Here is a 510,053-nt window from a genome sequence, read left to right as displayed (position 1 = left end):
TAGAATATCAAAGATTTCCAATAGTTGTTATAAATAAATTGCTATTATCTTATTTGGGTCCAGCTCTGACTTTGTCAACTTTACGAAAGAAAGACTGTATCTTTCATATCCTTTATGAAATAGATTTGTTTCTTTAGATCGGCGGTCGGCAACCTGCGGCCCGCGGGCCGCATGCGGCTCGTGAAACTGTCACTTGCGGCCTGCGAGCCTCTCTGGCTATGTAATATTGAGAAACGACAGTGTCTGATAAAGTCATAAATATTAACAAAGTGCGGCCCGCGTCAACTTACTCATCATTAACTACGCTACTAAAACTACGCAAAAAAAGGTTGCCGACCGCTGCTTTAGATGATACTCGCATATAAGTATGTAGCATGGTAGAATAATATACTCCGCCTGGTACTCCATTCCCGTCTTTTCTAGGTCACCTAACTGACACGGGCTTACGTCATCATGCGACAGCGCTATATGATAATATGCGATAGCGCTATATATAGCGGCCATGTTGTTGTGACGTGGCCCCGTGTCACTCGTGGGAATGGAAGACCATGTTTTATTAGACTATGGTATGTAGTTATTCCACTGTAAGGGAGGTAGGGGACCATTGGGCAGTCGGGAGGCTCGGGCACCCTCTTACAATGGGGTTATTACAATGAGTCCTGATTTACAAGGGGGTGCCCGAGCCTCCCGACTGCCCATAGTTACATTTTGGGTGGTCTTTTTTCAACAGGAGTGTAATTTTTTTTTTTCGCGATTTCTATTAGTAAAAGTTACTCAGTATAATCCCAAAACCTCCCTGGCAACGGGAATGCACTTGTTTTTTAGCCACCGTGTATATACTTGTATACTATACGAGTAGGTCCAACTTCGAGAAAGAGGTTAATCGACGAATCCGACTCGGTTGGGCAGCGTTTGGGAAGCTACGGCACATCTTTTTGTCCAATATTCCGCAGTGTCTCAAGACGAAAGTCTTCGACCAGTGTGTGTTGCCAGTGATGACATATGGAACTAAAACGTGGCCGCTTACTGTGTGCCTCATAAGAAGGCTCAAAGTCACCCAAAGGGCAATGGAGAGGGCTATGCTTGGAGTCTCTCTGCGTGATCGCATCAGAAATGAGGCCATCCGCAGCAGAACCAAAGTAACCGATATAGCCCTCCGAATCGCTAAACTTAAGTGGCAGTGGGCGGGGCACATTGCCCGTAGAACCGATGGCCGTTGGGGCGGAAAGGTTCTCGAGTGGCGACCACGTACCGGAAGGCGCAACGTGGGTAGACCCCCCACAAGGTGGACTGACGACCTGGTAAAGGTCGCGGGAGTCCGCTGGATGCGGGTGGCGCAAGACCGGTCATTGTGGCACTCTTTGGGGGAGGCCTATGTCCAGCAGTGGACGTCCTCTGGCTGATATGATGATGATGACTATACGAGTATATACACGGTATATACAAGGTGGAAAGGCACGACGATCCTTCCCGGAAGTATTAGGTCGTTTAAGTGATACAGAGACTATTGGTAATGGTAAGAATCGTTAATTGAGTAAAAAATAAAAATTGCAAAAATACTACTTTTTAACTGTGGTGATAACCCTATAGCATGTGCACATGACGGCTAGATTAAGGATCTCCGTCGGGAAAGCTCGGGACTTTACACTTTTTTCCGATCGTTGACAGTATCGCAATGATGTATGAATGACGCATAAATGTCAAATAAATCAAATGCATGCAAAAATATTACAAACAATTTTATTACTTTCTTAGATAATTACTTTTTTCCAATATTTAATACTATCTTCTTTTCACATACGGTGTTCAAATGTACCTCCGTGTATTACAACGCCGCCGCAGCCCGTACCCGAGTATGTCGATGCACATGCGATATAGTGTATGCTCTTCGTCATTTATCCTCCGCAGAAAGCACCAATTAGCCTTTGTCTCATTTCGTCCGCAGTTTCACATTCCGTTTGGTTTGGTACACCATATCTTTTACACAGCCCCACAAATTTAAATAGCCACGAGCATCTAACATTTTTATTTGAAGAATATGACATTCAATAAGTATAGTTCAATGAAAATTTAATTTCAAACATCAGACGTCTTGTCTATTTCCTACCACGCAAGAAGGTTTGTTAGTTTGGTATTGAAGAAGTATTTATTCTTGATTTATTCTTAGTATTTAATTTTTGCAAGTCCATTTGGTGCAACTAACACAACCTACTTGTTATTTTTAATTATTTTAGATAGTTTCCAATTATTCGATAATAATTTTGTGAAACGTGTTAAGAAACTAAAACCTTTTTATCAGTCAAGGAAACCAGAGATATTTATAAGACGATTGCGTACTTTTGAGTGGTTGTCAATGTCACCATTTGAACTGTCGTTGTAAACAATGTTGTGGTTAGTATTATTAATATTAAGGAATAACATAACTATTTCATTCAAGTATTGAACAAGTGGAATCACTAAGAAAGCGAAAATCCTGCAATGATTCTTACCGTGCTGTAAGCAGACCTAAAAATGGTTATATGGCAACAAATTAGCATAATTTCCTGTCGAATACTGATTGTTTACAAGTAAGTTCATTGACCCTGTCACCTGTTAGGGTTAGAACAAAGTAGTTTTTTGCGTGGATGTTTAAAAGGTCATAATTTAGAAACGGTTGCCCATATTAACATAGTTTCTATGGAGAAAATATAGAGCTTAGGCTAAACTATCTCCCATTTCCGGAAAGGATCGTCGTGCCTTTCCACCCTGTATATACGACGTATAGTATGTTCTTGTAGCTGTATAAATATTGTAACTTTTATATACTTATATACACGTGTCTGCGCGAGTGCAATTAGCCACTCTTGTGCTACAGTGGCGCGCACATAGCCAGTATTTAAGGACATTGACGGTTACGTTTGTATGTTGTTTTGTATGTAAGGTTGGTATTGCACCTGTCCAATTTCTTGGTCGAATGTGCATTGCGTTTCACTCTCTCTCTAAGCAAAATGTGAGACGCAAATATACATTGGACTGGTGGAATATCACCCTAAGATTTCAGCCACTCAAAATAAAGGGTTTTATTTTAGATTTATTTAAACAGACAAGGAATATATTAACTTCCCTAAAAAAAGTACTGGTGGCCTAACGGTAAGAGCGTGCAACATATGTACGAAATATCATTTGATATTTACCAGTCGCTTTTCGGTGACGGAAAACATCTTGAGGAAACCGGACTAATCCCAATAAGGCCTAGTTTACCCTCTGGTTTGGAAGGTCAGATGGCAGTCGCTTTCGTGAAAATGAGTGCCTACGCCAATTCTTGGGATTAGTTGCCAAGCGGACCCCAGGCTCCCATGAGCCGTGGTAAAATGCCGGGATAACGCGAGGAAGATGATGATTCATTAACTTCCCAACAACTCGTAATCATTATCATTATACCACAGATAATCGAAGTGGAAGTGGAGTAATCCACGGAGACTTCCGTAACTTTAGTTGTCAATCTAAGTTCAAAGTTGAACACCTGGGGGCCTAGCCGAAACGCATTTCGAAAAAAGATATCGCTAACGAATCGATAAAAAATGTATGGGAATGACAGGTACCGTAGATGAGTCTGTCGAAAAATATTAACGAATACAAAAATGTTAGCCAAGTTGCAATGTTGTAACGAAACGCAAAACATTCGTTACCAAAATTCGATATCTGCCATACATTGTCTAGCCAAGTGACACTTTTGACAAGCGAAATCGAATCGTTATCGCCTCCTAGGTGTCAATATCTAGCGCGAGCTATCCCCTTGCAGATAACTTACCGAAGCACAAGAAAATACCGAATAATAGTGTTTGTAAATTAGAATTTGTAATAAAAAGCATACTTCAACATTATTGTGGGCGGCGAAAAACGCGGAAGTGTCGCTTAGACGCAGGCGCCGTCTGAAAAATCGCCTCTATTGAAACTTGAAACTGCTTAGGAAAGGACTGCCCTTAGCTGGTGATCTTATCATGTATGCTACGATCAAAGGATTGTGGGCCGTACGCAGCATTTCACCCAAAGGATCCAATGTGACCGAGGCGCTGAATATCTACCTATCTATAGTGACAGTGTTGTGACGTTTATACAATAAAAGTGCAATGCGAACTACCTGCAAGTCGACATTCTGTTGTCAACTGTCATGGCGTACAGGCGGGTCGCGGAGCACACGTGACTGACCAACTGAGTTTTATTTATCACCTTGTAATACAACAGAACCTAGACGTCACAATGGCGACGAGGATAAAGAACGTAAGAAAAAACAAAAAATCGATGTAGTTGCTAAATAACCGACAAAAAGTTATCAGTTTGAAATAATTTTTTCAATAAAAGGGAGGGAGACGAATGACCCAAATAGCACAGGTATGATGGACCCATTGTGGACTTAATTTATAGCTCTGAGCACATAAACATCTTTATAAGGTACACTTCTGGTATTTAAACTATATTTTGATCGAGAAAAGAACTATTTTTACGCTAATATTATTACTATAGGGCACATTTCAACGTCTTATTCAGTTTAAATACAATTTACTGTTTTTACCTTTCCAAAAAACGGGTCGGTGAACAGAAATTAAGCCAAATACAGTAAAATAAGTTATTATAAAATAGAAATAAAACTTTTATAGCGACTGTGTATTTAAGGAAGCGTGTAAAACTATAATTAAGTTATACGTATAATAAATAAACTGTCGCGCATATTGCTGTGTAGTGCTGAATATGTCTGTTCACCGGTAATTTACTACAGGTAACTAAGTATACCAACGTGGTGCTGTCTGCGTTAGCGGTTGTTGAAACAATATCTGGGTGCGCTGTAGTTTATTATTAGCTCACAAATATATCAAATTAACGACAAATGCTTAATAATAGTTCACATAATAGGGTTAACACTTTTAACCAGAAGTTATCTACCTAAATAAATAATAAGTGTACGCTTTACTCTCAATAAAAATCAACAGATCATCTGCTATACAACATGGTGCTACTTAGCTTACGTGTGCTAGTTAGATATGCATTTAAATTATTTAACCAAATCAGCATAATATTATCTGGGTCTTGTTTCTATAATGCAAAAGGAAAAATAAGTAAACAAACTGATACTGTCGGTGAAATTTGTCGTAAAGCTTAAGCTTAATACGAGTATTCTTCAAAAATGGAATACTTTTATGGTTGTAAATGTTGTTGTGTTAATATTGCACTCACCCTCCTGGGGCCCAGCCATACAAGGAAAAAGTCTGAAATTTGCTATTGAAATTTGAATCTATAGTGTAGGATTCAGGGTTGATTTTGTTTTGTTTAAAATGGAACGAAGCAAAACAGATGCAACTCTGCTTCAATTAAACATTAGGTTGTGTCGCTAAGGAGCAAAATGTCATGGTTACGGCGACGGCAAACATTGAATCCTGAACGAAGCGAGGTATTAAAATGGAATACTGAGCGTAGTGAGGGATTCAAGTATTAACGCCCAAAGTGAGAATAATTTTGCTACCATGTGACCCATACTGCTTTTCACATCACATAATATATGTATAAGGAAATAAAAAATAAAAATAAGTTAGATTAAAGAACCTAAAGTCTTAAGAGTTTAAACCTAAAGAGTCTAAAGAGTCTAAAGAGTCTAAAGAGTCTAAAGAGTCTAAAGAGTCTAAAGAGTCTATGGAGTCTAAAGAGTCTAAAGAGTCTAAAGAGTCTAAAGAGTCTAAAGAGTCTAAAGAGTCTAAAGAGTAAATAGTCTAAAGAGCCTAAAGAGACTAAATAGTCTAAATAGTCTAAATAGTCTAGAGTCTAAAGAGTCTAAAGAGTCTAAAGAGTCTAAAGAGTCTAAAGAGTGTAAAGAGTCTAAAGAGTCTAAAGAGTCTAAAGAGTCTAAAGAGTCTAAAGAGTCTAAAGAGTCTAAAGAGTCTAAAGCGTTTAAAGAGTCTAAATAGTCTAAAAAGTCTAAAGAGTCAGAGTCTCAAGAGATTAAAGAGTCTAAATAGTCTAAAAAGTTAAGAGACTACAGAATCTAAGTTAGAGTCTAAAGATTGTAAGAGTTTAAATAGTCTAAAGAAGTCTAAAGGGTCTAAGAGTCTTGAGAGTCTGAAGAATCTAGAGTCGTACATGTGTGCAGTAAACAGATTTTGTTGAAAATAATTATAATAAAATAAAAAAAAACATTTTCCGAATAAATGTAAAAAAATTCTTCCACCGAACTTAGAAAGTACCTACTACAGCTGGTAGGACCGTGGGCCTTGGGAAGGTATGGCTATGCTAATAATTCTGCCGCGCCAGCAATGATTGCGCGGTGATCGATTACATTTGGAAACTCATGAAATGCTTATCTTGTCCTCCTTAAATAAGTTCTTTATTTAATTATTTAAACGAGTTTTCAAATGCAAGTACCGCGGTTATGGTGGTGGGGCGGGGTTGCTGATGCCGACTATGGTGTATTTAAAATAACTAACTAGACATTGACACAACCTTGCCTATAAATATGAAAACTAGAAAAGTCGAGTTTCATAGGCTGAAAAGACAATGGTATTAATGTATAGTTTATGCAAGATACGAGTTCCGTATAAATAAATACCTACAATTGGAGTGAAGACTCCGTGAGTGAAACCTAAGTCCGAATAAGGAAATACCATTGGAGTGAAAACTCCGCGAGTGCTGCATGGGATATCGGCCCATGTAGTGCAAATGATAAGTTCTTCAGAATTAAAAATAAATATAGCTCATAAAAAAATCCATAAAATTTAAATTGTTAGTAATATGTGACTATAATTAACGCTAAGGAGTGAAACTCAGGTTATTGTCACAAAGACTCGTTGAACTTTAATGTATGTCTTGGGGTCCAATCCTATGTATATGTGTCTACCTGTTCTGTTTGTTACACGTTAGGTTACTTCGATAACTCCTTAAGTACAGAAACTCGGTAGTTAGAAGGTACTTACCTAACGCACATGTTCCGTGCTTACTTACGGATAGTATTACAATGATGTCTTAATTGTCCGCTTTAGAATGTGCCTGAGTGTCGTGTGCCTGCTAACTGCGAGCACTCTTCCAAGTACGCACGTTTCAGAAGCTAGCGTAATGGACATTTTTAAAGTTGCTGTCGACAAATTATAAGAATACTTTTCGCAAAAACAGAGTTTGTATGAACGATTCGTGTTTCGACTGATGCAACAAGAATGGTACTTTGGAAATTTCTAATCTAATCTATTCCTAATGATTCTAAATGTGATTTCAATGCGGAAAATTGAGCCTCCGCCGATCTAAAGGAAAATATTGAATCTAGGGGTTTCAGTTACAATAAACAAGTGATTATGGGAACAAATTTGATAAAATGTTAGGAGGCAACTGAAAGAGTTTTTGGGCAAACATAACAAACAGGTAGACAGGATTGCGATAATGGCGCCGCCTTCCCCCTAAAAGATAAAATGTGCCGGCATGTGATAAATGTGCCTACAAAGGCCAATTCAAAATGCACAGCTGCACTAGGACTAAATCAGTACCGATAAAAGTCGACGGGCCGACTAAATTAAAGTCCAAAAATAAATAAATTAGCTAAAGCCAATCAACTAATTTTAGTGCCAAAAGAACACAATAATTTTAAAAATAAATAAATTACCTAAAGCCAATCAACTAATTTTAGTGCCAAAAGAACACAATAGTAATTCTATAAATTTACAATCAGGTCAAAGGTCAATTTAAGGTAAATAAATAGACGCTGGGTCCGTCACAATGCCACACATTGTGTAGGTATCTAAAGTAAATGCTGAAAAAAATACAAAGTACCAATCAGTGACGATGCGTGAAACCTTGCACTCCCACTGCGCTACTTTATATATGACTTGTTCCTAATAGTGAAAACATACACATACGAACATAGTAACCAAATCCGTAAAATGGACGGCCAAGCGATGGCGTCAATATCGGACAGTTACCCAGATAGAGATGAGTTTTAATTAAGTGTAATAAAAAGGCACGTTAGTGGGAAATTTATACTGTGTACGTATAAAAACGTAAGGACCAAACGTGATCTTGATTGCACCAAATTGCAGTTTGCCTAGTTGAGGTTGAAACTAACAAAATCAAACAAACCTTGTAAATTGAGGTTGCAGATCGAGCCTCTATATTTGCAAGAGTACATATATATTATCAAAGAGTTATTTACTTAAGTCGTTGTTTAATTATCGTACAGGTACTAAGTACCAAGTATGAACTAAAACCCAAAATGGCCTAGGGTTTTATTAAAGCAACGGAATAATAATAAAGTAAATGTTCATGGTAATGAAATTCCATTGGTTCCTTGTAAAATATACATAATTAGAGTTAAACAATATATGCCACCATCAAAATGAACATACACAGGTGCTAGTTTTGCTCTATAATATATCTGTAAGTAATTGAACCTAAGGGAAGCAAAATGTCTATAAAAAAAAATATATTGATGTGACTGTAACCATGGTCAAATTAAGGCTGTGTATATTGTAGTCAAGGGCTACTGTAGACTATAGTCAAGGCTAAAATCAACTTCCAATTGTAAGCAGGGATTAAAGTTGTTTTCATAACATAAATAATATCATTCATTGTATAAGTAACATTAAGTTGCTAGATTAACAGTAGGTCGGTATACCATACTTGAATATAATTGAGGTCAATACTGTATTCAGCAAGTATTATAATTAAAAAACGGTAATAAAATAATGTATCCAATGCAATTTATAATAATAACGGTCAAATATGTAGGTACCTACATCATTTTACCCGAGTAATAGAAATCTATTTGTATAGATCATGGTTTGCGTAAATAACATACCAGTACACAAGTAAAACTAAATAGGTTGTGATATCTGGTATGACTTTTTACCTTACTTAACATTGGACCATTTACGTATATTATAAATTGCATTATATCTATATATTATACTATATTACCTATCAAACAGCCAAGTAAAACTGAGGAAATCAGTTGTTGCCAATAAATAATGTACATGTACGAGATGTTATTGGAAAGCGACCTGTATGTTACAATTTTATTGGAAATTCACGAAATAGGTATTAATTGTGTGAAACATGTATATAGCTTGAACGCTAATGAAAATACCTAGAAAAGTGTAAGCATCCAAAGAAAATATGTATCAATTAAGGTTAAACTCGTAAGATATTTAAACCTCGAGTTATTATCATTTTGAATAAAAGAAAGCAGACTCAAAATTCAAAACTGAAAAAAGGAGAAGGAGAGAGACTGATATTGTAAAAGTAAAACCATAATTGTATTAAAACACTTTATTACGCTAAACAAGTACATAACAATAAGAGAATAGAATAAATGTGTACAAAGGCAAACTCATCCCTTTAAAGGATCTCTTCCAGCTGACCGCTAAGCAACTGAGAGAGATACTAGGAATAGTGTAAATATTCCAAGGTTATATTGTTAAATAATGTTTATTGTTGAACTGTTGAGAAATGAATATATCCACACCTCGCCGAGTTTCTTCCGCCGGTTCTTCTCGGGTCTGAGGTTAACGCTGTTTTCCGAACCGGTGGTAGTATGTCGGAATTAGAATCTAAATTAACCTAGCAGTTATAAGATAAACAGATGTGAGATGACTGAACTATTGTTGCATGGCTAACGCAAAAAATAAATTAAATAAATCATTATAAAAAGGAAGAGATGTGACGTTTATACAATAAAAGTGCAATGCGAACTACCTGCAAGTCGACATTCTGTTGTCAACTGTCATGGCGTACAGGCGGGTCGCGGAGCACACGTGACTGACCAACTGAGTTTTATTTATCACCTTGTAATACAACAGAACCTAGACGTCACAAGTGTCATGGAAAAATGGATTATGCACCCACAAATGCAACACGAAACAATGTCCCTACAAAGGTAAGAGTGAGTCAATAACTTATCCCTACTATACCTACTAATAAGTATATAAAATATGTTATTAATGCTAAAATAACTAATGTGTTCCTGTTACGTCATCAAATATAAACCGATGAACGGTGTAGATTAAATTTGGTACCCATATGCGCAATGGCAAGCACTTGTTTTTCAATAGGAAAGTGAATTGAATGTGTAAAGGCAAAGGTATATAGGTAAAGGCTATACAAATATAGATAAAGACTCGGGAACAAAAGTTCTTCACACAAATAAATGCCCTTCCCGGGATGCAAAACCATCACCTTCATAGGCAAGGTCACTAACAACTAGCAATATTGTAGTGTCATCCCATTTTCTTAAATTGATTTGAAAGGGATGAGACTACAGTGTTGCTACTTTTTAATTTCTACAATTTCTAGTCGGACTCTACAGTAAGCTCAAGAAGACTTGTGTTGTGGGTACTTAGGGTACTTAGATAACTATATATAGATGGTCAAACCAATTTGTCAGTCAGTAAGAACCAGGAAAACTATACTCATACTTATCTTTTGGGTGCTAGTACTGGTATATGACAAAGCTAGTATGATTCTCTCTGTCTTTGTTTGAAATGAGACAGTCCTTTGACAAACTATACTTAAATACATAGACAACACCCATGACTCAGGTACAAAATATCTGTGCTCATTACACAAACAAATTTCCTTACCGGGGATTCAAACTCAGGATTATCAGCTTAACCGGCAGGGTCACTAGTCACTACCAACTAGGCCAGACGGGCTGTTGTCATACATATACATTATCAACCATATTAATGAAACTTTTTCATATTATGAAACATTGTATATGACTTCTTTTGGCAGGCGCAGATACAGTCAGCTGCAGAGAAAAGGTCCCACCCCTGCATACAAACTTCTATGTAGTGGTGGTACCTTTTCTCTGCAGCTGACTGTACTTACACACTATATAAAAATAATCATAACATGTACTTACACAAAACATTTAGTTTTTTTTTGTCATATGACTGGTAGAGAATAAATATTATAACCAAATGTTACAGAGTTTGTTGAAAAACTAAGCATTCATTTTGTTTCAGGTGACTTGGATATTCATTGCAGCCTTGGCATATGAACCAATACTTTATGGTGATCCAAAGCCAGGGTCAAGGGAAGAAACTATGTCACATGTACAACCACAAAAATATATTGAGTGTTGTTTTACTATTTTAAAACACTGTACATAATATATGTACAAACATGGCTACTGATTTCATGCTGCTGGCAAAAAATACCTGCTGCATCTTTCATTAATAGATTTTCAATAAAATAAATATAATTTAACTTTTTAACCCAATCATTGTTTCATTTATTTATGGCATTTATTTATGGTGGTTACCACCTTAACTTATGGTATGCTTAGGAGCAGATCTGCTTCCATGTACTTACCTATATTCAACTTTAAAAAATGCAATAATTTTTAAAAGTTGTCTTTGTAAAACGACCGGTCTGGCCTAGTGGGTAGTGACCCTGCCTGCTAAGCCGATGGTCCTGGGTTCGAATCCCAGTAAGGGCATTTATTTGTGTGATGAACACTAATATTTGTTCCTGAGTCATGGGTGTTTTCTATGTATATAAGTTTGTATTTGTCTATATAAGTATGTGTATCGTCGCCTAGCACCCATAGTACAAGCTTTGGTTAGTTTGGGGCTAGGTTGATCTGTGTAAGATGTCCCCAATATTTATTTATTTATTTTATTTTATTCAATTATGATTGATATATAAATTACAAATTTTTGACAGGAGCATACAAAAGGTTAAATATGAACAGCCAGTAGCTTAGTGGGTGAGATTACCTTCCCAAATTTCCATTGACTATAAATAATAAAGATGTGTTTAATTCATTTTTAACGCCTCACTCACTTAGGTATTTCTATTACTGAGTAAACAAAAATCAAAGACAGGTAGGTAATAAAAAAATAATATTAAGTAACACTAAGTATGATTTATTAGTTTTGGTTTCACAGGCAGCTTTTATCTTATCTAATGCATCTTCTTAGTCGGCGTCTTCATTGCTGAAGGTCGTGTCTAGTTTGAAGAGTTTCCTGCGCGATGTACCATGCTTTTCCAAGTGTTCCTGTCCTCGGCGATCTTAATAGATAAATCTAATGCATAACATCTATGTATTCAATGTCCGCTTGACTTTTGATAATTTCGAAAATGTTTGAAGTCTATGAAGTAAATGAGTTCACTGAGGTTACACTGATTTGGGCAAACCTGTCCACAATATCACTTCACGGTTTGAATCAATACTAACGCTTAAAGTATTGTCTCTTCTGGTCAAGTAAGCCAGCAGTGCACGTCCTTAGCACTGGTAACTGCCATGAAGGCGTCATTGCAGCGGCAGCTCTGACTGTACGTGCCAACTTGGCGAGAACTTCTCAGCGTGGAAGAAGAGCCCGCGGAGCCTTGCCGCCTTGGTTGGGGCTGCGGGGACGACGGCTGTCTGAAATTGTTAAACTTTAGGTCAAAATTATATGCAATTAACAACGCACTCTTCAAATATTACACTATATAGAGTTATTTTATCACGAAATTGTGATAAACTAAGTTAAACAAATACCAAAATATTTAATTTGCTTACCGATAAAACAATTATTTTCTCCAAAATTAGATTCGCTGTTCACTTGATACTCTTGACAGCTGACAGATGATGTTTCTTGACGGTTTTGAACGAGAACCACAGACAAAAATTAATTTTTACCGACTTGGCGCGTAGAATGAGCGTTAACTAAAAAGATTGCCTCTTGGCTAGGTTATTGTAAACATTATCGACCAGTCGCTTGCGATCGTAGAGATCGAATCGATACGGAGCGAATGTAATTCGGCTACGCCCCCTGGTAAATGAAGGTTGACAGTCGGGTTGATTGTTGATAAACATTTCTGACAGTTTGTGGTTTGGGAGTTGACAGAATGCTCTCTGAAGACGTAAATATTAAAGTATTACCTATAGTCAGACCGTAAAAAGTCTGCAGCGATTTTGATAGCCCACGCAGTGCAAGTGTCATTTTAAACGTCAAACTTCTATGAAATTATGACGTATACATAACACTTACACTGCGTGGGCTATCAAACCCGCTGCAGACTTTGTTTGGTGCGACTATATTCAGGTTATTACTTCAAAATGTCGGCTAATTCGGAAAATCACCTATAAATATTACCCATCGAGTTTGAAAATAATTCTCGCACTTGACCGGTTTTTCTAACTGGCTATTATAATATTTGTCAAACTCAAAGGGTCGGATGACAGCTGTCTTTTAATTCAATTTTGCAAGATTTGGCGCTGTTAGGTTAAAAATTATATGGAGATAATACCTGTCATCCTACCCTTCGAGTTTGAAAAATATTATAATATGAGCGTTTTCCAAAAAAATGTACAGTTCATTCATGTCTTCAAAGTATTGACTTCTTGGGCTCATTTTACTCAGAATCATTTGTATCAGGGAGAAAAATTGGGTCTAGTAGGTACGTTTTTTACTACGAGTATCATCTTAAAACAATCAAAATTCTACAGCATAAGTTTCCAGCGACTTAAAATCCGCCGGCTCGGCGCCACCTTCCCATGTTCTTTGCATCGTTATTACCAGTAAATTTATGCTCTTTGATTAAATATACTTAACTCGGATCTGTACAGTAGGTCTCATTACGCTGGTTAATGAACAGCGATTGAGCAACCATGAAACACAGGCAGTCAAAATAAGCCGCAATGCAAATTTGCTAATGGAATACTAATTCTGGCGGGTGCTGGTTTGTAATGAGATACTGACAAGGACCGGAAAACCCCTCTTTACGCTTAATCCTATCAATTCGGTAACCCAATCGATTCGGTTACCGTATCATTCGGTAACCCTATCATACTGTTACCTGATTGTAATGGTAACCTTATTGAAACGGTAACCCTAACCTTTAACCGAGTTAATCTCAAAACCCCATCGCGATAGGGTTTTTGTTAAGGGTTTTTAACAGGTTTTCATTCAGTTATGGTAACCTTTATTATCGGTTGCTTACTGGTTTGCTACATTAAAGTAGTTTTAGTGATGTGCCGTCAGAACTAAAAAAAATACTAAAAAATTTGTTTATTTTATTTACTTTATTTATATTTTGTTGATTTTATTGATTTTACTTATTAAATTTATTTAATTTAATTTATTTATTTCAATTCAATTCAATTCAATTCAATTCAATAATTCAATTTAATTGATTTAATTGATTTAATTTATTGAATTTGTTGAATTTATTTAATTTATTTAATTTATTTAATTTATTTAATTTATTTAATTTATTTAATTTATTTAATTTATTTAATTTATTTAATTTATTTAATTTATTTAATTTATTTAATTTATTTAATTTATTTAATTTATTTAATTTATTTAATTTATTTAATTTATTTAATTTATTTAATTTATTTAATTTATTTAATTTATTTAATTTATTTAATTTATTTAATTTATTTAATTTATTTAATTTATTTAATTTATTTAATTTATTTAATTTATTTAATTTATTTAATTTATTTAATTTATTTAATTTATTTAATTTATTTAATTTATTTAATTTATTTAATTTATTTAATTTATTTAATTTATTTAATTTATTTAATTTATTTAATTTATTTAATTTATTTAATTTATTTAATTTATTTAATTTATTAAACTTATTTAATTTATTTATTTTAATTATTTTAGTTATAATATAATAATAGGGCAGCTTGTGGCGAGCTGTTGGGAAGTAACGACCCCACGGACCCGAGTGCTCCCGAGAGTCGGTCAGGGTCTCCGTCTCCGGCGTGTCTTCGTCGGTCGGAGTGGATCCCAAGGGGACCCGCAGGACTCTCAGCTCTGGCTTGCCTTAATTGGCCGTCCAGAGAGGAGTCGTTAGAGCTATATGCTCCAGGGGTGGAAGTGAAAGATGCATAAGACGCGAGTTGGCACAGTGGCTGCTAACAGCCACTGGGTAGAAAGCGGCGCACACCTCTCGACACCCCTGAGCCGCTCACACCGATGTTGCTCCTGGTCGTCTTCGCGACGGCAGTTTCAGGGGCCCATCTAGTGCGCGGCAAGTCACCACCTGCCTCGATAACTTGTGTGAACATTGTTATGGCAGGTGTCCGTACGTCTTTGTAATAACCCAGTCTCATAGTCCACCCAAACTTCAATCCATAGACCGGTATACTGTTCTCTTTTTCTACAATAGTCCCAATGCCTGCTGAGACCGGTTCATGGGTGTCTATTGTAGCACCTGTGAACGGGTTCCAGCAGGCGTTCTACATGACATAAAAGCTCTCCAAGGGGCCTCTACGTGTTGGATCTGTGTCCCCACGCAAGCCTATCAAAAAGCCGGGATTATAGGCCCGTGATATCCAAGGAGATTTATAATATAGTCTGCAGCGATTTGATAGCCCACGCAGTGCTAGTGTTATATTAAACGGCAAACTTTTATGAAATTATGACGTATAAATAACACTTGCACTGCGCGGGCTATCAAAATCGTTGCAACTTTATAATAAGAACACACCACACAAGTAGGTATAAAGATAAACAAAGGAAAGGCAAAAAAACTTGTTTGTGCTGGAGGCTTCATAGACCGCCCATGCCAACCTCGGTTATTCAATAATAAGTTGAATTTAAGTGTGCGTAAAGATTACAATCGTTTGAACTGGTCAAAAACCTCATAATGAGGTAACTGAATAGACTGGGTTTTTATTTCGGTTACCGGTAACAGAGGTTAACTCGATCTGATACGGTTACCGAATCAAAGTGTTACCTTATTAAGCGGTTACCGTTATGGTAGGGGTTTTTATAAACACCTCTAAAATAACCCTATGAAAAACCCCGGTTAAGGTAACCGGTTCCTGTCCCTGGATACTGATGTTGTGCTTACGTAGATCTTGGGTGGTGTTTAGTCATTTAAACGTACGAATAAGGGGTACTGTAAAACGGGGTGAGTAGGTTTCGCGGAGAGAGGAGGAGGGGAGAGGTGAATGGGGAGAGAAGGTTTGAGAGGGGGGTGAGAAGGGATTTTAAGGCTACTGCTACAAAAATAATGTATTCCAATTTAAAATGGAGCTATAGTAATACGCATAATAAAAAAAATCGATCCAACAATCTTCCAAAATCACCTTTGTATGAAAACCCCTCTCACCCCAAATACGAGGCACTACGGGGTGAAGTGGGTTTTCCTCTTTATCGTCAAAGTTATGAAATGGAACTACCCAAAATAAAATAAAAACTAAAATACAAACGTCTGGAACACTTATTATATACACCATTCAGTTTTCATATGTAAAAATAAAATGTTATCGAGGTTTGAATTTCAGTTTTAACCCTACTCACCCCATTTTACGGTATTACTGCAATATTCTGCCGCCAGAGTGCGGCACTAAGCTAGCTAGTAAAGTAGCTAGTAAAGTATAGAGTAACTTATACATACTGTGATTAGTATTTAGTACGAGTTCATATACATAATTATGCTAGTTTTGCTACTAAACTTAAGTAGAGCTTAAGTACTATCTCGTCGATTCGAAATGACATTGCTGATATGTCACAGTTTTCAATTATTTGGTTGAGTTAAATGTAGTGCCCGTGTTACAGCAACGCTATATGCAACATTTAATTACTTACTTTTTATTAAAAAAAATTTTTTTAATTAACTAGGTATGCCATTTAGTTTTCTTAAACGTACTTAACCATACCCCAAAAACAGAATTCTATAAAAACACGGTGTATGTAACTGCAGCAGTGTTTTTCCACAACTTCTATAGAATTCCAGGACACCTAAGTCTTTACCATCTCGACGTTTCGCACCTTTATCGAGCACAATGGCGTAACCTTGGCTCCAACGATCTACATTGGCAAATTGTCGGCTCCGCTCAATACAAATAACACTTCACAGATCACCTTACAGACGTATTAGAATTTTAGTTATTCGATCTGTTACGTTCTTTCAACCAAAAACGTCACTTTGGAGCTTTGGACACAGACAAATCAGATACATATCTAAAATAGATCGGATAGCTAAAATTCGAATACGCCTGTTAGATTCTGCAATTGGCTTCTTGCTTCCATACTGATTCCTACTAATATTATAATTGCGAAAGTAATTCTGTCTGTCTGTCTTCACGCTTAAACTACTTAACCGATTGAGATTTGCTATGGAGATAGTTTGATGCCCGAGGAAGGACATAGGATAGTTTTCATAAATCATCATTGTCATTTCAGGCAGATGAAGACGCGGGTTAGAAGCCAGTTTAGTATAAGTAGGTACGTGTCTGATCATTTTGATACCTATAAATATAAGGAACCCGCAGTCCATATTGCTGATATTGAATTGGCGAATATACAAGTATTTAGTACAGGTAAGACGACATCAACGCTACCGCAGTAATGTCGCAACAGTAATGTCACCGCTGCTACACGGCGCGATTCGGGAAATGAATTAGAGATTCACTAGATATGAAATAGTAAAGATATGTGACGTTCCACGGCAAAAGGTACCTTATGGCGGCTGGCGCTTACGCTATTATTAACGCCGCTCCAATATTCAGCCGGGGAAATGGTACGTGTCGTGGAACGTCACATATCTTTACTATTTCATATCTAGTGAATCTCTAATTCATTTCCCGAATCGCGCCGACAGTATTCAAAGAGCTCCGTGTGACGTCACGGTCACTGTAATCGCTTCATATTGTGGAGTCTGCAGACGGTAGTCTGTGTAGGTGCCACTTTAAATGTTTTCGTCTGGATATGAAGTTACACGTCCACAGCTCGTAAATAATGTATTCAACACTAGTAAATACTCTTTTAAGATGGATGACCGCATTTTGGGAGTAACAATTTACGAGACACGAATCTAGGCGTCACTTTTACATAAGGAAGTACCTAAATGTTCTGGCCAATTTACATGTAATTTTCAAATGAGAGCGTGACTTAGGGTTCATTTAGACGATGCGACAACTCGCATGCGAGTTTCATAACATTGGGGGCAAAGAATATAATACTCACTAGGAGAAGAACGGTAACTCCATACAAAAAAATGTCCCCAACCGTTTATACGTTTATACTAGTGGCGCCGTCTTTGTGTACCAATGGAACTAAAGTTGACAACCGGTTTAGCCTGGCGGGTATTGGTAGGTAGTAATTCTGTTGATAAACATATTTGTTATCTTCATATCACGAAATATATGCAAGATGCAAATATTACCCCTTGTTTGTGGTATTATCAACTGATTTAAATAAAAGGCATGTTTATGTTTATAACATTATATATATTATTTATTAAAAAATGTTTTACATATAAAAATATACACTGAAAACTGGCAACTGGCAACTTAATAAAAAAATAAACATTAATAAAGCGCATTCACAAAGTTTTCAGTACCTTTTATACAAATAACATTAGGCATGCCTACCTATTACACTTTACACACAGATACACTACACTTTACATACGGCATTTTACACAGATTTCCAACTTGTATTCATACATTTCTTCACGGTTAATTAATACGCTTTCCAGATGCGTTATGACTCGGTTCCTTCTGAACCCACTAAAGTTGTAAATTTCACTCTGGCTGCTTCAACAGCCGTTGCTCCGCATTTAGCACATTTTCTATGTGCATTGCTGTAATCCATGTAGGTACAGACTTACAGTCTTAAGTGGTACGTAGCGGTACACGTTGTATGTATTATTTAAAGAGTTAATAAATAAAATTTTCGTTATGAACTTTAACCACAGCAGTTGGACAGAGTCATTGACAAATATATTTTTTATTATGGTGGGTAGACGTACCTACCCTCCATATATTTTATGAACATTGATAAAGACAGTTGGAAGCAAATATTCATTATAAAACTTAATCGCATGTAATTAAGTTTTAAGCGTTTTAAGTCCCGTTTTATGATTAATATTGTATAAAATTCGTGATAATTTAAATCAGAGTTGGGAGCAATGTTGCTGTAGAAAAATGTTTTTATTTTTATTACTCGCAACTTTTTCCCGGAGGCCAACGCACACATAGAAGATTAAGGCGCACACATGCGCAATTATTTGGGGACATAACTTTCTTAGGAAGTGAACAGGCCTTGATTGGGGGTTTTGATCGGTCGGTTGAATTGGACGTAGGCAACCAATAGTCCGCAATGTAACTAAAATCGCATGCGAGTTCGCGCGCCGTCTAAATCAGCCCTTTTAGTCTGTATCTTTAGGTATTTAAATAAAAGTAAACAAAATCTACCCTCAAATGGCTCCTTCAGTCAGTTGAGGGTAGATGAAAACATTGCATGATAAAATAATGTAGGTTAAAGTCAGGTTGTTCAGTGACAGATCCAGACTGTTTTGTATTTGGTTGGTTAACCAATAAATGTTACAACTACCCGAAAATGTACAAATTATTTATTTACTTTTATTTAAATACCTAAAGATACAGACTATAGGAAACTATGTTCGTGCCGGCTGCGTGTGCGTAGACGTGCACGTGCACGTGCGCTAATATGTTGGAGCCGCGCACGCACACGTCACGCAAGCGGTGTGTCATCTCTCATAAGGAACTGTATAATATATATACTGCACGTGCACGTCTAGTCGTCTACACACACGCACCCGGTGTGCACAAGTCTTAATCTTAAATAGTTTGTCATTGTCAACCCGACAAGTGTAAACTATTAATTAATCTGGCGATGAATAGTATTCATTAATAATTAATTAAGATCGAAGTTAATTTCTCGTGCAAACAGTATCCATATGACATGGATCAATACTTAATGAACACACAAAGCTGTATTCAGTCCATCGGTATAGTTATATTATTCACTCTGTATACTTGTAATTGGCGGGATAATTATTGGAATGACGACTAATTTTGTGGAAATTTTCAAAGGACGATAATTGTACGGATTTTGTATGTATTTGGAATGTAATTAACAAAACAGATCTAAACTCCCGTATCTACCCTATTGAGTAGTGAAAATAATGAGGGTAGTAAAGTGAAAGAAAACTTAAGAGTTACAGTAATATCATATAAATATATCCGTTTAAATACTCGTACATTATGAAATTAATTGTTTATACATTACTACTGGAAAATTATGGGTTTTAAATGTCCAACACACTCTTTAATGCTAGCTCTGCATTGGACAAACACATTGTTCATCGCGGCGAGTAACGTCGCTCGGGGTATGGTAATCGCTTCGATAAGTATTTCCACACCGATAAGACTTTCAAACTTTCAAGAAAAGATCGTATACATAAACATAGACCGATAGATATTGCGGTTGTTTTGCAAAATATGATTAACAGAGGTTAGAGAGAGTGCAATGGCGAATAGAGAATAGCGTTGCATTACCATTGTCATTGACATATGAGGCTCAAAATTCACGCGTGATATAAATTAGTACTCGAATCCGGTATATTACCGTGTGCACATTTTGAATCTTGTACCAATGTGGTAAGATCTATTTTCCTATGTTTATAAACTTGACTGCATTTGGTGTGGTGTAATTGAGTTAGGTTGGAGTAATTTGAGCGTGCAACATGGGAGGCTATTTTCTGGTACAGCGGATGTCAAATTTTAAACTGATTGTGTTATTGTTTGACACTGGAGGGCTTGCTCACTTCTTCTTGTATACCTAGTTTCATTGATTTTACACATAATCACGCGTAGATACTATCCCTCTTACTTTTTCATAAAACTGTGCGTGCCTGATTTAGTTAAATTATGTTTTATCCCTTTCTTACAAATACATAAGTCAAAATGAAAGATAAAGACAAACGGTTCATAGATAATTCAGGACAGTAACGCGTTTATGAATAACGCTATTAAATGTAGGATTTGATGTTATTAGGTAGGTATAAAAATATAAATGATACCCAAATAAATCATTTATTTATTGATAAACACTTTAATAGGCGATTGTTCATGTTTTTATACAATATTTATTATTCTAAACACTTTCTAAATCTATTTAAAAGTATGTTATTTCTCTTGTACTCATACATGAAACAGACAATCTTTAGTTTTATATAGGTATAAACAAACACTCATGTTAATAAATTAAACTGCACTCGATTTAAATATTATTAACTGATTTAGCTTATATTATTATAGCAACAAAATAAACATTTTAAACTTAACATATATGTATATTAATTCGAAAACTAAAATGTAGTTGGACGGGACATATATCTGTTGCCAGGCAGAGTGATGGCAGGTGGACGAAAATGTTAACGAAGTGTTAGCTCGTTGGATAGGTAACAAACTTGCGGGACCCCTGGATCAACTGTTTAGTCAGTTTCTAGTTGTTATTTGTCAGCTAGAGGACAATAGGACCATGTCCTACTCCTACCTAACATGTTTAGTTGATGGTCATTTATGGAAAGGCCTTTTAACGGCCATAAAAATGAATGTTAAATACGACAAAAACTAAGATTTAAAGAGTGACCTAGGAGACCGTAACCAACCAACCTGTGACAAGACAACGTTGTTACACCTGGGTACTTCTGGATAAGATGGCGTACATAAAGGGTGGCTTATGCCCAGCAGTGGGCCACAAGAGGCCCACTTTATATGATAATGAAAATGGAAACTTAATCTATCGTAACCCTGCTCGCCTTATACGAGTCGCCGACGACACTGGCGTTGTATCGCTGGAAGAAATTCCCCTTGTACCCTAAGCCGGAGTCGGTCGTGCCCGCGATCGCTGACAGGACGTCGTTGGTCCGCTCGCCGGAGCGGCGGCTCAGTGTAATGTTGTACCTATAGAATATAAAAAAATATCATTATTGGTACAGTTAGGCATTAAGCTCTCGAAGGGGAAGTAAGAAATATTGGATTTTTCTGTCAACTATTGTCATGTCTGTCATCTTAGTTACAATATTTTCTCTTCTTAGAAGAATGTGGACTACGTTTCTATAGAGAAGCGGTCACCATCCTTAATAGTTATAATTAGAATTCGCAAACCCTATAGCAAATCAAAGACGTAAGGACTACCGAAATACAATTAACTAAAGGGGATAATATAAATCATTTATTTACATATAAGATATATACAGTGGTACTATTTAAGGAAATGAATAACTAGCTTAAATCTAAAATGGTACATATGGATTTCCTTTACTGATACAGAAGGGCGGAAATTTAAACGGCAAAAACGTACTGAAAACCCAATCGTGGGCGTAAGCCGATCAACACGAATGATCCGGAAATAACCGCGTTTTATTGGCGCTATTACCTACGAATAAATTTAATAACGTTAATAATATCAACATAGGTAATATCTGCCGTTTAATTGAATTAACCTTGGAACAAAATAATTCAATCTTGTTCAGTAGCTTTTGCACTACGGCCATAATGATTGAGATTTGGTAATAATTTATGTAGGTTTTTTTTTAATAGGAATATTTACCTTAAAAAAAGATGAATATAGTTCTTGTTTTCTACATTTTTACCACTTCTGACTTGGTTTGCCTAAGTGGGTGAATCAACTTTTTTTTCTCGCTCGTTGGCATAGTTATGGTCGCCTCAAAACCCTAGTTTTATGATATTTGAAATAACCAAACATACATTTTTATGACAGTTATAATCCCGTTCCAAATGGGTCTTCTAGTTAGCATAATAGTAGATCGTAGTATGACATTTCTTCTAACCTATATGCTATTACTGTCGGATTGTCGCCTGGCTGACGGCACAAAATATAAACAAAAAAGTTGATCCGCCCAACTGTCGAGATACCTGTTAATCTCCAAGCCCGTCTTGGTCTTGCTGAAACTCCGGCCCAGCGACTTGGACCTCTTCACGTTAAACTTGTCCCGTATTTTCTCGTCGTATACGGGATTCAGCACGCCCGTATAGGTGGTCTGGCGAGTGGCCAACTCTAGTTGGGTGAGGTGGGTTTCTAGGGCTTCTAGCTTTGGCGAGAGGTAGTCTGTGTACCGCTTTGTGAACTGAAAGAAAAGATATTCGTTGTAGAAATTAAAAAACGTTATGCATGTAGTAATGCAAAATAGTTATATATTAAACTTGAAGTCATAGTCTGTTCGAGATCCTGAAAACGGTGAAAAATAGAGATAATACTCCTAAAAATACGTGTGATACGTCATTAGATTCGTCATGATGCCTAGAAAAATGTGTTTGAAGCGTGTATTAGCACACAAAAAATATCAAAAGTTATAAGCAAAAAAAGGGGGGGAAAAAGTAGATATTTTTTATTTCCCCATTATCTCAAAAAGTATTCATATTTAAGAAACGAAAATTAATATTGTCAAAGAGGAGGATATTTCCAATAAAAAATTCTATACTTGCAGAACTCTATCTCCATTATATATACCTTTTATTCATATCTGAACACAGCCCTCCGCGCTCCATTTTTGGGAATCGCACGCGGCGTGAAAAAGCGGTTACGTAACATTAAATATACTTTTAAAGGTATTAAATATTCATTGAAAAATTAAAAAAATATATAGTGTATTTAAAACATGTCAACAAATGTACATCTTGTAGAAATGTATCTTAAAATATTTTTTTCAACAAGTTAGGCAATTGTTAATTAGCAAAATTTTCTCAAACTTCCTTCTTTATTGAAAACGAAAAAAAATGTATAAATAATTATCGTAAAATTTTGTCGCTTTTTACAGCTCTTTTCATATAAATGATTAATAAGATCACATCATAAAAGTTTTATTAAAGTTAATACTTTGCTTAAAATAAGTTTTAGAATAACATAGAAAATTGTCAAAAATCGAAAAATTAAGGTAAAATTGTAAAACTTAAAACAACATTATAACCAAACTATTATTCTTTTTATAACTTTTATAACGTAATCTTATTAATCATTTATATGAGAAAGGCTCTAGAAAGCGACAAAATTTTACGATAGTTATTTATACATTTTTTTTCGTTTTCAATAAAGAAGGAAGTTTGAGAAAATTTTGCTAATTAACAATTGTCTAACTTGTTGAAAAAAATATTTTAAGATAAATTTCTACGAGAAGTACATTTGTTGACATGTTTTAAATACACCATTTTTTTTTAATTTTTCAGTGAACTTTTAATACCTTTAAAAGTATATTTAATGTTACGTAACCGCTTTTTCACGCCGCGCGCGTTTCCCGAAAATGGAGCGCGGAGGGCTGTGTTCAGCTATGAATAAAAAGTATAAATAATGGAGATAGAGTTCTGCAAGTAGGGAATGTTTTATTGGAAATATCCTCCTCTTTAATAATATTAATTTTCGTTTCTTAAATATGAATACTTATTGAGATATTGGGGAAATACAAAATATCTACTTTTTTCCCCATTTTTTTGCTTATAACTTTTGATATTTTTTGTGTGCTAATACACGCTTCGAACACATTTTTCTAGGCATCATGACGAATCGAATGAGGTATCAGACGTATGTTTAGGAGTATTATCTTTATTTTTCATTTTGACAGAGTATCTATAGTTGTAATAAAAATTAGCCTATATACACTGCTGGGCACAGGCCTCCTCTCAAGCATGAGAGGTTTTGGACTATAGTCCCCACTCTGGCCCAATGCAATGATTAATCTATAGTTAACGACACCAAAAGTATTTAGGTAAAAGTGTCATCAAATTATTCATTTTAATATACCTACCTAACACAAATTAACAACATGCAATACAATTCTGAGTGCCTTTTTTAAAATATCTTGAAACATTGAGATTTGGTTTGTAAACTATTACTAATTATTAGCTTTATACTCTGACTTTCATTTTTAACAAGGCTCACTGTGTACCTATTATAATTAGGGTAATATTTCAGAAATGAGGTGTACTCTATCAAAGTACAACCATCCAACCGAACCCTTCGCTTCTCTCAATCTAAGGCTCCCCCCTTCAATTAATTTTAATCCTTACAATGTTTAGTTTTGTAATTGGGTTTTGTTATAGGTACGTAATTAAATTACGTATTTCATTCAAAGGTCCCTTTGAAATCAATATCGAGGGTGTATTGTACAGCTTGGTAATCATGTACATGTTACAGTACATAATTACCAAGCTGCAACAACAAAGGTACTTTGTAATTTTTAAACCCGTTTCTATTACCACTGACTGCAGGTGCCGCGTCTGGCCACGTCATGAGGCGACCACCAGACCACATGACGAGAAAGGTGCTAGAGAGTGGTGAGAAACCTAGGGGACACGGGAGGCCCAAGATAACAAAAATAAATCTTGTAAAAAAGAGCCTTGATAGGAAGAATACCACTAGAGACGACCCAGGACAGACGCTCTTGGCGACGCCGTATACCTATATTAGTAGAGCCGATCCCAAGTAAATGGGATAAGGCTCAGAAGAAGAAGAATGTATATCTCACCTGTTTGTCTCTACGTAATTTGGAGGCCTGGCTCGGTATGTCTGTGGAGCCTCTGTCGTTCCTTCGAGTTCTGAAATCTTCCATGATCTCGAAGGAACCACTAAACTAATCATCTAAATGCCTAGCTCTGTGTTTATCTCACTTCCACCCATCACCATGTGGCTACCGCACCTTATCTTCTATCTCACCTGTTTATCTCTACTAGATCTCCTCGGCAGCGGTGGTGGCTGCGGAGCCTCATCCCCGGACACGTAATCTGGAGGCCTGGCTCGGTATGTCTGTGGAGCCTCTGTCGTCCCTTCGAGTTCTGGAAGCTTCCAGGAACTGGGGACAAAAAGAATGAAGTTAAAATTGAAATGATTTATAGTGCTCCTGAAGAATTTTTTAAGCACAATAGTTTTCAAGCGTTATTTATTATACTTAATGTGATTTCAGTTTCAATATCGAAACCTCGACCACCTCAAAAATATGGAAATATTGAAGCCGCATTGCATATACATAGTTTCAGAAGGTTCAATGATAAAACTGTCTAATTAGCTGTCATCATTCCTTAGCAGTCTTAGCACGTTTCTGTAAAAAATTGTGACACACACTTTTATGGCTGACTTGTATTTCATCTCATTCAAGTACTTCTGGAGACCTTACTAAAACCTAATTTCGATGTGTTTGTGTTTTTCCATCGAGGAGTTCCGTTGTCTACCTTCCGACTGCTTCATCAGATCAGAATTAAGAAAGTACACCGATTTTCAACTGACTCAGATACCAGGAAGTAAGTATACGCATATTACGCATACGAAAGTGCGGAAGAATATCGTTTCCCCGAGTAGCTACTCATTCTATTCACTATTCATTTTCAATAGGTAGATCAAACGCATGTGGTTTCTCGTGCGCAATTTCGACGAAACCGACATATTTGCCGCCCAACCAAATATAATTCAATAACACATCGAATCTGAAATAACTGAATATGAAAATCAAGACATTCTAACATCATGTATTCCGTGAATGAAAAATGGGAAGTGCTTATTGGGACTCTTCAAGAATGTTTATATTCTTCTTCTTTATATTTAAGAGCTGTGCTCTTGTCACAGCTCTTAGTTTTACATACCTACTTTCAAAACTTCTACTCGTTCCAATTTATTTGTATAACATAATTTAGCAACGAAAACTAGTATACCTACCTACTAGACACTAGTACCTACCGTAAAATGGGGTGAGTAGGGTCAAAACTGAAATTCAAACCTCGATAACATTTTATTTTTACATATGAAAGCTGAATGGTGTATATAATAAGTGTTCCAGACGTTTGTATTTTAGTTTTTATTTTATTTTGGGTAGTTCCATTTCATAACTTTGACGATAAAGAGGAAAACCCACCTCACCCGGTAGTGCCTCGTATTTGGGGTGAGAGGGGTTTTCATACAAAGGTGATTTTGGAAGATTGTTGGATCGATTTTTTTTATTATGCGTATTACTATAGCTCCATTTTAAATTGGAATACATTATTTTTGTAGCAGTAGCCTTAAAATCCCTTCTCACCCCCCTCTCAAACTTTCTCTCCCCATTCATAACCCACCTCTCCCCGCGAAACCTACTCACCCCGTTTTACGGTACCAGGGATTTTTTAATTTAGAGCGCTCGATTTCGTTTTCTCGTGAATCTGTAGAGTGATAGAAATTGGGAATATAAAAGTATTGACCACTCGTGTTCATTTCTATTAATAGAATGTAAATGCCTAGTAGTGGAGATAGTATACGAGTAAATAGTAGTGAAGGCAAGGGAGTCATACGAAATAGAGCGCTTGAAATTCAAAAATCGCCCCCAGACCAACCCCAGACCATAGATTTAGATGAAGATGACTTTATGGTTAGATTTATTATGTAAGTGCCTTATTTGCTGCGGATTTATACCTACGAATCTGCTACCGTTCACGGTAGAAAAGCAGGCCAGTTGGTTGCCACACGCGCTCACACACACACGTCACCGCGCGCCGCACTGTCAATTTTTACGATAGTTACAAGCTACGTAGTTACTATTGAATTTCTTTAATTAAACATGTAATGTTTGTGTAACGACAAATGTATATGAATATTTGAAATAGGTAGCAAATTTTTAATTTATTATGGTAAATGTTTATTTTAACGACAGTAAGTTAACTTTACATCGGAAAGTACCTACTCTTTTATGCTCTGGTTAACTTATAATTAATTACCTGTATTCATGGGTTCTCTATGATTTTTCTTTACTGTGTAACATTAATCCCACCGTCACCGTCACCGTCGACGCTGCTGTATGTGTCCCGTCTACATTACCTTACGAAGGTCGATGACATCGTAAAGTATGTGAAAACGAAGACCGGATTCATCCTGAGGGTCGCGAAGTTGGAATCTCGACACAATGCGAATTTTAATTCGTTTGTGGTGAGCGTTCCGACTGACCATCTAGCGACCTTCACCAAGGAGGAGTTTTGGCCGAAGGGTGTCAAGTTTCGGCGGTTCCGCGGCCGGCTCCCTGACACTGCGGGGTTGCGTAATGCATCGCAGCCATAATGTGATATGTAGTGTTTAGTTTTTTAAAGTTTAGTTATAAAATATATTTTTATATAATATGTATGCTAGTTTTAAGGTATTTATGTATGGGCCATTAGTTGCCTGAAATAAAGATTTTCATTCATTAATCTCTGTCTGGTTTTAAATTACACGAAGTTTTAAAACTAACACTTGCTGGGATCATTGCGCGGTTTATAAAACGGCGTAAATACTGCGGTTACTGCAGGGACATATGACCTTTAAAAATGAATATTTCGTAAACACTAACGCATAAACGGAATATTAGGTATAAATTAAGCTTTAGCTTTCCTTTAAATTCACTCCGCTATTTAAGTAGGTATTTGTTTATCATTTCTAAGCGTCAGCAACCCTAGCGTTGTGCCGGTGCGCGCGGTGCGGGGAGCGGCGCGCTGAAGGTCACTCCATTGTATTTTTTTTTAGGTATCAAAACGGTAGGTATTTGCGTTTTCTTTGAGAGATAAGTATCTGTTCGTAAGAACTATTATATAATCTGTGACATAATGCGATCAATAATTATATTTATATTCCACCTGTGTAACCATTATGTGCTTGAGTATTAAGTAAGTTACGTAATAGTATTTTATGCAACCGTTGTTTAAGAGAGGTCAAAAAAGGCGAGTAGCGTGAGTAACAATTTGAGGCGAAGCCGAAAATTGTTAATAAAGACGCCACGAGTATTTTTTGACTCAGTTAAACAACGTTGCATCCAATACTTTTTCTACGACCAAGCACTTACTTTGAAATAAAATTGTAAATTTAACAAATATTTTTAATTCAAGAAGTAGCAAAAATGGCGGGTACGGGCGGGAAAAGAATGAATGATAAATGAAATTAAAAAAAAAATGTCTATGGTTCACTTATAGTTGGTCAAGCAGATCTTGTCAGTAGAAAAAGGCGGCAAATTTGAAAAATGTAGGCGTGAAGGGATATTGTCTCATAGAAAATTTGAATTTCGCGCCTTTTTCTACTGACAAGATTTGCTTGACCATCTATATTTGTCAGAGATGGCATTTAAAATAAGGTTGGCAACACTGTATTTCATTCATCTCAGTATCGCCAAAAAGATACTGCGTGTATGCACAAATTCTTTTTTGGGGAATAGACTAGACTTGTCTTGACAACTATAAGGTAGGGTTTTAAAGGTGTGTGCACGACCCTTTAAATGACAAATAAAAGTACGGGAGTAGAAAAAAAATATTCATGACGTTCTAATGGGGTTGCAGATGGCGGCGGGTTCATGACATGTAACTCTTAATAACTCTTTGTTTCTACATAAAGTTTGTACTTTACTATAGAAACAAAAGATGTTCAGCATTAAGCATAAAAATGTTTTAATTTAAGCGGATTTCGTAAAAACTACCGTTCACAACAGACCGGCAGGACCCAACATTTCCATAATGTCCAACCGTCCCCCATTTTACTCGTAACGGCCACTTTGTTATCCAAGAATTAACATGTGCTAATTTTCGGTCATTGTTGTAATGTTAATGTTTCATTGTGTTGGAATATTAATAAATATAAAGTTGAGATAATGTAGCAGCGGGACCTTTACTAGTGTTGGTGAAAACTCGAGTAGGTATTTGCAGTTTTTTCTAAATTATTAGATATTTGAAACTGTCTGCTACAGTCTAAAGTCGACGACGGATTCTTTATTACTGGACTCCATAGTCTAATAAAACATGGTCTTCCATTCCCAGAGTGACACGGGCCTACGTCACTACAACATGGCCGCTATATATAGCGCTATCGCATATTATCATATAGCGCTGTCGCATGATGACGTAGGCCCGTGTCAGTTAGGTGACCTAGAAAAGACGGGAATGGAGTACCAGGCGCAGTATATTATTATACCATGCTGGACTCGAGTCCTTTTGTACCACAGACTAGACTCATTTTAAGCGACTATTCTAGACGGTCACTGTGACAAGGTACCTACAGATAATATGTTTACACTTTTGCACCTTGTTTCTTTGTAATAAGGCGAATTCCTGATCTGTATTACAAAATGCTGCGATTTTACCTATATTTATAAGAGATAAAATTACATTAAAGAGACTCGACTTCCACCTCTACTTTTCACGCCTCCGTAAGAAAACATGAAAAGATTTGGTGCGTTAAAATTTCTTGCACGTGTAAGGCTTAGAAAGCGGATACGTTATTTGAACGCGTCATGGGACGCGTGTTAATATGTTACACATATGAAGGTTGCCGACGGTATTTAATTCCCTGTAGGTCGATTTTATTTTAACAATTTCTTATGGTTTATTATTTATGTAACTACGAGATATTGGAAGGGTCCTCCAGGGATAACCGTACAAAATGTTAAAACACCGTCTTGTCGACGCATGTAAAATTAGGTTTACTACCACAATACCCCATATAGTTGGCCCGACGAACTTCGTTTCATCTATATATCTATCGAATTTTTTTTCAAGGTCTTAGGTTTTTCTTTCATAAGAACCTTTTCCTGACAATAACAAACATAACAAAAAAACAATTAGCGATATTGGTCCAGAACCGTTCACGCGTGATGCCGTGACCAACTGAAATAGGGATTGATTTTTATAATTATTAATAGCGACCCGCGTCGGCTTCGCACGGATTAACAAATTATACACCTAAACCTTCCTCAATAATCACTCTATCGATAGGTGAAAACCGCATGAAAATCCGTTCAGTAGTTTTTGAGTTTATCACGAACATACAAACACAAACAGACAGACGCGGCGAGGGACTTTGTTTTATAAGGTGTAGTGACATACCTATATAACGGTTTTCAACTGGTTTTGATGTGAACTTGCGATCGCCTTGGTGATTGGCGCACACACGATTTTCGCTTCATTTTGCATACACCATTCAGAGTGACGACCTTGAAGGTATCAAAATGAAATCAAAACCGTAACAGTTGTTAAATCTGAATCTGGTCCTGGAGTATCATAAGTGTGACGTTAATAATTATGGTTTAAGACATTTATTTCTCAAAAGATTTACATAAATCACTTACTGAGAAAACAATAATTTTGCTTAAATCTAAATAGGAGAGGGTAGCATGCAAAAACGGTAAACGACTTAAGTACAAAGACGCTTGGCAACAACAAGCGCAATGCAAATATGTTATGCAGTGCGTCGAGTCCAGTTAAACCGAACTGGTACCCGTTTGACGACTGGTTAGTTATAGGGTGGTTTAACTTGTGAAGCAAAGTATGTTAACTCATAGATATATATGTCCATGTGTTAACTGTGTTTTGATTAGAAGTAAAGAAACGGTTCGCATACACCATTTCGCATACACCATTGATGGTAAAGTCGATCATGTTATGAGACTTTAGTTACAGACTTGATTAATTTAATTTCAGGCCCTTTGCCGTTTAACCCCAAGTTAGTGGGATGGTGCAAGTGGCGCTAAGAGAGACCACGCTGTTCTGAACGAGGAATATCGTTCGTTCGGTTAATGGGAAAACTTGCTCAAAACAAATGTTTGCTCAGAACACTAAGTAAAAACGGGGCTTTAAACTTGTAATTGCTCACTTGGCGATCCTCTCGCTGCTTCTAGAGCGAGCCGCTCTCGCCAGTCGATGGAGCGCGAACAGAGCCCCCTCACTGGAGTCCCCCAGCCACGAACAGAGCTCCTGCAGTACCTGCCAAAAAATACAATTGATTAGCCTCGGCCAGGCTTCCACTACATTTTTGCGGGCCGAATTGACCCTTTAAAAAAAACCGTCCATGAAATGTTATGATTATTAGGGTTCCGTACCCAAAGGGTAAAAACCCTATTTCTAAGACTCCACTGTCCGTCTGTCTGTCCGTCTGTCTGTCCATCTGTCTGTCCGTCTGTCTGTCCGTCTGTCTGTCCGTCTGTCTGTCCGTCTGTCTGTCCGTCTGTCTGTCCGTCTGTTTGTCTGTCTGTCTGTCCGTCTGTCTGTCCGTCTGTCTGTCCGTCTGTCTGTCCGTCTGTCTGTCCGTCTGTCTGTCCGTCTGTCTGTCCGTCCGTCTGTCCGTCTGTCTGTCCGTCTGTCTGTCCGTCTGTCTGTCCGTCTGTCTGTCCGTCTGTCTGCCCGTCTGTCTGTCCATCTGTCTGTCCGTCTGTCTGTCCGTCTGTCTGTCCGTCTGTCTGTCCGTCTGTCTGTCCGTCTGTCTGTCCGTCTGTCTGTCCGTCTGTCTGTCACCAGGTTGTCCTCATGAACCGTGATAGCTCTTACTAGACAGTTGAAATTTTGACAGATGATGTATTTCTGTTGCCGCTATAACAACCAATACTAAAAACAGAATAAAATAAAAGACATTTAATATTTAAGGGAGGCTCCCATACAACAAACGTGATTAATTTGCCTTTTTTTACGCAATGGTATGGAACTCTTCGTGCGCGAGTCCGACTCGCACTTAACCGGTTTTTAGAGTGATGTTCAGACTTTTGTCAAGACATTCCACTTTTCCATATGTCAACCCTACTCACGGTAAAATGTCGTCGCAGTAACAGCGCCGGCAGCAAGTCAGCGAGCGCGGCGTGCAACGCGCGGCAGCCGCAGCGCGTCGCCGTCATAGCTAGCGGCGCCGTCTGACCCACCAGCCACTCGTCGCTTAGAGACCATCCTGTGTCCTCGGCGTCCGAAGTGCCGGATTCTTCAACTAACAGATGGTCATTTAGAACACGTTTGTGTAAATATGTACAGCAAAGGGACCCCTTTTGTTTGTTTGACATAAAGTTTTAAGTCATATTGTATTGTTTGTCATATTATCATTAGTCCTAAAACTGAAACCGTTAACTCTTCAGGATTTTCGTAAGGTTATCCTATAGATAGGTTAGGTTAGGTTTGGTTTATGGGAATCCTGAAAAGTTACGCGTTTCTGAACTAAACAAATTATGACTAACGAAAATGCGGACAAACAATACATTATGACTTAAAACTTTTTGGGAAACAATAGAGATTATAGCAAAAGATTCAAATAAAGATGCGTCCAAATCTAGCAAATGAGCCTAGAGTGCGCACGCATGTTGTTTCAAATTCAACCGATTGATCAAATGACGTAAATGTACCGCAAACCCTACGCAAACCGCATGCGATTATCTGTGACTGACATTCGTAGAAGTAATTAAAAAAAATATATATCAAAACACTCACCACAAAGCGCATCCTTCACGCCATTAATAAAATCCAGTGTCTCCATCAAACTAGGTCTACTAAGCCCCTCCTTATTCCTCACAGTAGACCCAGCAGATCTCGGTCTTCTCCTCAACTCCTTAATATTCTCCACCGGCTCTGAATACACCAGGTTCTTCAGGGTGTGGTATTTGCGCCGCATAGTTTTGGTGTCTGATTGGTTGGTGATGGAGATTTCTGGGAAGCCGTAGGCGGTTGCTGGTCGGTTTCGACGGGATCTTCGCCGTGATTTTGGAAGGGTGTCTATAAATAAAATTAATAAATAATAAAGAGAACAGCATCTTGTCAAACATTATAGGTGCAGATTAGAATTGGTACGATGTAAGTAATTAAAAGTGATAGAAAGACGAATAATTCACTCTTGCTAACACACACAGCTTGCTTTACACGATAGGTGTGCTATTTCAATAAAATGTTGAACGTAGTTATGTAGATTACAATCTATTAATGAAGTACCGTAAAACGGGGTGAGTAGGTTTCGCGGGGAGCTATGGGTTATGAATGGGGAGAGAAGGTTTGAGAGGGGGGTGAGGTGTGTTTTTAAGGCTACTGCTACAAAAATAATGTATTCCAATTTAAAATGGGGCTATAGTAATACGCATAATAAAAAAAAATCAATCCAACAATCTTCCAAAATCACCTTTGTATGAAAAACCCTCTCACCCCAAATACGAGGCACTACGGGGTGAGGTGGGTTTTCCTCTTTATCGTCAAAGTTATGAAATGGAACTACCCAAAATAAAATACAAACTAAAATACAAACGTCCGAACCACTTATTATATACACCATTCAGTTTTTACATGTAAAAATAAAATTATATCGAGGTTTGAAAGTCAAATTTCACCCAACTCACCCCATTTTACGGTACAAGTATATTAGGATAGTTCTTATCCCGAAATTCACCCCCAAAAGGGCAGGCCCAGATTTAGAGAGGGCCCCTATGGACACTTTGTATGGCACTTAGAATTTAAAGGGGGCCCAATTCTCCAACTCAAAACCATTGCTAAGTTGCCTGGGCCCCTAGGCCCGGGCCTTGTGGGCCTAGGGGGAAATCTGGCCCTGCAAAAGCGTTGTGATTGAAAGGGGTCTCTATTGGTTCCCAAAAAGTTATAAGTCATAATCTATTGTTTGTCCGCATTTTTGTTAGTCATAATTTGTTTTTCACAGAAACGCGTAAATTTTCGAGATTGCCATAAAACAAACCTAACCTAACCTAACCTATCTATTGGATAACTTTTACGATTATCCTGAAAAGTTTACGGTTTCAGTTTTAGGACTAATGATAATATGACAAACAATACATTATGACTTAAGACTTTATGGGAAACAAAGGGACCCCGATTGAAAGGGAGTACGCGAGTAGATACTGAGGAATTGTGGGGCACAGTTTAACGCGAAAATCGTGGGCAAGAGGCTAATATCACGTAATTATAGTAACGGTACCTATAAATAGTGTGCGCATGTAATACAGTATATTACATACCTATGGAAGACAGATCCTGGACGGAAGTGGAGGGGATGACGTCAGGCTTGGTATTATTCCTCCAATAGTTGCCTTTCTTCACGCTGGCCAGGATTTCATCAGAGCTGCCGTGCCGGCTCATATGCTGGTTTGTGCTGCAAATAAGATAAGATTATATTGAAAAAAAGTTTGGGGAATCGTTAAACTATGCCATAGAATATGACCGTTGTCGACAAATAAATGATTTTACTTTTTCGGTTGTTAATAAATATATATGAAGACCTGTCTGGCCTAGTGGGTAGATGACCCTGCCTGCGAAGCCGATGGTCCTGGGTTCGAATCCAGGCAAGCGCATTTATTTGTGTGATAACACAGATATTTGTTCCTGAGTCATGGTTGTAATCTATGTATACAGGATGTTTGGTACATCGTTTGCCAAATTAAAACGGCAGATAGGTTGAGTCATTTGCTATCTACTCATGCCTGGAAAAAAAATGGCCATGGTTTTTTTTTACTACTGCGCAAGTAAAAATTTGAAATTTACGAAAAACTGGCATAGAGCTGAAACAAAAACGTGCGCAAAATTATAAATTTCTAGGCCTGGGAAGATAGCAAATGACTCAACCTATCTGCCGTTTTAATTTGGCAAACGATGTACCAAACATCCTGTATAAGTAGGTATGTATTTATCTATAAAAGTATGTATATCGTCGCCTAGCACCCATAGTACAAGCTTTGCTTAGTTTGGGGCTAGGTTGATCTGTGTAAGATGTTCCCTAATATTTATTTATTTTATTTCGTTTATTTATATGACAGTAGATTAGTATCATAACATATATTGTAAGCTCCATCGATAGTAAGTTGTGTTGGCCCATCTTCTTGACATGCTTGCTTGTAACTAAAATACTGCTTATGTAGCGACATCTAGCGTCAATTAGCGGATAGCAATAAGCAATAAGTGTCACGATAAACCAAAAATATATTGCTCAACAATTTACAACTTATATTACAAGCGGAAGGAGTTGAAATTAGAGTTCCGGTTATATTATTATCTTGATATTTTTTCTACAAATTATCACATTATATTAATCAATATTTCAAAATTCCATGGAAATTAGTTAAAAATGCTCGTTTGGTGAAATTGATCCCTATCCCTATCCCAAATACTGCTAGTTTATCAGTACCGCAAAACTACAGACAAACGAAAAGTCTAGTCTGCCGGAGTAAAGTTGCCGTTGACTTTTCGTTTACTGTCTGTAGTTTAGCGGTACGCGGTACTGATAATCTAGCAGTATTTGGGTTATAAGGGATAGGATGCCTATTTATTATTAGTATGTGATAGTACAGTATTTACTAGAGTATGCCTTCAGATGATCAGTTTTATTAATAAGAGACATAAAACTTCCACTAATGCCTAAATAATGCCTTGAGTTGAGTGTTAATCAAATAGCGAGACTCAAAACAAAAAGTAACCCTAAACAAAATAATCCATTACAAAAATACATCTTATCTAAAACTTTTCTTTCGACTAAACAAACACTTTTCCACCACGTTTCATCCAAAAAACGCTACAAAACACTTTCGCTTCAAAAAAGATTACACGCCATCTCATAAGTTCGTCGGTAAAAACAAGATGGATCGTCGACGGGGGAGCAGCTATCAAAGCAAAATGGTCCTTATAAACATGTCCTAGTGAAATGTACCTATTCATGATTTTTGCAAGGCCCCGTTGTGTATTTCAACAGCGAAATAGATGTGTCCCATTTTTGAGCTGCTGCAAAATTTGTAACGGCTTAAAGGATGACTCAGGCTAGACCGGGCCGGGCCCGAGCCGAGGCGTCCTACGTGTCATTTTCTATAACGGCTGATCGGTGAGGTGCTTTCCATAGAAAACGAAGCTCGGCAGCTCCGGCCCGGCCCCAGCCCGGTCTAGCGTGAGTCATCCTTAAGACGAAAGTGGAGGTCCCGCGCGAAATCGCCTTTTCATACAAACGTAGACCTCATTTTCCTCTCTGGATATTAATATTATTTAAAATATTTTGACACGATTAGTTGTATACTAACCACAGCTATGCCCCTGCGTTTGATTTTTTTCGAAATTTTAATTACTTAATATAAAAGTTAGGAGCATTTAAAAATTTGTATTTAATCTGTTTTTCGCTCCTAATTTTTACAACGATCAAAACATCGAAAAAAGTCAAAGGTTGGGGCATAGCTATGGCAGGGATGCGAAACTCCTGACTTCGGGCAAACTCGGCTCCGTTCGGCTCAACATTGCTCCGAGCAATTATTAGGGTTGACACAACTTACGTCCCTTTGCGTGCACGACCACAAATAAGATAATGGCTGGAATTTTGACAACCCTAAATAGCCGAAATGGATAGTGCCATATATTAGAAAGGGACAACATGATTCGACCCTGAACCGCTGTCAAACTTCGGTTTTGTAGGAAGTGTCCTTTCTGTACGGTAGTACTATTATTTATTCTGTGTGGCTATTAGTCCTGTAGCGCTGGCTATATTTTGAGCCCTAACTTAAAGTAATATTAAAGTAAATTATTTTTTCGCTTACGAATAGTGTTTTAAGATGTTAATCTTACATTTTGTTTTGTGTCACAGATATTATTTGCTTCTTAAGTAATTTAACAATTTGTGGTAATTATTTTTATTTTGAATTATTTTGAAGAAAAGAATATTCTAGAGAAAACATGTAACTGTATCGCATTTAGGATAGTTTTTTTAATGTGAAAACATAGTTTGTGTCAATTACGTCCATTGCAATCGGATACTATGCCATACTATACAAAATTACTCAAAAAATAATTAAAGTAAAAAAAAATTGCTGACATCGCATTTAGTCGTGTCAAAATGTACATTACATGTTTTTGTGTCTTATTAAGGCATAGCTTCATAAGATTTTTGATAATTTTGTTCTAACAGGCTATTACCATAACAAAAGAATATTAAAGTTACTAGAGTTCACATCTTATTAATTTAAAAGGCGGGATAAATAAGAAATATGAATTTGTGTCAGTTTCATCCATTGCATAAACAAATAATACAAAAATAATGTTTGCGTTCATACGACGCTAGCGGGTGGCTCTAAACGGGCAACGCGGGCCGTGCAGGGAGGGGGGCGGGCGCGGCGGGCGCGGCGCGACCTTGGCGTGGCGGCGGGTAAGGGCCTCTCTCTAAAAACCACACGTTGCGTACGCAGCGCATGTTTACTTCGCCTGTGCGCCAAATTAATATTACTTCTTGAACTTAATTTATATTAATATTTTTATTTCTATATCTAATATCTAATCAAGTCTAACTTCAATATGTCTTAATTATATGGACTAATAAATTTTAATATAAACATGTATAATTTTTTTTTCCTTATAAATAGCATAAACCAGTCTTTCCATACTTAACGTAAATTATGCACATTATTTTTTTAATGTATTTTTTTTGTTCTTAGCATTTTTTTATAATAGGTATTATTAATTTCACGTATTGAGGTTATTTAATGCCTGTTTATTCTGATGTTTTGAATACATTTACCTTAAATAATAATTACCAACACTTTTGATAGTTCAAGCTTCTTGGATAATAATTTACCTTTGGGTTCAATTGGCGTAAAGGACGTTTTGGCGAAAATGAGTTATATCCACTACCGTAGGCTCAAAGGGCTTAACTGACAAAACGCAATTATTCAGGAGAGCCAACAAACAGTTTTGTTTTGAGAAACGAAATCAGACCTTTTTTGTTTGCTTGAATTAACTGATGCCTGTATGCGGCTTATTCCTAACTTTTTGAGGTCTTTTAAACTGATTTCTTGAACTTATAATACAATGCTAATTTACGAAAATAGCATGTTTGTTTATCTTAATAGAAAAAGGGCGTAATGTACTAAAAATTAAATTGTTTTAGTACCATTTGGCGTAAATCCAACAATTTTGTTGCAATATTGACAACTTGCATTTAGGGAACACTATACTTCTAAGTACTATAATTTACATTTTTTTCCGAAAAATTATAGAGATGTATTCACTGTTAAGTTTTCCCCATTTTTGTTATTTTGGATACTTAAACGTCGAAAAGGTCGTTTTCTTAGCCACAAAAACAATGGTTTTTTTTTCATTTGTTTATATTATTTCATGGGCGAGGGGCCTCTCGCGCATGAGAGGAGGCCTGTGCTCAGCAGTGGGACGTATATAGGCCGAAATGATGATGATGATGATGATATTATTTCAACAGAATCACTGCTGTCCCACCATTTATGTATATTGATATACTTACAACAATTTGTAACAAATTAATTTTACTATAGAAAGTATTACGCGTTATTTCTGTTTGTAATGTTAATTGGATTATAAATTTTACTTTTACATACTAAAATATTATTAGGTACAATAGTAGTTTTGAAATTTCGTATGTCTATTCAGTAAAACTTAATGAATATGATCGCATATTTATGACATTACATTAGAGTAGAAAAAGGCATACGGCCAGGCTTACGTACGTCTATGGATTTAAAAGCAAACGTTATACCTAGACAGTAACTTTCATAAGGTTAATCCTGTAAATTAGGGTTTAAACAAAAAAGTATTAATATTATAATCAATATTACCAATAACCCAGTCACAAACAAAACTAATAGTATCAGCCATAATTATACCCACTAGTTCAGTTTAAATTATCAAAATTTAGTAACCCTATAAATAAAGCAATGAGCATATGAGCAGGTAATGCAAGCTCGGAGTAAATATCTATGGAGCGGCCATTAACAGGCGTTCCCCTCTGCAAAAAGTCCGCGGCCGCCGGTCAAGGAGGTTATATAAAACTAGTTGCCACACGTCATACGCCATTCAGCAAACGTCAGTCTAAGCGGAATGATAGGAGCCGAAAATGTCGAATTGCAGCGTTTTCTCGTTCAAAATGAGATCGAAAACGTCTAGTCTACAAAAAGAACACGTTTCTTATCATATGTAGGTACTATTACATCTAAATATTATCAAATAGTGCATTAACTTTGCAAATAACTAAAAAACATTGTCAATCTGACAGTGATACCAGTGATATGGTATTAGATCTAATATAGGGTAATTCTAAAGAAGACTTCCTAAATATTATTTAGGTACGAGTAGAATTTCTAATAGGAAATATTATGCGAAACTCTGCGTAGGGGGCGCGACTACCACAAGCCATCACAATCTGGGGGTCCGCCGCGGAACAAGAAATATTAAATTTCGTTATCTAACCTCTCTATCACTATTGCATATTTGAACGATAAAGAGAAAAGAGAAAATTTACTAGCTAGCTTAGTGCTACACTCTGGCGGCAGAACATTGCAGTAATACGCCCTATTTGCGTTGCTTTTTGTTATATAATTTATGTAACACATTATTTTTATATAACACCTTAGTTTCATATCAACCTAATCTATTTAATCAAATAAATAGATCCATAAGAATAAAGAAAAGGGGGACGGGGGATCAAAAAGTAGTCGAAAACATCTCGCGTGATTTGTGCACAACCCCTAAATAACGTAAAATTACCGATAGACTATTTTTTTGAAAATTATTTTTTCCTTTAGTTTCTACATATAGTTGGTCAAGCAGATCTTGTCAGTAGAAAAAGGCGGCAAATTTGAAAAATGTAGGCGGGAAGGGATATCGTCCCATAGAAAATTTGAATTTCGCGCCTTTTTTACTGACAAGATTTGCTTGACCAGCTATATATTTTTATTTAACATGTCAAATATTTTATTAATTTAAGGTATTTACGGCTGTCACTTTCCATAAATAGGCACTTTTAATTTATTACTCTGGTATCACCGTACCAATATTAGTAATGGGACACCATTAAAACCAATATCGGTAAAATCGATATAAACATAATGAATAATATACAGATGGTCATGATGCCTAGCGAACACCAGCCATATCGTACAAACCTCAAGGAGTGATATTCCTAGGCAGATTATGATCTGCCTAGTGACCACCAGCCATATCGTGCTAACTTCAAGGTGTGATATTCCTAAGCAGATCATGAAACGCCGGCATGTCATGTTCTGACTAGTGATCACCCGCCATACCGTGCAAACCTCAACATTTAGGCATATCGAATAAGTAGGATGTCCTACATTTTAGCAAATGATAACCATTGAAATGGCTTGACAGCCTACTTATAGTACGTGTTTGGGTAGCGTATGATTTTAGTACCTACGCATTCTGCTCCAAGTGCCACATAGAATGCAGCACTAGCAGTGGCAAAAAATGCAAAAGGCAGATTATTAAATGGCAGAGTTTCATGATATGCCTAGGAATATCTCGATATGCCCGATTTTACGATCTACCGCCGATATATATACTAATTATCCCCTACTCAATATCCCTTAAATGACATCCTATGGCCGCGTTCCATCTCTGTCATCAGATCTGCATGCTCGATAGTATATTGCATTGCTTTCAGAAGTAAACCAACATGTAAAATATTAACTAATGAACTGATAATGAAAAATCATTCTATATCAGCTTGCACGATTCGCCCTAAACAAATTGACAAACTATTAGAACAACATCTAAAAACAATACAAAAATTGAAAGTTAGTAAAATGCTGCTATAAAGACTTGATATTGTAATATTATTATAGTTGATAAAAGCAGAAATTAAAATTCATTGTCAATAAAATATCGACAATATTATCGGCGCGTCCCTCGCACTATCTAGGTTTACTTAGAACTGACGTCATCTCGTTCACGGACAGGGTTGTCTGTGTTTGTTCTTGTACTTGTGTGAATATAGTTTTTGCTAGTGTTTGATAATTTTGTCGTGTGCGTGTGTAGCGACGCATGCTAAAAATGCATTAGTGTTAACATTATTTGTGTGCGTTACCTCGTCCCCCGCGCCAAAAACGACAGAATTTTTCAGATAGAAATTAGTGCGCGTCTCTACTCCATAGATATTTACTCCGAGAATGCAAGTACCTACTTAATGAAAAAATTGACAAGGTCATCCCTCTTAAACACAAAAAAGGAACAATTATAAACCCGAAATTATACATAGTATGGAACCGTATCTCTTACATTGAATTATCTAACACTCGTATAAATATCCATTAGTTGTGGGCGTAACGTACATTTAGCACTCAAAAAGCTACTTCAAAGAGGCGTAACGTACAAAAAATTACCACATATTTAATACAATTTCCGATGCCAAAGGGCGTATCGCACACAAAGTTGGGAGTTACGCAGTTGAATTCGCAGATCCGGCCAAATGCGTTGGAAAATTGTGTTCAAGCATTGATTTTTCATAGGGCTTAACGGACATTTTTTTCAAGTTATCGAGATTTTAAATATATTATTCGATAGAGAAAAAAATACTGAGTATAATTGCATTTTCGCAATTTTGTCCCTTACGCCCTTTGAGCCTACGGTAGTCGTTATATACAGTTTCGTTCAGAATTCCAAGCGCTTTCGTTCTGTATTTTGAAAATTTCGATATCTCTTAAAAAGTTGCCTTTACGACCCAATTTTTGCACTATGAGCTTGCAACAACAGCTTATCACAAGGGGCGTAAATGACCAGGTATAAATTAGAAATTCATAGATATTATCGTAAAGGTTACCGCTAAATATAAATATTGTTGTAAATGACTTACATGTCTTTTGTCGTCCGAGTACGGCAACGCAAAAGGAGGGTTATGATTTTGACTGGTATGTATGTGGGTATGTATGTATGTTCATCTGTTCGCTCATAACTTCTTAAGTACTCATTATAATTTGATAAACGATATGTCATTCGAATCGTCTTAATCGTCCGCTGGTTATAGGCATGAACACTGCGCCCTCTAGAGGTCATAAAGTCACGAACCAAAAAAATAAAAATAAGTAATGATGACGTGTTGTATATCGTTTGAAAGAGCTCAATTAGCACATTTCAAATATATAAATATTGTTAGCATTTGCTTTCAAAGCATTTACGCTAAAAGTTTTTTCGGCAGTTATCTTTGTTCATGGGCGTAAAGGTCTAGAATGCCTAATAAATAAATAGTTTTATGGGTCCTTTATTACTAAAATGTAATGTTTGCTCTTCAAATTAAAAACCTCAGCTCGGTGTTTTTCAACAACTATCATCGTTTTACTCGCAGTGGAATTTCTTATATTCTATTATATCGTTGTTTATCGACTAAGTGCTAGTTGCACCAACCACATTTGACAGACTGATCAACATCAGCCGGCGCGCCCCGGCGCTTTATTATGAAACTTTCCATACATAAAAATTTAGCGAACTCTTTAACGATACGAACAGTTTGGTGCAACCGACCCTAAGCCAATCTGTGTAGCGAATGTCCTATAAAATCATTCATTCATTCAATTGTTTCATAATCGTTCTAACAGAAAATATTTTTAAACGTTTGAAATTATAAATTATTGCAGCTAAAGGTAACGGGGTCTAAATAACACAGAAATTACTACTTAAATAGGAATTTTCAAACCGTATTTTAAAATAAGACCACTTGAAATAGTGAACCAATTATTACTTATTATAACATACTGTATAGAATTATAGTCTTTTGTTAATTAAGTAAACGTCCAAATGCTTGATAATAATACGCTCATTCTAATCATCGCTAGGCGATCTATTACTTCCCTTGTTATGATTAAAAGCTGTTATGTTATGATTGTTATAAGGCAGTGCGACATTTACTTTACCTTCATTCCCGAATATTAGGTACTTTTTGAGCATGTAATTATTTTGTATTATTTGTGTTTTCTTCTTTATTTAATTTAGGTCTTAAGTTAGGGTTTTACAATGTGAGTATAAAAGTACAATATAAAAACACTTACAAATCATTACAAAAAATATATAAACACATTATCAAAACCTAACCTAGGGTGCCGCCGGCAGCGGGGCAGGGCCCAAGCTGCCGTTAGTCAGGGCCGCAGAGTGAGGAACTGACGTACTATACGCGCCGTGTCCAAAATTACTGCCTTCTGCATCTGACCCTTGATCCAACCACCCAGCGAGAGTCTCTCTAGGTGTTGGTCGAGACTCTTCGCTATGAGGCCATTCACCAACACGACATCGTAGAATCAACATCCCACACGGCGGTTATCTCATGAGCTAAGTTGAGGTACTTACTGGACATGTCCTTCTCGGCCTTCACGAGATTCTCATCATGGGAGATGGTGACGTCGACGAGCACGGCCCGGCGCTGCGATCGATCTATCAGCACGATTTCAGGCTTATTGGCTACAATAGTTCTGTCAGTGATGATAGATCGATCCCAATAGAGCGTGGTACGGCCATTTTCGAGAACTGGCGCAGCTGAGAACTTCGCGGTCCACAAGGCCGTATGGCCAAGGCAAGCTGCTGGTGAATAATTCTGGCTACGAGATTATGTCTGTGCAAGTACTCGCCGTTAGCAAGATGAAAACAACCGGAAATAATATGCCTGTGTTTTCTTTATTATTACTATATTATCAAAAAAAAATGAATTATAGCTCTAATCGGGATATACCTGGCATAATCAACTACCGTTTGATACATTTTTAAGCTTCGTAACAGTAAATTATGCTGAGAAGAGTTAACATATTGTGTACCGTGACTGGTATCGAATGTGGTATAAAATAGTCTGATAACGTAACTTACGACCCCCTAATAAACAAGATTCACTAAATTATCAATAATTTCATGGGCGTAAAGAGGCGAAAACAGGTTAAAGAGACTAACATTTTGAGTACTTTTCCAATACACATCAAAAACATTGCTCGATAAACAACAAAAATATATTATAAACATTTAAAAAAAAATCAGTATTTCGCGTCTCCTGAAAAGTAGCATTTTGTCCTTTACGCCAATTGAACCAAAAGGTATCGTATAATCGTAATAATATATATTACTAAAATTAATAAAATCAGTCTTTGTATTGTGTATCAACAAGGTACATATTATAGTTGCACATGTAAGTGCAAATATTTTCATTGCATTCAATTCATTCTATGTTGTGGGGGGCGTAGCTAACGATAATCGCAAGCCAACATTTTTTCTCATGATTATACTAACCCGGTGGAGGCCGTATCACCAAAATAATTAAAACAATTATTCTGCTCCTCAAACGAACATATATTTTTTTCAATAACTTTTTTTAATTTATGAAGTCTTGTACCTATTCAATGTACACCATCATCATTGTAATTGACGTTGCTTGCCACGCTTTATACATCACAAAATTAGCAATACATTGCATCTTAAAATAATCTTAAAAAGTGTACTAAATATCGAATATAAGTTATTTTTAAAAGTCGCTGATGTGACATTCTCATTCAAAAGGTAGGGACCACTTTGTCGTTTAATTGTATCTTTATACAAATAGCCTGTCAGAGAGTCCTTATGGCAAGGATAAAGTGCTAAATTTTGATTGCGAACGTCACGAATGTTGGTCAGTATGAGGAGCCTACATTTTATTTTTTAATATACTTACAACATACTTACTCCCACACTATGAAAAGATTTAATGTAATTATGCCTCCGAATGAAATAAATACACTGTAATGGCTCCTCTATACGATGGGCCAACGCCGGCCACTCCAAGGGACGCATTTATGCGTTAGAGGGAGCAAGTGATATTGCTATCTCATTCTACCGCATGGTTGCGTCCCTTGGAGTGGCCGGCGTTGGCCCATCGTGTAAAGGGGCCATAATGTTCATCTAACAAGCACCTTACCCGCGTAGGTAGCCCTCCCCGCGTACGCCGTTCATGCAAAGTTTTATTTAGCCAAATAGTAAAAAACCGTTGTTGAAAATGACCCAAATTATGAATGTTGTCTTGATGTGGCATTATAATAATGTAGACGTAAACTTAATAACATGAATTTTTTTTTGTGACAGATACATGATGTTTATAAGAAAAAAAAATATTAAAAATAAAAGCGGTGGATGAATTTGACACACATTTGATGGAATAACATATTATAATATCCTGTGAAGTACAACACTTCACTTACCGACTATAATTTTATTTTAGGCATTTTAGGGTCACTATTAGGTATTTATTAAATGTCATTATACCCGTGGATAATAATGACACAAAATGCGTGTGTACGTCGGAAGCCACTTTGCTTTTACAGGGAAACAAAGAATTTCATCTCGAATATTTTTTTTACCAAATGCTGTTTAAAAAAAGAAATACCTAAATTTCTACCTAAGCAAATACCTAGGGTGACACAAATTATTATTATTAGGTTTGGTATGTGGTCTGGAAACTATATGTAAAAAATAAGCAACATTAATAATCTTATAACTTCAAAAGTTATTGCTACCGGACTATATGGTAAATATACTATACATAAAGTTGTAAAAATATTTTCCATAATGTTAATATCCAGAGAGGAAAATTTTGTATGGAAAACCGGTTTCGAGGCGGTCGTCCCTTCGTCTTAAATGCCTTTTATATTCTGTGAAGGCACTTTGGTTAATACTTAAGGCTTTGTATGCTTGTTGAGAGCTTAGTCGGACGTGTAAGGGTATTTAGTTTCGTAGTAGTTTTCAAGTAAGGCAATTGGGGCGAACAGTGAATTACACGCTCGAGCAGGCGTGGCTCACTCCGCTATTTCGTCGCTTTGCTACAGGTAGCTAAAAGTACATCCGTTCCGCCCCAATTTTGGGGAAAGCCATAAACCGCGCGTGGCGCTGTCGCCACCTAGCGGCCATATCTGTGCTGATCGTAACAGACGCGTTTTGTTAGAGAGTGAGTCTTCTGTACCTAGTACTTGCTAGTAGGTACTATTATTTATTCTGTGGCTCGAGTAAAAAAATATGGGAAAATGGCATTGTAGAAATTTATGAGTACGAGACTTAGACGCATATATATATTCTACCCCAAATGGTGGGAAAATGCCGATGACAGGGTTGAGTGGAGAAAACGAGGAGAGGCCTTTGCCCAGCAGTGGGACACCAAAGTAGGCTACTAATAAAAAAAATGAGTAAGTAAATTTAAGACAGTGTTGGCAATTTCATGTACAACGACGTAAAATAGCTATTTTTGCTCTTTTAAATACTTCGTGTCACAAGAGAGCAAAATTGCTTCTATTCTTGACTCAAGGTTTTTTGGTTTTTGTCTTAGCACGACGCGTGAAACATCTCGATCTCTTGTGGCACATACAACTTCTCATCTCGATTTGTTGATGTTGATCTGCAAAATATTCTAAAAACCCCGAATTTCCTAAAACATTACAATCTTGAAGTCCGTATTTACTTTCGCCGCGACAATTCCCGAGTTTGAAAGCACATTAGGGTCGAACTTCGCCCTTTGCTTAATAAAAATGAATCGTAAGGCTTGTGTACTAACAGCGACAATTAACTAACCAATGGTGGACCTTATCCCTCTGCAATAAAGCCTAAGAATAGTTAGTGAACAGTGTGGACGATGGTAGCGAACTTTTCTTATGAACTCATTGATATTCGACCCGCATCACGGGGCGTTGAAACTGCTAGTATTTATCGATAGGCCTTCCCTATCCCTTAGGAAGCGAATTTAAAAAAACAATATCGCTTGTAGGGAGCATGCATGAACTATAGGGGGCAGCAGAGGAGCCGTCAGATTTTTGGCGCGACGCGTAAATGTGAAGTTTATGCTTCCGATGTAGCCCACAAGATGGCAGAACCCACTATGCACAAGAAAACGTAGAACGGTAGATGGCAGCACTTGCTTTGGCAAGTACATGTTTATGTTTCCAATTGAGGCCACAAGAAGGCAGACCCTCCAACGCGGGTCAATTAAGAGGTAAGCATTGGCACATAATTCATGTAAAAATTTATATATGTAAGTAAGGTGTATTTCAGATAATTTCTAAAATCATTCAGTATTCCATCATAAAAAGAGTCCCTTTTCGACATTATTCGACGGTTTTCAACAATCGGAATTACCCGAATACACCTTACCCATTTTCCTTCCGACGGAAGGGTAGCATCCCTTACCGCATAGTTTTTTCTCCAAAACGACGTCCATTTTGTTACGATTTTCGGTAAAAAATACAGCGCTACCTACCTTATAGTCTAATGTGAAGCTTCGCGATGTAAGGGTGGTATTCCACCTGCCCAATATCTTGGTCCTATATCATTACGTCTCACTCTCTCATTAAGCAAAATGTGAGACAAAATACACATTGGACAAAGAAATTGCATATTAGGTGTAGGGATGTTGCGGATATTCGCATCCGCATGATTTTCAACATCCGCATCTGCATCCGCATCCGCATGAATTCGATGCGGAGCATCCGCATAATGCGGATGTCGACCAAGTCGGTAACAGGAACGTATTAGCGGCGGCGCCGGCGGCGTAAGTGCTAGGTAATTTCGTCATTATATATAACGAAATCATCTAGATCCCGAAAAGTCGGCCAAGTTACTGTTTATTGAATAAAACGCACCTATATTCTTGCTCAAATACTAAACGTTTCGTTTTTTAAAAATAAAAATAGCTAAAAATGTAATATTTGACGTTTTTTAAGTACCAAATCTTGACATCCGCATCCGCATCCGCGTATGTGAGACTTTAAATATCCGCATCCGCATCCGCGGATGTCAAAAAATCTGCATCCGCAACATCCCTAATTAGGTGTTATTACAACCACCGTAACCGTACATCGCTCCCGTAAAAAACGAAACATAAATGTAGGTATAGTTGGTCAAGCAGATCTTGTCAGTAGAAAAAGGCGGCAATATAAAAATGTAGGCGCGTAGGGATATCGTCCCGTAGAAAATTTGAATTTCGCGCCTTTTTTTACTGACAAGATTTGCTTGACCAGCTATATTAAGATTTACTAATCTTCCAAAGTCCCCCATAGATGGCGCGACGAGCGAGATAGTTGTCGCTATCGATACGTTCCCGTAGCCAGTATATAACATTCACTCATAAGCGTTGAATGGTAGATCTTTATAAATAAGTAGTAATACAGTAAAATTATACATTTTGCGTTTGCGTCAAATCCGGTAGTTCTGATTTTTAGCAGGCTTGTTTATGATGTTGGCCCAATGAATAATCCAAGTTTGTGACCTCGAGCGCCGGACGCAACTTTGTCAAAAATCTAATAAACCGCAATTTTTTTTAGATTTGGGCGATTACAACCCTGAAGTACTAGTTTTTGATAGTAACTTCCTAGGGCGCTTTTAAAGTAGACTAAATTTGCTACAATAAGACACTAGAATTGTCTCTGTACATCTAATATTTTCCGAGATAAAGCCTTTCAAAATTTTATAATTTTACGTCAGTTCTTAGCTATAATATAAGGGTTAGGTTGGTAATTTATATGGAATTCATCACCGGCACCTTCTACAAAATATTTATTTTCCATAAAAAAATGTAAGTATGAGTGCCTATTTTGTTAAAATATTTTTTTTTAGTAAAATAAATATTTTGTAGAACGTAACGGTGATCAATTCCATATAAATTACCTGCGTAACCCTTATATTACCCCTAAGAACTGATGTAAAATTATAAAATTTTGAAAGGCTTTATCTCGGAAAATATTAGATGTACAGAGACAATTCTAGTGTCTTATTGTAGCAAATTTAGTCTACTTTAAAAACGCCCTAGGAAGTTACTATCAAAAACTAGTACTTTAGGGTTATAATCGCTCAAATCTAAAAAAAAATGCGGTTTATTCGATTTATGACATTTCAGGTTTTAAGTCAACGAGAAAGTAGGTATACTATAAATTTTATTTCCCTTGAGTGTCGAAACATACGTTTTTGCGGCATAATCGGCCATATCTTTTTTTCGCATTAACTTAGAAGTTTGATTTTTTTCACAGCTTAAAGAGGCTGTAGACCTGAGTATATGGTTTAAATTTCACCTCGATACCTCCACGCGTTTTCGAGATAAAGGGTCTTAAGAGACAGACTTATTACTTACTTATTTAGAGGTATATTCCCGAAATGAGGGTTCACATACATCCACTGTAATTGGTTTCATGGTGGTATCAGATGGGTTCATTTAGGGGCCCGATGGTCACCTTTAAGCGCTTTGCCAAGCAAACTTAAGTAGGTACAGTGCGACAAAAATAGTAGAAAATAAATGAGGCCACTTTCTACGTACCTGTCACATTTTTGAAGTAAAATGCTTATTTAAACATGGCAACAATTTAGTATGGAACATTTTTTATTAAATTTTATTTAATTTCTACTATTTAATGTCACAATATACTTAAAATGCCCTATATTTTTTTAAAGCAAAGACTCTAATTTTAATAATTGTACATTTTTTAATTCTTTATAAAATGTAGCATTTGAAATGACAAAATGGGCCCGATTCGGATTTTGAAATAGACATCTATTAGATATCTTTTACACATCACCAAGATACGATAATGATATGTTTAAGATCTAACCTGTCAAATTTGACATTTGCGCGATTCTGGAGATACCCTTGAACGATTTCCACAGGATATGACTTAGAGATCCAATTCACATCTAATAGATATCTTACTCTATCTAACGTAAAAGTGAAATTGGTTGCCCGAATTGCGCTGCAAAAGAGAACTAGTTGATATCTAAACTATAACGTATCTAGAATGGATCTAGTACGTGTCGTCTCTTGTGAATATCTTGAAGTTCGAATACGGCAGAATGTTTACAAAACTCCAGCACAACCTTGTAGTCCAAATAGTCCAATGTGAAGCTTCACGATGTTAGGGTGGTAGGCCACCTGTGCAATACCTTTGTCCAATGTGTATTTTGTCTCACATTTTGCCTAACGAGAGAGTGAGACGCGATCACATTGGACCAATATATTGGACAGATGGAATACCCTATAGATCGTTTTTTAGCATTAGAAAAAAGGTAAGCGATCTTGACATGTCTTTTAATTGAAAAACGCTTTTTAAAAATCAGTAACTATTACTTATGAAAGCAGAAGAATATAAATGATCGTATTAGATTCATAATTGTTACATATTTGCCGTGACATATTTATATAACGTGTTTTTCAATTAAAAGACACATCAAGATTGTTTACCTTATTTCTAATGCTAAAAAAAAAGAACTATAAGATCCTACCATATTTCGCTCCCTTGGAAAACGACACATATTAAAGGGGCCCACTGATTAACAGTCCGCCGGACGGTATCGGCCTGTCAGTTGTTCGGAACTGTCAAAATTTTGTTCTAACTGACAGGCCGATACCGTCCGGCGGACTGTTAATCAGTGGGCTTCTAAGATTCCCTAATCTTCCAAAGTCTCACATAGATGGCGCAGCGTGCGAGATAGATCGCGCTATCGAAGTGTTGTCCTAACCTCTATATAACATTCACTCGCAATTTTCCAAACATTATTAAATGTTCTGTTGTAAAAAAAATATTACAATTTTTGCAATCGACGTGAGAGCTTGCTTTCAGCGACTCTTTACGTCGTTGTTACGTAAATGTGTAAGAAAAAAAACCGGACAAGTGCGAGTCGGACTCGCCCACCGAGGGTTCCGTACTTTTTAGTATTTGTTGTTATAGCGGCAACAGAAATACATCATCTGAGAAAATTTCAACTGTCTGTCTATCACGGTTCGTGAGATACAGCCTGGTGACAGACGGACGGACGGACGGACAGCGGAGTCTTAGTAATAGGGTCCCGTTTTACCCTTTGGGTACGGAACCCTAATAGTTTGGAAATAGATAAACACGACGTACAGTTACGTACAGTAATAATATGTTACACAACGAAGGCCGCAAAAATATCTGACATATAATGATTACACTGTAATCTCAGTGCTCGAAATCTTTCCTACCACTCGGCTTATATTTTTATAATGGTAGGGGAGCCCAAGAGGGGATTTTTATGTTTACTCGAGCGCGTCAGATTAAGATATGAATGATATTTTACTACCCCGTGTAGTCTACCTTTACCCCTTTTAGCCATCTATGTTGAGCCCTTGGTTGGTGGGGGGTTGGTGGGGGGTTCAACAAATTGTTAAGCAGATTGTGGATTTGGTCATATTAGTCCAAATTAACGCTATAATTGTGCTATTACTAAATCTGATAATTATTTGCACGCATTTCCTTAATCTGACGGTTACAATGTAAAAATTAGGCGTCACACTTGTGTTCGTCAGATTAAGAAAATGCGTACAAATAAGTGTTATATTAAGTTATAGAAAAAATATAGCATTAAAGTGGACAAAACGACCAAACCCAAAATCTGCTTAATGATTTTTTAACCCTCCACCATCAACCACCCGAAATTTAAAAAAAATTGTAGACGCTTTCCGGCTCGCTGGAAAAAACAACTTTATATACCTTTTTTTTCTTCTTATCATCTAATATTTCGATTCCAATAGGTCTGTATGACGCTCGAGTAAATCCCTATTTAGCATCGTGGGCTCCCCTACTATAAAGGTTACCCTCCGTAATTTAAAGTAGAAAAATAAAAAATATGAGTAATTATAAAATTGTAAGAGAACATGTGAAACATACATGTACATACCGGTCAAAATCATAATCATAACCCTTTTGCTATGCCGTAGTAGGGTAAAAGTCAATAACTACATTTCAGTCTTCTGGTTGAATCGTTTATTAGAATAGGGAAAACATCGCCAATTTGTTCTATCAAAATAATTTATTTTCAGATAATTCCAGTAAATACTTAAATAGTTGTTAGAGTCAGTCCATGAAAAGTCTGCAGCGGATTTGATAGCCCATGCAGTGCACGTGTTATTTTAAACGTCAAACTTCTATAAAATTATGACGTATAAATGACATTTGCACTGCGTGGGCTATCAAATCCGCTGCAGACTTTTCTTGGTCCGACTCTAGTATTAACTTACAGGTACTTGACACAGTATTGACACGGAAACCTATGCTAGCGCCATCTGTAAAAACTTCGAACGGCAAGCCCCATTGTTTTGGCCAAATTTAAGATTAATACAAAATGGCCCACATAGATGGCGCGACGAGCGAGATAGATCGCGCTATTGATGTGTTCCCATAGTCAACATATAACGTTGATTGATTATAGACGCATCAATATTATTTTATATAGTTTTAGGAATTTTTGAAACGACGAGAGAACTCGCAAATTCCAGCGAGTTTTCACGTCTAATACGTATTACTGCAATGTTCTGCCGCCAGAGTGCAGCACTAAGCTAGCTAGTAAACCATAGAGTAACTTATACATAATGTGCCTTAAACAGTTTTTTGACAAGTTTTCGCAGACAATAAAATATGACATTGGGGCTGTTCATAAATTACACAAAATCATGCTTCGAATGACCCCGTTTCCTCCTACGACATGCAACCATCATCCGATGTCCGGACCCTCTAGCCGCCCTTACGTCAAACCTTGCCAAGCAAAATGAAATTTTATTTTGTCAACACAAAGTACAAATTAGAATGGAACAGGAGACCTTTTTATAGGTCTCTGGGCGGCTAGAGGTTAAGAATGAAAAATGGAAAGCGTTATGTACAGTCGCCATCAGATATATCGGAGCGGCCAAGGTGTTCACAATATCTGAACACGCGCTCTAACGCCCTGACAATAGAGGCGTGTTCCGATATTTGTGAGCACCTTGGCCGCTCCGATATATCTGATGGCGACTGTACAGTCAGCAGCAGAAGTTGCTAAGCAAGCCAGGAGATCAAAATTATCTTGACGCGAATTTATTGTTAAGAGAATAAGAGCGTCTCAAGGTAAAGATTTTATCTAATTCTTACAGAATCTAATTTTAAACCAAAATATTTTGGGGATCTAAAACGGTTTTCGGGGGCGATAAACTGATTTAGCTAATAGGTCTTATCTCTGGGAAAACGCGCATTTTAAGGGTCCCGACCCTATTACTAAGACTTCGCTGTCCGTCCGTCCGTCTGTCTGTCACCAGGCTGTATCTCACGAACCGTGATAGCTAGACAGTTGAAATTTTCACAGATGATGTATTTCTGTTGCCGCTATAACAGCAAATACTAAAAACAGAATAAAATAAAGATTTAAATGGGGCTCCCATACAACAAACGTGATTTTTGACCAAAGTTCAAAGTGGCGTGGTCAGTAATTGGAAGGGTGACCGTTTTTCTTTTCTTTGCTTTTTTTCCGGTTTTTTTTTGCATTATGGTACGGAACCCTTCGTGCGCGAGTCCGACTCGCACTTAGCCGCTTTTTGAGTTTACATGTTTTCGGTGTCCCAGATTTACTCATTAAACATCACAACGACGTAAAGAACTCGCTGGTATTTGCGAGCGTCGTCTACAAAAATTCTATAGGTATGAGAAATTTTTTTTTAATCACACGTTCCGTTGTGAGTAAATGTCATAAACTACGGGAACACATCGATAGCGCGAGCTATCTCGCACGTTGCGCCATCTATGGGAGACTTTGGGAGATTAGTATGTCTTAATTTTATAGTTCGTTTTTGTTAGCATTTTTTTTTAATCGTATGGCAAGATTCGAGTCGCTTAGAGTATTAGAAAGTAATAAAGAATTAAAGAACTATATCCAATGTCTTGGCCCATAGGGCTGCGTCTTCACTAGGAGCGAGCAAGTCTTCATGGTTACCAATAAACTTTCTCTTAGGGCAGTCGACTGTTATGTGGTGGATAGTCTGCTTTGGAGCTCCGCAGTCACACTCTGGCGAGTCTCACCACCCGCACTTGAACATATAATCGGCACAGCGTCCATGCTCAGTTCGAAGTCGGTTGATCTGGCACCATTCCTTTCTGGGAGCCGAAAAACATCCTGGCTTTTTTGTAGGGTCGAAGTTCGATAGGGACTGTCTAGGCGGATCTGACATCCAGTCCTTTCTCCATTCTTCATTTATATTAAACCCACATTCCCGCAGGGCTTTTGCTGTTTCGTATGGTGGGTTCCGAGATTTCAGGCGGTGCTTTGGTGGGTGTAGGAACTCTTGATAGACGGGTAGGTTTGGGTGCTGGACTATTTTCTCGCTTTCCCTTACCAAGGCGTGCTGTCTTCTGAGGTGAGGAGGTGGAATGTGGCTCAAAGCTGGCAGCCAACGAATAGGCGTCGACTTGACCGTCCCCGTTATACACCTCATGGTATTTCGCAGTTGGACATCGACCTTTTCAGTGTGTGCGCTGTTTAGCCAAACTGGAGCGCAGTACTCCCCTGCCGAGTAGACCAGGCTGAGTCCAGTCGTGCGCAGAACATCCGCTGAGGCTCCCCAAGATGTGCCGGTTAATCTGTGCAGTATGTTATTTCGGGTGCCCAGTTTCTTACCTAGCTTGCTTAGGTGGGGGTTGAACGTAAGGGAGCGGTCCAGTGTAACACCTAGATATTTAGGGTGTGGGTTGTAGCAAAGAGCTTTCCCTTCAAAAATAACGTTGGGTTTGTATGCAGCCAGCTTATTGTTTAAGTGGTTTATAGCATTAGAAATAAGGTAAACAATCTTGATGTGTCTTTTAATTGAAAAACACATTTTAAAAATAAGTTACGGCAAATATGTAACAATTATGAATATTGTGGGCGACAGCCGACCCGCGGACCACAACCGACCATATTTATCTCATAGATGATCCTAAGTTTTAAATCCGATACTTAAGTTGTAACAGCTAACAATAAAGATCTTGATCACCGTAGGTAGCCTAAGATCTAGGTAGACAATGTATTATGCCTAAGTTGTAATATTATTTGAGACCTAACTGAACCATTAATTTATAATAAGTACTAGAACCTACCTCTCTCCCAGCCATAATAAGAATGAGCCCAAGCGCAGGATCATCTCACACTCCCCCTTGGGGGGCGTGGGGAGGCCATGTCAGGGCGAGGCCCTTTTTGGCGGTTTCTTTCGCGGGCTGTGGCGACAGCCCGGTCTGTTTTGCCGACGTTTAGGTTGTCGGGTTTTCTCTTTCTTCCTTCTTCTTCTTTCTTCTTCTGTTGGCCATCATGGCATGGTGGTCATGTTGGCCAATCTGCGGCATTGTGGTTCCTAGGGGTCTGGTGTTGGTGGCACGAGCTCGCGCGGTTGGGCTCGTGCACGGTGGGCTTCTGGAGGGCGGGCGTGGAGGGGGGCGATCCCCTGCAGCAGCGGGTGTTGCGATGAGTCGGCACGGTCGAACATCCTGCGCGCAAGTTGTCCGATGAATTCGTCCAGGCTCGGGTGCTTCATGTCCCTATAGAGCGTTGCGTTTCGCACTCCGCGTGGGGCTCTAACGATCGCTCTGAGGCTGAGCGTCTCCTGCGCTCTGAGTCTCCGCCTGTTTGACTCCGCCGTCCTGGCATACCAGGCAGGAGCCGCGTACGTCAGCCTCGATCGGATGTACGTCTTGTAGATCCCCAGCTTCGTGCGAATGGGGAGGCTGCTGTGGAGCACTGGACGAAGTAGGGTGCGCGCAGTCTTCGCTCGCCTCACTACCTCCTCGGTGTGCTGCTTCATAGTGAGGCCCCTGTCTATGGTGACCCCTAGGTACTTTGCTGTGTGCTGCCACTGGATCTCCTCGCCTAGGAGCTTCAGTGGCGGTGGGTGATGTGCTGCTCCCGTGAGGAGCGCTTGGGTCTTGCCGACGTTCACTGAGAGCCGCCATTTGGTCAGCCACTCTGGTAGGGCGTCAAGCTGGCGCTGGATCTTGCGTGCGGCGTGGGTCGGTGAGATGGACGACGCGTAGTACGCCGCGTCGTCCGCGAACAGGCCCAGCTTGACGTCGCCGACCACCGGGATGTCATCAGTGAACCAGGCGTAGCAAGATGGTGAGAGGCAGCTTCCTTGTGGAACTCCCGCGAGGATCGGGCGTGCTGAGGATAGGGCGTCCTCAACTGCCACTTGGAAGCTTCTGTCCGTGAGGAAGGAGCTGATGACGCGTACTACTCGACGTGGGGCCGAAGACGTTGACAGCTTAGCTAGCAGGCCCTCATGCCAGACTCTGTCAAACGCCTTCTCCATATCCAGGAACACCGCGACGATATGCTCCTTCTGATTCATCCTCTCGCCCATGAAGGAGAGGACTCTTGTCAGCTGCAGAGTTGTGGAGTGTTCTGACCGAAATCCGAATTGCTCCGGCCTCGGCACGATGTGTGGCTGCAGTCTTCCTAGCAGGAGCCTCTCGAAGACTTTGGACAGGGTACTGAGCAGAGTGATCGGCCGGTAACTCTCCGGCCTTCCTCTGTCCTTCCCCGGTTTCGGCAGCATGATGACCCGGCCAAGTTTCCAGGTCTTCGGAAAGTGGCCCGAGCGCATGATCCCATTGAACAAGCGTGTCACCGCCACGATGGTGTGCTGCGGCAGGTGACGAAGCGCCATGTTCGGGATCGAATCGGCGCCCGGGGCCTTCTTCGGGTTGGTTCTTCTGGTTGCGCGTCTAACTTGGCCGGGTGAGAAGAAGACCGGGTCCTCCTCTGCATTCGGCGGTTGCTCTAAGTACCCTGCCAGTTGCTCCTCCACCTCCCTCGCGTGGTCCGCATTTGTAGCAGGGTTCGGTTGGAACGTTCGCTCCAGGACGTCCGCGAACAGTTCTACCCTCTCTTCGGCCTTGTAGTGGAGCGCTCCCCTCTCGTCCACGAGTGGCCTTACTGCCTCTTTGGTTGTTCCCAGTTGCCTGCATAGACGGTGAATGGAGGGCATGTCTTCGTCCATGCTGGCAATATGGGTCTCCCAATCAGCTGCTGCATTGTTCCGCAGCTCAATCTTCACCTTCTCCACTAGGTTGTTGAGCTCGGTCTTCAGGGTGGGGCAGCGAGTTTGTTGCCATCTCCTTCTCAGCTGGCGTTTCCGCAGGATGAGTGCCTGGATCTCCGCGGGGAGGGGCTTGTACCTCTCGCCCTCGGGGATGGTGTGCGAGGAGGATTCTAGCGCCAGCTGTATGTTGTCGGTGATGGCTTTGGTTGCGGCTTCGACTTCCTCAGCGGTGGAGACTGGTCCGATCTGAGGGTTCTGCAGTGCTTCTGTGAAGGCCCCCCAGTTGGTCTTCCGCCTCGACTTCCTCCTCGGGACGGAATATGGGGCCGCTTCTATGGTCATGAGTACTGGTCGGTGGTCCGACGGAAGGTCTGGCAGTACTTCCATGTTCAGCGTGGCATTGCAGTCGTTATGGACTGCGAAGTCTATGATGTCGCTGGTTCCTTGGCCATCTGAGTGTCGTGTAGGCTCCCCTGGTCCTGTGACATCGTAGTTTGCGTCCATTATCACGCTGTACAGCGTTCTGCCGGCAGCGTTTATTTTTGATGAGTTCCAGGCAGTGTGCTTTGCGTTCCAGTCCCCTGCCAGGATGGTCGGCCCTGAGGACTGGAACAGTGCACGGAGATCTGCTCTTAGGCGGCTGGTCGGGTGCTGTGGGGGTCTGTAGACGGTGTAGAGCCGGAGGTCTCCATCGGCCACCCTAATGTCGACTCCGAGCGCTGTGAAGGAGTCATAAGGCACGAAGTCGACAGGCTGGTGAATGATGGTTCTGCGGACCATCACGGCGACTCCGCGGAACGGGTATCCCTGCTGGTTTGTTTCGTTCCGCTGGTATACTACGTAGCCCCCCATCTTGAGGTCTCTCTTGGCGAACGTTTCGCTGACCAGCAATATGTCCACATTCTGCTCTCTGAGGAAGTGACGGAGCAGGGCTTCCTTGCTGGTCAGCGATTGCGCATTCCAGAAAACTACCCTCAGTTTACGGTTGAATGCTAGCTGAGGGTAATGCGATCCTGAGGGCCTTGGCGACCGCTTGTGGTCCCTGGGCTGCAGCAGCTTGGAGCAAGGCGGCTATCATAGCCGCCAGGTCTTGGCCATCAGCCGGTGGGGCTGGTGTTCCAGCTGGTGCCTCTTCTTTGGAAGGAGGAGGAGCTTCCGCCGTCTTCTTCTTCTTCTTCTTTTTGTTCGCCTTCTTCTTGTTGGGGGCCGTGGCTGGTGGTTGGTCCCGGCCGCCCCGCTGTGTAGGAGCGTTTGCCGCCGCCATTAGGGACGCTGGCGCTGACTCCTCCACATGGGGCTTGGGGACGCTGGCCCTCGTCTCAGGCCCCGGCTTCTTGGGTGTTGGGCGGGATTTTGCCCCAGCTTTCCAGAGTCTGTATTCCCTCAGGAAAACAGGGCATCTTCGGTAGTTCGCGGGATGGGGGCCCGCGCAGTTGGCGCAAGTGCATAGCTGGTCCTTGGGCCTTGGGCATTCGGCTGCTGGGTGGGAGCCTGCACAGCGGACGCACTTCTGCGGTCTGTGGCAGCCTTTGGAGTGATGGCGGAACCCCTGGCACCTGTGACACTGTGCAGGCCCGCTTTTGCCCCTCCATGCTTCAATCCTCACCGAGTTCATATAGAGGAGCTCAGTTACCCGGTAGAAGTGTGTGAAGTCTCGGGGGGGTCCGGCGAGCTGTATGAAGTATATACAGCCCGGTTTTCCCCCTCTCGCGTTTATCTGTTTGGCGTACTCGACCGGGTAGCCGAGCCCCTCGCACGCCTTCTTGATTTCTTCGACTGGTGTGTCGGATGGGAGACCGCGCAGTGCCACCTTCATACGCTTCTCCTTATCCAGCTGGTATACGTGCCACTCCAGCGGCACCCCTGCTTGCTCCAGTTTCTCTAGGTGGTTGTATACGCATCTATATTCGTCCGCTGTTTGGGGTTCAAAGCGAACTCCTTTCCCCAAGTTTTTGGAGTTCGCAGGTCTTCCCAGTTCCTTGGCGATGTCTTCGCAAACTTTGTACCATTGGGGCAACACCGCCGCCTCGATGTGCGGGTACTTTTCTTTGCGCGGCTGTTGTGGTGGTTGGGGTTGCTGCTGTGCCTTCTTCTGCTTCTTGGGCACCTCGGCTGTATCTACCGCGGCGGCTTTGGAAGCGTATGAGGTCTGCGGGTCTGCTTGTGGCGGGGGCCCCAGGTTGGTGTGGGGCTCTTTGCTGGGTCCGGCTGCTGGTGGTTGCAGCTCCGCAGAGATGGGCTTCTGTGGTGGGGGGTCCATTGCGGGGGGGCCCAGTTTGGTGGCTGGCCCTTCCGGTGGGGGGCATGGTTGTAGCTGAGGTTCTGGTAGGGGCACCGGTGGCGTGGGGCCCTGTCTCTGCTGCCTTTTGGGTTTGTGTCGCTGTGGTTGGGGCTCCTCTTGCGGGGGGGCCTGCTTCAGTTGTGGCTCCTTGGGTGAAGGGGGCGTCGTTTGCGAGGCTGGGGCCTCAGCTGCCATGGGTCGTGGTGGTTGGGGTTCCTCTTGCGGGGGGCCCTGCTCCTGTAGCGGGAAGACTTCTAGCCTCCTCTGGACCACCCCCTTCAGGCCGCATCTCACCAGGATTGAGGTGGGAGACGGGGCCTTCCAGGGGGCGATCGTTGGGGGGGGCTGGTGTTGTTGCTGTGCGGGTGGTGTCCGCGGTGCATCGCCTCCTGCGGACCTAGATCGGCGGCGCAGTCTTGGGTCCCTCGGTGGCGTCGGCTTGTTGCAGGGTCTCTTCTGTTCTTGCCCCTGCGCAGGGCTCTCGACTGGTCTCTTTGGCGGCCTCAGTACGGCCGGGTTGGCCCTCAGGAACTCCAGGAATGGGAGGTCCTCGGGCTGGAGCTCTGTATGCATCCCTAGTAGATGGGATGAAATGCGGATGTAGGCGGCCATCCACGCCTTCAGGCCCGCCGATGCCAGTTCGGTCCCCATCATATGGGCCACCACAATCGTGTCAGATTGTAGTAGGTCCATTGGGGACTCGGGAGGGCCAGCGGGCGACACGGGCGAGAAGGGCCGCGTCGTCGGTTCCGGCAAAAGCTGGTCCGCTGTTTCCGATGCTTCTGTGTCCTCAGGCCCCTCCAGGGCGGGGGTAGGGGCGCGGGAGGCGGGGGCGTCGCCGGCGGTGAACTCGGCGAGGTCTGGGTCCTCGCTGCCCTCCAGTGAGCCGGGGTCAAATCCGGGGGGTAGTTGGAAAAACCCTGATCCCCAACTACCCTCCATGTCCACCGGTGGCAGCGGTGATGCTCCCCGCCTCCGCGATGTCGATCTAGTTGATGAGGGTAGACCGCGAGACCGAGATCGCGGTCTACCCACGCGTTTCTTCTTTTCTTCCTCCATATGAAGGCGGCTTTTCGGGTTCGCGCGACGCTCGTCGCCGCCGGCTAAGCCAGTCCCCACATTCCCTCTCCCGGGGCGTCCGTTTTAGCGGGACCGGGATCGGGAGATGCGGCGAGGGCACACCAACGACGATGGCTCTGGTAACTACGCTGTCCCCTCCGGCGGGTGCCGGGCCGCGTAATTCGCCTATTTATTTATAATAAATAAATGTCGAATTGCGAGTGCAGTTGTACGTCCGAACGCTGTGACTCCGAATGCTGTCCCACTAATGAGCCCAAATTTGCCTACATTCAATTTATATTTACGTGGTCGCGCCATGCCACGGCGTTCTGTAATTGGTCGAGAGTAGAGCGTAAGAGTGTGTGTGTAGATAGGTATACAAATGGTATTTTTCCCCAAAATAATTGGGGAAAACTTTGGTACTCATACCTACTTCAGGCTTAGAACTGCGGCTAGAAGTACGTATGACAAACATTGTGGAAAATGGTAACGGTTATGATCTAGGTAAAATCTAGACACACACTTTTCTCCTCGAACCGTAGGACAAGAAAATGTGCATAACAAAAGTCATTCTGGCAAACTTTGACTCATTGAATTTAGACCTTGTAGCTAGACCGTAATCATGCACTAGTTTAACCTATTACCAGCATATAGAACGTAATTAGACCCATCTAAAAACATATAGTTATATAGCCGAACGATTTAGCTTACAGTAGGAAACCTAGATTTATACCAAAATGAAAGACAAAAACGCTGGCAAATACGTCTAAACTTGTGCATTTTTACCAAAAAATATAGGCCAATCACGATCGAGAGACCGAACGCGTTAGTTGGTGCGACATAGTTCTAACAATGGCGCGCGCCCGTAAATACCGTAAAGAGAGCCGCTCTTGCTCGATCGACATTGGCTATAATTCAGTGCTCGAAATCATACAAATACGAGCGGACCCGGAAAATCCAGTTCAGTTACGATCCAGGACCCGAACGAGAAACATGCGAACCCTAGTAACCTGACCCTAGGCCCTAAGCTAGACCCTAAGCCTGAACCTAGACCAGTTGTGATCCTTTTAAACTCATATTTAAGTGAACCTTGTGATTGTGAACCTTGCAATAAGAACCTTTTCATATCAGACCCTTTTTATTTGAACTTTCTCTTACGATCCGAACCTGAGCGAGCTATCGTAGATGTCACTGTAGGCGACCGTCACCTACAAATATAATACGATCATTTATATTCTTCTGCGTTCATGAGTACCTAATAGTTTTAGATTTTAAAAAAGCGTTTTCAATTAAAAGTCATGTCAAGATCTCTTACCTTCTTGCAAGTTCTTTCTAATGTTAAAAAAACGAACTATAGGCCTGGTTACGTACGAGTCGTGATGTGTCGTTTTCTCAGGAAACGAAACTTCAGAATTAAAAGATGACCAAGAAATTCGTGAAAACTGTTTTATATAATAAGTACCTACCTACATATAGTTCAAGTATAACTGGTCATAAAACATAAAATGTTAAGAGTGTAATGTGAATTTTTGAGTCGTTAAAATATGTAGTAAATTACAATACAAGTGCGAAAAGTAGGAAATTCGCAACGAGCAGCGATCAATTCAAACACGAACCGAAGGGAGTATTTAAATCGACACGAGTGGCGAATTACCTTTTCACGCGTGTATTGTACAAAGTTTTATAGTACCTACATATGGCCCTTTGAATTTTTGATATTAGGCACGTATTACCCTTAATCCCGCCCTAGGGCGCTAAAGTAGCACCATGTGTACGGGGCTATTCATAAATTACGTCATTTCAAATGGGGGGGGGATCTCGACCTTCGGATGACGGTAGCATGACGTAGGAGGAAACGGGGTCATTCGAAGTATGATTTGGGGTCAAAAATCAGCAAAAATAGATGGGTGTAGCCAACTTATTCAAAAATATATTCCATAGGTCTTAATTTGCTGACATAAGAGCTACCTATGGGACATATTTTTACGATGATTTGTGCACCCATATTTTTAAAGTTGACTGTACTGTAAAAAATAGTAAAATTGAATATTATTTTGTTAAAAAAAATCCGATATTGTAATACTTAGATAAAAATCAATAACCACATTTCAATTTCATAGTTGTCTCGTTTTTGTGGAGTGTCTTCGCCAAATTTAATTTTATTTCTAAAGCGCCCCACTAGATGGCGCGACAAGCGAGATAGAACACGCTATCGATGTGTTGTCGTGGTCTGTATATAACGTGCAATCGATTAATACGCGATTAATTTGGCCTCCGATACCAGAAGAGAATTTTTGAAGACAGCTTGCAAATCCAGCAAGTTTTCTCATTTAATTATTCAGTGGATCAAGCCTCTGCACGGCATTGGGGCTATTCATAAATTACGTCATTTCAAATTAGGGAGGGGGGGGGTCTGGACATCGGATGATGGTAGCATGACGTAGGAGGAAACGGGGTCATTCGAAGCATGATTTTAGGGGGGGGGGGGGGGTAATTTATGGACAGCCCCATTCGCAATGTCATCATCAATGTCAAATTTCTATGATTTTTTTTTAAAACCTATAAGGAATACCGAATATTCGGCCGAATACCGAATATTCTTATCGATCGTAGTGAGCGAGATGGATGTTTTTGAATTATAATTCGTTGTAATTTTAACAAAACAATAAAAATTAATGAGTACTCTCAAAAAGCATTTTATTAACATATACAATATTAATATTTATACATATATTTTTATTTATTTATAACATAAAACATATTAATATTAGCTTTTTATGAAATTATGACATATTAAACAAAACTTGCACTGCGTGTGCTGTCAAAATCTCTGCAGACTTTTCTTGGTCTGACTCTATGCACTATGCTCTACATCTGTACCCTGATATTTTCTATAAGCACTTTGTTGTAGGATTATTTGTTAATTTTAGTTATTTATTTTCACGTTCGCGATTTAACTCTAGTTCCAAAAGCCACTCCTAGATGGCGCGACGTGCCAGAGAATGTGTCGGTTTGATGCCAGTAGGTGCATATTCGAAGGCCTGAAAGTGTGGTAATATTACATTTCTATGAAATTATCAAGTTTATAATGACACTCGCACACTTTGTTCTGTTCAACGTTAGCTTAAAAGGACGGATACGTATTTAAAAATTTATATTTATTTCATTAACTCGAACGTTTGTATAGTATGAATTATCTCAGGTGAATTTTTCGAGTTCGGGTGCTAATCCGTTAAACAAAAGCCTTTGTTTCTTTTAAGAGCGGTCTACAGCCACGTGCCAAAGCAACCATGTCGTTTAAAAAGCAACTATCGTGATAGTATTAAGGTTCAAATTCATATGATAGCTTGTTCAGAGAACAATCAGGGTGGTCTTGTTTTTGGAGATAACAAAAACGTGTTATCTCCGAATGGGCTGTTTCATGAATTTGAACAATATAATTAGGTAACGGTAAATTTGCTTTTTAAACGGGCTTGTTCCCGTTACTTACGTCGGGGCTATTAGCAGTAAGCATTGTAACCACTGCATAAAGGAAACAATACCTTTTGTTTAACAGATTAGGGTCCAAGCCCGAAAAATTCACCTGAGAAGAGCCGTACTATAATTTAAATTAATGTATAAATTATTACACATGTAGTTTGTCAAAGGACTGTCTCATTTCAAACATAGACAGAGAGAATCATACTTTCTTTGTCTTACACTAGTACTAGCACCCAAAAGAAAAGGAAGAGTATAGTTTTCCTTGTTCTTACTGACTGAAAAAATACTGTAACAAAGAGATAAAACCAATAATCGCGTCAATCAAAAATGGTATTGACCAAAGAGTCTAATCCCAAAGCATCTCACTAGATGGCGCGACAAGCGAGATAGAACACGCTATCGATATGTTGTCGTAGTTACCGTATAAGGTGCAATCGATACGTACGTAACTAACTCTGCTCGATGGCAGGGTCGCCATGTAATGATAAAATTTTTGAAACGACGAGAGAGCTCGCAAATTCCAGCGAGTTTTCACGTCTAATTATTGTATAGATGGACCCAGCTAACTTCTTCTAGGTTTTCCTGTCATCTATAGGTAAAGAACTATTTTTTATTTCTTTTTTTCAAAATTTTAGACTCAGTAGTTTCGGAGATAAACAGGGGGAATGGTAATTTTTTGTCTATTTTCTTAAATAATTTCGAACCTATTTTAAAATTATAAAAAAAAAACATGTCCATCTTTGGGTTACTATTTACATATGTGTACCAAATTTCAACTTAATTGGTCCAGTAGTTTCCGAGAAAATAGGCTGTGGCATTTGCTAAAGCAGAGATAGATCCCTAGATAGATTTATTTATTTCAAGATGAAAATTACACTATAAATTTGCTACATTCGTCAAAATTATGTTTGTCTTCTCATCATGATCGTCAATAATGACATTTTAGATTTATTTAAAATAATAAAATGAATTGTGTCTCCCAATAAGGATCGTCATGTACAAAGAAAAACATGTCAAACAATTGAATAGAGACCAAGTTAATAATTTGCAAATATCAAATAAAGATAAATATATCACAAATTAACAAAATGTCATATTTAAAATGTAAATCAACAATTTAATAATAAATAAAAATAAATACAATTTAATAATAAATTTGTGTTTACCTGACGAAGCCTGCGTTGCGGATATAAAAGTATGGTCTCTGAATAATTAATAAAAATAAAATTACATATGTCGTTACAAATTCAATTCTATGTACTCATTTACAGTCTTTACAGAGTACAGAGGCTTATCCAACAAAAGGTTTCTCAATTTGCGCTTAAATGTTTCACACGGCTCATTTCTCAGACGGCAGGCAGGTGCTCGTAGTAAGTCGGGCCGATGACTGGTGGGTTCTTTCTGGTGGGTGGGTGGATGCTTTCCACATAGATTTTCGTACATTGACTCGCCTGTTGCTATCTCTGTTGCACGCCTATAATTATATTGTTGTCCCGCCCGTGATGCCGGTTGTCAAATTGTCAATATCACTGTGCGAGTTACACAGCACACTCGCGCACACTGTTCTGTAGTGCAACAACGTTAACTTGGATTGACTTAAAAACTGTTAATTTTCTTACACTTCATTTTTGATGCACACTTTTTTTCCAAAACTGAAACAGAGACCTTCGCTTTAATTTGGTCCAAAATTCGATATGGTAACGAAGAGATAAAACCAATTAATCACGTCAATCAAAAATGGTATGGGCCTAATTTATCAATAAGTCTAATCCCAAAGCATGTAACTAGATGGCGCGACAAGCGAGATAGAACACGCTATCGATGTGTTGTCGTAGTTACCGTATACTCGTAAGATGCAATCGATATGTTCTTCTTCAGAGATAATCAATCCGCCAAAAAGAAAATTTTTGAAACGACGAGAGAGCTCGCTGATTTCGGCTAGTTCTCACGTCTTATAAATTAATCTGCATATTGTATGTGCGTTTTTAGGGTTCCGTACCCAAAGGGTAAAACGGGACCCTATTACTATGACTCCGCTGTCCGTCCGTCCGTCCGTCCGTCTGTCCCCAGGCTGTATCTCACGAACCGTGATAGCTAGACAGTTTAAATTTTCACAGATGATGTATTTCTGTTGCCGCTATAACAACAAATAATAAAAAGTACGGAACCCTCGGTGAGCGAGTCCGACTCGCACTTCCGTCCGGTTTTTTTATAATACTCATCACCTCATCAGCCTATTTTATTAAGAATAAACAATTGCAAAGAGTTATAGTTCTGTTTTTTGGTATGTTATTGCGGCCGGTTAGGGCAGTAGGTACAGTCGCCATCAGATATATCGGAGCGGCCAAGGCGCTCACAAATATCTGAATACGCCTCTATTGTCAGGGCGTTAGAGCGCGTGTTCAGATATTGTGAACACCTTGGCCGCTCCGATATATATCTCATGGCGACTGTACCTACACAAATAAAAATGAGAATTGCAATAGGACGAAAAAAAATACTGTAGTTACAAGGACTACTTCTCATTATTTAATCTTTAATGTCATAAACTGCGCGATAGTTGCAACCTTAATAAGCTTGATAATGTGCTTAGCTCGACAGAAATGCGATCAGTGTTCAGTGTTCACTGTATGGCACTCGACGTGAGCTAACTCTATCAACCTACGTCAGCATGCATTGAAAGCATGTGCTGATATAGTGGTACATCTGATATTAGCTCACTCAATACGCCTACAAGACGTGTTTAGTCAGAGCTCCCGAAGATATATTGATGTAGGTCAGTATTCCCCAAACTGTGGGTTGTGACAACACATAAATAAATGCCCTTACTATACTCTGTATCTTTAGGTATTTAAATAAAAGTAATCAAAATCTACCCTCAAATGGCTCCTTAAGCCAGTTGAGCGTAGATGAAAACATTCCATGATCAAATAATGTAGGTTAAAGTCAGGTCGTTCAGTGACAGATACAGGCGGTTTTATATTTGGTTGGTTAACCAATAAATTTTATAACTACCCGAAAATTTACAAATTGTTTGTTTACTTTTATTTAAATACCTAAACATACAGACTATAGGATTTGACCGGGGCCTGTCCTGCTTTGTATTAGGTAGTATCACGACCGACTAGGCTAGGAGGCCGTCAAAAGTTTATAATTTATATTGTAACTAGTGCGATTACTTAAAAAGTCACGTATTACATACCTATGTATTATATTAGTTTATCTAACGTATATATACTGTTCGGTCAGTTCAATAAAGTAAGCGTTTCCCATTTTCCCCAACAAAACCACTATCCCTTATAGTTCAAGGCCAGCAAAAGTATTCGCCAACGATTTGCGGGCGGGTTTTATTTCAATCACAAAGGCCGGCCGCAAAGTAAAATTCCTGGGAGATTGCCGGCCGGGCCTGCAATATTTAATAAATCTGTTAACGAGGCAACCCTCATCTGCTAGTGAAATATGGTCTGGTTTAGGGTTCTGATTAAGTTATGACTATTTCGTACAATGGGTGGAGGGACGATTAAGGATGATTCACGCTAGACCGGGCCGGGGCCGGGCCAGAGCTTCCGGGGCATCGTTTTCTACGGAAATCACCACGTGATCACCGATCAGCCGTCATAGAAAATTACTGTAGGTAATTAAGATGCCATGACAAGCGTTGCAAAAGAATAGATAAGTGTTGCCACAGAGTTATTATAAAGTGCTCCTGGTTTCTGGTTAGTAGATATTAGCCATTTTCAAAATTATCTCGCTTTCGAAGTTCCCCCAAGGCAATCGCCCGGCTGCACAAACAAATAAAAATAACCTATTATTTGGGGCACTACCGAGTCGCCAGCTAATATTGCGTAATCCTTAGATCCTAGAAATGCCTAGATGTTTTTTTAAGATTGCCGCAAAAAAAAATAGTCCCTAATTACGTGACTCGAAGCCAGATAAATTGTCCGAAAGAAAAACAAGGTAACCGGGCTAGCCAAGATTTCAGTTAAATCCGCTCGTGTGCCAATAATCCTAATCGAATTCTTTCTATTGTATTGGACCGATTGGAACAAATTCTGTACCGGATACGGTTAGCGGAGCCAAACTTTTATAAAGTAGGGCTAACTATTGTTACACAATCCACCGGTGCACACCGGGACAATTTTTTCACTGCATAAGAGGTATATCCAGATTTAGCTAAATAAATAATATATCGTCTTTGTAGATGTCTTTAGGTTGTATCCCTCCACATATGTTTAAATCATTATCATATTTTTAAGCACTGCGTCTTGTTTCTTACTACACCACTAGTTATTACACCGAGTAAGTTCACTCATTTTACGTATTTTTTTTCTTACTTCACCCGATTAATCATAACTTAGTCTCGCACTCATATATCTCTTCGACTTGTATGAGGAAACTCGAAAGCGGCACTCTTCATCACATATGAGATAAGTATTCTTCTTTAACATGACTTACCGTTTGTCCCCTACAAGGGCCGCAGTAAAGGCCCCAAGCACACTCCGTCGAGCTAACCGCAGCTTCGCCTCGCACTTATCCCCCTGGCTTAGTGTGAGTTCTCTAACGGCTCCATTCTACTAGATAGTTATATATTGACATGTAAACTTACCGTTTATCTCCAACAAGGGCCGCAGTAAAGGCCCCAAGCACACTCCGTCGAGCTAACCGCAGCTTCGCCTCGCACTTATCCCTTCGGCTTAGTGTGAGCTGTCTAGTTGACCCTTCTTCTAGATCTAGATAGTTACATATTGACATGTAAACTTACCGTTTGTCCCCTACAAGGGCCGCAGTAAAGGCCCCAAGCACACTCCGTCGAGCTAACCGCAGCTTCGCCTCGCACTTATCCCTCCGGCTTAGTGTGAGTTCTCTAGCAGCACTGTGTTCTCTTCGACTTGGTAGTTTCATCGGATATGACACCGCCATGCCCTCGCCAGTTGGGAAGACGAGTCGAAACTCTGAAAAGAAAATATTAATAAGGTACCTTTAACAAGTATTTCATCTTAATTGCACAGAAATATGTTTATCGTAGGTACAAGAGGCGAACTTAATAACATTGATTATTTTTTTATGACATTCTGTAAATATATATGTAAGAAAAATATTATTTTAAAAACTTTGACATCGTATTTTTGGGCCATTAAGAGCCCAAACTAGTATTTATGTTGCTGGATTCGTCGAAAACAAAAACGGCCGTTTTAACTTTGGACGCATATATTGACGAATCGAGCAACATAAAAACTAGTTTGATGTATTCAAAAGGTACTTAAATACACAATACAGTACGTAGCGGCCCCCTTTTTTAAATACATGTCGTTAAATTTAAATAATCACGATTATTTAGCAGTGGCGCTAGTGTGCACGTTGATGGGCATGAAAGGTCCAGGAAAGTGTGTTGACCGAGTTTAATTTCCGTTCGGGTGTCGTTGGACCGGGCACAAGAAACATTATAATTTAGATTGGATCTTACGGGACTTCGAGGCAATTAACGAGTTGTAGCTAGTGTTGCGAAACTCAAAACCCATGACGTAAGGTTCGAGTCAAGTTAAAGTCAGTTAGTGTATAAAAAGTAAAAGAAATGATCGAGGCTATTCCATAAGAAGATCTGGCTCCAATTTCACCACGGTGACAGGTGCGACAATTGTAAAACATCACTGTTGCTGACGTCACAGGCATCCATGGGCTACGGTTACCGCTTACCATCGGGCGGGCCGTATTCCTGTTTGCCGCCATCATTGTTTTATTAAAAAAAACTTTATTATATCGGAAAAAAACAGATATTTCTCTTGCTAAGTTTATGACAATTGTCACAAAAACACTACAATTGTCACGAAATTCCGACATATAACTCATTACCTGTCAAGAATTACCTACAATTCTTCTAAATCTTGACAATTGTCAGAAACTTCGCAAAAGAAATATCTGTTTTTTTTCCGATATAATAAAGTTTTTTTAATAAAACAATGATGGTGGCAAACAGGAATACGGCCCGCCCGATGGTAAGTAGTAACCGTAGCCCATGGATGCCTGTGACGTCAGCAACAGTGATTTTACAATTGTCGCACCTGTCACCGTGGTGAAATTGGGGCCAGATCTAAGATTTGATTTGATTCAAAATTGATTGAATTAATTAAATTCAATTCCTTAACTCTCTTTTTTTGAATTAGTCTATTTTTCATCTGCGGGTAAATATAGGTAGGTAACAAGAATATTATTCTAATACCTACTCGTGGCTTATGAGAGTAAAATCTCAGCTCAATTTTCTACCTGCATTACCTATGTTTGAGCACGCAAACTTTCAGGTCAGTTTCCTTACGCTTACAGAGTTTGTACAAACTAAAATAACTTGAAAACCAATGGATTTAGATCCCTAGTTTCTAGCATTTTAAGGAATAGGCCGAACTACCAATTCACCTGTATATTACAGATTTATTATTTCTTAAGTCTAACTTAGCCCAAAACGGAGCTCAAGATCCAGACGAGACTTTCTACCACATGTCTACGAAGGATTCTGGAGTACTTCGGCCACATAGCCAGGAAAAGCAGCGATAATCTCGAAAAATTAGTGGTCACTGGCAAAGTGGAAGGAAACAGACCTGGACCAGGGGCAGCCCGATACGTTGGACTGACCAGGTCCGCACCACCCTCGACACCACCGTACACGACGCTCTCCACGAGACAGCAGATAGAAGTGTATGGCGCCGAGTGGTCCGCACAAAACTATTTCGACGAGATGGTCACGACCCTCAGCATTGAGGAAACCGACGCGAGGAGGGAGACCAAAACGGAAATGGCGGGACGACCTTAACACATTTTGTAAAGAGTGGCGGGAGCGGGAGCAAATGGCCGAAAAGAGGGGAGGCCTTTGCCCAGCACTTTTTATGAGCATGAAAGGTACCTACATGTATCAGTAATAATAATAAATATACATTGTTAACAAATGTAACGTTCTAATTATATATGGATTATTTTATGAAGCTGAGACAGTTGAGTTTAAGATCCCCATTAAGAAATGATTTCTGGAAGTTCAACCTTCGGGGTGAAATGTAAATACATACTTGTTTTTTTTTTAAATTTCTACTCAGGCAATATCGCGGGAAGAACCTACTCGTTAAGTACCTAATATGTAACGAACCTCGACGCCTAATTTACAAATTATATAAAAAAATATAATAAGCTCGTTGGTCCAGGTGGCTAGACCAAGAAAAGTCCTCAGTAATAGGACTCAGAGCTTCGATATTACAGTAAACACGTGAGGGTACTTTCTTGAGATTGGATGGCCGGGATTGTTTAAATGACCAAAATTTGGGCTCGTGCTTTGTGCTACATGCGAATTCATAATATATTCAATAGGTTTTTACTATGCATAAAAAACATTGACATGTTTTGCTAGAATATATGAAACAGCGAATTGTTTTTCACGTTTATGGGGTTGAAAATAAATATGATTCAAAATCACTGTTTACATATTACGGCAACAACATAAGGGGAACTAGAAATAGTCATATTATACTGAAACCAAAGCAGCCCGCACTAGACAAATGAGCAGGCATGTACAAACAGAAACACTCCTAACTGTACATCGATGGACCTTATTACAACAGGCATAAGGTCCACCGATGTACATTTAACAGGTTGGGCGATGGTAGCCTGCATTCAATGCCGGCAACCAATTTGTCCACAGATGCCAGCCCGGGCCCGTGCTACTGGTTTATTATACTCGTAGAACTAGAGTGAAAACCATAGATAAATGGAATACTAGACGTGTAAATTAGTGCAAAATATATCAGCTGCACACAGTTGACTACATGACCTGACCTACATGAATGAATATTAGAATTTAAACCTGAATCTGAATTAAAAACCATATATGTAGCTACTTCTATTCAAGATTAATATATGTTTACAAGTATCTTTCTAAACACTTCACAATTAGTCCCATGCCTGTCGTAAAAAACCGGACAAGTGCGAGGCGGACTCGCCCACCGAGGGTTCCGTACTTTTTAGTATTTGTTGTTATAGCGGCAACAGAAATACATCATCTGTGAAAATTTCAACTGCCTAGCTATCACGGTTCATGAGATACAGCCTGGTGACAGACGGACGGACGGACGGACGGACAGCGGAGTCTTAGTAATAGGGTCCCGTTTTACCCTTTGGGTACGGAACCCTAAAAATTAGGAGTTTCTCGGGTCAGATGTAGAACCAGTGGTAGACTTTTTTTGACATTAAACCCAACGTTATAGGTATACTGAAGAACAAAGTTTTTTGTCTTTCGAAGGACAAAAAGCGAAGGAAAAGACGTTGAAGGATAGTACGTCTCCAACTGTATGGTTGTAGGTACCTATACCAATTTGATAAGGCCCACTTGCACCATCCCACTAACCCAGGGTGAAGCGGTTAAACCGTGAATCCAGTGTCAAATTGTACTGGTAACCATGGTAATTCCAGGTTTAACCGGTTAACCCCGGGTAAGTGAATGGTACAAGTGGCACTGTATCCAAAAAAAATGTTCCAGATATCAAAACTACATACTTTCAGCGTCTTAATATGCATTTGTCTATGGTTAGAACTAACTCGGTTCTGTGCGGTAATGGCTAGTAATAGCGTAACTTGGTATGTGATCAACTTCGTAGTTTGAATGTGGTTTCGAGTTCCGTAGTATTAGTTATAGTTATCGTATATGCGGAGATATCATTTAGAAAATTGGCTTAAATATATTGTTCTAAAACTGAATGTTAATAAACTTTTGTGATCTTTCAGAGCTGTTTTTGTGTTCTACTCCTATACTTTTATCTGTTGACTGATATACAGTAAAAACGCACACACAAAAAAATCTTGCCATAGATGATTAATGTAACATTTTTATTTTATTGATAGTTTTAATTTATTGCGTATTTATATTTCATTTTAATGTATTTTGTAGCATTATATTATTTGGCTTGTTATAATAATTAGAAATAAATTTGTATAGAAGTCTTTATATGTACCTAACGATAAGTATGTCTTCTTGTATGTATGCGTAAAATCGTATCTATACCTATAAGTAATAAATTACTTAGTATAGAGCGGTTCCACAATAACCTTTTTATACTCTACTCCCAGTAGGTTAGCTACATATACTCTTGCCAGTATTTAAAGTGCCCTTTCCTTTGAGTGGGTTTAATCAAAGTACCCAACTACGTTGTTGTTTGATTCTGCTTACGCGGCACCAAAATGTAAAAACATGCAAGTATTCATGGACCGCGTCAACTCCAGCGCAAACTGACCATAATGTTCTCATGAGGAAGTTCTTAGGAACCCCAGTGTAATGGGACCTAGAGACCCGTAACAAATGAATAGGATCAGGGATCATAGCTATATTGGTTTGAGGCATGCAATAGGGATACAAGGCTGGATGGTATCGGAAGTTCACATGATTTGCAAGTCAGCAGACCCAAATTTAAAGAGCGATACATGGAAATGAACACTGGAAGGGCCTACCTATAAAAAGTTAGTCCAGAGATTTAATAGATTTAGATTTAGATTTATTTATTTCATAATATGAAATTACAATATAAATTATTTTACACTAATCTATACGAATTTATATTATGATCGTCAAGTAGGAAAATAACAATTGATTATAATTATACAAATGTCAAGCAATTTAAAAACCATTATAAGCAATCGATTAATTAACTAAATTATTAACAATGTCAAATAATATAAAATAAAAAACAATGTCAATATGGCTAAGCTAAGCAGTAAGCACGGATATCTCATGATGATCGTCAAATTAAAATAAAATAAAATGAAAAACAGGTCAATAGAAAAACGAATTACATTCAATTTGGATTATTACATGTCATTTCCATATATTCATTTACAGAATATAATGGATTATCCAATAAAAAGTGTCTCAATTGGCGTTCAAATCATTGCTTCAATCAATCAAGCGTTGTCATTGCTTACTAAGGCTACTTGATTAACAATATTTAGCATTTTTTTCTGAGCAAAATGCACATTTCTTTTTTTACAACTAGTACATACAAACTGTTAAAATTATTGTAAGGAGTGACAAATTTTATTTTAAAATCTGCATGTATACGACCCTTGGGTCATAGGTCAAGGGTCTTGACCCTTATGAATTAAGAAATAATACAATGGACTGAACTAACATTACTTGCATGCATATTTTCTTAAAAGTACCTACAGAAGAAGGTACGTGATGTAAGCGGGAAGGGGGGGAGGTCACTTAGCTGTAGAGCTAAGTGACCTCCCCCCCTTCCCGCTACATAGAAATTTGTTTGCAAATTACTTAACTCACTGCACTGTACAGCTTACTGTACCTACGTCATTTTTGCTATTGGTTTACAGATTCGCTAGCAACTGACAAGATACTATAAGTACCGTTAAGTACCCTTTTTAGTTTATCCTTCAAATCTATCCTTGTCCCAAACTCGGGTATTAACTTTCCACCGGTAACTAGAGACCTTTCTATCCGCCACCCAACACTCAAACTACTTTCAAACCCGGCTGCGAAAGCTCACAGTAAACTGGTCTCATTGTAATGTAAAATTGAGACGAATTTTGATCCCCCAGGGTTAGTAAAGAGCATCAACTTTAATACAACCGTATTCAAGTTGATGCATTTGATCGCAAAGCGTTATGATGTCGTGCACAGGTTTTTAACCAAAATTCTAGATCGATACTCAATTTCGACTAGAGTTCTAGGGAGATTTTAATTACTATGCATATATGGTAGGGGTAATTTTAAACGTACCTTGTTTATTTTATTTTTGTAGCTACTGACGAGGATGTGAATAAAATATAGGTATACAACAAATAGGTTCACGTAAGATAAGGGTAATTAAGGGGAGAGGCCTTTGCCCAGCAGTGGGACACTCAAATAGGCTAGAAAAAAAAAGATAAGAAAAAAAAATATATAGCGTAAGGTGTGGTATTTCGGCGTTTCCGTAGTAATCTGCCGAATCCTACACCAGGAGTCCGATGCAGATTTACCTACTTGTTATGGTTTTGATACGACCTTGACGATCATCTTGGTGATTGGCGTGCATCTCACGCACGATTTACACTCTTCAAGGAAGTATCAAATGAAAATCAAACAGTAACAAGTTATATCTGAATCGAACAGGTAACGCAGTATAAAATTGTTGCATCACCAAGATTATTTTTAGTTTTTTTTAAGATTATAACCGTTATACATATAAAACTGTAGTAGAGTGTAAAGGAACCTTAACAGTGATATGTGTAACGCTGCCTTAACAAGACTAGCCTGACAACACTGCATCTAGCCCCGCCCTCTTCTACTATTGACAGCTACGAGGATAGGATCTATCTTGATAACTGAAATGTTAATTAAATATAAAGTGCTATATTATGATAAAATAAACTACCATTGAAGACCTCAGATATAGTTTTATTAAAGAACATTACATGGCGCAGCCGGTAGGATATGTTATAATTTTTGATTACAGGTTCTCAGTTTAAAATAACAGGTTGTGTCTCTATCCTACCCAATATTAATCTTACAGTGCCTCTTAGCCTAGAATTACCAATCGCAATTTCACTGTTCCGTGCCATTAAGTCAATACGCTTAGCGTGTGGTTTTCCCCGAATTTGACTAAAATCACACCTTGAAGGGTGCGATAATTCTATCAAGCCGACTTTGATTGCCCCCGGGGCGCCTTCACGATTATTGTAATAGTTTGGGAAGTAGCTACCTATATATAAAGGAGTCTTTTATGTATTATCAAGGATGAGATTTCATGTACAGGGAAATAAAGCATGAAAACTAATACTACACAAGGTGTGTCCTATACCGAGTATTGTATCTACCAAGGAGAGGTCTCCGAAGTTGCCAATTTATATAGGATAAGTTCTCAAAAATATAAATTGATCAAAGAATAAAAACATGTCAAGACCATAATGGTGTTCTGCCTTTTCGCAGAGCTATTTTTGGCGGAATTTCATTTGCCAACCAACATTTCGCCGACGTTTTACTTTGACAACTAACGATTAGCAAATTTTTGTATGACAACGTTTCAATTGGTAGAATTATTGTAAAGCAGATTATTATAACGCCTCTAAACTTTTGGGAGGCTTATCATTTGTCAAATCTTTCACTTGGTCGAACAACTCTTGGACGAATAACGTTTCGTTGAAGCTACAGTTCGCTTTTCATACATTAGGCAAGTTACAATATTTCGGTTTTTAAAGTAGGTAAACAATTTGCGTCTCAATCCTACCCAATATTAATAGAAATCTTCTATGCCTCTTAGCTAGAATTACCAATCTCAATTTCACTGCTCCGTGCCATTAAGTAAATACGCTTAGCGTGTGGTTTTCCCCGAATTTGACTAAAATCACACCTTGAAGGGTGCGATAATTCGATCAAGCCGACTTTGATTACCCCCGGGGCGCTTTCACGTTATTATAATAGTTTGGGAAGTAGCGACCTATATAGAAACGAGCCTTTTATTTAGTTTCACCTGACCGTTGTCTGTCTGCCTGTAATCAAATCTTGCAAGTTAAATTTGATCCACTTCCCGGTTTCCGATTGAGCTGAAATTTTGCATGCATGTATAAACCGGATGACAATGCAATATTATGGTAACATCGAGCTGATCTGATGATGGAGACAGGAGGTGGCCATAGGAACTCTGTGATGAAACAACGCAACGTAATTGTGTTAGGGGTTTTTAGAATTGTCTCGATGAGTATTAGTTGCCTGTCGTAAGAAAAGTACAGTCAGCGATAAAAGCTTGTACCAAAAATGAAATTTTTACCAAAAACTTATGTATTGTCAAGGATGATATTTCACGTACAAGGAAATAAAGCAAGAAAAGTAATACTATACAAGGAGTGTCCTACCGGGTATTTTGCCTACCAAGGAGAGGTCTCCGAAGTTTCTAATTTATATAGGATAAGTTCTCAGAACTATAAATTTATCAAAGAATAAAAACATGTCAATACCATAATATCTATTTAGATACAGGCTTTATTACATATTTCGTCTGCCTGTCTCATTAATATGTGATTTATCATATTATTAATAATACTTTTTTGGAAAATTTCTACAATAACCTTTCTGAATATAAACTTGATTTTAATTCTCGTATATGTTTCCAGAAAATTCCGTTATGGTTCCTGCACTCTCAAGTGTTCTGCAACTTGCACATTGCTAGTCCTACCTCCTGCGCCACTTGCACTATCCTACCATTCTGGGGTTAAGCAGTTAAACCGTTAACCCAGTGACAAATTGTACTGGTAGCCATGGTAACTCCAGGTTTAACCGGTTAACCCCGGGTTAGTGTAATGGTGCAAGTGCATGGCCCTAAGAGTCACAAGGCAATAATTATGTGAACGCTTTCCGTCCTTCGCAAATTTTTGATCATTAAACTATACAAGTTGCAGGTACTTGAGTTTCGCTCACAACACAACAATACCTACAAATAAAATAAATTGTCGGTAATCACGCAATTTCCGTTCAAAATGGCGGCAAATAGTGTTTTTTACCTCGTATCTGTTGAACAGTCACGAAAGATAAGTGCACATTAATATAAATTTGATTTATTCGAAACATTCGTGCAAATTACTCACAGCATAAACGGTCATAGGTTTAAATAAAACGAATTTTAAAGTACCACTCATTTTATGCATGGACGAATGCCGAAATATCGTTCATATTTTGTTGCAAAGTAATCAAGGACCTTTTATTTAAATTGGATGTTCCGTCTAGTTAGGCTGTACGTTTAGACGCGATAGTATGACTTTGAATGATTTATTTATTTTATTTTACTAGATGTGAAATGTAAAATAGCGTAGGTACTCACGTTAGACCGGGCCGGGTCCGACATGTCATGTTATATGAGGCTGATCGGTGATCACGTGGTGCTTTTCATAGAAAACGAAGCTCCGGAAGGTCCGGCCCGGCCACGGCCCGGTCTAACGTGAGTACCTACGCTATTTTACATTTCACATCTAGTAAAATAAAATAAATAAATAAATATTAGGGGACATCTTACACAGATCAAACCTAGCCCCAAACTAAGCAAAGTTTGTACTATGGGTACTAGGCGACGATATACATACTTGTATAGATAAATACATACTTATATACATAGAAAACAACCATGACTCAGGAACAAATATTAGTGTTCATCACACAAATAAATGCCCTTACTGGGATTCGAACTCAGGACCATCGGCTTAGCAGACAGGGTCACTATCCACTAGACCAGACCGGTCGTCAAAAGTAATTCTAAAACTTCGAAAAATTATATTACCTAAAGGAAAAAATGGAAAAATTTACGCTTCCGGCAGGACTTGAACCCGGAACCAACGAAGATTCGCGAGGTGCTGGTAGGCTTCCGTAGCTCAATTGGTTAGAGCAAACGCACGAATTGCGGAGGTTGTGGGTTCAAGTCCTGCCGGAAGCGTAATTTTTCCATTTTTTCCTTTAATATAAAATTTGGAATATCGCTCGCAATATCTGCTTGTTTAAAAATTGGTCTAAAACTTCGCATTGTAGTTCTATCAACTTCTAGAGTAAGTTGCCGTTACATGAGCCGCCGCAGCTGCTTCCGCCCCAATTCCACGATTGCGAACTGTCCGAACTACCCGGGAACTTATGCGGTGTCAGAGACAACTCAATCATAAAGACTTACCCCCCTAAATTCATTAAACTTTACGGGCCTGATTTAAATTATGTTTTATCCCTTTCTTACAAATACTTAAGTCAAAATGACAGATAAAGACAAACGATTCATTGCTAATTCCACAGAACTAAAAATAAGGAATAATACCTCTTTAATATTTTCTGTGGCTAATCAGGCCAGTACCGCGTTTATGAATAATGCTATTAGACTTTCTATATTTAGTCTACCACTTTCATCCCATAGCCTAGTTATTCTTCTTAGATTCTATCAACTCTCAATAGTTCTAGAACCCTGGCATGACACGGGCAAGGGCAGCACCCGCTCGGTGTACCCTTGACATCTCATTAAACTGTGAAAAGGGTGTCAATGTTTTGGCTTCGGCTCAGCGCACGCTTCTCAAATGTCCGGAACACCATTAAATTATTCCGTGATGGTTAAAGACTTGGGGTTTAATTATTAATTGATCCCTGACTTCTCCAACCCTTTAAAACCCAGACAATTTTTGCTTTAGAGATATCTTTACAATGTACCTACTATCTTTCTTTCTGTGGTACCTGCATGGGGAAAACACGATTTCACTGACAACTTTTGTCTGGTTTTATAAACTTTTGCCAACGCTTTTTTTCATGTTTTTCCAAGGGTACCGAGTGAGACAGACTCTTGAAGCTATATCGTTTGGGTTCTTAAATAAAGTAGTGTACAACTGTTTACAAAAGTAAGTTATTAAGCGTGTACCAAGAAGTTGTAACCATACCATAATGGCCGCTTATCAGCGTCCAGCAAACCCTAGAGAAAATGAGAAAGAATTCAACATTCAATCAAAGTCACCCCCAATAAAGACAAGAAACGTGAAGTTGTAATGATGTGGAGTGTATTTATTTTATACTTGTCACTGAGGTTGAAAACTGATCTTCTATTCCCGTAGTTTAAAGAGCGTAGGAAAGTCACACGCTCAAACCACCAGTGCAACGAGAACCGTAACAAGGAGGTCTAGATATAATAGTAGGCCGGAGTTACATAGGTACTCTGCTTTACACTTTGATTGCGAGAAACTATGCAGAAATATCAAATATTTAAGGTTATTTTACTGTAGTTATTCAAGACTAAAGAAAAGAGTACTCGGGACTCGGGGCATGGCCGCGTGATGAGGGGAGCGCGCCGGCCACCAGCTGGTCATAATAGATGATTTAACTTTATGCACTAAAGCATAAACAGCAAATATGTACCGCTTACACACGACTTAAAAACCAACGAGCATGAAAAGGAAAATTTAACGTTTAACTCGCCCGCGCTCAGTAATAACACCCTGCACTTGCAACTTCCTAACTTTGACACCTTCGAGAACTTGTGTGGAAGTTCCCTCGCTTACGGTAGATATGTGGCGATTATACTTTCAAATGAGGTCACTTCAACTGCGAGTATGTTGAGTGGAATAGCAGTCTTCGGCGTCGCAATATTACCTACGCGTACACATTATCTATACTCCTTCTTAATAGGTGGTCCCTTTTTAGGGTTCCGTACCCAAAGGGTAAAACGGGACCCTATTACTAAGACTCCGCTGTCCATCCGTCCGTCCGTCCGTCTGTCACCAGGCTATATCTCACGAACCGTGATAGCTAGACAGTTGAAATTTTCACAGATGATGTATTTCTGTTGCCGCTATAGCAACAAATACTAAAAAGTACGCAACCCTCGGTGGGCGAGTCCGACACGCACTTGTCCGGTTTTTTCTATGACTTATATTTCTATGAAGGCAACTGAGCAGATGAATCACTTAATGGTAAACGATTACCGTCGCCCATGATGGACACCTGCAATTCCAAAGGGGTTGCATGTGCCTTTACGATGGGAATAAGGTAAGATGGGATAAGACTAACATAGTTTATTTTGCTCGGGGCAAGATGAGGATTCCATACAAGTGATAGTCTTACCCCGGTGATAGTCTTATCCCACCTTACCTTACGCTCTTTTCTTGAAGGTTTTTAATGTGGTATCGCCCCAGAAATCCGCGAAGGCGACAGTTCGTTTAGCTGTGCGAAGCAGGTTTCTGGAGAAACGCACAGTTAATGACTGCCAACTGCTACTACAACAGTTATACATACCACATACCTGCACCGCATTGATGCAATTGTCGTGTCTCTTTAAATAAAAAAATATGGTTGCTTTGTGACTACGATATCCATGATTATTTCTATATATTACTAGAGTTAGACTAAGATAAGTCTGCAGCGCAAGCAGTGCAAGTCTTATTTGTACGTAATAATTTCATAGAAGCTTGACGTTTAAAATAACGCATGCACTGCGAGGGATATCAAAATCTCTGCAGACTTTTCTTAGTCTAACTCTAGTAACCTACTTATAGAATTAAAACTCACCGATATGCTTATATCTGTCCACAAAATCCACCATAGCTTTAGCCCAAGCTAGCTTCTTAGCTGCATCCAACAGCCCGAGACAGGGCTCAATCGCCCCATCATGGACACCAGTACAGTACTCCTTAAGTCCTTGGAATTCGGCTTCACTCTTCTTAGTGTCAAACTCTTCGAGGAACCAGGAGTTTTCTAGGGATCCGGTGAAGAGGGTATCGAGGTATGGCTTGAGGACTGGGCTGAGGTATTTCTTGTCGTCTTTGACACCTGAGATGCAACAAATGTACAGAAATAGCAGAATTTGTAAGTTTATCCTTCGAAAAGAAAAAGTTTGGATGTTTAGATGTTTGTATTTTTGTTCCTTCGTCATGCACAAAACGACTGAATCGATGACCGGAACTGATAGATAGTATATAACTGAGAATACACTTTGAGAGGATACTTTTTATTCCGAAATTTTACCCTTATTTGGGACGGTGGGAGTTATTACTGAAGGACGGAATGGGAGGAGACTGTTAAGTTAGACATATACAGTTCACTGTCTCGATAAAAAGAGACTGGCAGGCATAGATAGCGTTGAGTGTGTAATCGAGATGAATTAAGTAACTTGGAAAACAGACTACGTTTCACAAGACTTCGCTCCAAAGTTTTTTGACGCGTAACAAGAAGGACTCTTTATTTTAAAGGTTCGGCAATGACTGTGTGAAAACTTACCTTTATAAAGCCAATTGAGCACATTCCTCATTACATTGAGCTCATCGTCCAAATTCTCTGTCCGTAGCTCCGGGTCCCGTCTGACTGCGTCGATCAAACATGCTGAAGACGCATCGTAGTAGTCCTTTAGCTTGTTCCATTTCTTTGACCTACAATTTCACATATTTAATTAAATAACCTCCAGACTTGATGACTGCAGCACTCTCTTGCCCTGGAGCCTGGGTTGCCCTTTTGCGTGGGACGCCACCTGCGTGGACACGTTGGCTCCATCCCACGTGGAAGGGTCAGCTCTAAAGCCAGGGACTGCCGCGGACCAGGCCCAAACTTTCAAGCGCCGTAAATACGCGTTCTTGAGGAATGAGTATGAGTATGAAGTATAAATGAGTATGAGGCGCATGCAATGGAGATATTGGGCCCGTGGTCGACCGACACCAAGAAATTTTGTCCAAAAAGTGTCGGTCCGGCATCTCAGGCGATTATGGGCGCGCGATTTCTTTGCCCAGAATTTACATACATTTTCTGCTTAATACAAAATCAATTTTGATAGAGTTAAACCAAGAAAAGTCTGCAGAGATTTTAAAAGCACACGCAGTGCAGGTGTTATTTTAAACGTCAAACTTCTATGAAATTATGCCGTATAAATAACACTGGCACTGCGTGTGCTGTCAAAATTTCTGCAGACTTTTTTTTGGTCTAACTCCACAGACTTTTCATAATGAAGATTTCATGAATTTACCTATAAGTAGAAGTATCTCTGTCGAACTCTCCCAGGCTTCTGGTCTCGATATTGTTCAGATACAAGTCTCGTGCTTGGTCGAGCATGATCGCCAGGATGTGGATCAGCTGCTCTATGTTTTCGTGCTGAGAGGTCACTTGGAGCAAGTTGGCACGGAATGTGCTGTGATTTTCCTGTGGAATTTAATTACCTACTTAACGTTTATTATTTACCATCTTTATAACCGTTACTTAACAATTTTAATGGTAATATCAAATAATGCGTAATTGCTCTTATAGCGCACGACTCACAAATGCGCGCGATATTGCCTTCGCTTGTCTCATACTACGCGCTGTGTCAGACGTGACATAGGTAAAGGTAATATAATTCCACTTAATTGCGGACATTGCAACCATAATATGCCTGACATTGTGTAGGACAAGTTGCAGATAAACTATCAACTAGCAGACAGACGCTAAAGCTAAACCTTTTGAAAAACAGGGGAATAGAAACACATTCTGACAAAAGAAGACTTGGACTGGACACGATGCCACTGTCCTTGAACTTGTGTGAAATATATGTAAGTAAATATTCGACTTACACAAACCACCATGTTCTTACAAGCCACCAGCTCACTGGCGACTCTCCACAGATACATCAGCTGACGTCTGGTGAAGCTTGGGACCCCAGTCGTAGGCTTAGGAACTCTGTTCAGGTTCTCCCAGCGAGAAAACAGCACCGATTCTAGGGACTCGGAGGGCGTCAGCAGGATGTTTTCGGACCCTGAAAAGCATTGCTGGCTTAGCATTGTCTTCTTCAGTCGTAGGAATGGTTTTGGTTCAGTTTGAGCGATTCATTTGGTTTGCCGCAGGATAATTCATAAATAGACGGAACTAAAATGTCTTGTAGCCTATCACACGTCGTTGGTAGTCTTCACAGTACACAGACATGAAGACGCAAAGTTCTGCCGCAGCCCAGTCCAAGCCTCGTGCTGCAGCCGTCTACTAATATATGTATAAGCAGTTATGGATCTATCTATCTGTTATCCAAATGTATCCACTGCTAATTATATACCTCCCCCATCAATTACCACAGCTGCAGATCAAACTGTTAGTCTATACAGACGTAGGTATTGGAGGCACTAACCAGGCAGACGATGCAAGTCCATGATACACCGTCGAATTGTAGCTGCATCGGCGGCCCAGTCCGCGCCGCGTGCCCCTCGCCTCACCAGGGCAACTCGGTCTACGGGATAAACGTAGCCTGCTGTTGTTCCCCGCTCACATACAGCTAGCAACCTGAATTTAAAGAAGAATATCGATTTGTAACTGTAACTGTATTGATTGGTGATTACAATGTCACATATTTGATGTTTATGGATGACTCACGTTAGACCTGGCCGTGCCCGGGCCGAGGCGTCCGACATGTCATTTTCTATGACGGCTGAACGGCGATCACGTGGTGCTTTTGATAGAAAACGAAGCGCCGGAAGCTCCGACCCGGGCACGGCCGGTCTAGCGTGAGTCAACCTTTATAGTTTCCTGTCAATAAATCATAGTTCTAGCATTTATCACGTACTGTGATGGAGTACCTAAGCTTTCCAGTTTATCTTTGCTGACTTCCTTAAAGCAACAACATTGGAGCGACGTATTTTACCGAGGCATTATAGAATACGTTCAAGTGTGCTGCTATCATTACAAAATTAAGTTAACATTATACTCGTACTCACGAGTCCAAAACCAAGAGCAGATGATGCGACGCATGAGTCTGCGCAATCAATCGCGCAGCGGCCTGACCGTGCACCGCGCAGCGATCCACGCGCCGGCGCAGAGCGCACTGCGCCATGTAGCGGCTCACACCGCGGAGGGAACCCTGGAATAAGATCTGTTAAATACTCAGGAAAAACCTACAAGATATAATTACCTACATTTGAGCCGTTTGGGGCTGAGACTATGCGGCCTTGGGGGGAAAGCGCCCACAGGGTTTTCAACTAATGTAGCCGCAGGTTAGTCGAGTTGACGCGTGACCAGAGGGCTGGGTCATATCTAGCGCAGCGGATCAGCATTGCCATACAACGTGGCAATGCTGCCAGCCTTCTGGGCACGCTGCCAATAGACGGTGATTTGGGGCAAGTTTTCTATTTATAGTTTTGTTTTTAAGCTTAGTTTGAATTTAGTTTTAATTTTTTTTTTTGTTTTTAATTTTAGTTTGTATTTTTTGACTGTATTTAAAATATATAACAATAATTACCTAGAATTAGTGGAGAATAAAATTAAGTACCTACCTACTTTCTTGTAACGTGGTACGAAAGTACACCAACCTGATATATCCCTTCCCAACAATGAGTTGAGGGCCCCGGCGACCCTCGCTATAGTAGACAGTTCAGAGAAGTGCGTGTCCAGGGTTGCTTCTAATGAAGGATGCCATAGTTGCTAGGTCGTTCGATCCATTCTGCAATGCTATGAAGCACTTACCCGAGGTATCCCCTCCCTCATCTTATACACCTACCTGATATATCCCTTCCCTCATCTTATCCAACAATGAGTTGAGGGCACCAGCTACCCTGGCTATAGTGGACAGTTCAGAGAAGTGCGCGTCCAGGGTTGCTTCTAACGAAGGGTGCCATAGCTGCCAGGTAGCTGCTCGTTCGACGCACGTCAAGTTTGAAGGTGGGCCCACTGCCGTTGCGTAGTAACCCTGAGAAATTATTATGAGTAAAAATGTTTGATCCAGAGTTTATTGCTGGTAGGTTGCGTGGGATGATTCATAAAAGTGATAGTGAAATTACTACCTAAAGGAAACTTAGTTAGACCAGGGCAAGAGCCAGACACGGACTTCCTGTTAAATATGAACATTTAAGAGAGACAAAAGGAAGAAGGAAGAACAACACGATAACATGACCGCTACTGTATACTACCGCGCGAGCAGCATTTTTGTTGGTAGATGAAAGTGGATAAGATTTGTATGCTTTATTCTACTCCTCCTCTCTTGAAACAAAAGCTAATTCATATTAGAAAACCAATAAAACTATTTATATTCGGCTTGGGTACCTGATTTGCTGCGGTGTAGTGTAGGAGTGCCAAAGGGCTTGTAAGCGGCACGCGGCAGGTATAAGCGGCCGCACTCACGCCACCGACCCTCATTCCCAGCATGAGCTTCGCTTCAGCTTCGCCGGCGCCGACACGGACCATCACCCAAGCTGCGCCTTCCACGATGGCTAGGCGACGGTCGGTCATGGCTTGAGGTGGGGACGCTGGAAGAATTAAATATGATTTAGCATATTTATAGAGTCCGACCACACTAAGTAGTTAGGTAGCCCGCCAATTTTTACGTGAAGGAGGAGGCTATCAAGTTTAAAACTCGGATAGATAATACGCGTGTCATTACATTGTTGACTACGGTATCTTGATTAGGTACCTATACCGCAAATAATTAACCTATATTATACAATACACTAATGTGGCGTATAATATTTTAACGTAACGATTATGAAAATAAATTATGTACATTTGCGAGTATCCTGTATCAACACGATATAGGTATTACATTTTCAAACAGCGTTCAGTGTTAATTTCCTTGTGCAAATAAAACAATCCTTTCAAAACAATTCATGCGAAACAAACTATTAGCAAAATGCCGTTTGCATTCACATTCACACCCCATAAATAAACAGTAGCTATTTTCGTAAACGCTCTATTAAAATTTAATCAAACTTCCTCCCGACGAACCTTCTTTCATTCACAAATCCTCGCTTCTTGCCAATTAATATTCGACCTTATTTCAAACGCACTTGATAACTTTTTCGATCATAGTGCACATCTAAGCTGGCTAAAGGATAATAAGCCAAATTACAAGCGAATAAGGCTCTAATTATTGTGATAAGAGAGTGGATTGGTAAAATTCTCCAAGCAAGTCGCCGGATTCCGACTCAATCCTGAAAATCTACGGAATGAAAATCGTTTCGTCTCTCGCTTATTTATTAAGGTGTGAAAGGGAAAAATATTACTTAGGTTGATTTGAATAGGTGTGGTAGGTGTTTCGCAACTTATGATTAATTATTAGGTCTGTGTTGAAATATCGTGCGAAAATAACGGGTTTGTTTGTGAACGATGAACGATATTGTTAAGTTTAAGGTAACCTTAAACGACGGGATCATTAAAATGTGGGCTGGTTTGATGGGAGTTTTGGAGTTGTTCCAAATTGTTTTGTTTGCTGAATTTGAGTTTTCAATGACCCTGTATTTCCGACGAGGTTTTTGTTTTTTTATAATACTTACATAACTGTTTGTTGTTTATAGAAAATTGTCTATTAGACTAATAGACCGGGAGATAGTGACACATTTTACTGGGTCATTTGTACCAGTATGGCGGTTCGTCAGGGGTCTAAGCATGTAATGAAGGAAAGAAAATGCTATGACCATAGCGCTGGTACCGGCGGCCCAATCGCGTGGGCGTTAGTCGAACGTGTCGGATAAAATACGAGTGTCGAACGATTTGTACCACAAAAATCCTCGTATTATTCGATAGTCCATAAAAAAGAAGTAGGCGGTAGCGTAATGCCATACTTCTCCGGTGTGACTTACAGCCCGCCATACTGAGGCGAACACGTTAATTAAAAAAAAACAATTCAACCATTTGTACCAAGCTAATTTTTGCACAGGTGATCATCGTCGAGCAGCCATTCATGGACATCACCATGCCATACTTTTCGGATGGTTCCAAATGCCCGCCATACCGCCGCAAGGAAGTTAATTTTTTTTTTTTTGCTAAACGATTTGTACCAGTATTGCATTTAAATTTTTGGAGAGTATTTGATAAAATGTGACCGTTATTATAATTGCCATACATAGTAGGGGGATAAAGTGCTGCCATACTTGAAAAACTTATTTAATCGACACGTTTCAAAAATACGACTATGTATACGTAAAATAATTTTTTACAGCATGGCATCATCATATTCTGTTTGTTTGGATACAATTGTACCTAAAAAAATATATTTCAGATTATAACTACGGGGCGGACGACTGTGAGACTTAAGCCAAGACTTAAAACAAAAAACAATTTTTTGACGATTTGTACCAGTATGGCATTTGGATTTTTGGAAATTATATGATGCAATGTGACCATTATTATATTTGCCATACTTCTAATAGGGGGAAAAAGGGGCACCATACTTGAAATAAAAAAAAAATATTGTACACATTTGCCACCTCCTACAGGTATGGCATTATGAGATTTCCATTTATGATCACACAGAAAGTGTTGAAAAAAAAATTCAAGATGGTACAAATCGTTTAGCAATAAAAAAAAATTAACTCCCTTGCGGCGGTATGGCGGGCATTTGGAACCATCCGAAAAGTATGGCATGGTGATGTCCATGAATGGCTGCTCGACGATGATCACCTGTGCAAAAATTAGCTTGGTACAAATGGTTGAATTGTTTTTTTTTAATTAACGTGTTCGCCTCAGTATGGCGGGCTGTAAGTCACACCGGAGAAGTATGGCATTACGCTACCGCCTACTTCTTTTTTATGGACTATCGAATAATACGAGGATTTTTGTGGAACAAATCGTTCGACACTCGTATTTTATCCGACACGTTCGACTAACGCCCACGCGATTGGGCCGCCGGTACCAGCGCTATGGTCATAGCATTTTCTTTCCTTCATTACATGCTTAGACCCCTGACGAACCGCCATACTGGTACAAATGACCCAGTAAAATGTGTCACTATCTCCCGGTCTATAACACAGAAAAGTTAAATTAGCTTCGATTTAATAAGGGATTTTTTTTAAGAGTGAAGTATTAAAGGATAACATTATGTATGATTAATTTATTATCAATCAAATAGCATTAATTAACGAAAGGGCGACTAGTGTCCATCATTCTACCTAACCATAATTTTAACACAGTAAACTGTTCCCTCAGGCCCAAAAGATTTCTTCTTTTTCTGGATGTGACAGTACAAGGCTAAAACATAACGAACGATAGGTACAGACAGACTCAAGATTTCTACCGAGTGTGTTGCGATTGAAAAATGCCTAAGATAAGACCCGTTGGTGGTACACCAATAGTGACAAAATTCGAAAACGGAACCGTAACACTATATATAAGGTGCTAACAAATTAGTCACGGATATTTTAAGAGATGATACATTACATTAAAACAATTAACTTTTAACTGTAATTAAGGAACCTTTGTATATCATTTTTTTGTTTTCATTTACCGAACAAAAAAAAATATTACAATATTTTTTTAAAACAATCACCCCTATTATGTACCTGTCAAGATGTTTAACACTGTCTGTCATGTCACGTCAAAAGTAGTTTTTCTTAAATGTCGTTATGATTCGGTGCGAAATGATAGTTTAAAGAGGTTTTAGAATGTCTAAAGAGGTCTCATTTAGTTATCTAATTAACAGGGTGTTTTAACGTAGCAAATTTGTTTCCTAGTTTTCTCCAAAAAACATAACAAAACCAATGATGTTTCATATTTAAATGTACTCCGAGAACCGAGTACTATCAGCTGTAAAAATATCCGTGACTTATTTGTTAGCACCTTATATAGATGGTCAAGCAAATCTTGTCAGTAGAAAAAGGCGCGAAATTCAAATTTTCTATGAGACGATGTCCCTTCGCGCCTAGTATTTTCAAATTTGCCGCCTTTTTCTACTGTCAAGATCTGCTTGACCGACTATATATGTTGTTATATGACTCACTCACCCCTCTCTAAGTAGCAGTACTTGTGCGGGTGCGCTCGCGCAGCCGCCCTTGCGCAGAGCACACGAGAGCCGCCGCCGCCACGTGCGTGCGCGCAACGCGCGATCAGCTCCACCCATCGTTCTAGGACTTTGTCTCTGAAAAAAAAATACATGACTACAGGTTGTCCCAGAACTACCACGTCACAGTGACAACGGAGGTAGGTCAACTCAAGAGGAACCTAACCAGCCTAACATGACCCCAGTAAAAGTTGCATGGTTTTAGAGTTATTAGAGAATTTTCCCCTTTGTTTTAACATTTTTAGTACAAAGGGAAAAATTCAATTTTTTTCGGTAATAACTCGAAAACCGTGCAACTTTTACTGCAGTCATGTTAGGCTGGTTAGGTTCCTCTTGAGTTGACCTACCTCCGATGTCACTGTGACGTGGTAGTTCTGAGACACCCTGTAAGATTGAGCTACGCTTGTCTAGAATATTACCTATTAGCCCGTAAGCTACACTAGTCAGGATTTCTCGCTATCCTCATGAAAGTTAAGACCTTACCTGACAATAAATATTTCTGAGCGAGGCACATCCTCGCATCTGGCAAAAAAGCCCTTAGGAAACCAAAGTAAAGCTTATAGGGTTCCATTACAATCAGACTACCTATATATCAATCTAAAACAAATTCAAATCGTTAAAATCATTAATAATGATTAACTCCCAATCATTATCCGGGCCGGGGCATCATAGCCTTTGTCCCCTTTTTGAGCCTTGTCCCCGTATTTAGGAATCCGAGGACTCCGAGAGTCACCTGGTATTTCAGTGAACAGGACTACACCTAATACGAGTAGTTTAAAAGATTTACTAACCTGCACACAAATATCCTGAAGGCGTCATGAACTCCTTCCACTTCTTGCCAGTGAGTCTTCCGTAGCCTGTTGGCTCCTCTTGATGACAGCAGTCTTGCTTCCCATCATTTAGGACTTATAGGTAGTCCACAATCACCAGGTATTCCAGTGCACAGTAATGTACCTAGCAGTTAGAAGAAATTACTAACCTACACAAATATCCTGAAGGGGTCAGGAACTCCTCCCACTTCTCAGCCTCTTTACCAGTGAGACGCACTCGTCCGTAGCCTGTTGGCCCCTCTTGGAGACAGCAGTCTTCGTTCCCATCATTTAGAACTGACAAAGAATCGAGGGTCACTAGGTATTCCAGCGAACGTGAACGCATCTGAGGAAAAACACTTTTAGTAAGTAAGACATCATTGAGCGCTGTATTGGAAAATTTAAATCGATTACATCATACAGATCTATTTTATTTTTAGGTCTGCAGAAGGTTTAGGAATTACGGTAGAAAAATTATTGCAATGCAATGGAGCGACTCAATCGAAATGGTCACTAAATTCAGTTATACATCAACGAGCTATTTTGTCAAAAAATCGTCAGACGTCATGAAAATAATAGCGTATACTCGTAGGTATGGTCACAATCCATAGACATGCGACTAGGAAGAAACTCCAAACATCCACCCATCTTACCTTCTTGCCTCTGTGCAAAGCGATGAGATGACAGCATCGGAACCTGGGGTCCCGTTGCCCTGCGCCGTCCACTATCCTCTGGACCAAGCTCTCTACTGCGCTCTCCATCTCGGTTGACATTCGATCTAAAACATGGAATAAAGGTTTACTTACCTAAATCAAAACCATTATTTGAGTTTCCTTCTTCTTCTTCCTTGTTATCCCGGCATTTTGCCACGGCTCATGGGAGCCTGGGGTTCGCTTGACAACTAATCCCTTAATTTGACGTAGGCACTAGTTATTACGAAAGCGACTGCCATCTGACCTTCCAACCCAGAGGGGGAACTGGCCTTATTGGGATTACCCCGGTTTCCTCACGATGTTTTCCTTCACGAAAAGCAACTGGTAAATATCAAAAGATATTTCGTAGGTACACATAAGTTCCGAAGAACTCATTGGTACGAGCCGGGGTTTGAAACCCGCGACCTCCGGATTGAACCCATTATTTGAGTTTATTTTCAATTTCTATTGTATCTTTAGATTAGATGCTAAGGAGAGATGATCACCTTTTTGGTCGTCATCATAAAGCGAGTCTACATAGCCGTTGAGCGCTCTCAGCTGGTTGATGTTGAACTTTAGGCCCGAGGTTGGCAGACGGAGGTCCCCGCCCGGCGTGTCTACTGCCACTGATGCGCCTGACCCCATCACTGTAGAAGATAACACTATGATGAAACGTACTTTTGTGTTAACTCCTTGAGAGCAAACCGCCATTACCACTATAACCAGAGATGTTAATGAAAAGTAAAAGTTAAACAGCTGTTCGATCATTTTACAATAGAATTAAAATCTCTTGAAAACTTGGTTTTAACTTGGTCGGTTTGGTTAGTTGATCTGGTATTTCGGTCCCACTCTGTACTGTAGATTGTCACAGCATTGGACATATGCAACCAAATACTACATTGACTATCGTGAATAAATATGTAGGTACTATGTTAAAATTTCCACCATTAGCGTGAAATATATTAGCGACAGGCAAAAAGATCTAACTGTATTACCTAAATCAGTTTCAGTGTCTTTCAAATAACAGAATCTATACAGAAAACTCTCACGTATGTAAACACACGTGATTGGTCGTATACCGATTATCCACGGTCGGCGCGCACAATCAATCCAATATGGCGGCGATCTGTTTCCGCCGGAAGCGCATTATGCCCGTGCGCAGGTGACCGTGGGCCGATTGTTCGATTATGGGCATTCTAGAGCAAGTACGAAGTTATGTTAGATATCGGTAAACCATTTTTAAACTGCGCGCTCTCACCTATAGGTACCCACATGTAAAGTAATCTGCGTACACGAAAGTGGCGGCTTCACAGGTGGGATCACTACCAACTAGACTAAAGCAGACGTTAGTTGCAGTTAACTACTCTTAATGTTTGGTATAACTGGCAGCCAAGGTAGGTACAAAAAAATTAGTGTGAAAGAACATATGTTTAAGACCCGTATTGAAAATGAGATGCAATTCTGGGTGCCTATTAATCGCTTACGATAACAAAACGCTTTGTGCCTCTCTATCACTCTTCAATTAGTGCGATAGTGACAGTTCCGTTTCGTTCGCTACGGAGCGTAAACGATTGACACGTTAGCTACGCACCCTGTACTTTGGTTTCTCTTTCGGTCATATACCTACCTATTGTGGTTATAGTACAGTCAGCAGCAGAAGTTGCTAAGCGGGCGAGGTGTTCAAAATAACCTTGACACGCTCTTATTCTCTCAACAATAAAGTCGCATCAAGATCATTTTGAACACCTGGACCGCTTAGCAACTTCTGCTGCTGACTGTACACTGTCCGTTTTAGGTCCACGGTTATATCTTCACAACCTATTGTTCGTGGCCTCTTGTTAAGGTCTCAGGTGCAATAGCAACTAGCAAGTCGCTCGAAACAACCAAACTTCCCTACATAAACACCGGGATGTTTACGTTCAACTTGTGTTCCAAATGTTCCAATCAGGCTAACAAACAAAACAAGCAGGTACACAGGTGTCGGCACCAGAGTTGAGGTCTCACACAATATCACAACTAAAGTCTATTTCAATAGAACTTGCTAACTATGTAAACAAACAACGTAACTTTGTTTTATCACTGTTTCTCTTTGAATTTTCACACCACCTCATCAAATACCATTGAAACCATACACATATACACTATTGAAACGGTCCGTTCCGTAAAAACATAAATATATAACTGTATCTTGGATATTTAATTAAAAGTTTAAAATGGGTTCATAAGTTAGGTTATTAGGACCTGTTGGAATGACGGTTTTGTTTCTTTTAAATTCTACAATTGTCTATGATGGGTAGTGTTGTCCCTAAAGTTTATGATATAAACCCGCTACACACTACCCAACCCACACTCTGTACCTACCGCTGCGATTATAAAATACATCAATACATCATTCTTAAGTACTAATTTGTCTTCTGATCGTGATTAAACAAATTAAAAATAAGTAAGTACTTGTTTTTTTACTTTTGGTATTTTATTATTCGATATGGTTTGACATTAGTAAAGTAGTAAGTAGGAGTCTTGCCCATCACTAGTAAATTCATCATTCACAGACAATTTCAATATGGCGGTTTGTTTACATAGTTAGCAAGTTCTATTGAAATAGACTTTATAGTTTGTATCTTTAGGTTTTCAAATAGAAGTAAACAAAATCTACCCTCAAATGGCTCCTTAAGCTAGTTGAGGGTAGATGAAAACATTTCACGATCAAATAATGTAGGTTAAAGTCAGATCGTTCAGTGACAGATCCAGGCGGTTTTGTATTTGGTCGCTTAACCAATACTTAAATGTTATAACTACCCGAAAATGTACAAATTAATTGTTTATTTTTATTTAAATACCTGAAGATACAGAGTATAGTTATGTAATGACAGCGAGATTTTGAAGTCTGTGTTGTGTTTTCGTACCTGCAAGCCCAAGAAAAATAGCTTCTCAATATCGCGTACTAAAATGGTATCCACTAATTTATCCACTGCCATTTTTTCATGATTTGTAATCAATTATTCACTTTCTCTTCTTATGAAATCTAAAATTATGTTTACTTTTTATAACTTGAAAACGTACAATTAAAAAACTTTCATCAAAATATAGGTAGTACGAAACCAAGTTGCCGACCAAACTTTCCTACATCAACACCGGGATGTTTATGTCGTAGTCAGATCGTATAATCCGCCGTATTACATTACGGCTAGCCGTTATCAAAAACAGGGGCGTTTTGAAATGCGGCGGTTCGACGATTAGCCGGATTGTCATTGCGATACGTTCTTCAATAAGGCGGCCAACGTTTAGCCGCATCGTACTACTATTTTAGATTGTAGAGTGACCAGTTCTTTCGGTCGCCTACGTAACCGGAGTTTGACAATGTTTGCAATTTAATTTATTTTTACCATGGTCCCACCGCACTACATGTGTTTCTTTTCCAAAACATTTCCTTCACAACTTAAATAGACGGAGCCCCGCAAGCGGGGCTCCTATTTCTGGGCGGTTTGCCCTTCGGGCATCTGAAGCTACCTAACGAACCTAACCTACTTACCTACCTACACTTTTTTCCCCAAAGTGTAATGTTTTCACGGACGTCTCACTAAATCAATAGGTAGGTAGGTTAGGTTCGTTAGGTAGCTTCAGATGCCCGAAGGGCAAACCGCTCAGAAATAGGAGCCCCGCGAAGCGGGGCTCCGTCTATTTAAGTTGCGAAAGAAATGTTTTTTGAAAAAAAACAGTCCGACGAACTCCAGATTTGATGGACACCCCAGCGTTTGTCAGGCAGCGCCACGGGTGTTAAAAATGGGAACTAAAAACTGTCAAAGCGGCGGCTAATGACTCGCTGTATTACATTACGGCTAGCCGTGTTGAAGAACATATGGCGCCGAATACATTCCGGCGGATTTTCATTCAGCCGCATTCAATCCGGCTAATCGTTAAACCGCCGCATTTCAAAACGCCCCTGTTTTTGAAAACGGCTAGCCGTAATGTAATACGGCGGATTATACGATCCGACTGCGACATTTACACTCGCTATTCAAGCCAAAGGCAATGCTACCAAACAAAACAACCAAGTATAAACAAATACAAAAATCTTTATTGCAAAAAATACACGTGAAATATGATGTAAGGGATGGAGTTACCCTGTAAGCAAAAATATGCCCGTGTTGGGTATCACCGATCTTCCCTATGTAACATAATGTACCTAGGTACATTACATAATGTATTACATATTGTATTACAATGTATTACATAATGTACATAAGGGTGATGATACCTACTGATGATATACAATTAAATTAAACTAACTAAACTAATTTAACAAGGAAAAACCAAGTATAGGTAAACATAATGAGAATCTGTTATGGACTCTATGAAACTCATCTATGTATATGTCGCGCTATTTTCGATACATTACGGCATTTGACCGTACGGTTGAATTCGTTGTACCACAATCGGCCGGCAGTCGGCAATGTATCGTAAATCGCTTGCAATTATCTGCCAGGAAAAATCAGCTGTTCCATGGAAAATGTATCGCCTCATTCATTTCACCTAATACCCAGATACAAGCGGAATTCATACCTGAATGTACACTGAATAAAATAACCATAACCAATAAAGTTTCCAGTAAAACGTTCCTGCGACATGTCTGGAACTAACGCGTTTATTGTGAGAGCACAAACATGTCCGGACGGAGAAAAACTATGCCATTCAGAGTAGAGTTGTTTGTGTAGGGAGGCTGGGTGGAGTAAACACCTTTCTACGTACCTACCTATTAGGTATGTAAAAATGTTGTACATATGTAGTGAGTGCATAATTGTTTACCATTGTATTTTCTCGGAAACGTTCGGATTTGTCATGCTACTTCAGTCAACTTCAGTACTTCAGTACTGACTGAAATGGCAAGACACGTTCGTACATTTATTAATACGTACGTTAATTACCTATGCACTAAATGTTGAAACCGAAGGCCGATTATGTTTTAATAATATTATCTGGCTTTGATACGACCTCGCTTCGTGATATCAAGTTTTTAGAAGTAAATAGTAACAATATGCTGAAAAGGAACCGGCAAGAAAATTAGGCTTTAAAGTTAATTTATTTTAAGATTTCCACAGGAAAAACGCATAAACTTAACTCATTCTAAAAAAGTTTTTGACCCATTTGAATAACGTGAAGCACAATTATTATTCGTACATCGACATAAATAAACAAAACGGCTTTACACAAACACAGCCATTACAATAAGCTGCCGTTTTCACGAAAATGCACGGCCATTTGCTGAAAAACAACAAATTTATTCACACCGGTGATTTCGGAAAATAGTGATGCTCCATTACCCTACAGTCGTATTCGTAGTTTAAAAATATGATCTTGATTTGACAATACTTTTAGTGCATCTCACATATACCTATAAGTAAAAGTACGAGACAACTGTACAGATGCTAATATATATCCCTCCTCTGTTTATATAAGTTCGCCTTAATTTATGTTATTTTTAATATGTCTTTTGTACAATAAAGAGTTTACTAGAACTACTACTAATATCATAATACAGACCAAGATATTTCTACTAATTTCTAGAAATCTGCTGATTCAGATTGAAAAATTGGTTATGGTTTTGATCTGGTTTTGACACGACCTTGAAGACCGCTGACTGCTTACGCTGATTGGTGCATGTGAAATGAAGTTAAACTCGTGCACATGATACGACATGCCACAAGGCCTATCGCGACCCACGTTCGACGTGTTGCCTCTCTGTAGCACTTGTAAATTCGTAACGTGTAAGTGTGACAGGGAGGCAACACATCGAACGTGGTTCGTGGTAGGCCCTCAGAGAGCCCGAGAGACGAGATTAGTGTTAATTTGAGCCCGAATGATGTCTGCATCACCTTTTTTCACTGTAAAAGCCACGCAGAGTGAGCTTGGTCCTAATACTCTAGACCAGCGGTCGGCAACCTTTTAGCAGCCAAGGGCCACATAGTAGTTAACGGAGGTGACGCGGGCCGTACTTTGTTAATATTTATGACTTTATGAGACATTGTCGTTTGTCACTATTACATACAAAATAGCCAAGGAGCCTCTCGGGCCGCAAGTGACAGGTTCGCGAGCCGCATGCGGCCCGCGGGCCGCAGTTTGCCGGCCGCTGCTGTAGACAATAATATAATATTGGTTGTGTACATGTACAATGTGTACCTAAGGTACACACCACTCTGTAGGTACAGGCAGCCTAGCCAAGGTGACGATCGCTTGTGTCTATCACTCTTCCATATTAGTGTGACAGTGACATTTGCGTTTCGTTCGCTACGGAGCGTTAGCGATTGGCATGTTGTCTACGGGGCCTGGCGGCCTAACCAAGGTGACGATCGCTTGCGCTTCGCAATCGAATCGCTTTGTGTCTCTCTATCACTCTTCCATATTTGCGTAACAGTGACAGTTGCGTTTCGTTCGCTACGTAGCGTTAGCGATTGGCATTATGTTGTCAACGGGGCCGGCTCGACTGACGCGATTATTCGGTAAGCGATAAAATGAACACTTCTCGCGACAGTTTAATACGCATATCGCTATGTACCTACCAATATAAGTGTATCCAACGATCATGCTTAGTTGTTACAAGCCAATGGGTCAGATTATACTGGGTTTTAACTGACGAATATACCGTTTTGTGTGGCATCTTTCATAAAGTAAGATAGCCATAAATGACTCGGTTTATTGAAAAAGGACTTTGTTGGTTAGATTAAGATATTAATGAATAAGCTTATTACTCATCCATCATGGGTCATTCATTATGCTAAGAACTAGGTTAATGGACATAGGTTAGTTGACGGTTAGGATTAATTAATATATATGTATTATGTACCAAGTTCCTAGGCGCCTTAAATCCCGATTCAAATGTAACAACTGTAACGGATTTGATCTTATCTACGACATTGAAATTTGTTCACGCTGTATGCGAAGCGAAATTTATGTATTTATTAGGGTTCCGTACCCAAAGGGTAAAAACGGGACCCTATTTCTAAGACTCCACTGTCCGTCTGTCTGTCACCAGGCTGTATCTCATGGACCCTGATAGTTGAAATTTTCACAAATGATGTATTTCTGTTGCCGCAATAACAACAAATACTAAAAAGTACGGAACCCTTGGTGGGCGAGTCCGACTCGCACTTGTCCGGTTTTTTTTATTTAAAAATTTAAATACCATACGGCCCATATTACAAATACCTTACAAACTAAAATATATATATTATATGCATTTTATAAACTTCAAAACTAAATTAAAAAACCGCAAAGTGCGAGTCGGACTCGCGCACGAAGGGTTCCGTACCATAATGCAAAAAACGGCAAAAAAAAAAACTGTCACCCATCCAAGTACTGACCCCGCCCGACGTTGCTTAACTTCGGTCAAAAATCACGTTTTTTGTATGGGAGCCCCACTTAAATCTTTATTTTATTCTGTTTTTAGTATTTGTTGTTATAGCGGCAACAGAAATACATAATCTGTGAAAATTTCAACCGTCTAGCTATCACGGTTCGTGAGATACAGCCTGGTGACAGACGGACGGACGGATAGCGGAGTCTTAGTAATAGGGTCCCGTTTTACCCTTTCTGTCTGGTTGACGAAACGTGACCGAAGTTAGATTTAAACTAGTTATTAATTTCTGTACATATCTTGTTTATAAATAAATGATTAAACAATTTACAATAATAAATAAATGAAGTGGAACGCGCGTGAAATGTGCCCCAATCATTAAGACGATCGTCAAGGTCGTATCAAAACCAATTCAACCCGTAACCAAATTATTAAATCGAATCGGCCCCCGCCTGACCGCCGCCATACAACAGGCGGGGTCAAATGGGCTATGATTTATATGAAAACACTAAGGCTCGGAACCGGTTTTTTTTTCATACAAAAATACCGGTATTATTGCGTTATTTTTCGTTCTTTGGTTTATTATTTCATTTTTGATGGGTCAATCTAATAATACGAAGTCGTTACCTAAATACATGATTCAGTCCTACGGAAAAAGCATAAAATTATTATGGGCTATTATGGGATTTCAAAAAAACCGGTTCCGAGCCCTGGAAAACACCTCATGCCATCTGTGCCCGGCGGGAAAAACTGAATATTACACCTTCAGATCTTCAAGAACAGAGTGTACTCCCATCTTAAAGTCCGGCATCGCACTTGTACAACCCCTCTGGTGTTGCGGGTCATGGTCCATGGGTAACGGTAATCGCTTACCATCAGGCGGTTCACCTGCTCGTTTGTCTCCTATGTAATTTCGGGCTTAGAATTTTAAAAAGGCTTATTATGTACCTGTTGCTTAAAATACACGATGAATACGATCCCCCGCAATAAAAAATGCAAAAATTATAAGCGGTAGATTATCTAGTACCTATGTCAGCTCTACTGAGCTAGGGCTAGCTAGGGCTAGCTTTTAGGGAGATAATTAAGTTGTTTGTATAATCTTCTTCTTCTTTCTCTTTGCCTTATTCCCATTATTTGGGGTCGGCTCTCCTCGTTCGCATGCGCCAGGACCGTCTGTCCTGAGTTGTCTTTGAGGTAAGTTGGGCTCGTTTCAAGTCGCGAGTCACTGTAGACCATCACGTGGCTTTAGGTCTTCCTGGTCTGGTCGCTTCCCTGTTTGGCAATGCCAAGGCTTGCCGAACCACGTGGTCTTCGAGGCGTCTCGTCACGTGACCGTACCAGCGAAGCCTGCTTTCCGTGACTTTGTTTGTGATGGGTGCATCTTTGTAGAGGTAGTTACCTCTGATGAATTTCACTTTTCACTTTATCGAGTCTTGTTACTCCTGCCGCCCACCTCAGCATCTTCATCTCTGCCACATGTAATTTTTGTTCATGCGCCTTTTTGATTGCCCAGCATTCAGCACCGTACATCATTGCCGGTCTCACGGCTATCTTGTAGACTTTGACCTTGACTTTGATTGGCATTATTGTATCGCGAAGAACACCAGAGAGGGCTCTCCATCTTTGCCAGCCAGCGTTGACTCTGTGAGTGATGTCGGATTCAATGGCACCATCGGCCGTCAGCATCGTTCCGAGATATTTGAATTTAAGTTGTTTTTATAATAAGGTAAATCTGATGTATTTTACCTTTTTATTTAAACAAGATGAGTAGGTGTCTTATATAAGCAGTTGTAACGGAAAACAACAAAGCCATTATGTAAACAAAAAGTGATAATAGCTAATAAACGTGTTATTATATTAGGACTTTTTGCTTCCATTTTTTTCGGGTTGAACTTAACATTACTTATTAGGTACAATCAGCATAAGATACCTTGGCCGCCATTATCTAACTAATACCAACTGTACCTACTATATTTACATTTAATTAATTAAGTTAATTTAACACTTAATATTCAAAGGAGTCACATGGGCTATAGAGCATCTAATATAGGTATACTTCTTCGATGCTGCTGGTTAGGGGTCGTTCAGAAATCATGTGATCATATTTGGCCTATTTTTGCCCCCCCCCCCCCCCTCCTAAGAGCACGTGATAATTATGATGCGTTTGCGATGAATATTTTTATTGGGTAAATAGTGTAAATACGCATATAAAATAGAGCGGATTATTTGATCTTGATTTTTTTGGCTTTTTAGTTTTGAATTACACGTGATATCTGCTCTGACCCCCCCTCCCCCATCGTGATCATTCGTGATATTTTTCTTACCATCCCCCCCCCCCCCTCTAAATGCTCACATGATTTCTGGACGACCCCTTACCTACTGAATTTTTCGGATTACGGACTATGGCTGTCAAATATGAAATATTTATTTATTTAAACTTTATTGTACAAAATACAAAAAAAATTCAAACGTCGGACTTAAAGCCTAAAGGCATTCTCTACCAGTCAACTATAGGACCAAGCAGAGATGTAATAAAAATGGTGCATGAAGAAAAGTAAGAGAATTTAAATACCTATAATATATATACAGTGGTACTACTAAACGAAATTAATAACTAGCTTAAATCTAAAATAGGCCTATAAGTTCAGTTCACCATGCTTTTCGTAAAAGCCAACATGCTAAAGTGACCACTACCGTGTCCAGGTACGACAATCACCTAAACATCAAACTAAACCCCCAAGCATCCGTTACAAAACTTACAAAACACCGAAAACCACTTATCTATTACGAAACTAATGTTAAACAGAACTCTCTTATCAAAGCCGTGACTGTTCGCCGTTTACACAACTTTTATTGTCTGATTAAAACTTTTCATAATTTGTTTTCGGCGCTAACTTAGATTAGGTGTAGGCTTGTCTGGATAATGAAAAGCAAAGCGTGCTTAGTTGTTAAGCAGTAAAATGGTTTGTGGTTTGTAAAGCACTTTTAAAAATATTGTTTGGACTGTATATATATTAAACCTACGTATAAAGTATTCTTAGTTTCCATTGGTCGTGGATAATTTAAACGAAAAATTTCATAATTTCATTATTTAATATAGCATTTTAAAAAAAATTTAGGTATACTACGTTGGTGGCCCGCCTGATGGTAATCATTCAACCGTAGCCCTGCGAAATAGTCTTATCCTACATCGTCAAACAATTTAAAGTGAAAGGTTTAACCACTAATTGTGAGTAAAAGTGTCTGAAAAACTGTCAACCTTAATTGACCTTCACAAAAAGAGGGTTACAGTATAATCAAGGTTAAAAATTACATCCAATGGCACAAATGGGAATAGGTGCATTCATAATTATGAATCATTTCCATTTGTCCGGCCCTCATGTATGGCGGCGGTCACGTGGGGCGGGGACAAATGGGAATACGGCAAATTTAAAATTGTCATGTTTATATTTCACAATGTATAGTATTGTTGCTTAACCTCTATTTACGGTGCTACTAACCCAACCTTTACCTAGTGTTCCCATAATTTTGACACTATTCCCACAGACGCCCTTGACTGTCCAATCGCGTTAGCCACAGAAATGACATGTCATTTACTAAATCCATTGTCATGGCGGAAGGCCGCTCGGCTGTGACGGTGACGACTAATTTACTCACAAAAAATAAATAATTGCATGAAAGCGAGAAACGATACGTAGGTACGGATCTGTTGAATGCGGAGGAGGGTTAATTATGCCTTATATTTTAGTTATACTTATAAATAAGTGAACATACCCATACTGTGACAATTTTTTTAGAATTTTTTAGACGGACATGACGAGACTCAAGTTATCTACGGAACCCTATAAAATAGTTAGGCATGCTTAGTCTCCTATTTAGACGAGTAGGTACCTACCTATGTAAATAACGCTTATATGTTGCGAAGGTGTTATAATCTTATGATACTGACGCGGTAAAGCACCTGGCTGTCTGGAGATAACCAATATGCTATGACTAAGACGACACTAATGGCTAATGCGATTATTATGTATAGGTATCTACCCAAATGACTTAAGATAGTAGGCGCTATGCAGTCGGGGACACATTACAAAACTAACTTTATTTCTTTGGAATAAGGTAGGTATAATGAGATTTGTCCCGGACAATCTTGGGATCTCGAGACCTCCCGTGCAATGTCTCGGTCGAAAAGTCGGAAGTATTTTCAAGTTTACTTATATACTCGTAGGTACAAACCATTAAGTCCTATTTTAGTTTTAATAGTAATGTGTAAAAATCGTGCAAATTTGCATTAGGATTAGGGCACGAGCTAAACTTAGACTTATTACGACGTAGAATCTTTACACACCTTGACTGATTATATAGTTATAGGGGAAAGTGGTAGAGTTGTAAAATAGCGAGATTATAGAGAAGAATCTTTACGGTAAGTTGGGACTATTATTTAGAGAGCCTACTGAGCTTAGAATCGAGTCGCATGCGCACTAAGTAATTAGGTTAAGCTGTTAAAAATTGCCTCATCAGAATGTGCATCTGTACCTACTATGTAGTTATCTGTGGATTCATACAATACATATTTAACTTATAGGTACTCGTTGCTGTTGTAATATATGACAGGTAAATGTTTGCCTATTCCGTAATCTAAACGTTTTTTTATGTAAGTTTTTAATAATTATTAAATATTTTTTTTAATTAAGTAAACCCCCATTATTTAACAGTAGGGAAATGCGTTTACGCATGCCACCTGGTCCGGGGGAACCAGGGGGGATGACGGACTAACCAGTGGAGGACTACCGTCTAAAACCACCAACGAGTGCCGACTCCGCCTTAGATGGGGTGCCGCAGAGTCGCTAATATCGCTATCAGCATTCGACCGCGTGCAATTAAGTAAACCCCTACGCCATATTTATGCGAAAAAAATCAATTTTATGCTAAAAATGATTTACATCACTTTGAAAAAGAGCTGATACTCTTAAAACTGCGGGTTCGATTTTTATTAAATAAGCTAAGAACGAAACTGGCTTTCACGTTAAAAAACCGCCAACGATGCCACAGACAGACATACTGACAGACATTGGCGTCAAACTTATAACACTGCTTTTTTTGTGTCGAGGGTTAAAAAATACGGACTTTTCATAAGGGTTGTAGTGGAAAAATCAAATTAATAACAGATTATAATAATCTGAACGCCGCTACGACGTATTATAAAGTTTACCAATAATGATCTTTGCCGAGACGATCGTATCTTATGATGACAGGTATGATACTTTAAGTTTAAAACTATCGCTAACTTTAATTTACTTCCAGTAAAGACTACCTACACCTATAGGTATTGTTAAAGTTTTAATGATTAAACAAACTTACGCGTAGGCACCTATACTCCCTCCGGTATTACCTACTATTTTCATAGTTCTAGAAGCTCATCTTATTATTGAAAAATACGGCGCGATTCGAGAAATGAATTGGATATTAACTAGATACGATATAATAAAGATATGTGAGGTCCAACGGGTAAAGGTACCATATGGCGGTTGGCGCTTACGCTATTGTTAACGCCGCTCCAATATAATTGCGGCGCTATGCGCTATAGTTAATTTCTAATTCATTTCCCGAATCGAGCCGATCGTCGGTGTAAACCAAAGGATGAAAGGCACTCATTTCAGTCGAGGTAGTTTGGCGCTCGAACGCGTCCGAGACTTTCAATTATAATTTAGGTAAAAGTATCGTCATTTATGGACGGTAAGTTTAGATGGTAGTTTAGTGAAAAATGTTGTGTTTCATCACTCAGTAGAAAAATTGTTTAATCCTAGTGATTTAAAAACCGCGCAACGCTCAAGGTTCAATTTTGCGAACCACTCGGTCCGCTTATAGTTCAATTTTGCACTCTTTCGGATGCTCGGATATCAATATTAGCACGAAGAGTTAAACAGCAACTTTGCCCCCTAGAAAAACAAATAGGTAAATTATATAGTAGAAAAAGGCACGAAATTCAAATTTTCTATGGGACGATATCCCTTCGCTCCTACATTTTTTAAATTTACCGCCTTTTTCTACTGACAAGATCTTCTTGACCAACTTTACCTATTATTGTTAATAGTTAGGGAGGCGAGGTAGCTAAATGGCGTAATTCAACGGCGCCGTCGAGACCTATCAAAATCGAAAGATAAAATAATTTCGAAAAGAAAAGCTCGTATGGCAAAAACCATTTTAGCGGTGGGTTTGGCGTGTACGGTTTTTCAAAAATGTTAAAAAAAACAGTTACTTGGGCATTCTCGAGCGCGTCAGATATTCATACTACGTATGCCCCGAGTGCCTCTGATAACAACGGTATACTAATCTGCCGGTTTGCGTGGTGGGGGTAGGCATATAAAGTAGTCAAAAATGCAAAAAAAAAAAATTACTCGAGTGCGTCAGATTTTCGGAAGGGGTGTTAAGTAGGCCCCAAGGAAGATTCCTTTAAAAAAACTGACGATTTCGGCGTGACGATAAGTTACGATGAATTTTTGAAAATGCAAAAAAAAAAAGTTTTTTTGAAATACTCGAGCGCGTCAGATTTTCATAGGGGAGGTTTATCTCGGTATCCTGAAAGCATATTTTTTTAATCTGACAAAAATGTTGGTGGGTTCTCTTAATCTGACCGAAAAAGGTTTTTTGGTTTCTTTTTTTTTCCTTTCTTTCTCCTTGATAAAACGGGGAACTTACGGTACGTCCAAAAAACAATTTGAGGATCAACAGGCTATTGAATAATATACATACATGAAACTGTACATGTTAATAATACTTTTGTATACAGATACGCGTAACTTTTTCCGAGTCCACGAAAATTGTCGAGAAGCTTTAGAAAAAAAAAAAATTTGAGATATAATAAAAGTCACATAATTTAATCATCGTTATTTCATATCAATTTTTTTTAACACCCTCAGTTTTCGAGATATACTCAAAAAACCGGGAGTTTGAGTTTTTATGATGCTTCAAGTCAAAAAGTTTTAACTTTGGACAAAAATGTAAAGAGACCTTTTTTGTGTAAAATAAAATTACCTTTTTTGTTTATTTAAACTTTTTTTTTGTAAAATGTATCGTTCGCGACTTATATGCCGCAACGCGTTCTTGGGAAGACGAAATGGCTCCTCCACACTTCCGGTCATGCGGAAACCGGCAGATTTTGTATTTTTAGTAAGTTTTAGATTATATTCTTCAAAATAAAAAATAAAAAAATCGCGCTCGAGAATGCCGGATTAACGTTTTTTTTTTACAAGTTCGCGACCCTATAACTCGGCGGCGTCAAGGACTTATCGTCAGATTAGTTAAATTTAGTCTTTAAACACTAAAATCAACCCCCAATATCTTAATCTGAGGCGCTCGAGTATTTCAGACTATCCATTTTTTTTACTAATCTGATCGTCTATCCTAGGCGCGCGTCACTACATATAGAGCTAAATACTTTACAAGGTTATTCTATTAGGTCTAAGGTATCTCTCATATCTTAAACTGCCACGCTCGAGTATTGCCGAAAATTCCCCTATTCGCCTCCCTAACTATAACGAAGATCAAATAATACAAACTTACCTTCAACTTTAGCTAAATGAACACCACAATATCACTTTCACAAAAAAAAACACAATTATTTCATTTTAATTTCCGAACGAATTTTCCCACGTTAACTTTTTAATACGCGGCGATGGTCGAACCAACCAGCCACTCACAAAGCGCGGGAAACCAGAGTGTTCACCGTTCAACTGTTCAACAAGGCAGGTCCACATTAGCGGAAACGTTTACGTAGACCTATTGTCATACGGACTTTTAACATTGTGGTTAAGTATAATGGCATTATTTGTTGTGTTGCGATACAATGGACTTGAGTTCATCGGGCTTATGTTTGTTTTGATTTTCGTGATTCGTTTGTCATCATAACTTGATGTTTCCAATTTTTGGCCATTTCGATTATTGATTTTGACGTTAGTCATATAAAATATCTGTAGTATAAAAGCAGGTTTAGTTACCTATATACTACAATATTAGCTGAGTATTACATGTATAGGTACGTATGTAGGTATATAGAAAACATATATGTAAATAACTTAACTATTTAGGTAATATAACTGATTAAATTTCCAAATCTAAACATTTTTAGTTTTCAGTATACCTACCGTAAGGCCGGGGTACTTTAGCCCTCGGCGAAGGTTACTTTGCCTACCCATGAAAACCTATTTTATTGAATTTATACATTCTTAAAAACGACATTATGTGATTAATCTGTTTTTGTGTAAGCCTTTAGTGTCGTCTTTAAAAATTAATTAATTAAATAAATGGGTTTTCATGGGTGGACAAAGTATCCTTGTAAGGGCTAAAATACCCCGACCTTATTTATGGTACCTACTACATATATAGGTACCGTGTATAGTCACGCTCCGTGATAGTTGAGCCATTTATTAGGGTTCCAGCTAAATTGGACATTTCATAGCATAAGTATTTAACAACCAATTTAGCTACGACCCTAAATGGCACAATAATCGAGGAGCATGATGGTACTTTCCTAAATAAATAGGTACCTACACGATAAGTTCATGTAACGTTTACTCTATATTAGCAAATGAAATCGAACTTTGCTTACTATCTCGTCTTAATCCATAAACTTCTTACACTACAGAAAGGTACAAGCGTGCCTCGAATAACTCACAAAGTTTCCTTATCAGCTGACACAGAACACTATCTCTGTTTGTTTGAAATACCAGAGCCACCGACAAGAATTAAAAAGCTATTAGGAAGTTCGAACACGCGAGTCAAAAGTTTCTGAATATGTATGTGTTAATTTGAAATTCGTCAATTTGTTTGCGGAATGCGTCGTAACGCCGAAATTAACATGCAAATAGGTTTCCAACTACCTTAGCCTTTTCTTCACTGTAGGTAATTAATACATTACGATCATCATCATCTCAGCCATAAGACGTCCACTGCTGAACATAGGCCTCCCCCTTGGCACCTCCATACGTGCCGGTTGGAAGCGACCCGCATCCAGCGTCTTCCGGCGACCTTAACAAGGTCGTCTGTCCACCTTGTGGGTGGACGTCCTACGCTGCGCTTGCTAGTCCGTGGTCTCCCTCCACTCGAGCACTTTTCGACCCCATCGGCCATCTTCTCTGCGTGCAATGTGACCTGCCCATTGCCACTTCAGCTTGCTAATCCGGTGGGCTATGTCGGTGACTTTAGTTCATCTACGGATCTCCTCATTTCTGATCGACACGACTTGCGAATTACCTTTTCGTACGTGAATTGTACGTTTTACAGTAAATACATATGGCCCTTTTCGGCATAAGCACGTATTATGCTTGTTACCGCACTAGGGCGGTAAAGTAGCACCATATGTAGGTACTTACCTACCTACTGTAGGTAATTGTAGATTGTTAACCAAGAGATGAAAGGCACCCATTTCTATCGAGGTAGTTTGCCGCTCGACCAGTAAGTAACTTATTCTGGATAACACCTGACAATTATTTGGCAAGCATTTATAATTTACTTGATTGATACATCAACTTTCTCACAGTGAACCCATGCTTATCTTATCAACCACCTACAGTACTGTACAGGACACAATGAAACTAAGCCTAACTTGCACTCAGGCATGCTCACGATCTAACCTAGACTTTAACTGACTTAGGAATTTCGCTTTAAATGTAGCTTTGCAAATGCAATCGCGATGCCGTGCCAGCCCGCACTTGGAAATGAACTTATGTGTACATATCATTAACACTTCCACACGCGATTATACTTATAGCCTTCGAAGGGAAATTGTAGCTGCTATTAGTAGTGCAGTCATTCAACACCCTTTTGAGGGGGTGTGAGGGGGCTCTTCTGAGCTCTGCTGGGTCTGGATCGTGGCGCGCCCCACCTGGGGCGGTCGTTCGCGCGTCTTTTTGGGGACGACTGTGTGTCTGGTGTTGGCCAGCTTTATCACTACCGGCCGTTATCCAACCCCGCGACCTAGGGTTGCCAGATGGTCGGGGTTTGGGGAAAGTGTAAAGTGTCCCGAAAAACAGCTTCTCGTTATAAAGCAATAATTTCAAGTTCCGAACTGTCGTCGAGCGAGCGAGCGACCCGCGTCGAGCGCGCCAGCGCGCGCGCAGGGCGCGCGTGGCGGGAGACCTGAGCAGCTGACGTAGTGCCAATAATGGAAAATTATCGTTGTTTTTAATACAATTACTTTAATTTGAATGGTTTTTTTTTCCGACTTAATTCCCAAAATCCCGAACAATTGATATTTTTTCCCGATAATAGCGCCTTTCGATCTGGCAACCCTACCGCGACCCCTAAGCCTGGTAATACTGTTTGAGCGGGGCCAGGTTTCGGGGCCACAGTGAAGGCGACCAGGAGCTTAGGCTGGCGTGTGCTTCGTGCCTGTGAGGACGTCATCCGAGTAGCTGCTATTAGACTTTAGAGCTAAAATGCGTATAGGTATAGAAAATTATCACGATAGCTAAATGAGAGAAATAAATACGCTAATAATTTAAAAAAATGTTGGCCTTTGATGTACTAGTATGGAGGGTGGACTTGGACGACCTGCTCCACAGAAAAATCTTTTTTCGCGTCAATAAATGTTTCTTCTACTTTTTCTTATCAGAATTCGATACCGAATCACTACCGAATATTGCCCTTAAACGGATCCTCGCATATTTTGTAACACCTGTATAAAAACGAACTGTCATCACTCGATGTGAGAGAAAAATAAAAAAAGGTATAAAGGTTGAATGAATAAAAGAAACACAAGGTCACTTGAAATAGGACTTTATTATTATTTACATAAGGGTTAAATTAACAATTCATTCACATACAATATTTCTGTCCTACGATGTTATACACAAGCCCACACTTACTTATAAGGCATCGTTGTACCGTTTATAATAAATTCCTTAGGTATTCGTGTAGGGGTAAATCTGGCACCGATTTTTTGTTTTTTTTTTACAAAGTGCTAAAATTTCTAGACCTAGACCGTACTAATGTAACGTCAGAAAATATCCAAACACACACACCTAAACAAATAATACACCTAAACCTTCCTCAAGAATCACTCTATTGATAGGTGAAAACCGCATGAAAATCCGTCCAGTAGTTTTTGAGTTTATCGCGAACATACAAACAAACAGACAGACGCGGCGGGGGACTTTGTTTTATAAGGTGTTGTGATTTTGAAATTTCCATATGGAAAAAAATCAGTTACTCATTATTTGTATGGGGATTTTTTCCATTCCCATAATTAAAGTTTCCCACGTTTCCTGTGAAATTTTCCTGAAATTTCCTAGAACTTATACAACTTTCTGCAACTTCTACATTTGTAGAAATAGGCCTAGACGAAACTATCGAATATCAAAATAATTTTTCACAATTTGAGGATTATTATTTTGTACTGTGAGTTACTAGTTTATAAACCCACTCTATACTTAGACATTACGTGTTTTTTTTTGTATATCAATTCATTTAATATCATTATATCTTTGTAGTTTAAAACTTACCTATCAAATATGTGCCTTATTTTAAAATGTTTAGGTTTTAGGTTAAAGTTTCGAACGACCATTGATTTATATATCCACTACCGAAAGTAATTGTAACATTATAATAAGTTTTTAATTTCATTGTTTTACTTATATTCATTTACAAGGTTACATTTCTAATACTTGGGACCTATTTCATAAAAGTCATGTATACGTCATGTGTGATCATATAACTCATAGATGTTAGAATTTTATACACAACATCGAATCGAATTTTATACTTGAAACAAACAAACAACATATTTACAAAATTGTGCCTTTTGTTATTTAAACACGTGAAATAATATTATTAATCTTACTTCAAAAATTACTAGTTAGTCCCGTTATTAGGTACTCGAGAAATGGAAACTTATAGATAACACCACAATGCCCTAAGTTTTACAGACAAAATCAACATACACAATTTTAGAAAACAGTCCGACTTGAGATTGGTACAATTTGCAAGTTTAGTGAATCCACAATTTCACATGTCATTGCCACTCTTAAATTAGTGATGTGACTTTAACCCATTCCATTCATATTAGCAAATCTCAGTTGCTGACTGTTTAATATCGGCACTAGACAAGCTCCTTGAGCTACACCAAGTAACGAGGAATAGCGGTGCAAGATTGCCCTGAGGCACTCATTAAACTTGAACGAGGAACAGTATTGGTCCTATGTTGCTAATGTTGCCTTGTGGCACTCCGAGATAAGTATGAAAAAGGAATAGTAGCGGTCCCAAAATTGCCTTGTGGTACTCCAAAAAACGAGGTACAATACCGAGAGTGCAACCCTGCGCTACTCCAAACGACTGCGCTTACCGGTCTACTAAATTCTACAATATCGGGACAAGAATAACTCTTTGAGCGACACCAATTAATGAGGAATAACAACAGACCCATATTACCTTGCGGTACTCCGACATAAACTGTGAACGAGAAACAATAGCGATCCCAAAATTGCCTTGCGGTACTCCGAAATAAACGTGGACAAGGAAGAATATCGGTCCGAGAATAGTCCCCTGCGCTACTCCCAGCGGCTGCGCTTGCCGCTCTTCCGCACGCGGTCCTCCTGCCGCGCCGGCGCGTTGACGCCGGGCTGGATGCTGCTCTGCAGCGTCTGCTCCCAGGAGTGGTCGGATGAGGCGGTGAACTGGGGAACAAAATACAGACTGTCAATCCCTACTAATAATTATAACTGTGAAAGTAACTCTGTGTGTCTGTTACATGTTCACGTTTAAACCGCTGTAACGATTTACATCAAGTTTGGTGTTAAGATAGTTTGAAGCCGGAAGAAGGGCATAGGGTCGTTTTTATTAATCATCAGCACCATCCCACACAGACGAAGTCGCGGGCAGAAGCTAGTGTGGTATAGTTGACCAAACTTTCATTTACTAAAGTGTTCAGTGTTAGGTCCTACTGATCTTCCATAACTAGTCTGTTCGGAAAGAGAAGAGTCGTGGAATGTATTGACTCTTCTCTTTCTGCACAGACTCTAACCTGAATTACCAAATTACGGGTTAATTAAAATAGGTAGTAAGCCAAATGTACTTAGAAATTGAACTAAATATAGTTACGCAACTATGTGTTCAAAATTGGTTGTAATGTAATCTTAAAAATGTTTCTGTTTTACAGTTTTTGACCTAATTTTTTGGCTAGTGTAAATATCCACCCAAAACACCGGTTATGCTAATTACAGTACTAGTAATTAGCAACTAACTCATCTTGGGTTTTAACGTTGAGCATAGATGGCGTTACTAGTACCCTATAAATTAACTTTCATTCCTTTGAAACTAAACGAAAAATAATTTCTTCTTCTTCCAGTGCCATCTCCTACCGGAGGTCGGCTATCATGAGGGCTATACGAACTTTAGACACAGCTGCGCGGAATAATGAGCGTGTGCTCTGTTTGAACCATGTTCGGAGATTTTTGAGCCATGAGTTACGTCTTCGTCCGGATGATCTTTTCCCTTGGATCTTTCCTTGTATAATGAGTTGAAGGAGTTCATACTTCTCGTTTCGCATGATATGACCAAGGTACTGTAGCTTGCGTTTTTTGACGGTCTTTAAAACCTCGACCTCTTTATTTACTAACTGCAGCACTCTTTCGTTAGTTATTCTATCCGTCCATGATATTTTCAGGATTCTTCTGTACACCCACATTTCGAAAGCCTCCAAGCGTTTACACATATTCTCGGTCAGTGTCCACGATTCTACTCCGTACAGAAGAACCGAGAAAACATAGCACCGTGCTAGACGCACCCTAGTAGAAATCCTCAACGAACGGTTGCAGAGAAGATGTCCGAGCTTCATGAACGCATTACGCGCCTGTTCTATTCGACATTTAATTTCGACGCTGTGATCACTCTGGTCGTTTACAATGCATCCTAAGTACTTGTAAGACTGGACTCTTTGAACTACCTGATTTCTTACAACTATATCAGCTGTTACAGATGTTCCTGACTTTTGTGGCTTTCCTACTGTCATAATTTTGGTCTTTTTTAAGTTAATATTTAGTCCAAAATTTGAGCTAACGACATCTACCCGTTGAAGCAAACTCTGCAGTTCTAAATTCTAAAAAAAATAATTTAAATAAGAATAATACCAAGCACATCACTTCACAGGTCTTTAATTGCCGTTAGAATAATAGTAAAGTGCTTCGATTACATATGGTTGTCATTTAAACGCAAGTACTAATTAAGTAATTAAATAATTGATTAACAAATGGGTTCAGTTACGCAAGTAGAAAACAGATGGCGTTACTAGTATCCTACCCAAAGATTTGCGTTGTGTTGTTTTCTTATCTTTCTAACAACTATATTCGCGAATACGTTTTTAGAAAGAGAGGCAAACAGTGACTACGAGGTTTTTATAAAACCCGTAACAACTGCGGTCACAATCATTTACAATATATGACGCAACTTCAAGAGTGAAGTACCAATACCAAGTACCTTTGCATATCCCCGTAAGCCCCCACGGTCCGACCCGTGATATTATAGATGGTCAAGCAAATCTTGTCAGTAGAAAAAGGCGCGAAATTCAAATCTTCTATGAGACCTTCGCGCCTTCAATTTTCAAATTTGCCGCCTTTTTCTACTGACAAGATCTGCTTGACCAACTATAATTATGTACATCATTACAATTTAAACCATTTTCAATTGGACCAGAGATGACATTTTTTTTCGTCCCATTTCAAAACAAAAGAAATTCAACTGATTTTCTCCACTATTGATTGTAAAGCCAATTTTTAGTATAGTGGGCCTTCGGAGGATATGATAGTAAGGATGGTATACCATCTGTCCAATATAATGTCATGGTCCAATGTGTATTTGCGTCTCACATGTTGCTTAATGAGAGAGTGAGACGCAATGCATATTGGACAGGTGGAATACCACCCTAATCTGGATTAGAAAATTGATAGTAACCTGGTTATATTGCGAGCGGAAAGCCTGTTTGAGTGACGACAGTCGGTCCGTAGCGGGGCCGCCCGCCTTCTCAGTAGGGGGCGCTACTGTCGGCTCGTCTGTATGAGCTGGTAGCCCTGGCCGCTCCTTATATCTGAAATAAAATAATTTGGTGTAATAATCAAATTCAAATAAAGGGAATACCGACATATAAAATGGAAGACATGGACATATAATATGTCATATAATATGACGGTAATGGATGTAAGTGGAGTATATGGTTTTTTTTTATAATTTGAGAAAAGTGTGAAGGCTCCGACATACAGACGCGTTTTGCGGGCGGCGCGTGAGCGGGGCGCGCGCGCTCTTACATATAAAACGCTCACGCCCCGCTCACGCCCCGCCCGGAAAAGGCGCCTGTGTGACGAAGCCTTTAGAGTTAGGAAAAAAGAGTCATGTAAGAAATATGTCATGGATTGATGACGTCACGGGTTGGCTCGCTTCTGATTGGTGTTTCAGTCAAAATGGCCGATTGGAGAATTTTGCACTTCTGTTTTATTGAAAATACTAATCCTAATGTTTATACTGAGATAGGGTAATTTTTTAGAATCATATTAACATATATGTTTCTTTGAAACCATTATTTCCATGATTCTTTGTTACGGTCATCAGGCCAATTGTAGTTTATCGTTATACTTTTGTATGTAATTTTAGTTTTAAGTTTATCGCGAATAAAATATATGATTATGATATGATTATAGACGGTCTTACCTTATAGACGGTTTTTTCCACTCTGACATTAATTAAATGATTTATTTCTAGTTCCAATTCCATTGGAATAATAGGTTTAAATTCTAATTACTGGCAAAAGAAAAAAAATGCTTGAATCAAAATATTATAAATCACATACCCGAGACCACAGCCCCCGATGTTCAGGTTCTTGCCCTTGCCCTTCTTGAAGCGCGACTTGCGGAACCACGCGGACTGCATCGCTAAGTGCATCAGATCTTCAGGGACCTCCTGCAAAAAAAAAACAATCGTTACTCTACGGAAAGCCTGAGTTATTACCTAAGTGTTTAAATAATTGTAACTCATAACAAATATGTAACTCATAACCAACAATAAATAATTTGATATTGATTAATTGTTTGATAATAAAAATCTTCTACTGGATCTGTGAGGCGAAATTTCAATGTGAGGCGGCAATGTCTGTTGATCGCGGGCTGTGACTATTATCTCATGTAATAGTCACCGCCGGCCAAGTGGATTGGTTAGATTTAAATTTGTATAGTTTATTTTTTATGATTATAGTAGTAGTAGTAAACCCTTTATTGTACAAAAAGACATAGTAAAAATAACATACAATTAGTAAGAAGTAGAAAGGCTATATAAGGGTATATTTTAGCTTTACATCAATAAACCACATAGGTAGCCTATTATCCAACATTAATAAAAAACCGGACAAGTGCGAGTCGGACTCGCCCACCGAGGGTTCCGTACTTTTTAGTATTTGTTGTTATAGCGGCAACAGAAATACATCATCTGTGAAAATTTCAACTGCCTAGCTATCACGGTTCATGAGATACAGCCTGGTGACAGACGGACGGACGGACGGACGGACAGCGAAGTCTTAGTAATAGGGTCCCGTTTTTACCCTTTGGGTACGGAACCCTAAAAACCACGCATATTGTAGAGACTAAAAAATCTTGTAAGTAAAAAATGTTTTTTTTTCCTATCCCCAGAGTGAGACACGAAAACAAAATAACACTAATCCATTTTTTGCACACCTTAATCAGAGAACTCAACTCAAACATAACAATGAATGATAATCTGAGCAGGTCATTATCTAATTAATATCACTAGATAATGACCTGCTCATATGATAATGCTGCTGCTGGAATTATTTATTGTATCATTATCTAATATCATTGGATATTATATCATTAAATTATATGCGCGCCTGGGTTACAACGGAAGAACAGCGCTGGCTTTGCCTGCTACATGCTGAGTTGTGACCCTTTTATGGCATTTTTCACTAAATGTTATACATTGTACAGTGAAACCTGGATAAGTGGGATCTCAAGGGACGAGCAAATTTGTCTCACTTAAAGAGGTTTTCCACTTACACAGGGTCTCAGTTAGCCAGGTATAAATAAATTTCTGTCTCATTTATAGAGTGTTCCATTAATAGAGATGAGAAAAGAGGTTATTTCAGTTATAGAGGTGGTAAATAAGGTATTTTGTCAACTTTTGGAATGTATGAATTGTAATCATCAACAATAAATAAAGGTAAAATAATTATTGTCCTTAAATAGTTTTTTAAGTCTGTTCATATTTTTATTCGAATTAACTTTGAATGATTCTACTTCTACAAAGGATGGATTTTGTTAAATTAAATTTAAAACGGACTTCATTGCGTCTTAGAACTTAAGTAAATGAAAATTCATTTTTGGTTTTTCGTTTCGATAGTTTTAACTACTTACTCAAACTAGCTAAATAAATCTTGAAGTCGTTTAGACACAATTAACCGAATGCGGTTTTTTCGGTTAGACTAAAGTGCAAGTTAGAGAGGTCATAGATTAACGTTATCTCAGATACAGAGGTCAATTCCTATAACATTCTAAAAAACAATGAAGCAAATGTAATCTTTCAAATATAGTCTCAGTAAAAGAGGTAAAATACACTCTCTGTCTCAGTAATAGAGGTAAATTTCACTATAAAATCGAAACAACTAATCTCAGTTATAGAGGTCTGTTTTTTCTCACTAACAGAGGTAATTCAGCGCCAAAGTGCCGGGACCGCACCATAAGTCCCAGCTATTGAGGTTTCCCACTTATCCAGGTCCCACTTAACCAAGTTTCACTGTATATTTGTCAACATGTTTTGTCATCTGTGTTTGTTTGTCATAAATAAATGTATTTCTATTCTATTCTATTCTATTCTATTCTAAATTTATTGTATCATTTTTTTTTTTAGAACTCAAATCATTTATTTACATACAATATATATACAGTGGTACTACTAAACGAAATTAATAACTAGCTTAAATCTAAAATAGGCCCTTGAGGCATTGTACCAAGGAAGCTGGCGGCATTTCCTCGCTGTATCGCAATGCTGATACGTTGTGCGAGGTAGCCGCCAGCTCTTCGGTCACCAGTTACGTCAACCAGACGCTTCGCGATTTCTGCGAACAACTTATGCGCGCTGGGACCCCATGGACCTAGAGTTTCAGTTTGTATCATTAGATGTATTGTATCATTATCTAATATCATTAAATTTATTGTATCATTATTAAATATCATTAGATAATGATACAATAAATAATTCCATGTACGCGACGCTGATAAAGTTTTCAACATTTCGAAGAAGGTTCTCATTTCCTTGGTTTTTTTTTTTATGTTGATCCCCGATATTTTGAAGACGGATGAAGCGATTTGCTATTTTTTTTTTTAATAGTTGTTATTATCTAATAATCATCAAGCAATTTTAGCACGAGTGCGCCGCGACAGTGTCTGACACGCAAGATAGGCTACACGTCCTTCTCTAACTGTTTTTATTAGACAGACTGTCACGGCGCACTCGTGCTAGCCTCTTGGGGTTCAATGTCCTAATACTAGTACAAATTACCTCCAATGAAATTTGAATCCTTTTTAAATGGAACAGAGTTGCTTTTGTTTTGTTTGATTTTAAAGCAAAGCAAAATCAACTCTATTTTCTAAGACAATTAATTCAAATTTGCCTGGCAATTTTTCTTGTATGGTGGGCCGCTAGAGGTTAAGGCTACAGTTTAGTAGTCGTGTAAGCGAGGGAACTCTTCAGATATTATACGCATACCTACAGCGCATTTCCTCTCGGTGAAGTGAATCAGCTGATGAAGACCACAAAATTAAGCGTTTTAAGTTAATATTGTCAAAACTACTTGTTGTCTCTAGCACTACACAATTTTTATTCGTACCCTATCCACCCCATACTGGTACTAGGATCCCATAAACGAAAGTCCACAGTTTCGGAACGTACTCTATCACATGTCCACCTCTTCTTTTCTTTCCTTATCATCAACAAATCACCAAATTCGCGAAGTATCGCTTTCCTTCTCGATACCCCAGTTATTTCTTTCAGTTTTTTCATGACACCTGTCAAATATATTCTGTCACTGTCAGGAATCAACTTCAATTTATTTATGTGCTGATTTCTTTTTACCATTGCCTGTTCTTTTTTTATTCTCATTTCCTTGAATTCCTGCTTTCTTTTTTCTCTCATTTCAAACCATTCCTGTTCCCTTTTTCTGTTTGCTTGCGAATTGGCAATCAATTCTCGTTTTGCCTTTATATCTCTTTCAAGTTTTTCTGTTTTACATGTCTCACAATAATGTGCTGTCTGTTCGTCGTGAGTGAAAAAAAAGTCGTGTGATATGTGTTCTATGACGCAACCACAGCTCTTCGTCTCGGTGTGTGTGACTTCAAATCCCATTGTAGTAACTATCACTCAATGCAAAGATGCACTGGTCTGGTCTAGATTGCAACACGATCGTTGAAGAGATCATATATAGGGGGCCTTTATCCGGCAGTGGATATTTTTAGGTTAATATGATGATGATATCAATGTTGCGCTTTATAATTTGCTACTATCTTTATTTATGTTAATATATTTTTCCTTTTTTCGTTGTGGGACGTACCACATTATTACAATCTATAAATTATAAATCCAAGGATGTGGGTTGGAGTCCCACGTTGGCCAGAGTTGATCATCGTTGATTTTTTCATTGTCTTTGACATCTGTATTAACAATTTATAGATCTTTATTTATGATATAGGGGGCAAACGATCAGAAGAATTACGTGATGGTAAGCGATTACCGTCACCAGAGCAACACCACGAGAGTTGCAAGTGCGTTGCTGGCCTTAAGATGGGAGTACGCGCTTTTCTTGAAGGTTTGACGGTCGTATCGGTCCGGATATACCACGGGCTACAGTTTATTCCATATAGTGTTGAGTCGCTCACTCGCGAGGCACCTCATTTGTACCACTCATTTTGTTAATTTGTCGCAGTACTTCATACCGCAAAAATGTCTTACTTCACTCCTCTATTCATTTTACTCATTTACTCGCGCGCATCACAAACACCTCTTGCCACAAATCATTCACACACTTCAAATTTCAAAAAACTCTTATCCTTTCAAATTCACTCGCGAACCTCAAAAACTCATACACTCCTCACAACTTGCAAAAGAGTCCCTGGATGGCACGAGGTGCTCGCCTGCTCGCCGACATTCAAAACTCAAAATGTCTCAAATGAAGAAACGAGTAATGGCCCCCACTGTCAACTGCCGAACTACAAACCTTATTGCAACGACAAAAGGTCCACCGAGAAATGCGTTGAGTTTGTACCACTCACTGCCTCTCTGTGACATGAACACCTCAAAAATCCTTTCAAAATGAAACAATGAATTAGAAATACCCAAAGAGGGAGTGAGACAGACACGCGCCGTACTTCAATATCGCCTCGCGTCACCACCGAAAATACGTTAAAAATTAAACACGAAAGACAACAAGCGTAAGCGCTGCAAGCTTTCATACATCTTAAGCCTTTTTGATCCTAACTTACTTGTCAAAATGGCGCGAGGAATCAGTCACCAAAAGGAAGTTCGACGTGTTGCTTCTCTGTTGCACTTGTAAATTCGTACGTAAGTGTGACAGGGAGGCAACATGACGAACATGGATCGCGGTACGCACTCTGTATACCAGAGAGGCATTTACGAAGCTTGCTTAGAAACAGTAATCCTTTAGTGACTAAAATATTATTGAAATAAATTACTGTAGCGTACACAATATATGATCATTTCAATAAGTTTCAAGTTTATTAAATAAAAAGTAAGTATAATTTGCATAGGTAAAATAAACATGTAGATGTAAATTATAACGATTTGAATTTGCAATACTTTTTATTAACATTATTTGTAAACGTTTATGATTTTGACATATTTATATTTATTTTATTCGTACGTCGTTGTAGCTAATTTTAGTTCTCTAATACCTAATACCTAGTGATAATTCTTATAATTATACCAAAATAACAAAATATGGACATCGTTTTCGCCATTAAATTTACCCGCGGATCTTCCTTGGTGCCTTTTGCATGAAAAAATGAAATGTAAATGTAGCCGGCGGCGGCCGGCGCGAATGGTGCTTTGTTTAATATCATATTGATGAATTGATGATATTACTGTTAAATTATCTGAGGTGGTAAGTTTGTCACTTCTATATAATAATGACTTGTGAAAATATTGAATTTGTTCTCCTTAGTTTGTTAAAAATGTGGTAGTTTTATGGTTAATAGGTACAAGACTTATGAAATATATCACTACATATTATGAAACAAAGTCCCCCGCCGCGTCTGTCTGTATGTGTGTTTGTTTGTATGTTCGCGATAAACTCAAAAACGACTGGACGGATTTTCATGCGGTTTTCACCTATCAATAGAGTGATTCTTCAGGTAGGTTTGGGTGTATGTATAATTTGCTAACCCGTGCGAAGCCGGAGCGGGTCGCTCTCGCTAGTGATTATTATACTTAAAATTATATCAAGTAGCAAGGAGGAGGACTAAACAATCTAACAATAAAAAAGAGCTAAATTAGATCAAGTTTCAGAAAAGCAGCAAATTAAGTTACTATGTGGGATCTGTCTCCTATAAGTTATATTCTTAACCTCCAGAATTGCACTCCTTAATTATTATTATTTATTTATTTATAAAGGAAGTGATGAATACATAAATATGTATATACATTAAATATTTTTGTCACCATTGGCCCGTTGGATTAATAGAATAGTCGACGCTGAAAATATGCTAGTACCTCACCTCATTTGAAGTAAGACATTGTAACACCTCATTTTAGAAAATGAGGTACTCATACAAACTCATCTTAAATTGATGTCCTACCCATCACTAATTCCATAGTTCTGTGCGCGGCAGGAAGTTTCTTACGTCCCAGAAAGTAGCACTCTTTTACGGAATGCTTGGAGCACTAAACACATCCACAGTTGTACCTTCAACGAGCGTAGGTCTTAAATATATCGTTTTGAACTGGCACAGTGGACGTTTGCCTATTCTGTATTAACACTACACGATAGAATTTACACAACTGGGGAATAAATTAAGATTTGTCTATTAATTATTACTAGATCCCTTGCCTCTTGGAGGACTTGATCACTTTTTCTATATGTACATGATATCTATTCCATTTCGCTACGTTTTATCTTTGTGATAATTAAGGAATAAGATACAGGGCTACACCCCGAGGGCTGGAAGTGGCAAAGCATTGGCAGACAAAAATTTAGTTTTAAGAAGTTTGATCCCTCTACACGAAAAAAAGAAGAAGAATCAAATATTGAAGGTCGTATATTTCCATCTCTATCGCGTAAGAGCGTAGCGTGAAAAAGATAGATAAACACTTTGAAGTTCGCGGGAAAATTTACAAACGAAGCTTTTGGCGGTGCAACCGATATGCAACTATAGTTAGAATGGTACAAGATGCTTGTCAGTCTTAAGATTCATAAAACAAATTATTTGTATCTCCTTGGATATCACGGGTCTATAATCCCGGTTTTTTGATAGGCTTGCGTGGGGACACAGATCCAACACGTAGAGGCCCCTTGGAGAGCTTTTATGTCATGTAGAACGCCTGCTGGAACCCGTTCACAGGTGCAACAATAGACACCCATGAACCGGTCTCAGCAGGCATTGGGACTATTGTAGAAAAAGAGAACAGTATACCGGTCTATGGATTGAAGTTTGGGTGGACTATGAGACTGGGATAAAATAAGATCAAAAAATAAAATAAAATAAAATAAAATAAATCATAAAACAAATTTATTATTATTTTAACTAGGTATTTATTAATTGTTAATAACGGACAAGTAAAAACACAATAAGGATGAGTCACATTTGTTATTACGATTTAAAAATGTATATAACGGCGACTCGGTAGGAAGAAAATTGTTTTACTCTGTATCTTTAGGTACTTAAATAAAAGTAAACAAATAATTTGTACATTTTCGGGTAGTTATAACTTATAACATTTATTGATTAACCAACCAAATACAAAACCACCTGGATCTGTCACCGAAAGACCTGACTTTAACCTACATTATTTGATCCTGTAATGTTTTCATCTACCCTCAACTGGCTTAAGAAGCCATTTGAGGGTAGATTTTGATTACTCTTTTTTAAATACCTAAAAATACAGACCATAGTTTTTGCCCGTTTATATGTAACTCCACTTTAAACTCGTAGTACTGTCCCATAGACTAAAGTCCACAGCTTCAGAACGCGCTCTATCACACGTCCACCTCTTCTTCTCTTTTCTGATAATTAAAAATTCGCCAAATTCACAAAGCACCACTTTCCTTTTAGACACTCCAGTGATTTCTTTCAGTTTTTTCATGACGCCTTTCATAAATATCCTATCACTTTCAGGGATTAACTTCAATTTATTGATATGCTGATTTCGTTTATATTTTATTACCTCCAACTCTTTCTCTCTTATTTTTCTTTGCTTTTCCATTTCCTCTTCCCTCTTTTTTCTCATTTCTCCCTCAAAGCGTTATTGTTCTATATGTTTCTTTTTACACGGGTCACACCTATGGGCATATCTGTCCTCATGTCCATAATTAAAAAAGTCATGAGATATGTGTTCCATGATACAACCACAACCCTTTTTTGTAGTGCGTGTGACTTCATATCCCATTTTAATAGAAACTAATATTTACTACTTGTGTAGTTGAAACTTCAGATATCGTGATGTCCTGAATATATTAGCACGTCCTTGTACTTATTATTTACCAGATTATTTATACCGGTTCTCGCCGGCGGGGTAGAAAGGTCCTTGGATGATCGCGTACAGAACTCAGTATGATAAGGCCCTTACAAGATCTGGTAAAGTCGAAGGCAGATGTCGAATGATAGCTCGAAGATCGTCGAGAATATCCTTTGAGGTCTATGTCCAGCAGATGACTGATATGATGATGATAGCACTACACCAAATTATACATATAACATATACAGTCTTGAACAGACGCGGTAAACTTTTGCTCACTATTATCACGCACAAACTTTTTTTTATGTTAGATTACGGTTTTTAGGGTTCCATACGTGCGCACCCTTATCTTCTCCATATTCCTCTACGCCTCTGAGACATGGGTATGGAAGCCACGTGTGAGAGCAAAAATAGACGCATTCGAGATGTGGTGCTGGCGCAAAATGTTGGGCATATCCTGGACGCAACGCCGCACCTACGCGTCTATTCTCGAAGAGCTACATATTACCACCCGGCTTTCAACTACATGCTTCCAGAGAATGTTGACCTTCTTTGGCCATGTGGCCCGCCAAGACCCGTCCAGCTTTGAAAAGCTCGTTCTGGTTGGGTGCGTCGAAGGGAGAAGGAGTAGAGGCAGGGCTCCAACTCGGTGGTCTGATGCCATACGCGACGCTACGGGCGTCAACATCCAGGGGTCAATACAGCTGGCCCAAGACAGGGGGGTTTGGAGAGCGGTGGTGAAGAACTGCACTCCTGATGGTCACGACCCTCAGCCTTGAGGAATCGACTAAGAAGAAAGAACCCAAAGGGTAAAACGGGACCCTATTACTAAGACTCCGCTGTCCGTCCGTCCGTCCGTCTGTCACCAGGCTGTATCTTACGAACCGTGATAGCTAGACAGTTGAAATTTTCACAGGTGATGTATTTCTGTTGGCGCTATAACAACAAATACTAAAAACAGAATAAAATAAAGATTTAAGTGGGGCTCCCATACAACAAACAACGTGATTTTTGACCGAAATTAAGCAACGTCGGGCGGGGTCAGTACTTGGATGGGTGACCGTCTTTTTTGCCGTTTTTTGCATTATGGTACGGAACCCTTCGTGCGCGAGTCCGACTCGCACTTGGCCGGTTTTTTTTTCGTTTAAGCTTTTTTTATGAAACCAAAACATTTCAACGCACAAGTCAGTATAACTATTACCTATAGTTGAAAGTAAATAATACAGATGGCACCAAAGAATTCACAGGAATCGCAGCGTCCTCGCTTCTCGGTGTCAAATAGCGGAATGATCTGATCTGACGGTGCAAAACTGGCGGCGACCTGCTATAACCACAATAGAATGGAAGTTCGTATATTTCTGTCCTTATCGCGCTTGTAAAGGCGAGTGAAAGGGATGGATATAGATCGAGCTTCGCATATCGTGGGAATGGGGCTGAAGGTGTACCCAGGTAGTAAGACGTCAGGTCGTAAGTATTGTTAAAGCAAGTACCTAATTGTATTGTTTTCACGTGTTGATTTTACACTGCAACAGTTAGGTATTTAGAAAGCTGATTTTTTTTTCTTTAAACTTTATTGCATACAACAGACAACAGTCTACCATCAATCTACAGAGAATGTATGTACTGGGTTACTGTACAGTACAGTCAGCAGCAGAAGTTGCTAAGCGGGCCAGGTGTTCAAAATGATCTTGACGCGACTTTATTGTTAAGAGAATAAGAGCGTGTCAAGGTAATTTTGAACACGTCGCCCGATTAGCAACTTCTGCTGCTGACTGTACATATGGTCCTACTTTACCGCACTAGTGCGATAATTAGCACATTCCGTACAGTTGTGTGCAATAATATAGCAATCAAAGAAAATTAAAATTAGGTGAAAACTATAACTTTAGATCGATTATATTTGATCTTTTTTTATAATTCTTCTGCATTACTTGACATTATAATATTTAAAACGTTCGCGTTTTGAACACATATTAACTCACATTTATAGACGGGTCTATCCGGAATTTATTTTATTACCTTTATTTACCGACGACATTGTTTCAAAATGAACTGTATCCTTTACTTAATAATGGAAGTAAAAAAAAATATCACGTAAACCGGCTTTTTTACTAACTCGCGGAACTTCTTTAAAAAATGTAGAACCCTATGAAAGAAATACAATTGTGTAGTGTAATTGTAATTTAGTATCTTGCCAATTATTTCCAATCAAAGCTTTACATCCAAACACATGCCATCTAGAAAAAAAATATTTTCTATAAGACGATCTTCGTCTCAGAGTGATTTTTCACCAACTAGTTGGTTTGACATATCATTTAGAGCAGGGAGATTTTCTTAAATTGGGGTTCACGGGCCCCTTGGGGACCCGTAGCATGCTTATCGGGAGTCCGCGGTCGGTCACTTTCTTACTGTAAACATACTTTATATTAGTAAATCTGGTAGTAAACTTGACGAGACCTAAGCCTAATGCATGTCGTTGTGTGCGACTGAATACTGCACACCACTTAACAAAACAACACCTATGTATTTTAGAATTAAGTAATCTTGCAAATAAAAAATCTTTATCTGTAATGAAACTTATAAAAAAAGTAAATTTTAAATATAAATAAGGGTTTTTATTATTTTACTAAAATATTTTTTGACGGGAGTCCGTGGAATTGTTTAAATTGTGACAATGGTCCGTGACTGCAAGAAGTTTAAGAAACCCTGATTTAGAGCCTCGAGCAAACAAACTAAACCAAGTATTTTGTCAAAAATCAACAACTGAATGATGGACTACTAGTACACTCTGCTACATGCGTGGCTAGTTCGACCCACTGTGCGTTGGCGACTGTCCATGACTGGGTACCTGTCTATCATTGGTGTTACCTGTTGTGCCTGCTCCAGATTTCTAAGCAAGTGCCCAGCGAAGTCCTTATCCTTGGCACGCTCTAATAAGGTGTATGCGTCGCCACGGACGCCGGCGCGGCCAGTTCGACCCACTCTGTGCGTGTGTGTGTCCACGTCGCGCGCTACAGTGTAGTTGATAACGGTGCGGATGTGTGGGATGTCGAGACCGCGCGCTGAAATAAAAAATAACATACATAGGACAATCTTTCACCTGCAACTCGATCAGCTTTGTCTCGCAATCGATCGCCGATGTACCTAGCTAAAAAATTAACACAAATCGACCTAATCTCATAGTAATCTCAATAAGGTGATGTAAGTGCCGACTAGAAGTTAAAAATGATGAAATAACTCGCCAGCAATATCTGGAGCGACGAGTTAACCGTATTATTACCCCAAAATATTATGCCATACGTCAATTAAGGATAAACATGTCCGTAATACGCCTTCCTCAAATAAAAAACAAATCAAAATGACGAAAACAACTAATCAGCAACTTCAGTAGAGTCGAGCATTTTCACCGAATTACCGCAAAATATGATGCCATACAACAGTTCACGATAAACATTTCCGTTATACGCTTCCTTTGTATTGAAAAAATATAAATAAAGATAAATTAGCTCACCGGCAACATCGGTAGCGACGAGAATGTTGACCTCCTGTCGTTTGAACGCCGTGATGACTTTGTTACGATCGGCTTGTTCCATGTCTCCGTGTAGTAATAACGCATCATATTGCTGGACACCCAGGTTTGCTGCCACTTGCTCCGCTTCCAGCTGAAAATATGCGAGGCTGTTTCACTACGATGACAATTGTCACCTGATAACAACGATTTAGGGTCGATCAACTATTTGTTGTTATTCTGTCGCATCAGCCAGGAGACAATCGTAGCATAGTGTGTTAGAAGAACTGCTGTACCATGTTCTACAAACATGCTTAGTAGATGTCCTAATACGGAAAAAAAATGGATGAAAAAATTCAAGTTTGGTTCATTTAAATATGAAAAAACTGGTATTTTAAGACCCAGGAGACCTTAACTATGGCAATTGGCAACTAGTGACAAGAAACAGTTGATTCAGCCTTTACGTGAATTGCTGGTCCAATACAAATACACATATTCGTCGTAAATAAATTCATTTTTTTGTTTAAATAGGTATTTCTATGTTTTATCGCATACTCGTGTACCTTTTTAGTGACGAATATTAGAACACTGCCCGCGGACTGGAACTCTACTAGATTATTCAATAGCCACGTCCATTTCTCCTCCGGCTTGTTGAATATACTGCAAATAAACAAGAAGGAAGTGAAAAAAAACATTAAATTATTTTATTCGGCATACATTTTTGTGTCTCAATTCTTTAAAATATAAATTTGGAGATTTCAGCACTAGAGTGGCGGCACCAGTATTGGCCAGCTCTGACCAGTAAGGGACACTACAGTTTTTCCTACAATTCTAATTATAAATTGACTATGTCGGATACTTCGTTTCTTTAAGGTGGCTTTCTATCATTCTATTGGGTTATTCTCGAGCACTGATGGCGTTATTTAAACACTTCTTTTCTAAAATATTAGCTACATCATTTAAGCATTCGTGCCCCGAGTTAGCACACATTGATATGTGCACAATGATTGATGCCGCTCTGCACGCCGAGGCCCGTGGCCTCGCTCGCTCGTCGCACGTCCCTGTCTGTAGGTACTCACTGTGCGCGCTGCGTGACGAGCGCGCTGGCCTCGCCGGCGGCGCCGTGCTGCACGCGCACCGGGTCGTGCAGCGCGTCCTGGGTGTACTCACTGTGCGCGCTGCGTGACGAGCGCGCTGGCCTCGCCGGCGGCGCCGTGCTGCACGCGCACCGGGTCGTGCAGCGCGTCCTGGGTGTACTCACTGTGCGCGCTGCGTGACGAGCGCGCTGGCCTCGCCGGCGGCGCCGTGCTGCACGCGCACCGGGTCGTGCAGCGCGTCCTGGGTGTACTCACTGTGCGCGCTGCGTGACGAGCGCGCTGGCCTCGCCGGCGGCGCCGTGCTGCACGCGCACCGGGTCGTGCAGCGCGTCCTGGGTGTACTCACTGTGCGCGCTGCGTGACGAGCGCGCTGGCCTCGCCGGCGGCGCCGTGCTGCACGCGCACCGGGTCGTGCAGCGCGTCCTGGGTGTACTCACTGTGCGCGCTGCGTGACGAGCGCGCTGGCCTCGCCGGCGGCGCCGTGCTGCACGCGCACCGGGTCGTGCAGCGCGTCCTGGGTGTACTCACTGTGCGCGCTGCGTGACGAGCGCGCTGGCCTCGCCGGCGGCGCCGTGCTGCACGCGCACCGGGTCGTGCAGCGCGTCCTGGGTGTACTCACTGTGCGCGCTGCGTGACGAGCGCGCTGGCCTCGCCGGCGGCGCCGTGCTGCACGCGCACCGGGTCGTGCAGCGCGTCATGGGTGTACTCACTGTGCGCGCTGCGTGACGAGCGCGCTGGCCTCGCCGGCGGCGCCGTGCTGCACGCGCACCGGGTCGTGCAGCGCGTCCTGGGTGTACTCACTGTGCGCGCTGCGTGACGAGCGCGCTGGCCTCGCCGGCGGCGCCGTGCTGCACGCGCACCGGGTCGTGCAGCGCGTCCTGGGTGTACTCACTGTGCGCGCTGCGTGACGAGCGCGCTGGCCTCGCCGGCGGCGCCGTGCTGCACGCGCACCGGGTCGTGCAGCGCGTCCTGGGTGTACTCACTGTGCGCGCTGCGTGACGAGCGCGCTGGCCTCGCCGGCGGCGCCGTGCTGCACGCGCACCGGGTCGTGCAGCGCGTCCTGGGTGTACTCACTGTGCGCGCTGCGTGACGAGCGCGCTGGCCTCGCCGGCGGCGCCGTGCTGCACGCGCACCGGGTCGTGCAGCGCGTCCTGGGTGTACTCACTGTGCGCGCTGCGTGACGAGCGCGCTGGCCTCGCCGGCGGCGCCGTGCTGCACGCGCACCGGGTCGTGCAGCGCGTCATGGGTGTACTCACTGTGCGCGCTGCGTGACGAGCGCGCTGGCCTCGCCGGCGGCGCCGTGCTGCACGCGCACCGGGTCGTGCAGCGCGTCCTGGGTGTACTCACTGTGCGCGCTGCGTGACGAGCGCGCTGGCCTCGCCGGCGGCGCCGTGCTGCACGCGCACCGGGTCGTGCAGCGCGTCGCGCGCCAGCCGCTCCACGCGACGCGGGAACGTGGCCGAGAACAGCAGCGCTTGCCGGTCGGGACGCACGTGGTTGCAGATTGAACGGACTTGGGGCTCTGAAAAAAGTGCTCAAATTAGAATCGGATATTTAAAATGAAATATTTGACTAGTCGAAAATAGCCCTCGAATGATCTTTTATGCGGGCGTTCACATTCGTCGAGAGACCCCGAGTCAGGCCGAGAAGGATATGGAAGGTACATGTACATGCTGCTCCCTTCTCGTCTCGCTCTTCCTTGTCTCGTCTCGCGCTTCTCCGATTGAATCGGAGCGGTCGACGAGAAGCTCTCGACAAGTGTGTACATGCAGCTGACCTCACATTCTAATCCAGACGAGGCGTTGCAATTGCGAGTGCACTCGCACGTTCACACACACCCCACACGTTTAGACACATACACATGCTCTCGCGCGTAAAACACGCACAACGAGCGGGACTCTCGACTCACTCGACTTACGCGCAAGCGCCGCGCGAATCGAGGTACTCTGGCGCGATTACAGCGTTCAGTACTCGCCAGTCGAGCGAGAGAGCGTATTCCTGGCACACATATAGATTTAGATTTAGTATTATTTATTTCATAATATGAAATTACAATATAAATTATTTTACACTAATCTATACGAATTTATATTATGATCGTCAAGTAGTCGTCGTATTAGTATACGTCACACTGTGGGCGTAGGGACGCACGTTAAACGCGGCATCTGGACACAATGAAAATAGAAACGCACGACCGAGCTAGAAATATGAAGAAATTTTAACATCTGGCTCAACAGTGAGAGACAAAAACATTTGAACCTTCTAAGCAATTCAATTTACAGGAACTACATTCCATATTTTAATAACTGCGCTCTAACACGCTGCAAATTTAAACATGGATTATAAAACTCCTACATACAAGATTCAAAATCCTTTGACTCTAAAATACTATATGTACCTTCCTTACACTAAACACTTACCGAAACCCATGTCGAACATGCGATCAGCTTCATCAAGCACTAGGTAGGTGACGCGCTGGAGGTTAGTCGCTTTACACTTGATCAGATCGGTGACTCGCCCTGGCGTACCCACAATTATCTCGGCACCGCCACCTAAACATAACAATACTTACCGAAACCCATGTCGAACATGCGATCAGCTTCATCGAGCACTAGGTAGGTGACGCGTTGGAGGTTGGTCGCTTTACACTTGATCAGATCGATGACTCGCCCTGGCGTACCCACTAACATCTCGGCACCGCCACCTACACACATAACAATACTTACCGAAACCCATGTCGAACATGCGATCAGCTTCATCAAGCACTAGGTAGGTGACGCGTTGGAGGTTGGTCGCTTTACACTTGATCAGATCAATGACTCGCCCTGGCGTACCCACTATTATCTCAGTACCGCCACCTACAGACATAACAATACTTACCGAAACCCATGTCGAACATGCGATCAGCTTCATCAAGCACTAGGTAGGTGACGCGTTGGAGGTTGGTTGCTTTACACTTGATCAGGTCAATGACTCGCCCTGGCGTACCCACTATTATCTCGGCACCGCCACCTACACACATAACAATACTTACCGAAACCCATGTCGAACATGCGATCAGCTTCATCAAGCACTAGGTAGGTGACGCGTTGGAGGTTGGTCGCTTTACACTTGATCAGATCAATGACTCGCCCTGGCGTACCCACTATTATCTCAGTACCGCCACCTACAGACATAACAATACTTACCGAAACCCATGTCGAACATGCGATCAGCTTCATCAAGCACTAGGTAGGTGACGCGTTGGAGGTTGGTTGCTTTACACTTGATCAGGTCAATGACTCGCCCTGGCGTACCCACTATTATCTCGGCACCGCCACCTAAACATAACAATACTTACCGAAACCCATGTCGAACATGCGATCAGCTTCATCAAGCACTAGGTAGGTGACGCGTTGGAGGTTGGTCGCTTTACACTTGATCAGATCAATGACTCGCCCTGGCGTACCTACAATTATCTCGGCACCGCCACCTACAGACATAACAATACTTCAGTACAAACGTTAGATAAATAGGTACAATATTGTGGAATTTGGTCAATAAATGAGCAATTTAATCAATAAATATAGTAACAGATTCGATATTCACTTTGACTCTCTGGCCAAAATTAGAAATTTATTCACTAGTAATTAGTAGGTATATTTAGTTTTAATTCCATATTTATCTAGTTATACAGGGTGAAATTTAAATCACTGGCCATATTCATTCCCGGCACTAGGTTACACTTAAGGAATCTATTTAGCGAAAAAAAAGAGTACATTTTTTTTTAATTTTCATTTTTCAATTTTTAAATATTTTCCACGAGTCGTGGTCACCCTATTACCACAAATGTAAACAAACCTAATAGTAGGTTTTAACAACAACATCAGCAAAACCCTTATCTGACCGTCACTAAACCTTATAATCGTTGCAATAGGGTCCACCCAGTTAGTGTTGGCGATGGCAGGCAGGTTTATCAATTTCGAGGGTAGTCTAAACTAAACCATTCCGCGCTAGCGGTAAACATAACGGTAAGCATAAATGATTAGTCACTCGTCACTCGCCAACCTTAAAATAATAATCGCGCGCGTACTAAGGTCAAAAAAAATGTTTTCGAACCGGGAATATTACGAAGTGGTACGGTGTTATTTATTAAGTGGTGAGTGTTTACGTGGTGCACAAAGATTATACGAAATGGAATCCGTTCCACGCCTTCGCAGACAAGGATTGAATCCAAGAGTACCATCTCGTGGGACTTTCGTTAATTGCGTCGATTTTTAATCAAATGTACGTAAGTTGATTCAATTTTTTAAATACGCCTGAATGCAAAGATTCCTGACCTAGTTTTTACTCATTGTTTTTAAGCCACGGACGTTTTGTTAATAATCATTAGTCAGAAATAACATTTTAGATTAAAAATGGGTTGCCTTTGCATTTTGACGGTTCTAAGCCCGTTAAAGTATGAAAGGAAAAATTAGCAATGCATGCACCAATTATGAACCCTATTGCATGCTGCAATAGGGTTCATAATTGGTGACGGGATTGCAAACAGCGGGAGGGGCGGGGTGTCAATGACCTTAACTGATAAGAGAGAAGCGGGTGTAGTGGGTAGTTGTCGGTTCACCATAACGTACGAGGTTTTTAGGACAACTTGATGATGAGTTATTTCGAAAAAAATGTACTGAGCGGTATTAAAAGAAAAAACACGTGTTTAATATTTTTTCGAGTTCTTTCGGTTGTATCAATTTGGCCAGTGAATTAAATTTCACCCTGTATACTTAACCAGTCGACATAATGGTTGCGCTTTGCTCCTTATTCTACAGTAATAAGGTGTTCAAATGTGCCGGCGCTGTTGTTGACTTTGCTTTTTTTAATTACTTGTGTAGGATACGCAGGTGGAAGATGGATAAAAACTAGGATTTTGAAGTGAAAATATAAGAGAGTGCTCGCGTGTCGCGTGGTGAGCAGATAGGTAACGGTAAATTCGCAATATGTTTTAGGTTAAGTATACACGCCAGCGCCCTCTGTGACTTTATTTTAAATATTCACAATTAAGTGTGTTAGGCTCAATAGATGGAGTTAGTATGCACGAAATAAACCTTATTAATTAAAATTACGACTAATACAATGATATAATGAGTAGCTAGGGATTTTTGAAACTTTAGTGTACATTGTAAAGAAATCTTTGGCTTTCTTAATACTAGAAATCAATTTACATATTTTAAAATGAGCATGATTATACCTAAACTTAAATTAAACATGAAATAAGGAAGGATCTGTCGCCTACATCCCCGCCCCTTAGTGCTGATAAGCACTAGCCGTCAACTGGGGACAGTAATGCGACGCGTGTGGCAGGTCTGCGCAGCTGACCTGAGCGTGTGCGCACATCTACCACTCGAATACGGCCGTCACGGCCAGCGTGCGCCGCGCTCACTACACCATGTCGCCAGGAGCCGCGCTCTAAATTGGGATCGACCAGTACTACATAATCTCCTACTTTTAACGATCTAGATTCCCTAGTCCATTTTTGACGAGGGAGAAGTGTAGGTAAGTATTCTTTAATCCACCTAGCCCAAAACATATCTGTAAGTCGTTGAGCTACGCGCCACCTTTTGCGAAGGCAAAGGTCAGAATCGTCGTACTTACCTATAGGAGCTCCAGTAGATGAGCTACCAATAAAAAAATAGTTAGGCGTTAACGCTTCGGGGTAACCGGGATCCGTCGACACGTGTGTGATAGGACGGCTGTTTACGAGAGCCTCCACTTCTGCCATCAACGTGGATAGGGTTTCAGGATGTGGTGCGCGCTCCTTCATGACGACCTTGAGCGCCGTCTTAACTGTGCGGACCATGCGCTCCCATGCGCCGCCCATTTCGGGGGCTCCGGGAGGGATAAATCGCCATTCAATCCCACGGACGGCTCCATCTTCGCGCAGTTTGTCTACGTTCAGTTGCTGAAGACTCATCTTCAGCTCGTTGTCGGCTCCTCGCAGATTTGTACCATTATCTGAAAATAGAACCAGCGGAGTGCCACGGCGAGCAGACATACGTATGAGCGCCATAATTGCAGAGTCCGTACTCAGTGATTCTGTGATCTCGATGTGAATGGCTCGCACGGTGAGACATGTAAAGAGCATGCCATATCTTTTCTGTCTTCCTCGACCAATGGTCGTCTCCATAGGGCCGAAAAAATCAACTCCTGTGTATGAAAATGGCCTTCGACTGTACTGTAAGCGCGCGGCAGGTAAATCACCCATCCTCTGAGGCTGCGGCCGAGCGCGTCGGTAGCGGCAAAACAAACACTGCGCGGCGACGCTGCGTACAGTCGGACGCAGATTCACGATCCAATACGACTGGCGTAATTCATTGACAACATGTTCATTCGCCACGTGCATGGCACGTCGGTGGTAGTATTCAACTAACAACCGAGTGGTTCTGTGTTTTCCATCCAAGATCGGTGGACGTGTAGTTGACAGTTCTACCCCTGCAGTTTGATCTATGCGACCGCTAACACGAAGGATTCCATCGTCGTCTAAATATGGAGTCACTTTTAGTAGACGACTGTTTGACGGCAGTGGTTTGCCTTGCGTAACACAGGCAATCTCGGCAGCAAAGGTATCACTTTGACACTTTTTTATTATGTGTTTTTCTGCCCTCTTCATCATTGCAGAATCGAGCTGTAATGTGTCTTTATTCTTTTCATTCTTCTTTCTTCTTTGATTTAATTTTCTTTCATGACACTTTTGTCTACATATTTTTATAAAACATAAAACTCTTGCAGCAGTGCGTACAAGTCGGATCCAGTTGGAGAAGCGTCCTTCATCGGGTACAGGTGAGTGTATTTCAAGTGTACTAACCACATTAACACTTCTTTTTTCACAGGTAGCCTCGTCGACGATCTTCGCATTCCTCAAGTCCTTTGGCCACTGATCTTCGGGTTGACGCAGGAATGCTGGACCTTGAAACCACGCGTCACTGTACTTCAGCGGAGGACTATCCGTCTTGGTAGCAATGTCAGCTATGTTCAAACGAGATGACACGTAATGCCATTCATTGACATTAGTCAGCTCATCGATCTCCCCAAGCCTATGAGCAACGTAAGGCTTGTAGCTCCTGGGGTCACTTCTTATCCATTGTAAGACAGTACTGGAATCTGTCCAAAAATATCGCTTACTGGGCACCAGATTCTTTTGCTCAGTGGCAATAGTCTTTGCCAACCGTGTCCCAAGAAGACATCCTTGCAATTCGAGTCTTGGGACCGAAATTGGACGTAAAGGACTTACGCGGCTTTTACTAGCAGCCAAACAAACGAGTACGAAACCATCAGCACGCGTAAAACGCCAATATATTACCGTAGCGTAGGCTTTAATAGATGCGTCACAAAAAATGTGCATCTGTATATCCATTATCTTCTCGCAAGACGTAGACGTAGACGGTGAGTCATAGCACGGCGTCCAGGCGCCGGCCCGCAGGTACCAGCGCGGTATACGCAGCGACTCCAGCTGTTTCAACTCGTCGAGCCAAACCTTCCAACGAGTATGTTCTTCAGGCCGGATGTGGCACTTCCAGTCGACTCCGCTTCGATGTACGTCTTGAAATAAAATTTTAGCTTTTATAACAAACGGAGTGAGAAAACCATGTAAGTCATAAATTGACATAATAATGCTTAGCATTTTAGCCTTTGTAGGCGGAACGCTTCCATTTGAAATCTCGGGCGAGATCTGCCCAGTCGACACTTTTACGCTAAAGGTGTCGTCAGCAGGATGCCACATTAAACCGAGAGCGCGCTCAGTCATATTCGTAGCTCCGTCCTTGAACTGAACAGCTGATTGAGCCAGCGCTGTGGCCGGTAACGCATTCAAAACCGTTTTGCTGTTGCTAGACCAACCACGTATCTCGAAGCCGCCCATGCTATGTATGTACGTAATATCTTTAATTAATTGAATAGCATTTTCCTCACTATCTGTAGAATAATAACAATCGTCCATGTAATGCGAGTTTATAATCACTTGAACAGCTTCGGGATACTGGTCTTCGTATTTAAGTGCATTTTTATTTTTTATATGTTGCGCGATAAAAGGCGCGCAATTTGCACCGAAAATAAGGCTTTGCATCACATATGTTTTAATCGGATCAGTAGCTGACGCCTGCCATAGAAATCGAAAGACATGTTGATCTTCTGGACGAATTTTAATACGTAAAAACATGTCCTTAATATCACCAATAATGATGAACTCCTTCTCGCGTAATCTCAACATTATACCTAAAAGCGAGTTATATAAATCAGGCCCGGTCAATAGATAATCATTCAAACACATGTTATTCCTAGCGCGTGCGCTTGAATCAAAGACCAATCTTAATTTACCGGGTTTATTTACATTTTGTACGCCAAAATGTGAAATATACCATACATGATTGACTGAGAGCTCGTTTTCCTGTAACTCACGCGCATACCCCTCGGATAGTAACTTATTTATTTCCTGAGCATATCTATTCGCGTAAATAGGGTCATAATCGAATTTACGCAACAAAGATTGCATGCGAGATAATGCATAGTTATAAGTATCGGGCATAGTAAAATTATCCTGTTTAAATGGCAAACCTACTTCCCATCGGTTATCAATCAAACGTGCAGTTTCGTCTAAAATCTGTATAGCACGCAGATGTGCCTTATTCTCGCGACATAAGGTCGAAACTCCTATGGAGTCTAGGCAATACGATTGCTTAATTAGGTCATTAAGTGCACTGGTATCAAGATCAGTAGTACTGTCGATCCCATCATAAGAGTGAGCGAGATGGCAAACACTGTGACTTACCTGAGACGCGGAGGAGTGAGCGCGACTGCAGTAGCCGTGGATGCACCATCCCAGCCGACAGCGGGTTCCATATGGAGCATTTTTGCCACCATGAATGATCTCGAGCGGTGCCATCAAATAATAATTATCTTCACCTATAAGCAAGCGAGGCACTACACGTTTTTTACAAACAACATTTTTTATTTTAGATAACTTGTTGCATGAAATTTGATTAATGGCGGATAAATTTTGCGGTGGTAATTTTAACTTAGAACTCTTACGTAAACTTATATCGTAAAACATATTTAATTACACAAACGGGTCTACCGCGATATAATTTCATTGTTTTTGACATTTGTTGGGACGTCAGTCTTTCCGTGACCACAGCTGGTGCAACTCAGCTGAAACGTCGGAATTAAAGGTAAAAACAATGAAATTATATCGCGGTAGACCCGTTTGTGTAATTAAATATGTGTACAAAACGCGAGAGTTTAAAGTGTTTATATCGTAAAAGGTATTGTCCTGTCCAGATATTTTGGCGCGAACTTTGGGCGCGTCAGATTGATACACGAACGCGTCTACGAATCTTACGGCACTCGGACGCTCACTTTGTAGACCAAGTTCATCGGCTAGATCAGAGTCCAACACGGAAACGGCAGCACAATCGTCAAGTAACGCATAAGTCTGTATTTCACCACGGGGTCCATACAATTTCACTGGAACTACTTTTAATAACACGTTCTCATTCGAGTCGTCCGTCACATCGTTAGGCGTCGCGACGTGAGCGATCGTAGCATCGGCAGCATCACTGGCAGCGCGGCGCGGTTGAGCAAGCGGCAGGTCCGGCGGGAGCGGCGTGCTCGGTTGCTCGTTACTCACGGGAGTCGCGGGGTCCGATGATAATGTACTCGTAGAAGATGTAGCTTGTTTCCAATGAAGTAAGCGGTGATGTTTTAGTCCGCATTCCTCTGTGTCACAGTCAGGTGCATCACAGGTGTTTATATCGTGGCGTGCGGTTAAACATTTAAAACACAATCTTTGTGTTTTAACAAATTTCCATTTATCTCTGCGCATCGCACGTTTAAATACGCGACAGTCTGGTAGTGAATGTACGCCTTTCTTACAAAATGAGCACGTAATATGATTAGTTCGTGTACTAGTAGCAAGTACGTGGTGCGTATAACGACTTTTGTCTTCGTTTTTGTCGCGTTTAAAATGGGGCTCGGTCGGCGCTGGCTTTTTGACTTCTCGCGGCTGCACAGCTCCGGTGACCAGGGTCATGTTGGCTTCTTTCTTCAGAAATTGCGCCAGCAATTCTAGTTTGGATTCTCCTGCTAGGATCTTTTCGTAAGCATATTCAGTCCACTTTCCCAAAAGTGTGCTCGGTAATTTGCTTGTGATAGCGGACGCGAGCTCGGGATTGCGTAAATGATCACTTTGTTTTAATGCACGTATAGTTGCAACGCAGTTGTTTACTTTTGTAGCAAAGTTAACTAAATCTTGCTGATAATGCGTAGGTAATGGGTGCAACTTACGTAATTGTGCAGTTATGTTGCAAATAATGGTCTCTGCTCGTCCATATTTAAGTTCGAGAGCATCCATGATATCCTTGGACGAGGTATTGCCAATCAGTAGGTCGGTGACAGCTTCTTTGGCTTCGCCTCGCAGTGCTCGTCGAAGTCTGGACAGAGTTTCGTATTCTGAGTATTTGCACGACGCTAATGATTCATCGTAGGCATTTTTAAAATGCAGCCATTCTAGACTGTCTCCGCTAAATATAGGTAGGTCGCGCGGAGTGGCCAAACGGCTGAGTAGACGTTCCTCGCGATGCGACGATGATTGGCCCATCATGTCCTTTAGGGCGTTCGCCAACTCCATGATGCTGCTAGCGGTGTCCACATGCTGTGCTGGTGCTGCACGATCGGAAACTTGCGCGACCGGCTCGGGGGGCACAGGTGGGCGGTACTCGTTAGCATGATGTTGCTGGGTCAACCAGTCCGACACTAGATCTTGATTCACTTCACTTAAACTAGCAACGTCTGACTTTTCTTCATCCTCGGCCTCGGCGGCGGCAAGGTCAGCTTCCAGGCGTTTATCGATCAACTCCATCTGGATTCGAGCCTTTTCTTCGGCTGCTTGCAACTCCAGCTGTTTACGCCTTGCTATGGAAGATGCTGTAGATCTTCTACTGCTTGCAACCGAAGGTGCTGCGGTCTTAACTTCTTTTTTGGAGTTGGAAGTACCAGGTAACACGTCGGCTGTAGGCGGCGGTTCCGAGATCGCCTTCGCTTCGGCCATTTCCTTTTGCCGTTGAGTTATTACCATCTTTGGTGGCGTAGTAAACATTAATTGGCACTGTTCACATGAGATCCGGTTCGAAGGACCAGCTTATTGTAGGATACGCAGGTGGAAGATGGATAAAAACTAGGATTTTGAAGTGAAAATATAAGAGAGTGCTCGCGTGTCGCGTGGTGAGCAGATAGGTAACAGTAAATTCGCAATATGTTTTAGGTTAAGTATACACGCCAGCGCCCTCTGTGACTTTATTTTAAATATTCACAATTAAGTGTGTTAGGCTCAATAGATGGAGTTAGTATGCACGAAATAAACCTTATTAATTAAAATTACGACTAATACAATGATATAATGAGTAGCTAGGGATTTTTGAAACTTTAGTGTACATTGTAAAGAAATCTTTGGCTTTCTTAATACTAGAAATCAATTTACATATTTTAAAATGAGCATGATTATACCTAAACTTAAATTAAACATGAAATAAGGAAGGATCTGTCGCCTACAACTTGCATGTGGTGTTTACCAGTAATTAGTTATACATTCAGCATGTTGTCATTGTTTGTATAGATGTAAGCTTCAATGTAATAACTGTTGGTGAACCTTTTAATAAAATAAAAATAAAAATAAAAAAATAAAATTTACCATTTAAGAATAACTACTCTTGAGCACTGTGAGACGTGAAACAGAAGGTCGTCGGTTAGGACTTCCGCGTGTTCAAAACATGACTCAAAGCGGAAAAATGTCAGTTGATTCTGTAGAATGTGGCTGCTTCTTAGAATTGTAGTCTGTATCTTTAGGTATTTAAAAAAGAGTAATCAAAATCTACCCTCAAATCGCTTCTTAAGTCAAATAATGTAGGTTAAAGTCAGGCCGTTCAGTGACAGATCCAGGTGGTTTTGTATTTGGTTGGAAAATGTACAAATTATTTGTTTACTTTTATTTAAGTACCTAAAGATACAGAGTATAGGTAACCAAACCTCGCTGGTCCTCGATTTTTTTATGATGCAAGCGAGAAAACCATAAAAGGATTAGGCATATTGGTATAGTCATGCAGAAAAAACAGATACGAGTAGGTGGTATACATACTTACCCTCTAAAGCTTTGGTTTGCTCCCACTTGGAGCCGCCACCGTAGCAGCACACGCATCTGATATTGTACACCTTGCCGAACTTCTTCGCCTCCATGTAAATCTGTCAAAGGATAAGTTGATATAAGATAAGTACTAAACTGTTGAGATAAGACAGGCTCTAGACAGGGACGCGTGGAGGAATATGGGAGAGGCCTATGCCAAGGGCAACCAGACAAAACGTCTGCGGAGAAAGGCTAGCAGTAAGTACATAACTTTTAAAGATAAGTGTGTTCTCAAGGAAACCGTTATACCAACCTACCGACTGCGCCTGTTGTTCGGTCCTCTCTTTGATGTTAGGGCTCAGCTCAGTTAACCTAAGGCATCAATTATGTAAAATTGAACCCTGTCACTTTGAAACAAAGTTCAAAATCATGTGGGAAACATCCCCCTTCCTTATAAAGGCTTAGTGATGAATTGATGATGTACGGTCGGCACCGAATATATAGGAGCGGCCAAGAGGCTCACAAATATCTGAACACGCCCTGATGGCGACTGGCGAAATGGCCTAGACAGACTAGTATTCAATATTACCACAGTTTCGTGGCACAGTCTCCTTCCTATGTTTATCTATTATGTATAATTTCCTCTTCTGTGTTTGCGCTTACGAATAAATTTATATTATATTCTATTCTCACCTGCTGTGCCAATTCTCTGGTTGGTGCCAGTATAAGGCCGATGGGCCCGTCGTTCGGCGCGAGCTCCTTTTGGTCCATAATGTGGACCAGTAAAGGCCAGAGGAAAGCTGCTGTTTTACCCGAACCAGTTCGAGCAATACCTGAAAAAAAAAACAATAAGGATATCCCAAAAAAATATATAAATAAATAAATATTCATAATGACCCTTACACGGCTTGTGATAGTTGTGAAAACCTCATCCACTTAAAAGAGCGATCTGAGTCTTACGCCATATAAAAAAAAACCGGACAAGTGCGAGTCGGACTCGCCCACCGCGGGTTCCGTACTTTTTAGTATTTGTTGTTATAGCGGCAACAGAAATACAACATCTGTGAAAATTTCAACTGTCTAGACAGTCTATCACTGTTCATGAGATACAAGCCTGGTGACAGACAGACGTACGGACAGTGGAGTCTTAGTAATAGGGTCTCGTTTTTAGGTTTTTACCCTTTCGGTACGGAACCCTAACAATGTCGATTGCCCTAGTATTGCAACCTCTACATCTTTTTTTTTCATTTACCAATAAGGTCCCTTCCCGAGAGTGCAGCGGGTACACCAGCTGCCTGAACTGGCGTAGGTTGCGTGTATTCTGAACGCTGGATCGCCTTCATAAGTTGCTCGTCGAATCCGAAGTGACCGAAGCTGGTGACGGGCTTGGGCGGGTCTGGCCCTGTCACCTGCCGAAAGAAAAGAGTTTCAGAAGACAGTAGAAGAAAATACTTTCTTATGTCTCGTCTTTTTGGGGGACACGGGACGAATTTATTATTGAATCATAAGCATATGTAAACTAATATGAGGTTAGGTGGGGTAAGAGACACCACATGCGGAAAGTCCTTCTACGTAAGGGGCTGTCCATAAATTACGTCATCGATTTTTGACGATTTTTGACCCCCCCTATAATCATCCAAAAATCATGCATCAAATGACCCCATCCCCCCCCTAATTTGAAATGACGTAATTTATGAATAGCCCCTAAGTATTTTGAAGATTTTTTTTTTCATCATTTTCATTTTTTTGGTACTATCATTTGACTTAGTTTTCAATATCTTTAAATGTCTCCAACTGTTTATTTCGTCCCTATTTAAGTGTTTGTCCAGTCCTATAATTTCTCTTACACGACCTGACCTTAATGATAATGAAAAAAAGTTTGTAAGAGCGAAAATTTACATTGTAATAACGGCAGTTTAATGAGTTACAATTTTTTTACCTTGATTCCAAGTGTTTTCTTCAAATCCTCAACCTGCTGGTGATCTAACTTCTCAATATCTTCATGAGGCGTATAGAAGTTCTTCTCAAATGGTTCATATACGATCTCAGAGTGGTCTATGGGGGGCAGAGGGTCAATGAACTTCTTCTTGGGGGGTGCTAGGGGGTTGCCGTCCTCGTCGTACTCTATTTCGACATCGGACCCGTCGTCGGCGTTGTTGAGCGGGTTATCCTCCATGTACCTGGAAATAATGTTGGTGTTTACAAAGTTTTTCATCATTTTAGCCTCCAGTGGCCCACTACTGAGCAAAGGGGTACTCTCTTCGTGTACGCCACTTATCCCGGTCCTGGGCTATAGTTCGTTTTTTTTATCATTAGAAATAAGGTAAACAATCTTGATGTGTATTTTAACTGAAAAACACGTTTTAAAAATAAGTCACGGCAAATATGTAACAATTATGAATCTAATACGATCATTTATATTCTTCTGCTTTCATAGGTAACAGTTACTGATTTTTAAAAAGCGTTATTCAATTAAAAGACATGTCAAGATCGCTTACCTTCTTTCTAATCCTAAAAAAAACGAACTATAGTCTCACCCAGAAGTGTCCCGCGATTTTTCCAATGTCATCCACCCAACGCGCCAACGGACGCCAGGCGCTACTTTCATCCGAAAGCGGCCACCAATCCGTCAACATTTTGGTCCACCTGCCATCACTCTGCCTGGCAACGTGTCCCGCCCAATTCCATTTCAGGTTAGCGATGACGTCACCCACGTCTCGCACCTTGTGGTAGAAGAGCCGGCCGCAAAATTTCTAACCGACTTGATACCACGATGAAATGCACAATGGTTTCCCAGAAAAGTTATGCTAAGTCCGAATTCGATAGTCTGCCACGGCGGAACTTGCCGAAAGTACGAAAAAGAAGGCCACTTCCGGTGCAAAAAAAGGGGCTGATTTAACCCATCTGATACCGAGATAGTAGTTATGGCAGCAGTTAGAAATTTACATGTAGACACAGAAAAGCGAAGTCTGCCACTATTTTTTTTGCCGGAAGTGCTTGGCAGACGCTCTCAAAGGTGACCATCGGGACCCCTAAATTAACCCATCTGATACCACCATGAAACCAATGCCAGTCGGTAGGTATGAACTCTCATGTCAGGAATATATAAGTCTGCCAAGGCTTTTCCTGCCGAAACACCATGGCAGACGAGATTATGTAAGCAAGGTCGCCATCGGTTACCCTACACTAACCCATCTGATACCACCATGAAACCAATTCCATTCGGTAGGTATGAACCCCCATTTTAGGAATATATAAGTCTGCCAAGGTTTTTCCTGCCGAAACACCTTGGCAGACGAGATTATAAGCAAGATGACCATCGGTTACCGTACACTAACCCATCTGATACCGCCATGAAACCAATTCCAGTCGGTAGGTATGAACCCTCATTTCATGAATATATATGTCTGCCAAGGCTTTTCCTGCCGAAACACCTTGGCAGACGAGATTATGTTAGCAAGGTGTACATCAGTTACCCTACATTAACCCATCTGATACCTCCATGAAACCAATTCCAGTCGGTAGGTATGAACCCTCATTTCGGAAATTTTTAAGTCTGCCAAGGCCTTTCCTGCCGAAACTCCTTGACAGACGAGATTATGTAAGCAACATCCGCATCCGTGGGACCGGTATACGTGATTACTGTAGGCTTATTTATTACTTTATGCTTTTACATATTTGTATATTATTATGTTATTAATGAAATATATTTATAATTTATTAAACCTATACCTAATACATTGGGAATTCATTACCTGCTTACGGCAGTAGTAGGGAGTAGTGGGTGAGTTCTGGCTCACTTAGCCAGGCCAACAGTCCCTCCCCCTTTTTTTCCCTTGTTGAGGCCCTGCAACCTTACCTTGAACCCAACCTAATGTCATTGTAGCTCGAATCTAACCTAATCTATTTTTATTGCTTTTAGAAAATATTCTAATAACAATTATCTACTTTTGCAAAGTTAAATGTTGAATTCTTTATTTCGCAAAATGGAATTTTAATGTGACTATAATGTATGTGCAATCTACTTAGAAACTGGGTTTAGAAATATAAAAACACACATTTTATATAGGATAATAAGTTTATTCAAGTAATATTCTGAACATATGAGATATAGTAACATCATTACTTATTCTGTGTACAGTGGAGAAAACATGCAAGTTGACATTTTTCGTTTTAAAATAAAGATAAACTAAACAGTATTTGCCACAAACCGATGTAAAAAAAACTTTGCAGTTGTTGATTACAATACCATATCTTAAGGCCCCAGTACACAATGGGCCATCGCCGGCCATTCCAAGGGACGCATTTATGCGTTAGAGGGAGCAAATGATATTGCTATCTCATTCTACCGCATGGCTGCGTCCCTTGGAGTGGCCGGCAATGGCCCATTGTGTACTGGGGCCTTTACAATTTCTCTCCATGAACATTTTATGATACCCAACCAACCTTCCGGTTTTCGCCCGAATGAATTAAAATATTCACCAACACCATTGACATCAATATAAATGGCTATCCGATGTCAGCCAGGTTTAAAATCCGGATCTAAATTGATAATAAGCAATTTAAACAGGTGAACAGGTAGCTGAACAAACATTGGCATTTTGTTGGCTGCAAATACATTCGATTCCACGCCTATATTCATTTTACTCATATAGTGTTACACAGAACTCATTTGCTGTCAAGAATTACCGACAATTGTCGTGTTTCTTGTGACAATTGTCATTAGCTTCGCAAAATAAGTACTTAGTATTTGGCGATATAATGGAGTTTTTATTTTATTAACATGTTGGTGGCAAACAAGCACACCGCCCGTCTGATGGTAAGCAGTTACCGTAGCCTATGGAGGCCTGTAACGTCAGTACCAACTGTGATGTCGACAAGTGTCGCACCTGCCACCGTAGTGAAATAGAGGCCAGGCCCCAATTTCACATCGGTGACAGGTGCGACGAATTGTAAAATCACTATCGCTGACGTCACAGGCATCCATGGGCTACGATTACCACTTACCATCGGGCGGGCCGTATTCCTGTTTGCCACCATCATTGTATTATTTAAAAAAAACTTTATTATATCGGAAAAAACAGATATTTCTCCTGTGAAGTTTCTGACAATTGTCAAAGATCTAGAAGAATTGTAGGTAATTCTTGACAGGTAATGAGTTATATGCCGGAATTTCATGACAATTGCAGTGTTTCTGTGACAATTGTCATAAACTTAGCAAGAGAAATATCTGTTTTTTTTCCGATATCATAAAGTTTTTTTTTTAATAATACAATGATGGTGGCAAACAGGAATACGGCCCGCCCGATGGTAAGCGGTAACCGTAGTTCATGGATGCCTGTGACGTCAGCAACAGTGATTTTACAATTCGTCGCACCTGTCACGTTGGTGAAACAGGGGCCAGGAGTTAAGTCAAAAGCTAGTAAACAGTAATCTCCTCCATAGTCCTCTCTAACTTTCAGGCAGTTTTATTAACTTCTTATGGTATCAATGTGGAGTATAAATAGTCTACTATACATATATCCCAAAAACTTTAACGTTTACGTTTTTAAATACAGGGTGACCTTAGCCATTGGACAAACCCTGAAATCCCACATAGGGTTACTTCTCAGAAATGCTCTAACGGTAATTTCTTTTTAATTAGAACAAAAGATAAAACATTAAATTATTAAACAAAAGTTAATTCCAATAATCGACAACAAAAAGAAACATACTGTATTAATCATTGGCAGTGCTTTTGACAATTTGTTTGAAAATGTGCGGCAATGATGACATTTGTCAAAAGTCAGAATCTTATTAATGTCATAAATAAAAAAGATAATCAAAACGGTCGAAGAAAGTTTTAATTAATTTAATTTAATTTAATAATTTAATAATTAATAATTAATCTTGTTTAAAGCTGCAACACGACTGATTAATTGACATGATTGTTCTCCCAGAAGGAGGTTCGTGGGGTGTTAGACTTTGGTACGGTCGTATAGAGGGCGGTCTCGTAACTTCAGAAAATTCCGACTTTTGGCCTACCGCTTCCGGTCAGAAAAATGTTCGACGGCCCGGCCAAACGGTGGGAGGTAGGTGGGGGGTGCTCGACCAAATGTCATAGAGGGACCCTGGCAGTTTTTGACGCCGCCATTTTTTTTCAAAATGGCTGACTTTTTTTTTTAATTTTTTCAAGTTTGTCCTAGCGCGCTGAAATTTTGGTCACGGAATCTCGGGGTCCTCTAGATTCGTATGGAAAAAAAAAATTCAAAAAAAGCCAAGATTGCGGAAAAAATGGCCCCTTTTATTTTGTATGGCAACTTTTAAACGGTGCGAGATAGGTGGGGGGTGCTCGACCAAATGTCATAGAGGGCCCCGAGACAAAATAAACTGCATTTAAAAATTTTCAAACGGGCTGACTTTTTTATTTTTATTTTTTCAAGTTGGTCCGAGCGCGCTGAGATTTGGCATGGCGAGAGATAGAAGCCTCTAGATTCCTATGAAAAAAAAAATTTTTGGAAAAAATCCAAGATGGCGGAAATAATGGTCATTTTAATTTTGTATGGCAACTTTTAAACGGTGCGAGGTAGGTGGGGGGTGCTCGACCAAATGTCATAGAGGGCCCCGAAACAAAGCAAACTGCATTTAAAAAAATTCAATATGGCCGACTTTTTTTTTTAATTTTTCAAGTTGGTCCGAGTGCGCTGAGATTTGGCATGCGGCGAGCTAGGGGGCCCAGCATTACCATGTAAAAAATTTTTTTGGAAAAATCCAAAATGGCGGGCTACAAGGGCAAAATTCAAATTTCCAAGTAGGTTAAGCGAGCCCGAAGGGCGAGCTTCAGGCCGGGAGGCCGAAGGCCGACCCCGCGTAGGGCCGTCAGGCCCGGAGCTTCACCCCGAATATCCAAGCGTGCCCCACCCCCAGTAATTTTGGGCGAGGCCGAAGGCCGAGCTGCGGGAATGACGAACAAAGCAAAATCCTATACAAAAAGTGTGTTAAGCGAGCCCGAAGGGCGAGCTTCAGGCCGGGAGGCCGAAGGCCGACCCCGGCGGAGGGCCGAAGGCCCGGAGCCTCCACCCCGACTCCCAAAACGCGAGGCCGAAGGCCGAGCTGCGTGAATGCAGTTCCCCCAAGCGTTCTACAAAGTCAACTGTCTTGATAAGCGAAGCCGGCGGGCCGAAGGCCCGACGGCGAAGCGTCGAGGCTCGCGAAGGCCGAAGGCCGAGCTCCGCGTAGGGCCGAAGGCCCGAAGCGTCACACGAGAGGGGGAAGTTGGCCTACGGCCTTCGGCCTTCGGCCCGCCGTTTCGCTTGTCTAAGACACTTTTCCTATTGGGTCGTGTTTAAGCTCCAACTTCCCGCTTAAGCCCCGAAGCAAAACCAACCCTCCCAACTGTTTTAATAAGCGAAGCGGCGGGCCGAAGGCCCGATGCTGAGCTTCGAAACCCAGCGAAGGACGAAGGCCGAGCTCCGCGTAGGGCCGAAGGCCCGGAGCGTCCCTTACGAGTTCCCAAGCACGCGAGGCCAGGCCGAGCTGCGGGAATGTAGTGCTTTCACGCGGATCTTTTCGTCCTAGCAAAAGTACAACTTTATTTCTTTTTCCCTTTGGAAAACAAACTACTACTACTACAACAAAAACAACAGCACCAACAACAAACTACAAGAAGACCGCGGGGCCCTCGGGCCCCGCGCACAGGGCAAAATCTAGTCATACTATTTATTACCTCAGGAGCTACTAACACATACAGGTTGCTCCAAAGTAAAAAAATCGTAATTTGTTATGATACTTTGTATACTGGTTCTAAATACCATTGACGTGTAAAATTGTATTGATTTTATGAATAAATTATTGAATATTGAATATAAATACCCTAATGCATGGACACCCTGTATATCAACTTGAAAGAAAATGTTCAATATTTCTTTATAGTGCGACTCCTTAGCTCGATTTAGTATGGAGGTAGAGTCTGGCTAATAAAAGATGAACCTGCAAAAATGCGGTCCTGGTCTGACCCATCCTAAATCCTGTCCCATCCGGCAGAAAGCACGAAACTTGGCATGCAAACTTCAAACTTCAACATTTATTCAGCAAATAGGCCGCAAGGGCACTATTACACGCCGCTAAAGAAATTTTCACTTCAAAAAGTTTTGAGATGTAATGTGAAACCAAGTCGGTTATTTTAATCAGTGCCAGGGGGTGTTAAAACAGTATCAATAAGATATCTTTAATTTGTAATTTTTAGCGAGTTTTAGCGGTGGGCAAAGTAATCCGGTGATTTGGCATCCATACCAACATTGCCCACCACCAAAAACGGATTAGGGTTGTCACTTTCATCTAATTTACCCAACTTCGCATGTAAAATAAGGTTATGTTTGTACACTAAAGTAAGTTTATAAATATATACTGTATTTAATTTGTCTTATTATCCTTTACTTAGATGTTTTATCCCGTTAACTAATGAAAAACACAGCAAAAATCATATTTTTGGCCATTAAACTATTGTAACTAGGGCTTGCAATATCGGACGGTTTCCAATTCCGGAACTGATTTTCGATATTGGGTCCCAATTCCGGAATTCCGGAACTGGTTCCGGAATTAGGGTTAGTCATATTTTTATTACATTTTTTAATAAAAAACAACAAAAAAAGTAAAATTTTAGTTAAGTTTAGTTTTAGTGGAATTGAATTTGAAGTATTATTAATCGAAAAATATTAATAATAAATAAACAAATAAATATTATAGGACATTACATTAGCACCTTATTACTATGGTCACTTTTATTCACTTCAATGATACGGCGTATTTATTTGGGGAAACTACGAATGCTGGATTGCTGGCATACCATTTGATGCCTAATTTTATATAATGTCTAAATATAATGGCTTCGTAGCCTACCTAGTGGCTCTCTGTTTACGAAGATGAAGGTCCTGATGAGGTTCCGATCTCGGTAAGGGCATTTATTGTGTTCATGTACCTATAACGATTATTTGTTCCTTAGTTAAGGTTGTTTTTATGTATTAAAGTTCAGCTGTACCTATTACCTTTATGCATTGCCGACTAGTGTCCAAAACGTAAGCCTTATTGACATGTAACCAAATGGGCTAAATGATTTCATTAGCGTTTCATTACACGCTGGTGAGAAAAAGAAGCGTCAAGTAAATTTCTTGATTGCTTTTTCTAATGAAGTGTAAAATAATAACTTTAATGGCTCATAGACCTAATGTAAAACAGTAAGACAGTAACGTGCTTTACATGCTAAAAAGTTACGCTTTCCCAATTTGGTTTTTCCATACTAGTTCCTAATTCAGAATTTAATGTGCTGCTAGCTGCTACACTACAAAATCCGAAATCTTTCATTGAGGAAACTTCTTTCTGAATTGAGAATAAAATATCCAAATATTTATAAATTAATTCAAAAGTTTCATGTACGAGGTAAGATGCTGGGCAAGTAAATGTATGGATTTGCTTTAGCAAGTATCCAAAGTAAATAATTCAATGGTTTAGTTAATGAGGCATGTTAGTTAATGCAGCATGCTGCTATTAGACTTCAGACTTTTGTCAGCGACGGCTAATAACACCAGCATAGTAAAATAGTAAAATCTAATAAAAGTACTTAAATCCAATTCCGGAATTTTCGATATTCAATGGTCTCAATTCCGGAATTGTAATATCGGAAAATTTGTCCGAGATTCCGGAATTCCGGAATGCAAGCCCTAATTGTAACAGATTTTCTCAAAAGTGACAACCCTAGCCTTTGTAAAATGCTTAGGCGAGCCTTATATGGAAATGAGCAAAAACGGGTAGGCAACATTGCCCAGCAAATTTATTTAAAAGTTTTTACACTTATCGCTAAGTTATTAACAGGGAATGGTAGGATTGCCCAAAACCAGTGATCCTTAGACATCATCATCATACGAGCTGTATTTGAATACCAAATTGACGTGGGCAATGTTGGCGAAAACTCCGGATATCTTTGCCCACCCTCTAAAACGCAAAAAAATGGGTAAAAACACGATAAAAATATTTTTTCTTCAAATAAACTGATGCGTTTGATCACAATGGACGTGCTGAGCAAAAAAAGTAATTACAATTTGTTTTTTTTTTTTGAGAAATTCGTGTTTTTTTTTAAATGCGGGCAAAGTTGGTGATAATGACCGGTACCTACTCTTCGAAGGCCGCAAAAATATATGACATGCTCTTATGGTTCTACAAATAAGATCGTGTCAGATATTTTTGCGGCCTTCGTTGTGTGTTGTGTAACATAAATTGCAGGTGACTGTATATTAGGAATAATTATTTTATTTAGTTTCAACGAAAGTTTCAAGTTTAGTACGAAAATACTTCAGATATACAATATGCACAAAATGTAGACCTAATCGAAATAAAACATTGCTTTTTATAGTAATTTTTTTTTTAAACATTCGATACATAGGTATACATAACAATAACCAGGCCACAGCGGTATTGGCCTGTAAGCTTTATCTCGGTCTCCAAAGCCGCAAAAACTCGCTAGTACTTCGTGCTGGTCTAGCCGTTATTTTTTCTTGAAGATTTTCAGAGAACAGCACGTACACGCATTATACATATAGACGGAACGAACGGCATAATCATAATCATTTATTCGTCGCAATCCATGGTATTACAGATCTAGGTACAAGACTTTCAGGTATTACTTATACGAATTACATAACGCTTCCTGTTAATAGGCAATATTTTAAGATAAAAGTTCTATAATATATTACAAGATTACAATTGTCATCAAAATTAATTGACGTACAGAAGTCAAATACGTTTTTAAAATGACGCAAAATGAAAATTAATCCCAATCAGTAAAGGATGAGTCTTTAAACTTTTTTCATTTTAAGCGAGTTTTGATTTGAAGGAACATAATACTTAAATTCGACTGTAATCGTATTGTTTTAAGATAGTTTACTGAGGTTTTCAACCATTATGACCCGTAAATAACAGCAAATCAAATTTTAAAGGAGACGCGAGCTGATATTTATGTACCCTATTTTTTGAAATACAATTTATCTACTGGTATACTTTCTCGTGTGCGTATATGATTTAATGTCAAATCAAGCTGTCATTTTTATTTGAAGAATTATACGTGTGCTCCGGTGCAGCCCCAGCGGGCATCTGACTTGAAGAAGAATTTTGAGTGATGTCGTCAATGTATGGAAATTGTTCGAAGGTTTACATTTGAGATTGAATTTCTGTGTTGTCTTTGTGTGTAAAAATATAAATCTTGAATTGTCTAGCTTTCAAAATCACACAATAATTCAATTACTGTCAAAGACAAAATTGTTTTGCTTCTTTCTCAAACGGAACTCCATATTTTGATATTTTGATACTTTTAGTGTCGATTTGTAGAGAATAACAGCAAATTAAAAATATAATGGCATGAAGAGTCGGTACACGGTTTCTTCGTGAACAAATTTACGTGTAATAATAATAATTATAATATAATATATATTATAGTGGTTTTCCGGGTCAAGGTCCGGGTCCGAGTCCGGGTCCGAGTCTGAGTCCGAGTCCGGGTCCGAATCCGTGTCCGAGTCCGTGTCCGGGTCCGAGTCCGAGTCCGGTTCCGAGTCCGGTTCCGAGTCCGGGTCCGAGTCCGAGTCCGGGTCCTAGTCCGAGTCCGTGTCCGAGTCCGAGTCCGGGTCCGAGTTCGATTCCAAGTCCGGGTCCGAGTCCGGGTCCGAACCGGATCCGGGTATGAGTGCGGTTCTGGGTCCGAGTCCGGGTCGCAGTCCAAGTCAAAATCGAAATTAGAAATCACCAAACGTGTACTATGCGTCGTTGAAGAGTTTTGTTCTGGTCATCATCAGCAGTTCCACTTCATCAAATGCGACAGTTTTTAATGTAAATGCTTGATTTTATGATGAAAATACAAAAAAAATCTATACTTATGCCTTTAATATTTGAGGAGTTCCCTCGATTCCTTATGGATCCCATCATTAGAACTCGAGCTTGACAAAAATGTGGCTTTAAAACTTGACTTGCTTAACAAACATAACGAAGAGGAAAAATCGCCAAACGTGAACTATGCGTGGTTGAAGAGTTCTGTTCTGGTCATCATCAGCAGTTCCACTTCATCAAATGCGCCAGTTTTTAATGAAAATCCTTGATTTTCTGATGAAAATACAAAAATGTCTATACGCATGCCTTTAAGATTTGAGGAGTTCCCTCGATTCCTCATGGATCCCATCATCAGAACTCGAGCTTGACAAAAATGTGGCTTAAAAACTTGACTTGCTTAACAAACATAACGAAGACGACAAATCGCCAAACGTGAACTATGCGTCGTTGAAGAGTTCCGTTCTGATCATCATCAGCAGTTGCACTTCATCAAATGTCACTTTTTTGAATGTGTATGCTTAATTTGATGATAAAAACCCAAAAATCACTATATGTATGCGTTTAAAATTTGAGGAGTTCCCTCGATTCCTCATGGATCCCATCATCAGAACTGGGTTTTGACAAAAACGGAACCAATCTGTATGCATATACATACAATCAAAAAACGAATTTTCAAAATCGGTCCAGGAATGACGGAGATATAGAGTAACAAACATAAAAAAATTAAAAAAAACATACAACCGAATTGATAACCTCCTTCTTTGAGATTTGGAAGTCGGTTAACAAACTAATATTAGCCCAAAATCTAAAATAAATGAAGTACCGATCACATAAAAAGTAAAAAATTAAATTAAGTAAATAAAAACAGGAAGGTATCATAAAATGTTAATGAAGAGAAATTGTAAGAGATGGTATTATGCCAACCAACAACTGCAAAGTTTTTTAATATCGGTTTGTGGCAAATACTGTTTAGTTTATCTTTATTTTAAAACGAAAAATGTCAACTTGCATGTTTTCTCCACTGTACACAGAATAAGTAATGATGTTACTATATCTCATATGTTCAGAATATTACTTGAATAAACTTATTATCCTATATAAAATGTGTGTTTTTATATTTCTAAACCCAGTTTCTAAGTAGATTGCACATACATTATAGTCACATTAAAATTCCATTTTGCGAAATAAAGAATTCAACATTTAACTTTACAAAAGTAGATAATTGTTATTAGAATATTTTCTAAAAGCAATAAAAATAGATTAGGTTAGATTCGAGCTACAATGACATTAGGTTGGGTTCAAGGTAAGGTTGCAGGGCCTCAACAAGGGAAAAAAAGGGGGAGGGACTGTTGGCCTGGCTAAGTGAGCCAGAACTCACCCACTACTCCCTACTACTGCCGTAAGCAGGTAATGAATTCCCAATGTATTAGGTATAGGTTTAATAAATTATAAATATATTTCATTAATAACATAATAATATACAAATATGTAAAAGCATAAAGTAATAAATAAGCCTACAGTAATCACGTATACCGGTCCCACGGATGCGGATGTTGCTTACGTAATCTCGTCTGTCAAGGAGTTTCGGCAGGAAAGGCCTTGGCAGACTTATATATTCATGAAATGAGGGTTCATACCTACCGACTGGAATTGGTTTCATGGCGGTATCAGATGGGTTAGTGTACGGTAACCGATGGTCATCTTGCTTATAATCTCGTCTGCCAAGGTGTTTCGGCAGGAAAAACCTTGGCAGACTTATATATTCCTAAAATGGGGGTTCATACCTACCGAATGGAATTGGTTTCATGGTGGTATCAGATGGGTTAGTGTAGGGTAACCGATGGCGACCTTGCTTACATAATCTCGTCTGCCATGGTGTTTCGGCAGGAAAAGCCTTGGCAGACTTATATATTCCTGACATGAGAGTTCATACCTACCGACTGGCATTGGTTTCATGGTGGTATCAGATGGGTTAATTTAGGGGTCCCGATGGTCACCTTTGAGAGCGTCTGCCAAGCACTTCCGGCAAAAAAAATAGTGGCAGACTTCGCTTTTCTGTGTCTACATGTAAATTTCTAACTGCTGCCATAACTACTATCTCGGTATCAGATGGGTTAAATCAGCCCCTTTTTTCGCACCGGAAGTGGCCTTCTTTTTCGTACTTTCGGCAAGTTCCGCCGTGGCAGACTATCGAATTCGGACTTAGCATAACTTTTCTGGGAAACCATTGTGCATTTCATCGTGGTATCAAGTCGGTTAGAAATTTTGCGGCCGGCTCTTCTACTATTGGTGCCGCGTCGGATCTCGACATTCCTCACTCGGTCTTGAAGTGACAAAGTTTTTAGGATGATTTACGACAGAAAAGGCTAGTAATAATAGCTTGTTGCCAAGAATAATTCAATGGTACAATCATCAATATTTTAGGGAATGAAATTCAGGATGATACGAGGGAACTAATTGTGACGTTATCTATGAAAAGGGACCTTATTGTCGATGGCGCTTACGCTATTATTAACGATGCTCCGATATAAATACAATGCCGCGCGACGCTGTGCAATTAATAAGGCCCCAATTTATTAAATTTTATAACTTCCTTTGGATTATTTCCGAGAATATCCACCTTATTCAAAAATGGTTGTTATTCGTTTTAAAAGACCTATCCAACCACACCCATTAAATTATAAAAATTCAAAAAATATATTTTGTATGGGAGGTAGGTACCCCAAAGATAATTTACCATCGGCACTTACCATGAGGTGAGATTGTGGTCAAATGCTTTCCTTTTACTAATAAAAAAAAATTAAAGTATTACTTGTAGTAGCTCTCCTCGTCGTCCATATCGTCGATGTCGTTCCTCGCGCCGCGGCCCGAGTCCGTCTTGCACGCGTTCTCCTTGCTCTGAACTAGGTCCTTGGCCGCCTGCTGCTCAAGGCCGGCCATGAAGGCGTCCAGAGGATCTTCTTCTTCGTCTGCCGCTTGCTACACAGATATTTAGGAAAAGCATGAATAGAGCAGCCATCCTCAAAGTGCGCTCTGCAGTCCCCTAGGGCTCCGCAAAGCCTCTGTAGGGGCTGCACGAGAAAAAGCTAAAACAAATCAATAACAGATCTCCTAAATGTCTGGTCCACAGTTTTTTTGTCAAACGATTTTTTTTTATTTGGGGCTCCATCAAATATTGAAAGAAACAATATTCTGAATATGTTATCCACTTTACAACTTTTTGTGCAATATAAAAGCATTCTAAAATTTATGTTTTACGAAAAGGAATGATTCTGGTTTTGTTGCCTTGTCACAGTAACAATCACTGATATGAGGAATGAAGTGGAAAAGATATCAAATATTTGACCCTACATCCTTAACCCCTTGTATGTATGGCAAGATTTTTTTTTCGATTAGTTTTATCATGCTCAATGCTGCGGCATACAAGAACTTGGTTTTTTTTAATCTATTTTTTTTAAAGGATGGGCTTTTATTACTTGATCTTGAAGAACTTGTTAGATTGCATTTTATGGACTCAACGTTACAATAACTTACCTTAGCTCTGGCAGCCGCCTCATAGGTTGGGCTGCCTGGTGCTGGGATGTAGGCCAACGCTGGGGTAGGGGGTTCATCATCCTCATCAAAATATCTGCAACATTATTCAACATGTCCATTGGAAAACTTGGGTACTTGTGTGTGAGATTTGTAACTTGTAGAAAGCTATGCTTTGTTTGTTATTATCAAAAATGGGTAAATTTTGGTTGCATATATAGCCGAGAGTTCGATTATCAACCCATACGGTAACTTTTCCTTTATTCCAAAAATTGTATTATGATGCTTATCTGCGGTGGCCGGTGGCCTTTCATAGAAGTAGTCCTTTGTGATTACAACCAAATATAGTAGCCATAATTATATTGCGGTGTGGGAATCAAATAAGGAACCTTATTAAATACCCTGAGATTCTAATTAGCCAACCAATTATCAATGTATCTAGGAACACTTACTCATCCTCAGTCTTGGACCGTTTCTTGCCCAATGTACCCCAGTTGCCCGTCACAGCGTTCTGGGTTATCGCTGTCATAGTGGAATAGCCCTGCTTGGACAGCCCCGAGCTTGGCGGCGGCACCGCATTCATCTGCGATGACGGAGGAGGCACGGCGTGTAGGGACACATTAGACGGGTTTCGCTTCGGCATCGCGAAACCGGCGAACCCGAAGCCCTTGCTCCCACTCCCACCCGAATTATAACTCATGTTTAACCACTAAAACTAACTACAATACGACAAAATCTAGCACGGACACTGATATTCTCATAACACTTATAAGGTTAACTTGTATATGAGATACACGGAATTTATGTTTAAAACAAGAAATAAGAACACAATTTGACGTTAAATTAACCTAATTTAACACCAATTCAGCCTTAATGTGGCTGATATCCCTAGAATAAAATTCGTGTAGAATCATACAACACAATCAACGAATGTATACAATATGACAATTGAAATCAGGTGTTGCCATTGCTCAAAAACATGCGGTATCAAGCCGATGGTAGTATTCAAGTCCACGTTTAAAACGTTGCAAAATTCAAGTGTTATTGTCAATGTCACCTGACAACATTGACGTTAATGACGTCATAATAAAAACATTTTCCATTATCATTATTTTCATCATTATCTGCCAAGACCTTCAGTAGTAGTGTTTGTTGATTTATTGTGAGAATAGACTACGACGAAATGTATTTGAAGCTGTGTGTATTAATATTTGCGCTGCTAGCCGTTAGCAACGTAGAAGCGTCATCGGGCTACGACTTCGGAGACTTTTTTGCGACAGTATTAGGTCTCGGCATTGCGGTCATTGGGATCCTCGCGTGTTTAGGCAACTACGCGAGACAGAAAGCGAGAAACGAATTCATATAACGCAATCATGTGAGTGACTATTAGGTTAATTGGAACCGGTTGTTAGCCTACTTACTACACTAATAGGCCTACAGTTTTGATTTTTTGTTAATCATCTTTCTTTATTGCAGATACACACGGCAGGAAGCAAGCAATGCGAAAAGACAAAATAAAATGTATATGGCCTGTAAAGTTTTTGTTAAATATATGAACTTCCATAAAGTTAAGTATAATGAAAAAGAAATTAAGACTACATGAGCTAAAATGAATTAGGTATATTGATATGAATTGAATCTAATAATACAGGCTTTGTTTAATATAAGAAAAATCGCAATAGCCAATTCCATAGCACTTGTGTTAATTGTTATGTTAATTAATTCACTGATAATGTAGTTGAGTAAGAATATGTTTTGTTACTACTATAAGTGCAACATGCCACTGATATCAGGAGTTTTGTATCAAGGGTTTATTTATCAGTAAATATAATATACTATAAAATCTTTGTTTTTGTGATGGTCTTATTTATGTTTGTTCCTGATATTGTGTGGTGGTCAAAAATTTAGGTTCCTACCTCGGCTGTACCATTTAAATCAGAACATTATAAAAAAAAACTATAAATTTAGTCAGGATCCTTATTACATCATACACAGACAGGAAGCTGATAGTAAACTACAAAGAGTAGGGCAGTACACTATTACCACTGTTTTTTTTTAAATATATAGTAACCATGTACATAATAGCAGCAGCAGCTGGTCAATAAATACAAATAAAAACTGATAAGGTCAAAAATCATCATATACAAGCTGGAGCATTATGCCCAAGATTATACCATCATGGTATAATTTTATTATAGACATTTTTTCCATTAGCATCAAGTCAAATACAAGAGCCCCATAATTTTATTTATCAAAACCAGTAAATTTTAGAGTAGTAATTATCAAAAACCTGTGTTCTTGTAAATAATTTAATTTGATTTAAAGAAATTTCATCAGTATGTATTGCCATGTCGCCATGTGACAACAATTCATGTTGAAAATAACAAAATTGATTTAAAATCTTAAATTACACATAATCCATTTGGCTTCATTCACTGACTTCTTTCTCTAGTACTTCTATTTCTTTTAAGATTGAGGGTTTCTTTGACATTTTCTCCTTTTGATCCTTGTCCGGAGTCTTGAGGACGCCTGATTTGACTTTTTCTTCCAGAGTTTCTATGTCTCTGAGTTTTTTTCGTAGGTTTTTGAGCCGCTTGGCGGGGTCAGTGGTCCCGGCAGCTGAGAGGGAGGGGGAGGGACTGTTGAATGTGGGTTCTGTTATTTCGCATTTGGCAAGTTTTTCTGCAGTTTCCTCAGCACCTAGAATGAGAAATAATGATATTATGACAGCTTTAGTTATTAAGTTTCAATGTTTAAGGCTTACAAGCAGAGGAATTCATAAAAGTGCAAAATAAGTAATCAACTAATAGACAGATTCATCAGAATCTATTCTAAGATTACTATGCACCAACTTGTCAAATTGAGGGAGTGTCATAATAAACCTCATATTTTCAAAGTTTACAGTAATGAAGGCATCACTGCACTTTGTCATTGCAGAGTTCACTGGGTCAGATACTAATGTAGATAAACACTTGGCTATAAAATTGGACAGTATAATATAAATAGTGCAAACAAGACTTCATATAAAGAAAAAATATATATACAAGCAAATCTTGTCAGTAGAAAAAGGCGGCAAATTTCAAATATGTAGGTGCGAAGGGTTATCGTCCCATAGAAAATTTGAATTTCGCACCTATTTTCTACTGACAAGATTTGCTTGACCAACTATATGTTTTAAATAGAAATTTATTTTCTAGTCTTTCATTGACCCTCATAAGTGCCATATGATTCTTGATGATATAATGCATATAATTATGCAAACAACAGTAATTGTTTTGGCAACTTTCGATCTTCATAATCACCAATTCAAAATTTAACCATTATGAACACTTAAAACACTAATTGCCCAAATAAACTCACCTGATTTCTTTTTCTTCTTCTTTTTCTTTTCAACATTAATAATCATGCCCGGTATGGGCTGTATGGTGCCAGATTTCTTTTTCTGAGCCTCGGCCACAATTTCCGGGGTTAGACCAACTGGGAGTCCAGTGGATTGGCGAGCCTTAAACTGCTTGCCTTTGCTCTCATAGAGCGGGACCTCCTCCTGGGGCACGTAGCCGTCGCGGACGCGTCGGGGCTTCCTCCATGTACCGTCAGGTCGCTGCGTTGCAGGAATGAACTTTGTTCCTGAAATGTATTAAAATTCATTTAAAATAGCGAACAGACCTGACATATCGATATTTATCTATAAGACTAGCGGGCTATAGCTATTGCTTAATGAAATAAAACTAGAAAAGCCTCTTTTGAATATTGGTTTTTCAACCGAAAACTCAAAAGTCGCCCTATCACAAATACATAACACAAAACTTTCTCATTAACGATGAACATAAGTGGTGAGGTGAATAACATTAGTTTATTTATGAGCGACTGATGCGCACCGCGCTTCCGCAGCACGCTGAGCCCTGCAGAGCTTACCATCCGCATCTAGCTCGTACGCTGCAGCAGCCATAGCCATGCTGGCTCATGCGATTCGAGCTTCGTCACGACTCAATGCGACCTCTGCTCAACATGCGCCCCGTGATCGTCAGACCTTCCAACGAAATTTTATAAAAAATAAACACTAAATACGCTCGCTATTTTCGTGGGACTATTTTGTTTGACATTTAATTCTTTGTTGAGTGATTGATTTTTTTATTACATCGAATCGGTGAAGGCTGGTATTATTGATAAATTGTAAAAAGATTACCGACGTTTTAAACATGCGCTTAAACAAACTTACAAAAAAATACTTCTCTATGGACTGTTCTATAACCATCTATAACTCTATTGCTCATATCATTGTATCTGTCAAAGTGTCAAAATTAGAAGCGAATTAATTTTGAATCAAGAATTTGCATTTTCTATTGTTTTTATTAAGATCTAATCAAAATAAGGTATCCAAAATGCGTAAACGCAGGCGCCTATTGACTACACCAATGAAAAACAAAACCAAACTCCTAAATAGCGGTAGGGAAGAGAATGAGGCAAAAGGTTTGTAAAACACTGCTACCAAAGTAGTCATTCAAAATTCAATCATTAATTGTTATTAAACTCATATATAACATTTTAGATACGGCACGAGGCAGACTTAAAGGGGCTTTGATGGATGCCCTAGAACCAGCAGGCGAGGAATCTGACGCTTCATCAGATCACAGCCCGTCTAAACGAGAGAGGTTAGTAACATAACGATACTTAGGTACTATCTTTAACTGCTATGTAACATATCGCAATCGCACGGTAATCAGGCGGCTTAGCACGGTCGCGTTTTTATCCCTTGTCACCATGCCCGTCACGTTCTAACAAGTATGTAAGTGCGAAAGGGACGCGCATAGTGATAGTCGATAAAAATGGAACCGTGCTGAGCCCGCTGGGTTGATTACCTATCCTATTTATATGGAACGCAATTATGCCCTAAAGAGGCCAAAGACCATAAACAAAAAAGTATTTTTTTTTTTCAGGAATACCAGCCAGGACCACAACAAACGCGAACGCAACGCGTCAGACGACGATGACCGCTACCGCCGCCCGTCACCGCCGCGGCAGTCGTATGTGCTGAAGCTGTTCGACCGCAGTGTAGACCTGTCGCAGTTCAGCGAGGACTCTCCGCTGTACCCCATCTGTAGAGCTTGGATTGCCAACCAGCCTAAAGCTAACTACAAGGACTTTGGGTATATTTTATCATTATGACTTGCTGTTTGATGCTTGATTTGTAATCTGTGTTGGGAGTATTTGTTTAATTAAGAATTTTGATTTGTTTGTTTGAAGGTCAATATGAAAAATATGAGAAGTTTCATCCAATGGCATATCAGTACATACAATGTCCAAATCAAACAGCAAACTAAGCATAGACAAATTTTAGACATACTTTGGTTCTTCACAGAAAAAAACCTGATGAGCCACCGCCTGAAGACAGCATAGAATTGCCTGGACCCGAGGGGCCTTCTGTCTCCAGGATACCAGAACTGATACCTGAGCAGAAGCAGCGTGACAAAGACAACATCAATCTCGATTATGTAAGCACTTGCATATACATGGGCCCACTGATTGCCAGTTTGACAGATGATATCAGTCTGTCAGTTAAACGCAAAAGGTGACAGTTCCGAACTACTGACAGGCTGATATCGTCCGGCGAACTGGTAATCTGTGAGCCCCTTAAGAGCAATGTCACATTGTTTGATCCAATATCAGTTTGGAGAAACCCTATGACATCAAATAATTTTATTTTTGCATGAAAGCCTTTTCTTGAACAACAAACTGACCAGAACAGTTGTTCCATCCGTCAAGTTAAACAAAAACAAACATACAGTGATATGATATCATTCTTTTCTCAAAGCCATTCATGATATTCAAGTAATTTATTTGTTTTCAGGAAGAAGCCCCCCCGCCGCCTCCCTCGGCGCTGCTCGCGGCGCACGTGGCGCGCTGGGGCTGCGTGCGGCGCGCCTGGCTGGAGCAGGCGCAGCGCCACGAGGCGCGCTACGAGGCCACGCAGCAGCTCCTCAACAGCCTCAACGTCAGGTAACCAACTACTTGCTCAGCCAGCCAAACCAAAAGATCAAACTAAAGGTTTCACTATTAAAAATGTTGTCTAGACAGAGGCAAGTAAATTGAGAAAATGTGCCGATAATCGATATGGTTCCCTTATTAGAGTTTAAGATGTCAGTACGCAACACTTATGTGGGACACAAAACTACTAGAATTACCTTGGAATCTTTGTGCTATTCATGTAATTGAAGTGGTGTGTTTTACTAACGTGTATTTTTTCTTTTGCAGTACATTGTGATGCATACATTTGCAGGAAGGAAGAAATCATTAGTTTAATTTAAAAACAGCCTTTTTTAAGATTACTTTTAAAATCTTTAACTTTAAGCGAAAATAATCTTTTTTAAACCATTTGCATATAAGTATGATCATTATTGTGTAAAATAATTTTATCTGATTTTGTACATTTAAATCATGATTCTTGAACAAGTAAAAGAAATGAATATATTTTGTGTGTTTATTTAATAACTACACATTCTTCCAGTTAACATGAGGAAAGCAAATTACTCTGTAGTAATTAAGCCTTACACATGATGCCTACTGAAATGTCGTCAAGCGTTTTTCCTTTTCTTCTTCTTTTGAGGTCCCTCTTTGAGCAGAGGACACGCAGATTGCTTGTGGCCCTTCTCTTGGCAGTTGTAACAAGACTGAAACAATATACACTACAGTTCGTGAAATGCTCTGATATAAAGAGAGAGAGAGATTTTTCTGATAGCGCTATAAAGCAGATTATTATTTTCACTTTTTTTTAAACCAACCAAGAAATATGTGATCAAAACTTGGCTTCCAATGTTTATAAATAGAAAAAATATGGTTTAGGTACCTGTGACTCCACAACCAGACCGCAGACATGTTTTTCGAGACAACAGCGTCCGCAAGTCTCACAGTGAGAGTATGTGGGCTTCACACACCTCTCGCATTTGTTGCAATGTTTATATCTGAGACAGTCAAACGAAAGGTATTCATATTAATTAGTTTATAACCAAGCAGTATAATTAAAATAAGGTTTATCGTCTAGCACTCACTGTAAAAAAAACAACGGGTTGCACTCCGGGAGTGCCGACAGAAGTGAAAACTCAATAACTAGTCCAAAATGTCTGCAGCACTATGTATAATTGACCCCTCCTCCTTTCTATTGAAAAACTTTAGTTCCGAAATTGCTGGCCAGTGAACTTAAATTTGTAGCGTTAATTGTTTAAAATTCGAATAGGAATTGTAAAGTTACCTTGCAGACCTCGGGGGGGGGGGGGGGGGGGGTGTCAAAAATCGTCAAACATCGATGACGTAATTTATGGACAGCCCCTAAGCACAAACGAATATCAAGGGCTTGTTATGCTGTTGCTGGCCAGCACCCAGTACTTGCATTTGCACATGTCTATTGTATTAAAAAAAATCCTTATCTCATGCCGTTCTTGCTAGTGCATTCCCAGCACTTATTGCAATGGTTGTTGCTGGCCAGCACTCAGTACTTGCATTTGCCGTAATTATAGTTGGAGTCATTTGAAATGTGTATTGTATTTAAAAAAACATGTTATTTCCTTACCTCATGCCGTTCTTGCTAGTACATTCCCCGCACTTGTGGCAATGGTTGTTGCTGGCCAGCACCCAGTACTTGCATTTGCCACAGAGCTTATAGTTGGAGTCGTTGGACATGTCTATGGTGTTTAGAGGCAGGTTGGTGAAGAAACGGACCGGCGAGCCGAGTTTCTTGCCCTTGTTTTTGAATTTCTTGTGGTTCTCGTATTCGACCTGTAAATTATGATAAGTAATCTACTATAATTTACAGTTTGGTAAGTCTGTACACTTTTGCTACATATTAGTGCTTTTATGAGAATACTTTTATATCCCAAATGCGAAATAGAAAATGACTGTTTGATTGGTAAAATTGATTAATAAATAAATAAATAATAAATAAATATTAGGGGACATCTTACACAGATCAAACCTAACCCCAAACTAAGCAAAGCTTGTACTATGGGTACTAGGCGACGATATACATACTTGTATAGATAAATACATACTTATATACATAGAAAACAACCATGACTCAGGAACAAATATTAGTGTTCATCACACAAATAAATGCCCTTACTGGGATTCGAACCCAGGACCATCGGCTTAGCAGACAGGGTCACTATCCACTAGACCAGACCGGTCGTCAAACCGATAGATATGTCATTTTGTGTATAAAAGCAGAATATTTAGCTATGAAATTGGCCAATCAACTTTTATTTTGGTGCTTAGGATATTTAAAAAAAACTGCTATCCATGCTTCTTACCTGAAAATCATGCATTTTCATCTCCGGCATAATGTTCCTTATATACGGCTCCGAGAAATACGGGAAGGCCCAGATGACTGGCACGGTAGACTCTTTATCACACAGTTTGTTGTATGTGGCTGACAGCTCTTTCAGTGTGTGCGTGAGGGGTTCAACGCGACCGCCGAATGGGGGGTCCATTACTATGCATAGGCCTCCATCCCTGTAACAATAAGAATAATATTTATTTCATTTAAAAATATCCAAAATTATAACAATCATGGTTTTAAAAAGTAAACAATGTTTACTTAACATTAAATATATAATCTTATATGTAAGCAGTAATTGTATCTGGCTCGAACATATTTTACATCAATACCTAAACTAAATAATGCACCAGTTATGTTAAAGAACGTGTTACGCTCTGTTTTCCTAGGATAGCGGTGTAAAATAATACGGCCAAATATAGATGTCGTAGTATTTTCTATGGGGATGGCCGCTATATGACGGCACCGCTATCTTAGGAAACCAGAGCTTTAATGAAGGTATGCCCATAGATAGATAAAATGCTTTCAACTGTCAGGAACCTAAAGTCTGTAGTCCATGGTTTATATTTCGGCATATCTACGAAGGACTACAGCGCCATATATATGCCTTAATCTTTGCGCGTTATCCTCATTTAACTTTTTGATTGCCAAAGACGTGAACTGACGCGCGTGGCTACAAACAATATCAAATTTCGTGCATTCCGACATAGTTCACGATGACGCGCCGCTGGCGATAGGCGTTTGAAATGCGGCGGTTCAACGATTAGCCGGATTGAATGCGGCTGAATGAAAATCCGCCGGAATGTATTCGGCGCCATACGTTCTTCAACACGGCTAGCGGTAATGTAATACAGCGAGTCATTAGCCGCCGCTTTGACAGTTTTTGTAAATAAATATAGTACAATAAAATAAGTCGGTTCTGGTCGCAGTTCACCTAACACACTCCTCCTCGCTTCGCTCGTCGTAGCACCTATCTATTTTCTGTCTTCCATTATTGTAAACAAATGAAATATAGTGGGAAATTATGCGAATGGTTAGAAAACCTATTAGAAAATTAAAATAATGGGAAAAAATGCGAATGGCAAAAATATAAATCTGGAAAAAACGATTTTCGGAAGAGACAGTACACACTCCGGCTAATCGTCGAACCGCCGCATTTCAAAACGACCCTGTTTTTGAAAACAGCTAGGCGTAATGTAATACGGCGGATTATACGATCTGACTACGACATGTATATTAAGACGAACCCCTTCGAGGCACTTTCATCAATTATTACTTACGAGGTATTAAAAACTTACTTGGAATTCTTAAAGAACTTCTTAAGCACCTTCTCGTCTTCATTCCCGTTGAAGAGATAGTTGTTGAACATGTTGTACCAGAGGTACTTGTTGGGGGCGTGGAAGAGTCTCTGCCGAGTGTCGTAGTCAAGCAAAAGGGAGTTGAAGTCCGGGTGGGCTTGGGCAGCCTCGTGGATGGATGGGGTGCCGATGCAGAGGATGTTTCTGGAATTCATGGACATTAATTAGTGTTTTTGATTTTATGAACTAGGTTCTGCCCGCTATCCCTATCCTATGTCCTTCCCCGGGCGTCAAACTATCTCCATACCGTATCGCTTCAGCGGTTTAAGCCTAAAGAGGTAACAACAGACAAAGAGACAGTTACTTTCGCATTTATAATATTAATAGGGATTGTAATGATAGTTGAAATCGAATGACAAATAATGAATGACTATAATTTTACGTTATAAAATATCCTATAAATTAATATCGGCTACAAAGTTACACGGTAACAGACAGACAGATTTACTTTCGCATTTATAATATTAGCAGGGATTAACTCACTTGATATTATTATTCCTCAATATCCCCAGCACGCAGCTAACCGACTTCTTCGTAAATATATACTGCGCCTCCACCGTATCATTCTCAAGAGTCGGCAGCCAACTAGAAGGGTTATGCAGTTGCTCGTCCGTTAGCGGGGTGATAACTCGATGGTTCGAGTGCTTCTTGCTTTGGGACAGTAAGTACAGCTCTTTGCAGGTATCGCAGTACGCTCTGTCTGAAGGATGGCGGGATTTTACCTACAATTAAAATTAATATAGGTATAGAAACAATCAAGGGGTGTAGCTGGTCGTTAGTGGAGTGATAACTCGATGGTTTGATTGCATTTTATTGCTTTGGGACAGTAGATACAGCGCTTTGCAAGTGTCGCAGTCAGTACGCTCGGTCTGAACCTTAGAACCTTAAATTAGTATAATTTAAATATACACAGTGCACTCGCACGGTTTATTTCTTCGAACTTGGCCGCACACACGAGTCATATTTGAGTGGCGATCATATTTTCCAGGTCGCAATTTTTTACGTTCGCATAACTTCCCACTTTTTTGTTTTCTGCAGACAAATTCACGTCTAGAACATTCTAGATTGGTACAGTGAAGTGAATGATGAGGGTTGTGTCTGGGGGCCTAGCCAAGATGCCGATCATTTGCGCCGTAGCGAACGAAACGCTAATGGCTCTGTCGCATTTATAGGTACTTATACAGAATAGTGATAGAGAGCCATTACCGTTTCGTTCGTTACGTTTCGCCCCTGATCATCAGTGGAGTGACGACTCCGTGGATCAAATGTTCCTTGTTCTGGGACAATATTAGGTATCAGTTCCCTGCAAATGTCACAGTACCGTCGCTCACACTGTTAACTGTCCATAGGTGGACCTTATTACAATAGGCGTAAGGTCCACCGATGGACAGTTAAAGAGTGTTGCTGTTTGTACAGTACGCTCTATCTCAGCGGTCGGCAACCAGCGGCCCGCGGGCCACATGCGGCCCGCGAACCTCTCACTTGCGGCCCGGGAGCCTCCCTGGCTATTTGGTATGTAATATTGACAAACGACAATGTCTGATAAAGTCATAAATACTAACAAAGTGCGGCCCGCGTCAACTTCGTTAACTGCTATGTGGCCCTTGGCTGCTAAAAGGTTGCCGACCGCTGCTCTATCTGAAGGATGGTAGAAATTCACCAGCAATTGATAAATAATAATACCTATAGGCAGGGCCGTCTTAAACTATGCTGGGGTCCTTGGGCACAAGAATTTGGGGCCTTTTTGGAAAGTAAAGAAAGCTAATTAAACTAACATTCTTCTACTAAGATCTTCTATTTATTATGAGTAATCAAATATACTGTTCCTTCGGGGCCCCCTGAAGATGGGGGCCCTGGGCACGGGCCCGGTGTGCCTTTATGGTAAAGATGGTACTGTCTATAGGGGAGTCCGTTTCTTCGCAGTAAAGCAGTGACTTAAGGGAAGAGCTGGGGCCCATTTCTCGAACGGTATTAGACTAATATTATTAGTCCACGAACTGGGGCCCATTTATCGAACGATATTAGTCTAATATTATCAGTGTGTTGCCATGGCAACCCATACAATTTGACAGGGGCCCATTTCTTGAACGGTATTAGACTAATATTATTAGTCCACGAACTGTCAAATCGTATGGGTTACCATGGCAACACACTAATATTATTAGTCTAATATCGTGCGAGAAATAGGCCCCAGTTGGTGGACTAATAATATTAGTCTAATATCGTTCGAGAAATGGGCCCCTGTCAAATCGTATGGGTTACCATGGCAACACACTAATATTATTAGTCTAATATCGTGCGAGAAATAGGCCCCTGTTCTACCTCACTCGATGAAGCAGTACGACTGACTCGAAGCAACGTCAACGTACTGTGGAACATGAGCTCGCCTCAGTACAATCAAGGGTTCAGTTCAGAAGACGAGAATGAGGCAAACCACTCGCCTGATGGTAAGCAATTACCGTTGCCCATGGACACCTGCACCAAATGGTTTTCAAATGCATTGCCAGCCTTTAAGATGGGAGTACGCTCTTTTCTGAAGGTTTGATGGTTGTATCGGTCCGGAAAGGTAAGACAGAAATAGGGGGTATTATTACTGCAATGTTCTGCCGCCAGAGTGCAGCACTAAATTAGCTAGTAAACCAAAGTGTAACTTATACATACTGTGCCTTAAGGCTCTATCACACAGGCGCGTTTTGCAGGTGGCGCGTGAGCAGGGCGCGCCGCTTTTACATATAAAACGCTTACGCCGCGCTCACGCCCCGCTCGGAACCTTTAAACTGTTTTTTGACAAGTTTTCGCAGACAAAATATGACATTGATGCATCAAGGCGGTTTGTTAACAAGGGCCTACCGGGAAACGCGAAAATCGAAATTTAGTTAACTGCCTCTTTATCGCTTGAATATGCAAGAGTGATAAAGAGGTACTTGATAACGAAATTTCGATAGTGGTAGTGGCGCCCCCTACGCACAGTTACACTTAATATTCCCTATTGTAAACAGTTTGAGGTGTAGGTATAAAAAAGTATTTTATTGTACTTTTGTTGCGTACAGAGATCGGACTCGACACACTTATCAAATGTCAGTGAGTGTTGAGGTCTAAGACCAAGGACAGAGATCTGACCTGGAAAATCAGACTTGGTCTGACAGGTAATTCATTATTTCGTTATTTTCAAGTGATTAAAATAAAATAAAACCTCGTCTTATTAATATTTATTTATATATTTTTTTAAAAGAAACATATGAACTCTCGCGTTTTGTACACATATTTAATTACACAAACCGTCTTCCGTCTTTCCGTGACCACAGCTGGTACGTGGAAACGTCGGAATTTAAGGTAAAAACAATGAAATTATATCGCGGCAGACCCGTTTGTGTAATTAAATATGCAAATTTAACTATACATCATTGGTAACTATTTCCATTTGCATGCACTCGGTTTCCATACCAAAATGGTATTGTCTTGCGTCATCTTTTCAAGACTCATATCCATCTGAAAGAAAGACCAAATTGGTAGAAAATGATTCTTCATCAAGAATTACATTGGCTTCTTCTAAAAATACGAGTCCCATGTTCCATCCGCTATTTCCCAAAACACTGAATTAAACTTTCACGCTTTTTACTCACTATTATTCACAACAACGGGACTTAATCGCGTAAAATTGAGTTTTGGATTTACCTCCGACGTTTCGAGAACGGCGTTGTCCTCGTATTCTTGGAGAAGACTGGCTACACTCTATTTCCCATACATACATTTTCTAGGCTTAGGGGGGGCGCGGGTGGTTGAAGGAGGTTCAGTTGTGAAGTCCACAAATCTTGAATAGATGCGTTTAAAATTCTTCTTAGGATCATTTGGATATTTCTTGTGTCCCTTAATACATCCTCCTACACAATGGCAACCGAATATATTACATGGCCCCTTTCCACAAAAAGTGCCAGTAGGTGGACGGCCATTATTGCAAACCGAAACCGTGCATGGGGCAGCGATAACTGGACTGAGTGGAGTATCATAAACGAATACCGTTTCCATATAAGCCGAAGGAATGAATGTATGGCAACGTCCGCCATTTTTCGGTATAAATTTAACAGAGACAGCTCTACAACATTCACTTTCAACATAATTTAAAAAAAATATTGGAGAAAAAATTACATGAATAAGATATATAACCTTCATTTCTCTTTAAAGACAACTCGGGTATAGCTCTTTAAGTGCTCAAGTGGCAATTGAAGTCTACAGAGGCTTTTTAAATGATAAAATCTAAAACAACAATGACATAATAATTCTCAACAATGTCTGATTGTTCATTTTAGGATTAGAAATTAGGTAAACAAAAATTTGCTAACCTGTTATTCAATTTGTTCAATAAAGTGAATGGAGAATCATAACAATGTGCTTAGATCACCTGCATTGCTTGATGCGTATCAATAAATATAATCGTAAGAAAACACTTTGGTATAGCGCATTTTGTGTATAATTATTGTAAGAATAGGAAGTGTTGTGTATTTAGACTAGAAATAGTTATTTGTACAACAAGAGATCAAAGTTTGATATTTCTTTGAGTGCTTATTTTGAGTCCCGTGCAAGCGAAAGATTCTATAATAGATTCACGAGCGTAGCGAGTGAATCTAATTTAGAATCTTGAGCGTAGTAAGGGATTCAAAAGCGCACGAGATGTAAATAACTTTGATCTCGTGTAGTACACAAAATTTTTCACCCTAAGCAGTGAGAACATACCTAGAGGGACAGAGATAATAGAACCCAAGTATATCGAACTTGTATTAGACCCCGCATGTTGAAATGACATTTGACTATAAAGGTCACTTGAATGTCATTTTGTCTCACTCAGTGAGCAAAATCGCATTTTGCTCACTGAGTGAGACAAAATGACTCAGTGAGCAAAATCGTATTTTGCTCACTGTTTTTAAGAAGCAAAGTACCCTTGTTCGAGCTGCTGAGGTGAAAATAAGTTTTCCTTCAAGGAAATAAACCTTGCCACCAGAGACTGGTAAGTATTCAAGATGGACAAACTCAATACAACAGTGTGATCCTAGTGTACCTTTGAACTATTTTTCAATTTTAGGTATGTAAAATCTGTCTACTGTTATTTATGGCATCTGAACGTAAAATCCATCTATCCTGGCCACTGTTATATGTACAAAAGTACAAATAAAACACAATAAAAGCATTTTACACATATTCTTATTTAATCCTTTAATAGGAAAGCCTGAAAGATATCCTCGATTTAGGCCTCATCACCATCTATAGATGACTATAGTCCTAAATTCTGTACGAGATAAAAATACAAAGAGGTGATTTGATTTGAGTGGTCTTTTTTGAGACCGTTGTCCTATAAATGGTTAATGGTGCTATCTAGTTTAAACATTTTCTAATGGCTCAAAATGGTTTATTATCCTTTAAATTTACTCTTGTGTTTATAACTGTGATCAGTGAAGTTCAATTGTACATTATGAAATTATAAATAGCACAATGGTGACAGTTTTCATTGCCGCCAATATTCTCGTACTTGCAAAGCACTTAGCTTACTTAAGACTTAGGGGCCAGTAAGGCGAAATTGTACATCAAATCTATTATTAAAAAAATTACTAATAATTAAAACTAACCTCATTCAAGTTACTCCAAGCCGCCGCTTTATCAATCTTAGGAATCAAGTTGTAATATTTCTCATTACGTTTTCGGACGCCTTCCTTGTTCCACTCGTCTTCCTCGATGTGCACCGTACACTCCTTCTTGTCCCTGCATGAAGCGCACGCGAAATATCGGCCCTTCTCAGACGAAAACAACAGTGTGGGACCGTGTAGACACATTGGATGGTTTGTAACATCTTCTACGATGACTTCCACTGGTGCGTGTATTTGCGGCTCAGTAGCCTTTGGGTTAAACTTACGTTTTCTCGTCATTTTCATTAATTTAGAGTAAAATAACAATAGTCAACACGAGTTTGTGAACTTTCAATAATTATTAATCTTAGGGTTTGGTAATGGTTTGGAAATGTCAAATATGTCAAACATGACCACATGGCATAAAGATACTATTTAAGATACTACTGGGCAAAACGTTCTTATTTCTGTCATCACTACTCAGTTAAATAAAAAAAATAGAAAGAATTGATGTCCTGGCAACATTTATTTTCAGACCGGCGCTTTGCTGTGTTCCATTCTGTGACATTTTTTCGAAAATTCCATTTTATTTTGTCATCTGATAGAAAGTTTACTGAAAATGAGCGGCTTGGTCAGGTCAGCACACAGAGTAGTCCAGGGATGTGTTAAAAACACAGGCATAGCGAGTGCGCTAGTGAGTCGAGCGCAGGCCCCCGTGAAGCGTGATTTCACGAGAGGAATATGGCACATGAGTTGCTCAAAGAGGATGGACGGGCCCGTGGTCACCAGCCTGCTCCATAACCATTCCAACACATGCAGCTGCGGATGCGGTCTGAAAGCCCTACACACGAAAGGTACTCTCGATATAATTTGAGGTTATGTCTATTGCGCCATGCTTAACTCATCCCTGTGATCCCTGCTACCCTGGTCCTTTCCTAATATGTTTTACTGGTTATAGAAGACCACGGACGTGAGAGTTCTACCAAGAATAAGCCGTTAGGTTAGTCCTATTACCCTATACCTCCATAGTCCTGGTAAGTGACTTGTTCCTTTTTTTTCTTTTTTAATTGTATCTCCTCGTAAAATGCTGCTACCACTAGCAAACTATAGCAACTACAAATATCATCAATGCTCCCATTCTGTTGCAAATTTACAAATCTGTATAAGATTATACAGATTATAGATTCTTATTTTTGTGTTAACATCTGAAATATACAATTATACATATAAGACAGTATCTGCCATCATGCTGTTTCTCCATGTTTGTACTATAATTTGGTTTGTGTTATTTAGATACTAGATCATAAGTTAGTTAAAGTAGTAATAGATTGGTGCAGTAGTCAATCATAATGAATACTAGGTATTTCCCATTATGTAAGACATCGGTTACACGCTAATTCTGGCGTTAGTTCAGTCCATCAGTCCATTCGCATTTTGACTGATGCCAGAATGATGGAAAATGGACACGGTTACATGATCAGTCCAGACTGGCAACAGACTGATAAAATTACGACACAGTCGCCGTTTGGACACAGAACGCAACACAGTAATTTAGTCTTGTCTAATATGGTGACTGACGCGAGAATGACACGAACTGGTTACACGATCAGTCTCCTATCAGTTTTCTGTCATTCAAAATGGACTGACGAATATTATCTAAAAATTTAAATTTTCATTAGTCCAGACCATCAGTCCGCGTGTTACACGATAATTCTCCCGTCAGTCTGACCAGACTGATGGACTGAACTGACGCCAGAATTAGTGTGTAACCGATGTCTAATATTTAATAATTAGGATCAAAGTAGATTGTGTAGAAAAAAGTTGTGATGTTCACTATTTAAAATTTGTTGAAATACATAGGTGAGCGAGAGCTGGTGGAGTTCCTCACAGAAGAGATTGTGGCGGAGAGGAAGGCCCAGAAGTTGAAGACTCTGCCCACGGAGGTGGACGGCTTCAAAGTGTCGGGGACTGGAGCTGAGGTGCTGCTGTCCAAGGCACTGAAAGATGAAGTGTGAGTCTAAAGGCCAACTCAATCAGTTCACATTGGCTCGCGAGCCAACCCGGTATCTATTGCGCGCGGCTGCCTCGCGAGCCAATGTTAGATAGTTTGCCGCGCAATATGGAGACAGGCCTTTATATTACAGTATACTCATAAAATTAATTTACAACATGTAAAAATGAAATAATGTAATGTTAGAGAAATTTCATATTTGGGTCGATCAACTATTTCTTGTTGTTATTCTGTCCCATCAGCCAGGAGACAATAGTAGCATAGTTTGTTAGAAGTATTTTAAGAGTGACCCAGGAGACCGTAACCATGGCAACTAGTGACAAGAAAAAGTTGATTCCCCATTTATGATAGAATAAAAACTTTTTTATCTTATACTCATAAAATTACATACATTACAATCATGTATTCTAGCAACATTTTACCTAAACTGACTACCATGTATTTACCAACTAGCTTATGTTTCCAGAATAAACGTGACATTCAACGTGAACCACACCGTCGACTCGGACGATTTCGGCGAAGGCGACGCCCAGCCGGAGAAGCAGGAGTTCTCCGAGATGCGCTCCAAGCCGCAGTTTGAAGTAGACATCGTGCGTGGCGACACCACTCTTGGATTCACGTGCTCCTTCTTACAAGACCCGCCTACTAGCAATGCTGATGAGTATAGTGAGTATTCAACTAGAACCCCATAATAAAATAAAATAAAAACCCCATAACCATGAGGTTAAGATTGACTAACAGAGTTTGAGATGCGCTCCTAGCCTCAACTAGGTTGATAATTTTAGCCAATCCATAAAAACATTAAAAAGAGACATTTAGTAGCCATGTCATCTAAGATCATCCCTGCAAATTACGCCACACTAGATTCTCCCATTCATGGAGAAATCTGGTGCCATTTGCAGGGTACAGCAAATCATATGCACATCCAGAAATAGGTTGGTACCTTACTTCTGCATAAAAGTATGAGACAGATAAATAAATTATTGGACATGCTTCAGTCCCACTGCTGGGCACAGGCCTCCTCTCAAGCACGAGAGGGTTTACGCTGTTTATACAAATTTAGTAAGCCACACAATAATTTAGACGTAAGTAGTTGTGTGGTGGGTACTAAGACAACAACAAATATTTGTACTAATCAATAGTAATCACAGAGATAAATGCCCCTAATGGATTTGAACATGGGACCATTAGCTTCGCATTGTTTTCAACTCTATCCAAAGAAATTAAACTAGTGGCTCTGTGAGCTGTAGACCTCGCGAGCAGAGCTTTAAATTACATGGTGCTAAGAGCTTTAAATATAGTAAATTAAAAAAAAACAATACGAAATTAAAGTGTAAAAAAATAATAAAAGTTATATCCCAGCATACAAATACTGGGGATCGAACCCAGACTCTCTGTGCAAACAAAAAAAGCGAACGTTTACAAACTGAGCCAAATAGTTCTTAGATAAGCTAACGAAATTTAGCTACTCATTCTCAAATTAAAATTAATTAAAATTTAATATCTCAATACCTCCGAAACCAGCTAAATAAATTTTCTGAATTTTTGGCCATTTAATCTATAAACATATTTCAAAAAGAAAACACTCGTATGATACCGATACGACTATTTGTTTAGGCGCGAGCTATCACAAGTTTTCCATTTTGAAAAATTTCCAAAAACCGGCTCGACAAAAAAAAATTATCGAGTCACAGAATTCGGTTACAAAATTTCACGAGAATCGGTTAAGAATTGCGACCTGTAGAGGAGAACATCCGGACATACAAAAGCAAAATGCGCGAGTCAAAACGTAGACCTTCGCTACGCTTCGGTCAATGAAGATGACGGTAACGATTTTAAAACGCGTGAAGATACGACTTTTTACACAGTATTATAATTTGTTTTTCAGATGATATATTCGGAATCGACGAGGTGACCCTCTACAAGGGAGAGTGGAACGACAAGGTGTACGCGGTCGCTGGTGACGTGCTTGACGGGGTCAGTACGAAAACTTCTCTTCTATCTACTGCCTTATTCATAAAACTTTATATTTTATCCCTTTCTTGCAAATACACAAGTCAAAATGACAGATAAAGACACAGCTAATACAGGTCAGTAACGCGTTTATGAATAACGCCATATGTAACTAACTACAGCATGACCCTTTAGCCGGCCAATGGCGGCCGCAAATACGTACCTTCGCCCACACTGTTAACTGTACATTGGTGGACCTTAAGCATTTTGTAATACGGTCCACTGATGTGTTGCTGTTTGTACATATAGCAGCGGTTTTTACTACGGGATAAGCTAGAACCTCTAGCCTCTTTTGTTCGTAGGCGTTATAATTTCAAGAAATATTCGCTAAAGAAACTTAAATATTCCTAAATTGAATAGGCTGTATGGAAATGGAGTGTGTTCATTTTAGTTCTCAACATGCCCACTAGATGGCGCACCGAGGGAACGAAAGAATGAACCTCGTGCAAATCTTTACAACAATTCGATAACAACATTACATAATTACATATTCATCGTGTTTCGGACACTAGAATGTTTTTGGGTACAACGTGATAATAATATATCCTTATTTTCGTTATATTTATGACTAGGCCTATTGGTCTAGTGGTCCTGGCTATGGACTGCCACGCAGCGGTCCCAGGTTCGATCCTGGGACATGTCCTTGTCGATGTCTAGTTTTCACCCCATTTCTTACGCCACACTTGATACTATAATAAGTGTAGTGGTCAGGTGCCAAAATCGGGGGATATTGTCAGCTCCGATGTGAAGTTGTTTCCTATCATTTGGGAAATATTCATTGACGTGCGACATTTTTTTATTTAATTTTATTATATGAATAAAGCGCATTCCCTTAGTTACACAAAGAACTTCGAAATAAATTGGTGGGTAATCTTATTTTACCACGTATACTTTTATTTTTTATATAGAGCATTTGTTCAGAGTTATAGGATAGTAGGTAAAAATATCGTATAGCATATGATTCTTATACACTTTTGTTTGTCGTATAAAATTAGTCATTTTCTTATAAGTATTCTTTTATTTCAGTACCTGTACGACCTCCTCATGAATCTGCTGGAAGAGAAAGAAATCAGCAACGAGTTCGTTCAGAAACTGTCAGATTTTAGCACGGGCTACGAACACGCCGCCTACATCAACCTTCTCGAAGGCATCTCCAAATTCACCATCGGAAAACAATAAATTTGTCTATAGCCATTTAAAAAAAATTGTCTATGGTATAAAAATACCATTGTATATAGCCATTAAAAAAATGTCTATGGTATAAAAATACCATAAATTTGTCTATGGTCATTGGTACAAATGAAATACCACTGCAATATACCTAATTTGGCACAGGAGGCCAATAGCATTTATCTTGCTAAAACAGCTTTAAAGGATGTTAGTTTAGTTGACAAGGAAGTGTTTTGTTCATTTTAGTGATATTTGGTTAGTAACGTTTGAATAAATGTATCCAAAACTTAGTTCGTTGTTTTAATTTATTTCGCCTAGTTTTATATGGACTATTTACCAAATGAAAATTCATGGGTCAGTTGGGTAGTCACCAGATCCAACAATGCGAAAAAGGTCCTATCCTAACATTTAATTACACAAAAAGTATTGTTAACATTTTGACGACGAAATAATTGAGATTTAAATGAGACAAGTTCTTTCAGCAAATGTATATAACTCCGTATAGTCCGTATATAGACTAAATTATCTTTGATAGTACGATTTATCGACCACATACCCGCCAATATCGGATTTAAGGTTCTAATTTGATTGGATATTCGGGAAATGTGACTTGGTATCACATGAATCATCAAAGCTGGATTATATCATTGAAATAAATTTAGATTTTTTATAAGGAACTAATTTATTCAATAACAAAACTTATACAAATTTTTTGGTAAAACCTAGATTAGTGCGGCCTGGAAAAACAAATATATACGGTAATATGTAAAGGCGCAATTTTTTTTAATGCTTTTGGATAGCGGTAATGAATACAGAATAATAAGCAGATTGAAGCTCTCGCGCGCAAGACACGTTGCGCTCAAATTTCCCGCGCCCACTCGGAATCCCAATCAGCTGACAAAACTATTGCAAGTAGAAACATGAAGAAAGCTTTCCGTCTCGCTCGCACAACCTTTGTTTTGCTTCTTATCAGCTGACCTCTTGAGTACTGTCAGACAAAGGCCACTAATTCCCTCTCTCCCCTAGTTTTGGCAAACGACTACCAATAGAATCAATGCTGACTGGTAGGCTCTCATCATTGACCAATAGCCGATCGGTTTGAAGTTAGTTGCAATCGCTCGCAGCTGTCAAAATGTCAAATGACTGATCCGACAGCAAAATGAAGCGAGTTTTGTTTTACCTTGCCAAAATGGCTGACGCGTCTACGTTGCGTGTTAAGAAAATACCCGATGATTTATACGAGCTGTGCTTAACAAGTTTAGTGAACTACCTGCAGAAATCCAAGTGCGAGCGGAATGATTTGCGATCACTGCCGGACAGCATCCTCATGGATGTATATTACAAGGTAAGTCTTGCATACAGCTCGTGCAGATAAAAACATTCTGGCTGCATTACCGTTATACTGGCTGATATTTTCGCATCTCATAATCGCAAGATTAGTGCGTAGGGACGATTTGTTGTGGGATTAGAAAGATTAGGGCGGGTTAGTGCTTGTATCGAAGCAGTGACCGTGAACACAATTAGCGTAGGAGCAAGTACCTAGACACTTTCACTGAACAATGTACGGAGCCGGGGCAAGGTGGGAGTGCGACGTGCCGCGCGGCTCTTTGTTACGAAACACCACTACACCGATATTGAAAATTGCTTAAAAATAATTGAAATCGTAAACAATAAAGTCATAAATCATATCAAAACGCTATTGTACTTGTTGTAAATGTGTGTTCTGCCACAAATTATTTGTATAGAGGCATATGTTCCAAGTTTCAACAAACATGTAAAACACTTGTTTTGAATAATAAGATAACGTTAAGAAACATGAGAGTACTCTTCAAAATACTTAGAAGTTATCACAAATCTTCAGTTGGATTGGATGACATCACTCCTCTTGAGTTTTGTATTATCTTGGTTGTGTGAAACTTTCCTTGCTAACTGCTAACCATAACTTTGATGACATCACACAACTTTCAATTCTTGCATGCATTAGCATTTATTTGTTTGAGATATCTTTGATGTATGCCAGGGGTCACGAAATGACGGACCGCGGTCCGGATGCGGACCGCCGACCTATATAATTTTAATACATATTTAATAAACTCAAGTAGAAACGGACCGCGATGGTCACATTATTTAAAAAAATCGGACCCCTGAAGAAACTAATTGGTGACCCCTGATGTATGCTATTGTACATGACAATAGCCAAATATAGATCAAAAGATGCTTCTTTTAACTTCAAACCAAAATTATTAAATCTTTAAATCAAAGGTATCAACTAACGTCTACTTAGGTTATTATTTATTTCTTGTGTTAATGTTTTTTTAACATGCATATGTTGGGCCTCTTCCTTGCAGAACTGAACCATGCTGGAACAGTAAGAGGCTATAATAATGATAGGGTTGGTTGACCTTAAATGTTGTATTGAACATGATTTTCAACATTTAAAATGGTAAAATACCAACCTACAGTTGTGTGTAATAATTAATAAATATAATAGTCAGTCAATAAGAAAATTAAAATTAAGGAAAAAAACTATAGTTTTAGATCAATTATACTGATAGATCATTATTTGATCATGTAATATAGGCTGGCTTAAGAAGCTTTGATTACTCTCTTTTAAATACCTAAAGATACAGACTATAGTGATATAGCATGTCATTTTAATGGCTGGATACATATTCAGTGTCACTGACTGATTGCTTATTTAGGTTGGAGAACAAACATTATAATTTATAATCATCTGTTGTATAATAGAATGTAATTCTTTGACCTCATAATTATCTGCTGTGGGTGTTTATACTTCATTTTATGACAAACCAAAACATAATGCTGAAACAGTAATTTTCTGCTTGATTTAATTTATGGTCTTAACAGTTAATGATTGCTAATGCGTGTAATTTATTTAATAACATTTTTATGTATGTATGTATGTATGTAACGTTTATTTCAGACAAACAGTCCATATACATAAAAATTACAAAAAGAATTAAAAATAAATAATAAATCACAAATTCATTAAATTAAATTAACTTAACACTTAAGTCATAATAAAATTAAATTACAACAATATCATTAATGCCATCATAATCATAATCATTAATTAATCATGTTAATTTTTACAACATTTTGAAAACACTAAAACTTATAAATAAAACATTTGCCCTAAGTCGTAGTCCGTAGGTAGGGTGCCAAGAAGGCTGGCCGCATTGCCCCGCTGGATTACATGATCGCTTAGATAAAATTATGTTCTGCTGTTTGGAGCTTTTAGCATATACCTACCAGCAACCATTAAAGCTAGCAAACAACAATGTTTGTTACTTCCATGTTATCCATGTTAATGACTTTACATACAGATTACAGAGTGATATTATTGTTTGTCCCAAACAGTTTAAAATGGTGTGGATGGTCTAAATAGCGTAATGGTATGCTAATGAATTAATGATACTTCCTGTCTCGCACAGTTAGGGGTCATCCATTAATTACATCACTGGTTTAGGGGTGGGGGGGGGGCAAAAAAATGACAAGGGGGGAGTCACAAACTTTGTGACATTAACTTATTTTTTTCGCTGTACAGTTAAAAAATAACAAATTATTGGAACGATAAACATTACCACCAAGCCATTAAGCGATTCTTTTGCTCGTTTGCCTCCTACATCATAAAAAAATCTCCTTGTAATGTTTTCCTCATTCATATTGTTATCGCCTAATTACGACTTCAACTATCTCAAGTGGAATCGGGTCTCAAAAATGACCTATAGGTATGTTATTAATGTCATAATTCCTATCTACGTATATAATAGTGTAATGAGGAAGTTTTTGTATTTTATCTCATGCTTAAATGCCTAAGTAATTGTAGATACCTACATGTAGGCAGGCACCTACTCAAAATGAATTATTATGTCTTGTTAGTTTTTCAAGAAGGACCTATATTAAGAGCCCATCAACGTGCATGGATTCGTCGAACTATAGGACCTCAAAACAAAAACGGCCGTTTTAACTGGTTTACCCTTGAATTGCCGACAGACATTTCATTGAATATTATTTCGAAGACACGGTTTCAAGTATTTTCATTTCATCGACAAGTTATTGCGTCGAAGAATCGATACTAGTAAATTTAAATCGGAGACTTTTAATTGGTACTTGAGTTATTTTGCATATAGTTTATATCGTGGTATTTCTTTACGGGTTTGCTTATTTCATTTTGGATTGTATTTAATAAAATTTATTACGCGTAAAATTATTTCAATCTGTAATATTTCGTTATCGAAACTAAAAGCAGTCACGTCAGTCAGCTCACTCTGTGCGATTATAGGTATGTGGGTAGTTTAAGATATAAAATTGTTTTTCTGGACATACATAATTTTGAGAAAGCGGCAATTTTAAGTTTGCGCTCTAATTTTGAAGATATAATTTTACAAGGCTGCCATTTTCATTTTGGGTAAATTATAAATAGGTTGATAACAATAATTTAAGCCGTTCATTTATGTGCAGGGTCGCAGTTCTAACCTAACCTAAACCTACTTTGAAAGCCGTTCGTTTCTGTGTGGGGTCGCAGTTCTAACCTAACCTAAACCTACTTTGATAGCCGTTCGTTTCTGTGTGGGGTCGCAGTTCTAACCTAACCTAAACCTACTTTGATAGCCGTTCGTTTCTGTGTGGGGTCGCAGTTCTAACCTAACCTAAACCTACTTTGAAAGCCGTTTGTTTCTGTGTGGGGTTGCAGTTCTAACCTAACCTAAACCTACTTTGAAAGCCTTTCGTTTGTGTGGGGTCGCAATTCTAACCTAAACCTACTTTAAAAGCCGTTCGTTTCTGTGTGGGGTCGCAGTTTTAACCTAACCTAAACCTACTTTGAAAGCCATTCGTTTCTGTGTGGGCTCGCAATTCTAACCTAACATAAACCTACTTTAAAAGCCATTCGTTTCTGTGTGGGGTCGCAGTTCTAATAAACCTAACCTAAACCTACTTTGAAAGCCGTTCGTTTCTGTGTGGGGTCGCAATTCTAACCTAACCTAAACCTACTTTAAAAGCCGTTCGTTTCTGTGTGGGGTCGCAGTTCTAACCTAACCTAAACCTACTTTGAAAGCCGTTCGTTTCTGTGTGGTGTCGCACTTCTAACCTAACCTAAACCGACTTTGATAGCCGTTCGTTTCGGTGTGGGGTCGCAGTTCTAACCTAACCTAAATCTAAAATTCTTACAACAGAAAAATGTATAAATGTGTAGTACGACATATAAAAATGTATTAAAGTAATACGTCGAACAAATGAATTGCAATGTTTAGTAGTTGTGCCAATTAAAATAATTTTTGAAACGAATTAGCGATCAAGTAATATTCGTAGAATAGTATTTCTACGTAGTAAGAAAAATTTAAATAAATAGTATATGAAACAAAATAACGCCAAACAATATTACTAGTACTAACGTTTCGATGAATCGTTGTCGATGAAATAATATTCGATGAAAAGTTTGTCGACAAAACAAGGGTACACCGTTTTAACTTTGGACGCATAGATTGACGAATCCAGCAACATAAAAACTAGTTTGATGTATTCAAAAGGTACTGAAATACACAATACAGTACGTAGCGGCCCCCTTTTTTAAATACCTGTCGCTAAATTTAAATAATCACGATTAATTAGCAGTGGCGCTAGTGTGCACGTTGATGGGCTCTTAAAGCACATAATTTACATTATTTTGCATTCAATGGAGTTCAAAGTTAATCAGTGATACATAGTCTAAAATCAAGGTAATTAGTAATTACCATTTTGTAACCATAAATAAGTATAATTTGTGTTAATTTACACAATTTGGATTGTTTACTCTTACTAATATAAGGTTCAAAGTCGTTTGGCTCAATTGTTGTTTCTTAAATAATTATTTCGGCAAACAAATAATGCTAATGGTTATCATTGAATTGACAGCAAAATGTCCTTCCTACTTAATTAGTGCTTAATTACAAGTTATTTATATAACAGTGTCAAATTACATTGTTGGTTGGGTAGTAGTTAGTTAATTACTTTATTTTTATCCATAAACTTGTTATATTAAGACTGGCAAATAGTTTAAAACGTATCTTTACTGTATTCGTTTTAATAGGTTGAGAAACTAACTTCTAATTCTTGGTCCAATGTCATTGGGTCATTTCATACAAAGTATAAATCTATTTTTCAATCAGTAGATTTAAAAAGAAAGTAAATGTTTTCCCGCCAAACATTGTCTATGGAAATATAGTTTTAAAATGTATGTATGTAGGTACATTAAAGAGCCTGTTATGTAAAGGAACAAGTCTTAAAATCCACACTACTGGTCTAATGCCCATTCGTTATTAAACGATTTTTTTTAGTCACGTGTTTTTTTTTTGGCAGTTCGTTTCTTTGTTATTTTATAGGTAGTCTAGTAACTATTTTAAAATCCGATTTCGTACAGAGCTATATGGACTAGAAGTGGCGGAGAAGCTAAAGAGAATACAGACAGAAAAGTAATGCTAGGCATTTTATCCCTCTATGTAGAAATTGTGGGGCAGCTGACATTATCAAGTATAAATAACTGTGACGTCACGGCGAGTGGAAATCGCGTGGGGTGACTATATTGCCCAGAATAGACCTTGAGACATAGAAACACCTCGGACCTTTATAATAACGCTTTAATGTCAGCGTTAAATAGACTTACAGTTTCTTGGCAACAATAAATGTGCTATTTTTATTGAAAATATCTGTGGGAGACCGAGCTTTGCTCGGAAAACATATAAAAACTCAAAGATGCGCGTTTTCCCAGATAAGACCTAGCTAGATCGATTATTCACCCTCGAAAACCCCCATATAGCAATTTTCATCGAAATCGTTAGAGCCGTTTCCGAGCAGTTTATATATAATATGTACATATAAATAAATAAATTTGTATACAAGAATTGCTCGTTTAAAGGTATAAGATAAGATAAGGTAGCAATGCCGGCGTGCAGTACGTAGTTACGTTTTTGAACTCTTTTTGTGACATTACTAGGCGAAAGGTACCACTTTCCTTGGTGTCAATAATGGCAAATCGAATTATTTAATGGCAGGAATTCCGCAGGATATTCCACAACAGTCGGATCAATAATTTAAAGCAATAGGTATATATTTTAAGTTTCAACTGACCTCTTCCACAGTCTACACACTACTCACTACACAGTGGTATTTTCACACTTTGTGTTTTCAAAATATGTGCAGAGTTAGCTTAAATGGGCTCTAAGTATTGTAGCTCAAAGGCGCCAAGCGTTGGTCGCGCATACTGCCTATTATAGGACCAATCAAATCTTTTTATTAAGTCGACAATAGGTACTTACATCGATTGTGGTCATTGTACTCCAATGTTGCACAATGAGAACCGACTATGGCTGCGACCAGAAGACGATTTATTGGAACATAGCGACCCGCCCCGGCTTTCAACCAATTCTCAAAAAACTTTAACGAATTATATACCTAAACCTTCCTCAAGAATCACTCTATTCATTGGTGAAAACCGCATAAAAATCCGTTCAAAACTTTTTGAGTTTATCGCGAACATACATATACAGACGCGGCGGTGGAGTTTGTTTTATAAGGTGTAGTGATTGAAGTTTTTTTTTTTACGAAAAGCAGAATATTATAATGCCTATACCTATCGTAACTTAGCAGGTATTAAAGTTTTCCTTCCGCTTTGTTTACTCTAATTTTATAAATTTTAATTTCTGAGTAATGGTCATGATAACAAGCAATTGATGGGTGATTAACATACAATTGTTAATCGCCTTAATAGCTCAATCACAGTAATGCTTTTGGCTACGAGGCACAGACACATAAAGATATCTAATCTAGATTAGGTATGCTTTGCTTGTTGTTGTTTTGCTTTTATTTGACTTTGCTTTTATTATGATTCAAAGTCTAATATAAAAAATATACGCATATGTATATTGAAACACCTCAGATAACAAAAAAAGTATAGGTAAGCAACGTTACATATAAGTAGAGGTTGAACAACATACACTCATCATATTATTTTATATATTATTATGTAAAACTTTAATAAATAAAATAAATACAAGGCGATCTCTTCCAAATTCCACTTTCTACCTTTGGGTAGAGATACTAGAGAAGAGATAACAAAAAAAACTAAAGTAAACTTATATTAATTTTATCATAATTATAATATATTTCACTTTGGCTTATTCGAATCATGCTCGAAACGTACATTTTTAACGAAAATATTCTAAAAGGCCCTTTTACTTATAGATATATTAAACCGACTAAATTCACGAGTATTTTAGGGGCTTACCTTCTATTATCCTAAGTCGGACCTTACTTATCTTATTATTGGAGATTTACGTAATTCGATCACGATATTTTGTGCCCAATCTTTGCTACCTACGTAATTCCTTTGTCCTTCGAGTTTAAAAATACTTTTGGTCAAAACAAAAATAGATAGATAGGGGCCACCTAAACTCTGAGACTAACGTCTCGAAGTTAAGCTAATATTAAACAGATCGAGCATGACAAGGGCTAAAGGAAAGACCTAAGAAAGGTGGAATCGAAATCGTGCCTACAGCCAGTCAAGATTGCGCACAGTTAGGCAAAACCGGCTGAATAGGGAGGATTCCTGCACCCGATTTGGGGTCATTACATTTTGAAATTATTGTTTACACTTTTATTTTAATTCTGTCATTTGTAGAGGCTTTTTATTTTAATTTAATTTATCGCTCATGAGTGTCATGAGTATGACACGTAATATGTAGCATAATGTCGGGTGCCGATCTCGTCGCATAATAATTGATTGTCCTAATGTAATGCTACGCATAAAATTCTTTTCGCATAATTTTTCTCCAGCTGAAACAAAGAGTATTTTCGAAAATATTTTGCATAGGTTGTGTAGAATAGGGTAGGTTAGGTTAGGTTTGTTTTATAATTTTTCAGAAATTTTATTAGTTTCAGCACAATAACAATTATGCGAAATGAGTTTTATGCGTAACATTACATTAGGACAATCAATTATTATGCGACCCAATATAGACCCCATAATGTCATATTATGGGGTCGAAAAACATGCATTTTGACTATTATGAGACTGGTTTTACTCTACAGGTCAGGTCAGGATTATATTTCCTAACGTTCGGATTCTAAAATCATAATGCCATCTCATGCGGCTTTAAGTGGTCAATTGGTCATTTGTTGAACTAATGGCATTACATAAGGTCGTCTTTTTACTGTTCGCCCCAAAACACGCCACAACATTTTCCGCTGCCGCGCCCCAATCGAAAGTGTGTTTGCATTCAGAATGCTAATAGATTTCTAGTTTCCGAACATTCGTCGTGTCAACATGTGAAAGTAATGTCAAGGATTCGTCCAATTCCGTCTTACCAAATAGAGAGCATGTTTGTTCTGACAGGGTAAATTGTACCAAATCGTTTGTCATCGTAACTCGTAAAATGTTGTTTTTATCAATAGTTTTATAATTTTCTTACTCAACTTGTTTAGTTCATTCATCGTGTTGTGTGCAACACTTCCTTTAAAACTTTTAATGCTATCAAGCGACCCATTTCCAATACAAATGAACCCACCTAGAGGGTTTTTGGCAGTAGGTAAATGTGTTAAATGTTGGTCTCTGTATTTCGCCCTATGTTGCTTTGCTTAGCACGTCACGTTGTATGAGAGGCTATACCTTTTCTATATATTATAATGTTGTCAATTAGGAGAAGAAGCTCCAATCAATATCAATAGGGGATCAAACTCCGGACTGGTCATCGCTACGCTCTACATTAAGTATGTTTTGTTATTCACCGGGTATTATTCACCAGAAAACGTAAATAGAGCAGTCTCTTGCTCACTTCATGCGAGTCTCTGTTGTCAACTGATGCTTTAAAAACATTAATTGTAATGAAATGAAAATATAACGTCTGTGTTGATACAACTGCTTTGTGTGCAATCTTTAACGATCCGTGTTCTCGAATTGTTTTGTACCTATGAATTATTTTATCGGAGTCTGATTGCGTTGCTGCCTCATCGGTTGATCTGCCAGTCACATAGAGATCAAATTTGTCATTTATAATCATTTGTCCCTGTTATTTTGACAGTTGTGTTTGTTAGGAAGAGACTAAAATTAACAGAGGTTGGGCAAGTTTTATGAATAAATAAGGGAATAAATCCTAAAAAACAACGCTGTGATAGAAAACTCGGTACCTATACATATAAATGTTTAAGCATTTCACTACGGGTGATCTAATCATAGTCGTATCATAGAAATCGTCCGTATATTTAAATCGGGGGTCTCCAAACCCCGGCCCGCAGGCCAAATCCGGCCCGCGACGCGTTCCAATCCGGCCCGCGGGGTTCAGCATTCATTGAGAGTAGAACTGTTCCTAACAGCAGCAACCAGACACCCTCCCTCGTCGCAAAAACCGACGGTGGCCCGCGCGAAAGTTTCTGAGGCGCAATATGGCCCTCAGTTAAAAAAGTTTGGAGACCCCTGATTTAGATCATTATCTTGCCGTGTCGTCGCTTCGTGGATTAGCCAGATAGCCAGCATGCAGTCATGTTCGTGTGCTTGTTTGCTACCTATCATAAATTCATAATCCCTCAGCCTAGAAAGGCCTCCACCACCACGCGACACTTATCAATGCATTACTGCTTATCTTTTGTAGGTACATCTATGTTATCTGTTTACTGTTGTTGTGTTTGTGTGTAAGTGTATGTGTTCTATTTGGTACCTATCTATATGTGGCACCGTCGCCCACACTGTTAACTGTACATGGACCTTATGCCTTGTTTAATAAGGTCCACTAGCGTGGGGACTGTAGCCCAAGCCCTCTCGCGCATGAGAGGAGGCCTGTGCTCAACAGTGGGACGTTTATAGGCTGAATTATTATATAATATAATAAGGTTCAGCGATGTACAGTTAGGAGTGTTGCTGTTTGTACACGGTACACGTACGTTATTAAAAGCGGTGAAGTTAAATCGTTGCGTCTCAATTATCAACAATTTCAACCTTTATATTATGAAAATAAGGTCATGTACTCATATTTTTAGTACATTGATAGCAACGAATTACCCTTACCGATGAAAATTCCCAATAAACAGTAGGTATAGTGTTTACCTTATGTACAGTCACCATCAAGGGTATATCAGAGGTGCCAAGGATCACAAAAATATCTAAATATCACGAGGAAACGCCTTAACAATAGAGGAGTGTCCATATAGTTATGAGCAACTCGGTCGTGTGTAAATGAAGAGACACATTTAAGCTAATTTGTACAGACTTGAACAGAACAAAGCGAGAGAGTGTAATAAAATAATAATCTTCATATTCTCATAGAAATTTGATATTAATGATGTTACTTTGTTTGTCATTGCGAATGCCAGACAGAGTTAGCTTGGTCCGATTATTTGTTTGTGCGGACATTTTTGTATTGCAGTCCGCCTCCAAAGAAATCCAAACATCAAACAATTTTACCAGATCAATATCACCGTCCAGTATCAACTAAACTCGGAATTTAATACCAAACACGCGACTGTGTCGCTATCAAACAACACTCAACCTTAATTTTACAATTTAAGGTGCATTTTGCAATAGCGCGCGTTGCATGCCGGTTTGCCTTCACCTAAAAATGCTAATAACCACTCATGGATAGCGGTATCGGTAAGTTAACGGTGAAGGATTGGTAATGTTTAGTATAGGAATGGCAGTTGGTAAACAATTCGTCACTTTACTATTTATTTGTAGTCAAACTTTCCAAAAAAATGCTCATAATTGCATGTTTGATCATAGCGTTTTTTGTAACTTTTGCCATCGATTGAGTTTCTAAAATTCTATGTAACAAAGTAAACTAGTGGGTCTATGAGCCGGAGACCTCATGGCTCCGCCATTTTGAAAACACAGCTACTAAACTGAATCGACAAAAAAAAAATCATCAATAAACAAATTCGGCAATCGTTTTCATTCGATTTCAAATTTAGTAATAAAATAAAGACGTAGGACAATCTTACACATATCAAAACAGCAACGCCTGACTTGACCATTGGTAGATCTTATCTCGTTGCAATAAGAGTTTCTATCGAATGCTATCGATCAAGTGTGTTGACGTTGATACTTGCAGATCTTAAAATACCACGTTGTCATGACAATGGTAAATTTCAGAGGTCAGTAGTAGTCAGTATACACAATCGCAACGCAAGGTTAAGAGTGCTACATTTAGACTGTCCGGGAAGTTGTAAGTAGAGACCTTACCTTGGTTTCAAGACGCTTTCTCTAATGTCTAAAGAGTCATTTCAGAGTTCAGCATAGGTACATAATCACATTAATCACAACGCAAGGATGAAAGTACCAAATAAAGCCCTTCCGGGAACCTTCAACGACCTTACCTTGGCTTCTAAACGCTTTTTCTAATTTCTATTGAGTTATTGTACAGTCACCTGCAATATTATGTTACTCTTTGAAGGCCGCCAAAATATCTGACACGATCTTATTTGTAGAGCCGTAAGAGCGTGTCACATATTTTTGCGGCCTTCGAAGAGTAACATACTTGCAGGTGACTGTACAGTAGTAGCTTCCCACTTATCACATGTTGTCAAGGCTTGTTCAGATATTTTTGACCACCTTGGCCGCTCCGATATATCCGATAGCGAATGCAGTATGAGCCTTTATCGTAGTGACATTCCTAAAGATGAGATAGATTAGGAACGACAAGTATTTTTAGTTATGTACGTCCAATCCAGATATCTACCGCTACCGCGAACTATTTCGCCTATTTGCCTCTTTATCGCTCGAATATTAGACCGGGAGATAGTGGCACATTTTACTGGGTCATTTGTACCAGTATGGCGGTTCGTCAGGGGTCTAAGCATGTAATGAAGGAAAGAAAATGCTATGACCATAGCGCTGGTACCGGCGGCCCAATCGCGGGGCGTTAGTCGAACGTGTCGGATAAAATACGAGTGTCGAACGATTTGTACCACAAAAATCCTCGTATTATTCGATAGTCCATAAAAAAGAAGTAGGCGGTAGCGTAATGCCATACTTCTCCGGTGTGACTTACAGCCCGCCATACTGAGGCGAACACGTTAATTAAAAAAAAAACAATTCAACCATTTGTACCAAGCTAATTTTTGCACAGGTGATCATCGTCGAGCAGCCATTCATGGACATCACCATGCCATACTTTTCGGATGGTTCCAAATGCCCGCCATACCGCCGCAAGGAAGTTATTTTTTTTTTTTTGCTAAACGATTCATAGCATTTTCTTTCCTTCATTACATGCTTAGACCCCTGACGAACCGCCATACTGGTACAAATGACCCAGTAAAATGTGTCACTATCTCCCGGTCTATATGCAAGAGTGATAGAAAGGCAGGTAAGGAAATTTCAGGTAAGGAAAAAGAAAAAAAAAATTAAGAAAATTCAATTTTCGATGAGAACGTACTACTATGTATTTTATTTTAATCGTAATTTCGTTATCTGCCTCTGTCACTCTATCGCTCGAATATGCAAGGGTGTGATGTTAGAGAATTTCGGTTTTCGCAAGAGACAGTCTGGACACTCATTGAGCACTGCCTTGGAAATCACAGAGGTTAAGTAGAACAAAATAAAATGTATCTTATGGATGCTTCTAAGCCTAAATTTATTGCCAGAACTAGTGTTTCGCTGTATATAAAACTTAGGTCCCAGCCACAGCGCGTTTTTGTGAGGCTCGAAGTCATGTTAATGATGAATGTTATAACGAGGTTATAACGGACGATGTAACGGTACTCCTTTCAGGCCCCTCGCCCACTGCTGGCGTTTTTGTCAGGCTTTTTACATGTCATTTGCGAATCCGATCGTGATGATGTACCATCACGCTCCGCGATTGTTGCGCCATTTAGGGTCCTAGCTAAATTGGTTGGTCAATACTTACGCTATAGAATTTCCAATTTAGCAAGAACCCTAAATGGTATAACAATCCCGTGTGGTGACTGTACATAATGTATGTAGGTAGTATCGAACATCTACAGAAGCTTCATAACTTAGGCCGGTACAGACGGACTGCAACCCGACTGCAACTTGTATGGAAACTGCACGCGACGTTGCGGTTGAGGTGCACTCGGCGTGCAGTTCCCATACAAATTGCAGTTGGGTTGCAGTCCGTCTGTATCGGCCCTAAGTCTTCACGGAGGTGACTCATATAGCTAGTTTTTGACAGAATATCTCATAGTTATGTATGTATATAAAGAGAGGTAATTAAGGTACAAAAGTTCTCCTACAGGAGTTGGTAGTGAGGTAGTGACCCTGCCTACGAAAGGAGGTCCCGGTTTCGAATCTTGGTAAGGGTATTTATTTGTGAGTTATCACAAATATTTGTTCCTGAGCTATGAATGTTTTCAATGTATCATCATTGGCCTTTGCGTCTATTCCAGACGATATATGGTGTAACATACATTACACCGCCTGGGACGGAATTAAGAAAACGCAGGGATGCAGGGATTTCAATGTATATAATATTTATTTATGCATTTATATTACTATATTTATCGTTATCTAGTCATAACAAGCCTTATTGAGCTCTCTGTGTACGATTTGTGTAAGATTGTCCTTATAATATTATATTTATTTTATTTATCAACTAGTTTCGTGCATATCGTTGTGTGCATAATGAATGAATATAAAATTTACATTTTGTGTCTTGTAAGCAGTTATGTTATGATCGATTATACAATATCTCACAGTAATGTGTATTCTTGACCCGAATCCCACTTGTATTTTGTATAAATAATGTGTTGTATTTTAGAGGTTATAGCCGCAATGTACAAATACAGTCCTGGTTATTTTTAATCTACTTAGTTCAAAACTCTCTTGATGTTTGGTTCAAAACGTGTTTTTGTATTAAATGATTAATTATAAAGTACTAGCTCATAAATCATCCGGGTTCTATCCGAACGTTTTTCAAAATCTCACCTTCGGCATCCTTGTGGCAGTTATGGCAAATTGGCAATGGACTTGAGGTCACATTAAGGGTCTCCCCAGATATATCGGCGCTCATTCGGCAAAATCCGATAGGAAAAAGCTTTATGCCCGCGCAATAAGAGCGAAAAAGCCGTCGACGCGTCGGCAGGCGCCGGCCGATGCGAGCCGACCCGAACGACGACTTTTTCGCTCTTATTTAGCAGACATAAAGCTTATTCCTGTCGGATTTTGCCGATTCCGCGTCGACATATGGGTGGGGGGGAACCGTTACACTGCCTCAGCGTCCACCTTCCCTTGTTATAAAATAGACTGGGTGTAATTTTGTAGGTTATACAATAGGTAATAGGTAACGCGATTCTACTTATTACTGTGAAAAACTTTTATTATAAGAGCAACCCCGAAATTTAATGGACGCCAATATTTTTTTTGTGATTTCAGAGTTACTGCTATCTATAGTAAAAATTGATCATAGTACAATCGCATACATATATCTTGTATCATATAAAAATGACACCGTAAACCATAGATAGGCCAGGCGAAAGTTCAACGGCCTAATCGTGTTACACGCGCGTGATTCATCAAGCCGTGTTTTCGAGCGGTTCGTAAACAAGGTGAGCAATCCACGTAGGTACCTAACCAAAACATTTCTCAGCAAATGTCACCGTTATTGGTAGGAAATGAAAGTGTTTAGATCCGTCTAGGCTAACTTTACACCGTCTTTGCAACGGCAAAGTGTGCCCTGTATAAACGTCATATTTTCATATGATTTGTTTGACGATTGTGGTGTGGTGGCATTTTCACACTGTCGTTTGCCAAGTCGGTGCATAGTTAGCTTGGTCTGACTGTAGAACTGAACCGTTTAGCACTTTGAGGCTGACTTTCCACTGAGGGGGAGTTGAGAGTTATTTTGACATGGCGGGTTTAGGAAAAAGACATAATGGTATACGTGTAACCTTATAAGATAGGTATTGGGATTGTGGAACTACCGATACGAATATGATAATATTGATAATGATGATATAATAGATGTGAGTCATTGGCAAGTATTAGATATAATAAGCACTTATATCTGATACGTTCTAATTATTTGACAAATACACTTAGAAGCAAAAAATCGTTAGCGATGATCTGTACGGAATACGGATATGATGGTCGTTCTTGTCTACGTGATAGACAACGTAATAAAACAGTGTACGTCACTTTTCAATCACGCTCTTTTTAAAAGTGACGGATATTATGTCACGTGGGTAAAGCCATCCATAATATGCCTGCTGATAGTGATAGAATTGTTCCCTAAAATTTTTTCGATCTATCATTCATCTGGTACCTAAGTGTACCTTATAACTAAATGAGAAAACGTGAGGTGACATATTTCGTTCTTGAAAAATAATGACATTTCGTAAACGCATGACAAATTGATCAAAATTCGGTGTTTTGTAGGAACTAATGACTAACTTTCATTTCTGGACTTTGTGTTGCTTAAGTAGGTACAGTTATTTAGTTACATTGTGCATTGCATTTGATCCTAACAAAAACAGGATCGTTAAAATGTACAAGGGCCGACTCCACGTCCCACCTCGTATGTTATCCAGATATCGTTGCTTAGGGTGAATTTGCTTACACGTTTATTATTAGCGTAAAATACTAAGACGCATTTTCGGAGCTGTGATGGAGGATGAGATATGGCGAACGCGTTATAACCACGAGCTATATACCAAATGTATAATGAGCCTAACGTCATTAAGACCATAAAGATCGGACGCCTGCGATGGACAGGGCACGTGATACGAATGGACGAGGCCAGAGTACCCAAGCGTCTTCTAGAAGGCCGACCGGAGGGCCGCAGAGGTAAAGGCAGGCCCAAGCTCAGATGGTTGGATGGCGTATACCAGGACATCAGGATCTTAGGAGTGAAAAGTTGGAGAAGGAAGGCCACAAACAGATCGGACTGGAGAGACTTGCTTGACCAGGCTAAGGCCCACCCGCGGCTGTAATGCCTCAGATGATGATGTTTATTATTAGATTAGGAATAATAAGTTTTTGGCAAAAATGTCATTTTTGGTACAAGCTTTTATCGCTGACTGTACTTTTCTTACGACAGACAACTAATACTCATCGTGACATTTCTAAAAACCCCTTCTAAAAACACAATTAGGTTGCGTTGTTTCATCACAGAGTTCCTATGGTCACCTCCTGTCTCCATCATCAGATCAGCTCGATGGTACCATAATATTGCATTGTCATCCGATTTATACAAGCATGCGAAATTTCAGCTCAATCGGAAACCGGGAAGTGGATCAAATTTAACTTGCAAGATTTGATTACAGACAGACAACGGTCAGGTGAAACTAAATAAAAGCTTGTAACAAGTTTTTGACAAAAATGAAATTTTTGGTACAAGCTTTTATCGCTGACTGTACTTTTCTTTCCACATGCAACTAATACTCATCGAGACAATTCTAAAAACCCCAAACACACTTAGGTTTCGTTGTTTTATCACATAGTTCCTATGGCCACCTCCGGTCTCCATCATCAGATCAGCTCGATGACACCATAATATTGCATTGTCACCCGACTTACTTATGTTATGCAAAATTTCAGCTCAATCGGAAACCGGGAAGTGGATCAAATTTAACTCGCAAGATTTGATTACAGACAGACAACGGTCAGGTGAAACTAAATAAAAGCTTGTAAAAAGGGAAAAACATTAGATAGGTAACTAACTATCTATCTATCTAATCACTTAGGTACTACAATAATTTTAACATCACCAAACAGTGAAGCCCTGAAGCCTCTAGATCACTACCATGTGATAATAGCCGAATTGTTTGTAAGTTAGTCCAAGCATAGTCAGCGCTTACATCCGGAGATTCGGGTTGCGCTGGAAACGTCAGCCGCCGGTGACAGGATACACGTGTTAGCTGCAAACATATTTATGCTGCAAATGCTGCAATATATTCGTGCAGAGCGTTGCATTACGGCTCGAATATCTGTCCTAGTTTTGGAAAGCTAGGCCAGCGACTGCCAACAAGATACATATTAGCTATCGAGATAATTATCTTGTTTTCTTCTATATATTTGTGGATGAATTGGATCAATTATTTCTAGTTGGTTTTTTGTCCCGTCAGCCAGGAGACAGACACAATTTGTTAGAAGAATTGTTATACCACGGTTTACTAATATATGCTTGGTAGGTGACCCATTACGGAAAGGGCCTAAAACTACCTACCACAAAGATGCACGTTTGATTCATATATTCATATTATAAATATAAATGCCATAAAATCATTAAGGAGTGATCCCAAGTTTAGTGTGTTAATTTTCGCCACGCTCCTGAGAATACTAAACCCAGAACGAAATCCAACTCGTGTCTCATCTCTGTCTGGATTCTCATGTCCGTGTCTGTCTCTACAATATTCAGAAAAATTCAAAATCAATCCAAGAATAGACATGACAGTTGTATCATATTTTAGCGCCGAACTCTCGTTTTCGCTGCGACCGGTCTGCGCGCGAGTTGATACGAACCTGCTTTCGCTTTTCAAGGTGAATTTCTCCTGGCGTTGAGGAAAATGTATCTGTGTGCTTGTTACAGCTGTCTGTGAATTAGATTGACATATTACTAGCATCAAGACACGAAAAAGGGCTTATATAAAGTAATAACGCGCGGTTTGCTTCGCCGTAGTCGGGTAAAAAGGACGCCATATGTTGATATTTTAAGTTGTGATGACTTCTGTTCAAGAGGTGCGTGCAATGTCGATAATGATTGTTTAAAACTACCCTATGTCGTTCCCCGGGCCTCAACTATAAAGGGGCCCACTGATTACCAGTCCGCCGGACGATATCGGCCTGTCAGTTAGAAGAAAAATTTGACAGCTCAGAACAACTGACAGGCTGATATCGTCCGGCGAAATGGTAATCTGTACCCTTAGCATACCAATTTTTTTTATTAGGTTCAGCGTTTTAGGGTCTCCCCAGATATATCGACACGCATTCGGCAAAAGCCGATAGGAAAAAGCTTTATGTCCACGCAATAAGAGCGAAAAAGCCGTCGACGCGTCGGCAGGCGCCGGCCGATGCGAGCCGAGCCGAACGACGACTTTTTCGCTCTTATTGCGTGGACATAAAGCTTTTTCCTATCGGCTTTTGCCGAATGCGCGTCGATATATCTGGGGAGACCCTTAAGCGTCAAGAGGTAACACTAACATAGACAAGAGTTACTTTCTCATGTATAAAAGACCAACCCCGAAATCGCGAACAAAAATTTTACCCTCCCATAGAAAATGGACCAGCCAAAATGTATGAAACAGCCAAATTTTTTTTCGCGATTTCGGGGTTGGTCCCATAGTAAAAGTTGCTCAGAATAATCCGAAAACCTCCCTGGCAACGGGAATGCACTTATTTATTGGCCCTGTATATTAGGAACAAGGCGACAACCAGATTTGTAATACAGTATCACTATCTCATACGAATAATTTTTACTGGTAGGTACCTACTACTACCGATGTGCTATCGAAAACATACCATAATTGTGAAATTTTCCACATGGGTTTCGATAATTTCTTATTTTTTGGTTTATTTAAATATTTTAACTTTATTGCACAGTAAAAGTGGTACAGTCGAGGTCAAAGATATGTTTACCCTTTTTGCCTTATTACAAGGGTGCAAAAGTGTAACCATATTTTTGACGTCGACTGTACAAAAGGCTAACTTGATGCCATAAGGCATTTTCTAGATCACAATTTTCCATTTCCTGTATGGAGAAAACCTTTATTTCTTGTAAAATTTACCTGAAATCTCCAAGAACTTTTTGGAAAATATCCACAACTTGGCCAAAGTTGTTGTAATTACTAGTAGGTATACATGCTGTCTGGGAAGGTTGGTACAGGCAGCTTGAGTCGAGCGGGTTTCACTTTCGCTGGCTTACGTAAAGCGACCTTTTATCGACGACTACACACACACATACGAATACATCATACATACTCGTATGTGATGGTTTTAAGAAAAAGAGTGCACAATATGGTACCTTTATACCCTGAAAATTATTACTTACTAGATGTCCCTGTTAGAAAGCAATCTGTCATAGATTGCTTTCTAACATCTTATAAAACAAAGTTTCCACTGCGTCTGTCTGTTTGTATGTTCGCGATAATCTCAAAAACTACTAAACGGATTTTCAGGCGGTTTTCACCTATCAATAGCGTGGTTCTTGAGGAAGGTTTAGGACTTTAGGTGTATAATTTAATTTGTTAACCCTTTTCCAGGCATAGTACGATTTATCGACCAATACGCGCCACTAAGAATTTTAACTTTAGCATTCCGATTTATGATTCAAATTAGGTTGCACTTTCGGGAAATTTGACTTGTTTTCAAATGAATCATCAAAGCTGGATTAATTGGAATATATTTGGATTTTTTCGGGAAAACCTTGTAGATTGGTGCGGCCTGTGGAAAAGGATTAAGGTTTATCCGTGCGAAGCCGGGCGGATCGCCGCTAGTCATATATAATTGGGCAAATACTACACCGATGTCGGCATAACATCTTGTATTTACAAAACGTTTTATCTAAATAATTACTAACGGTACTTACTTGCTCTGAAAGTCAGAATATGTATTAGCAAGTTTACGACGAGTACTTCACTCCGAAACTAAACGTAAAAACAACATAAGTTTACTGCAAATTAAAGATAAGAAGTCTTTGTTATAAAGTCTCTTGTTAGTGTTCTAAAGTACCTCTAGAGCTTTTTGATCACATTTAATTATCTAACTTTGCTGGTACAGACAGCAACAGAAATCGCTAAGTGAGCGAGGTATTGAAAATGATCTCAGCACATATTGTCATGGTAGGTATCAGTGGCGGAGCGTCCATTGAACTCGATTCCAATCGGCTTGTCTGATATTCAGGCTCTTGGGCCATTTTGTTTAAACTTATGAAGAAAAAGCCTTCCTTTTCTTCATCTAGATCAGTGGTGGGCAAAGTACGGCCCGCGGGCCAAGTGCGGCCCGCGAAAGGATTTATCTGGCCCGCCGCCGGTCATTTAAAAAAAATTATAATGTGGCCAGCAATATAATAAAAATGCATTTTTGCTGTAAATCTGGCCCTCCTCTGAAATTCCTTCAAGTTTTGGCCCCTCGTGAAGAAAGTTTGCCCACCACTGATCTAGATTGTCCGTAGCTACGGCTTAGCTATGTAAGTGCCCTTGCACTTAGCTACGGCTTGCCTACGGACAATCTAGACGCGCCGCCACCGGTAGGTATAAGATACCGTAAAACAACTTAACTGTAGTCCAAATCTTCCAGTCCAGTCTTCCCATCTAAGTATCTAAATATAGTCCAAAATTGGCTCGAATATCTTATTTTCGAATCTGTTATTTGAATGACGCAGCTGTGAGGCAAAATAGTTTCATAAGTGTAAGAAAAAACTCGTACAAAACTGAAATTAACATTGTTATTAGGTAGGTACTTTATTTAATTGGACCAAAGTTAACATCATTTTGACTGCTCCAATATGCAAGAGCAATACAGGCCGATGAATAAATTTCGATTTTCTTTTTTCACAGGGCCTTTGCTGCTGACTGTACTATCTTGTTTGTTATTATAAGTTTTGTTTCTCAAAACTTCATTTAATGTTTAATGTTATTTGTTACAGGTAAATAAACAACCAAAACACGCACCGAAAAGGAAGCCTATTGTGTCAATATCGTGGTAATTAGTTATGAAACTAGAAAGTCTATACTGTGTTTATAACTGTGGATGGTATGGATGGAAATCTGTACAAGGATGATTCATATTTTATAACCGAAAATATTACTTTCTACAGCTCACCTTACTCTGCTATCATCCACTTAACGTCGAGTTAGGGACACAACTTGGTATACCCGCCGTACTTTTTCATTCACATTTTTCGTTTATGTTATTTACATAGTTACATACTTAAGCTCGGTTTTTCTAGGATAGCGGTGCCGTCATTTAGCGGCCGTCTCCATACAAAATAATACGACTAAATAAGAATGAGTAATATTTTGTATGGAGACTGTATATAACTGTATAATATCAGCGATTGGCAACCTTTTAGCAGCCAAGGGCCACATAGTAGTTAACGACGTAGAAGCGGGCCGCACTTTGTTAATATATTTTTGTCTTTAGCAGACATTGTCGTTTGGCAATATTACATACAAAATAGCCAGGGAGGGACTGGTGCTGTATATCATAGGCTAAAGTCGGCGAGGAGTTACGAGGTTTTCAACTATAGGTATTATTGAACAAAGTAATAGGAAATCCCGTGTCATTAAAAGAATTTACGAGGTTTTAGATTTTAGCCGACGATATGGTGTATGTACCAACCTACTGGCCATATCGTACTAACTAATTAATGTAATGGCCATTGGACATCTGTCGCGCATTTACGTACTTACTTCAAAGATATGTTAACATTGTTTGCCTTATTACAAAGGGAGTAAGGTTTAAAAGTGTAAACATATCTTTTACGTCTGTACAAACCGTGTCACACTTCAGTGGCCCAGCTTAATCGCAGCTTACCGCGATAAGGGTCACGAATGGTCAGCTTTATGTGTCAGCAAATGTACTTCTCGGGGGTGAATGTTCTGTACAAAACGGGAATTTGCGATGGGTCATTGTGGAAAACACTTTTCTATTCGGCCAGTTTCCAGCAGCACCTTGTGAGTAGGATTTCCTTTTGAGGCACGGAATCCTAAATAAGTTTTTGGCAAAAAATTCATTTTTGGTACAAGCTTTTATCGCCGACTGTACTTTTCTTTCAACAGGCAACTAATACTCATCGAGACAATTTTAAAAACCCCAAACATAATTAGGTTTCGTTGTTTTATCACAGAGTTCCTATGGCCACCTCCGGTCTCCATCATCAGATCAGCTCGATGACACCATAATATTGCATTGTCACCCGACTTACGTATGTATGCAAAATTTCAGCTCAATTGGAAACCGGGAAGTGGATCAAATTTAACTTGCAAGATTTGATTACAGACAGGCAACGGTCAGGTGAAACTAAATAAAAGCTTGTAAAATAGTATTAAACCTAAATATATAACTAGCATACCTCCCACACAAACTATCACATTTCGGGCCACGTGACTGCGTTTTCAACAGATCGCCACAGGCGCTCCTTTCAGCGTGGCCTGATGTCAGTCAGTGTCCCAAATCCATGTCAATGTTTACGCCATTCTAAGACATACGCTTATAGCCATAAGCAACATAATTGCGTGTGGAACAAAAATAATTAGGTCACTCTGGTACTGGTATGTTTATGTCTCTACCATAGCACCTTTCTTGGTGATTATTAAGTTGTCTATAATATTGCAGGGTTAGGTTATCATTAGGTCTAGGATTTTGTTTAGATATTAGAGTAGGCGTTGGAATTTTAAGACAGTTCTTAGCGGGTTATAATCATAATAATTTATTGATAATATAAAATTACATAAAATTTTAAAAATGAATCGTTGAATATTCTGTTACAAAGACATATAATTTACGCAATTACATATTATTTCTGTATTCAATACTTCCAATGTCACTGGACAATCTGGACATTATTCCGATTTTGGTCGCACTTTTGATATTTGACAGGCAATCGTTTACATTGTAGACACGTGGACAGGAGACTTACACAATGATATGACATTCCTTTGGTTCATTGCCACTGACTGCGGATGCTAAATCGTTGTGCATGAATTTACTAAAACAAGCAGTTTTCCTGTTAGTCTCTCTCACTCTAACCTAACGATACATTCGGATGCATCATCAAATCACCGTTTTTGACTTTCGAGAAAAAAAACCTGATTAGGAACACAAAACTCACCATGTGTTTTCCTTTTAGAGTATACAGGAAACCTTTGAAAAGTACTCCGTAAAACGCATGTAAATTGCACTAACATACATTTAAACACATACATATATTGTTTCAAATACATGTCAATCATTTTCTAGAAAAATCTATTTTCTAGGTGGTCAAAAATCCTGGGTTCTAAACCTCGAGTGTGCTTTACAAAGCAGAAAAAAATGGTTCTCAAAAAGTGCACAAATATGACTAAAATTCGGTCAGAATCCTTGGACTTAACACTATAAAGCCAAGTAATGGCATCTCTAAGCGGTGTTGTACAAAACTAGCCCATTGCAAGCCTTATGGAGCCGTTTCGTGCCCACTCAGAATTCCGAGCCTTACGTGGAGTGGCAAACACTTGTTACATTGTGCCTTGCTTGTAGTATTGCTTATTATATTGCTCGACATTTTATAATGTCACTGGCTTGAGCGGGATTTGTCTAAAAGTAAACTTTTTATGTCAACAAAAATGTAGGTTTATGATTATGAGTATAAACGCAGTTTGACTTCTTAGCCCTGTACTGTATAAAACAGGAAAGAAGTATTTAAAATCTAAGCATACCAACGTATACATAGAGTAGAGATAATACATACTTGTAACATTATAAGTATGTAAACGTGCGCCTCAACATTGTATGAAACATTGACCTGTAAGGAGCTTATAAGGAAATACTGGCGAACCGCTTACAATCGACAGGGAACACTTCATACAAAGTATACAAACCTAGTTTCAACTAGGGCTCGCGGTCGTGTCCGGGTTTCGTGTACACGTGTTCGGTACCCGTTTCCGAACTACACGTACACGGTTTTCTGACCCGTTCTACACGTGTAGTCGTGCACACGTGTAATTAAGATCCGTGTATCCGGGTACCCGTGTACCCGTGTACACGGCGAAACGGACCTTAAATACACGCGGGCCTAACCCGTCCTTGGCGTGTAGCGGAGATTGTAGTAATGTATATATGGATGTTCAATGTGATTGATATGTGTTGTACCAATTTAATTTATTTTTCACCTCAGCAGCTCGAACAAGGGTACTTTGCTAACAGTGAGCAAAATGCGATTTTGTTAAAGGAAAATATAACATATTCCGTTCGTGGTAGTTTCAGTCAGAGATGGGCAAAATTCATTTGAATGACGAATTACGAATTACCAAATCATTCGCGAATAACGAATAATTTTTTCGAATGATCATTCGTGTTCAATTCATTCGCGAATAATTTATTCGGCGAATAAAATAGCCCACGAATAAATTATTTGCGAATAATATTGTCGAATAGTTAGCTTACAAAATAACTATTTAGCTGTTTTATATCCCAATAGTAAAAAGAAAATGTTTTCTATCGGTTTATCTGGTTGGTTGATTTGAGGTGTGGAAACTGGGAATACGCCTCATGTATTGGCGGTCACGTGGGGCGAGAACAACTGGAAATACACCAATAATGGGGGTATTCCCGTTTGTCCCCTTCGGGAACATGTGGGAAAAGACAAAGAATCTTTCCCATTTGTCTCCACTTCATTGAAGCAGGGACAAATAGGAACACACCATTAACGGGTGTATTCTTATTGTTCCCCGCCGGGAACAGATGGGAATAGGCGCTGAATATAAAACATTTCCATTTGTCCCTCATGTATGGCATAAAAATATTTTCCATTTTTCCCCACCTTATTGGGGTGGGGATAATTGGGAACACAATTTTCGGATGTATTCCCATTTGTCTACGTCGGAAACTGATGGAATAGGTGCTGCATATAAATCGTACCCATTTGTCTCCGCCTCGGGGACAAATGGGAACACCAATATCGGGGACAAATGGGAACACCAAAACTCATATACAACATGCCCATTTGTCCCCGCCTCATGTATGGTGTAGGTCACGTGAATCGGGGACAAATGGGAATACACAAATAATGCACCCATCATTACCAATAATGGTCGAATTCCCATTTGTCTCCGCGGGGAACATATGTGAAGACCCTGCATAAAAATATTTTCCATTTTTCCCCACCTTATTGGGGTGGGGATAATTGGGAACACAATTTTCTGATGTATTCCCATTTGTCTACGTCGGGAACTGATGCTGCATATAAATCGTACCCATTTGTCTCCGTCTCACGTATGGCGGCGGTCACGTAGGGCAGGAACAAATAGGATTACACCAATAAAGAGTGTATTCCCATTTGTTCCCGCGAGAAACTTATGGGGAAAGACGCTGCATAGAAATCTTTTGAGGTGGGGACAAATGGCAACGCCAATATCGGGGACAAATGGGAACACCAAAATTAATATAAACATTCCCATTTGTCCCCGCCTCGTGCATGGCGTAGGTCTCGTGAATCGGGGACAAATGGGAATGCACCAATAATGCACCCATCATTACCAATAATGGGTGTATGCCCATTTGTCCCCGCGGGGAACATATAGGAAAAGAAGCCGCATATAAATATATCCCATTTGTTCCCACCTTATTTTTGTAAGGACAAAAGGGAACACACCATTTTCGGATGTATTCCCATTTGTCCCCGCCGGGTACAGAAGTGATAGGATTTGCATATAAATATTTCCCATCTGTACCCTCCTTATTGGTGTGGGGACAAATGGGAACACCCCATTTTCGGAAGAATTCCTATTTGTCCACGCCGCGAGAGACATTTGGGAAAAGACGCTGCATAGAAATCTTTTGTATCGACACCAAATGGGAACACCAATATCGGGGACAAATGGAAACACCAAAACTCATATAAAACATTCCCATTTGTCCCCGCCTCATGTATGGCGTAGGTCACGTGAATCGGGGACAAATGGGAATATACCAATAATGCACCCATCATTACCAATAATGGGTGAATTCCCATTTGTCTCCGCGGGGAACATATGTGAAGACCCTGCATAAAAATATTTTCCATTTTTCCCCACCTTATTGGGGTGGGGATAATTGGGAACACAATTTTCGGATGTATTCCCATTTGTCTACGTCGGGAACTGATGGAATAGGTGCTGCATATAAATCGTACCCATTTGTCTCCGCCTCGGGGACAAATGGGAACACCAATATCGGGGACAAATGGGAACACCAAAACTCATATACAACATGCCCATTTGTCCCCGCCTCATGTATGGTGTAGGTCACGTGAATCGGGGACAAATGGGAATACACAAATAATGCACCCATCATTACCAATAATGGTCGAATTCCCATTTGTCTCCGCGGGGAACATATGTGAAGACCTAGCATAAAAATATTTTCCATTTTTCCCCACCTTATTGGGGTGGGGATAATTGGGAACACAATTTTCGGATGTATTCCCATTTGTCTACGTCGGGAACTGATGGAACTGGTGCTGCATATAAATCGTACCCATTTGTCTCCGCCTCACGTATGGCGGCGGTCACGTAGGGCAGGAACAAATAGGAATACACCAATAAAGAGTGTATTCCCATTTGTTCCCGCGAGAAACTTATGGGGAAAGACGCTGCATAGAAATCTTTTGAGGTGGGGACAAATGGCAACGCCAATATCGGGGACAAATGGGAACACCAAAATTCATATAAACATTCCCATTTGTCCCCGCCTCGTGCATGGCGTAGGTCACGTGAATTGGAGACAAATGGGAATACACCAATAATGCACCCATTATTGGTGTATTCCCATATTACTAATAATTACCAATAATGGGTGAATTCCCATTTATCTCCGCGGGGAACATATGGCTAGACCCTACATAATAATATTTTACACAAATATCGGATGTATTCTCACTTGTCCCGGCCGGGAACAAATGGGAATAGGCGCTGCATATAAACAATTCCCATTTGTCCCCACCATGGATGGCGACGGTCAGTTGGGGCCTTTCCCAAAATTTTCCTTGGCTCTAAAATACGCTGCAGTTGCATACCTATTCAGATTTGCCATCTGAGCGTGTATTACAAAAATCCTTCGTGTAATTTATTCGAATAATTCATTTGTTATTCGAAATTCTAAACGAATGGTTTATTCGCGAATAATTTATTCGTGAATATTAATCTCACCATAATTATTTAGATTAAAAATGATTCGAATAATGCCCAACTCTGGTTTCAGTAAGCATAACTATCTACTTTTGTATTAAATAATCATTTAGGTTCATATAACACTTTAAACTCTCGCGTTTTGTACACATAATTACACAAACGGATCTACCGCGATATAATTTCATTGTTTTTACCTTTAATTCCGACGTTTCAGCTGAGTTGCACTAGCTGTGGTCACGGAAAGACTGACGTCCCAACAAATGGTAACATGGTGGTGGTGGTATTTAGGTTTACTTTAATTATCAAAAAACTACATCAATGAAGAAACTGAAATACCAACAATGAAGTCAACGGTTACTGAGATATTGTTAATTTTAATCTTATGATTATTGAAACAAATTGTACTTACCTACCTATTATTGACATTACAAATCAATCCAGTAAAACTGCAAAGTAGGTAATCGAATCTTCCTAACCTTCCACATATTCAATCGTATGTCTTCATAGCACGAATCTCCGCTACACGAGAGTGAAGGGTCGAACCGGCGGGTAAATAAGATCCGTTATTTCGTGTATCCGTGTACCCGTGTACACGGGTACCCGTGTAAACGTTTCCGAATCCGGGCGGGTTCGTGTAGTTCGGGTTCTTAAGCCCGGCGGGCTTAAGAACACGGGTACCCGTGTCAGCGTGTAACACGTGTATCGGGAGCTCTAGTTTCAACCTCATTTGAGGAGTCTTCTCTTAAGGGCTTATTTCTCTACGAACACCATATAAAAATAATCCCTTTTGAAAAGACACTTCTCATTTTCAACTGCGAACATTATCAAACTTTGTATTGTACCTTTTACCTGAACTATACTAAGTAACACAACGCATACGCGAAATATTTTCATTACGACATTGAAAGGAAAACACTGGTTGCCTACATTGTAGCATCGCGTAGTTGCCCTCGACATTGTAAGGAACCGCGGGCCCCGTGTGGTTGAAATGTGGATGATGATAGCCGGTTTTATTACTCGTACAAAATTCCTGCTCTTCTTACAAAGTAAAGGTTGAATTTGTTTCTGGTTTCTCAGGCATAATACCATCGCCCTCTCTCTGTTCACACTTTTAACTGTTCATTGATGGACCTTATGCCTTTTGTAATAAGGTCCACCTATGGACAGTTAGAGTGTTGCTGTTTGTACCTTTTAAGTCCAACTAAGTCGTCAATCTATGTAAGGATGCTTGCAATTTCCATATTATTTTGACGAGTTAGCACTTTTTATAATATGGTAATGTGGACAGACGAGTAAGGGAATTGACAAAATAGAACTAGAAATGTGGGCGAGCTGACTTGGCCGTGTGAACGATATGGAAAAGTAGACTAACTAATAAGTATAACTAGGATTGAGGACAAAGTCATGTTATATAATAATGAATATTAGTGCAAATTAGACGTGCGCGCCGCCGCGGCGCGCCGCCGCCATAAGGAGTCAGCGCGCCGCCGCCGCCGCCGGTAGTTTAAAATTCGCGCCGAATATTTTTTTATAAGACAGTATTATGCAGCGTTAAAATATGTAATAGGTTATAGTCCGATAAGAAATAGTTGAAAATTATTGCGGGCGCCACTTCCTACTTAACTCTCACATTTTTGACGTAAAATACCTACTTACTTAAACATGGCAATAATTTAGTACGGAATTTTTTTGGTTATATTATATAATTATATTCTACTATTTTATGTCGCACCAACACCATACTAACTATTTGTTATGTTATGTGGCAGTATAATTTACATAAAAATGTGTTGTATGTATGGTAAAACACATTTACAAAGTATAATGTCCAGTGTTTTAACCGTTGTCGATTACACGGCACTTTTGCTAAGTCCAGTATGTTGGACATTGCCAAGTATGCGAAGAGTAAAATTGTCAAAATTTCTGGTAGTTTTTATGGTAAATAAATTAAACAGAGGGATGTTAGGTGTTTCAAAACGTTTTAAAAAGCCATTACAGATATTTGTTCCTGAGTCATGGTTGTTTTCTATGTATTTAAATATTTATATACAGGGTGATCAATCCAAATGGGTCAGTATGGGGAAGTCAGAAACTATAAGAGATAGCGAAATCTGTTCTTAGGAACCATGGCGTCGATTTTAGATTTAATAATAATGGCATTCAATTTTTTTTAATCTATCATACATAACCGGGATTCGAACCTGGTCAATATTCTTTATGTAATCGCGTGTAGTATTTGTTTGTATGGCAACTTTTAAACGATGCGTGATAGGTGGGGGGTGCTCGACCAAATATCATAGAGGGCCCCGAGACAAAACAAACTACATTAAAAAAATTCAAAATGGCCGACTTTTTTTTTTTCAAGTTGGTCCGAGCGTGCTGAGATTTGGCATGCGGCGAGCCTAGGGCCCCAAAATTACCATGTCAAAAATTTTTTTTGGAAAAATCCAAAATGGCGGCGGACACGGGCAAAGTCAAATTTCCAAGTAGGTTAAGCGAGCCCGAAGGGCGAGCTTCAGGCCGGGAGGCCGAAGTCCGACCCCGTCGGAGGGCCGAAGGCCCGGAGCCTCCACCCCGACTCCTAAAATGCGACTCCCAATAAGAAAAGTGTTGGGTCGTGTTTAAGCTCCAACTTCCCCCTCTCGTGTGACGCTTCGGGCCTTCGGCCCTACGCGGAGCTCGGCCTTCGGCCTTCGCAAGCCTCGATGCTTCGCCGTCGGGCCCGTCGGGCATTCGGCCCGCCGGCTTCGCTCATCAAGACAGTTGACTTGGTAGAACGCTTGGAAGCACCGCATTCACGCAGCTCGGCCTTCGGCCTCGCGTTTTGGGAGTCGGGGTGGAGGCTCCGCGTTCGGCCTTCCGCCGGGGTCGGCCTTCGGTCTCCCGGCCTGAAGCTCGCCCTTCGGGCTCGCTTAACTTACTTGGAAATTTGACTTTGCCCGTGTCCGCCGCCATTTTGGATTTTTTCCAAAAAAATTTTTTACATGGTAATCTTGGGCCGCCAGGCTCCACGCATGCCAAATCTCAGCGCGCTCGAACCAACTTGAAAAAATAAAAAAAAAGTCGGCCATTTTGAATTTTTTTTAATGTAGTTTGTTTTGTCTCGGGGCCCTCTATGATATTTGGTCGAGCACCCCCCACCTATCACGCATCGTTTAAAAGTTGCCATACAAACAAACAACAATAATATTGACCAGGTTCGAATCCCGGTTATGTATGATAGATTTAAAAAAAAATTGAATGCCATTATTATTAAATCTAAAATCGAAGCCATGGTTCCTAAGAACAGATTTCGCTATCTCTCATAGTTTCCGACTTCTCCATACTGACCCATTTGGATTGATCACCCTGTATTATATATATCGTTGTCTGAGTACCCACAACACAAGCCTTCTTGAGCTTACCGTGGGGCTTAGTCAATTTGTGTAAGAATGTCCCTATAATATTTATTTATTTTATTTATTTATTTATTTATTACTTGTCGTATTACAACGTAATGAACCAAATAGATAAAAAAATCAAGACATCAAGAGACAGACCTGATTTCATTTGAGAAATTTCTTACGAAAATATTGATAAAATTGCATGCATTATCGTAAAAACCATTGCTCAGATGTTGCTGCATCCTACGATACCCCGCTAAGTTTGATTTAATGTTTAATAAATTACGTCAATGACTGGTAAAATTTTACCACCTACGAGCTATAAAGTTTTTGGATTAATATGAAAATAATAGGTTTTACTTTAATTCATAACATAAGTTGACATTATCAAAACCTTATGCACATAAAGTACTGTATGTATAGGTACTCGGCAATGTCCAAAATACTGGACGTCTTTTCATTATGCGGCGTAACTTTTTATTTACACCGAACCTGGCAACATCCAACATATTTGATATATACCTATGTTTTTTTCGAAACTATTATAAATAGATTTTTTTCATGATTTTTCTACAATAAACAACCACATAGTAAGATAATAACACCAAAAAAAATGATAGTAACACAGTTTTTTTGAGATTTTATTCCCTTGTCTGTTTAAGGGTTAAGCGTGGCTTTTCATTATACGTCTTAATATTTTTTTTTCGTCTTAATATTGAAAAGTTGAAAAATCCCACGCCGCCGGCGTTACGCCGCCGCCGTGGATTTTTTCGTGGCGCGCCGCCGCCCGATTTTTTTCGACCGGCGCGCACGTCTAGTGCAAATGCGGTTGATATTGTTGATAATGATTTAAGAAATTCTTCCATGCTTTTACCCCTATTTGAAGTCTGCCCTGATGCCCTCCTGGTTTTAAGACGACAACCCACTTGATTTTGCATTGTCTCTTCGTGGCAGCGGGAATTATTTTATATATGAACAGGGTTTCGTATTTCTCATTTTCTCTACGACACCCTAATACAAAGAGTACATGGCGAGATTGCGGAGTCGAGTTACACTATCTCATGCGAGTCATGCGTCATTTCGCTTGCTCTGAATATCACATTCCATATACAAATTGTTTACTATAACATACATAAACAATGTAGCACACGGATAATCTAAATGAATAAAACTAATACACACATGGATTCATTCACGCGTAATCTGCTTACTAAGATAGAAAACGCAGTTCGACAATTTGTTTGAATTATGTGCATTTTACATGCCAACGGGCGGTATCGTAAATTTAACTGTGTCGGTCGTAAAGTAGCTTACCTACTCGAATCTACTAACTAGGTTATTCGTGTGTCGAGTATTTGTTTTATTTTGAACATTGTGTTTTGTTTTCGATACCCTGATCTATTCCAGCCCTGATGGGCTCAGGAGGCCGTGGTGACTTTTTCTCACATATATTTCATTTCCCAGTCCCACCCCGGCCGCTGACACGGACCCCAGTAAACGGACATTTTAGCTAGATACTTTTGGAGGGCCTTGTGGATATCTGTCGAAAGTAGGTGGTGTGAAAGCCACGAAATGGCGAAATATAGGAAAGAGTGATGATTTAGTTTCAGTCGTAACGTAAGTGAAGGTCGTAGTTAATCCGAGATCACACGTACAATGGTCGTCCCGTACAAATAGGTTCAGTATTCATAAATACTTAACTTACTTGATTGGCGCGATGACCCAAAAAGAGTCTCGGCCTCAGAAAAATTCCGAATTCATAGCCGAGCCGTATAAATAGGCGACACCAAAGCACATCGTCTCCGCTGGCTTGGTCACCTCGAAGGGTGGGTGAAGTATTGAAGATCAAGGTGTAAAGAGAGCCTATTTAGGTCGACCGACTGGACGCTGTCCTGTATGTAGGTCATCCTAAGTATCGGTGGGCAGTTAATAGAGTGGAGGTATATAGATTTCTGTATTCATGAATAACCAGCATAGTAAACATACCGTAATCAGCTCTGTGTTACGAAAGCGGAGCCGTCTATACGTCATCCTCATTTACCCGCGCTATCACGTATGCGCTCCGTGAAATACAGCCGCACACATGAAATATGTGACGTCCAACGGGTAAAGGCCTTATATACCTTATGGCGGTTGACGCTTACGCTGTTATTAACGCCGCTCCAATATTATTGCGGCGCTATGCGACGTAAGCGCCAGCCGCCATAAGGTACCTTTTACCGTGGAACGTCACATATATGTAAGTGACACGTGGCTGTGTCGCTTGCATTATGGCGATAGTAGTTCGATTTGGAAATATATCGTGGTTTTGTCACTAATACTTACTGAAATTATTACATCTAACTTATGAGGGTATTAATTTCAAAACACTATGTCATAAAATCCATCCTGCCTAATAATTTTTCATAGTATACTTAAATTAAATATGGTCGCCTAATTTATTGCCATTAAGTACTTAATTATAACGAAACGGGAAATAATGGAGTAAGTATACTTATTAATTTATTTATCCATATGTTTCGATACGTTTATTTATATTACGATAAATATTTGGTAAATACATACATCCCTAATACTATTATAAATGCGAAAGTAACTGTCTGTCTGTAACCTATTCACGCTTAAACCGCTAAACAGATTTAGATTAAATTAAAGTAGTATGGAGGTAGTTTGAGGCCCGACTGGCCCGAGGAAGGGCAGGATAGTTTTTATCCATCATCAAACAAAGTTGCGGTCTGACACTAGTATTGCGCGCTATCTCGGTAAATAACAAGTTTATTTAAATTAATATTAATGAAGCCTTAAAAAACATAATATTCTGTTTGTTGGAACGCGACCTTTAACTTCGTATTCTAACAGTGTTCCGACCGGACTGACGCAAAGGAAAACACTTTTATTCATAAGATGTTGTAAGAGGCATGAGAGATGATCATGTAAATGAGAGAAAGGCGATCACATAACCACACATAATCCACATCGAATAGTTATTATTAGCTGTGTTCTGTCGCTTTTGTACGTATTTGAGGTTACCATTATATACCCACTAATCCCGCCTTATCTGATAAGATATAATCTTTATCTTTAAGCTGAACCTTATGCTGTTTTTCACCTTCAAAATCCAAATAACTATCTTTTCTGTTACCTTTTCACGGTTAAGCTGCTAAATAACGATTTTATTTAACGACGACCGGTCTGGCCTAGTGGATAGTGACCCTGCCTATGAAGCCGATGGTCCCGGGTTCGAATCCTGGTAAGGGCATTTATTTGTATGATGATACAGAAATTTGTTCCTGAGTCATGGTTGTTTTCTATGTATTTAAGTATTTATATATTATATATATCGTTGTCTGAGTACCCACAACACAAGCCTTCTTGAGCTTACCGTGGGGCTTAGTCAATTTGTGTAAAAAATTCCTATAATATTTATTCTCTTCATTTATTTTTCGTCTTAAGTTAGGGTTTTTATAATATGAATATAAAAGTAAAATATAAAAACACTTACAAAACGATAAAAAATACATATAAACACATTATAAAAATGCTACTACTTGAAAATAGATGTTCCAACGACCGAAAAGTCTAATGCTCAACAATTTTCAGCTAATACTATAATCAGATTGCTCGGAACTCTATTTTCAACTCCTTCTGCTTTTAATATTAGTTGTAAATTGTTGTTCAATACAATTTTCGTGAGTCACGACACTAGAGAATTCTAGTATCAAGTGGCGGTACTGATAATTCCGCTACTCGATGCTAGATGTCGACTGCGAAAATAATAGTCGTTTTGACTGATGTATGGAGTGAGCACTCTATTTTTACTATATTTCTCTATGCTGCTGCGAAGCGCAGGTACGAACAAGTGGCACAGAAGTTACATTCCTTAACTACTTACATAGACCATTTACATTATTTTATAGAGCAGAGTAAGTAATCAAAGAAAAAGTAGTACGGGGTCAGTAAATGTATACCGTTGTAAGTAAATTGTACCGGACGCTATCGCTCCTTATCGACACTAAAATGGGTTGTTCGAGATACGCGCGCTCCGACTGCAGCATAGCATGCAGCTTGCAAAATGCACTTGAATCTAGCCTTGATATAACCACATTCATCAGGATAATTAACTAGACTCAGACCAAGCTAATTTTGCATGGCATTTTCAATAAAGTGTGGCAATGTCAACGTTTATGTAACATGTCTATGGAAATATGATGACGTTTATAAAGACAGTTCCTCACTTTGTTCTGTTCAAGTCTGTGCAGTCAGTTTAGACGGATTCTACACAAAATTAGTGCTCAAAATTATCTTTAGATTAGTTTACTAAATTAGTTAACTTTTTCAATTGGAAGTAATATCAGACACGCATCAAAATTTTAATGCATTATTCTATTAATTTCGAATAAAAATATGTAAGGTCAACCGGAATAAATACATACAACTATGGGACTATTGCGTCTATGTCGTTATTTTTCTGGAATTAAATATTTATCTTTTTTATAGAGTAGGTATGATAGATACGTTTGATGCGTAGTTTTATTGAAGACGATAGCAATCGACCGTTCAATGAACTGTGTTTGAATAAAATTAAATAGGTATTAATAAATTCCGCGTATTTTTAACGTCATAGCAAAAATTCCCAGCAAAAACAATATATTTAAGAAAAAAAATAGGAGGTTATTAAGTAGTTACGCTAACGCTAATGCAAGATAGGCATATTTAGTTTAGTAATTAGCATAGTACATATAAGCATGAAGGTATAAATGGGTGTATTTCATTCGCCAACAAACTGTTTCGCAGTTTGGCGAAGTTTTGTAATTGTTATAAGTGTTTTTTTAGCAATAAATAAATAAAATATAATAAGTTGTCAGGAATAAAACGACAAGGAGACACATAAATACAATGGAGACGTTTTTTATATAAAAAAACTTGACATATAAATGACGCTATAAATAATTATAGAAATTAAAGGACGAAATGACAGAAGTTTACTCAAGAAATAATCTCCTTCAGACACCCTCTACTAATAGTTCAAGAATTCAAGACAATTGTAACTTTTTTTAGAGAAGACGAAAAATAAAACATAGTTAACAGAGAGACAAAGCATTAGGTACCTACTTAATACAAATTGAGTTGCTTTAAAAATAAAGCTAAACAAGTTTTTAAAGCAAAAAATATAAATACTCTCGCATTTAAGTAGTCACGTGGGACTTTGTCTTGCAGGTCTTGTAAAACTGTGACAAGAATTAATTTTCATACTTTTATAAACTTTTTTTTAATGACTGTCCAGGTCCCAAAAGACCTGCTAAAGATCAATTCGATCGTAGACTAAATCTCATATGTAGTTCTTTATAATTGACCTTTCATACCTATGTAATAGGGTTTAAGAGTGATTAGTTAACTGTGAAGTGTATAAGTAATGAATGATACATACTCTAGTACTCGTATAATAGATATAAATAGTTACATATTTGTTTTACACGGGGCAAAATTGTTGTTTAACCGCTCGTGCTAATATTGATACCCGAGCAAGCGAAAGATTCCAAATTGAACACGAGCGTAGCAAATTAATAGCGAGCCTGTACCAGCGGGTGTGGTGAAAATGAAGATAAACTATCCAACTCAGTTACAAAATTATTAAGCACTAAGAAAAGACAAAGTGTTATGTAAATGGAAAGTCCTTATGTAAATTATATACCGCTACAATTACAAGTCAATTTGTAACTTTGTAGCATATCGCATGCGTCGGTCAACTATGTTGCACTGATTGCATGTTATATTTAAACGGATCCGAGTAATTCTACTTAATCGTTGTTTTTGCTTAAAAAACCGTGATACACTATACCAGGGTTGCAAAACTGTTTAGTAAGAAGAGCAATTCCTTAGTAGAAATCACCGGTTATAAATAATAATATCAAAGAGACACAAATGTTATTTATGTTAGAGTGACTAAAAACCCTGATTGATAATTTCTTAGGTGACTTGAAGGGCCGCTTTTGAACCGTCATATCTCATATAGCAATGAAACTTGATCTTAAAGAATATTTAATAGAAATGGCCAAAAATGTATTAAAATAGTAATGCTTTTAATTGTAAACACAACATGTTTACGGGTAGTTTGTAACTTTGTAAAGGTATCGCGTCACACTTACCTACTATGTTGCATTGTTATCTTTAAATGCATCGAAGTATATTTTTAGTTGTTGTTTTTGATTACTTGCCTGGTTATACAGGATTTTAAATCTAAATTTTCAAATCAGGAGCTGTTTAGCTTTATTAACTCATATTTATAGACGGGTCTAACGTTTAGCTTTCCCTGTAAAACGCTTCAGAGGGCCGAAAAACCGGAATTACGTTTTTCACGGTAGGATCATATGAGTGCGCACAAATAAAAATCTAGACAGAAACTTGTCTTTATAAGTGTCAAAACGAACAAAGAGTGAGGATAAAATATATGATAATGATGTATATAATGATACGACAAGACAATCCTCTTTAAACAACATTTCTTTTTGTTTTAGTTTTTATTGACTGGATTTTCTTTAGGGTCGCAAAGTCAAAGTCAAACCTTCGCAGGGGTTTCCATATTAGACGTCAGGACTGCAAACGTTTTTGTTTCCATTATTATGAATCCAAATAAGTCGAAAGGTGTCGTTTTCCCGAGCAATCTATTACTTGGTCCAGTTTTAACTCCCTGTGGAGACTAAGTTTCTCTACGCGTAGATGTTTCTGGGGCATTGCACAAAAAGGTCTGCTTGGTCGGAGACTACGCGTATGGTAGCATTGGTAGCTAGCTAGTAGCTACCTTAATGGCCTGCAGAAATATATATTATATGCTGCCGCATTTCAAGCTATGTCATCAAACTTTAAATCGTGCCAAATATCAGCTCCTTAACTTTATCAGAAGTTTAAATAAAAAAATAGCGTCACATTGCTGAAACTCACAACGACAACGAGGGTTAGGTGTTAGGGTCGGCAACATGTCGGCGCATGAAATACCTCTGGACTAGGCTACGGAGACTGCTTACCATCAGGCGGGCCGTATGCTTGTTTGCCACCGACGTAGTCAGCATCATCATCATCATCATCTTCCTCACGTTGTCCCGGCTTTTTTGCCATGGCTCATGGGAGAATTTGCATTCTTTATTCAGGTAAACACTAAGTATAAGTTTACAGCTCCAGCCAAGGCACTTATACTGTTAATAGGTACATATGTTGCATTAAGTGGCTGTTGTTGCACAAATGTTTTTGACAGCATTTGTTGACTCTTTTCACAGTTTATTCCTTTTGCCAGAGTTTTTAGGATTAGGATTTATGTATCACAGTCTAATAAAGATTAGGCACATTTAACATTGAAATATTTATACAGCTAAACAAACGCACCGTTATGCACTTAAATTTTACTATTGGCTTGCTACGATTGAATTATGTATTACAATAAAATACATTCAGCCACGCGAGCTTACGGTAAGGCAGTAAAACATTCTATTGTACAATCACCAATAGAACTAGGTAATAGCTTTGGTTACAGTCATCTGCATGAATGTCTTTCGCAAAACGCGCAAAAATATCTGACACTATCATATTTGTGGAGTCGTTGAACAAGATATTATTGCAATTCACTGTACAGTCAGTGACAGAAGTATGTAGCTACGATAGGTGAAGTCTAAATATCTAATTAGAGTCAGATCAGTCAGACCAAGCTATCTCAGCAGCGATTTTAATAGCAAATGGCACATTCTGTGCAAGTCTTTGTGCCAAATTTCTATGAAATTACGACGTTTAAAATAACACTTGCACAGTCTGTGCTATCAAAATCGCTGCCAAGTTAGCTTGGACTGACTCTAGAACATCAGAGTGTATGTTATTCTGGACATCTGGCCTGTTTAGCTGCTTCTGTTCCTGATCGTACGTATACGTTGTACCTACACTGTGGTTAAAAACTGAAGAAATTATTCTAGTGTCAATTAATTGACCGAAGCGAAGCGAAGGTCTACGTTTTGACTCGGGCATTTTGCTTTCGTATGTCCGGATGTTCTCCTCTACAGGTCGCAATTCTTAACCGATTCTCGTGAAATTTTGTGACCGAATTTTATGACTAAATAAAATTTTTTTGTCAATCCGGTTTTTGGAAATTTTTAAAAATGGCGGAGTCGTGATACCTGGCGCTTAAACAAATAGTCGTATCGATATCATAAGACTTTTTTCTTTTTGAAACATGTTTACAGAGTTAATAGCAAAAAATGCAGAAAAAAATTATCGCTGGTTTAGGCGGTATTTAGATATTTAATTTTAACTAATTTTAATTTGAGAAGGAGTAGCTAAATTTCGTCAACCCATCTAAGAACTATTTGGCTCAGTTTGTAAACGTTCGCTTTTTCTGTTTGCACAGAGGGTCTGGGTTCGATCCCCAGTAATTGTATGCTGGGATATTATAACTTTTTGTATTTTTTTACACATAAATTTCGTATTGTTTTTCTTTAATTTACTATACACCGTGTTTTTATTGAATTCCGTTAACTTCGGGGTATAGTTAAGTACGTTTATAAGAACTAAATGGCATAGTTAATTTTCAAAAAAAAAATTTTTTTTTGTTTTCTTTTTTGTTTTTTTTTTTGTTTAAAAAGTAATTAAATGTAGCATATAGCGTTGTTGTAACACGGGCATTACATTTAACTCAACCAAACAATTGAAATCTGTGACATATCAATGTCATTTCGTACATCAATCGACCGAGATTGTACTTAAGTTTAGTAGCAAATGTATGAACTCATTCTAAACACTAATCAATATGTAAGCCGGCCCTAAGGCAAGTGTACACGCTTGTAGAGGCCTTATAGTAAAAAAATAAATTATGGATTATCTCCGAAATGGACTTAATTAGAACATCGGTGTCTTTGAGAAAGTTACTTGATTTAAGCTCAGGAATGCACCCTTGAAATTAACGGAAATCAAAAAAAAACACGGTGTATTTAAAGCTCTTAGCACCATGTTATTTCAAGCTCTGCTCGCGAGGTCTACAGCTCACAGAGCCACTAGTATATAGTTTAATAACATTTCGCAAGCCTCCGGATTTTTCTCAAAAACGAAATGAAGTTTACCTATAGACCTAGGTGCCGCCAGTGACTGTACCCCGATGTGTGCCGCTCGTCTAGACCTAGGAATGCTGGGCGCCTCCGCGCCAAGGCGGTTACCCGGTGGCCCGCTTGCACACTTGCCGCTTTTTGTGGCGTACGGAGACGTTACTGTGTTAATTGCCCAGCCCAGGCTCCCGGACTTGTATGGCATACCAGACGGCACTATCAGGGTTAAGCGTTTTAGTACAGTCGAGTTTAATCGTTACAAGCCAACGTTAAATATATAGAAACCCTTATCCAACTCCTATTGCTATTGGTCGATTCCCGCACATCTCTCATCTCTGCTTCAGTGGTAAGGCGGTAACTGTCACTGATACGGCGTTAAGGGTGTCCCCCACGCCAATGACCTTCGATCTGAATCCCTGAATGAATTTAAAATTAAAACCCTACACATTTTTGGAGACGTCAAAGACGAACCCAAATATGTACAGTCGCCATCAGATATATCGGAGCGGCCAAGGTGTTCACAATATCTGAACACGCGCTCTAACGCCCTGACAATAGAGGCGTGTTCCGATATTTGTGAGCACCTTGGCCGCTCCGATATATCTGATGGCGACTGTAGATTTCGTAGGTATAAGTAAGATCCTTCAAATCAATCTAGATATCCTAGATACGAAAAAAGTGTAAATACAATGTTTAAAAAAAAACATAAAAAATAAGTATCCATTTCTTTCAAAATCCGGTAGACATGAATGGAGATAAAAGATTGAAGAACCGATAGCCGTTTGTCTTATAATAAATCTATCTGTAGTGCAAAAGTAGGAGATACGATTCAAAACTTGTCAAAAATCGATGAAAACCGCAGGTAGCCCCTATATTTTCGAGCATCCTGGGCCCTATTTCACCAAGCTGACATTTGTCAGTGACATATGTCGAGTGACAATTGTCAAGTGACAGGTGACAAGTGACAATTTCGTAAACTGTTTTTGTATAGAAGTGCTTATAAACTTGACAGGCATTTAGTTACAATTGTCAATCTTTCATTTAATGACAATGATTTGGTGAAACAAGAGTAGTTTTTATAAGTCGACATGTTTGTCAATTTGTCGGTAATTCTCGACATGAAATCGGAGCTGTGTCAGGCTTAGGTGACAATTGTAGTGTTTTCATTGTTAGCAAACCCCGTTATTGGCAAACATTGGCAAAACTTTGTACCCTTAATTCGCCTTTAGGGTACAAATAAAAATCGCTTTAAATCGCTTTTAAATTCTTCTTAAGACGAAACAGGAGCTGAGTTTTAAATATTTTAGGTAAATATACCCGTCTCGCTAACGGAAGCGGCACCTAAAAGTAGTGCGATAAGGACAAGGCGAAAAATCCTGCGTAAAAATCTCAAAAATCGAGGTTTCGTACTCCTCTGTTTCCTCCTCCAAAACTTAACCAATCGTAACCAAATTAGGAAATCTAAATGATTATGAAATTATCTGTGTCGGACCGTTTTGCTTTATTGGCTTATTGATATCAGTTTTGAATGCCACGCCTCTCATTGCGGCATAGTCAATTAGGCAATTTTGGCCATTTTTGAAGGGCTCTAGCGCCTTAAAAAACAAAAATATCAAAAAAAGCAAAACGGTCCGACACAGATATTGACAATATTAATCTGTGTTGAAAGTCTGTGTAGGATTTGGATTTGGAATAAGTCTCAGTATAGTTTTGATTACGTTGGGGACCGGTAGCGAAATTAGGTATGTTTAAAGGTATTGTTTTTTTTTATAATTTACTTGGGCGAAGTTGGGCACTAACGGTAAAGTTAGGGTTTTGGTTAGAAAATGAATCTCCGCGAAAGCAACAGAGGTGATATATAAAGTAGGTACGAATAGATTTCTGCTTTGACGTCACTGCACTTTGCATTTGCAGAAAAAATAACTTAAAAGTAACAAAAAAATAATGCTTTCTCGCCTTGTCAACAAATAATGTAAGTATACGCTGCATTAGATGGGGTTGGTATCTCAATCAATATCATGTTAGTGATGACAACACGGCACATTGAAAGCAACTAACGAACTCTTGTCAAGAATTTACAAATATATCGACTAGTAAAAATTACCCTTGTTTCACAAAATAATTGTCAATAAATTTAAGATGGACAATTGTACCAAAATACCTGTTATTTTTATATGAAATTCTACACAAAAAAATTACGAAATTGTCACCTGTCACCTGTCACTTGTCAATTGTCACTCGACATGTGTCACTGACAAATGTCGGTGTGGTGAAACAGAGGTCTGTCATTTTTTGACAATTGTCGTACCTGTCGTACTTGGTGAAATAGGGGCCTGGCCGCTTCGATATATCTGATTATGACGCTTGTTCTAGAACGCGTTTACCTTCGCATATAATATTTGTTGAGAGAATTCACTCGATAGAGCCTATTGGGCAAGCATACATGCATTTTGATGTGCTGCGAACGCCGTAAACAGAGGCTAAGTCTATTTTAAATTTCCGAAGGTCTTTGGCGATATGAGATTCATTTGAATAAAATAAACTTTGAAAATAAAGAACAGTGGTAACAAGTGTAACAACAGCTATAGGAAAAATAAGTGTTGCTCAGTACTCTTAGTAGTTCTAAATTCAATTTGAACAAAATAAACTGAAAAATTAGCGCGTTAGAATGCGTGCTCAGATATTTTTGAGCACTTCAGCCGCTCGGATATATCAGATGGCGACAGTACTACTCATCAAGACGTACTAACATCACTAAGGTTGCGAAAGTTGCGATGTTTTATGACCCAGTTCATATGGCCACATTCGGTCTATATCAGCAGAACAGCTCGATGTCATAATATTGCATACTTAGGTACTAAACGGAACCTTAAATTAAGCATAGCTCGATATGCTCACAGTCGTTTTTAGGGTTCCGTACCCAAAAGGTAAAACGGGACCCTATTACTAAGACTTCGCTGTCCGTCCGTCCGTCCGTCTGTCACCAGGCTGTATCTCACGAACCGTGATAGCTAGACAGTTGAAATTTTCACAGATGATGTATTTCTGTTGCCGCTATAACAACAAATACTACTAGTGGCTCTGTGAGCTGTAGACCTCGCGAGCAGAGCTTGAAATAACATGGTGCTAAGAGCTTTAAATACACCGTGTTTTTTTTGATTTCCGTTAATTTCAAGGGTGCATTCCTGAGCTTAAATCAAGTAACTTTCTCAAAGACACCGATGTTCTAATTAAGTCCATTTCGGAGATAATCCATAATTTATTTTTTTACTATAAGGCCTCTACAAGCGTGTACACTTGCCTTAGGGCCGGCTTACATATTGATTAGTGTTTAGAATGAGTTCATACATTTGCTACTAAACTTAAGTACAATCTCGGTCGATTGATGTACGAAATGACACAGATTTCAATTGTTTGGTTGAGTTAAATGTAATGCCCGTGTTACAACAACGCTATATGCTACATTTAATTACTTTTTAAACAAAAAAGAAAACAAAAAAAAATTTTTTTTTTGAAAATTAACTATGCCATTTAGTTCTTATAAACGTACTTAACTATACCCCGAAGTTAACGGAATTCAATAAAAACACGGTGTATAGTAAATTAAAGAAAAACAATACGAAATTTATGTGTAAAAAAATACAAAAAGTTATAATATCCCAGCATACAATTACTGGGGATCGAACCCAGACCCTCTGTGCAAACAGAAAAAGCGAACGTTTACAAACTGAGCCAAATAGTTCTTAGATGGGTTGACGAAATTTAGCTACTCCTTCTCAAATTAAAATTAGTTAAAATTAAATATCTAAATACCGCCTAAACCAGCGATAATTTTTTTCTGCATTTTTTGCTATTAACTCTGTAAACATGTTTCAAAAAGAAAAAAGTCTTATGATATCGGTACGACTATTTGTTTAGGCGCCAGGTATCACGACTCCGCCATTTTTAAAAATTTCCAAAAACCGGATTGACAAAAAAATTTTATTTAGTCATAAAATTCGGTCACAAAATTTCACGAGAATCGGTTAAGAATTGCGACCTGTAGAGGAGAACATCCGGACATACGAAAGCAAAATGCCCGAGTCAAAACGTAGACCTTCGCTTCGCTTCGGTCAAAAAACAGAATAAAATAAAGATTTAAATGGGGCTCCCATACAACAAACGTGATTTTTGACCAAAGTTAAGCAACGTCGGGCGTAGTCAGTACTTGGATGGGTGACCGTTTTTTTTTTTGCATTTTTTTTTCGTTTTTTTTTTCATTATGGTACGGAACCCTTCGTGCGCGAGTCCGACTCGCACTTGCCCAGTTTTATTTTGTATTCCAAATTGCATCTTATCTGAATGCATAATGTGGGTAAACTGTGTTGAAAAACATTTGCATTAATATTGTGTAAGGCTAATAAGTTGAGATGTGTACCTAAATATCTCTAAATCTGTCTCTAACTGTAAAACTCTTTAAATAGCACTACAGTCACTACAGACAAAGAGATATTTGCACTATGAAGATCTCGGAAAATAAAAGATAAGAGGTTAGAATCCAGTCAACATTAGTTTATGAGCGATAATAAAAGCTGTTCGTACATCGTAACGAAAATACTAGTAACTAGGTTAGCAGCATGGTTCTTAACCAGTGTTCCATGGACTTGGAAGAAACTGAAGTGGTCCGTAAGTTTATAATTATAAATGAAAAAGCAACTAGTTGCGAACAATCGCGCGCGTGATACGAACACATCGTCAATCGCGTTGTGGCGTTAGACTTTAGGCTGCACGATTGACTCGAATTCATGTGCGTGACACCGCTATACTTGCACCATTCTTAGTGGCCGTAAGGCCCATCTTTATGAAGTTATATATACTTAATATACTTCAATGACCCAACATGAAACTTAGAACCAAAACTAACATTTGAACTAGACCTTTAGGTCTCTATTAACCTTCGTTTTTATTTCAATATCCCCATAATCATACCTTTTAAAATGATGTAATTATTCACGTCGCCAGCCGTTACCACTTTACGGTGAACTATTCTATTATAGACCAAGTTACGTCACAGTACTTACCCAAGTTTACAATTACTCGCTCTAATCTATCATTTAATTGTTTACCGTACTGGCGACACCTATGTATAACACACCTTAGGTATATCAGGCCGGAAATTCTAGAGTTTTCTTAAGAAATTGTAGAATAGACAGTGGTCTATCCTCTAACCGCCCAGGGGCCTATAAAACGTTCCATCGGTCTCCCGTTCCATTATATTTTGAATCTTTATTATGTCTCCTCCAGCAAATATTGATGAAGGTAACGTTGTGCTTATATTTATATAGTCTTCGGGACACGGAAAACGTGGGCAAAAGCTATGGTTTTGAATATCAAAACGATATGGATTATAGTTTTATACAATAAATTTGTAAAGTTCTGGATACACATTACATTCCAGAACTTTAGTAAGGCAGCAACAATAAAGTTTTCATCACACTCGCTCAGTAAATGTGGAATTGCACGCAGGTTTAGCGGGAGTTATAGAAAAAGCGTTTTCCCTAGGGAGTTATGAAGTTTCTAGTGCCATAATTAACAGTTTTTTGTCTTTATACTTATTTTTTGTATCACAAGTGTGATGAAAAATATTGTGTGTAACTCGGGGCGTAATAATATTGCAAACTCGAGTCTATATGTAAATCGCTGCGGCAAGCCGTCGCGATTTAACTTACTCTCGTTTGCAATATTTAGCTTTCGCCCCATGTTGCACAAACTATTAGTTCTGAATAGGTCACAGACAATTTACCCTTAATCGATTTTATCCAACGACGGACGGAGATGCGTTTAGGCCTTAGGATGAATGCCTTTGTATACTTATGTGTGTGCAATGTACGAAACATGTTATGTTTTATTAAAGTTCAGACGTTCACTGCCCTACAAAGAAATCAGATAGATAATCAGTGTATTATGTAAACATCGTCTGCACAATGTAATTATATCTTTGTGAACGGGATATTAGTCATTGCAATACTTTTATCAATCAGATTATTGGATAAGGTCGATTGACTTATATTTTAGCATGATTTAAATGGCAATTTATTGTTGTTTTACCTTTCCAGAAGTTGATAGATAGAGTTAGACCAAGAAAAGTCTGCAGTGATTTTGATAGCCCACGCAGTGCAGGGGTGTTATATTAAACGTCAAATGTCTATGAAATCATGACGTATACATAACACAATGCGCACTGTGTGGGCTATCAAAATCACTGCAGACTTTTCTTGGCCTAAATCTAGCTTCGTTTGAGATATTTATATTTGGACGAATCCGAATGGGAATCTGAAATAACTCGAGCGTTTGACATTACATCAAACCATTTACTGATCCAGTAACAAAATAGAAAACAATGAAAAAAAAAATCAACTAAGTGGGAGTCGAACTCTGCATCGATACGCCTTGCTGAGGTTCCAACGATTTACCATTCTGACATTATTGGCTTTGTACGAAGTGGTGGGCTGATGGGGGAAGTGCAAGCGACGACACGGCTTAGAAAAAATTTAAACTCGCCTAGGAAAAAAAACATACTATTTATATCTAATATGTTCTATGCCGCATGCGGCTCTTTGGAGATTCTAAACCATTGAAAATAACATTCTTGGCTCTTTGAGATTTCAAGAAGTGGTGATTTCTACTGCGGTTGGCTCTTCCTAAAAGTTTGCTGACCCCTGGTCTAGCCTCCTAAGGCCCAAGGTCCTACCTATAGTACTTCTTCAGTTGGATGAAATTTAAATCATATTAAATTGAAACAGAGTCGCTTTTGCTTTGTTTCATTCAATTTTCGAACAACGTTAAATCAACTCTATTTCCTACACCTATAGGTTCAAATTTTGGATTTTTCATTTGTATGGTTGGGCCTTAAGAGGCTAGGGCGGCGCCACGGTCACGCAAGAGCTAGTAAGGTACCTTCAGGTGAAGTTACCAAGCTGACGATGTATTCAATGTGTTGTAGGACTTGTAGGGGGTGACCTAGGTACGATGCGCGGGTACGCTCTAACGCTGCGTTGATCTTTATACCGTTCGATAGTACTTATAGTTGGTCACGGTTCACGGTTTTCCTCTAGAGGATTACAAGGGTGTTGACCCGCCGTTGTGCAAGCGGTCAAGGCCGTGCTGAACTAGTAAACAACTTGCTCAGCCTACACACACTGTAACTAACCGCGTAGCCACATCGTACGCCCAGCTCAGGCAAACTACGTTTATATCCGAGATACTAATATTACTAATCTACTGAAATGTTTTTCTTTTTCATATCCTCTCTCATCTTCTTTCGGATTTTTTTCTCATGTAAATGGAATGCCTACCTGAATACCTGCTACCTGCACCCGACCATTTTCAACCTTACTGAAACGTTCTACTTAGTAGTGTCTACCTACTGGTGATACTTGTCTCAATTCGACGTGATTATGCTATCATTTGTGCTGAGAGGTATCACGGCAATACAGCGTCGATAACGCGCGATGACGAATATATGGATTCATAATATTTTAAGAAAAAGAAAGAGCAAGGCGATATTATCTATGATCCGTTTTTTTGACAAATGTAGAATATAGAATCTTTGAAGGACTGATATTGATTCAATATGTAATGATTTTATGTCATGTTATTGCTAATTAAATTCATCTAATATTCATTCTCCACACCAAACCTATAATTATACCGAAGTAATACTTCAATCTAATACTCTAAATATTACTTTATGTAACTACAACAATAGTTTCAACAATAAACGTTTTCAGGTTACACATTTGTTATTCAAATAAATGGAACAATAGACCTTGGATGCACCAATTCTGTACATTGTCACTACATAACCTTACGCAATCGCGATAACCCTTCGTTTATTTTGATGAATTGCTCCAATACCCTATTTACCGTTAGGTTGTGCAACTTACCTACTTGACGATCGCACTCTACGACCGTTGGTAGACTTTATTCCGTTGCAATAAGGAATAAGAACAGTCTCTTAACGATGGCAGATGGCGCAAGAGTAAGATTTTATTCCAACAGCTTAACACGCACTGGCGAGTCATAGGATCAACGCGATATTCGTTCACTGTTCTGGTTACGGCTATAGAGGTCAGGTCACAATGGTGCGAGTCTCTTCTGCACCGCGGTTGACGGTGGGAATATGACCAGAAGGCGCCATCGCCATGTCATGCCTAGAGGTCGACAACCAGACGGTAAACCGCATCGTCTTGAAATTCGATTTAAAACAAATCGTCGGGTCATTTGAACCTGGCGTCATTGCCTTTAGATAGGGTTGCCAGATGGTCGGGATTTGGCGGGATTCTCCCGATTTTTAGCAGGTGTTCCCGATTCCCGACAAAGTGTAAACTGTCCCGAAAAACAGCTTCACGTTATAAAACAATAATTTCAAGTTCCGAACTGTCGTCGAGCGAGCGAGCTGACGTAGTGCCAATAATGTAAAATATCGTTGTTTTTAATACAATTACTTTAATTTGAATGTATTTTTTTTAGAGATGCCCCGAATAGTGAATTTGGCCGAATACCGAATATTCGGCCCCTCTCTCGGCCGAATACCGAATATTCGGCGACCGAATATTCGGCATGACATGCGAACATTTTGAGTCACAATTATTATGCAAACTGTTCGCCATCAAATAAAGCACTACGTTTGCTAAGATATATTTTTATGTTGAACAGAATTAATGAATGTATATTAGAGTCAATCAAATCAGACCCATGATAAAAATAAAATATTTTGTAATCGATAAATGCTCAAAAACGTGCCTTAGTAATATACCTAGTTAACGGTATTTTTTTTTGTAATTTTTCTTATTAGGTAGTTGCAACAGATATTCGGTATTCGGCCGAATAGTAGGCAACATTCGGCCGAATACCGAATATTGGGCAAAGTGTCCGAATAGGCCGAATACCGAATAGTTGCCGAATCATGGCATCGTGGCAATCGTGGCATCTCTAATTTTTTTTCCCGACTTAAGGCGATATGATTCGACTCATCAACGAATCTGAGGGGGTGAGGTGCGCGGCAAACCGTGAAGCCCCGCCCGCGCGTCCCGCGACCCGCTCGCCGAGATCGTGAGCGAGCGTCGCGCACGGTAAACATAGCAGACGGGTCACAGTATAATGATCTTATGATGGCAGTATTTTAACTAGACCGGGAAATGGTCACGTTTTAGAGTTTTTATTGTATATGTACGTATGTATTTTTGCATTACGTATTTCTGATCATTTCATGTAGAATTATTATTTTTATATAGACATGTGTACTTATTATTGATCAGTAAAGAACGTTTTAATTTCATGGCAGCGTGTTCGAGTTAAAGTACCTAAAGGAAAGTAACAATTTTAAAGGAGACGGTCAATTAAGGGTTCTATTTATAAAGGTTATTAACCTTAATCAATAATTTTACTTTACAGATTCCTTTAACTCAATAACGCTGCCGTGAAATTAAAACGTTGTTACTGATCAGTAGTACTTATTTATAAGCTCTAAAAACAAAAAAAACAGTTTCAAGGTAAATTTCTGATAACTTTTTGTCAGTGCAAGCCTTATGGTTTCTTCTTGGCAACATTTTACATGAAAATGTTTTTGGTGGGTCTCATTATCACAATTTCCAATACTTTTGTTGCCTAACTTAATAAATTATTGTTTACAATACCTATCGACTTTATACCTATTTTAATGATCACACAATTTTAACGAAACAATGTTTTCAAGAAAATAATTCAATTAAGTGCGAGTCAAACTCGCGCACCGATGGTACCTACATTTTATTAAGTACATTATATATATATTTTTTTAATTAAGTTGTAACTGACTCATCATCATCATCTCAGCCATAAGACGTGCACTATATATATATATATATATATATATATATATATATATATATATATATATATATATATATATAACATTTTCAAGAAGTCTGGTCGCTTGTGGTGAAAAAAAAATGTATGGAGAACAGAGTGGCCAACTTTCTTAAAAATAGTTTATCTAATACTGATTCTAAAATGGTATCACACATGCTATTTACATTTCTACAAATAAAAGATATGGCCTAGATGGTGTTTAAAGTGAAGTATGGTGCTAACTAGTAAAAAAGACAAAAGTGCGATTATCTCGAAAACCACGAAACTTTTACTAGACCTATAAGTGCATTTTCTGGACCAGCCTAAGCTGCCCTGTCGATGGTTAGAAGGTTGTCCATTAATTACTGGACATCCTGTATAGAGATGTAACTAACCCAAATCGATAGTCACAGCAAGCGATTACGATTGGATGGCACGTAGACTGAGGTATCGAATTGTGACGTATAATGAATTTTTATTTGCGATTTAAATAAAGCTAGAATTATATGGTTTTCGCGCAAGGCATTTAATACACCGACCGAGTAGGTCGCACCCATCGTCAAAATCTAAACTAACTGGGGATCTATTTTAAAGTTTATTTATGTTATTTCTGTGTCAAATTTGTTGTCTGTTAGGTGACGATAAATATATCCATATTTACAGTTGATTATCCACCTTTTCCTTATTTTTATTAAAAGAAAAATGAAAAATTCATATCGATTTACTTAGACGACTACCGATTCATAAAGGTGGTGTCCGGCTAGCCCTAAAATTAAAAAAAAGACGTAGAACGTAAACGTTCGTAGTGCAATTGTTTTCCTTTGTGATTTCGATGTGCGAGACATTTTACGTTGTATTGCTGTTGTGAGTGACAGATGTCAAATAACGCAAATAAATATGCACACAGTATATGTCGGTGACTTCGTCTACGGATCTCCTCATTTCTGATTTGATCACGCAGAGAAACTCCGAGCATAGCCCTCTCCTCCATAGCTCGTTGAGCGACTTTGAATTCTCAGATGAGGCCGATAGTGAAAGACCACTTAACTGACTGAATAACACAAAATATTAAAAAAAATTGTCTTATACCCGCCTTATTTTGAACTCCCTGTAATCACACCCCGTATTCCGCACCCTTCACAAATAATCTGATTTAGTAAAGTTTACTAAATGTTTTTTTTTTATGATCTTGATCGCGTAATAATGTGTTAAACCCAAAATAGCGTCTTAAAACGTATTAAATTTTTTATAATGTGATCTTATTAAGCATTTATAAGAGAAGAGCGACAAAATTTTACGATAGTTATTTATAATTTTTTTTTCGTTTTCAATAAAGAAGGAAGTTTGAGAAAATTTTGTTAATTAAAAATTGCCTAAATAACTTTAAGATAAATTTCTACAAGTAGTACATTTGTTGACATGTTTTAAATACACCATATTTTTTTTTAAATTTTCAATGAATATTTAATACCTTTAAAATTATATTGAATGTTACGTAATCGCTTTTTCACGCCGAAAATGAGGCGTGGAGGACTGTGTTCAGCGTTGAATAAAAAGTATAAATAATGGAGATACAGTCCTGCAAGTATCCTCCTCTTTAATAATATTAACTAGATTTTGCCCTGTGCGCGGGGCCCGAGGGCCCCGCGGTACGCGTGTTGTTTGCTGTTGGTGCTGTTGTTGACGTGTTGTTGTTGCTGTTGTTTGTGCTGTTGTAACTATTAACCTAACCCACTTTTCTGGTAGCAGTCCGTTCCTGTGAGGGTCGCAGTTCTAACCTAACCTAACCCACTTTTCTGGTAGCAGTCCGTTTCTGTGAGGGTCGCATTTCTAACCTAACCTAACCCACTTTTCTGGTAGCAGTCTGTTCCTGTGAGGGTCGCAGTTCTAACCTAACCTAACCCACATTGTTGGTAGCAGTCCATTCCTGCTGTTGTTATTGTTGTGTAGTAGTTTGTTTTCCAAAGGGAGAAATAAATAAAGTTGTACTTTTGATAGAAAGAAAAGATCCGCATGCGAGAACTTCATTCCCGCAGCTCGGCCTTCGGCCTCGCGTGCTTGGGAAATCGTAACTTTTCCTATTGGGTCGTGTTTCAGCTCCAACTTCCTCCTCACGTGTGACGCTTCGGGCCTTCGGCCCAACGCGGAGCTCGGCCTTCGGCCTTCGCGAGCCTTGACGCTTCGCCGTCGGGCCTTCGGCCCGCCGGCTCCGCTTATCAAGAAAGTTGACTTTGTAGGACGTTTGGAGGAACTGCATTCACGCAGCTCGGCCTTCGGCCTCGCGTTTTGGGAGTCGGGGTGGAGGCTCCGGGCCTTCGGCCATCCACTGGGGTCGGCCTTTGGCCTCCCTGCCTGAAGCTCGCCCTTCGGGCTCGCTTAACACACTTTTTGTATAGGATTTTGCTTTGTTCGTCATTCCCGCAGCTCGGCCTTCGGCCTCGCCCAAAATTACTGGGGGGGGAGGATGCTTGGACATTCGAGATAAAGCTCCGGGCCTGACGGCCCTCCGCGGGGTCGGCCTTCGGCCTCCCAGCCTGAAGCTCGCCCTTCGGGCTCGCCTAACCTACTTGGAAATTTGAATTTGGCCCGTGTCCGCCGCCATTTTGGATTTTTCCAAAAATTTTTTTTCACATGGTAATTTTGGGCCCCCAAGCTCGCCGCATGTCAAATCTCAGCGCGCTCGAACCAACTTGAAAAAAATTAAAAAAAAAGTCGGCCTGTTTGAAAATTTTTAAATGCAGTTTGTTTTGTCTTGGGGCCCTCTATGACATTTGGTCGAGCACCCCCCACCCATCTCGCACCGTAATATGAATACTTTTTGAGATATTGGGGAAATTAAAGATCTCTACTTTTTCCCCCTTTTTTTGCTTATAACTTTTGATATTTTGTGTGTGCTACTACACGCTTCGAATGCATTTTTCTAGGCATTATGACGAATCTAATGAGGTATCAAACGTATTTTTAGGAGTATTATCTCTATTTTTCACCGTGTTCAGTTTCTCGAACAAGACTAATACAACCAAGCGCAAGATGAACTGCCTGTAGGCACCTTGAACTCTCAATTATATTTAATTCATGTCGACCGTGGTCAAATATTAAAATTAGTGATATGTATTTAGTTCTTAAATAATTGTATTGCGATATGCTTATTAGGGTAATTTTTTCAATTATTTCAATTTGACATTTTATATTTATTTAAATTTATGATTATGATGATGAATTTGCACGCTTGACGGGCGTGGCGCGTTGCATGCGATCCAAAGCCGGGCGCCTTCGGCACCCTCATACTAAAAGCGTAACACTATACATATATTGTAACATCCCCATACTGTATCAATCCAAATAAATAATTTCTGATTTTCAAAGGAGTCAAAGAGCACGAAGGAATATAATCATTTTGCAGATCGGACGTAGGTATATCAGTAAAGGTGAAATACTGTAAATATATCATACTTACATACTCACAATTATATTATCTAGGAATATAATATTATTTACCTACATTGAAATTGGTTGCTGACCTAGTGAAAATACTGAAATATTTTAACTGTTGATGTAGGAAAGCTAGGCGCTTTCAAGCACCTCGTAAAGTATTAGATGCTTCTGTTATCAGAAAGTGTGTTTTTATAGCACTTAGTGACTTTTTCTTACGTTTCATATGCTTTGTTTCCCATTGTTTGTAAATGGTAAAATCACGTGACCGCGCGGAACATACTGACGCAGGTCCGTCCTCTACAAGCGCTGCCGCGCGACTGAAGAGGGCGTAAGTGCGTTCGCGAGTGATGGCGGTTGCGGATTTAGTAGGTATTGAAACATAGAAATTATTTTAATGATGTTACCGAGACAAAGTGATCCAAATCATCTAGATTATCTTATTACCTATACATTTATGTAAAAAACAAGTCAAAAAAGTTTGTATTGTAGCTCTGAGATTGATTTATTGTTAAAAAAAGGCGTAACTTTGGAATTTTTTTCTATCGAGCAAAGTTTATCTAATCATGTTTTTGAGATCCAAAACATATCTGCCAGATCCTTAAGTATAAGATATATTTTTTTCACAATTTTAAAACATTGTTTCTTATATTTCCGATGGATTCAAAAAACTGGTTCGCTTAGCTCGTACGGGAAAAGCACGCCTTAAGTCCCGAAATCCCGAAAAATTGATATTGTTTCCCGATAATAGCGCCTTTCGATCTGGCAACCCTACCTTTAGAGGAGGAGATTCGTTCTAGTTTCGTTCGTTTCATATGGTTTTCGCAACAAGTTTACTGTCATATATCACAAGTATCATCACAACACATCGCGGTACTAAATTAAATAATTGTAAAATTCATAACTAAGTACATATTAGTTGTTCAGTTTAAATTAAGGTTCAACTTTAAAGGACCACAGAGTCAACGTACCAATTAATGAAATTTGATGGCATGGAAACCGATCTATAATCACTCAATAATTAGCAACGCTATTGCCACTCAATTGAAGCAATTGTCAGATTTATTCCGCCACATGTCATGTGATCGATATGATCAATAATCAAGTGCATAGCAATAAAGGTCCATTGGCGCGGTCATCTGCAAAAGTCACATGTTGCAGAAATAAATCATAAAAGCCCGTGATTCACGCTATTGAGCGTTTTGATTGGTCGCGGGGAGCGCGACCGGCCGCTTGGCGAGCGCAGAAGTGACCTTGTAAAGCCGTCGTTTTATTTACTGGCCACCGCTGAGGCATGACAATATGAACTATAATGGAATTCCGATCTATAAATATCGATTGTTAAGTTTAACTGGCGAATGTTTGGTCTTAAAACAAGTTTTGCGCTTTGCAAACAATACTTACCTACCTACGTACCTATTGTTTTAATTGAATGAGAACAAACTATCTTTGTTATGTCAAAGGTGTAGTAAACAACTTTTCTCAAACATGCAATGAAATATTGATGTTATGTTCCTTATAATAGGCTGCGAAGTATGACGTTTCAGGTGCGGCTAGGACAAAAGGTCGTTAATGGAATTTCATACACATCTTGCAGGCCTAGGCCGGCAAAGTCCTCTTTTTTAATTTTCATTTCACAGATATTTGTGACACAGCATCGTGGCATTCATCCATTAAAAAAAACTAGAGGCAGTATTTGCTTTATGGTTTGTAATGACACTCTGCCACTACGCCTATAATAAAAAAACAAAAAATAATGTTTGCTATAATTTGCAGTTTTATTTGTATAAAATCAACATGAACTTAATAAATAATACATTCTATAATTTTATAATTATAAATTTAACTACACAAATAAAAACATTAAAATATTTCATCTAAACGTTAGCGGTAAAAAGGTCTACTCAAACACGCGTAGTTATATTTTTTAAATTGTTATGGAGGTAAAGTTATTCATTCTGTTTTATTGGATTTATGGTGCGTTGTTGATTTTTTGACTTTAATATGAGTTTCGACGAAATAATGAAATTAATATTAATTGTAATCGTAGGTGTTGGAATTGGCAGCGTAAGCAGAATTGATTTTAATAACTTGCTGCCTCTACCGCCAAGTCAAAGACGAAGTATGTATATGGTTGCTTATGGCAATTTTATTATTTGAGAAACTAAGAAAAATGGCTTACGGTTTATTAGAAACAGGTGGCATATTTTAAATGAATGTAACAACAAATTCGTCAACACTGTGGAAATTATACTTATTTACTCCATGCATAAAGCAACGATGTATGTGAAACATGATATCAACATGAAAGACTATGTAAACTTATATGACGAAAACGACAGTCAGACGGATACAAGGCGAAAAAATCAAAGATACATGAAAATATACGGGTAGTAAAAATACACGACTCGTGTAAAACATACGCGTGATAATGATATAGATACGTGTTGGTTATATTTTGGGTGTAGTTTACTTTTAGTTTTTAGGGTTCCGTACCCAAAGGGTAAAACGGGACCCTATTACTAAGACTTCGCTGTCCGTCCGTCCGTCCGTCCGTCCGTCCGTCTGTCACCAGGCTGTATCTCACGAACCGTGATAGCTAGACAGTTGAAATTTTCACAGATGATGTATTTCTGCTGCCGCTATAACAACAAATACTGAAAACAGAATAAAATAAAGATTTAAATGGGGCTCCCATACAACAAACGTGATTTTTGACCAAAGTTAAGCAACGTCGGGCGTGGTCAGTACTTGGATGGGTGACCGTTTTTTTGCATTTTTTTTTCGTTTTTTTTTTTCATTATGGTACGGAACCCTTCGTGCGCGAGTCCGACTCGCACTTGCCCGGTTTTTTCTATAAATAAAACTTGGGTTTCGTGGATTTTTTATTTTATTTATTTCATTGCATGTTTGAGAAAAGCACTATACATACCTCGGCGGGAAATGGGGTTGCCCGCGCTCAGACCTATCCGGCCTCGCTTCGCTCGGCCGTCTATATGCCTTCGGCCGGCAACCCCTTTCGTCCCGGCCTCTGTAGTAATGTACTATTAATTGGTAAATCCATGGAACCTAATACAATTACCTATTTTAAAGTGAGTTGCATATAAGACGAAAAACATAGGTACAGGGTGTCGCAATGAGAATTATTCAGAATAGAGTACCGTGTGTGTGTATTATTTATTAATTTATCATATATTATGTTATGCATCTTCCTTTACTAGCTGCGTAATCAATGTAACAACCATCGAATTTAAACTGTTGTGAGACATACTAACATTGAATAATTTTACGGAACATGTCGCGCGAGTGACTTAAAACAAGTGAGTCTGAACCGTAAAATTATTCAATGTACCAAGTACCAACGCTATAATTAACGTATCAGTACTTTGACACCAACAAATAATTACATCTTTGACTAGCCAGATTACCAGATCCCAAGTTAAGACAAGTATCACAGACATCATGCACAGTATACCAGACTAAACGTTCCGTGACAAAGTAAGCTGTTTCATAGTGTCAACGGCCAATGCGGTGTCAATGCCAGCGCAATCGATGTGTGCCACCCGAGTGCGCTTGCACATTGTACCTTGCTTGCCTATTAGAAACCTTATAACGTTGCAGTAAGGGTCATGAACGTGGCTAGAATGGTGAGCCATCAGCGACAACGACCTTGTTGTCTCATACTTGTATGTTACTAGTGGTAGGTACTAACATCGTGTACCTGTACATAGATTATAATCTCATTTTTATAAATCGGTAACTAACTGGGAATAAGATAAGACCTACATTGATTGTAAATATTAAGTAAGTAACACTTTATTGTACGGAAGAGACGAATACAGGTTCATCAGATAGAACAGAACCTTAATTGAAACTGAACAACTAATAGGTAGTTATGAATTTTACAATTAATGGAAATAGATGATTTGAATTTTATTATTTTAATTAACTGACATTCAGTAAAGGTGTATATCTGGACTTGACCTATACAAAATGCCTCATGTAATGTAATGACACTAATGACTGTAATGAGTACAAATAAAGCGAGCAGATTGTTATTTTTTTCTACATAGGTATAGATCCGTGAATCGGATCTTAAACTTTTGTATTTCCCATCACAACCACAAACTGTGTAGAAAACTATAACAAATTAAAAAAAATGGCAATATCAATTGTTCCAATCCAGCAGTATTTTTTATAGTTTTTCAATTAAATTTTATACCTCCGTGACTTAAGTTATTTAGGGAAACGAGTGTAGTTAATACAAAAACACCTAGCACAATAATCGTATTCAACCGCCAACTTACACACCAAGCCAAAAGTATTGAAACAAGCATAAATGCAAGACATTTTATGCTATGGATTTGTATTATTTTTTATACTACTCATTGACAGTTAGAAAACAAAACAGTAATATGTAATGATAATAGAGTTAGACCAAGAAAAGTCTGCACCGATTTTGATAGCCCACGCAGTGCAAGTGTTATTTATACGTCATAATTTCATAGAAGTTTGACGTTTAAAATAACACTTGCACTGCGTGGGCTATCAAAATCGATGCAGACTTTTCTTGGTCTAACTCTAGAACATTTTAAAAGTACATAACTCAACATTTTGTAACAATAATTGCCAGTTCAACATTTTGTAAGGCAATTGTCAAGTAGGGATAGTCATCCCACTCATTTAATCTCTGGGGGTTGCCTCATGTAAGTTTTTGGTTGTTAATACCTAATATTCAATGATAATAATAGAAACATGACTAACATGAGATATTAAAGAAAATAACGTTTTGTCCATACTTTTGGACTGGGGTGTATGCATTAACATCTTTTTAAAATCGTAAGATAGAAGAGATAAGAAGCACGATAATCATAAAGTTTACGATCTCGAATCGCTCGAGGAAAACAACAGCGATCGTGTCGGTCGCAGCTTCCTTAATTCCGTTATCTAAATGCGCGACGCGTTACCATAGCTGTTATATAATAATAACGTGTTCTCGTTTCGCATTCGGATTCTGATATTGGCATACCGATTCATAATAACTATGACCTGAGTCATTGTTATCTAGTATTTCGTCAGGATAATAATAACATAAAAGTAGAAATGGAATATTCGTATATTTTGTAGTCTTGAACTAGCGAGAATCATATTTTCTAATGTGCATTTTAACTAATGTTTGTTAATACAATTTGTGTGATAGGAATATAGGTATCTTCGTTATGCTTAATCTATTTAGAACGTGTAAAATGTCCACCTTCATCAAACATCTCGGTGAAGCCATCGCTGACCGGTGGGATACATCCCTGAGTGTATAGTAATGGGCTGGCTAAGATCCAAAATTATGATTTATTATTTATATCACCTCTGTACGTAAATACGGAGTTTTAATTTTCAGACTCATGCTATTTAAGTGCTCAATTTTTGCGTAAATGTAATTGTTGAAACCTTACCTTGGTCTGCTTAAAATAGAAACTTGTGTAAATTGAATCTACAATTCAATTATGGTCCGTAAAAAAACAACCAAAGTCTTACGACTTATTTAAAATGATCTTGAAGAATGTCGGGTATGAAGAAAGTTGGATCAACATGGTTCTAATGTAGAACCCTGAGCGACTCGTCCACAAATTGCTCAACTCAATACAACTAGGTAACAAATCAAATTATGTTATTGAATATTTTCATTTGTGTTGTCATAAGTGGTCACAATACAATTAGTAAATTATAATCTGCAATGGACCTACATTGCATTGCATTATTTGCATTACATTGTATTGTGACCCGACCCGGCCACTGGGCTTTTATAAAAGCGGGATTCCACTTGTGTGCAGCACAAGCATACCTATTTAGTACAAAAATGCGTGTTCCGCAACTGCCTCACACTGGTGGATCCTGGCCTTTAGTCGTCAGATGTGTTTGTGTGAAAAAAAGACCTAACCTCCCAGTGGCCTAGTCGGGTCGCGGGGTAATTACTCAATGTCAGAAATAGGTATACAGACATGATCTTTACTTCTAGTCTTTTTCACGTTGGGTTTGGTTATAGGCAAAATAGTTACACTGTCAAACAATCTCTTATCCTTTGTAATGTTTTTGCGATGATGGATGCAACGGAGCGGCGCGAGCGTTGACCTGAGGATATTGAACGTTCTGCAATTGCTTTACAATAGGCTGTCTGGACTCGAGGAATTATCATTTAGAATTTTAGATCATTTAACATTTCACTAGCGTTGATAAGGCTAAGGCTTTCAAGCCGGAGGCTGCAGGATTGAAGCCCGGCTCGTTTTTCATAATGTAGTTACGGTTACTTTAGAAGACTATCAGCTACATATATTCCATGAGGCTGACTGTAGGTACAAAGTATACAGATTGTGAACTGTCTCATCTGATATACCTCTACAATGTATTTGTATAGTCAGTTGTGTGTTACGGCAGGTATTGTACTTTGTCACAACGTTGCAATACTGCAATATGTCTTTGTAAGTTTAGTAGCTGCCAATATTTATTTTTCTCACTTAAGCTCTTTGTAAAGGCTCATAGGCTGAGGCTGGTTAGTTTTGATGGGCATTTTCCGTAAATCGACATCCATTGCGCCTATTTTGCGTGAAACGAGATAGCGCTACTCTAACCTAACCACCCCAGCTCCTCCACGAAACCTAGCTAAGTCTTCAGGTTTAGGCTCTGCATGAGTCTAGTAAAGTGATCTATTTGTTACGAGGCTCGAGTCGCCTAGGGTAAATCCAGGAAAAACTATCGTTTAGTGCTTAACCAAGAAGGGCTATATTTACGATAATTGTTGTACAATTTGCTGTGCCTCCCTCGCTCCCTTGGGTTTAACCTCGCTATTGAATCCGCAAGCAAAATTCCCAGTATTTTATAATTGGATAATACTCAAGTCAGTTCCCCACAACACAACGGTTCTATAGAACGAAGAGCGTAGACAAATCACGATTCTATAATTTATTTCGTAAATAAAATGAATTGCAAATAAAATCGTGACGGATATTGTTCATCGTGACTTCTCACGCGAAATGTCGATATCATGAGTTAGGTGTCAACCAAAAAGGCATATCATTGGCCTTTTGATTAATACAATAACATTGTACACAAAAGGTAAGATACCTACAATACAACAATGTTACTTATCGGAACGAAGTAAGGAACTTAACTATTTACACCACACACACACACACTAACACGAAACTTTAATGGAGATAGGCACGACACAGGACAGATTTCCGACGCACTTAATTCTCATAAAAGTAATGAACAACTTTGAACAAAAAAAAATATCACGGGAATTACACGTGCCTATTCATTATTCTTAACACGAAATGTCATCGTAATCCGTAATCCAACATATCATTAATCAAGAAGGCATTATCGCGATTCTACATATACATATTCTCGTAGGTACCTATATATCATGTAGCAAAATAAGTTTTTTTTGGTAATTTAGGAATAATTATACTAGTAGGTAACCCAAATTCGCAATTTCCATTGTGATCATTGTACGTTTCCGTCGTTTTTTGTACAATTAACCTAAACACTGAACCGTATAAATACCTACTAGTTCATGTTTTTGTCTGATCGTGTAGATGTGATGTTTTCACAAAATCAGTAACTTAAAAAAGTCAAATGCAAACAACTAAAAATTAAATGAATAATATGTATATAGGTACAGTCTATGACCTATGACAATGGCCGTCCTCGAGTACCGCTGAAAGGTATACTTTTAACAATTAATAGACTATTTAACAAGCGCCCCATGAAACTGGCAAGGGCAGCATCCTCTTGGCTAGGTATATTACATCGCATTAAAATGTCTAAATGGCTTCAGTTCCGCGCACGCCTCCCAAATATCTGGAACACCATTGTTCCGTGATAGATAAAGTAGAGTCATTCATAATAGGTCGGTGACTTCTGACTAGTTGTCACACTATGGTGCATAGCGCATGTTATCTAATCGCACATAATTGCCTGCGTTCACCACGCTCAGGTAATACCTAGTATACCTACCCCCGTAGAACGCGCTCCATGGCTCTGAGCTGGCATCTTTACTTATTAGCTTATTACATTACTTTTTAGGTATCGTCTTGGGTCGTCCCATTCGTTTTTCGTCAAGTTCTTAAATTAGTCCTATTCTGCTTTCGTCACGCATTCTACATTGAAAGCCACCGACGATTGTGACGAATGTAGAATGGGTGACGAAAGCAGAATAGGACTAATTTAAGAACTTGACGAAAAACGAATGGGACGACCCAAGACGATACCACTTTTTACACTAGTGACATTTTTGGTTTAAGAATTATTGGTGTACCTCGGACATATTTGTTTTATAATAATAATAAGTTTCTTTATTTCGGACAAACAAAAGTATCCATAGAGTGTTAGTAATACAAGCAAATATCTTAAAAACTAGTGTTAGTATTTTTACATTATAGACATTTATGTTCGGCTAATTTAACTTGGCGTCATCGGCTATGCTATAATATCTTGCACAAAAATATCCATACATGACCCTCTCTTGTAACTCTCTACAAATACACATATCAACAATAACAGCATGTATATTATCGTGTGTAATATCGACATAATTGCGTATATTCAGAGGAAGTCATAAACGGGCCTGCGTCATCGATTACTGATTTCAATCATGACGTATGACATGGCTTCATTGAAGAAGATTGTTTAGATCAAGGCCGCAATATAATGCCACAATCAGAGCAGGCACCATTGTCGAACTCTACGGGCAATTTTTGCTACATGCGGACTTTAACTTATGCTGATTTTTGCTACGGCGGCTAGCGCTACGAGTGTAGGTAGCGTAGCGTGAATGTTTAGGTTAGAAAGATAGTTATAGTACTTATATTGTTTTATCAGCTACTATGGATGCTGAGTGAACTTTACTTATATCGCGCACTCAGGTCCTTGGTTGGCCTCTGTGACAATTGTCACCCATCAACAATGACAATTTGACGTACCTACCTACCATCAGCAGTAAAATTGCAAAAAAACTTATACAATGAATTCATTCATAGGTAATTTCTCCATGCAATTTCGCCGCTCACTGTACATTGCTGGTCCAACATTCAAATACCTTATGTATTGAGGCTACGTACTTTCCTTACTTATTAACCCGGAAATGTCAGTGTCAGATGTCAATTATCAGCGTGATGGAATAGGCGCCTGATGCGCTCGCTCGCCTAAGTCTTACATACGTAACTTATCATAGTTGCCAGTGGTTCTCACTTTCGTTAATACTTAACCAATGTCTCTCTCTTATCCAGATGCTCCAGGAGAAGAGGCTCTGCATCCTCGGCGCGGAGCTGTCAGAGCTGGACATCTTCGAGAGGCTGCTGCGCTTCGGCGGCGCCCAGCTGAGGCTGCTCCAGTGCTTCCAGGTCAGTCAGTACCTTATGTTGCCTAAGTCTATAGTCTGGGCAATAAAGGTCCACAAATAAAAATTCCCGGTTAGTCAGTACCTTATGTTGCCTAAGTCTAAAGTCTGGCCAATAAAGGTCCGCAAGTAAAAAGGTACGCTGTCTAGAGGGACGCCACTCCAGCGTCTACGGAGCGTCAGCATCTAGACAACGTTATGGCTGCTGCTCGATGCAACGTTGCCGCAACTACGTAGCGACATCATTTTCCATAGCGCTGGTTAGACCCCGACGCTCAAAAGACGCTTGTGTGGGGTCTCTCCTGGCTCAAAAAACAATAAAGTCGGATCAAACATGCATCGACATATAGTGGAAATACAGCCGGTAACGTTAGGACGTTCGATGAAAAGTCTAGTCTGTTTTCAATCGAAGTGGCTGTTGCCTTGCAATCGAAGTGGCTGTTGCCTATATATGACTTAAGTATATGAGATAGGCCTCACTCATTAATAGGATAATTTAACATCATTCATAATCATTTAACTGCGATAATGATATAAAACCTTCATTAAACACGTAAAACAATGGACAATTATTCTAGTACTTAATCATAACAGAAATCTGTATTATACCCATTATACCCATAGTAAATGTATGGCGAACTTGATTTTAGAAATCGGACAGGCCATACTATCGTAATCACATCGATCATCATAAGTATTAACACTGAATGTTATCGCACTTATATTGAGGAGCAAAAGGTCAATGAACAAACAGTATTTTTATACCAGAGTGCCTTGTAATGTAATGAATCATGCATGCATACATTGTCATGGAGAATAACAGAGTTATACTTCATTTTAGTTTTCTTCTTGGTTCTTACTCATGTATTCGATCGTGGAAAGATAAGTAGATTGCTAATCATCAGCCATTTTTATTATAATACTTTATAGGCAAATGAGAAGAAGTTAGAAGTGCAGTCAGCACAAAAAGGGTGTCACAATAAAATTTTCACACCAACGCGAAGAAAATCGTAACTGTAAAATATCATAGGTTCAAAATCAAATCAAATCTAAATGAAAGTTATTGAACATTTTTCATTCAAAATCATCATTTAAAGGTAAATTCTGTCAGCCAACATAAGAAAACTCGAAATTTGCATCAGATTACTTTGCCCCACATACGGATAAAATGCAACATCCTCATCAGTTTTTGAACAATCAACCAGCTTTACCAGCTGGTGTCGTGAAAAAAAATGTTCAATTATATCCTTTATTCAAAAGTCTTTGTAAACAAGAAACGTAACGTAGGTTTCTTCTTTCTGTAACGTAAGACGATAACTGCGACACCATTCCTTCCATATCAATCGAGTGTAGACGCATTAGCGTCGGCTGTCGTATTGGCAACAATGCACTGTTTGTGCTCGCCAATGTCATTCTAATCATACACTCGTTAGGCTACAGCGCCGCGATTCATATTGCACCGACGGTGTACTTTGCTATGTACAGACTTAAAAAAACTGGACAAGTGCGAGCCGGACTCGCCCACCGAGGGTTCCGTACTTTTTAGTATTTGTATTTTGTTGTTATAGCGGCAACAGAAGTACATCATCTGTGAAATTTTCAACTGTCTAGATCAAGGTTCATGAGATACAGCCTGGTGACAGACAGATAGACAGACGGACAGTGGAGTCTTAGTAATAGGGTCCCGTTTTTACCCTTTGGGTAGGGAACCCTAAAAAGTACCTATAGATAAAATACCGGCGGACATAATGGGAGTCTTGGTCTCCGCCACCCAATAACTAGGTACCATCAATTTAGCTCATGATCATCACTTGAATATCGTGATATATTATTGTCATAAACAGTTAACTTTATCTGTCCTGTCATAAACTCTTTAATCGGACTCCGTTCTGCGTTTTAACTGTTCCCTAAAACACCGGGCAAGACATGTGCGCCGCGCCGACGCGCCGCCGCCGCCGCCGCCGACGATTTTTCCACGCCGCCGCCGCCGATAAATTTGACCGGCGTATAATCGGCGTGGGAAATTTTGTTACCTATCGTGTCTTATTCCATTTTGCGTAGTGAATAGATATTGTCAGAGGTATAATTTTAAGATCCTTATGCTTTTTCGCTTATTATTTGCCGGTGAACCAAATTAGCATCAGTTTTGTCGTTGCGGTGTTAGCTGTGATAACGATTTAGTGTTAATTTAAACAAGATCTCAGGTTATTATTTGATTTTTTTTCGCACAGCTTTTCTGTAGAACGTAAATGAAATTGTATATTATGTTATGTGATAAATAAATATGATTTATTTATTTATCACATAATATACAATTTCATTTAAAATTACACGATCAATTCTTAGTTATTTTATGGTGATTATCAGCTTTTTTTACTTAACAATATATATTTCAATCAAAATTATAAAAATCAGTTTAAAGCTTCGCAATAAGCTATACTTAAACAATTATACCTACTTATAGGAACTTAAATCACCAACTATCATCACTAGGCTTAGGACTTTTCGTTCTTTTCGTGTTCCGTGGTTCTAAAATCCTTGGAGCCGCCATATGTGAAATTTTCGAAGTCAAAGTCGAAGTCAAAAAGTATGAAGTTATTTTAAAGGCTTAGGACTTTTTGAAGCATACCGTGGTTCTAGATTCTATGGAATTTTTAGTCGTAAAATAATATATAATAAAGTAAAAAAGGACATTTAATATAAATAGTATAATGTTATATATTAATTTACAATGCATTTCATAACGGTAATTTCCTAGAAAATATAACGATAATTTCAGCAGACGAAACGCGATCGGTCGAAATAAAAGCTATAATATAACTCGCTAAGCTTTACTCAACAAATCAAACTTAAACTGAAGCTTCTAACAAAATTAATTTATGTAACATTTTTAGGTCAACTCTATTATTATTTATAAGCAATAATTCTACATATTTGAGAAAGTACTGGCTGTTAGAATAAGTGTGTCATAATCCTCATCAATTATTACTTCATTTTCGTCATTGAAATGGTAATAGGAATGAATAGTTATGATTTTCTCTATATTATCCGGGGTTAAACGAGTTCTACAATTATCAAACACCCTTTTGTGTGTCGAGAACGATAATTCCACGTCCACTGAAGTTAACGTTGTGTTCTCGAGGAATTGAGGTATTTCTTTATCATGGAGCTTTGTGACCAAATTTCGGTCTCTTATCAAAAGTGTCAACTAATTATGTCAATATTTTTTAATTTTAAATTGCGAATGAATTTGCACTACTCACTAAACACGGGCATTAAAGAGGATGGGTAAATAATATTGTAGCATCACATGTGATCAGTAATTAGTATTATATTAAAAAACCTATATAGTTTATGATAAAATTAATTACGTTCGATTAAAATGAACTCAGTAACGATGTGACAGTATGTATAAATCATTATATTTAATATGACATCATACTTGTTGACTTTGACTTTGACTTCGAAAATTTCACATACGGCGGCTCCAAGAATTTTAGAACCACGGTATGCTACGAAAAGTCCTAAGCCTAATCATCACTAAGCTAGTAGTAAAGAATACAAAGTAGACCTTAGTATTCCATAAAACGGGACACTTCAAAGACATTCTGTTGAGCGAATCTACCTGCCAGAGACGTTTTCTTTCGAAAACGATGACATATTTAATCTAACATTACATTTCTGTTAAACTTCAGTTCAGACAAATGTAAAGTATGTAGTTCATCATTATTTCGTAACAAATGGTGAGGCGACAGCGGCTGGGAAAAGTCAATATACATAGATTTAAGACTTAACTATAAAGATTTTTTTTGTGTTTTATTTGTATTCCACTTACAAAGTAAGTATAAATACTGCCTAAAAGGTAGCGTTATAAAGTATCCTTTTTATTTTAATATTTAAACATACCGTTGGTAACCGTTAGGTTGGTATTGGTAATAAATGGTTGCCAAGTGTCATGATGGGATATAATTTTCGGCAATAATTTAGAAAACACACATAATATGTTTTGGATAGCCTACTAAATACTCAGAAGGCTTTAATATAGAGTTTCTACAGCCACGTTCTCATGCAGTATCAAAAATTATGCCACGCCGATTTCACGCCGATCACGCCGCCGCCGCCGGTCAAAAAATCATCGGACGCCGCCGCCGATGATTTTGCCATCGGCGCACATCTCTAGCCGTACCATTATCTATAAAAACGGTCACCCATCCAAGTACCCGCCCGACGTTGCTTAACTTCGGTCAAAAATCACGTTTGTTGTATGGGAGCCCCACTTAAATCTTTATTTTATTCTGTTTTTAGTATTTGTTGTTATAACTGCAACAGAAATACATCATCTGTGAAAATTTCAGCTTTCTAGCTATCACAGATCACGAGATACAGCCTGGTGACAGACGGACGGACGGACAGCGGAGTCTTAGTAATAGGGTCCCGTTTTACCCTTTGGGTACGGAACCCTGACAAGCGGCAATGTACCTGGCCATTTCTATAATCTCTTTAAATTATTATTATTTGTTGATGTGAATGTACTTTAATAAAGAATAAAATGCAAGTTATAAAAATACAAACTCGATGTTTTATGATATCATGGAAATGACGAAAGACAAATTAAAATCGGCGATGTTATAACACGTGGAAAAGGCCTTAATCACGGAATATTATTTTAAATATTTACAAATAAATTAAATGTTGATATGCATTTCTCAGGAATGTGTGTGTGAGGTGTATGTAAGTACTGTATGGGAGATTACTGTTCACGTGGAGTCGTAATGAAAACGAACTGTTCACGTATAGATCCCATCATCAAAGCCGGATACACAATATATAGGTACTATCGACGATGTACATACGTAAATAGATAAATAATAATGACGAGTATATGCTTACGACATAGAAGACATCCATAACACAGGACCAAATATCTGTGATAACCTCCATCATCGAAGGCAGGCATTTCCTTATAATCCTATCTTACTTACTGCTGTGGCGCAACTACCCGAAGTAGATATTGGCCTCCGACATCAAAGACCGCCATGCTACTCTGTCCAAAGCCGTGTCTGTCCAGTCGACGGCGCCGAGTTCGCTAAGGTCTTATAATCTCCTATCTAACAGTTTTTTTTTCTTTGTTCCAGGCCGTGATAGAGCATGGATCGAAGCTGTCAGCAGAGCTGGCCACCGGCTACTTATCGCGCTGCGACGCCAACGCGCGCTCTGAAGAATGCCTGATCCAACTGGGCCTGCGGCTCGGTCAGTATCTGAGCTTAGGTCTTACGTGGAACGTTGCTGAGAATAGTGACGATACAGAGACGACCAAGCTGGCAACGTCGCGCGAAGACAGGACGTATGAAGATAGCCTCATCTATATGGGCTTGAGACTCGGTCAGTAGATTAACTTTTGGTTACAATCGCGAGGTCAATCACACATATGCAGTATGGAGACGAAGCTGGCAACGTCGCGTTGTGAAGACAGGACGTGCAAAGATAGGCTCATCGATCTGGGCTTGACACTCGGTCAGTAGAACTTTAGGTTATCAATCATGTTCCGAGGAATGCCTCAGTGGACTGGGCATGCAGCTCGGTCAGTAATATCTGAGCTCAGGTCTTGCATGGAACGTTGCTGACGATAGTGACGACCATATTGATACATAGCTGCCCCCAGGTCCAGGGTGTAGGTCCCAAAGCTGGCAACGTCGCTTTCTGAGGTAGGACGCGGTGTGACGATAAACTCATCGATCTTGGCTTGAGACTCTCTCAGTAGATAGCTAAGAAGAATACTTGATCCAACTGGGCTTGTGGCTCGGTCAGTATCTGAGCTTAGGTCTTGTGTGGAACGTAACTGACTATCACATAGATACAGAATCGACGGGGACGAAGCTGGCAACGTTGCGTGAAGACAGCTCGCGGTGGTAAGATATTAGGTAGCCTAAGTTTTGTGAGCTTGAGACTTGGTCAGTAGATTTATTTCAGGTCTAGAACGCTTGCTTCAAGGATTAGTCTGGGCTGGCGGCTGCAGTGTAGTTCTACTGATAGCTTAGTTAGATGCAAACTTCAGCCAGTACAGACTTGAAAAACATAGTCGTCGCTGCCGGTGCCAAACACAGTCTTAAGATAGTCTAAGCCGATCGGCAGCTTAAAACGACCCATATTAGACTCGGGAAATACCACAGTGTCAGAGAGTTGAGTTGAGACTAATATTGACGTACCTAGTTTAAACTCGTGACTCTGGGCCACGTGAGTGAAACACGTTTCTATGGTCGTATACAATGGTCGCGTGTTTTGAGATTGACATATTGAAATACTTTCGTGTTTTGAGAATATCTAACAATTTAATCTTGTATCGCAAAATAAAACATAAATTGTTAATGAATTCCTATTGTTCTTGGGAAGTAGAGATTCTCAAAACATTTTGCTGGCAGAGTGTTATCTAATTATCTTATCTTATCGTTTTCCCATAGGGATCTTGCAGAGTGGCAAAGCGTTAAGACTCATACATTGACAATTACTGTGTATGAAAAGTTGAAAACCTTAGCCGACCTATCTAGTTAGTGCCAAGGCATTATTAGAGTCTGAACCTGAACTTAGAAGAAATGCTGGAGATTCCTAAATCCATATGTTTAAATTCTGTTGTGCAATCGAATTCTCTGTTTCGCATGCCTGTATTTACTCTACTAATTTAAAATACCTAACGTTTATCCTACGTATACTTACACCATCTTATCTAAGTACGCGATCAGCAAAACGAATCCATTATGAAATAAAATGTTAATATTTTTCTGCTCTCTCAAATCTAGCCAATTTATAAACTTACCCTTGAACTTTAATTGTGCCTATCTACTTAGCCAGATACAGCGGATACAGGTCATTATTTTGCACGTTTATAAAAACCGGCCAAGTGCTAGTCGGACTCGCGCACAAAGGCCTCCGTACCATTACGCAAAAAATGAAGTTTGTTGCATGGGAGCCCCACTCAAATGTTGATTTTATTTTGTGTTTAGTATTTGTTGTTATAGCGGCAACAGAAATATGTACATCATCTGTGAAAATTTCAACTGACTAGCTATCACGGTTCATGAGTTACAGCCTGGTGACCGACAGACGGACGGACGGACAGCGGAGTCTTAGTAATCGGGTCCCGTTTTTACTCTCTGGGTACGGAACCCTAAAAATCGCTTACGCATGTGCACAAAAAAGTTTTTAACCGGTAATAAAATTATTAGCAGGTAAATGTAAATTATTTAGCAAACTTAGTCAACTCATGTCATGGCGTTAGTCATAAAATTCATAAACGTATCTCTAACAAGCCGTTGGTAATCATTTGACCCTGTCCGTCATTTTGACGTTTGTCAGAAAGTGACAAATTGAACTTGCCAAACAATTTTTATGAATAAGGGGCTTTTTTTCCGGTATTTCCTTGTTGTCAGTCACCTCACCTGTAAGTTTTAAGTATGTCAAAACCATTTAATAACCGCGGCGTGTCAAATTGATGGTTTGTGTTTTAACTAGGTAGATAAATAATACCTTCCCTTCACCAACAAATTGTCATGCAGTTTTACTTAACACGAGAAAATAAATGATTTATGATTTAGAAAATGATGTGTATGTATTTGAGTAGGTACAGTCAGCAGCAGAAGTTGCTAAGCGGGCGAGGTGTTCAAAATTACCTTGACACGCTCTTATTCTCTTAACAATAAAGTCGCGTCCAGATCATTTTGAACACCTCGCCCGCTTAGCAACTTCTGCTGCTGACTACTAAGTGTGTTATTGTTATCAAAAAGGTTTCTCTTTAAAATTTATTTTGTTTCTGTCTGTTGCAGGTGGTTTTCTGAATGAGGCGGGCTGGTACGCGGACGCGCAACGCGTATTGTTACGTTGTCGCGCGCTATGCCGCGCTCAGCCGCCGAGCGCGCACTACACACGACTCACTCTCGAATGTTGCCACAGGCATGTACACTGATTCTGATAGTCTCTAACTATATACCAAGCATCCCCCGGTCCCGTTTTAACACATTCATTGCCACTATGTGCTACGGTTACGCTCGTAGCGCGTAGCCACGTTTTTGCCGTAATTATGGAGCGCGTAGTCGCTACGAACAGTGTACCCGACTGTCGGGTTCTTCGCCGTGAATGTGTTAACATAATTGGGATAGACAAACGTACGTAATACGACATCCAACGTCAACGCTCGACATCCTTGTTTTTACTGCAAAAATGCACAACAGTGTACCTTAAAGGCGACATCTAGTTCAAATGTTAAAGACAGGACTCACCTTTTAGACACGTATTTCCACTTCAGCATCTTATTGTTAATCCTTTTTTCATTTGCAATGTCACGTGTGCCCGCAACATAAGTGGACAAGACAACTAATTAGAAAATCATACAGAGTACAAACAAATACTCTACTTCGCTTCGTTATAACCCAATGTGTTAAGTATTAAGTAGGTGCTAAAGTATATTAACATGACTAACTGGCAATGTCCGGTCCACTAAGCAAGTTGTGCGATTACATCTAAAACGTGACAAAATTCACGTGTTCTTCTGACTTGATGCCATTGACCTGTGCTTGTCCTAATTAAAACATACGTGATTAGGTAATGTGAGAATGATCGTTATCTATGCAAATATTGCCCCGGTTTTTGTGTCAAAGCAAATGTTTCCTAACATGTAAATTAATTTCTCGATGGTAACTACATATGTATAATATACGAATATGTTTGATATATGTCCCAAAGTATCCAATTGTCACCGGACTAGTCCCAATAAGGCCTAGTTTCCCCTCTGGGTTGGAGTTTAGGTGGCAATTTTAAGATTACGTTGCGGAGCAGACCCTGGCCCCCCAAGAGAACCGTGGCAAAAACTGGGACAGTTTGCCTTTTTTTTGCAGTTTTGTGATCTGAAGAAGTTCTGTGCGTAGAAGTATGATTGAAACAATTAAATTAATTTATGGTTTCTTTACAGACTGCTAAACACACAATCCGCCTATTGCTGCTTCCCGGCCGCGGCCGAAACGTACGCACTAGCTCTCGACCTGCTGAGCCTCACCGACGACGCTCCCACACAGACCGCTCGCCCAGACACGCCCAGACATGTCTCCGAGGAGTGCAGCCGCAGGTAACAGACCTTATGTCGGTGCAGTAAGATTCATTCTGAACTAGCGCTCGACCTGCTAAGCCTACAAAGAATAAGTTAGCTACAACTCTACAAAAGCGCCGAAGGAATAACTACAAACGAAAGTTAATCTTAAGTGTGTAAGTTTAAGGTTCAAAATGTCCCATTTTCAAATTCAAATCAATGTCAATTTTTTTCCCAGACTGGACACATGCGACATCCTCTCCCAAGTCCCCGGGCTGACCGACCCGCACGAGCCGGCCAGCGAATGGGCACTCTCAGCGCTCCTAGCGCGCCTCTTCAAGGAATTCAGCGCTCTGTTCTTCGTGCGCTGCGATTACAGCGCCGCGCACGCGTGGGCTATGCGCGCCTTACGTCTGCTGCGTCCCGATACGCCGGCAAAGTAAGTGTCACATTGATCAAATTGCTTGCTACATGGCGCTGTGCGGTTACGGGTGATTTCTACATCGCGCTAACGGTGTATCGTCGTCGTCGCACGAAGATATTGTGTCAAAATGAACAAATGCTGCTGCATTTTACGCCCTCAATTATTATTTAATATATATTGTCTGATTGTAATTTTAACCTTTTGAACGCCAAACGGCGCGGCGTATCCATTTGCCGTGCCACTGACGCCACGGGGGTAAAATTTAGTTTTGTGAATAAATAATTCCAAACTAAAAATGGGATGTTTTTCAGTAGATTTTCATCATATAACGATCGACGTCAAATGCCGACTTTGGCGTCGTTGTCACGATTTTGCGTTGTCGTCAGTTGCCGTCTGTGGCGTTCAAAAGGTTAAAAGAAGGTTTCTTTTCTTCTGACTTAGGGGTTCGGAATGTTCTGATACTTACCTAATAATCAATGTTGATACAGGATACAGACGATAAATGTTTTGTTGAATTTCGATTAGCAGAATTTTATGGATAAAACATGACAATAGAATGCCATTGTCTAAAACTGGAAAAACAATAACAGTGTACAGATAATGTACAGGTAATTAGACTTTTGTCTATGTTCGATTAGATAAGAAATCCATATTTATAACAAAGAGAGGATACTATTTTAAGGCGGGATTAAGAGATATGCAAATATTTAGGTTAATCGCCTTTCCGGTTATTTTATAATTATCGGTCAAATGAGGATGACAATGACATACTTAGATGAAGATATGATAAATATTTTGATAGTAGTTATCATTACTTTAACATTTCATAAAAAAGACATCAAAAAAGTCAATGAACTACCTAAAATCCTAAATGACATGGGTGGTTTTAGTTATTTTTTGTGAAAACGGCTCAATGTATCGCCCGGATTATTCCGAAATGAGAATTTACCGTTTTCCGAAATACCCCAAACAGCTTTGGGGAATAACCGCTTTCTGATTGTATATTTTCTTATCTTATTGTGCCATTCTGATCTCCTATGCGCAATAAGCTCGTCCCAACGCTCAAAGGAGATATCGCAAGCTTTGAAATGGCGCTTCAGAACGTTTTTATTAGAGATGCCCCGAATAGTGAATTTGGCCGAATACCGAATATTCGGCGACCTAATAATCGGCATGACATGCGAACATTTTGAGTTACAATTATTATGAAAACTGTTCGCCAACAAAGCACAACGTTTGCTAAGATATATTTTTATGTTGAACAGAATTAATGAATGTAGTTAGAGTCAATCAAATCAGACCCAATATGATAAAAATAAAATATTTTGTAATCAACAAATGCTTCCTTCAACAGTGCCTTCGTATTTAACTACTTTCCAAGAATACATTTTAAATATTAAATATACCTAGTTTTTAGTTATTTTTTGTGTAATTTTTCTTTTGAGGTAGGTGCAATAGATATTCAGTATTCGGCCGAACACTAGGCAACAATCGGCCGAATACCGAATATTCGGCAAAGTGGCCGAATACCGAATATTCGTGGCATCTCTAGTTTTTATACCGCCGAGACCGTCCCCGTGGCTACGCTTCCAATCCCTGAGTTCTGAATAGAAAACGGGTTAGAGTCCCCAGCAAGCTCGGCCCAATTCCACCTTCCCATACAGACGGAGTTCGTTCTCATTTTAAAACTACGTACTGTAATGAAACTTTGCACATACAATGACATGAGGTATATCTAGTCCTGTAATTAGTTTATAACTTCAGGTGACAAAGAAAACTCACTTATTACTAAAAAAAATTTAAACAAAAATCGACCTTCTTTTAGTACTAGGTAATATGGTTCACTGTGGCACAGTACACTAAGAACAGTAGTGAATCTAAGGCCGCTCGGCAAGTTATTTGCCTACTTTTGCGTTGGCGCTTAATAATAAATAATAATAAATAAAAATCATTTATTTCAGACTAAAGGTCCATACATTGTTAGTGAACATTAAAACCTTATTACTAGTGTTAGTATAACATAAAAATAGACTAAAGTAAAACTAAAAACTAAACAATAACTGCATGCAGTCTCTGCCAACGGCTGAGCATGGGGCCGTTTTCGCGCTCCATAAACACGCTCAGAATGCTGTTGGGGCTGCCGCGCAGGCGACGCATCAGTGAAGCGCACCTCTTGCGCATTATCGCCGCAAAGCTGTCAATTTGTGCCTCGGCAAACATACCAGAGGCACTACAAAATCGCGGCAACCCCATCAACACCCGGAACGCGTTATTATATTGCACACGTAGGCCGTTGTATGCCTTCTGCGTATAGTTGGTCCACAGGCTGCATGTGTAGAATGACTGACAGTACGCTTTGAAAAGTGTAGTCTTTACTTGTACAGTACATTTCGCGAACCTGCGGGCCAACATGTTGCATCGGACAGCCAACGACCTACGCTCTCGCTCAATATCTATGTCATCACTCAGGTCGTCAGTGACCCAGTGACCCAGGTACTTGAACTTAGTGACAAAGTTTAAAGGGACATCGTAGAGTGCCACTAGCGGTACCGTCGGATAACTTTTTTTACCGGCTTTAAAAATCATCACTTCGCTCTTTTTGACATTATACCTGAGTCCATGGGCCACAGCATAGGACTCGCATATTTTTATCAACCTTCTCATCGAGTCGATTGAAGGGCCGAGCAGCACCATGTCATCAGCGTAACTATAATTGTTGGCAGCGACTCCGTCAATGTGACATCCGGCATAGGTACTGCTCAGCTCCTCGATGAGTTGGTTGACATACAAATTGAACAGTTTTGGGGAAGACAGCCCACCCTGTCTCACCCCACACATCAAATTATAGTTACTCGAGACTGTGTTACCCCATCTTACAAAGTTATTTTGATGTAAATACCAATATTTAAACAGAGCTATCACTTCCCTAGGTACACTTGTTTCATTTCGTAACTTGGCCCATAATATATCATATGATACAAGGTCGAATGCCTTTGATAAATCCAGGAACACACCATAAACCGGTGTATTCCTACTAGTGTAGTACTGGACGGTATTCTTGAGGGCCAGGATAGCACTCTCTGTGGACAGCCCACGCCGAAAGCCAAATTGGGCGTCATTTAATTTGATATGCTGATCTAACTGGGCATCAAGTAGACCGTCCAGTACCTTGGCAATGGTGGTAGCCAAGGATATCGGCCTATAGTTAGACAGATCAGAGGCATCACCCGTCTTATTTTTGACGATTGGGACTACAACAGTCTGCATTAGTTCATCGGGCAGATAACAATGGTTCAGACAGAGTGTAAAAAACATGGCAAGTACTCTGGGCAGATGTTTTCCAGCGTGCTTCAGGTGCTCAACGCTGAGTCCATCATGCCCCGGCGATTTACCTCGCTTAGGGTTGTCACTTTTATTTTTAGTTAAATATTATTTGCGTATTATGAGTAGCACTACGTTTCTATTTATTATAATATAATGAAATGTTCTATCAATCCATAAATGAAGTATAAATAAAACGCTTTTTAAATATTTACATTAGGAAATGGCAGTTATTAAACAAATTATAAATTCGATACAGAAAAAAAATCCTCCGGTTTCTGCATGTTCGGAACGTTTTATTGTTTGCGGTTCTTAAAGTAAATTCTCATCCTTACGTATAACTTTAGTAAAAAGGTTTTAGGGAAGCATGGGCAAGTAGGTATTATGAAGAATGACAAGTCCGGGTTTGAGGAGTCGTTATTGAGACACTATAATATTTTTTTACTACTCGTCGACTGTAATTTTTGAATTAAGATTTCATATACCAAACTGCAAATGGGTATTTTTAATGTACGGGTCCCAACTCAACTATAATATTCATTTCGATACAGTTTATTCAACTATAATGAAATTGACCAATCACAGCTCGCCGCGGTCAAGAGGACGAAACAAAACCATAGCTCAAATTAATTATTAATGTTAGGTTGTATAGTAGAAATAATTGGTTCATAAGTCAGAAACGCGCATGTGACACCCTTAATATAGCAACATCCATAGACTACGAAAACCACTTAGTGTTGCTTGTTAGTCTCCGTAGGCTATGGTGGCCAAAATCGAGAAAATAACTGTCTAAAAATTGAATTTAGCGCGGAGCAAGTACCAGGGCCTCATGAGTTACGAGAAGGTGTCATTGACCAACTAACGCGGTGGCCGGGGCGCGTACCAGTATTATGAAGGTATCGCGGCTGCTCCCGTATCTTAGCTGTATACTTTTGGTTTGGTTTGTTTGTATGATTCTACTAGTTTAAAGTATTATTTTTGTTGATTCGTAGAAAAAGTATTGTATACAATAGTGATATTCAATCTTGTTTTACTTATACTATTGCCTCTGTTCATAGTCATGATCAAAAAAATTAAGGCCTACCGTCAGAGCAGACAAATGCGAGCGGGCGGGTAGCGTACTCGATTGCGCGCGATCACAGTCGCGGTACGGCCCACACTGCCGCCACCGTATTCCCCCGTATATTATGCTAATGTGTGCGTGGCAGCGCGTGCGTACACGGCGCCCGGCGCGCACGCACACATTCAAGCCGGCAGCGGCACATTTCTATGAAGATTCACTACTGTTCTTGTACTGTGACTGTGGCTATGAACTTGTGGTGGTAATTAGTGAGTTGTCACCTGTCGATAATAATATAGCTCCCGTTTATAAAACAAACGAAATAGAGCAAAAACAAGTTTTGTATCAAAAACTTAAATTCGCTGTCTGTTTTTAAACTGGTCTGAAGTGTAATAAAAATTCCTTCTTCCATAACAGCAATATATTTCCTGATCACAATATTCCGTTACAGTTCAATATCCAATCACCTCATGCACTTCACAATCGTCCTCCCTTCACCTCTGCCCGTAACCGAATGCCCGTTAACCGCCATGCCAGTCGTCTTTTATTCTTTCTTCCAACTACCTTCTATTTACAAAGGTCAACTATGTATCAATCACGTTACTTTTAAATTTATTAAATTATAGATTACCAATGATTATTCAACTCTTTATTTCATTAAATCTGTTTCTAATAATTAGTAATTTTAATGAATCTTACACTCGCCCATCCTGACATTGTGCATGTCCTCATGCACAGTCATACTAATCGCGTCTGTCATCTAATCTTACACTCGGCATGTCAAATCATCGGGCATTCAGTAAGAAAATTATTAATCCTTCATTACCCATTTAATACAATTTCTTTGTTTGTCTATATACATTTTTCTTATTATTTATTGAATTAATCTATATCTTCACATAATTATTTCAAATCCAATAAATCCATCTAAATATTTAAGTTTCTATTCAATAATTATACAACAATATACAAAAAATTTTATGCATCAATACATATAAAGTACATTACTTAACATATTCGATTGCTATGTTTTTTTTTTTTTCACTCATTATTTCTCGTCTTTTTTTTTGATTCCGTTTGTTTTTTTTTTTATCACTCTCATGACACAAACGTGTCTCACAACATACCATTTTTTTAATCAAATTTTACGTGTAGCACATTATTTCTCTTGTTTTTTGATTCCATTTTTATTTTTTTAATGTGCTACTTACTGAATCACTCTCATGACACAAACGTGTCTCATCACAACATAACATTCTCTATTTCCGTCTTTTTTTTCATCCAATAATTTAATAATGTAATAATCCAATAATTTAATAATCCAATAATCCAAAAATTTAATAATTTAATAATCCAAAAATTTAATAATTTAATAATCCAATAATTTAATAATTTAATAATTTAATAATCCAATAATTTAATAATTTAATAATCCAATAATTTAATAATTTAATAATCCAATAATTTAATAATTTAATAATCCAATAATTTAATAATGTAATAATCCAATAATTTAATAATGTAATAATCCAATAATTTAATAATTTAATAATCCAATAATCCAATAATTTAATAATCCAATAATCCAATAATTTAATAATCCAATAATCCAATATTTTAATAATCCAATAATCCAATATTTTAATAATCCAATAATTTAATAATCCAATAATCCAATATTTTAATAATCCAATAATCCAATATTTTAATAAACCAATAATCCAATAATCCAATAATCCAATAATCCAATAATCCAATAATCCAATAATCCAATAAGTCAATAAGTCAATAATCCAATAAGTCAATAATCCAATAACTAAACTCAATAATCCAATAACTCAATAATCCAATAACTAAACTCAATAATCCAATAACTAAACTCAATAATCCAATAACTCAACTCAATAATCCAATAACTCAACACAAAAATCCAATAACTCAACACAAAAATCCAATAACTCAACTCAATAATCCAATAACTTAACTCAATAATACAATAACTCAACTCAATAATCCAAAAACTCAACTCAATAATCCAATAACTCAACTCAATAATCCAATAACTCAACTCAATCATCCAATAACTCAACTCAATAATCCAATAACTCAACTGAATAATCCAACTCAATAATCCAATAACTCAACTCAATAATCCAATAACTCAACTCAATAATCCAATAACACAACTCAATAATCCAATAACTCAACTCGATAATCCAATAACTCAACTCGATAATCCAATAACTCAACTCCATAATCCAATAACTCAACTCAATAATCCAATAACTCAACTCAATAATCCAATAATTCAACTCAATAATCCATTAAATCAACTCAATAATCCAATGAACCCTACTCAATAATCCAATACTCTACTCAATAATTAAATAAACTCATCTCAATAATCCAATATACTCATCTCAATAATCCAATAAACTCATCTCAATAATCCAATAAACTCATCTCAATAATCCAATAAACTCAACTCAATAATCCAATAAACTCAACTCAATAATCCAATAAACTCAACTCAATAATACAATAAACTCAACTCAATAATCCAATAAACTCAATAATTCATTAACTGATTAATCCAGTAATCCAGTACCTGATCAATCCAGTAACTGATCATTCCAGTAACTGAACAATCCAGTAACTGATCAATCCAGTAACTGATCAATCCAGTAACTGATCAATCCAGTAACTGATCAATCCAGTAACTGAACAATCCAGTAACTGAACAATCCAGTAACTGATCAATCCAGTAACTCATTAATCCAGTAACTCACTAATCCAGTAACTCATTAATCCGTAACTCATTAATCCGTAACTCATTAATCCGTAACTCATTAATCCGTAACTCTTTAATCCGTAACTCATCGATCCGTAACTCATCAATCCGTAACTCATCAATCCGTAACTTATCAATCCGTAACTCATCAATCCGTAACTCATTAATACGTAACTCATTAATACGTAACTCATTAATACGTAACTCATTAATACGTAACTCATTAATCCGTAACTCATCAATCCGTAACTCATTAATCCGTAACTCATTAATTAAAATAATCCAGCAATTTTATAATACGATAATATTATACTTATCATCATATGTAGGTATTATCATCATATCGTTATATTACTTGCCACTTAAAGCTTCAGTTGCACCAACCACAATTGACGAATTGATCAACAGCAATCAGCAGAGCTTTGCTTGCTACAATAACCAAGCTAAAATATTTAAAATGCAACAACTTCTTAAAACCAAGGATACTGAAAGCGAATCAATACACGGTTATAATGAATACTTTTCTAGTGTAGGCCCAACCTTGGTTATTCAATCAACACCAGCCAAAATGATCCCGCCAACATTATAAGATTTATAAGATTGAAAAAAAAATCCCGTCAGTTTCTCTTATTATTCTAATAATAATTAGAAAATTATAGATTTCCCGGATACGCGGAACTGTCCTGTTAGGCCGCACACTTGTGTTAGGGTTAAAGAACAAGTCGGTAATTTTAACCAAACAACTTTACATATACTTGGATTAACTTTGTTTCTAATCTACATTAACGACTTGACTTTCTTGGATCTGACCAATGCAGACGTTGTGCTACGCAGATGACACGGCAATACTATTTCACGGTGCTTCCTGGGATGCAGTTAGCGCCTTCACAGAAAGCGGTCTAGCTTTGGTGACGAACTGGCTTCAATACAATTTGTAACTCTAAACGCAGACTAAACGAGATATGTGTGCGTGTATAAAACAGCTGCTTCCACCTCGTGGTCTCTAAATGTGTCAAAAGTTTATTCATATATTAGTTACCACTGGTACCTACCAGACGTCATGTAATTGTAAAACAATAGAAAAACTTCGTCTATAAAGTACTTAGGTGTTATTCTGGATGAGCAGACTGACAACCGACAGAGGAAGATGAGAAACTCAACTTTACAGCGTACATTCAAACCACAGTTAAATAGTGTCAGGAAATAACCTAACACTCATTTAAATATCTTCGAAATATCATGGATATACCACAGCGCCAATCAACCTATATTGCCCTAGCTCAACCCATTATTACGTAGGTAGGTACTAATATCGGTGTATAGCGTATAGCGCATCGATCGTTATTGTTTTTTTTTTTTTTTTTTTTTAATATACTAAATTATGAACAAATACTGAAGAAACGTAACTTAGTCTTTCCTTTACCAGCGTTAACGTCACATTTTGCCAAAAGAGGAAACAACCAAGATCAAAACTTATAAATTAGGCTAACGAGCCCCATACAACTAACTTGAGCGAACTACAGGACACCACAGCATTGCCTGGACAACGATTCCACCCCCATAATCTGTGAACCCGTACCTCGAGACAACTTTCGTCAATACAAATAACTTTAAGGTACTGTACCAAAATATTCGCAGTTTAAGCAATAAACGACATCTATTAAAATCTACAACTGAAGACGACAAAGATATACAAGCCATCCGTTCCTGTCCTGTGCGGCTTCCACGTGAAAGCGATCCTGGCCGTGTTGTCCTTCCGTGTTAATCTTCGAAGCCACCTCTCATTGCCTCGGCCGTGTCTGCCGCTGCTGCGGCTTCGCTGGATGCGACTCCGTCTGTTGTTCCTCGGGGACTGGCGGCGGTTGCGACTTCGGCTTCGACGTTCTTGTCCATCATCAGATTTCGATTTTCGGTCACGCTCAGGAGTTTTCAAGCGCCGCCTTGATGTTTTTTTCCTCATGGTCTGTAGGCGACAGTTCCTTATTTTATGTATAATTTAAGTTTAGGTATAATCATGCTCATTTAAAATATGTAAACTTGTTTCTAGTATTAAGAAAGCCAAAGATTTCTTTATAATGTAAACTAAAGTATCAAAAATCCCTGGCTACTCATTATGTTATTGTATTAGTCGTAATTTTAATTAATAAGGTTTATTTCGTGCATACTAACTCCATCTATTGAGCCTAACACACTTAATTGTGAATATTTAAAATAAAGTCACAGAGGGCGCTGGCGTGTATACTTAACCTAAAACATATTGCGAATTTTACCGTGACCTATCTGCTCACCACGCGACACGCGAGCACTCTCTTATATTTTCACTTCAAAATCCTAGTTTTTATCCATCTTCCACCTGCGTATCCTACAATAAGCTGGTCTTCAAACCGGATCTCATGTGAACAGTGCCAATTAATGTTTACTACGCCACCAAAGATGGTAATAACTCGACGGCAAAAGGAAATGGCCGAAGCGAAGGCGATCTCGGAACCGCCGCCTACAGCCGACGTGTTACCTGGTACTTCCAACTCCAAAAAAGAAGTTAAGACCGCAGCACCTTCGGTTGCAAGCAGTAGAAGATCTACAGCATCTTCCATAGCAAGGCGTAAACAGCTGGAGTTGCAAGCAGCCGAGGAAAAGGCTCGAATCCAGATGGAGTTGATCGATAAACGCCTGGAAGCTGACCTTGCCGCCGCCGAGGCCGAGGATGAAGAAAAATCAGACGTTGCTAGTTTAAGTGAAGTGAATCAAGATCTAGTGTCGGACTGGTTGACCCAGCAACATCATGCTAACGAGTACCGCCCACCTGTGCCCCCCGAGCCGGTCGCGCAAGTTTCCGATCGTGCAGCACCAGCACAGCATGTGGACACCGCTAGCAGCATCATGGAGTTGGCGAACGCCCTAAAGGACATGATGGGCCAATCATCGTCGCATCGCGAGGAACGTCTACTCAGCCGTTTGGCCACTCCGCGCGACCTACCTATATTTAGCGGAGACAGTCTAGAATGGCTGCATTTTAAAAATGCCTACGATGAATCATTAGCGTCGTGCAAATACTCAGAATACGAAACTCTGTCCAGACTTCGACGAGCACTGCGAGGCGAAGCCAAAGAAGCTGTCACCGACCTACTGATTGGCAATACCTCGTCCAAGGATATCATGGATGCTCTCGAACTTAAATATGGACGAGCAGAGACCATTATTTGCAACATAACTGCACAATTACGTAAGTTGCACCCATTACCTACGCATTATCAGCAAGATTTAGTTAACTTTGCTACAAAAGTAAACAACTGCGTTGCAACTATACGTGCATTAAAACAAAGTGATCATTTACGCAATCCCGAGCTCGCGTCCGCTATCACAAGCAAATTACCGAGCACACTTTTGGGAAAGTGGACTGAATATGCTTACGAAAAGATCCTAGCAGGAGAATCCAAACTAGAATTGCTGGCGCAATTTCTGAAGAAAGAAGCCAACATGACCCTGGTCACCGGAGCTGTGCAGCCGCGAGAAGTCAAAAAGCCAGCACCGACCGAGCCCCATTTTAAACGCGACAAAAACGAAGACAAAAGTCGTTATACGCACCACGTACTTGCTACTAGTACACGAACTGATCATATTTCGTGCTCATTTTGTAAGAAAGGCGTACATTCACTACCCGACTGTCGCGTATTTAAACGTGCGATGCGCAGAGATAAATGGAAATTTGTTAAAACACAAAGATTGTGTTTCAAATGTTTAACCGCACGCCACGATATAAACACCTGTGATGCACCTGACTGCGACATAGAGGAATGCGGACTAAAACATCACCGCTTACTTCATTGGAAACAAGCTACATCTTCTACGAGTACATTATCATCGGACCCCGCAACTCCCGTGAGTAACGAGCAACCGAGCACGCCGCTCCCGCCGGACCCGCCGCTTGCTCAACCGCGCCGCGCTGCCAGTGATGCTGCCGATGCTACGATCGCTCACGTCGCGACGCCTAACGATGTGACGGTCGACTCGAATGAGAACGTGTTATTAAAAGTAGTTCCAGTGAAATTGTATGGACCCCGTGGTGAAATACAGACTTATGCGTTACTTGACGATTGTGCTGCCGTTTCCGTGTTGGACTCTGATCTAGCCGATGAACTTGGTCTACAAAGTGAGCGTCCGAGTGCCGTAAGATTCGTAGACGCGTTCGGCCTTGAAGTGTATCAATCTGACGCGCCCAAAGTTCGCGCCAAAATATCTGGACAGGACAATACCTTTTACGATATAAGTTTACGTAAGAGTTCTAAGTTAAAATTACCACCGCAAAATTTATCCGCCATTAATCAAATTTCATGCAACAAGTTATCTAAAATAAAAAATGTTGTTTGTAAAAAACGTGTAGTGCCTCGCTTGCTTATAGGTGAAGATAATTATTATTTGATGGCACCGCTCGAGATCATTCATGGTGGCAAAAATGCTCCATATGGAACCCGCTGTCGGCTGGGATGGTGCATCCACGGCTACTGCAGTCGCGCTCACTCCTCCGCGTCTCAGGTAAGTCACAGTGTTTGCCATCTCGCTCACTCTTATGATGGGATCGACAGTACTACTGATCTTGATACCAGTGCACTTAATGACCTAATTAAGCAATCGTATTGCCTAGACTCCATAGGAGTTTCGACCTTATGTCGCGAGAATAAGGCACATCTGCGTGCTATACAGATTTTAGACGAAACTGCACGTTTGATTGATAACCGATGGGAAGTAGGTTTGCCATTTAAACAGGATAATTTTACTATGCCCGATACTTATAACTATGCATTATCTCGCATGCAATCTTTGTTGCGTAAATTCGATTATGACCCTATTTACGCGAATAGATATGCTCAGGAAATAAATAAGTTACTATCCGAGGGGTATGCGCGTGAGTTACAGGAAAACGAGCTCTCAGTCAATCATGTATGGTATATTTCACATTTTGGTGTACAAAATGTAAATAAACCCGGTAAATTAAGATTGGTCTTTGATTCAAGCGCACGCGCTAGGAATAACATGTGTTTGAATGATTATCTATTGACCGGGCCTGATTTATACAACTCGCTTTTAGGTATAATGTTGAGATTACGCGAGAAGGAGTTCATCATTATTGGTGATATTAAGGACATGTTTTTACGTATTAAAATTCGTCCAGAAGATCAACATGTCTTTCGATTTCTATGGCAGGCGTCAGCTACTGATCCGATTAAAACATATGTGATGCAAAGCCTTATTTTCGGTGCAAATTGCGCGCCTTTTATCGCGCAACATATAAAAAATAAAAATGCACTTAAATACGAAGACCAGTATCCCGAAGCTGTTCAAGTGATTATAAACTCGCATTACATGGACGATTGTTATTATTCTACAGATAGTGAGGAAAATGCTATTCAATTAATTAAAGATATTACGTACATACATAGCATGGGCGGCTTCGAGATACGTGGTTGGTCTAGCAACAGCAAAACGGTTTTGAATGCGTTACCGGCCACAGCGCTGGCTCAATCAGCTGTTCAGTTCAAGGACGGAGCTACGAATATGACTGAGCGCGCTCTCGGTTTAATGTGGCATCCTGCTGACGACACCTTTAGCGTAAAAGTGTCGACTGGGCAGATCTCGCCCGAGATTTCAAATGGAAGCGTTCCGCCTACAAAGGCTAAAATGCTAAGCATTATTATGTCAATTTATGACTTACATGGTTTTCTCACTCCGTTTGTTATAAAAGCTAAAATTTTATTTCAAGACGTACATCGAAGCGGAGTCGACTGGAAGTGCCACATCCGGCCTGAAGAACATACTCGTTGGAAGGTTTGGCTCGACGAGTTGAAACAGCTGGAGTCGCTGCGTATACCGCGCTGGTACCTGCGGGCCGGCGCCTGGACGCCGTGCTATGACTCACCGTCTACGTCTACGTCTTGCGAGAAGATAATGGATATACAGATGCACATTTTTTGTGACGCATCTATTAAAGCCTACGCTACGGTAATATATTGGCGTTTTACGCGTGCTGATGGTTTCGTACTCGTTTGTTTGGCTGCTAGTAAAAGCCGCGTAAGTCCTTTACGTCCAATTTCGGTCCCAAGACTCGAATTGCAAGGATGTCTTCTTGGGACACGGTTGGCAAAGACTATTGCCACTGAGCAAAAGAATCTGGTGCCCAGTAAGCGATATTTTTGGACAGATTCCAGTACTGTCTTACAATGGATAAGAAGTGACCCCAGGAGCTACAAGCCTTACGTTGCTCATAGGCTTGGGGAGATCGATGAGCTGACTAATGTCAATGAATGGCATTACGTGCCATCTCGTTTGAACATAGCTGACATTGCTACCAAGACGGATAGTCCTCCGCTGAAGTACAGTGACGCGTGGTTTCAAGGTCCAGCATTCCTGCGTCAACCCGAAGATCAGTGGCCAAAGGACTTGAGGAATGCGAAGATCGTCGACGAGGCTACCTGTGAAAAAAGAAATGTTAATGTGGTTAGTACACTTGAAATACACTCACCTGTACCCGATGAAGGACGCTTCTCCAACTGGATCCGACTTGTACGCACTGCTGCAAGAGTTTTATGTTTTATAAAAATATGTAGACAAAAGTGTCATGAAAGAAAATTAAATCAAAGAAGAAAGAAAAATGAAAAGAATAAAGACACATTACAGCTCGATTCTGCAATGATGAAGAGGGCAGAAAAACACATAATAAAAAAGTGTCAAAGTGATACCTTTGCTGCCGAGATTGCCTGTGTTACGCAAGGCAAACCACTGCCGTCAAACAGTCGTCTACTAAAAGTGACTCCATATTTAGACGACGATGGAATCCTTCGCGTTGGTGGTCGCATAGATCAAACTGCAGGGGTAGAACTGTCAACTACACGTCCACCGATCTTGGATGGAAAACACAGAACCACTCAGTTGTTAGTTGAATACTACCACCGACGTGCTATGCATGTGGCGAATGAACATGTTGTCAATGAATTACGCCAGTCGTATTGGATCGTGAATCTGCGTCCGACTGTACGCAGCGTCGCCGCGCAGTGTTTGTTTTGCCGCTACCGACGCGCTCGGCCGCAGCCTCAGAGGATGGGTGATTTACCTGCCGCGCGCTTACAGTACAGTCGAAGGCCATTTTCATACACAGGAGTTGATTTTTTCGGCCCTATGGAGACGACCATTGGTCGAGGAAGACAGAAAAGATATGGCATGCTCTTTACATGTCTCACCGTGCGAGCCATTCACATCGAGATCACAGAATCACTGAGTACGGACTCTGCAATTATGGCGCTCATACGTATGTCTGCTCGCCGTGGCACTCCGCTGGTTCTATTTTCAGATAATGGTACAAATCTTCGAGGAGCCGACAACGAGCTGAAGATGAGTCTTCAGCAACTGAACGTAGACAAACTGCGCGAAGATGGAGCCGTCCGTGGGATTGAATGGCGATTTATCCCTCCCGGAGCCCCCGAAATGGGCGGCGCATGGGAGCGCATGGTCCGCACAGTTAAGACGGCGCTCAAGGTCGTCATGAAGGAGCGCGCACCACATCCTGAAACCCTATCCACGTTGATGGCAGAAGTGGAGGCTCTCGTAAACAGCCGTCCTATCACACACGTGTCGACGGATCCCGGTTACCCCGAAGCGTTAACGCCAAACCATTTTTTAATTGGTAGTTCATCTACTGGAGCTCCTATAGGTAAGTATGACGATTCTGACCTTTGCCTCCGCAAAAGGTGGCGCGTAGCTCAACGACTTACAGATATGTTTTGGGCTAGGTGGATTAAAGAATATTTACCTACGCTTCTCCCTCGTCAAAAATGGACTAGGGAATCTAGATCGTTAAAAGTAGGAGATTATGTAGTACTGGTCGATCCCAATTTAGAGCGCGGCTCCTGGCGACATGGTGTAGTGAGCGCGGCGCACGCTGGCCGTGACGGCCGTATTCGAGTGGTAGATGTGCGCACACGCTTAGGTCAACTGCGCAGACCTACCACACGCGTCGCATTACTGTCCCCAGTTGATGGCTAGTGCTTATCAGCACTAAGGGGCGGGGATGTAGGCGACAGTTCCTTATTTTATGTATAATTTAAGTTTAGGTATAATCATGCTCATTTAAAATATGTAAACTTGTTTCTAGTATTAAGAAAGCCAAAGATTTCTTTATAATGTAAACTAAAGTATCAAAAATCCCTGGCTACTCATTATGTTATTGTATTAGTCGTAATTTTAATTAATAAGGTTTATTTCGTGCATACTAACTCCATCTATTGAGCCTAACACACTTAATTGTGAATATTTAAAATAAAGTCACAGAGGGCGCTGGCGTGTATACTTAACCTAAAACATATTGCGAATTTTACCGTGACCTATCTGCTCACCACGCGACACGCGAGCACTCTCTTATATTTTCACTTCAAAATCCTAGTTTTTATCCATCTTCCACCTGCGTATCCTACATGGTCCATAGTCTGGAACTCGAAAACAACACCAGCAATGGAAGAGTTCTAAATCTTTGGATTGTTAATAGTAGACAAATATAAGTTGTTCTTATTAAGCTAAATTGAACTGTTTTATTTATTTATTTAATTTACGTTACTGCTTCCGGGGTAGAATGCGGGACGTTTAAAACAGATCTTAAATCCAAAACAGATCCGTATCCCGGTACGGATCCGGAACACAGGCTTTTCGAAACGAGAAAATTCTAAAACTGGTACAGAAACGGAATCTAGAACAAATTCGGGATCCGGCACTGATCCGATACCAATCCGGCACGCATCCGGTTCAGACCCAGCACGAATCCGGCAAATGATATACATGCGGTATTAATCCGGCACAGATACGGTACCAATCCGGCACGGATCCGGCACCAGTCCGGGACGGATCCGGTACGAATCCGGCACAAATCAGGTATGCATCCGGCACGGTTCCAGTATCCGGCACGGACCCAAATCCAGGAACGCGAGATGGATCCGATATTCGAAACGGGATCCGGAATACGAAACGGGCCGCGTAGCCAAGATGCCAATCGCTTACGCTCCGCAGCGATCGGAACGCAACTGTCACTGTCGCGCTAATATGGAAGAGTGATATAGATACATAATGCTTTTCGTTGTCGAAGCGACAGCGATTGTAACTCCGGCTAGGTCGGCGGGTTGGTAACTACCAGTAAAAGTATCATTCCTACTTATTTACAGTCTGAGTAGTTTATAATTTCGAAAACACTTAACCCCGCTATATAATACTGACGTATTGATAAGTAATATTTTGAAAATATGGTAAAAGTTGTAACCAAATAAGCGGTACATACATAGACTAAAAGAATCCGATCTACACCTGTAAATAATCATAAAGGTATCCGAACTATTCAAAATAAAACGGTGTTCCAAAGGTTTCACGCTACCCGCGATGTAATGAATGCTTTAATTATATTATGGATAGTCATTACAGCAAACACTAAAGAAACCTAACTGTTGGTCTTGAAGAGAATACTTGCAGTATAATGCTCTCAAGTGAACGACTAGGCCGAAATGGGTTTACCCAATTATTTTGTTCTTGATAAAATTAACGGTGTCTTTGTTTCTAAGCGCCCGTTAAACATAAACTTCCTAACATAGGATATACGAAATGATAATTAATTTCAACTAAACAACAACCAATATAAGTGTTACTAATATATGTATAGGTATATAATTATAATAATTTTACACCACTGTTACTATTGTAACAACTTAATTGGGCAATTAAGATTTAACTCAATCAGTTCTAATATTAATACCTACATAATATAATACATTCAGGAATACCATACTGACTTGTAGGTACATCCCACTTCTGATCTGTAATAAAAATTCCTTCTTCCATAACAGCAATATATTTCCTGATCACAATATTCCGTTACAGTTCAATATCCAATCACCTAATGCACTTCACAATCGTCCTCCCTTCACTTCTGCCCGTAACCGAATGCCCGTTAACCGCCATGCCAGTCGTCTTTTATTCTTTCTTCCAACTACCTTCTATTTACAAAGGTCAACTATCAATCACGTTACTTTTAAATTTATTAAATTATAGATTACCAATGATTATTCAACTCTTTATTTCATTAAATCTGTTTCTAATAATTAGTAATTTTAATGAATCTTACAGAAGCTACATAAACTATGTACATAAATAGATATTCCTTATCCTATTGTAAGTACAAAGTTTCAGAGCAATCTAGCTAGTCGTTTTAAAATGAGAGCATAACTACGTGTGTATGGAGAACCGAACTTGCTGGGGACTAGGGAGTCTACAGTTATCCATGCGATAAACATTGTTAAATAAACAGCGGTACAACCAGCAACACTGCTAACTGTACATCGGTGGACCTTATTACACAAGGCATAACGTCCCCCGATGTACAGTTCACAGTGTGGGTGATGGTACTTCTTGACTATAGGATGTTGAACCTTGTTATTGTAACAAGCCATTTCTATGTTAATTAACTCGCTGTATATTTTTATCCACTCTGATAATTATAGATTTTATGGTGAATATAACCGGTTTATTGATTCAAATTTAGATACAGTGGGACCGTGATAACTTGAATCTCAAGGGAAACGCTAGACGAATAGGGTCAACGATATTTCGTGTTACGGAGGATATTTGACTTAGAAAGATTTATGTTGTGTTTATGTATATTTTTGTCTGTATGTATAAACTCTTTATTGTACAGAACACAACAACACAAACATGGCACAGGATAGGCAATACAAAAGCGAAAGGGGTTAAAAAAAGAAAAAAGGGAAAGGGTAAGAGTTGAAAGGGGTTATGTTTTATTTGAACCTATCAACACAGTTCTTGTCCAAAGTGATATTCGTTTAAATTACGAAATTATTTTATAGAGATAAAATAAATCGTTTTTTAGAGTTATGAAATTGTACTGGATTGCCATGCACGGAATCGCTTTTTACATCGATTTAATTCACATTTACGAATAAATATTCCATAGTTATGGAGTTTTGAGCTATAAAGGCAAAGGAAACCTTTTGCTCCGTATTTACTAGGATTTAGCATTGTCGAGGTATCAAACCAAGTAAAATAAGTATAGCAAAAGTATTAATAATCAGTATAATCACCCACTGGATTAGTGTTTAACGAAGTACTCTCTCTACAGGATCACAATCGAAGTCCTTCGAGCGTGCGGCAAAGCGTGCGTAGTTAAACGACGCTTCGGCCAAGCGGGGCTTCTCGTGCGGCAGGCCGTAGCACTCGCCCGGCAGGCCTTCGGCGCTGCGCACCCGCGCTACGCCGCCGCGCTGCTCGACTACGGCTTCTACTTGCTCAACATCGACTCCATCCCGCACAGTGTGGCCGTGTACGAGGTGTGTATACAGTGACTAGTACTGCAGCCGTAGCACTCGCCCGGCAGGCGTTCGGCGCCGCGCACCCGCGCTACGCCGCCGCGCTGCTCGACTACGGCTTCTACCTGCTCAACATCGACTCCATCCCGCACAGCGTGGCCGTGTACGAGGTGTGTATACAGTGACTAGTACTGCAGCCGTAGCACTCGCCCGGCAGGCGTTCGGCGCCGCGCACCCGCGCTACGCCGCCGCACTGCTCGACTACGGCTTCTACTTGCTCAACATCGACTCCATCCCGCACAGTGTGGCCGTGTACGAGGTGTGTATACAGTGACTAGTACTGCAGCCGTAGCACTCGCCCGGCAGGCGTTCGGCGCCGCGCACCCGCGCTACGCCGCCGCGCTGCTCGACTACGGCTTCTACCTGCTCAACATCGACTCCATCCCGCACAGCGTGGCCGTGTACGAGGTGTGTATACAGTGACTAGTACTGCAGCCGTAGCACTCGCCCGGCAGGCGTTCGGCGCCGCGCACCCGCGCTACGCCGCCGCGCTGCTCGACTACGGCTTCTACCTGCTCAACATCGACTCCATCCCGCACAGCGTGGCCGTGTACGAGGTGTGTATACAGTGACTAGTACTGCAGCCGTAGCACTCGCCCGGCAGGCGTTCGGCGCCGCGCACCCGCGCTTCGCCGCCGCGCTGCTCGACTACGGCTTCTACCTGCTCAACATCGACTCCATCCCGCACAGCGTGGCCGTGTACGAGGTGTGTATACAGTGACTAGTACTGCAGCCGTAACACTCGCCCGGCAGGCGTTCGGCGCCGCGCACCCGCGCTACGCCGCCGCGCTGCTCGACTACGGCTTCTACCTGCTCAACATCGACTCCATCCCGCACAGCGTGGCCGTGTACGAGGTGTGTATACAGTGACTAGTACTGCAGCCGTAACACTCGCCCGGCAGGCGTTCGGCGCCGCGCACCCGCGCTACGCCGCCGCGCTGCTCGACTACGGCTTCTACCTGCTCAACATCGACTCCATCCCGCACAGCGTGGCCGTGTACGAGGTGTGTATACAGTGACTAGGTCGGCAGCCGTAGCACTATATAATAGCGGCAGGATGCATAGCACTAGTCCGGTTCACACTGACACGAGATCTGACCGTCTAGCATGAGTTGCGTTCTTGAAGACGCGCAAGATATCTGGAGTCACGCGCGCGAACGCAACTCATGCTAGACCGACAGGTCTGTTGTGGCGAGCCGAGTGATTGGAGCGAGGCAAATCTCTTGGACGCTCGACCTGAATAAATAGATGTCACATGCACATGTTGACATAAACGCACTTGGACCACGTCTGATTTATCTACTTCACTTTACTTGAGACTTTATTTGCTTATTGACGAATGCGTTCAAAAAACGAATCAAATATTTTATTATTTTAGGAGGCACTAGCAACACTGCGCCGCGTATTCGGCCGGAGCAGTCTTCACGTAGCCACAGCACAAGAGGACCTAGCATACGCACTATACGTGCTAGAATACTCCTCCGGTCGCTTCTACAAAGCACGTGATCACGCTGAACGCGCAATCCGTATTATAGAGGTGAGAAATTATACGTCTACCACATAATTCTTACTATTGAGAAGTAATTATAGTTCATTAATTATTCATTGTTACGAGCAGATCCCGTTATCAATGGTGAAATTTTATTGAAATGCAATGGTTAGCACTTAGCACTCACTCCCCCACCGTGCGAGTAAAATTCCGCACGCTATTGAGTAAAAATACGCATGTGGGGTAATTGTTCGCATCAAGAAAATTTCTATGGAATTGTCAATAAAATAAAGTTTAACGAATATTTATGAAATTTTCTGATCAATATCCACTTATTAATTTAAGAATATTAAATAACTATTAATACTTTACTTAAGATATTGGATAGTGCTTGATTATTGCATCAAAACTTGACTTAAATGAACTATAGAGGTCATAGTTATACATCAATAATGCGACGTGTGTCGAACTGCTTTCGCTTGGCGTCCGCAGCTCACGTGGTTCCAAAATATCGACAAAAAGGACATCAAATCCTGCTAATATGCACTTTGGTCCCATCACCTTTGCCGGTGAACGACACACCGCGATCTCTTACCCACAGCGTATTCTTAACCCGAATACTCTCTCTCTATACATGTTACTGTGCATATTCAGTGCCAACCCTTGCATTTTCAATAAAATTTTACCACTGATAAGGGGGTCTGGTTACGAGTATCATGCTTTCTCGATGAGATACGCTGTTGAGCAGGTTTTACTGTAATGTGAATGCACAAAAGTGCGTCCAAATTGTGTGTAATGTGTATGCGCTGGTCGCGCGCCCTTCACCAGACCTAGTAATTTTGGACGCAGCTCATCATCATTTTTTTATTGTATTCCCCAGACCCTGGTACCGACAGACCACCTGCTGCTGGCGTCGGCGAAGCGCGTGAAGGCGCTCATCCTCGAGGAGATCGCGCTCGACACGCCCGCGCCTCACCAGGAGATGCGCGGACAGAATGGTATACAAGAACGTTTACAAACTCAACTTGCCACTTCAATATGGAATATAACTACTGTATACAAGGTCCAAATTTCTTTAAATTTAGTAAGATGTGCCCCTACTGCAGTGTTTTGATGATCGTACCGTTAGCTGCTGATGTAACTAAGCGGGTGAGGGTGTTGTAAAAATTCACACACATCACAATAAAAAGTTATGTCAAGTTTTGTTGCTCATCGCCCACACTGTTAACTGACAATACATAAACCTTATTACAATAGGCATACGGTCCACCGATGGACAGTGAAGAGTGTTGCTATTGTTCTTCAACTCTTTTGTGGTGAGAGTGCCGCGTCCGCTGCAGGGGATCATCGATCCGACTTCTGATCGAAGGGTGTCGTTTTATAGATTCCGGGGCAGACTGCTGAATCCGTCACAAGAACGGATGATTCAACGGAGCCACGCCGTTATGTCGCATAAATAATGCATAGTTTTATATTTATAAAATATATGTATTGTATGTTAGGCTTTGTTGCCCGATTGTAATTAAAAATAAATAATAATATTCTCATTGTATTATTTCTTTTCACAGAACCATCACTACTAGAAGAATCAGAAGCACTACACAAGGCGGCGCTCCAGCTCTCCATGATGGCGTTCGGAGAGAAGAACGTACAGACCGCCAAGCACTACGGCAACCTCGGCCGACTGTACCAGAGCATGCACAAGTTCCAGGCTAGTATTGTTTATGTAACTGCAGTACAGTCGGACACTACACTATTGTATTCATAATGCGGCGCAAGAGATTTGGCATAAAGTAACTATTTTATTTCAGCCGAATTTGTAAAAGAAAACCGATTTGTCCTAAGCATTCTAATTACTTAAGTATCGAGACTATCGAGTTTTTATTTTCTTACCAAGTTACGTCTAAGTGAGTTAATTTAGTAGTGTAACACAGTGAGTGCCGGGAACCCGCTCGGAGGATTCTCTGTTCATAGTCGCTTTCCTCTACAAAGCGGGAAACGCTGGGATCGGCTACGAAAACGTTGGCAGTGAATAAGGTCTGTCCACGATAAAAAGTGGCCAGCATTTAATAAACAATAAAAAATAAAATAAAAGACAACTGACATCTGTCACTTTGATTGTTAGATAGCGGGAAGAATAAACTATCGTTTAGGGCTATTTGGAGTTTATAAATTCGTAACATTTATAAAATGTCGTCTAGCCAACTGGACATCCGAAAAAAGATCGTGTACACCTACAACCAAAATATCGGTATATCACAAGGAAAGTTAGCCAAATTATTAAAAGTTCCGAAGTCAACCGTGCAAAAGGTATTGGCTAATTATCAGTCCAGGGGCCGATTGCATAACAAACTACAACTAATATTACAAGCGGAACTCCTTATTTAATAAGTGAAATTAGAAAAGGAGTTCCGCTTGTAATATTAGTTGTAGTTTGTTATGCAATCGGCCCCAGATTGTCTGTTTCAAGAAAAGGTGGTTCGGGTAGAAAACGCGGTCCTGCTGATAAAACTAAGGCAAAAAAAGTAATCGAGCATTTTAAGAAGAATCCAACTCTCTCTGTCCGTGACGTCGCCAGAAAACTCGGAGTAAATATATATGGAGCGGCCATTAACAGGCGTTCCCCTCTGCAAAAAGATCGCGGCCGCCGGTCAAGGAGGTTATATAAAACTAGTTGCCACACGTCAAACGCCATTCAGCAAACGTCAGTCTAAGCGGAATGATAGGAGCCGAAAATGCCGAATTGCAGCGTTTTCTCGTGCAAAATGAGATCGGAAACGTCTAGTCTACAAAAAGAACACGTTTTTTATCATATGTAAGTACTATTACATCTAAATATTATCAAATAGTGCATTAACTTTGCAAATAACTAAAAAACATTGTCAATCTGACAGTGATACCAGTGATATGATATTAGATCTAATTTAGGGTAATTCTAAAGAAGACTTTCTAAATATTAATTCGGTACGAGTAGAATTTCTAATAGGAAATATTATGCGAAACTCTGCGTAGGGGGCGCGACTACCACAATCCATCACAATCTGGGGGTCCGCCGCGGAACAAGAAAATTTAAATTTCGTTATCTAACCTCTCTATCACTATTGCATATTTGAGCGATAAAGAGAAAAGAGAAAATTTACTAGCTAGCTTAGTGCTACACTCTGGCGGCAGAACACTGCAGTAATATGCCCTATTTGCGTTGCTTTTTTTATATAATTTATGTAACACATTATTTTTATATAACACCTTAGTTTCATATCAACCTAATCTATTTAATCAAATAAATAGATCTATAAGAATAAAGAAAAGGGGGACGGGGGGATCAAAAAGTAGTCGAAAACATCTCGCGTGATTTGTGCACAACCCCTAAATAACGTAAAATTACCGATAGACTCTTTTTTTTAAATTAATTTTTCCTTTAGTTTCTACATATATAGCTGGTCAAGCAGATCTTGTCAGTAGAAAAAGGCAGCAAATTTGAAAAATGTAGGCGGGAAGGGATATCGTCCCATAGAAAATGTGAATTTCGCGCCTTTTTTACTGACAAGATTTGCTTGACTAGCTATATATTTTTATTTAACATGTCAAATATTTTATTAATTTAAGGTATTTACGGCTGTCACTTTCCATAAATAGGCACTTTTAATTTATTACTCTGGTATCACCGTACCATGGTATAATAATATACTCCGCCTGGTACTCCATTCCGAGATTCGCGTATGACCTAACTGACACGCGCCTACGTCATCATGCTGTTTACAGGTTCTCAAACTTTGAAATGTGGGAGAATTTTAACCAACGGTGAAAATTATTTTAACGGCATTAATTTTAAGTTATTCATGTAGAAACATAGTAAAATAAAACAAATCTAATGTATTAAATTAAACTTTATTTATCTATACAAGACAAACGTTTGAAAAACTAATTCACAGTTAATCAATAAACGGTGTTCGACACTTTAAGCAATTTTCGTTTTAATTTCTTAGGGGGGCTGCTTGCGTTAACAAGCAAACATAGAACATAAAATTTTATCATTAATAGTAATTATTGTCGATAATTACGTATACATACCATTTTTACATATTGTTTTCAGTCCACAATAGCGAAGCCATTCATTGGCTACGGATTCATTATTCGGAAACGTATAAAATCTGATTATACTGCCCTTTTTACTCCTACTCTTACAGTTCCGAATAGAACAGCCAACCATTTTCGTAACAAAACATTAATTACCAAGCTTACGACGTGAAAAGTTTGGAAAACTCTGCGACTGCTGACACTGAGCGAGAAGGAAATAACAATTAACACGCGTTCGACAAGGATGACGGTCAGGGCATGAAGTTATCTAGATCCGAATTGTCAAATGTCCTCAGCGCTATCCTGTGTTGCCAGTAGTATAAACAGAATTACCCGAAAGTCTGAAATTTCTTTCGTGAATCGGAAGATATTGCTAACGAGTAATTAAAAATGACATGTTATTGTAAAATTTAAGCTAAAATACATATAAATGAAAATTATAAAATTATAAAGAAATATTTTAACTTATTAACCATAGGTATAATGTACCCATGTAACATGTTATGTTGAAATAAAGTGGCAATGTTATTGTGACGTAATCGCGTGTCACTCTGGGAATGGAAGACCATGTTTTATTAGACCATGCACCGTACCAATATTAGTGATGGGACACCATAAAAACCAATATCGGTGAAATCGATATAAACATAATGAATAATATACAGATGGTCATGATGCCTAGCGAACACCAGCCATATCGTACAAACCTCAAGGAGTGATATTCCTAGGCAGATGATGATCTGCCTAGTGACCACCAGCCATATCGTGCTAACTTCAAGGTGTGATATTCCTAAGCAAGTAAGCAGATCATGAAACGCCGGCATGTCATGATCTGACTAGTGACCACCAGCCATACCGTTCAAACCTCAACATTTAGGCATATCGAATAAGTAGGATGTCCTAATTTTAGCAAATGATAACCATTGAAATGGCTTGACAGCCTACTTATAGTACGTGTTTGGGTAGCGTATGATTTTAGTACCTACCTAGTACCTACGCATTCTGCTCCAAATGCCACATAGAATGCAGCACTAGCCGTGGCAAAAAAATATTAAATGGCGGCGTTTCATGATATGCCTAGGAATATCTCGATATGCCCGATTTTACGATCTACCGCCGATATATATACTAATTATCCCCTACTCAATATCCCTTAAATGACATCCTATGGCCGCGTTCCATCTCTGTCATCAGATCTGCATGCTCGATAGTATATTGCATTGCTTTCAGAAGTAAACCAAAATATTAACTAATGAACTGATAATAAAAAATCATTCTATATCAGCTTGCAAGATTCGCCCTAAACAAATTGACAAACTATTAGAAATAACATCTAAACAATACAAAAATTCAAAGTTAGTAAAATGCTGGTACAAAGACATGATATTGTATTATTATTATAATTGATAAAATCAGAAATTAAATATCATTGTCAATTTTATCGACAATATTATCGGCGCGTCCCTCGCACTATCTAGGTTTACTTAGAACTGACGTCATCTCGTTCACGGACAGGGTTGTCTGTGTTTGTTCTTGTACTTGTGTGAATATAGTTTTTGCTAGTATTTGATAATTTTGTCGTGTGCGTGTGTAGCGACGCATGCTAAAAATGCATTAGTGTTAACATTATTTGTGTGCGTTACCTCGTCCCCCGCGCCAAAAACGACAGAATTTTTCAGATAGAAATTAGTGCGCGTCTCTACTCCATAGATATTTACTCCGAGCCAGAAAATGTAAGGTATCGAAATCGTATGTCCAAAAAATCAAGCAGCGTGCAGGTTTACGATCGTACAAGGCAACTACAGTTCCTAATCGCGATGCTACAAAGGATAAATTATGTAAAACCCGGGCTCGAAAGTTGTATACAAAATATTTGACGAAGTTTGGTTGTATTTTGATGGACGACGAAACATACGTGAAAGCAGATTTTAAGCAATTACCAGGTTTGCAGTTCTATGTGGCAAATCAAAGAGGGAATGCCGATAAAAAATTTACAACAAAAAAACTTGATAAATTTGCAAAAAAATTCCTTGTCTGGCAAGCCATCTGTACATGTGGTCAAAAAAGCAAATCGTTTGTTACTACGGGTACGATTAACCAATCCATTTACACGAAAGAGTGTTTAAAAAAACGTTTATTGCCGTTTATAAGAAACCACACCGAGCCTGTCATATTCTGGCCTGATTTAGCGTCCTCACATTATGCCAAATCTGTTTTAGAATGGTACACTGAAAATAATATCTCCTTTGTACCGAAATTAGCAAATCCACCAAACTGCCCAGAACTCCGGCCGGTAGAGCGTTATTGGGCAATAATGAAAAGAAAATTGAAAAATAGTGGTAAAATTGCTACAAATGAGAAACAGTTCAAAAGAATGTGGGATACGACATGTAAAAAGGTGACCGAAAGTGATGTACAGAGATTGATGGAAGGAGTCCGAAGCAAAGTCAGGGCATTTTACCAGTGTTAATTTGTTAAACAGGAGGTTTATTAATTTTAAAGAACACTAATAAAGCTTTAATTTAAATAGCCCATGAAATTGTTTTTCTTAGTTTTTTTTCTAATTTGTCGTTATAACACCGACCACTTTTTATCGTGGACAGACTTTATGTTAACATGCCTTTTCCTTTACAGGACGCAGAAACCATGCACCTGAAAGCCATCGCGATCAAAGAGGAGCTCCTAGGGGCCGAGGACTACGAGGTGGGGCTCAGCATCGGCCACCTCGCCTCGCTCTACAACTACCACATGCAGCAACATAGAGCTGCTGAGGCGCTCTATCTGCGCTCCATCGCCATCAGTAAGTGAACCAACGGAGCGGCAGCTGACGTTCACAACGCATCTTTGTACATCTCCCTTAACCACTATTACGAAATAGAATTATATTACGAAAATTAAAAAAAATTCCATCGTGTTTTCACGGAAACGTACGAACGCTTCTTGCTATTTCATTAAGTCTCGGTACAAAAAGTACTGAGGTTGACTGAACTAGCATGACAAATACGAAAGCTATAGTCAAAGAGCGGCAATTTCAAGTACTTAAATGTATCACATGGCTAGTAGCTAGGCTTTACATCACAAGGCATCACCTTACATTTCCTGTCTCCTGGTCCATGTCTGTATACTACGGCTACTACGTACCTACATATTAACGGTTTTTTTTTTTTTTCAGGTCTAAAACTGTTCGGGTCCCGCTACTCCGGCCTCGAGTACGACTACCGCGGCCTCGTGCACGTGTTCACGCAGCTCAAGCGGCACGACCGCGCCAATCATTACTCGGAGCTGCTGCAAGACTGGCACGGTCAGTACATTACATGTATCCCTAGTACCTACAACAAGAAACGAGGGCGCTCTTATATGCAATCCCAATAAAAACTTCGATAGCGCGATGTAGTAATCGCCGGGCTTCGCAGAGCACCATTTGGCGTGATATTTGGTATACCTGTTCAGTGTTCACCCAAGTCAAGCGGCACGACCGCGCCGACCACTACTCGGCCCTACTGCAAGACTGGCACGGTCAGTACATTACATGTATCCCTAGTACCTTACCTACAACGAGAACCTTAGTTAGCGCGATGTAGAAATCGCCGCGCTCGGTAGAGCGCCATCTAGCGTGATATTTGGTATACCTGTTCACCCAAGTCAAGCGGCACGACCGCGCCAACCATTACTCGGAGCTGCTGCAAGACTGGCACGGTCAGTACATTACATGTATCCCTAGTGCCTTACCTGCAACAAGAACCTTCGTTAGCGCGATGCAGAAATCGCCGCGCTCGGTAGAGCGCCATCTGGCGTGACATTTGGTATACCTGTTCACCCAAGTCAAGCGGCACGACCGAGCCGACCACTACCCCGAAAGACCATCATACCAAAAAGTGATGCAAAGCAATTTGACCCATATGGAAACGTCGCGATGTATTTTATAGTATTTTTGTGACTGTTACATAATGGAAGGTATCGAAATACGAATACGAGTAGCAGCGTAGCATAGGGCAGAGATGTCCTTCGAGCTACCTAGCAACACACGTGTGATACTAATTCAATTTGGCTCAGTATCGCACGTGTGTTACTACAGTGCTCTATAGTAACACACGAAGGCTCGAAGGGTTTCTCTGCCCTACGCTACGCTGCTACACTAGCACGGTCAGTACACTAATCTGCATAATTGCATTGAGACACTCGAGTGATGTTATTATGAAACATGCCGACGGCTCGTTTCATAAATCCGCACTCGTATTTTGATACCTTCCATTATGTAACGGTCACAAAACTACTAGAAAATATATCGCGACGTTTTCATAATAATATCGCAACTACGTTATTATAAGTACCTATAGTAACATTATATTTTACTTTCAGATCTACGCGAGCAGTCCAAAACGGAACAGCAGCCGGACTTAGGCGCGGAGCAAGTTCTGCCGCTAGAGGAGCTCCAAGCCAAGCTGTTCGCGCCCAACGACTGAGCGCCTCGCTCCGCTCGTGGTTCCCTCCCAGCCCTCAACCCAGGCGGCTAACAGTTACGTCACGCCTGGACGCGTTTTAGCAAAAATATTGCAATTTATTTTGACATAAAGAATTTATATAGATTGAGCTGTTTTTGCGTTACTTTTTAGCGAAAAGGCAGAATGTAGTGCATAAGTGTTTTCCATCGTATTTTCTCGGAAACGTTCGTATTTGTCATGATACTTCAGTCAACCTCATTAGTTTTTGTGCCGAGACTGACTGGAATAGCAAAACACGTTCGTACGTTTCCGTGAAAATACGATGGAAAATAAGTATGCAATACATCTGTATTTTGATGCTGATTTGTGTTTAGGCCGTCAGTTGAGGCGTGATGTACCGTATTTTTCGGTACATGAACGTGTCCCAAAATTTCGGTACATAATGCCAAGCCCGCGTACTGTATAGTCGCGATTCGATGTCTATTAGTGAAATTATGTTAGTTTAGACGCAGACCACTGACTAAAGTATTTCTTCTTCAACGCGGACTCAAATTTATATATTGCCAGACACTGCCAGCTTAGGGTGGTATTCCACCTGTCCAATGTGCATTGCGTCTCACTCTCTCATTAAGCGAAACGTGAGACGCAAATACACATTAGACCAACATATTGGACAGATGAAATACCATCCTTATGTTGACTTTATATTTTGGTTATTTGAGATGAAAATTTATGTAGTAAGTAGTACTATTGATTCTGGACATCAGTGGCTCAGTTTGCATAATATAACAACTTTATTATATTAATTACGTCCTAATATAAATATACTAGAAAAAGGCGGTCCATTTTAAAAATGTAGGCGCAAAGGGTTGTTCGCCCCATAGAAAATTTGAATTTCGCGCCTTTTTCTACTGACAAACTGGGTCTGCCAGAGTATACCTCTTCTAACTCTTTTCTTCAGTCTATATTCATTCAATTTATGGCTTAAAGGATCCAGGCCATAATTGTTTAAAAAAACATTCAATTTATTTGGCAGTGTCAGACATAATATTGACATTTGCTTTCTCGAAAATGTGAAATATTCGTGCTATAAAATGTTGACGAAAATCTTCAGAACTATCGCTATACTAGTTTTCATTGTATCATATGACGTTTATTAAAGTATAAATACGAATTATAAAATATATAACTACGCCAGCCTTTCAGCACAATACATGTCCAGTATTTATAAGAAGTTGTTATTATACTTATACGTACAGTCAACAGCAGAAGTTGCTAAGCGGGCGAGGTGTTCAAAATTACCTTGACACGCTCTTATTGTCTTAACTATAAAGTCGCGTCAAGATCATTTTGAACATCTCGCCCGCTTAGAAACTTCTGCTGCTAACTGTACTAGCAGTGGAATGGTACAGTTCGATTTATGAGAGTAACACGAGATTTGTACTAATCTAACAATATTTTTATAAACACTCGGCTCTCTTGTGAATCGATGTATACGTAAAAAGTCAAACAAGCACAAAATTGGTCGTTATTTCGCCATTTCTGAAGAGGCAACCTGAACCTTGCTGTAATAACTTCAAGGTTCAAATTGTAATAATTACATTTGTTTGAAAGCTTGCTGGTACTCGGATGGCTATTTGTCATAATTTCGGATTGAGATCGCTTTAGCGCTCGATGAGTTGTCTCTGTATGTTTTATTGGAATAGACAAGGATGGATATAATGAAACTGACTATGCGCTTAGCTGTAGTGAGTTTCAGGGTCGAGAGAGCGGCAAGACAATAGGCAATGTCTGTTTTCAGCTGAGACTTTGATCACTTTTGTAACTGATACAGTTGTATAGGTAGTGCATAATTGTTTTCCATCGTATTTTCTCGGAAAAGTTCGTATTTGTCATGCTACTTCAATCAACCTCAGTACTTTTCGTACAGTCACCTGCAATAATATGTTACTCTTCGAACGCCGCAAAAATATCTGACACGCTCTTATGGCTCTACAAATAAGATCGTGTCAGATATTTTTGCGGCCTTCATTGTGTAACATATTAGTGCAGGTGACTGTGCCGAGACCACATAATAAATAATAGTACATACTAGGTACAGAAGGTTCACTTTCTAACAAAACGCGTCTATTACGACAGATATTTATGACTGCTAGGTGGCGCAAGCCCGAACAGGCGTCAGTTCCGTAGAGGTGCGCGGCAACTACTATGGTTAGACACCAAAATTGGTGTGGGCCGCATGTACTTGTAGCGACGCGACGATATGCCGGAATGAGCCACGCCTGCCGAGACTGACCGAAATAGCAAGACACGTTCGTACGTTTCCGTGAAAATACGATGGAAAATAATTATGCACTAGATACATCTGTAGAGTACGAACGCGCTACGCACTGCCATTTACTGCGGCGTATCCGCCATTTTAGTCAAAGCGCTTTACGCTTGACCCTTGCGCTTTCATACTGTCATGCTCCAAACTGTCTCTTTTTAACTCGTAAGTGCGTCTCTCTCGGCCCGCGGCAATGACTCGCGACAGAGGAATTTGATGTAACGGCGACTGTTAAGAGCTTAATGTTGTTATGTTCCTCATTTTAAGTGATTTTCTTATATAAAAATGTATACTCTATGTAAAATTAGAATATAGTTATCTTTCGTTGTTTTAGAGCTTATTTTTTAGTGTTTAGCGAATTTACTGTATGACGAGAAAATGAATTGAAAAATGTGTATATAATATTTATCTTGGTTTTATTTCTTACCGATTAATTACTAAACCTATCTGTACCTAATTTTATGAGATTTATAGTTAACGTACAGTCGCCATCAAGTCCGCCTTTTGTCACTGTATATTTTTTACTGTGCAATAAAGTTTAAAATAAATAAAATAAAAATAAATATATCGGAGCGGCCGAGGTGCTCAAAAATATCTGAACACGCACTCTAACGCCCTGGCATAGAGGCGTGTTCAGATATTTATGAGCATCTCAGGCGCTCCGATGTATCTGATGGAGACTTTAGAAACAGTGTGGTTTGTGTTGGAATTGTATAGCAAGTAAAATAACAGGTGTACATACAATTAAAATGTATTCGAGGTTGAATAATAGGTTAACTATATCTAGTAACTCCACAAACGAGGATGGAATGCGTAAAACAATAAAATTTTATCATTGCAATAACAATATGAATTAATACTATAATTTGAGTAAATCAACAATTCCAAGGCACTGCTTTCTAGTTATTCGTTCAGCGAACTATATATAAGGTACATTTTCAACATTCGATACAGATTGTATAAAATACTATAAACTAAAGTGTCATTCTATGGAACTTGCTAACTATGTAAATAAAAGTCCCTAGTAAATTCATCATTTTTGACAGTTTCAATATGGCGGTTGTTTACATAGTTAGCAAGTTCCATAGAATGACACTTTACTAACATTTAGCGCATCACGAAGACTCAAGCTATTGTTAAAAAAAACTTATATCCACGAAAAACACTAAAGGTAAAAACTTTTTTAAATTTAAAATTATGTGATGTCCAATCGTTCAGTACAAAATCATCTTTATACTTACATAGAAATAAGCGCGGCGCTTACACACAAATTATTGCTTAACTGAGCAAAATCATAGTTGAGAATTGAGGGAAAAATAATGAGAACTAGGCCGAAATCGGTAAATGACGGTAAAAAAAATCAGTAATAAATCTAATACTAAATCGTAACCCTTAAATAAATACAACAGTGAATCTTAATTTAGTAGCTGCTCATTCGACATATGCATTGCAATCTTATTTTTTTTAAACTGCAAAATGCAGACGAGAATCTTAGGTACATTTAGTTTTACCTTTTCATAGTAAACATTATAAGGAGACTATTGCGTTACAACACAATCGTTTTATAAAAGTAGCTTGGTTTTAAATGCTGCCATGAATTTCAAGATTATATTCTATTTTTGGTCTGAGAAGGCCAAAAAGCAATGGCTTTACTGGTTGTTTTTGATTTGGAACATTCTATTATTTAAAAGAAACTAATATTTTTTTGAAAAAGTAATAATTTCAACGCGTTTATTTTTATAGGTTTAGTTAGTATAGGTTTGTTACAACCAGAGGTGTGTGCGTCGCTAATTTATTTACCTTTTAACCGCGGTAGTCTGATATAAGACATATAATATCGAGCTCATTTTGCCGTAGTCTGATAAATAAGACAAAACTTCGTATAGTTTTGTACCGGCGGCGACACGAGCACGCTCGATGAAAAACTCTAAGCGGTTAAAAGGTTACAATTCAAATACAACTAGTAAACGTTAATATGAATTGACATTTCTCCTAATATAGCTCGATACAGCTACAACATTAATAGATATCGTAAGATCTTGCAACCGTCGAGCAGCGTGCCCAGCGCCCTACGCCGGCGAGATGAGCGCCACGAGCGCGCGCTTGTAGTCGCCGGAGGTCTCGCCCTGCTGGCGGCGGCGGCACGTTAGCGGCCAGGTTGAATGTGGCGAGGGGGGTGCGACAGCGGGGCAGGTGCGCATGCGGAAGACGCAGTATATTAGTAATGTGCAATTTTATAGTTTGGCAAACCATTTCCGTCAGTAGAAAAGGGCGGCAAATTTAAAAAATGTAGGCGCGAAGGGTTATCCTCCCATAGATTTTTTTTTAATTAAATGAAATGCATAAAATATCTAACAATTAAATTAATATTTGTATCTTGTATATGCTTCGACTACAACTCGTTTTGATTACTTTAGTAACCAAAATTAGTATTATTTAGAACATTTTATAGTTTTCAGATTCAGATTAGTAAAACACCTAAAATTTGAGGTCGACAACAGAAATTAAGTAACTAATGTATGAAGGTGGGATCAGACGGTTCACTCGAATGAATGTTCACCTGAGTGAATGATTCATTTTTCTTTCATTACATGTTCACACGGTGCTGGTGCTAAGATTATTCACTTTTTATTTTCTTTCACTATGGCGTTGAAAGAAGTTGTGCGTCGATCTTGGATTAATTTTTGTTGTGATCATTTATTGAAGATGTTAACAATGTTAACATGCAAAAAGCAAAGAAAACGTCGACGGTGGTGGGTGAGAGCTGCGAATACATTGGGGAAACTAGTCATTGAAGATCCTGAATTGTATGGCAATCATTTGCGGATGAATTTAAGTAATTTTGAAGAACTTCTACAATTAGTTGCATCGTATATGTACCTAGCCGAATAAATCTTCAAATTTTACTGCGTTACATTGCAAGTGGCGATTGTTTTGGAACTCTGGAATATCTTTACAGAGTACCTACAAATATATCCTGTTTTTTTCCAAGAAATCTAGCTAGGTACTACTACCCACAGGATTCGAGAAAAATATGCAAAATTGGAATGAACATTCACTCTGTGTTCACACTGTTCATTTGTTGTTCATTCGGAGTGCAAGTGAAAGATGCCGAATGAAAATATCCAACACTGTTGGATCATTTCACAAATGAATTCATTTTTCACTTTTGGTTCATTTTGTGTTCAAATGTGTCACTGAGTGAAAGATGAAGAATGAAAGACGAAAATGAACACAAAATGAACCGTCTGATCCCACCTAAGAGAAGAGAATAATGTATTCGATCTTATCATATCATGCATATATTATTATATTTCTAATTAAACCATTATATCCTCACCTCCTAATCCAATCACCAAGTAATTGCATAGAAATGTTAAGACACAATTGATCATAATAACAACATAAAAGTAATACATCCAAAGCTTATGCCATTCAAATAAATTGTAAAGCCGAATAAATGAACGAGCAATTTTGTATTTTGTACAACTATTAATAATTAATATACCTATATCATAAATTTTGATATTGTTACAAGCATTACTTTCATGCTATTATTTAGTGCTAAAATTGTGCTGTGCTTTATAAACTAGTTTTTTCAAGAGATTTTGTTGAGACTTGTAGAATTTTGTTTTATAATTTTTTATTTGAAATTGATGTCAAACTTCTATGAAATTATGACGTTTAAAATAACAATTGCATAGTCTGTGCTTTGAAAATTGCTGCCATTCTAATTGCACTTTGTGCGCAATGCACGGTATCCAATGAAAATGCATATTAATATCGCAGATTATTATAAATTTGCAATACATGTTTAATAAATACTTACATTTTCACGGTAATTAAAGGATTTTAATGAACCTCTAAACGAGTTTATAGAATGAAACATTAAAATACTTGACCTGTCAAGGTCATTTTTCGTGGACAATATATTAAAAACTGAACAAAATAATTCTGCAAGTATCACCAAGCAACACACCTTTATATCGCTCTCGAGCGTCTTATCATAGATGCGCTCATACTCGCGCTTGATGGCGGCCAGGTCTACCTCGGCGCGGCTCGCCACCATGCGCACGAGCGCCGCGTCGTCCGTGCCCGCGCCCTCCACGGCGGCGCGCAGGCGCTGCGCGAACCAAGCTGGCGCGTTCTCCACACACTCCACTGTAATAGACAAAAAATCAAACACTCACATACCCTGATTTCGCTTTCTAAGGTCTTATCGTAGAGTCTTTCGTATTCCCTCGCGATGGTGGCCAGGTCGATTTCGGAGCGGGACACGACGATGCGGATGAGCGTGCGGTCGTCGGTGCCGAGCCCCTGCATGGCGTCGCGGAGGCGCGTCGCGAACCAGGCGGGCGCGCTTTGGGTGCACTCCACTGGAAGCGTCGGCCAATTATGTTATTTGGGGTCGAGCGTGAGGAATGAGACATTTAAGTGGCTGAGCGTGTAGAACATGTCATATTAGCATCAATAATCAAATTGTCAGTTAGTTGTATCTGACGCGACGTCCGTCGATGACGAAAAGGCAAAATTAAGACCTGCGTAGCCAACATGCCAATCGTTCGCTCCGTAGCGAACGATACGGTATTCTCTCTCTATCACTCTTCCATATTCGTGCGACATAGACAATCATAGTTTTATTCGCTACGGAGCGTAAACGATTGGCATCTTGGCTACGCACCCTGTACCTACTATGCGAGATTAAAAGCATTTTATGGTAGTAGACATAACTATTACTAATTTGTAGGACTAATGACTATAAATAAGGCGCCGCAGTCTCAAAAAACGTTTTGTTTTTTGAAATAAATAATCTTCATGATTCATAAACTTTTTAAAATTATAATTGAGATCATACTTTTTTTTGCAATCTACCTACGCCTGGAGGACAATTCCTGATAAAAATGTAATAGCTATTCACCCATTAGTCATCTTTTTGTTAGCGGTGACGTCATTCGAGGGGTCGGATTCCTCCCCAATACCGTCTGTTCGCGGCCCTGACCTCGATAGTCATCCGAACGTTTCACTTTCAGTTGCTTTCAGCATCTACTTGCAACGACGAAATCTTTTAGTTGACTGTGCAAAACAATCAAAATTACAGTAATCAGAATTTACTATGAGAAGCAAATCAATAGTACATTATTGTCGAGGCTCGGAAGTAGCTACTTGTAGGCTGAGGATTCGTTTTAAACGGACGACCTTGGGAGTCCGTTTAATTGAATCCGAAGCCAGCAAGTAGCCTTCCAGCCGAGTCATATATAGTGCTTTTCTCAAAAATGGTGCAAGAAATATAAATATCATAGAAATATTTAACTAAAGCAACGTTCTTACCTATATATTTTCACAGATAAAAGCCCTTGCCGCCTTTTTATTATTTAATAAAAAAAATAGAAGTGTATTTTTCTGCCGAAAATACGCCAACCTATTTGAGACAGCTAAATAGTCGCGGTACTAATCTTCTGTTTGGCTATTTAATGGGCCTGTCCCTTCATTTGATATGGCCATTTCAAGTTTTAAAAAGTTTGGAACTCGACAAATAATGGAATTTGTATGCAACATTGCAGTCCCAAAATCGAGACTGCAATGTTTTTAACTTTTTAATTTTTGGCTGACCATAAACTACGCGCTTCGCGACCTATTTTTTACACGGCAACGTCGACTTTGCCGTCCATTTTTGAGAAAAATATTTTGTTTAAGAGCCAACGGGAGTGGACATTTCTCCATACAAACGTACTCCTCGTTTTCCTCCGTGGTTTTTGAAGCTAGAGCAATTATTTTTTCAACACAGATTAATATTGTCAATATCTGTGTCGGACCGTTTTGCTTTTTTTGATATTTTTGTTTTTTAAGGCGCTAGAGCCTTACACAAATGCCCAAAATGGCCTAATTGACTATGCCGCAATGAGAGGCGTGGCATTCAAAACTGATATCAATTAGCCAAAAAAGCAAAACGGTCCGACACAGATAATTTCATAATCATTTAGATTTCCAAATTTGGTTACGATTGGTTAAGTTTTGGAGGAGGAAACAGAGGAGTACGAAACCTCGCTTTTTGAGATTTTTACGCAGGATTTTTCGCCTTGTCCTTATCGCACTACTTTTAGGTGCCGCTTCCGTTAGCGAGACGGGTATAGTTACCTAAAATATTTAAAACTCAGCTCCTGTTTCGTCTTAATGAAAAAAATTATAATAATAAATGAAATAAATGCCATATACGAAAGACGAAGTGACTAAGAGCGTTTTCACATGGCCCGATCCGATATCGGATGTTGGATAGAAGTAATGTAAGATATGTGTGTTTTTCTGTATTAATTTATTCATTTAGAAAATCATTATAACTAAAAAAGATAGATAACGCTAAACAGGGGGACTTAATGCCAAATGGCACTCTCCTGCAGCTGTTTTTCTCTTAAGCGCCTTCCGACATCCGATATCGGCAGGGCGCTTCCGATAATTTCATCCATGTCGGACCGATAATATTTGTTTGTGTGCGTATGTGTATGCATAATGTTTGTTGTAGCGTGCGTGACCGCTAAAGTCGGCGCCCGTGGCCTGACTATGCGGATGTAGGATCCTACATCCGATATCGGATAGGACAATGTGAAAACGCTCTAAGGAATACCTAGAATTCGGGGTCAACTGAGGTCATCCCACAACTAGCGTAGCGTCAGAGTCGTCAGACAGACCGCGCTCTCACACGTAAAGAACGCCGGAGCAAATTGACTTCAATCATTTTGTCGTTCACTCAAAAGCGTATAATGAACGGGACTTCCCATTTTTGTTCCACTGTGAAATAGAGTTCAGAGTCGTATAGCTGTTCGAGTAGTGACAATTCTATAGAAGGGAAGAAGTTTCGGCAGGCGTGGCTCACTCCACTGGTAGGCAGAACTTTAGTGTAGTAAAACGGCAGTGGAACAAATTTTGGATGCAAACAGGCAATCTTAGATCATGAGCGTGAGTAACGAGATGACGTCAGTGGCAATGCGTTAGACCAGGACTTCAACCGGGGCTTTAGTATAACTATTTGTGATTACTTAGGCAGCGAGACAGTACATAAGTACCTAAAATCAAAAATAGTTTTACTGAAATCAAAAATCTAAGAGGCGTGTCAAAAAAGGCGGGAACTACTGCTCTGAAACTCTTATATCGGCTGTACACACTCGTCGAGACACCCCGAGACAGGCCGAGAGCGAGTGTGTGCAGACTGCTCTCGTCTTGTCTCGTTTCTCCGATTGGATCGGAGCGGTCCCGAGACTCCCGAAACAAACAAAAGCCAATGTAAAAACAAAAGAATACTGACCGATAGCGCTGAGCGCGTCCTTGAGTTCTCCCCCGATTTCAGCTTTGATGGCCTGCTCGATAGTGCGGCCCGCGATGTCTTTGTAGGCTTCGAAGATGGCGCGCAGCTGCGCGAAGCTCTCGTGGGCGAGGATCTAAAATATAAAATAATGTTTTTATAAACAATATGTGACGTTCCACGGCAAAAGGTACCTTATGGCGGCTGGCGCTTACGTCGCATAGCGCCGCAATAATATTGAGCGGCGTTAATAATAGCGTAAGCGCCAACCGCCATAAGGTACCTTTACCCGTGGGACGACATATGTTGCTACATGACATATGAAACAAGACAATGTTTAACTCTGACAAACTTAATACAAACGATATAGGAAATCTCCAAAAAGATATGGGAAATGGAGATTTCCTCATTTGTGCCCCGGTTAGCTTTTTCAGCATCATACATCTTCAGGGCCGAAGCCTGAGAGCGCCCTATGTCCACTCCCGCCTCCTAATGCCAGTGTAAGCCATATGTTCACATTACTTTGTTGAAGATCTATTCGACATTTCCCCATTTCCGCTTCTCCAGTGTCATATACCTCCTGAGCCGAAGCTGTGTCAACTCTACGGTCACCTACTGTCAACTCTAACGCTTACAACATAAGGTCCACATTACCTTGTTGAAGATCTCCTCGTCAGTGCCCCACTTGGCTTCTCCGGCGTCGAACAGTTCTTGAGCCGACGCCTGAGCGCGGGCGAGGTCAACACCCGCTTCCTCGTCGCGCGCGCCCTGGTGAGCAGACTGACTTAACGCGTAGAAGATAAGGTTCGTATTGCCTTGGCGGGCACAATGGTGTACAGGATTTTGTGATTGAGAGAAGTGACTGTCTTTAAAAAAGTATGGTCACACTCATACATTGATTAAAGAGTAGGTAGATAACATGCCCTGATATCGGTAAGACATTGTAACTAACGCTAATTCATTTTGCTTTGAGATGTAATATTGTGTCTTATAAATACGTAATTCATGTGATTGTATTCTGGACAGTTTTAGCGTACATAGTTGGTGAGAAATTGGAAAAAAATGCTGGTTCTTTTGTTTGTGACTCTAGCTGAAAAGCAGAAACTCAAAGTTAATACACTTGTACCAACATTAAACGTCACATATTTTAGTGCATTGAGTTACATACAATTTTATCGATAGCATCATTAAGCATCCAAGTATTTAAACACACAGATTGACACATCCTATTTGTACTTTTTCCGTATCCAAGGCCCGCCAAGGCCGGTTGAGGCTGCAAAAGCGACAGAAAAGATTGATGGTGCCTGGCTTGTTTATATTATTCGTCTAAGGCACCAAAATATACGTAGGTGCCTGAAAATCCATTCCATACTCGTACAACCATATTATGGTTCATATAGACATTTACACGTCCTTGCAATTATTGTACCTCATCTTAATTTCTATAAAAGCGGTAACATATGCACTTTTTCCAATCCTGACGTGTTGCTAGTTGTACGGAATGGACTTTGTACATTCGAGAGCAATGAAATCGAGTCATTCTTTGTGAAAATTGGTCCGTTTTCATTGCTCTGAGTGTAATAAAATGTGTCAAGGGCGTGAATACCGCGCCCTTTCCGGGAACATCCCGCAAATTAATGAAGCGAGGTGGTAGCGTGGGAACTCAACTAAATCAAAATGAAAGCACGTCATGTCACGAATGATTACACTTTGTCATTTGCGTTTTCATTAATTTTACGCGTGATTTCGTTGTAGTAGAGGGGCTAAGTTTATGTTAGTATAGTAAGTCACACAATTAATTTACCTACACAATATCATAATATTGTTATAAATAAGTTAAACAACATTTAGTTAGTCCTGGGGTTCACAACCTTCGTTGTTTTGTTTCCCTTTGTATCAAACATTTTTATCACAATTTTTGACAATAAAAAACCTTCCTTACATAATATTGACAAAATAAAAAAACAATAAGTGGGTAAATAGGTTTCCGGTCCATTGGTAATGTTTTCCACGCCCTCTTGCGGACAAGCCTTGTAGTAATCTGAGCTGGACCCTGGTTTACGGAACAAAGTCTATACCTAGGCGGCAACCATATTAAACAAAATGTACCTATGTTTACAGTTTTTCACGTCATATAAGCTTTTCTTTTCAATCTTTCAAACTGTCAGGAACACCGGTTACCTACCCTTACTGTGACTAAATAACTAATTAGTAAATTAGTTATGTGCATTAGTATAACACTACTACTATCAATATTGTAAAATAACTAAGGTTAATTCCAGTCTGACTTTTAGACAAGTCATACAAACTACACACACTAAAAAAATTGACCCTTCTGTGTCCGTAAGATTTTTGTGACTAAGTACAGGCAAAAAAAAAATTAAAAACGCTGTTTACCAGTAATACTTACCTGTATCAAAATCGGTATTCGTTTTAGAACTTTCGGAAACAGAAAAGACAAATTTTAGTATGAACTGGGATACAAAGGCACAAAACAAAATGGCGATATCTAGAACAATGTTAGTGTGCAAAGAAAACAACGGCACATAAGCACTGTTACTACTATCAGTTAATTGTTACAATGGTTATTCACATTAACATGCGTTGCCGGTTATGTGGGTGATTGAAGACATGTTATACCTATAAATACTGCTAATGGACCATCTTCTCTACTTCTACTGATGACTGTTATATTTTTTATACAATTTAATACGTAACGCAGCAGAAATAATTTTGCTCCCTTACAAAAATGTGTCCCTAATTTTTGTATGGAAGCAAACTTTTTTTCTGCTGCATACAAAATGTAACTTATATCTGGTCAATTTGTTCATTTTAATGTGTTAATTAAATACTTATGGATCTAATAATGCCCGTGTAAACAATAAGATGTAAAAATCAAAATGGTTTTTGAAAATTCTTTTTTCTTTGCTAAAGAGCCTAGGGACACGTGTTCTAAAAGTTGATTCACCCATGTTCGTTCGTCTAAGTTTTTGCCTCTTTGTTATAAGACTCCAATATGCAAGACCGACAAAGAGGCAGATAACGAAATTTCGATTTCGCGTCAATCTGGGACCACGCATATTGGTGAATGGATAGAACTTGATTGTTTTCGTGATAAGTAGTGTTATTGGTTTAAGTAAGAGCATGTACATACGGTCACGATGAGCGTAAGCAATCGGCGGAAGTCTCCTGACGTCTCGGAACACATATGCTCGGCCAACGGACGGTTGTACACTGGAAAAAAACTCAAGTTAGCTGTTGTTCTTATCCTATCTATCAATGGCAGAGCGTCCATTGAAGAAAAGCCGTTTTATTTTACTAGATTACTTACGAAAAACTCACTTCTATATATCTGACATATCTGTTACTTATTCCCGGCTGAAATACTGAACAAATTATAATTAAGAAAAGTTAACGGGTCCTGTCATCCTGTGGCAGTACAGACGAGCGTATTCCTTTAATAGGCTATTTAATTTTGGCAGTCTGTAGACCCCGAACAAAAAACCCAATTTGATCCTACGTGAGAGGAGTCGCGGCAACAGCTAGAGTTATAAATACGAAAGTAAGAGTAACCACGTAGAAAGTAGACAGACAGACATGGTTACTTTCGATTAGGCTTCTGAACCGCTTTACACGGCGGAATATTAGTGCATGAAATAATATTAAATGAAAACGACACGCTATTCAGACAGACTACGCTATGATTGTCATAGTAACTATGATGAATAATAATGTTCAATTTAGCTAACAGTGAAAGCCAAGCGAATAAATTGTCATATAATTGCTCGGCAACACGAAACAGCCTATCACCGCGATGGCTTTGCCATGTAAATTAATAATAGGAGGAGAGTTTTTAGCTAATTTGGATATAGGCCTTCAAAAACATCGATAATAATTAAGGTTATAACTCTACATTTAGAATAGAGGTCTCCAAACTGACGAAGGCGTAGATTATCGTAGCCCTCGGGGTAGAGTTTGGAGACATCTGGTTTAGAATGTTATAATCAGGTCTTAAGTGGCGATCAGATGCTCAAAAACGTACATACTTATTGTAGGAAGGCCCTTGATAAGCTGGAAGGAGGAGCAATTGGATGCAGCGTTAGGCATCAGGCCATATTAGAAATTCTTTAGGAAGCGATCTATCAGCACTAGACATCTTTTAGGACTTCCTTGCACAATGTACAGCGAGCGTCTGCAGCCATGTGTACCACTGCCCACACTTTAATTGTCATCACAAAGACATATTTCCCCGATGGTCAGTTAGAAATGTCGATGGCTGTACCTCCGCTAAAATTCCAAGGTATACTCGTCGGCGACGGCGGGATAACTTGGACTCCTTTTTGAGAGACTGGCCAGGTATAGCACTAAACAGAGACGAGTGGAAAAAGAGGGCGGAGCTTTGCCCAGCAGTGGGACACAGTGGGCTCTGAATAATAATAATACTCACATCTCTCATAAGCGTCGACGATCTCAGCGATCTCCTTCTTAGTCCTTGTACACAGGATCTCCACGAGGGTGTTCTCGTCGGTGCCCATACCCTCCATACAGTTGTGCAGCTCCTTGCAGAGGTATTCTGCTGGTGGACGCATAAGGGCGACGATCACGTCTTCGAAGTGACCGCCGAGCTCGGATTTCAGGTCTTCGATGATGTCCTGTTGAGTGTTGAGGTTTGTATGTTATTATTGGTTATTATAACAGCAGGTACTTACAGTCAGTCTCAGAAGGCCTACCGCGAAAAATAAATATCGAAATATCGTAATCCGCCTCTTGCATAATATTCAAGCGATAGAGAGGCAGATAAAGAAACTTCTATTTTCGTTTTTCCGGTAGGGCTTCAGAAATCGCTAAGTATCTAGTTTCTCGTAGTACTTTACGCGCAAAGTGCATATTTCCGACCGACAATGGCGCAGTACAGGCAGCTATAGTAAGTATTACACATATATGTAACGAGCTCAAGATGACCTAAAAGACAAACGGATGAGCAAAATTTCATACGTAGAGTGTAGAGACGAAAGATCGTCTGATAGAGTCTGCAGTTAATAGACGTACCGACAAATGAAAATAGTCGTGACTGACCACCTAAAGAGGTAATAAAATAATCTTTATATATCTATCCAGTAAGGTTTACGTATGGTGTTATTTCGCTACCTAATACTACTGCCACTACTGCAGTGCATCACTATCGATTTTCGATTTGTTACAACAACATTGCATTTTGTTAGATTTTGATACCGTCCATTGTTTTTACGTATAACCATAGCGTGTAATTATAAATTAGCTCTGTGTATACTTGTTAACTGAACAAAACACGTAAAAGGCACCTTTTTTTTTCGGCCAACAACCTTCCAGCCTTCGAGGTTTTTTAGCATCACATCTACAATTTGTTTAGACCCGTCGAGTCATTAAGGCACTCCCTCGGTACCCCACATAATGGAGCCCTATTTAGTCCTATTACCATCGCCGTAAGAATCATACTCAAGGTTGTAGGCGGATTCCCTTTGTGTGAATCATAATTATGTACTACTCAGCATTACATTGTATGACATAACTCATATAACTACGTAGAACTGTGGCCTAGTTTTTACCCAACTTCCCTCGTGTGTCTAGGCCAGAGTTCATTGGTTTAGGCCTAGGCGGTTAAGGCGGTCTAAACAAAACAGCATTTCCTTATTTGTATCGTGGAGATTTATAGATGTTCCAGTATATCTATCTTATGTCCAACCTCTAGGTACATTTTAGGTAGGTACACTAGGTATACCTACATAGTACATATAGGTATGTGTTGTATTGTACCTATTTACAATTACGATTATGTGGTTGAGAGTAAAGATACGAGTTCCTTCATAATCAGCGACATTTTTTTGCACAGACTTTTTTCATGGTTCACACTGATGCCTTTCATGAATCATGGTCATTATAAGGTAGAACAGGTAACTTATAAGTATGTAATATGTTATGTATAATCAGTGGGGAGACACTCCTAACTTCGGTCGAACTCGGCTTCGTTCGGCTCGGCATTGCTCTGAGCAATTATTAGGGTTGGCACCACTTGACTTCCTTTTGCGTGCACGACCACAGATAAGATAATTACTTGAATTTTGACAACCCTAAATAGCCGAAAGGGATAGTGCCATATATTACAAAGGGATAGCATGATTCGACCCTGAACCGCTGTCAAAGTTCGGGTTTGTAGGAGGTGTTCTTTCTGTATGGTTGTACTATTATTTCTTCTGTGGTATAATGTGTGATGACGATCAAATAAGAATCCTAGGTATTTACCTGGCAATTACAATTAGCTATCAGGTGATCGTGTTGAACAAAACTAACAAAGAACTACGGTAAAGGAAATGATGAGTAAACATAATACGAGTATAAATCCCGGTAAGGGCATTAATTTGTGTGATGCTGATGGATGACACAGATATTTATTCCTGAGCCATGGTTGTTTTCTATGTATATAAGTATTTATAATATTATATATATCGTTGTCTAAGTACCCACAACTAGTGATGTGCCGTTCCCGGGAGAATTCCTTTGGTGGGAAATTTCCCGAAAACGTTCCCGGGAAATTTCCCATATGAAGGGAAAGTAGGGGAATTTTGAAATGGCGCATAGATATACTATTTTATAATCAGAAATTCAGTCAACACTTAGCATCTTAAACTTTGTTTAAAAACTTTATATACTGTATCTCATCCGCCTACGAAAATTCCTTACACCCCCGGGAAATTTCCCATTCTTCCCGGGAAATTTCCCATTCTTCCTGGGAAATTTCCCATAGTTGCTGGGAATGATTTCTCGGCCAAAATATTTTTTTTTACAATAATACGGCATTATTCAACAAAATCGATACAAATCATCACAGTTTAATCAGGGTCAAAATAAGTTACGTACTAATAAGAATAGTGGAGTTCCGTAAGCTTTTTACCATGAAATTCTTCTACATACGAGGACGAGTTCTTGTGAATGTTTTTGCATTACATTATCAAAATATTTAATAAAAAAAATTCTGTAGCCATAATTTTTTGGAGATAAAAAAAAAATTATAAGTATCTATTTGTATGGAGAAAATTTCGAAATGATCTGACTTCCCATTCAGGTACATCGGGGGCTTAAAGTGATGCCACATATTTTTTTGAAACATCCAAAGTGTCGAATGTTGTAAGCAAATCCACTTTCCAAGCATTTTTTTGGGAAGCCACTTTGCATTTTACGGTTTTTGGCTACTTTATTTTACTAAACGCAGTTACTTGTCGTTATAGCTAGCTTTAATTAAAATTGTAATACACTTAATCTGTTTCAATATTCCCCTGTTTGGGGAATTTTCCCGGAACACCGGGAAATTTCCCAGGAATTTCCCATATGGGAATATTCCTTGTTCCCGGGAAATTCCCACGGCACATCACTACCCACAACACAAGCCTTCATGGGCTTACCGTGGGGCTTAGTCAATTCGTGTAAAAATGTGCTATAATATTTATTTATTTAATTCATGTTTCTCTTTTCTTTGTGTGGGTACATTTGGACCATTTTTAACTTTTCTTTGAACCTTTTTGAAGCAACGTATTAGATTATTTTTGTATGATTCATGTCATACCTTCATTTTGCGATACCTAAGTATCTGTATGACACAATTGATACAATAGCTGACCGAGATAACTAAATCAGTAGTGTAATTGTCATTAAATTTGGATTTTTATACTTCAATATCTGTTTATGTTAAAACTTCCTCTGAACTGAATTACACTTTATACCAAAGCTGTAGTAACTTAAGATGAAGATTAAGGGCCAGTTGCACCCCATAATAATAATAACAACAACAACAACAATCTACATAACCCATTCCATATTGACAACAACAGTTTTATGTTGACAGACAACTGGTCCTACAAGAGACGAGAGAGGTGTCAGTAAATATAGTTGGTCAAACCATTTTGTTAGTCAGTAACAACCAGGAAAACTATACTCATCCTTTTCTTTTGGGTGCTAGTACTAGTGTAAGACAAAGATAGTATGATTCTCTCAGTCTATGATTTAAATGAGACAGTCCTTTAACAAACTATATTTTTTAAGCAGCATAAAATTCCTTACCCTTCCATACTCATGGGTGAATGCCTGGGCAATAGCTTGCCGCTGGGCATTAGAGCGGGAGCACAGGATGTCGATGATGGTCTGCTCATCGGTGCCGAAGCCCTTCATGGCTCCGCGGAGAGTGGCGGCATCTTCTGCAGCATTGAAGTTGGCTACGCCCACCACGGTTGGTTCACGCTAGGAGTTTGGTAAGGACAGAAGATCTATTAGTACCAAACCAATGTTATCCTAACATTTTTAGTAATTTTAGCATACCTATCAACATCTGTCTGTCAGTATTTTAGTAGATGGGTCTTTAACTACAGTATGCTATGCAGATGTTTTAGATGAAAGAAAAATATACAATGTATAGGAAAGAAGAGATGAAGTACTCATTTGATATGAGTTTATGAGCATTATCAATAATAATAAGATTTTACATGAAGAATTCAAGCTACTATTAGACTGCCAAGAAGTGTTTCTATTTATTAATTTCTCAGAATTGACTGTTGAATCTATTTGAGTATAGGTCAACGACTCATTTCTAAGGGAGTGGAATAGTTGATACTACATGTATGCAAGGTGGACATATTCATTTTACTTCCTATAAAGGCTAAGGAAAGGTTCTGTATACATGAATAACTTAAAACGACGGCTGTAAGTAGGCTAAAATGTGCATTGGAATGCGTAAAAGTAAAGTCGGAAGTTAGCCACGATCCACCGTCCAAAAAAGCCGGTTTATCGTCCCTTTTGGCTTTTGGCCACTTCTTGTTTTATTCATAATATAACTAGCGTAGTTACGCCTAAAATAGTTTCTCATGGGACGCATTAATAATTTAAAGATAATTGATTACATTTATGGCAGGTTGTTTACAAATAATTACAACTTTGTATGGAGAATCAAGGACTTCCCGCCCCTATTTGCTCTGACGTCACCGGGAACCGCCCTACAGCTGCCCTTCAAGCAATTTAATGCAAATACTTACCTGATGAGACATTCTGGCGTCAGGCGGAAGAAGTGAAGTCACTGACTATTAGAGCAAGAAGGATCTCGCTATTTGTGTTAGTGGGGCACAACACTTGTGGCACGTCTGGCTATTATTACTGAACAAACACTGTATTTTGAAAAACAACACGGTAATATAGCACTTCTAGAAAACTAACGTAGATACTTCGATTGGAAATTACCAATCACCGGACACGTACACAAACTTTGACGTCCAATTTCAAACTGATTGAAATGAATGAATGAAATAGAACAAAATGAAACGTCAAAGAATGAACGGAACGAATGAAGAATGAAGGAAAAGACAAGTGTGATGGTGATGCATCATTCGTGCAAAATGTGGCGGGAACTTCCTTTAGTTGCGAAACTTTTAAATCTTTTAATATTGTTTCTCTTACCTTACCATACGATTCGAGTAATGAAAGGGTAAGTTTGAAAATTAAATGTCATTATTGTTTTGTAAAACAGGTACTTTATTTCATTAAATCTAAAACATACTTCAATTGTAAAATACATTTACGATCTTTTAAAACTATATTCTAGTTTATATTCAATAAAATGTTTAAACGACGATAATCATAGTCTAAAAATAGTAATATCCGTATACCTAATGTAAACTAAAATATTTATACTAATAAATTCCATAAGTTAACATAAACTTGTAAATGTGGCGTTCCATGCCTAAAGGATCCTTATGCTCATGTGCATAAGGCACAGACCAACTCCTAGGCAGTTTTCTGTGGCATAAGGAGCTAAGGACCCTTCTCATGGAAAGTCACACATACATTTTTGTCAACAGAGAGTTGTATATTGAAGATACTTACTAGTAACCTATGCTTAAATATGATTAGACATAAGGCCCATTTACATGGTGCGACAACTCGCATGCGAGTTTCATTACATTGCGGTATTTGATTTGTGGGCTGAATTGGATGTAACCAACAGTCTTCAATGTAACTAAAATCGCATACGAGTTCGCGCGCCGTCTAAATCAACCTTAAAGGTCAAATCACATCGTATGCGTAATGCAGCACGCATATAGGTACATATAGATATAATATATATAGGTGTATATAATATATAGAACCATATATGCAGCACTACGCATACGGTGTGTTCTGGCTCTGGCCTATACTAAACTTCGTCAGCTCATCACACGTTCACACCTTTAAGATCTACGGTTTACGTATTGTGCTATATTAATTGCTATACTTATAATAATTATGTAGGTATATGTAATCTAGGGTTCTAGACCATTTGCCTTTTTATATCTTTTTGAACAATTTGTTTGGCACATTCAGCATTTACCGTGGTGAGAGATAATTAAAGATACACAAGCAGGCACAGAAGTACTTAGATAAAATATCCTGTGTGGTCATTTTGACCTGCAATTTGTTTCATATGCTGTGCTATGTGAAGTGGATGGTATTGAACCTGCATTAACACGAACTCAACACTGAGCTCTGTGTGTGCTATTGAGCTCTGTTCAACAAGAGATCCATTCCTGACATTAGCCATCCATTAATTAGTGATCCTTCAGAAGGTGACGTAGGTTACATAGATATGATACAGATTTCAGATCTATTTTTCAAGAGCTAAAGTTGAACGTGTATAAGGGTTATCGTGCCCATAGAAAATTTGAATTTCGCGCCTTTTTCTACTGACAAACCGGCTATAGTGTGCTAATCACAGGAACGCCGCAACAGTATCTCGCGCGCGAGATTAACTAGAGTCCGTCTAAGCAAATTCTTCACCGATTTAAATAGACTAAATGAGGCAGTGTCATTATAAACCTCATATTTTCATAGAAATTGGACATTAATAATGACATGGCCAGTTTGTCATTGCAAATGCCATGTAAACTTAGCTTAGTCCGACTTTTTCTAACTGTATTAATTAGAGAGAGACGGGCAGTCTTTCATCGTCTCGTGGGAGAGATTATCGCGGCGCTCCTGTGCTAAGCCTCCGGTATTATACTTCATCTACTTTCATGAACACTATAGGGTTATCTTATCAGTTGACGATGCCGGTGTCCTCCCACACGACGAGACGGTGGCCGGGCTGCACGCTGTCCACGTAGAACCCGTTCATGTACGGGCTTGGGAATAGTGCGCTCAGCTGTGAAAATACATTGTTATTTATACATTCGTATATACTTACATAGAACCCCATTTTTTTTTATAATAAACTGTTCGGCGATTGGTTCAAGTCACACCTGATGGAAAGTGAAGACAGAGCCTAAGATGGAGCTCACCGGTTCAGTAATAGCACAGTATAATAAATAGTACTAACGTAGTAATAGCCTATTCACTCTAGCTTTAAAGAGACCGAGGTCATATTTCTGAGGGAATACAGATTTCTTGGTAATTCCAGAGACATTTCGAGTAACGCGACGAGAGACATTCAAAACTGTCGGTCAAAATGTTGATTCGCCTACACACATTCCATTAGTCTAAGATCTAAGTTAGCCAGCATTCTTGAGAAGAAAAAAAAAAGTATCGTATTGTAATGTACTCATATCATTCAGTGTAGTGAAATGTAATGCAATGATTTCAGAGCAAAAGTATGAATGATAAATTAGTAATTTTGTCCCTTGGCCAAATACCATATTATTATATAATAAAGTAAAATCAAAATACAGTTGTAGTGCATAATCCTTTACCATCGTATTTTCTCGGAAACGTTCGTATTTGTCATGCTACTTCAGTCAACCTCAGTACTTTTTGTACTGAGACCGACTAAAACAGCATGACTACGAACATTTCCGTGAAAGTACGATGGTAAAGGATTATGCACTACAACTCTAAATGTAGAATAAACGTACTTACTATTATAGTTCGTTTTTTTAGCATTAGAAATAAGGTAAACAATCTTGATGTGTCTTTTAATTGAAAAACACATTTTAAAAATAAGTTACGGCAAATATGTAACAATTATGAATCTAATACGATCTTTTATATTCTTCTGCTTTCATAAGTAATAGTTATTGATTTTTAAAAAGCTTTTTTCAATTAAAAGACATGTCAAGATCACTTACATTCTTAGAAGTTCTTTCTAATGCTAAAAAAAACGAACTATAGGCATAAATGTTATAATTGCAAATATATAGCATCCTATGTATCATCATACTTAAAAAGTTATTTCTTACTAAGAAAGGAATGAAATTGAAATAAAATATTCCAACATATCACAGACATTTATTTCAAATTACCATTTCAGCATATCATTCACGCCAAGTCTTAAAATAGGTAATTAAGTTACAGTATTTTTCAAACTGGAAAGGTACGATGATAGATGTCACCTCCATACAATTTATAACCTAAAAATGCCAAATGTCGCAAAATTGTATTGAATTGACATCTATCATCGGACCCTTCCAGTTTGAAAAATACTATAGTAAGTTTAGTCGGCAATCATAGCAGTTCTCAAAAACATTCTACTAATGACATTATGACTTATGAAAAAGGCACTTAAATAATCATGAAATTAATGAAATACCTACTTTTGGCATTGGTCGTAAATGTCGTAATGCCTATTTATATATTTAACATTCAGTAGTCAGACTCAATTCCATAAAATACCTACATATTTAAAGAAACATTATACAAGTACAATTCTTACGTCGTCCTTACAATAAATTAAAGTCAAATATTATACAGACTTTAAACAACTAATCACAACTAAATACATACATACATATCTACTTTCATATGTACTTTGTTACAATATTCATTTTAATAGATCAAAAATAGCAAAATAAAATGCAGCTTAAAACTAAATTACATTACCTATATATTTTACAAGAGTTATGCCCGAAGCGAAATATTTTTTTTATAATAGTAAAATTTATATTATAAATCTATTTACTTTGGGACCATTAAGTAAATTGTCTCAAAATTTAATTCCTAAAAACAGTAATTAAATCTAACGAATGCTGCCTCTTCCTGCGATAGGTGCAACTAAAATCCAGTAATAATCCATTAAAAAACCTTAAATTATATTCCCTTACCCCCGTAAAATGTGCCCCCCCAGGGGGCACTTCAAGGAATTCCGGCCAAAAATTAGTTCTGGGTTAGCTCATTTAAGGGTTAATAAATATAGGTAGGTAGGTTTTACAACATAAGGATAGGGTGGAAATTATAAATATTCCTTTAGAGTAAACCCTATTTATTTCCTTAGATTGAAACGAAATCCTCAGTACGTACGAATTATGCATATTTAGATTTGAACATCAAAATCAGATCAGGTAAGTATCATTGCACCAATTTAAATTTTCACGATTTTTACTCATTATTATTTACTAAAACGGGACTTAGTTGCGTAAATTGTAGTTACTTATTAAGTCCCGTTTTAGTAAAAAATATTAAGTAAGTAGGTATCTTTGATTCATTATATTCAGTGTCTCGGACTTGGCATTGAGTCGGATTATTAGAAATATTAGTTTATCTCCTACTAATGTGGGCAATTGGCTACTTGCCTACTAGTGTAATCAGCTTCTTTTTTAAAACTGTCAAAACGATTTGCTAATATGGAATTTATATGAAAACGTGTATAGTGACGTCACGGTCAACTCGCTTACTTTTTTATTTCAATCCGATTTATTAAATAGAAATTGTAGTTAAAAATAACTGCTATCTATGTTTTTCTAATAATTATCTGGTATTTTATTTCGTGCACAGTGTGAAATAATTTATTTTAAGCCGAAGAAAGTTTACCCAATTGCAAATTTGAAATTTGATTAATTATTTTCACTTCTCATGCTCAAAAAGTGCACCTTTATGTCGTGCGTAGACGACATAAAATCGCATTTTATGCTCTAGAGCATAAAGTAAAATCATCTATTACGACCCTTATTGACTTAGCAATAAAGTCCAAATTCTGCCATACAAACTGCCAGCCCTGCCGGCGCGCCCCCGACCGGCGCTCTCCCGATCGGCGTGCCCCGCGCCTCCAACCGGCCCAAGAACTATTTTCTTTAGTCTTGAATAAATACGTTAAAATAACCTTAAATATTTGATTTTTTGTATATTTTCCTCGCAATCGAAGTGAAAAGCAGAGTGTACAACAAGGGCATAAATGTCCATTTTTACCCTCGTCTACATTTTGCCTCAAAAAAAAATTGCCTCGGGTAAAAATGGGTGACTTTATGCCCTTGTTGTACAATCTACTATATATTTGAAATTTATCATTATCATCCTTATGCTAAAACTAGCCTTGATCTGTCTTTGCGACTATAAACAGGGTCGTCAGGGTAGTGGCAAATGAGAACGTAGTCGTTGAGCTTGTAGCCGCGCGCACCATCAAGGCAATCTGAGTGGAAACTCAGCAGTGAACAGCGGAGCGTCCGGCGCGTCATCCATAACAAATGCAAACATGTATATGCGTGTGGCCTCAGTGCAAATCCCTTGGAAGCTCGACGCTGCACGCTCCGCTTGTCGCTGGCGCCGCGCTCAGGCGAGCGTCTCCGGGCGGCGCGCGCGGGCGGGCGCGATCTGCCAGTGCCGCCGCTTCACGCCCGACGATCGGCGCTGCAAACGAGACGCCTATACATATGAGGGAGATAACAGATCCCCCGGATTTGGTTTGATAATGCCTGTTCGGCGTGAGTCTGACCCATCCATGCGTGTATAATTAATGAATGTACGATTATTTTAAAAAGATTTCGGGATAAAAACTACACATAGGGGAGATATCCCTCAAATTTCTCATGTAACAGAAAACCTACCCTCACCCAAATATTGAATGCCGACTTAATTGGCGTGATATGCTGGACTTATCATGCTCATAAATTAGGTATTATTAAATTTATTAATAAGATAAGAACTCCATGCACAATTGGTCACATAAATGTACAATTTATCGTTGAAATTTTATAAAATATTTAACATAAAAAAAGTTATTATCGCGATCGCTAACCCTCCTCATGCAAGAAAGATTATAGACTGCATTAAAAACTTTATAAAAATTTTCAAACAATAGTCTAAAGACTCTAAAGTCTCAAACAAGTACTAAAATACTGCAGTAAGTATAGATAACAATATTCTGATTTTCTAATTATTTTTACATTATATTTTATTGAATATACCTACCCTATAAAATATTAATAAATGCCAAGTAACTTTCACCAAAGGGACAAAATTACAGTATATCTAAAGCCAGCCAAATTACATCGAAATATGTACAAAGGATGCCAATGGAAAGCCCTAGGATGAGCACTAACAATTCCTTATTAATCTTATTATGCAATGAGTGTCTTGTCTTTATATTACTTACCACGCTATCGCTGACTTCCTCAAAGTCCATGGGAGACTCTTGTTGAGATGCGTCGGGAAGGCAATCTGGAATTTAAAGAAAATAGTTTTCTTAAGGCTTACATATTTCGCAGGCATATGGTTTTTGGCCTGTGTGAATCTCTTTAAAAAAAGAGCATCGGTTTTTTTAGGTTCCGTACTCAACTAGGAACCCTTATACTTTCGCCATGTCCGTCTGTCTGCAATTTGGCATGGATATATAAATCAATCATCCCGACAAACCCCTCCCTCCCCTACACGTACAGTGGGGATGTTTTTTTTTCTCTTCAACCCTATGTTGTTGAATAGGTTTTTCAAAAGGAATAGGGGTGTTCTAAAACCATTTTTAACATATTTTTGTAAATATTTTCGGAAATAATCGCTCGGAAAAAAATGTGCCCCCCGAGGGCACTTCAAGGAATTCCGGCCAAAAATTAGTTCTGGGGCATTTAAGGGTTAATAAATATAGGTAGGTAGGTTTTACAATATCATTTAAAATGCTTGGACAACTCACTAATTCTAAAACAAATAAAGTAATCAGCTAAGGTCGTTAAATTCAGAAGGTCGTTTTGTTGCGGTTTTCCTACACGAGCCGTGTTTGTTTGTCACACTAGACCAGCGGTCGGCAACAGGCGGCCCGCGAACCTCTCACTTGCGGCCCGCGAGCCCTCCTGGCTAATTTGTATGTCAAACAACAATGTCTGATAAAGTCACACATATTAACAAAATGCGGCCCGCATCAACTACCTTAACTACTAAGGTAAACGTACTAGTGCTCGACATGCTAATGCTCAATAGATGACACCTTGCTGTCACCTCTATTGACAATGACTTAAGTTTCAAGATGACATGTACTGGGACCGAGCACCAGTACGTTTATGTGGCCCTTGACTGCTAAAAGGTTACCGACCGCTGCACTAGACTCTAGAGAATATAAACTGTTTTCCTTTAAAGTATTACCTACAATGTATTATTAACAGAGTGTACTGTGGCATCAATTATGTAAATAAACATAGGTATGTTGTTAATGACTATGGTCAACTTAATTCGTAGTTTTATTTTCAATCAAAGTATTAGGTAACACTATTACCAGATGATTAGTTACACAATACATATTTAGATAACCTACTGAAATTTCTAATGCAAAACTGGCAAAATATCGTTTACTTACTGTATTTTTGAGTTCTAGAGTAGAGGTGACGATATAAAATGATTTTATTTGGTTTGTTTTGAAGACAAAGATTTGTGGCAGCAATAGATAATATAAATAGGTATAAGGTACCTATACTCAAATAACTAATAAACTACCTGCAACCTGCAAAAGGTGCGAGCGCATTCAATTTTCAGTCAGTGATTTGATTTAATCTTCGGATGATTTTAAAAACCGGACAAGTGCGAGTCGAACTCGCTCACCGAGGGTTCCGTACTTTTTAGTATTTGTTGTTGTAGCGGCAACAGAAACACATCATCTGTGAAAATTTCAAGTGTCTTGAGATACAGCCTGGTGACAGACAGACAGTGGAGTCTTAGTAATAGGGTCCCGTTCTTACCCTTTGTATACGGAACCCTAAAAACTAGAGATTAAAGCCAGTTTTCTGTATCAGTGTGAAAATTATTTCTCAAGTTTTAAATACTCCTATGGAGCCCTAACTCGCAATAGTAATTTCAGTTCGTATGTGAAGTTATTAGTCCGTGTGAATCACTACGCTAGACCGCTCCAACCACTATCACAGCGAGCCGACGAACTGTCATTGACCCCTTATCGGACCATTTCAACTACAGCTGACTTTGTTTCCTAAAATAATACTTGCAAAGTCTTCGTGAGAAACTCATAACATTTATAAAGTGTATAAAAATGGCTTTCATATTGTGTGGTGGGCATGGGCAATAATCGCGGGTTCAAACCTCCGTTATGCTGTAGAGAGCAGAAAAAATCGTTCATAAAAGAAAGTATAAAGATAACTAACAATTTAGTCCGGATCCTTATCTATAATATACAGACAAGAAGTAAAGTCGAATGTTGTCCGTCATGTTTCGCTCCGTAACCAGTTTTGTTTAATAGTCTCGTAAGTTTTGTAGCCATAAGATTATAATTGATATCAAAATTACCCACAAACGCTCTTATTCTCTTTAAAATAAAGTTACGGTCAGTTGATTTTTAGCAACTTCCGCTGTAGACTTTACATTGTATGGGTTAAGATCCTGTCCTATCTTTATCATATTGGCTTATGACTTTCTCTGAGATAACACAAGAAATAAAGAAGAGTAAAAGCATGATATGCACGCATTAAATACTATATACTTTAATCTCATACAAATAACACCGTATTAACATACTAACAAAAGTGAAGGTCGGCTTTATTTAACAACTGACTGGTATGGTTTTCTGTCACCTGTAATAACGGGTTTTTGTTTATTATGTTGTAAAGATAAATGTACTTATATACCTACTGAAATACATAAAATTCCGTGAATAAATATTTTCCATAATGGCAATATCCAGGGATGAAAATGAGGACGACCTTTGTATGGAGAATTGAGCGTCGTTCCTCTTAAATTGCAAAATATTTTTGAAATCTCACATATTTTCCTTATTGAAATTGAAATATTAACTATTATGAATTCAAGTAGATCGACCAATACAAATGAATATATACGATAAATTGAATGAATATATACGGTAAATTGAATGAATATATACGGTAAATTGATCGAATAATAAATAAATTGATCCGTGCACGCGTATACTGTCTCTACGCTTGATTGAATATGATTATATTTATTTGTTTTATCAATATAATTATCATATAATAGTGACTACAAACAGTAGAAACATTTTAATTGAATTGCTACATGGTGGAAAACTTTGATTATCTCTTTGACTTCTAACCTAGATCCTAGATAAAGATTAATGCTTTGTTTGACCGCTGTAATTATAGATGAAAATAGTCAGCAGATTTCTGTAACCAAGTTCCTTTAAGGGCATTTTCATTTAACTTGTACTTTAAAGCGCGACTTAAGTCGTGTTTCAGTAGCGTCTAACCGTTACATTCTTGACAAAATGTATGGGATTTGACATTGACCGTCAGTTTTGTAACGATTGCTAACCGGGCGTTAAAGGTGCACAGTTAAGTGAAAATGCCCTTAAGGATGCTGCTGCGATTTTTTAAATGGCAAGTATTGATATTGGTTTTTGTTACTAGTACGGTTAACTATGGTTCTGAATTTGTGGTACTTCTTGTTTTTGGTTGTCGCCTGACGATATATATATGAGTGATAGTCTGTCCACGATAAATACGCCACACACATTTCTACTTATAATGATATAGTCTAGTCGGGTCTTTATAAATCTTCTGGGATAGAATATTGTACGGATTTCTTTTACGACTTCTAATACTCGTATGTAATGGACAAGGTAATGTATAGAATATATAGTATTTCCTTATTAATATTACTCGTAAAACGAGGAAATATTAACACGCCACGAGGCATAATTAATCAAGTATTCCTGTTTCTATTAGTATAGCTTAAGAGTAGATTAGATTAAGACTAAACCATCTATGATATGGTGATTCCTTTTTTATTTCGTTTCCTAAGAGTTTATTGTACTTATAGATAATTTTTGTGGTTACGTCAACCAGGGCGTATATTCGTAGGTACACTATTATACTAAATGTGTCTCAACCGTAGGTACACTATTATACTAAATGTGTCTGGCCGCCTATTACCTTTTAACCTAGAAACTACTAAACAAATTTTGATAGAACTTATCCTGTAAAAAGCTTTACCTAATCGTTCTTTTTGTTTTGGAAATCCACCCACCCTTGAGGAAGGTGATACAGAACGCTTACATGCTGGTGAAACCACGGGTACTACTAGCTACTAGTTTATATCTAGATACTAATTTATATTTTCTGTGAATGGCTAATTAATGTTTCTTAATGATCCGACGCCCGCTTGGTAACATCCATAACCACATACAATTGGGTCACTTTGTGTTAAGTACTATAGTTCATCGACCACAATTTTACGTTATCTGTCTCACCTATTTAAACCCGGTTTTTATTTAAAACATCGCTATCGCAGACAAATAAGACAATTAAGCGACATCTAACAACAGTTATCTTGTATTATGTAGGTCATGCTCATGAGATATCACGTTTTTGTTTGAGAGGAGTTTTCCGTATATGCTCAGTTTACACGAGAAACCACTTGCTCAACATAAATTTGGAGTGCATACCTGATGCAGAGTTGCAGACAGGACTCTCGCCTCATCGACTGTTAGTAGTAAATTAGACATAACCTAACATAACTCACCTTCAGTAGGCATGAGCATCTAGAAGTGCATTCTGAACAGCATCCATAGCCCCGGCGGTATCCTCGCTCGTTCTTCCTCACTGATTAAAACTGACAGTATTTTCGCCGCGTCGACCAGTAACAACGCCCGCCAGGACGCAGCATATATATCAGTCGCATGGTTGACTGCGCCGCGGTGGAACACACCATGGGGATTGTAATAGCTACATAGACCAGTACATTAGACAACTCACCTTCAGTAGGCATCAGCATCCAGAAATGCGGTCTCAACAGCCGCCACAGCCCCGGCGGTATCCTCGCTCGTTCTTCCTCACTGACTGAAGCTGACAATATCTTTGCCGCGTCGACCAGTAACGACGCCCGCCATGACGCCGCGTATATCAGTCTCATGGTTGACTGCGCCGCGGTGGAACACACCATGGGGAACAGGTTTTGGTGGCGGCGGAGGTTGTAGAAGGATATGCCTGTGAATTAATAAAGGCGCGATTAGATGACAAAAAGTTGCACAACTCTTCCTATTTGGTAAAGGGGCCCACAGATTACCAGTTCGCCGGACGATATCGGCCTGTCAGTTAAACGCAAAATTTACGAGCTCCGAACAACTAATCAGTGGGCCCCTTAAGCTTAACTTCTACGTCATCCGGTTGCACTACACAGACCAGGGTCCGGTTATGAACATATGTATAATTCATCATTTCATAATATGGGCTCATTAGTGTCGACGCTACGGTGGAGCAACGTACCTAACTAAAACAAACCCACTTTTACATACCTACATAGGTTGCTACTATCAGCCACCTTTGCCTTTGTCATGGTGTAAGCAAAATCTTTCAAGTTTAACAATATAAATATAACTACGAAGAATATGGAAGTACCTTGACAAGTTGATGCATCTGACAATGAAATCGCATGTTGACAAGCCGTTATACGAGTATTGACCTTACAGGACGGAAGTTAATTATCATTAATTAAAAATGTTTTCAATAACTTCAGGGTCTGGGTTAGTTACATTTTCGTCGGATCAATCTTAACCTTTTGAACGCCACAGACAGCAATTGACGTCAACGCAAAATCGTGACAACGACGCCAAAGACGGCATTTGACGTAGATCGTTTTTTGATGAAAATCTACTGAAAAACACCCCACTTTTAGGTTGGCATTACTTATATTAAATATAAATTTTACCCCCGTGGCGTCAGTGGCACGGCAAATGGATGCGCCGTTTGGCGTTCAAAAGGATAAGAATTGATAAAGGACCTATGATTTAGAGCTTGAACCGCTTTATTTATGGCAAAATTAGCTTGCTGAATGAAATGACAGGATAGCCTAGGTATCCAATTGAGTCATACCAAAGCAGCCTAAGTTTTTAACCAGTTGAAAGTGTGCGTGCCAATTATCACTAAATTACTTAATCACGAGAGTCAGTCGAATGTCAGGTGCAAGGCAATGCCACTGAATTAAATGGCTCAATAAGGAAAGCATAATAGTAAGAAATACTGTTAAATCAATGTAAGCTTTTAACAGACTCTTAAAATACGAAGAAGTTTTCAATTTGTCTGTTTTTTTTATTAATCAGTATGGAAGCCAAACAATAGCTGAACCTTTCGTCCGCGCCGAAACTGTATTTTAGGTAGTGTCTGGCCGAAGTTCCGGTTTCGGCATATAAATCATGTTGAAGAAATGAAACTAGAGCAAAACAAAACCGGTTCGGTTTAGGTAAAAAAAATCCGGTATCTCTCGGACACTACAAAACGTTAAGATGAGGAACTAATACGTTAGTAACGGTTAGTGAACTGATCAATGTCAATATCGTTGTACAGTCGCCATCAGATATATCGGAGCGACCAAGGTGTTTACAAGTAACAGAACATGCCTCTATCTATATTGTCAAGGCCCTATGGTGCGCGATCAGATATTTTTGAGCACCTCGACCGCTCCGATATAGAAGATAGTGCAGTCGACGTCAAAGATATGTTTACACTTTTGCACCTTACTCCTTTGTAATAAATGTAATAATAAGGCGAAAAATGTAAAGATATCTTTGACATCAACTGTACTCTAAATCTTTAGGATGTTGTCTGTAACTCGGTACCTAAGTAGGCTAGACTTAATTGCCCTGCTTACGAGAATAATTAAATACCCACTGTAAAACTAATTATTCTAATTAATGCGCAAACTAGTAAACGATTCCACGCAACATTGTAATCGAGCCGGCTTAGCTTATCTTATAATAACTGGATTGTGCAGATAGAGACATTATCTTATAATAACAATGACTACATAGGTATTTTATTATGATGTTATTATTTTTTTTTTTGCCTGAAATAAAGAATTTGATTGATTGATTGATTGATAGGTATTGGAAGTGCGTTTATTGCATTTCCTGTACTTAGAAACTGAATTTGAAAACGAACGAACAGTAAAGTCGATGAATCAATATGGTATACCTCCAACTATGCGTCTATCTATCTATACGTACCTATTGCTATACTAGGTGACATTTTTAGGTGATGTATTGATCAACTTTTACTATAGCAGCAACTCGGAAATCACAAAAAATCCTGGTCTCGTTACATTGTCTCAAATTTCAAATTTTTTTGGGATCCAGGGTCTCATAACAAAAGTTGCCCATACAGACAGTCGTGTAACTCGTGTATATAGTCGTATATCTTGTATCAAGTAATAATTAGCTCGAGTATTATAAAAGGGTCATCATTGCCATCAACGACTCGGCATTGATGATCGTTTTAGATACGACACTGACGATCGATCAATCGTCAATTTCGTATCAAAACAATAACACATTGTGAAGTGAGAATCGTTTTTTTAACATTTCACAATAAAAGTCCATGTTACGATACCACACCATGTGACTCCACACACAAGTACCGTAATTACTCGTGAGTGCCAGTAGTCACGTAAGTATGCGTTAGCATTTTTGTCGTAAAGAATCCTAACTACTTTTATTTTTTATTCGCCTAATTTAAGGAAGCATATGAGAAATATGTTTCTGGTGAATTTTTGCAAAGGCAAATGAACTTTAAGTTGGGGTAAATGGATAATTTTATAGAGCAATAATGCACAAAGTAACAATGAATAGCACATTTAAAAAAATAAGCAAAATCATAATGTTTATTTATTATTTAGGTAGAACGTTTTTTAAGTAAACCTCGCTCTTCAAATTCGGGTTATATAGGTAATACAGGATGCCCCAAAATTACGTTTACAATAAATTTTAGGAATACATATTTAGTTACTTATACGTCTTCTACAAAATGTCAATAAAAGCTTTGATACACAAACGCACACGTTTGTTAAACTTATCAACAATATGCCGTAGTAAAAATGTTTACGTGCTTTGGGCCAACCTGTAGACCGGTGTAACTTGTAACTTTGTTCCGGTTTATGTGATGTTGAAATAAAACGTTATGCAACCGACCGATTTAACCTTCGTATGTTTATTACTATGTTGTTGTCACTCTGATAATATAAAGGCCTGGCCAAACACACAGCGCGACGCAGCGTACACATGCTAACAGGTTACCGACGTCAAACAGACTGCGTCCCGCCGGTATCACGCCCCGCTTCTGTCGCGCCAAGCGCCGAGCGGACGCGGCGGGCCGCCGCGTTCGCGCGCGCGAAGAGGGCGTGTTGAGAGCGTGATTCCGGCGCGATCCGTGCGCGCCCTGTTTGAACAGGCATCGCGTCGGCATCACGCGGCGCGGACGCGGCGCTGTGTCGCGCTGTGTGTTTGGCCAAGCCTTAATAGTTTGAATTTGTTTACGATGTCATATGTCACGCTATCAAACCAACAATTGCACTCTCGTAGCGATATAGTAATTGGTATTATTATAATTGGATGAACAGTTTGTGTTAACAAAATAACATAAGTAAATAGCGGCGATAACAATATATTTAACCCCGTCGGCGATTCCGAATATTTGTTTTAAAATGTTTAAAATTTCGAATTCTTACATTCAATTCAACACACTGTTGTCCATCAGTACCCAAGTTAGTTATTTTATATAATAGTGTAAACTCTATATAGCGACACTCAAGGGACTATACGTCTACCATTAGTTTTGACATTGACATATACGCTCACGTCTACGGAACTTACTTTCTATGCATCTCGCTCGTACTCGCATATTAGTGCAAGCGAGATGTACAGAAAGTAAATTACGTAGACGTGAGCGTTATGTCAATGTCAAAACTGGTGGTAGACGTACAGACGTTTTTTGTGCGCTATAGAGTTTTCTTTATATAAAGAGAAATTAATATTAAAATAAGGCAACTATAGCCAACAAATGTCGACGTTATAGGGAGTGAATCGAGTGACGTTATATGGAGTTTACACTGTATATTAATATGAAACCACTACGCCACTGTCTAATTTTAGTATTAATTTTATTTTCCTTTTAGGTAAAAGGTCAGGGGTTTCCACTTGTTCATACATTCTTTCATGTTTACAATAATTCATCATTTCTTCAGCTAGAGTCAGCGGGATTACCAAACCAAAACTTACTGATATATTTATTATTTCAATTTTCAGAAAGGTAATCTGTCAAAAAACACCCGCGATAAACGGAGAGAAAAAATCCATGACGAGCCCTGACGAAGTGTCTTGTTTTTACCAATTTTGAAAAGAGGTGAGTGAGGTTATAACTTATAATATAACTGCCACAGGTTTCTAAAAATGGCACCTACAACACAAATACAACACGATAAACAGATAACTGCATATTTAAATAGCCAATTAGGGAGCCCCTGTATACGTATAGTGTTACAGTGATAAGCATAATTAATGTTAACATTTCGTAACACATAAACACTATTAATTCGAGTAAATTTGATTGTTTACGTTTTAACAAGATTACTACAAATACATAAAAACTTTCCACCTATAGTTTATACGACATGCAGTGCGGAGTAGATACCTAAACGAGATCTTTTGATAGAAATTATGAATATTAATATAATATAAATATAATATAACGAGGAAATAAATACATTATTAAATCATAATACTTGGAAAACAGAGATGTCACATTTGCAAAAATAATATTCGAATTTTTTTCCTATCATAACAGGAATTTGTTAATTATTAATTTTTCCTTTAATTACATTTGGACTGTAATACTAATTGTTTCAATCATTGCGATCTTCCACTGCATGACTGATTTAAAATATTTATTTAATTCATTATCAAAGATTAGATACCTACGACTAAAATTTAATTCGTCATAAAACGCAGTGTGCAAAACGCACGCGACACTAGTACAACATTTAATTACTTACAGATTAACGTCAATCATATTTAATTAACATAGATTAACCCAAATCCTATGTTTGTTTGATTGTGAATTCGGCCGGCACTATCTTAATCGTGTTTAATCCTTTAGATACATGGATGGACGAGGAATGAAACATCGCTTGTTATTGTACCTACATAACATAGGGACCTACTGCTAAAATTCCGGTCAGTAGGTGTGAGAGTGAGACAACAAAGGATGAGATCAAAATTTAAAATGCGGATGGTATGGATCCGCTAGTATGTGCTATCTGTAGTAATATCCATGCAAAGTCAAAACCCATAGATTTTCTTCGTATTCATCACTACAACATTGAAAGAGGGTTAGGAACAGGAGGTAAGTCCACTTCACCGAGGATAGAAGTTAACTTGTAACCTATAGTTAAGTTATAAAACTTACCTTGTGGCTTCCTGTCGAGGTAGAACTCCAGCGTGCCCTGCCACATATCGACGCGCACGCCAACTATGGAGCCGCGATAGAAGCCCGGACTGTCGGCCTTCTTCGCGTCGTGTCGCACGGCGCCTTTGTACGACACGCTTTAGGAATGCTCGTCCTCTTCAAGGACAGAAGGTATCTTAGTTAAGTTACAAAACTTACCTTGTGGCTTCCTGTTGAGGTAGAACTCCAGCGTGCCCTGCCACATATCGACGCGCACGCCAACTATGGAGCCGCGACAGAAGCCCGGACTGTCGGCCTTCTTCGCGTCATGTCGCACGGCGCCTTTGTACGACAGGCTTTAGGAATGCTCGTCCTCTTCAAGGACAGAAGGTATCTTAGTTAAGTTACAAAACTTACCTTGTGGCTTCCTGTTGAGGTAGAACTCCAGCGTGCCCTGCCACATATCGACGCGCACGCCAACTATGGAGCCGCGACAGAAGCCCGGACTGTCGGCCTTCTTCGCGTCGTGTCGCACGGCGCCTTTGTACGACAGGCTTTAGGAATGCTCGTCCTCTTCAAGGACAGAAGGTATCTTAGTTAAGTTACAAAACTTACCTTGTGGCTTCCTGTTGAGGTAGAACTCCAGCGTGCCCTGCCACATATCGACGCGCACGCCAACTATGGAGCCGCGACAGAAGCCCGGACTGTCGGCCTTCTTCGCGTCATGTCGCACGGCGCCTTTGTACGACAGGCTTTAGGAATGCTCGTCCTCTTCAAGGACAGAAGGTATCTTAGTTAAGTTACATAACTTACCTTGTGGTTTCCTGTTGAGGTAGAACTCCAGCGTGCCCTGCCACATATCGACGCGCACGCCAACTATGGAGCCGCGACAGAAGCCCGGACTGTCGGCCTTCTTGGCGTCGTGTCGCACGGCGCCTTTGTACGACAGGCCGTAGGAATGCTCGTCCTCGCCGAGGAGCGACGTGAACCTGAAGCGGCTGTCGGCGATGTTGACTTTGTCGGTGCCGATGCCTACCATCTGTGGACATTGGTTAGATGAGAAATGTAGAATAAGTCGGTCTTATTACAAGGTCAAAAAACAGGTGGTGGTAGAGTTAAATCTATTAAGGTATATTTATAATTTAGTTAACTAATTGTTTTCACAACACGAATCATATGTAGCAATTTGAAATCGAACAAATTACCTGGTCGAAAGATGTCTCTTATTTTTCAGCGGGTTCTAAAGGAAAGTCGTACGATAACAAACTAATAGTAGTGTAATAGCATAGGCAGGGTTCCTTAAGGAAGGCAATGAATAGGCCAGGATGGAGAGCACTACAGCGCAGAGCGACTTATGGTGGTCACGACCCTCAGACATGAGGATTCGACTAGGAAGAAGAAGAAGCATAGGCTAGGTAATTTAATTATCATTATCAGTGAACTTAACACATGTTTGGTTCAGATCGAAACGTGTCTAATATCTATCAATACGACATACGACCTACATTACGTGATTGTCCCATTTAAAATTATTACGTTAGACTCCGATGAGGAAATAATGGACGATCCATTATTTCATTAGTTTGACTCTGGCGACAACTATACACGTGCGCCCTAGACCCTGGCGCTCTCAATCCCCGGCATTTAGGCAAACTGCCAGGAAAACTAGAAAAAGCTATCTCGGCTTGCCTTGAGAAAGAATGCCAACGAACTATAGGGAACAAACTGCGCATAAGTAGTGTTACGAAGCTTAAACAAAAGCTGAAAGATACCAACCGCATTGGTTTACCTTTTGACGCAAATGTATATTGTACGTAAACCTTGAATGGGCTCAGCTCAGACTACGGATGAGTTGTATTATTGAATAATTTAATTTGTCATGCGTATGTGTACTCTTGAGTCTGTTAAAAAGGGCATACTTAAATTAGGCAATTAATCTTTGAAAGGAATGTCTGCTTCCGTTGACATCGAAAACTACTCTAGTTTGGTTACATCTAGTGTTAAAAAAACTTGTAACCACCCATTACCTAATGAGTAAGGAAGGTGCTCTCCTCATCCTACTTCTGATGACGTCGAATACTACCATAATTTGACTATTAGAATTCCAAATTTCTTTATCTACCTCTCTTTCTTTATCGCTCAAATATGCAAGAGCGATAGAGAGGAAGATCACGGTTTTCAATTTTTCGATGTTGGTAGTAGGCTCTGTGTCTCCTTGCACCGCAGTAGTACCGGAACTGTAAAACACATCCCACTTCTAATGGCGTCGAACATTACCCTAATACTACTACTATACTATTAGGCCCATGGTGCGGTAAGATAAAAAATACTCACAATATCAGTGCCATATGTGTCTGTTAGCATCTTGATTTCCCAGTAATAGTGATGGTCCCTGCTGAAAGCTGTGTCCCCTCGCACCGCAGCTGTACCGGAACTGTAGAAGGGATGGAACGTGACTTGCTTCTGGTTGTCTTCGAACACGACCCAACTCTGGCTCTCTTCCGGCTGTTGCCATTTCCATTCGCGTACTGAAATGAAATTAAGAGTTGTCAGATGGATGAGGCTTGATGATTGAGAAGTACACTATTTATTTGAGCAAGAATTACTATTTAATTACGTTTAAATTACTTTTTTCGTAAAATTGGGTATATTTACTAATTTACATAGATTTCAATGCCTGTAAAGCGGCTATCTCTATCTGATTGCTGACTAGATTCGGGAAGCGATATTTTTTAAAGTATATCTGTGTAAAAGATTTTGTAATTTTAAAATGAATAAGATATATCATAGCTTTTTAACTTAATGTTAATCTGGCTAATCTTTACTTTATGGACCCACGATTTGGAGGGTGTGTTGGGTATGGGGGGGTAGAGGGTGCAAAGGGCTACCCCCCAGTCCAACCCCCATGGCGCGGAACCCCATGGTTATGGAGATATCCATGGTTAAAGTTTGTATGAAATTACTATGAAATAAAGGAGAAATGTAATAGCAGATGTCGATAGGTGCCGTTTTTTGTTAATTTATATTACCTTTTATACCACACCACCATCCTCAAGGTCACCGAAATCTCAAGGTCACGAAATTTTATGGTGACCAAAATCTCAAGGTCACCAAAAATTTTGGTCACCAGAATCTCAAGGTCACCAAAATCTTTGGTCACCAGAATCTCAAGGTAGCCAAAATGTCAAGGTCACTTAAAACCGAATCAGAGCACCCCACTATCCACGTGGTCTTGTCTGTCCTACCCCTAGAGAGCAATTCCAAAAACGGAGGCGCGGAGGGAGGGAAGCTGCGGAGCCGAGTGTAGTGAGCGTGCTTTGTCACGCGAGGGCGGAAGGGCTGCTCTTCCGCAGCGCCGGACCTAACCCAGATCCAACAGCTTCACCGCTGAGGTCGAAGGCTCGCGGAGTAGCCCCGAGGTCAGCGAGCGACCGAGACCAAATAGCGAAGCGCAGGGGGTGGGAGGTGGCGAGCGTAGCGAGCCGGCGACGTCCACAAGCGAGCTATGGTCTCGTCAGCTCGCGACCTCAGGGGCGACGAAGCGGGCCTTCGGGCGAAGCGCGCCCCCCTCACCCCTCACCCCCTCCTCCTTCAAAATTTGCTGTAATCCCTTATTTCTTAGTAATTCCATAACTTTAACCATGAATATCTCCATAACCATGGGGTTCCTCACCATGGGGGTTGGACTGGGGGGTAGCCCTCTCCACCCCCTCCCCCCCCTCCCCACCCCAAAAATCGTGGGTCCATAAAGTAAAGATTTACCGAGGAAAAATAGTAAAGCTTTTTGTTAAATGAAAAGATACTAGTAAAGAATACTAGTGTAACTAAATTAAAAACACATAAATTAAATATTGATAAAATAATTTGATATGTTCCCAAAATTGTTAAGTTTTAAGTTAACTAAAAAACAAACTTACGGTAGGTAAGTAGATGTAAATTTTTTTCTATCTTTAGGGATGTTTGTTTAATAATAGTTAATGGTAGCAAGGAGGAAAATGTGATCTTATGACAACTTAATGCAGCACTTAGTTGTGTCATGTAGCCGAGATAACTATCTTTTATGAGTAATGACAGTCTAAAAAAGCCAGGGGCGTATTTACCCTAGGGCCCTCCGGGCCATGGCCAGGGGCGCCAACCCCCACATGCTGCCCCTGACGGATTGTGTTTTGTTTTTCTTCCTAGACTTCTGGGGCGGCGAAACGTATTGGCCCAGGGCGCCAAATTTCAAAATATGCCCCTGAATAAAGCACATTTCTCTATAAACTTGTAATTCTAGACAAATATGTCTGAAGTTAGTGAAGTTTATCTCAATAGAATAATCCAGGTGGGGAAAAAGATATAGGGTCATTGCATCAGTTCACCGTCCAGTGCCTGTTTCCGTCCACTTGGCTTAGTTGCCACAAAGAATTGTGTATTATTTAATATATGCTTCTATATTCAAGAATTGCGTATGATTTGAATATATACCTATATATTCAAATTATAATGACACTACAGTATGGACAACATCTAATGTAAAAAAAATACTTTACACAGTAATATTTATCTATAATGACACTGCCTGCAGAAAGAACTCTTTGTAACTAAACATTTAAAAAGTATTAACTTCAATACTATCACAGTCTGCTCCAGAGACTCTTACTGACACGCAATAGAGAATCCAAGTACTCTGACTGTCTAATAAAAATGTTTGAAGTTCTAGAACCTTGAAAACAAATGATTTGTTTATCATATAACATGACTGATATAAAAGGGTAAATTATTAAGATCAGTAGTTCTTCTATTCTATCTTATCAAAGATATTCAAATAAATATTATCTTATCCTACCACTACTATATGATAAAAATAGCTACAGAATGTAAATAAGTCTAGTTTATTCATTGATTTAAATCATGTGATATTTTGGATTGTGCTTTTGCACAGTTTTAAATCAGTTTAAATGCATTGCATTAGCGCACTATGTCTTAGGGTGGCATTCCACTTTATTTATTAACTCATAGTTTAAAAGTAAAAGAATAACCTTCAACGTCCTCTCCACATGAGCAGGGGTTCATCTGCTTCCATGGCACTGGTTCACGTTTCTTGAAACACTGACAGTATGGTTTGGCATATTTGTTCTCACTGACTTTAGATTTTTGTGGTCCGACCAACATATTGACTGCATAAATTCGTATCACAAAGTAAGCAAACGGGTTCACTTCACTTCGTTATTTCAATACAATGCACAAAATAACAACACGTAACGTACGAACGAAAACACTGTATCGCAGAGCACAAATAACTGACGGTTGGCAGCAGTGACAGCAAGCTTATATAGTAAGTTGTCGTTCAGAAATGTATAAAGTTGTCAGACCTTATTACTCTTTTCTTTTATTCGGCATTTAAAAAACGACAAGGAAAATCAATCATTCAAAAATAAATAATAACTTAAAGAACTTTATATCAATGAAATGTAAATAGAGAAAATTGCATTTCGTAATAATATCATACATTTTCTTTCAAGTATGTCAACTAAAAAATATTGTTTAATTTCCGAACGAAAACAATGAAATTTGACGCGTCTGGAAAATTCCGGAAGTTTCGTTTCTCTCATTTTCATTTTCTCTCGTTATGGCGGGAATATTTAATTGTTTTTTAAGAACAATTCATTAATTACTTTCGAAATAACACTTAATATCAAATTTCATTAATGTAAATGCTGAAAACACAATTTTAACGGAGATGTTATCAATAAAATTGTTATATTTAAAGCAACTAAATTTCGTATTTACAAATCATCTAGGCAGCAAGTTAGTTTTTTTGTTGCATTTTATTTACTACTAAATATCTACTGAAGGGTTCAGTTTTTTCAGAACCGCAATCACTTTCACGCACCGTTCACGCTCACTATATTCAAAAGCTTCTTCCGCTTTTCCAACCCTCAAACTTGCTGAACGTTGGCAGGCTTGTTTGTTTTGCTGCGCACCCCGCCCCGCGCTTCGGCCCCGCCCACTAATGGCTGTCAAGCAAGAGTCAAGTGTTAAGAAAAAAATGCATTTATTCAAATTAAAAAATGTCTGAGGAATTTCTCGGTATTGATCGAATACATCTGTGAAAAGTGTAAATCTCTTGACAATAAGTTTATTATATTCGAAGTTTGTGTAAATATGAGCTAGTGGATTAGTGAATTCAAATAATTATAAAATGTAAGTAAGGATTTCATAAACGTTGCAAAAATCTCTTTCATTTTAATGTATGCTAAAGATATGGAAAAATATGCTTTACTATGAATGGTTATTATGTTATTTTGAATATATAAAAGGTCATGCTATCTATAATTTGCAGAAACTCTTTCTTAATTAAAACTTGTTATCAATCAACTGATTATAAAAACAAGAATGCACTTTACAGTTAGTTATTAATAACTTTAATCTTGAGCCTATCTGAATGGTGTAGAATTAAAGATAGAAAGATGTAGTAAAATGTTTATTTGTAATATTCATTTTAACGATTAAATTGACTTGTATTAGAAATCTACAATTTTTCTTGGCTTGCCTACTGGTTATTGTAACAATATTTGATAAAAATTTATGTGTGTAGTTTTAAATAGTTAGAATAAAAATTATTAATCCCTTTGACGGGGCAAGAGGGGTAAGTAAGTAAGGGGTAAGCATTAGAAAGAAGGTAAACAATCTAGATGAATCTTTTTTTTGAAAAATACTATTTAAAAATAAATTATAGCTGATATGTAATATTAAAGCATATATGATAATTTACCCGCTATCTTTGCTTTATCAGAAGTGTTAAAAAATTGTGTCATATACATGGTGTAACATGAGGAAACCGAATAATTTTAACCACGCATTTCTGAGGTCAAAAGAAGGAAAAAATGTAATATGAGTTTAGGTAAATTTCGCCAAAAAATAAATGTTTTTTTTTGTTTTGTTTTTTCATTTTTTTGAATGTTATACATAAAAAATAAATGTTATTGGTAAACTTGTCACTTAAAATTGATTTTGAATTTTTTTTTTTTCGTAAAACCTACTTTTTGCAAAGTGTTACTTGTCATTTTTTGACATCTATCAATAAGGATATTTAGACTACGTCCCAAAGCAGCAACATCACCATCAAAAAGGCCTTTTACACTATGTAACAATAAAACATAGATGTAAGTAAATTGAGGTAGATATGGTACCAGGCGCTCGATTGTGAGCCATTAAATATATGTTCCGGAACCTATATTTAGTTAGGCGTATGGGTGACGCCAACCTGTCAAGCTGTCAAAATCGTTGGATCAATTTTTAATTTTGTCAACTATGAACGTCACACGTCTACATAAATAAAAGGTCATTGCAATAAAAACTTGTTTTTTTTTTAATTAATATTATCTCTAAAACTAGGCGAATTTCAAAAAAAATTATGGACATTTTTGTCTCTAAATATGATCAGGAATACGCTGTTCAAATTATTCGGTTTCCTCATGTTACACCGTGTATGAAAGCCTTTATGAGAGCTCTGTTGACATGGCTGGTTGATGCTTCAGGAAATCATTGGGCTGGCGGTTACCTCTCCCAGCGTATTATATTAATTTTCATACTATTTATCGCGACTTTATCCCAACTTTCTTGCTCCATCTGCCCTAAATTTCACATTTTTCCTTTTGCCCCTTTCTCGCTAATACAGTCCACCTTTGCTATCGAACACTGACAGTACAGAGAGGTAAGCAGCCAGCATTATGGGCTCAATGCTGCAGGCAGAGCTTTTGGACAGGGTGTTCTTTTTATAACTTATCTATAGTTCTTCTTTTTATATATTTTTTTCTGCTAGGTTAATGTCTAATGTAGTTTTAATAGTTTTATTTAATATTAATTTAATTTTCTAAGGAACTAGATACTGTAGATAGTTATATTTATTTCTATATATTGAAATAGTTATTTACGATACAAGTAGGGAAAAGAGGAAATTCGAAACGAGTGGTGATGATCTAAAATACGACCGAAGGGAGTGTTTTAAATCGACACGATTTGCATATTACCTATTCGCACGTGTATCGTACAACGTTTTACAATACATATGGCCCTTTAAACTTTTGACATAGCACAAAAAGTTTTGACATAGTACTATTTTACGCACTAGTGCGGGAAAATAGGACATATGTACTGTAAAGGTTACTTCGTACAATACACTCGCGATTTTTTTATTATATATTTTTGATAAGTGTCATATACCCAACACTTTTCTGGAATACCACCTATAAATAAGTTTCTTTTAGCTTATAGGTGCAACGCTGGGATGTGCTTCAGCGAGCTTTGAGTGTGCGGTGCGAGGCAGGAGCTCCAATGCATTTCTGGATAGACAAACGCAGCCAGTGCTACACCGGCCGCCACCGCGTGCCCTCATCTTTGTCAGCTGGTAACATTTTTTTTAAAGTAAGGACACTGCACAAAGAATTTCATACATTGACCTGCCATGCCCTATCTCTATCGCACTTATATGGCGGTTCCGCTCGCACAGTGGCATTTAACGCCGGCATCATGGACATAGGGTTACCAGATCCAAATTTATCGGTAATGGGGGGGAGCGGCTAACCTACAGATGTGCAAGTTGCGGAAAGTTTCCATAAAATTCTATAAATTCTCGGAAATTTCTTGAAATTTTCACTAGGAAATATGGGAAATTTAAATTTAAAATTGGAAAGTTTCAATTCTCATACAAAAATGTAAGAAATTTTTCCGAATTTTTCCTACGTTAAATTTCCGAAACATTTCGCAATTTTGGAAAGTTTCCTTAGGCACATCAGTAGGCTAACCGTAAGCGTCTCTATCTATGTATGCTTGATACATTGTTTAAATTTGATTTGTTTTGGATTTATGTAACTAAATTTGAATAATGTACCTTTTTAGGTACATAATAGAAATGTCTGTTCATTTACTGAAATTCCTGACATTTAGTATTCCGGCCGCATTCCTGACAAACGGCCAAAATTCCTGACATGTCAGGAAAAGTCCTGACATCTGGTAACCCTAGCTGGACATCAATATAAGTACGAGCGTGCGATAGAGATAGGACATGGCGGGTCAGTGTACAAAATTCGCTTCGTTCAGGATTCAATGTACGCCCGCGCCGTAAATATATAATTTTGCGCCCTTATCACACAATCTATTATTTCACTGATTTATAGAAGACTAAGTAACTTTAAAAGCCGCATGTTAATGTATAGGTACTTAGGTTACCTATTATCTATCGTATTTTTCACAACTGAGTTTTTAGGTAGGTATAGAAAAATGGTAGATGTATAAAAATATTTTGTCAAGAGAAAATACATTTATATTTTGATTGATATTTTTTCCGAAGTCGCCACGACTTGCGTTGGCCCGAGTTGCGTGTTGTTCGGGTCAAGCTCGATAAGGCTAATAGTGACCTATTTCGTGACAAAGTAAATCGAGCATGAAAACTGAGGGCCTACCGCGAACCACGTTCGACGTGTTGCCTCCCTGTCACACTTACGTACGAATTTACAAGTGCGACAGAGGACAGAGAGGCAACACGTCGAACGTTATTCGCGGTAGGCCCTCAGAGCTGTTAGCAGGCTGGATTTACTGAAAGGTCAAATTCCGGCCGTTCTTAAGGTTTCTACACGTTTTTTACACGAATGAAGTAATTGGCGGACTTGGCGGCTCTAGAAATATTTTAAGGTGGTGCGAGTGCGAGATCAGAGTTTATTTTAGTTTGCAACTTGGCCCGCCCTCGCCTACATAGATTAAATAAGCGTTATTCATTTTTCTCCCATTTATGAAGGTTGATATAACTTACGTGTTTTTTTTAAATCGCGCTCGGTTTTTTTATATTTAAATTATAATTGTTTTGTGTCAGGGGTGGGGGTCGCGTGTGCGTGGGCGCGCGCAAGGGCATGGCGGCGCCCGTGCACCGCTTCGCGGCCGTCGACTGCCCGCCGCGCCGCCCGCCGCGCACCCACCGACACTATGGGTGAGTAGCTAGGGAGACCTAGGCAGGGGATACAAGGCTCGTTACGACACTAGTAGCTGTGTCACACACGCACCAGTCAACTACTCGCCGCGCACCCACCGACACTATGGGTGAGTAGCTAGGGAGACCTAGGCAGGGGATACAAGGCTCGTTACGTCACTAGTAGGTAGCTGTGTCACACACGCACCAGTCAACTACTCGCCGCGCACCCACCGACACTATGGGTGAGTAGCTAGGGAGACCGAGGCAGGGGATACAAGGCTCGTTACATCACTAGTAGGTAGCTGTGTCACACACGCACCAGTCAACTACTCGTCGCGCACCCACCGACACTATGGATGAGTAGCTAGGGAGACCTAGGCAGGGGATACAAGGCTCGTTACGACACTAGTAGCTGTGTCACACACGCACCAGTCAACTACTCGCCGCGCACCCACCGACACTATGGGTGAGTAGCTAGGGAGACCTAGGCAGGGGATACAAGGCTCGTTACGTCACTAGTAGGTAGCTGTGTCACACACGCACCAGTCAACTACTCGCCGCGCACCCACCGACACTATGGGTGAGTAGCTAGGGAGACCTAGGCAGGGGATACAAGGCTCGTTACGTCACTAGTAGGTAGCTGTGTCACACACGCACCAGTCGACTACTAGCCGCGCACCCACCGACACTATGGGTGAGTAGCTAGGGAGACCTAGGCAGGGGATACAAGGCTCGTTACATCACTAGTAGGTAGCTGTGTCACACACGCACCAGTCAACTACTCGTCGCGCACCCACCGACACTATGGATGAGTAGCTAGGGAGACCTAGGCAGGGGATACAAGGCTCGTTACGTCACTAGTAGGTAGCTGTGTCACACACGCACCAGTCAACTACTCGCCGCGCACCCACCGACACTATGGGTGAGTAGCTAGGGAGACCTAAGCAGGGGATACAAGGCTCGTTACGTCACTAGTAGGTAGCTGTGTCACACACGCACCAGTCAACTACTCGCCGCGCACCCACCGACACTATGGGTGAGTAGCTAGGGAGACCTAGGCAGGGGATACAAGGCTCGTTACGACACTAGTAGCTGTGTCACACACGCACCAGTCAACTACTCGCCGCGCACCCACCGACACTATGGGTGAGTAGCTAGGGAGACCTAGGCAGGGGATACAAGGCTCGTTACATCACTAGTAGGTAGCTGTGTCACACACGCACCAGTCAACTACTCGTCGTGCACCCACCGACACTATGGATGAGTAGCTAGGGAGACCTAGGCAGGGGATACAAGGCTCGTTACGTCACTAGTAGGTAGCTGTGTCACACACGCACCAGTCAACCACTCGCCGCGCACCCACCGACACTATGGATGAGTAGCTAGGGAGACCTAGGCAGGGGATACAAGGCTCGTTACGTCACTAGTAGGTAGCTGTGTCACACACGCACCAGTCAACTACTCGCCGCGCACCCACCGACACTATGGGTGAGTAGCTAGGGAGACCTAGGCAGGGGATACAAGGCTCGTTACGTCACTAGTAGGTAGCTGTGTCACACACGCACCAGTCAACTACTCGCCGCGCACCCACCGACACTATGGGTGAGTAGCTAGGGAGACCTAGGCAGGGGATACAAGGCTCGTTACGTCACTAGTAGGTAGCTGTGTCACACACGCACCAGTCAACCACTCGCCGCGCACCCACCGACACTATGGATGAGTAGCTAGGGAGACCTAGGCAGGGGATACAAGGCTCGTTACGTCACTAGTAGGTAGCTGTGTCACACACGCACCAGTCAACCACTCGCCGCGCACCCACCGACACTATGGGTGAGTAGCTAGGGAGACCTAGGCAGGGGATACAAGGCTCGTTACGTCACTAGTAGGTAGCTGTGTCACACACGCACCAGTCAACTACTCGCCGCGCACCCACCGACACTATGGGTGAGTAGCTAGGGAGACCTAGGCAGGGGATACAAGGCTCGTTACGTCACTAGTAGGTAGCTGTGTCACACACGCACCAGTCAACCACTCGCCGCGCACCCACCGACACTATGGGTGAGTAGCTAGGGAGACCTAGGCAGGGGATACAAGGCTCGTTACGTCACTAGTAGCTGTGTCACACACGCACCAGTCAACTACTCGCCGCGCACCCACCGACACTATGGGTGAGTAGCTAGGGAGACCTAGGCAGGGGATACAAGGCTCGTTACGTCACTAGTAGCTGTGTCACACACGCACCAGTCAACTACTCGCCGCGCACCCACCGACACTATGGGTGAGTAGCTAGGGAGACCTAGGCAGGGGATACAAGGCTCGTTACGTCACTAGTAGCTGTGTCACACACGCACCAGTCAACTACTCGCCGCGCACCCACCGACACTATGGGCGACAGTTTAGTGTCTGACGGCGTGTGAGGCAGGGGATACGGGGAACATTACGTCACTACTTCACTAGTAGCTGGGGTCAGCAGTTCAGCACGACCGGCTCTTACGTAACTGCTATGTGCTTTCATGCTAGGTACCCGGGAATCAGAAAATACGTCATCCCCGCCATGGTATAATAATATACTCCGCCTGGTACTCTATTCCGAGATTCGCGTATGACCTAACTGACACGGGCCTACGTCATCACGCTGTTTACAGGTTCTCAAACTTTAAAATGTGGGAGAATTTTAACCAACGGTGAAAATTATTTTAACGGCATTAATTTTAAGTTATTCATGTAGAAACATAGTAAAATAAAACAAATCTAATGTATTAAATTAAACTTTATTTATCTATACAAGACAAACGTTTAAAAAACTAATTCACAGTTACACATTAATTACGTCGTACGTGAAAAGTTTGGAAAACACTGCGACTGCTGACACTGAGCGAGAAGGAAATAACAATTAACACGCGTTCGACAAGGATGACGGTCAGGGCATGAAGTTATCTAGATCCGAATTGTCAAATGTGACAGCGCTATCCTGTGTTGCCAGTAATGTAAACAGAATTACCCGAACGTCTGAAATTTCTTTCGTGAATCGGAAGATATTGCTAACGAATAATTAAAAATGACGTGTTATTGTAAAATTTAAGATAAAATACATTATAAATGAAAATTATAAAATTATAAAGAAATATTTTAACTTATTAACCATAGCTATAATGTACCCATGTAACATGTTATGTTGAAATAAAGTGGCAATGTTATTGTGACGTAGGCCCGTGTCACTCTGGGAATAGAAGACCATGTTTTATTAGACCATGATCCCCGCCAGGGTCAAATGACGCAAACTTAAAGGAGAGCAGACGGTGTCGTCGAGGATATGGTGGTACCGATTCAGAGTCGACTGATTTATTTGAATTTAATTTTATATACCACCTGCAATGTAGGTCCTACAACTCCTACATACCTAAATCTAATAAGCCTTTGTTATTTACCTCACAGGCCCCCACCAATGCCGCCGGTGCACACAAGCCGGCGTCAAAACGACGAGCCAAGCCTCTACGTCGAAATACCCCCTGAACCCCCTCAACCAACCATCGCAAGCCTAGCAGCCGCTAGAAGCGTGACCCCAGACACCCTACTAAGGACCGCAGCCCTAGGGCTCCACCACTCGCCGATGATGGCCCCGCATTTGAAGTTTGGGATGCTGGTGTCGTTCGCGCTTGCTACGGTGTTCTTAGCTGGTGCTAAGTACTATTTCGACCGGCAGGTCAGTGGTTGTCAAACTACGAGCCCCGATGCACATGTTTTCGTCTAGTGAGACCATTTTTTGCGGTTCAAAAAAAAAAAAAACTCGCGTTTGTTCAAAGATAATGTTTTTGTTTAAAAATTACTAATATTTAATGCTTATACTAATGTAATTTAATTTTATATGGTAATACTCTGCAATAACTAAATCCAAATACAAGAAATACCGTATGTACTGAAAGAAAAAAAATAATGATTTTTTATTTTTTTATTGACGGGTAGGATTACAACATATGTGAAAAGGGCTATTACTAGGGAAAGCAATAGGGCTCTGCCAATGTACTGACAATTTTGTTTCGAGCCCATGCATGCAGCAGTGCTGTAGGAGAGGACAATATGATTTGGACAACGTTTTTGAAAAGTCCTTTTTTTTCAGCAATAAAAGTCTCATGCAATTTTATTATACGATCAAAATAAACTACATTAAACATTGCTATTATGGTTCCCATTACTGGGTCATTTTATGTTCATGTGTAAAATTTATTAAAATAAACAAAATTGTTGCGTGGAACTAGACGAAATAATTTGCATCGGGGCTCGTATATGGGTCACGGGTCACTGGGAGGGGTTGTGTGTGACCCCTTTTTGCGGGGTCGTAGTATATTTTAGGTCGTAGTATTTTTTTTTACTTTAGAGATTTTAGGGTTCCGTACCCAAAGGGTAAAACGGGACCCTATTACTAAGACTTCGCTGTCCGTCCGTCCGTCCGTCCGTCCGTCTGTCACCAGGCTGTATCTCACGAACCGTGATAGCTAGACAGTTGAAATTTTCACAGATGATGTATTTCTGTTGCCGCTATAACAACAAATACTAAAAACAGAATAAAATAAAGATTTAAATGGGGCTCCCATACAACAAACGTGATTTTTGACCAAAGTTAAGCAACGTCGGGAGTGGTCAGTACTTGGATGGGTGACCGTTTTTTTTTTGCTTTTTTTTTTGTTTTTTTTTTTTATATGGTACGGAACCCTTCGTGCGCGAGTCCGAGTCGCACTTGCCCGAATTTTTAATTATTAATTTGATCCAACGGAGGATTTTAGTTACGGCTTAAAAAGTGAATAGAAGATACTTAATTACTTTGTTGTGTGATGAATATAAAATGTATGCAGCAAAATGACAAATTATATTTAGATGTCAAAACCAATTAGAAAACATTAATTTTATTAGTTTGAGTTTGTTTAATACGTAATTGCATAGGTGCTTTTTATCCCATAACATCTCCAGAATCACACAGTCAAAGCATAACTTAGTCTGTCTAAACTGAATCCAAAGCTTTAGAGTTTAGGTGAGACTTCGTCTCGAAATCTCGTTATTTATGACGTCACGACGTGATCACATATAACTCACGAGACCTTCATAGACTGACGAAAGTCTCCCATAGGTGGCACGCGACAGCTCGGCCGGCGCGGAAGTGAACGTGGTGGTGGCCGCCGTGTCCATGGCGTGCGTGTGCGGCGTGGGCTGCGCGCTGTCCATGTGCCGCGCCAAGCCCGCGCCGCTCGCGCCGCCCGACCGCGTCTCCTCCACCGCGCGCCGCGCCGCCCGCGCCGCCCAAGCCGCGCCGCCGCCGCGAGAGGAGCCCTCGGTGACTATTTCATTTTTGTGTTTGCTGTAAGGGCTCAGAGTCGGACTCGACTAGTTTTAAAGCTAGATAGGCTGCTGGGGAGTCCGAACAGCATCCTGAGGGTGTTTGCCGGGAGGTGGGACTCACCGATGATGCGTAGATGGATCGGTCTGCACTCCAGCTTTATAAATTATGATAGTTAGTATTTGTAGTAGTAATGTTGTTTAATTGTTTCGTTATTGTAACAGTTATTTAATTTTTAATTTAATTTATATTCCAATGTATTGACTGAATCTGATTGAATAATATAATAATTGTATTTTTATTGATATTAAGTATATTTTTGCTGACATAAATGAATTATTTTTATTAATGTTTTAATTATTTACGTACGTGATACTAGTCAAATTTTTAAAATTAAATGTAAGTAAACAAAAAGTTTTGTGTATGTATGGCTCACCCGGTATTGTAATTATCTTAGCCTTAAGTAGATAATATATTGTCTTGCATGGTAGGTTTTAATGAAAATTGTACTCTAACATTAGTATTTAAGTCCTGTTACTAACACTTGTATGGGTCTTGCCTGAAATAAATGATTATTTAATTTAATTTAATTTTTAAACTCTAGTTCGATGTGTGATAAAACATATCTTCTTTTATTCCAGCCGCCGACCGAATCCGGCGACGAGCTCTCCCTCAGTGCTCTCCTGGAGCGCTCAGGGTCCGAGCGGAACCGCTCAACCTCCCGCTCACCGGCACCCGAGGCTCCTCCTCCCTACCACATCGCCGTGCTCCTCCCCCCGCGCTCGCCGCCTCCGCCGGCTTACAGCGCGCTCAGGTAGCTAGAGCATCTCACCGGCACCGAGTACATCATATAGGTGAGCCCTGACAGATCCAGTTGTTGGAGCCGTTTCGAGCTGTGATTGTTATTCGTACCACTCCTGGATGTAGAGGCAAGGTCGAAGACAAAAGGAATTGGGTGTCTGACTTTCTAGTGATAACATGGCTTGGCATAACTCAATGTTATTATTTACCTTAATACTGATATGAGTTGGTTTATAAAAGAAAACAGATCGAAACGGTTTTACTGAATCACTAGTCTTGATTTTAAACTAATCTAAGTAATACACTCAGATCTACTCCAAAAGACAAAACGAAATTTTACTGTCCTCACTCGTCCTCCGTTATAGTAAGAAGAGAATGAGAGTAATAAAAAGATTGAATATTTATATTCACCTTTTAAGACGATCTTTTATTATTTGGATTGTCACTGTTACGAAATTTAACAAAAAACTGGATACCCAACTTGCAATTTTGCTGTTACCATCTTTATCTGGATCTGTAAATTAAAATGAACAACAAGGGCTCAACTATGTGTTGTAAACAAGTGGTGTCGTGTGAAATGTGAATTGTCACACGATATTGTACCTAATTTAAGTAAGGGGTACCAAACGGTACCGTGAAAGCCAAATTAATGAGCTTAGTCGGGCAAATACTCGATATAAAATATTGCGATTGCAAGAAATGAACGACGAGTGTCTGGAAAATCTAAGAAGATAACTTTAAACAAATTCCTATTCTATATAGGATATTTTTACAATAAAAGAACCAAGGGCATACGATATTTAAAATTGTAGAAATAAAATTAAAAATTGGCAAAGATAATTCAAGATCTTATCTACCTAATGTTGAAGGGAGTCTTCTCACGACTGTACATACTATAGGTCCGGATACTAGTATCTCAAGTAAGTACTTATAATTTATTAGATATATTCTATCAGTCCAGTCCCTTTTCGCACTCCCGTATCCGATCAGTCGTGAAGGAAGCATAGTGATAAAATAAATCACTGAATGTCTTATAAGAATCTCAGTCTTACCAAATCGATGTTAATGTAAACACAGGGTGCATAAGTACTGCACGTATACCTTATTTTTGGAGAAACATTGTAACAGTGGTTCGATATTCCCAGATTCAACTTATTCAAATAATCTAAAATATGTACTTTGTTATCTTTTCTTAATTTTCATCCTAAAATAAGGTATAGGTATACTGATATATGGAAAGTTTAATATTTTCTGCTTCTGCTAGACTAAACTAAGCACGCACACTATCAGAGCATTTATTTGGCGCTCTCTGCTTTGGCCAGCAGCAGATTTTTGCTATTTTAATAAATTCTACTTAATTATTGCACAAAATGAAGGACCCCGAGTAATCTTTAATAAGCAAGTGTACGTATTTATTATATTAAATCAGTGTTACCACTTCTATTAATAAGGGAAATAATCCCGAACATAAATCATTTCAATGGTCTGACGAAATTTTAGATGTTCACGGTAGCCCCCAAGTTCCTAAACTATGAATCTTTTAAATAATGGTTGTGTAGTAAATAAATTAACTCAAAAAACAATTTCACGACTCAATTGTTTTGGTCATAAAAGTCATAATGTGAAACCATCATTCTTAAAGTAAAAATTTATGAAAATCATATTAAGAAGTGGTGATACAGATTGTTTGTGTGATTTTGACAATGGTGAATTATCTTTAAGGATGTGGAGTCCAAAGTTGTGTTGTTAATTAAATAAAGAGATGTCGAAAGAAAAGGCTAACACGCGTTTAAGGGAAATAAGAAATTGTTAATAGTTGTATGCTCTTTTGTATAACTGATGGATGCTGGAAGTTTTAGGTTCTAAATTCGTAAAAGCGCTTTAAGAGTAGGTACCTTAATATTTTCAAAACGGTGTTGCCTACTCTGCTCTACTGCTATCTATCAGTGTCTGAGTTGACAGGCTCTTTAAACCAAACAAAACCGTTCGTTACACGACTCATATTGGACGTTAATGGCGTTGTTAAAACACTCAAATAAACCCGAATCGAATAATAGGGGTCGCATTGGGGTCGTTGTTTAAAAAAGTTTGACAACCACTTATACCCAAATTTTTTAACGCTTTTATTTTAGGTAGTTTTCTTTAAGTAAGAATCATTCTTCTTCCTCGCGTTATCCCGGCGTTGCCTCGGCTCAGGTGCCTGAGGGCTCTGGGGTCCGCTTGGCAACTAATCCCAAGAAAGTCTGAATCGTTCTTATCCATCAGTTATTATGCTTTAGATGCTACGCGGTGTTATGAAAGTGTTATTCATTTATGTAATCTGTAATCAATTTTCAATGAGAATTGCAGAAGATATGTATATAAGTATTGTAGAATGGTGTTCATCGAGAATGTTTTAAATAAATTATAAAAAACGTAATTACCTAGTTTTATAATAAAATTTGTATTTTATGCGGAGAGCATAATTTTAAAAACCCCATAAATAAGTGTTATAGGATAGTCTGTGTATAGAATTCGTTCCATGTATGTAAACAATGAACATACTTAGGTATAGGTTAGGCGACTGGGCCCTATTTCATAACGTGCAAACAAGTGACAAATAGTCAAATTTTTGATTTTTTTTTTCATTTTATGAAATGGGGAAATGAAGTTGCTCTTAACGGAGTACATAAATAACTCAGTTGTAAACATTTGAAATGAGATATACCAGATATAGATATTACAGAAGAGTATAGATTAGCTTCATATGTAGAGTTAAACCAAGCAGTGGCGTAGCTAGCTAGCAGCACTGCGTGGGCGAAGTGGGCGGTCGCCCGCGGCCTCGCGCCCCAAGGGGGGCCTCGCGCGAGGCCCCTTCGGGCACAGTGAAAGAAAAGGGCCTAGCAGATGTGTAGAACACGTGCACAGTCTGTGCTATCAAAATCGCTGTCAATTTCGCTTGGTCTAACTCTAGTAAGATATCAAAATGTGTTCCAACGTAACAGTCACCTAAATGTTGTTGCAAAACAAACATTCTTTACCTTTTCTTCACGATCTACTAATCTAATTGCAATTTCAAACCCACAACTGGGTTGTTTACCTCAATACGAAGATTCAGTCTAACATCGTCTTACCTTTCCTTCTTTCGACAATCAGCGCAAAATATATTCCTGATAAACATATACAAAAATAAATATACATATACCTATGTTTCCCTGATCAAAGCTTGGCAATGAAAAAACGATGAAGGTAAGTCGATGTTACTCTGGATCAAAGATTATAATGTATATTATGGTCCAAATACATTGGAATGTAAATATTATTTCGGTATGTTAAGGTGAGGTTAAACGAAATGAGATTGAGGTGAAAGTAATGTCTTTGGATAGCCAGAATACATTTATCAGTAAATGTAATGCATGTTGTTCCTTACTAACTTTTGTTAGATCAATTTAAAAAAAAAACGGAATTTTACCATTTAACTTAATAGTTTTAGTCTATTTTTTATGCTTCAGAATTTATTATTTGTTTGATTTGAAATTAGCTAGGAGCTAATAATAGTGATTGACAAAGTTGTGATATTATTTTAGTTATTTATTTATTTGCTAGCAGTGGCCAATATCACAAAACTTACATCGACCAAATTATCATTCAAAATATTGACTCTGTGAGCTGTAGACGCCACGAACCCCCAAACTGAGTCGACAAAGAAAATCTCACGTTTGCGAGGCCCTTTTTCAATATGTTTTCCCAAGGTAACGAAAAGGTTAGCTTTGCGTGGCCCCTCTAAAGTGCGAGGCCGTGGGCATATGCCCCATTCGTCCACGCCTAGCTACGCCACTGGCTGTGAACTTATACAATTTCCCTTACACTAAAATTTAGCGAACGTTGTAACGTTGATAGACGGTTTGGTGCAACCGACCCTTAGTTTCATATTTAGGGCATGTATTTAATCCACCGAGTTGATTCGACTCTAGTCAAAGAAACTTATATATTTCAGTCAGTCACTTCACCTTTTGTCGAAGTAAGCTTTGTGATTGGCCAGGTCCAGGTTACGTGCAGGTACCTACATTTGTTCGGGACCAGAGGGTGCGCGTGTGATTCTGTCTATTTTGCGGTTGTGTTGGTTGTGCTCCGATAAATTGAGAGGTAGCTAGGAGAAACTGTTTTGGGGCTCGCTCGAAATAATACCTTTACCGTGGCGTTCCATGCCTAAAGGGTCCTTAATCATGGAAAGCCACAAATATCCATCTCATTCTAAACAGTTAAGTGAGAGAGAAATACTACATTTCAGAGAGATAGTTTTTATGTGTTACTCGAAAAGCTATACGAGAACTTCGAGACTTTCAAAATAAAGCCAAATATTAGGTTATGTCGTATTCGTTGTATAAACATAAATGTCATGTACAGTCAGCTTTAGTTATCTATACGGATTAAGAGCTTTAAATTTTCTTTAAGTATTATATTACCTTTTTACATTAATAATTATTTGAATATTCGTTTGCTAGAGAATACTACCTTTGACGGGTTTCGTTCCATAAAAGCGTTACTAAAAACCGGCCAAGTGCGAGTCGGACTCGCACACGAAGGGTTCCGTACCATTATCTATAAAAACGGTCACCCATCCAAGTACTGACCCCGCCCGACGTTGCTTAACTTCGGTCAAAAATCACGTTTGTTGTATGGGAGCCCCACTTAAATCTTTATTTTATTCTGTTTTTAGTATTTGTTGTTATAGCGGCAACAAAAATACATCATTGTGAAAATTTCTGCTGTCTAGCTATCACAGATCACGAGATACAGACTGGTGACAGACGGACGGACGGACAGCGGAGTCTTAGTAATAGGGTCCCTTTTTACCCTTTGGGTACGGAACCCTAAAAATGGGTCATGTGTAGATGTTTTTGATCTCTTCGTCCGTATAGACATCTGTTGACTGTGCAAGTGAGTAGTAAATAGCTACATTCGCTTGTTAAGATCATATGCTCATACATTGTCTACTGGTATGATAGTTAGCGGTTGGTAGTCTGTGTGTCTATATCTATAGATGTTATGGAGAGAAATGTACATAGAATGAAACGGTGGCGAGTTTAATAGGGGCGGCGCGGACTTAGAATAGTCCAGTCCGACTAATATTTTAGTTGAGTATTATTAAATAATTCTTCAAGGTTTATGCTTTTGGATTTTTTTAAAGCACTTTATGTATCAGAAATAAGTACGGAATATTTTATTGCGCTGGTGCACAATGCTAACAATGTAGTAAGAAAAACCTAAAAAAAAAATATGACGGAAATCGTTTATGAACGTTTTTTGGCAAAATGCGTACACCATAAAAAAAAAACATATTTCAGTAGGATAAAACAATGTCAACATATAGGTACAAAATTGGACCTTAATGTTTGGTACATAGCATGTATGTATGTACAACATATTGCCTAAAATTAAAACAAACTTTGTACAATAACCGCGCCGCCAAATAATGGATAATGTAATTAATATAAAGTAAATGTGCGTTTAATTGACATTTTGTGTCACTTCGATAATTTATTTGTCCACTTATGAAAATTTGAGTAAAGGATCCCTTCCAAGTTTATGCTTTAAATTGTGAATCTAGTCCTTGTGTGATTAGGTTTACGTATAAGGTAATGAAATACTATCTTTTGACATTATGGAAAAATCATACAGTTTTATACAACGTCTTTACTCTTTAGCACGAAATGTAAAAAAGCATTCTTACAGTTTGCCTTACGGCAGAAACATTGAATTAGCTGTTATTAAATTCAAACCACGAACTCTAGGCGTCACATTCGCACTAGCGATCCTGTCACACCCTACCCTCTCCCCCAAAATCCTCTTAATATACCCTCTTGGGGTTAAATCTCCTAATACTAGTACAAATTACCTCCATGAAATTTAAATCTTAATTGAACGGAACAGAGTTACTTTTGTTTGACTTCTTTCGAAAACAAAACAAATTCAACTCTATTTTCTAATAGCATTGATTCAAATTCAATTGCCAATTTTCCTTGTAGGTACGTTGGGCCGCTAGAGGATACAATTTTCTTAGAAAACTGTGTAGCCATATGCTATAAAATAAATCTATCTTTTGTTAAAAAAGCAAGTGTATTTTTCATTGCCATTTGCGTAAACTTAATAACAGTTAAAAATGTATTTTTTTTGTATACTTAGAGTATATTATTATAAGATTTAGTCGTTTAGTGCGTGTACTGTTCTGTTTGTTCGTTGGCTGTTGACGCGATTTATTTTTTATATGGACCTTTTATAGAAGGGACTGATCGGTTCGTCTTTTGTAACAGACGCTTGACTATAATAAAATATTATTGTAATTGTGACATGTTGTTTTAATCCATCCTATCTAAACTCGATAAAAGTACGTCATTCTTATAGTAGTCTTTATAACATTGAGAGAAGGTTTAAATTCGATTGACTGGCCTTTCTTGCCCATAACGCCATAACTGTAGTCAAGTGTAAAAATATGGGTGCATATAACTTACTAAAATTTGTCCCATAGTTCTTAATTCGCTGACATAAGAGCTATGGGACATATTTTTGAGTATGATTTTTTGTACCCATATTTCCTACTGCCTGTAAGGTTTTAGTACGAGTATTACTAATAGCTAAGCTGTATTGAACGACACAAATAAAATACTGTTACAAGCTCATTTATATGTATATTCATCATTTAATAACATTAAGTACATCGGTGATTGTGATAAATAAATACAATTAATCTAAAAATTCACTAAACAACAAAGGTAGTACATTATTACATCCATTGCACGCGTTCACAATACAATCACAATAGTCCAAGATTGGATTTGGTAAAAGAAATAAAACAATACATTTTAAATTCAAATTTTAAATACGTTAATTTTGTAAAAAGAGGAATGCATAAAATATTAATAAATTCGACAAAAACGTCATCTATCATAATCAGGGCCGGATTAAGCATGTCGGGGCCCCTAGGCAGTGCAAGGCCCGGGGCCCCCTTACAGTCAATTCTGCATACAGCATGTTCAGTTACAGGGAAAAAAGTTTGCGTTTTTAATTTCAATCTTCAGCCGAGCCGATCCGAGTCTAGTCAGAACCAGGGCCGGATTAAGCATGTCGGGGCCCCTAGGCAGTGCAAGGCCCGGGGCCCCCTTACAGTCAATTCTGCATACAGCATGTTCAGTTACAGGGAAAAAAGTTTGCGTTTTTAATTTCAATCTTCAGCCGAGCCGATCCGAGTCTAGTCAGAACGATGTCTTTTTCGCACTTATTGCTTGGACATAAAGCTTTTTTCTAACACCGACCATAAGACTAAACGCCGAGCCACATTATTAGGAGCTACATGGTAATAAAGAATTTCCATATGTTAAAATTATTAGTGTTACACCAAGATAAGTCTGCAACGATTTTGATAGCACACGCAGTGCAAGTGTTATTTTAAACGTCAAACTTCTATGAAATTCATCATCTTCCCCGCGTTATCCCGGCATTTTTGCCACGGCTCATGGGAGCCTTGGGTCCGCTTGGCAACTAATCCCGAGTGCGTAGGCACTAGTTTTTACGAAAGCGACTGCCATCTGACCTTCCAACCCAGAGGGTGAACTAGGCCTTATTGGGATTAGTCCGGTTTCCTCACGATGTTTTCCTTCACCGAAAAGCGACTAGTAAATATCAGATGATATTTCGTACATAAGTTCCGAAAAACTCATTGGTACGAGCCGGGGTTCGAACCCGCAACCTCCGGATTGAAAGTCGAACGCTCTTACCGCTAGGCCACCAGCGCTTCAAACTTCTATGAAATTATAACGTATAAATAACACTTGCACTGCGTATCTTATCTAAATCATTGTAGACTTTTCTTGGTCTAACTGTATTAATTCACCAGTCAAGCTAACATGTAGATAGAGGGCCAACCAAAAAACTTAGCAAAAACGCGAGCGCAGCGAGCGCAAATTTTTTTAACAATATCGCAAATTGTGAAAGCCTGTTAAAAGGCCAGGCCGGGTACCGATCTTCACCTGGGCCTAAGAGTCCGAAGTGCCCCAGTGAGGCGAGCGTTCAGGCTTCGGGATAAGTAGTTGAGCACAGACACGAACCAAATTCCATTGTATTAAAAAGCGAGATACATACTTCTAAAACCTACTTTACTGTTGTTATGGGGGACTTCAACGCAAAGTTGGGCAAGAGAAGCGGGGATGAGTTGAGAGTGGGGCAATTTGGGTATGGGCAACGGAACCCTAGGGGTCAGAGGCTGGCCGACTTTCTGGAGAGAGAGGAACTCTTCATGATGAACTCTTTCTTCCAGAAGCCGCCTCACAGGAAATGGACCTGGATGAGTCCTGACGGTTCCACGAGAAACGAGATAGACTTCATCATGACCGACAAGAAACGGATATTCAGTGATGTCTCTGTGATCAACAGGGTAAAGACCGGTAGTGATCACCGAATCGTAAGAGGCACACTGAATATCAATATTAAACTTGAAAGGTCCAGCCTGATGAAGTCTACGCTCCGACCTACTCGAGCCTATGTTCAAAACCCCGAAAGCTTTCAACTCGAGCTCTCTAACCGCTTTGCTTGCCTAGAGAACTTGGCTTCAGTGGACGAAATCAACGACGGGCTAGTGGAAACTGTCCACACAGTAGGGTCTAAGTTTTTTAGATCCCGCCGTAAAGATAGACCTCAGAAATTGACCGAGCAAACCTTAAACCTCATGGCTGAACGACGCTCGCTACAGTTGCAGTCTCCCGATGACGCGGAGTCATATAGGCAGCTCAATAGACGTATATCTAAGTCCTTGCGACATGATCTGCGTCTCTTTAATACTAACCGTATTAAAGAGACTATTGAGCGAAACCAAGGCTCCAAAGTGTTCGCAAAGGACAAGTCTATTGGGCAAAGCCAGCTGACAAAGCTGAAACGGGAAGATGGCAGCATAGCGTCGAGCAAAGCGGAGGTTTTAGGTGAGATCGAGAGGTTCTATGGACAGTTATACACTTCGATCGCAAAGCCCGTTGACAGCTTGGTAGGAGATCCAAGAGCCAAGCTGTCCCGACATTATACCGAAGATATCCCGGACATCAGTCTGTACGAGATTAGGATGGCCCTGAAGCAGCTTAAGAACAACAAGGCGCCGGGCAAAGACGGAATCACTTCAGAGCTTCTGAGAGCGGGTGGAACACCGGTACTTAAAGTCCTCCAGAAGCTCTTTAATTCCGTCTTGTCCGAGGGCATAACGCCTGAAACATGGAATAGAGGCGAGGTGGTGCTGTTCTTCAAAAAAGGTGATAACAACCTATTGAAGAACTACAGACCCATCACGCTTCTGAGCCATGTCTATAAGCTGTTTTCAAGGGTCATCACGAACCGTCTCGAACACAGACTTGATGACTTCCAGCCTCCCGAACAAGCCGGTTTCCGAAAAGGCTATAGTACCATAGACCACATCCATACGCTGCGGCAAGTTATACAGAAGACCGAAGAGTATAACTTGCCATTATGCTTAGCGTTTGTGGACTATGAGAAAGCCTTCGATTCGGTGGAAACATGGGCGGTGCTTGAGTCTCTTCAGCGATGCCATATTGACTATCGGTACATCGAAGTGTTGAAGTGTTTGTATAGTAACGCCACCATGTCGGTCCGAGTACAGGAGCAGAGCACGAGGGCGATTCCATTGCGAAGAGGCGTAAGGCAGGGAGACGTTATCTCTCCGAAACTGTTTACTGCCGTAATGGAAGACGCCTTCAAGCTCCTGGAATGGGAAGGACTTGGCATCAACATCAACGGCGAATACATCACTCACCTTCGGTTTGCCGACGATATCGTAGTCATGGCAAAGTCGATGGAGGAACTCAGCATGATGCTCGATGACCTCAACCGAGTTTCACAACGGGTGGGCTTGAAAATGAACATGGACAAGACGAAACTTATGTCAAATGCCAATGTTGTGCCCATCCCAGTCTCTGTTGGGAACTCGGTACTCGAAGTTGTTGACTCGTACATCTACCTAGGACAAGTAGTCCAATTAGGTAGGTCCAACTTCGAGAAAGAGGTCAACCGCCGAATCCAACTCGGTTGGGCAGCGTTCGGGAAACTACGTAATGTCTTTTCGTCCGACATACCTCAGTGCCTCAAGACGAAAGTCTTTAATCAATGTGTGTTACCAGTGATGACTTACGGCTCCGAAACGTGGTCTTTCACTATCGGCCTCATCTCAAAACTTAAAGTCGCTCAACGAGCTATGGAGAGGGCTATGCTCGGAGTTTCTCTACGTGATCGAATCAGAAATGAGGAGATCCGTAGACGAACTAAAGTCACCGACATAGCCCACCGGATTAGCAAGCTGAAGTGGCAATGGGCAGGCCACATTGCACGCAGAGAAGATGGCCGATGGGGTCGAAAAGTGCTCGAGTGGAGACCACGGACTAGCAAGCGCAGCGTAGGACGTCCACCCACAAGATGGACAGACGATCTTGTTAAGGTCGCCGGAAGACGCTGGATGCGGGTCGCTTCCAACCGGCACGTATGGAGGTCCAAGGGGGAGGCCTATGTTCAGCAGTGGACGTCTTATGGCTGAGATGATGATGATGATGATGATGAAAAAGCGAGACCGCTGGCCGAGCTAGCCGCAGCGAGGCCAAAGGCTAAGCTGAAGTAGAGGAGATGAGAAACACATACCAATGGTAAAATGAGGTAAAAAGTGAGGCTGAAGTAAAGGTAGAGCTCAGCAATCTCCGCATTGCTCGACAAGCCCGAAGCGTTACAAATACAAAATACAAATACAAATTCTTTATTTTTTTTCTTCGTTTTTTAGCGAAGTGAGCTTTCATGTGAGGCAAAAGGCCAAGCTACTGAAATCAATGTTGATATTTATTAAAAAGCGACGCCGAAGGCCGAGATGTAAGGAAGGAGCGCTCTAACATGAACAAATCGTCGAAATAGGTCACTTTTGTGACGCGCATTTTTACATACATACATTTTGTATGGACCGTCACTAAACTGACACCCAAAATTCGTATGAAAAACTGGGGACACTTTTTTTCTTTGTTTTAATCAATAGTCCTCGTGATTCTGAGTCGATATAACCCAGTTGTTCGAAAAAAAAAAAATGTTAAATTTTTTCAGAAAACCTTTACAACAGGGCCCCGTTTCTCAAAAACTTGTAACTTGTAATACAAGCGGATGTCACTTTTTGACAGCTTTTGTTAGAAAGGGACTTCCACTTGTATTAGGTACAAGTTACGCTTTTAAGTTAAGCTTTTGAGAAACGGGCCCCAGGTACGCATATATGCCCCGCAAACTGTAACGTATTGCTTCCATTTTATTACAGTTTCATTAAATTAAAGAATGGATCGAAAAAAAAACAATAACAAAGCATACTCATTATTAATAAGAACAAAAAATTTACGCGTGAATTTTGACCCTATGAAACATTTTTTTTTTGTGATGGTGCGCTCTGAGCCGCCGGGGCCCCCTAGCCGAGGCGGGGCCCCTAGGCAGTTGCCTACTTTGACTTAGGGTTAATCCGGCCCTGATCATAATCGACTTAGGCGTAAAGCAGAGACGCTTTCCAGACAGATTTTCGTACATTGCCCCGCTTGTTGCTATCTCTATTGCACACGCATAATTATATTGCTGTCAAACTCGCAGTGACATTGACAACCGGCATCATGGGCGGGACAGCTATATAATTATTAGAGATGCAACGGATAGTTGTTTGGCCGGATACCGGATATTCGGCCTGATCATCGGCCGAATATTCGGCCGGCGGAACTATTAACTCGCAACTATACCTACATTTCGGTTTTCCAGGTGCGCATTATGCAGGTTTTGATTTGTTTCGTAGTGAACGTTCGCGCGAACTCGTTTCTAGGTTCGAAATGAGTGCGTGTACAAGTGAGTGGAATGTTTAAATTGTTTTAAAATAATAAACGAGTACTATTATAACCTTGACTGTTTCTTATTCCAATTTTGTTTACTCCGAAATCAAGCAATATTACTATCCGGTATCCGGCCGTATGTTAAAATAGTGGCCGGATAGCGGATAGTAACCGAATATCCAGTGCATCTCTAATAATTATGCGTGTGCAATAGAGATAGCAACACGCGGGTCAATGTACGAAAATCTATCTGGAAAGCGTTTCTGCTTTACACAATAAATTGACAGTCAGTAATAAAACTAACGAAAATTTTTATTTTATTAAATGTAATGTGAAAATCAAGGGCTGTGGAACACTCTATGCTGTCAAATAAGATTAATATTCTCTCTTTTATATTGCTTTACATACAGTCGCCATCAAATATATCAGAGCGACTGTAGGTGCTCAAAAATATCTGAACACGTACTCTAGCGCCTTGACAATAGAGGCGTGTTCAGATATTTGTGAGCGCCTTGGCCGCTCCGATATATCTGATGGTGACTGTGTACATGAATGATACTACATATACACACCATGGTGGTGGGCAAAGGTTTAAGCAATAAATGAGCTGTAAGAATTAACTAAATTATGAGCAGTAAATATTTTGTATCCATTAATTATAATGATAACACAATTGCATTCATAAATAAACACCACAAGTGACTAGGTGTAGATAAGTGCTAAGAAACATAATAAATAGTCAGCCATTTAAAAAAATCACAAAAAATCATAAGATAAATCTGACTATAAGTAGAAATGCAAATTGTTGAAATTATAAGATCATTTAATAATGTAATTACATAATTAAAATTATAAACTGAAATAAATGTCATATACTAAGAAAAAGTGACCAAGGCCTCCAGTGCCCCAGGCTGGAAACGAACCAGCGTCCTCTGCTATCGCGGCAGGTGCCTGAACCACTCGGCCACCGGGCCACAGCGACATTAGTCAAATTTTCCAAGTATATGCACTTCCTACTGAAGGCTTGTGGAATGTCGCTGTGGCCCGGTGGCCGAGTGGTTCAGGCACCTGCCGCGATAGCAGAGGACGCTGGTTCGTTTCCAGCCTGGGGCACTGGAGGCCTTGGTCACTTTTTCTTAGTATATGACATTTATTTCAGTTTATAATTTATATAGTAGTGTTTCTACTTGATAAAAACAAATTAAAATATTTTCTGAAAAATAATTTAATTTGTTCAAATACTTCATAGTATATAATTAAAATTATTGTATAACGGGTAAGTTTTGTTTTCATAAGCTGTCACGTAAATATAAATATATTTTTTTCTAAATCATAATCTAAAATAAAATCTAACTTAAGCCTCATTTATGAAGGGTACTGGGGATTCTTGTAAGGCTTAACATTCAGACAAAGGAAAAGGTAATGGCCAAGTGCCAGAGAGTACAAAGAAGAAATGTAAAAGTAACTACACACTTGCTTAGACACATTGTTGCAAGAGGTCAGGCCGCGTAGCCAACATGCCAATAGCTTACGCTCCGTATAGTAGTGATCGAAACACTGTCACTATCGCACTAATATGGAAGAATAATAAAGAGACACAAGGTGACGACGTAACGTCGAAGCGATAGCGATTGTCACCTTGGCTAGGCCGGCAGGTTTGCTTCTAATGCGACACACTATTACACTATTGTCTGTGTATGATATGATATACACTCTGACCAAATTTTTAGTCAACTTTCTGCATTTTCTTCGACAACTACTTTTTCTGCTCTACACAGTACAACCGAGATTTGAACCCACGATTATTGAACACCAAACATTGACATATTAAATAAGGACTGGCCTTACGGGCACTAAAAATGGTACTAATTCAGCGGTGTCACTCACGTATTCGAGCCAATCGTGCAGCCTAACGCACCTAGTTGCGACCAATCGCGCGCGTGATGCGAACTCATGAACCAATCGCGTGCGTGATGCGAACTCATCAACCAATCGCGTTGTAGCGACGTCACACCGCTGTACTGGCCCCATTTATGCCCCATTCTTATTGCCCGTAAGGCCAGTCCTGAGATATATACGCCAATGCCACCAAAGGTTAACAAATTGTATATGAAGAAAATTATCTCACACACATCCACCAGATTCTACAAAACGCTTATTATACGTGCGTGGGTTGTAGGTACAAACAGCTACACTCTTAACTGTCCATCGGTGGACCTTATGCATAATGTAATAAGGTCCACAGATGGACAGTTAAAAGTGTGGGCGATGGTACAGTCAGCGTCATATAGTAGGTAGCATCCAAAGTATTCAAATAGTTCGGTACAGCATATAATATGTATGGCGTACCGAACTATTTGAATACTTTGGATGCTACCTACGCTGACTGTACTAGATAACGATATCATTATAGGTTGCCGCGTTCAGTACGGATCAAATGGATTCCAATGATTAGATCTACCAATATGACACCCATGTATGATCAGATTGATCAGCGAAAATTAATGGGTTAATTAAATCATCGACCTCTTGCATAATGCGTCACTATAATTAGTCTCACTATGCTTGCTATCGTAAGGGTCGTCTGCCTATCCATATAGTTCACGTTACAAAAGCTGTCCTGTTCAAACGACGCATGAAAGGCAAATACTATTACTATACGCATTGGGATATCTATATATCTAAACACCGGCCCTACGAACACTAAGAATGGTGCTAGTTCAGCGGTGTCACTCACGAATTCGAGCCAATAGTACAGTCTAACGCAACTAGTTACGCAAAGGCGTCAGACTGCACGATTGGCTCGAATTCGTGAGTGACACCTCTGTACTGGCACCATTCTTAGTGCTCGTAAGGCCCGTCTATAGATATGTCAATACCGGTATTAACATTTTAGGTGGGAGCGATTTAAATTATAACTTCCCTCGATATAGTTTTAAAACTCGGTATAGATGTTCGTGTGCGATTTGTGCTTCGACGCGTCGGTGAAAGGAAGTAATACTTCAAAGATATAAAATGAGATGGTTGGACATCTCAACGACAAATGATTCTTTTTTTTGTATTTTTTTCTTTGGTGAAGTCAGTCAGTCAACTATGAGTAAAGCAAATTAATTTGATGATATAGAATGAGTTAAAAAAATGAAATTTCAATGCATATGGCGCTGCATTCTATCTTTTACTACAACATCAGAGGGTGTAGCCAAGGTGACGCGATAGTGCCAATTGAAAAATAAAAAAGTATCAGAATCTGATATAAACGAAAAGTGATTCCATATACATATTATTAACTTGTATACAATAGTGATATAATCAAACTTTTCAATCTCGTATCTCACTTAGGCAACTCAGCAAGCTTCGTTGCGTAAACACTGTACTCGACTGAAAAGCTCTCTATTATATCACGATTGTATAAAATACTATTATTGGCATTAAGGATATACGATTGATAACTTTTCTACGCCCTCTGATCTGATGGCATATAGATAACAAATGTGCGAATTTTACAAAACACAGGCCTTTTGCAAGTTAAAAACCATGTTACAGGGACTTAACAAAGTAACTCAGCAGTAAGTAAAAGCAACAGAAGTTCCTGTATTATGTATAGTTTATATAAGTGTATATAGTATTTATGTCGACTGACTGGCTCCCATTTGCAGGATTCACAATAAATACTCAGCTGCCACGGTACTTGATCGCTCAAACTCGCTGGATCTCGAACAGTTTGACGTCCGTGTCGTACCATATCGGCGGGTCCACGTTTCTGCAATTGAGAGTTAAATAATATTAGCGGTAAGTAATTACATCAACAAACAATTATGCACTACAACTGTAACGAAAACCAAACGCGAGATTCTGGTAGGCGTCCAGCTTCCGTAGCTCAATTGGGAGAGTTAACGCACGGATTGCGGAGGTTGCGGGTTCAAGTCTTGCCGGAAGCGTAATATTTAAATTTTTTGCTTTAATATAAAATCTGTAACGAATCTCGCCTGAACTAAATTGAGTATGTATTGCTTATTAAGTAATGATACGATCCATTTGTGACGCACCGTATGTATATGACGCCCCACATGTACGTGCGGAACCAGGCCGCGGTGCCAGCGTTGGCCTGGTACTTGCGGATGAGGATGGGGTGCGGCACCGGCAGGAGGCCGACCAGCGTGCCGTGTTGGAGGAATCGCAGAATCTCGGACTCGTCCGTCAGGCCCCTGGGGAGACTTTGATATCAAATGCGTGGGTTGAGCAGGGGCAGCACATGCCCGTTGAAAAAAAAAAAGGTCAGTGATGTCCTTTAATCGATTTTTCCAGATATTAGTCTATATTAGGTATGCCTTTCTTCTTCTCAGTCGTGCACTCTTTTCAGAGTGATCGTGGCTGTTTTGGATGACGCACATGGCTGGTCTTCATTTCCGGTTATGTTGATGGACTTTAAAGTTTCTCTTTCTCTTGGTATGCCTTTAAATGTAAGTAAAAAAAAGTTTGTCTGCAGCTCGGTGAAAAGATTGTGAGTTTGAAAGTGTTACGCAAAAGCAAGACGAAAGATTCAGAGCCAACTTTCTTTATCATCGTGATATTGCCTATATTGGGTAAGGTAAAATTTGATTAATGTTCAATAAGGAGAAAGTATTCATCTTAGATAGTATCCCTTAGGGTGGTATTCCACTTGTCCAATTTCTTTGTCCAATATTGCGTCTCACTCTCTCATTAAGCAAAATGTGAGATGCAGTACAGTACATATTGGACAAAGAAATTGGACAGATGGAATACCATCCACTCACTTGTCGATGCATATCTTCTCCACCTGCGGCACCAGGACCTGCAGCAGCCTCATGATGGTCTGCAAGGGGAGCTTGCCCCGCCAGCTGGCGACCCACTCGGCGCTGGCTCGCCACCCGTCCGTGGTCGGGCTGCGGATGCTGGTTGTGGACTTTATGCTGTCCCGCTATAAAAAAATTGCTTGATTAGTTTCGAAAAGAAAAGGCTTTATGACTTCACGACTAGTCATAAACATCATCATCATTATTTAGATTTTACTATTGCTTTTAGGTATACTACACTTGAACACACAGGTATTAACTCCTAAAATAAACTGTTAACATTGCATGCTCACTGCCGGATGGCATTCTGTACACTCATTGCGACTTACCACCGAAAGCGAGCTACATGGAGTTTGAACTTAACTAGAACGAGGCGAAAAGTATTTATGCGAATTAGGCGAACTTTTGCACCTCTGGACTGGAGGTGGTGCATTAGGACAGGGGTCAACAACCCGTGGCTCGTGGTAAAATTATGGCTTTTAACTTGGCCAACATTTACCATAAGGACTACTAGGTATAGAATGCTAAATACAAACAAAATGGCATCGCTTTTATTAGTTGTAAGATTAAAATGTGTCACTAACGAGATTGATCCTTAGATGATAATAAATGTGTTTTTTTTTATTCTGAAGTGTTGGTGGCCTCAAACCTTACATGTGTCCTCGGCCACTGTGTTTCCTCTCCATCAGTCTCCGCCGCTACGACTTTCCAACAGGGATTATGTGTTTTGTAGCGACCTGGTGTTTTCTATCGCCTGGTTGTTTCTAGCGGTTGAGCGCTGGGGTGCGCTGACTCGCGCTGTCATGGCTGCGATTGCTATAAATGTAAACCTTAAGGTGCCTAACAACAACAACAATTCTTACATGTGTCCTCGGCCGCTGTGTTTCCTCTCCATCAGTCTCCGCCGCTACGAGTTTCCAACAGGGATTATGTGTTTTGTAGCGACCTGGTGTTTTCTATCGCCTGGTTGTTTCTAGCGGTTGAGCGCTGGGGTACGCTGACTCGCGCTGTCATGGCTGCGATTGCTATAAACGTAAACCTTAAGGTGCCTAACAACAACAACTATTCTTACATGTGTCCTCGGCCACTGTGTTTCCTCTCCATCAGTCTCCGCCGCTACGACTTTCCAACAGGGATTATGTGTTTTGTAGCGACCTGGTGTTTTCTAGCGACTGATTGTTTTCTAGCTTTTGAGCGCTGGGGTGCGCTGACTTGCGCTGTTATGGCTGCGATTGCTATAAATGTGAACCCTAAGGTACCTAACTACAACAATTCTTACATGTGTCCTCGGCCGCTGTGTTTCCTCTCCATCGGTGATGGCGTCAGGCTCGCAGTCTTCTCCGTCTCCGCCGCTGCGACTTTCCAATAGGGACTGCGTGTTTTCTAGCTGTTGGGCGCTGGGGTGCGCTGACTCGCGCTCTGTCATGGCTGCGATTGCTATAGAAAGAAAAAGTTGAACAGTTTATTAAATTTCTGTATTAAATAAAATAGTTGATACATGATGTCTATTTCGTTAGTATACCAAAACCAAATTAAACCAAGCCAAAATCGACTTTCAACATGTTCATACATTGTTTGTTACAAGTGAAGTTAACATAAGCCATTAAAAAAATACGTTGTGATAGGTACGTCAATTTAAAAGCTCCAAATTAGTACAAATGTAGTGCATAAATGTAGTGCGTATTTTCACGGAAACGTACCAACGTGTCTTGCTATTTCAGTCAGCCTCGGTATAAAAAGTACTGAGGTTGACTAGCAGTAGCATGACAAATACGAACGTTTCCAAGAAAATACGGCGGAAAACAATTATGCACTACTTCTGAATCTATCGTGCCTAATATTGAAAATCAAAAGTGAGAAGGTACTGAAGAAACCAAAATGTCGATTTCGTAATAAAAATTACAAGATCAAAGGTTTACCAGGAGTGTCCGGTCGCTCACTGCTAGGGTACATACCGGGCATGTCCGGCAACGTCGCTCACTGCTAGGGTACATACCGGGCGTGTCCGGCAACGTCGCTCACAGCTAGGGTACATACCGGGCGTGTCCGGCAACGTCGCTCACAGCTAGGGTACATACCGGGCGTGTCCGGCAACGTCGCTCACAGCTACGGTACATACCGGGCGTGTCCGGCAACGTCGCTCACAGCTACGGTACATACCGGGCGTGTCCGGCAACATCGCTCACTGCTAGGGTACATACCGGGCGTGTCCGGCAACGTCGCTCACTGCTAGGGTACATACCGGGCGTGTCCGGCAACGTCGCTCACAGCTAGGGTACATACCGGGCGTGTCCGGCAACGTCGCTCACAGCTACGGTACATACCGGGCGTGTCCGGCAACGTCGCTCACTGCTAGGGTACATACCGGGCGTGTCCGGCAACGTCGCTCACTGCTAGGGTACATACCGGGCGTGTCCGGCAACGTCGCTCACTGCTAGGGTACATACCGGGCGTGTCCGGCAACGTCGCTCACAGCTAGGGTACATACCGGGCGTGTCCGGCAACGTCGCTCACAGCTAGGGTACATACCGGGCGTGTCCGGCAACGTCGCTCACAGCTAGGGTACATACCGGGCGTGTCCGGTAACGTCGCTCACAGCTACGGTACATACCGGGCGTGTCCGGCAACGTCGCTCACTGCTAGGGTACATACCGGGCGTGTCCGGCAACGTCGCTCACTGCTAGGGTACATACCGGGCGTGTCCTGCAACGTCGCTCACTGCTAGGGTACATACCGGGCGTGTCCGGCAACGTCGCTCACTGCTAGGGTACATACCGGGCGTGTCCGGCAACGTCGCTCACAGCTAGGGTACATACCGGGCGTGTCCGGCAACGTCGCTCACAGCTAGGGTACATACCGGGCGTGTCCGGCAACGTCGCTTACAGCTACGGTACATACCGGGCGTGTCCGGCAACGTCGCTCACTGCTAGGGTACATACCGGGCGTGTCCGGCAACGTCGCTCACTGCTAGGGTACATACCGGGCGTGTCCGGCAACGTCGCTCACTGCTAGGGTACATACCGGGCGTGTCCGGCAACGTCGCTCACAGCTAGGGTACATACCGGGCGTGTCCGGCAACGTCGCTCACAGCTAGGGTACATACCGGGCGTGTCCGGCAACGTCGCTCACAGCTAGGGTACATACCGGGCGTGTCCGGTAACGTCGCTCACAGCTACGGTACATACCGGGCGTGTCCGGCAACGTCGCTCACTGCTAGGGTACATACCGGGCGTGTCCGGCAACGTCGCTCACAGCTAGGGTACATACCGGGCGTGTCCGGTAACGTCGCTCACAGCTACGGTACATACCGGGCGTGTCCGGCAACGTCGCTCACTGCTAGGGTACATACCGGGCGTGTCCGGCAACGTCGCTCACTGCTAGGGTACATACCGGGCGTGTCCGGCAACGTCGCTCACTGCTAGGGTACATACCGGGCGTGTCCGGCAACGTCGCTCACTGATAGGGTACATACCGGGCGTGTCCGGCAACGTCGCTCACAGCTAGGGTACATATCGGGCGTGTCCGGCAACGTCGCTCACAGCTAGGGTACATACCGGGCGTGTTCGGCAACGTCGCTCACTGCTAGGGTACATACCGGGCGTGTCCGGCAACGTCGCGTTGAGCGTGCCGGGCTCGGCGGGCTGCGCGGGCCGCGAGCCCTCCATGGCGAGCTCCGCCACCGACTCGGCACTCGTCGACCTGCACAGGTAAATCAACGGTTATGGGACCATCATACAAGCCCAGTGGTTCTAGCGACGACATATGGAAGGGTCAAATATTTTCTTGTTGTTATTCTGTGATTCTGTCCCATCAACCTGGGGGAAATAGTAACTCAGTCTGTTAAGCTCTGTTTTCCTATTCCTAAGATAGCGGTGCCGTCATATAGCGGCCGTCTCCATACTAAATAATACGACTAAATATGGATGAGTAGTATATTGTATGCACACGGCTGCTATATGACGGCACCGCAATCCTAAGAAACCAGAGCTTTAGAGGAGATTGGACGTAATTGTGCAAACGGAAACCAACTACACAAAAAAATAAAAATCGAACATGAAATAAAAATTTGAATAGAAATTATGACGACCAGTCTGGCCTAGTGGGTAGTGACCCTGCCTATGAAGCCGATGGTCCCGGGTTCGAATCCTGGTAAGGGCATTTATTTGTATGATGATACAGATATTTGTTCCTGAGTTATGGTTGTTTTCTATGTATTTATATATTATATATATATCGTTGTCTGAGTACACACAACACAAGCCTTCTTGAGCTTACCGTGGGGCTTAGTCAATTTGTGTAACAATGTCCTATAATATTTATTTATTTATTATTTATTTATTTATGACGTTATTCATAAACGCGTTACTGGCCTGAATTGGCTATGAATCGTTTGTCTTTATCTGTAATTTTGACTTAAGTATTTGTAATAAGGGATCATCCATTAATTACGTCACACGAATTTCTAGGTTTTTTACCCCTCCCCCCCTCCTTGTCACACTTGGTCACATTTTGCAAACCCCTGCCCCCTTGGTGTGACGTCACATTTTAGGCAATTTTGTTTTCAACGAAATCGACAATATTAACTCGGCATTATTTTTTAAATAAAAAAATATTTTTGATATATAAATATTAGTAATTTTATAACACAACGAAAGTTACATCCAAAATCTCATTATTTAACTGTACAGCGAATAAAAAAATATAAATTAATTTTCGGTTACTGATGAAGTTAAAGTGACATCACAATGTTTGTGACTCCCCCCTTCCCCATGTCACAACATGTCACATTTTCTTGACCCCCTCCCTCCCCCTAAACGTGTGACGTAATTAATGGATGACCCCTAAAGGGATAAAACATATTTTAACTAAATCAGGCCCGTAAAGTTTTATGAATAAGTGGGTAAGTTTGTAGAGATAGGAACAGGTTGGTCAATGTACGAAATCTTTCGCGCTTAGCGGGTACTTTATCAAAAATAACTGGCAGTAATAACCTGGGCAGTTTGTCGTGCGTGGCCTGCAGGGAGCGCGCGATGGCGGTGTGCTCGTGAGGCAGGTTGGCGAGCGCGTGGAACACCGCCCGTTTCCGGATGATGGTGTATACTAGGTTCGAGTTGCCTGGAAATTTCAACATTATTAGTACTATCTGTATCTTTAGGTATTTAAATAAATATAAACAAAATCTACCCTCAAATGGCTCCTTAGGCCAGTTGAGGGTAGATGAGAACATTATGATCAAATAACGTAGGTTAAAGTCAGGTCGTTCACTGATCCGGGCGGTTTTTATTTGGTTGGTTAACCAATAAATGTTATAACTACCCGAAAACGTAGAAATTGTTTGTTTACTTTTATTTAAACACCTAAAGATACAGACTTATAAAAACAGTGTCAGGCAAAAACATTGTTTTGCGGCAGCTTTCAGAGTTTGAAGGATCTTGATAAATATTCCACTTACTTTACTTTAGGAGTTACAGCCCCAAACGATTTGATATACAAATCTGTTGCTGCCTTACGTTCTACATATATTATTTAGGTTATAAAGATTAAAAAGATAGAAGCAGTGTGTTGTTAAATATATCTGAAAACTACTTTTGCTGATTGGGGTCCCTTTGTTTCCCATAAAGTTTTAAGTCATAATGTATTGTTTGTCATATTAACGTTAGTCATAAAACTGAAACCGTTAACTTTTCAGAATTTTCGTAAGGTTATTCTATAGATAGGTTAGGTTAGGTAAGGTTTGTTTTATGGCAATCCTGAAATGTTACGCGTTTCTGAGAAAAAACAATTATGACTAACGAAAATTCGGACAAACAATACATTATGACTTAAAACTATTTGGGAAACAATAGAGACCCTTGCTGATTATTTTGTTAACGGCCAAAAAACATATACCGCTCGGCTATCGCAAACAGTACATCCCATGCTGGAATGACAGCACCGAAAGACTGTGGAATGAGTTTAATCAGACTGGTGACCGAAATACTGCCCATGAACTGATCAGATCCCTGAACGAAGCACGCCAAACGAAATGGGAGAGCACCGTCAGCAACATGAATTTCACGCATTCTAGCCGCAAGGCCTGGCACGTCCTCAAGCGCCTCACTTCTGGGACCAACAGTCCAGCTAACCACACAAAAGTCAACCCAAGTGCCATCGCCAACAGGATGGTGAAGCTATTAAAGATGCCTAGCGAAAAAGTGCATACCCGCCTTATCCTGAAGCAATTGAAGGAAATGAAGTCTCATGCTACTCCTGATTGTAATTACAGCTATAGTGATAGGGCGTCACTAAATCTGAAGTGGCAGCGGCGATCAAAAATATTAAAACCAATAAGGCTTGTGGGCAGGACAACATTTTCCCGGAGTTTATAAAATATTGTGGCCCCCGCACGCAGCAATGGCTGGCATCATTCTTCACGAAGATGATTGAGTCAGGAAAAATCCCTGCCCCGCGTAAATATGCCAAAATAACCGCAATACTGAAACCGGCAAAACCAGCGGATAATCCTGAAAGCTACCGACCCATTGCACTCCTGAGTGTGACATACAAACTTTTCGAGAGAGTCCTCTACAACCGAATCGCGCCAGCAATCGAAGCGCAAATCCCTCAGGAGCAGGCGGGATTCCGCCCTGGCCGCAGCTGTAACGATCAAGTCCTGGCGTTAACCACGCACATAGAAAAGGGCTTTGACGAAAATCTCAAGTCCTCCGCGGCCTTCGTAGACCTCACCGCCGCATATGATACTGTTTGGCGCCAAGGGCTGCTGTTCAAACTACTGAAGGTCGTCCCCTGTATCAGGATATACAGAATAATAGAAGACGCCCTCACCAACAGACCCTTTCAAGTATTCTTGGGTGACAAAGCCAGCCGAGCTAGAATTCTCAACAACGGATTACCTCAAGGATCGGTGTTAGCCCCCATATTATTCAATCTTTATATACATGACATCCCGGATACCCGGTCTAGAAAATTTGCCTACGCAGACGACCTTGCCCTCGTCTCACAAGATCGAAGTATAGAGGAGACAGAACGCACCTTGCAACAGGATCTTTCCACTATGAAGGATTACTTTGCCCGATGGCGCCTACGCCCAAATGGATCCAAAACCGAAGTGTGCTGCTTCCACCTCAGCAACCGCCTAGCCAGCAGAGAACTCAACATCCGTTTTGGTGACACAGTCCTGACCCACAACCCTCACCCAAAATATCTTGGAGTCACACTGGACCGAAGTCTGACATATAAAGCCCACATGCAGAATGTCGCAGCCAAACTGAGAACCCGAAACAGCATACTTCAGAACTTAACGGGCACCACATGGGGAGCGTCAGCGGACTGCTTAAGAACGACCGCTTTGGCTCTAGTCTACTCTACAGCAGAATACTGTGCCCCTACGTGGATAAACAGTGCCCACACCCAAAACGTGGACAGCCAACTTAACCACACTATGAGGCTAATTACCGGGTGCATGAAACCAACTCCTGGACACTGGTTACCGGCTCTCAGCAGCATTGCCCCACCACACCTCCGACGCCGCCAACACCTCCAAAAAGAGGTCGACAAAATTCGTGCAAGTCAAATTATAAGAAGTCGTTGTACATTTATTAATTTACCATTAAACTGGTACTGGATGATGTTGTTAAACATCTCGAGCAAGAAGAACACTAGGTGGTGATGCTGCGGCGCCGATAACAGGAACCAGGGCGTGCTGAACGCTTCCAGCAGGTGCAGGAGCTTGCTGGATGATACCATCGAGAGCGTTTTCAGGTACGGCGATAATGTAAACAGGTACTCACCATCGAACTGGTACTGGATGATGTTGTTGAACATCTCCAGTAAGAAGAACACTAGGTGGTGATGCTGCGGCGCCGAGAACAGGAACCAGGGCGTGCTGAAGGCTTCTAACAGGTGCAGCAGTTTGCTGGATGATACCATCGAGAGCGTTTTCAGGTACGGTGATACTGTAAATAAATACTTTTGTTAGGATTCGTTTAAAGACAATATTTAAGTTTTCTTAACCTTTCGAGCCAATTGCCAGTTTCAAAAGGTAGCAAATATGAGAAATGTAGACGTGAAGACTCAATTCTCTTTAGAAACCTTGATATTCGCTATCAAATTGATTTGCCAGCTTATCTAAAGCACTAGTGTGTTTACCATTCAGCGGGATAGTGAGTAGACAGTCAAATGGCGGCCGCAGAGGCTAGTGTCCCGTTGTAATTATCTTGTGGAACACAAGTACTAGTAGATCAGCATGGGAGCTGGTAAAGACGGGCACGTCCATGGGCACGGTCGCCATGTAAGGCTTGTTAAGTCGTTGTATGTATAACAGGGTGTTTTAATTACCATTGACAAGAATAGTAAGCAGACAATCAAACAGCGACTGCAGACGCTGATGCCCCGTTGTAATTAGTGTTGAGTCGCTCACTCGTGAGGCACCTCATTTGTACCACTCATTTTGTTAATTTGTCGCAGTACTTCATACCGCAAAAATGTCTTACATCACTCCTCTATTCATTTTACTCATTTACTCGCGCGCATCACAAACACCTCTTGCCACACAAATCATTCACACACTTCAAATTTAAAAAAACTCTTATCCTTTCAATTTCACTCGCGACCTTCAAAACTCATACGCTCCTCATAACCTCGCAAGAGAGTCCCTGGATCGCGCGAGGCGCTCGAGGTGCTCGCCCGCTCGCCGACACTCAAAACTCAAATGAAGAAACGAGTAATGGACGTAATGGTCCACACTGTCAACTGCCGAACTACAAACCTTATTGCAACGACAAAAGGTCCACCGAGAAAAGCATTGAGTTTGTACCACTCACCGCCTCTCTGTGACATGAACACCTCAATCCTTTCAAAATGAAACAATGAATTAGAAATACCCAAAGAGGGAGTGAGACAGACACGCGCCGTACTTCAATATCGCCTCGCGTCACCACCGAAAATACGTTAAAAATTAAACACGAAAGACAACAAGCGTAAGCGCTGCAAGCTTTCATACATCTTACGCCTTTTTGATCCTAACTTACGTGTCAAAATGGCGCGAGAAATCAGTCTCAAAACGAATTTCGACGTGTTGCTTCTCTGTCGCACTTGTAAATTCGTACGTAAGTGTGACAGGAAGGCAACATGACGAACTTGGTTCGCGGTACGCCCTCTGTATACCAGGCGGGCATTTACGAAGCTTGCTTGGAAACAGAAATCCCTTAAGTAACTTAAATATTATTGAAATATAATACGGTAGCGTACACAATTTATGATAATTTCAATAAGTTTCAAGTTTATTAAATAAAAAGTAAGTATAATTTTCATAGGTAAAATAAAAATGTAGATGTAAATTATACCGATTTGAATTTGCAATACTTTTTATTAACATTCTTTGTAAACAAACGACTTCGAACTGTCAAGTTATGATTATGACATATTTATATTTATTTTGTTCGTACTTCGTTCACTACCTAGTTAATTTTAGTTCTCTAATACCTAATACCTAGTGATAATTCTTATAATCATAACAAAATATGGACATAGTTTTTGCCAGTAAATATACCCGCGGATCTTCCTTGGTGCCTTTTGCATGAAAAAATGAAGTGTAAATGTAGCCGGTGCGGCAGGCGCGAATGGTGCTTTGTTTATTATCATATTGATGATATTACTGTTAAATTATCTGAGGTGGTAAGTTAGTCACTTCTATATAATAATGACTAGTGAAAATATTGAATTTGTTCTCCTTAGTTTGTTAAAAATGTGGTAGTTTTATGGTTAATAGGTACTTATGAAATATATCACTACATATTATAAAACAAAGTCCCCCGCCGCGTCTGTCTGTTTGTGGGTTTGTTTGTATGTTCGCGATAGACTTAAAAACTACTGGACGGATTTTCATGTGGTTTTCACCTATCAAAAGAGTGATTCTTGAGGAAGGTTTAGGTGTATAATTTGCTAACCCGTGCGAAGCCGGGGCGGGTCGCTAGTGATTATTATACTTAAAATTATATCAAGTAGCAAGGAGGAGGTCTAAACAATCTAACAATAAAAAAGAGCTACATTAGAACAAGTTTCATAAAAGCAGCAAATTAAGTTAGGTACTTTATGTTCTTAGTTTGATTCTAAAATTATCTTTCTCCTAAAAGTTCTATTCTTAACCTCCAGAATTGCACTCCAATTAAATATTACTACTTATTTATTTATAAAGGAAGTGATGAATACATAAATATGTATATACATTAAATATTTTTGTCGCCGTTGGAGTTAATGGAATAGTCGATGCTGAATATATGCTAGTACCTCACCTCATTTGAAGTAAGACATTGTAACACCTCATTTTAGAAAATGAGGTACTTATACAAACTCATTTTAAATTGATGTCCTACCCATCACTAGTTGTAATTATCTTGTGGAACACAAGTACTAGTACATCAGCACGGGAGCCGGTGAAGACGGGCACGTCCATGGGCACGGTCGCCATGTAAGGCTTGTTAAGTCTATGTATGTATAACAGGGTGTTTTGCTTACCATCGACAAGAATAGTAAGCAGACAGTCAAACAGTGGCTGCAGACGCTGATGCCCCGTAGTAATTATCTTGTGGAACACAAGTACTAGTAGATCAGCATGAGAGCCGGTGAAGACGGGCACGTCCATGGGCACGGTCGCCATGTAAGGCTTGTTGTGTTGTGTGTACTGACTTACCATTGACCAGTATAGTGAGTAGACAATCAAACAGCGGCTGTAGACGCTGATGCCCCGTAGTAATTATCTTGTGGAACACAAGTACTAGTAGATCAGCATGGGAGCCGGTGAAGACGGGCACGTCCATGGGCACGGTCGCCATGTAAGGCTTGTTGTGTTGTGTGTACTGACTTACCATTGACCAGTATAGTGAGTAGACAATCAAACAGCGGCTGTAGACGCTGAAGCCCCGTACTAATTATCTTGTGGAACACAAGTACTAGTAGATCAGCATGGGAGCCGGTGAAGACGGACACGTCCATGGGCACGGTCGCCATGTAAGGCTTGTTGTGTTGTGTGTACTGACTTACCATTGACCAGTATAGTGAGTACACAATCAAACAGCGGCTGTAGACGCTTATGCCCCGTAGTAATTATCTTGTGGAGCACAAGTACTAGTAGATCAGCATGGGAGCCGGTGAAGACGGGCACGTCCATGGGTACGGTCGCCATGTAAGGCTTGTTGTGTTGTGTGTACTGACTTACCATTGAGCAATATAGTGAGTACACAATCAAACAGCGGCTGTAGACGCTGATGCCCCGTAGTAATTATCTTGTGGAACACAAGTACTAGTAGATCAGCATGGGAGCCGGTGAAGACGGGATCGTCCATGGGCACGGTCGCCATGTAAGGCTTGTTGTATTGTGTGTACTGACTTACCATTGACCAGTATAGTGAGTAGACAGTCAAACAGCGGCTGCAGACGCTGATGTCCCGTAGTAATTATCTTGTGGAACACAAGTACTAGTAGATCAGCATGGGAGCCGGTGAAGACGGGCACGTCCATGGGCACGGTCGCCATGTAAGGCTTGTTGTGTTGTGTGTACTGACTTACCATTGACCAGTATAGTGAGTAGACAATCAAACAGTGGCTGTAGACGCTGATGCCCCGTAGTAATTATCTTGTGGAACACAAGTACTAGTAGATCAGCATGGGAGCCGGTGAAGACGGGCACGTCCATGGGCACGGTCGCCATGTAAGGCTTGTTGTGTTGTGTTGTGTGTACTGACTTACCATTGACCAGTACAGTGAGTAGACAGTCAAACAGCGGCTGCAGACGCTGATGCCCCGTTGTAATAATCTCGTGGAACACAAGTACTAGTAGATCAGCATGAGAGCCGGTGAAGACGGGCACGTCCATGGGCACGGTCGCCATGTAAGGCTTGTTGTGTTGTGTGTACTGACTTACCATTGACCAGTATAGTGAGTAGACAGTCAAACAGCGGCTGCAGACGCTGATGCCCCGTTGTAATAATCTTGTGGAACACAAGTACTAGTAGATCAGCATGGAAGCCGGTGAAGACGGGCACGTCCATGGGCACGGTGGCGGCGTAGGGCTTGTTGTGTTGTGTGTACTGACTTACCATTGACCAGTATAGTGAGTAGACAGTCAAACAGCGGCTGTAGACGCTGATGCCCCGTTGTAATTATCTTGTGGAACACAAGTACTAGTAGATCAGCATGGGAGCCGGTGAAGACGGGCACGTCCATGGGCACGGTGGCGGTGTAGGGCTTGTTGTGTTGTGTGTACTGACTTACCATTGACCAGTATAGTGAGTAGACAGTCAAACAGCGGCTGTAGACGCTGATGCCCCGTTGTAATTATCTTGTGGAACACAAGTACTAGTAGATCAGCATGGGAGCCGGTGAAGACGGGCACGTCCATGGGCACGGTGGCGGTGTAGGGCTTGTTGAGTCGCACGCCGAAGTTGCGCTCGCCGGACAGGAGGAGGAGGATGAACACGCCGATGTGCATAAGGCCGACGCGCGCTGTGGATGTATGGAGCGGTTTAGACTGGTTAATGATGGATATAGATATATAGCGATACGGTGAGGAGGGAAGGTATGAGTAGAATTAGATATAGTTAGTCCGTTAAGGCGGTTATAAAAGTAAAGGGTGGTTAACAAGCCTAATAAAATAGTTTTTCGATTGACAGTATTGAAAGAATCTTTAATATTTGAGTCCCTTACTTCACGGGATGAGATATGATTGATGAGATTGAAATGAGCAAAAGGTAAATCCTTTTGCTCGAACTATTAAGTGTTGGCATTTGCTCATAAGATAAGAGAAAAATATTTTTTAAGGTTTTTGTTTTTATTACGAGTTCATGAATGTTTTTATTCGTTAAACGTATAGCTGACAATTCCATCATGCTTAGAAAAGAGACAACATAACATGCAATTAACTCATTACGTCGACTCGTTACTCGTATGGTTACTATGTTATTCAATAATGTATGCAGCCCATATGATATGTATACATATGTGGGGCATATTTAGAACACCGAGAACGAGTGATTTGTATGATTGAAAATGAATTGAATATTAAAACTGATTTGTTAAATGTTTAATAATGTAAGGCGACGAGTAATGTATAAATTGATTGTTTTTTGGTAACAATGTATCCCATAAATTACTTATAAGCAGTAGTTAATATAGGTTTGTTTTATTTTAAAAGTTTAGCATAGCCGTTAGTTCGCTGCCATATCGCTTACCATCCGTTGCGGTAGTTTTCAAACGAATACCTAGTGAATAAAATATACCTCAAATTGCTGTATTTTATATAGTGCATGTGTTTGTCTTGGTATCTTTTTCAAATAAATTACTAAAATACCACAATGGGGAGCTATGATGTGTCTTGACCTTAATATTATATTAAAATATTTTACATGTGATATTAGATATTTATCGCTCAATCTAGCAAAAACGGCTAAACAGTTTTGGATCAAACCTTATTAACATAGCCCTTTAGATAGATAGATTTATTTATTTCATAAAACACATTACATTATAAATTGTAGGCATGTCAATCTACAAGAATTCATATTATGATCGTCAAAAACAAGGATGTCACAACAATATAATCAATAAAATATCAAATTAAAAATGAATTGATAAGATTTTCAAATATATTCTGGTTTTACATTCTGGTATTCACCTCTTAAGGCGTGAAAAGAGGGTTTAAAGTTAGTATGGGAATACTAATCGAAGGCAAGGGTCAATTTATTCACAGATGCCAATAAATTGCACGCGGACAAAGTCAAGGGTAAAGATTAGTTTTCTGTAAACACTTACACTGGTCAGCGCGCGAGTCGTTGAGGTGGTACAAGATGGGCACAAGCACTTCCAATACGTCGCTGCTCTTCAACACGTAGTACATGAATTTCTGAAAACAATACAGTCAATAAATCCCACTTCAACATTTTTCTTACTGGGGCCCATTTCTCGGACGGTATTAGACTAATATTATTAGTCCACGAACTGTCAAATCGTATGGGTTACTATGTCAACACACTAATAATTAGACTAATACCATTTGAGAAATGGGCTTCTGGTTGAGGATATTTCACTAATACTAAAACTGCATTTCAGGTACGAAGGCACAGACCAAAACAGTACACTAAATATAGCTTTGTGTAGTAGTTTTAAACCCATTTCCTCATGGCTCATGGGCCACCTATAAAGCATTGAATATTCCATATTTTTATAAAAGTAAATTGTGATGATTTTTCTCCTGACTGTGACGCACACTGGTCCCAAATCGAGTCTTCTTTTTTGAGAATAAAAGTAGAAGTTTTTTCTCCATACATTATAATTTTCATATTTTTATTACATATGTATGGGGCAGGGGGTTGTTCAGCAATCTGGTAACGTCGCGCAGCACGAAGGCAACACATCGCGCTGAATAAGTTGTATAATAACACTAACCTTGTTATAATCGCACATCTTCCAAAACAGAACAAGTAACTCCTGGTGTAAGGCCACTCGCTTGGCTGAATTAGGCAGGTATGTCTGTGCCAGGGGGTTGTTCAGCAATCTGGTAACGCCGCGCAGTACGAACGCGAAGTCCTCGTCGCGGTGAATGCGGGAGAGGTAGTTGATGAATAGGTTGTCAGGGAGGGCCTGGGGGTTATTGAAAACTTATTGAGTTTTACTATGCAGAAATGTCAATAAATAAATATTAGTGGACATCTTACACAGATCAACCTAGCCCCAAACTAAGCTAAGCTTGTACTATGGGTGCTAGGCGACGAAATACATACTTAGATACATACTTATATACATAGAAAACACCCATGACGCAGGAACAAATATTTGTATTCATCACACAAAGGGTCACTACCCACTAGGCCAGACCGATCGTCAAATGGAAAATGTCAGAATGTAATCCTGGTCACGGCACCGAATTGTAATAATTCTCCCCAAGCTTTAATTTATTAATTTAACTCTTACTCTCTCTTCCGTTAAATAGCAAAAATACTTTATCATAAGCAAACGTTACATTTTGAACAGTCAATTTTACAACATATGGGCTCACCTCGTCAGAATCTTCATTCATAGCGTTGCTTGTGTCGTGGTCCAGGGTAACGATTAAAATTTGCAAAGCAACCTGCAAGAAATCTTACTTCAATAATCTTATTTCAGACTCAGCGTACTAAAACAAATAAATATTAAATCAACATTGTGCAGGAAACAAGTATTTAACTTATTTTACATGATAATTTAGGAGTGTTTAAAAAAATAGGCTATAAGTGCTTATAATAGTAGTAGCTATACCTCGACCAGAGGTTCCAGCGTGTCACTGAAGAGTAGATGGTTGTAGGGCAGCCCTAACCCCACGGGATCGTAGGAGCATACCGTGTTTAATAGGGACGTGAAAAGTGGCAGGGCGTGGCGGTTGTCTGGGCTGGTCAAGTACCTTTAACGAAGATTACGATTAGAGCATACAGATGTAATGCATAATTGTTTTCCATCGTATTTTCTCGGAAACGTTCGTATTTGTTATGCTACTTCATACCTCAGTACTTTTTGTACCGAGACTGACTGAAATAGCAACACTCGTTCGTACGTTTCCGTGAAAATACGATGGAAAATAATTATGCACTACATCTGTATATAGATTATTATCGATGATGTTGCGAACTCCTTTGTGATCAACGTCCCATATTTTAAATTTGTATTTTTTATGATTCTTTACAATATGTCACTCTAAAATAAATGGCTATACGTTTCGGGCTTGTTTTCATTCGGGCTATACTTTATCTAATTTCCTACATCTGGCGACCGTGACAGGACTTTCCTACAGATATAACAACTCAGTACAGGCCGCTTCGTGTCATAACGTACTACAGGAACACTTAATTGGACCTCAAGTCATTGCAGTAAGGGTTACTCACGCGATCCACTTATTGTGGTGTGTCTGGTGTGGTGGCTTATACACGGTCTCACTGAAGGCCGTGAGCAGTAGCCGTAATAGTTCAGTCCGGGCCGCTTCGTGAGCAGCGCAGCGCGGCGGCGCGCGGGCGAAGCCTACTCCGCCCGCCCAGATGTATTCGCAGCTGTCCAGGGAAGACAGTTCCTCGGCACGCTCCTGATGAAGTAAGATTGATTACTCAGCGTAGAGGATCTATTAGATAACAGGTGTTCTAAAATAACTAACACATAAAGTTTTTTATTATAAAGTGGGGAGCAAAGTAGGCACATTTTATTTTACGGTACAAAACGTGTCAACAGGAGACGAAGCCCTTAGATTCGGTAGAAACAGAAATCGTTTGTTACCAGTATTATTTCATAAGATTATGTTTAGAGTTAGGTAAAATTATAATAAACAAAATCAGGTATTTTCACACAACAACAACAAGATTTTCTTTTTCATAATTTCCTATAAGTATACACGGCGGCCAAAATCAATATTCTATTTTAGGATGAGTTAATAAACCAAATACCAGAGATAAGTTCATTCATAGAGATTAGATTCTGGTATCGATCGTACTTACCGGTCCGGAGCGGCGTGTGCTCGCCACAGTGAAGTCTGGGCAAAACAGCAGATCCTGCAAGTTGTTATCAATGGTTAAATTAAAAATAAAATTAATATTCCTTCTTTTATTATTATGGCCCCACAGAATGCTTAATAATGTATACAAGATATGTCTATATATTTAATTACACAATCATCTACCGCGATATAATTTCATTGTAATTATATCGCGGTAGACCCGTTTGTGTAATTAAATATGTGTACAAAACGCGAGAGTTTAAAGTTTATGTCTAATAGAAAGGTATACATATGTAGCTTCGTAGGGAGGGAGTATCGACTAGGCATATTTTATGCCGCAGTGCTCTCGTCATTTGTTATCATTATTACTCAAGGACATAAAGTTCTCATGAAGTATACAAGAGTTAGTCGCAATCGCAATTAGAATAGGAACTAAAGTATGATAATAAAACACTTCCTGTGATGTTTTTTTTTTACGAGAATACCAATTTTTTTATTGTGATAAAAAAATATCAACATAAATGTTTTATCTGCTATCTAGCAGCCCTTTTACGTATATTAATATCTATCTTAAATATTTTTAAATTTCAATTCATTTTTTTACATTCATATTGCATTTTTTACTTAAGTAAGAAGTTTGATTGTTCTATCCTCTAAAAATTTATTTTTAATGAAAATTAAATAAATATTAATAATTATCAATGTCAAATAGTGTAATTAACATACATCGGGGTTTTCGGTACGGGAATGATTTTGTGTATTTATAACTTTGTTTATTGTATTAAACGTAGGTAGTAAGGTCCAAATGTGCTTCGAAATGTTGCCACTGGCTTTACCTATGCTTTACTTAACTTCTTTACCAATAGACTGTTACTTATTGCTAAATTAAATCGCAAACATCATCGCAATGCAGCACTTACACAAACAGCATTGATGAGAGACTGTGCCAGCGGCACAGACTCATTCTCCGCAGCCGGCAGCGAGGACCAGAAGAAGCTCTGCCACTCTGGCTCCTCTAGCATGTAAGGGAGCACCCGTGTAAGCAGTCGCGCGCAGTTTAAGGCTGCAGAAAATGACAGATATCAATGATTGTATTGTAGCACGGGCAGGTTTCCGCAACTCGACAACTGGCGCCTATTTTGCGTAGTGGGGTAGGCTAGCCTAAACAGCCTAACTCCTCAAGAAATCCTATCAAACCTTTAATGTTGAGTAGGACCTCAGGGAGATCTCTTGGAGATCTGAGATGTTTTGCCCTGTATGGAGCCACTCCATTCCAGCACCTCATAAAAGGATGTCTCTTCTGTTTCCATGCACCCTTGGCATAGGTATCAATGATCCAATCCTTGTTTTGTACCCAAGATATTAAAATGATAGATTGTCCAGTTTCACCAACCAATCTGTTATTTTAATACTATAGCAAAATGAGTGGGTAGTAAATTGGGCAAACCAAACTGTCTGTCACATTTTTATCTGGGATAGAAAACCAAAACTAACATTTGGGTGCTTTTTTATGAATGTATTTCCATATAACATAAGATACAATATCAATAAAAGAGTTATGATATACAACACCAACACCACATGGCCATAATATTCACCTGAAGATTTGTGACGATTCTCTTTACACAACAGCATTATAAAAGAAATACAGCCACAGAACATGATAAAATAACAAGAAGTGAATTCGTGGATTAATATTTATTACCTATACATAAAATGGAAAGAGGAAATTTCAATCATTCTATGACTTTTGATAGAAACTAGTTCATTATAGTTTTTCATAGCAGTTTGCATTACTAGTAATGTATATTTACATACTACAATCGTTATAAAATCGATAAACAGTCTTAGCTATGCAATAAGTCAGATTGCTGATTATAATTCAAGGCTACACTGATTTCACCTAGACATACTCCATAAAGCTAAGTGTGTCATGCTATTTCTCTGTTTCTAACCTACAGTGCAAACTATTTATCAGTTTATGAAAACTTACCGATCTGTTGTTCTCTTTGTGTGCGGCAGCTGCTGTCGACGGTCTTCACGAGCTTCTCGACAGCCTTGTACACGAGCGTCGCCAGATTATTGGGCGACTCCTCGCGCAGCGCACGGATCTCCGCCCCCGGCACCAGCGCGAACACATCCTGCACGTTCGTCACGCTCTCCGACCAGAACTGGTCCCAGAAACTGTCATCCGACGCATCGATAGGCTGCATAAAGTTAACAAATTGATTCATCAATAAAAACACCAACGCAAATCTAACATATGCGTTTTGATTCAAGTCCTACCTGGGTTTTCGATGTCAGCTGGACCACAGCTTTCCGAAAGTTTAATTTTGTGTCAGCGTTCCCCATTTTTAATGTTTTTATTAATTGTTTAGACACATTAAATCCATTTCCATACGTACGTACTGTGGGAAAACAAATCGACATAAACTGACAGGAAAATGACAGCGAGCAAGACGTGTCATAAAGCACAGTGTTTATTTTTTTTAACTATTCAAGACAATGCTTTAAACTCCAAAATTAACATTAAGGAATGCCTTCCTTATGGCAACACTCGAAACGTCTTATCTACTCTATCTTGTCTATTGCAGTAAAATATTTGAAGCCCGAAAAATGGCTGCTGCGAATCTTGTCCGAAGTGCTTTTAGCGGATTATTACGAAAATCCACAACATATAGAACTCCGGTAGTATGCCGGCTTTCAACCGTCGTTCTACAACAAAAATACCATACAGTGAAAACCGCTGTAACCTTATACAATAACAAGTACCTGCAAGATGGGGTAAGGATCACGTCAATCAATACAATGTTTTTTATAGATTTCTGGGCAATAATCCTTTCCAAATTGACATTATATTTTATAATACAAACTTGGATATCGTATATTTAAGTTATAAGAATATAATTTGTCTCATTTTATATCATAACCTCAATCAATATATTGCATAACAAATGTGTACAGTGTTACTAAAACTGTTTAGGTGCAATCTCATCGTATGCAACCATACTCGTCAGGGCCCCAGACGAAGCCCTCTCCGAAAGAGATCGAGGAGCGAGTGCTGAAAGTGTGCCAAGCTTACGACAAACTGACTCAAGTCAAGGTACCTATTCATTATTTGTTAAATTTTGTTTCAGAGCCAGAAAGTCGGTGTCCGCCACTACAGTGCGGGCCCCCCGCTCTCGCTTGAGCTCATACAACAGAGAGTCCTTCTAGTTCTGAAACTTTATGACAAAATTTGTGCTGAAAAGGTAGAATAAAATTTAATATCTCCAAAATTATTCCTGACTGTGACACACATGCTTTTTGGTAACATTCATTGAATTATAAGACGCTTCTTGTTTAAAACTTTTAGTTTTATTAAAAATAAAGTTTACCAAAACAAATTTATTAACCTTATGCTATAATTATAACTGTTTCTCTTTTCAGTTGGATGTGAACTGCCACTTTATGAATGACCTGGGCTTGGACTCCCTTGATCATGTAGAAATCATCATGGCCATGGAAGACGAATTCGGTTTTGAAATCCCTGACGGAGATGCGGAGAGGCTTGTAAGGCCCAAGGACATTATCCAATACATTGCCGACAAAGAAGACATCTATGAATAAATCAAAATCATTTCAAAATTTCAGTAATTTTAGACCAAATGCACTTGACATTTAAACTTAATTAAATGTATGTTCAGTTGGTGTAAACTTACTAAGTTTGAATAGTTTAGTTGAACTATTTGTTGATAAAGATCAATATGGCCGAACATCTGTCTAAGGGGAAAAGTGTAAAATCTGTTTTTATTATATGCCTGTTAGAACTAGATCATGTGCTTTTTATTTGGTCAAAGCTATTCTGTGGTACCATTACAATAAACTATTAGATTATGAAGTATTTTGTATCATTCACTTCATCACTTGTGCCATTTTGCATCCAGCATATTTTGAAAAGCAATATTATTTACATCGAATAGGCACTACCAGCAAGTGTTGATCTATCGATTAGTAGTTGATCATTAGATTTATTAGAATGGGCATCAATTGATGCGCCATCGGAGTTTCAAATTTTTTTTTATGAGGATCGAAATTAGACGTATTTTTGCAAACGGGAACAAACCCACACCAAATGTTTCTATACCTCTCTATCTCATTCAAATGTTAACTATAGTGTTTTAACATTAAGGTTCGATTTTCAATGAGTATTTTATGTGGGATGGTTCCCGTTTGCAAAAATACTTTCAATCTCCAAAATGAAAGCTTTTCTTCATATCCTGTAAAAATTTCAAAGAACATTTCCAACTTTTTTTAATTGTATAAGATTATAGGACCATATGGTAGTTGTGCTATGCTAAGCAAAGCAAGTACTTATTGTATAATATAAATGAAGCAAGCTACAGTGAATACACAGTATCTCTGTCTAAATACCTATGCCTTTCTTTCTCTATGTAGGACCTTTACATCAGGCCATTTACTAAATTTCCCAACACTTAGCTAAAGAAGACCACCTTAACTTGAACCCTGTTTTCGTAAAGTTGTTACGACCCTAGGTGTCAAATACGCAATAATTAGTATTTGGGGTCGCAGACGTGCCTAGCTAGGCTACGGTACGGTAAGTACAGTAACGGCTTGCCATCAAGCTGGTCGTACACTTGTTTGCCACCGATATAGTAAACAAATCTGTCTACAAAACTTGCTGATTACAGGGAATGATTGTATGCTAGTTTACGGCTTTGTACCTAGTCCACTTATATGTCTATCTATACCTATTCACACAGGCGTCTTACTTATTTATTATTGTACTCTATCGCTATGAGAAAATAACTAAAATATACCTACGAGTATACGTGCTGGTAGGTTTTGATAACTGCGTGTAGCGAACCTAGGCCGCTGTATGACCTACATAGATATGTAGGTATACGCACTATCGACGTGACCCGTATATTTTTGCCTGGATATATTGATTTATGCTCAATGACGCCGCGCGCGGTCATCCGGAACGAATAGGTATACTTACACATCTAGATCAGCCGTCGGCAACAAGCGGCCCGCGGGCCGCATGCGGCCCGCGAACCTCTCGCTCGCGGCCCGCGAGCCCACCTGGCTATTTTGTATGTAATATTGTCAAACAACAATGTCTGATAAAGTCACACATATTAACAAAAGTGCGGCCCGCGTCAACTTCTTTAACTACTATGTGGCCTTTGGCTGCTAAAAGGTTGCCGACCGCTGATCTAGATAATCTCAATTTTAGTGACTAATTAGGTATGCGAGAGATTTGCTCAAGTAACTAAAGATATTCTACCCTCGTTTTGCTACCTAGTTCATAAGTACGAAGTGGTACAACATATCCTGCACCTAAGTAGATAATTATACAATTCTGCGCTAGCAAAGTGTTTTCGTATTCTAGAACTTGTTATCTACATACTGTTTCAGTTCTGACCTTGGAACTACTACGCCTATTCTATGGTTCGAACGTATGCCTACTGTAAGCTAAGACTACCTACATCTAAGAAAGGAGTCGGGACCACCTGCGATGTCGGACTAGATCAAATTCAATATAAATGTTATTTGAAGGACATTACAGTTCATTTTTCGTCGTAGCTCACAACACAACGATCTTTGACACATCTGGATGTTGTCAAAGACGTATAAAAAGTCTCTACTCTAGTGTAAACAAAATGTACCAAATTACCAATAGACCCAACAGAATCTTCAACATGGTTTTTTGCAAGGTGTTTCAGTTTATACCTAACGGCCATCCGATGAAGTTGTATGTATAGCGCGGCGTTCCCCGATGAATTGGTACTTGTAGGTAGGTATCTGCGGACCGTACGGGCTTCGCCGAAACGCCGGCGGCCGGAAATCAATACGCTATGCGAGACCGTGCAATACCTATATGGAAAGTCCTCGCGCCTAGCTATTCAGGTTCGCAATATAATAGAGTAGGTATAAATGTCGACGTAAGACATAATAATACATTTTTGATGTTGTCTGTAACTCCCGTAGTTTTTCAAATGAATGCCGTAGAGAATAAATGAAAGACATGTTGAGAATCATAATATTTTATACAACTTTTAATGACGAAATTACATGAGATAACTTTCATTTGTTTATAAATAAAAAGGAAAAGAAACAGTTCGCATTCGCGCAACAGTTATATACAGACTAAGCTCTCTCAGATACACACACGGACACTCGGTTAAATTACAGTATATTTACAATACTCATTACAGCTAAACCCTATGTCCAGCCTCAAAAACATAGTTTTGATAAACTTATGCACTATATCTTTCAAAGACATGTTTTTGAGAAAGTCTCGACTGCACAGCGCGTGCTAGACGAAAACAACGAAATTGACGACTATGGCGAAACGCTACGTTTGTCACACTTTATATAATATCATCCTCCTCCATACGCGAAGAACATAAGAGGTCAATTTGTTGACCAAATAAAAAACAAAATAGTGAAAAACTAATAGCAATTAAACTCAAAAACTATGGACTAAAGGAGCAAACAACTAATATGCAGGAAGATAACATTACGAAAGTTAATTATGCTAGGTCATTTATCTCAAAAACCGAGGGCACCTTAGTTCGTCCCGTGAAAATTGTCACTTTCAATCGGCACATTTGTCACATTCATATCCTTCAATAAAAATAAATTTAGATTCCACTGGAATCGTCGAAGTCAGTAGTATAGTTCGGCCGCACCGACATGGTACATCAGGTACAGTGAGCCGGCGGGGTATCACTGGGGCGGGGTTACCGCAGGCGGGCTTGCCGCGGCTTGGCGGCGGAGCGCAGGCGCCGCGCCGCCGCGTCCACGCGCGCCACGCGCACGACGGGCTGCAGCCAGCTGGCCAGATTACTCAGCGCGCGTTTCTTCTTTCTCCCTCGCTCCTCCGCCTCCTCCGACGCGGACGAGCGCGCCGACCCTCTTTTGGCCACTTTCTCCGCTTTTTTCTCGTCCTCCAGGAGCACTTTCACGTCGAGCCGCAGCGGCTTGTCGTCGGACTTTCCGTCCCGGTCGACGTCCATCGCCTCCCGCTCGTCCTCCGACTTGACCTTCGGCGGGGTCGTCTCCTCGATCTCGGACAGGTTGTCCTCGTCGCAGGTGTCGTTGGCCGTGTCCTCGGACGCGACGGAGGACCGATCGAGGCTGCTCTCGGTTTTCTCGGAGCTGTTGGTGCGCGAGCCCTTCTTGGACTTCCTCTTGTTGGGCCAGCCGGTCCTGTTCTTCTTTTTGAAGCGGCCGCGGCGGCGCGCGCGGCGCCGCTCGGCGACCTGCGCTATCTCGTTGCGGATGATGTCGCAGCCGTCGCACTCCGACACGAGCCCCAGCACGTCGGGCGGCGCCGCCGCGGCGGGCAGCGCGCCGCCGTCCACCTCGTCCAGCTCGAACTCCGCGGCGTCGTCGAACACCTCGGAGAGGAACTTCTGGAGTCGCTCGCCGGCCTCCTGCGCCTCGGAGGGCTCCGGCTTGGCGCTGAGCGCGTCGCTGACGGTGTCCTCGGAGGCGGTGGACTTGGCGTCGTCGGGCCCGCGGCGGTGCAGGCCGGCCGAGCCGAGCATGGCGAGCGTGGAGGCGTGCTCGCGGGGGGACTTCCTCGGCCGGGAGTCCTGCGCCGCGACGGCGGCGATGCGCTTGTGCAGCTTGCGGGACTTGAGGCCGCGCGTGCCGTAGCGCTCGGAGCGCGGCTCGCGCGCGGCGGCGGGGCGCGGCAGGTTGCTGAGCGCGCAGCAGTCCGGCTTCAGCGGCGGCAGCAGACCGATCTCGTACGGTAACTTTGGCGACTTGGAGTATAATGCTGAAATAAAAGATACATTTACTAACACGAACAAAATTAAATAAGGCAGGCCTATGCGATTTTATTAGCCAATATAATGGGGGAAATTCGATTGTGAATCTAGTACTCGAAAATGTGAGTTATAAATTATGAAAATTTGAATGAAAACATGTCTTACCAAAACACCGTGGCACGTTTTTGATCGAGACCTGGTCGTGGTCCTGCCGCGTGAAGGTCTCGAACCAGGGCTCACTCCGCGGCACGCTCTCGAACGCGAACTCCAACTGTTCCACTGCCGGAGTATACTTGAGTCGGCCATCCTCCCATTTCATACATTTCTCGACCGGCTCCTCTCGGAGCGGACTCACTTCGGGCTCAGGGTCTGGAACAGGTTCCTTTTCTACTGGAAGTTCTATTTCGGGCGGCGGTTCGGGCTCAGGCGTGGGAGGTTTACAGGGCGCTCGACGCGTTCTCCTCACGACGGGGACCACTCGTCGCTTCCGCCGCCGCTTGTCATCTAGCCAGCTGTCTTCCTCGGATGATTCCTCTTTTAATGCGGTCGGGCGCGCCTGACGTCTCCGTTCTAGCGCCGGCGCGGGCTGGGGCGGCGTCTTTCGCCGAGGAGACTCCTTTTTTTCGTCTTCATCATCATCATCGTCGTCATCCGAAGAAGTCGAGCTGGTCGAACTGGCGCGTTTCGGAAACATAAACTGCTCCGCCTCGTCACTGAGCACCGACAGCTCGGAGCGTCTCACTTTTCTGAACTTGACTACGAGCGGTTTCCCGTTGCACGTCGGGGACGAATCCTTCCGTTTGGCGGCGAAGCCCCCGCTGGACCGGAGCTTCGTACTGACCCCGACGACTTTGTAATACTGGCGGTCCTCCTGGCTGTCGGTTTTCCTGCAGCGCGTGCGTCGGGGTTCGTCGTCTAGGGCGCCGTTGCGGGGGGAGGCGCCGTTGACTCTGCGGGAGTCCAGCTCGCCGTTGCACACGTTGCGGAGGGAGCGGCGCTCGCCGTTGACGGGCAGGAAGGAGGCGCCGATGAGGGAGTCGAGCGCGAGGAAGTTGCTGGTGTCGCGCGCGAAGGCGGCGTGGCGCGGCGAGCGCGCATGCGCGGCGAGGTCGGCGAACATGGCGCCGCACGCCTCGCAGTACCCGCCCTGAGGCTCTTTGTCCTCTTTCTCTTTTATTCGCGGACGGTTGTTCTTCCGTGTCATTCTGAAAATTGAAATCTTTATAATTTCTACTGCACGTACACAATATCAGTACTGTCAGGAGTCGAGTTCAAAGGTTTAGAATATGGGACGAAAAAAACTACATTCTTGATATATTTTTTTTACAGATACAGTATACATTCAAAATCCTGCAAAAAAACTTATGAGTAAAATACTCGACTTACTCGCGATTCTGTCCAATCGTATTTTGGTAGTTGTTATTGACCGTGACTCCTTGGTTTATAGGTGGTTCCTTCTTCTCTTTCCTCTCCGGGTTAGGTTCTAATGAGATCTCAGGCCACGCATCAAACTCCTTATACAGAGGCCTGCACTGTCTGAAAGAGAAACTCTTCTATAGATATGTTGTACGGCTAAACTTAGAGTAAAATTAGTTTAAAATTATGGTTCATACTTGTCCAAAAATTCAATCTTGATATAATGTTTTGTGAAGAGTCTCACATTCGATTTACGTGGGGCCGCGAAGAACGTGTCATACAGTTTATCCAATAGAGCTATAGCCTGAAAGTTCAAATTAGCTGTAAATATATAAAGGAACGTAAGAAAGCGGTTAGTATGAAAGAGCGAATTTCCATTGGTCAGCAAAACACATGCAAGACTTAGTTATTTCTGATTTATTCCATAAAAGAAAGTGCCATTTGCCAGAGCAGTTTTTATCAACCAATGGAAATAAGCAGGAAGATAAAGTTTATAAAGTGCATAAATAGTGACTGACTCATTATTTGAGCACTTTAGTGTGGTAACAACATTTACATATAATATAAGTATATATGAAATGCATGCTGTTTTGGATTGGAAGTGAAGTTAATTTTTAACAAGCAGAGTAAGATTCTTTTAGGGCTGATTTAGACGGCGATTTTAGTTACATTGACCAACAGTCCACAATGTAATAACGTAACCGTCCAATTAAACCGACTGATCAGAACCAGCAATGCTCGCATGCGAGTTCTCGCATCGTCTAAATGAGCCCTTAGGAAGTGTGTTTTGTAACAGCGACCAACTTTTTATCTTTTGAAATGTTTACACTTACACAAAGTGTGAGATTAGAATTTTTCGGGACATCTGATAAAGCTAAAATAGCCATAAAAAATAGTACCATTAATTCTTTTGTCAAAATTTTACTAAAAGCTCTCCATTAACCGAGATTTCGATTTGGAGGATTTCTTAAGTTACTTCTGCCTGTCAGTAATGACATCTATGAAGACTCTAAAGAAAGTTATGTCTTATTAATTCAGAGATCGGACAAATTTGCGTCATTACTCGCAATAATGTGGACATGAATCCAAAATAGATTAAATAATTAATCATTTAATTAATTTCTTACCTGAGGCTTAATTTTGATTCCTAATCAATAAATAACACAAAGATTTCTTATAATGTAAATTTATTAAAGAAAAGAATCAGTACGTTTTCCAAATTTTCTGTAGGTACAAATTTTTTTATATCAAAAATATATTTAAGTCCTATTTATTGACTATAGGGAACAAAATTAAATCTCAGGAAAAAAAAATTAAAATAATTAAATGATTAATTATTTAATCAAATTTGGAGTCATGTCCACATTATTGCGAGCAATGACGCCAATCTGTCCGATCTCTGCTTATTATATAAACGTCATATTTTTATAAATATTTGACATCGATGATGACATATCCATACTTTGTCATTGCAAATGGCTTGCATAGTCTGGCTCTAGTATACATTCTATTGTATTAGATTGGAGTGTATTACATTTTCAGTAATTTATTTACTTATTTAGTTCCTTCAAGAGATTTTTTCCAGGAGTCCTCGTTATCTCAGGACAGCAAAGCCGTTTGTAGCGAGCGCATCCGTATCACCCAAAGACTAGCAAGAACTTGCATGCAATTTACGTTACATTGCCGACTAATAAGGTAAACTGCATTAAAAAGTTTGAATAGAATAGAATAAAATAAAACTTTATTTTATATAATTTAAGTTATGAATTATGGCATTTATGGCCCGCCAAGTGCAAGCACTATTATTTTACATATGTATGTCTTAGGTATCAAAAAGATCTAATGTAAAGTAAATGGGGCTCAGTTCAGACATGAACTGGCTCACGCTAAAGCTATGTATACATTGTATACATTTAAATGACAGGGATACGAGGTGGGGCCATTCACTTGGAGAGTGGTTTTCCTCTTTCTTGTTTACACACATAGTCAATTTCGCCAGTACGCAGACCAGGCAACATAGGATTATGGTGGTTCGGCTTATCACATCTGTCCCCGGGTTGCGTAAGACCCGGAATTTGCTGATCCTTTAACTGCAATGTAATGTAACGCCGAACACCATATTTAGGTGGTTACACCTTAGACCGTTCAGTTACCTTCTCAACAGAGAGCAGCACGTAGTTGTGTGGTGTGGGCGCGTGGCGGACGCGGTCGAGCATGGCATCGGCGCGCGTGCGGGCGGAGTCACGGCGCCATCGCGGGGGCGCGGCGCCGGCGCCGCTGTCGCGCACCACGTGCGTCACGCGACCGCTCAGGCACGCTTCTTGTTGCTGCAAACAGTGTAACATTGGACGCTTTGCAGTGTAACATTGGACGCAAGGCGGATGGACGCTCTGTGGCTTGAGACCCCCCACACTAGCATCTTTGATGTAGTTAAGAAGTATTGTCATTTGGTCTTTGCGGATAATCGTGGTTTCGCACCCGTACCCGGACTTTGCATTGGAATAGTTCTGGTTTAGATTTCTTTACTCGCAGACTTTTCCACTGAAGGTATCCTATAGCCTAGCCTAAATTACCTTGATGGGTTGGCACTAATTTTTCAGATGTCAAAATTGTATTTACCTTCAATTGAAAAGAAAAAATAGTTTTATTTATTAACAGACTCATCAAAACATTTTATTGCTGTCTTGAGAAAATACAAGTAGGTTGAAGGAAAATCTACAAAGTAATTTTTTTGTGAAAAAAAAAACATTTCTGTTACTATTATTGTAATATGTTACAAATAATAATCTAGATCAGTGTTTTCAAACTTTTTCATGACGCGACCCCCCTACTATGAACTAAATGTTTCGCTTATGTATTGTTTTAAGGCTGGCAGAGGCTTCGCGACCCACTGTTTGAAAAACAGTGATCTAGAGTTCTAAACAAACAAGAGATATGCACTGCCACATTTTAATTTTATGAATTTCATTTTAGTAGAATTTATTTCTGTGTAGGATGTTTTGCCAATAAGTGGCACACAGACAGGAATAAAATATGCAAGAACTGTAGAAAAAAAAAGTAATATACTTTACAGTCTTAAATAAAGGATTATTACATTAGGATGTTTATTTTATTTAATGCATTAAATTGAATAAGTGCAGACAAAAGTAATTTTGGTAAGTTATTGTTCCCTTATTAAGGGCCAGTTGCACCAACCACATTTGACAGACTGATCAACGTCAGCTGGCGCCCCCCGGCGCTTTACTATGAAGCTTTCCATACATAAAAATTTAGCAAACTCTTTAACGATACAAACAGTTTGGTGCAACCAACCCTAAAATGTTTAATGATAATAACAGCATCTTCCAGTGTTTTTGCTATGCAATTTTTCTTAGGCACTTGGTCATTGTACATAGATTATTATTTATCATGACAGATGAAGTTTTTACATTCCCCTCCATTTATATCAAGGATATTTTACAGTTTGCTGAATGAGAAAATCATATTAAATCTATTATTCTAAATTATTCAAACATGTTATTCAATTTATTATTGTAGTGTTGCCAGCAAATTATAATTAAATATAATAATTATTAACTCTTATAAGAAAATCTGTCACTGTCAAATAAAAAAAAATGCTAACAGTGCAGTAAGTAAATAAAATGTGAAAGTCAGCACAAAACTTGCAGTGTGACCCAGCACGTATGTCGCAACGCAATGTCCCCTTTACGGTAAAACGCTGATTTGGTCACAAGAGCATGCAGAGGAAATGAGCATCAAGTAGTGGCATACAAGTATCTAGTTGATGAGGTAACGGCGCCACTCGGCGGTCGCCGCGGCGCTCGGCGAGCTACATAATACACCGCACTTTTCCTTGAAATACCGTCAGCAAACGTAGCGCGTCGCCGGCACCGCGGCATCCCGCCCTTCGTTCGCTCCAAACGTCCCGCGCAAAAAAATAACATGCCCCCCGTGCACACACCAAACTCACCCTTACTATTCACGTCTTAAGAACCACATCCCCTTGAGACGGTAAAAGTAATATCAACTGTCAAAAATTAAGCATACACACGCGTTACCGATAGGAAACTACATTTTTTGACCGCTTTTAAAATGGATAGAGTGCACCGCGGGCGTGAGGTTGCTACGCGCGGCCTCGGCCCGTTGCATTTCGCGCTGCGGCGGCGACTCTAACGCGACCGTACAAAAGATGACCTAAAATCGAACGCAAGCTACGCGCCCGACTGGTCACTGTTCAAACTATGTTTTAAACCGTTTTCTAAACAATTATGACACGATCCCAGTATCGGCTCGAGTATGTAAGCGTCGCCGAACATATATACTTACACAAAAGCCGTCCGCAAGCCCCGCGCGCTCCGCTTATCACAAAAATAAGTAACTATATACCAGTCAATGAGATGGACACTTCGTCACTGGTAGATTCACTCCGAATTACGACACCCCCGTTAAATGTTTGTATTATTTAATGTATAACGAAACTCCAGATAGTTTACGCATTAAATATAATAGTAATTATTAGTAAATAGGTACATTTGCTAAAGATATACGAAATATTCACAATAAACACACAAATCTGTCAGACAAGATGGAGTTATTTCGCTTTAGTTTTTGTTTAGGTCGCTAGCGGCGCTGCTGTCGAGCGGAAGGGGCAACGCTTCTGATTGGTCGGTTACAATCACGTTTCGTTACTACGCAAATTTCTATTAACAGATACGAGACCTAAATATTTATTTATTTTATGCCAGTTTGTTATCAATCTGATTCACCTCGTAAAAACGAAAAAAATAATTAATTTAAGACTCATATGTTAAAAATATAAGCTCATGTTGTTTTCACAGTTAGATAACTAATCAAGAATAATCATAATATTAGAAATGGAACGTAGATAAAGCGACTAAATTTGATAGACCTAAAAAGCACCCCACATACCGCTGTCGATGTGGATTCTCTATTTATTGAACTTGCACTGCTACATAACCAAATACATGAAGCAATATGTAATGCAACGTATACCTTAGCTGGGCATACGCACTGTGGAGTATGATTTTGGCGGTAAAAAAGTATATACTCACTAAACCCATGTCTTGGAGTCTTCTTGATATCGATCTACATAGTCCCTGTTCTTGAATATCCAAGTAAAAACAGAAATTTCTTCTCGCTGTGAAAGAACAACACGGTAAAAAACTATTTATTAATATGAATTAATATACATCCTCCGAATAAGGGTTCAAAATATGGCGAACCTTGATTGAATTTTTCTTGACGACTCAAAGTTGACACCATCTTCAATGAAAATCTTCGTATATTTCCAAATACACAACACAATGCATGCAATGCTATTTACATATCACTCCATATTCTTCAACGACCCTATAATATTAAAACTAAGACACTAATTATATAAGAATAAGATCATATTGATGCAAAACTAAAAAAGAATTTTGCAAAATACGTTCGAACGTAGAAGTGTCATTGACAGCTGACACCAATAGAGCATAGACTTTGCTGACGTTGATCTATGGATAAAAAAATCGATATAGAGATCGATACCGGTATTCTTTCGTGAACAATCGGATACTGCGCCAAATCGATCTTATTCAATTTAAATCGATTGTAATATTCGTATCGGATAAAAAGTAATAAAATATTAGAAATGCAGGAAATGCTGCATGTCTGAAATAAGTGCAATAATAAAGGTTGTTTAAGTTGCAAACTGAAATATTCGATTGGTAATATCTTAGTTGGCACCATAATAAATTCAACAATGCATTCAAATTCATTCCAATAGTGTAATCGGAGTACTTGTATTCACGGCACTGCAGCCGAATATACTGGGAACAGGAAAATGGAACATATCGGTATAAGGTATAGGTAAATATGACGCGGCAGAGGCCGGGCCCGAGCGGCCGGCGTACATACCCGCTATGTACGTAGTTTATTGATTGCTCATGTTATGTGCGAAGTGGCCGCCGAGTACCTAGGCAGCTAGGTAACACGACTCGGTATGTTTATTTTGCAGCGCCGCGTATTAACTATGTAGGTCGGAATAAATTCAGTTTCCTTGGGGTATTTATGAAATGAATGTTTCGCTACGTCATGTTTTGCGTTCATACGTTAATAATTAATCAATGAAATAGTATTAGTCGTAAAGGAAAATAAAATAGTATATTTATCATATTTCTTTAGTGAGGTACCTTCTCTTATTACGATTAAGTTAGGTACTATCGCCCACATTGTTAACTGTACATCGGTATGTGTCTGTTGTTATTACATAAGGTCCACCGATATACAGTTAGGAGTGTTGCTTGTACCGAACATTTTAGTTAGCTTAACCAATTTTTTTTTGCTCCAAGACTCCGTAGGTGTTTAGGTTTAGCCTTACTTTTAATATAAAAACATTTACACATTGAAGTTGAATTCGCAACTTTTTTTATCCTTTTTCACTTTGTCGTAATTGGGTAGGTCATAAAACAGATACAGACAATTTTTTATTTTAGATCTCCGAGATGAAAATACCACAAATAAAAATAAGCAATATTCGATCGTAAAAGCTTCTATTCCTCGATTCTATTCATTTTTATGAGAACACATTATCAATGTTTGCTTTATTACCCTTTTCCTTTTTTTCAGTACTTGTAACGCCATCTAGCAGAGAGTAGCTAGTGCTATTTAAAATTACAACTTGTAATCTACTCTCCGTTAGATGGCAGGCACTTTTCTTTGTTATTCTTTCACTAGATGGCAGAGTTCAGTAAATTATTTAATGTCAGCAGATGTCAGTGTCTTTCTTGTACCTATTTTGTTGTATTTGTATTGCAAATCACACGAAAATATCATCGGTAAAGATCGGTTTTTTAAGCCCCCTCCAGACTATGCGCGCGAATCGCGGGCGAAGCCGCGAACGCGAGTGTGTAGTTAGGGTTGCCAGATCGAAAGGCGCTATTATCGGGAAAAAATATAAATCTTTCGGGATTTTGGGACTTAAGTCGGGAAAAAAAACCATTCAAATTAAAGTAATTGTATTAAAAACAACGATATTTTACATTATTGGCACTACTTTAGCTACGCGCTCGACGCGGGTCGCTCGCTCGCTCGACGACAGTTCGGAACATGAAATTATTGTTTTATAACGTGAAGCTGTTTTTCGGGACAGTTTTCACTTCGTCGGGAATCGGGAACACATGCTAAAAATCGGGAGAATCCCGCCAAATCCCGACCATCTGGCAACCCTGTGTGTAGTCGATTTCGCTGTCTGCGAAAATCGACTACACACTCGCGTTCGCGGCTTCGCGCCGCGATTCGCACACGAGTGTGGAGGAGGCTTTAGGATAGCAGTGCCGTCATATAGCGGCCGTCTCGATACTAAATAATACGGCTAAATATGGATGTCGTAGTATTTGTATGGAGACGGCCGCTATATGACGGCACCGCTATCCTAGGAAACCAGAGCATAAAAGGTAGCGTTTTACTGTATTATCCGATATGAAAAATGATAAGGTAGGTAAACTTAAGGCGGCCTACGTTAAGTAGCTAACACACTACCGCACCGCACCAAGGTCATTGTGGGACGCACCCATAAGTAAGAGGGAGAACTTTCTCCCTCTTACTTATGGGTGCGTCCCACAATGACCTTGGTGCGGTGCGATAGTGTGTTAGCTACTTTAGGGTGGTATTCCACCTGTCTAATTTATTGGTCCAATGTGTATTTGCGTCTCACATTTTGCTTAGTGAGAGTGAAACGCAATGCACATTGGACCAAGAAATTGGACAGGTGGAATACCACCTTTACAGATGTTGTCGTTGTATATATTACGAGTGACACATTGTCGTTTGAAAATGAGAGCGTAAGTTCAATTGTATGGAAGCGGCTTTTTGGCCAATCGAAGTTTCATTTTAGTATCTGGGATGTGCCGTTGGCAAGCATATTTTTGTAAGGCAATCGACATTTTTCATTCCAAAAATGAAAGTTTCCTTTGTTTTTGTTTCTTATGAAAATTTCCAGCTTTTTATAAATTTTCCGCTACGTGCATTCTGTATCTGGGACACAGCAAAAAGCGAGGCTTTTAGGGTCGGTTGCACCAAACCGTCTGTCACCGTTAAAGCGTTCGTTATTTTTTTTGTATGGGAAATATCATACTTAAGGCCAAGCGCGCACCACGATTTTAATTTTTGCGACACGATTTTAAAATCGCGCTGTAATATATCGCAGAAAATTCACTGCGCGCACTGCGATGAAAAAGTCGACGAGTCGTTCATTCTCTACATGGATTTCGTACCAGTCGTTTGTCATGAAACGTGTCTTTAATATGCGATCGCTGTATGACTTTGAGCATTTATAACACAAAGGTGATCCCTGTCTATTTTCATAATTAAATGGTCAACATCTAGCGTCTCATTTTCTCATTCCGACATGTTGACGCTCGAAGAGCGAAATGCCGACTGAGGTCCGGGTGCGATTTTATTATCGCAGTGCGCGCGGGGCCATACAACTCCGTATGCTGCAATTCACTTTGCGACAATCGCGTCGCGAGTAGTCGCGGAAAAATGTGACAAATCACAATTTTAAAATCGCTGCGATTTTTTGTCGCATATGCGCGCACTGCCATATAAACACATACGTTACATTTCTGCGACTAAATTATCGCGCGACAAAAAGTCGTGGTGCACGCTTGGCCTAACTGCTGTTTGACGTTAATCTCTGTCGGAGTCTGTTAAATGTGGTTGGTGCAACCGGGCCTTAGACTAGTACCTATATATATGTATAAGAACTTGTATGCAATTTGCTTTACATTGCCGACTACTAAGGTAAAATTTTGAATGCAAGTTTGATCAGCATACCGCAATGTAATGAAAATACAAGTCTTCTTGTCTAAATCTTGTAAAAGCACAGAATAAATAATAGTACTACCGTACAGAAAGGAAACTTCCTACAAAACCGAAGTTTGACAGCAATTCAGGGTCGAATCATGCTGTCCCTTTCTAATATATGGCACTATCCCTTTCGGCTATTTAGGGTTGTCAAAATTCAAGCCATTATCACAGATTAATAAATAGTTACTACGTAACAGATACTTCATTCCCAAACAAAAGCAAAAATACCTACGCTATAATAGCCTACAAAACCTTAATAATAATACCTGCTGCTCAGGACAAGAAGAAAATGTACCATAAGTACGCGCACAAAGAGTCGAGACTGTGTTGCCCGCCGTGCGAGTCACGTGCCAACGCGTCCTCGTAAGAATGCGCTAGGGTTGTAGCTACCCTACCTATGATGATTATTGTAATAAAACGAATGTTGCGAATCAAATATGTTTTAGTTTTAATATAATGATTTATAATTTTTTCCCTTCTCGGAATTCTCTGTTATTAAAATTTTATAGTTGAAAATATCCTAAATTGCGTAAATAATTTTAATAAATATTCAGGAGCAAAGCAGCGGTTTTTAAAAGTTGTAATACGGTGCTACCGGCCGATTAATTATTACGTCGTCAAAATTATTTAAAAATACTTTTTCTAACCCTTCAATATAATTATTAAACGTTTCAGGTGGGACCTTTAGCCCGCCATAAAAAGATGAATCTTTATTATAGGCTTTTTCCTTTGTTTTTTTGACTTTTTCACCCATCTACTGCACAATAATTACGTGGTTTCGGCATTTCGAAGCATAAGCGCGGGAAACGCGCGGTGCAATGCGGTGCGAGCGCTGAGGCGGGCGTTCGGCGGCCCTCTGTCGGTTGTATCGTCGACGATACGCCGAGCGGTAGGCATATAGCGCGTGGCCTTGAGCGTGTGACGGAGGCCTGCCATTATCTTATCTGTGGTCGTGCACGCAAAGGGACGTCAAGTAGTGTCAACCCTAATAATTGCTCGGAGCAATGCTGAGCCGAACGGAACCGAGTTTGCCCGAAGGGAGGAGTTTCACACCCCTTGTAAAAGTGCATTTTGGATAGGGCTTAAATTAGGTAAATAAAACACAAAAACCCACTTAGAAATACACTTATAATAAACATTAAATTATTTACATACATGTAATATACATAGCCATTTGTAAACCATTGCTTGTAAACCTACCTACATATATCAATATGACGATGGTAGGCGAACTGGAGCGCTTATAAAAATATATAAGTGCGGGACATTTTTGCTGTTAATTCAATCAGCGATGAGAAGTATATCATGCCATCTTCTTTTCACTTTATTGGGTTAGACAAGGATGATAAACCTGCATTGGCGAGTGAAGAAGTAGCGCAAGAAAAGCTTGTATTCCTTAAGGAACCCACTGATTAACAGTCCGCCGGACGGTAACGGCCTGTCAGTTAGAACAAAATTTTGACAGTTCCGAACAACTGACAGGCCGATACCGTCCGGCGGACTGTTAATCAGTGGGCCCCTTTATTTAAAAAAATTCCTCAAACGCAGTCGTTTTGGTTCGTTCTCAACCGTGTCAAGGGAATTTCAATGTTATCATTAACAAAATAAGATTTGCATTGCTTTGAGTGATAAACATTAGTTTGTGTTTTTTACTGACGTCATTATCAAGGGTGTCAATGTATTTTCACTTTCAATGTATGGACACTAGAGTTAGACCAAGACAAGTCTGCAACGATTTTGATAGCACACGCAGTGCCAGTGTTATTAATACGTCATAATTTCATAGAAGTTTGACGTTTAATAACACTTGCACTGAGCGTGCTATCAAAATCGTTGCAGACTTGTCTTGGTCTAACTTTATTTAATTCTTGATTTTTGACAACTACCGAAAACTTTGGTACTAAGTCAGTTATAATAACACATAAAGAAAGATACAATTCAGCTTTCAAATATTTCACAAGGACGGTTTGAAAATAAGCACAATTTTCATAATTCGAATGCACTAAGCATTTATTTTGAAAGATTTAAATCTCTTTTTGTCCCAACACTATCTCTCAAGTGACATGATAAAATGGCGATTTTTTTTTAATTTTCACGATTTATTTTACAATAACAAGACTTAGAGGATCTAGACTCACTTATCAGTCTCAAATTCAACTTCACAGACGGTACAAGCCACCACAATGAGTTAAAATTACATCCATTTAGAGTCACTGACGATATCTATAAATAACATTGGATATTTGTATAATCGATATCAACCACTTTACGGGTTGTCAATACGGCGATATTGCTATAAAGATTCGCTTAGAATTAACCTTTATCGACAATTGATAAAGTGGTATTTTTGAAAACGTTTAATTTATATTACAATGCAGTGAAGTTAATTTCAAAAACGTTGCAGTTAAGAAATATTGTGCAAATAAAGATGTTTTTGGCATTCTTGTAGCCGAGACGTTTTTGAAGGCAACATTAGCCTGCAATATCAAATAAGGTTGTGTCAAGATGTTATTGCGGGTGATAAACATAAACTGCCCTAAGATTCCTAGAGTCAGGCCAACTCAACTTTGCACCGACGCGGCAAGCGACAGAGTGAAGGAATGCCACAGCTAACGTCAAATTTGTCACACCCACATTTTATCGCTGCAAAATCGGCGCAGACGGTCTCAAAGCCATTTTCTGAATCCCAGAGCTCCCATTCCATATATGTGACTTTCCAGCACAGAAGGGTCCTCGTGCTTCAAGTGCAATAAGGTACCTTTTATCTGAAATTCTAACAGAAAGGTCTTTATTGCACATGAAGCTGATGGAAAGCCGTACAGTGTACATATAAATCCGGCACTTTTTAGTAAAGTAAACACATCTCTATATATAAATACTTAAAAGTATTTTAAATGTACTTGGTACGATAATTTAGAGATATCATGCGTCGCTAGAGTCGGACCAAGCTAACTCTGCATCGCATTCGCAATGTCAAAGTGTGGCAATGTCATCATTAACGTCAAATTTCTATGAAAATAAGACCCTCACTTTGTTCATTTAATGCAAAGTTAGCTTAGGGTGGTATTCGACCTGTCCAATTTGTTAGTCCAATGTCATTGCGTCTCACTCTCACTAAGCGAAATATGAAACGTAAATACACATTGGATAGGTGGACTACCATCCTTATGCTCTGGTTTCCTAGGATAGCGGTGCCGTCATATAGCGGCCGTCTCCATACAAATACTACGACATCCATATTTAGCCGTATTATTTAGTACGGAGACGGCCGCTATATGACGGCACCGCTATCCTAGGAAAACCGAGCTATAGACGGACTCTTAATGGAAGTCTCTAGACACTCGACGCTACTTCCAAAGTCCTGTATAAAATATTAATGTTTTTCACACTGGTCGTCGTCGCCGTTCGATTCCCCGTTTAGTACCGGAGGTACTGGCGCTGCGATTAGAGGCGCTGGTATCACCTGTGGGATAAATTTTACGTTTAAAATTTGGGGTACTGTGTATAAGTGTTTACTGTGCAAAAGTGTCCAACTTTGCCCCTTCCTGAAGGTACGAAAATTTTAAAATCGAAATTTCGTTATCTGATGCCTCTATCTCTTATAGCGGATTCGTGAAATTTGTTACCGTGGGCAAAGTTGGACCATTAATTTAAAATTTTGGAGGTGGTAATAGAGAATCAAAATTTCAGTAGAATATAAAATGCCATGCCATTTTACTGAGCTTCATTGTTAATGCCAAATGTGTTTAATTGAAATTTAGAAAAGCGCTATTGCCAATTGGTAAAGATAACGAATCAATATTAGAATTGATATTATTTAAGCAAATATGGCTACCAACGACAGAATTAGGAGCATTCCACGGGCTGTCCGGTACAAACGCCTTTTATCTCCTGTGTTGCGACTTTTTTTTCGGCATTTAAAGCAGGCGATTATTTTTCTGTGCATATTTTTGACCATTTGTCATAGAAAAGGAAACTCTTATAGCTGCAAATCTTCAGAAAATTCGCGTTTGTACGGGACAAACGGTAGACAATTTCATGGAATGCTCCATTATTGAAAAGTGTTTTGTTTTGTATACTTTGGATCAGTTGTGTTTAAAATTAAATTATACAGAGTTGTTCAGTGAAAGATAACTGCAGAACAGAAGCCTGTGAGGTCTTTAGACCCTTGTCATGAATATTTGCCGTCAGCAACCAGAAATTGCTTACTATCTTGATTATTTAGCAATATGCAGTGTTCGGGTGAACTCAGCTATATCTAGAAACTAGTCTATAAAAATAAAAACAGAATGTTTGTACAGTCACACCCGCCACCCCCGTACAAAGTGGTAACTTAACTTTGTGAATATTCAAGTGGTTCCGCCCCAATGTGATAGTTGATTTTCAACATGCCATGGCGGGTCTAATCTATCGATATACTATTTGATACTACTGTAATTATATGAATGCTGTGAACCGGAATCTGGATTTTTTAATGTACATACATATTTTTTATTTACATGGAAAATAAATGGTTCCGGACGGGGCAACAGCCGGGATTTAGACCTATTTCTTATATCCTTGAATAGTCGTTAAATCTTTTTATAAAGTTTACTATAAATATTAATTATTAACATCTAGCGACCTTCACCAAGGAGGAGTTTTGGCCGAAGGGTGTCAAGTTCCGGCGGTTCCGCGGCCGGCTCCCTGACACTGCGGGGTTGCGAACTGCATCGCAGCCATAATTGTGTTTTTAGTTTTAAGATATATTTAATAATATGTATGCTAGTTTTAAGGTATTTATCTATGGGCCAATAGTTGCCTGAAAATAAATGTTTTCCTTCATGTTTTCATTCATTCATTAATATTTCGCTCTGTAGCCTTAGCACGATTGCGCCGTGACAGTATCTCGTACGTGAGATATACTACACGGCTATTTCTAATTAATATTCTCACTCACTTGTGCTAAGGCCGTAGTTTATAGACTAAACAAAGTATTGCATAGAAAAATTAGGAACTTAGCGGAAGGCAATTGTAGTAAATTCAAAAAATTCAAATTCAAAATTATTTTTTTTCATGTGATTTACACACATAGATATCCAAAAAATAAACATACAAGAATTACACATAAACACAACATATACACATTAAAATAGGTAAAGTTGTATATATTTACATTATATGTATTATAAATATACTATATAAAATTAATACTAAGTATTACACTCATATTAGGTACGTTGTCAAAGATTTTTTACTGTGCATATTGTTGATAATTTTAACAAATATTTGAGATTGTGTATCTAAGGATTCTAAGGTAAAGGAGAATATTTTGAAGATTATACGTTTTGTGTTATTTAAATGTAGGTTAAATTTTTTATAAAACTTGAAAAAAAAATGTAAGTAGGAAACATAAATATTCCTAAAAAATGATTTGTCAACATATTTATGGGCCATCACATATATAAAGGTTATGATTCCGGGCCCACAGCGTCCATATATTACGCAGTATATGTAACTAGTAACTATGCACTGTCATGCGACACAACATATAGCGTACGTGCTCTATATGTCAGTTTTGTCTTCTTCTTCTTCGCCCTGTTAGGAACAAAACTTACATTACAATTACCATTTCAATTTTTGAAATAAATAAAAACATTTTATTTTGAGAAATAAAAGTTCTTAGTCGAACGAAGCTAACTGCACAGACTGCATATCGTCGCTATACTTTATCAACCTCATATCTACAACAATCATTTGATGGAAATGTCGCATTTCTTTCATTCGGAATACGGGTGTTTTTGTCATGAAATGAGTGTTGCAGATACGAGGTTGAGTAAGTATAGCGGCGATATCGGGGTACAGATGTAGTGTACAATTGTTTTGCATCGTATTTTCTCGGAAACGTTCGTATTTGTCATGCTACTTCAGTCAACCTCAGTACTTTTTGTACCGAGACTGACTGGAATAACAAGACACGTTCGTATGATTCCGTGAAAACGATGGAATATAGTTATGCACTACATCTGTAGATAGCTTCGATGGACTCCAAAAGCTACTACTCAACAAGGCATTAGAAAATTACCTTACATTGGTGCGAGATTTCAGTTGTACTTTACTCATTACATTATGATTAGAGATGCACCGGATATTCGGTTACTATCCGGTATCCGGCCTATCCGGCCATTATTATACTATCCGGCCGGATACCGGATAGTGACCTACTATCCGGCCGGATACCGGATAGTAACATTGCTTGATTTTGGAGTAAACAAATTGGATTTCAGAAACAGACACGGTCATAATCGTACTTGTTTATTATTATTAAACAATTTAAACATTCCACTGACTTGCACGCTCACTCATTTTGAACCTAGAAATGTGTCCGCGCGAACGTTCACTAGGAAACAGATCAAACCAGCAGAATGCGCACCTGAAAAACCGAAATGTAGGTATAGTTCCGCTGGCTATTCGGCGGCCGGATACCGGATATTAGGCCGATGGTCAGGCCGAATATCCGGTATCCGGTATCCGGCCAAACAACTATCCGTTGCATCTCTAATTATGATTCTATTCTGTGCCTGCTTCTAACTAGTTTGGTAATTTCGAAACGATGAGAGACCAGTTTTACCTTTTCAAATGTTTGCACCTTGCTTTTCGAATATCAATACTTCAAAAACGGCTTCACTATTAAAATTTGATTGAACGGTGGTAGTCATTTTCAAGGTTTTCACGTGCGATAAGCCACCGGACGCAGCTTTTATCATCTCTACGATAGAGATATCTATGAAAGAGTCTTCGATGATGATGATGATGATGATGATGATGATGATCCTTCCGGCCGATTTCGACCATGGCGACCACTTCGACTCTTAAGAGTCCATATCTATATGGTATACCAGCTTTTAGTGTGTATATTTTATGTCGGTATAAGTTATACTCACAGACGGCTTGGGGCGGTGCGTGTCGACGGCGTCTACTGCCAGGGCGACGTGTTCCTCGCGACAGCCGTACGCTACTGGGGTTAGTTTGATGACCGAGTGCAGGGGCACGTGGAGGTAGGGGAGCTCCTCTGTGTAAAGAAACCACCACATAACTTTATCCTCCTAAGGCCCAAGGTCCTACCTACAGTACTTCTTCAGTTCAATGAAATTTCAATCATATTCAATTGGAACAGAGTCGCTTTTGCATTGTTTCGTTCAATTTTTGAACAATGCAAAATCAACTCTTGTTTCTTACACCGTAGGTTCAAATTTCAGTGGCAAATTTTGGATTTTACAATTTGTATGGCTGGCCTTAGGAGGATAATGTTATATGTGCACTTTAATTTGTAAATAAGTTGTAAACTCATAATTCGAGTTGACATGGAGACAGGGAAGCTGCCAAGCTAAGAGAATTAATAGAGGTGATATCAGGAAACTATATCTCCAGGAATCTAAGAAGCCAGCCATAACTCTGTTTAGATATTTGTGGCCTGGTTACAAAATATTGAAGACAATATTTATTTTAAGACTTTATTGCACTCACAGGCCAATTCAAGTTTTAGTTTTGACGTTTTTGGTTGAAGATATGTCACTTTTGATACTGACAGATCAGTATCCTATGAGAAACAGAACTAATAACTAAAACTCGAATTGGCCTGTTAGTATTGTTATCAATGTTTAATAAAATGTATTAAAGATTTATCATCATATCAAATTTTGATAAGTTTATGAATCGATAAATAAGTTTCAGCGTGTTCAGAAGATTTCGGAATGAAAAATCTGACCGTTATCTGTACACATCAATTCTCAAACTGCTAGACCAAATAACACAGAACTTGTGTTTTCCAGGAATTCTACTAGATCACTCACCGGCAGATTTGTCAAGGAAGTACGCTAGTAGACACCGCATGACCGCCTGGTGTGACACCACCAGCACGTTCCCCTGTCTCTCCAACTCCATGATAACAGGTTCGAGTCTGGCCACTAAGTCTTCGTAGCTTTCCCCCCGGGGGTATCTGTATGCGAACTTGTTCGCGTCCCGCGCGTTGAAGTCTGAAGGGTACTTTTCTTGGATCTCGGCGTAGGTCATCTCTTCGCAGATGCCCTGGGGGATAAATAAATAAATAAATAAATATTATAGGACAATTTTACACAGATCGAGCTAGTCCCACAGTAAGCTCAGTAAGGCTTGTGTTGTAAATAAATGGATAATATTGATATTTCTAATTAATTTAAGATCGAGCAATCACTTATTTGCGGAATTTGCGGTTGAAACTTTGGGACCTTGGTGTCAGGATGCGCTTAGTTTGTATAAAGATTTAAAGAAGATGCTTTTTGACACCACCAGAGATCCTAGGGCTGGCTCATTCCTTGGCCAACGAATCGAAGTTGCCATTCAGCGGGGGAATGTAGCCAGCATTATGGACACCCTTCCGCAGGGATCGGATCTGGGGGACTATTTGTGTTAGTTGTAATTTAGTAGATTTATGTATTTGTTTAATAAATAATACTATTTACGGAATGATAAACAAATTTAGATCCTAATTAGTCTTTTATGTACCTAAAAGTAAGAAAACATTCTCAACTGTAAAACAAAAATTATATTTTGGGCACAGGCCAGAACCAACAGGAAAAGAAGCGCACATTATGTGCCCCCACACGTAGCGCAGGGATGGCCTGGGCGTCGATGTAGCGGGTATTGCGTAGGACATAGGTATGTCCTTTCCCCATATGGTGAAGCGCCCACGATCCGCCGCGCGGCACGGCGGCGGCGAGGCGGGAGCCTTGTATGACGGTGTAGTGTAGGCAAACCGCCTAATCGCCTAATAAATGGGCCCGGTCGAGGCGGTTTACCTACACCGCGACACAACACTTCGCGCGGCGGAGCGGTGCCACGCCTATGATTATACACTTACAGCATCTATCTCGTTGAGCGCCTTCCACCGCTCCTGCGGCGCCTTGACGTCCTTAACCGTCTGTATGGCGCGTCGCATCCACGACGTCCACACACGCAGGCCGGGGATGGCCTGCGCGTCGATGTAGCGCGCTAAGGCGTTCGCGTACTGCGTGCCGCGGGGAGAGAGCGCGCTGTCGCCGCCGATGCGGCCTACGATGTTGTGCAAGCTTTCGCCGTGCTGGAAATATGAATAAATTTTATAGTTAACGAAATTATAACTTTTAAATAACTGGGAATTTGAACAATTCGATGTTTCCGGTAAGATTATAATTTGCGACTTTAGGACACTGGCCAAATGCTGTATGTACAGTCAACGGTAAAAATATGGGTGTAGACAACTTACTCAAAAATATGTCCCATAGTTCTTAATTCACTGACATAAGAGTTATGGGACATATTTTTGAAATGATTTGTACACCCATATTTTTACCGTTGACTGTACCAATACCAACTGAGGGATTTAAAAGAAACATTCGTGGCAGTCCACTAAGCTTCAGCTGCTCAGATGGAAGAGTGGAGTCAAGAATCCCAGATCACCGAGTTCGATTCTCGCTTGAGGTAGATAATTTTTTTTCCGATTTTCGTTTCCTTCAAAAATTCTAGTAACTTTCAAAATGCGCTGTTCTGTTTTGCCCTTTGGTTGACTGGTAGAGAATGCCTATAGCGGCATTACGTCCGCCTGTTGTGCTCTCGTGCCGGGGCAAATAAGTTAAAAAAAAAAATGAGTAATGCAAAAGTCAAATAAATATTGATTTTTAAGGGTGGTATTCCACCTGTCCATTTTCTTTGTCCAATGTGCATTGCGTCTCGCTCTCTCATTAAGCAAAATGTGAGACGCAAATACACATTGGACCAATATATTGGACAGATGGAATACCACCCTAAATTACTTCAAAACCCGTACTAGATTTCTTTTATACAAAATCATTTTACGGCAGTTCATATAGGAATAATCTTAGTTTTAATTTAAAGACTCAAGACTCACCCTTGTCAAATATATGGTCCGTGGTACTATGTGTATATTCATCAGGTAGTAGACTATCCGACTCTGTATGTGTCCTTCGTGTTTATGCACCACTACCTAAAAAAGAAAGCAAATAACTATATTTACAGTGCAAATAAGCTTTTCCTTAGAGTGAGATCATTTATCCGGAATTTTTAAACCTTTTCGAGGCACAGTACGATTTATCGACCACATACGTACGCGCCAATAGAATTTCAACTTTATCATTCGGATTTAAGGTTCAAATTAGATTGCATTTTCGGGAAATGTGAATTGTCTTCAAATGAATCATCAATGCGGGATTAATTGGAATATATTTATTGGGAAAACCTTGTAGATTGGCGAGGCCTGGAAAAGGGTTATAAAGGGTTGGGATACACTTTTACACATTTAGGTTAATGCTGATCGCGCGCATAAGAACGTATGTAATGTGGGTTAATCAAAAAATATCTGTGACATACGGATAGACAGACATGTTAAAATTAGAATTCCATTTTTGCCAACTTGGCTGCGAAATACTTATTCTGTTCTTTTTTTTGTATTAATAGCAAATTCAACAAGATTAACCAAGATTAACCAAGAAGTCTTTTCAAATTCAGCTTCAATGTCGTGCACTTATAGTCTAGTAGGTAAATCAATTGGTCACTAGAAAAAATAAGCGCGAACTTCAAACATTTTCTGTGAGTTCAATCCTTAGAAAATATGCCGCCATTGAAAATATTGGATTTGCTGTGCACTTTTATTTATATTACATTAGCTTAAATATAACTTAACCCCTGGAGTCCCAGGTGTCTAAATAAGTCCGCCAAAACACGACCTTAAGTATTTAAATTTTGAATTGAAATTTGATTGTCATTTCTGTGGACTCAAGGGATTAAATCCCATTCATTCGTTCACTTTTTTACCTTCTCTCCCGTGTCGTAGATCTTCATAAAGCTGTAGTAGGACTCGTGGTTCTCCTCCAAAGGCTCGTGTTTCTCCTTGTAGTGCTCGATCCGTGGTAGAAAGTAGTTAACAATCCCATTCACCCATTCATTCGTTCACTACCTTTTTTACCTTCTCTCCCGTGTCGTATATTTTCACAAAGCTTTAGTAGGACTCGTGGTTCTCCTCCAAAGGCTCGTATTTCTCTTTGTGGTGCTCGATCAGTACTAAGTCGTAGAATACGCTGTCAGTGTTCTGTGTCTGCTCACTTTTACTTACATACCCAGCTTAAATACCCAGGTGTCTAAATTGATCATGATGATATTCTGTTATCCCTCATCAGGGACATAGGGCTCTCAGAAGGGATTTCCATTCTTCGCCGTCCAGCGCGGCCTCCTCCAGCTCCGCCCAGCCGAGGCCAACTGGTGCAGACTCCTTTTCTACTGTGCGCCTCCAGGTGGTACGTGGGCGACCTTGCCCTCTTTTTCCGGGAATTTTCCAAGTCAGCCCTTGCTTGGATAAATTAGTCCGCTAAAACAGACCCATCACCCATTCACCCATACACCCGTTCACTACCTTTTTTACCTTCTCTCCCGTGTCGTAGATCTTCATAAAGCTATAGTCGGACTCGAGGTTCTCCTCTAAAGGCTCGTATTTCTCCTTGTAGTGTTCGATCCTCAGTAGGAAGTCGTTCAACACGTTGTCTGTGTTCTGTATGTTCGTGTAGTCAGGGCTGCTCACTTTTACTTCCTGGGACAAAACGTTTTGGTTACATTCATTATAAAATAAAATGAGCCGCTTAACATCAAATTATGTTTTCGTAATAAATTAAAAAAAAAAACACAAAAAAGTAAAACGCATAAAAATGCATATGCATACTGTAGGTAGTTGTATCAATCGGGAACCTGTTTACAAATCCAATTAGTCTTAGTGCACTAATAAGTTGCGCGATACGGGTTTAAAGTACCACAGTTGACACAAATAATTGACCGTAAAATGAACCTTATAGCAACGAGATAAGGTGTAGCGTTGGTAGTACCTACAGTTGTTTACTTGTTTAGTGCAAATCCATATGTAATGGTATAAACAAGGTGATTGCAATCAATGTTGTAAAGTTGACGTCGCGACTTATCGGTACAAGGTGCGGAAAATTTCTCGTTCAAAGGCTGATTTAATTATATTTTGTGATAGTGCATCTTTTAGCCGCCTGGCCAAAAACTTCTAAAACAGTTAATAAGATGATAGAGTTTATTTTCCATAAATTTAATGAATATGCTGCATTCTATGAATGCCTACCCGCTAGTCTCAGAAATGAAACCTCCAATGATATTTTTGGACGCTGACTCAAAGAAATGTTAATCACAAAATCGCTGTATTCTGTTAAAGAATACACTGACATGAAAAACGATTAAAATGTAAATATTTTTCTATTATAATTTACTGACATTGTTATATTTTATGTTTTATTTTTTTTATTTCTAATTGTTTTTAGCTGTTTGTTTGGGATTTTATTTTAATTTGACTTTGCAATATTATTAGTTATTCTGACATTATATTAACTAGGGTGCCCTAGCATTATATACATTTTGACCGCTTTATTTTGACATACATAGGTAACTTTTTGACTTTGTATTTAGTATGTTTATTACGCTCTCTGACACTTTTTACTGTATTTGACTATTACTTTTAATTTTTATTATGATTATTTGATTGTTTTATATTTTTTACTTATTTTAATTTATTATTATCCTTATTTATTTCTCCTCTTAAGTTAGGTTATTTATAATATGAATATAAAAGTAAAATATAAAAACACTTACAAAACAATAAAAAATACATATAAACACATTATAAAAAACCTAACCTAGGTTGCCGCCGGCAGCGGGGCTTGGCCCAAGCTGCCGGTGGTCAGGGCCTCAGAGTGAGGAACCGACGTACTATACGCGCCGTGTCCAATATTACCGCCTTCTGCATCTGACCCTTGATCCAACCACCCAGCGAGAGTCTCTCTAGGTGTTGGTCGAGACTCTTCGCTATGAGACCGTTCGCTGACACAACTATCGGAACAATGATCGTCGAGTCAACATCCCACATGGCGGTAATCTCGTGAGCTAAGTCTAGGTACTTGCTGGACTTGTCCTTCTCGGCCTTCACGAGATTCTCATCATGGGGGATGGTGACGTCGGCGAGCACGACCCGGCGCTGCGATCGGTCTATCAGCACGATGTCAGGCTTATTGGCGACAATAGTCCTGTCAGTGATGATAGATCGATCCCAATAGAGCGTGGCACGACCATTCTCGAGAACAGGCGCAGGTAAGTACTTGTAGTACGGTACTTCGCGGTCCACAAGGCCGTATAGAAGAGCAAGTTGCTGGTGAATAATCCTGGCTACGAGATTATGTCTGTGCAAGTACTCACCGTTAGCAAGATGAGAACAACTGGAAATGATATGCCTGAGTGACTCTCCGGGACGGCGGCATGCCCGACAAATATCGACCGTACCGTCCTTCAGGATATATTTCCGATAGTTGTTCGTCATCATCACTTCGTCCGCAATTGCACAGGCAAAACCCTCGGTTTCTCCGAAGAGGTCCCCGAATCGTAACCAGTTCACCAATTTATTATTATTATTGTTTACAATCTGACGATCTTTTTGTGAATTCATGTTATTTGGAAACATTATGACATTTATGACATTGTTAAATATCATGTAATTTTCAATAAGAAATAAATTAATCTAATCTAATCTAGTTAATCACTAGTGTCCGGCCGAAACTGGATTGTATTGTTCTAGTTTCGGCCGAAACCGAACCTTCAGCCGAAACATGATTTCTATGCCGAAACCGATATCGCTACTTGTATGTACACTAGGGTGTTTCATTTTTCCGAATTTTCGATTTTCATCTGACTTTGCTCGAATTCTTGTTCTAACTGATAAGAAAATATTATACGTTAAAAAAAATTAAAATCGGTAAACATTTAGAGGTTGCACAACTTCAACAAAGATTTTTCAAATAACCAACGACTCTACATCAGAGGGTAGAAAATGGTTTAAGCGGCTACCATCAAAGCGGAGAGTAGTGTGATACTGAACCTTCTACATATAAATAAATTTTAAAATTAGTAGTAAACTTGGATTTTGGTTACTCGATAAATGTTCTAATTAAGATTTTCCAGTTTTTCCACCTGTTTCCAAAGGAAAAGTGCTTTTATCGTGTTTTAGACGCATAATTCAGTTTTTTCATTCGATTTTAGTATTAGATCATTATATTTTGTCATTTTAGAACATAGTTCATTTTCACGCAATGTATGGGGTTCTCACTCTACCTTTTCAACTTGTGCAACCTCTAAACGTTATTCGATTCTTTTGAAAATTGAAATAGATAGTTTTTAGTGTGGGGAGACTCCATTGGTGAGCAAAGTCAGGAAACATATTACAACTTTTTTTTCTCCATACAAAAGTGAATCACCCTAATTGTACACCCTACGTCAAAACATCGTTTGCGCGATGTACGCATCGTTCGAGCGGTACATCTAGTGATTCTAGTGGCCCATTCATGCAACTCACCAATTACCATTATATTTTGCTCAATGATACGGGGGTCGTCACGGATGGACTCTACGAATAATAATTTCAAACCTATCTCACGTACTACGCTGTCGCGAATACTTACACATTAGTAAGTGTGTATGTGTACGTCTACACATCGTTGGCGCGATGGAGGAATCGCGTCGACCGGTACAACGCCATCTAGCGTACGATTCGTGTAACTCACCATAATGTTCTGCTCGATAATGCGTGGGTCGTCACAGATGGACTCCACGAAGAATAATTTGAAGCCCATCTCGTGTACTACGATGTCGCGGATCATCCGTCTGCGCTCCCGCGTTGAATTCGTCGCGTCGAACACCTGCGCAACATATACCATACATTAAAATCTAAGTTATTTTAGCAAGATATGAAAAAAGAAAGAATTGATTTTGAACTGTACGGATATGATGGTCGTTCTTGTCACGTATGACAGCGTGATAAAACGTCACTTTCTATCCCGCGGTGTTAAAAAGTGACAGTTATTTTATCACGTGGATAAAACCATCCATAATACGCCGGCTGGTCTCAATTTACAGGCTATCTGTTGTAATGAGACTAAACTTGAAATTGCGGTATGTTGAACAGCATTTCCCACTGGTATATCCTCCTAAGGCCCAGCCATACATACAATACAACATACAAATTTGAACCTTTAGTGCAGGGAATAGAGTTGATTTTGGTTTTGTTTGAAAATTTTACGAAACAAAACAAATGCGACTCTGTTCCATTTGAATATGATTTAAATTTCATCGAACTGAATAAGTACTATCTATCGGGAAATCTCGCTTCTACAGTGTGGTAAACTTACCGCGACATCTCCTTTGAGCAGCCACTCACGCTGCCTAATTGACATGGCTGTTTTATCTAATTACCATGGCTTTGTAGTCTAATTGCCACGGTCTTGTTGTCTAAGCCTCGTTGCTTTCTAGTCCGCACCACCGAGGATGAACTTACCTCGACCACGCGGTCTTTGACGAGCCACTAATCGCCATCGTGTTCTTATTGTCCACGTCAAGATAAACTTACCGCGACCTCCCCCCCTTTGACCAGACATATTTTAATGCGTCGAGCGCGCACTGCTGTCTCATCGCCATGGCTTCTTTATTGTCCTCTCTAAAGAACCCGTTTAACATGTACATTTACCGCGACCTTAACATAGTCTAATTGCCATGTCTTTATTATCTTGCCTTGTTATCAGACTCTATAAACTTACCGCGACCTCCCCCCCTTTGACCAGCCACTCGCAGACATCTTTTAATGCGTCGAGCGCGCACTGTTGTCTAATCGCCATGGCTTCTTTATTGTCTGCTCTGAAGAACTCGTGTGACGTGTATGCGGTTGTGGCGTGCCGCCTGTATTCGCCCAGGTTGAATACTGGAAACCAGAGAATTTAGTATAGAGGTGTATTGTCAAAGTAAATCTTGTAGACACAGTAAAAGTACTGCCATCTTTCGATACATGATAAAAAATTTTAGAATGCCATTTAACTTTGATCCTTATTCTTTCACTGATATGTGTTAAATATCAAATTATAAAGGTATAAAACCATACCTTTGGCCGATACTCAAGTAGATGGCGACACCTTTTGATATTTATGGCCCAATGTGTTTGTGGCCCAAGTTAGCTAATTCAGTTGACTGTTTTAGCATTTGACAGGAACTCATGTCAAATTTTCACTTTGTCACCTACAGCCTATGCATTGCTATGCATACTTTAGACAGAGAACAAGATCTTTTTAAACATAAAACTGATTCATTATTTTAATCTGTTTCCAATTCTATAAAATAATAGAGTACTGACCCCTTGTATTGATTCCTATCCAGTTGAGATATCGGGAGAGTTTCTTGGAGATGTAGGTTTTCCCCCGCGCTGGGAGCCCCACCATGGCAATCACATGGGGAATGTTCACATAGTTCGCCCTTTCACCTGCAAAGAGAAAATAAAAGGTTTTCAATAAAAACAGATAAGTGGCTCACATTATGAATAAATTTTATGGTCAATACACAGACCAACCCCTATAGACATAGCTTATAGGACGACTCGCGGCCTCCACTCGTGCGAGCAATAGCGCTTATAAAATATTTCACGCGCGCCACTCCGATCAGTTGCGTCCAAATTCACGACCTGTTAACAGTGTGCGCGTGTTTACGAAAATAAATCGCAATTTATTCAAATCATGGGATTTTGCAGTGTGAAATGGTGTGGCAAGTCATCTAAGACTTCCAGTTATAAAACAGATGGAATAACATTCCACAGGTAAGTCAAAATCACTATTTTGTTGAAAATTATTTCTTGTCCGCGGGGTTCATTTTATACTGGTCAATATGGTTGTACTGAGCGGCAGTGAAGTAGCCCGTCCTTTTCCGTCAACTTGAAAATGCAATGTGCTATCCCTTTCACGTCAACAACTAGTGATGTGACGGTGATGGTTTTGTCAATTGCGGTAAATTCGTGCTTTCGCTCGAACCATATTGTACCATTTTAAGAAATGTAAAAGATAATTGTGATTCTCTTTCATTTTTAATTGAGAATAAATAAAATTGATCTGTAAAATCTATAGTTTTAATTAGGTAGTTGGTAGTTTATCTTAGTGGGTATATGTAGTATGTAGTTTAGTTTTTAGTTAGTAGTACCATTATTGAGGTAGCATCAAAATAAGAAAATGATCATATTTTAGCAGGTTTTCAGAGCAACGCCCATGTGACATTCTCCTAGTTGCAAGCGCCATTAGTTAGTAGTATAGTTTCCATAGGCTGCGTTTGCCACCAAAGTGTATTTTTGAAATTCATGATTGATTTATTAATAATAAATGAATGATGTATTTTTTTTTTAAGAAGCCAGGTGAGCAGTTAGTTCACGAGATGGACCTGATGATGAACTTTGAAGAAGTGCAAGGGAACTCGGTGATGGTTTGTGATAGACACATGTTGTGTGGGTTTGTTAGAATCCTCTAGGTGAGCAGTACGGTGGGGGCGCACGAGATGGACCTGATGATGAACTTTGAAGAAGTGCGAGGGAACTCGGTGTTGGTTTGTGATAGACACATGTTGTGTGGGTTTATTAGAATCCTCTAGGTGAGCAGTAAGGTGGGGGGCCACGAGCTGGACCTGATGATGAACTTTGAAGAAGTGCGAGGGAAATCGGTGTTGGTTTGTGATAGACACATGTTGTGTGGGTTTATTAGAATCCTCTAGGTGAGCAGTAAGGTCTTGGGTCACGAGATGGACCTGATGATGAACTGAAATGGACTCCGACGAAATGTGAAATTTATTACACATTTATATTATTTTATATTTGTTTATGTTATTGCCGTAACCAAACTAATTTTACAGATGTGCTGGGATCATATACAAAATTGTCGCGTCGGTTTATTCGTAAACGTAGGTACTTAGATGCTTTAAATAGATTATGCATGGTTGTTTAGTATGAATTAGACTAGGAAAATAATACAGTATTTTTCATTAGCATGCATGCATTGGTGTATAGCGGCTTTTGCCTTTGCCTCAACGGTACTACTGTAGAAAACAGCGTTAATAAAAACTGAATATCTGAGACTGAGAGACCGAGCTTTGCACAGCAAACATAAAAAATCTAAAATGCGCGTTTTCCTAGAGTTAAAACGCTTTGCCTCCGTAAACCCCCATATAGCAAATTTCATCGAAATCGTTACAGTTTATCTTATGTTTACAATCTTAGCTCATTAATAATATGCAAAGTAACATTTTTAGATACATTTTTAAAGTATCTAATGAATGATTATATTGTATGAATATTCTGAAGTAATTAATCTGTGGACTTTATTGATAACAATTATTTTACCCCAACAGATTACGGTACCATTGGTACCAGTACCACTGCAAGTAATGAACATGTCCCATCCCTACGCTTACACGTGTCAGCGCGCCACGACCAATCGCAACGCCGGGAGCACCCCTCCCGCGCCTCACAGTTTGGTGATTTGCGTCGCGAACAAAATGGCCAATATTAGGTTTCTAGTCGGGTGTTCTGTGGGTCAATAAGAACCCCAAAAGAGAAGAATTTTTAACACTTTAAACTCTCGCGTTTTGTACACATATTTAATTACACAAACGGGTCTACCGCGATATAATTTCATTGTTTTTACCTTTAATTCCGACGTTTCAGCTGAGTTGCACCAGCTATGGTCACGGAAAGACTGACGTCCCAACAAATGTCAACAGAGATATTAATAAAACACCACTAAACTACCCGAAATTAGTTTATAAAAATGTTTGGGGTAGACAAAGAACTTGCAGCTACCCATTAAAGTTTAATGTTTATTGTCCACGGCACGACACGCAACACTCACAGTATCCGTACACTGGTCCGAAGATATATCCGCTGGTTTCAACATTTCCACAGCTGGTGCAACTCAGCTGAAACGTCGGAATTAAAGGTAAAAACAATGAAATTATATCGCGGTAGACCCGTTTGTGTAATTAAATAGAAGAATTTTTGTTTTTAAATTTCAGCACTTGGCTATTCTACCAAGTATAAAGTGGTAGTTTATAGTTTATGCCATGCTATGCTGGATTTTGGTTGTAGAAACCACTAAAGTGCAACAACACAAACATTGAGCCAGTGGATTATAAAAAAGTTTTTATTATTATTAGCCTATGTGTGTTAACACTTTCGCAACCAGGCGAAATTTCAAACAATACCCCAGAAACCGACAGTACTCGCTAGTCGGGCAACGACGTGCAACTCAATGCCGCACGCCGCGAACCCGCTAGTCGGGCAAGCCGCGGACGCTCAGGGCTGTGCCAAGTAACTTTCGTATAAGTACGTGGATAAAATTAAATCTGCTGTCTCATCTGTTTAGGCTCCCCGTTTTGTTCTTCTCCTAATTCTAACTCCTATTGATACATACCCGTGTATGCAATTTCACGTAACCAACTAATAAGAATTTTTATTTTGTAATCGCATTAGGTAAAGTAAATAAAAATACAAAGTGAAGTAATAAAATATAATAATCAACTGTACCAACTTTTCGACCACATAATAATCAGAAGACTTACAATTTTTTCTGTTAGTGGCAGTGGCAGCCCTGAGGTAGTGAAGATGCAATGCTTGCCCGCCTGTCGGGCACTTCGGCGTCGCGTGTAGGTTTATAGCTCTTGCCCGACTAGCGGGTATGCCGGCATCTGAGTAAAGTTTACGAGTGCCCGAGAGTCGGGTACGCGGTGTCGAATGTGTTAAGCAGGAAAACTAGAATATTTGGAAGCATGAAGCAGTTGGGACCATAAAACTTTGCTGGTTGCTGTAGGTACTTTATATTCTAATAATACTATCAGATTAATACATTTAGTAGAGAGAAATCATATAACTTGCAATGATTAGGAAGTAAACAAATTTAGTATTTATACTAGAAACATTCTAGACTAGTATTTTTTAAACAATTTTTATGTTTAACGATCCATTTGTGAAATTCTTAGTATTAAATTTAATCTGTATAATAATCCAATATTAGTACGGAATAATATTAACATCAATAAATGTAATAACAACTAACCATTCATAAGTGCTTGTTGCTAAACCTACATGAATAAAGTATATTTGAATTAAAAAAAAAACATAGTGGACAGGGGCAGATTTAGGTGGATGGCTAAGGGATGGCTAAGGGTCTCAGCCCAAAAGCATCTAAGTCCCTTCATGAAAAAATATGTGCCTATATAAACCCACCCTCATAGGGTTCAAGCCCCCCAAACTAAAATCGTGGATCCACCATTGACAACCTGTGTTGTATATGATAAAGAGATTACAACTACTACTATCTAATTAGAAATGTTTCTAACAAGAATAAGGCTAATTTTGTTATTAAAATTTAATGTTCTTTATTGATATGCGATAATAAGTATAATAAATTTATATGCCAAGACAGCACCTCAGTGCAAGAAGGCAGCCTATTACCTTCATCAATATCTATATACTAAACAATTCCGTCAATTGGATGCTAATTTACATGTTAATTAAGCCATTTAGAACCAAATAACAGTTCTAAATATATCCACTGGGGCCGTAAAGGTTATCAACTCATAAATGTTTCGACTAGCCACGATAATGTGATATATTATCTCTTTCCAATTTTGCGAGAAATACCAAAGCTGTACGAACCGTCTCCGAAGAACTGCTTATTAAGATATTTCCAGCCTTCTGCGCGGTTATCGTCTGAATCCATAGTGCGTGACTGATTACTTTATCACTTATTTTTATTTAACTCACAATTAATTCAATAAATTTTAATTAAAACCGTGTTGACGACTACAATCCGGGCTATAAAATCGCGAATTTGGTCTAGCTGTCATCTACACTGACGTCACTGACATAATGACATATCCATTTTTTTTTATGTATCCGTAAGATCCGTAACTACAATAGTTACGTTTTACGCAAAAAAATTTGACCTGGCCAGTAAATATATTCGTATTTTATTCAACTACATATTACACTAAGACAATGATAAATTAAAATATGTATTGTAAAAAATATAAAACATACAAAAAATATATTTTGGTAGTAAGAATGATATTTAGTAAAAAAAAATTTCGAGTCACGAATCAAATGTTGATAATACGTTTAACGGAACGGTGTCGGTGTACGTAGAAATATCCTAGATTTCGCTGTCACATCATTGATTTGACACTGGATGCCATCCGATTTTGAAACTTAATGACTAGGTAGTTGAAAAAAAAAACTTTTTATTAATGGGGTTGGCAACTGTCAAAGGTTTGCCTAGATGGCGCCATCATAGCTTGCCCCTTTTTCTATGAGATTTGGCTTAAAGAGCTGGCATCCAGGGTATTAAAAAAAACAAAACTTTGACACAATTCTAGGGATTGACGGGGCAAGCTATGATGGCGCCATCTGCTAAAAACTTCCACCGGCCAACCCCATTATATAAACTTTCGATATTCCGTTACATTTAAACCCGTTTTATACCCTGAGCATTTTAAAGTATACTTAGATTAGTAACTACACAGAACTAAATAGCAAAATTAATTTGTTATCACAAGGAGAGCGAGTGGGTCGAGTGCGTCAGATCTTATCAGTCGCCACTTGACTGTTCATATTAACTGGGGGCTTCTCAGATAACCCTACCTTGATGATAACTCACAAACTCACTACAAGCTGGCCACTCATAATAATTATGTATATAGTTATTTGCATGTGGAGTCGCTAGGTAGCGACGTAAGTGCTATACATATTATAATGGCAAAGTAGGTAGTATTATTATTAAGGGGCTGTCCATAAATTACGTCATCGATTTTTGACGATTTTTGACCACGTTCACGTCGTGCCACAAGATCTAACAGATGGCGTTAGTACAGCTATTTCAATACAATGTGTGCAACCTTCTAATAAAGCATACATTGCCTACATCGCGCTTACGAAGTTCCGAGTATCAGTTGCAATAACAACTAACCAACTCATTGGATTTCGGTCTCCATTACACCCGCCTGGAGAGAGTACTCTCTGCTGTCCTTCCTACATCTGACTCTATGTAAGTAATTCTAAATCTTGAATTCATAGTAATAGTGCAAGTGATCTGGTCTCGACCCCCTGGGGGGTCGCGAAGCCTCTGTTAGCCTCGAAACAATTACATAAGCGAAATATTTTGTTCGTACTAAGGGGGTCGCGTCATGAAAAAGTTTGAAAAACACTGGTATAGTGAATACGTGCAATGTCAAGGGAGCCTCACTGCCGTACCGTAGTAAAATTAGCACATCCACTCACTTTCATTCACGCCTTGGCTCGGCGGCGTCAGTCAACAAACAACATGCGATATGCTTGTTCAGAATCTTAAAAACATTGTGAATCTCCACTATATTTTGACCTTGAGATTAGCAATAGTTACGTATAATGAAAGTCCAGACTTATGCTGGTTTTCTGTGAGGCATCGCTCGGTTAGTGAATAAAACGTTTCAAATGTTACGTATGAATTAGGAATGATCGAGCCCATTTTGACAAAGTTTGGAAATAATAGTCTGGAGACGAGTGACTATAACGTCATACTCTCCTTCCTGCTTGCACCCTTGCAAGAGCAGGAGGTATAGTTATTTGTTAGGGTGAGAAAGAAATATAATGGAAGTAATAGTTACATTGACCAGCTCGACTCGCTTGACTATGCCACCACCACAGCCTTTCTTACCAGAAGGAAAGTGGCGACAGAGGTTCGGATGCCGCTTATTGGGTTATCATTGGGCGCTTTTATACTTTATTGTGTCATATTGTGCACATTGGACCAAGAAATTGGACAGGTGGAATACCAACCTTAGCAGTTCACAATTCGAATAAAAGGCGAAGCATATTATGGTTACGTATAAGTACATCACGGTGGCACCATCTGTACACAAAACGGGGATGAAGCTGTTGAGATTGACAGTCTCTTTTTTTTATGTGTCCTGACTTACGAACCCAATCGAGCCCTTTTTGGCAATGACTGGGAATGCGAATATACTGTAACATGTATCATGCATATTTAATAGAGTGCACTTGCGTAATTAAATAACGTACCTACTTAATGAAGCGTGAGAGTCTGATAGTCATAGAGATGGGTAGGGGTGAGTAAATACTGAGTATTTACTCGGTATTTACTCAAAGCACCCGATAAATACCCGTATTTACTCATTTAGGTGGGTAAAAACGATTGCTTATAAAATATTCAAAAAGTGAGATTTAAGAACAAAATTGTCTTTTATTGAAGAGTGCTAACGTGTATTAATAATATCTATAAAATAAAAAGCATATAGGACGCTTAATTTAGGAAAAAATGGTAATTATTAGTGAGAGGCAAATTGTGATAATGCATAGTTAACAATTTTGTTTAAAATAAGAAGGTATTTACTTTAAAAATATGGTACTTCAATTCTATCGATGTTCTAGATAACTGCATGTCGCGCAAAAGTGCGTGTTTACGCGGCGCTTACGACCTTTTATTAAGGGTTTTTTAAAGAAAACTCAAAAATGGCTCAGCCGATGATGTTCAAAATATTGTTTTTTGTACTCTATTTACGGCTTATCTCCCGAAATGTTTTCATATTTTTTCTGAACTTTGGTTCTAAAGTTATAGAGAGATAAACATTATTTTGGCCTTTCGAAACGGTTTTTTTCCAAAAATATTAATTTTATCCAAAAATGTTCTTAGAAACATTCCAGTTATTTTTAAAGACCAATTTAATGATGTGCAACACGTTGGTGGCTTCTGAATTTTTTTTTCGTGACAATTACTTACATGTATGGAGTGCCCCTCTAAAAAATACATTTCTTGCAATTTTGAGTACTTAATCCAGTAGCGGCTTCCATAATACACCTATATTTCAAATGTATATGCCCCTTTCAGCACTCTAAATAGTTTATACCCACCAATTTGGGTATAAACGAGTAAATACGGGTATATTGAGTAAATACTGAGTATTTACTCGGTATTTACCCGTGAGTATTTACTCACTACCCATCTCTAGATAGTCACAATCGGCCATTTTCAGACGGATGTTGGCACGATTGGCCCGCATTTAAGAAAGATGTTTTAATCAAACGATATTAATTTAGGTCTATTTTTAGTACTGAAAACAAGCGAAGTCGGTTGTAGAACGGGGCAGAATATCCAAGTTTCGGTTCTATAATGACCTCCAAGATAAGAGCGATAAGTAGTATTTTTCAGTGGTCCAACAATAGTGACAATACCGTATGAAGATCCAGATACCAGAACACAATATTTTGCGGTCTAGTATCACGAACGAATGGATTAAATTGCGATTGTTTATATCAGCGGTCGGCAACCTTTTAGCAGCCAAGGGCCACATAGCAGTTAACGAAGTGGACGCGGGCCGTACTTTGTTAATATTAATGACTTATCAGACATTGTCATTTGTCAATATTACATCTGTATTACATACAAAATAGCCAGGGAGGCTCGCGGGGCGCAAGTGAGAGGTTCGCGGGCCGCATGCGGCCCGCGGGCCGCTGGTTGCCGACCGCTGGTTTATATGAAAATGAACGACTCGACTCGAAAATAATATTCTTTCCTCCTTGTTTACGTCATTATCAACAGCTCTACTTAGCGTAATTGTTTGCCGATAGAGCGGTTCAGGCATTATCATTATTAATGTTTGACTTGATGTAATAACTACGAGTACTTTTACAATATTAATTTCAAGTAAATGTGTCGTATTAAATTGTAAGACAACTATACAATGGAAAAAGAAAGAGGAAAGGAAAGAAGGAGTCCTCCTTTACGTATGTTACCTGACTGTAGAAAGGGACCTCTATCTAGCGTGCAAAAAGTTAGATTTTGCTCATTTTGCGTACTCCATAGTCTCCATAGTAGTAAACAAGTATCCGTAGCAAGGTCAACAATTTCAGTGAAAACAAAATAACGATACAACTCGTTATTTGGGCTCTTAATACTGGTCTACTTGCATAGACAGTGTTTTAGAATAAATATGGTCCTTCGACGGTTACATATCAGAATACCGAAAATTCATTTACCTAATGTCGAATCACCTATGCTCGATTCACCTATTTTTTAATTACCTAACGATCATTTTAACTAAACACTGAATGACCTAAGTTTATAATACCTAAACTCAATTAACCTAATGGATGAAACACCTAATGAACGTTTTACCTAATGCACATTTTACCTAACGCACGCTTTACATAAAGCTATTATACCTAATGCATGAAACACCTAAAGCTGACATACCTAATGGATGATCCACCTAAAGCTGATATACCTAATGAACGATATACCTAAAGTTGATTTACCTAATGGATAAAATACCTAAAACTGTTATACCTAACGAACGAAATACCTAAAGTCGATATACCTAAAGGACGGAATACCTAAAATCGATATACCTAATGCATGTTATACCGAAAGTCGATATACCTAATGGACGATATGCCTAAAGTTAATTTACCTATTGAACGAAATACCTAGCTAATATACCTAACGCACGTAACACCTAAAGTCGATATACCTAATGCACGAAATACCTAAGGCTGGTATATGTTTTAACGAACGAAATACCTATAGCTAATTTTATCTAAGATTATGCCTAACTACCTTCAAACAGGTATGGTACCTACATTATTGTAGGTACCATAAATTTAGGTACCTACATTCAAAATTTGGGCCATAATAAACTCGAATATCTTCAATCAGGTGTGACTATTATTGAATGCCGGAGTTTTAAGGAAAATGTTTTCATAAAGTGATGAAAAAATTCAGACAACATCAGCAAAAAGAAATTTGGTATTAATAGTTTATTGCTTTATTAAGGGTTTGAACTTGTGGCCATAAATGTTGTAGTTAGGGTAATTCCAGGGTAGTAGGCCATAGTTTTTTTAGAACCCGATAAAAAAATAAGTTTACATGTAATTAAAATAAATATTTTTAATACAGTTATATACAGCTCAAAAAGTGCTACTTTACGTAGCTGTTTAGCGTGCGGAAAGTTGGTTTTCGCGAACTAGTGCTTTTCACTTTTCCATTTTTTTTTAATTTATACTTGTCCAATTCATGACTACTTATTGATGAGTGTTAATATTAGTTTCCTTTAAACGTCGTAATCAACATAAAAACCTACTGTTAATGTAAGTAAATATACATATTTCATATTTTATTACTTACCTCTTCATCATTATAACACGTTTATTTTTTTAATATTGAATATTGAAAAACCGTTCTTAATAAGTTGTCTGAATGGAACGGAATAGCTGTCGAAACGCCTGTCAAAGAAGGGGCGTTTTTTCTTACTGCCTGTTTTAAGTTTCACATTCTAATTTATTTTTGACTGCGCATAAACATTATATGATTTAAACTATTTTTTGCTTTTTGTTTTAGAGTTTTTAATTTTAATCTGAATTTAATCAATAAATGTATGAATTTTATCATTTTTAATTTAATAATTTTATTATAGGTATCTATTAATTAAATATAATATTATTTTTATTTTTATTATTAATGCTATATTTAGGTACTTACATTATCTGCAGTTCTTAAATGATTTTTTATAACGAATTTAGTTATTTCGTTCATTACATACTGTCAACAGTAAAAATATCGGTGTAGCCATTGACATAGATATCTAGGGACTGGCTTTACGGGCAATAATAATGAGGCATGACAGGGTCCAGTCCAGTATAGCGGTGTGAAACCGCTACAACGCGATTGGTTGATGAGTTCGCATTACGCGCGCTATTGGTCGCAACTAATTGCGTTAGACTGCACGATTGGCTGGAATTCGTGAGTAACACCGCTGAACTAGTACCATTTTTAGTGCCCGTAAAGCCCGTCCTTAGATATTATACGTCAATGGGTGTAGCCAACTTATTCAAAAATATGTCCCATAAGTAGTTCTTACTTCGCTGACATAAGAGCTATGGGATATATTTTTGAGATGATTTGTGCACCCATATTTTTACAGTTAACAGTACCTAATAGGTATATCAACTTTACGTGTTACGTGCATTAGGTATATTAACTTTAGGTATTTCGTTCAATAGGTAAATCTACTTTAGGGATATCGTACATTAGGTATATCGACTTTCGGTATTACGTGAATTAGGTATATCGACTTTAGGTATTCCGTCCTTTAGGTATATCGACTTCAGGTATTTCGTTCGTTAGGTATAACAGTTTTAGGTATTTTATCTATTAGGTAAATCAACTTTAGGTATATCGTTCATTAGGTATATCAGCTTTAGGTGGATCGTCCATTAGGTATGTCAGCTTTAGGTGTTTCATGTATTAGGTAAATCGGTTTTAGGTATTTCAAGCATTAGGTGTATCAAGTTTAGGTAGATCGACCATAGGCATTCTGAGCTTAGGTAAAAAAAATATAGGTGAAACGTGCATTAGGTAATTCGTTCATTAGGTGTTATGAGCTTAGGTTAATAAACCATTAGGTGTTTAAAAAAATAGGTGAATCGAGCATAGGTGATTCGACATTAGGTAAATCAACTTTCGGTATTCTGATATGTAACCCCTTCGACAGATTTTATAGGTGTACTACGTAATACAATACATCTAAAGCATATTAACCGTGATACAGAAAAGACTCTAGGTCAACAATTTAATTAATTAACATACCTGATCTATAGCGTTAGAATATATATAAGTGGTATATATGGTCGTAAAATATAAGTGCATATGTTCAGGCGGCTTAGCACGGTCGCGTTTTTATCCCTTGTCACCATGCCTGTCACGTTCTAACAAGTATGTAAGTGCGAAAGGGACGCGCATAGTGATAGTCGATAAAAATGGAACCGTGCTGAGCCCGCAGGTCATGTTTGTGCCCAACAATAGGTACTTACCAACGCTTAAAGCTCAAGGTGTAACTATATGGTCGATATAGGCTACTTAGAACTACATAATACCTAACTAAACAAAAACTCGAGCTAATCGAACGAGCGAGCGAAGCGAACGAAGTTCTTACTGTCGACTTGGGACATGCGGCTGGCTAGGGGCACGTCCCGGCATTTCGATGTTTTTAAGTTGAACTATCAGAGGATAGTTTGATACTCAAGAACTTAAGTAAATTTGTTCTAATTTAAATTAAATTGGGTAAACGTGTAGTTGAGGGTATTATATTTTAGTCATTAAATTATGAGCAGGCTCGATCAAGGGGTTATTGAGCTAGAAGAGCTTAGAAGGCTAAAAAGCTATTTGTGAGGGGTCTTGCTATTCTGGTCATCTTTTTGCAAGAAAGTATGGTCGAGTTTGGTATCAAATGAAAGTGTTCGGCTTGCACTTTTATAATATCGTTTTTAAATTTACCATTTTGAAATACATAATTAGCAAGATAAAAATAAACAGAATATAGGTATTTGACATTTGACAGGAAATATTTCGGCTTACCACAGTCACAGTATCAGTTAAGGGCTCCACAGACCTTGTAATATACCCACGCGATTTTTATTATTCTATAGTGGGACATAAAATAGTAGAAATTAAATAAAATGGAACTCTAAAATTTCCATACTATAGTCGGCCAAACAAGTTTGTCAGTAGAAAAAGGCGCGATATTTAAATTTTCTATGGGACGATAACCCTTCGCGCCTACATTTTTTAGCCGCTTTTTTCTACTGACGGAAATGGCTTGACAGACTATAAATTGTTGCCATGTGTAAGCATTTTACGTCAAAAATGTGACAGCTACGTAGAAAGTGGCGCCCTCATTTATTAACCGACTTTCAAATCTCATAAGGAGGAGATTCGATTGTGATTTTTTTTATGTTTGTTACTCCATATCCATATCTCCGTCATTACTGGACCGATTTTGAAAATTATTTTTTTGATTGTATGTATATGCATACAGATTGGTCCCGTTTTTTGTCAAAACCCATTTCTGATGATGGGATCCATGAGGAATAGAGGGAACTCCTCAAATCTTAAAGGCATACATATAGTGATTTATGTGTTTTATCAACAAATCAAGCATATTCAAAAAAGTGACATTTGATGAAGTACTGGAACTGGTGATGATGATCAGAACGGAACTCTTTAACGAAGCATTCTTCACGTTTGGCGATTTGTCCTCTTCGTTATGTTTGTTAAGCAAGTTAAGTTTTTAAGCCACATTTTTTTCAAGCTCGAGTTCTGATGATGGGATCCACGAGGAATCGAGCAGGGAACTCCTCAAATCTTAAAGGCATGCGTATAGAGAGTTTTGTATTTTCATCAGAAAATCAAGCATTTTCATGAAAAACTGTCGCATTGGATGAAGTGGAATTTGCTGATGATGATCAGAACGGAACTCCTCAACGACGCATAGTTCACGTTAGACGATTTGTCCTCTTCGTTATGTTTGTTAAGCAAGTAAAGTTTTTAAGCCACATTTTTGTCAAGCTCGAGGTCTGATGATGGTATCCATGAGGAATCGAGGGAACTCCTCAAATCTTAAAGGCATGCGTATAGAGATTTGTGTATTTTCATCAGAAAATGAAGAATTTACATTAAAAACTGTCGCATTTGATGAAGTGGAACTGCTGATGATGATCAAGACAGCACTTTTCAATGACTACACGTTTGGCGATTCCGAATTTCGATTTTGACGGAGCTGGCCTTGGAGCCATACCTGACCCGGATCCGGGCTCTTATCTGGACCTGAACCCGGACCTGGACCCGGACCCGGACTCGGACCCGAACTCGGACCTTGACCCGGAAAACCACTGATACCTAAGCTAAATAAACCATTATTATGATTACCTACCTTAAAATGTAGGTATAATGTATAATGATGCCAAACTTACTAGCCCCTTCCGCTTAGACCCCCGTACACCGCACCGCACGCGCCGTTAATTTTTATTTTTTTATTTATTGACCGAAGCGTAGCGAAGGTCTACGTTTTGACTCGGGCATTTTGCTTTCGTATGTCCGTCCGGATGTTCTGCTCTACAGGTCACAATTCTCAACCGAATCTCGTGAAATTTTGTGACCAGATTCTATGATAAAAATTTTTTTTTATGTCAATCCAGTTTTTGGAATTTTTTTAAAAATGTCGGAGTCGTGATACCTCGCGCCTAAACAAATAGTCGCATCGATATCATAAGAGTTTTTTCGTTTTGAAATATGTTTATAGATTAAATGGCCAAAAATTCAGACAATTTATTTCGCTGCATGGTTTCGGAGGTATTGAGATATTTAATTTTAACTAATTTTAACTTGAGAATGAGTAGCTAAATTTCGTCAGCTTATCTAAGAGCAATTTGGCTTAGTTTGTAAACGTTCGCTTTTTTTGTTTGCACAGAGAGTCTGGGTTCGATCCCCAGTATTTGTATGCTGGGATATAACTTTTTTTTACTTTTTTACACTTTAATTTCGTATTGTTTTTTTTTTTAATTTACTATATTTAAAGCTCTTAGCACCATGTAATTTAAAGCTCTGCTCGCGAGGTCTACAGCTCACAGAGCCACTAGTTTAGTGGGTTAGGTTAGGTTAGAACTGCGAGCCTTACAGAAACGAAATGCTACTAGAAAAGTGGTTTTGGTTAGGTTTGAACTGCAATCCTCACAGAACCGAACTGCTGTCAGAGAAGTGGGTTCGTGAGGCTAAAACTGCGACCCTTACAGAAACGAAATGCTACCTACTAGAAAAGTGGGTGGTTTTACCTCCTTTTCTACATAGTGCACCATCTATGTACAATAATCTTTCACCGGCCCCCATAGAAGTCAGTTTCTTTTTTCTTGAAAATTATTTTCTACTATTTTATGTCGAACTATATGAGTAAGTAGGTGCAACAAAGTCAATCGCTCTATATAATTTTTGGCAAGCCGCGAGTTCTCAGTTCGGGGCGAACTACTAGTAATATTACTCCCGCGTAGCACCCCACATTTACTAATAAATACTAATTACATCCAATGAAATTTAAATCATTACTAATTTGGAATAGAGTTGCTTTTGTTTTGGATCGTTAAAATTTAAAACAAAACAAATTCAATTCAATTTTATCAAAGCATTGATTTACTGGACTCCCAATTGTTCTTGTATTGTGGGCGGAGGTGGCATTTGTATGAACTAATCTTACTTAAGTATATTAAGGTTTTCATGAATACGAGTGGCTGGAAATGTATTAAGCAAAAACGTAAAACCTCTCACAATAACAATTCAATTCAATTTATTACCATCACCGTTACGAGTTATAACTTACCTTTACCTATTAAAACTGTAACGTGTAAAAGCACGTGTATTTATAAAGGATATACATTTGAGTTTATTGAAATGGCTATTTGAATGGAATTGTCAATCTAATTCTAAACCTTATCACAAAGATATAAGTTTTATTATCGTCAATCAAAACTCGAAAGTGTTATTGTCGCTACGGTATAGGTATATAATGTTCTAATCATGTTGTCGAAAGGGTTCCAAAACAGGTTCAGATGACAGGAGACACGTGTAACTCACAATGGGCCAGTGAATTAACGAGAATTAGCGTACAATAGAGAGTCGTTAATATGTACTAATGACGGGTGTCGTTGGTGTAACTGGTAAATATACAATATAATTCGTCTAAGCTGTCCACTAACTTTGTAAACACAAAAACCTGAAAAACCATACTTTATCGCTGTAAACGTAGTGGGATCAAACACATTTTTACAAGAGATCCCTTCCGTGGACAATACAATAAATGGTAACAACCCGGGTTCATATATATATAAGAAATATAAGAATCATCAATTCATCGGGGTTTCCTTATCGCTTGCGAGTTAGTGCAAGTGCAAATTATAAAATGGGTTTCCACAAAACTGGAAATTTTCTTGGTTTTTGATCAAGATATAAAGGAAGTTTCCATTTTGCAAATAGGTAATTTTATTCCGCATAGGACAGTGCAAGTTGGACACTAAAGTTTGTGCAGTTAGTGTTGGACCGACCCTTTAATTATTTACGGAGGAGGACATTTTAAAATACACCCCCTTGGGAAGGGCCGTAGGTGGCCGTAGAGGACGCGTAGAGAGAGTCGTGGCAAAAAACGCCGGGATAACGCGAGGAAGATTATGATGACGAGAAGGGCCATAGAATAAGCACTCTAATATTACAGAATCAGAGATGAAGACAAAGCATCCTATGAATGCATCATTAGCGGAAGCAGACACCCACACGGTCTGTTCATTCAACTAATACAATCTTATTTCGGTACGTATTGTATAATGACTGACAATTTGCCATTTGCAGTGGAAAGTGGTTATAACTACTAATATTCAGCGCAACTGACTTGCACTAAATTATTTAATGGTTTTGGTAAGTGGTTGTTTAGTTTGTAAGTATTATATTTTATTGTTCATTTAGTCAATTCGCCGAATTACCTGACATCATCGAGACGCTACACTGAATGCGCCGTTTAGGCTGCGTTTCCACCAGAGACGTGCGAGGATGCGTAGTAGAATCACTTAACCTATCCTCACTCAGGACCGCGAACCATGTTCGACGTGTTGCCTCTCTGTAGCACTTGTAAATTCGTACGTAAATGTGACAGGGAGGCAACACGTCGAATGTGGTTCGGCCCTCAGGGCAGCTCTTCACTACAGACAGACAATACAACACAGACAGCTCTGTAATCGAGTCTAGAGAGACATTTTATTGAATCGAGCAATTAATTGAATTGAATTGAAACTTCGGACGATCACCGAAAGCGAGGACTAAAGGTTGACTCACGCTAGACCGGGCCGAGGCCTGGCCGGAGCTTCCGGCGCGTCGTATTCTATGGAAATGACATCAGCCGTCATAGAAAATGACATGTCGGACGCCTCGGCCCGGGCACGGCCCGGTCTAGCGTGCTCAAATTAAGTTAGTTATAGTTACTTTTTAACTAGTTACGGCACTTATGAAAATATCGGCTAAAAAAGGGAGGGTAAAACCGTAGGTACCTACATCTTTATTAGCTGTATATTATGTATATATCGTAGTCAGATCGTATAATCCGCCGTATTACATTACGGCTAGCCGTTTTCAAAAACAGGGGCGTTTTGAAATGCGGCGGTTCGACGATTAGCCGAATTGTCATTGCGATACGTTCTTCAATAAGGCGGCCTACGTTTAGCCGCATCGTACTACTATTTTAGATTGTAGAGTGACCAGTTCTTTCGGTCGCCTACGTAACCGGAGTTTGACAATGTTTGCAATTTAATTTATTTTTACCATGGTCCCACCGCACTACATGTGTTTCTTTTCCAAAACATTTCCTTTACAACTTAAATAGACGGAGCCCCGCAAGCGGGGCTCCTATTTCTGGGCGGTTTGCCCTTCGGGCATCTGAAGTTACCTAACGAACCTAACCTACTTACCTACCTACGCTTTTTTCCCCAAAGTGTAATGTTTTCACGGACGTCTCACTAAATCAATAGGTAGGTAGGTTAGGTTCGTTAGGTAGCTTCAGATGCCCGAAGGGCGTAGCTTCAGATGCCCGAAGGGCAAATCGCTCAGAAATAGGAGCCCCGCGAGGCGGGGCTCCGTCTAGTTAAGCTGCGAAGGAAATGTTTTTTGAAAAGAAACAGTCCGACGAACTCTAGATTTGATGGACACCCCAGCGTTTGTCAGGCAGCGCCACGAGTGTTAAAAATGGGAACTAAAAACTTTCAAAGCGGCGGCTAATGACTCGCTGTATTACATTACGGCTAGCCGTGTTGAAGAACGTATGACGCCGAATACTAGGTATCCGGCGGATTCTCATTCAGCCGCATTCAATCCGGCTAATCGTTAAACCGCCGCATTTCAAAACGCCCCTGTTTTTGAAAACGGCTAGCCGTAATGTAATACGGCGGATTATACGATCCGACTGCGACATATATAAGATAACGCAATGGTTATTTGTTACAGTACAAACAGCAGCAGCAGCGTTCTTATCTGTCCATCAGTGGACCTTATTACAAAAGGCATAAGTTCCATGTCCGATGGACAGTTAACAGTATGGGCGATGGTATTATATAACACTGTATAGTTATAACCTAATGCTCGCGCTAATCTTGTTATAGGCCATAAAATGCAGTCGTGATCGCGACACTCATGCAGTGTCGTAAAAAAGAGACAGGGGCAAGTTATCACGTCAACTTTATTATGTTAGTTGTTAATACTGTAAAATGTGCTTACTTTGCTCCCCTCTGGGTAATTGTGCTCCAACAGTTATTATGTATGAACACTAATAGAGTTAGACCACAGAATAAATAATAGTAATAGGTACAGAAGACTGACTCTCTAACAAAACGCCTCTGTTTCGATCAGGACAGATATGGCCGCTACGAGGCGAACAGCGCCACGCGCGGCTTATGGCTAACCACCAAAATTGGTGTGGAACGGATGTACTTTAAGCTACCTGTTGCAAAGCGACGAAATCACGGAGTGAGCCACGCTATTGACAAGGGCAGTTAAGTTATCGAACGTCAACTTTATAATGTTAGTTAGTAGGTAAATACTTGGTAAATACTGTAAAATGTGCTTACTTTGCTCCCCTATAGGGTAATTGTGCTCCAACAGTTAGGTATTATGTATGAAAACTAATAGAGTTAGACCAAGAAAAGTCAGCAACGAAAAACTTTTCTTTCTTCTATTTATTTGTCGAGTAACAAAGTGATGCGGTTAAAATTAACAAAACGAGAAATACACTGGAAAAATTTAGAATTAGGACGTGACAGTAAGATGGGCGACCTTCATGAGCGAGGCGACTTTGACGTTTGGTCACAGGTGCATAAACGGTTCTTTTTATTTACAACTGTTTTTTTTCTGTCACTGCCACGTGCGCGGCGCGTGCGCTGCGGCGCGCGACCGCAGCTTATCTAGGCATTCTCAAATTATTCTTAATTGTATATTAACTAATGTAACTTGGGCCGAGCTCAAAGGGCCTACCGCGAATAACGAAAACCCAAGATATCTGCCTCTCTGCTGCATACTATGGATATTAGAGTTAGACCAAGAAAAATCGGCTGCGATTTTGATAGCCCACGCAGTGCAAGTGTTATTTATACGTCATAATTTCATAGAAGTTTGACGTTTAAAATGACATTTGCACTGCGTGGGCTATCAATATCGCTGCAGACATTTCTTGGTCTAACTCTATTATCTGCTGGATAGTATACGGAACGCTCCCACAGATTAAATAGATAATATATAGTACTACAACTACATGAGTATATACCCACTACCGTACAGAAAGGAAACCGTTCCTACAAAACCTAAGTTTGACAGCGGCTGTTTGACGGCAGGTTCATGCTATGACTCTGATGTATAGGGACCGTGCGCGTTGGATGGTCTGCCATCTTGTGGCCTGAATCGGAAACATGTGTGCACTTGTTCATTGCCAAAGCAAGTGCTACCATCTACCGTTCTCGTCGATACGTTTCCTTGTGCAGTAGGTTCTGCCATCTTGTGGGCTACATCGGAAGCAGAAACGACACATTTACGCCTCGCGCCAAAAATCTGACGGCTCCTATGCTGCCCCCTATAGTTCATGCACTTGTGGCATTTGTGATGAGTGATGACACTGATGACAGAAACATACGTAATATAGGCCTGTATGGCAGAAACAAACATGGTTATGTTGGTTAGGCTTCTTTCACTATACTGTAACGAAGTGTTTGTGAACTGTACTGCTGACACCACACGCATGCTCTGGGTGAATGGCTGCAGGCTGGTAAACAAATATGTACCTACCGTTCTGTACTTTGCCCGCGAACTTAGATTACCAACTCTGCGGACTCTGGTTCCAGTATCATACGTTTATTGTGTTTCTATGCTAATAAAATAAATTAAATCACTTTAATTGAGATAAAAAGCACAATAAAAAAATTAGAAATATTAGAATACAATAAGGGACGACTCACGCTAGCCCGGGCCGGGACCGGGTCGGAGCTTCCGGCGCTTCGTTTTCTATCGATACTTTCACCGATCAGCCGTCATAGAAAATGACATGTCTAAAATGATGATGATGAGGCTCTCATTTCTGCTCACAGATCCGCATAGCATCAGTGTGATAACCGCGTTATTGTATCTACTTAGGCAATTGTTGTTCAATTGGGTCCAATATTAACAGCTGGTTATCAAAAGTTGTTATCATTATTTAGTGTCTACGTCTGGTTGTCAGGAATTTAATCGATTTGTTTTCCTTATGCTTTAGGTATTAGTAGCTGTCAATTCGGTAGGCTCGGCCAAAAAAAATTAATGACCGATAATGAATTTTAGATAAATTGACACACCCTATGTACATAGGTTGGTGGTACAAACAGCAAGTTTTAGTTTTACAAATACCTCTACAATACTCTACATAGTAGATATAAAGACACATCTCTTTTTGTGCCACTGTTAGAGAATGTTAGGTAAGTACTTAATTATGTCGTTTATCTTTATTCGCTAATATGTTGGTTTAAGTATAAATTCATGTCGATATGCAAATTTAAATGATTAAAATAGTAGATTGTACAACAAGGGCATAAAGTGACCCATTTTACCCGAGGCAATTTTTTTCAAAATAGTAGACGAGGCTACAAATGGACATTTATGCCCTTGTTGTACACTCTGCTTTTCACTTCGATTGCGAGGAAAATATACAAAAAATCAAATATTTTAGGTTATTTTAACGTATTTATTCAAGACTAAAGAAAATTGTTCTTGGGCCGGTCGGAGGCGCGGGGCACGCCGATCGGGAGAGCGCCGGTCGGGGGCGCGCCGGCAGGGCTGGCAGTTTGTATATATGGCAGAATTTGGACTTTATTGCTAAGTCAATAAGGGTCGTAATAGATGATTTTACTTTATGCTCTAGAGCATAAAATGCGATTTTATGTCGTCTACGCACGACATAAAGGTGCACTTTTTGAGCATGAGAAGTGAAAAAATATTTTTATAGTGCCTACACAAAATATAGAAAAAAAATGTATATATATCACAACTATGTATACTTAAGTAAAAAATTGGTAGAGACTGTCGATGTTTTAGAAATTTGTGCATGTACATGTACCGATTGCATGATTAACTTTGCAATTTCATTCGTTAAAATATTTTTTATTCTTTCACCCGAGTAGAAATAGATTTTCGCTGTTACTTGGCGCCAGCTCTACCATGCCGTTACAGAATACACAAAATAGATCAAACTTGTCATCTACACAATATTTGCCTTATGTAACTATTCCTCGTAGACATTGTCGCGTCACTCGTGTCTCTGTTTACGTTACGTCCACGCGATGTAACGAGTCAGTTACTATTATTCAAATTTAAATCTTAATGACTTTAATTTATGGTTGATTTTACCTGTCAAGAGTTATACGAGGCTGCGAAAGATATGGTGTTATGTAATATAGTTGCTGATTTTTCACAACGCTTTCCGAGTTCACTGACGAAGGTGTACCAGTCGAAAGTTGATCCGTGATTATACATAGTTGTAACTTGTCTAGAGGCCAACATATATTGGAGATGAACGAACAGAGCAGTCAAAATGTTTATGGAACATCTAGTGAGGAGTTTAAATCTGAACACGCCGTACTGGCGCGATCCCGTTCATGACCAAACCATTGACTGAGTCATGTGTAAATGTCGTGGCTGTGGCGTGTGATGTGTGTGCTGACGTGGTTTCATTGCAAATTAGTCTCTAAGTACACTAAGTACTTCACTATCGGAAACTAGGAAAACCCTGAAAACTTTTAATCTCTACTCTTTAATACACGTTCTGTTTTAGTGTTCCGTGCAAAACTTTGTTCACGGAACACTTATGGGATTACTTTGGTCTTGTTTAAATTATGCCGTTTATAGGTAAGATAATATTTATCTTACCGCAGCGCAGACTTCGTCAAGTAGCTACAAATGCAAATCAGCAACATGCCTTCTATTTAATTGACCAGGATGGAAATATATGCGTCGAAAAATTTCTCTAAAACTCTAAATGGAGTACCAGTAGGTATAATTGATAAAATAAAATATAATAATTGTTTGGCTCTATTAGATATGCATTTATCAATTCGCTCTACCAAAACATACAGGTAGCTCATTAGCAATTCAATTTGTCTCTGGTTCAATTAAATACGTGACCCAGATAAATTATGAACAATAATTTAATGTACATTGTACAATAAACAATCGTGTAAGTAGGTATTTAAATATTGTTACTCGTCATAATGTACAAACAGCATCACTCTTAACTGTCCATCGGTGGACCTTATGTCCTTTATTGTCCTTTCCGTATGATGTAATAAGGTTTACTAACTGTCAGTTAACAGCAGCAGGTGATAGTAATACATGTTACTCCTGAATTGACTTGACAGTTGTTTTTTGTATTTTGAAATTATTTTATTTACGTCGAAAACATTTATAATTTTATACTATTACTTCACTCTCTTGTTACTCTAACTATTTCAAAGTATACTATTTTATAGGTACAGTCAAAGAATTTAATTTCCACTCCATTTCGTACCGTGTCACAGCGTTAGCCACCCTGTATAGGTTAGTAATAATAATTGCAGCTGGATATTAACAGTTCAGTACCTATAACAAGTCCATCAACTAGCATAATTATAAGATGTCAACAGGTCATCTCAAAGATCACGTGTTACACGATCAAAATATAAATATAACAAGCCCAGTATATAGTTAAACTATGGCTTATCACTTATCAGCTCAATCCAGAAGTTACTTGGCTACTTATATATACTTATTGTGAAATCCGGTAGGTTTATGTGGTAATGATAATGATTATTATGATTTAACGTTAAAACTACAAAAGACAGGGTTGAGTGGAGGAAGCGAGGGGAGGCCTTTGCCCAGCAGTGGGACACTTAACCAGGCTAACAAAAAAAAAACGTTAAAAGTTATAAACAAATATGTTTAAAAGTCCTTTTTGATTAATACTCGTAAGTAGAGCAATTAAGTGGTTTTTAGGTAGCATATTTGCATACTAAATGATTTAAAAAATAAACGTAAAAGGAAAATGAAAAAAAAAAATACTTCAGTGCTTCGGACAAGACTCGAACCTTTTTTTTTAACGATGTGGTAATGCTGTTACGCATACCCCCTGTATGATAAGACTCGAACCTGCCACTTGCTGCCACCTTTCTGAACACCAGTCCCATCGCTCTGAAAGCTCGCAAGTTCGGGTTATTCCCACTAAGCGTTGTAAAAGAATGAATCCCAATAGGGTAAGGTACCTACACGATTAATTTGTTTATCATTAAATCACGGGAAGTCCCTAATATAATCCATCAGAGAATGGTCCTTATGCTTCATGTACATAAGGAACTCTTCCATTGCCCTCTTATGCACATGGATCATATGAACCCTTCTCTTATGGAAAGCCACACCTGTTATGTTGGCACAAAAAAGAGGTAGTTCAATAACAATAAGTCATATAAACCAATTTTTAGTAGTTTGTTTTGTAAAGTAGATTAAATAAGCGTGAATATATTGAATATAGAGTCGATTATGACAATTACATTTTTGCAGCCATAACAGACGTGCCATCCCAGTTCATTAACAAACCACAAAGTAACATTACCTATCGTAAATAACAGATGTTTATTCATTGCACGTAAACAAACAGCTTATCTATTGTATTTACTAACCGGTTTAAAAAAGTCCGTTAGTTACGAGCTAAAAGGATTAGTCTTCAAGGCCTAAGCAGCGATTTTTTTTAAAACTAACGCCAGGTGTCTCATTCCGCGTATTTTTAGTAGTGATGGGTCAAATCGAGTATATAAGTCGACTCGACTCCGATTTAAACCCAATTCGGTTTGCAAACCGATTTGGCCAAGTCGATTTAAAGACTTCTATTGTTTTTAAGTTTTTAAGTATCAGTAGTTCAAGGTAGTCACTTGGTTTTGAGACTTTTTAGTCTTACCTCTAATGGGGAAGGGTTTGGTCATGATGGTCTCCGTAGTTGGCGGGAGCAGCCGCTTGGTTTCCGGAGACATGACACTGGGACACTGGTTTAACTCATGATTCTCACTGGCACTAACGCCGCGCTGCCGGAGCGAGGGCGACGCGTTTAGCACTTCCATAGTGTATCACTATCGCGGCATCACTGAGTGGAGAGACTAGAGTAGACTGGATACGTCCGCCGCGGCCGACGTTCAGATATCAGCTGATATTGTGGAAATTTATGGAAGCGCGACGGATATATGTCATTGTCGCTCTCGCTTGCGCCCGCGGCTTGTTACGTTACGATGCGCAGTTACGTCGGTAGCCACATTTTGTAGATATTTCCGGACACATTCGTAGAAACTTTATGTTCAATAAAAAAGGTTCTAAAGTCGAAAATTTTAAGAAATTACTATAATTCACTAATGCCTGACACTACGATGTTTACTTCTTTACATATCACGCTCGCGCTAACAAACGTTAAAAAATCTACACGGTCCTATATATATCGGATGTCTCATGGTCACTCCGCGTCGGTAATGAAATTAAGTCAAGTGCAAGGACGCAAGAAACTAATACAGCAAGTAAGTACAGCACAATGGCTCCGGCGAGCGTCGGTCAGACACTGTGCGGGTTTCGGGCACTCTGCCATCAATACTAGTCATAAACACACTAAAATTACACTGTTATTGGAAAATCACACTTGTTGTTCAGTTCTTAAGGTCTCATCAGAAAACATAAATATGTTTTACGGATATAACACAGCGCGTGCGCTTGATCGATGCTCTCAAATGGAAGAGACGTATGTTTTTGGTCCTTCGAGCACGGATACGACTTTTTGCTTTAAGCAGAATGTTTTGTAGAGCTAGTACGTAAATTCTTTTGCAGGTATTATGTGCTCTATTTGATCCCACATCTTATCTTTATATTTAAACATAGCTATTGCTATTCATAATTTCGTTTAAAAACTGCGATAGTGTTATTATACCTACATTTGTTTATATACAGAATATTGAAGTCGCTCATGGTACCTACTCTACTATGCTATTAGTGTAATATTAATGTTCCATGTTTATGTCCTAGTTATCTTTGGCCTTTATCCGCATATTTTTGAGTGCTGCTCCATAACATTAACTTAACATCAACATTAACTCCATAACTTCCTAAGTTCAAATAAGTACCTAGGTAATTAAGTTAATTCATAGTTTTTTCGTCTTTCTCGATGTTGTTTATTTGGACTGGCGATGTGCAATTTGTCGGACGAGAGATAAGAATAGCTACGACTACTTATTGACGCCGCCAACGTGTTAATGGGAGTTTTTCTTATCGTTTCTTGGCACCGCGGTCCGGATGTAGATTAATTTCACTCAATTCGTTTGAAATACTTGCAACACATTGAGTTATTTAATCCTCATCAGTTTTTATGCATTCGATCATGTTGAAATGATTATTTCCACTGTTAGTGAAGAGAAGTCGAAGAAATCTTTGAGTATGAGTACTCACAGATTTTAAAAACCTCTGTGTCATTAAGTAATTAATTAGAAAGTAGAGTCCTACAAACTATCTTACCTACCTGCCTATTAGTAGAACTCTTAGTTCTACTTTGAATTAAACTGAAAAAGTAATAAAATAAAAGTGATAGTTTGAATACCTTAAAGCAAAATGTAGGTATTCCATATATGCTTGTGATCATTGACGTATTACATCTATGGACTGGCCTTACGGGCACTAAAAATGGTACTAGTTTAGCGGTGTGACTCCCGAATTCGAGCCAATCGTGCAGTCTAACGCAACTAGTTGCGACCAATCGCGCGCGTGATGCGAACTCATCTACCAATCGCGTGCGTGATGCGAACTCATCAACCAGTCGCGTTGTAGCGGTGTCACACCGCTGTACTGGCCCCATTCTTATTGCCCGTAAGGCCAGTCCTGAAATATATACGTCAATGCTTGTGATTCGTTCGTTGGAACGGATGTAAATTTATTCAGTTTCTTTGTATTCATTATCTAAACTGCAGTATGATGCAAATATTCTCTAAAAACAGTCAGGACAAGTACATGTATTCAATTCATCGCTTCTCTTGTTTGTGTAATAATTTATTGTAGTAACGGACTATTCAAGCTTCAATCACCACACTTACTGTCATGTAGCCACATACAAATGAATGAGACAAAGGATTAAAAATAGCATTTAACCTTTATTTCAGAGGTCTCTGTCTCTGAAAGAAAATCTCACTCTGTGAATGAACTCAATCGTTGTTGCCGACGCAAACACCGTCGCGTATCGATCAAACATCTATCGCAACCACACAGCCCTTACATCCGAATGTGAGTCACAGAGCCCTGCAACTTCCCTGCAACTTGCGAAATTCCTGCACTCAGAGTCTACGTGAATACTGTCAGACTGTCTCGAACGCGACCGATATTGTTGTGAAATAAGTTAAGAAGTTTTGAGTGTCGACGTGATTTTGGACGCGTTTGCAATTATCCTTTTTGATATCGACATTAAAGAGCTTATTTACCGTTCTACCTAGATAGTACCTAGTACTGTACTGGTAATCCTGAGTTTATAGTTCAGTCATAGACATTTTTCATTCATAAGTAAGATAATTGAGACTAGAACAAGATGAATATGTTTCAAACATTCCTCGCATCAATTCCCTCGAACCGTTCAGAGATAGTGAACGACCTGGAAATCCCAGAAATACCTCTGACCCCATACATCTGGGAGCCAGACCCTATCAGCGACAGGTCACTGGACACAGTTACGTCAGTTGCTGAAGAGTACGACGCTAGGAGCCTTAGCACGGATTCTAGTGTCCCGCTGTCGAGGGCCATGACTGGTTCGGAGTTTGACTATGATTGGTATACACGGGTGAGTTGTAATTAGGAATTTTGGAGACGTGACTATTTTTTTTCCTTTGCTGAGAGCCTCATTTAGTTGAGCATGCAATTAACTGCTAGAAATTAAGAATTTAAATGGCGCAACATTCCCGTCTCTCAGATACTTCAACTGCCTAATAAATAATCATACCTAACTACATAAACTTATTACCTAACTACATTTTCCTCCTCATATACATATTAATCACAATGACGCGAAAAGTTGTAGATTCACTATACCTATGTACTTGAGGTGTAATAATTAAAAGATCCTCAGGGAGGCAGCACTACTTGTTCGACCAAAATCTTCGAATAGAGGCAGAGGCCGAACTACGAGAGCGAACTAGCTAACTTAATGCCGGATTTGTTAAAATCTTTCATCAGATAGCTATTGCTCCAGTCCATTTTAACCATGCAATAAAATATTTTTGATTTTGATTTCTAATTTGAAATATTAGAATCAAAAAGTTCATAATAGATTGTATATCATAACTACAAAAATGTGTTCCCTACTCTCAACCCAAAACCCCTTGTATCTTAGGATCTAGATATTTTCACACAAGACGGTTTATCGATAACTTCTTACATCACTAGATTATCGACATTAAATGTCGACTATTGCCCATCACTTTTCTGGCTGTGTACGTATTTAGAAACTTGACTCCGCCCCTAAAATTAGTGCGATAGGGACAACTGCAGCTGAGGCGAAAAATCCTGCGTAAAAATGACAAAAATCGAGGTTTCGTAGTCCTCTTTTTCCTCCCCCAAAACTTAACCAATCGTAACCAAATTTGGAAATCTAAATGATTATGAAATTATCTGTGTCGGACCGTTTTGCTTTTTTGGCTAATTGATATCAGTTTTGAATACCACGCCTCTCATTGCGGCATAGTCTATTAGGCCATTTTGGCCGTTTTTGAAGGGCTCTAGCGCCTTAAAAAACAAAAATATCAAAAAAAGCAAAACGGTCCGACACAGATATTGACAATATTAATCTGTGTTGAAAAAATCATTGCTCTAGCTTCAAAAACCACGGAGGAAAACGAGGACTACGTTTGTATGGAGGAATGACCACTCCTGTTGGCTCTTAAAGGCTTAGTTCAATAATACGATTGTAATTGGTTTCCAGTACAAGCGGCTGGATTTAAGCGATCCCTGGGAACAGATGAGGATCGGTTGGGCCGCGTTTCCACCCGAGCATATCGCCACACTGAACAGGTTAGTTAGTAGTTAGATTGCCCTTATATTTTGTATTTTACACTAGTAAGTATGTACAGTCACCTGCAATAATATGTTACTCTTCGAGGGCCGCAAAAATATGTGACACGGTCTTATGGCACCACAAATAAGATCTTGTCAGATATTTTTGCGGCCTTCGTCGAGTAACATATTATTGCAAGTACTGTACTCTTATGTTACTCATGTAAATAATAGGTAATTAAAGAACCAATGAACTAATAGGTATCCAACATTTAGGTATACTATAAACATTAAAAAGACGAGGAAAATGAGCAACTACTAACTTCGTTTTTTAATTAGTGATAAATTTATTCACAGTATTTCTTTATCTTAGGGGAAGTAGGTACCTAACAAAGGACGCTGTGGCAATAATCAGCAATATCTTTCTTACTTAGAGTGGTATTCCATCTGTCCAATGTAATAGCGTCTCACTCTCTCATTAACCAAAATGTGGGCCAGACACATTTTTTTTTTATAAATATTAAGGACATTTTTACACAAATTGACTAAGCCCCACGGTAAGCTCAAGAAAGCTTGTGTTGTGGGTATGTACTCAGACAACGATATACGTAATATATAATATATAAATACTTAAATACATAGAAAACAACCATGACTCAGGAACAAATATCTGTATCATCATACAAATAAATGCCCTTACCAGGATTCGAACCCGGGACCATCGGCTTCATAGGCAGGGTCACTACCCACTAGGCCAGACCGGTCGTCGAACATTGGACAAAGAAATTAGAAAGGTGGAATACTACCCTTATAGCCTACTTGCGCCGTTCCACTAACCCGGGGTTAACCGGTTAAACCTGGAGTTACCATGGTTACCAGTACAATTTGACACTAAGTTAACGGTTTAACCGCTTAACCTCGGGTTATTGGGATGGTGCAAGTGGCCCTTAGGGGAAGTACCTACCTAACAATTAAAGGACGCTGTGGTAATAATCAGCAATATCTTTCTTACTTTAGGTGTTTGTTTATCAACTTTCATACTCGTAGTTTGACTGTATACACAAATCCAGTAGGGTCGGACCAAGCTAACTCTACGTGGAATTCGCAATCACAAAGTGTGACAATGTCATCATTAATGTCAAATTTCTTCATAACTCCTCTGTTCTGAATCACTCTGTTCACGGTTACGAATAAGGGCTGATTTAGACGGCGCGCGAATTCGCATGCGATTTTAGTTACATTGCGGACTGTTGGTTACGTCCAATTCAACCGACCGATCAAAACCCGCAATGTAATGAAACTCGTATGCGAGTTCTCGCATCGTCTAAAATGAGCCCTAAGGTATGTTACAATTACTTACGTTTCTTGCAGTCTCAGTCTCCAGTCGATCACGGACACGACGGACAGCCCTCCCCCTTCCATTCCCTTCGAGTCGTTTCCGAGCCAAGAGTTCTTGCGGAAGATAGACCGGTTCTTGGAGGACGAGTGCTGTGTCTTCGGCCCTGACGACCCGGCGATACTGGCGCTTGAAGAAGCGCTAAAGGACGTAGACCTGGAGGTGAGCCTTACATAAATATTTAATTTAAGTCACTGGTTTTTTAGGTCCTAAAGCCATCAACCTGCTCTGCTATCAAATCGTGTAAGTAGGTATTGACTGTTAACAGCCATAGCCATACTGTAGTGAGACCTACAGGTAAAAAGGCATTGTGTAAAGAGCACTCTGGTATAAAAGAGCAGAATAAATCAGCGTTTCAGAAATCGTAAAGAATCACAAATGTTAATTTGATTGGCCTAATGAGTGACTGAAAGAGTCGCAATTGTAACTCTAAAAAGTCGTATGCGGCTTAGCAGTTCATAAATAATTTATTTAATTTGGTTATTCATTAAATCATATTTATTTTCAGAACCTTTATTCATATCAGGACGTCATACTATACTCATAAACGCACTGGAACAGACGGTGTCTGATGGAATGACGAAGAAGTTTTAACTAACTTTATTAACGAAGTGCGTTACTCAATTACTATTACGCTGCAAGTGTGATGGGGACCTTTGGACCCGCATGGCTCAGAACGGGTTTTAGTTTTTAAGTTTTGTATGTACTTACGTATTTATATTATCAAATAATTTTTCTACTAGATTACTAAGTCCTAAGGAGATTTGAGTCACAGGAAATTTCAGAAAAATAAAAACAATTTCATGTGTAAAATGTACTTTTAATGGGAATGATTTCCAACATCACAACAACTGTATGTTACTTTAATTCATGTACTTAAAACTTGTCATCACATTTCTGTAATAGTAATAGTGTGTTACAAGGAAGAAATTATGCCAGCAAAATGTTTAACTTTAAGAATTTCAATTCCATCGCAATTTGAAGGAGAGTACAGTGTACCGTATTTAATCGAATGCTTTTTGATAGTTAATAATGTTGCAGAATACTCCCTTAAATGATTCAACATTAAGGTTATAACATTTTGCTGACGATACAATAATAGAAAAATAACTAGTAGATACATAATTAATATAATTATACAACTAATCATAATATTGCACTTACAATAATTTTGGAATAAAATGAGATTCAAAGTACATATATCCTTTTTAGTTTGATTAAATGTCTGCACATATACGTAATAATTTATTTATTATTAATAACACAACGCGGTGAGATTCAAGGCAATACAATTTTGATCGTTGGAAGTGTTATGGAAGGTTCAGTTCACTGCTAATACATTTATTAGCTGAATATGAAACTTTTGTTTGAAAAGTTAAAGATATTTCTTAGGGCCGATCATACGAAGCCTCTCAACGTCATATTAGTTTGTTCGTTATAATTTGAAAAGTTTGACAGTTTCTTTTGCAGCTGCCGCCGCCATTTATAACGTTAATCAGTTCGTTATTGTTGTTAATTGTGCGTAATGCAATACGCTCAAAATGAAGCTAAAGTATCATTGACAAAATATATAAATTCTTTGTGCTATTCGAACCAATTAACAAACGTATAAAATTAATCGAGCCTAATTAGTAGACATATTAGAGTAACTTTTTTTCAGTCAATAAATATGTGTACAGTCAGGTGCAGAGAAAAGGTACCACCCCTGCATAGAAGTATGTGCATATATGTATAAGAATTTAAATGTAGTAACAGTGAACAAAACCTGTACCTAATGCTCGTGTAGTGATAATAATTCTAACTACTGTATCTATTGTAAACGGCAGACATAAGTAGTAGGACACAGAAAGCACGCTATTGTAGTTACAATGTCGGCAGATTATGCTTACATTATTTCCATTGGGACCACGGCTGAAAATATCACGGTGCGGTGACAGCATCTTTCCCTTTCTAACATATCTTTAATAAAAGGGACGGGTGCTTAACACCGTGATATACAGTCTAAAACGTACTTAAGTAACCAATTATCAACTATATTGCATTCATTTTAAAGTCTAAAATCGGTTACATAAGCCGTAGCTTCTAAACAGTTCACGAGTATCAGAAGTGGGATCGTCCCCGTTTCACTAACCTAGTCTTATACTTACTTATGATATAAAAAATATTGCCAATTATAAATTTGGTATTCTAGACCGATGTTCAATTACATGAAGCAACCGGCATGCGTCATAGTAAAAAGAGTCATCAGGTACAAGCAGCAAAGTTCCTAAAAAGTATCCTCAACAATATCACTGAGGATCTACGAAAAAATGCTTTCCGTCAATAATTGGACGACTTTTCCCTTTTCACTATGACAATATTAACAGCAAAGTAAAGATAACGTTCGCTGCCTATATCATGGACGTGCTTCCAGACGAAAAGGCGACCTTAGCCTAAGATAATACTTTAATATAAAGTAAATAATAGCGAGTTTTAAGTAGCATTCAAATAAATTGAGGTCTTATAACCTTTTGAACGCCAAGAACACCTAAAGGCGTCGTAACTAGTGGTGCCCACAGCGCCAAGGACAACTAAGTGTTATGGCGTACGCTGTCAAAGTAACCTTCACACATCCAAGTATGGTTTACATTAGCTCGCTTGCGCTCGGGACCTTGAGGTGTGAGGGTCGTTTTAGTTTATGACATAAAGCGTTCAAAGGGTTAAAGTGTAATCACAATTTTAAATAACCAGTATTTGAAGGCGGCTTAAAAGTAAATCCTTTCATATATCAGCATGAAATAACCGTCGAAAGCACATATGTCTGTGCACATATTTTACGGATAAGAGGCAGAACAACATGAATTCGCATTGGCAACTCCTCATGCTTCCAACTATGGGTATTTTGTCCGGAAAATTTTACCACTTTTGAACATGTCAAAACATTATATTTACATCTAGTCTCCATCAGATAATTATACCGGAGCGGCCAAGGTTCTCCTTAAAATATACTATAATGCCGTCATCGCGTACGCGTAGATTTGTTTATGTCAGGTCTCTTAGTCCATTGTTCAAAAGTGGTCCAATATCGAGATCGAGAAAGAAAAAAATATAATCAGGGTGCGTAGCCAACATGCCAATCGCTAACGCTCCGTAGCGAACGAAACGCAACTGCCATTGTCGCACTAATATGGAAGAGTGATAGATTGTTTCGTTGTCGTAGCCGCGTAGCGCAAGCGATTTTCACCTTGGCTATAGGCACCCAGGCATACGATGGTAGTCAAATAGAAAAGAGGTAGGTAGACCAGACCAATTCGTAAATATTAGGTACATATTAATTTTAGTCATGTTTTATGTTTTAACTACTTAGTTTTCACTTAGGTACCTACACCTTGTGAAACTTAACAAATAAAGCTCTGCAAAATTGCCGTGTGTTAACATCTGCTACATACTCTCTCTACCTCTATTCTATTACTACGAATATATCACCTGTCCTTTTTGCAAAGCTTCAAGCGGTGAAAATAAGCGTTTTATATTGAAAATAGTTTAGTGAAATAAAAAGCTTGATTCTGTTTAGATGGCATAATCCAAATTACACTACTTACATGATTAAAATTAATGTAGGTACTGATATACACAAGGCTTGCGCGGCAAACATACCACATATACCCTAATAGTCGCCATCAGATATATCGGAACGGCAACTGTACCTAATGCCATGCTTACAGCTATGTACTACTTAGCGACTGCCGCGAAAGCCCCGTCTAGGCCTTATAAAATGTATGTACATCGTAGGCACATTGACTGTTTCTCTCCAAAACATTTGAGGGCGTGCGAAGCCGCAGTAACGCACCTACATATAGAGCCGATGACAATTATTAACAAAAATACTGTAGCTGCTGGAAAGTCGCGTAAAAATGAACTAGATAGGTATTAATAACCTGCCAGTTTATGAAAATAAACCCCCGATTTAATCAGTTTTTTTAAAGCATTGTTACTTTTTTCCAATGTAAATAAAGAAAAAACATCATCTCATGTGCTAACGATTGTTGTATTATTAGGTAGGTATGTACCTACTCGTCTTTGGACTACTAATAAAATGAATTATTAAGTAGTAAAATTAATATTGAACAAAGCTAATGCCACACTTGGCACAACGCATCATTTTACTTCTGTCATGAGTTGGAAAAATAATGATAGACGATTAGTCCAGGCGACTATGACAACAGATTTTGGGTGCTGAAGTTGAAACTCAAGCTATATAAGAAGCTTTTTCACTCCTCCCGCCGTTTTTTGGTACCAGCGTGGCATTCGAGTAAACCTACCGATAAAGCATTATTTTTTCTTATTAGGAACCGGCCTCGTCACACCTCGCACCCCAGTCTTGACTCTCGCTCTCTACCTAAGTGCCTCTACGCTAGCGTTCAAACGGCTACACTAATAAAACCCTTAGATCTATACACTTTTACTTATACATCTGGAGGTTTGGCGTTATTTGCTGATGATTTTACTACAAATAGTACATTTTCTTGACAATTTGAATCAAGTGGCTAAAATTGGGATTCGCATATAATTGCAAATAGAAACAAAATATTTACAGTCGATATTATTGAATACGTATCGTCATAAATATCGATAGATATTACAATTTAGAGAAGCCATTTTCAAATGGATTGCGATTAAAAATATTGGTTTGCGACATAGACAGGTCTGCTGTACATTGAAATACTTTAATTGGATATGCATAACAACGTTACCTAAGTTTCATACTGAATTATCATAATTTCGTACTGTAACAGGATTCACGATAACACGATCACAAGGTCAATATGCAACTGACAAGTCTATAAAAATACATGCACAATATCAACCATCAAAAATGCCTCGTCAATCGTAATCTACTAAAAATACTATCGAATACGTCCATCTTGACCCGTGTTCATCACACTACTTTTAAGTTAAATTAGAGGAAGATCTGTAAGTCTAAGTTGCGTGATTCAATGCAGACACACAGGCTAAACTTCACTCAAATTTATAGACAAGGCAGCGTTATTAAAGTTTCAAAAATAAATAATTGATACAGGGAATTATCCGAGTGACAATCATTGATAGAAAACTCGAAAAATAATGTATGGAAATGATTAAGTGACTATTCGTTCCATCAGTCATCCCGATACATTTTTTCTTTTCGATCGGCGTTTGTCGATGTAAAGTGTCATTCTATGGAACTTGCTAACTATGTACACAAACCGCCATACTGAAATCATCATTCAGTGACAGTTTCAATATGGCGGTTTGTTTACATAGTTAGCAAGTTCTATAGAATTACACTTTACGATTGTCACCTTGGCTAGGCGCCAATACATTTAGTGTGACCAGTTGCAATGTGACAATGAGAAAGTAAATTCAAAACGGCTTACACGTAGCAATAATACCTATGTGTATTTCGGTTACAACATCGTAAATTGTCTTTGTGTGCCAATTTGTATGGGAGTGTGTGTTTATGTAATTTATGCTTACAATACACATTAATATGAACAATTATTTTTGCAGCTTTTTATCAACTTCCAAAAGCACTTTGGTATAACATACAAATCATATAATATATACTTGAGTGCGATTTAGCATATAAATATAAAGTGACAGTGCAGCACACAACACAGAAATAATTGACACGTTAGCACATTTACAATTGCAAGACGGACACATGTTCAATTCACAATTATCGTATAAATATATATAGGTACTTAGTTTAGAGGAAGCAAGCACAACGCAGTTTAGGAATACAGTAAATTACAGCGGTTCTAGTTAGCTTAGTGTGAAATGAGCGTTTTATAAAAAAAAAATGTACATTTCATTCATGTCTTCAAAATATTGACTTCTTGGGTGCATTTTACTCAGAATCATTTGTACATTCAAGCCTCATACATGAAAAAATGTGTCCCAAAATTTTGTATGAAATAATACTTTTCCAGTGCGTCACGTCACGTTCATACAAATAAAAAAAATATTCATACAAAAATGTGACGATCTGGAAAGGAAATCTTGGGACACATTTTTTCATGTATGAGGCGTGAATGTACAAATTATTCTGAGTAAAATGAGCCCTAGAAGTCAATATTTTGAAGACATGGCTGAAATGTACTTTTTTTTTAAAACGTTCAAATGCAGATTAAAATTAAAGTAAGGACGATTAGCACGAAGAATTTAGTACATCGACCCGCCATTAGTGCAGGCGAGAGAAGTGGATTCACAGAAAGGCAATGAGCTACTTTGGAAGGTAAAGATAAGCGTAGCCCGAGAGAGCAGATTTTTATTTATTTATGTTAAAAGATGTCTTGTACTTTTTGTCTACAGTCAAGGTGATATATGAATATGCATTAATATAAATGTGTATGGCCGCGCACATTCATGAGCTCTATTGCTTACGCTCTAGGGACAAAGTTAGTAAGCGGAATAGCTTTTTTCCCATACTATTTTTGTCAAAAACTAAACTGACAAAAATACTACCTCTGCATCGACCGTTACTGTATTTGCCATACTGGCATCCCGTTGGTGATAGGTAGACCTCGCCTTATATAAGCTCGGTCATCGGTCGGCTATCTCAGCCAAAATGAAAAACTTATCGGTATATTAAGAGAGTGATTTCATTTTGAGAATGTGACATGTTCATACTTCTTGACTGTGTTCTGACTTCGGACTACGAAGAATATAGGAAAGGATACTACAAAATATATTTTGTTTGACATATATTCTTCCTAAGGCTCCCTGATATGCATGCTCGCCGTGTACAAAAATAAACAGCTCTACACTTCTATAACAATTATATGCTCTCACTTACCTCTAATGAATGCTCTAGAAACATGTCTTGTTGTTTATTGAACTACCTTCAAAAATATTAATATTTTTTAAATGTGGCAGCACAGTTTGTAGGCTGGCAAGCAGCGAATATTGCAAGATATATTTATTACTTAAAAAATAATATGTTTTGATGTATAAGTAGTCAGCGTCAAATTGAACGTGACAGGCAATTTTTGGTAACATAGGAATAACGGTCCGATATACGAGGGTTGCACTGAAAATGTCGGGAATAGAGAAAACTGTCGCATCTAGACGGTCAATCTTTATTTTAATACATACTTAAACTCAAACTGACCACGCATATAAATTTTCTTTTGAAAGTAATCATTCTGTAATGCACACGGCTCATAATCCCAAAGTCCTTTTTGTATGGCGATTTTGGGGCCTTAGTGGTTTTGTATGAAATTCGTGGAGTAGCCAACGGAATTGAAGTTTTTTTACATATATATATATATATAAAAGATTTTTTTACTGTTGTCATATGAATATTTAGGAATGTCGAAATCTGCCGATATGCAACTTTTTTGGCAGTCTTTTTAATTAACAGCACAAATGCGATTTTAATTTTTGACGTCGCTTTGGAATGACATGCTTCTTTAAGATCACCCATGGGATAAAATGAAAGTGACTTTCATATTTAATTTTAACTGCAAACGAGCGTACGATGAACTCTAGTTCATAAAAAAATAACAGAAGCCCATTGTAACTTTTATTTGTTCGCTGAGGGCATATTGAAAACCGTTTAAAAATATGATCCGAAAAATCACTTGGCCAAAAATTCAAATAATGTTCGACATACAATTTTCAAATTGCCAGTAATTCTTAAATACAAATGACAACCAAATGGAATATACCTTAAAAGTTTTATAAAGAGTTACATTTTTATAAATTATATGCCTGTTTCTATTATGTTATTTCTAAGTGTCCCATTCCCGAATATTTCAGTGCGACCCTCGTATTTGCCCACTTTTGCTTATCTATGCAATGCTGGCTGTATTTCGTTTGCCATTACAAGTCTCAAAACAAGCAACTATTTAAACTGAAAGTATATAGAAAAATATATTAATCTTTTTGAAACAGCCAGAGCTTTGAGCTTCAGAGCATTCAAGATAAAAATCACAATCATTACATATGCTTCATTGCCTTCAAGTGTCACACGGTTACGTTATACATTAATCAACCTTTCAATAATATTGTCGTGTACTATTTAAATACGTTAACATATGAGTTGTACCATTGACAAATAAAACAAGACCGTGTTTACAAAATCGTGTTCCGCCAATAAGCGGGCTAATGCTAGTTGGCATGGCGTGAATGGCGCTTAGACATCTTACTTACTTACTTAATTAAAAGTTTTTGGAAAAAAAATCATTTTTGGTACAAGCTTTTATCGCTGACTGTACTTTTCTTTCCACAGGCAACTAATACTCATCGAGACAATTCTAAAAAACCCAAACACAATTAGGTTTCGTTGTTTTATCACAGAGTTCCTATGGCCACCTCTGGTCTCCATCATCAGATCAGCTCGATGACACCATAATATTGCATTGTCACGCGACTTACGTATGTATGCAAAATTTCAGCTCAATCGGAAACCGGGAGGTGGATCAAATTTAACTTGCAAGATTTGATTACAGACCGACAACGGGACAGGTGAAACTAAATAAAAGCTTGTAATTAATGAAGCAGCGATCCAAAATGAGTCTTGGCCTTCGACACGAGTACACATCACTAGTTATATAACACTTTAAACTCTCGCGTTTTGTACACCAGACTGAGTCTTTCCTTGGCCACAGCTGGTGCAACTCAGCTGAAACGTCGGAATTTAAGGTAAACACAATGGTTAAATTATATAGCGGTAGACCCGTTTGTGTAATTAAATATGTACACACTAGTTGTCTCGATCCTGCGCAATCTCACGCCAGTTATCTACTAGGACTAAGAGATCACGCAAGTTCACTTCAAAAGCATCGCCCTAGCGATGCCTGAGCGTCTCAGGTATGCCCATTTAGCGCCGCGATCCTCATCCATTCTAATAACGTGGTCGAGCCATTGGCTTAGGGCTCATTTAGACGATGCGAGAACTCGCATGCGAGTTTCATTACATTGCGGGTTTTGATCGATCGGTTGAATTGGACGTAACTAACAGTCCGCAATGTAACTAAAATCGCATGCGAGTTCGCGCGCCGTCTAAATCAGCCCTTAGACATCTAATCAAAATTCAAATACCGTTCAATAGATGGCACTAAATCTTGAAGGAACGCGACTTTGTATTTGTATAAACACTGTCAGTTTTGTTTTATTCGTCGGTGGTAAGTATGACTTGAATGCGCTTCAATATAACCGCTTAACTACGAATCACAGTGCCGTGAATTTATGCTACGTTTTATTCCTTATAAAATTTGAATAGTCTTACGCGATGCGCGTCTATAAGCATTGCATTTTACTATGACGGTTACTAAGAGCTACATCGCAGTGATTTCAAAGCTACGCTCGTAGCACTACGCCGTAGCACGTAGCATAGCTTTTCTAACTTTTCTTGTATAAAGCGAGAATTACAAAATTGTGGCTAGTGACGATATTCTAATAAGGCCCTCTTGCACCGTTCCACTAACCCGGGATTAAGCGGTTAAACCGTTAACCTAGTGTCAAATTGTATTGCTAACCATGGTAACGCCAGGTGTAACTGGTGAACCCCGGATTAGTGGATTGGTGCAAGTGGGCCTAAGAATTGTATATTACTAATATTACTGTATAGCCTTTTATACCAACATCACTAACTGTAGGTACATCGATGGACCTTATTACAAAATGCAAAAGGTCCACCGACGTACAGGAAGATGGTACCCCGGTAACGAAAATCGAGGGAAACTCTCAAAATAGAGTTTATTGTCTTTTGACTGAGGTAGTAATATGACTGATGTTGTATTGTCATATTTATCAAACAAGATATAAGGTTTTTCAGTTCCTATTCGTATACATATTTAAGAAGTTACGCGTGCTAAAGACCTGAGCACACCAGGAGCGTGTGTGTAGCCGTGCGCGTTGTAATATACATGATCTTTATGAGTGCGGCACACCGCTTGCGTGACGTGTGCGTGCAGTGAATTTTTATAGTCGGCGCCCACCTCTAGCGTGCATACAGCCGATGTGCTCTGGGCTCATGAATGGCAACCTGATGTTTATTTCCTCAGTTGAACCGTCACAGTACTATGCGTTAATTGCTATGCGGGTAGCTTTACTATGTACATCCTTAGCTCCGCGCACGTTATGTACCATATCAGTAAAAATAAATACATATAATCGCCATCAAATCCTTATATAATATATATGTAGATATTAAAAATTAATAATAACGCAAATAAATCACAGTACAAAATCACGATTAAATAAACAAATGGCGTCTCCGCGCATGCGCGGCTTCCTAACTAAGTTACTGAGATCTTTTTTTTTATAAAAATATATCTAATATTGCAAAAAAATATATAATTAACGATACAATTCTTATTACTAACAATATATTACTTGAACGGTAAGCAACAAGATTCCAAATTCAAAATGGCCGTCGGGGTTGCCAGGAGAGAAATAAATAAAGCGTTCAGTCAGACTTTTGCCTTAACTGTGTATAGTATATAGTTATCAAAAGTAAATGCAAGCATTATATAAAATCGTGACACATTAAATACTAAATTATGTCTTTCAGTGATGGCAACCTCGACATTGATTATAAAAATTAAATGCTTAACAATACTAAAGCGATCTCTCTCAATGGTAGATTTACGCTAAAAGACTCCAAACGTGCACCAATACGCTATTTCAAGTAGTAACAGCTTACAAGACAAACAGGGCCGGATGTAAGGAGTTTAGGCTTTGAATAGCGAAAACCCTTAAAAAGATACGCACTTTATGAATGTCAAATCTCGCTTTCTAAACCGGCCCTGGATCTATCACTTATTTATATTCTTTCACATCCACAACATCACAATCACAATTTTACATACAATGAGTTATATCTCACCTTAAATCCAAACCTTATCACTTTCACATTAAAGTTGAATTCTGCTTGCGCCGTTACTGCCTTGAAACAATAGGTGATAGTTCGGAGTGTAAACTTACAGCAAGCACAGCATGTACCGCAACCTTGGGATATACTACGCACCGTCCTTATAAACTTGATATGTCCAGCTTACCCTTGATCCATACTCGGTGTTTCGATGTACAGGGTGATACGGGAGGCAACGTTCATGCGAGATAATTACCTATTTAATGTTGGAGTAAGGTAAGGTGGGGTAAGATTAACTTTAGTTGGCTCGGGGCAATACAAACAGTATGAGGATTCCATACAAGTGATAGTTAATCTTACCCCGGTGATAGTCTTACCTTACCTTATACAAATAATTGAAGGGTATGGTACCACTTTTGTCAAAAGGGCTGTTTGAAGTGCCTTGTCGAATTGACAATGTGACCTTGGACCTGTGTTGGTTGACAAAACAATTCACCATGCCATGCCATACAGTATTTGAAATTCGAGAGGATGGTAGAAAACATGGATATTATCTTTTTGTTTTTTTTTATTAACAGCCATTTTCTAGTAATGCATCGTATGTAATAATGGACTTGTTTTTGATACCTCGCATATTGATCATTAACAAAAATTGAAACTGAACACACACTTTGCAACATCGCGCAAGCAAAATGCTTGTAAAATACCTTAATGCACATACAGTTTATCTCATCACTACAGTCATGTCACATTCAGACATTTCTGAACATCCACGCTCCGAAGTATTTGATGACAATGAACATATGCAACGTGGCTCCCGTATCAACGTCACACCTCAACGCTACAATCATGACAAATGTCCCGAATCGGTGCGATAGAATATCCTAAGGTTAAGTATAGACGAGAATCAGACCCGCCGCGGCTTCCCCGGCCCCGGACACTCCGTGGACCGGATCACGCCGCCCGCCGTATCCCGCGGCACGGGGTCTGTGTCCATGAACCCGGGGTTAAGGATTATGTTAGGCACTAACTCCATTATGTCCTGTTCTTCGAACTCTGCGTGTTATACGTACCGTTACGTGAGTGAATGTTAAGTGTCCGCAGTCCAAGCGTGCGTTCCAAGCGAGTGCGATAGAGGGAAAGAAGAAAAATTTAATGAATAAAACTGGCACGGTTATATAAAATGCATGCGGAAATTTCTCGTTTTTCGGGCCGATGCGAGGAGTAAAGAGCGAGTTTCTATTGGATAGAATAAAACTGAATGTCCGCTCCACACCAGGTGCACGAATAGCGCGCTAAACACTGATTTAAACTTCGATTTTCACTCATTATTATTTACGAAAATGGGACTTAATCACATATAAAGTTTTAACATTACCTCTTGACGTTTCGAGGACGGCATGTTTTCCGTGGTTTCGAAAAAAAACATCAGAGGTAATTTGAATACTTAATTATACACGATTAAGTATTTTTATTTGTAAATAATAGCGCAATAAAGACAAAAAAGTAATGCATTATTGTCATAATAAAGTTCAAACTTAGGAACTTAGGAAACCGAGAAGCGAAAGTTCACGATTCCGGACGCTTTTCGTGAATGTGTGGAGCGAGCATTAAGAGCTCTTCGGTTTGGCGCTCTGAGCATTTTACCGAATGAATTTCACAAGTATGTAATGAAATTCATCACACTGACAGAACTAGGATTGCAACATAGCTCTACGCTAAGCAACTCTCTCAGAGTAGTTTACGAGTTTTAGAAAAAAAAAGCGTAATCGTAAAGCTTTACTAATTAATTTAAATTCTAAAAGAATTGCTAAAGAGGCTTTGGCAATACTAGGAAACTATGTAAAATCACTCCCTTTAATATTATTAGAAAACTCCATAGTTGGTTGTATTCATGTCATCCTATCTCTTGTATACTAAGAGAAAAAATGTGCTTAAATTTAAATACAGATGTGATTTCATGCATAATCTTATTAATTACTTACTTATAATCTAAAATATCTAAATAATACCTAGTATTCTTAATAATAGTTCCGTAAGCGAGCCTATTTTTACTATGTGACAGCATTAGAAACATAGTTCCTTACAGTGGTCCAGATATAAGAAGTGGTCCTAAGTCATAAGAATAGATATATGAATTTTATTGGACATATAAAATGTTTGAGTGTAAACGAACTGTGGTAGTAGGTTGTCATTTGATTTTCTACCTTGAGAAGTGTAGTATAAAATCGGTTTTCGTTTGGCATCATGGAATAAATAATCTTTAGTTTTTAATTAATTGCTCATTTTACTTAAGAATAAATAAAAAAAGAGAGAAAAAGGTTAGATCACATTTGTTCAATGATTACATACTGCGTGTAATAGGTTTATATACAAAATACTGTTAAACATTTTATCTACACACATGTCATTAGTGCTCTATAATGCGTTCAGAAACCGTAGGAAATGACAGGCTTTATTACAACCAATTTTACTATGAGAACTTTCTTATCTGTGGTAGTAGGAAAATTTGTACTTTAATGTACATAACGTTATAGATTTTTGTAGGTTATGAGTTTAAATTTGGAACAGCAGTCAAAACCCGCCGTTTTGTCGCATAAATAGTGTTTAGTCTTTAAGTTTATAATATATATATATATATGTATGTTAGTCTGTAAGGTATTTGTAATATGGGCCTTGTTGCCTGATTTAAATTTTAAATAAATAAATAAATGAATAAAACTCAAGTAGGTCTCTATTCTAGTATCCATAGATATTAAAACAGTTATCAATACGAAACGTCAATTTAGTATGTTTTTTAAATATAAACCGCACGATATTTGATCTCGAGTGACATGAGAATAGGGACTTCATTCTTTTGTCTAGGAATTAAAAAAAACTACAGATGTGTGACATGCGTGAAAAAAGTTTACATTCACCGCCATTTGACGTACAGTTTATCTTTTAGTTAGTTTTAAGTATGTGTTTAGATAAAGTAGTGTATGTAACTGTACATAATCAGGCATTAAAACACTCGTGTGATCCTATTAAGAAACTCACTAACGTTCGTTTCTTAAACCCACACTCGTATTTTAATGCCTCTCATTATGTAGCAGTCACATAAACTACTAATATTTTTCTTATGAAATATCTACTTAGTAAATATATGGCAAGAATCAATTGTATACTAAGTTGCGTTATTTTATTATTTAATTATTGTTGAATTTTTCTGCTACGCCTAAAGTGTTTTATTAGTATTTTACTTTGTATTTAAATAGATGATCTGTTTTATTATTAGCTAACTGTCTATTGCCTAGGTATTGTTCAATAGGTAACTAATTATCAGTTTTGTATGGATCTTGGATATTAAAATGACGATTAATTAGTCGTTGAAAAAGTTAATCGATTAATGCCGATCTCTGTATAGTAAAAATGTATTTTTCAAGCATTACTAGCATAACTATGAAGATATCAAACTGTCTTTTTTATAATTTTCTTTTTAAATAGATTTATCAATCGTAATAGTGAATAGTTTCGAAGGCGAGCTATCGAGTTTCACATCTAAGCAATAATTGACGCTCCGTAGTCCTTTGGTCCATACCCTACATTACCCTAAAAAGGCGAAATTCCTAGTGCTTTTAGACAATATATTATTATTGCTTTTCGTCCCAAGGACGTTATAGGAATGTATAATATTAAATTGTATTTATATTCTAAGCTTATATACAGCCGGTAACTATTTAAATTTGGAAAGATTGCATTTTGGTATTAGTTTTTAATCACTACTAAAATATCGACGTGTAGCACCCATCCCGTACCTAGAATAAATTTTAATAAACTAGATTTTATATTTTTGTATCAATATGTTTTATACGAAAGCTATATAGGTATACTAATTAAAATCTTTATTATGGAAGATGAAAATTCTTATGAATATAACTTGGCACTAATAAACTTTTTCTTAAATATAATATCACTAGTTTAATAATTAAACTTATTATTTTATTTGAAGTTTAAAAATTGTTACGATTAACGGTTTATGTTATTTCAAAGTCTATAAAAGCAGTGCGAAGATATATTCGAAATATTACGTACCTATTTGTGAACTAATAAAGTCAAAAAATCTTTTCAGAAATTATAGTTGAGCTTAAAATTATTATTATATTGGGTAAATATTATTTTACGTTACAATATTACTGTGATCTAAAATTATAGTCACCTTATTTTTGTTCAATAGCTTTAATAGCCAATTATATATTATTAGTTTGTATAATCTAACCTAAGTAGCTGTGAAAATTAGGGCAAGAATTATTTCATACGCAATATTTAATATTATGCAAAAGTGATTAATTTATCAAAATATTATCCTGTTTCCTATTTATATTTAGAGTTAAGGTTGGAAAGCTTATTAACTCGTGGAAGATGCCATTAAATACTAAATAGCGACTTGTACCTGAAATAAAGGCTATATACAACATCACAGGAAGCTTTGAAATTTGTCCTTATACCTAAAAATGTGAACTTTATATACAGCGATCGACTAACCCCAGAATTGTTTTGCGGCGGCGCTATTGGTCCATAAAAGGCCATACGCTTTTATTAGATAGCCAACTTATGCTCAAGCTGCTTAATTATTTTATCCTTAAAGCTTATTTGCGACCTGCACTAAGGTAGTAGTAGCGTTTTATTCCAAAGTGGACCTTATAATTACAGTAATACGACCTTGTTTTGGCCGTTTCCAATAGTGGAGACACTTTCGTTAACAGCAAAATATTGCAGTTCAGCCTGTTCGCACAGGAAGTACAGGCGGCATTAATAGTAGCGGATGAAACGCTTCAAAAGTATCTGCCGCTTTGGAATACTTTTCCAAATAGGGATAAATCTATACAGTTCGCGTTCAAAAGTATCCCTCACAGTACTTATAATAGATCTACAAATGCTTCTTTTTATTAATTTATTAGATAATTGTAGATACTTTTGACGCGTAGTCTTTTTCGCTAATTTTAATGCAGACTGTACACTTTTCTCCTATAGCAGGATCTTCCCACAGTTAGTAGAACAGCGGCAGATGCTATTACTAGAAACTACAGTCCAACAAAGACTATAATAATTATTAATATGTATCTGTTGGAATGTCTTTTTAGATTTCTACGCTCTTCAAAACTAGACCTTAATCCTAACCACCTAAAGCCTATATCAGCTTATTCCCACAGGAAATACAGCCTCGGTAGAGGCTTGTGCTAGGGCTGGGGCTCACCGGGGCGGCGCCACTCGCGGCACAGCACGGCGCACGTGCCGGCCGCCAGCACGACGAGCGTGCCCATCACCACGCACACGGCCGCCAGCCACGTGCGCGTGTCGAAGTGCTCGGCGCCGCTGAAGAAGTGCTTGTACAGCTCTGCGGACAGAATATTGTAGTGTTAATACGATTGTAAGTCGATTACATAGACGGATAAAAATGGAGACAGAACTCGAGATGTGCTAAAACAAACGCGTATACGTAAATACGGAAGACATTTCTTTTAATTTTTAACCTCTAGCGTCCCACGGTACTAACATTAGTAACGAATTACCTCAAATAAAATTTAAATAATTATTAATTTGAAAAGTCTTGCTTTTGTTTTGTTCGATTAATGATACAAATTCAGTTCTATTTTCCAATACCATTAATTTAAGTTTGACTGATTTTTAGGGTTCCGTACCCAAACGGTAAAAACGGGACCCTATTACTAAGACTCCGCTGTCCGTCTGTCCGCCTGTCTGTCTGTCTGTCACCAGGCTATAACTCGAGAACCGTGATAGCTGACAGTTGAAATTTTCACAGATGATGTATTTCTATTTCAACAAAGATGTTTTTTTTTGTCGTTTTTTGCGTACGGAACCCTTCGTGCGCGAGTCCGACTCGCACTTGGCCGGTTTTTTTCTTGTAAAGTGGGTCGCTAGAGCGTAATGGCGTCAGCGTCGAACGTGCACACTCCGCGCGTCATTCCGTGGCCCTCGGGTAACTAACCAAAATGATACCTTATGACAATGCAATAAGGTTTATGAACGGTCAGGTGACGATGGTACTGACCTGCCTCCGGGTCGGAGTACAGCGTGGTGGCGAGCACCTCGACGGCGGGCCCGGAGCCCAGCTGGTTGTTGGCCCAGACTCGGAACCAGTAGGAAGCGTTCGTGTCCAGGTGGTACACGTCGATTTGCCGCTGAAATTTTAGTTTGTTTGGTCAATTGTATTATTTGTACAAATCGCGAAAACTATCGATAATAGCTAGCTGTTAGCAGTTATTGTGTAATACGTATAAGCAATAATGAAATAGCAACTATCCAGTCGGTTTTACAACGAATATGATGCTCTGTATGTCAGAATACTTATGATAAATTAGGAATACCTAACCGAAGGAATGTGTTGTACTAGTAAAGCGCTACTACTTTTGTTACTTGGCCAAATAAAGAAACTTGAAACTAAAAACTACTAATAATAATAAGATAAGGTACGTATTTAATGGAATCCAACAACTTGAAGATGCTTTTGCTTGCTGCGCGGTCTATGATGACTTCAAATAATTTGTGATGGACTAAGTTTACTTAAGTTTAGTACACTAACCGAGTTGGGGCTGATAGGCCGCCACGGCTCCAGGCTGCCGTTGATCGGCGTCGCAGAGCGGTACTGCGCGGTGAAGTCTATGATGGGGTGCCCACCGTCGCCCGCTACGTTCCATAGGATGAGAGCTAGGATGGTGGCGGTATAGACTGTCACGTTGACTGGACACTGACCGAGTTGGGACTGATGTGGTTGGGGCTGATAGGCCGCCACGGCTCCAGGCTGCCGTTGATCGGCGTCGCGGAGCGGTACTGCGCGGTGAAGTCTATGATGGGGTGCCCACCGTCACCCGCTACGTTCCATAGGATTAGGGCGAGAATGGTGGACGCGTGGACTGTCACGTTGACCAGTGGGGGAGGCTCCGCTGAGGAAGAAATAAGAAAAACAAAGTTTTGTAAACTATTTAAAACTATATTAGTCATAACTGTCGCCAAGTAAATAAATGAAACAAAAAGAAAAAGACAGAAATAAATACAACCTAAGAACCAATAAAATGTTCAACGAACGTCGCGCGCGTAGTGCTCAAACTCATTTGCCTAAGGCCACCAACCAATGTTGTATGAAAATCCATTCCCGGCGCATCTAGATAAAGCAATGTTTCGCAGTCGAATATTGCTAACGAAATTTCTTTATTTGAGATAAATGCCACTGCCAGTATTAGCAATCTATTTACAAAGATATTTTAAAAGTATCATAATACCGCGCGAAAAGAGTAATTATCATCAATTTTAACAGCCGTCCAGGGTTTACGTTACGAGAAAATTGCTACAGTAATCGTCAGCAATCGACAAGTGATAAACACTTCGTGCCGGCGAGTTCATTATCGCAGCGCTCGTCGGAAAATCGTGCACGTCTACTATAACATAGTTAATGAAAAATAAGAACGAATTATACAGATTAGACATAAAACACTACTTCATTTACTTAAAAGTTTTATTATATTTCCATGAAAAAAAAAAAAACAATTTATTCTAAGACCTTTAAGAATTTTATGTCAGTAATAAAAATTATTCATTTTGCGGCCTTGGATAGTAGCTTTGTTGGTAAATGGATTCGCGTAAGAAATAACAAACAATGTTACAAATATGTTTGTACGGTCACAGGTGGTAATTTTTATATAGATTCTTATTTACTTGGAATGGATAAATCAGTTTAACAGACATACTCAAAACACACAACTATGACAAGTTAATGGCTACGAAAATAAAATAAACAAATAGAAAAAGGTAAACACAGGTACGGTTCGGCAAATATTAACAGCCTATTTACACAATGTCTCGTGTCACATGTCAATGCGGAACCAGCTTTACACACATCGCATTAAAGTTCAAATTCAAACCAACTAAAATGAAAACATGATTGTAAAGAGTCGATTAATGTAGTCGGCGAATGAAATTTTATTGATTATGCGTTTGGTTCCGATAGTAATACCTACCTTAATGTAGTTAGCGTGGGGTTAACTACTAACAACAACTTGACTGACTATCGGCCTTATGTATTTGGAATAAGGTTTAGATTGTCAGATGATGTCGACTATCGTACATGTGTTGTAGGGAAATTTACATGTCATTATGCGTTTTTTATGTTGCGATCAGAGGCAAGTCGTAAACAGTGATTCGACAATGTAAATCTGTTTAGTATTCGTGCACCGAGTAATAGTCTGTATCTTTAGGTATTTAAAAAAGAGTAAACAAAATCTCCCCTCAAATGGCTTCTTAAGCCAGTTGAGGATAGATGAAAACATTACATGATCAAATAATGTAGGTTAAAGTCGGGTCGTTCAGTGATCCAGGTGGTTTTGTATTTGGTTGGTTAATCAATAAATGTTATAACTACCCGAAAATGTACATATTATTTGTTTACTTTTATTTTAGTACCTACCTAAAGATATAGAGTATAGTACACTACACGTACCTATACATATTATGCAAATTTCTGGTTAAGACAAACAGTTACATATCGGATAAAGGGGCAGGGGTTCGTGGAATGGATTAGAGTTTCGTGCCTCTTGCCCCGTTTAGTGGCATTTAGGTCAACCTTAATGCGTTTAAGTAGATTACTTTGAAGACTGTTAAGGTTTATGGAGACGGGACGAAGGCAAATTAATTCCCTTTTCACCTCAGCAGCTCGAACAAGCGTACTTTGCTTCTTAAAAACAGTGAGCAAAATGCGATTTTGCTCACTGAGTCATTTTGTCTCACTCAGTGAGCAAAATGCGATTTTGCTCACTGAGTGAGACAAAATGACATTCAAGTGACCTTTATAGTCAAATGTCATTTCAACATGCGGGGTCTAATACAAGTTCGATATACTTGGGTTCTATTATCTCTGTCCCTCTAGGTATGTTCTCACTGCTTAGGGTGAAAAATTTTGTGTACTACACGAGATCAAAGTTATTTACATCTCGTGCGCTTTTGAATCCCTTACTACGCTCAAGATTCTATATAGAATCTTTCGCTTGCACGGGACTCAAAATAAGCACTCGAAGAAATATCAAACTTTGATCTCTTGTTGTACAAATAACTATTAGTGCACGGTTTGCAAGCTAGCAAAAATATTGTCGGTCAAACCAAATTCGTCAGTAAATAAGAACAATAAAACTATACTCATCCTTTTCTTTTGGGTGCCAGTACTAGTGTAAGACAACGATAGTATGATTCTCTCTGCCTATGTTTGAAATGAGACAGTCCTTTGACAAACTACAACACGTTATTTTCAGTTAAAGAGACAAAATCGATCGGCTGAAAACCGCCATAGCTGTTTTTCGGAAATTATAATAATACCATTATTGATATATAGCTTTCCGTTACAGAAAAATAACTCGAGGAAACTGGTCTCATCCCTACAGAGTTTACATCAAATCTTACGCCGGCGAATGAACACAGGGCTTCTTTAGCAGCTTTTAACAGTGAGGTGCAAAAGCATCTAGTTTTGAGCTATACTAATATAAAACAAAAAAAATCTCGTGTAATCTGGTATAAACACTCAGTTCTAACTGCAGCTGTATTACGGTCGCACTTATCACATGACAGTAGGGCTACCGCCAATACCGAAAATCGTCAATTGCGGGCATTTTTCTCTGTCACTCTAATTACGCCTTCATTGGAGTAAAAGAGTAAGATCCCCGCAATTTGCGAATTTCGGTTTTTGCGGTAGCCCCTCAGGTCACGGCTTTAGGTATGTAGGTGCCTAGTCTTTTCACATGGTGACATGTCATGACTGTCATGTCAATCACAAATATCACCATACGGATATGATGGTCTTATTTGTCTATATGACAGCGTAATTATTTATTATTTATTCTATGACGTGAATAAAGCCATCCATAATAACCCCTGCTATAAAAAATAATGGAAACGTTGTATAAACAAACTAACCGTTTTTGACAATATTATTCGAGTAACTTTAAAGAAATAAAACGCTTCGAATTAGATTATAGGACACAAACAATTCTCAATGGGACATAGGGCCGGGTTTAGCAATCTGGGTATATAGGTCATTGGACTGAGCTTTACATGGCAACCTAGCCTTGGCCGATTCGGACCGGGCAAATGTTCCGAGTCTATTTGCAGTTCTAAAATATTGAACGTGGCTAAAGTGATTGTAAATACAAGAGAGATTATAAATAGCTATTAGTTTTAGTAGAAGAGCCGACCGCAAATTTTCTAACCGACTTGATACCACGATAAAATGCACAATGGTTTCCCATAAAAGTGAGGCTAAGTCCGAATTCGATAGTCTGCCACGGCGGAACTTGCCGAAAGTACGAAAAAGAAGGCCACTTCCGGTGCGAAAAAAGGGGGCTGATTTAACCCATCTGATACCGAAATAATAGTTATGGCAGCAGTTAGAAATTTACATGTAGACACAGAAAAGCGAAGTCTGCCAGTATTTTTTATGCCGGAAGTGCTTGGCAGACGCTCTCAAAGGTGGCCACCGGGACCCCTAAATTACCCCATCTGATACCACCATGAAACCGATTCCAGTTGGTAGGTATGAACCCCCATTTTAGGAACATATAAGTCTGCCAAGGTTTTTCCTGCTATAACACCTTAGCAGACGAGATTACAAGCAAGATGATCATCGGTTACCGTACACTAACCCATCTGATACCACGATGAAACCAATTCCAGTCGGTAGGTATGAACCCTCATTTCAGGAATATATAAGTCTGCCAGGGCTTTTCCTGCCGAAACACCTTGGCAGACGAGATTATGTTAGCAAGGTGTACATCAGTTACCCTACATCAACCCATCTGATACCACCATGAAACCAATTCCAGTCGGTAGGTATGAACCCCCATAGGAATATATAAGTCTGCCAAGGCTTTTCCTGCCGAAACACCTTGGCAGACGAGATTATAGGTAAGCAAGATGAACATCGGTTACCGTACACTAACCCATCTGATACCACCATGAAACCAATTCCAGTCGGTAGTTATGAACCCCCATTTGAGGAATATATGAGTCTGCCAAGGTTTTTCCTGCCGAAACACCTTGGCAGACGAGATTATAAGCAAGATGACCATCGGCTACCGTACACTAACCCATCTGATACCACCATGAAACCAATTCCAGTCGGTAGGTATGAACCCTCATTTCAGGAATATATAAGTCTGCCAAGGCCTTTCCTGCTGAAACACCTTGGCAGTCGAGATTAAGTTAGCAAGATGTACATCAGTTAACCTACATTAACCTATCTGATACCACCATGAAAACAATTCCAGTCGGTAGGTATGAACCCGCATTTCAGGAATATATAAGTCTGCCAAGGCCTTGGCAGACTTGACTTGGCAGACTGGACTTGTGAAACAAGGTGTCAGATGGGTAAATGTAGGGTAACTGATGTACACCTTGCTAACATAATCTCGTCTGCCAAGGTGTTTCGGCAGGAAAAGCCTTGGCAGACTTATATATTCCTGAAATGGGGGTTCATAACTACCGACTGGAATTGGTTTCATGGTGGTATCAGATGGGTTAGTGTACGGTAACCGATGTTCATCTTGCTTATAATCTCGTCTGACAAGGTGTTTCGGCAGGAAAAGCCTTGGCAGACTTATATATTCCTGAAATGGGGGTTCATACCTCCCGACTGGAATTGGTTTCATGGTGGTATCAGATGGGTTGATGTAGGGTAACTGATGTACACCTTGCTTACATAATCTCGTCTGCCAAGGTGTTTCGGCAGGAAAAGCCCTGGCAGACTTATATATTCCTGAAATGAGGGTTCATACCTACCGACTGGAATTGGTTTCATCGTGGTATCAGATGGGTTAGTGTACGGTAACCGATGGTCATCTTGCTTATAATCTCGTCTGCCAAGGTGTTTCAGCAGGAAAAACCTTGGCAGACTTATATATTCCTAAAATGGGGGTTCATACCTACCAACTGGAGTTGGTTTCATGGTGGTATCAGATGGGTTAGTGTAGGGTAACCGATGGTGACATTGCTCACACAATCTCGTCTGCCAAGGTGTTTCGGCAGGAAAAGCCTTGGCAGACTTATATATTCTTGACATGAGGGTTCATACCTACCGACTGGAATTGGTTTCATGGTGGTATCAGATGGGTTAAATTAGGGGTCCCGGTGGCCACCTTTGAGAGCGTCTGCCAAGCATTTCCGGCATAAAAAATACTGGCAGACTTCGCTTTTCTGTGTCTACATGTAAATTTCTAACTGCTGCCATAACTATTATTTCGGTATCAGATGGGTTAAATCAGCCCCCTTTTTTCGCACCGGAAGTGGCCTTCTTTTTCGTACTTTCGGCAAGTTCCGCCGTGGCAGACTATCGAGTTCGGACTTAGCATCACTTTTATGGGAAACCATTGTGCATTTCATCGTGGTATCAAGTCGGTTAGAAAATATGCGGCCGGCTCTTCTACTATTTTACAAGTGGGCAAAGTTGTTGTTTAATCCCTCGTGCTAATATTGATACCCGAAAAAACGAAAGATTCCAAAATTGAACCACAAGCGTATAGAGGTTCGAAAGGCAGAATCTTGAGTATTGCGAGGAAATTTAATAATCACCATTATCATCGACGAGAGGCTAACTTATGGTTTCTGTCATGAGTAGTTGTAGTTACCATATACAGATGTAGTGCATAATTATTTTCCATCGTTTTCACGGAAACGTTACGAACGTGTCTTGCTGTTTCAGTCAGTCTCGGTACAAAAAGTACTGTGGTTGACTGAAGTAGCATGACAAATACGAACGTTTCCGAGAGAATACGATGGAAAACAATTGTTCACTACATCTGTACTTGTATACAGATTTCGATCTTTTCCTTATCTTCATTCTTTCATTTTCCTTATTTCTTTACCTTCTTATTCTATCGAGTAAAATCGTTTAACAAAGAGGAAAATCACGGGTCATTAAACTACATGGCAGTGGGGTTGGCATCTGTCAAAGGATTTATACCTAGATGGCGCCAGTATAGATTTTATCTGACTAGTTTTGTTCTATGAGATTTCGCTTAAAGGGCATCCAAGCAATAAAATTCCAAAGGAAAAACAAAAATTTGACACAGTTGAAACCTATAAGGGGTCAATAATACTTCGACCGTCCAACCCCATTTATTGTCATCTCAAAAACATTTCTGTAAATGTAACGAACTGTCAGACGTCGCCTAATAAAGTATGTAACAGATGTTGGAACAAAATGTGAATTTTTGAATGCAATTTCCTCGCGAAAGTAGCTCCGAGACATAACGGCTGTTTACACAGCAATGAAAAGTTTTCAACACTGCAAATTTTATGAAATAACTGCAGTAGGAACTTTGACGGCCAAGTAAATACGAGGACTGTTAATGACACAAAAGTAATACCAGTTAAAGCCTGACCAGTTTATGGTAATTGTCAAGAGGGCGCTGTTATTTTCATGTATAGGGTGACAGTTTAGTATAGTATGAAAAAAATAGTACCAATGAAATTCCGCAACATGGCGCGTGATCATATATTCCTGGTCAGGCTTTACGTGTGTTTTAAATCCAAAACATAGTAGTTTGTGTCCAATACATTCGGTATTTTATAAAAGAAATTGGATCAGAAGTACAGTCATGAGAAGGTAGCATTTTATCATACAGACCATCGCATTTAAAAAGTACTTAATATTACCTATGGCCGTGACGTGATGCTTTAGGACTTAGGTAAGTCATATATGTATAATGTATATGTAATCACAGTAGGTATAAGAAATCAAAATTCTGTCTAAGAACATTTAGGAAGTTACGTTTGACGTTCAAAATCTGGGCGTAAATATTATACTCGTAACGTCCCTACTTATCCAAGGTAGGTAATCCGTTACCTATATTTCGTCTTTCCGTCTAACTACATTGATAGCCATAAAGTGTAGCAGTGGCACCATAAACGTCATATTTTCAAAGGATTTGTAGCATTTACCATTAAGTTGTTTTTCGTTGGAAACTTTAGTTTAAAGGTCCATTATATAAATTGACTCTTCTACAAGCCCAAGCGCCGTCGATTCGCCGCTGTAAGTTATTAATGTATCAATTTATCGACGTTCGAGCTCTCGTAAACCATGTCTCGGCTGGCCATATATCACCGGTGGCAGGTACCGTGTCTGAAACTGCTAATGTAAAATGTAAGCTGCGTGACTCGAGGGACACGCGGAGTGTAAACTAGGTAAGTTTTAATTAGGGGTGTTGAGAGGAAGTTCCTGGTGTTAAGATGACGACAGGTGCAGAAAGTTACGATTTATGAAGGAATGTTGGAATTTAATTGAAATGATGCGGTTTGAATGAATGATTACAGTTCTCGCTGAATGTTATGCGAAAATAGTGTCCGACCGAAGTTACGGATTCGGCATAAAAATCGTGTTTCGGCCGAACGTTCAGTTTTGGCAAAAATACTGCTGAAACATCTAAAATTGCACTTTTGTATCGCTTTCGGCTAGTTTTATGTAATGATAACTGAATTCTATTTAGTGTTTGTTAATTAGAATAGGCGTGATCCGACACATACTTCACCATTTTTTATACCACTTACACGAATTATAAATTGATGTTTCTTTGTTCATATCATTCACAATTATGTTTAAAAAGAAAGGCCACCGATTTTATAAGCTCACATATTATATAAGCTGCTGGAAGACCAGCAGGTGGTAGCGCATACTCTTAATATGTCTTAGTTATAAACTTCAGCTGTTCTAAAGTCATAATTGAATTCGTGCTGCCGTAATAGGCACGGAGTCGGAACTTTTAGGCACTTGTCCCACCGCCGACGATGAGCGATAAGCGAGTAGAACGATAAACTAGGAACGAGTCGGCGAGCGGCGAGAAGCGAGTGTTAGCTCCAATAGTTTTGTCGCTCGGCTATAGGCGAGTGTTCGAGTGCGACGGGCTATTACTCGCGTCACTCGCTCGGGCGGTGCAGCGTAGCCGAACACGCAGACTGATTGGTCTCGCAGCTTGAGTTCTAACTACGAAGCGAGCATCGCCGAGCGAGTACCGCTGAGCTAGTTTTATCTTATCGCGGCGACAAACTAGTAGAGCGAGTGATCTCGCCGGCAGTGTGAATAGCCAGCGATGAACTATTAATATTATGTGTCTCTTTTACTAACACAGGATCCTAATCTTTTGTTCGTTTCTTGGGCGAGAAAATCGCCGATAGATAATCAGTTACTCGCTCTTGGTGGGACAAGTGCCTTACGACCCGCCAGTTTGGAGCACGGATTAAAAAATATAAACGTGGTTTAAGAGTTAGTTAGCGGCGAGTTTTAACGATCCTCTAGTGAGATTTGTAAAACTACAAGTTTGCGGTTACGGAAGTACGTTTCAACGTAAGTACGAACGGAACCTATTCCACACCACTGAGACCTAAACATAAAAAATACCAGTTTCAGCCCAATAACTGTTTGCCCAATTGCTTGTTTCAGTAACATTACAAAAATCCACTATTTATCATTTAGGCAGGTCGTTAGTAATTTGGGAACTTAACATAATAAAATCAACAATCATGGCAACCAGAATTGTTTCAATTTCAATACTTCAATAGGTAAGGTAGGCCAAGGCGCTCACAAATATCTGAACACGCCTCTATTTCCAATGCGTTAGAGTGCGTGTTCAGATATTTTTGAGCACCTCGACCAACTCCGATATATCTGATGGCGACTGGTACTATTGAAGTATTGAAATTGTTTTTCGAAATCGTTTGTTTGGTTCATCATGCAACGCCGAAAACGGGTTAGGTATATTGCGAAGGTTAAATATAATAGCTCTACCGCAGATGCAAAATCACGTCTTTGAATTTTAAATTCGCAGCCGAAAACGAGTCATTATCTTCATAGCTAAAATGGAGGAGTCCTCAACTTTTAAAATGAGCCCGGATTTCTGGAACGACCGGTCGGATTACGAAAGACAAACTTAACGACCACAATTGGGGAAGATTTAGCTTTGTTCCAAAATTTCATTAAAACATATTTAATTGAACTTGGGATATCTACTTTACAATAGGGCTTTAATATCGTGGTAAAGCAGACGAATAAAATTTATCTACTTAGTGGTATATCATTTAAATTTTAATCGAGTTTTAAATTAATTTATTCAATATCAAATTTCGTTGCAAAAACTCACAATAAAGGTTCTTACAGATCTTTGTAGTTAGGGAAAATTTCTTTATATAGATAAGTACACATTTGTGCACGCTTGAACTGAACCGAAATGTTATGGGTCAAAATTCTTTTCTTTGTATTGATTTTGTCCTCAAAAATGTGACGGAGTGGAGCTTTTTGTATGGGCTGAAATGTATTTTTAATTTTTCTCGTGTGAATTATAATCTACAGCTAGAAAAACATACTATAGCACTCGACTTCTTTAATAAATTTGATATAAGACAAAAATACAAGCGTGACAGAGTGGTCCGAAACAAGACAAGAATTTTAACCCTTAGAATGAAGGTTGCGAAAAGGTTGAAAATAATAGTAGCTAGTGTGTCGATACTTGATGCTATAGCCTGTATCTTTAGGTATTTAATTAAAAGTAAACAAAATCTACCCTCAAATGGCTCCTTAAGCCAGTTGAGGGTACCTACATGAAAACATTACATGATCAAATAATGTAGGTTAAAGTCAGTTCGTCAGTGACTGATCCAATCGGTTTTGTATTTGGTTGTTAACCAATAAATGTTATAACTACCCGAAAATGTACAAATTGTTTGTTTACTTTTATTTAAATACCTAAAGATACAGACTATAAATATATGCATCGAAAACGTACGAGAGGAAAACACATTACGCACCATGCCATTAATATAATAACAAATAAATATAGCCGTTAACCAATCTAAATTGGCCCTGGTGTTCCAAGATTGACAATAAGAGTGGGGGCCAAGAGTGAAGCGGGGAATGATCGTGCGGTAATAACAGTTATTACGTGACCTTGCCAGCGCAACTCTAGTTTACTGCGAGTGACAACTGTAACGATTTGGTGGATAATACGAACTGGGAATGTGTTTTTGATTGATACGCTGAATAAAGTAGGTACACTGAATATGTTCATGTTAAGAAATCAAGCTAATTTCGAAATATGAAACCGAAAACTAAGTTAAATTGAGAAACAGCAAGAAGCAAGCTATTGTGTGTTTCTTAAAGACCAATTTCAAAATAAATAAATCCGACGGATAGACGAACTAAATAGAATCTAATGTGGAGGTGTCTATGAAATTCCGCTAGACCTTAGAAGCGACGATCCAATAATAGATGAGCTATTTATTCGCCTGCCTGTAATAACTCAAACGGGGTCATTAATTGTCTCTGAGACTGTGACCTGAGATCCGATCCGAACTTGCTTTTGAGACAGCCAACCAATTTGAAGTCTGGGCCACTATTTGTATTTTCTTTATATGAGCCCAAAATCTTACTCATGCAGCATTCTTATTAATTCGGATTGTGACGGCAAGAAGTGTTTCGGTCATCAAACTTGTTACTGCCTAGTGCTTGGAAAGTTAACCTGTGTTTTTATACTTTTGATACTAAAATGCGATTGGCTACCCAACCAATCATCCTGTTTTTGTACCGATTCTTAAATAAAACGATATATCGGATGGACTAAGTGCGACAATCGAACTGTATTATTTTATCTTGGTTATAGAAACAAAGTTTAGTAGCCTTACCTAGACTGCCTTAGCAGTGTATGTCAGTGATGATGATGATGATGATGATGATGATGAAATGTATGTATGTATGTCAGTATCAAACTGGTGGTAGCCATATAGGTCTGGGACTCACGAAACATTTAAAACTAAGGTCTTAACTCGGATGAGTTTCAGTGCTCGATTCTAGTTCGAATTACTGATTATCGAGTGGATAACACGAGCATCTTTACTCGCTTTAGACCTAAATCTTAATTTGAGAGCTTCCCCCAGACTGTAAGATATCCTCGTCCGTTGTAATCTAAAGAAAACTTCAAAAGAAAGTAGATTCTACCTAACTACTTTGAAATTCACGTCCCGTCGTATTCATATGTCTGTATAATGAGGAGATTATTTACCAGACTTGTGCCCGGGTTGGGATAGTGTGGTGAACACCCGATCAGAATTTATCTTCGAGATGATTTGAGATTTATTAGCAAGCTATTGTAGTCTAAAGGAGTTCCTCCACTTATTAGCTGTATAGTCAATTATCTTAAAAGATGTTCTGAAGTGTATTAATTTAAATTATTTAAAACAATAATAAACTGCAGTTAGTTTTGAAGAAAATGCAAGTAGGTAATAGGCATAACATAAGTACCTGTAACACGGTTATTTATATACATACATAATATGTTTGTATACGAGTAAATAATACGTGTCTATCCAAGAGTTTATTTAATCTTGGACTGTAGATAAAGGTGTTAGTAATACCTACTGTACATATTTGAGTATTTTATTTGCGTTATATTATAAGTAGTGAATAGAATCAGGCGTTACTTTGCGGAAATCCATACTAATTAAAACCAAAATATTACTTTGCTAATCCGCGAAAAGATAACGTGCTAGTCAATCAGTGCTAACCCGTTATACTTACTTGCGTATTTTTACATGCAATTAATATTCCCACCCTCCCACCGCAAAAATAAATACGCAAATAAATATAACAAACCACCACCAAAAGAATAAACCTCGACACGTGTTTCGCCTCTCTACGAGGCATCCTCAGGAGTTGTTGACGGTCTGACGCCCGGCAACGGAATGACCTGTCTAGAATGGTCGGCCATATTTATACCTTGACCACTCCCCCTACCGTGCAAGTGTGAGTGAGATGGAAAAATTCGTAATAACGGCGATGACGCAACATTCAATTGTTCGTTAAGAATCATGCCCCTATTGTTGTACCTAATTATTTCCAGTTGTTCCAGAACACCCAAACGCAATCCCTTTTCGCAAACATGTAAAATATCAAAAGAATTATTCTCAGATAAAGTGTGACCTGTATCTAATAAGTGCTTTGCAAAATTGGACTTCTCTGGATGGTTATGTCTATATGACGCAACATGCTCTTTATACCTAGTAGTGAAACTACGGCCCGTTTGCCCCACATACACTTTATTGCAATCGTCACAGGTAAGCTTATAAACTCCAGACTTTTTCCCATTCTCGATCTTATCTTTGCCATTGCAAAGCTTTGAGTGCAAAGTATTATTTGTCTTAAAGGCCACAGGAATGTCGTTAGACTTCAAAATTTTGTAAATTGCATCAGACAACTTGCCAACATAAGTTATGCTCGCTTTATATTTTTTAATCGGTTCAGAGGATCGTGCCGCATACAACATAGTGTTGACCATACTATTCCGCTTTTTCCTGATGATACCATCCACAACAGACTTATCGTAACCATTCGAAACTGCTAAGTGATAAATATTATTTAATTCAATCTGATAGTGTTCATCAGAAAGAGGCACAGTCAACATTCTATGCACATAACAATGAAAAGCAGCCAACTTATGCTGCCACGGATGCGTGGAAGAAGCCGGGATAACTGTATCGGTATGTGTAGGCTTACGGTAAATTTTGAACTGATGCCTGTTGTTTACTTTAGTGATTGTTAAATCTAGAAAAAAAAAAAAACAACAAAAAAAAAAAAAACTAACTAACTTTTTAAAAAGGAACTAGAGCAAGACAACTCATTGAATTTTCTAGATTTAACAATCACTAAAGTAAACAACAGGCATCAGTTCAAAATTTACCGTAAGCCTACACATACCGATACAGTTATCCCGGCTTCTTCCACGCATCCGTGGCAGCATAAGTTGGCGGCTTTTCATTGTTATGTGCATAGAATGTTGACTGTGCCTCTTTCTGATGAACACTATCAGATTGAATTAAATAATATTTATCACTTAGCAGTTTCGAATGGTTACGATAAGTCTGTTGTGGATGGTATCATCAGGAAAAAGCGGAATAGTATGGTCAACACTATGTTGTATGCGGCACGATCCTCTGAACCGATTAAAAAATATAAAGCGAGCATAACTTATGTTGGCAAGTTGTCTGATGCAATTTACAAAATTTTGAAGTCTAACGACATTCCTGTGGCCTTTAAGACAAATAATACTTTGCACTCAAAGCTTTGCAATGGCAAAGATAAGATCGAGAATGGGAAAAAGTCTGGAGTTTATAAGCTTACCTGTGACGATTGCAATAAAGTGTATGTGGGGCAAACGGGCCGTAGTTTCACTACTAGGTATAAAGAGCATGTTGCGTCATATAGACATAACCATCCAGAGAAGTCCAATTTTGCAAAGCACTTATTAGATACAGGTCACACTTTATCTGAGAATAATTCTTTTGATATTTTACATGTTTGCGAAAAGGGATTGCGTTTGGGTGTTCTGGAACAACTGGAAATAATTAGGTACAACAATAGGGGCATGATTCTTAACGAACAATTGAATGTTGCGTCATCGCCGTTATTACGAATTTTTCCATCTCACTCACACTTGCACGGTAGGGGGAGTGGTCAAGGTATAAATATGGCCGACCATTCTAGACAGGTCATTCCGTTGCCGGGCGTCAGACCGTCAACAACTCCTGAGGATGCCTCGTAGAGAGGCGAAACACGTGTCGAGGTTTATTCTTTTGGTGGTGGTTTGTTATATTTATTTGCGTATTTATTTTTGCGGTGGGAGGGTGGGAATATTAATTGCATGTAAAAATACGCAAGTAAGTATAACGGGTTAGCACTGATTGACTAGCACGTTATCTTTTCGCGGATTAGCAAAGTAATATTTTGGTTTTAATTATATTATAAGGCATTTTTTTATTAAGACGGTTCACTTCTTTACTGTCATTAGTTACTGTATTTCAAATAACATTTTCCGGCTTTTCGCAATATATGTGAATCCTCGCAAGTAAAATTATTTCTTTGAACATCAAATAAAGCTCCGATGGAACTTCATTTTCGTTTTTTTGCAAGTCTGTGAACGCTAAGGCAGCCTCCGGCATATTTGCTTATCCGTCATATCAACTGAATAAATATAAATTTGCATATATTTGCGCAGGCCCGTTTTTCTCCCAACTAAATATATGGAAGATAATTTGTTCAGTTACACAATAGATCGTTAGTTGACAGTCAAATTCATAAACGAATCTTTTATTCATTTAGGAAATAGTACAGATATTTATTTGTTACTAAAAGAACTACCAATTGAACCAACGAATTAGCAGTGGAATTATGTTCACGTGTAACGCAATAGCTTCAAATAACTCTTTAATATCAGGTCAAATGCAAATCGAAAGCGAACACAAAAGACAACGTGAGTTTGAACTTTGACAGCGTTGTTGACCTCTGTCTCTTAAGGGGCCCACTGATTAACAGTCCGCCGGTATCGGCCTGTCAGTTAGAACAAAATTTTGACAGTTCCGAACAACTGACAGGCCGATACCGTCCGGCGGACTGTTGATCAGTGGGCCCCTTTAAGGTTTTATGAACATAAACTTTATTTGTTTAATGTAAATGTTTGGCTAAAAACTTTTGGTGGATGAATGACATACTAAAACTGCACTATAAAAAACTATTTTTCATTCTGTCTAATCCTATCTGAAATGGAGTAATATATGTACCTATGTAGAAATAAAGGTTGTGAATATTCACTTTTGTAACTTCAAAGAGTCATGCCAGTAAAAAAAATGTGCTGAAAGTTCGCAACAACGAAGGACGTAATAGTCAAAATTAGTGCCGAGTCACTGATTTTAGTATTCGCATTAATATGTGCCGGCTCTCACGCCGGCCTCTGCCCTCATTAAGCGAAATTATAAGTGTTATAAACAAAAATAAAAACTCATTCCGAATAGCCAGACGCATATATTGCTCAGCCAACGAATGTGGCACGCTAGCTTTGATGCCATCGACATGAAAGGCTTTCCGACCAGAATGGCACATAAAAGCCTTAAATATGGAATTAACCAAAGGTACTATAGATTGATTGAAAACATTGAAATATGTTAGCTAATTTTCAAAGTAAATAGCAATTTTCGTATTTTTCTATAGGTACTTTAAGAGAGCTTCTACAGACAGCAGTAGAAGTTCCTAAGCGGACGAGGTGTTCAAAATGATCTTGACGCGACGCGAAGAATAAGAGAGCGTGTCAAAGTAATTTTGAACACCTCGCCGGCTTAGTAACTTCTGCTGCTGACTGTACCATCTCACATTCCTTTTATATTACTTACTTTGAAGCAGTTAGTCCCATATAAACAATTGATCCACACAACAAACTGGATATATTGATAATTTTAATAAAAACTGGTCAACTAGCATATTAGAACTATCGCGGGAAATGGCGTGACGACCTCGATACGTATCGTATCGTAGGGTTGCATTTATGATTTCATCTGTTAAATGCTAGTGTATAATGTCATACAATTAAATAAATAAATTGTAAACAGTGGTAGGAGATTGAGATAGGAGAGAGAGAGAGAGACAAGTAAGACCAAGTACTTAGTGGGAAAGTGGCTGCCCTAGCCCAGTATTGGGACACTTATCAGGCTAAAATTAAAAGAAAACATGAAAGGAGACCAAATTCCGTTGTGTAATATAATCCATACCTAATATACGTGTGTTTTTATCAGTAGCTATAGCAGCAAATGTTTAAATCGATTAGTAGTAATTCATAGCATGTAGAAACAAAAGCAAGAACCTTCTTAGGCTTCTACATATTCATCATATTATAGATAGGTATACAAGAACGGACCATTAGGAAATCCAATTTATAAACTGTCACAGTCACAACTCAAGGTGAAAAGCAAATTTACGTTAAGAGCTACGGAGCTGGATCCAGCTGTTTCAAATATTGATCTAAGGCCGGAAACTTGGTCGTATTTCCCCAAATATTCGTGTTAAATTACTCATTCTTGACTCAAAGGTCAAACAAGATATTACTCAAAGGGATATTCTAATTTTTACTGATAGTGTCTTTATCTCTGGTCCACAATTATTAATTTTGTAATTATTATTTTTAATACGTACACTTCATTCGAGAACGCAATATTAATAAAATGGAAAATACGCAAGAGTCAACGAGTTGGCTCCTCAGAAGTTTAATATACCACTTTATCACTTGAAGCGCTGAATAAAACGTCAAATCTTTGCAATATGAACGGGTGAAAATTGCCACTTGGAGTGGAGGGGCAATTTGGCTATTCAAATTTGAATGTTAAAGAGGCCTTTATACTAAAAACCTGTTAACTGCAGGCTTCTGAATAATATTTAATGTGTTCTTAAATAAAGGCCCTCTCTCTCTTTATTAATAAACATATTTAAATAGCCTCTGCTATTTGTTTTCGCAAAAATTTAAATTTAATCTAGATTAGTGGATAGAGTTAAGCAGTATTTAGATATACATATAGGGACCGTGCGCGTTGGAGGGTCTGCCATCTTGTGGCCTGAATCGGAAACATATGTGCACATGTACATTGCCAAAGCAAGTGCTACCATCTACCGTTCTCGTCGATACGTTTCCTTGTGAATAGTAGGTTCTGCCATCTTGTGGGCTACATCGGAAGTATAAATGACACATTTACGCTTCGGGCCAAAAATCTGACGGCTCCTATGCTGCCCCCTATCGTTCATGCACGGGGCCTATAATTAGTTTAATAATAATTAAATAAGCTGCATGGTCATTTCGATTATAATTACTTTAAAAAACGGCGAATTATCATGTCTATTCGTTTTGGTGAATTTCTGATTCTGATATTTCAGCTCAGTAGCAAATCTCATTTTCACGGATTGACTGTCGTGCTGCTGCTTTTATTCGTTGTCTACTTAAAGAAAGGACGCTTATCACGAGGAATTTAGTACATTGAACCGCCTGTTCCTATCTCTATCGCTCGCGCGTAATTATATTGCTGTCCCGTCCTAACTAAGAGCTGGTAAAAACATAATCACGAACAAATTATTTATATATTACCGTATTATTATATACTCGTATTTATGTACGTTCACGTTATTATAGACCCGATACGCGATGCATATTGTGATGCAAACGGACAGGCTTAGCGACAATATGTGTCATTTTCAACCAAAAGGGTACTTATTATCGGTCATCAATAAGGCGCTATTTCCGTATAGCTTCAATTTGAAATCAACCTTACCGCCAACCGACAATGTGGTACCTTTTGGTTGAAAACGTCACATAATGCCAGTAAAGCTCCGTTTGGAACTGCCGACCCGGAAAGTATCCAACCCATGGCCGCATATCTAATTGAGCTGTTTTGTCAGATTGTGTTGTGGAATTCGCTACTAGCATTTCAATCCAATGCTCATTCAAGTTAGGCATAAAGTCTGTTTTTACAATTTTCTAGCTTACTTTTGAATCTAAAATGTAGACCGTGAATCGTGAAGTTAATAAATTTATTTTTCTCAAAAATGGACGGCAAAGTCGACTTTGCCGTTTAAAAAATAGGTTGCGAAGCGCGTAGTTTATGGTTAGTCAAAAATTAAAAAGTTAAAAACATTGCAGTCTCGATTTTGGGACTGCAATGTTGCATACAAATTCCATTATTTGTCGAGTTCCAAACTTTTTAAAAGTTGAAATGGCCATATCAAATGAAGGCACAGGCCCATTAAACAGCCAAACAGATGATTAGTACCGCGACTATTTAGCTGTCTCAAATAGGTTGGCGTATTTTCGGCAGAAAAATACACTTCTATTTTTTTATTAAAAAAATAAAAAGGCTTCAAAGCTAATTTTTCCAATTGTTTCTACTTTTTTCTGTGAAAATATATACGTAAGAAAGTTGCTTTTGTAAAATATTTCTATGATATTTATATTTCTTGCACCATTTTTGAGAAAAGCACTATATATGACTCGGCTGGAAGGCTACTTGCTGGCTTCGGATTCAATTAAACGGACTCCCAAGGTCGTCCGTTTAAAACGAATCCTCAGCCTGCAAGTAGCTACTTCCGAGCCTCGACAATAATGTACTATTAATTAGTTGGGCCGATTTTTATTTTATTGACGATTATTTCCGGTTTGAAAAAATAATTTGTATTGAGGAGCTCCATTCTGGGCGGAATAAATAGGTACGAAATCCAATTTGGAACAAATTTTCCGTTAAGTTGCAAAAATACCATACGTTTTCGTAAGTTAATGGAAGTTTCTTTCCGAAATCTGACGAAAACAGAATATTGAAAGGTTCATTTGTTGTAAAAGCGACAGACGAAAAACCTACACAGTCTGGGAAAAATGTCGAACTTTTCAACTGCCTTCCTCTTACACTTCGTGAGCTACAGCCCAATCAATGTCAGAGAGATGTAAGGAATGACAGCGGAAGCTTAGTAATAGTGTCCTGTTAGCTTATAAAGGGACGGAACTATTATAACGCTCTTTGTCTGAACGATGTCGACAAAGAGCGATAACTGGTAAAGGCTGACCATTAATATATGATCATTGTCAAGAGGGCGCTGTTATTCTCATGTACGTATAGGGTTAACACCCTGTTAGTATGAAAAAAATAGTTCCAGTGAAATTCCGCAACATGGCGCGTGATCATATATTTCTGGTCAGGCTTTATATACATATATCAATAGAAAGGTAAAAAGTAAACTAATTATATAAGGTCAATACGCGTAAGGGTGGCTGGCCTTCATATCGGGGCCTGTTTACATATTGATTAGTGTTTATTGTGAGTTCGTAAATTGCGTTTTGTGGTAAATGTGTGAACTAGCAATAAACACTATTCAATGTGTAAACAGGCGCCAAAGTGCAGGTCAACCACGCTTATCCCGTAGCGCAGCCACACTTATCCGTATTGGCCTTACATATTTCTGAAGGACGACGTTCTGCCGCGCTTAGCGTAAGAGCAGTAACTCATTCTGAAATGTCATTCAATTGTATACTTTGGGGTCATCCATTAATTACATCACACGTTCAAGAAAATGTGACATGTTGTGACAAGGGGGAGAGGGGAGTCACAAACTTTGTGACGTCACTTTAACTTCATCAGTAACCAAAATGTTATTTTAATCATTTTATATACTGTACAGTTCAAAACAAGTTTTTGGAACGATAATCGTTTTTATTAGTTAAATTTTTTTTCATAATCAGTTTTGGGTTATAAATTTACTAATATTTTGACAAAAAATTAATAATACTTAATTCGATTTGCCGATTTCGTTGAAAAAATGTGACGTCACACCAGGGGGGGGGGAGGGGTTTGCCAAATGTGACCAAGTGTGACAAGGAGGGGGGGAGGGGTCAAAAAACCTTGAAATTCGTGTGACGTAATTAATGGATGACCCCTTTGTACTTATACGATATGTTCTACAAATGAACGAGATTTCAAAATGAGTTACCTACCGCTCATACGCTAAGCGCGGCAGCGTGTGACTAGAAGCCGTAGGAGGATAGTTTTCAGAAACTCGAACGCTAACTCGTTAAACTATTCGCACATTAAGCTCGTAAATAAAGTAATTTATTGGTGAGTGCACTAAAAGCAGCAACAGGGCGACAGAGAACAAATTTGTGACCAAACTTTATAGTTTGTTCGAGAACTAAATTGCTTAGTGAGAATCATTGATGTGTTTTCTTGGAACTTCGGGTCCTGGGTCTTAAGAGTTAAGGGACTTAAGACTAAGAACTGTTAGTCATTATTTATTACTGAAAATTGAAGATCATTATTACGATGCCTCTAAAATCTTCCAAAATATTCCAAGAGTAATATGGCACCCTAAAGAGATCTAATTTAGACTCGAACGGTCATTGCCTACTCGTAACGTAACCGTAGGTAAATAATCTCTGTTTTCTTTTCTACCTGATATATGCGATTTTATTACCTACATCTACAGTATATCAGAAAAATATGTAAGTGTTTAATCTAAGATCTTGCTATTATTATTTATAATAATATGATTTGGGGAAAATTAGCTCGGATAAAAAAAGAGAACGGATCCCGTTTAGTGAAGGACGGCAAGTAGAAAAGCAGAATCTGGCGGCCAAGGTGACAATCGCTTGCGCTTCGCCATCGAATCACTTTGTCTCTCTATCACTCTTCCATATTAGTGTGACAGTGACAGTTGCGTTTCATTCGATACGGAGCGTTAGAGATTGGCATGTTGTCTAAGGGGCCTGGAAAAAGGCGGTAAGTTTACCGCTCGGCAGAGGTACTCACTTTTGACTGTGACATTAATCCTATCAAGGAACGTGGTGTCATTTTCGACGCCGCATTCGTACACGCCCGCGTACTCCACGCCCACGTTCAGCAGCACCAAGCTTCCGTCCGTCTGCAACAAACGAAACAAGACATGAGCAAATACGTGACTAAACACTAGGGAGTAACTCAACTATAGTAGCCTCAATACCGCGACTGAGGTCATAATGCCCTCTCTTTCACTCTTGGTTAGTCTTTACAAGGGTTCAGGAGATAGCGTTATGACCTCAGTCGCCAATTGGTATTGCGGTGAGTATAGAAGCAGTGTCTTCTGTAGAAAAAGTATGCAAGATGCTTTTGGCAATGTTTACAGTAACGTACCTAAGTGTTGGGAAAGTATGATGTGCTTCTGGTTTTATAGATATTAGCCATCTTCAAAATTACCACGGTTTCGAAGTTATCCCGATGCACCTTAACTCCAAATGTCCAATGTTGTAGACGTTTATAAATAACGCCATAAATAACTGCCGCGAAAAGTGAACTGAACTGTCAATTTTTTCTAATAAATTTGGCGCTATCTTCTGATTCCCAATCTAAACGAGGCCGAAGATTTAATTTAATGATCTGAATCCACGACCAGATTCGAGATATCCATTTGGATAATCCTTATCGAATCCATCTAGATCGAGTCCGGAGTGTCTGTGCGAAGATGTGATAGGTACCTAAAGTACCTATCTATCACAGAGAATAATTAAAACTTCCCAATATCGGTACAGTTAGGAGTAGGTAGCTAATAAAGAATAATAATTATTGCTATAAAAGGAATTAGTTTCGAGGCTGAATTTGATCATGATACGTGACAGTGTGATAATAACAGTGTCCGTCCCTTTTTACGCGTGGTGTAAACACTCGTTTTCATACATAGCTGTCAAATGACAACACTTATTTAATAAATCCGTGAGTTTTGAAAGCCTCATCCAAGGGGGAGGCCTATGTTCAGCGGTGGACGTCTTATGGCTGAGATGATGATGATGATGATGAGAAAGCCTCATTTGACCATTTGAGGTGCATGGGAAAGGTCTCAAAGAAACTTCGATATTTCTTGGCGACATTTCACCACGTCTTGCAATGTGCTAAACTGAAAGAGAAGGATTACTGTCGCGTGACGAACTAGGAAACGCGCAGCTATTGTGCCCTTTTCAAATGCGGAAACCTCAGCGAGGGGGTGTCGGATTGTGTCGCCAGCGGCCATCATTCTTTTAAACATATCGACAGTTTTATCGATGTCGATAATTTTTGGTCCTGCTTGCTCCTTAGAAGGATACTAAACTGAATTTAACAAAGATTAAAATACTGTTCAGGTTCAGGTAGGAATAAAAAAAATGCTAGTTCTTTGTGTATAGTGTAAATATGATAGGAATATTGCGGTATTTGTCACTGGGGATCCTGCTGGGTTCAATAGTATCACATGGAATAAATAACACGTGTTTAAAATTACTTAGTTGATATCCGAGAAACAAGAGGTAATGTAAGATGTAGGTCTTTGAGGATGGATCATAAACGGAATGAGGTACGGAGTAAATATATTTCTAAAACACGATTAATAATTGTATCTTAGAGTTAAAATAAATAGTAATACATACTTTTTCTGAATTTCTGTTACTATTTAGAGTATTTATTCAGATCAGAGTACGAGGAGTACTATTCAGATTATAAGCAAGCAATGTCCAATAATTCTCTCTCTATTTTTGTATCTACCTATTAATTAGAAAATAAGTACTTGCTTCAGACCGGCGTATTTCAAGGGAACAAACACAATGATTAATACCCTTCGCGATCACGATCATCCACGCACGCAACTTTTATATTAACGCAGGTCACGACCACGATGCACATGTTGCACATGCGCTACAAGTTATCTAGATCCTTATTATCTTAATAACATGCTCGGTAAACGCATCATGGCTTGTAAACATGCTAAAGAATATATCATAGTTCGGGTATTTTAGTAAACATTTTAATGAGAAAAGAACTACTTAAGTCTAATGTACGATTTCCACCGACCGGCTTTAGTCAGGCCGAACCGGAGCCACATTTCACGCTCCTATTACATTATGTATGGCAGACGCGATGGTGTCCGTCCGGAGCCGTCCGCGTTCGCGAGGAGACGACCGGCTTGCAGCCGTACAAATGTGACCGGCTCCGACACCGTCCGGTTGGTGGAATTCGTACATACCGTCTTCCGGAGTACAGGTTTCCGTTTACAAACACTAAAATTCAAGATTACACATTATTACTGTCTTCTTCTTCTTTTTTTATCTGGGGTCGGCTCTCCTTGTCTGCCTTATCCACTGTTACTGTTCCCGGTTTTGGGCTACGGTGTCGTCTGATCTATCTCTTTCAGGTCCTTCTGGACCGTCGAATATTACTGTGTGTGGTGTGGTGTGTGTGTCGTGTGGTAGCTTGTAATAGAACAAATGAACAATTTTAATTTAGTGAAGAAGTAACATTGGTATTATTGTTGTGGACAGTGATTTGGATCCTACATTAACTTTACAGACTCGGTATTTAGAAATATTTAGAGTAATGAATGTCAGCTTAAAATTTGCGTAGATTTGAAGTGGTAACAGAGCCATTTGGGTTTAAATGAAATTGAAACCTTTTAAGGTTTATAATAGTCAGTGATTGGTTCAAGAAGCACGAAATTCGACTTCCAAATTCAGCCTACGGCTACGATCGATGTATTAGAATGAGTTAAGTTACCGCTCAGTCAATGAAGATAAAGGAACAATCTTGATTAAGAGATGTAATAACTTCCATGCGGCGAAAATGGTAAAACGGGTACAGTGAGCCACCAACGTTGTATCCTTTATCTATGAAGTCACGTAGATTGCAGACTAACTCTTGTGGTTCGTTGTATGTGATCTCGGTTGAATTTTATAGCGCAGCAGGCGCTGTAAGTAATGGCGGAGGTAAATACATATGAGCATGATCGTGCTAAGGTTACATAGGAGTATGTAGGTATATAAATATTTCTCTTCCTAGATTAAGTTAGGATTTACAGCGAACAATAAAGGGCAAATATTGCTAGCTTGTTTATGTAGGTAGGTAAGGTGTTGCGGAGAAATAGAACGAATTTGTAGTCAACAAACTTTCAAAAGTAACATCACCTGGGCATTTCGGTTGTTTACAACACATATCGGTTGTAAGAAATGTAAATATACATTTCTTAGCAGAGAGGAACAAGTACTCGGGGTTGTCAAATTATTTGTTTGCCACTCTCGCTGTAGCGACGTTTTTGATATTTTTAATTGTATGTATTTAGGGGTCATCCATTAATTACGTCACACGAATTTCTAGGTTTTTTGACCCCTCCCCCCCCCTTGTCACATTTGGTCACATTTGCCAAACCCCTCCCCCCTAGTGTGACGTCACATTTTTTCTACGAAATTGCCAAATCGAATTAAGTAAGTACCTAAGTATTATTAATATTTTAACAAAATATTTTTGACGATATAAATATTAGTAATTTTATAACCCAAAACTGCTTAGGAAAGAAAATTAAAAGAATAAAAACGATTATCGTTTTAAAAACTTGTTATTTAAATGTACAGCGAATAAAATAATTTCAAAAAAAATTTCGGTTACTGATGAAGTTAAAGTGACGTCACAAAGTTTGTGTCTCCCCCCTCCCCCATGTCACAATATGTCACATTTTCTTGACCCCCTCCCTCCCCCTAAACGTGTGACGTAATTAATGGATGACCCCTTATATACTTGTACACTAAATCATCATTCTAAATCCAAAAGCAAGAAATTTATTAAACATTATCTTCTTTTTATTGCCCCGCGATGGCATTTCCTTTCCCCGTGCTGAGTAAGGTTCGCCATTTTTTCGGCATCTATGAATTTCGTTTTTGCTTCTCGCCCGGTTTAAGTTGGGACCGATAAATTAGAAAAGTGTACCGACAAAAAACCTAAGGTGCATTGGGGTCATTGGGGTAACTAGAGCGGGACAATTTCGAAATTGGCAAATACTTATTAACTAAGCACTTATCACCTACTCAATTTAAAACACAGTCAATTCGAAAGCTTTCCAGCAGGTTGTAGAGTGAGTTACAAAATGATTGCAACCACAGTACAATGCCTGTTAGTCTAGCATCATTTAGCAACTACATACTGTAGAATAATGAATAAAACGCTAACCGTTTGAGATATGTAATATCTTACTGACTTATTCTTACCCCCTTATTCCTAAAACTTTACGGGCCTGATTTAGTAAAATTATGTTTTATCCCTTTCTTACAAATACATAAGTCAAAATGACAGATAAAGATAAACGATTATTAGCTAATTGAGGTTTGTAGCGCGTTTATGAATAACGCCAGGGAAAGCTAATTGTTTCAATCGCAAAAGGTCCTAGACCTCTTACAAATCTTACAAAATCTTCAGTTAACATTTTATCAAATATATAGTAAATACATACATTGCATCTTTCTTAGGCCTTTTCTCCTTTTCCCCACCGGAACCTGGTTAAAAATAATAATTGAACGACAGAAAACGCTTGAAAGAGTTCGGATATAGGTAGCTTGCCCTTTTCCAAGTGGCCAAGAGCCCTTAAAAATACATAAATGTATCCCCAGGGGAAGCTCCGGTGACAGGCGCCCTTATGACGAAATCACGTTCGGAGATAAGAGGTTGACAAATGGCAGAATGATTACTTTTAGGACCTTCTTGGGAATGAATGGGAAATGGGAATGTACATGTTTTGTGGTTAGCTATTGAAATTATGCTTGAATGGATGTTCGAGTCGGTGATTTCGAGTTTTGAGCAAGTCGGATTAAAGTGCAAGGTAAAATGAGTTTCGGTGTAAATGGAAACTTTTAAATCGTAGTTAAAAGTAAAATATTGTAACCAAATGTCATTTTATAACACCGTACGATTAATAGAGACACAGAGTTTCATTATCACGCCGTCATGTTGATAATGACGTCTATCTCGGCGTGAAATATTTTGATATACATGAAATAAAACCTAAAAACAACTAGCAGCTAAATAATATGTTAATGTTTAGTATGTTTAGTACCAGGTACACGCGTGATCTTAATCTTTCTTTAAATTAAACTAAGCGAATTACAAAGCAGAGGACCCGACATTATATCAGTTTTGTAACATTGATATAGCCATACATAAAAGTATTTAAGTGACATTTGACTGACCTCACCCCCGTCAACATGCTACTCGAACATTATGGCTATATCTATATCGTACGCTATGATTATGGCTATATTACCTATATCACGAGTAACAATGGACCGCACGGCGCGGCGCGGCGTGGCGTGGCGAATATGACAAAGTGTATTAATAGCACAAAACCGATACGTGCTTGATACGCCTACGTCTACGTACATACCGTGGCCGTACGTGCTTCTAATGAGGTACGGATTTTCACGGCCGTGCTAGGAGTGAGGCTTGAATATGAGGTTTAAGTAAGTAAATATTCTTCACTATACTCTGTATCGGTAGGTATTCAAAATCTACACTCAAATGGCTCCTCAAGCCAGTTGAGGGTAGATGAAAACATTACATGATCAAATAATGTAGGTTAAACTCAGGTCGTTCAGTGACAGATCCATCAGGCGCTTTTGTATTTGGTTAGTTATTAACCAATAAATGTTATAACTACCCGAAAATGTACAAATTGTTTGTTTAAATAATAATATAATAGCGTGGGGAATTGTTTGTTTACTTTTACTAAAGATATACTCGTAGAGTATAGCTTATCCCGGTGACTCCGTCTGCGTGGAATGGTGACAAGAACTGCCCTATGTCTTTCCCCGGGCCTCAACCTATCTCCATAACCAACTTCATTTAAATCGGTTCAGCCATTAAGCGTGAAGAGGTTACAGATAGACAGACAGAGTTACTTTCGGATTTATAATATTATTAAGTTTAAGACAGTTTAAGCCTGAGGCTTTGCAATATTTTCGACGTAATTTCTGTTGAATCGCTCCCAGCATATACGTGGAGGATACAGAGTCCAGTAAAGCCAAGTCCGCCTCGTCTGTGTGGGTCCTACAAACAGCAACACTCCTGACTGTACATCGGTGGACCTTATTACAAAAGGCATACGGTCCACCGAAGTACAGTTAACAGTGTGCGCGATGGTACACCCAGTCGTATAACTAACTGAATGGCCCTTAATGAATACCAACTGCAATTTTGCAGCTCTTGTACAATAGTTTGTCCTTTTTTGTCCCCTATGTATGGAAGTATATAAAATAACCACCAGCGTAGGTGTCACATGTAAGTTAGGGTGGTATTCCACCTGTCCAATTTCTTTGTCCAATGTCATTGCATCTCACTCTCTCATTAAGGAAAATGTTATATCCAATACACATTGGACAGATGGAATTCCACCCTAATACTGACACACAACACTGTTTATAGAGTAAACACGAGGGGATAGTCGACAAATTGGTTTGGCTAGCCGATCGCTTTATTATTATGCCGCACACGTACTGACTGAAATGTTTGCAATAATTAAAACAATTCGGTCAAATTGTGACTACTTTTTATAGTTGACAAATTGGTTTGGCTAGCCGATCGCTTTATTAATATGCTGCACAGGTCCGGACTGAAATGTTTGCAATAATGAGAACAATTCGGTCAAATTGTGACTACTTTTTAAGGAGTTGCGTCGCTACGAAGTGCTACGGCGTAGGTCCGTAGCCCGCAGCAAGTAAATTTGTAGAAAAAAATCGTGCTATGCTTGCGCCGCATGTGAGTCAACATATATCAAAGGTTTATATGTACCTAATTAAAAAGTGTGTAAATTGTTCAATGACGCAATAAAATAGGACATGCGCCAGTTTGAAGATATTTTAAGTGAATCTTCGAAGCACAGTCGTGCTAAATCGTTCTCCGACACATGAAATGATCACACACGTAACGTATGTACCGTTTATCTCGGCGTCGTCTCCCCGTCATAAATCCACCCACACATCCTGATCCTGTAAGATGATACACATAACTTTGATCCAGCTACGTGAGGAGCTATTTTGATTCAAGGTACGCACGTGTTTCAGTTTATAGTTGAAACAGAATAGCTAGTGAATGTACTGAGGACCTCGCGCGTCTCAAAAACACTTCTTAAGCAAGCCACTGACGAGCCTTCCAAATGGATGCCGTTACAATGGATTCATCCAAATGGACGGCATCCTAATATTAAACATTGTACGTTTTTGACATTCACGGACCGATTTTGGATTGCAGCCACGCTATTTGGACTGTTGGAAGGCTCGTCAGTGGCCACCTTTAAAATTTTTTTGGATTATAGAATTTATTTTTGTTTATTTATTTCAATATGAAACAAGCGGTAATATAAAAAATATAGTTACAGTTTCTTCTCATAATCTAGACCTATAGTTTCAATTTTTGTTAAACATACCTATATTTATAGAAGCACGGATAACTTAGGTTCAGCTGATTAGTAAGACAGACAGGTTACACTGAATATGCGAAATCAGTTATACATAAAACTCAATGAAAGTAATAAATTTATCATATCTTGTATTCGTTGCACAGTCACTGGTCAGTCAGAATTTAAAAACTATAAGCGAGCGAGGTGCCCACATTGAGCGAGTAATAGATATTTTTTATCAAAGATATTATTGAATGATTTCGTTCAATAGGTACTTGCGCTGCTGACTGTATCTTTAGGTATACCCGTCAAAAAAAACTTGATGTGATGATTTAAGTAATGGTTAGAAAATAAATTGCATGGCAATAATAAACTCCAGTTCAAGATAAAAAATTAGAAAAAAAATATGTAGGATGGTACAGTCACCTGCGATAATATGTATACCTATCGCAAAAGGTCGCAAAAACTCTTTGAAGGCCGCCAAATTATGTGACACGCTGTTATGGCTCTACAAATAAAATCGTGTCAGATATTTTTGCGGCCTTCGTTGTGTAACATATTAACTGCAGGTGACTGCACATACTGAAACCTCGTTGCACAAGTCGGACTCACACATGTGCGGTTTTTTAAACGTTTCGGACATTTTGCTACAACAGCTTTCAGGTGGATATTGGATTGGAGGTAGCGACCTTGCCGCTCGTGTGTGTATTCCCACGCCATGCGAGTCGAGATCGTGAGTAACTAGAATATAATGTGATCTCAAGCCTCGAAAATTTGTATAATGGTATTGAAGCCTTGTATTTAGTACTAGTCGAACTCGCACTTCGACGATTTCTTAAACGTTCATTTCGGACAGGCTGTTGTGCTACAATAGCTTTCAGGTAATTGGAGGTAGCGACATAACAGAAAAAGTAAGGGCAAATCGCCTAGCGTGGTACGGGCGTGTGATGCGGAGGGATGAAAATCATGTGACGAGAAAGGTATTACGAACGAATGTGGAGGGAAGTACGAGGAAAAGGTGGATGGACTGTGTGAGAGATGATATGAAACGAACGCAAGTGAATGATGAAATGACGGGTGACAGAGAGGAAAGACATGCTGCGCCGACCCCAAGTGAATGGGACAAGGGCAAGAGAATCTTTCTTTCTTTCTTTTTTTTTTCTTTTTTTACAATTTTACACAGATCGACCTAGCCCCACAGTAAGCTCAATAAGGCTTGTGTTGTGAATGATGAGAATGATGATTGGAGGTAGCGACCTTGCCGTTGTGCGTGTATTGCCACGGCCGTGAGTCGAGATCTTGGGTGAACTAGTGAAACATAGACCCGTATTAACCAAACGGGGTAATCAATTTAAATTGGGTGTTGAGAAGAAAAGGAGATACATATTAGCTTTCATGTTCTGGCCAAGAAATAAGCAAAAAGCATTCCGAAAAGCCGTTTTGAGAGCTTTTGGACTCTTTTACTCGTAGGTGGTTTTAATGTACAGGTTAGGTTAGGTTAGGTTTCAAAACCGGCCTTGTGAATGCTAAGAAAAAAAATTGTCATCTCTTATAGTCTCTAATTTTCCTTTTCTGCTTTATTTGGATTGCCCTTTTACCCTGTATGTAATATGAGAATGCCCTTAAGCTAGTCCTCCTGAGCCTTGGACTAGTCTGTACTACGCGGTTAGAACGGCACCCCAGAGCTTTGGGCAACGATCGATATAAAACGGCTCTTTACGGCGAAAACTTGGTCGAACTTGTTGTGTACAGCAGACGGATTTTGATACTCTTATGATATATGGTTTATTCGTTGGAGATGATGAATCTAATCAGTGAAGAATACAAATGTTACGGAAACTTTGTTTCTTACCAATTGGTTACGTTTAAGTGATTATTGTTGTTGTCATTCGTTATTCATAATATTACCTGATTGAAGAAAACAAATAAGGATTACGGGATCCTTACGGGGACGAATTAACGAAGGAGGATGCCAGCGACTCTACCCAGAACAACACTTATTCGAACAGACTTTTTTTCATAATTCTTTGTAGGTAGGTTTAGGTTAAAAAAAAGCAACACTCTCATGTTAGTAAACTCTACAAGTATTTTATAATTTGAAACGATTAAACTTTAATTTTACTTTTAGAAAATAACACGAATATTCCGTATTACCAACCACACCAACATTTCCCACGCTTAAAATCAGTGGTAACTGAAAACAGCTTTTTATTAGATCTCTATTACGAAAGAAGAGCTACCGCCTCTTACAACCGATCGATCTCCAAAATAAGCGTAGCTGTTATCAATCAAGAGCACATATTTACACAAGTTCAAGATATATGCCGATTCTCGCTTTCTAAAAATAAGAGTGCCGGTAAAGAAATAAATCTTGCGCCTAAACAGCCGAGAAGTAGGCGTCACATGTGACATATATTCTGGAAACTGCGCCGTATACATCACTGACGAGGTGACTGAAATATGGCCTCCGCAACCCATGGTTAAACTGATGTGCAAACAAACATTTTCTGGAAATACGACCGTCTTGATTTATATTCGCGAAATATTAAGGAAAAACGAAATGGCCGTGCGGCTTAAGCTCTTTGAAGGAAATGAGATGGAATGAAAACTCTGAAAATACATGGTACAGAATCACAGACGTAATTTTGTCATCTTTGTCTTCCTTTTGCCGGTTTGTTTGAGTAAAAATACGAGTGTACAGTTTATACCTAAATTACTTTAATGAACTGTTAGGCAAGCATAATAAGACATCCGCAGAAAAATACAACTGGATTGTAAAATAAAATTCGTATAACTGTTTTGTACCTTTCGGTGCTCGTAAAACTAATCTAATCAATAGTTTAATAGTCATTAAAAAGTTCCAATGAAACTAAAAGTCTGGGCGCGACGTCGTAAACAATTTACAGCTCGTAGTTAAACCAGACGACGAAATATAAATAAAAGTTTACGATTCTAAGTAAGGCACAGAAGGTAGCGATTAGGTAGCAAAAATGCTTTCGAATGTTCAGTTGTTCGTTGTTCTGTTCTACAGGTGAAACATGAAATTTAGTATTAAACAGGCTAGATAATTATATACATTTATAGATGATTTAGATTTTGGAAAATTTTCAAAATGGCGGAGTCATAGGGTTCGTGATTAGTTAATTACTACAGCTCACAGAGCCACTTGATTAAACCTAATAAGTAACTATGTATAAACGAATGCCAAACCAATGACTGCAAGTGTACAGTCATCTCTACAGTTAACTCGTAAAATTGTATCCAGTTCATTCCATGTTCAATGTGCTGTGCCCCGTTTTGACACTGCAATTTTGTTTAACGCAAGTCACGCAACTGACTGACGGAATCAGACCAATCAAAACTGCGTTGTACCGGTGTCACCTGCATTAAACGAAACTTAGTGTGACGAGTAAGTGTTGTTGTTACATCTTGTGGTCACATAACACTATATAATAATAGTCGTAAGTCGGCCAACCCATTTTAATTTTTTTTACACGCAGGTGTGGGGTTTGTAAAAGTCAGGGCTAGGGGATTGTACATAAAACATGTTTTTATACACTTATAGAACAGAGGTACAAAGGCGAACTTATCGATATAAGCGGCTCGCTGGCGCTACTAACTTGTAGATAAAAGAAAACATACTAAGCGAATATGAGTCAGGCCCAAGTCTGGGGCGTTTCTCCCCCGATCGGGAAATTCTATGCACCCTTCGCATGGTCGTGACTCATTGGTGACCGTGCATATTATGTGCAAAGGAAAATGCACTTTAAAGAAACCGTCCTTTATGTCACACAGTGCTTTATTTGTATGAAAGTTAATAATGTCGCAGCGACGGTAAGTTTCATTTTGCGTTGAACAGTCATATTTCAAGTCGGGTTTAAGGATTGGAGTTTAGATTGTGGCAGACGATTTATTTGACATTAATAACGAGAATATAGTGTAGTTACTAATAAAGGTTCTACTTCATAATCGGTAACTTAAGAAAAATATAATTTCAGATATGACTATACCTAGGGAACGAGCAGTCATGCCTATCCCAATTTCTGCTTCCGTGTTTTCAAGGTAAAGCTCTTACCTTTAGAATACAAAAAAGAGAAATTCAAGGGTCTAATGTAAAAAGAACTCGCAGTCAAGTACTTACAGCATGTTTTGCGAATAGGCCTCAGCCTTGGTGAGTGGAGTTTTCAATCAGAATAACAAGAGTCTGGAAAGGGCGTCGTAATCTCGTTGTTAGGGAAACACTTCCCTCTCGCCCGGAACCCGGGGTTAACTCTCATTAGCGGCTGCTTTGAAACGGCGGTTTAGGAATTTACCAGCTAGTTTGTGCTTACGTTTGTTCATTGATAAAATTAATAATACGGGACGCTGTTACAATAAATGGGAGAATATTAAGGTCACGTAAACAAAGCAAAACAAGTTTTCTTTATAGTGCTCAAGTTAAGGATAATTGAGTCTATAGTCTCTTATTGTATCAACTATAACTGGTTCTAATGTAGTTTTGGGCTGTAACTTTTCTTTCACAAACTTTTGGGTATAGAAAAAACTGACTAGAACCTGTATGACTCATTTCTTCAGCTCAAAATATTCCTCCAACTCCCAGCGGTCTAAATTTGCCAGCCCAAAAACGACCTAGACGTTTTAAATTTAGGATTGAATATCCGAAAACACATCGGTGAGCGTGAAGTTAACATGTTAAAGCAATTCATACTGTAATCTGTTTGTTATTCTCATTTGTTTCCAGCTGAACAAAACACTTAGCTGCATGCTGAATCGCTGATTGCATACAAACGCGTCACGGGACTAATCAGGAACAATGGCCGCTAAAAGCCCGGCCCGCTCTAATGGACCGCTTTGTGTCATTGTAACATATACCCACCGCGGATAATATACACTCGTTCCAATATTTACAGTCGCTTGCAGAGTTATGCTGGGGCCCCCTGACGTTGATAACACAGTTGACGTCCTCTGCAAAGACATGTTGCAGTTTGCCCGTTGTAAACGGAACATGGTCGGACAGTGAGTGTTTCGTGGCCACCACAGACCAAACCAGGCGGTTTTCTGTGGTGGCCACTATCCCCAGTGTGCTTGCAACGCAGCACCGCAAACCATAGTGCATCTGTTGATAGCAACTCCTGCTCAAATCTGACCTGAGCGACGGAACGGTCAGGGCTATCAGCACCGCTGCTTTCTGGGCATCCACAATTTTTTTTTATGTGATAGTCAGCAAACGAGCAGACGTGCTGCCTGATGGGAAGCGGTCATCTTCGCCCATGGACATAAGCAACATCACAGGAGCCACTTAAGCGTTGCCGACCCTTGAGAACCCTAAATACCCGCTTCTTGAAGAATCCCATGTCGTAGCGCAAAGGAAATTCCTCAGGGGCAACTCATTCCACATTCTGCACGTTTAAGGGAACCTCGACACAAAAAGAAGAAGAACGAAGATGTTTTACGAAGACGTATGTCGTGACCGTCAATACCCACTGCAGCCTTCTCTGCTTTCTCATGACGGTGCAAAACCTCTCCCATGGCCGATACAATTGCAACAGCTAAAAACTTTAAAGTATCCATCCATTCGTCTAGGAATAATTAAAATTTCAAATTTCAAGTAAAATTGCTCTAGCTTGATCATGAACTAAACACCCACTCGCGGTAGCGATCATAATAGATCAGAAGCGTGACAATCAAACGGCCGACACACAATAACAACGTAGCGGTTGAATGGAGCTTATCAGGAACAGCAATTAATGTTTCAAATCTTACCAGCACACTTTACGATAAAAAGAGAAGTTATCTACCTTTGAGACATTAATTTTGAATAAGTCTTGAAATCTCATGAAAATGATTAATAGTCAATTAATCTGTGCCTAACATATATTTTAAGTCATCGTTGTCTAGCAAAGTTGTGAAATAGGATGTAAATTATCACTTGATTTAAAAATTCACCTATACACCGTGTTTTTATTGAATTCCGTTAACTTCGGGGTATAGTTAAGTACGTTTATAAGAACTAAATGGCATAGTTAATTTAAAAAAAAAAAAAAAATTTTGTTTTCTTTTTTGTTTTTTTTTTGTTTAAAAAGTAATTAAATGTAGCATATAGCGTTGTTGTAACACGGGCATTACATTTAACTCAACCAAACAATTGAAATCTGTGACATATCAATGTCATTTCGTACATCAATCGACCGAGATTGTACTTAAGTTTAGTAGCAAATGTATGAACTCATTCTAAACACTAATCAATATGTAAGCCGGCCCTAAGGCAAGTGTACACGCTTGTAGAGGCCTTATAGGAAAAAAATAAATTATGGATTATCTCCGAAATGGACTTAATTAGAACATCGGTGTCTTTGAGAAAGTTACTTGATTTAAGCTCAGGAATGCACCCTTGAAATTAACGGAAATAAAAAAAAACACGGTGTATAGCTATCGGCTGAAGTAAAGGGCAACCAATACAACTTGGGGACAGAATACCCTTTGGGATTAAGGGGCCAGAGCTAAATTGGCTATCTGACATGGGCAAAAGCAAAAGATTAAAAATAAGAGTCTTTACCTTCTAAAAAATAGATTTTCTTTTTTTCGTCTGAGTTTTGTTGCTTGAAACAGGATAAAATTAAAACTATTTATATCTCATACCAGAGTTCAGAGAATTTGACATCCTGCGACCAAAAACTAAATATCGCATTCGAAATGTCTAGGCGACACCAACGCAATATACCATCTGTTTGTGCAATTATCGTGAAAGCTTAAATCAAACTTAAAATAGATAAACCCACATTACCCAGACATAATCTTCATGAAAGAGGCACGTTCCTCCATTTCAAAAGCGTTAGTCCCAAAATGAAAGCTCCCGCAGATGAATAGTCGAGATAAGTCGGTCGCAATCCTCCTTTTACGACTGACTTCGCAGTTTTCCACATTTTTAAACGGTGCAGTTTTAAGCGAGTCAGCAATGTGGATATTGTCGCACACTAAGAAGAAGTAAGTTTTTGTTTCACTTTCAAGTTTTCAGTTGTTGTCAAAAGTAGATTTACTAGATTATTTGTAGCTAACAGAAGGAAATCATATTGGAATTTGTAACCTAGTTACCTAGTGCAAAAAAAAACATCAGAAATTATTCATAGCTTTTATTAGTTAAGCACAGTTAGAGCGAGCTTTTGCGTGACCTACATGTGCCGTCGGGTAGTTTTAGAATTTGCGTATTTTGTATGGAAATCGAAATCATCCGTTTCCAACATGAACGTTTCCTTAATTTCCAATTATTTTTCCTGAAATTTCAGAGAACATTTCCAACTTTTTTGAGACTTTCCGAAACTTGCATCAATGTGTCAAACCAGTTAAAACGGTCAGTTATGTTCAGGCCTGACCGCTTCTACTTCACTCTTCGGGCATTGTCCTATTAGCTGCAAATTGCACTCATTCGTCGTTCAATCTCGACACAGGAGCAAAACGCCGCACATTAGTAGTATAAAGTATGTGAATACGTCTGTCTGCTTTTGGATTTATTGTTTATCTAGATCGCGTCATTCCTGAGCGAAAACAAACAGACAAGTTCCAGTTACAGTTGTTGCATTTACGGGACTAGACTATGTTCCCGTGATACTTAGACTATTAATAATTAGTCTTGTCTATTAAGGCAGAAAAAATGTATTTTCTCAAAGATGTCCTCGCTAGAGTATTTTATACCCATATAATTATAGGTATACATAAATTATTTTTTATCATCCTGTTTTTCCTTGAATTAAAACTGTTGTTTTCCTACTGCTTTCAACGCCAAACCATTTGACCTAAGAATGACAAATTGATAAACCCTGCTTTTATCTACTTAAGCTCTGGCTTTAACCGAACAATTTGCATTTATGCGACGCAATAACCAAAAAACTACCATACCTTCGCCGGCGCTTACACCCTTTCAATATTAAAAAGGGTAAATGAGTATAAAAGAATAATAAAAAGACCATAAACGCCAAGACCGGTAATAGGTATTAGGCGTGATTACCCCTCACAAAACTTAATGGCGTGCGTTTGACCTGATTCTGGTGTTAACATAATATAACACTGATGGAGTTTCATGCTAAGATAAATAAACTGCTGTGGGAATCGGGATTCCAATATGATAAAATTAAAAAGTTTACGGAGGCCTCTAAATGGGAAAATAAATACCGAAAAAACGACGAAGGTGTCTCGAAAAAGAGAGTATTAGAAGTAACGAAAGTGGTGTCTAGAGTAACGATACGTGTCTATTCCGTCCCCTAGCTAGTCTGAGGTTTCTTTGATCTTGCAATTCTACCTTATCTATGCCATTTATCTAATATTCCACTTGAATAACACCTAAACCTCTCCGAACGTGGAAACCGATTAGCGCACCTCTAAGTACACGAACGACGGAACCAATGAAAGCACTGGTGGATTAGGTAAGTACTAAATTATTACGTGTCTGACAAAGACCCAATCGCTCCCTTTAGAAATTGGTTCAGTAGGAATGAACTAAGCAGTACCGACGTGTAAGAAGAACTAGAATAATACTTTGTCTACCTATACAACCTAAATAATTAAACAAAATTAGGTAGGTACCTATCTCTAGCTATCTCAGATAAGATAAAACCAAAGATCGCCGGCAAATCAATTATAGTTCACAAAAGTGTTTTCTAATGAAGTCATTACAGTTGAGTCGGGAGCCCACAGTGAAAGGTATGCGATTATAGTTTGGCTAGCAAAGTCTTAATTAAACCAATAAAGTCAACGAGTAGAAATAGTATCAACGAATTCTCTGTCGATGACTGATTATTATTTTACTTAGCCGCGAAGTTAAACACAAAGCTTATAATAATGCAAACTCACAGTTTATTTTTGCTCATTAATATAAATTAGGCAGGCGAAGTCTCAGTCGGCGTGAATCGTAATACATATTAATGAACCGCGGTTTGCTGCTTTTGTAAGGACGTATATATTAGGCATAAATAATATATAAATATAATAGGTATAAATACTTCTCTTGTTCCTAAGTTATTCCGACATAGTAAATGTTTTATTCTGAACTGCGCAATTCAGGGACGATTCTGTTTTACAATTTGATATGGTTTTCATATTATTTTGACATGAAAGTATGGGAAAAAGTGATAGAGAGACGCCTGAGAGATGAGAGTGATATAACACAAAACCAGTTCGGGTTTATGCCGGGGAGAGGTACAACAGACGCCATTTTTGCACTTCGCCATCTGTGCGAAAAATACAGACATGCCAAAAAGAACCTGCATATGGTGTTTGTTGACCTCGAAAAAGCATACGACCGAGTACCCCGAGAGGTTTTGTGGTGGGCTCTGAAAGAGAAATGCGTGCCTGGGAAGTATGTAGAGCTAATCCGGTCAATGTACAACCGATGTTGTACACGCGTCCGGTCAGCTGCTGGCACCACCGACAAGTTCAGTGTCGCGGTAGGCTTGCACCAGGGATCGGCTTTAAGCCCTTACCTCTTCCTGCTTGTTATGGACGCTCTGTCGTCGGACATACAGGAGGAGGCACCCTGGTGTATGCTGTTTGCCGATGACATTGTGCTTGTTGGTGAAAACGAACTCGAGGTGCAGAGCAGACTTGAGAAATGGCGGCAAAAATTGGAGAATATTGGCCTGAAGATCAGCAGATCTAAAACAGAACACATGTTCTGCGATTTTGGCGGTCTCTCCAGTTTTGCTGCCATAGAACTCGACGGCGTTACATTGCCGGTCTGCTCCGACTTTAAGTACCTCGGTTCGCTCGTACAGTGCGATGGCGATATTGACCGTGACGTGAAAAACCGGATTAGCACAGGATGGATGAAATGGCGACAGGTCACGGGAACCATTTGCGACGCCCGAATGCCTCTTCGGTTGAAGGGTAAAATTTATAAATCAGTCATAAGACCTGTCGTCATGTATGGATCAGAGTGTTGGGCCCTAAAGGTGACGGATGAAAAGAGATTGCATGTAGCGGAGATGCGAATGTTAAGATGGATGTGTGGCGTGACGAGAATGGATAGGATAAGGAATGAGTATATAAGAGGAAGCCTGAAAGTTGCACCCATAACAGAAAAAGTAAGGGCAAATCGCCTAGCGTGGTACGGGCATGTGATGCGGAGGGATGAAAGTCATGTGACGAGAAAGGTATTACGAATGAATGTGGAGGGAAGTACGAGGAAAGGAAAACCGAGGAAAAGGTGGATGGACTGTGTGAGAGATGATATGAAACGAACGCAAGTGAATGATGAAATGACGGGCGACAGAGAGGTGTGGAAGAGAAAGACATGCTGCGCCGACCCCAAGTGAATGGGACAAGGGCAAGAGAATGATGATTATTTTGATACGACTGAGAGCGGTTTCGCACTACGTCCGCTCCGAATCCGATCCGAACCCGTGAAAATATGGTCCGTTGTAGCCGTAGAACTATTTCTATGGTAACTTACGCACCTGATCCGATGTCCGTCATCCGATTTCTTTCCGTCATTCAACGTGTGCTGTGCGTAACTTATTACCATAGAAATAGTTCTACGACTACTACGGACCATATTTTCACGGGTTCGGATCGGACGTAGTGCGAAACCGCTCTGAGTCGTGTCATCAGTCAACGTCAGTGAGCGTGAAGTTAAAGCAATTCTGTTTTGTTCTGTTAATCTCATTTGTTTCCAGCCGAACAAAACACCCAGCTGCATGCTGAATCGCTGCCCTGCTAGCACATGATTGGCGCGACAGTATCTCGCGGCGAGATGGACTACCCGTCTTTTCTAACTATGTTAATAAAAGAGGGACGGGTAGTATCTCGCCACGATTAACTGTCGCGTCAATCATGTGCTAGCCCGGCAGTAGAGACCGCAATCTCGTAATAATGGGTCTAATCTAATTTAGCTTGCAAGATTTGACCCGAATATACATATGTTCGAGTCATATCCGATGAAATGTATATACAGTCGCCATCAGATATATCTGAGCGGCCAAGGTGCTCACAAATATCTGAACACGCCTCTATTTTCAAGACACTAGAGTGCGTGTTCAGATATTTTTGAGCACCTCGGACGCTTCGATATATCTGATGGCGACTGTACATTGTAAGTTAAATGCAAAAGCTTGTCAAAAGTGCATGTCCAATGCCAATGACTGGGCAGTATGACCAGTACGTCTCACCGGGCTGATTATCCAAGATAAATACTAGTTCCTACTAGATTCAGCAAGGCCACGACGGAGTTCTCCTGTCTCCGGCGACACAGCTTGACCATTTATAAATCTTATTCCAAGGGAGTAAAGCCGAGAAACGGTTATACAATTAGGTACAATCAAAATTGATGCGACAACGACAATTGCCCTGTTATAAGTTCGGTTGGGATTGAAGGTTGAGAATTATTTTTGATTTATTTTGTTTGTTTACGGATCTGAGCGCAAAGGTGTCCTACCAGTGGCGGCGCGTCAAAGATAGGCGTAGACATGGCGAAGCTTATTTGGCTTTTAGCTTTATTTCACGAGCTGTAGAAAAATCCTCAAAATTAGGCAAACCAGAAATCGAGTTTTATGTCATATACGCCCGCCACTTGTTTATACCGGGTGGGACCTATAAAAGGAGCAAAAAATTTAACTATATATAGGCTGCACTCCTTAATCTAACCAATGTCGTATAATGTCCGGAAACGTTTTTGATTTCTGGGAATTCTATTAAAAATGAAAGGAAGTGGAAAGTGGGGCATGGGAAATTTTATGACATTCCTGAGTATTCATGTGGAAAGTTTAATTTCTTAGACAGTTTAACTTTCTATGTGGATAAAGTCACAGGCGGAGACTAATAAGGGTAGTTAGTAATAAGCAAAGGTACGTAGTTTTAAGACATGTATTTGGCGTACATACAACGGTCTGCTGTTTAACTGAAATGTTAGGTCCATTGCCAATAAACTTGGACCAAACAGTCCGATCTATTAGGTCCACTGCATGAGCGTGCCAAAACAAACAATACGGTATTGTAGCAAAAATCTAGGTAAAGTATGCCTTAATAGTTGGGCTAGCTTTAATATAGACAGAGCAAATAAAAGTAAAAGTAATGTGTATACAATGGTACTAAGAATTTCTGAAATAATCGGATGTAGCAACCAAATAAAAATAAAAAATCTTCGCCTCTACCACCACCTATATTATAAGGTCCACCGATATACAGTTAACAGTGATGGTACTTGAAATTATCATTTGGAACCCATAAAAGGGCGTTTCCTCTATTGAAATACAGGAAATATTAAAAAATTCAGCGCCTCTACCATTATCCAACCGAGCTGGCGCGGCGAAGATTCCCTTCCAGGCTAATGACAGTTAGGTAGATTTTTGTTTCCAATCATGTTGCGGCTCGCAACGCAATATTTATTCTCGCAGCAACAATTGACACTGAACAAAATTTATGTTCATTGATGGAAATGAATTAAATGCCCGCCGTACCGTTTATCGCCGTCCGATTGTTTCCATTACCACTAAAAAAAGATCAAACGAACTAGAACTAGATTTTATGGTTGTTTTTATAGATCATTGTTTACACGGAGAGGATTTAGATGGACATATTTTCGCAGCGCGTCTTAGATAATTAGGACAACGATTTAACTAGCTAGAGAATCGTAACTAGGACAAGTGCAAAGTGAAGTAGGAGTAGTAGGACCAAGAGAGACATACGTATAATCAGAATAGCTACAAAGTAAAGTACGGTAAGACTATCACTATGTTTGTCTTGCCCCGAGCAAAATAAACTCTATTAGTCTTACCCCACCATATCTTATAAGATCTAAATAGGATTTAAGTTCTCGTATGGCGGATAGCGGATACGCGTACGAGGAAACTATTTGAAAAAAAATACTCGCGGCACTCGAGAGGTAAATTGTAAACAGATTCAAGTTAATCTAGGGGTAGTATTATTTAAATGGAAAACGATTATAATTCCCAGATTCACGGTCACGGGCCACGACATGACATAATATACTCGTTACCGTATGCGTATACGATGTACGAATCTCTGTTTTGACATTTTGCTTGGGACATCAGTTAGCCGCGACCACGGCCAGTGAAACCTGTGTCGAAACGTCGGTAAATAAAGGTAATAAAACAAATTCGCGATAGACCCGTGTATAAATGTGAGTTAACACCCGATTATGGCACGGCAATAGTTTTAAACTGTACACGCAGTAAGACGAAGACATAAAAACAATAGCTCCCATCAAACGCCCACACGGTCGAAATTACCCAATCGAGGGCAGCTTACAGCGTCGTAAAGCGAATTGGCCGATGTCTTCATTTGGACGTCGCCCATTACTGGGGTGGCACAGGGTGACATTATGATTGCTTGGACAGTGCGGTTGTCGCACGGATAAAATAGTAAACAAATTAAATGAAACAATTTCTGATTGTTAGATTATTAAGACATACTACTGTCAAACCGGGACTCAGGTCGAACCTAAGTTCCTAGGTACTTATTAAGATACTTGGTACTTATGTTAATATAATTTTCCATTCTTAACAAGAAAAATCCTAATAACATTAACATTAGCTAATATTCCCTCTGGGTTAGAAGTAGGTACTTAGAAGGTAAAATTTGGCTTACGAAATATCATTTACAAGCCACTTTTTGGTGAAGGAAAAGATATTGAGTTATCTCGGGGTTAGAAGGTCAAACGGCAAAATCTTATAATACTTAACACAATTTTTTTACAGTAAGTAATAAAAATAATATTCATATCTACTGCTCATTAGCTGTTTTTCATAAAAATTATAAAGTTGGACATTGATTAAAATATAATGTAATTTCACTACCAATAACATAAATTATACATTGTATTTCATTCATAAACTATAATTAAACCTGCATGTCTTCTGGCAAACCATTAATAAACTAAGTTCTTAAGTTTGTTCAAGTGCTGCCAGGTTATCAAAATTGTACTAGTAAATAAATAGAAGGTGCCTGAGTATGGTTTACCATATTTTGTATTAAAAGCAAAACTTTTAACAGACCACTGGTGTACTTTATATCTTTGCAATAAGGTTGTTAATTGTCAATTAATAAAACTTAAAAAAATGGCACTTACTACAGTTAAAAAGTGGACTGTTGATTATTTGTGAATAGGGTTCAACCTATTGTTTTTTTTTGCAAACTGAACCAACAATTTGGACTTAGAGTAAATATGGAATCAAATGACATCTTGACATTTATACAATTTTTATTGTTTTTAAACTGGTTTGGCTTTTATTACTCCATGTGTACTTGTTAATCAGGTTTTACTGTCTTTGCTTTTAAGTCAATATAATTAAGGTAAATAATAGTATGTGTTGGTATTTCTAGTAAATACTGGTCGACTTTAATTGCACTATTATTCCTGAAAAATCTTGTCTAATATAGAACAGCTTGTCCAAAAATTACTGGCTGTTGGTAAAGTACAAAGGTCCTATATTTATGGTCCTTGATCATAATTTATAAAAAAAAACAAGCTGTTCCAAAATATCCAATTGGATTCTTACATAACAAGCTGTACTCACCAGGACCTCATGGTGCGTGCGGTTGCCCTTGTGCACCCACTGCACGTTCTGCGGCGCCAGAGTCAGCAGCCCGCCGCACGGGATCGTCACGTTCGTCCCCTTGTCCACGGCCACCTCGCGCAGCGCCAGCTCCTCGCTCGCCGCTCCACGAGACACTTCACAGAACAACACTAAGAAAATTAACAACAACAAGTGTACCAACCTACTGTTAATGCCTAACATAATTCCAATATTTACCTTCTATTCCGAGACAGAACAGAGGAAACAGTATGCGTTCGAGAAACATTCTACTGTGCCTACATCTATGTACCTAGTAAAAACAAAATTTCAGGCTCTACCTATTGGAAAGTAAAAAATATTTTTTGTACTATCTAATTATTTACATCACACAGAATTTAATTAAACGACGGAAGGCGAAAAAATAGGAAACGAATCTCACAACAAACGTCTTCACTTCATTGATGAAAGTCATAGACTAAAAAAATAAATAATCTCATAGCATAGACAAATTTTATCTGACAGATTAAGTTCTTTATTTCAGCGTCATCTAGTGTGTGATTCAAGCATGTTCAGTTTATCACTGCTTTTGTATCACTAAAATATTATTTAATTTATAAATACTTATTTAATAAGAAATACATTTAATGATTGATAAAATTGTTAATTTTTTTTAATAAATTGTCGAATTAAAATATTTTTTGATAACGGGTGACAACTGTCAAAATTGTAGTCCGTGGTTTGACAGCGCATAGACAAAAATATAGATTTTCTACGGATATGGCCGCGTATCGGCAATACAACACTGCAATGTTTTGTATAATCATTTTTTAAAATGTATAAGGTGTTTTTTTATTATAGTGACTAGTACTGACTAGCAGATTGTGTATAGTGCTGTGATATTTGTAATGGATATAGAAGAGAGCGAAATAAGAGATGCAATCGAGATGGTAGAGACTCTTCAGTCCATGATCGACGTTGCAGCTGAAAGACTCGAGGGTCTGAGGACGCAATGCTCTACGAGCGCGGGGCTGACGCAGCAGGAGATCCGGACGCTGGAGGTAAGGCTCGGCGGCCCGAGACCGCAGGGACCGGGCGCCTGCCCTTGAAAGTATTAAGGGGACCCGGGATTCAAGGACGTCGTTTCACTCAAGGCCTCCAGCGTATAGTTCAATGCCGACGTAGAAAGCGGCCTTGTTGCGTATTCCCGGCCACCTTGAGCGTATCCCTGACCTGTTAATGCAGCACAATACACCATAGCTTATGCAAACATTGAAAATCTGGAAACAATCACTTAAAATGACTTTTACATATATTTTATTGAATGCAGATTGCAGATTAGTGTCTCCAAATTGTGAGACTATGTTTGATTATGTGGGAAATGTGTGATCTACCTCTAGTTGCTGATAAGATTATGAACATTACATCTCACAGGTGTGATAACTGATATCATTAAATTTGTGGGGTTACATCTACATGATTTCACATTTTGGAAATTCCTGTAAACTGTTTTACCTGATAGTTAAAAGTAAAAAGGATGACTTGAAAGGATAAATTTAGATACAATTTTTTCCTCAACTACATATCTAGATGTAGGTTTTAAAAAATGAAGGTTTTGAAAAAATAAGATTTGATTATCAAAATAAATAAGTGAAACTTATTGGCCTATTGATTTATTTTGATAATTATTAATTCTTAATAGGTAGGTTTTTAACCTTAATAGAATAGGTATATTCATGGAACATTTTTAAATTATTTGGTCTTCTTTACATCTCAAGGTGTTATATTTTCACATAACTAAATCTAAAAGAGTTTCATGTAAGGACCATGATAAGTTCTAGAGTGGCTGTGGATTCAAAATCATAGTACATTTTTGAGCAATAGTGTTTGATCATGGAATTGTAGTTAACAGTTCTTTGGCTCTTAGTTGAAAGGGGTTAATAAAATATTTTTAATATGAATAGGTGTGATAGAAATGATAAAACAGATATATGTGCCTTTCCACCGGATAAAGACCCTTCTGCTCATGGAGCATAAGGACTCTTTAGACAAGAAACTCCACATATGATCATTCAAAAAAAGAAAAATGAAATGATTGTTTATTTCAGGCATTTGGTACAAAATGAATCTAACTTCTTTGTATTACACAATGATCATCTATATCTATACAAAAAAATTAAAGTAACCTTATTCAATTATCCTCAGGGTAAATGTATTTATAGCTTATAGTAAATTATTAACCTGTTACTCAACAGTTATGTAAGTAAAGAATAATAAGAACTTTAAATGAATTTAAAATAAGATACAAAAAGTCTCTTAAATTGCTGTTGATGGATAGAGGGCCTAGTCCAGCCATATATTTTTATCACATTGAATGGCAATGTTGTTGACCAAATTGTATATTAAGGAATTACCTACCTATTGCTAAAGTTTCTGCCTGTGACTTTGTGTGCATGGGATGATGGGGATGATCAATAAAAACTACCCTATCTCCTTCCCTGTGCCTCAAACTATCTCCATACCAAATTTATTTTTGCTTCAGTAATTTAACCGTGAAGAGGTAACAGACAGAGTTACTTTGGCATTTATAATATTAGTAGGGATTTTTTGTTAAAATTTCCTATCAAGCTCATGTAACTACGTTCCAGTCTATGTAAAATTAGCAGCAGAAGTTGCTAAATTAAAACAAACAAACCATTTGATTATGGCTAGAACAGCCGATTGCAGATTTAAGTTGAGAAAAAAAAGTTGCTAAGTGGGCCAGGTGTTCAAAATTATCTTGGCGCGACTTTATTGGCATTACGCTGAGTGGGGGTCCTATTTAACGTCTATATGTATATATAAAATTTGTAATTTAACTGATTGGTTGACGTAAATAAATTTATTTTCTTTTCTTTCTTTTCTTTCTTATTGTTAAGAGAATAAGAGCATCACAATGTAATTTTGATCACCCCACCTGCTTAGCAACTTCCGCTGCTGACTGTACTAAGCCCAAATAAAAGTAACCCCAGTTATTTTTGAAGTGGCCACACTAATATATACTTGCATTCAATGCTAATGCACCTCCATTTGAAATTCACTCCAGTTATGTCAACAAACAATGGACAGAGTTATTCAATTTCCTGTCCATATTGTGTGGAATAATTTACACAATATTTTATTTTATAATATTTTATCCCCAATATCCTGGACTCAAATGGCCTCCTAGTCTAGTTGGTAATGAGTAATGATCCTGCTTTTGGTTTGAAGCAGGAGGTCCTGGGTTTGAATCCTGGTAAGGGTATTCACTTGTGTATATCACAGATTTTTGTTCCTGAGTTATGTATGCAGGGTGGCCACTTTCTGGAAAACCGGGAAAACCGGGAAAAGTCAGGGAATTTCGCTAGTCATGGAAAAGTCAGGGAATTGTCAGGGAAATTTAATGGAGGTCAGGGAATAAAAATTGTCTCTGTATGTACAGTCGACGTCAAAGATATCTTTACATTTTTCGCCTTGTTTCAAAGGAGTAAGGTGCAAAAGTGTAAACATAAATATCTTTGACGTCGATTGTACATAATATAAGTACATAATAAAAAAACAAATTATTAATTTTACCATCTCCAAACATTTATAAATATCTACTATAGTAGGTAAATGCGATCACTCTATCACATCACACTAATATTAAAGAAAAACGTGTTATAATGACAATGCTGATTAAGGACGAAGTTACGAAGGCTGAAATCATTTGGTGTTTGTATCAAGTACTAAGTCATAGCTAACAAAGGAGCGGTGGACAAGCCGTGGATCTCTTTCCTCTGATGATTCCGGACTCTGATATCGCAAAAAAAATGCGCTTTCAAAGAACAAAAATAGCCTACACTGTTGTATACCTACGGACGCCATATTTTTTTCGACAATTAAAAGAAGCATGTTCTGATTGTGATGTCGTTACCATAGGCTTTGACGAATCCCTTAATAAAGTTGCTCAGAAAGGGCAGATGGACATCTTTTTCCGTTATTGGGACAATGAGAAAAACCAAGTCCGAAGTAGATATTACGGCTCAGCTTTTCTGGGGCACGCAACTGCTGCTGATTTGTTGGAGGCTTTTCTTGCCACGACTGATGGCAATGACAAAAAAAAAATATTGCAGGTTTCGATGGATGGCCCTAATGTAAATAAAATATTTTTTTGCAAGACCTAAAGTCCAAACTCAAAAGTAAGGGCGAAGCAGGTGACCCAATTCTGCTCAACATGGGGAGTTGTGGACTTCATAATCTCAACAATGCGTTTAAAAAATCACTGAAAGCCTCGGGATGGAAGGTTGTAGTGTTTTTACGTTCTCTATACTACCTATTCTGCTATAGCCCCGCGCGACGTGAAGACTATACAAGGTTTTCAGGCTCGAGTACATTCCCATTAAATTTTTGTGCAGTACGTACAGTCGCCATCAGATATATCGGGGCGGATAAGGCGCTCACAAATATCTGAACACGCCTCTATTGTCAAGGCGTTAGAGTGCGTGTTCAGATATTTTTGAGCATCTCGGCCGCTCCGATATATCTGATGGCGACTGTACGTTGGCTCGAGAACGTTAGCGTTGTTGATCGCGCCACTAAAATTATTTCGTATGCTTTGACTAAGGGAATATCATGGTATAATAATATACTCCGCCTGGTACTCCATTCCCGTCTTTTCTAGGTCACCTAACTGACACGGGCCTACGTCATCATGCGACAGCGCTATATGATAATATGCGATAGCGCTATATATAGCGGCCATGTTGTTGTGACGTAGGCCCGTGTCACTCTGGGAATGGAAGACCATGTTTTATTAGACTATGGGGAATATCTTGTTTCGATCCCGCAATCGCAGTCAATGCAGAATTCCGACGAGAGAGGCTCGATAAAGTGTTGGACATATTTGTCAAAAATAACCGGCTTTCAGGATATGAAGCAGATAACGCCAAAAGTGTCTGCAACATGAATCTAGTATTAAAACTGAATCTGGCATGAGGGTGGGGAGAAGTGACCGAACAGGATAGTCTTATGTATCTTTCAGTAGGAGTAGCAGCGAAAGAGCTATTATTGTTTGTCCTTGTCACAGTCTCACATTTTATTTGTTCCCCACCGTAAATTTAGTATGGATTATGGTGGGCAACAAATGAATTCGACCAATCACAGTGTCGCATTTGCGTATGTTTTGTCCCTCACGGAGGCACGCGTATACCACTTCTATACGATCCTACCTTCTATGGTCTGCAATGATATTTGTAAATCACCTGAATTTGAGAAATCAATGAAACAATTTTCCATTAAGGATGGTCACCGACTGGATGATGTTTGGCTCGGTTTGATAAAAAAGGAAAATAAAGACATGCAAACTTTAATAAAAATGGTCATGGTGTTATCCCACGGAAACGCTTATAGTGCTGAGCGTGGCTTTTCCATCAATAAGGAGATATTAGTGGAAAATCTTTCGCAAGAGTCTATAATTGCGCAAAGACGCGTTTATGACGCTATATCCTAGAGTCGGACCAAGAAAAGTCGGCAGCGCATTTGATAGCCCACGCATTGCAAGTGTTATTTATACGTCATAATTTCATAGAAGTTTGACGTTTAAAATAACACTTGCACTGCGTGGGCTATCAAATCCGCTGCAGACTTTTCTTGGTCTGACTCTACCACGGCGGTATAGACAAAATAAATATTGAAAAAAAAAGATCCACGCGGCTCGATTATATTATATGATACTTACATTTAATATCCAATAAATTCAGTAGTCAGAGGTACCTACTGTTTCAATTGGTTTTTCCTGTATACCTAGCTTTTAACAATAATGGTCAAAAATTAAATGAATTATTGGGTAACTGTAAGAACTGTATGATAGCAAATTACAATTTTTAAATGCAATGAAACAGTACAAAAACGTCACCTGAAGTAGGATGTGAACCCACGACTTCCGTCTAACTATGCTTTCGCTCTTACCAACTGAGCTATTCAGATACTACTTCTTATTATTTACGTTTTGTATTATTTCATTGTACATATTTATAAATTGTGATTTGCTAGCAGATAATTCTGCAAAAGCGCAAAAATGTATTCCAATTATATATTTTATATTTATTACATTTAAGATTATGGTCAGGGAAAAACTTGAAAAAACGCCTGGAAAACCGGGAAAAGTCAGGGAATTTTAGTTGTAGGAAATAGTGGTCACCCTGTGTATGATTTAGAAATCATATGTCAGTGCCAGTATTTACTTGTGCCATTCTCAACAAAAAGGGTACTTATTGTCGTTTGTCAATAAGACGCTATTTCCTTCAATTTGAAATTAACCTTATCAACAACCAACAATGTGCTACCTTTTGGTTGAAAACGTTACATTTATATCAACAAGATGCGAGGACAAATTTAAACTAACAATGGGTCCGAAATGGAGGAGAGTGGCCCATGATAGACTACAGCGGAAAGAGTTAGAGGAGTCCTTTGCCAAGCCGGAAAGAGCCAGAGGAGTCCTTTGCCAAGCGGCACACTGAGTTAAGAGATATACTCTAGTCTCTTACTCAGGACAAAAGGGTTTATAGATTTATACATATCATTGTCTTGGGAGGCCTTTGCAGTACACTCTAAAGGCTAGGAAAAATAAATTGTCTTGGACATAAGCCTTATTTAGCTTGCTGTGGGACTAAGTCAATTTGTGTGAGATTGTTCCATAATATTTATTGTTTATTTATTTTTGTGTGTCAATTTTTGATTTGCTAAGTTGGCGGAAGCTAAGTAAGAACCATTCCTGACATTTAATTAGGCTCAAATTTGATATACTTATTTATGAAAAACCAGTGACAATGCTATTTTAAAGTGACAACAAGCTTAGATGATGTTGGAAGCCATCAAGTTTATAAAATCAACTTGATTAATAATATAGTAAGTACCAAGATTAATGTCGAAAGAAAAGTGCAGACAGCAATTAAAAAACATATTTACACATTTAGCAAAACTCAAAAGCAGAAAGCAAAGAGAATGCGCAAATAAAATTTAGTATGATGTATATAGCTTTCTCTGAAATGCATTGAAGCAGGGAGGAATGGAAGTCAAGTTCTGCTTGAGAGAGTTGAGAGCATATGTGTTGCGGCTTTCTAATGTTTTTAATTCATGAGATTTAATTACTAACATTTCAGTTGTGCCTATGAAAATATTTCTGCCAATAACAAAAGTTCATAAATGAGCATTAGCTATAGTGGTAACAATAATTAGAAAGAGTAAAGTGATGTTTGCAGTTGTGTTGTGATATTTTCATATTTAATGAGATAGCGCATTAAACCCTATAGTTTCATGAATATACATGTATACTAACTCTGTCTGTTATCTCTTCACTCTAAACTGCTGTACCAATTTAGATGAAATTTTGTATGGCGATTGTTTGAGTTAGGGAAAAACACAGGATAGTTTTTATGACAGAAATCATCATTCTTCGTTTTCATGAATAGCTGAAGATAATTCCAAACCTCATTTTATCTTACGGGACTCCACAGACTGTTTTGCCTTAATTATATCTCATTTCATATGTTATTTGTTGTCTCCAGGGCAAGCTACTGAAGCACTTCGCGAAACAGCTGAAGATCAAGGAGCGCTTCGAAGAAATCCTGCCGCAGTTGAATGACATACCTTGCTTGCGGCAGTGGCTACGCGTGGTTGGGCTCAGCGAACAAGCCATACAGGTTAGTGATTTACTTGTTACTAAGTACAATTTGCTCCTTGAATTTGTCATCGGATTTAAGTGGCACTGTATGCCTCTATACATTACCTATTATAGGTACTTGCAATCTTGCATTACTCTTTGCTATACATTTTGTCGTAATTCTGGTTGTCAAATGTTGACAGTTGACAATTCAGTTAGCAGACCACATGGTACCGTATTGCGCCATCTACTTTACCTGTCAAACTCGACTAAAGAGCGCAATTTTCTCTTAGATTTTACCACTCTGGCTATTATTTATCTTACATATTAAACTGAGTGTGTTTTGCAGCTTTATTTTAATTAAGAGAGATAACAAATTTTAACAATCATTGTTCACAGCAAATATGCCTCCGAGTGTCAACCCTGGATTCGCTCCGAGATCGTTCCGATTCCGAACTACGCGGCTGGTTGGTGTCCGTGCGAGAAGAGGAATGGAAACGACTGTGTCGAGCTATGAACCGATTGCGGGCCTATACCGGTATGTTCCTGCCTTATGATATTTTAAGATGGACTAGTAAGATTAAAGGCTTCGGTCGCACCGCAGCGGGACGCCAGCGTCGCACGAACGGAGCGCGAGGAAAGCGGGATCAAACATGGTGCGTTATAACTCGGGATGCGTGAGCGTTGTGCCTCGTTCACACCGCCACGCTAACGTCCTGCTGGAGTCTGTCGAAGACTTAATATTAAGCAGTAAACGCACATGTATTGATGACATAATAAGACTTACTTACTTACTGCCGTGGCGCAGCGACCCGAAGTGGATCTTGGCCTCTGACACTAAGGAACGCCATGCTTCTCTGTCTAGCGCCGTTTCTGTCCAATCGACGATACCGAGCTCGTTCAGATCTTTCACGACCTTATCGCTCCAGCGATACCTAGGACGACCAACCGGTCGTCGACCATCCGGACGGCCCGAGTACGCTCTCCAGACCGCTAGATCTTCAACCATACGGACCATGTGCCCGAGCCATCGGAGTCTTGAGGCTTTCGTTTCTCCAAGACAATTGTTACGAAACTGACACTAAGAAAAATACGACATGATAAGAACATAATTTAATTTTTATTTCCTCAGACGCGTTAAATCGCGGCGAGGCGGAAGCGGAAATACAACTGTACTGGGATTCCTGGGACCGGAACAGGCAAGAATGGGAGCGGACGCGGCTGGAGTGGGAGCGGAGCCAGCAGTGGCGCGGCTCGCCGCGCGCGCGCATGCGGCAGCGCGGCTCCGTGCCCAGCGACCCCGACAACACGCCGCGTAAGGGTGAGTGGCCATGGGACGCGACGGGAGGGTGAGTGACCATAGCACGCGCAGCGAGGGTGAGGTTGAGTTACCACAACATGTGCAGCGAGAGTGATTGACCACAGCAGGCGTCACGAAGATGAGGGGCCACGTAGCACTCTCTGCAAGGGCATAATATGTTCCATATATGGTAGATGATCCTACGGAGTACGTGATATCGTCGATTAGCTACAAGAGAGTTCCACTGAGATGGTTTGGACATGTAAAAAGAAAACCTCCTGATTACATCGGGAATGTTGCTATGGATCTGAACATTGTTGGATCCAGAGGAAGACTGAAGATGAGATGGGCAGATACCATAGCAAAAGACACGACACGTCTGATCGCGCGTAGACCGCGCAGTGGAGAGAAAAGACCAGAAAAAGCAGACCACACAATCAGATGGGAATAATAATGCCGAGGAGAGAGAGATATGGTAGATGATCCTGATAACGTTTAGTTGTACGTATATCGTATAAGCTATACTATTTCACAATTTCGTGCAAAACTCTTTTGGTTTTAGAGCTACCATTGGTTTTCCTGTTGTAGTCAATTACAACGAACTAATAAGATTTTTTATTTCAGTCGGCAAATCACCTAGGACACCTCTAAACAAACGGAAAGAGAATTCTCATCTCCCGGCACCGACGAACCTCACCAAGTCGCGGTCACACGAGAGTCAGCTCGCAGGACGACCGGACGAAGTCGGACCGGACGTCAGGTTAGATCTACTAACGAATACTTATATCAGTAGAGTGAAATTAATCGGAAATCTTAAAGTTTTCACCGTTACCACAGAATAAATAATAGTACTAGTACAAAAGGTTCACTCTCTAACAAAACGCTTCTATAAAATAATAATAAATATTATAGGACAATTTTACACAGGTCAATCTAGTCCCACGGCAAGCTCAATAAGGCTTGTGTTGTGGGTACTAGACGACGATATATATAATATAATATGTATAATTATATATAAAAACTTATACACATAGAAAACATCCATAACTCAGGAACAAATATTTGTGAACACACAAATAAATGCCCTTACCAGGATTCGAATCCGGGACCTCCCGCTTCGTAGGCAGGGTTACTAATTCACTACCGACTAGGCTAGGAGGCCGTCACACGTGTCTATCACGACAGATATGACCGCTAGGTGGCGCAAGCGCGAGCAGGCGTCCGTTCCGTAGCGGTGGGCGGCAACTAGTATGGCTTGAGATAGAGAGTGCGCTACGCCTGCTTTTACTAAAAGATAGTATTGTTTTCAGCGACAACTCCCTCTTGGAGGCGGCTCCCTCGCACCTGGAGGGCTTGTGCTCGCCGCCCGCCTCCCCCGCCGTGCCGCCCTCCCCCGCGCCCCCCACCCCCGCGCCGCCCGACCCGCCGCCGAGGGACCACCCCCCGCACCAGCCCGCCAGAGACGGCAGCCTCACCGTGAGTACACCGCCTACCGAGGGCCCGAGTACACCACCAACACACAGGATAGAACCCGACGGCACGCCTCACACGCCAGCTTTGCTCCCGGTCGCCTTACCGAAACCGGGCCCCACATTTTAGAGCTCAAACCTAATATGTTTTCGTTAAATAACATATAATATACCTTATGTTCTTCCCCACAGGGTTCACTACCGTACAGCGTGATCGGCGCCACCCCCCGCTCCCCGCGCACCCCCGTAGGCCGCTGCATGGCGCACGACATCGCGCACCGCTTCGCTAAGACTTTCAATATGATCGCGACGTGCGACTATTGCGATAAGCAGATGCTGTTCGGATCGGGGCTGAAGTGTAAAGAGTGCAAGTTTAAATGCCACAGGTGAGTTTAAACCTTAAAATCCCATTCAAATAAAGTTCACAATGGTATGACGACATAGCGCACCACTTTCCAAGGACTTTCAATATGATCTCGACTCGTTTTAGACCTTACCTTATTGTACGAAAATAAGATTTAAAATCGTATGTTCTTTAATTGTTGAATCCTATAATATACCACTTTTGTTTGTTGCAGAGATTGCGAGCCTAAAGTACCTCCATCGTGCGGCCTACCCGTCGAGCTAGTCCACGCTTTTAGAGACAAAGTTAGCTTCAAAGAGAGTAAGTTCTTTTTATTGTATATTTGGTACGTTAGTCTATGGCACACATGACTTAAATTCGCCGTCAACTCGGCCGTCCTGACAATGTTGGCGTCCCTGTATAGAGAGTGTGTTTTTTTAAGTGGGGCAGTTTGGGGATATCCGTAACTATTGAACGCAGAGAAAAACTGTCTTTAGACCATTGGGTCTATTTTTTGTGGAAACAATTTTGGCATAGTCAACATTTTGGTCAAGAGTGAGTTGTTCTTCAAATTTAATAAATATAGAAAATAAAATTAATGCGGATCGACTGTTTCATATGTGCGGTTAACTCCCTTAGGATGGTTTTCCATCTGTCCAATAGCTTGGTCCAATGTGTATTTGCGTCTCACATTTTGCTTAATGAGAGAGTGAGAAATAAACATTGGACAAAGAAATTGGTCAGGTGGAATACCACCCTTAGCTGCTTCCCGCGGCAATTTACTCGCGACGTTCTGTGTGAACTCCCCGTTAACCTATCTAATGAAAGAATCTGCACCTCCAAATCTATCGTTTAATTTGAATAGTTGTTGTGTAATGAATGTTATCCCCTTGTATTGATCTAATTTTGTTGTTACCAGCTCCATTTGGGCCTACTCCCCTATTACATCTCCTGGCGGCGGGCTCGGCCGGCTCGCCGGGCGCGTCGCGCGGCTCTCTGCTCGGCAGCATACAGCGCACGCACCGGCACAAGGAGAGGAGGCAAAAACACCCGGTAACTTTACACTCTCCTTTCGTTGAGCGCGAGCCCTGCTACGAGTGCTACGACGGCGCTACAAGCGCTACGAGTGATGATGATGCGACGATTTATGTGTGTAAACTGTCGAGCTGTGCGAGCGGCGTCCATACTTACTATCAGCTACGATCAGGCCTACACCCCTCCTGCATCTAGCGGCGGGATCACCATACAGCGGACGCACCGCTACAAGAAGAGGAGACAGTAACACCCGGTAACTTAACATTAGCGTCCTTTTCACCGCGGTGAACTTGTCAGTATTTTTTGAGAAAATGCACCATGTAATTTTAGTTATCTGATTTCAATAATGACATATCGTTTATTGCAGGGCGACGACCTATCGAATTCTTCATCGTGCAACAGTTCGACGCCATCATCCCCGGCGCTAGTAGCGCCATCTACCCCCCACCACCCGCCGCACGTGCTGCAGCCCGCACAGCCGCACAAGCCGCTGTTCCACTTCCCAGGTACCTTATGTGGTTGCAGTAAGGTTCATGTTGGCTTGTCTCAGAAACTGTTCGTCGTCATCATCCGTGTACTGTTGTAGCATGCGCCACGATACGAGCCGCAAGGATGTTTTGTATGGCACAGCCTCATGCGACCCCGCATACAAATTTGTGTACACATTCCACAACATATTCCAAAGTAACGAAGGGCCACTTGCACCATTCCACTAACTCGGGAGGTTAACCGGTTAAACTAGGAGTTACTGGAGACACTGGGTTAACGGTTTAACCATTTAACCCCAGGTTAGTGGGATGGTGCAATTGGCCCTAAGAGTTCCCAATTAAAATACAGTAGAAATACTCTATCAGTGTCTGGAGTATAATAACATAACACATATATTTTATTTTCTTTATGCAGAAGTGAAGCCTCCCGTGTCGAGTCCGAACCACGTGACACCGGCGCCGACGCCTGCTCGAATAGTCGACTTCAGTTCCGAAGTGGAGGAGATCGAACCGGGTAAGAACAAAAACTGACTTCAACTACAATGACCGAGACTAAAAAGCAAAACGATAACCTAAGCATTTGGTGACCGCCATACAAAGGGGCTGTCCATAAATTACGTCATCGATTTTTGGCGATTTTTGACCCCCCCCCCCCTATAATCATCCAAAAATCATACCTCAAATGACCCCATTTCCTCCTACTTCATGCTACCGTCATCCGATGTCCAGACCCCCCCCCCCCTAATTTGAAATGACGTAATTTATGAATAAAAGTAGCGTCGCGTACACTTATCCAATAATTAGTTGTGTCAAATAAGTAGTCCACATTTAGCGTAACAAACTATACTTGCACACTTTAAAGATTGATCAATAATTTTACAATAACTAATTAATACTAGTATGAGCCTTACTAATGAATACTTGTAACCAATAATTTCTAACTCGGCATCACCTCTCAGCTAAAAGGCCCTCAAAATAACTGCTTAGTTATTTTATTTGTATATAAGTACAGTCGCCATCAGATATATCTGAGCGGCCAAGGCGCTTACAAACATCTGAACACGCCTCTATTCTCAAGGCGCTAGAGTGCGTGTTCAGATATTTTTGAGCACCTCGGCCGCTCCGATATATCTGATGGCGACTGTACAACTGCATCTGTATTACAGAAGAGATGGCGGAAACGAACGAGGCGCTGCAGGACACGCTCGACGCCAACAACCAGAACCAGCCGGGGCCGTGGCCGAGACAAAATAGCGTATGTTCACACCTATTTCAACATTTATATTACATATTAGGTTCCGTACCGAAAAGGTACATAAGTTTTTGGCAAAAATTTAATTTTTGGTACAAGCTTTTATCGCTAACTGTACTTTTCTTACGACAGACAACTAATACTCATCGAGACAATTCTAAAAACCCCAAACACAATTAGGTTTCGTTGTTTTATCACATAGTTCCTATGGCCACCTCTGGTCTCCATCATCAGATCAGCTCGATGACACCATAATATTGCATTGTCACCCGACTTACGTATGTATGCAAAATTTCAGCTCAATCGGAAACCGGGAAGTGGATCAAATTTAACTTGCAAGATTTGATTACAGACAACGGTCAGGTGAAACTAAATAAAAGCTTGTAAAAAGGAACCCTTCTGGTGCAATTTTGTCCGTCCGTCTGTCTGTCATTTGTAGTCGTAAAGACTCATTTTCATACTAATTTGGTCTAATTAAAACTTTCCTTTGTGACTTTGTTGTAACATAAGTCTTTCGCAGAGAAAACTGACATAATCAAAAAATATTACAATACGTGGTGGGCTTTCAAGGTCAGAAACTTAAATTTAAGACGGAATGCGGAAATTAAATGGATTATCTTTCTTTTTTAATTATTTGATAGCCTTTTGCTATTAGTCTTGCTGCATTTGAAATTTGTTAACGCAAGAATTTGAAAAAAAAAAGTTTCATAAAGACATATTTTTGAAGTAAATCTCGTTTGCCCTGCGGCTTAAATAGTGACAAAATGAACTTGTACACAACAAGTAGTGGGCAGCGGTGTCCGTGTCCGCTATCTCGGGACAATAGGTACTTAATGTGGCCACCCGATAACTGTATGATTCAGCGTCGGCGCGTCTCATTTGGAACTCACTCGTAATATGTGTTTACACTGTAGAAATGTGGTAAAGCTTCATCTTACGAGTTAATAACTACAAATTAAAAAAGTCACATTTCCACTAGTGATGTACCGACTATTGATTTGGCCGACTAGCCGACTAATCGGCGCTCGAATGGCCGATTAGTCGGCTAGTCGGCCAGATCATTAGTTTCGTATAAGTTCAGGTGAAAAACAATAGTTTTGCTCAAGGGTTGCGCTATTCATCAAAATTTAGCTTGGCTAAAAGGTGTTCTCTACACGTTCAAAGACCTTCACAAGAATCCTCGTTCAATTTCTGTCTTTAGTTCTTTTATTTTGCGATCCTGAGCAGACCGTCAGTACAGCTTGTAGAAGGTATTTCCAAGGCTCTATTTCTCGTACGTTGTCGCCAGTTAAGAACCTATCCCCTGTGGTCAGCGTCTTTACGTGCAACGTGCCCTGACTAAGTCTCTAAATTTTTGCAATAACATTAGTTCCTCATGGCTCCACCATTAAAAAAAAAACTGAATAATAATAAAAAAACATTACTATCGAACTTGCACATGAACGCGAGAATCAGTTGAGATCACTCACCAACATACGATAACGATTAAACGGTCAATTATATGAACAAAAGTTATCGTATGCACCCTGAATAGGTATTTTAGTAAAATAAACATAAAAAATATGGTAAATATTGACAGTTGATTTCTTTTTTTTCTGTTTTTCTTTCACTAATAAAGTGCCGACTAATCGGCCATTTTTGCCGACTAGTCGCCGACTAATCGCCGACTACAAATGTGGCCGGATAGTCGGCTTTCCCGACTAGTCGGCGACTAGTCGGTACATCCCTAATTTCCACTAAACATAACTAATGAGAAAAACCGTAATATTTCCACTAAATATAACTAGGAACCAGGGATGTTGCGGATGCGGATATTTAAAGGCTCACATCCGCGGATGCGGATGGGGATGTCAAGATTAGGTACTTAGATACCGTCAAATATTACATTTTTAGTATTTTTTTATTACAAAAAACCGAAACGTTTAGTATTTTAGCAAGAATGTGAAAGGTGCGTTATTTAATAAACAGTAACATGGCCGGCTTTTCTGGATCTAGACGATTTCTTTATAGGTAATGACGAAATTACCAAGCACTTACGCCGCCGCTAAGACGTTTCTGTACCGACTTGTTCGACATCCGCATCCGCATAAGCTCCGCATCGATTTTATGCGGATGCGGATGTTCGCAACATGCTAGGAACTGTCTTTTCAGACAAATTTTTCGATTTTAATAAACACACTCAGATCGGTTCTTCCCTTTGGAAGCTAATATTCACAAAAAACATGTAAAACTCATAATAATTGACAGGGGTGGGTTAAAATTCTTATAGGCAGTTGTGTGACCACTCTCACGGATTGATTACTGTCTTCTATCAAACAAATAAACAATATGTAACCATTTTTGAAACGAAGTTCCTTATCGGACGGTTTGCGGATGGGGGCTAGGAGAAAAAAAGTGAAAGATTTTGTCGTCGTTCCAGTGCGATACTCGTAGATGTAAGTGGCAAATTTTGCCGTCACAAACCATACTAGTGCGATAGATGTAAATGTCAAATTTTGCCGTCACAAGTTATACTAGTTAGTCCGATATATGTCAAAGAACCGTGTCCCGATTTGGGTCATGGTGCGTCCATTAATGAATCGCATACTAACGGATAGGGGTTTACGAGTACATTCACGGAAAAATAGTTTCATTGTTAATTGAAGTGGGCATATGATTATAGGCAACCCAACACTGGTGGCTTAATTGCCGTTTATATATCTGAAGATTCTTCATGGATACTGTCAAATCTTATAAAATAATGTCTCCCATTTCTGTTCAGGGACATTTTATTGGTTGTGTTAGATGCCTTGCATACCCTTATTACCAAATAATGTGCTGATTTGGCCCGGTAGCAACGAGTTCGTAACTTCGTACCGCGTACCATAAAGAAGGGGAGTGGGGAAATGGTCGGCTCCCCAGGTCCAATATATGCAATATTTCTTCATGCTCTTAGCAACTAGGGCAAGTTATATATCATTTTTGTATAATTTAGGGACGACGAATTCATTTTTGAAATAATCGTTATATACCTTTTCATACAAATACACTAATTTTTGCACAAAAAATGAAAATTATATGTATTTTTTTAGGACAATTTTGACCTTTACTAAATAAAAAATTGGACAATTTAGCTCATTTATTCCTCATTCTAAAAAGTATCACTTTATAATAGGCACTCATATATTTTTTGTGAATAATAATTTGTAGCGCGTGGCGCTGACGATTTCCATTTAAATTGAATTATGGCCAAAGTCAAACATTTTAAAATATTTAAAAAAAAAACCTGAATCTGGCAATTGAAAAGTGTGAATACAATGTTTTAATATTTTACAGATAAATTACAGGCGTAATTTTTACAAATGAAATGGGTTTCTGCCACCATATTATAAGGCAGTAGACTTTTTTTGCTAACAAGGTATGCCCACCAAATACGCTCATAAGAACGATATATTCTATTGACATAGGCTATACACTATCTAATGATATATAAGTTACTTCGGGACGCGACATGGCCCAGAACCCATACTACCCGCGACACGGTTCTTTTGCCGTCACAAGAAACTACTCCGTAACCAGCCTTTCTTAACTTCGTTCCAACCAAGTGGTCCACGACACTCACCACTTTTTCTCCATTTAATTAATGTTTTTCTAGAAAAAAAACACCACTTCATTAATATATACAAATGACTCCGTCACATGTTGTGGGGATAAAAAACAGAACAACAACTTAAATAATATGTGACTGGGCCCGTATAATTAGTGAGCCGTTAATTTTAACTGGCGCGCGACCGTCAGTCAGTCTCAAGCTGTCAAGTCAACAATTCAACGTCGTAGGACGTAGAGTAATGAACGATTTCGCGTATCGCCGACGGTATTTCGAGGAAGTGCGTTTGTGTTTGTTATTTATCTACACATTTGTGACTATTAAAGCATGTTTAATTTAATACATTTATTATTGTGGATAAATCACGGCAATTGAAGATGGTTTTTTAAATATTAACCTTTTGAACGCCACAGTCGGCAATTGACGTCAACGCAAAATCGTGACAACGACGCCAAAGACGGCATTTGACGTCGATCGTTTTTTGATGAAAATCTACTGAAAAACACCCCACTTTTAGGTTGGCATTATTTATTCACAAAACTAAATTTTACCTCCGTGGCGTCAGTGGCACGGCAAATGGATGCGCTGTTTGGCGTTCAAAAGGTTAAAGGTCGAGAAATAGGGATATTTCATATTTGTTCTTATTTTAAATATTTACTTCGCACCGCAAATTTACGATGATGGGATTGATGACAGATCAGTGGATCTGAGTTTTCAATAGCAAATGCTTATTTTCTCCGTTAAAGTGCAATAGCATAGCATAGCAGTGCATTTATCTACTGACCATGTAATACACAGTAAGTAGTCTAGTGCAAATAGGAATCTCCTATGCCCTTGCGCAAGCAAGAGGAAAGTTATGAGGGGCCTCTCGTTTACTCGCGGGTCGCGGGGGCACTGCCGTTTAAACCGTCATACGCCTAAAACTGTTCCTCTCTTTCCAGCTATCGCTAAAAGAATGGGACATCCCATACGACGAGCTGATACTCCTGGACGTGATTGGGAAAGGCCGCTTCGGTACCGTCTACCGCGGCTGCTGGCACGGCGCCGTCGCGGTCAAGCTGCTACACGTTCAGGCCCTGTCCGACCACGCCATACCTCTAGACACCTTCAAACATGAGGTAAACTTGACTGATAGAGATATCACTAGTGTATTGCATTCTTAAAGAAAGAGACAGGTATCGCTACGAGGTGATTCTCCTGGATGTGATTGGGAATGGCCGCTTCGGCACCGTCTGCCGCGGCTGCTGGCACGGCGCCGTCGCGGTCAAGCTGCTACACGTTCAGGCCCTGGCCGACCACGCTATACCTCTAGACACCTTCAAACATGAGGTAAACTTGACTGATAGAGATATCACTAGTGTATTGCATTCTTAAAGAAAGAGACAGGTATCGCTACGAGGTGATTCTCCTGGATGTGATTGGGAAAGGCCGCTTCGGCACCGTCTGCCGCGGCTGCTGGCACGGCGCCGTCGCGGTCAAGCTGCTACACGTTCAGGCCCTGTCCGACCACGCCATACCTCTAGACACCTTCAAACATGAGGTAAACTTGACTGATAGAGATATCACTAGTGTATTGCATTCTTAAAGAAAGAGACAGGTATCGCTACGAGGTGATTCTCCTGGATGTGATTGGGAAAGGCCGCTTCGGCACCGTCTACCGCGGCTGCTGGCACGGCGCCGTCGCGGTCAAGCTGTTACACGTTCAGGCCCTGTCCGACCACGCCATACCTCTAGACACCTTCAAACACGAGATAAACATTGTTTTTTACCCAATGTATCAAAAACAGAACGAGTGCAAGATGCTTTCTAATGTCCCTTGATACCTTCAAACATGAGGTAGGTCTTGTTTTCATTAAAACTTCAAACCGGCTCGAACATGAAGAGACCGAAGAACCAGTAAGACGACTTGGGGTTACCAGATATCCTATACTAATTTAGTAGAAGTGTGCGACCAGGCGACCACTTATTTCAGTCACATAAATCACAAGTATCAATAATACTATAATTCTTGTGCGTAGTGTGTCCTTTTAAGTGCCACAAGCAACGTCATATATTCAAATAAATATGCTGACAATCTACACTTTCTAATTCATTGCAAAGTCTGTGCAGAGTCACAGAATAAATAATAGTACTAGGTACAGAAGACTCACTCTCTAACAAAACGCGTCTGTTACGATCAGGACAGATATGGCCGCTAGGTGGCTTCAACGCACGGCTTATGGTATGGTCTGGAAAGGATGTACTGGTAGCAAAGCGACGAAATCGCGGAGTGAGCCACGACTGGCAGAGTTAGCTTATTCTGGTTAGCTTTAGGAGTAAACATGGGCCGTTGTGCTGTTGACTAAGCTATTTAATTTAGGCACCTCTAGCCCCAAAAATGCTAATCTAATTTCAGTTTTAGCAGCAATTCCTAATGAAGAACTCTTTAAAAATGTTTCAATTTTTTCCAGGTGGCAACATTCCGTAAAACCCGTCACGAGAACCTGGTCCTATTCATGGGCGCGTGCATGAAGCCGCCGCGACTCGCGATCGTGACGTCACTGTGCGGCGGCATGACGCTACACATGCACATCCATCTACGGAAGGACAAGTTCAACCCCAACAAGAGTCTTAGTATAGCGCAGCAGATCACGCAGGTATATGGTTTTCTTGTATTCTAGTAGCAGTTAGCGCAGGTGTATGTTTTTTTACTGTCTACCGGCAGTCTATTTTTTTTCCGTAAGGGTGGTATTCCATCTGTCCAATATCTTGGTCCAATGTCACTGCGTCTCACTCTCTCATTAAGAAAAATGTGAGACAAAACACACATTGGACAGGTGAAATACAAGGGTAACTTTGACCGACGAAAATTGACCGTTTCCATTTCTCGACAACACGAAATCATTTTCGACAAATCACACATCGATAAAGCGAGTTCACACTGTGAGCGTAGCGAAAAGAAATGGCCTTATTTGGGTCAAACTTATTTTAGTTGTCTTGTTTTTGTCCCCAAAAAATGTAACAGAGTGGAGCCTTTTGTATGGAGTGAAATTTAGTTTTTAATTTTTCTCATGTGAATTATAATCGACAGCTAGAAAGACATGCAATAGCACTCAACTTTTTATATTTATTTGATAAAAGACAAAAATAGAATTGGGACAGAGTGGTCAGAAACCCTTGTCTTGTCTTCAACAAAAAGAAAATAATTTTGACCCATTTCGGAAACTAAGTTCAATTAAGTGAATATATGAGAATAGACCATTACCTTCTGACTACCCTTGGGAGCCTTATAAGTCTCTAAATTCTGATGAATGGTTGTTTGCCAGGGTATGGGGTACCTGCACGCGCGCGGCATCCTACACAAGGATCTTCGGACGAAGAATATCTTCGTGGAGAACGGGCGCGCCATCATCACCGACTTTGGACTGTTCAGCGTCACCAAGCTGTGCTTCGGGAACAAGTCAGTACCTGTTCTTCTATTATATTATTTAACGTAATGCCACCTTAATTTGGGTAATCAATTCACATTTGGAGCATTCCACGGGCTGTCCCGTAGAGACGCATTTTATTTCCTGTGTTGCGACTTTTTTTTCGGCATAAACAGGCGATTATTTTTCTGTGAGTATTTTTGACAATTTGTCATAGAAAAGGAAACTCTTATACCTGCAAATCTTCAGAAAATTCGCGTTAAAACGGTAGACAATTTCATGGAATGCTCCATTTTAGATCCCGAACAAGAATTTTGAATCAAAAATCGATAGTTAATACTAGTTGAAATTTCTTTGTTCATCATTTCAAGGCGGTAATCCAGAGTATGCCTAACGTGATACCGAATTTAGTTTGGCATCGTAATTTTTTAGGCCTATCAAAGATACCAAAATCGGGGTCCTTGTATTTTTAAAAGTATTCGCTTAGTAGTTGGCTCCGGCTGCAGACATATTTAGTAGACAACCTATGCCATACGTCTTGTTTTGTGCAGTGCTCGCGGCGACAGTTTAGGCATCCCGCCGGGCTGGCTGTGCTACCTGGCACCTGAACTGATGCGTGCTCTGCGGCCGCACACGTCGCTGCATCTGCCTTTCAGTAAGCAGACTGATGTGTACGCTTTCGGGTGAGTTTCGATTGCTTACTCACTTCCACATATGTATTAGAAAGAACATATCAGACGACTCTAGCTCGCTTGCTCTTTAGAATTGTCAGGAATCAAGCAGCACTAAAATCATTCTACTACACACTACACACATAGTACAACAGCCCTGTCCAACTCTGGAACTCAATTTATGTACCTACTACATATATTTAATTTACATTAGTACATAGGTAACGACCGTAGTCCGTAACTGTGTACGGTACACACGGTGTACTGAAATAGGTGAATATGCTTAATCAGTAATTAAGGAAACAGCAATCAGTAAGGTGACTGCTAGGGATTGCAATCCGGTCTGGTTTTGAATCCGGCCGGATCCGGCCGGATTATGGCCTCAATCCGGCGGATCCGGCCGGATCCGGCCGGATTGATATTGCGGATAAAAAATTCATCAAGTCACGTATTTTATTATGTTTTTTAGCGTTATATTATGCGGAGTTAAGGATATTTTTTAATGGATTAATAAAACGGCTGTTTTAAGTTTCAAAAATCAACGTTTTTTTTACTTTACCACTAAGTCTTACCACTAAGTTTTGACGACCGGTCTGGCCTAGTGGGTGACCCTGCCTGTGCAGCCGATGGTCATGGGTTCGAATCCCAGTAAGGGCATTTATTTGGGTGATGACACAGATATTTGTTCCCGAGTCTTGGTTGTTTTCTATGTATTTAAGTATTTATATATTATATATATCGTTGTCTGAGTACCCACAACACAAGCCTTCTTGAGCTTACTGTGGGACTTAGTCAATCTGTGTAAGAATGTACATGTCTATTTATTTAAGTCTTATTACAATAATCAGTCTCACAAATAAAATCTTCTTTTTCATTTAAAATATCTATAGCCCAACCCACATTTCCCACAAAAAGGTGCTTTCAATTCAACCATTTTAGTTTGAGCAAACAAAATCAATGAACGTGCATACCTATACAAGTATACATTAAAACATTTATTCACACAAAACATTTAACATTTTTAACGGGATAAGTTCGCCTTTGTACACATTTATGGTATTCTCTCTGTGTTATGTACTTCTTTGTGCAATAAAGTGTTTACTACTACTACTACTACTACATTTTCCCGCTTTATTTAGTAGCATAATAATAAAAAAATAACATATAAATAATAATAATAAATTAATATTATAGGAAATTTTTACACAAATTGACTAAGCCCCACGGTAAGCTCAAGAAAGCTTGTGTTGTTGGTACTCAGACAACGATATATATAATATACAAATACTTAAATACATAGATAACAACCATGACTCAGGAACAAATACATGTGCTCATCACACAAATAAATGTCCTTACCGGGATTCGAACCTAAGATCGCGGCTTCACAGGCAGGGTCACTACCCACTAGGCCAGACCGGTCGTCAAAAGTCAACATATAATCCCTATAATTACTTTTAATTCGACAAAACATTGGTTAAACTGCTGAAGTGCTGAATGAAGTTTTATAAATATTAATTCATTATATTTTAAATGCAGGTAACACTTATTATAACTGGGCTATAATGGTTTGTACAAAATAAAACGAAAGAAGATGTACATTAAATTACAATGTAACAACACAATAAATTGAATAACCAATTCAGTACTTACGGTGCACGGAAATCTTAACGCTACGACGACACATATTTCGTCGGCTAGAAGACTGGCGTCAACTAACAAACAAGTTGTTGTGTTGCTGTTTGCGAGTTAGAAAATTCGAATATTGGCAAGAACTTTTAAATTTTAGCAGTGTTTTAAGCTGTTATTTTATATTTTAGCGCTTTGATTCACTTTACCGGATCCGAGACCGGATCCGGTGAATTTTGCCGGATCCGGTAACGTGAAAAATGTGCCGGATCCGGCCGGATTACCGGATCCGCCGGACCGGATTGCAATCCCTACGAATTGTTTTATAAGCAATTTCAGAGTCATAAATATTAAATTGTCACCAAGATGTACATGGAAGTCCTCGTTCGTGATAAAAAAAATACAAATTTTACATTTTGACGGAAAGTGTGTGGTGTGTGGAAAATTTAATAAATTGTACCTGTGTATGCAGGACCGTGTGGTACGAGTTACTCTGCCTCGATTTCCCGTTCAAAGGGCAGCCAGCTGAAGCGATCATCTGGCAGGTCGGCAAGGGCGTCAAGCAGGCGCTCGGCAACATGTCCTCTACCAAGGACGTCAAGGTTGGCCCTTTTCCGATTGCACTTTAAACAAGCTTGTGGTCTACATTGGTAAGCTAGTCCCCAGCTAAGCTACTAGTTTTTTGCAAAAACTAATGTTTTCGGACCTTTCAACCTAAAGAGAATACTATGCCTTATTAGAATTTTAAGTTCGATTTCCTCACCGGTGGCCTTGCTTTGGAAGTCGCATGGCTAACACTTAGATCACGAACAGATTAAGATTAATATGGTGACGGTGTCTGACATTCCGTAGAAAGTTGTGAAAGTTTTTGCAAAAGAATACTTTAATGAAATAAGCTAAGCTAGACTCGCAGTTCCCAGTTTATCATGTTTTTTTTATCTCTTTGCCCTAATAACTTTCTCATTTCTCAGGACATGCTAATGAGCTGCTGGGCGTACCAGCCATCGGAGCGTCCCGACTTCGCGTCCCTCCTCGCATCGTTCGAGAAGCTGCCCCGCAAGCGTCTCGCACGCTCGCCCTCGCACCCCGTCAACATGTCGCGCTCGGCGGAGGCCATCTTCTGAGACTGACGCGCTCGCACGCGCGCGGCCCGCGAGTGCGAGCGCAACGCCACCGCCATCAACACTATCTGCCGTGTTTCTACGTGAAGCAGATGAGAGAAATGTAAGACGGACAGTTAGTATTCATTTGAAATTAGAAAAGTCGGAATTGTCTAAAATGCTTCTAAGGTTGGTATTCCACCTGTCTTATTTCTTGGTCCAATGTGCATTGCGTCTCACTCTTTCACTAAACAAAATGTGAGACGCAATACACATTAGACAGGTGAAATACCACCGTAAAAGTGATGCGAGAGCGAGCGTTAGAACGACAAAAAAAACGAGATAAATGAAAAATAGTCTTTAGTAATCTGTTAGATAGTGTTAACACATTTACATGAATTTCTAACTATACCTAGTTATAGTTTCAGTTAATTCAATGTAAACGTCATAATTCTACGTTTTATTCGAGGTAATGATGAAAATTCCGGGGCAAAGTTGTGTATTGAAGGAGCTTTGATCGAGTACGGAAAAATTACAGTCTCTCAAAGTATAAATAACCATTGGGAAAACATGGCGGCATGTGCAAAATTAAACCGTACGCTAAGGAACGTGAGTGGTTTTTCAAATGAAAAAGAGGTGGTTTATGGAAATTTCATAAATAAAATAACATATACTATATTTAAGTAATATACACATCTTTGATTGTGTTGTTAGTGTTTGATGTAACAAAACGACTTATCGTTAGGTAATGCAAACCGGTTTTTATTTGTATGAAATATTGGTTAATAACCGGTTATTCCATACAATTAAAAACCGGTTTGTATTCCCTACATATCGTTAACTAACCGCAATAATGACGTTTCTGACAGGTTGTACCCACAATAGAAAGGGTCAACGCTAACTTATATTAGTATAAGAATAATTTTAATATCTACGTTGAAATAATGTTAATTTACTCAAATCAATGAGGTTCCAGTGAAAATGTAGTCCTATATTTTACAATATGACAATGTAAATAATATCAGTATCTTTATCATCGTGTAAAATTCTTGGATAGTTGCGGTCACCTCGTTGGTTAAACTTGTAAAGCCTTGATCTCGTAACTAGAGTAACGAGTAAATTATATTTTCTTATCAAACTGGACGTAGGTTTGTTGAATGTGTAAATATTGTACAGTGTTACTAGGTGTGTGGGTGATATGCTGGGCTTTTTACTTACACATGACCTATACTTTATACCTACAGTCTGGCCAAAAAGAGTAGAAATTAAAAAGTGGCAACACTGTAGTGTCATCCCTTTCAAACCAATTTATATAAGAAAACGGGACGACACTACAGTGTTGCCACTTCTTAATTTCTACTCTTTTTTGCTAGACTGTAAGATGTTTTAAGCATCATTTTAATAAAATGGTACTTATGCTTCCCAGGCGATCAAATGGAATCTATTTCTTTAAATAAATGTAACGACATGTCAGATGATAGAATCATACCTTGACATGATATAAAGGTATTGTGCAAGTAAAAGCCTGTGTTAAATTTGTATAAATTAAAATAATGTTGACTTGACGTTTAAAGTATACAGAATCTGTCGACCGTGAGTGTCCTTACATTAACAAGGTGTTATTATGTATATTTCCAGGCAAACATATGTAAAGAAATCTTGAGCCTAATAATTAAAAATCTCTTATCTGTTTGAGGAAATATATGCTTTATGTAGTTAGTTCTTAAGTATTTTATTCCTACTTTGATTGTTCTCATGGTTGAAACAAATAGCAATACTCCTAACTGTACATCGGTGGACCTTATTACAAAAAGCATAAGGTCCACCGATGTACAGTTAACAGTGTGGGCGATGGATGCACATTGGATGTATCAAAGCATCTGTAAATACTGTTTAAACTTATTACTAATAGTTTCTTAACTGTCAGGATGTTTCAAAATCTTAAAAGATGTTGAATTGTAGTTGATGATGAGAAAGCAGGGCTTGGCAAAAAGATGTAAGCAATCATTTTAAATGTCACATCTCACTTTATTGTTGATATTTCCATTTTAATAGAACACAAAAAAAATATGATGGCCGAGAAATGTGCATGTAAAAAGTTATATATGTTGAAAACAAAGTATTATGTAAAAATGGGGTTAATATTTTAGATTGATAAATTAAATTTGTTACATCTCATGTTAAAATTATTTATAATCATTTGAATTTTAAAATAATTATGTTGTATTTGGTTTTCATTTTCTACTTGATAAGACTTAAAAAATCATTGCAAAATTAGTATAAATAAATATTCTGCTTTTCCTTATCATATTTAATTTCTGTCTTAGCTGTTGTGAATCTGAGATGAACCCCAAGATTTAAGAACATCAGAAAATACCTATTAATTTGCCATTAGTCATAGCTACTGAAAAATTGAAAATGTATATTGTCTACTTTCATGTTAAGAAAAACATTTAAATTATTTTAGGCCGTAATGTTAACCTGGTTCTTACATTATCCGAATAGTATAAAACATGTAATTACTTTTACTAAATTTTATTAATACTATTAAATAATAAAAGAAAATTATTCTGGTCACTCCACTCCTATTGTAGTTGTAAATGGGGGGTGTTGCCACTTGATGTGTATATAGGGGGCGTGGCTTGACATGTATCATATATTTATTGATAGCGGAGAGAGTGAGGCCGTAGGTTTACATAAGTAATGAGATTTTGAATGATTAGGTTAGTCGCATTTGCCAAAATAAATCTCCATCACTGTTTTTTATAGTTTTATTATACCCTTTAACATGATGAGAATGACTTTCCAAAATTCTCAAACTATTATTGTTTTCTGCATAAAATGTTTTTCTATGATATGCAGTGTTCCATAAATGGCAGAAATTATGAGTCATTTTCACAGCAAAAATTGTTTTGCAATAATTATGACAGAGATATACCTACATAATTATAATTATATCAAATTCAACATTACCTGAGGATGTTAGTTTTTTTAAAGAGATACTTATATGCTTATAATTCTAACCATAAAGGGGCCCACTGATTAACAGTCCGCCGGACGGTATCGGCCTGTCAGTTGCTCGGAACTGTCAAAATTTTGTTCTAAGTGACAGGCCAATACCATCCGGCGGACTGTTAATCAGTGGAGCCTGGCTCCAATTTCACCACGGTGACAGGTGCGACAATTGTAAAACATCACTGTTGCTGACGTCACAGGCATCCATGGGCTACGGT

The 510,053-nt window shown here is 39.2% G+C and overlaps 18 protein-coding genes and 3 long non-coding RNA genes across 37 annotated transcripts; 9 read left to right on the top strand and 12 right to left on the bottom strand.

Moving 5' to 3' along the window:
• Positions 1-21,127: 21,127 nt before the first annotated feature.
• Positions 21,128-68,622, bottom strand: LOC134796471 (uncharacterized). Its single transcript, XM_063768662.1, has 8 exons — positions 68,477-68,622; positions 34,477-34,610; positions 32,954-33,235; positions 32,287-32,459; positions 31,362-31,471; positions 25,452-25,587; positions 22,661-22,872; positions 21,128-21,685 (listed from the first exon to the last, which is right to left on the bottom strand). The coding sequence occupies exons 1-8, from the start codon at positions 68,620-68,622 to the stop codon at positions 21,517-21,519; spliced, it is 1,362 nt and encodes a 453-aa protein (XP_063624732.1). The 3' UTR covers positions 21,128-21,516.
• Positions 68,607-105,837, bottom strand: LOC134796281 (uncharacterized). Of its 2 annotated transcripts, XM_063768334.1 has the most exons (14): positions 105,515-105,837; positions 91,110-91,250; positions 90,565-90,689; positions 90,082-90,257; positions 89,047-89,180; positions 85,376-85,578; positions 84,834-85,022; positions 84,055-84,197; positions 83,472-83,623; positions 82,927-83,108; positions 82,347-82,519; positions 81,611-81,759; positions 80,903-81,163; positions 68,607-68,822 (listed from the first exon to the last, which is right to left on the bottom strand). In XM_063768334.1, the coding sequence occupies exons 2-14, from the start codon at positions 91,246-91,248 to the stop codon at positions 68,629-68,631; spliced, it is 2,220 nt and encodes a 739-aa protein (XP_063624404.1). In that variant the 5' UTR covers positions 91,249-91,250; positions 105,515-105,837; the 3' UTR covers positions 68,607-68,628. The 2 variants fall into 2 exon arrangements, with proteins under 2 accessions (XP_063624404.1, XP_063624406.1); XM_063768336.1 differs by lacking the exons at positions 90,082-90,257; positions 90,565-90,689; positions 91,110-91,250; positions 105,515-105,837 and adding an exon at positions 89,894-89,929 and having other exon boundaries at positions 89,047-89,178.
• A 4,495-nt stretch (positions 105,838-110,332) lies between these two features.
• Positions 110,333-154,637, bottom strand: LOC134796271 (ATP-dependent RNA helicase DDX42). The gene is made up of 15 exons (XM_063768317.1): positions 154,259-154,637; positions 153,810-153,903; positions 153,088-153,254; positions 140,368-140,608; positions 139,681-139,837; positions 139,122-139,261; positions 138,448-138,547; positions 129,630-129,761; positions 127,637-127,811; positions 125,756-125,852; positions 125,196-125,346; positions 124,553-124,746; positions 113,784-113,893; positions 112,895-113,027; positions 110,333-110,622 (listed from the first exon to the last, which is right to left on the bottom strand). Exons 1-15 carry the CDS (start codon positions 154,504-154,506, stop codon positions 110,497-110,499), a joined length of 2,265 nt encoding a protein of 754 aa, XP_063624387.1. The 5' UTR covers positions 154,507-154,637; the 3' UTR covers positions 110,333-110,496.
• Positions 154,638-154,785: 148 nt separating this feature from the next.
• On the top strand, positions 154,786-155,651 carry LOC134796272 (uncharacterized). Its single transcript, XR_010144910.1, has 2 exons — positions 154,786-155,181; positions 155,283-155,651. It is a non-coding gene; the product is annotated as an uncharacterized LOC134796272 (long non-coding RNA).
• A 450-nt stretch (positions 155,652-156,101) lies between these two features.
• On the bottom strand, positions 156,102-157,901 carry LOC134796270 (partner of Y14 and mago). The gene is made up of 3 exons (XM_063768316.1): positions 157,722-157,901; positions 157,167-157,433; positions 156,102-156,506 (listed from the first exon to the last, which is right to left on the bottom strand). Exons 1-3 carry the CDS (start codon positions 157,759-157,761, stop codon positions 156,235-156,237), a joined length of 579 nt encoding a protein of 192 aa, XP_063624386.1. The 5' UTR covers positions 157,762-157,901; the 3' UTR covers positions 156,102-156,234.
• A 182-nt stretch (positions 157,902-158,083) lies between these two features.
• LOC134796268 (protein lin-37 homolog) lies at positions 158,084-160,279 on the top strand. Its single transcript, XM_063768315.1, has 6 exons — positions 158,084-158,276; positions 158,356-158,458; positions 158,744-158,953; positions 159,166-159,298; positions 159,655-159,803; positions 160,059-160,279. Exons 1-6 carry the CDS (start codon positions 158,189-158,191, stop codon positions 160,066-160,068), a joined length of 693 nt encoding a protein of 230 aa, XP_063624385.1. The 5' UTR covers positions 158,084-158,188; the 3' UTR covers positions 160,069-160,279.
• Positions 160,280-160,318: 39 nt separating this feature from the next.
• LOC134796267 (rRNA N6-adenosine-methyltransferase ZCCHC4) lies at positions 160,319-169,461 on the bottom strand. The gene is made up of 7 exons (XM_063768314.1): positions 169,109-169,461; positions 163,974-164,212; positions 163,431-163,634; positions 162,107-162,308; positions 161,371-161,576; positions 160,651-160,765; positions 160,319-160,474 (listed from the first exon to the last, which is right to left on the bottom strand). Exons 1-7 carry the CDS (start codon positions 169,409-169,411, stop codon positions 160,379-160,381), a joined length of 1,365 nt encoding a protein of 454 aa, XP_063624384.1. The 5' UTR covers positions 169,412-169,461; the 3' UTR covers positions 160,319-160,378.
• A 159-nt stretch (positions 169,462-169,620) lies between these two features.
• LOC134796266 (complement component 1 Q subcomponent-binding protein, mitochondrial) lies at positions 169,621-174,589 on the top strand. Of its 2 annotated transcripts, XM_063768312.1 has the most exons (6): positions 169,621-169,959; positions 170,064-170,105; positions 170,966-171,116; positions 171,583-171,782; positions 173,005-173,093; positions 174,156-174,589. In XM_063768312.1, exons 1-6 carry the CDS (start codon positions 169,725-169,727, stop codon positions 174,306-174,308), a joined length of 870 nt encoding a protein of 289 aa, XP_063624382.1. In that variant the 5' UTR covers positions 169,621-169,724; the 3' UTR covers positions 174,309-174,589. The 2 variants fall into 2 exon arrangements, with proteins under 2 accessions (XP_063624382.1, XP_063624383.1); XM_063768313.1 differs by lacking the exon at positions 170,064-170,105.
• An 854-nt stretch (positions 174,590-175,443) lies between these two features.
• On the top strand, positions 175,444-275,377 carry LOC134796284 (amyloid protein-binding protein 2). Of its 2 annotated transcripts, XM_063768344.1 has the most exons (14): positions 175,444-175,644; positions 237,147-237,260; positions 242,392-242,506; positions 245,074-245,200; positions 246,216-246,368; positions 246,568-246,768; positions 265,087-265,294; positions 266,712-266,870; positions 267,703-267,820; positions 268,391-268,533; positions 273,534-273,699; positions 274,072-274,166; positions 274,382-274,415; positions 275,259-275,377. In XM_063768344.1, the coding sequence occupies exons 1-14, from the start codon at positions 175,459-175,461 to the stop codon at positions 275,360-275,362; spliced, it is 1,923 nt and encodes a 640-aa protein (XP_063624414.1). In that variant the 5' UTR covers positions 175,444-175,458; the 3' UTR covers positions 275,363-275,377. The 2 variants fall into 2 exon arrangements, with proteins under 2 accessions (XP_063624414.1, XP_063624413.1); XM_063768343.1 differs by lacking the exon at positions 274,382-274,415 and having other exon boundaries at positions 274,072-274,200.
• A 3,025-nt stretch (positions 275,378-278,402) lies between these two features.
• LOC134796294 (annexin B10) lies at positions 278,403-294,250 on the bottom strand. 6 transcript variants are annotated; one of them, XM_063768371.1, is made up of 8 exons: positions 294,018-294,250; positions 293,053-293,229; positions 289,409-289,613; positions 288,116-288,195; positions 285,616-285,741; positions 284,965-285,097; positions 281,862-282,043; positions 278,403-279,793 (listed from the first exon to the last, which is right to left on the bottom strand). In XM_063768371.1, the coding sequence occupies exons 1-8, from the start codon at positions 294,027-294,029 to the stop codon at positions 279,737-279,739; spliced, it is 972 nt and encodes a 323-aa protein (XP_063624441.1). In that variant the 5' UTR covers positions 294,030-294,250; the 3' UTR covers positions 278,403-279,736. The 6 variants fall into 6 exon arrangements, with proteins under 6 accessions (XP_063624441.1, XP_063624440.1, XP_063624442.1 ...); XM_063768370.1 differs by lacking the exon at positions 281,862-282,043 and adding an exon at positions 281,647-281,828 and having other exon boundaries at positions 278,403-279,796; XM_063768372.1 differs by lacking the exon at positions 281,862-282,043 and adding an exon at positions 281,647-281,828.
• A 2,964-nt stretch (positions 294,251-297,214) lies between these two features.
• LOC134796296 (SPRY domain-containing SOCS box protein 3-like) lies at positions 297,215-315,619 on the bottom strand. Its single transcript, XM_063768377.1, has 6 exons — positions 315,356-315,619; positions 312,669-312,862; positions 311,148-311,373; positions 304,878-305,108; positions 300,311-300,375; positions 297,215-299,565 (listed from the first exon to the last, which is right to left on the bottom strand). Exons 1-6 carry the CDS (start codon positions 315,486-315,488, stop codon positions 299,488-299,490), a joined length of 927 nt encoding a protein of 308 aa, XP_063624447.1. The 5' UTR covers positions 315,489-315,619; the 3' UTR covers positions 297,215-299,487.
• Positions 315,620-316,236: 617 nt separating this feature from the next.
• On the top strand, positions 316,237-330,138 carry LOC134796265 (uncharacterized). The gene is made up of 7 exons (XM_063768311.1): positions 316,237-316,520; positions 318,587-318,726; positions 319,585-319,588; positions 320,188-320,301; positions 323,719-323,986; positions 325,406-325,609; positions 326,254-330,138. Exons 2-7 carry the CDS (start codon positions 318,654-318,656, stop codon positions 326,428-326,430), a joined length of 840 nt encoding a protein of 279 aa, XP_063624381.1. The 5' UTR covers positions 316,237-316,520; positions 318,587-318,653; the 3' UTR covers positions 326,431-330,138.
• Positions 330,139-330,191: 53 nt separating this feature from the next.
• On the top strand, positions 330,192-332,742 carry LOC134796308 (uncharacterized). Its single transcript, XR_010144915.1, has 2 exons — positions 330,192-330,518; positions 330,550-332,742. It is a non-coding gene; the product is annotated as an uncharacterized LOC134796308 (long non-coding RNA).
• An 8,995-nt stretch (positions 332,743-341,737) lies between these two features.
• LOC134796306 (protein HID1) lies at positions 341,738-362,050 on the bottom strand. Its single transcript, XM_063768390.1, has 17 exons — positions 361,888-362,050; positions 361,595-361,808; positions 360,522-360,664; positions 359,603-359,656; positions 359,003-359,196; positions 358,383-358,524; positions 358,144-358,215; positions 357,534-357,728; positions 356,901-356,991; positions 355,365-355,595; positions 350,885-351,049; positions 348,086-348,209; positions 346,690-346,793; positions 344,374-344,531; positions 343,056-343,219; positions 342,327-342,485; positions 341,738-342,040 (listed from the first exon to the last, which is right to left on the bottom strand). The coding sequence occupies exons 1-17, from the start codon at positions 362,029-362,031 to the stop codon at positions 341,977-341,979; spliced, it is 2,418 nt and encodes an 805-aa protein (XP_063624460.1). The 5' UTR covers positions 362,032-362,050; the 3' UTR covers positions 341,738-341,976.
• Positions 362,051-362,182: 132 nt separating this feature from the next.
• On the top strand, positions 362,183-363,481 carry LOC134796300 (acyl carrier protein, mitochondrial). 2 transcript variants are annotated; one of them, XM_063768385.1, is made up of 3 exons: positions 362,183-362,385; positions 362,739-362,852; positions 363,031-363,481. In XM_063768385.1, the coding sequence occupies exons 1-3, from the start codon at positions 362,218-362,220 to the stop codon at positions 363,208-363,210; spliced, it is 462 nt and encodes a 153-aa protein (XP_063624455.1). In that variant the 5' UTR covers positions 362,183-362,217; the 3' UTR covers positions 363,211-363,481. The 2 variants fall into 2 exon arrangements, with proteins under 2 accessions (XP_063624455.1, XP_063624454.1); XM_063768384.1 differs by lacking the exon at positions 362,739-362,852 and adding an exon at positions 362,585-362,704.
• Positions 363,482-365,635: 2,154 nt separating this feature from the next.
• On the bottom strand, positions 365,636-374,292 carry LOC134796264 (nucleolar and coiled-body phosphoprotein 1). 4 transcript variants are annotated; one of them, XM_063768306.1, is made up of 7 exons: positions 374,048-374,292; positions 373,877-373,962; positions 370,958-371,131; positions 369,002-369,108; positions 368,775-368,924; positions 367,554-368,593; positions 365,636-367,396 (listed from the first exon to the last, which is right to left on the bottom strand). In XM_063768306.1, exons 1-7 carry the CDS (start codon positions 374,085-374,087, stop codon positions 366,351-366,353), a joined length of 2,643 nt encoding a protein of 880 aa, XP_063624376.1. In that variant the 5' UTR covers positions 374,088-374,292; the 3' UTR covers positions 365,636-366,350. The 4 variants fall into 4 exon arrangements, with proteins under 4 accessions (XP_063624376.1, XP_063624378.1, XP_063624380.1 ...); XM_063768308.1 differs by lacking the exons at positions 373,877-373,962; positions 374,048-374,292 and adding an exon at positions 373,131-373,675; XM_063768310.1 differs by lacking the exons at positions 369,002-369,108; positions 374,048-374,292.
• Positions 374,293-380,977: 6,685 nt separating this feature from the next.
• Positions 380,978-417,659, bottom strand: LOC134796289 (6-phosphofructo-2-kinase/fructose-2,6-bisphosphatase). Of its 5 annotated transcripts, XM_063768357.1 has the most exons (11): positions 417,444-417,659; positions 393,916-394,041; positions 393,329-393,489; positions 392,335-392,434; positions 392,099-392,133; positions 389,098-389,271; positions 387,580-387,675; positions 386,554-386,772; positions 385,508-385,742; positions 384,599-384,726; positions 380,990-381,138 (listed from the first exon to the last, which is right to left on the bottom strand). In XM_063768357.1, exons 1-11 carry the CDS (start codon positions 417,601-417,603, stop codon positions 381,049-381,051), a joined length of 1,524 nt encoding a protein of 507 aa, XP_063624427.1. In that variant the 5' UTR covers positions 417,604-417,659; the 3' UTR covers positions 380,990-381,048. The 5 variants fall into 5 exon arrangements, with proteins under 5 accessions (XP_063624431.1, XP_063624427.1, XP_063624426.1 ...); XM_063768361.1 differs by lacking the exons at positions 392,099-392,133; positions 417,444-417,659 and adding an exon at positions 398,248-398,406 and having other exon boundaries at positions 380,978-381,138; positions 392,300-392,434; XM_063768356.1 differs by lacking the exon at positions 392,099-392,133 and having other exon boundaries at positions 380,992-381,138; positions 392,300-392,434; positions 417,444-417,656.
• A 124-nt stretch (positions 417,660-417,783) lies between these two features.
• On the top strand, positions 417,784-423,526 carry LOC134796299 (uncharacterized). Its single transcript, XM_063768383.1, has 5 exons — positions 417,784-417,854; positions 420,070-420,338; positions 421,476-421,564; positions 422,918-423,104; positions 423,451-423,526. The coding sequence occupies exons 2-5, from the start codon at positions 420,090-420,092 to the stop codon at positions 423,487-423,489; spliced, it is 564 nt and encodes a 187-aa protein (XP_063624453.1). The 5' UTR covers positions 417,784-417,854; positions 420,070-420,089; the 3' UTR covers positions 423,490-423,526.
• A 1,487-nt stretch (positions 423,527-425,013) lies between these two features.
• On the bottom strand, positions 425,014-428,885 carry LOC134796263 (uncharacterized). The gene is made up of 2 exons (XR_010144909.1): positions 426,367-428,885; positions 425,014-426,334 (listed from the first exon to the last, which is right to left on the bottom strand). It is a non-coding gene; the product is annotated as an uncharacterized LOC134796263 (long non-coding RNA).
• A 5,672-nt stretch (positions 428,886-434,557) lies between these two features.
• On the bottom strand, positions 434,558-483,345 carry LOC134796297 (cell adhesion molecule DSCAML1). The gene is made up of 7 exons (XM_063768378.1): positions 483,121-483,345; positions 482,884-483,038; positions 460,960-461,071; positions 440,536-440,726; positions 439,835-439,964; positions 439,019-439,159; positions 434,558-434,838 (listed from the first exon to the last, which is right to left on the bottom strand). Exons 1-7 carry the CDS (start codon positions 483,167-483,169, stop codon positions 434,690-434,692), a joined length of 927 nt encoding a protein of 308 aa, XP_063624448.1. The 5' UTR covers positions 483,170-483,345; the 3' UTR covers positions 434,558-434,689.
• A 305-nt stretch (positions 483,346-483,650) lies between these two features.
• LOC134796262 (kinase suppressor of Ras 2-like) lies at positions 483,651-509,581 on the top strand. The gene is made up of 18 exons (XM_063768305.1): positions 483,651-483,941; positions 490,446-490,580; positions 490,940-491,078; positions 491,673-491,861; positions 492,465-492,600; positions 493,151-493,316; positions 493,502-493,695; positions 493,888-493,973; positions 494,572-494,705; positions 495,055-495,193; positions 495,591-495,689; positions 496,342-496,430; positions 500,955-501,131; positions 502,464-502,649; positions 503,319-503,452; positions 503,972-504,103; positions 506,193-506,322; positions 506,692-509,581. Exons 1-18 carry the CDS (start codon positions 483,789-483,791, stop codon positions 506,842-506,844), a joined length of 2,571 nt encoding a protein of 856 aa, XP_063624375.1. The 5' UTR covers positions 483,651-483,788; the 3' UTR covers positions 506,845-509,581.
• Positions 509,582-510,053: the final 472 nt, after the last annotated feature.

This window comes from Cydia splendana, chromosome 13, assembly GCF_910591565.1.
Source record: "Cydia splendana chromosome 13, ilCydSple1.2, whole genome shotgun sequence".
Taxonomy (NCBI): domain Eukaryota; kingdom Metazoa; phylum Arthropoda; class Insecta; order Lepidoptera; family Tortricidae; genus Cydia; species Cydia splendana.
This window is presented reverse-complemented; position numbering and strand designations above follow the sequence as displayed.

What these genes read in the sequence shown, in the direction of transcription:
- LOC134796471 (XM_063768662.1), bottom strand. Translation starts at nt 68,622, where the DNA reads ATGTCAATATGTAACTATCTAGATCTAGAAGAAGGGTCAACTAGACAG. An exon ending in TACTGCGACGACATTTTACC is followed by an intron (nt 31,472 to 32,286) that starts GTGAGTAGGGTT and finishes ATTTTTTGGCAG; the next exon opens with GTACTGCAGGAGCTCTGTTC. An exon ending in ACGGGCTTGGAGATTAACAG is followed by an intron (nt 21,686 to 22,660) that starts GTATCTCGACAG and finishes TATATTCTATAG; the next exon opens with GTACAACATTACACTGAGCC.
- LOC134796294 (XM_063768370.1), bottom strand. An exon ending in ACGAGGAGATCTTCAACAAG is followed by an intron (nt 285,098 to 285,615) that starts GTAATGTGGACC and finishes TTTATATTTTAG; the next exon opens with ATCCTCGCCCACGAGAGCTT. An exon ending in GGACGCGCTCAGCGCTATCG is followed by an intron (nt 281,829 to 284,964) that starts GTCAGTATTCTT and finishes TGTCTATTACAG; the next exon opens with TGGAGTGTGTGGAGAACGCG.
- LOC134796289 (XM_063768357.1), bottom strand. Translation starts at nt 417,603, where the DNA reads ATGGAAGTGCTAAACGCGTCGCCCTCGCTCCGGCAGCGCGGCGTTAGT. An exon ending in ATTCTTCGTGGAGTCCATCT is followed by an intron (nt 392,134 to 392,334) that starts GTGACGACCCAC and finishes TAGAGTCCATCC; the next exon opens with GTGACGACCCCCGTATCATT. An exon ending in GGACCATATATTTGACAAGG is followed by an intron (nt 386,773 to 387,579) that starts GTGAGTCTTGAG and finishes TCATATTTCCAG; the next exon opens with CACGGCGAAAGCTTGCACAA.
- LOC134796265 (XM_063768311.1), top strand. Translation starts at nt 318,654, where the DNA reads ATGCATTTCTGGATAGACAAACGCAGCCAGTGCTACACCGGCCGCCAC. An exon ending in CGCACCCACCGACACTATGG is followed by an intron (nt 320,302 to 323,718) that starts GTGAGTAGCTAG and finishes TTTACCTCACAG; the next exon opens with GCCCCCACCAATGCCGCCGG. An exon ending in CGCCGCGAGAGGAGCCCTCG is followed by an intron (nt 325,610 to 326,253) that starts GTGACTATTTCA and finishes CTTTTATTCCAG; the next exon opens with CCGCCGACCGAATCCGGCGA.
- LOC134796284 (XM_063768344.1), top strand. Translation starts at nt 175,459, where the DNA reads ATGAAGCGAGTTTTGTTTTACCTTGCCAAAATGGCTGACGCGTCTACG. An exon ending in GGAGATGCGCGGACAGAATG is followed by an intron (nt 267,821 to 268,390) that starts GTATACAAGAAC and finishes TTCTTTTCACAG; the next exon opens with AACCATCACTACTAGAAGAA. An exon ending in TCAAGCGGCACGACCGCGCC is followed by an intron (nt 274,167 to 274,381) that starts AATCATTACTCG and finishes CACGACCGCGCC; the next exon opens with GACCACTACTCGGCCCTACT.
- LOC134796281 (XM_063768334.1), bottom strand. Translation starts at nt 91,248, where the DNA reads ATGGGGTCAGGCGCATCAGTGGCAGTAGACACGCCGGGCGGGGACCTC. An exon ending in GCTCAATTGGCTTTATAAAG is followed by an intron (nt 81,164 to 81,610) that starts GTAAGTTTTCAC and finishes GTTGCATCTCAG; the next exon opens with GTGTCAAAGACGACAAGAAA. An exon ending in GGACAGATATAAGCATATCG is followed by an intron (nt 68,823 to 80,902) that starts GTGAGTTTTAAT and finishes TTTTCTTTTCAG; the next exon opens with AGTTTCGACTCGTCTTCCCA.
- LOC134796271 (XM_063768317.1), bottom strand. Translation starts at nt 154,506, where the DNA reads ATGAGTTATAATTCGGGTGGGAGTGGGAGCAAGGGCTTCGGGTTCGCC. An exon ending in CGGTCCAAGACTGAGGATGA is followed by an intron (nt 153,904 to 154,258) that starts GTAAGTGTTCCT and finishes ATAATGTTGCAG; the next exon opens with ATATTTTGATGAGGATGATG. An exon ending in ATCTGGAGCAGGCACAACAG is followed by an intron (nt 113,894 to 124,552) that starts GTAACACCAATG and finishes TTTTTTTTGCAG; the next exon opens with GAGGTCCCTGAAGATCTGAT.
- LOC134796267 (XM_063768314.1), bottom strand. Translation starts at nt 169,411, where the DNA reads ATGAAAATGACGAGAAAACGTAAGTTTAACCCAAAGGCTACTGAGCCG. An exon ending in TTGAGGAATAATAATATCAA is followed by an intron (nt 163,635 to 163,973) that starts GTGAGTTAATCC and finishes CATGAATTCCAG; the next exon opens with AAACATCCTCTGCATCGGCA. An exon ending in AAGTTCTTTAAGAATTCCAA is followed by an intron (nt 162,309 to 163,430) that starts GTAAGTTTTTAA and finishes TTATTGTTACAG; the next exon opens with GGATGGAGGCCTATGCATAG.
- LOC134796300 (XM_063768384.1), top strand. Translation starts at nt 362,218, where the DNA reads ATGGCTGCTGCGAATCTTGTCCGAAGTGCTTTTAGCGGATTATTACGA. An exon ending in ACAAGTACCTGCAAGATGGG is followed by an intron (nt 362,386 to 362,584) that starts GTAAGGATCACG and finishes AAAACTGTTTAG; the next exon opens with GTGCAATCTCATCGTATGCA. An exon ending in ACAAACTGACTCAAGTCAAG is followed by an intron (nt 362,705 to 363,030) that starts GTACCTATTCAT and finishes TTCTCTTTTCAG; the next exon opens with TTGGATGTGAACTGCCACTT.
- LOC134796296 (XM_063768377.1), bottom strand. Translation starts at nt 315,488, where the DNA reads ATGTTGGTCGGACCACAAAAATCTAAAGTCAGTGAGAACAAATATGCC. An exon ending in ACACATATGGCACTGATATT is followed by an intron (nt 311,374 to 312,668) that starts GTGAGTATTTTT and finishes CAATGTCCACAG; the next exon opens with ATGGTAGGCATCGGCACCGA. An exon ending in CCTCAACAGGAAACCACAAG is followed by an intron (nt 305,109 to 311,147) that starts GTAAGTTATGTA and finishes ATTAATTCACAG; the next exon opens with GCATATCCTTCTACAACCTC.
- LOC134796270 (XM_063768316.1), bottom strand. Translation starts at nt 157,761, where the DNA reads ATGGCTATGGCTGCTGCAGCGTACGAGCTAGATGCGGATG. An exon ending in GTACGAGCTAGATGCGGATG is followed by an intron (nt 157,434 to 157,721) that starts GTAAGCTCTGCA and finishes AATACATTTCAG; the next exon opens with GAACAAAGTTCATTCCTGCA. An exon ending in GAAGAAGAAAAAGAAATCAG is followed by an intron (nt 156,507 to 157,166) that starts GTGAGTTTATTT and finishes TTCTCATTCTAG; the next exon opens with GTGCTGAGGAAACTGCAGAA.
- LOC134796266 (XM_063768312.1), top strand. Translation starts at nt 169,725, where the DNA reads ATGAGCGGCTTGGTCAGGTCAGCACACAGAGTAGTCCAGGGATGTGTT. An exon ending in TAGCAATGCTGATGAGTATA is followed by an intron (nt 171,783 to 173,004) that starts GTGAGTATTCAA and finishes TTTGTTTTTCAG; the next exon opens with ATGATATATTCGGAATCGAC. An exon ending in CTGGTGACGTGCTTGACGGG is followed by an intron (nt 173,094 to 174,155) that starts GTCAGTACGAAA and finishes CTTTTATTTCAG; the next exon opens with TACCTGTACGACCTCCTCAT.
- LOC134796297 (XM_063768378.1), bottom strand. Translation starts at nt 483,169, where the DNA reads ATGTTTCTCGAACGCATACTGTTTCCTCTGTTCTGTCTCGGAATAGAA. An exon ending in GCACGCACCATGAGGTCCTG is followed by an intron (nt 461,072 to 482,883) that starts GTGAGTACAGCT and finishes CGTTTGTTGCAG; the next exon opens with ACGGACGGAAGCTTGGTGCT. An exon ending in CCGCGAGTGGCGCCGCCCCG is followed by an intron (nt 434,839 to 439,018) that starts GTGAGCCCCAGC and finishes TATAACACGCAG; the next exon opens with AGTTCGAAGAACAGGACATA.
- LOC134796262 (XM_063768305.1), top strand. Translation starts at nt 483,789, where the DNA reads ATGGATATAGAAGAGAGCGAAATAAGAGATGCAATCGAGATGGTAGAG. An exon ending in AGGAGATCCGGACGCTGGAG is followed by an intron (nt 483,942 to 490,445) that starts GTAAGGCTCGGC and finishes TGTTGTCTCCAG; the next exon opens with GGCAAGCTACTGAAGCACTT. An exon ending in TCAGCGAACAAGCCATACAG is followed by an intron (nt 490,581 to 490,939) that starts GTTAGTGATTTA and finishes CATTGTTCACAG; the next exon opens with CAAATATGCCTCCGAGTGTC.
- LOC134796264 (XM_063768306.1), bottom strand. Translation starts at nt 374,087, where the DNA reads ATGGTGTCAACTTTGAGTCGTCAAGAAAAATTCAATCAAG. An exon ending in TGCTGCTCTCTGTTGAGAAG is followed by an intron (nt 369,109 to 370,957) that starts GTAACTGAACGG and finishes TTGAACTTTCAG; the next exon opens with GCTATAGCTCTATTGGATAA. An exon ending in AAACGTGCCACGGTGTTTTG is followed by an intron (nt 367,397 to 367,553) that starts GTAAGACATGTT and finishes CTTTTATTTCAG; the next exon opens with CATTATACTCCAAGTCGCCA.
- LOC134796268 (XM_063768315.1), top strand. Translation starts at nt 158,189, where the DNA reads ATGCGTAAACGCAGGCGCCTATTGACTACACCAATGAAAAACAAAACC. An exon ending in GGAAGAGAATGAGGCAAAAG is followed by an intron (nt 158,277 to 158,355) that starts GTTTGTAAAACA and finishes ATAACATTTTAG; the next exon opens with ATACGGCACGAGGCAGACTT. An exon ending in GCTAACTACAAGGACTTTGG is followed by an intron (nt 158,954 to 159,165) that starts GTATATTTTATC and finishes GGTTCTTCACAG; the next exon opens with AAAAAAACCTGATGAGCCAC.
- LOC134796299 (XM_063768383.1), top strand. Translation starts at nt 420,090, where the DNA reads ATGAATATGTTTCAAACATTCCTCGCATCAATTCCCTCGAACCGTTCA. An exon ending in CATATCGCCACACTGAACAG is followed by an intron (nt 421,565 to 422,917) that starts GTTAGTTAGTAG and finishes CGTTTCTTGCAG; the next exon opens with TCTCAGTCTCCAGTCGATCA. An exon ending in TAAAGGACGTAGACCTGGAG is followed by an intron (nt 423,105 to 423,450) that starts GTGAGCCTTACA and finishes ATTTATTTTCAG; the next exon opens with AACCTTTATTCATATCAGGA.
- LOC134796306 (XM_063768390.1), bottom strand. Translation starts at nt 362,031, where the DNA reads ATGTCGATTTGTTTTCCCACAGTACGTACGTATGGAAATGGATTTAAT. An exon ending in CACCACAATAAGTGGATCGC is followed by an intron (nt 358,525 to 359,002) that starts GTGAGTAACCCT and finishes TCTTCGTTAAAG; the next exon opens with GTACTTGACCAGCCCAGACA. An exon ending in CGACTCGCGCGCTGACCAGT is followed by an intron (nt 355,596 to 356,900) that starts GTAAGTGTTTAC and finishes ATACATCCACAG; the next exon opens with CGCGCGTCGGCCTTATGCAC.